The 541,079-nt window shown below is 39.7% G+C and overlaps 7 protein-coding genes and 2 long non-coding RNA genes across 18 annotated transcripts; 4 read left to right on the forward strand and 5 right to left on the reverse strand.

The window, feature by feature from the left end:
* Positions 1-50,733: 50,733 nt before the first annotated feature.
* On the reverse strand, positions 50,734-182,267 carry SMOC2 (SPARC related modular calcium binding 2). Of its 4 annotated transcripts, none has more exons than XM_079298149.1 (13): positions 181,716-182,267; positions 139,042-139,213; positions 126,773-126,879; positions 125,584-125,683; positions 118,531-118,578; positions 114,499-114,549; positions 113,655-113,729; positions 90,118-90,304; positions 83,536-83,618; positions 56,075-56,177; positions 54,967-55,214; positions 53,717-53,760; positions 50,734-51,029 (listed from the first exon to the last, which is right to left on the reverse strand). In XM_079298149.1, exons 1-13 carry the CDS (start codon positions 181,788-181,790, stop codon positions 51,009-51,011), a joined length of 1,314 nt encoding a protein of 437 aa, XP_079154275.1. In that variant the 5' UTR covers positions 181,791-182,267; the 3' UTR covers positions 50,734-51,008. The 4 variants fall into 4 exon arrangements, with proteins under 4 accessions (XP_079154275.1, XP_079154274.1, XP_079154272.1 ...); XM_079298148.1 differs by having other exon boundaries at positions 54,940-55,214; positions 181,716-182,263; XM_079298146.1 differs by having other exon boundaries at positions 54,940-55,214; positions 114,499-114,582; positions 181,716-182,263.
* Positions 182,268-182,539: 272 nt separating this feature from the next.
* On the forward strand, positions 182,540-306,754 carry DACT2 (dishevelled binding antagonist of beta catenin 2). Of its 2 annotated transcripts, XM_079298144.1 has the most exons (5): positions 182,540-182,546; positions 295,561-295,890; positions 301,564-301,696; positions 303,160-303,444; positions 304,149-306,754. In XM_079298144.1, exons 2-5 carry the CDS (start codon positions 295,651-295,653, stop codon positions 305,930-305,932), a joined length of 2,442 nt encoding a protein of 813 aa, XP_079154270.1. In that variant the 5' UTR covers positions 182,540-182,546; positions 295,561-295,650; the 3' UTR covers positions 305,933-306,754. The 2 variants fall into 2 exon arrangements, with proteins under 2 accessions (XP_079154270.1, XP_079154271.1); XM_079298145.1 differs by lacking the exon at positions 182,540-182,546 and having other exon boundaries at positions 295,568-295,890.
* LOC306798729 (uncharacterized protein) lies at positions 216,690-233,872 on the reverse strand. Its single transcript, XM_079298929.1, has 14 exons — positions 233,525-233,872; positions 231,969-232,108; positions 231,213-231,302; positions 230,437-230,563; positions 229,570-229,664; positions 228,943-229,099; positions 227,931-228,045; positions 222,949-223,247; positions 220,565-220,704; positions 220,022-220,111; positions 218,372-218,498; positions 217,873-217,967; positions 217,285-217,441; positions 216,690-217,037 (listed from the first exon to the last, which is right to left on the reverse strand). The coding sequence occupies exons 1-14, from the start codon at positions 233,724-233,726 to the stop codon at positions 216,907-216,909; spliced, it is 1,965 nt and encodes a 654-aa protein (XP_079155055.1). The 5' UTR covers positions 233,727-233,872; the 3' UTR covers positions 216,690-216,906.
* LOC306798203 (sulfotransferase 6B1-like) lies at positions 241,806-248,818 on the reverse strand. Its single transcript, XM_079298151.1, has 7 exons — positions 248,548-248,818; positions 247,014-247,153; positions 246,306-246,395; positions 245,523-245,649; positions 244,655-244,749; positions 244,022-244,178; positions 241,806-243,114 (listed from the first exon to the last, which is right to left on the reverse strand). Exons 1-7 carry the CDS (start codon positions 248,747-248,749, stop codon positions 242,984-242,986), a joined length of 942 nt encoding a protein of 313 aa, XP_079154277.1. The 5' UTR covers positions 248,750-248,818; the 3' UTR covers positions 241,806-242,983.
* Positions 246,785-263,911, reverse strand: LOC306798204 (sulfotransferase 6B1-like). Of its 2 annotated transcripts, XM_079298153.1 has the most exons (8): positions 263,695-263,911; positions 262,154-262,275; positions 261,386-261,475; positions 260,579-260,705; positions 259,694-259,788; positions 259,032-259,188; positions 258,001-258,134; positions 246,785-246,798 (listed from the first exon to the last, which is right to left on the reverse strand). In XM_079298153.1, exons 1-7 carry the CDS (start codon positions 263,894-263,896, stop codon positions 258,004-258,006), a joined length of 924 nt encoding a protein of 307 aa, XP_079154279.1. In that variant the 5' UTR covers positions 263,897-263,911; the 3' UTR covers positions 246,785-246,798; positions 258,001-258,003. The 2 variants fall into 2 exon arrangements, with proteins under 2 accessions (XP_079154279.1, XP_079154278.1); XM_079298152.1 differs by lacking the exon at positions 246,785-246,798 and having other exon boundaries at positions 257,861-258,134.
* Positions 306,755-448,347: 141,593 nt separating the features above from the next.
* Positions 448,348-488,497, forward strand: FRMD1 (FERM domain containing 1). 2 transcript variants are annotated; one of them, XM_079329071.1, is made up of 14 exons: positions 448,348-448,445; positions 458,087-458,251; positions 463,002-463,092; positions 471,742-471,821; positions 473,919-473,995; positions 475,602-475,788; positions 477,963-478,118; positions 480,222-480,287; positions 480,496-480,564; positions 480,754-480,928; positions 481,840-482,175; positions 482,316-482,444; positions 483,132-483,211; positions 485,241-488,497. In XM_079329071.1, exons 2-14 carry the CDS (start codon positions 458,156-458,158, stop codon positions 485,526-485,528), a joined length of 1,830 nt encoding a protein of 609 aa, XP_079185197.1. In that variant the 5' UTR covers positions 448,348-448,445; positions 458,087-458,155; the 3' UTR covers positions 485,529-488,497. The 2 variants fall into 2 exon arrangements, with proteins under 2 accessions (XP_079185197.1, XP_079185198.1); XM_079329072.1 differs by lacking the exon at positions 482,316-482,444.
* A 3,275-nt stretch (positions 488,498-491,772) lies between these two features.
* Positions 491,773-510,028, forward strand: LOC306798911. The gene is made up of 3 exons (XR_013773508.1): positions 491,773-492,107; positions 504,149-504,268; positions 509,739-510,028. It is a non-coding gene; the product is annotated as an uncharacterized lncRNA (long non-coding RNA).
* Positions 498,065-539,026, reverse strand: KIF25 (kinesin family member 25). 4 transcript variants are annotated; one of them, XM_079299309.1, is made up of 15 exons: positions 538,818-539,026; positions 538,087-538,152; positions 534,090-534,206; positions 532,188-532,326; positions 527,317-527,420; positions 526,017-526,105; positions 524,476-524,518; positions 520,659-520,726; positions 515,634-515,708; positions 511,193-511,342; positions 510,035-510,211; positions 504,870-505,021; positions 502,185-502,382; positions 499,626-499,781; positions 498,065-498,462 (listed from the first exon to the last, which is right to left on the reverse strand). In XM_079299309.1, exons 1-15 carry the CDS (start codon positions 538,893-538,895, stop codon positions 498,272-498,274), a joined length of 1,803 nt encoding a protein of 600 aa, XP_079155435.1. In that variant the 5' UTR covers positions 538,896-539,026; the 3' UTR covers positions 498,065-498,271. The 4 variants fall into 4 exon arrangements, with proteins under 4 accessions (XP_079155435.1, XP_079155436.1, XP_079155438.1 ...); XM_079299310.1 differs by lacking the exon at positions 538,818-539,026 and adding an exon at positions 538,284-538,339; XM_079299312.1 differs by lacking the exons at positions 538,087-538,152; positions 538,818-539,026 and adding an exon at positions 538,284-538,364.
* Positions 537,642-538,079, forward strand: LOC306798913. Its single transcript, XR_013773509.1, has 2 exons — positions 537,642-537,748; positions 537,997-538,079. It is a non-coding gene; the product is annotated as an uncharacterized lncRNA (long non-coding RNA).
* Positions 539,027-541,079: the final 2,053 nt, after the last annotated feature.

The raw sequence follows: 541,079 nt of genomic DNA on the forward strand, positions 1-541,079 counted from the left end.
TAATATCTGCACTATCTTCCACAAAGAACAGTAAAAGAAGTAAAGTTTATTGAATTTCAAAGAAGAAAAGTCAAGTCTCTATTCCATGAAGTTATTTTATTTTTGCTAATGCTTTATTACTTACCTATACTGACTCTGCAGCATCACACAGCATAAGTCTCCATAATCTCCAAAGTTCTTGATTTGCTCCAAGAATATTTTATTGCCTCCATATATTTTCTAATTACAAGCTTTTAGTTTTAAGGCTAAGTAGCATCTCCTTAAACTGAATCCTGATGAACAACTCTCTGCATTAAGTGTTATCAGCTGGCTTGATTTAATTTATCTATCACAGACTTCAGGGTTTAAAGGACCCTTAAGTAGTTCATGTTCATGTACAAAAAGTCTGGAGTTTTCAAGAAGGACAATTTAGAAATTTGACATTGACACAGGTTCCTGTGCTTTTAGAATACTTAAAAAAATCCCAGTTTCTGGTAATATTTTGAAACCCAAGTCAGAAAGAGAGATATACTAAGACTTGAGTTCTACTTTCTCAAGCTGACCAAACCCAACTCCTAACATCCATATTTAATAACTTTAACTACTTGCATCACGTTATTAAACTAACCAGAAAATTTCCTACCTCAAACATACCTTTATAAAACCAGAGATGCACTATATCTGCAGAAAAAAATATTCTGCAAAATAAAAAAAAAAAGTAAATTAAGAGAACAGAAATTATTGTTTAAGCTTTGTTTTATTAATCAGGTCTAATTATTTTCAAAATTACTAAATGTGATGAATAAGCAGTAAAACAATTATGCCATTTGTACTGAAAATGTACCTTTATTGAACCCAATGCTGAAATTAATGTCTTGAAAGTGATTTGTAACTGTGAGAAAACATTCCTGTAGATATAGGAATTGCAACCTTTTTTCTTCCTCATTTTTGCTTTGCTCAGAAACATATTGCTGGCTCTTACCTGGACCTGTACCAAGGTTGAGCTTTATAATTCTTCCACATTTAGATGCTAACTTTTAGCCATGGTAACCCACGTCAATCACATTCACTGGGAAAATTAATCTTGCTTTAGATTCTTCAGGAGCTGGAACTATTTCTGTTCTACAGCCGGACAATAGTCTTAGATCATAGGATCGTGAAACTGTTTGGGCTGGAAATGACCTGGATAAAGATCATGTAATTCCAACTGCCCTGCTGTGGGCAGGGAAACCTTCCATTATGTCAGATTGCTCAAAGTCCCATCCAATCTGCCCCTGTAGAAAATATCTTGAAAGAATTTAGCAAATAAATTTAAATTATTAGTTCCTACGTACCCGAGGCTCTACATATCTACATTCCTTCTTTTCCTAGATAGATCTTTCTTCCCTTGCCTCTCCCTGCTCTGCAGTTTGTCTTCTCCTTAGCCTTATGACCTGTATTCTGCATGTGAGAAATAGTATCTCATTGCTAAAATCAGACAGCTCATCTCTCTCATGCGTTCAAGCCTACTTGGACTGGTTTGAGCAGACCAGTGATGATTGAGATTTGGGTATCTACCAGTTCAGATGGTATTCTTCTGTTTCCTGCATATGAAACCCTTCTTGAATTAATCTTAACGATTAAAAAAAAAAAAAAAATTTAAAAAATCCTTAACTGAACAAAAATGTCATACAAACATATGGAGCACATGATGTTGCTAACTTAGACCAGATTCAGAACTGATCAAATACACATAAATAAGATGTCTTTTAAAAGATGGTAAATAAATAGAAAACCACTATATGGAAATTGTTTAGTCACATGGCATTGAACAACAACCTTGTTTACAGTGGCTAATAGATATGAAAGTTATGCTAGACCTCATTTAGACTGTAGAAAATCATAAAGAAAATCAATCAGTTAAGAAAATGTAAAGTCTTCACAATAGAAATTATTTGCTTTCCTGTGTCAGAAGTTCGATATATGTTTCAAAAGCCTTATGGTTGTCCTTGCTTGAATTAGAACATGTAAACCACACAAAGGAAAGAGCCTAAAATTAATTAATTCTGACTCTTCTGTATATCCTTCTTTACAAAAGATATAGTGTAAGTTGGAAAAAAAAAGTAGGTAAAGACAGTTTAATGAAGTCTAGTCTTTCTTTTACAGCTTGCTGTATCTGTATTCATGTCCCTGCTGAGCACTTTATATAACCATTCTGTTATTGAAACAGCACTTCTAAAGCTGCCATGCTGGTAGAAAACAGCAGAGACATTGGTATATAAAAAGCAGCTAGACTTTCATCATTTCCTTCTTGGAGCAGAGCTGGGTAGTACGGTGGGAAGGAGGAACCAAGGTCACAGTTTTCATGTCCTTGCCAGTATTCCCACCACTGCTTCTGCAGTGCTGCCTTTCCAAATTGGGTAGAGAGGTAAAACCAGATAAGGATGTTCAGGTAAGGGTCCTATCACTTGCTGGACCTCTGAGCTGGCTGGACATAAACATACATCCACATCACTTTGGCACTGTTACCATGAGCTATCCTTCACTCAGGCACTTTCACAGCACTGGGGTTGCAGGTTGCATGTAACCCCATATTTCTAGATTTTGTAGAAGGTTTAGCACACAGATACAAATTTTGTGGCAGAGTAACCTGCCTTGCTCTTAACCAAATTCTTATTTCCATATATTTTTTTAAATAAACTGAAACTCGTACTCAGACCTTTTTTTTTCTGCAAGGCCTATTTCTCATCTTTGCAAGCAAGGCAGAATAGAATAAGATTTTGATGAAGAAAAGTATGTTGGGTTTTTTGGTTTTTTTCTTTTGGTCACAGATTAGGAATAGCATGTATTGTAAGGAGGACAAAAATTTTGCACATATTGATTTTAAGTTGCAGGACATGAGGAAAAAATTCAAAACTGTACTGTCTTTTACAACCAATGGCAGAAATTTTACAGTTTCCAAAAGTAATTTAAGTTAGTGATGCATAAACATATTGAGATTAGTCTGTGCTCTGTTTATTTCTGGTGGAATGATGAAAACCATTGAATGAAGGCCAAGTATCAATCTTAGTCAGCCACACTGTGGTGAAATAATTGCAGCTTCATTTATCCAACTCAACCCACCAGTCACGTGTACTGTCCTGGTAATTAAGCATTTAACATCCTTTGTTCTCCTGCCACAAAAAGCTGTGGCAAAGAAAAATTTGGATCTGAATGCCTTGAAACAGAACAGAAAGCTGTTTTTATGATTATTTGCAGAAATTAATTCCTTATTTTTGCAAAACTCAGTGAAGCAATTATGTCTTTTGGTGCCACTGCCAAAAATGCAGCACTTCATTTTCCTCTGTTCAGTGACTCTGTTTTTTTTATGTAGGCATTTGCAAGTGAGAATATCTCCATAAGGACTCTTTTTCCTTTGTGTTTGTTCTGTCAATTTTTTCTGTAAAGTGTAGAATATGTGGTGTGGGGATAAGATGATTACTGTAACAAGGAAATATATTAGACAGCAATAAGGACTACTCAGAGAAGCAATGGAATTTCCAGCGTCTATGACTCTAAAACAGAAATGGACATATGGAAAAAATATTGAAATGAGAGCAATTCTTCTTTCCAGGTTTATGGGATAGATACACAGATTTAATTTTTTTAATCCATGATTTTATTTTAAAAACAAATTTCATAAATTCTATTTGAAAATATTGTCATTGAAAAGTGCTACTTAACCTCAGCAGAAAATAATTTGTTTTTTTCCTGTCTTTCCCATCTTCATTTGCTTCCTCTGCCATTAGAGAAAACCAAAAATCAAAATCAGATTAAATTGTGACGATCTACTTCAAATGCACTCCTATCTCCTGAAGGCAGCAGTGCAAGATTTGCTGCCACGTGTGTGTCCCTTGCCAGTTCAAGACATTTTTTTCTTCTGTGATTCAGGTCAGTGCCTTGAACCAGACAGCTGTAAGTGATCTTGTGAATAACGAATTATCCTTAAAACTGGTGTCTTGGAAACATGAAGGTGACTTGACTTTTTCAAATAATCTTGTACCATTCATTTTCATTAAATCAGAAATGTGTGTGTATCTCTGGGGTATATTATTGTTATTATTATAATTATTATTATTAATTAATTTTAAGGTTCTATTTGTTTGTTCTTGTCAAAAGTGTGTGTTCAAAATACCTTTCTGTAACAAAAGCCTTTCCTCTATGAAGGAAAAAGATCTGCATGGCCAAGCCAATTTAGGTAGCCTGGAAAGCTGAAAAGAATTTGGGAGAAGCTATGCATCAGATTCTATGAAACAAAGAAGTCAAGAAAAGGCTAAAAAAGCTGAGATAGCCCTAGAAAGAGCAGGAAAACCAGAAACTGTCTCCTTATTGAAAATGTTTACAGTGGTGAAACAAATACATTCTGCATTTTAGCTCTTTCATTTGTAAAGGAGCTGTGCTGGCATAAACACTCCATGTCTGGTTTTGAGAGGCTGCCCTTGCCAAAGCTGCTGAGCCAGGCATTGAGTTTCTGGATGCCAAACCTGGCTGGGGAGGTGAGAGCAAGCATGACCTGGAGGAGCATGAGACCCAGCACAGGCAGCAGATCTCAGCAGTCAGAGATGACAGCCTCAGAAGGCTTGTGCAGCTCAGCCAGCCTAGGTGGGAGGTCAGGAGCCAGAGACCACTGGGAAGATTTATTTTTAACTCCACTGGCTTGGCCTGCAAGTTCCTTGCAGGGCAGACAGAAGGACATAAAGGGATTTGATGAAGCATGGGATGGGGCATTTGCAGGATTATGTTAGGTAAGCATGCTTCTCAAATCCTGTTGACTCTGTAGGTTCTTCTCTGAAATGAGGTAACAAAACACAGTTTATAACCAGATACACTTTTTTTCTCTTGGTGTTTTTTGGTTTTTTTTTTTTTTTTTTTTTTTTTTGGTTTTTTTTTTTTTTTGCTAGTGTCTAACCTGTGCTAATGGTTTGAACATCAGTCTGCTTACATTTTATTTGCTTTGGAAATACCTAGAGTAGCATGATACTGTTCCATCAGCCCAGAGGAATACTGTATCAGTCACAAGTTCACTGATGCTCAAGGTATTTCCCATGATTGGACTTCCTTAATAGTCAGAAAGAACCTACAGTAATGCAATCCTCCTCCAGAATCCATGAGATACACAAATGTAAGCAACCAGAGGACTTAGTGAGCAGCTTTCATTTTTTTAGCAAAGGGTGGATAAATCCTTCAAATCTGGTGCTCAAATTCGATGAAATATGCATTTCTCTCCATTTCTTTTTCATGTAAAGAGATTTATTTGCTTTGTTCCTTTCTCTGAATCACCTCCAGGGTTATTTTTCTGGATTGCTGAGTTACAATATTCTCTCCTATCTAAGAGAGACTTAGGGCAATAGTTTTGCCTTAAAGATGCTCCACTCTATGAAAATGCACACATTTTTAAAAAACACTTTTAACTAGGACATCTTTAACTTGGTTTATCTAACATAATATATGTGTCAATATGTTATTTCTCAGTTGCTCTCTATAAAACACTCTAAATAATGTTTCAAAAAATTTTCTGCTTTCCCACATCATCATAATCTCTCTATATTTTATTGATATGAGTGGGTGGTGTGAATGTACTTATGTATTCCCATGTTTTCAGCAGCTGACATTATCAAGTGTCAGTAGTACATTATTGAATAACTACTTATATGGGGGAGTTTAATTTATGACAATTTCCAAATACCTGATTTTCAGAAAATGCTGAGCATCCAGTGTTCAAGGCTGTGAGGCAATGTAAGAAATTCAGCATTCAGAATTGTCAGTCACCTCTATAAGTCTTAGCCATACATTACCAAAAGAAAGGCTTTTTTGTTCGTGGTTTGTTTTCTGACTAAGTGGAAATAAACCATGTCAGCTGTAAAAATCCATTCACTTATGTTTTGAAAACATAAGGATATGAAACCTGATATTTATGAGGGATTTCTTGCAAAAGACTGAAATCTAGAAAATTATTGGAGTGTCTCTTAAATAGCTAGGAAAGAAGCTGGTCTCTTTTTTCAAAATTAGCAGATGAAGAAAGAAAAACACAGACACACTGATGCACATATCCTGTGGTATCCCAGTCACTGTTTTTTCCAGACGTCTTTTCCTGATGGAGGAATGAAGGATTTAAGCTGGTCCTTTCACATATGTGCAGACAAGACCTGCACACTATCTCTCTCTCATCTTTGGACTTCAAATTGGTCTTAAGCTACTTGTGGCCCCTTTGTTGCAAAGTATTTTGGTAAAGTTGTGGATCTTGCTGGGAAGATACAATCCAGAGTTCAAGCCCACCTCTTGTGTTTATCTTTCTCCATCACACTAGAAATTAAATCAGACCTATAAATTTATGAGGCCACTCAGGCTTTAGTGATATTCTGGTTTATAGTTTTTTTGTTCCCATTGTGGAAGAATTTTAAGCAAATTAATCCCTTCCCTTTTCTTCCCTTGCCTGGTTTTGGTTCTCTGAAATATAATATATTTAAGAAACTCCTGGGATCTGAATCACACCACCAAGCACATGGGTTCCCTCAGGTTTACAAACCCCCCTCCCCAACCTTTCTGGCACTGAGGGCTCAGACAGAGTCATATCCCTTGTGTTAAGTCCTGAGGTTTAAGTCAAGCATTGCATAGCTACAGAGCTGACCAAAATGTGCAAAAAAAAAAAAAGAATTGACACCTATGGGAATGTTTCTTAGCCCTTAAACAGCAACATTCAAAACCAGTATTTTCTGGTGATAACAATGCTTTAAGGGCAAGTATGTAGTGTTTGGGGGAAATTGATTATAATTTAAATGTAAGTATAACTAAAAGTGTGAACATCTTTGGTTTGAGCCACATGAAATTTCTCATATAGCTATTAATAAAGTGTTATTGGAATGCTCCACCAGCATCCATAACAATCCTCAGATCAAAGTGATGGGGAAAAAAGATAAGAATAAATTATTCTCACAGTACTCTTAAAAGTTGTGCTAACCCAAGCACACAATATCTCATAGACACACAGACAATAATACTCAAATTAGTGCCACATGAGGTTTTAACATTACCAATTTCAAAAATCTCAAAGCAATTTTGAACAAGTTCAGTTTATAGTAGCAACTTTAAGTAGAAAATTGTGAACAATAGTTGGGAATTGCTTAAGAATATTGTCAGTAGTTAGTCAAGAAGCAGTAACCCCATAATCCAAAGAGAGGGCCTCACTGATTAAAAAACCAGTATGTTTAAGAGGGAAAATTAAAGCAGGTCTTTCAAACCTATCTAACTATTGTAAAATGAGGTAAACTGGAAGAAATTATTGCAAATCAGAAAATAGGACTTAAAATCATTTGGATAAACTAAAAGCTGTGAGGAACAAAAAATTTTTGCAGAGTCAATGTTATTCTATTTGTCAGTGGCAAAATTGTTAACTGTATTATGAAGAAAATAAATCTATTTAGGACATGTTATCAGAAAATGGTTGAACAGAACCAGAAAATGAGAAAGTCAAGATTTTTTTTATTCAGTACACAGGGGGAAACAGGCTCTATTCATATTTTACATACATCATAGAAAAAAATCACAGAAAAACAATCTGATGTGATTTTAAGAAGCTATCTAGTACATTTCATGACTTTCAAAACACTTGTGACTTTCATGACATTCTTTTTTCTACTGTGTTTTTACAGACTTCCAGCACAAAAAATTTGCAGTCTCATTTGGCTTCCTATTCCAGTATTATACTGTACTTGCCTGTACCAAGTTGTTTCCCATCTAACTGTTCCCAATATCTTTTATTTCCTATTCCAGATTAAGCCCACTGCTTTTTGTCCAATCCACCATGGTCACTGATCCTTGCAAAATTCTTTACACAATTCAGCATTGCTCTTATGCCTACTTCATTCTACTTTTTGTTAGGTGAGACAAATCCTCATGTTTTCTATACTGCTAAGCAATTTTATCAATCACATTTGGATTCCCTTTAATATTCTCATTTCTTTCTTGAGATGCACTGCTCGAAACTGAACTCCAGCCAGCACTAAGAACAGGATTGTTTCCTATGTCTTGTCTAGTTTATACATCCCACTGTAGTGTTAGCCTTTGCACAATATCTGAATATTCCTGACTTGTGTTCAACAATGATGCATCCAAATCCCCAGAGGAGCTTCTAAAACATGGCTACACTCTTGGAGGTTTTTGGTAAACCTTAATTTGTAACTATTGGATGCCATACAGTCTTTTATTTTCAGATCATTTCTTCAGCTGGCTATGATGATTTTGATTTCTCTTCCTACTCTTCTAGCCTCCAATCAACTGTAAAATTTCATGAGCATGATTTCTTTTCCCTCCTGAAGTCATGAAAATATTGAGCACACCTAGATCCAGGGCAGTGTGACACTGGGTAACTCCAGTCACTGGTTATTGCTAACACTATCTGGAACTGCTACCCATTTGATTTTTTGCATGTACTTTAAAGTCTACACAAGATTTCCTTAGGATCCTCAGATGATGATCAAAAACCTCATTGAAAAGGAGAACATACAATGCCATTACTGTATTAGCTGCTCACTTACTGTGTGAGTGAAATAAATTAGGCAGAATTTGTTCTTGGCAAGTTTCTGTTAGCTCTTAGTCTGATGAAATACTTTCCACTTTGACAGAAGATACTAAACAAAAACTACTAAAACTTGACATTTCAACCAGTGAATAAAGGTTAACTTGAATCCAAGATTTTAAAAAGAGCTTGTTGAGTGTCTGTTTAAATTGCAAATATAATTTTCCAGTAAGTTTGGAAAGAGTGGGGAAGTTCCAGTAGAATAGAAGAATTCTAATGTTATGCCAGTATTCATAAAAGCTAAATAGAATGAGCCAGTTATAATCCTTGCCTTCCTAAAACATTAGTCTGGCTATCTAAACAACTGATGAAGGAGTTCATTAATAAAGATTAGGAGAAAGTGGTATAATAGAAGTTAATTAAAATGGCCTTTACAGGAAATAGTGTTCTCACAAAAGATTTTGCATTTTAACTGTAATAATATTTTGATTGATTAAAATGCAACAATTCATACAATATTGCCAAACTTTTGTGAAATGCTTGTCATGCTAATGGGTTCCACTTTATAAAAACAAACAAAATACTCAACCAAGAAATATACAACAACAGCAACAAAACAAGAAAATCCTAATAGAACACTAGTTAACTGAGCAGCAACTGAAATGTAATTGTTTGCAGGAAGTGATCTCTGAGTGGGTAGGTTTTCAGAGGGAAATCCAGAGATGATGATCTAATGTTAAAGAGTTTTCCACTTGTATTGCTTTTCTGGGGAACCACATGATGTAATTTCCGACAAACTTTCAGGTGACAAAATGCAATGGGAATATTGATAAGACAGAGGAATTTCTTATAAGCTGTGTACAAAAAAAACATAAAATATTTTAAAGATATCACCTACCTATAAAATGATATATTTAAGAGCAAAAATATCCATCTCATAATTTCATGTATGTGTCAAAAGTCTCATAAAGCCCTGTCTTTGACCAGCTGCAAGCCATGGTGGTGAACAGATCACATTGCAAGACTATGGCAAAGGATGTCATGTTCTATAACTGCATGAATAAGAATGTATTGAGCTGAAATAAGGAGCTCATTATTTCTGTTCAATGAATTCCTGTGCTTGGCACAGTTCTAAAAATAACGTGTCTGATTCTGGTCACTACAAGGTTGGTTAAGATGCATAGTAAACATGTCTTGTTCTTGAAATCTCTGTATTTACTTTTACAAAAACATAGCTAAGAAGTCACTTGACTGAAGCAAAATGTTAAAAAAAAAGTCCTCGTGCATACAGTTTATATTTTAAGGCTATTATTGTTCTTTGGACGTTTTTTTCATATTTCAATGGTTGCAAATAGTAGAAGGAAAAACAAAAATGTGTAAGCATCTAAAATGTAAATATGTAAACAGTGTGCATGCTAAGAGGAAACTATTCATACATTTAGAAAACTGAAATAAATATAGGAAAAAAAATTTAAATACATTTAAATTCCTTAAACTTCCGTATTTTGTTATATAATGTAAAATAATGTAATAAGAAATGCCTGGATTTTTTATTTTTTATTTCCACTGTTTTTTCTCCATATGGCATTCCCTTTTTTAAATTAGTTCTGCTACAGATTCTTACCTGCTTTGTGGTATTCTCTTTCACTTTTCACATAAATTAATTAACATGGAATTTTTTTTCCCTGCAGTTTCTCAGATGGGCCTGTAGAGAAGGGATAAAACCAGCCAAGAACCAAGTCATTGGGCATATAATTGGTATGTGACTAGCATATCTTGCACAATCTCATACAGAGTGAGCAATCAATCTGAATTTAACTTCTCAGGTCCCTCAGAAACTAACTCCATACCTAGCTGTGAAAAAATAACTGCAGGGAGGAATAGTGATGGTATTTGTGCTCAACCTGTTAGATCTTCCAGACAAGAAGGAACAATAACATCATCTCCCATGAAACCACAAATAGAGCAGCTCATTTATTTAAATGTACCACAAAAAGTCCTGTAGAGGACTACATTCTTTGGAAACAAAAGTGAGCTTGCAGTTTTACAGTTTTTTTCTAACCTTTTGCAGACATAAACATTAGTCACTTTCTGAGTTTTTCCTGTAATCTGTCCTAATTATATTTGTACAGTATGTTTTCATCATTAAAATGAACTAAACTTGCATAGAGGAATTTTTAAACTGCCAGTATTGAAACAAAACCACATTGATATACAGCTCAACCTTCTACTTAATGAAAGTTGTGTTTTTATAAACACAACTTGCATAGGCTTTTGTGATTTTTGACAATTTAGAAGTCAATTTCTATGGCTTCCATCACACAAATCTTCTTATAAGACATTAAACACCCAAAAGATACTCCTCTCAGTTATAGAGAACCTTAAAAGCAGTAGAATAAGAACACTGGTTCTTTATAGACTTCCAAAGACTGCTGAGTTGGTTACAGCTTTAGGAACAGGAGATGTCATAGAAATCATTTACTGATTAATCTGAAAGACCAATAATGCATTTTTTACAGCAGAGATAATCCATTTCTGTGAATCATGGACAGCTGCAAAGGAGATGAAAGGAAAATGTAAGTTTGGACTGACTGACAAGATGTCAGTATTTCCTATGCTGCTTGAATAGCATCTCATAGCTATAACATCAATCTTGAGACTTGCCTCTAGCAATATGTTCATAGAATAAACAAAAACTTAGTGCCAAATACATACTTTGAGTTAGGTGAAGCCTGCTGAAGCTGGTAATTTATGGAGTCTATCCTTAACAATTGATCATCCTTTAAAAAACAGAAATCTGTCAGCAGAAAAACCCCAGAACACACCAGAAGATTTGACAATAAAGCTCTTAATTTTTACCACATCCAGGAACTAAAAATCACCACTTAAATATTTGCTTAAAAATCTGGTCTGGTCTTTGATATATCTGAGCTGTTTCAAATATTTTGAATAAAAGTGAATGGATAATTTAAACTTACATTTACCATGCCATGTCTGGTTACTCCCAAAGAGTGTTTCAGCAAATCAGAGGTGGTATGCTGTTTTTTGGGGGAAATAATTCATATACCAGCCTATGCTGTGACATCTGATATAAAATGTACTAGATGTTTTTAAAAAATATTGCTGATAGCTTATGACTTAGGTTGAAAAGTTGAATTCTAGGAAACCAGGAAAAAGTAGCTTTACATATATCTGTGGGACTTAATCTCCTTCACTTGCTTGGGAGGCACATAAATGTGTTGTCATGTAATTATAATCAATGGGTAACATGTATGTCCACAGCAACACTGTTAACTTGCCTATACTGCTTTTGGTCCCCCCAAAACAGGATGGGATTATGTCATTATGTCACATGGATATATCACCTGCAACTGGTGTGACCATGACATTTTAGTGCTCTCTATTTAATTTAATATTTTTGGATTATCATTCTCTTGCTGCTGCTGCTGCTGCTGTGAAGTTTTGCAAACTTTGGGAGTTATTTCAGCTTTGGGAGTTTAGGCTTGGTCTAATACATAACAACCAGGAGGTTACTGAATGTCATCAGTCAGAGAGACACAGAGAACTTCTATCTTGGAGAGAGCTCATGATCTTAACCTGATCAGAAAGGCTGATCAGAAAATCCAATGTCCATCAGACTCCAAGCCTGACTACTGTCAGACTGCAGGTCACTCAGCTGCACAATGGATTTATAATTCACACCCTTTAATATCTTTCACTCTTTTAAGAAACTTTTTCTTAAGAGAACTGAGCTTATGCTGGAGTAACAGGGGACCAAACTGCCTCCTCCTTCTTTGCTGAGCTGTCCCCAGGGACAGCAACTTACAAAAAGAACAGTGAGCGAGTGCAGGTGGCAGATGACTCCTTCTTCTGTTGCCATCCCCTCCTTCTTCTGCAAGCAGAACATTCGAATGTCTGCTGTTTATTAACTTACATGGCACCCCAGTTTGTTTCACCTTGTCCACTTTAGATTGCATAATCTCCTCTCCTCTCCTCTCCTCTCCTCTCCTCTCCTCTCCTCTCCTCTCCTCTCCTCTCCTCTCCTCTCCTCTCCTCTCCTCTCCTCTCCTCTCCTCTCCTCTCCTCCTCTCCTCTCCTCTCCTCTCCTCTCCTCTCCTCTCCTCTCCTCTCCTCTCCTCTCCTCTCCTCTCCTCTCCTCTCCTCTCCTCTCCTCTCCTCTCCTCTCCTCTCCTCTCCTCTCCTCTCCTCTCCTCTCCTCTCCTCTCCTCTCCTCTCCTCTCCTCTCCTCTCCTCTCCTCTCCTCCCTCTCCTCTCCTCTCCTCTCCTCTCCTCTCCCTCTCCTCTCCTCTCCTCTCCTCTCCTCTCCTCTCCTCTCCTCTCCTCTCCTCTCCTCCTCCTCTCCTCTCCTCTCCTCTCCTCTCCTCTCCTCTCCTCTCCTCTCCTCTCCTCTCCTCTCCTCTCCTCTCCTCTCCTCTCCTCTCCTGCAGGTATCTAATATCCCCTTCTCATAAATGATCTTAAAATAAGACAAAGTTTTTGCACTATGAGGAAAGAAAACATTTGTCTTTATCTGTATTATCACCCTTTTGATTTTTGAAATATTTTTCCTAAACCAGAGAAAACAATTGTCAGATTTTACAAAAAGTCATTTCATGCCTACCCAGAGCACTACTCAGCTAGAGCAAATTTGTCAGCGTGGCATTGTAAAGTGCATTCCTGGAAGCTGCTGAGCCTCTAATAACACCATTTAAAAGTACCAGATTGCAAGGCTGAAAGACTTTAATTAGTTTAAAGTTAGAAGGGTTTTAATTGCTACAAGCTAAAGCCCAGCTGAAGAGAAAAAGAATCATCCAACTGCACAAACCAGCCTTGCATTTGCCCTGTTCTTTGTGCCTGTCTATGGCTCTTAGCCACTACAATCTCACTGCTGTTAAAAATTATTTCTGAAAATGTCTCTTCTGAATAATTTTCTTCAGTAGGAAAATATTTAAAGATATTTCTAATTTCAACTAATCATATACATGCATATTTTCTGGAATGAACTTAAATATCAGCTATCAAAATATTTCTGTTAAATTTTTGTTTTCCAGAATGCTTTTTATGCAAAATAGGCTTTATTTTATTTCACAAAAGTAACTACAGTTTTCAGTATCTTCTCTCTTCAAAAACATAGCAGTTTAGAACTACTGGATCAAATTAATTTTGCAACTAAAAAGTCTTTTGTCAGAAAGAGGATGGGAGACGGTTAGTTTCAGCATAAATAGTTGAAGCAGAGGTAGAAGGGAAGGGGGAATGCAAGTTTAAGAACACCCATGATTATTTCCTTTACTTGCATTTGAGTATTTTGAGATTTTGGCTGAGAAAGAAGTGCTGAAATGCCGTGACCAAAACAGAAATTGTGGTATTTTTGGACAGAGTGGAAACAGGAAGGATTAATAACCTCACAAAACAGGCTTTTTCTCTTGAGAATTCCAGCTTAATTTTGTAGTTGAATGTTGCAATAATCTTTTCAATTTGAAAAGATAAAACAAGACAATTGAAAGATTACATCATATTGCAAGTTAAAGCAATATGTTTTAGTGCCTGGACAATGCAAAGGTGTATGTTAGCATGTGCCAAGGGAAATGTACCTGGTACCTGGCAGAGCTCTGCAAGGTTACATCTCAGAGTTTTAATTTGAGAGCAGATGCCTGCAGAAAATATTCAGGACTGCCAAAAAAAAAATTACTGTTTCACAGGGTCCTCAGTGAATTGCCACAAAAAGATGACCTCTTCAAAAATTTTGCATTCTCAAGACTAGAAGAGGTTTGGGATTTATTTCTCTGGAAAAATTTGACACTCTTTTTTACCCTATTTGACACTACTATTTTGACACAATTTTTCCTTTAATCCCTAGGTCATGCCTGCAGCACCCAGTTCCTGAAAACCATTGAGAACTGTGTGGAAAGAAATGGATTTCAAGGACACATGCATAGCAGTTTTCCTGAGTACCTCCCTTCCCAAGGTGGGTTGGAATTCACAACTGAAATTTTAATTTTCATACACTTATTTCACTCTACTGATTTCCATTTCTTGATTAGCTTTGTGCTTACAAAATCTGGGGGCATAATTCAGACTTTTTGTCCAAAACCTTGCCTGGTTTGACAGAGCCTGCATTGAAATGTTTTGACATATCTAGATGACAGAGATTTGAAGATCCTCCTCTTCCCTGGACTCACAAAACCTTTATGGCTACATGTGCATTGAAATTTTAAAAATTGCTAGGGCCCAGTCTTTGGCTTGAGAGCAAGTAGGTTAGACTAGCTACTCCTATACTTTCCAAAACACGCTGACCAAATCCAGCCTGAGTATTGCTGATGATTGCAGGCCTGTGTGTGCTCCTGATTGTGCCTAGTTACATCCCAGGAACTGTTTGAACAATTTCCCAGCACAGGTAATCAAAGTTCATATCTTGTGCCCATCCTTGCCTATGCCTGTTTGATCAACCTGGTGTGGTCCTTGTATAGAAAGGAATGGACATTTGATGGAAATCAGAGTTTCACCAACCCTAAATGATGGCTTCTGCTACCTGGATGTAGTTACGTGATCTACAGACCTTTGGTGCAGCCAAATAAAAAATTAAACCTATTTGGGGATAATATTTTTCTTTGGATCATTTTAGCTACCTGGGAAGATTAGAAAAAGAATATTATGGCCATATGTTGTTTAATTCTTCTGGATCCAAAATGTATTTGCTTCTGGTCACACTTAGTGAAAGCCAAAGATACAGGAAAACCGAGGAACAGAATAGCTGTGCTACTCATTTTTTCTTCATATAGCTGCAATTAAGGAGACTCATGTTCATCTTTCTATATTCTGTGATCAAGAACAGGGATATTTTTTCAACTAAGGTTTGTGATGCGCTAGTAGAAAGTCTTTATCAGAGGTTGCCAAAGCTCTTCCACTTAGATAAAATACTGAGATGTTTAGGCAGGGGTAACTGTGAGAAACTGTTTTCTGGTTATTTGTATAGACTGATGTTAGGAAGGCTCAGTTTGGAGTCTGTGTTCCAGATGGATATGCAGAAATTTAAATAGTTATTTTTACAGTTGTAAGACCTTTAAAAATTGATTACTGGTAATCTCAACCAAAAAAGGTCACATTCACATGAAATTACTTTTCTAGATGTAATACATTTTTTCTTATCACAATTTATTCTGAAGTCAGAATCAGCAGTGAAAGCCCTCCTTCATGCTGTCTTAGAGACCATTTGTCCTCACTTTCCTGGCCACCAAACATCGTTGAAGCCACTGCAACACTTGTTCCTGTGAGAACCAGTTTGCCTTTACACTGTGCATAAACACAAACTGTTCCAGGTCCAGGTGTAGGCTGGTCACCAACTTCATGCAATTTGGCAGGTGTCCCCAGCTTGTTTTAAGTACCAGGGCTTCTGTCTGCTCTCTCTGCATCAGCCAGTTTAAGGGATCTGTAGCTCTCCTCAAAGCAGTGCACTGGTGGTAAACTCAGGAGTTCACCAACATGAGGCAACAGCTGCAACCTCTCCCAGGGCATGCACTACAGTCTGGGAACCACAGAACCAGGCAATGGTTACAAAGGGCTCTGAGAGGTAATTGCTATGTCAGTGCTAAGTATTATTATTATTTTGCTAGCTAGAAAAACCCAAAAGATAATGATATGATACACAATACATCATACTAGAGCGGAAGACATACTTGTCCTTGGTTTTGGTTACAGTTTTGTGGAATCAAAAATGGAGGGGAACCATATCTTTCACTGCCCATAAAATGAGAACAGCAAAAAGAGGGTTGATATCTAATATACTACTGGTAAAGAAAAACACATGAAAATGTCAGGGAAAAGAATGATTATGAGCCATATCTGGCCAAGATTTGGATCTGATTAACCCTGGCTTGTCCTCAAACCAACACAAGACCAGGGGCATCTCCCACTCCCTCACATGCAGAAGCCCTGGCAGAAAAGAGCCATGCTTGGGGAAACATGGAAGCTTTGTCTCCCCACATGAGTGCTCCTCACCCTGGGGGTGGTGATCCTCACATTTACCAGTATATACTGACAGAGATCTTCACATTTACAAGTGTATACTGGTGAAAACATTTCTGCCAATTAAGAGAGTAAATTTTGGACTTCTGCTCATTGCATCTAATTTCTATTGCCAGGGGATTCCTGCATGACTAGCTTCATACCTCAACCTCCCAAAACTATGTGAAACATGAATGATCTGCAATCTTCTCTTTGCAGAAAAGGAATTGCACCACAGAAATAAAGCCCAGATTTTACACCTGGGTTAGGCAACTCACTCTGCTGGATTCCAGTGGATATTAGGTGTTTCCATACCTCTGAAACTGGGATGAAGGGCTTGAAATCACACAAGCTACTTGGGACTGCTTGGAGTCATTCCAAGCTTTTCTAGATTCAGGTGAAACAATCTATGCAGTGTGATAGGATCAATGTTCCCAGTTTCTGAGCTTTTAAACTCATGGGATTTTATTTGCAAGCAATAAATCAAATGAACTCATGTGTTTGAAGACTGACAGACACAATTTTTCTGCAAACACAGAGTTGCATGCCCCACTGCTAAAAAAAATGTGAAAAAACCCCTATGACCTGTGACGAAATTTTAAGGTGGGCCCTGTGGGATATACAAGGCAATATCAGAAATGCTGGTTAAATGTTGTTTGTACACTGCACCCCTCCCTTAAACACCAACCTCTAATAATATATCACAAGACAGCAAGTCAGCATACAGATGTCTAATAATCTGTTATTTTGTGGATAGTGTCTGGCCTTGCTGAAAGTGGGTCCAATCCCACACAGGCAGTAGTAATCCTTGCAAATACAGTCAGAATCTATTTGCAGATAAGGGCAGGAGCAGTCAGGACCAGTTCAGGACTTTATGGTATTTAAATACCCAATAAAGAATCTGTAATCCCAGTCCTGCAATTGACGTCATATGACTGGAACTCAGAAATAATGCCACATTCTTAAAGGATGCTTTCCAACAGTGCATCCTGAATGGCTTTTTTATATTCACCCTTTTTTTACAATGTGGGAAACCAATGTAGACCAATATCCAATAGTACAAAATGAAAAGTCAGTAGTCTAGACAGGAATAAATCTCAGGCAACCTGTGCCTGATGTGCTCTTCTCCAGTGCATTGGGGGAGCTTTGAAGAGCTAGTCAGGTATGGAGTCATAGCTCAAATCTACCATAAAACCCATTGCACTCACAATAATTTCATTCTGTACATCCTATTGATTCATTTATATCACCAGAACTGCTTTCATTCAGCAGTCATGAATATATTTTAGGTTGGTTTTTTTAAAAAAAAATTACTTGTGAGAGAAAACAAGTACAGACATTAAAAGTGGAGAGACATGAGTTATGCCTTCCCTTATTCCTAGGCCTTGATTTTTTCCCTCTGACATATAAGATAATATGTGAGAAGTCATAAAGATTTTATTAAGATGTTTAATGCTTTGAGTTAAGCCAGTGCATAAATGAGGAATATTATTCGTATAACTCTGCTGAAAACAGCATTCAAGTATTTCTGAAGTGACTCAAAGTGAGAGGTAAAAGATCTACTGGAATATGAAAGCTGCCCTCATAAAGACCTTTCTGCCTTTTGAGTGTAGAAAAGCCACCCATGATTGAGTGCAAGGTGGATGAGGATGAATCATCAATTAGATTCATGTTGTTTTGGGTGAGTAGTGAAGATATGGTTTGTTCTTTCAAAGAGGTACTAAAGAGTGATTTCTAAAATAAAAACACATTCCCCTCCTCTGCTCCATCCCAATGTTATTCGGATTTCTTTCAACTGTCATTGCAGTGTCTGAGTACTCAATCTGGAAAAAAAAAAATCCATTTAGTTTTGGCACAATGGAACCCTGGTGTCACAGACTCCAGGGAAAATCGAAGCTCTTATTAAAGTTCATAAATTGTAATCTTTTCTAGGACTTGAAAACATTAACACTGATACATTTCCTGTGAAATAGGATGAAGAGTCATACATTTGCAGTGGCCTCTAGTCATCCCATATCTCTTCTCTGCCCAGAACTACAGATAGGATAATTTGGTGATGGGCATCCTTCAATATCTGACTATGTCTGTATAACGACATGGGTCAACATATCTTACTCACAGCTGTCATTCACTTCACTCACTCTGCTTCTCCTTCAGCACTTCCCATACCACATATTCCCAGCTGGAGGTTACTGCTACATCTTATTCTTCCCCTGAGCTGTTTCAACCAGGAGTGAACTTTCCAGGGAAAATGAACGGTTCTGGCCTAAGAGATGTACACAGCTGTTCTTTGCTAGTCCCTGGCCGAAACAAGATACAGGGTATTTACAGCCATGCTGTCAACACAACTGTGGAATGATGGACTAGAGGCAGTAATTTTTATGGCCTGTACAAAATCAGCTGCAGGTCACCTTTCCCTTGATATTCCCCTAGCCTGGTTGTCTGTGATTTTTACATGTATATATTTTTCACATATATATTTTCACATATTATATTTTCTCACACACACACACACACACACACACACACATATATATGTTGCATGTATATGTTTCACATACATATCTGTATGTGTATCTTATATATATATAAATTATATACATGCATACATATATATATGTTAGCTTTTTTTTTTTTTTTTTTTTTTTTTTTAGTATAACAGTCTGGAAAGTTAGCCACAACAGAATGATCTTTCCTTGATGAAATAAACTAAAAAAAATTTAAAGAGATCAGAATAACCAGGCAGAATGGAAAATCCTTTTAAAAGGCAACAATAGTATAAGCCCTCAAATAAAAAGTTGTGTTGCCAGGAAAAATTACCTTTGGGCCAACGTAGCAATAACAACAACATGAAGAAACCATTAAGGAGAAAAATACAGAGAAAGTAAAATAAAGGCTCAAAAGACTCAGCAAGAATAAGGGCACAAATTGAACTGACAGGCTAAGTGCTGTTTTGTAAACCTCTGCACTAATAATTCAAATATAAAACCACTAAGAATTGGAAATGTTTTAGCATGGGTTCCCTCTTTCCACACCTTGTCACAAAAGATACATAACTAAACCTGGCTCCATAAATTACAAGAATATTCTGGCTACAGGGAGAATCTGAGGAAGATTCAAAGAGCAACTTCCTTCTCTGCAGGTTGGAGGTGGATAGAGGAACTTCACAAGAGCATCACCTTGCAGTGACCCTTTGAAAGAAGGGCAGACAATGTTCAAAGCTCCTGCCTGAAGGGATCCATTGCATAATGGGATAAGTTCCTACAAGTCCACTGAACTCATACCCAGCTGGACACAGAAACATCTGTCCACAGGCATTTGAATTCAGTCCCTGTGGGCACTGAGGAACTGGTCTGGTAGCAGGGTAAAAAGTGGTAATGTTAGCAAAGAAATTAAGAGTTCCTTTTATCACGGTGCTCTTCCTTCTTGCAGACAGGCTGCAGAGAGTTTGCCAAGCACCCTACTGGCACAGTAACCTGATTAGCATGCTCAGGCCTGCAAGATCCTGTGTGAGCTGGAGGGTGTGTTTAAACCTCTCCCTGCACAGACTATGAGTCTGGCCAAGGTGATGCTGACCTATCCCTGGTATATTACTTGTGTGTGTGTGTGTGTGTGTGCACTGCAGACTCCCCTGAGAGTCCACACAGAGGCTCACAAGGGGTGCAGAAATACTGAGAGAAGCTCCTAGAGGGACACAGAATACCCTTTTGGGTTTGCATCACTGGTATGAAAAGCTGATCTTTTTTCTTTAAAATTTTGGGGATAGTTTCTTCTCACAGGTCTGCATGAAACATAATGTTCTCTCACAAAACAGTACCCCTTGCATGTGTTAAATCCCTCCAAACATCAATAGCTACTATTGTTTCATGGAAAAATACTTAAGGATGAGGTATGAAAACTTACAGCTTTCAACCTGAATTATCTGTCCACTGAACCCAAACTTCCCACTGCCTTCAGCCATTCAGCCTTCTGCTAAGGACAACTTAACAACAACAGCAACACTCAGTTCACACAGATTAATGGTATTTTCTGTTTGCTTTTTTTTCCAGGCTTGTTTAGATTCTGCTCTTCTCTTAACCATACATTTTCCTTCATATTTTGGTTGGCAAGTGATGTGGAAATCTTTCACACCCACTGCTGCTGAGCAAGCCTCCAGGATAGGTTGTTGCCACTGGTATTTAACTCTCAGTGGCCAGTACTACCTGAGGAGTAGTAATAACTTGACATAAACTTTGCTCCAATGCAGTGTATTACACTCTGGACCTTATTAAATATCTGGTAGATGAAGGCCCAGCAGAAGTTTTTATTCTCCTTAGAGTCAGATTTAGGAGGGATGTCTGAATCATGGGCTGATTCAGGCTTGTTATCCAAAGTTAACTTCATGTCATTTGGAATCTTATATTCAAAAAAATCACCTAAAGAAAGAGAGCCTGAGAATATTAAATACTTAAAGTAAAAGAAACAAATAATGTGAGAAACTTCCACTGGCCTAATTTTTACTATCCATTACATTTCATGTTGGATGATTTAATTAATGGACTTGTCTGCCGCTTGTTCCATACAGAAAACGTCATGCATTTCATTTTTATTTGCTCATTGGTGTGGTTTCTTTGTTTTGATTTTCCGTTTTGTTTAATTTTCCTCTGTATCCCCAGTCCACGGAAGGCAAAGCATGATGTTCAAAAGGCTGTTTATATTAAAAAGCAACAAAGCATCAGACCAAAACCACAGTCCTGTGCTCATCTATAGTTAACAGTTAATAATAGATAAACAAGGTCTAATAAAATAAATGCCTGCATGAGCATTTGCCCAAAGCACAAAGTCAGATTTGGAGGTCTGGAAAAGCTGAGTTGTTTATTCTCCTAAGCACACCTCTGGAGCTAACATAGTCACTAAGAAAGAGGAGTCACAGTTCATGTTTTGTAAAGAAGATTATCCCACATGATTCCTGAATCACCCAGGCAAAAGTAGAAGTGATTACCAAGCATGAAAAAGGGCAGCTATATATTTCTGCCAAATGCATTTCTATTTACTCTTAAATTAAAACATATTTTCAGACCTGGCTAATTGATGTCTTAATTACAAATAAGCAATCTGTTAGAATAAATTAGAAGTGAAAAATTCAGAGACTAAAATCTCCTGGCCAATCTAATCCAGTCAGTCCATTTTAATTATTTTTTTTCAGAGTACATTACATGTTGAGAATAGAAGTCTGAGAGTTGGCCTACAGAAAGTCTGAGTACTGATTAAACTAAATCAGTCTAGAGTTTGTATGACAAAAGTCAATTAAATGGATACTGTGCAATAACCTATTCTGGAGTAATTTCCATTAGACATGTTGTTCTGAAATAAAAGCCCTTTATTCCACAATCACTTGGATGCTGCTGAAGTAAAGCACTCTGGTCACATTCCTCAGTGACAAAAAGCACTTAAAGACTTATTTTGTAATGGGCAAGAGATGTGAATAGAGAGAAGTGGTTTATTGAAATGCCAAGACAGATGGCAAACGTCATTCTTTATTTGCTTTTTAACAGCTAATTGTCTATAAAAGTAGCAAAATAATTTAAAATATGCTATATATATTAGAGTAGCTATTAAGTTGTGACTACATGGAATTGATATTGAGATACAATACACTTCTCAGTTTTTAATATTGAACCTAAACATATAAGATTATGACAAGAGTCAGAGAGATGCACATCCATAACCAGGAACAGCCTAAACCAGCACCACCAAAGTAATTAAACTAGTTCTGAAGCTTAAACCAGTCCTGAAGCTGTGCATAAGAACAGTTCCTACTGTGTTAGGAAATATGTGGTCTATTCTCACTGTGCCTGTCTTGCTCTTGCTACTTCAGCTGATTTCTTCTTCAGCCTTGGACTTTATATCTCAATCTTCCTCTTTCATAAAAATGTGCTAAACATAGGAAGTGGTTTAAAGGTTCTGCAGGGAAAATATTGTAATAGGTCATGGTAATCCATATTATAAAATCTACTCCTAGTAACAGCCTAAGAGTGCTGTAATTGTTTATATTATGACACAGGGGTGTTGGGAAGGAACAAGGTGTTTCTTAGCCCTGCTTATCTCATAATTTCTGTTTCAATGCTACCTTGAAACAAAACAAAGGTGGCTGTGAGCCAGGAGTAAACAAAGCCACAAACAGACCATGCAGTGTAGGTCAAGTCATGTCAAAGTCCAGATAATAATAAACGCAAAAGGGGAGGAAAAGAATTTAACCTGGTCTAAAAAAACTTATAACATTGGGCACATGTATTTGTCTCTGTAATGTGAACCACTGGGACCCATATTCACATCACCTCTATCCACAGTTTCCTGTAATTGAAGTATTTGCAGAGATGGTTTCTGAATGATAAAAGCCATCACAGACATTAGAGAGGAAAGAAGGAAAAGAACATGCCCTGTTCTTACCTATCAGATGATCTTTCCACTATCATTTTATGTAGGTACTGCTTTTCTGTCAATTCACTTATTTTTTTGTGCATAAATGTCAAGGAATAGATTTTACAGATAGGTAGGTGCTGAGTTCATCAAATAAGTGATATTGTGTAATGCAGAGCCTGTATTTAAAACTGGAAGCCCTGGGCTGTATACAAAGAACAATATCTACAAAACTTACAATATGTAGATTTGGAACAAAGACACAGTTTCTTCACCCTTGAACCCCAAGACTACATTTGTGTTCAAAGTCTTAAAAAATAACAGTCCAAAAGACCCCTGGCATCTTTGCAGTGGGACCAGAACTATTCAGGGAAATACAATGAAATAATATAATTCTAGTAAAAGATGGGAATATATTGTGCTGAAAAACTATCATGTGGAACCAGAAATGAAAATTTGAAAGGAAGAGAGAGAAGGACTTATCCCAGGCCCTTTTCAGTGTATCATGATAAAAAGAACTTTCAGAAACCAACATAGTTAATCTGAGATTATCCATCCCTAAGAAGTGACACCACTTAAAAAATAAGAAGGAAATGAACATGCTTTGTATAAACAACACTAATTTTGACTATATTGAAATCAACAGCAAAACACTTATTGTCTTCCATGGGCTTGCATTTCTTCCAAAGCTCTCTTCTATGTCTCCTAATGTGCAAATCACTTAGGCATGCAAGGAATGCTGAAGTAGTCCCTGTCTTTTAGCATTACAAAACTTATAGTCTTGTTGAAAATAGAAGGTGGTTAAAATGAGAGAAAATGGGTAGTAAATTTTGGGGAGGCACAAGTTAGAGGAAAATGCAAAGAAAAGGCAAGGAGGAAGAGGAATGTTTTGTTGCAATTTTCTGGTAATACCAGAAGTAGAAAAGCAGCTCATGGTGATGTAAAAAAAGTGGCTGGCACTACCCATAGTCATCACTGGGAAGAGAAATTTTAAGTATTTGTTAAAGTGAACTATTAATTAAAGGGTTAGAAGTCAGCACCTATAGTAACTGGTGGTCTGGTTAAAAACTAATTTATCTATGGCACTTCTTTCATTATACCAGAGCAGAAAGATGCCAAAATGACATTTTTCAGATGACCATAGCAGAAGCAAGCTTTGCCAAATAGTCATCCAGGCTTCAGATTAGAAGGTGAGGATAAGGGTGGAAATTCCTATGAGCCATATAAAAAATGATGGCAAAGCCCACCAGTTTTAAAAGCAGAGTAGGTTTATGTCATCTGCAGGCATCAAAACATTCCTGAGTCCTTTATCTTCATATATTTCTGTAACAGCTCATAAATACCAATATGTACATGTAGATACTCTCAGGAGGGCAGGCTTGGGGATGACCCTGAGGAGTGAAATTAATGCACCTGATCCATTCACAATAATCTTTGGGTAAGAGATCTGGCTGTTCCCAAATCAAGGAGAATTCTGCCTCTTTCTGCCTCACAAGCCAAGTCAAGTTGGCTAAAAGAGGCAGACCTATTTTGTTTAAAGTCACAGTGCTGACACAGTTTCTTTAATCTTGGATGAAATTTTCCCGGGAAAATGCACTGATGTGGACAAGTTCTCAAAAACAAACAAACAAACAAAAAACAAAACAAAAAAAAAAAAAAAAAAAAAAGTTAGAAAAACTCTGGAAAGTTAAGATTGGGCAAAGAAAAGGATAATAAAGAGAAGACATTCCAATTTTTATCCTGATTGTATTCAAGGGTGGCTTTATGGGGCAGAGGGGGAGGGGAATGCTTTTTGTTTGTTCTGTTAAGGGTTTAGTTTTCTGTAGGGTTTTTGGGGAGGAGGGCCGGGGAAAACTTGAGGTTTTTTGGTTGGTTTGTTTAGTTTAGGGGTTTTTTTTGGTTTTTTGGGGATGGGGCAGGAACACAGAATGCAACATTTCGTCTGACCAGATAAGTTAAGTACAGTGCAAGTAAAATGACCCTAATTATAAAATCTGTTGGGAAGAACTAGGAACTTAGTTTCCCTGAAATTCTCCCATCATAGAATCATAGAATGGTTTGTGTTGGAAGGGGACCTTAAAGATCATCTGGCTCCAACCCCTCTGCCATGGACAGGGACAATTTCCACTATACCAGGTTACTCGAAGTGTCATCCAGACCAGCTTTGAACACTCTCAGAGATGGGATACCCACAGCTTCTCTGGGCAACCTGTGGCAATGTCTCCACACCCTCTCAATAAAGAGTTTCTTCCTAATATCTAATCTAAATCTACCCTCCTTCTGATTAAGGCAATTCCCCTTGTCCTACCACTATACATCCTTGTAAAAAAAATCATTACTACTGATGATTCAGGTCTTCTGATAGCCCTGAAACAGATATAATGCCAGGTTACACTATCGGCAATATTATCCAGGTACACTCAGAGGAAAATTTAATACAAGAGATGCTGAAGTACCAGCTCCAGTTGTTGCTGTATTTACCCTAGCACTCTAATGGAAGCACTATAAAGGGAAAGAGAAAAAATGATTGGCATAAAAAGCCCTCTGTTTATACAAACTCTTGCAGAGTTTTGCAATGATGTAATTTAATTGTAAGAGTCAGCAATGCCATTCTGGAACCAGACCATATACCAATTGGCTACAAGTTCCAGGACCTGGAGACTGGAGTGGAGCTAGATATGCATATTTGGGGGACAGGGTGGGGAAATAAAATTCTAAGCAGTCCCAAAAAACTAAACTCTATCTTAAAGTTTGAAGAAAAAAGGATTGTATAATTATAGAAAAAGCTTCAGTAAGGCAACATAAGATGATGTTTGCTCCATTCCAATGCCCAGTGAGAATCAGGCATGTCTGATTCTTGCCTACAACACTTTCAGTCTGCTCATTAACACCTTATACATAAGCTGCTTCTACAATCTGTGGCCTTCACTGCGTCTGTTAATGGAGGAAATTCTGTGGTGTCAAACCTGAATCTTCTCTGCTACAGATTTAGTTCACACTTTCTGTTCCTTCCCTTGAAAGAAGACAGAAACAGTACTTTTCCCCACAGTAATGTTTTAAATGTGAGAACATCATTACACGGTCTCCATTTTTTTTCCCAGACTTGCAGACACTAAATGCACACAATCCTATCAACCTTGCAGACAATCTGCAATCTAATCACTTTCATTCACTGAGATATAAATAATTTCAGGTACTACATTGACATTCTATGCCAGTTTTTGCTTTTTTCCTGGTTGTTTTACATTCACTTTTTCTCTATCGAAAAATAATACAAGAATAACAAACCCACAATCTTGTTGTTTGAAAGATTCACACAAACAAAAGAGGCAACTGACTGGTTATTTACCAAAAACAAAAATCAAAAAATGTTTAGCTTTTTATATACTGCTGAGATATTGAAATTAGGAAAACTTTTTCAAATCCTTCTACATCAGGACATTGTTTCAAGTGGGCTTCAGACAGTGCCTTTGCAGGTGTCTCATGCACAAGCCTGGCCAGCTGCAGCCCTGCTGGTTCCAAGCCTGTGGTGCAATGGGCAGCCTGGCTCCTGCCAGGCACAGCAGGTGAAGGTGTCCTTTCATACCACTTTGGCAGTGCAAGCTAGAAATGCCTGGGGCAGCAGCATGAACTTTTCACTTGCAGCTAAGCAGAGTCTTTGGGCCAGGGGAAAAACATGGTTTTTAAACTGTCTACTCTGGTACCATAGGAATTACAAAAAATCTCAATTTCAGGTCTTTAAGAATCTATTTTTCAAAACCTGCTCTCTCCCTCTGGGTCCGTATCTACCAGAACAGTAGAGCATGTAAATTTGTGGCTTTTAAAGCTATTTTGTATATCTGTTTCAAGCATCATCAATCCCAGATATTTGCAGGCTTTTGCCAAGAATTTTCTGCTTTCCTTTAGAAGCAAACATTGGACAAGCCAGGCAGGAAGGAACATTAAAAGATTATCTGGTCTAGCCTCTAAACAACATTTCTTCATCCTCCTATTACCATTTACCAGTATGTATCTACCATTTTTCAAGTTGTCAAATGATTATGCAAATCCTAACTCCCATAGCAAATTCTGAACCCTTTGTGGCATTTTAGAAGATATATTAACAGGTAATAGAAGTTTTGTAGTAACACAACAATTTACAATGGTGCAAAAGACAGTGGTAATTCCAACTTTACTGATTGCTGCAAAAAGACTGGCCAAAATGCTTTCAAGACTTCCAGCTCCTGGTCTCATTAACCCAGTTGGCAATCTGCTTGCACAGCAGTCAATTGAAGAGCAGCTTCTGGCAAGTGCCAGTGCCTTTGCTGCAGTACAGAAATTGTGCTTACCAGCTCTCAAACATACTTGGCTTCATAAACAACTGCTTCACTAAGTGCCTGTAATTTCTCTATCTCAGTTTGGGCAGAAATGCGCACAAATTTTGTCCTCTCACATGTCAGGTTAGAGCCCTACACAATACAGAACAGGGTTTCATTTGGAAAAAGTCTTTTCTGCTGTACCATGGCTGGCCTGGCCATGAAGTGGTCAAGAGGAAGTTCCTCTGTTTATCTCCCTGCTCCCATTTCCACCTGAGACAGACCTCCTGTAGGAAGATGGTAAGGGCTGTTGCTTGATTTCCTTCATCTGACTGTTCAAATTAAGCACACAAACAAAGGTGACAGTGTCTTTACTTGACACCTGAGAGACAATGGTGTTAGGAGATATTATGTGTTAATTTAGATATTTCTGACATGAGACTATATCTGAACATATCCTAAATTTAGCTTAAAGCCCAAACACAAGATGAACAAAAATTTACTTGGATTTAATTGAACTTGGGTATATGTTCACATAGATGTGATACCAAGAGAAGATATTTTGCAATTGTTTCTGTCTCAGGGATTTTCTGATTTAGGCTGGATGGGAGCCATGCTCAAACTGAAACTGGAGAGGAGATCCAGTCCCTCCAGAGAGACTATGAAATCATACAACACAACCAGGCTGTTATCTGACTTGGCTTACACACTTTCACCAGCAAAATCCTATCTTCTTGAAAAATAACAAAGGATTCATTTGAATGGCACAAAAATGGAGAATATTCTACTTCCTTGGGCTGCACTTGGGATGATCACTCTCATTATTAGGTCCATGTCCTGTGGTATGTGATGTCCCTGCCCAGGCTGGTGGCTCCCCCTGTGCTGGCCATGGCCCGGGACCCTGTGTCACCCCAAGTCCATCAGCTCTGTCTCAGTGACTCCACAGCACTCCTGCTCCCAATTCCCCTCAGTCCTGCCAAGCCAGGTCCAGATGTGGCCCAGGCTTTGGCCTGTCCCATCCCCAGGATGCCCAAAGATGGGACTGTCCCAGTGCCCCCACCTTTCTGGAGGGGCAGGACAGGTCCTGCCTCTCTCAAGAGACCCCCATGGGCAGTCTCTCATCCTGCAGGGTCCTGGCAGGTTCAGGAGAGTAATGCTGGGCATTTTTTCTCTGGGGAGACACCTCAAGCCACTTAAAAAGTTTCTGTGTCTTTTGTTTGGTTATCTAAGCATATTGTACTGTTTATTTTTTTCTTTGCATATTAATTAATCTCAAACTTTTTTCTGCACCTCCTCTGGTTCTGGAAAATCTTTTCAAAGCTGTGAATAATTGTGCACAATTCTGGTTTTTTACAAACTGTCTATACTACCAACAGTGATAGTATTACTTCTCTGTTCATCTTCACAGGTAAGAAGCCAAAGGTCCTTTTGGAAATGACTTCAACCAGAGGCTTATATTTGCTTGTTAGGTAAATGTACTAAAAGCCCACCCTGTGATACTCATGTTTGCTTGAATAATGTGGTTTGAAAGCAATATTTTTGCCTTAAAAACGTGCATTTTGCTGTGGAGACAAGGTCCAGAACTCAATTTGCAAGTCCTTTTCATTCTGATGATGCCTTTACTATTTTAATGGTGATGGCCTGAGGCTTCTAGACCTGGCAAACATGAACAGCTTTTCATCTTTGTAAAAATAAGCTGAGATTGTTCACTGAGTTTTCCATTGTTTATCAGCCCTAGTAAATATTTGTGGGTGTCCTTATTCATTAGCTATTTCATATTTGCAAAGGACTCTTTCCAAAATAAAAGAGAGGGGAAAAAAAAATCAGGGGAAATACTTAGAATGCCAGCAGTAGGAGCAAGCAGAGTAGTGAATGCCAAGGCAGCTGTAACCTTCTCCGTGGTGGGTCTGCTGCATCTTCCTGTTCCATTCACATTGTCTTCTCTGCATCCTGGACAGCACTGCCAATCCAAACAAAGCCTCACCTTGCAGCTCCACTTGCAGACAGGGTTGATGAGGTTTACTGCTGGAACAGGTCAAAGTAGACAGGAAACAGGCATCCAATCCCAGCTGCTGTAGGTATTGTTTAAAGAAAGACTCAGAGACATTTTTCCTGGGTCATGAGCTTCTCATCATGTAAAGAAGAGTTGAGGTGTTTGAAGAACATGTTCTTGCTTTGTATGGAGTTTTCTGAGTATCCTATCCATAGTGCTCCCATCTCTGGTAGAAATTTGAAAGCATTAGCACTGCTTTTACTGAAAAATTACCCAAGGAGTTCCTCAAGTCTGTGCTCATTTCTAGGGCTTTTTGATACAAGTGTTATGTTGTAGGTGGAAAGAGATAGGAAAAGTGTTACTCTAAACTTTGATGTTGATTTTGGGTCAAAACTCTTGATGAATCTGAATATTGGTTTTTGGGAAGTGTCATTTTGATATATTATTTTTGGGACTTCATTTGCTTTCATCTTTACTGGCTAAATTAGGCCTTTTAAAGTATAAGTTGGATATTTCATACAGAGTCCACCCCTCATTCTGCAGTCTATGAGTTGGCCAGAAAAGACCAAGGTTGTTGAACCACAGCATCTATGTGGCAGCAACTCCAAATATAATCTTGCAGGATTTTTTTCAGAAAGCTCATTTTTCCATTAAAAACAGATTCTTTTCCTACCTCTGTTCCATGTCATCTTCTTTCTTTATTCCCAATTAATTCAAGCAAGACATTTTCAGATTGCCCCACATATTGCAAAAACCATTATGCCTAATCTTCTTTTCTGGCAAACACAGCTAAACTTTTGTCTGTAAAAATTTATGTAAAATTTCCCTTAATTTCCTTTTATTTTTTTTTTAACTTTTTTTTTAGTTCTGCATTCCTACTTATAAGATGTACCAGGGAGGATCTCACAGGAATTTATTAAGCTGAGCTCATTATTGCAGTTACCTTACATCCTGGGTAGTTGAATTATTATTACTAAAATTTCTTTTAGTTTGTTTTGGTAAAAATTAATCCCACTTATGAAAAGAAAACTTCTAAACCAAAACAAAACAGAGTGAGTTAGAAAGGCACTTCAAGAGACAAAAATAGAAAATATTATTATTTTTCTTTTCCTTTTTATTCTTATGTCACTTAATGAAATCCCAAGTTCTGCTGTTCAGCACTGGTCCTCACCATAAAAATTAGCACACCACTCTTATCAACTGCTTGGTTGTTCAAGCAGTTCAGGTTTATGGTACAGATTGAAATGTCTTATATTCTTCCTTCTAATATTGTTCAAGTCAGATTCAGAAATTTTTCCTAAGTGGATGTGCTTTTTTCAGCTTTTTTTACTAAATAAAAAGGCAGGATATCCATTTATTGGGGGAAAAAAAGTACTCAAAGAATATTGCAAGTGTCATATATTAATAATATATATGTAAATTTCCTTTTTCATATAATGTCTAGATATTTATATTTTCAAGTATGGCTGTGATACTCAGGGGAATTGGCTTGTCTTTTGGGCACTCCCAGAAAAGTTCTGCTCAGCAAGGCTATAATAGTACCACCATTTGAGGATGTCAGTGACAGGTCACATACCAACCTCAACCACAGTATTTCCTGTTTTTTTGTGATCCGTACATGATATCAATGCTGAGCATAGGGGAAAGTGAGAAGGAGAAAGGAATTTTGGCAGACAGAATTTTGGCAATAGGTGTGCAAATTCAAATTCAGAAAGGTGAAAATGAGAAACTCTAAGTCCCAATGCAGGTCAGAATGGAAATAAAACACATGCATCTTAGTCATTCTGTGCCTTTTCTATTTATGAAACAAATCTAAGTATCACCTCTAGCTGCATAGTCTGTTTGCTTGGGAATATAAATTATTGTCACAGCTAATGTTAGCTTAATATATTTTGGTTGCTCATAATGAAAAGAGTCCTTTTATAGAAGGCTAGGTAATATTGCTTTTGTTCATTATGTACTTCTCCAACCTGTTTCCCAAGATGATAATATTTATAATGGAACAGTTGTCATTCTGAGTTTTTCATTACTTCCCCTGAGATAGATGTCGATGCAAACAGCCAAAATCGTGTATCAGGAACAGCATTGCTGTTCTCTGAGAGATCCCAAGCTACAGCATGTGGTTCTCATTTGGAAAGAGTGAGAAGGAGCAGTGTTCTCATAATGGCTCCAAACAAAAAACATTTACTTGAAACTGAAGGGTACAGTGAGAAGTGATGTCTTCAGGAATAAATTTCTCATTTTTAAGCCAAGAGTTGTACAAAAAGGTGCATTCATTTGCCACTCTCACCACCTGCCAAGACACAGAGAAGGGTCACCTATGTGACCCTGATTAACTGACGAGGCACAAGTGAGAGAGGGAGCATGTGCATCATTGTATCAGTGTCAGCTTCAAGGCATATCCTGATTGAAGCCAAGGTTGATTTAAAGATTCATGAAACATTGTATAAGTTAAATGTTTTCCAGTCTGCTGCCACATGCAGCTACATTAAAACTATACTCCTCTAATTGCCTTACCAACAGCCATGAAACCATTTACAACTGTTCCTGTTGTCTAAACATGACAAAAAAATTTTACAAATTTTTCCATTCTAATACAATTGATTGTTTCTATTTGACTGTACTAGTTATACATTAAAAAAAAAAAAAAATCATAATTCAGAAAACTATTCAGCCCTACAATTTAGTATAAATGTAAATTCTATACAGTATCACCCTCCTACAGAGGATCACAAAATATATATATATTCTGAATAATTTTCTAGAAGGAAAAAAAAAAAAATATCAGGTTTTTCAGCAGGTTTTATTAGCTAGCTTCAGATCTGAAAAGATTCATGTCATAGACCTAATTTACCTTTGGCTTCCTCCTAAGCTATAGAAGCAGAAATGGTATGACAAAACAAGGAGGCAGAGAAGTTTATATCATAGCTAGATTAAATTTATAGAAAAAAAAAGGCTGCAAAGTTTCTTAAGGAAGTTTGGTTAATTAAGAGGAAATGTAGATCAGGGCAGAAATTATGGGAATAAGGTATAAAGTCTAGGACATAATACTGCCTTAAGCTTATGGCACTGAAATGTTTGAAAAGAATGTTTTTGCTAGACATGATACTATGATTTACTGATAGCCAAAGACATTATAATATCTGGTAAACAGTTGAATGCATTACAAAAAAAAACCAAAAAAAAAAAAACCAAACAAAAAAAAAAAAAAAAAAAAAACCAAAAAAACCCAAAAAAAAAAAAAAAAATCCAGGCTGTCCTGATGTAAGTAGAAGTAAGTCATATTATTTTTCAAAAGAGACAACTTCTCTGCTATTAAAAAAATGGAAATGCAAATAAGTCTAACTTTCATTGGGAAAATTTGTGTTCCTGAGCAGAAGTCTCCTTCTGCACTGAAATTAAGTTCAGTTTTAAAGAATTATTTAATAAAAACAAAATCTGCCTTAAAGGGGAATGTTTTTCCTTTTTCACTTCTCAGTGAAAATTCCCCTAGCTGACCCAAGTAAGGATAAGAGAGTTTGAACAATTTGAATTTTTTTCCTACAAATGAAAATTTTTTTATTTGGATGCTTTTTAATTCTTTGAATGTTCTTAAAAAGGAAGGTCTTCAGCTTGAATGGAGATTACAGTTTAAAGTGACCATATTGTTATTTTTTTATCAATATTGTTTATTACCCAACTGGTTAGTCCTTTTTGGCACTAATATATTACACAATTACACACACAATTTTCCAGGACCAGAACTTGGGATGAAGAGTCAGAAAAAGCCATATATGGAGTATGAAAGCCAGCAGGAAACCTATTTTCCTTCTGTGGGGTTCCTAAAAGAGGGGATAAAAAGAGTTCCCAGAAGCTTTCCCGAACTTTCTGAGGCAGGGTGCAGATTCAAGGACATCCCATATAACTGAGATTGCCTAATTAACCACCAAACTTTCAAACATGAAGCTTTGAGAGGTTTATGGGGAGTAGGTACAGGGAAGGGAAATAAGGCAGGTGGTGCAAATCAAAGCATAGACTGTCTATGCTGTGTTTGAATTAGCTAAAACAAACTTTTAAATACCAGAGAACAGCTGGGAAAAAATTATTTTAAATATGAGAAAGTCCAGAATTTCAGCCGTTAGATGGATTCAATAGTATTTCTTCATCCAGAGCATTTTTCTGTCCAGCAATGTTGCACATTACAATACGCACGATAGTTAATCATGATTTTATTATTGATTTTTCTCTCAGGGTCTCAATGCAAAGTCAATGCAATGGCTTTATTATGCTCCTGACACCCCATGAGACAGTATAAATGCAGTTGTCTCAATGGCATACAAGGATGGGCACAGATGGTGACTTAGGACAAGTAACCAAATGTTAAGAGGAGAAATCTGGGCAGATTGAGAAGGTCGTATGACTGATTACAGTAATGATAAAAAAACAACCATCCACGTAGATTCTAGGGGGAGGTAAAATAGGATGGGGTGGGAGTGACAGCAGGGATTTCTGCCAGATGTGGAAAGCAAAGAGAGGACAATGCTGGCTCATGGCAGCATGCCTGATTTCCTCCTACCAGTTTTGAATGACTTCCAGGGAAAGAGTACACTGAAGGATATTTCTCCCTTGAGTGTCTGTGTTGCTGTAGTATGAAATACAAGCAGGAGGGTTTGGGTGTATCTTCAAAATGTAAAGAAGAATGAGTCAAAAAGTTTGTGTTATCTTTCTGCTAGTAAAGAGAATTTTGTCCAACAGTTATCATGAGAAATTGCCTAGCTATATTTTTGATGTTTTCAGCAGAAAGACAAAATACTAAATTAAGTCACAAGGACTCCAGAAGTGAAAGTTGTTTTGGTTTGATGGGGTTGATTTTCTATTTTTTTTAAATTTACTTGCCCAGTAAAATACTTGAGGGTTTTTCCTCATTTTTTACTTTATTTATTCCTTAAGCATGATCCCTTCTTTCTTGTATTTTAATAGTTAAAACAGAAAAACGGAAAATTATTCTTTCCAGTCAGAAATAATTTTATATCACCTTCACTTCCAAAGAACTTCAGATTGGAAAATAATGCTCCATTTTATTATTTGTAACATTTCAAGCTGAGAAAAAACAATTCCCTAAGAAAGCAATGCTGTGACTAGAACAAGAGCAGACAGTTTGTCTGCTTCTTCCTAACATGAAGGAAGCCCCTATAGGCTGCTGGTGCTATTGTGCCATTGCTTTGCAAGAGGGACCAGAAGAGTGGCTACAGCCTTTTCTCTCTCTCACACTCCTGCCACCCATGGTGCTGATTCAAGTTAGGCATCTTCAAACAGAAAAGGTTCAGACAGAGGGACCATAAATCGAACTGAAGTTTTTCTCATGGTGGTATGTTGTTAACTTACTGGCACGCCACTGGGTTTGGCTTCGTTTAACAGCCTGGTATTCTCCAAAAAAATAAATCAGGCCTTTAATTTAGATGTTAACTTCATTCCTTCAAGTTTCAATATTTTCATCCAAGGCATTTAGAATGTACCCATTATTTTTGCAGATCACATCATCAGATAGTATTAATAACAACAATACCTAATTGGCTTTTATTTTGGCTAGAGCTTATTTCTCTAGTCCTAATTATTATAATAAAAAATAATATGTGTTGATTGTTACACAAGAAAAGAATTAAAGAACTTTATTACTACACTGGGGTTTTGTTCCTGCTTAGGTATGAAATTACTTATTCAGACAAAAGTTTGTGAAGCTGGAGTCCAATGTTGTCCCTATTAAACTAAACTCACCATAATTTCAGCAGAACCGTGTTTGCATGTGACAGACTTTTCTGCTTTGAGAGTAAACTTGGAGCAATATTTCTCTCATACCCAAAATCTGTATTTGGCTCCACACAGAGTTGGTTTCTGTGCCTCAAACCTGAGTCTGACTGTAGTGAAAATTGTCAAGTTTTGTGCTAGATCTGAACCAGAGGTCTCAGATTAGGAGTTTCTCATAGAAATATATATATTGCATCCCCATAGCAACAATCCTTGGCAGGTTAGTGAAAAAAGAATCCAATACAATGTGCATGAACACCTCTTTAAACATTGTCTGGGAGACAATCTGGTAGTTAAGAGCAAGCACACTACACAAAAAGTTTACCATCAGTATACCAATAGAGCTGGCATATTTTCTTTGAGATAATACAATGCTCTTCATGGCACAAATGCAAACAACCTCCCAAAGTTAATTCATTATTCTCCAAAACTTAACTTAGAAGATTCCAAAGAGAACAGCAAAAGAAGAATTAGGGTGTCAGTGCTACATGAGGTATGGAAAGTATGAAGATCTTGGAAAGAATCCTTTTCTTCACCAAGAGTCTGTCTCATCAGAAGAAGGCTAACATGCAACTTCTTAAAGATTGTTTTGTCTGGGAAAGAATAATTGTAGTCCATAGTCTGATTATGGTTTTAAATTAATTTTCATGTATTTATTGCTCCCTAAGCTAATCTATTTACAGGAATTAAGAAAACCACAAACAAAATCTATAAATTAGAATTTCTCCAAGAGTAAAGGGTGTGCTTTCTAGCTCCACTTAGTCATTGAAATGTAATAAACATAGGCAGGTGGGGAGGAAGTCAAAGTGGATAAAATATAGCCAGGTTTCCAATTCATGGTGTTAGGCAAATTCCATGACTAATTATTCTTTGCTTCTGTGCAGAATGTAGCTGTGATTTGCACTAAATTCTGCTGATGTGCTGCAGAACTTAATTTGTTTCAAGATGCATTTAGACTTGCTCATGGTACTGCAGAATGGGATGCATTAAACTTGGTTTGGAAGCTCACACAAATGCATCTCTCAGCTTATCTTTTCTCAACTGCCTTCAGACTGAACAAAAATTGGAAGGGCACACATTTCTTTGAGAGAATCAGTACCTCCGAAATCATAAGAACATAAAGTCATAGGAACAGCACCTTGCCTGTAATGTACACCCACCCTTTCCATATTAGGGGATGCTGAGCCATGCCATCAAATTTTGTTTGACATCTGGCCAGACCCACCTAACACAGATAAAAAGGTCTTGCTGTGAACTAAAACTTCATTCCCCTTTTCCTCTTCAATCTTGTTGCCCTTCTCCTACCCTTAAACTTAGCAGCTTTGTGGGATAAGATCTTCTTAGTGTTCAGTGAGGGAATGAAGCTTAGAAAAGTAAAGGAGAGTAAAAAGCATGATTTATTTGTAGCAAGAAAATAATCATTTTTCAACTCATGTACTAAAGAGGGTTTGCTCCAACTCTGCTTTGGAGCCCAAATAGACATTTCTTCATCCAGCTGATAAATCTCATGCCATGAATTGACTTGAAATTTCTGATTCTCTCTGGTCTCCTTTCCTCCTCATGCAACTCTTTTCTCAGGTGGTCATTACTGAAGGGACAAATGTAAAGTGCAGACATTGTCATTTAAAGGAAATTACTAATTGCTATGGAGAGGCTTTTTTCACTGGAACAAGCATATTGCTAGAATAGGTACCAGGAATAGGATCTATTATTAGCAGCCATAGAGGGCTGACATTTCACTTTCATAAATTGAATTAGATGCAGAAGAGTGACCAGACATTCCATTAGGCCTAAGGTAAGGCTCAGCTGAATAGTGTTTTGCTCTCTCTTCCAGAGAGAAGAAGACAATGGATCATTTCAAGTGAAAATTTTCACATGTCACTGGCTCAGTACCTTTAACCAAAACTGTAGTGGCATTGGGTGAATATTTCTTAAGACATAGCTGAGCAGATTCCCTTCACTCTGGTTTGACACACTCCTTGTAAGCCACTAGGAAAGGTAACTGTGGCAGCAATCTTCTGGAAATCCTGGGATAGTCTAAATGATCATTGATTTTTCAGATCTGTGGGATGGTAGGAAGAGATTAATTTCCACTAGCTTAACAAGATGTGAGAAGAGATTGTTATCTAGAAATGTTTACAGATTAATGTAAAACCAGATGTAAACATGGAAGCTGCTTTTCAGGTGCTGCAGCTGAAACACAAAAATGCTACATCCAGCCAACTCCCTGATGAATTTGTTCCATAATTAACACAAGCAGGATTAGAAACTAGATCTCACCTCCACTGAAACCAGTGATTGTTTTCTCTGCTGAGCCAGATGAATAGCATAAGATCAAGGCACTTAGAACACAAGCTGAAACTCAGTTCTCCACTGGGACAGGTGGAAGTTTCATTTAAATCCTCATTAAACCCTTATGGATTCTCATAAAATCAAAGTTGTTCATTTACCACCTGTCAGCCCTGAAATCATTAAGACTTGGACAGACAGTCATTCTGACTCTCCTGGTCGTAACACAGCACAAATTTGTAGATATGAACAAGGTTTAGCTCCATGAAATTTTGGGGAGGTTAATGATTTTTTGCACCTGATGTACTTATTCACAGTATTCTTCACAGCTTAACAATAAAGTCCTGTGCCATGGCTCCACTGCTGCCATGGGAAGAGAATGGGATATTCTACCAAAAGGCTGGATATAAGGCTGCTGCCTCAGGTTATGTACATAGAAAGTGTACATCTTGGACATACTCATATTTGGAGTTTTAACACTAAAGAAACCATTCTAGTGATGTTCTCTATATTGCAAGGGTAAAAAAGAGAAACATGAGCATTCCAAAATAACTGTGTAATAAATTTGCACATAGTGCATTGAACAAAACCAGGAATGCGTATTTTACTAAATTAAACTCATCATTGTATGGTAGATTATGGAGAACAAAAAGAGAAAAAACAGAAAAGAAACTGTTTGATTCTTCTTTTTTTTTTTATTATTAATTGAAAATTATATTTCAACTAAATAGTGTAATTGCATGTTAATATTGGTTAGGAAAAATATGTATACACTTTATCAGTATATGATTGCTCCTAGCTAAAGACCAATAATAAAGTTTTTCTTTAGAACAATATATTCTTGCAGCAGCGTTTCTGAGTAATCATTAAAAGCATATCTGCTATTCTGACATTTTAAAATAATAAGATTCTAGGCAGTTTGAACACAGACTCAATTTTGAAAAATTGCTCTGTTACTGTCCCCTTATATCACTATCAGTAAGCTTGGGTATAATCAACAAGACAGTTCTCATTTATTATGCCTATCTGAGAAATTGTGCTTAATACTATTATATTAAACAATAATCTAAACCAAAACAGACTTCTGGTTTCATTTTACACAATAAAAATAATTTTTGAGCTAGTGATAGTGTATTTTATAGACACTGGCACAGCAGCAGGGGCACAGATGCTCCATCTGGAGGAAAGCTTTGAAAGATTATATTATAAGCATTTTCTGGCTAGCTCAGCTTCTATATTTTGCTATAAAATCAATCAGTGAATGTGAGTTATACTTTGGGACACAGATTTAATATTTATGATGCTAGACACCACAAGAGGAGATCTGATATTTTTAGGGAGTGTTCAATCACACATGCCTTCTGTAGGAATGGTTAGAGAATCAGAACAAGCTTTTAGATATTTGTTTTGAAGTGTCTAAGTCTGAAAATTTTTGTTCCTTCCTACGAATTGTTATTCCGTACTCCCAAACAAGTGTGGTGTGTTTATGTGTAGTCCTACAAAAAAAATTTAATTCCTCAGACAATTTCAGAAGAAGGAGTGAGGATCTTCAAAATATTGTTTCCACATGTCTCTTGTATCTTATTACATACCAGTAAATTCAATCACATATGCCAAGTTATCAGAAACCAATCCCTATGCACTACTTACAGAAATACTAAATAACTAAAGTTAGCTTTAAACTAACAAGAAGAAAAACTTGCATTGGGCTTTGGTAACAACCAAGCAATGTTTGCAATCTTCCAAATTTTTACTTAGTTTAAATAGATGATAGAAAACTTGAAATCTAAAATAGCACTCCTGAAACTAAATACTGGTATTTAGTATTTCCTCCTGTAAAGCAAACAAAAAAGAAAGTTTTACAGATTCTAGTGCTGCAAGTTGATATTATCACTAATTAAATTTTGAAAATTAAAACAATTCTTTTAAATGAGTGACATTAAGGATATTTTAACTTTCTTCCTTTGTATTGCACATCTATTTTGAAATTCACAAGCTGGGAATGCCAAGGACCACATCATCCACACTCTGACTTCCTGCCATAGGGATCAATCTAAACAGATCCTTGCTCAGTCACTACTTCTCCAAGCTCAGAATTCTGTCTGAGTCAGGAATATTTTCACGGATACACCAACCATGATTTAAGAAATTAAATTCTATCCCCACAGAAGCGCATGGAGAGTCTTCCCTGTATCCTGCCTGCATACTTAGCACCTAAACATTTGGCTATGATAAACCTCCAGCAAATAAGAAGAAGGAATTCTTCATTGCTTTACATCTTACCACAGATAGACTCAAAAGGACAAACAAACATACTATAATTGAGGAAAACAGCAACACAGCTACAGATACCAAGCCTGCTGTATCAGTTAATTTGCAAACTGGGATAAATCAGATTTTGAAATAGACCATATGGCAGAGGTGATTCTTTTTCAAGGTGCAAGAAAAAGTATTAGCAGATTAAAATGAGTGGTGGGGAGGTGGGGAATTAACGTGTGGTATTATCAATACTATCAGTATTCCTTCTACAGTGGAAAGCTCAAACTGTGAACTGTATTCTGTGTGAGCTGATGGTCCAAGGACTATTTCCAAGAAATCCACAAAACGTGAAGAAATATCTGCTGATAGTACTTTGTATTGACTCAACAAGAGAAAGCACCTCATTAAAAAAAAAAAAAAATTAGATTTGCAAACTGAAAAAGGTTAGAAACTGCAATTACAGGAACATGCCTGCTATGTTGTTCCTTGCATTAGCAAATTGATAGGACAGTTGATCCCTGACACAAGCTGAGAAAAATAGAAGAGGAGTTGATGCTGATCTAACAATAGTGTTTGAAAAATACTCATATAAAAGGATTATGAAAAAATAGCACTTGTCCTAAGAAGGCTACAACAAAATTGGACTGCATTCACCTTCTTTTTTATGCCTGAATCCATATTTGACTACCAATCTGGCAAACATATGGAATTGCTAAAAGGTCACAAGTGTGTAACATGCTTTGCCACCTGCTGACACCAGGATTTTAGACTCCAGTCTAGTGAATGCCTTGTGTAGTGTTGACAGTGTTGGAGTTAACTATACTTTGCCCTATGTTTGGTGACCCTCATGGCCATGGTAAGTGGGAGTTTCTACATGTTTTGGAAATACAGATTATAGCATTATATTAGGACAACAATAGATTAACAGCAAGGGTTTCAGTACATTTCCCAAAGCAATAGAATTGGCAGGTGCATCTTCTAAACATGCAAATAAAATGAATTTTCTTTGCAATGTGTCTGCTTCTCTTTTTACATGTGTTGACTACACTCATAATCCTGTTTGGGATAATTTCTAGTGTTTTGCACAACACCTCAGGTTTCATGACCTGGAAAATTACTGAGAACTTCCTGCAATACATCTTATATTTTAGTAGTCACCAGACCACAAAAGGAAAATATAACCAAACATGAATCTTCCATATGATGTATGCACTTGTCAGGCAGGTGAACAAAATGTGCCTCAAGTCATCTGAGACTTTCATTAACGATCCATTTTTATTTTCTGCTGGTGGTTTTTTTCTGTCTTCTGGAGGCCAACAATCTTTGTTAAGCCTCACCAGAACTTTTGCACAGAACTATTCACCACAAACTTCATCACTCTATGCAGTTAAAAAAGCTTTACAGTAAGTAAAGTCTCTCTACTTCTGCTGAGAATTTATATTGGTTTCTGTTTTCAGAGTAACCAAATAAATTAAATCTGAAAACCATTCTAAAATAACTTATTAACATTTTCCCCCCTCAAAATCAATGCCCAAGGCTTTCTAGAACACGTGCAACCTAGTTTGTGATGCAAACTGCACATATGCCATGCTCCAGGAAACAGATGTGTGTATAGCTTGCACTGCCAGCCTTGTTCTGTTACTGGAAACAGGTTCTCAGAAGACTTGTACAAGGATGGTGAAACTCAGCTAGAGTATAAACTCTGCATATAACTTCAGTGACTCCATTCAGCAGGACAGATTTTATTCGTATTAGAAACAGTGTGCATAGACACAATTTCTTGATTGACTGCTAAATTTTAGATTATGCACTTACTCCTAACTCAACATTCTTTATATCCCTCACTGTAATTTGCTGACTTTTCAGTGAATATGGTTCAACATTTTTTTTTGTCCTGATGATGGCCTAAACCATGACATCAGTACAGATGCCTGTATTACAGCTTTTATCCTAGCTTTACCCAAGAGAAAAATGAAAGTTCAACTTTAAAAAATGTATCTGGTCTATAAAAGCAGCCATGCCATGTTCTTGAAATCCCTATCTTGGATTCACATACACCTCCTTACTCAGAAAGTCAGCCAACAAGCACAGATATGTTCCTTTGCATCTGGGGCTAACTACACCCTTTTCTGAGGTCTTAGTGTGAATTAAATTCAAACTAATTGTTGCCCTAAGTTACTGCTGGCAAACAATCATTTCTCCTCCCTGCTCATGGAAGACAGTCGTTGAGCACTTCTGCAATCCAGACCAGGTTCCATCTGCTTCATCTGTTTATTCACGCCTATACTTACTAAGCCTGATGGAAAGGCAGCTCTGAGCCAGGCTCATGCTGGGGCTTGTCTAGAGTCTTACTCTGTGCCTGATCCCACAAAGCCATGATCTGAAGCAATGGTGCTGGAGACCTGCTTTGAAATGGACCCAAGTACCACACTCAAACTGGCAACCAACCAGACATGCATCCAGCCCATCTTAGCAGCACCCTCCAGACAGGTTTTTAAGGCAAAGAGCATAAGGAACTCCAGAGTGAACCGAGTATCACAGCAAAATACCCTCACCACACTCTAGCCTGAGGTGGAAGGGGAAAGACAGCAGCACTTTGTAAGCAGGTTAGCTCACAGCCTGCACTCACTGCAGCCCCTGGTTCCAGGGAACTGGGCATTGTTTTACTCCAGAACACCTTAATTCCTACCTGTGAGAGCACTGTATGTTGGCACTCACGGAATGAGATGTGATAAACTGATGCTTCCACCCCCCTCCCAAATGTGGCTGACTTCAAATTCACACTGTTCTCATTAGAGTCCCAGGCTCTGGTCTTAAACACTGCTTTAATGTTCCCAGGGAGCCAGAGCACAGCTGGTCTGCACAGTGGAAAGGTAGGGAACTTTATATGGGAACAGAATCTGTCTGCCTGGTAGATTGTCTGAATAAACATAGGTTCTGCTGTTAACCACAACACTGAGTGTTTATTGGAGGCAATTCACAAAGGCTGTGAGACAGGGGCAATTTATTTATATGCAGAAACATCTGTAGCAAATGTATCCAACTTCACTATCTATTAAATGTGTTCTTCTAAAACTGAGTTGAAAATTCGCTAAAAGGCAAGCTTACAAATAGTTGAAAAAGGCATTTTACAAGTTTCCACATGTAGTTTTGCCTTTGCACTTTCACCTCAATCATTTGTATTCTATCCCCACTATCTTTGAAACAAAGGTTGCTAGCCATGCAAAACTTTCTCATGGTTTTGTGATGGGCTACAAATATAGGGGATTTAGGACAAAAATAGTGAACTCCCTTAAATTTATACTAGATAATCAAACAATGGGAAACTGCTCTGTGAAATCCTGTAGCATGATAAAACCTTGTAGTAGATCAAGAAGAGCTGAATTTTGCTTAAGGAATTGTGCTTAAATTTTATTAAAGTTTATCATCTTTTAAATACAATTAAATCGCTGGCAGAATTTAATTTTCATTCTCCTAAAATAATTATTTGCTTTGTTTTCACTGTTATTTGAAAGTATTGATTAACGGAATTATAATGAAAGAGAATGATAATCTAAATGTATGAGGAGCAAAGTATGAAATTACCATCAGCAATGGATTGTCACCAATATACAGATGCTGCATGATCTGTTCTGTTACTTCTTTTTCAAGAGTGTTTTCTATTGTCCAGAAGAAGATTAGCAACACTACTTAAAAGACAGCAACTGGTAGAAGTGTGGTCTTTCATTGTGTGAAAGACTGTTTCGAGCCCATAAGAAAATAATGATAAAATAATAAAATAAAAGTTACATTAACAGTCGGAATTGACCAAAACTGCTAAAGTACCCATCACTGACTTCTGCCCCGCAACAAGGCCAACAGCAAAAACAGAAACTAAAGCAAAACTTATCTGAAATTTACTGTTTCATTTCTATGGCCCAGGCTATAATAAACAACTTCTTAAGCAGAATCCATCAAATTGATGCTGAAAATTATATGAAAAAAAGGGGGACCGGGTATATGATGATTGAGTCTCAATGTGGCAGTATTCATAATCATTTATACATTTAACTTCTAGCTTAAAGCAATTCTCAGTGTTTCTTACTAAACAGCCATGATGTTGGGGCCATCTCTTTTCAGAGATGTCTGTCTCATCATGATGCTTTGATCTCCCTTTCTCTGTGAAAAGGACATTCACTCCTGGAAGTTGCATCTCATAGATTTCAGAAGAGAAAGAGAATTTCTATTTTAAAATGTTAAAATCAAGCAGAGGTCCCAGAGTTTAAAACAATATTTCTGTCATTGTTCATCCCCCCTTCCTCCTCACCTGCCATCACTGTAAGCAAACAGCAAATCTGTGCCTATTGTAATTATCTTCCATTTTTCGGTTGTAGTGCCTGGTTTAAGGTGAAATCCTTCCAGGCAAAATGGGATATGGACTAGCTGTGCTGCCTACTGCCAGGGCATAGATTCTGAACAGCTCTGCATCTCTGAGCTTTAAGTGGTGCAGCAGGTGCTGGTTGCAAGACAGGATATCTGGTCACTCTGATTACAGCCTCTTCACCGGGTCCTTCTCTCCCATTCCCCTCCAAGTTGTTCTTCACATGTAGATGGCTCTCTCTCTCTCACTTAAAGCTGCACCCAGGTGAATTCCCTTCCCTGCCTCTCCCTAGAGCTGTCCCAGCCTATGTCAATTTGCTATTTGCATTAGGACAGCATGTGATGAACTAGTTCCTATATCTTCTCCACTGCACTGTTGAAAATCCTGAGGTGCTATTTGCCATTAGCCATTTTCTAAGGAATTTTCCAAAAGATTGTTCAAAGCTAGTGAAGTCAAACTCCTGTTATCAGGACGTGGAAACAATTGGTACCTTGAAAATAGTTCTGAACATGTGATGTTTGCTATAGGCTCTGAAGTCTTCTTGAACATATTTTTTGCAGTCTGTTTCTCTGCCTTTTTCTCTCTTGCAGAGATACAAAACTTTAAAGATTAAAGACTTTGAGAAGGATTTAAATAATTAGTTTTTAGCCACTCCAAGTCTGAACATAAAGGAAACCACAAAAAGAAAAAAAATAGACAATGAGAATTAAGCACTCTTGTAATCTGTTGATTAAAGAAAATGTTAAACTGTAGGGTATCAGCAAAGCCTGCAGAGGATTTGTTGGTAAAATGAATGAAAGAAAAAACTAAAGAAAAAAACCAAAACACAGCTAATTAAATTTTGCTTGCATCTTTACTGAATATGAAATACAAAAGGAAATTTATCTTTGTTGTGGTTCTGATTTCCTCATCTTGCTCAAGTCTGCTCTTAGTTTAGAAATATGCTGATTTCTTCTTTCACATTTTCATTAAATGTTGCTCAGACTTCCTGGATCTAAAGGAAGCCTTTGGATTGGCCAGGAAAACAAATGTATTTTGGAACAAAGCACTGGAGCAACTGGGATAGCAAGTACCAAATTCAGACCTTACGTATGGATAGGGAAATACCCAAAGGCAGGATAAACCTCTTGTACCAGTCAGAAAGTGCTGTGTGAGGGTGATGCTGTGCCCAAAAAATGACATTTGCAGTCTCCTTTTCACCTGTGTCCCTTCTCTTCTTATTCTCCTCTCAGCATCTCAGACTTTTCCTGCTCATGGGAGACCTAATTACCTGTTCTATTTCTATCCTTAACATTTCTATCCTTGCTTTTTTTTTTCCTTTTAAGCTCTGCTCCCATTTCTACCCACTCTCTCTCCTTCCTTATGTGTTCTATCTCTTTGACTGCTCTTCCTTCATTCCCACATGTGGCTTTAGCAGAGGTCTGGCCACTTAGTTTCTCAGGGTGTCTCCATGATCCTATTTTGATTTTTCTCTTCTATCTCTTCTTCTGCTATTTTTTTTTCTTCTCTCTTTTTTAATTAGCCTTTTTTAAACTGCATGTTCTTTGGATTTTTTTTCCTATCACTTCAGCCAGCACGTTTTCCTTTGTATATTTTGTGTTGCAAAATATTTCTTGAAACCTCTGTAAGGCAGCAGTGAGACAATTCAGGTTCCTGGGATAACAGCAAGCTACAGAAAAACCTTCCTTCCTTGGTGCTGAGCATTCAATACAAAGAACTATGATTCTGGCTGAGAAGACAGCTCCTTTCTGCAGAGCACTGAAGAACTGATGTGTGCAGACACTGCTCCATCATATGGTGCTGAGCAGAAAGAGGAATTAAGTGATGGGAGTTCACTGAGCACATGCATCTATTGAGGAGTCATAGTATTTCTCAAATGCCCAGTAGCTGGGACTCCCACTGACTCCCACTCAGTTGAAGCATGATGTTCTCTCACTCTGAGCATGGATTTGATGGATTTTAGGAGCAGGAAGTTAGGGTTTATCACTGATGATACAGGACAGGAGTTCTCAGTTGATAGAGCCCACCAGGGTAGAAAAATCTGAGCTATGGAGTAATACCCTGTCCTCTGCAGTGTCTGTCACCATGTTTATTCCTGTGTTCTTTGTTCTGGGTCTTGGTCCCAGGGGTATCACAGCCTGGGGGGGTCTCAGAAGAACATACCCAAGCTGTGGATTCAGGAAAACTAATTGGGAAGCTACAAACCAACAGAGCCAGAGGTACTCCTTAGGTAGTGGTCAAGGTGGAATTTGGTTCACATGAGCCTTTGAGTAAAATGACTGGTAAAAGCAGAGAGATGCTACAACATTTTAGGTTTTGAGTATGTTTGCAACCAGTCCCATGGCAGGTTTGTTCTGCAAGCTGGAACACTGCCCCTTATATTTCTGCACACAATTCACACTGCTTCACCTTTTTTGCATAGATACAAAGTAGTATAAATACCCGTATTTCAGTTTTCTTCACGTTTCGTATGCATTCAGTGCTAAATCCAACCATACATCAAGCCCCAGTCTCATTTTTCTTTGCCTCACACAGGGATGGCAAGGAGCTCAAAAACTCAGATGAAGTATGAAAAACTGTTTGGAAACCTGACTTCATTCAAAACATTGTTTTTTTTTTAAAGTTGGTGGAAGAGCAAGAATGCTGCTACCTTTCGCAATATCCAATTTTGTGACAAACTAGGTGTCCAAATGCCATTTTTCCATGTTGACATTTCTTGCTTGTTAGTTAAAGGAAAAGAAGTTCCAACATAAGAATAACCACTAAACCAAAAAATACTTCTAAAAGTGAAATTTCACAGTAAACCTCAATCACATGAAATCAGTCAGTCATGGTTTAGTGGAACAATATTTCTCACTGGAAGCTTCATTCACCACTTTTTTCTTTTTCTTTTCCTGACTACTGACTGACTACTTAGAAAATATAGGCAACTCCATGGATTCACTTCACATACTGAGTGGGCTTTATAAATCTTTATTAACTGTTATTAGTGGCCTAATTAAAAACTGCAGCTGTCCACCTATAATCCCATAGACTGTGCTGCTCTTTTATGCGTGGTTTTCTTCATAAAGTATCCATCCAGGGATACAAGAATGGATCCCATGCCTGTGCAAAGAAGGATTCTGAACTTGATATGAGGCAAGAAATCCCATGCATGGAACTGATGTTAAGTAAAGAAAGTATCTAGGAACAGAACAACTCAGAGGACTCGTTATTATATGTAAAAGATTGTTCCTATGCACAGAATGGACTCTCAATTCATTATCTTACTCTCTAAAAAAGCTTTGTGTACCATGACTCAGAGAACAAAGTGTATGACAAAAAAAAAGGAAGGTGGATGTAGCAGAGGCAAAATACTGCCTATATTTCTATCATTAACTTAGATATAAATAGACCTCTCTCTGTTATCCCTTATTGGATGTTCTAGGGAAATATGCTGTTCTCAATTCCTACCACATAAGCTTTGGTTTAAAGAAAAAAATAACATGTATTATTGATGCTTTTTAAACAAAGGGTGTGTTTTTACTTATAAAACTGGAACTGAAACAATTATATTGGACAAAGAGTACAGTTTGTATCAATAGTTTAGTACAATCATTCTAATGTTTCAGACATTAATAAATTTAGTTTCTATTTAATGTCAAAATAATTACTCCCAAATTACATCAATTTGCCATCCTAAAGGAAATAAAAGCAATTAACCTTTCACTTTCAGCACGAAAGATTCTTACTTAGAAAGACTAGTTTCTATAACTTAGCTATATAATACACCAGTGTAAAATATTTAAAAGGGACAACTATATTATCTTTGACAGCAAAGATTTTTTAACCTCCAATAATTCATCTTTTATTACTACATCAAAAAGCCAATATTAATTACATCTATCAGATCTTGGAAACACTTAAATATCTTTAATGAATCAATCTGTATTTTTATTTTTCTTCCAGCTTTCTAGGAATGCCTGTTTCTCCATTGGCTTATGGTACTCATGAAGGGCAAAAGCATAGTCCAAATTTAAAAAAAGTACTATGTATTCCTTTATTGATATGCAGCGATCATTGTTAAAATTTCTCTGTTTCAGTCTTTCAATATCTGAAATGACATTAGCAAGAGAATTATCATTTGGAGCACTCACCAAGATCCTAATTCTACAGAATGAGCACCTGAAAGCTAGGTGTTTGTTAGACTGGGAGAAGACTGAAAATTAAGTGGTTTTGGTAAAAATTAAACTTTAAATAAAACTTTAAACTTTAAATAAAATTGGCCTAAATGTAGGGACAGGATTGAGACATTTTCCCAAAGGGTTGACAAAATATGAAGCATTTCTCACTGTGTGGCCTGTTGACTAATGGACATTGCAACAGGGTGGACAAGTCACTGAATTCATACACATTTGTCAAACTTTATAGTCTTCTATTTACAACCTTATAAGAGCTCTAAACAAATATATTCAGCAATAGCTAGAATTAGAACAAATATTGGTCAATGAGAAGTAGAATATAAATTGTGTTTTCAGTAACAGGATCAAAATTGAAATTAAATCATTGCACATGGAATAGGATAAAAACTAGAACTAATTAATTACTGTATAAATACTGTATAAATAATAAGCACTGCAGTGTGAGCCCAAGGGCCTATCTACATGGATTCTCTTTTGGTATCAAGGCTGTTGCTAGTTACAAATAGAACATTTACCTCAGTTTAAATATCCTGTGGACATATGGATGATACAGGAAGCCAAGATGAATTTAGCAAACTTGCAAGTGTTATTCCATTAGGAATCTGGACTCTACCTGGCAGCATGAGAAGTCAGTACTACGTATATTCAAGTGGTCTAATCACTGGTAATTGATATAAATCATTAAAGTGATGACACAGAAATGTATACAAAGAGGAAACACCCCATGTTTCAGTCATTGCAGAGTTATTAAATAACTCTATGTTGTAGAAATCTTTGGTTTACCTAAAAACACCTGTAGCATTTACTTGCACCTTGAACACTCTTTAAGGCTACTCATATAATCAAAGGCTACTCATATAATCACGTTGCTAGTTCAAATCTGCCTCCCAATATAACCTCTCAGTTTAAATTTAAATTTTCAAACCACAGACATGGCAAAATATTTGGTAGCCAACGTTTACATTGTCTCCAAAGGCCATAGTGATGGAACCAAATGCTTCTTACAAAATCCTCCTATTAACCATACTGTGACCACCTAACCAGGCATTGTGAATTCTGAGGGTTTGCTTCTCTCTCCTCATTGTTTCCAGCCAGGATGAAAGCTGCCCTGCAGCTCACACTCACATGGAGTGGAAAAGGAGTCATCTCTATCTATGCCACACTGCACTCTCCTGAGAAGAAGCAAAATACCAGGTCAAAGCTATACAGAGAATTTGAGGAAGCAATGGTGTGACCAAGACATGAATGATCTTAAAAGAGAATTCAGGAAAGGCAAGGGAAGAAGATGGATATAGTGTGAAGTCAAGAGGTTTCTTGTCAGCTCACAGCAGTGGTGAAATCATCACTGTGTGTATTCTTCCAAACATGCCTCTTTGAGTTGCAAAAGAAAAGTCACCAGCACAGTTTGATAACATACTAATCTTTAATCTATAAAGAAGATTAATTTCAAAGTTTAACATTATAAAAGAATAACAAATACTTTTTAAAACAAAAATACAAGAAAACACACAGTTGCCTTGGTTTCTCCTGTTGCCAGAGCTTAGAGTACACAATTTCTGGAATACAATTCCATTGCATACATTGCTTCCCATCACTTCAGAATATGCTAGAATTGAAATTACACCTTTTGATTCACAAATAAGCTTTTCCAGGTACAAGCTCAAGCAGGGTGCTATTATGAGTAGCTGGTCACATGTCAGATCCTACACATTATTTAAACAAACCATAATGAAATCACTGCTTGCTGCTACATTCCTGCCTTCTCATGACAGTAGTCCTACCACCACTGATCAACCCAGTGCTTGTAACTCACAGCTGTTCAAGAGCAGAACTTCTTTTCATTTGGGCTCTCTGCTTTAGATTCACATCCAGAAGTTCTCATTCCCCTCGGATACCCACATGAAAAAAAGCATTGGGTGGAAGAAATGATGGAAAGAAACTTTTGAGAAGTTTCTTCAGTCACCAAAGACAAAGCTTCATGCAGGGGCAATGTGAGTAGCCCCTCCTCTAGTGGGCCCCAAAGGGTTAATAAGAGTAGCCGGTGTAGGGGAAAAAGGCTTATCCTTCCCTGTCATGACAGTAAGATTTACAATTCTGACCCACACAACCTCTGCTCCTGCTTGCACTGGCCATGGAAACATGTTTTTAGGCAGAACCAGACTGGAGTGACACTACAATACACCTTGCTCCTTTTGGGTTTGCTCTGTTAACAACCCAAGTGAAAGCAAACAGGAGAAAAATCCTACCAAAGCTTATTAAAAAAGGCACTTCAAAAATTGATAAAAGGATACATTGTTCTATAAGCATCCCAAGTAGAATAACTGTTTTTTAAATTCATTAGTGGTTGTATTCTCATTGTATGATCTTTGGAAAGCCTAATAATTACAATACAAACAAAATGAAATAAAATATTGCCACCAATGAAAAATCTGCTCAGTAAAAAACTGCAAAACCAAGTAAACAGCAATTTACACAATTCTCTCAGTCCTGCAAACCTGAAACATTCAACACTGCTTGAAAAAAATTGAGAATACAGTAGATTTTTCAGCATAACTCTACTTAAATGACAGTATTAAGAACAATAAGGCATATTATTGAAACCAAAAATACATAGAATCAGGTTTCTATGCTACTGTTTGACAAAAAGTTATTTAAAAAAAAAAAAAGGTTTAAATGCAAACTTTTACATCTTCAACACGTTTTACATATTTCAGACAACAAAAGAATACACATACATTGTATGTGATAATTTTTCAAAACTAGCCATTACTTTTTCACAGATTAAAAAAAAAAAAGTCAGTTTAAATATTTCATTTCTACAAAGTGAATTTACATTTTTTAAGTACAAAGTGCAAATACTACAGTTGTTTTTATTGCCTTTTGGTGAGGAAATCTCCCACATGTCAAAGAGATCTGCCTTGGATTAGTAAGGTGTTCACCCTTGCTTCTTTGAAACCTGTTGAACAGAAGTTGGGAAAATTTGCATTATTAATGATGTTTTCAATTAGTCCAGTATAAAATTCTAGCTCTTTTTTTCAGCAGTGCCCATATGCCACTATCAGAAGAGAGTTCTGCCTAAATGTATACAGGGAATAATAAAATTCCTGCCTTGTAGTCCTTCATGGGATCTATGAAAAAGAGTATGAGCAATATCTTGACTACTTACCTATGGCCCCTTTAAACACCCTGTGAAACACACAGTTTCAGCCTGGGCAAATCCCTGCTTCAATGTACCTCCTATGGCATGTGATGTATGAGGAATGGGCTGCTCACCAAAGTCTCACAAACAATCTATGGTTTCCTCACAAACTTTTTGCTGGGCTGCAAAAGACCCCCGTAAGTCTCACTGACAGTGTTTGGGCGTGTTTGTGTGCATTTGTTGGACAGAGTGGAGCTGAGCAAGGGAAATACACCTGGCCATTACCTGAGTCCTATCAGACCATCCCCTATTTGACCTCTTTTAGGGCAGCCACAGCTGCCCCACTCAGCATATTATGTATGTTTCTCTTTCTGCTTTCTTTCAATCAGCTGTTTTTCCACATATGTGAAAAAGCATGTGCTGGAGCACACATAAGCATGTATTTATCTAAACTACTGCAATAATTTAGTACAGAATGAGCTTTTGAGTGTGTGTCTCCTGAGTGGTGCAAATCTGATCAGGCCTTCTTAGATGGGTGGTTTCCTTGGAGCAGCTGCCTTCCAAGTGAGAACTTCTGTGATGAAAACCACCTTCTGCATTTGCAGCCATGAATTGTTCAAGTAGGAAACTGCCAACAGATGGTTTTTTTAGCCAGCCTTAATTTAAGGCTATCATTTGTCAGCAACAGCTCCAAAAATAATTGATGCTGACTCAGCAGAATTATTGGACAAAACTGAAAAACATAGATGTTTAAGGACACTTTTATTACCAACTCCACAAGTCAGTATCAGGTTACAGAAAAGAGGAGAGGGTTTCCCATACTTCAAGTGTAATGCACGTGTGCCAGTAATTGCCATTATATAATTAAAATAACCCCTCTGAATGGTCTGGAGTTCTGACAGGATAATTGTTTTCAGGCAGCCGTGTTTAAAGCAGAAGTGATTTGTGGGGAAAACCTGAAAAATTAAGACCACAAACACTTGTTTAAACAAACAAACTTATCACATTATTTTAGCTGTGAGAATATTTTATATTCCATCAAAGGTATGTAGGAGGTCTCTGGTAAAAACCACAACCAATGTTGAGCTTGCCTTAGGAAGTGCAAACCTAACATCAAACAAAGAAGAGATAAAAAAGGGAACAAATCAACGAGCAACTTTGAGAGGAAGATTTCTCTTGGCTTGTGGGTGGGTTCAGTTTCTAACAAATTAATTTAGCTTTATGATAGATGGGAAGACATTTACCACAACTAGGATTGTGGGGTATTCTTAGCCAAATTTCTATTTTCATGGGTGCAGCATTACCTGAACTGTTATTGTAATATAGTTATATAAATAATTTTTAAACCACTTCATTATTTACTGACACTTTTGTGGGCATTAATAATTTAAGTCCTCTAACTCATACAATAGTGAGGTAAGAATAGTGTGAAGATGACTCTTTTGTTAGACCATTCAAACTACTGGACTCACAAACCCTTTTTCAAGACCGTGGAAAAGTACTAGGAAGGTACAACCATAGTGCATAGAAAAAAAAATAGAATAAATGGTTATGAAAATAGATACACACAAAATAAACACCACTTTTTTAACCTATTTTCCTGGCCTTTCACTTGAGTCCCTCCTTTTCAAATTGTTCCTTTATTTCATTTTAAAAACTCTGCTTTTGTGCCTTTTGCACCTCTGAATGACTTGAGCAGTCAAACCTCCATGGATGACATATACTGGTGCTATTTTGAAAAACAAGATCAAGTCTTTGAAAAAAATTGATAAAAAAATTCACAGATTATGTTGTCAGGGCACTCGACATTTTATTTTCTCCAATCATTCTGCAATTTTAGTTCAAACACCAATTAGCAGACTGATGCAAATCCTAGTTCTTCAGCATCATTTTGCTCAGCCAGCAAAAACATTTGAAAGTGACAGTTCTTTTCATTGCAGTAAGACTTTAAAAGCTGTTTAAAGCCATCATATAATAATGCAGTGGGGTTTGAAAAATCTATAGATTTTCACAGGGCATGGGAAATGCATGACTTTGTTCATCTCAATAAATGTTAGTTTGTGTCTATAGTGTGACACAAAGGAAAACTGACAGAATTCAGCTAAATTAAAAATTAAATGAAAATGAAGCAGTGCACATTTAAAAGTGTATGGGAATGCTATCATTTGGGAATGCAGAAGACTCAGGAGAGCTTAATTACACCCTTCAAACTATCACATATGTACTATAGGTCAACTTACTCTTTCCTAGGAACTTCCACATGCAAGCACAATCCACTTTGCAAATTATGCACATTTAATCTGCACCTGTAATTGACTGATTTAACTTTCCATACATAGAAGTTAAGTCAAAATTTGTTAATTGGGATGTTGCTCTACATTTTTCTGGCCACTCTGCAGAATAGCAGATTAAAGCAGTTTGAAGCTGCAATGATGACTGCTAAAACCCCAAGAAATTCAGCCAGGAGAGGCAGAAATGGAGATCTTGCAATCCTCAGTACTCACCTGCCTGCTGGATGAAGTGCTCTCAGTGTTGGTCCTGGGGACTGCTAAAGGAAGGGAAAGAAAACATCATGAATATGGTTTGAAAGTTATCCTCAAGAACTGAAGCCCACATTCTGAAAATATATTTTTTAGAGCAGGGTAACTGCACAGATTTCAATAATTGACATTAAACTTTTCAGATCTTCATTGACACATCTACTTTTTTCTTTCATCAATACACGTTGCTTATTTCAAAGAGTTATACTGAAATTGAACAAAAACATCTCTTGCCAGTTAACATATCAAATTGTAATCTAGATTGCATCTAGACAAGGTTGAGCATTTCAAACTTACTAAATCTTTAGTGGTAAACATACTCTATTATCCCTGGCAGTAAATAAAGCATGGACAAGCAGACTGTCTGGAAAGCATTCAGTTTGATTACAGATACTGCACATAAACTGGATCTGATTGATACTTGTTTTGAGAGATCTGTTACTGTGAGCCATAGACAATTTCTTCATCAATAAAATGTAGACCTCTTCTGTCTTTCTGCAATATTCCTTTTCTAGACTTCAATACAACCAATGAAACTTTTATTTCCACTTTCCTTGCTTCATTTTAAGGTGCCAGACAAAAAAAATTTACTTATATTCATTCTTCCACACTTCTTAAAAAGTATGATGATCTACTGCTGCTGATTAAAACTATTTTTAAATTATTTTTCCTATTTTCAGGAATTGTGTGATTGAACTCTGTAGGGACTATTATACTTTGTAGTTAGCTGTTCCCCTTGCTACCAGTTTGGCAGCAAGGTAAGATGAGGTGGCTGTCTATTAGTCATTATTCCACCTGTTTGGCATATGACCACATTTGAGAAATGAGAATTCATTAGGCAGCTCAACCATGTTCTTCCTTCCAGGAATCCAAAAAGCACAGGTGTGATACTTCCACTCACTCAGAACATAGTTCTGCAATAACACTAAACTGTTTTTTTGATGACTGTTATTGTATCTTCTTAGGATTCCTGCCATAATACATTTAACGATCAGAATCAACGGGAAGTTTTTGATTCTGTTGGAGCAAAGCGATCCAGAAGAAAGTTTCTTGCCATCTGCTCCAAGCAACAGTTGCATTAACTGCAGGTGTATTCTTTTATTTTGTATTACTCTGGCACATATAAATATTGGACTTCATAGGCTTTGAAGAATTCAGTGAAAAAGACAGAGAGAAAAGGTTCTTACTATGGCGTTTCTTTGTTTCTGCTTTACCTTCTTCTTTTGTTACTCCCAAGCAGCCCATTAATTCTTGTACTGACAAGGACTTATCATTGTTCACATCACAGTATTCCACAAACTTCTTCACACATTTTTTGGGTTTTGATTTCTTTCTCAGGAATCTCTTAAATGGCTTGATTTCCTTCTTGCCAATATCACCACTGGAATTTTTATCTAGCTGTTTGAAATACCAATGGACAACTCTCTCTTCCAGAGTATGATTTGGATCAGGCTCAGAAACACTGGAACAAGAAAAAAAGAGAATTTAGTCTTAATTCAGATATTTAATACCTTTATTTCAGAATAGTTACATCACTGTCAGATGACCATCACCATTGTTAAGAAAAACGTCCTGCTTTTGGATACTAACTGCTTGAGTGAATCTCTATTTTTTTTCACTTTGGCCAACAATATCCCAAATTTTACACTAAGGGCTAGAATCTGCCTTTGGTGTACTCTCTGAAAGCCTGTTGAAGTCAGCATCATACTCCCCTTAAATTTCCTCCAACAGAAAAAAGTGGAGGGAGAAAAAAAAGAGAAAACAATTGCTTCACAGTCAGCAGACACATTAAATGTGTAAAGCAACCAACTGAATTTGATCAACAATCAGCATCACCAAATACCAAAGCTCCAATTACAACACATGATGGATTGTCTTAGAGCTACAGCACCTAAAGATATTGAATTACAGGATAAGCTATAAAAATAAATGCTATCTCCTCAGATAAGTACCTGACCTGCAGATGCCCTAAGGTTGACAGCACTTACACATCTTTAGCACTGCAGGTGACTGTTGATAGAATTGGTTTGTTTTGCAAGCAACTAGGAAGAATATGAATCAGGAAGGTAGCACACATTCAAGAAATAAAGCCTTGAGAAGAGAGCTAAGATGGATACACATTGAACCAGCAGCTACAGATAAACCCTGAGCTGTGCTGCTGAGAATTCATCTGTCAAGTCTATCTCTGTTTAGTCCACAGTGGTAACTTTGAAGTAAACTCTCCTAGATAGGTACTTGGAAATCCACCTTTTTTGAAGGGTCCTCAAAGCCCTCAACACTCAGTTCACTTTTAAATACACACAAAAAGGATCAGAAACCCACCGGCTGGAAGACAGTGATGGATCAGAGACCGCGTGCACCATGTCTGTGGACAATGCATCCAAAACACTTGTCAGGAACTCATTCTTCTTGGCCCCAGGACAACCTAGAAAATAATATTTTTATTTTCTTGTTACCTGTTTTTACAATATTTCCATTCCAACAATAGTTTAGACTTTGAGATAGATATTACCCCCTGTACAAAAATTTCCATAAGTTGTGGGCACGGTCATAACATAATTCCAAGACAAGCATTTAAATTCAGGTACATATCTGTAACAGAACAGGATAAACAAACAACCTGTTGAACTGAAGCAAATGTGGATCTGTTTTGTGTACATTCAGTCCCTTTGTTTCAGTTTTGGCCATTGTTTTTCCTCCTTTCAGGTATCTTTAACATGGGTGTCACATTTTGAAAATAACAGCTTTGAAGCAATAAAAGTTTGCATGTGGCAGAATACAGAAACACGGACTAGAAGCCGACAATGCTTATTTCAGATTTCCACTTCTGTTCCTCTTATTTTCCACTGTCTTTCTTGACCCATGTGCTTTCAGTTCACTGGTTTTCCTCTCTGTGAAATGATAGTCAATTCCTTGTGTCCTTCCCTTTCCTCTTGGACAGGGGTTACCCAGTACTAGATGGCACCTTGCCCAGTCAGCTGCTGCTGGTTGGTATTTTGGTTCATACTGTGAGATCCTACAGTCATGCTAGATCATCCTCATAACCACATCCCCTATGCTACAAAGTTTTTCTCTGAAAGAAACTGACAGCATGTTTCAGACACATAATATGTCAGATAAATATATACTGAAAGATCCCCTCTTCAGGCAGCACAGCTGGAGCAGATAAATTCCTCTGACAAGCACATGGATGTTGACACATGGAGGTTTGCTTATACAATACACCTGCTTCCTCTCCTCTTCCCCAGAGCCCTGAGCCAAACATCAGGTCTTCCTCTAACCCTCTAAACAGCTGAGTTAAAGTATAGGATGATCCATGATCAGTGACATGGAGATTACCAGCTTGAAGCTAGAGCCCGTGGCAGGACTTTCACAGACTATTCTGTGCTGAAAGCCACTTACTATATAGTTCTGTTTTAAAGTGAAAAAGGGAAATACTTTGAAGTGTTGTGGAAAAGAAAGATTAGTCAGTCAGTAGGGATTTGGTATTTTATTACATTTCTCAGCAGCCTCTGGAGCAGGCAGTAGGACTACATGAGCCTGAAGGGCTTCATCTTGCCCAGCAAATTATTTTTTAATACATTGCATGTTGATCCAAGGAAATAAACCTGTGTTATATTAGCTCTTGGTTGTGTTGCAGTAAGAATAACTCAGCTATTAAGTACAGCAGGAGTACCCACTAGATATTATTGTCTAACACATTCATGTAGTTATGAGTTCCTTGCCTTTGGCACCAGGGATATTTTATTCCAGTAACTGTAAAAGGTATATAAAAGAAATTCACTTAGGCAAGTTTCACTGCATTAAAAGCACACATATGAAAGCAGTTGTCACTCTGTTAGATAAATCCCTTTCTCCTTAATATTTAATCAGTTGCGGGTTTTTTCCTGTCACAACTGGAAAAAAGAGAAAAAAGAAATGAAAAAAAAATGTCAAAACCCAAACAGTCCAGCAGCTATGATTCTAAGTTTGAGTTCAGTGAGGCAAGCACCTCAATTTTCCCAGGAAGGAGCAAAAGTTAGAAGGGTGGCAAGATATTAATAAGGGAAGGACAGAAATCTGTACCAGCACGTTCCCTTCAGTGCATATTCTCTAGTGCAAAGAGTCTGCTGTCAAATTAGTTTCCAGCATTCCAGCCATGAAAGTAAATTGTGCATTGTGATTTAAATGAGGTCACATAACTTTGCAAGCCACAAAAGCACAGTTGTCCAGAGATGAGCAGGCAGAGGCCAGGCAGTTCTTACACAGCAGGCACATCCAGCTGTGTCAGCTTGCCAGCCCAAATGAATCAAGCACCCAAGTCCTGAGCAACCCACTGAGCTCAGTGCCACCTCCTGCTAGCAAGGACAGGACTGGGCCAGAGCTGATTCCCTTCTAAGGACAGGTGAAAATCTGCCTGAGGCTCTCCATGTAGGCCTATCCTGAATGTTATGAGCTTTATTCATTTTGTGTTGGAGCAGTTATTACCAACATCAGCCAGAAGCCTAATTCTGCTCCAAACACAAGTTGTGAATTGATACAGGACTTGTGGAAAATGCAAAAAATAAGACCTCAGCATGTAAAAATGCAGCACAATGTGGAGCAAATAAAATTCGATTTTTTTTCTTTCTCTGTGCTTTTTTTGAATAGTTAATAATGTCAATATCCAATTTAATTTAGGAGCTCCACCTGAATTTGTCATATTATTTATAAGTATATTTCTGAAACATCTGGAAGAAACAAAAATCTGCTTTAGGTAGTTTCCATTGCTGCCCAGGGAGCTGCTGAGTGTATATATGCTACAGATACAGAGATCAAAATACTCACTTAGCTTGTCATTTATGAGATACAGCCAAGCAGGGGAAAGTATCAACTTCTAAATTCACAAGAAATCACGGGAAGAAAATTCCACAGTTTAAAGCCTTTCTCTGACAATTTTCATTAACAGCAAGAAAGGTTTCTAAATGTGTATTTCATAAAGTTGCAATAGCAGTTGACAGCAGTAGAAATATCATAGAAAAGAAAAATTGCTGTTAAAACAAACACAATCGGTTGCTGTGAAACATTTTAAATTCTAACTCTATTACTTAATGTAAAATGACACCCCACAAAATCCTCATCAGTTAAATACAGAGAAAATATTCAGGTTCTCCCAATTTTAAATTTTGCTGACATGTGGGCAAATCACACAGCATTCTACCCCACAGTGAAATCTCTGTTCATTTCAGGTGTTACTAACTCAGAATAATTCTCTGGAGGCTTCATGCTGAGCTTTAATTTTCAACAAATTTGTGGACGAACTGGCAAGACTGGGGGAGCTGTAGCTTGATTGTAATGAATAATTCACTCTTATTGGGCTAAATACAGAAAGGAAAAAACTAGTCTCTTATGGGAGACTTATGCCTCTTGCTATGGTTTATAGGCTTCAGTTTCTTCTTCTGCAGCTGCCTGTCCTATGTGGATTTGACAGCTTACATAAATAGTAATTTGTTGTTAAAGGGTGGAAGCTGAAACCACATGGAGTTAACATACAGGTTCAGAATGCAGACTGAACTGTTTGTTTTAAGGATAGTGTAACCCAGAGTAAACCTTAGACCAACAAATACATACAACAAATGACAGGAATACACAAACACCTAATTTCAGCTATAATAAAAATGAAATCAGAGAATCAGCATTATGCTTTGTATCTCTGATATATACACATTTCTCTGTACACATTACTAATTTTAGGACTGAGAATGGATTTTTGAAGTTAAATCTGTGGGGAGGTTTTCCATAAGCATTCTAAAATGTGTACTCTAGTGCCTTGGAGCTCCCTGCTTGGTTGATAATAATCTACTACTGTCAGTCTTGAAAGATTATCTTTTACAACATATCTGAAATCATGGCTAGAAGAGAATTTTGTTAATTTCTGTAAAAATGGGAATCCAATAGATAAGATTAGCCACCTGAAAAGGGATTTTATATTAATCTTCCTGCAAGAGAGGAAACTGCCTTGAGTCGATCACTCAAGTTATAAAGGCATGACAACTTCCAATTAGCAAATATAGTTTCTTTTTTATTTTATTTTTATTTGCCAATCTGAACATAAAGCTTAGCAGTGCACTCAAACACAATGACCACTGAAATACTTCTACAGATTGCAAGTAAGTTTTTGATCTGCCAAAAAGCAGAATGTTTAGAACTATTTATGCTTCATTTGTATCTTTGATTTCACCGAAAAACAGTGCTATACAGAGGACAAGAATTTAAGAAAATTTTTCACCGCTATTGGGAGAGCAGATAATACAACAAAAACGTTCTTTCTTGGACATTTATTCTATGCACACCTATATGTAAAGTCATGAGTTTATTTCTGTTGATCCATGTGAACCACAAGTTTATGTTTGTCTAGACATGTTGAGGAGCCTCCTCATTTTTTGGAGGACTTCTTGAGCTCATCCTGACCCCTCTCCAAAACAAAAACCAAAACAAAACAAAAAAAAAAAAAAAAAAAACCAAAAAAAACCCCCCAAAAACCAAAAAATAACAACTCCCCCCCAAAAAAACAAAAAAACAAAAAACAAAAAAAAAAAACAAAAACAAAAAACCAAAAGAAAACCCAAAAAACCCCCAAAACTAAAAAAAAACCCTGTTTCTTCAAAATATGAGCCTGGGAAGTGAATTTGGTAATCTGATGATTACTAAAAACCATAGTCTCAAATAATATCTTATTGATTCAGTGCCTTTATAGTTTTATTTAACAGATTGACTTCAGGTATTTTTCAGTCTTAAGAGTTCTCTGATTCCATGACTCTATGCCTCATTTCAATTTTTCCCTCACTGCAGCTTCTGGTAACTCCTCACAGACAAAAACTATAACTCCTCACAGACAAAAACTATCTACTTCTTATTCTGTATCCTAGAAGGCTTGAAGACCTTATTAAGTCTCCTTGTAAACATCCATCAGGTATTAATATTTTTTTTTCTCTTAAATATTCATACAATTTAAAAGAATTAAGTTAAACTCAGAAACAAATTCTCTTTCATATGTCCTTACCCAAATTTAAAAAATAAGTAAATAGAATACATTGGATATTGGCTGTAAGGGGGCTACTGATCTATTGCTTTTTATCCCCAGATCTCCATGTCTTACAGGAAAGCAATATTATTTCTCAACAATGCAGGAAGCAGTTTTCAGTTCTAAACATGTATTTAATTTTATTTTTATTACTATTTAAAAATTATGTTTCTGTTCTTATTTCAAGGGACACTCACACACTAAAGAGTTAACAAATGATGCTCTCCCAAGACTCTACCCTTCAACCCTAGGCATTCATATCATACCAAAGTGCATTGAGGGGGATTTGTTGAACTTGAGCCTGCTGAAATGAGGTGTCCCACCCATAACAGTTATTTAAGCTCAGTATAAAGGAACCCATTCAGAAGGTATTCATTCCCAACTACCTGAGGGTTTTTTTCCCTTGGAATAGAAGAAAATCTCCCTTAAAATGTTTCACTTCTTCCCTGTTATCTGAGGAAGCCCAGACAGATAACTTCTATTCCCAGGTGGTGTTAAACTGCTTGTGATTAATTCGATATGTATCTGTTTTATAAATAGATTTAGACTCCAACTACTCTCTTATTTTTTGGGTAAATGTGGAAGAAAGGAGGGATAATATTCATAGCAGAAACACCAGATCCTATAAGCAGCTTTTGCAGGAAACTGAGTGACAAAGACTGGGACATTTGTTGATAGGAAAAACAGTCCATTACATTTATTTCAGTTCCTGTACTACTATTACTAAACAAGAAAAAGAAAACGGCATCAGAACATCAAAGGATAAGACAGGCAATGTGAAAGGGCTGACTTCTGATTACCACTCTTTAGTTTGGTTTTCCCTCCAGAAAGTTTGAAGGGCTTTTGAGAAGGGAATTTCTTGCTGCTAACAGCTCTAAGAAGTCACTGTGATAACAGGGAGCAATAAACCAATTGAAACACTGCAATCCTTTCAGAGGCCAAAAATCAATGCCAAACTTAAGAAAGTCTTTGATCTTCTTTGCCACTCTTAAACATTCTCTTGTAGACTTTTACCTTTCTAGATTTGACTGCAAATAGGAAAAAAGTCTAAAAATTCAGATCATAAGGAGTCACGCCTCTTTACTGCTTGACTGGATCCAAGAAAACTGATGTTTCTATTTGGCAGTCATTGCCTACAGAATATCCACTTCTGGAGGCCAAAGACTTCTCAGTTGAGAAGAAACTGACATTCTGAATATTTACAAGCAAACTTGTAGCCATTGGAGGCTCATGACCTGGGGTTGAGCATAACCTGCAATGCAGCCATGTGGGTCCAGCTCCAGGGGAAGAAACACAGTGCATCTCACTGAAGTGCTGGCACAGTGACAGAAGTCACTCATCCCACTGATTAAGACACAGAGAGGAGAGCTTAAAAAATTAGAAAGGGGCCCAAAAATATGTAAAAGAGAAAAGCAACTAGATCTGATTTTCAAAATGTCATACTTCTGGTTTATATACCATATTTCATGACTGCCTGGACCTGAGATGAACAGCTGGTATCTCTGACTGCAGTAGCACTTTTAATAATAGCTTATTAAATGGAAAGATTTTGGAATCCATTTTATATAGCATGACAGGCATCTGAATCTCCCCATTATCACTCAGAGAGTCTTAACAATTAGCAACCAATAGAGAGCAACAATGCAGGTTTTTTTTGGTAGATATTTATTACTTCCAATTCACTTGTATTTTCATCATGTTATTATGTTTCCTCTCAGGAGAAGGGTATGAAAGAAAACATATTTAATTACCTTCATTTCAAAATCCATTAAAAAGGAAAAGATATTACAAAGAATGTATGTTGTTGTAATTATGGAAGTGACCTCAGAAATAAGGTGCATAATTCTGATCTCTTGATGGAAAAAGTGACCTATGGGGACTTGACTTAGTGGGGATGTTTCTTACATTACTTAATCTAAGCAGCCTGCTCCTTGGAAACCTTTATGAAACATAGCCTTTTCTACAAAATTATGTTAATTTTAATTTTTCTGGCTATCTCCTACTGAGACTTTTACCACTGGAAGCAAAAGCTGAAAATCCTCAAAGCATCCACTAGCATCTAAAGCCACAAAAAAAAGGTCTTTATTCAGAGCCTAAGAACCGATGGTCACTAAATCAAAAGAAGGAAATTCAGAGCTGTTGGGCCAGGCTAATTCCTATTAGAACAATTTTCTAAGAGTCCCCATGCACAGAGTGGTATCTTCCATGCTCATGTGCGATTCCTATGCAGTCATAACACAGGATGGATGGAAATGGAAGATTGGGACTCCACAAAGATACCTTTTCGAACATGATGGATCTTTCCAAATACACCTTTTTGAAACACTGTACCTTCATTGTTCTGGGGTTGTTTTGCTTTGTTTTTAAAAAAGAATCAATATAGGTGGTGCAGAGGAACGCCAACCTGTGGCACACAAACTGAGAATTTCACAGATGCAGTGACCTGGAGTCTCTTGAATCTGGAAATAAAAGCAGTGGTAGAACCATATGCAAAACTAAGTGCTACCAGGGCCAAAAGCATATTGTTGGATGGCAAAGAATGAGATTTAAAAAAACAAAGGGGAAGGGAGAAGCAGAAAAGAGGCAGAAGATCTAACAATACTGCAAGCAGTCATGTAATATATCTTTACTCTTGCTTTATTTTGCTTATACCTATGAGTACTGAACTTGCATTAAGAGACACATTTGCACCAGTTTTATCTGATTACTTTTTTCTTCCTCCCTTCCATAACTGGCAAGAGACAGATTTAGAAATCGGATATCCAGTACAGAGGGAAGTTGGAATTAATGGCAGGCAGGCATGACCATTTCTTGGAACATTAACTATATATTGAATTGTAATTCAGAATGGATTTTTACAGAGTGATTAAAAGAGGTTTATGAAATTGAAATCCTGGAAGTAACTGAAGTGAAATAGGAGTCAGCAAATACCACTAAAGCATTACTGGATCACCATGGAATGAAATAGTCCTTGGAAACCTGGAATAACAAAAATCTCCCTTCTCTTTATGCAGTTTTAATTCGGGATCTGCAGTCGTGTTACCTTTCTGGAACACTTTCCATTAAACATGATAGATTTCCTCTGCAAATATAATTTCAAATCTCATTGGCTCATACTCTGATGATAAAAAACTGTAAAATGACTAATAAGAAAAAAATAAATATAACTTCCAATTCCTCAGTAAGAAACTCTTACAAATTATGAACTGACTGAATAGACCCAGGCTTTAAGAATTTAGTAAGACACAATATTTAAAGTAAAGATGATGGTCCACTCCTAATTCAACATTACCAGCTCACTTCTCCAGGATTGACAGAGGTCTCTGTAGCTACAGCAGGTTCTCAAACCATTTTTCTTTGCCAGTAGACCTCTATTTGGAACAGATCCCTAAGCAAATATAGTACTGTGTTGTCCATTAAACAATAGTAAACTAAATGCTCAAGTAATGATGAACTGGATTTAATCCCACAAAAAGCAGGCAGAGAATTAACCGTGTCACCCTTAATTTGCAATTTACAGTAAGCACTGAGGAAATGAACACATCCCACTTGGTAGCAGAGATCCTGCAATGACAGAAGCACAATGGAGCAAATTAAGGATGGAGATTAATGTAATTATGGTTCTAAAATGTCTGCCAGGAAGGATGCAATGCAGCTGACTTCATGTAAAACAGTTTACAGTGGTTTGATCACAAAATACCTTGGGTCATTTTACAGCAGGAAGATCCAATTCCATGATAACACTCCGTTAAGGATTACGAGGACATTTTCCCCACTGGACCCCTACACTGTAGGTGAGTTTCATTGTGTGCAGTGTGGTCTGTTTCCCCTGTGCATGCCCAGCACTCAGGTAGTACCCAACTAAGGAGCCATGCCAAGGCCTGGATTTCCTTGTGTTTGTGCAGAATCCCACCCTGTCAACTTCAGCAGATGCCATGAAGTGTAATGCTGACCAGGTTCCACAGAGTCAAGTGACTCTTGGGATGAACAGGTAAATATCCTATCATTCCCCTCCAGACATCAGGCATGGTCTACAAACAAACATGGTCTCATTTTATACACTTTTGTTGATAACACAGCAGTAGAAACACGTGAGCAAGGCTCTCACGTGTCTTATTCTGTGATGCTGAGTGAAGGGAGAGAGATGGAAACAAGACATCATGTAAAAATTTTGTGCCCTGAATATTGCAGGGGATAGGGGAAAATACAACCTGAGTGTACAACACCAGCATCCAAATGCTCAGATCCAGCAAAACTGAATCCTTGCTGGGCATGTATACTAACCTGACTTCCAGCCATATATCTTGCAAGAGGCTTGCCAGCTGGTGAATACAACTGAAATAATGACTCCATAATTCACACACCCCACATTTCCATTCTATGCATACTCTAATGCTGATATAGTATACTGTGGTAATATCCATTACAAAGGAATGAATGTAAGATACTATTATTCAAAACTAGAAGTCCATATTCCATACCTGCAGATAGTCAATACTGTGAATTCCAACACTATCAATCTATGAACTTTGCATGACTGAAGTAAAAAAGCCCTATGCAGATAGCTACATAAGGGTTCACATGCTAGATTGTCAAAAATCACTTGTTCTTCTATTGCTGGTCAAAATCAGGAGGCAAAAGAGAATGAAATAAGCAGGGGAAAAAAACCGCCATAAAAAACTAGACAATTAAACCTTTAAAAATGCCTAGAATTAGATCAAGACATTCAACATGTATGTGTGGATTACAAGGTAAAGGCAAACAGTTACAACCCATCCATTTCCATCAACTGATATAAGCACATTTGCAGAGAATTTTACAAGAAGTTTCAATTACGTGTGCCATTGCAAAGACTAGAGCTTAAGCCAGAACAATTTTTTTTTAAAGGACATGAATATATGGTAAGGGCAGTAAAAGGAAGAGAAAAACATGGAAATTGGAGCAAACCAGGCAGAAAATCAAGGGAGAGAAGAGAGACATGGAAAGCAGTGGAGAAAAAAGCTGCTTGAAGTTCCAAGCAGGCTCACAGTCTGTGCTCTGACACAGACACCTCCAACAGCACTGACAGAATATTAATCTTCCTCCCCCATTCTCCTCCAAACAAAACTGTGGTTCACTGAGATAGCTCTGGCGTTCACATGAACTGGCTTCTGGGGGTTTTGTTTTCTCTGCTTCTGCCAAAGCCATGTGGATAACATGGCTGAATCTCTGCATCTTTAGCTGCATTTGCAGGGAGAGAAGGGTTTTGTATCTTCCTACTGCTTCTGGCACTCTCAGTATGTGACCACGAAGTAGCTCTCTCTCGGCCTGGCCAGGAAACAACAATTCCATCATGTGGAAATAGTCAGGAGTGGGTAGTTTATATTTTACTCTGGTGCAAAATGAGCTTTTTAATGCCTTTTTTTTTTTTTTAAGAGCAAAACACCCTATCCCATCTTGGCCAAATAACTTGGTGATGAGGGCACGCAGCTGAGATGGAGGAGACAGAGGTTTGACTCCTGATCCAAACCAGACAGAGCAGGGAGTTGAAACCTGGCTTGCTGTTATCCCAGTGGAATACCCTAATCTCTGACACTAGAGAGTTAGGTTCAATTCCCTGCTCTGTCTGGTTTGGATCAAGGATTTGAACCTATGTTCTTTCCTCTTCAGCTGAGTACTCTAATCATCAAGCTATTGTGTGTCCACAGAAGGGTTCCTTTTGCTGTGAGCAATCCCTCAGAACAAAGAGAGTGTCAGAAACCATTCCTACTGCTACATTAAAACATTTTCTCCAGCAGAATAAAAACAGCATCAGAACTGGACAGCGTGTTCTTTAAGTCAAAGCTTCATCCTGCATGGCATAAAGAAATGTAACCAGCATCTTCCAAAAAGCCTGGCACATGTGTCAACAGAGTTTTCTCACTAGATCAAATGAATTCATGAGCTTAAAGAAAAGCATGGACTTTAGAGCTTTGCTGGATAAAGGCACTGCATTTCATAGTCTGAAGAGTCAAATTCTCAAGTATAAAGATTTTTTTTTTTTTGCCTTGCATGTTTTGGTCTTGAGGCTTTTTGCCTCACTAAACAACAGAGTTGTGTGAACAGATGCTTAAAATGCACTCTATCATTCTTCTACACTATAAGCCAGTGCTTAAAACTTCTTTTCAGCAAAGCCTCTTATTTGATTAAAAAAAACCACATTAAGTATGGTAGATTTTATTTTCTAATTTTAAATCTGTTCAATTTAAAACTGAGCATTTAAGCTTCTCTATTATTCAATACAGGTATTTAACTTAAGGGACATAAAAGAGCAGACAATACAACTTCCAGTGGTATAAAATCAAATTCAGAGCACACCGGAAAATATAGGGCAGCTGGAGGGAATCAAACACTCAGATGTCATAGAAAAGAGTAGAAAAAAAAATTATAAACATTATTTTTAGGAGAAAGAAAAACCATAGAGTACTTCAGTGGTTCTATCTCAACCTGACAATTCCCATACACAATACAGAGCACAACCTTAATTTCTGTCACTATTTTAAAATTTTATTTTCATGAGAAAGATTTCATTCAATTGTCTAAATTTTTAATAAAAAGGGAATGAGGTTCTCACACAGTACCTTCAAAGACAACAAACTTTAGGACTCAACTTAATAAAGAATCTAGGTTTGCCTATAATATCAAGTGTATCTTGGAGGGTTCTGATGGAGCAGACTCAATTTAATCTATGAATTTCATGAATGCTTGAAGATAAAAACATCTGTCGAGACAAGGGGAGAGGATGAGAGCTCCAAATTAAAATTTTACAGTAATTTTTTAGGGAACTTTATCAAATCTGTTTTCTGGGGTTTTTTTCTGCATGAAAAGGACCACTTTTCATCTCTCAAATATTTGAGAGATTTCATTAATTATGCTGATATGTTTGGAAATGGTTACCAGGAAATAGTGAAAGAGAATATAAATGCCTAGCTATCAAAGCACACTTACAGAATAAATTACTCTTCTTTTATGACAGACATTTATCTGTTGACTCTACTGAAAATATAATGAGTATAGAATGTCCTCACTTTATCTGTCCTGTATTACAGTGTTCTGCTTTATCTGTAAACAGAAATAAATCACTAAGAAGAAAACTTGGGCTTGTGGAATTAGTCTTTTGCTGTTAAGATTTTGGATTGGCTACAAGAAAATTAACTCAATTAATTCTTGCATCTCTCCAAATTACAAATGTCATTAAGGAAAAGTTCTGAAGCTAAATATCTGAGAGAGATAACAAATCTGTGAGAGTGAGCTTAATTTGAGTGTGTGCACATGATATGAATCCCTACTTTGATAAAAAATTATAAAATTGATTTTTAAATATTTCTTTTAAATGTATTCCTTTCCTAATGCTAGGACTGAAAACAGTTGTAACATTGGCCATCCTATGAGTTCCATCAAATATATAAGGCATAAGAAGGTACTCTTCTCTTTCTGCCCAGTTGAACATCTTATGAAATACATTGTAGAAAAAGGAAAAACTTTAACATCAAGACATTCACTGTACCCCACAACGAGCTCACTTTTTGTATATAATTACAATTAGAGTAAGATAGAGTGGGTCTAATCTGTTGGTTTTTTTGTTTTTTTTTACTCCCCCTTCAAACAACCACATTTGATTTCAAATGAAGAGTTCAGGTTTAACAGATTCATTGAGGTAACAGCTTTATGGTAAGAAATGCATGCCTCTCCTTTCATATAAAACCAGGGTTTTCTGACCCGCTTCCCAGGGCAACTTTCCTTGGGTGACTGTAAAGAATCAGAGCAGTTTATATCTGTTCACATTCCTCCTTCCCTCGCTGCCTTCCACACGAAGTGGCTATCAAGTGAAGCCTGTCTGCAAGATGCCTCACAGCCAGATACGAAGGAGAGCGAGCAACAACAAAGCATTCACCCGAGCGCCCAGCTAGGGCTCCAAGCTCAAATCTCAACCAGCTAAGGAATTTGACAAAACAAGGTTTCACTGTAGAATAAACCGTGCAGTTTTCACTCTCCCAGAAGAATCCTGCTTTCCCAAATAACCCTAGTTTAACCAAGCCACCTGCCTATGTCAGGGAAATTAATGAACTTCAAAAGTCAAAACAACTCAGATGAAGAACAAGCCCTGTTTTTCTAAACATCAGAAATGCCAGCACCACAGCAGTGTGCCTTCTTTTCACCAAGCCATACAGGGAACTCTAAATTAAAGCCTGATTCCTGGACCTTACATGTCCAGCCACTGCACTGCACATTAATCTCTTTCCTCAATTTAGTTGCCAACTTTGCAATAACACTGTGTGATGCATGCCTGGAACCATGAGCTTGGCTCCAAGAGAACTGTGTACCCTGTTAATACTGGGGTAAAAATACCTGTTGAAAGAAAATAATTTTTTTACAGGATGTTCAAGTAAGTGATTTTTTTTGTTATCCCTATTGTATTAAACTTTTCCTATTGACAATTGCACCTAGTGAACAAAATGCTACACATAAATCCTGGACAGCTCATAGAACTAATGAAATGTACTTGTAAACATGTGAGACACAGATGTGGCTTTGTTTGCCTTCATTTTTTCATCAAGAAGGAGGAACAAGGGAAAAAGAAACACAGCAGACAAAAGATGAAATCAGCATTGTGTCCAAACAAGTGGTCAACTGAAACAGAAAACATGATTTCAAACATAGCTCATAACAGATTGGCACTTTGGTGTTTGCAAAAAAAAAATTAAATTTAGCCCAGATTGCAATAGGAAAGTTTAATGGAAAAATTAGTAAAACTTAAGGAATTTGGAGGACAAAGTATTTTTATATAAAAGAGACCAGTCTCCTTTGATTCAGTAGGAACCTAAGTTCAGTCAGAGAATAATAATTCCTTTCAAAATTTGACATTAGGATTGTATATCTAATATTAATTATTTTTATCCATTACTTTGGTTCAATTTGATATGGTAATGTCAATGACACCTAGAGCATGAACTCCCTGTAGGTGCTGTTTATGAAGTTTAGATGACCCCAACCTCTACAGTCCAGCTGGTGTCCTAATTATGCTGAACTGTGCTTTGCACAAAGTCGATAGGAAAACTTGGATCCAGCTGAACTACTAAGGGGGAAGGCAGATATTTACCAAGAGCTCCTAATTAACTAAATGTCCTGGCTTGCCAGCTGTAAAAAATCTTGTATTGTATAAAGAAAGTAGTCCTTTGATATATATACAGCATACAATGCATCAATCACATTTTTTCAGAAGTAATCTTCTAGCTTTTCTAAGACAAAAGATAATGAGACAGTTCTAAGGACTGCAATTTTTTTTTTTAAGTACAGTCCAATTTTTTAATAGAGAAATGAGAAATCTGAAAGATGAGAAATCTGAGATATAGTGTGCACAGCAAAGTGCTGAAAATGTGGCAATTTCTAGTGCTGTACATGGTAACCTACCACTCAGTAGCTTTAAGACACAGAAATCATCGATAAGTGTAGAGTGTGGATATGCTCAAAGAGTACATGCAGTGAACCCAGGCATTGCCTGAGGCTGTTGAGCTCACTGACACACCATAGAGTAACTCTTCTCCCTCGGGGGAATGTGTCACAGAACCAGCTCTAGGCAAAAAAATGCAGGCACATATATGTGTCTGCAGGGAAAGAGGGCTGGTCAGAGCAGGTCATCCCACTTATGGTAGGGGAATAGCTCAAAACCCCTGCTAAGTCCCACTGACAGGAAAATACAAAAAGAGCTCGTTCATCACATCTCACCCCCAGCCTAGACTCCTGCCTGTGCAAGCTGGCCTCTGCCATGTCTGCAAGGAGCTGAGAGGCTCAACTCATCTCGGCACAGTGGTGCACACAGGGTGTCAGCCCAGCCTCCTGTCCTGCAACCCCACCAGAGTCTGGAGTTTGAACTGTCTGGCTCCAGAGTAGGAGAGCTGGGGCAGAAGAAAGAATCTCCGCTCAAACACCTGGAGAGAAGAGGATGTGACATCTTCCCTCCAGTTCCCAGCATCCATCCCCAGGAGGGATTCAGCATTTGCAAGAGGTACCTGGATTGAAATACTGACACTCCTTGAAACTTCTAATGACACTTGCTACTGATTCTAATTTGCTCTTTCCTTCTGTGAAATAAAAGGCAAGAAAAATATTAATATCAGAGTTACCTTTAGTGAGCTCTTTGTAGGTATCCTGTCCTAGTTATTGGTTTCCTTTATACCATTTTGCACCCTAACAGAACTCATTACAGTGAGACTATTTTCAATTCAAAACAATGGATTAAAAGCAAAATTTGAACAACAGTTTCACAAATAAAATAAAATAAAATTCTTGTTTAGAGAGAGTAACTGCCAAGCATACAATTACAAACTTACATTCAAGAAGTTATGTATCTAATCATCTGGATGATACTAGCTATTGAAAATATTGGTAAAATATATATTTACTTTTTCTTATTCTTAACACAGTGACACAATTAATTTTAAATTTTTCAAAGCAAAATCACTTTTCTTATATTTCCATAGTACAGTCAACTTCAGTGAGCCTAAGTAAAATTCTTTCTTTAAGGTGCATCACAACAATTCATTACAATCAGCAGAGATAGGATACAGCTTCCAGAATGGCTTTGGTTCATTTCAAAACATGAGAAAACTATTGAGAATATATGTGGAATACAGTTGTAAGTAGAACCTGTTTATGATCCTTTCCTAGGACTGAGAGTTGAGAGACATAAGAGGATCTCTGTCTGTAAATGTGAATTTTAGTATAAGTACTTTAGTATAAGACTTAAATTTAGGGCTATGTTAACTATCACGTAAATACTTTTAATCTACATAAATCAGACACATTATTCCTGTGTGATGAAATTACTAGCACCCATAACCCCAAAACGCACCAGTAGAAATTACTATACTCCGATGCACCCTCCTAAACCCTCTACAAGTACATGTTATTTTGGGAAAAAAGAATACAAAACTCTCTTGTATAAATATTTCAGAGAATTTTAAGAACATTTTATTAGGAATACTTTTACATCCTTCCAGCTCTTTCTTTGACACTGTGAATTCAGCTATAAAGATCTCAGAGAGAGACAAAAATTCTAAATAATAAAATCCTTCTCTAAATAACTCCAAATTAACTTTCTGCATTCAAAATCTAAAGGACAAGTACCAGATATACTGAAAAATTTCCAAGGATAGAAATATGTCTAAGTACCCTAATGAAAAAACAGTAATCCTTTATTTTCAATGGTTCAGAGATATTGAAATTACAATATGGATATTTCCAGCATACGTGAGAGACAACTCTGTTTAGTCACTGATTATTATATTTAGATGCACACATAGGTGCACAACTAATGGGGTTATTTATTATGCCTTTCTGCTTGGTGAAAATAAGAAATACACAACAATAATAGCAAATGAGATTATAGAGCCAAATGCAATTTATGAATTAAATCCATATTTATCCATAGCTGTCTATTCTTTTCACCACCAGATGTACAGTAGATAAAATAGTATAGCTAATTACTACCGAAACTACTAGCTAACTCTGTAGCTGAATATGCTAGTCAACAGCTATTCCTAGATTCTGCTTTTCTCTTCAGTGAGCCAGGTGAATTTTTCAAACTCTGGGTTTATTTTCTTCAAACAAATCTGCTGCCCAGCTCTTGTAGACATTTTCCATTATAACTGTGGCTGACTACAAAGCCTAGGAATTCACTTATCAGTACTTTCCCCCATTATAAAGTTCACAGCACAGAAGGGTCTGTAGTGATTAAGAAGCCATAAAAAAAGCTGGTGAATATTCACTCTGGTTCTTAAATTAATTTGATTCAATGACCTTTGCTTTGCATTGAACTGTGTTCCAAAGCTAATTTTAAATTGGATTGCTACCAGCAAATCTGGATTATGTACTCAGACTCATAAGGACACATTCTGTAACTCTCCAGTTAGGGAACAGGAGTAATACCCTGGGACTGAAAACCCCTGGCTTTGCACTGGTTCTGGCTGTCTGTGTCTCATTTAACAATCAGAGACTACATAGCACATAGAATATCAATAGTTATGGAACAACCTAAACCTTCGTCCTACAGACACTTAAGCCTGCGCTTAACTTTACAACCACATGTAAAAGTTTCTTTGATTTTAATTGTACTAATCACAAGAAGAATGCAAGTGTCTGCAGAATCAGGGTTCAGCAGGTCATGAATTGTACTTCAGGAATATTTACAATGAGTTGCTTGTGGATGACTTACAGAGAAAAAGGCTTTACCAGAAAACATTTCTAGATAGCAAAGCAAATTCAAGAACTTCACAAAAGTAAAGGGCAGATTTTGTGACTAAATTATTTCCCAAAATTATTCATGGATTTTTGCCATATGCTAACATCAGGAATCTATGAACAGTAGCACTCCTGCTGAGCTACAGAGAAGCAAATTTCTGAACCTTGTGAAGTATTCTGAATCCTTTGAAAGAATTCCCAGATATTTGTATGGGGTTGTTTACTTTCTTGAGGGCTCTCAGTTATGGAGGCCTATAAGCTGTACATAACCAAGGAATAACACCATCTATTTGAAAAACACAGATAGTCTCATCCCTGTGAACAAGAGTATTTATTCCACCTCTCCTCACTGAGCCCAGAAAAATGCAGTCCCTGCAGTCTAAACACCTGATGAGAAGAAGGATCTGGAGGAGAGCCAGCTGGCTTAGGCTCAGTCAGTGTGAAATGAAGGTGACACATGCTGGCAGACTGAAGCCCTTTGAGGAATTGGCAGGAGCTTTCACTGCCTCTCCACTTGATGGCATCTGTCCACCCATTGTCCAAGTGGTTTGCAATCAGCTAGGCTGCGAATTTTCCAGGCTTCATCTTGTTATTCTGTACTTGCACAGTGCCCAGAACACTGGGATCCCAGTCTGCACAACTATAAACTGCTGTGATGCAAACATTTAGCAATACTAAGCACAGAGTCTTTCCAAGCTCTGGTTGCAGGCTCTCCGTATCAAGAACAGCAGGTATGACATCCTCTATCTGTGGCTGCACCAAGGTTGCAGCACTTCCTTATCAAGAAACAGCATGTCTTTGATCCCATGTGATTAGGAGGACAAAACCTGGCATTACCTTTAAACCTCAGTCAGAAACTATGATCAATGATCATACTTTACTTTGTAAAATAAAATCAATAAGATGTGCAACGCTGACCTCGCCTCTTGCACTGGTGGCTGGTCTCAGATAAGCAATGCTTGTATTTAGAAAATGGGAGCATTGAATGGACTCTCTGAATATCAGACAGCCTTTTTCTCAAATGAAGTTAACGTAAGTAATTCTTTTTTGCAGCAGGCTAAATATACTGCATGGTAGTGCACACAAGACTATTACAGTGGTTTTAAACATGTGATGTTATTCCTTGTTTGAATACAACCTCTGGCCTCCTCACCTGAAAGCCCTTGAGGAGGAATTTTTTTCCCTTTTGCAGGGAGTTACACAAAAAGCCTTTTGCAGACTAACACAAAAATATTTTCTTCAGAAAAATATACTCCTGATGCGAGATCAGTGTCAACAATTTTGACGACATCTTGTTCATTTTTCTTGACAAGTAAATTAGGCATATTGCTTGACACTTTCAGTCATTATTCAGCTGAGTAATCACTGATGTTATTACTGTATTACACATTAAGTTATTCAAAATGTTAGAAAGTGCAAAGTCTTGCACTGGCTTAACTTTTCACAAGCCCCAGCCTCACAAGTCTGCATTTCAGAAAGTCACTGTTTGATGAAAACCACTACATTTCTAGGGTGATTTATTGTAAGAACCAGATATTTTCAAAATTGCTGGGAATTGAAAATCCCACTGAACTCACAGCTATTGAAGTGCTCATTTTATTCGAAAGCCGGAACACTCCTCCAAGTGACTAAACACAAAGAATAAATTCCTAACCATTGCTGCTCCCTCTTGAAAATATAACTGCAGATATACATTCAATCTGTAATGAAAATATTTATTTTTCCCTGTCCAGAGATTAAACATGAGAATTGTTTCTGCCACATAATCAAGGAGAACTTGTATCCAAGTATGAAAACACAACAAAATAATTTATCCATTTTGTAGGGAACAGTGTTACAAGTACATGGCATGTTTTTATTCAATTTACTCTATCAGATTATAAAGGAGAAGCCTCATACCATGTGCCTTTGAGGAAATAGTCTTATTATGTGACTCCCACTCACTGTCATGATAAAATTCAGGTGTCATTTTTCATTATGATTACAGCCTTGGCACACTAAAAGGTTTTCACCTTTTCCATTCAGTTAATATGAGGTTTTCTTGAAAGCTTTTAGATTACAACACGATAATGATTGCAGGCATTCTGGCAGAAAACACTGAAGTTATTCTACATCAATCTTCCCCTCTTTTGTTGTTTTTTTTCTACTGCTTACCCAAGAGCTGCAATCCAGTTACTCCATGCTATTATGAGATACTTCTCCTATGTCTTCACTATACCAGAGATTACTTCAAGATTTTTTAAAAGCATTTCTTGAAGCCTGTAGTTTTAAGAATACAGCATCAAAGTTTGTAGAACAAGGCAAACTCTTTAATTCCTTTTAGGTTCCAATGTGATCAAAGTTTCACTCTGCTTATTGTAGGATTTTATAGTGGGCACAGACACTTCCCCAGTATCTACAGTCATGTATTTGGACCTGTTTTAAAAGGGTCTGTGGTATTTTCACTGTAAACTTTAGACTGTCTTTAAAGGAGGGCAAGTATCTTGATTTTCTTAATACTCAGATGTACTTTCTGCAGATACTTTGTTAAAAGAAACAGAGATGTTTTAAATGTACTGTTTTGCACATTCTTTTGGATTTCTTGATTAGGTTAATCTCTGCATTGAAATATTTCACGTGAATTAATTTCCTTCTTTGTCTCTCTACTATTAGGAAAAAATACAGAAATAGAGTAAATATAATATTATGGATTTAACTGTACAGCTGGTGTGAGACAACCTCCTGGGAAGCCAGCCAGATCCAGGAGAACGCTGTCTCTTCTGAGTATGTTCTCCTGGAGGTGTTCCACTACTCCCCTGACAGCAAGACCCAGTGGCACAGAACAGCACAGCAGGCAAGACTGCTGTCCTTAAACATGGGTTTGTTTGGAAAAGGAGGACAGCAACAAGTGAGGTGAGAAACTGAATTTATATTCTTTGGCATAGCTAAATGCTGTGAAGCAAATGAAGTCAGTGTTTATTAGTCCTTTAAAATAAACATAAAATTATAGGTTAATATGAACTAGACCAATGAATGAAATGCTATTGCTGAGCCAGTAGCATCACCTTTAATTAGCAAGCTTTTCTCTTTTGTTAGCTGTGAAACAGCTGTGTCTTTCACTGGCATTTCACTAGTAACACAAATGCCTTCACTGAAATTTTTATAGGCAAATTTGCACATTAAGCAGCTCTTGGGTTATGTGCTTGACATTATTATTTCAGATATTAATATTTCTACTGTAGGTTTGCGTGAAGATTCATTTTGATAAGAAATTATTAAAAATTGAGGCAAAATTAAACCAGTATGAAGAACTGTGGTCAAATCATTGTTAATTAAATCAGGATGAGATGAACAGAAGAGGGTATGCAGGAAATAAATGTGATCTGCAGAGCCTTTAAAAATAATGTCCTCTCTCTGGAGCAAAACTTCCCTCTGGGAGACTAAAATCTGCTCATGTAGCCAGATAATGGGATAATAATATTGAAGTTATTAAATTCAAAAGTCAAAAAAAACTATTGTAGATTTAAGACACTGAGTCCTCTTTGGATGATCAGCTGCTCTGAAGCCACAGTGGTGGCCTCAGCACTTGTTAGACCCAGAGAGCTGTGTAGTGGAGAGGATTACTGCCTTCCCCTCCCCAGGCCTCCACTGCACACACTAGAACACAGCAAGTGCTTTGGCAGGGGAAGCAGCCACTCCCTACCCCAGCACTACAGTACTGACAAGGAGTGCTCCTGGCCCTACAGCACTCCTCTGCACAGAATCACACAACCACCAAAGTTGGAATAGACCTTTAAAATAATCTAGCCCAACCATCAACCTGACACCAACCTAAATCACCCATAAATCAAAACCCCAAATGTCGTATCCAGACACTCCTCGAACACTTCAAGAGACAGTGGCTTCATCACATCCCTGGACATCTTATGGACAACTTATTCCAATACAAGTGTTTCAGGGCCATTTTTTTCTAATATCTAACCTGACCCTCTCCAGGCACAATTTGAGGCCATTTCCTCTCATCCTTTTACTTGAGACATGACAAGACAGACTGGCCCCCACCTGGCTACATCCTCCTTTCAGGTAGTTTTAGAGAGCAGTGAGCTCCCCTCCGAGCCTCCTTATCTCCAGGCTCCCTCAGCTGCTCCTCGTAAGATCTGTGTTTCACCCCCTTCCCCAGCTTCACTGCTCTTCTCTGACCACCCTCCAGAACTCTCACTGTCTTCCTTGCTGGGAGGGACCCAGAACTGAACAGAACACTTAAGGTGTGGTGTCACCAGTGCTGAATGGAGAAAATCACTTCTCTAGTCCTGCTGGACACACTGCTATTGATGCAGGCCAAGATGTCATAGGCCTTCTTGGCCTTGTGGACACACAGCTGGCCAGCTGTAAACCAGCAACTCCAAATCACTTTCTCCTAAGCAGTTCTCAAGGTACTTTCCTTGAGCCTGTATCGTTGCATGGGATTGTTACAATTCAAATGCAGCCCCCAGCACTTTGCTTTATTGAACTTCATGCAGTTATCCTCAGCCCACTGCTCAGCCTGTCAAGATCTCTCTGCAGAACCTTCTTATCCCTCCAGCAGAAAAACACTTCCATCTAATGTGGTGTTATCTGTGAACTTACTGAGGATGCTAAAAATCCCCTCAGCCAAACCATTGATACAAGATATAATACAAGACCAACCCCAATACTGAGTCTTGGGGAACACCATTAGTGACTGGCCAATTGGTGAATTGAATTTAGTTCCATCCTCTACCACATCCCTGGCCCCCCCATCTAGCCAGTGTTTAATTCAGTGAAAAGTGCATCTGCTCAAGCAAACAAAAAAAAAAGCCTCAATTTCTCCAGCAGACTGCTGTGGAGGATGGTGTGAAAGCCTTTACTGATGTCTAGATATTCAACAACCACAGCTTTTCCCTCGTATTCTAAGCAAGTCACTTGCCATAGGAGGAGATTAGGTTGCTCAGCAGGACCTGCCTTCATTAAACCCCCACTGGCTGGGCTGATCCCCTGCACATGCTGTGTGATGGCACTCATGATAATCTGCTCCATGACTTTCCCCAGAACCAAGGTCAGGCTGACAGGCCTTTAGCTTCCCAGATCATCCTTCCACCCTTCTTGTGGATGGGTGTTACATTTGCTAATTACCTTCTGGTAATTCTGGGACTTCTCCAGTTGACCAGGACTGCTGGTAAATGACTGAAGTGACTTGGGAAGCTCTTCTGGCAGCCCTCTCCATGACTCTCTGCTGCATCCTATATGGGCCCACACTTGTGGGTGTCATTGGCATACAATGTCACTAGCTGTTTCCTTTTGGATTATGGGGGCTTCACTCTGTTTCTGTCATGAACCTCCAGCTCTGGGAGTTGTACCTCACTGTTGAACCCCACGTCCTCCCTGCAGACCCCACCATGCCCCAGGCAGGTCCATTCATCAACTTGCCATGCAGCTGCTCAGCTCTGCCATCACTGCTGTGAAGGCTCACACCAGATTTTAACCAACATTTCCTGGTCATGGTAATTTTGTTATGAAGTTCTGCTCCATACAGAGCCTTTTTGCCAATATCTCTTGGTAAACAGCACAGCACAGAGCTCAGGGCAATGGTTACAGGCTCCATCAAAACAGCCAGCAACTTCAAATGGCTGGTTGATTTCTCAGAGCTTTAAGATTTGATGGCACAAAGGAGTATTTTGATTATTAGCTCACACACCCAGAAAGCTGGTTGCATCATAAAAATATAATCCTTTAAAATCACAGCTCAGTGGACCTAACAATTTGAAGCTCATGGGGAGGCAGGCATATGAATAAAATTTGCATTATGCCTTATCTGATGCCTTTCAGAAAAAGAAAGCTTTAGTCATTCAAATGTTTAAGAATGTGAAATAAGCTAAGATTCTTTTCTACTTTTTTACTTGGTTCCAGACTACACTGAGGAAATAAAAGACTATGTGGAAACAGCCTAAGCCAGATGAGGTAGGGCAGTGGTGGTATCTCAGTTTTTTAGCTGAGAAATACTCTGGCACCTTATGAAATCTGATGCAGTCATGGTCAAAAGTAGAACCACTGCATGATAGAATGAACCTCAAAAGGAAAAGCAGTTAAGCCTCTATCACTTTCCCCTTCTTTTAAGATGCCTTTGAAGTGAGACACTTCATATGATGGCTGTTTGGCTGTGGGAGTTGCATCATCGTGGTTTGAGTGCTTCCAACAATTTCCCTTGAACTTTCAAAAAAGATACACTTCCAACAACCAAAAGTAAACTGTACTTATCCACACGTAATTCCCCCATACCTTAAATCATGAGTTTTGTTCCACAAAACATAAACTGTTCAGGGTCAGTGCAGGATTATCCCATCAGAAACACAGTACATAAAGCCATTACAATAGGAAGAAAATTGGGCAGTTAGAATATTTTTGTTTCTCTTAAGTAACATAAAAATTAAATAAACAGATGAGTTAAACTGCTCTCATGCATGATTTTCAGGAGAAAATATTAACTGCTTGAATGCCAAGGTTAAACTAAGATTAAGAACACTCATAGCTCAAAACAAGAGCTGAGGCAGTAACAGGCTATAAAATTAGAAATCAGCCTGCAGTTCATATTTAAGGAAGAGTTTTAAGGGGTTTTTTTTGTTTGTTTTGTTATTAAGCAAGTTGATTAACTATATAAGGGACCTTTGTCAAGACATTTTGATTAAATAATAAAGTTCCAAGTTAAACTGTGGACCATCAGAGTACCACCACAGTGATTAGCAGAGTTTAGGCCCTGGATCGAAAGCACTGAGTTTTGGATTTGAGTTGTGGGGGAAAGGGGGCACAGAGAATTCAAAATCTGTCCCACAAAGGCTGTGCAAAAATAATTTGTGCCAATGAATAAACCCTGGACAATAAAAATTGTAACTTTTCAGATGCTTCTTAATTCAGTGCTATCAAAACCCTGAAATACTCAACTTTCTATGAGGAATGGTCTAGAATCAAAAATTGTCATGATAATCAGCTGAAGGACAGAAATAGGAGTGAAATGCTGATCTTTCATCACAAGTAAAAACCCACAGTAACTTGAATACTATGGATGTATTCTACTGAATTCCAGCAAGATAAACTGAGATCTTCATCTCAGGAAAAAAAAATATTCAACAGTGAAGATCTATGCTATTTAGAGAAAATAAAAAAGGGAGACTATCAAGACTTTTAGTAGTTTGATTTACTACATCTTCATGTTGACCCAAGTCAGTAGATGGCATTACTGTTAGAGGCACTGTTTCCAAACTATACTTTACCCTCTCAAATTATCCTTTTGTATGAAAAGAAGTATCACAACTCTAGAAACTTCAAAAAACCCCACATTATGTTAAAGGAAAAACTTAAAGAAGCCAAAATAAAATGTAAACAAAATTAGTGGTCTGAGTTAAATCATCAAGACCCTAGCAACCCGGTAAAGTCTGAAAATCCAGCTTGACATTGTATCCCTCACTGAAACTTGTGTGCCATTTACTCATTTGTTTGCTTTTGTTAGTTTTTTTTCTGCCCAAAAGATAAGGTTACATGTAATTAAAAATATTATGTGAGCAAAATGACATTTCCCCCAATACTTTAATTTTTTTTATATTTACTTTCCAAATTTCAGGTCTGGGTAATGAAAATCATATTACAGGAGAAACAGAGAAATTCCCAAGTCAGGTAGGAATAGAAAAAAATCTTAAATCATATAAAGTACTATCCAAAGTTTATCCAGCCCTCACACAGAGCAAAGCCTAAAACACAGACTTCTTGCTTTCAATGCATACTTTTTAAATAAGAAAAAGATTTGCCCAGGAGACAGATTATCTGAGTAGTCTGGCACTGTCTCAGTATGCTATCATGTCTTGCTCTCCTACATACCAAATCCTTTTCTTGCTTAAAGCAGAGGCAAGACCAGCTTTATGAACACGAAGCTTATCCATTGTATTCAAGGCAGGGTGCATGTAACCCAGGGGAGTTACATGACAATCAACTGGAGTGCAGAAATACAATATTGTTTGTGCTACTAACAGATGGAATTTAAAAAATTAAATTGTGGTAATTTCATCTTTATTTATTCCTTTTTCGTTTTCTATGTTTGCATACGCTTTATAATATATTTAATTTATTATTATAGGAATAAATTGAGACAATTTATAAATAAATAGACACCTACTGCAGATATGTGCTTTAAAATGTTTTACTAATTACAAAAAACTATGGAATACATATAATGCTTGAAATATAATCATCCATAGACTCAGCCTGAAAAATTACAGTTTCAGGAACTGATAATTCTTAAGGTTGGCTGAATTTGACTCACTATTTTAGGAAAATACAGGGGCACCTACGTCTCATTTTATCATACTGTATGTTTAGCTTAACTAGCCCTCATGCTAAAGCCTTTTAAATGCTCTTGATCAGCTTATGTAGAAAACAGAATTCCTCTTTAACACACTGGTAATCCAAAATATAGAAAAAACTGTTCAAGACTTTACAGAATATGTTAGTTCATCACAGAGCTTCCTTTTTACTGTATAACACAAACAAGAACAAAAGGCCAAAATACAAATGTTTGAAAACTCTGTGAGAAAATAAAAACCCCTTTTGTTTCCACAGTATGTGACATTCTCTATACTCCTTATGGAGTTCAATTTCATTATCTCAGAATAACCAGTTTCTCAGAATGATCATAACCGCAAATAAACTCAGAAAAATGCTTTGGCTTTAAAAAAGGACTAGAAATCTAATGGGAAGAATTATTATGATGATGATGATGATATAATGTCCAGCCCAAACTAAGAGATACAGGTGGCTTGGATCATCCCTACAAATATTAGACCAGCCTGCAGTTTCAGATGCTTTATATTAGGTTACTTCAGGATGTGAAGACAGAGTCTTAGCTAAGTTTAAATTAGTGGGAATTTTGCTGTAGACTCCAAGGGACACTTATCTTTCACAATTTTGCCTTCACAAGGTGTCAGTGCTTGCCAAAAACTGTTTCTTGATTTATTTGCAAATTATTGCTAAAAATATTTGGCTTAACATATATTTGGTTCAAGTTTTCAGGGGGTATAAATCAGTGCATCTGCAGAGCCATGCCAGTTTAATCCACTTGAGGATCTACCAGTAGGGTTTATCCCATTTAACATCATTCATGTAAAGTAAAGTAATTAATTTTAAAATCTTCCTGGTTTTACACGGCAGGCAGTCACAGTGGTTTCACCCAGGGCTACTGCATTTTTGTGGCTATAATCAGCAAATCGAGCAAACCCATCCTTTCAGAAAAGTATTATTCCTTAAAAGTAAGAATCCAATTAACCTACTTTTCTTTTATTCAGTCCTGGCACCACTCAACAATTATATGGTGTACTTAAATTTAGACAACACAGATGCAAACATGCCTTTGCAAGGCTGCTTACAATTGAAAAACTGAGTAACAGTGATTCATTGCTATTAAAAAGTTGATTCATATTAGCTATTTGCACAACTTTGTGTTACTGGCTAACAACTAGAAATACTTTATAAGATCATCTTTCAACCTCCTTTTTTTTTCAAAAAATTGCCTTAAGAAAATTAAATTCATTTCACTTGATGTGTTTTTCATGATAAGAAATAAATTTGCCATCTGAAGACTTGTGCATTTAGCCTTACAGAGAAAGAAAGAAAAAAAAACAAAACATCTTAACACAACTGCAACTGGGAAATAGCTTCTTCCCCCAATAACTTCTACAGGCAGGTACTTATTCAATGCTGCTGCAGAATAGAAGGAGATTCTTTTAGCTAACTGGTTAGTATTAAAGAAATTTTGGTATTTGCCTTATTTTAAAATAGCACAAGGAAGTCAACGATTAAGAAAGCTAACATGAGAGAGAGCAAACCCATGTCATACATATGATTTATGATAATTATGGGCTTGCAATGCTGTAGTGGTTTTTGAACTAAAGTGCACCTCATGCAAAAACCATAACATAAAAAAAAGAAGATTAATATACCATTGCCTAACGTAATGAAAATTAATTTATCAGGTAGGAGCTTGCAGCATTGAAAATTCTTGTTAACTATTTCACTGGAAAAGTATCATGGTTTAGGATAAATCTTTATTACTGTACTGTATGAAAGCACTAGCAGTTCAGATAAAAAGTAGATATATGAAATCTTAAAACTCTCACCTGCCCATTCTCTCTCTAAGATTCCATCCAGAAAATGCTGGTATTTGCTATTTCCCTGACATGACAGCAGCAAAGAATAATTCCAGTAAGTAAATGTGACTGCCATTAAACTACTGATGAAAATGAGCCTTACTTTCTCTGACAAGATCCCAAGACCCTATTGACTTAGACTGCTCCAAAGTCAAATACTTCAGTCAGTGGCAAATCAATATAGAGGTATCTAAAAGATACCTTGTTTTTATATAGTGTGAGGAATTGCTTTCTAATTTACTGTTGTGAATAAACAAAGCATTGGAATGCATAAACTTAAATTTACCAATTTCACTGACCTTGAAGCTGGCGTCCTTTGTACAAATCCTTTGTTTTTGTTGGGTGAGCTCTGGCACCATTATCACATTTAGGTTGTTCATACCTTAGAAAAAACAGGAAGAGAACAAAACCAGTCAAGGGTAATTGGATTAACCATTGATTTATTTCCAATTTTGTAGTCCTCATACTTTCTTGTTTTCAGGGAATAAGCCTGGATTTTCATTCAGAGGGCAATGAAAGCTTATCTGTCTATTTTTCACTTACCTCAAAGAAGCCATCTTCATTCTCCCGGTGATACCAAACTAAAAAAATATTCTATCTTCTAAAGCTCATTCTACTGGGAGGAAAACTAAAGAACTGCTATAAATTAATACAAAATAAAAAATATTTTTAAAAATAAACCAGAGAAAGCCCAGAGAAGCAAGAAAAAATAAGGCTGTCTCCCACCTATGAAACAAAAAAGCCATAAACAATATCACAGACAGTATCCATGTTGGGAAACACCAGAGGAACAACTTCAAAATCACAGCAAGGCAGGTACTATAGCTAGGTGCTACTGCAGCTCTGCAGCTCTTAATTCATGTGCTACTCTATCTTCTCAAAAAAAAAAAAAAAAATAAAAATTACAGTTTAATTAAGAAGGGTTAACCATAAATGTTTGGAACAAGAGGGAAAAAGTGATATGATTTCCAGAAGGAAGGTAATTGGGCTGGAATTGCTTTAAGTGAATTGTGAAAAAGACTGAATCTCCATCTGCTACTGAAATGTTCTGGCTCTTCTATGCTTACTGAGTTTACATAAAGTCACTTTGTTAGTCTAACTGGTAACAAGAAACTGTGCTATTTGTACTTCCAACAAACAGTGACTTATGCAACACCACTAGAAATATCTTTTATGCAAGACCAGGAGGGATGGGAGCATCTGCTGCTGATCACCTCTTTTTCAATGTCCAGCTATCGATGCATGGTGATTTTTTCACTCACCTTGACTGAATCTCTTTCTAAAAAGTTTTTACTTTATTGTCCTAAAGTAGATTGAAGTTACAGAACTCAGCAAGTAGCATTTCAGAGAAAGTTTCAATTCTCAGTTAAACTAACATGAATTGTGTCTACATACATGTGCACATACTCTTCACTGAATCTACATTCTTTCACACTTTATATAACTGAAGTTCTCCTACCTCCAACCAAAATCATATTTACTGAGTGACATATTAAAATGTCTTATTGAAATACACTCATCCAAATTTTTTGGAACAAAATATTTCTAAAACCATTGAATGGTGACAATGTCCTGGAAGGTCAGACTGCTTCTAAAAACAACGCCTAAATATTTTGCTCTTAATTATCAGGCAGCATAGAAAACTGCAATATTATTTTTCCTTTGAGGACTTAATTTATTTCTGCATCATCTGCTGAAACTGACTGTTGGCCCATCGAAATCTGCCTGCTGCAAGAAGGTACAGTATCATTTTCATGGACATGGGAGAGCTACAGACTCTTTTTTACCCTAAAGAATGGCAGAAATAGAAGGTGCTTTGATAACATGGGTTGGATTCAGATACTTGATGGATGACCACTTCAATCAGCCAAGAAAACAGTGAAAGGGAAGTCTCTGAGCAATACTCACTAATGCAGTATCTGGCAAACAGCCTGGCCCCTGATTAATCTGATACCTGACTCTGCATTTCCCTCCTTCTCTTCCATTACTGTGGCTGCTCTGTGCCTACATTTTATTTTTTGGCCTCTACTCTCCCACCCTTTTGGCTGACATTTTTGTTAAATACACACATAGTTCATCAATACAAACTAAATCTCAAAAGCTCAATAGGTGTTAAAATGCTGCAATGTGAGAAGTCTACATTTAACTCTTTAAAGCAACTGAAGAAAGAAAACAAGTCATTTAAAATCTGCCATACAGGAATAGCCATGCTAAAAACTGATAAGAAAAACAGACTTGCCTCAGTTTTCATGGAGAAAGAGTAGGAAAAGGATAGCATGTAGAATGGAGCCCTGTCAGGTTAAAAATAGTGTAGTTAAAAGACATCCCAAGTTACTCTTTTGAATTTAAAAGGGGAAAGAATCCCTAGCAGTAAACATATATCTAGAATTGGCAAGATCTTAGGAAGACTGCTTTATACCTCTGATCAGTCTGTTGGGAAGCACTGAGATTACTGAGGTGTACAAAGCAGAAGAGGATGGAGGCTTCCACAGAGATTCTACAGTGTGGGCAGCTTCATGAAACAGATGATCTATGTTCCTTTTTACCTTTAGACAATCTTGTGCAACTTTGGGGTTTACCCTGCTCAAGATCCTAGTTTCTAAAAAGGCACATGTGAGAACACAGCCCCATGGTCCCCACTGAGCCAAAAGGCTGAGGTTCATGTTGTGATTTCCAAGAGGCCTGGGGAGCCAGTTGGTGAGGATCATACTGATAGGCTTTTGTGGGAATGGTTGTTTTTAGCCTTTAAATGTATTGCCTACTTCTAATCCAGATTTATTCCACAACTTCACCTATTTCTTGTAAGTTTTACTGTCTTACATGTCATAGAGGGGTTCTTCATTGACATATCTTTATTTTAATTCTACAATGAGGACATTTTTTTCTGAAATACCTTCACTGAGAAATGATGTATCTTTTTTTTCAGATGAGAGTGTATTAGAAGGTATATGAATTTGAAGAGCGTTCCTTCATTTTGAAGGTCTTATTTAATGTGACTACCATTTACTGAGTGCAATCAGAGCCTTGTAATATGTTAAATAACATCCTCATGAATACATTCAAAAAAATAACAAGCAAAATGTTGAGCTGTTCTGGCAATAGCTTCCCAGATCTATCATTTCAGTATTTCAATCCCTTAGTGATTCAATCCTTATTTGCAGAACAGAGATTTCAGCATGCTATGTATCCATCTTGCTAACAGGAGTACTAATGTTATCAGTTCCTCCAGTAGAGCCTTAACATCTTTATTTTGTATTTTGCAGTGAAAAACTGGAAGATAGTACATCAAATTTTGCAAAAGCCCCTGGCTGTTTAAACTAGGAAAGGCTTACATATTCATTCTTTCCATTCTATAAGAATTACAAGAAAGACAAGTGTATATTCCTCATTATATTCTGATCCCCCTTTATTTCCCTCTGCCTGAGAAAAAAAAAAAAAAAAAAAAAAAAGTTTAGTTTTATCAATACAGAAAAAAATTAAAATTAAGAAATAATTAATGGAATTCCAGCCCATCTAAATATTTCTCAGAAATGAGTTCTAGACATTCCTCTTAAACTCCCACCTGCTTGTTTACCAAGACTGTAGATTCCTAAATACACCAGTCATTCTTTATTTAGTATGAAATTCCTAAAACTGAGCACTCTCCTTGCCCATCTGTGCTCAGAAATGTCCTCTTTGGGGATATCACTACATTTTAGTTCCGCAGAGCTTCACTGAGGACTGACCTCAAGTCTAACAAAGCTGAAAAATTAGAAATGGTCAAGAACATAGCAGCTGATCTTTATAGCATCACTCATCAGGCAGAGCACTTTTGTGTCTAAACCATATGCATGGAAAGATTGAGTCCAATTTTCCAGCCTTCCAACCTTAGAGACATGCAGCACAGTCAAAGGTCTTCCTGCTGCCTCTTCTCCCACAGCTGAGTGACTGTGTAGTTGCCAAAAACAAGAGCCCAGCAGACCAAACAGGAGAAAATCACAGAGTGATTCTAGGTCCATAGGTGATTCATCAAGGGGAAGACCTAGAATTCCAGTCTGTATGACAGCAGGAGCTAAAATGGCACATACTGCATGCACACTGTACATATGAATAGGAGAGCAAGCTGGTTGATTTTTAAAGATCATCACCTCCAGTTTCATGAATGGTTCATCCTGACGTGCAGGATGTGGCAGGAAGCCCGCACAGATCAACAAAGTGCACCTAACAAAATTCACATTTAAAAAGAAAGCATACCATTAGTCAGCTGACACAGGAGGAATAAACTTTTCAAGAGTGAAGGGATGGGGCCAGGAATCTGGTAAGGAGCATGAAGGCAACAAGAACTTCTTATACACTTATCAGCAGCAAAAAGAAGACAAGCAAGTGTGAGCCTGCTGCTGGGTGGGATGAAACCTTGTGACAAAGGACAGAGAGAAAACAGAAGTACTCAATGGTACCTCCTCCCCAGTTTTTATTTGTAAGACCTGTCTCCAGGAATTCCAGCTCCTTCAGAGCAGCAGTCAAGTCTAGAGCAAGGAAGACTTATCTTGGGTCATGAAGGATCAAGTCAGGGATTGTTTGAACAAATTGGACATACACAATTCCATCGGACCTGATGGGATGCACCCACAAGTGCTGAAGTAGCTGGCTGAGTCGTGGGCCACTCTCTATTAGATCTGAAAGGTTGTACTGACTGGGGAAGGTTCCTGGGGACTGGAAGAAAGAAAATGTCACTTCTGTGTTCATGAAGGGCAAGGAAAAGTCAAATAAGCCAGAGAGCCTTACTTCAGTTTCTGAGAAGGTGATGAAGTCAATGTTCCTAGAAGCTATTTCAAAACATACAAAGAAGGTGATTGAGAGTAGTCAGGACAGAATTATGAAGAGGAAATCGTACTTGGCCAACACTGCAGCTTTCTGTGATTCTATAACTTCCTCAGTGGATAAGGTGAGACGGGCAGATATTATTTATCTTAATTTTAGCTAGGCTTTTGACACTGTCTCTGATCACATTCTCATAGAAAAACTGAGGAAGTATGTATGAGATTAATGAACAGTGAGGTGAATTGAAAACTGGCTGAACAGCCCCTTTAAAATAGTTGAGATCACCAGAAACATTTCAGCTGGAATTTCAGTGCCCCAAAGATTGTAGAGACAATACTGTTTAACCTCTTCCTTAATGTCCAGGATGCTGGGACATGGAACAACTTTGCAGATGATACAAAATTGGAAGGAAGTGCCTAATACACAAGGATGGTTGTGCTGCCATTTAGAGGAACTTCAAAAAGCTGCAGAAATGGGCTGGCAGGAATCTCATGAAGTTAGAAAAAAAGGAAAGTGCAAGATTTTTGCCTCTGGCAAAGATTAACTCCCTGCATCAGTATGGTATGGGACCAACCAGCTGGAAAGCAACTTTGAAGCAAGAACCTGGGATTTGTGATGGATACTGAGTATAAGGTAGCAAATCAATAAGAACTAAAAAAAAACAAAAAAAAAACAAACAAACAAAAAAAAAACCCACAAACAAACAAACAAAAAAACCAACCAAAAAAAAAACCCCAAAAAAACCCCAAAAAACCACACTGAAAAAAAAACAAACCAAAAATCCACAAGAAACCAAACCAAACCAAAAACAAAAAACAGGAAAAAACCCACCAAAAGCCAACAAAAACAAGACCACAGCAGAAGCCACACTGCTTGATGAGCACAAGAATATTATTTAGATTCAAATTAGAGAATTAGGAAATAAAATTATTTAAACTGATAATTCAAAGAAGCATTAGCACTAAAACGAAGAAACAGTGAACAAACTTGGGGGTGGAGAACAGAGAAACAGAATAAAAGTAATTATCTGGAATCTCTAGAATTCATCTTTGGATCCTCACACAATATATATACTGAGCCTACAGTTTTAGGATCAAATATAGACTATTATGTTTTGATCATTTATGGACATCAACGTGCCAGAAACAGTTAATCAACAGCAACTTTAAATCATAAAATCAAAGAATCGTTAAGGTTGGAAAAGATCTCTAAGATCAACAAGTCCACTTCAGATGGCACTGCAATTGGCATAGTCTAGACTATGGTATAAACAGCCAGCAACAAACCAGCACTTAAAGAACACATGAAAAAGTTCTCTCAAACAATATATAGTTTTACAGCAAGTGGCTTATAAGGCATGTTTCTTTCACAAACCTTATGCAAATGATAAAAAAGATTTTGCCTAAGTTATAAAAAAGTTATGATTGCATCAAGATGCCCATATTGCCTGCCAGCTCTATATGAGCTTCTATAGCATTCCTACAAGGGCCAAAACCTCAATAACCAACCCAAATAACATCCTTTGGAACCTGATATGCACTTTGCCTACATCTGCACTATGTGGCTCACAATACTTTACCATGCATCCGGCTCAGCCAAGATGACTGAACTCCAACCTTCTATTAATAACACACTAAAATGATATTTCCTCTCTATGGGTTCCTAAGGAGTTGTTCCATCTAAGCCCATCATATGAAATAGCTGAGGGTATTGCTGGTAAAATAACTAAGTATTTCTGAGGTTGGATGTGGTCACAGATCATCTTACTTGGCTCTTTTATATTCAGGATAAGGAGTGTGAAATTTCTTCTGGGATTATTCATTATATGCTCCACGCCTTGGATTCTCAGCACATAATAGGAGTAAAGAAGAAGACCAGGATGGCAAACTGCCTGTGCCATTGCAATGAAACTCTCCATGGCCATCTAGCCTTAATTTCTGATGTCTCAAAATATTTCAATTTATAGTGGAAGAAACCTATATGATGTAATTCCACCAGCAATAGAAATCTACATAATAGTCCAGGGACACTAGGGCGTGTTCTTACTGCAGCTTTAGAGCACTGAACATGAACTCTCTTACCTTGTTGATGTACCAGGAATGGGACGCCCCGTATCCACCAGAACACACCAGCAGTAGCCTGTGGAAGGATGGCACTGCACTGGTTTGTAGAGGCCACCCTGAGCACACTCTGGAATGAACACATTGTCCTTCTGGGGCTGCTTTGCTTCCTCCAGGGCTGACTGAAGTTCTTGATCACATGATGATGCTTTTGGATGGAGAAGAAAAAGTATTGAAGAAGATAGATGGAGAGAGCCTACTCAATTTATCAAACAGACTTTATCTTTCTTTGATTGCATTCAAGGATTTTCTTTGTGAAGGCTTGCTACAGCTCAAAAACCAGCTACATTGGTTTAGGCTCTATATTTTTAGAAACTTTAGTTTTCTTTTCATGCAGCTGCTTCATTTTATAGTACTAACATGTTGAACATCCTTTTTCCTATACTTGATATAATCTAAGGACAAGCAAATACTTTGTGACCTTAAAAAAATCCTCATGCACTCCACAGTCCCTAATGTACGGATTCTTTTCAGAGAGAATAGTAAAAATCCAACTGCTTAGGATTCTTTAATGAATTATTCATCTAGATATTCATCTGGATGTTTATATTCTGCTCATTCTCTACAATTTTGAAACAACTCTTAGCACACTGACAAATCTTCCACGTTCTTTTCTGGTGATTCTGGTATTGGCAACGTATCATTTGCTCTGGAGAGCAAAGACCCATGAGAAGAATACATTTTTATGTCATGTAATCAGCATGTCAAAAATCTTCCAGAATGTGTGAAAAACTGACATATCTATATATTCTCAGCCTTTACACGAAACTATGAGGCAAGGGGGAAAGAGCAGAAACCACAGGGCTTGAGAAGGCCTGTCAGTTTACACCAACCAGTAAAATAACACCCCTGCTGAGGATTTTTGGTCACTGATGTACATGTGAAACTTCAGAGAGAGTAAATAAGAAAGATTATCCATTAAAGCCATTGTTTTGCCAGGGACTTTAAAATCAGTCACATATCCAGTGAAATTTAGATTGTTAAAAAGAACAATTCTGTATAATTCTCAAACTATCCAGTTGGAAAAAAAAATTAATATTTGAAAAGCAAGCATATTAAGCACTCTACAGATGTTCAAATTATTAACAGGAAAATTTCAAGCTAGGAGAATTTTGATCAATAAGAGATTGTCTTCAGTTAAAGAACAGTAATTTTAACGTTTCAATTTTAAAAAATGTGGGTAATAAATGATCTTCTTTCAAACCAGTTAAAGAAATTACTTTTTGACTTTTAATATTCAGTGCACAAAGAACAAGTTGAATCCTGACTGAATGTTCTAGTGCATTTTAACAAATTTCATCTCTAGTGTAATCTTGTTTACTTTCATCCACAGAGTTCAGGAAATTTGCAAATTAAAGGCATCAACAGAAATTCACTCCTCATGTCCAGAATACTACTGCTCCTTGACAGCTTTTTGCAAATGTAAATGTCCAAAAACACGTGTAAGACTTCTGCTGCAGGGGAAAAGGTGGTAGGAAGTTAAACACCTTCATACTTTAAATGGCACACAATTCCATCTATACAATGGTCTGATTTACACAACAGTCTGCTCTTTTCCAATCCATGTAAAAGATTTTAAGAAAGAGAATATCACTTGGCAGCTTGATTACACAAGGCACAGATGGAGGTCTTTAGCTGACTTTTTTTCCTCTTTTGTTTCATGCAGTACTTGAACAGGGTATAAGTTGATGATTTTGCATGTTTTTGTCTTGGTCTACCCACTGACATAAACAGAGATTGAATACTTCTCAAATTTCCAGTGTTTAGATAATAAAATGTACTTAGAGAATCACTGTGGTAAGGGCAGAAACACTCCTTAAAAAGGGAAATAGGAATTATTTGCATGTTGAAACCTTCACAGAGATAACTATAGTTTGACAAAGTAGAAATCTGTCACCAACATCCTCCTAGAGTAGCCAAAATAAATCTTACCCTCAGTGAACCTGGAGAATGATGACTATCACAAAACAAGCTGTGACAACTCTAGAAAACACCTCACTTAGCTTTGTTGCTCACTTTTCATGTCTTGTATACAATCAAGAAAAAAAGAAGCTGCTGGCATAAGAGAGAGGAAATAACTACTTCTCTTTAAACTCCACTAAATAAATGTCTCTTTTATACTGATAAATCTTGGGACCATGCCATTAGTTACTGTGACCTTCTCTTGGTTTATGTCCTTGTAACTAGCAACACAGTATGGCAGATGTGCAGGTATTCTTATCTCCCCAAAGCCCAGCTTTTTACAAAAAAATACATTTGCATGCTCCCAGCTTTGTTTAGAAAATACACCTAGTCAGGTCATCCAGATAAACAAAATGTATCTGAACAGAGAGGGTGTGATGGAAAATTCCCAGTGCAGAAGCAGATATGAACTGTTTCAGCTGTGGGCATAAGCTACACTCCCTAATTTCTGTGAAACTCTAGTTTCTACTGATGGAAACAACTCATGGGCCAGTGCAGTCACCTCTGCTGAGGTGCTTTAGGAGACAGTGTTAGACTGAAAACTGGTCTTTACTGGTTTATGTGCTGAGGCAAGATTTTCTACAAGAGGCTGCTCAAGCCAGAAATTTGTACCTTTTGCACTAGGTCGTGTTTCTTTTGGTTTTTTTATTCCCTTATGTCAGGTTTTAAATCTCAGAGGTACAAAAAGGACAACTATGGGGTAGATGTCACAGGAAGGCTGAAAATGTGCCATATACCTTTAGAAGGGACAGTCAGAAGACTGCTTGATCTTAACAGCACAAGTGGGACTGGAAATTGAGCAGACAGTAATCAAAGGAAGGTTTAAAGAAAAGAGGAATGACTATCCCTTTCTCAAAACTTTTAATTTTTTATCTTGCCCTTACAGATAGGAAATTTTAACAAGCAGAGGAACACTTATCACTGGGCTTAAATTAGTTTTCAGATAAAATCTTGATTATTTCTAACAAATTAGGAAAAAACGAGTAAAATACACACTACTTCTGTCAGTTCTCTATGAGCCAAAGGAGTGAGTCTTATTACAAATCCATTGAACAGAATTCATTAATTTCATTCAATAAAAGTGCAGAATAGCTTATCATTTTTCTCCCTCATACAATGGCTAATGAGCTTCAGGTCAGCTATCAGGCCATCAGCCCAAAAGAGTAATTTCTGAAGTCTAATGTTTTATACACTCTTGACACAGCCATTTGTGTCACCATTACTACTTCCCTGTTTGTTTTACCCACTAGAACATTGTCCCTACCTAAAGGAAAACTGATCTAAAGTCCTTATCTATAATCCTGCCTGCCAGAACCAGAACATTAATCTTCTGTGTGATTTCCTGTCTGAGGGAGCCATTCATCCCCTTTCAAACTTTCCTTTCAATTATTTACAGCAGGAGTAGGGGAAAGATGCAACTGTGATGCTAAGAGCTCTTATCACAAGAGCTACCATACCACTGAAAATAATTGCCTTTGTAATGTCAGAAGAATCATGGTCAACAAATGCTCATTTCCCAGGAGAACCAGTGATAAATGTCATTAACTTAGAAAATCTCTGACAGTTTGTCCAAACAATCTGACAACAACTATGAACTGGAACCATAACAGATGGATGCCAGAAGTTCATAAAGTGAAACAGAATGGCAAAGGATCTATGCCACAATAAAAGTGGGATAAATACCTTACTCATTAAAATGCATAGAACTTTCTATGGAATGTGTTACTACAATAACATTCCTTCTGGGAACAGAAAAGCACTGACACTCCAGTTTCTTCTTTTCAAGTAATATGTTTACATTGTTATTTCACTTAGTTTCTTCAATTTCACCTTGACAGAAAGAGATACTTTCCAAGCATCTTAGTAAAAAAAAAGTTAAACGTTGCTAAAAAATCCTTTCTGTCTAGTCTATCATGTAAGCCAATGCTATAGCTTAGCTGGGATAATTTATTTCAGGTTAATAAACCTTTCTGCATTTCCTACCCCAACTATATTTTATTTAGGCTTATAAGCATTACTGATTCAACAGAGACATTTCAATCATGTAAGGAAATACTCATTTTAGCCTGATTTTACACAAAAGCCTTTGTACAATCCATCCAATGGCCACTTCTGAATGATAAAGTAAAATTCTTGCTTACCACATGAGCGAGTTTAAAAAAAATGCTTTAGATGTAATGTATGTTATACTTTCTATGTCACAATGCTATTCGATTTCTTCCCTTTTCATTATAAAGATTAGTTCATACATACATTTTTCATGTTCTGGTTTAAGATGCCTTTTGAATGAACTGTCCATTACAAACAACCAGCTGAAATGTTGCATCTTCTGTCAATAAGAAACACTTCAGCTAATGACAAACTCATGTTTTATATAAAATCTTTGGTCGATTTTATTTTTTTTTTTGCCAGTCCTCACTAACAAAACAGTCTGGATATCAATAAATCAAGTTAATTTATAAGACTTTTTTAAAGAAAATTTAGGTTAATTAAGAAAATTTAAATTAAAATAATTTTTAAGAAAAATACCTCACTAGTAATAGGACGTAACACTGTAAATACTTATTTATTAAAGACTGCATTTACTCATCTCTGATGGGCTGCCTAAAATGCTAATTAATGGTTACTTGGAAATGTCCTAGAGGAGAATAGCAGTGACTTTTCTGGAAAAGTCATCCTGAATAATCTATTTAACTGTGCGTTTTTCTATTGCACATCTAAAACGCCATGTATGTTAGGATAATCATCTTGTTAGTCTTGTAACAGGCCTTTTATTTCAGAAATTCAAGCAGTTATTCTGCTGTGTCTTATCACAACTTCTCCCAACATGTGAAATTTTATGACTACAAATAGTCTGAGTTGGTTTTTTTGCATAAATATAAATAGCTGTATTACTTCTGTATTACAAAATTTCAGTGTGTTCTGCAGAAACAAGTTGCCAAATCTGCAGAAAATTACAGAGGCATCTGTATGGTACTTTAACATTTCCTGCCACTATACAAACATTTCCTTCCAATTTCCTTAACCCCACAATGTACATATAACAAACAGAATCCAATCCAAGAAATTATTTTTTCAGTTGGTTCCTTCTCCCTCCTTTTCTCATTATCATAATAGGCCATGAAAGGACAATTTAGACAGCCTGGTTTTCAGGGTAAGTGGATCTTTTATTAGGGCTTGAAGCTCTGTGTCCCCTATAGAAAGCAGGTAACAAGAAACCTGTGAACAAAAATACTTCCAAAAGTGATAAGCAAATTCTAGAGGAGGGCAGTGTAACATTACAGGCAGTAAATATTGCACTTCTGTTTCTGGAAAGATATACAGACAGAATATAATTGTGTCCATGTTTCAGTATACTTAAATTGTATAAAAAACTCTGTTAATCAGTGTTATTCAAATCATCTGTCTGTTCTAGTTAATTAAGCCTAATTTGAGTGTACTTCAAGTACTGATTTACAGAAGATTTGTGCTAGTTTATTTCATCATTAGGATGGCTAAATAGTCATCCTGATGACCATTAAACTCTCCAAGAAATTTCACATCTCATGAGAATAAGAATTTGATCCATTTGCTTAGGATGAACCCTCTTTGAACCAGTGAAGTTAATACACCCCAAGGAAACTGATCACAATATGTTTTTACATTTTTAACCAGTTTTCATAGTATTCATGTTGCATTGAATGGAATTCCACTTACATTACACCAAATTGTATTTCCACATATGACCAAAATGCTCACTTTAGAAAGGAAAGTGGGAAGTGGGATAATTTCTATTCAAGCTATGCACTTCCTGCAGAGGAGCTCAAGTTGACTGAATGGCAAGATGGTCTACTACAGTAGTGGCCCCATCACTCCAACTCCAGCAAACATGCCCCTTCAAGGTGTACTAACAGGCTTTTTACCTGCAGCTGACCAATTTCATTACCCAGAATCCATTAATTCTGTTCCTGCTATAAGCACAGCTAATAAAAATGACAAAAATTCCCCAAATTATTTCATTCTAGTGAAGGAGAGATGTAATTCCATAGCTTTCTATTTTTTCAGGGTTTCCAGCTCTTGTCCAGACATTCTCCAGCATGATAGATTCCTTCTCTGAAGAGGCAGATGAAGTGGTGAATGCACTTGGAATGCCAACTTCCTACTCTTTGTGCACTGTAAGTTATTTCCTTGCCCCTCATGGCCATAGCACCGGCATCTCACATCAATCTTTTTTAAGAAGACTGGGTTTTTTTCAAACCAGGACACCTGTTCTTACAAGAATTTGTCTGCCTGCCACCTCTTCACACTTTCAAGTAACCTCAATTCTAATCAAGTGCAGCTCAATATACAAAAAATTGCAAGAATTAATTTGCTTATGCTACTAGCTTCTTATAAGTGCTGTTCAGTAACCTGAAACAAACAAGGAGTATTTATGTGGGCCACGCTTCCCCCAGCAAAACTCCATGTAAAAATACCTACTAAATTCAAAGGAGAATACATCAGGTCTCAGCTGAATATATTCATATGCACGTATGTTTCCAGTTAAGCCTAATATTTGTTCATGGACCAAGTATTGATTGTTAGGAACAGGTAAGATTAATAAACATTCAACCTTAGACCCACAATCTAGATGGCAACCAAAACTTAGGACTAAACTACAGCATGAATACTCATCTGGCACCACATGTTTTGATTTACATTAGGTTCAAATACTCGTCAGCATGAGGGTTCTCAAAGCCTGGAGGAGGCTGGCAACTTTCCTACCCATATTCTCTCTCCTTTGGGAAAAAAGTTGTGGGAACCAAATATTGCAGGCCCCTTGTGTGCATTTTCAGAGAGTTCTCAATGTACAGCTGATCACTATTTTGCACTTTTGGAGCTTGGGCTGATGACTGTGGCTCAAAAAGCTCACTGCTTCAACACAGCCCTAATGATTAATTTATGCCCATTGAACAAAGAAGGATAAATCACAGACAGATGCTTGCATTTATCTGTGTGGTTTCATATGCAAAGACACTGGAATTTACAAGGAAAATAATTGGAAAATGCACTGAGTCCATTGAAAAAAAGATTCAAAACACAGAGACCACTAGCCCCCATTCAGCTTTACCTGAAAAGAATATAATCATAACCAATATAATCTACTGGTATACTCCAAGATTTTCTCAAATTTTACCCTGAGTTTGAGTAACCAAATAGCTCTACATCAAATCAAGATTTCTGAAATATGCAAATTCTGGTTCTACCATAAATCAGAGGTCTGAAATGTATGAGATGACTTGCTCTTTAATCAAAATCCAAACCTACTTTTCTGCTGGATTTTTTTTTTTTTTTTAAGTTTCTGGCTTAGGGAAGTTTTTGCACATACCTCTGCAATTCTTTATTTTCTTAAGATTTGAAATCATGTAACCACAGTAACTGAGAAAGACTGTAACCACAGTCACTGCAAAAGAAAAAGAGCTATTTTCCTTCAAAAAGCCTGCTATTTTAGCCTTCTATTTGGTTGTTCCTTTGCTTGCTTGTTTATTTATTTTTAGCCCAACTTCTTGGTTAAACAGATGAGAAACATTATGCAAGTATTCAAATTTATCCTCTCACAGAATTATAACTAATTTAAATTAATCAGCATTTTTTTGTGACCCTTTTTCTCTTCACTGCCATTGAACATTAAGGGATCAAACTAGCTACTTCTTTTAAACCAAATGTAATTTTCTATTTAATAGATGCAATTCAGATTAAATAAAATAGTAGCATGAGATCTGTCCCAACTTGAAAACACACAGAAATTAGTCTTCATTTAGAAACATGACAATCAGATTCTAAATGTTTAAATATTAGCACTTAATTCTATAGTAGATAAATAATAGAAAAACATGAAGTGAGTGTACATTAGATCAAAGATTCTTCATTACAGCCAAAATTTTCATATTGAACTTCCCAGATCAAATATTTTATTGTACCTTCTATGAAATGTGAGAGAGCAGTAAACTAAAAGCAGCATATTTTTGTCAAATCTTTAGCAGCAGTGTATGAAAGTGATAGCAAGCCTCTGCAAAATGCCAGGCATGTTACAAGGACTGTTTACACCCTTACCTTCTTCAATGGATCTTTAAAAGGAACCTTTATATAAATCAAAAATAATTTAAAGCCAAATGGTCAATGACATGGCATCAGGCTTCACAAGGAGAGTGAAATATCTGGTCTTCTGAGGAGATGAGATCCCTCATCTTGCTTTTGCTCAATTAATGGAAAGAGCAAGGATTATCATCACCAGGTGCTCTTTCTAGGCTTTGTTAACTTGATTTCCCTAACATGACAGAGAATAATGTGCAAATGACTGCCCCATCCTGCAAGGATACATCTGAAGGCAGTTATTTGCCAAATGGGATGAAATCTGATTTTCCTACATACAAGGAAATGCTGGTACCTATTACTGCTACATATGGCTGCCTCATCCTGCCAGAGCAGAGTGGCCCCACTGTGTTCAAACTGCAAAACCAACCAAACAATAAAGCCACCACCCAAAATTACTTCAAATGAAAGTCACTGGCATTTCCCAAACACAGTGGCTGGCTGGCCAGCTTGCTATAGCAATCTGAAGGCTCATTCATTAAACAAAATTGCACAAAACTATCATTCTTGCTTTATGAGCATATTGACCAGCAAATGTGAGTCTCTTGCCAGTGGAAAAATCTCTCATTTTTCAAGAGAGATTTGAAATGAAAATAAAGCTGATTCACTTTTTCCATAGAGCTGTGAAAATGGAACTCTTTGCCAGGTAAGCTGAGGATACATATTTGTTTGAATAGCTCTACCAAAAATTTTTAAAAAACCCATAAAACATGCAAACAGGGGTGCCTAAATTCATACTTTGGCACTTAAATAACCCAGACAACTTGCACGAATGCTTATCTAGCATCTCCCTTCCATGAAACAGAAGCTGTTTCTCTTCTCCATTTGGGAAATTGAGATACACCAAGGCGTGGATATGACTTTGGGTACTTGACCTTAGGCACTGAAGCAATTTTCCTTTCAGAGGTGCACAGTGGCATCTCTGGCTGCAGCCTGTGTCATGCTCCTGCCACTGGTTCACACTGCTAATGCTGTTGGCACCATGCAGTGTTTTCCAGCCTTATTGCTTAACTCCTGCCTGAGGTGACTGCACTCCACCTACATCCAATTTTCTCAGTGTCAACTCATTTCCAACCACCTTACAGACAGAACCTGACTACTGTTGCAGAAGTTAGCAGGAGCCAGAAGGACTTCTGTCTGTTTCATGAGAATGCGCTCCGAGATCCATATTTAAAAATGTGCAGATATGTTAAATAAATTAAAAAAAAAAAAAAAAAAAAAAAGTTATTTAGTTACTTTGAATTTTGATAGCTCTCCTTTACATGTGTCAGAGTATCTTACAGAATGGTCAATACTGTCTGTCTGCACTTTTGTCTAATTCATAGCAGACTGGATGGGCATTACAGAATGGTAATAATTTGGCCCTCTGGCATTGAGCAGGAATACAGAGATTAAACAGACTGCTGAGACATAAAGTTTTTCTTCAGTACTTCAGGCAGTTACTTTGACAGCCATAATGCAAAAGTTTATGCTACCATTGCCTCTCAGATAAGTATCCTTAAAACCTACTTGGTTTAAACAATGCCAAAATTTAATAATTGTTGTAATTCTGAAAACATAACTGCACCTTTAAAAGCTAACCTACGACAGATGAATCAAAAATTGGCCATTTTTCTACTGTTTGTTTCTTCTTCTTCAGAAGGCAAAAAGCAGGTGGAACATAAGCATGCATATTATTGCTTCTGTCTCTTATTACAAGGACTGTGTTGTGCAATGTAAAATCTTTTAACAGAGCAACAAATTCTCTAAGGTGGTATCATCTGTTGATGATACTGCTCCCAGAACTCTTGTCTTCAGTATGGGATTCAACAACATGAACATGAAGCCTGGTCAAAAGGTAACTGCACTGCTTTAACCCTGCATAAAGCTGAAGGCTCATCTTAGATTAGAGGCTGTACAGGTCTGTGTCCCCCAGCACACTTTATCCAAAGCACACTATTTATACAGCACGTAGGATGTCAGTATTCGTAACAGGAGAGCTCCAGGATTCAGATATAAGACTGTTTACTTGTTTTGGCAACGTTTTGTGTGCAATAAAGAGGATGAGCCAAAGAAGAATAAAAGCCAGTAAGAATATTCTAATACTAATTCTTTTGGTTCCAACGACTTTTAATATAGTTTTATGTTGCTCTTTCTTTTCTTTTTTTTCTTTTGTCATATGGCTGTGGTTAAACAGCTCAGCCCGTGCTTTGGTTTCAAGAACAAAGACAAATCTTTGGCTTGGCTTTACCTTCATACCTTGGAAAAAAACAGGAGCAATCGAAATTAAAAATTCCAATTCTACCCACTTTCATCTCTGTTTTCAAAAATAAATAGTTCTCTGAAGAGTTGATAATGCTAAATATGATGTGAGAGTCAAATATCCCTATGCTTTTGAAGAATGGGAGACCTACAATCATATTGAAAATTCCAGGCCAAAATTTCTGCTCCTGTAAACTGGAACCATTCCATTGCACACAGTAGAGATCAGCAGCAGAAAATTCAGTCCCAAGAATATTCAGAACAATTGCAAAGGCTTCTTGGATAATGCAGAGAACAAATTACTTTTGAACTAGTAAAATGAGAGTTTTAAAGTGTCTAAGTATTCTTAATGCTTTACAACCCATGATTATGTGCTCAGAAGATCATTATTTTAAGTGTTAAAAATGCCACATGTACAACCTGTATAAATGGTACAAACCTTACAAAAATACCTCCCAACAATCTACTGTGTGTGAGAGTAAAGACCAGGTTTCCCAAAGTGCTATTTCACAAGGTTCTTCCTTGGTATGTCCAGCCCTTTCTGACCTGTTCACATCTTGCCTCCCCACATAGACATGGACAACCTCAAACCATATTGTTTTTAAAGCTCTCTACAACTAAGGAAGAAAGCACAAAAGACTAGTTTTGGCAGTACTGTTCAAGTAAAACAGATTATAAATATTTAACTTTTACAATGAGCATCACAGGAAAGAGCAATGCTGGCATTCAGTCACCTAATAAGGAAACGTTTTTATTATCGCTTATGTGAAGACAGTTCTGTTATTGTTTCTACATATTATGCATTGTATGCTTTGTGTTTTTTTAATTTGGGAAAATTAAACGTTGTTTAATGGCTTGACAATAATGCAAAAGGAAGCTCAGTGTATGATGCTCCCAGGAGGTTGTGAAGCTATTGCAATCAGAGCTGTTGCTAATTAAATCTGCCTATTGTTACAAAGCATTTGGGGCCAAACCAATCAACCACTGACATAATTAATGTAGTCTACAAGGGCCTTTGGTGGTACTTGTTTTCATCAATCATGAGGAACAAACACAGGCTAAAGAAGAATGGAAAAGCCTGTGTATTTACAAACCTGCTTGCCTTGGGTCTCATTTGGGAATAACTACAGTACACTCCCATGGCAAGTACCCTTGAACACTAGCAATTTTGCCTCACAGATGTATGCACATTTTCATAAAGATAACATGCAGGAGAAGACACAGGCTCTCTCTTGCATCAAAAGGGCAAGGCTATCCTCTTTTGCTTGTGTTCTACATACATATTTTACAATGGCACAATGGCAGGTATAGTTTGCAGAATGAAGGAGAGGAATCTTCAAAGTTATCAATCCGTTACAAGGAAAAGGATGTAAATCCAATGTCATGATTTACATGACTGAAACACTGAGACCGACAAACAAAACAAAAGGCATGAAGTCTACATGCAAAATTGTAAAAAAAGGGTGCCTTTTCATTTAAATACCACTATTTCAATTGGTCAATACAACATATTTTTCTTCACTTCCACATGCTACACTGCCTAAGTCTGTAAAGCTGCATATTGTATTCTACAGTTCTGTACTAGATGCTATCTCAACAACCTCTCTGATGAAACTTTTCTTCTGCTTGCCCAGAAGATCTGCCCAGACTGCTACAGCCCTGCCCAAAGCAGAGCCAGGGTTAGAGCCCTGGAGTTCCTGGCTGGCTGCCCTGAATGTAAGCAATGAAACCACACTGTCTGCCTCCGCTAGCTGACGTCAGATCAGATGTTTTTGGGTACAATACTTTGTAGGCTACTTAAGTCTCCACAATGACATCCTGAGGAAGTGATATTGGCACAAAATATAGTCCAAGACTCAGAGCACTAGTCAGAAAAACAGCACTGACATTACGATACTTGTACTGAGTTTCATTTGAAAAACTTGAATGAACTTCCAGAAAACAACTCACTGTTTTGACTAAGGTGATGTGTTCTTACTTAGGAAGCATTCTAACTTAGGATGAATTATTATTAAGGAAGTATTTTTACTTAGTAAAATACTGAATTAATGCTGAAAATATACTTCACTAGCTTTACAGTCAAATATCTAGGTCCTCCTACATTTTGGTATCCTTCAGTATCCTGCAGTATGGATAACACAGCTGGACATCATCAACAGTCTCTGACATCCTACACAGATAGGAAATGAGACCTTTCCAAGTTTACTCAATCTAGAGTAACTCTCTCTCCTATTCTCTGAAGTCACTGCTCAACTGGGTGCTCCAAAGAACTCTCAGCTCGGTTTTGGGGTCACTGTATTTTCAGGATAAAGCCTGCAAACTCATAGCAGGACCAACAGCCTTTATTGCTTGGTTATTCTCCTCATAAAGCCTCCAGTTCATGTCTTGGCTGCCTTAGTTAAAAGGAGAAGATGAAAGAAAAGAGAGATTATAAATCAGTGTTACAAGATATGTTCACCAGCATTTGAGATTGCATGATGATATCTAGGCCAAAACTGAGAAACAGGCAGTGAAGATCAGCATTGACAGGAGAGAAAGAAGACTGCAAATAAAGGACTGGAAACAGAACAGAGAATTCTCTGGATGCATCAAACTTTGAGGATCAATAACAGTGACTATAATAACATTGCAGAAGGCTCCAATAACAGCAGGTATGAAATACAAGATAAATTAAGCTTAAATATACTGTTCTGATTCACGAACTTTCTTAATCATATAGGAGATGAAATTATCTGAAGCAAGGCATTTTTCCTCTAGCTTTGCTGTGGATGGGGGTGTTCTATATAGAAGCCACACAGGCTCATTTTGACAAGAGTATTGAAAAGGTAAGTGCTCCATGACAATCTTAGCACCATGGTTAGTTATGTGTTATAGTTATAGTTATATTCTCTGACGTCTGAAGATATTTATGAATATTCAATTTTTCTGAACATATTTATGCTTCAGTGTGCAAAACACATAATCTGGTGACAATACAGTTGTACATAAAGGCAATAAAGAGCAAATACTTTATTCAGCCTTTCAGCTGGCAATACCAGTGGAGCAGAGCGGCCCTTCTGCTGACAGCACATTCATCAAAATCAAGAGGAATTCCAGCTGTGTAACAGCAGCAGAATTGGGGTGGACTGTCCTATTGTCACTGATTCAGTATACTACATACTAGATGCTTTAAGAAATGAGTATGAACTGTGTTTCCAAGAGAAGCAATAACACCATCATTGGCCCTGTACCATTAATGTCCTCAAAAAGTGAAAAATTTCAAAAAATTAAATCCTCCAGGCCTCTCTCCTTGTAAGTCTTCCAGTGGTACTAGCCTTGTAACTGCAGCAGAGTCACTCTTATTTACACTGCTCTCAGAAAAATGAGGCTTCATGCCTGCTGAAACTAAATCAACTCTCACAGTCATTTGCTATTATTATATTGGACTGTTTAGCTAAAGAGATGAACTACAGGATGTGTGACTACACTGCAAGTCAGTGTTTTATACTAAAGATGTTGGTAGGGTAATGGGGACAAATGACCTTTCAAACCACTGACATTTATACTGATACTTTTGGCCTTGCTGCTTTTCTGTTGTGTCAATTCATAGGAACTTAAAATCATGTCCTAAAAATGATCTCAGATTGCTTTGAAAATCTGATTAGAAACTGCAACAACAATAAAACTGTAAGTCCCTTAAGCTAAGAGATTTATACAGCCAAACAGGAGAGCAATGAGATTAGCAATTTTCTTGTTACCCTATCTGGCAGTTTGAGATTATGACTATAGCTACATAATGGGAGGTTTAGGAAAGTCAGAGAGAAAACAAGATCAGAATTTATTTTTTTCTCCCCCCAAAACCAGTTAGGCAAATAAACAAAGATAAAGTGCCCCTACCTCCTTGCCAGCCAGAATAACTGGGCACAGGGATTTTCTGACTGCACCAGGGCAGTGTGGTCATGAGCCTCTGCAATTAATCTCACCTCTGACTGTTTAAAGTCTCCATTGTGTCAGAGTATGTGGATGAATTCACTAAGCAACAGGCAAACAACCCTCAGGATCAGTCTTTGTCAGTCTTTTCATCTTTCAGAATTTCCTTTAATACAGATGTGAAAATCTGGCCTAATGACTGAAGGAGACACTCAACCCTTCATATGATTTGAACTTGAACAGATCTTGCAATTCTGAACTATTTTATTTTTTGCAAAATCCTAATCTCAGATTTTGGAAGTATTGAAAAGTTAATTTGGCTTCATACCCCTCTGACCAAATATTGAGTTTGTTGCCTTGATCTAACTGAATGTACTGGAAGATAATTCAAAGGCATTAAAAGTCACCCATATTTGAGGAATTTATGTATTTATAATGAATTCTAGAACCACAAAAACTGCATCTAATCATTCCTTCAAACAGAAGTCATTAAAAGTTCTTTCTGATAAGTTGTTCCCTGAAGAACAAAACTGGTGAGTTTAAAGATCACTACAATCTCACTGGAAAACAATGGTAAAAGGTAGCCGTAAATGGCAAGAATATAATTTTTTTCATAGCTTTTTATGCCTTTAATACAGTTGCTTGAAAATTTTATTTTGACTGTCTGCTGGAAAACCAAGTATTTGAATGAAAAGATGCTTTTCATTCAAAGTGTTTCTTTTTTGATAAAAAAGAACAAAACAAAACCCCTCAACAAGCTGTTTGTGTTGAACTTCATAGAGAACCATGCCCTCAAAAAAGGAAGAACTAATGAAGTTTTAAAATTACAGCACCAACAAGACATTACAACAAACTATAAAGATTTTGAGTTTTGAGCCAAAACCATTCAGTTATTTGAAGATCATTTTTGTTTACTGAGTTTTTGTCTTGAAGATGTGCTTTTTTAGATGAAAATACATATATTTAAAAAACAAGTTCCCTAGTAAGTTGTGTTTTTCAAAGAAGGCTGAATTTTCAATCAGTCTGGCATATTAAGATTTGCCGTCTTTTCTCTTGTGTTTTGACCAAGAGAATTTAAGATCTGAAATTTAATTTACAGCCTTAATTGTATTTAAACATTGTTTTATTTGTGGATGAGTGCAGATACTTAGTCTGCTGTTTTAAAACTAAAACAGGTATTACAAACAGCTTAATAAAAAACAGTGTCTTCAAAGACTGCTTCTTCCCCAGCAACACAGAAATCTAGTGCACTAGAAACAATATTTAATGTTATTCCTACACAGTTATTCCTAGGCATTGCAGAGTGCAGGGAAAACACAGTGCCTAGTATTGATCTGGAGCAGTCTGACTGGAGAGATGACAGAGCATGATGTACAGAGTGCAGTGAAATGTAAAACAAGACAGTCATAACCCAATAGTTGGGGTATAGATGAGATCTCAAAGTGGGTTTAGATACTTTAGCAACATAACTTTACTACAAGAAGCTCCCTTGCTCTGATGACCCTTGGGGTGGCTTTGTGTGGAAAGGAGGCTCTACATCAGAAATTAACAAAAGAATCCAGTACACTGCATTAAGGAGAGGGTAGGGTGAAGGATCCATGGATAACAGCATTAACTTGGACCTCAACAACCCCTAAAAGCAGGCACTGCTGTGAAGAGTCAGAATACTGCAACAGTCTCACTGCAGACGTGTGGTCAATGGACAGATTTGGGGGTGAATTCCACCCGTCACACAGAAGTCACTGTAGGAGGTGTATTTCTCTTGCTTTAGTACCAAATGGAAAACACAAAAATTACTGATGAAGTCTCAAAAAGTTCCTGCATCACGCGACTTTTTTTACAGAATTAAGGAAAAAGACAAGAATTTTTTTTTAAAATAATTAAACAGTGCATGAACTGTAACACAAGCTGTCAGTGTCATCAACAATTTTGCTCAGATACATGGCTTGGCAAATAAGAAATTTGGAATTCCTATGTGATAAACAATCCAATTAAAAATCCCTCCAAGTTTAAGCCACCATGACTAGCCATAACCTGATCTATCAGGGAACATTACATGGTCCTCCCATGGTCTGTATTTCCAATAACAGAATTTTTTGTGCAGATTAGTAGATTTCCACAGTCCATCTAACTGGTTTTCGCTTCTTTTCCAAACAAAGGTTATTCAGTGATTGGAAGGGTAGACAGCTCGTCATTTGACTGATCCTGGTAGAAGAAAAAACTGCATTTCTGCATAGAACATGGACATTTCCTCCTAACTATCTGGTCGTTGGATGATGCTGGAAGGCCTGGCAGCTCTTACTGTTTATCCTGTTGGAAGACCTATCTTCTACATACCACCCAACACTCATAGAACAGCCATAGCCAGAACCAGACTGTCTTGACTGAAAAGTTTTATCTATTTCCCAGAAAGATTATGTCATTAGATATTATCCCGTCTAATACATTTCTGTGCATTAACATGATTTACATGATTTTTTTTTCATCTGTCACTAAAATACAGATCATTAACCTGACATTCCTCTTAGGATTTATGGACCCTATTGATGTTTTTATGATTATGCAATCTGATGTCTGGCAAACCACAGAAAGCTGTGGGTAGGTGGAGGAGTACATGTCTGAAAACTAAAGGAGAACTTCAAGCAGGACTGTTGTGTCATTTGCTTGCTGAAAAAAGTAATGTGATGTAATTAAAAATGGTCAGGAAAGATTACTATCTTTTGGCATCAAATTTTAACACATGCAGTAAAATAGAAATTATCAGCCTTGCCTAAAACAGATTTTTTTCCCTCCCCACAGTGGGGGTCTAGTAAAGCCCTGGAACATCCTGAGGATAAAGAACATCAACTGGATGTAAAACAGAGCTCTTTTTTTAATTGTTTAGGATGGGAGGATCTTCCCCTGTAATGGGAGGAAAAGGCTGGAAATGTCAGTGCTTGATCTTTTTTAAGGTTTTGAACTAATACATAAAATTAAAATGAAGATAAATGAAAATCCTTGTGAAAAGGATTATTAAAGATAGGACAGTTCTATAATAAGCATGATCCAGCAGCCTATGAATTAAGAATGAATCATAATATACAAGCAGTGTGGGGAGGTCTGGAAAGTTTGTTCTTCTTGGACAACTCTGAAAGAACTGAAAGACAACAGTAATTTTCCTTTACCAATTTAGGTCAGGCAAGGCAAAGCAAGGCAAGGAAGAGGACCAGAGAAGGAAGAATGATTTTTTTCCCTGGTGAAGAACATGAAGAGGCTGAAGGATACTGTTTCCTCTTTTGTAACAGGTTTATAAGGACTAGAATATCATTAAAAATTGATTTTGAAAAGTAAGACAAAGTTGTCTATTAGGAACTAAGTCAACCATTGGCCTGAGTGCTGTGAACATTCAGTAGGTTTTAAGCTCTGAGTTTTTCAGCTGCCAGAGAGTATCCTGCAAGCAATATTCAGAAAGAATTCTACTCTAAAAAACTACTGTGCTTCTTGACAGAAAAACAACAACAAAATCAGAAATTATAGTTCACTCCAAATAATTAAGTTCTTTCCTGAACCCTAAAGGGAACATTTAGTTAACAGCTACAAGAGTCAACCCAAATAGTTTGAGAAGGCCATAAGATTGCTGTTCTGGAAGCTTCCAGTCTTCATCTGAGTATTTCTTACTAAAATTCCATGCAATGCTTTTCTCTTTAACTGCCATGCACCACTTTGCTAAGAGAACAGGCCAAAAAAAAATGTTCTACCAGCTCATGTCTTTCAGCACCCACAGATTTTACAAAGCCCAAAAGCCAGATCTATGGCTACAATAAAATATTTGGACTTGATGTAGATGTCATGAAATAATGCTAGTGCCTTTTCTTGTGTAGGGAATCAACCTGCAGATGAGTCCAAGGTAGAAAGTTCACAGTAAAAATGTCTGAACTTGAACTTATCTAAAACTTGGCAGAGACAGATTGCCCATCTGTTATGGACTGTGTTTCCATTGACAGGATCTATGTGTTGACTTAATAGCCTGTTGGGATGTTTGAAAACATTTAAAATCAATACTTGTGCCTCTACTTTCCCTCTCATGGTTTGAATTGACTTTTTAGGGCTTAGGCCAACTCCATTTCAAATACTCTGGATTATCAATCATCTGTGCCAGAACTTTACAGATTTCCAATAGGCTGTTGTAACTTTTAGCCCATGAAAATATGACATGGATATACTTCAACAATTTATTGCCATGCCTTTGACTTCTCCAGCTATGGTTAATGACTGTATTTACAACACAAGCTGGGGAATGCAATTCCCATGGTTGAGTGTGGCTCATATCTCACTAATTGCTGGAAAGAAGCACTGTCTTCAGGACTGAAATGAGCTAGTAATAGGAAAAAAAATGCACTTTTTCTGTATAATGTAGTAGTTTTCAAGTAAAGGACCACTGCTACTAAGGCTCTTTCCCTATGCAAACCTACTTTATGCATTAATTTGAAGTCCATTTCTGAATGTCCAATATAGGCATAATATATTAAGAGGAAGTAGGAGTCATCCTCACCTGCCCCTCCTTTAATGCTAAATACAAGCAAATTTGAGAATGGAAGATTAGCCAGGGTTCTGCAGACCATGACTTCCTAGGAATCCCTGATGAAGAAGACAGGCAACAAACTTTTAAAATACTTTCTTCCCCTCTTGCCTAGTAGTGAGTTCTTTCCTCACTTTGTTATGATATCCATTTTGATCTCCTTCTGTTATAACTGGTCATATCTCAAATCTTCACATTTTAACGTAAGACTAATTCAAAATACTTCTAGAAAACTTCTACCTATTCTTTTAATAAATATGTAAGTGGAAACCTGCAACTGGATCTTAATTTTTCCTTGCTAGCTCACACAACTTCAACTGCAGGTAATTTATCTTCAATGACCACTAAAAGCAACATCTGGAAAATGCAACAATTAATGAGAATAAATAAAAAGTCACTGAGCTGTTACTCAGTTTTCTGTCTCTAGGTTATTAATTTTCCTATGCTTAGAAAGGAATAGCTCTTAGAATTGATGTAATTGGGCAGACACATGAACTGTTACATTTATTTCCTTTGAAAGAAAATGGCTTTTTTCAGGGCTTTTTTCATGCAAGTTTGGTGGTTTTTTGGGTTTTTTTTTGGGTTTTTTTTACTTCTGTCAGGACAGGCAAAACAGTAAGAAGTTAGGTTGAGTTTGGAATTAATATGAGCATCAGAGTATGAGAAACAAAACAAAGCAAGCTAACAAGACAGAAACTTCACTGACAACCAATATATTTTCCATGTGAGAAAAACTCTTATGTACAAAATGCTTTGAAGCTGTCAGATGACACAGCAATAAAAACTGCATTCACCTCTTAGAATGTCACTCTCTCATATTAATCAGTCTCACTGCACACTTTGCCAACAGATTCAGACTGTACAGACAGATAAATACAAGCAGCTATTTTGCATTGATACAGACACACAATTGCCACTTTAGATTTCATTATTTTTAGTCTGTTGAGAAAGTATTCTCAGCAGACATTATACCAACTGTTTTTATTTGCATTGTGAAAAGAATGAAACTACACTTCTTTGTCTATACACAACACAAAAAATGGTCTACAACCTCTGAAAAATGTCACACTATGTTCCCATGAATCCCACAGAGATATAAACTGCTGATAGAGTAGATGTAGCAGGAGAGCCTAAGAGATTTACAGTCCAGCCTGAGCTCTCCTTAGGGGACTGCATTTTCCCTGTTAGGTGATGGGAAAGTATCATCACTGTCTTCTCCATTCACATTACATTTACACTGAGCCCTGAAGTTACAGCAACTGGCAATTACTAAGAACATAGTCCAAAACATCCAGTTTCTCCAGGGCAAAAAACCTTCTATCCTCTGGTCTTCACAAAATGTTAAAGCTCTAAAAGAGAAGCTCCTGGATTTCCAACTGATTCTGGTGTGGGATTAAGCTCACCTAAAGCCCTGACACCTTAGCCATCAGCTACAGATCTGAACTAATGGATCTAAAGATCTAGAGATCTAAACTAGCCACCCTGCCTAGTGCTCTCCAGTTACCTAGTTGGCTTCACAATGCTGGGGCTGTACAATGAGCTGGGTGCCTCTCCAGGCTTCACTGACTGCACTGATTACAGTCCACAAACTGCAGCAGGAATCAGACACAGCTCACAGACACACACAGTGCGGGCTGCTACATTTTGGTGTCTCAGAACCCATGTAGTCCCCCGTTCAATGTTTATTTTCTATAGCTGCTGGTAAAATTTTTACTTCTGTCAATCTGATATGGCAAATTCCCAATATTTTCTGTGAAATGGAGAAGGAAATGAGGAGTGTGGGGTAGTCATAAAATATTTGCAAAGGCACTGTGCCGTATTCATAAAACATCTCTGCAAAATCTATTTGAGCAATGAGACAAATACTCTATTCTAAGTATGGAAAGAAAAAGTATTTTGAAAATCTCCTTCTATGGTACCAAAGGAGCTAAAATGGAGATGTTTCTACTCAAATTAGCCACTCTAAACAGAGCTATTGTAACATGATCCAATGGTGATGGCACTTCTGCCAGGAGAAAAATTTTGTTCTCAAAAACTAATAGGTTAAATACCACTCCAAAAATGTCTTAAGTGAACAGGAAAGGCCTACTTCTCTGAGCCAACAAAAAGAATATACACTAGAAGGCATTATAGAACATGGATATATAATCCACTAATTTCATGCCCTACATCTGTGAGTCTTGCAAATGCCATTAATCCATGCTAAATTAATTTAGGCTCATTCAGTCAAATGAATGCACTGGAGAACTAATATAAACTAGAATTTCCTGAGCCATTATTTTCTATCATTCAAAATCCAAAATAGTTTTTGCTGATTTTACTGGCTAATTGTAATTGGCAGATCATTTGCAGAATAGTAAAAGCAAACCACTTAATGAGGGGTAAAGCAAATTTCATGTACTCATTTGAGACATTAACTCACAAAAACTATTGCCTAAGGAGACTGATTTATCAGCTCAAGACAAGTTTGTAGATGACATGTTGATCATGATATATTAGAACATGTATACAGGTAAAAACGAGTGAAAAGAAAGCAGTAATAAAATAGGAAGATTTTAAATAGGGTATTTGTATCTTGCCTGAAAGTTTTAGTTTTGTCTGTTTTTTTAATTTATGTTCTATAGGCAGGGCTAGATGATAACATTATTGACACCTCAAGAATTTCTTTGACAGCACTAGGATTACTACAGTAAAACAAAGGAAAGTTTAGCCCATTATGAATAAATTTGGCTTCATGTTTTGTTTTGTAAACACAGTTCCTATGCAGAGATAAATTTTCCTCATTTCCCTCAGACAAATACTTTTCACTAAGCTTTCTGATGTTTGTATGACCAAGTCTGAATCAGAGTTTACTAAGCTGAGTGAAGAAGACATCTATATTTATCCTTTATATTGAAGCCTGGAAGTGGGAAGGCAGCAAGCTTACAAACCATTGGATTCAGTGGCAAGATCTTTCCTGTTTGTACAAGTAACAATCCAGAGTTGATTCTCTAAGGATGTTTCCAAGTGTCTTGGCACCCCTCTGAGAGGTAATAAAGGAAAAATATTACTTTTTTTTTATTCAAGACCTTAAAAATCTTCCTACAACAATCAGTGAGGACATTGTTTTTGGCACCTGGAATCACCTTGATTGGTTATGTCAGTCTGGCACATCAGATATAGTTACAAATTAAAGCAAGGTTGGGTACACAGTACCTCCTGAAGTAATTCTGCTAGTCTGGGTACAGCACCACAGTTGTGATCAAGACCTGTTGTTAGTGAAAGTAACAAATTCATTCCTTTGATGATGGGCTAGCAGTCACAATGCAGGTAAACTATGCTTCTGATTCCTCTTCTCTTGTAAATATGTCTTTAGATGGACTGCAGCTTACCAGCTCCCAGAAATAAATCCACCTTTTATATTTTGTCTGTGTGTGTGTGTACATGTATGTATGTGTATGTGTGTTTGTGTTGAAGCTTTGGCTTCCAGCAGCTACACTGCAAACTCAAGAAGTCTTGCTTTAGTTTCTAGCACTGTAAAAATTAAACAAACACATTTCTATACAAATACGCTACAGAAATCCCAAAGGAATTCTGTTCCTGCCTACACTGACTAAAGAAATGACAAATTAAATCTCCAGCACTAAAATTATTTGCTTCTAACTCGTCTACACTGTTTAAAGTCCTTCCCTTAAGTGCCTACTGGAAAATCAAGGAGAGAAAAATTTAATAATAATTGCACTGATTTAAAAATAGCTTCTATAAAGGAATCTTTAAACCTTTTAGCTTATGATGACTGTTTGTATTTTCTAAATGTTTTTGGCCCTCAATTCAGTAAAATACTTAAGCACAGTATTTAATGTAAAGCATAACTTTGATTTCTACTGGATTTGAAGTGTTGTTTGGAGTGATTTACTGAATCATACTGAATTTACTGAATCATAGCCTACATCATAAATGTTCTCTTTCAAACTGTAAGTTTTTCTGCAGAAATGGAAACCAGGAAGATTCTCTAAAGTTTATCCCACAGAAAGGAGCAATGAAAAAAGCATCAAAATTTATCATCCACCAAAGCACTGAATTTATCTGAACACTAAAGAGACTTCAATCTTAGGACATTTACCTGACATTCCTAGTTCAGGTTTAAAAAGATCAATTCTAAAGAGTGATGAAAATAAGTAAAGCTAGAATTCTACAATTATTTTTAAAAAGCAACATAATTAATTCACATCAAGCAGTGATGAATTTGTAAACAGCAGGTAACTGATATAGTAAAAAGCAGGAAACAGCCTGTCGGATTCCTGCTCACTGACAACTGGCTTCTGATGGGAGTTTGCTTCTTTGCAGATTTGCCTCCTAAGATTTACCACCAGACAAATGTATCCCTCAACGTCATTTTACAAGCACCCTCTTGCTATATATCCCAAAAATAAGCAGAAAAAAAAAGAGAAAGATAATACAAAGAATGTAAAAAAAAAATAAATGTCTGACCCACTAACAGATGCAAATATGTGTGAGCCAGAGACTTTAGTAGACTAATATAATTTTTGCCAAGTAAAGCCTGGCCAAAACTACTTCTCCAGAAAAGGAACATATGATGCATGAGCTTAGTAAATCATCACCATGCAAATCATGAAGGCACTATCATAGGATGAGAGTGGAACATGATGGTTGTTAAAATGGCTCATGCATATCTTCACAGGAACTTTGCAAACTAAGGACAAACTAAGTTTCTTACCTGAGCTTTTATTGGTTTTGTTCTGCCTACTCTTTACTTGCTCAGTCCATAAGGTAGGATAACGAGAAGCTATATCTAGAAAGAAAAAAAGGCAACAAAAAAAAAACTTCATAAATTTTAACATTTTTTAAAGTTATTAGCAACTGAATAGTACATGGCTAGTTTTAAAGAAATATGGATCTTAAAAAAATGCCAGACTGGTTTATATTAGGGCAGTTTAGACTATTATTCATGCAAAGGCATGAATAGTCCTTTCCTTATCCTATTTGTACAGAAGATTGAAATAAATACTTTTAGACAAAAATTATGTTTTATTAAAATAAAAATGTGCTAATCTGGACCCAAAATATATAATGGCTGCAGACCAAATTCTGCAAGATTAGCAGTGAGTGATAAGGCAGCTACAACATTGGGCTATCATTGCTTATTTAATAGCAATTAATTCCTCCAGAGGCAAATAAGCCTCAAAAAACATCAACCTTAACAGTGATAATACTAGTCATTATGCTGAGGATAAAATTTACCCTTTGACTCATTTATTTGAACACAGAGTTTTAATCTGCACTTTGGCTCAAGTTTAAAACCTGTCTGTCCTCAGTAGCAACAATTAAAATTGCTGATGTTGGTCTCCACATAGACTCATCTCAAGACTATCACAAAATTCAGTGCCTGTAAGATTCCATTGTGTTCATTGTCTTTGTTGCCCCTGAAAAAAGAACAGCTGTTTGCAATTTCTTGCAACCAGCCCAGCAGTTGTAGATGCTCCTAAGAGGGCATTTTATGTTGTGGAATACAATCCATATTGTACTGCACAGATTAATACCACACTGTTCAATTTGCTCACCTTCTTCATCACCTTGAGGCTGAGTCTCCAGCGCGGGAGCTGAGGCATCATCTGAATTCAGAATGGAAAAGATTTGCAAGGAGACTACAATTATGAGAGTAAGCTAAATAAGTGTACATACATGATTGAAAATAATGATTTGCACATAGCCCCGGCCAGTAAACAGTAATTTAAACATTCTTTATAGGCACTACACAGCACAGCACAGCATATTACATATACAGCTATGTTTTATAAATGGATGGGGTTTGACGTTATGGATGAATTTATTGCAAGTTGGTCTCTGGAGTGTAATTCTTCATTTCTAATGCTCCACACTTATACCTATAGATTATAACTGAAAAATCAGCATTTCTAAAGAAATAATTAGCTGAATGTATCGAAGAAGTGACACCTGTGAAAGTAAAAACAGTCTGGAGAGAATGAGTGGCTGCAGACACCTTAAAATTAAAGGTTTTGTTAAGCACAGCAGGATCTATTTAAGAATCAAGTTGATTTTATTAGTAAAATTCACAGATTATATAACCAAAATATTGTTTGCACAACTGTTATCCTCTGGTCAGCATTCTCATCCACCCACTTCCAACCATTACTGCAAGAAATGACAGAGGGAAAATTACAGCAACGACAAGAAGATGTGAGTCATTTTAGATCCAGTAAAATAGAGTGGACCTTCATCCTGGAACAGAAAAATTAAACATAAAAACTATTTAAATAAGCTTTTGCTAAACAGAGTGGTACCAAAGACCCATCTTTATTACGTTTCTGTTATTTAAAACTATTGCAGATGTGGTGTAAATATGACTCAGGAGGTCATGTTAGTACATATTTTACAGTCATATTTTCCTGTGGCACGGAACTATCTCCAAGACCAAGGTGTACTGCAGTAAACAGCATCTTCCGTGCAAAGGTTTTATTACTATTTCTTGCAGTTTCACAACTGGATCTCGGACCAAAATAGTTTCCAGATTGTTTTCTTGGCATTTTCATGGAAAACAGAACCAAAGGTAACTGAGAAGCTGCGTCTGGCATGCAGCCTTACCTAGGTAACAAGGGAGCTTTTAGGCTAACACACTATCTCTCCTTTTCTTCTTGCTACTGCAATTCAGAAGACTCTCCTGTTCTCTTTGCTATCACCTGTTTGAGGTTTTTATTTAAGTCTGAGTTGTTTTTAAATCATGCAGAGATTTTGGTGCCACTCTTGCCTCTAAAAGTCACCATCTAGGTCACACCAGATACAGATACCAAGTAGATACTGACAGCAGGTAAAACCAAATTTCCAACCATGGAATAGTGACCTTTATACAAAACCAAAGCAGCAGCAATGGGAGCTTATTTCCAATGCAAAATTATCTAATCAAGGCATACTGAGATTTCTTTTAAGAGTGCTCATTCTTCATGTCCACACAATGGCAGGTTTCTTTGCTCCAATGCTATGAAAGACTGCCACTCCTCATTAGTTTTGCTGGCATTTCTGTGGTGTCCTCTGGGTGGTGGAATAAGACCATTGATTAATTTCAGAGAGGCCATCAAGTATCCTAGTGTACTGAAAATCAAGACATATGTTTAGATAATCAATCATTATGTGATTCAGAAAAAACAAGTATTTTAGGAAGTAACTTACAGTAGGCAGATATTTCTCAGAGCCAAGCCAGAAACTTGGGTTTGCATTTAAATGGTACTTTTCTAATAATCTTTTGGTACAATTTGAGTTTGTGACACATTTAATCTTATGTAATTACCTGAAATTCAACATAATGCTGCAATTCAGTGATAATCAGCTCAATCAAAATTAGCGTCCTGAACTTTGTTCAAGCAGCATTTAAAACAGTTTCAGTGGTGGTGTTGTAATACGACATATGTTTAATGGTTGATATTAATTAGATATCTCACAGACTAATTGCACAATTCTTCCTGGCTGGTACATGCATACCAGTCCATATATGTATATATTTAAACATAAACCTGTTTAGATTATGTTTGCTGGCAGAGTTCAGTTACCAAGAACACAGTTCTGCAGTCAGCTAAGAATCAGAAAAAAGGGATGTGATCCCAGCTCTGACACCTGTGCTTTTCAGAGTCAAAATATTTTCCTTGGACAGAGGAGAGAACTGTGGGGCCAGAGTACATACTTAAGGGAATATATTTTAGGCTTCATTTCAGTTCAGTTTAATGTTTAAATTTACAAACATGCCAACAAAGCCCCTGATCTCCAATATCTGCAGCTGGATTTTTTTTTTTCAGTATTGGAATACCCAGAGAAAGCAAGGAGCACAACTACAAGAGATATGGTTCATCATACCCTTATTTATGGGACATGTTGGAAGGGGAGACTGTCTCAGGTTAAATCTCTGCTGAGTCTTGAGGAGAGTCCTCAAGACCACACCTTGAAGGTCTGAAGCAAGTCTGGAGCACTGAGAACACTTTGAACCAGCCTAAGCCTGCTGGACTGCAATATGGCAGACTCCCCTGGTTAGTCCACAGGAACATGCAGAGGAAAGAGGAGCAAGAGAGTGTTGTGGTTGCTGCAAAAAATACTACTGTGCCCTTGCAAGCTGAGCTACAAAACTGGTTTTACTAGGCTGGCTGTGAAGCTGAAGCACAGCTCCAAAACTCAAATAGACAATATGATACTGATCCCTACTCTGTGATGGTCTCTAAAGAATTTAGGATGTCTTTGACATTACTTTATTTCATGCATAAGGCAGTGACCATCTGGAAGAAGGGTGAGGAGAGAAAGAGAACAACATTTGAGGAGAAGCAGGGACCACCTGAGAAGCAGGTCAGAATCCTTCCATGCTGCAGGCTTGTGCTGGAGAATAAACACAGGGCACGAGTAAAATGCAATCATGTCACTTGAGACACAAATATACGTGGTAAGAAGGGAGATTTGAACAACTGTGTTCCCTTTCTTGTTCTATGACTGCTCATTCAGGGTTCAGTAGTTCAGCCACAAACAAAAAAAAAAGGATTCCAAAAAAGTTTTATATATGAGATAGTTCAGTCAGTTCAAAGCTGAAAATGGAAGTCCAAACCTGAAGAAAATGGGCAACCTAAGGTTAGTGGAAACCAAAATTTGTTGGGAAATACATGAAGGAACAATTTTCCAGTACTTTGTAATTATTAGACTTAAAGAAGTACTGATTCTTTTAGCCTAACAGAACCATAGTTCATTTAAATGTTAGGTTTACAGCAAAAGCTCCTGTATAAAAAAAAAATCAAATTATATTTACCATGCACCAAACATATAGGCATTAACATCAGAACAAAAATTAGAAACTTCTTTAAAATGAATTTCTGCAGAGTAACTGATAGAAATGGTTATTTTTCAGCTGAATCTAAAATTCTTTAAACTGTTTGGAGAGTGCAAACTTTTAATTTTGTTTAGAGAATAGGTATGAATAGGTATATCATTAATTTAAATCTACCAACAATGTTGCATTCACATCAGAATTTGTCCTGCCAAAAAGATATACATCATGACCTATATCATACAACAACAATCTTCTGGCCATAAATATAAGCCATCAGATGAATTAATCACAATGCAAAGCCAAATACTGGGTCCAAGATTACTCAAGCACTGACTGCTATAGAAATAAAGTGAGAACTCCAGTTCCCAAGATTTTGGAACTGCAGAATGCAGTGTTTATCAAGCAGACAGAATAATTTGACCTTCAGGAAAAGCAAGAAGTATGGGAAAATATTTCAGTATATAGATTTGGGAAGGAAAGTTGTCATCCAAACAGCATTGAATTGCAAAGTCTGTAGGACTGGGACTAGAAAATATAGTGTCTATGCATACATATGCATACATGTATATGTATATATACATTTATGTAAGTTTATACTTGTAAGTTTACTAAATATCTGCAATGCAAACATAAAATTAGTAACATGCATGCATATACATTACATATGCAGCTATAATAAATTACAAATTTGTATTGATAATTTAAATATATGGAAAACCACAGTAGTGTCTTCCACTGCTATTTTAGCTTTTATTTAAAGGCCAGCTAAGATATTTACCTGTTTTGCCTGCACCTTCTCGTTGTGGCAGCTTCTCACTCACTGAACCTGTAATTGAAAAAAGGAATTAACAAGGAAAATATTATTTTCACTTCTAATATGCTAAGAAACACAGCTTTAATTATTCATTTTTGTTTATTACAGCAATAAATATCATCAAATTCCTTTGCAAACCAAAGGTTTTAGCTTTGGTGACCTCTGCATTTGTGCACAACCCATACACTGCCAGACTCCACTTCTTGGCCAACATAAGACCTGAGAAAGTGGTAGCATTAAACTCTGCATACACATAAGTCCAAGAAAATGCTCGTGTGCTGCAGGATGACCTGTCCCTTCCCCAGCAAGGACAGGTTCTGCAGGAAGGAGCATCACCCCAGAACCACTCCCTTGTTGTGCCTCCCTCTTCTCAGTTTTGCCCTCATCTTCAGATGCTCTGAGGGGCTTTTCCAGCCTCTAGGCCAGGCCTGGCTCAGATTAAAAATTCTTCCTTTCTGCTTTAAAGGCTTCACACAAACCCTTGTGGAAACCCTGTGCTGGTGTGGTGATGTGTTTGTGTGGTGGGAGGTGGCCAGTACACAGAGTCTTATCCTGAGCCTGAGCCTGAGCCTGAGCCTGAGCCTTATCCTGAGCTGGGCTCATGGCTCATCCCCAGAGCTCTGGCCCTTGGGACAAGAGGCAGTAGAGGTGAGAAAGGAGACAAGAACATTACAAGAGATGGATTTTAACAGCTTATTCTACCAGCCTGGACTCCAACTCAACCCAGAATGTAGCCTTGCTTTCAAGCCATCAAGAAATGGAGAATCCACTGCTTTTCTTGGAAATTTTTCAAGGAGACAATTGTCCTTAGGATTTAAAATAGAAATCCTTCCTTATTTCTTGCTTATGTGTGATTACATCAATTTTTATGATTCTAATTACTAGACACCTCTTGACAATTTATCTGTCTCTGCTGCATTAAAAACTGCCTTTAAAAGTGGTATTTTTCTCTCTGAAGAGCCACATGGAGTGATCAAATTTTTAAAAAATGAAGTCTTTCAATTCCTACAACACAGTCTCTTCTTACACACACATGCTCTAATTAAAAGAAAAATACCAAAAAACCACTCATCTGACACATCTGACAGATGCTTGTATGTTTGTGAAATTATTTAGCTGCCTTAGTTTACTTTGTTCATTCCTCCTGGATTAATTACAATCTCTATATAAAAAAAAAAAAAAAAAAAAAAAAAAAGAGAGAGAGAGAACCCAAACCTTGAATCACAATACTTGTGTTCTAAAAGGACAATTTACATAAGAGAATCCACTAAATCACAGGCCTTGATTACCATGCTGAACTTGTAACCATGCTGATGGTTACTTCAGCAGGAAGTTTAGACAAGGAGTCTGCCAGAAGGAAGATGCCTAACATTACAAATCAGCCCTGCTGATTTTAAAGCTTTCATAAAAGAATACATGGCCATGCAGCCAAGCTAGTAACCTTCTGATAGATTCAGCTCTTAATACAGCTTTATATATCCATACTACCACTTTATAGATCTATATTAAAATATTCTTGTTTAGACTTGTTTCCTTTTATGGTGATAGTATGTTTTAGTGTGTTTTCATTATATTATGTTTGAGTCACCAGATACTTGATAAACTTAGTGATGCATGAGTATTAATTGAGGCAGGAAAAATAAAATTGCTCTCATTATAGGAATTATATCCAAGAGTGTTTGCTCTAAATGGGCTCCAATACTAATCTCCTTTGAAGAGGAGACATATTTTGTATTTATGCTGAGTTTTTGGTGCTTGGCTTGCATTTGATAAAAGGCTCAGCTTGAACTCAAATAAGATGTTCCAGTGTTCGGAAGTACTACATACAAAATTACAGGTTTTTCTAATTGCACTAAATACCAGTGATCCAATCTTTCCTCAAATTTCATCCAGCTACTATTAACTCTGTAATTTCTGAATTTCATTTTTGGTGCACAAGCTTGTGATTATAATTTTCTTATAAATCCAGATACTTTAGGCCCGACTCAGTCACAGAAGCATTTTAAACAGGCTTTTCATTTGTGAGTAGAAATTATGTTTGGCACCAGTGCTGTCTCTCTATGTACATTTGAACTATTAGTATAAACTGAACTCACTTTATACATAAGTTATTTAACATATTGGTGAAATTTATGTAATATCCCACATCTTAAACCAAAAGCAGAAAAATCTTTCCAGATGCATTCAGATTACTTCATGTGTACGAGAAACTGTGAGAATGATTAAGTCTGGGAGAATTGAACTTAATTTCTTTTTTTTACCCTAGATTTTCATGGAAAATTAACAGATGGAGGAAGAGAATAACATTAACTAGTACTAAAAATTAGCTTTATCATGCCTAATCTAAATTCAGTAAGAAATTAGATTAATTCTATGAAAATTAGGTGTACTGGGCCAACGTTAATTTTTTTAATAGTCTTAGAAAGTCAACAAAAATATTCACAGAATTTCCTATAAAAGAAAACTTGCATCCTTCATATAGTTCCACCTGAAATTTCCAATTCAGGCAGAACAAACTATTCTTGTTGTCGAGGTAAGGACTTAATGAGTTTGTATCTTTTTTCTACCATTCCCTGAATATATTTAAGCTAGAAGCACTTCTAGTTTAAGTGGTGATAGGAAGTTGCCTTTGCAAGTCTTTAGGAAATTGTGTCTTCAATATCATGATGAATTCTCACATTTTCAGCTAGGCAGGAAACAAAACCAACTTATAACATCTGAAAATTAGGCAATGACATTGGCTTCCAAGCTTTCAATACACAGCAAGCAACCAAATCACCACATAAATAAATATCCTTATGGAATGATAGAGGATGAGGAAGGATATTAGATTCAACAGCATTACTTTAAGAGGAAGAATTTAGCACCATTCAAGCTTGTGCACTTGGCTTAGTCATCTATCTATTTATGATTCTGTTGTTTGGGTTTTTTTTAAGGCAGGCATATCCATGCCTTAGTTTATAGCAAACCTCATAATTCCATCTAATTTCACTCTAAGAGCATCTGAGTTTTTTGGTTTGTGATCATAGCATATCCATTTTCTATAATGCTTATAATAGAGAACTGGGCTATTAAAAAAAAAAAAAAAAAGTGAAAGCCTATTATTATCTAGTTTGCATACTGATTTCTGATCTCCTACTAAAGAATATTTGATATATAATCACTGAATGCAGATACCAGGAAAGGTAAACTCCCTCTATTATTTATATCTCACCTATGGCTGTGTCTGACTGTCTATGTATAGGCAAAGTACTATGTATGAGAACAAAATATCTAGAGGAATCAAAGATTGTATTTTCCAATGATAATACAACACCTGCTTCTCAGCTTCTGGGCCATTTCTCAGGACTCCCTGCCTATGGAATTTCTGTAGTTCCCTGCAATGCTGATAACAGAGATGGAGAGTTATAAAAATGTCTTTTTTTAATGTCTGGTGTTCTTTAGTGAAAGTACTGGGAGACATTCATCATTTTTAAGGAGCTTTATTTTTAATGCCGTCATGGGAATGTGTTTGATTTACTGTCCCTCTCACCATTGCTCCTGCAATAGTGAAGACTATTTTCATGGAGTGGAACAGCATTTTGAGATTTATCATGTGTCTTAACAGTACCAAATGTTGACGTGGGAAAAACTGAAAAGGTTGGAAGAAGAGAATCTTTTAGGTAAAGATATAGTAACTAAAACAAAAGTGTACATAAAACACATGGGAAGTCCTGCATTTTAAAATTCTGCTTATGACCTTCATCCTTCCACATTTTATGTCTCTTTCACAAAAAGCAAACTGTTTTTGAAATGTAAATATATATATATATATATATATATATACATATATATAAGGGACACTTTTTTGCCCTGAGTTAACTAGGAAACACCATGATATTCATCTAACCAACCTTAACATTTAGGGAAATGTAGAGGTTGTTTTGCACATCCAGTATCATACAGCAAATGTCAAGCATGGATAGGGGTTGGAATTGCTAAATTGAACTCGTAACTGCCCATCCTAAATACTGCTCTGTATTTCCTCCATTAAAATTCAAGTTCATCCAGACTGCCATGTCCTTCTTACTTATTTCTGGGCATTTGCCAAATGTAGTTCCATGGGGGGAAATGGAAAAGCATCTTAATTATCTGTACAAATCTTCCTTTAAAGGAAAAAGGTGGCAAAAGTGATCTTGGGAGAAAAAGGCAAACTGAGAAATTTGTATAAATGCCTTTGAAATACCATTAGCATCCAGCCTGGGAAATACACAGAAGCAGTGAAAATACAGTGCTGGTGTCAGGATGCCATCATTGCAGGAGATCTGCCTGACATCAAAAATATCAAGGCAATATAAAAAATAGCAGGGCAATTCCTGCATCAAGGCTAGCAAGACACAATTAACAAGGGACAAAAGTATTGGCAGAAATGGCATCTCTGCAATACTAGTTGAAACAGGGAGATTTCTACACAACTTCAGTTGACTCACTAAAGTTTTGGTTGTAATTCCTGTGCACAGTCATACTAAATAAAAAAGTACAGAAGGGAATCAACAGTGATCTGGAAAACATCAACACTCTTGTGAGGAAAAAACTTCAACTCTGTTATCCTAAACAGATGGCAATTTTGAATATATATTTGGAAATGGGAGAAAGACTCAGTTGTGCATCAGATTTTCATTTTGCAATATATGAACTAGATTTTGCTTTATTATACCCCCATAACTTTCTGAGAAAATCTGCAGCTGTCTTCTCTGTTGAATGAGAATGTTTCTCCAGATCTCTCAAAACTGAGTCCTTAGCCAATACCACTGCAAAATTCCCTAGCTTTTCAAGTCTTACTTCCAAACTCTGCTGTAGCTCGACTTCTTTCCTGAGGGACAAAGGAGAAGTGATGAACAGTAAAACAAGAGAACACCAATACAAGCAGGGGATAAAATGTGCAGAGATAATCCCACAGGGTCTCATAACAACTGAAAAATTACCCACAATCTTTCCATGGATCAAAATCAGACTCTGAATACTCACCTGTGCCCTGGAGCAGTTTATTAATCTCTGAGCTACTAAATTTAATTTGAGTACTATTATGACCTTCACCTTAGCATTTCTTCAAAAATAATTTCCCTTCCCATCCCTCCAAAAATGACCTGAAGCAGTCTGGCAGTTTATCTGCTAGGCACATGAATATACCTTTGAGAGGAACTAGGGTAAGGTTCCTGTAGAGATACAGAATAATTCTCATATTAATTGATTAATTATCTGGGAACTACACTGCAGTAGTGTAGTACAAATACAAAAAGTGAAAATATAGTAAATAATTCAACATTTTGAGCCAAAATAGTGCAATGTGTTATAAGACAAACAATTATTTACTGAACTTTCAGCATCAGCACAACCCTTTTTTCACTGGGGTCAGTGAAAGGACAGGCAGGAAGGAAGGTAAAAATGGATTTTGCAGAGAAATTAACAAAGGTGCACCCTCAGAGAAGCCCTGTCTATGGACATGCAAAAACATCTCTACTCAAAATCACACTGAAGTACGAAATTGCTGTCCTAGCAATTACAGAATGATTTGCAAGAGACTTTAAAGTTCATCTCCTTCCAAACCCCCTGCCAGGGGCAGGAACACCTCCCACTAGACCATGTTGCTCAGAGCACCATCCCACCTGGCCTTGAACATTTCCAGGGATGGCACATCCACAACTAAAGAAGACACACCCACATGTCTTCTGAAGATGCAGATCATTCATAAATGATAATGACACTAAAACAAATGTACATTTTTCTCTATTTTAAGGTTTATGAATATTTTATATTATCTTTTACAACTGAGTCTTGCTTCATAGTGACTTTTCAGACTGGATTTAAAAAAATATTCTGAAGAATATTATTTCTAGATAAAGCTTACCTACAGGCAAGATGTGGAAAGATTCTGCAAGTAACTTTAATTAGAAAGACTGCAAAAATAAAGACACTTTCAATAAACTACGCTGAACTTCTGTAGTGATCCCTTTCTTCCTCCATCTATTTATTAAAAGCAACAATGTTGTGTTTGAATGATTGAAGTAAATCAGGACAGGTGAATTCCCTGATCCACTTCCTTCTTCAGCTTCATTCACACTACAGGATTGGCTTTTTAAAGCTATTTCTTCCATTTTCTGACCAAGATCAATGCTTCAGCACAAATAGTTGTACAATAGATAGAGTGTGCAAATATTTGTAGAGCTATTTCTGTACCATTCTCCCTACCTCTAGGGATGTGGACAGCAATTCTTACAACCATTCATACACTCGGTATTTATATTTATCATCAGTGTTAATAAAATAGGATCAGAAGCAAACCCCTGAAAAACAGAACCTGTTAACTGTCCTGATGAGAGACAAAAGGCAGCATGCAAGGCAGTGAGTTTGACTTGCCAGCTAATTTCTGCAGGCAATTTTTTCATTTTGCTCTTAATGCTTTTATTTTATCTTTATTTCTCCTCTGGATTTGGTCATTCATGGAATGTTCTGTGGGAGTTCTTTCATTGGGCTATATTACAAATAGGTGTTCCCACTACATTTTTTCCTGTACTCTGAATATTTGAATTATCAAAAAATGCAAATCCCTCTGAAATGTTTCTGCAATGAGTTTATGGCCAAGAGAGTTTATAACATGAAATGCTGTATCAGTAATTCAGTCACCTGGGTTCATATATGGACACATAAATATGGTATAAATGACCATTGCAGAAAACCTTCAATAGATAGAGTAACATACAAAGTTGACGGACCCCAAAATAACTGGAAGGCTTAAGGTGGCAGTGACCTCAGACTTCATGCACAACCACATGAAAAGTTACACCAACTTTCTCAAAATCTCATCCAGTTCAATTTTACCAAACCCCAAGGATGGGGGTAGCTTCTGCCATCACCTGTTTCTGGGCTGAGCCACTCTTCCAGTGAAAACTTCTTTTGCTTAAGTCTAATCAGATGCCACAGATAAACCCTGCTGTTCATGACATACTACCATAACCTAGCCAGACAAAGAAGATTTACCTGGGCAGCGGGGAGTTTTGTGGGCCACTGCAGTACCACTGATAGGACGGCCATTGGGAGTGACACACCAGCAGTATCCAGTGTAACTATGGCACTGAACCTGTCAGAAACAACAAGAACCATGTGCAGCTTGTCAGACATGTGCCTGTTATCCCACAGCAGTCATGGCAAGTGAGTGCAGAGACTTATCCAGCAAACTGTATTGACAAAACCTAGAACAACAGACCACAGTGGGCCCATCTCAGTCTAGACACGATTTTTTAACATAAAGCATATTTCAAGCTAAGTGTGGTAGGTCCTCCAGAATCAAATGGAAAACTACTGAAATATGGGGTTGTTTACACCCTGTCTTAGACGAGTATGGTGCAGGTGTTATAAAAACCTCACAAGGAAGTTCCTCAAGGGACACATAAACTGTTCCTGAAACAAGCAATCCTGAGTTTTTTCCCACATAGAGAACATATTGTTCCAACCACTGAAGGAGCAGGACAGAGTGCTTCTGCCAGCATTATTCATATCCCAAGCTGTCAGAAAGGAAACTCTTGGAATTCCACTTAGAAATCAATTGCATTATATTTTCTAAGGGCCAATATCACTTTCCTCATCATGCTCAAAAAGAGAAAAATTGTCTTCTGCACAGCTCCACGACCAAAATGCAGTACACAGGGAACAGAAGGTGATCATGACTGAAATATATACCTCAGGATAAGCCTGTGTTCATTCTGAATTCTGTGATCTAAATAAATTAGTCTCAGACCATATGCTTGTGAAGAAATTCAGCAGAGAATAAAGAAGGATCCTGTATGATTCATGATTTAGCACTTAAGATATGGACTCCAGTCGCAAAATTTCTGGTTAAAATCAGGAACAGATCACAAATTCCAAGCATTTTACCATCTGATGAGTATTCAGGGGGCTACAAGAATGACTCAGCTGCCTCATCCTAGAAGAACAGGGAGTGTATTACACGAACAGTGGTAATGTTTGGCTCTTTTGCTGGTCAACTGCGAAAAAGAGAACAAGAACTCAACACATAACACAGATTTTCCTTCCATTTTTTTTGATGTGTTGGCACAAATTACATTTAATTTTGAAATTACATTTCCCTTCATTACATTTGTCTCTTCCTCACTCTTTTCATACTCTGACTTTCCAGTCATACAAGACACTGAATGAAAAAAATTTCAACCTGACTATATGTGCCATCATCATTGCATTCTGGGATAAACACTTGTTGAAATTCTTTGCGAGCTTGTTCTTGGGTGTACTTCCTCTCAGCCACACATCTGGAAACATCTAGAGAAAGGGAAAAGATAAGTCAGTTGGAGGATGCCATATGAAGAAAAGATAGGTGATCATCTATATTATGAAAAAAAACCCTCTGAGACTCAATGCAAAGAGAATTGGAATTTTAATAAGTGAAAATGTATGATCAATTTGCGTTATTTTTAGGGGAGAGAATCAATGCAGGCCAATAATTTTTGGACAGTAATCCCTAACTGGGAAATCAAATGGAGAGATTCCTGGACAGACAACCTTTCTGTTCCAAATGCCACCAAGGAGCAGAAGCCCAAACAGGGCTTTTCCTCTCAATGTAACACAGCAGTAGCTGCCACACTGCACCCCACAATACTCCTTCAGAGCTGGTGGCAGTAACAGCTTTCTAGTGCTTCAGGAAAGCCAAAGGAAGCTGCAGGAGCACAGTTGCCTTGTACTTCCTACTTACTGCAGTTAGGCAGCAACTTCAGCTGTGACTACAGATGTCCCCACCAGGCTGGTAAAAAAAAATTATATATATTGTACAGTGCAGAGACTTATTGGGAAGGAAATTAAATAATAATTTTGGACATGAACGATACACATTATGCTAGAATTTAATGTGACAGCTTATGATTTAACCATGGGACATCAAGTCTACCACATGGTCCTTTTTTGTCCACTGTGGATTTTCTTGCACAAACTCCTTCATTACCTGATATTAGTCTCTGTACAGGAGTCAAAATACCAAACGAGTCAACTTTATTTCAGTGGAGTTTCTATTGTATAATAAACTATATTGTCTAGTAAATACACTTTATTTCAGTTAGGCAGCCAAGAGCTTAAAAAAGACACATAACATAAGCTGTTGTACCTTTTACACTACAAATTTTAGCATGTTGCTGATGCAGCATCAGAACTTCAGAATCTGCTCGAGCTAAGCAATTTCAGGAAAAATGAGAATACCAGACAAGCTTAAGGTAGTATTAATGATTTCAAGATGTGACTGGAACATCTGCATTAGAATTATTTCAAACATACAAGCAGAGACATTTGTTGCTTCTGATCCCTGTTTGGTTTAAAGACTCTTTGACAGAAACTGGTTAATCCCATTTTAAGGCTAAAACTGTGAGAACAGGGGTATTGTGGTGATTCATGAAGGCTTGTGCAGGTCTTCAAAAGCATGGGGACAGCCTTTCTCATCCATGCAAGCTGAACAGAACCTGAACAGTGAGGCAACAGCGTCTGACAGAGGTTTGCATTCCCAGGAGCACACAGGTGAGCCAGCTGAATTCCCAGTCCCCCAAGCACCCCCTGTGTGCCAGTATGATCCAGACATATATTCACAGAACCAGCCTGCAAACTTAGTGGAATGGCAGAAGTTCCTTTTTACTGGATAAATCCTTCACCTGTCACCTCCACTGAGCTTTAGACAACTCACCTGGCAACATTAGCACTACAAAATCCCTTCAAGAACTAGGCAATCTGGCATGGAAGTGCTGAATAACGAGCACAGAAACTTAGCATCTGCATTCTGACAACAAAATTGGGGCCCCTTAATTCCAATCTTCCTATTTCCCTCCTGATCCTGGATTCATGTGCACTAGTTCTGTGTGTGTTACTTTACTCTTCTCAAAGGAGCACTATGAGAGTTCATGTTGCTAATATGCTCCAAACACAAATAGTTTCACTTTGAAAAACTCTGCTTCAGTCTTAGCATTATTAATTGTATTATGCTGTTTCAGCAGGTATACTCACAGAGATGCAATGATACCTGAAAGGAACAGAGAAGTTCAAGCATCCAGAAATGTGAGAAAGAAAAATAATAAGGAACTGAATTAATCTGTAATGGCACTTTAATAATTTGTTTCTCCAAGGGAGAATTATAGCCAGTGTACTGTGCAGCTCAGGTAAAATCTGTTAATGTGTGCACTGCTGAAGTGTTTTTTTGGGGGGGGGAAAAAATTAAGCAAGCTTTGGTGTCGTAAGCATTCTTCTGAGCATGGTTTGGTTACACAGTACTTAATAACATGTGGTTTTAATGTAGCTAGTATTTTAACTGAAAATAAATCACTCCTTTGTTGGACCTCTGTCCTCGTTTTTCTAGAATGACATGTGGTTTAAATGTCTAAAAGGAAAAGTGATATAAATTCCATCACATAAGGTCTCTGGTATAGTACCAGCAGAGTTGTAAATTATCTTCAGTAGTTGAATTATCATGAAAATATGCCAAGAAGAAAGAGAAGTTCTCCAAAACTGTCCACCACTTGTTCCTACACAGCCTGATGTCCAAAAGTCCTCCTATTCATGGATGATCTAATATGCTTTAAAATCAACAGTCACCAAATTTATTGGAATATAAAATTCACATTTGAAGTCTTATTTTGTATTATATAACCATGGAAACACTTTAAACCTGTTAGGCATTACTGTGCTTCAGTATATGCAAAATAAAACTACAAGGAAGACCTCTTATCAAGCATCTGAAACTATGTAAAGTCAAAATATTATTCCCAGTTCTGTTTTTTTCTTATTTTACCAAGATACTACTGCAGAAGAGTAATTATGATACAGAGTTGATGTCCAAACCTGATAGAATAAATGTAATTGGGTGATCAAGATAAAAAGAAATATAAAAAGATTCATACTTAGAAAAATAATTTAAAATATTAAATTATTAATTTGGTGGAGGCAAATTCCTTCAAAATAAAAAAGAGATGACTGAAGAGAAAGAAGTATTTTCAATAAATTTTTAAGATTATACCATCTGATCATCAGCCTCTGTGGCCTGGTTGCAATGCCTTCAAAATCTGTTGCACAACTTGCAGCAATTTTTCCAAAGAAAAAGAATTCAAGACTTTAAAGGGCTATACATTAATGCAAAGTAACAACTGAAAAAGGATGAAATAATTATTTCCTGACATGACTGGGAGAAAGGCTGAAACATGAGCTCACATCAAAATACCAGACAAGAGATTGTTGCAGGGAAACCTTACATCTCCTAATAAGCATAAATAAGAGATGGGAGACATCCTAATCCATAGGGAGAAAACCCTTCCACATGGATGCACCCAGACACTTGTCTACAGGCCTTCAGTGAACCTAACAGCAGTGCAGGCAATGAAAATGCTTCACATGAATCTCAAATTAATAAGATGAGTCTAGACTTATGTGGTTTGCCAGGATTTAATTTACATTAATGAATCTATCAATAAATACATCAAAGGGGATAGATACCAATAAAGTCTCTCACACAGAGATTAAATTTTGCTATTTATCTAGGACAGGAATCATTCAGATCAGGATGGACCCTGAATATTTTGAAATGAAGACCAAGAATGAAAGGTCATAGGACTGACATAGTACATTTGGGCTTATTAATCAGCCCACAGCTTTTGACTTTTCAGCACTGCCCCTGACAGAAGCAAGCTAAACTCTCAGGGGGTGAGCAGTGTCCCTCTGGTGATAAACCTGAGACCAGAGGGGACTCTGAGGCTGCAAGGTTTTGAAAAGATGAAAAACACTGTGTAATGCTGCAAAGCTTTATTAATTTTTTTTAATCTGTTTTTCTTTAATCTTTTAGTGGAAAAATTTTCTAGTGGAAAAATAAGAGGCTTGAAACTGTTATTGGTTTTTTACTAGAATTCCCACTATACTTTATTTCTCTTCCTAACTGAAGTATTAATAAAGAAGCCAGCAGACTAAAGTTGGATTCTGGTATATAACCTGGTGAAAACCATTAGGATCTAAGACCTGTTAAAATCTGGCTGAAATGAGGCCTAATTTGCCTATAGTCATAAAATGAGAAAGACTAATTTTGCAGACATGCAAGTCCAGCTGTAATTTAGAATTGTGTCAATGATTAATTCAGTGAGACTATTCTCTCAACTCCAGGTAAATGGGCTTTTACATCCCACAACCTTGTGGGGAATTGGAAAAAAAAAAAATCTCCTGGCGTAGAAATTGAGCATGAAGATGCACAAGTTTACCTTAAATCAGCTCACTGGGACTCTGCTAGCTGACAAACTGGATTGCTACAAGGCTCATTGCATTTTAGCACAGTATGTTGGCCAATGTGCTGACTGTACCTCTGTGACTTAGCACCAGACTGCAAAAGCAACCAGAGGTTTAATAAGACAAGCACATGCTGAGGGTACAACCAAGAAAAAAATTGGTTGTATGAGAGTGGAGAGAAATACACAGAACTTTAGAGAGTGCAGAGTAGTAGCTGTTTGGACAGGTCTTTCTGAATTTCCCTGGTGACAATTTTGGCTTCCAAGGGAGACCAGTGATCAGAAACCACAAGCAAAATAAAAAGTCATCTTAATTTTGATCTGAGTTTCTCTGCAACAGGGAAAACTTTCACCTATTAAGTGAACTGGTGCTACTACATTGCTGCAGGATCTTCCTGAGATAGCACTGAAATCAACAGGAAATTCTGGAAATAGAGTTAACCTCACAAACAGCACCAGCCTGACTTGGAACTAAGCTCATTTTATGCTTTATTTCCAACAGTACAGCTCCAAAAACATGGAGCTTCATGGAAGAAACATGCACCAACTTCAATTCTGCTGGCTAATCCTTGAATAATATATCAAACAGAGGGAAGTTTATTGCTGCAAAGTAGAATTTTATCATTATAACAATGACACAAACTTGTCAAGGGTGTAAACACCATCTCTAAGGTGACATTCAGCACAACTGATTTACAGGAATTTTGGGGCTCTACAGGGAGTTCTAAGCCTGATTCTCTCATGGAAAAGTAAACAGCTTGCCAAAAGCATAGATAAATCTCCTGCAAAGGTTTCAGTTTAATTCATCCAGTATTTCTTGGTTTGCTATATATCACAGTAAGAATAAAAAATACCTTTTTCAGTCCCAAAACATGGAGCAAACTTTGCTTGCTTTGCAAGAGATTATTATGTTTGACACAACCTTGTTATCTATTTATGCAAAAAAATGCACTTCATCCTTTACATATTAATTATAGATGGAATATTCTTTTAAACCTATCAGAAACATTTACTACTTTGTAAATACTATATACAAAGTAGTTACTTAATCATTTGAAGGTTTCCTTGAGAGTTTCCCACAGATAGTCAGCTGTTCTTAGACTAAAGAGAAAGCTTTTCTTAAGTCACATGGATGTGAACAGGCAGACCTAGTGCAGAGACACATAATCCAAAGATCTTTCACTGTTTCCCTTTGCACCCCGATTTTGCCAGAACAGCTTTCCACACTTATCCTTAAACTTAGAAGCATGCAATGCAACAAGTCAAGTTAGCTGCTCACCTGGGCACTTTACTGAATTGTCCTAACAACAAACCAGAATTTATTTCTGTTTCTGTGCTTTTTTCCCACTGTTATACTCTTTTGGTAACTGATAATGATATGATAAAAGTTGAACAGTCTTAATTTGCAGTTAATTTAGCACAGAAAATTTATTCACAGCACAAGATACGGCTCGGTTTATATGGAATAAACCACTCATGAAAATTTCCCATTATATTTGACCTAGGTCAATGTATATTATAAAAAACTGATCATGTCTAACAGCAAAGCAGATAAAAAGCTGCAGCCTCTAGTGATAGGAAACACGTAGCAAACTATACATGCTGGAAGTATCAGTTTTAAAGATGCAGAGATATTAGCCTCTTGGGTTGGAAAGGATGTCAGCACAGACATTTAGCCTGACACAGCCATAAAATAATGACTTGCTGCTTCGTGACAAGAACTGGCCAAATCTTTCACTATTTATTTTTATAGCTGCTTTCTGGATTCAAACAAAATAGCAGAGAAATCTTAGCCTAAACTCTCCTCTACTGGCATCTAACAGACAGAGCCAGGCAGTGTGGGGTTTCTTTGTTTTCTTTTTGCTTTTGCTTTTGCTTTTTTCCCTCCTCACATTTTGCAACCACATAGCAATTTAGATACCTAAGCTCTAAGATAAAATAAGGAATGCTGTGCTGGATTCCCTCTTGGCACACTGTTTCAGTTTGCTAACAGTCACATTTGGAGAGATACAGTCTGATTAGAACTGAAACAAATACTTCAAGAAAAACTAAAGCTACAGCTTTCTGATTTTTTTAGAAGCCAAAGGCTACAGTAGGCTTTCTGAGAAGAGCAGAAACTTGATAATTTGGAAAAATCTAGTTTGATAATTCTTGCACTGAAAATCTGAAAAGGTTTGCAACTGTTTGTGGCTCCTATTCTTCAGTAAAGTATTATTGCTTTAGCACTCTCCACTTGTTTAAGGACCTTCATTTTTACACGACGTCTGAAATTCAAACTGAAAACACAAGACCAGAAATTAAAACCCCACAAAAAACCCCAAAAGATTACTTTCAAATCAAATTGCTCTAGTGCATATTTGGTTTTATGAAGACACATTTTTTGTGCATAAGAATGCCCTGACCTGCCTTTTTTCTGTGCAGTCTGGCTTCAGCAAATTATGCTTGGAGAAATATTAACAATAAAAATTGATCATTTTAAGAAGAGATGAAGTCCATTGTGGATACCATCCCGATGTTACTTGTCTTGTGCTCTAAGTACCACTGGATACATTTAAAAGAGCAAAGAATTTTCCATAAAAATATTTCAAACATGCTTAAAACTTTATTCATTTCCACTGAATAATTACTAGAACGTATAATCAGAAGCCAACTCCACTTGCTTTAAGAGACAACATAAATTTTAACTTCACTATGTAGATACCTTTTGCACCAAGATGTTGAATATTTTGTTTCTCAACACTTTTACTACAGTAGCTTGATGTGTAACATCTTGACACATAATATAAATGAAGACTCAAAACCAAAATGAGGTTGTGGCTGACTAATGTTTGTACCAGGATTGCCAGCATCATAGTCTGGAAACTTACAGTCACCCTACAGATTAAACACAGTGTCTGCAGTGAGAAAATATGTCTGAAAAAGGAGATAGCTCCTAGCTGAAAGTATTCTAAGACAAAAATCTGCCATATAATCAATGTTCCTCCTGCAAGGCCTATTTTTAAAAATCCCAAAGTCAGTACCACTTCTCAATATATTATTTTTTTAATATGTTTTTCAAAGTAATGAAAAAAACCTGCGACATTCTTTTTTCCCCCATCATAAAAGATGAGAAGACAAAAAGAAAGGGAGAGGTGAAAAGGAAGAGCTGAGGACATGTGAAAACTGTCCTGTTTTCAGTGTACAGACTATGCAAGGTCACACTCTGTTCAGGTCTATTTTTAAGACTGACACCTTGGTCCAGCCCCGCTTTCACTCGTTTCAGCCAGAAAAAGAACCATAGCTACTCACTGCTTTTCTTTCTGTCTGTAAAGGAAGCATCCTGGGAGCATTTCCACCACCCAACCCCATCCCACGGGGCTGCCTGCCAGGCAGCAGGTGCAGGGCCAAGCCAGGTGCCTGCCCTCACCCTGAGCCAGGGGACGTGCTCAGGCACTGGCAGCACACGGCAAGCTCACACCCGCCTGCCTCACCTGAGCCAGTGGCAGCGCCATGGGAATCCTGGAAAGGCTGTGCACTCAGAAACCACCCCCAGCATCTGCCACACGGCTCCTCAGCTCGTGGGCAGCAGGAATGTTTCTCCAAATTACGCCTGGACTCATTAATTACGGGGCCAAGATGAACTTGTGGTCTCAAAACTACTGCACAGCAATGCCTTCATTCTCTTCACAAAGGGAAAATCCTATTAGCGTGTTTATCCAAAGGCAGAAATTTCAATTTATTTACATATGCTTTTAATCCATTCATTAAGTCATTGTACTAATAGTTTAAATGAGTGAAACTTTTCATTATCCCTGAAAGCCCTAATTTAAAGAAACAAATGCTGAGCATTTTCTTCTTTAAGGAAAGCAAATAATAAAAATACCTGTTTTATGAGAAATTTCACTCATATTTTGATGTGCTTTGGTTCTTTATCTGACTTGTGAGACTGAAGATATTAACTTTTGTTGTATCTATGATAGCTCATAAAAGAACAGCATTTTTAAACAATGAGGCTCTTTAAGATTGCATAAATGAATTAAGTTAAACATGATCTACCTAGGGTTTCCAAAGGAGAAAGGGAATCTACACAACTACAGAACAACAATGACACTACCCTGTGTTATGGTTCTCCTTGGTGTACTCACAAAGCAGTAAGCACAAAGTGGGGCCACCTCTAAAAATACTGAATACATATTCAGTGTTAGGTTAAATTCCAAACCTCTCAGAAATTAAATACCACTGTGTGAAACTCCTACATTGCCATTTTTAGTAAGGACCACTCAGATTTGTGCAAGTCCAGTTTAGCAATTGCTTATAAACCCAGGTTGCTGTTACATGATGATAGTAAAGTAAGGAAATGTGATGTGAGTTGACAGTGGAGATTTTACAGTGATTTACAATTTATATCAAAACTCCAGACATTAGAGAAGTCTTATTTTAGTGAAGTATGGATAGAGAAGCCACAAAATCCAAGTACTTCAGTTGGGTTATTTTAAGAACTCTGTGTTAGAGTAGAGGTATGCTGGCAAGACAGTACATACAAATTTGGTTTTTAATTGATAATGATGCCAGAATACCAAATATTATTACTAAGCCACTTGCTTAACAAAGAATATTAGAGAACATTAGTCTCCAGGCCCCAATTATGGGCCAGGCACAGACACTTAAACTGAGAAATGAAATTAGTATTCTTAAAACTAGAAGAGAAATAGAAAAACAAAGAAATTTTAAAAAACAAGCTGAACAGCCTTAAACCTGTAAAAGAAGGCACCTCTGTGCATGCTGCCTGCTGGGAATAGTCCTTGGCCCATCTTTTTCCTCAGCCACACAGATACAGTTCTCAGGAGAGCTGGCCAGTGCCCAAAGTACAACAGGGAGCATTTACCAGCTCACCTGCCTGGTGCTCACACTGTCTCCTTGCATTGCTTAATTAATGTGTGCAGACATAGCGTCTGTGTCTTTCTGAGCAGTTTAAAAGCAATTATATTGCTTTTCTACTTCTTGTATGGTTTGTTCCTTTGGCTATGCAAGGCCAGATTTACTGTGAACCACTTGTGTGTGCATGTGGTTGATTCCCATCACAGGTGATATTTTAACAGTCCTAACTGCTGAACAACACGAGTAGTATTTCTCAGCTGTCAACATACATTTATTTATTAGATTCGTAATCTCGTTGCACAGTAAATGTCTGTGTAAAGCAAGTGGCAAATCTCCAGAACTTCAGAATTAAGATTTTGTTTGGAAAAGTATCCAAAAATGTGGATGTTAATCTACACTGCACACAGATTATTTGAGATCTTAGAAACTCCAAAAGTAGGCTGGAAATTTTATAAGATTTTACTTCTTACAGCATTTCCAAGCATAGACATGGATTCCAGCAAAGGCTGGAAGTGGATTTAAAATTTAAAGAAAAAAATCATAGAATTATTGTCTTCAGAAAAAATAATAAAAAGTTAAGAGAACAGTCTATTTTGATGCTTGTTTTGTTAAAGGTGGGTTGTCTTTCAGAAATGAGAGGAAAGTTCAGGGTTCATTCATTTTCAGGTTTAAACTGTTTTGATCTCTACTGCAGTCATCAGGAACTAGCAAATAAGTAAAAGGAAAAAAATTGTTTAAATGCTGTCGTTTTACTGTGTTCTTTTAAGATCTTGGATCTAAAAATGGTTTCCTTTGCAATGCTAACAAATTGCCTGGGCTGAGCACTATTGCTATGAATGAAACATGAATTAGAAAGGAAGCAAGCACATACAGAGCAAATATCCCTTTATATCAAAGCCAAATAGATGAGAAAAATGCTGAGAACACGTGAGAAAGAAGAATCTGCATAAATTTGCCTTTCACAGTAAAAAAGAAACAGAAAAAGCAGTTATCAGCATGGTAGTAATTCTAAATTCCTTATGGATGTAAGAAGAAATTACAGTTCTTAATATCTAAACAAGAAATTATGGACTCAAAATTATTCCAAAAGGCTGTCAACATAAACCATCAAAGTCTTTAGATTTCTACTGAATAGACTGAACCAAACAAATAGCTAGTCATCATTAAATTAATTAAAATGATACCTGGAAATACTTCATTTTCAGAGAAGATTTTTGTAAGGCGAATGAGGATTTTTTTCACAAGACAGGAGACAGACTTAAGACTGGTTTTTTTGATCAATGGTGGATGATTATCATGGCACAGGTTTAAAGTTGTGAAGCCTATACCAGGAATCACCTATATTCTCCCTTCAGAACATCCACATGAAAACATGTGTGTTTCTTTCCCTTTTACCTACAAGCTCAAAACTTGCTTTAATGGGGAGTTAGGGTGGGTGTCTGTTTTGTCAGGGGTACAGACAAACTCTTTCAAACAGATCTGTTTTCATTCCTACATAGAATGAAAGCAAATTCTGAAACCTGGAAAGCTGTTCTCTACAAAATATCATTTTTTGATTAGCACTACTAAAACAACCCACTCCTTTTTGATCAAGCATCACCTGCAACAACAAGTTTCACCATGCAAAAGCAACTGGCTCAAAAGATCTTAATCAGAGGACTTCCTTGGCTCTTTCAGAATGTTTGATATGACTATCAAAACTATCCCTAGCAATGCTAAAACTGAAACTGCAGTTAGGCCAATGAATCATCTTTTTCTTCTCTGAAACTTGTTTTTACAGCTTGAAATATTTGCGATGATCACAGCCATAAGTAGCAATAAAGACACTGGTCACTTCAAAATTTAAGACTACTTTACTGAATAAGAAATACTATGAAAGTGTAAAATTAATAGAGCACTGGTCTCTTGTTGATACTGATCAAGTGCATTATTAGCAAATATCTGCCTATTACCAATAAAAGGAAAAAAAACATTTGATTGAAGATAACATGATGTGTCCCTGCTATCAGCAATATTTAAGATGCCTAAGGTGTCTAATTCCAATTCTACAATTCTACTCTATGCATTAATAACTAAACAGCACATGTGCACTTCTCCAAAATGCAGCTATTGACTGCAGAAAAATTTGACATGAGGAAACCTTCAGTAGAGCAATTCTCATCTTAATGAAGAAAATTTCTTGCTGATGACTTTTTCAATATGGTATACAAAACAATTTAAAAAACCACTCAAAACTGATTTCCACAAAGCTGTAATGTATAAAATGAACAAATACCAAGTGCACAATAATTGTCTCTGTCGTTCATGAGTGTAACAAAAGCTTTGGCTCAGGTAGCTTCATTATGTTATCCTTGCTCACCACAGTAAATAGATCCATCGTGTAATACAATGGTTTACTATGAAGGGGCTGAAGAATGAGGATACTGTTTCATCCCGGCAGAAGATGAGACAGAATGCCTCTTTGAGCAGTCTTGGTGCTTCAGAGGTTTGCAGGATCTAATGGACAGAGATGATGTGGAAAATTGCCTCCTACAGGCTGAATTGGTGTGGTCCCTGGGGTTTTCCTTCCCCTGCCCCCCACCTCCACTCCCTGCCAATCTCTTTAGGACAGAGAAAAAGGGAAAGTAAATCTTTATGATCACTGCTATTCTTACATGGTAGAAAAATCACTGTGTTGGGGATCACCCTACTCTCCAGTAAGGAACTGCATTGTTCTAGCACCACACTATCTAGGAGTAAGAAGATTTAACTGTAGATATTTTGTAGGGTTGCATGCCACCTGATTTCTCTAAACAGAGATCAGAAGTAAAGGAGGGGATGATATAGGGAGCAATGACCTTTGAGAGCTCTATGCATTGCAAAGTTTTGTTTGGATTTTGCTTTTTCTCACTCAACCCACCCAACTACCACCACCACTTCCTCCACACAACATGACTGCAGTTAGAAAATACAAGACTTAATTCGACCATCTCAAACTCAAAATACCAAATTGTACTAGAAAAGAAACCTTGCAAGATAACTATCATAAGAGTTTCTCTGAACTTGCCAGTGATATGGTCCTTCTGAACAAAGACCTGGCCAAGCAATTTCCTTAATAGTGACTTACTGAAAAATGAGTGGATGTAGGAGTCACAATTTTGATGAAGGCTCAAGATTAATTTATTGTTAGACAGCATATTATTATAGAAATAACATTATTGGTTTCTACACACTTGTTTTTAGAAAACTCTTTAAGTCCACCACTCCTGGTTTTCCATTCACAGACATTTCAAACACTATTTTAGGGTTTATTATTTTTCATCATTGTCAAGAGAAACTTTGATTTTCTCACCTTTGCAGTTGCCTCGGTAGGCTATTTCTAGCTGAGGGTCTTTACATTTTGCTCGTTGAAACTCACAGCGGGACAGAAAAGTTCTTCCATCAGATGCACAGAGTGATTTCTGAGGGGAACCTGCACAGTCCAGGCTGCATTCTCTGTCTTTGTCTTGGTCCACTCTCAAAAACTAGGAAAAAAAATAATAATGCTGTAGGAATGCTATTCCAGTGTGAAAACTGCTTTGTGGCCCCTTCCCCAGCAAAGACATCCAAATATTACCCAAAACTGAAAAGAAAGTTCTGCCTGTTTTGTTATTCAAATCCTAGCCAATTCTGGGGTTATTCCACTGCTGCTGTGAAATGGCAGTGATTGCAACATCTCTGTAACATAAACTAAATCCAGTATCACAATCAGGAAGTCTCTAAGTCTCTTTCAATCATTATGAATCTCAAAACAACAACTTGGAGTTTTTGGAGTGAAAATGGTGATGGCAGAAACACTCTTCACAACAAAAATGAGTCAATAATAGGTGCTTGTCTATTTTATTACATATGTATTAATTATTCTACAATGACAAGCCAAAAAGTCTGCTCCAAGACCCAAGTAGGATTTTTAACATGAATATTCTCACTGTGGGATTCAATACACCTCTTTCTAATTTTGACACAAAACTACACTGAACCCAACCGAATTGTTCATCCCTCCAATGCCAAGTCCACAAGGCTCATGAATTTGGCATTATCCTTGGCATTGAGAAAAGAAGGATCTTCTCACCCTGAAACATTCTGCCAGAAAAAAAGTCAGTCCGGATCTTATGCCACTATATGCCACCCAAAAAGAAAGACACATAAAAACAAAGGTATTACTTTATCTTCTGAGCCCTTGAAAAGCTGAGACTAGGGAGGGGGTGCACTCAGTAAGTGCCCAGATGAATTTCTCTATCCTTCTGCTTCTTCTGAACAAGGACAAAATTAAGCAAGGCATGCATCTACCAGGAGGTAATCATTCTCCTAAGCATCATGAGGTGCCCAAGAAAAGATCTGCATCCAGCTAAAGCCCTGTTTCCATTGGTGCTACTTCATCATTACAAACATCAGGTAGAGAAAATTTTGAACCTCAGATGAGAAACTAAAATTAGGAGGAAGCAAATTTTAATCTGGGATTAGAAAATAAAAAAATAAATAAAAAAAAAACATTTGCCAGGTATAGTTCCCCTGCATTATATTACATATAAGAAATATATAAAGAGTTATAAATCTCCATAATCTTCATACTTAAAACTGTGGTCTATATGCTTTTCCTATCATTTAACATGAGGAAATATAGATGTCTGTCTGGAGAGTCTGCATGAAATCTGAGAGATTATCTCAAAGGTATCACTTTAAAATAATAGTCATGTGGTTGGGCTTTTATTAGAATTTTTATATTTTAGTGGCACACTAAGATAAAAAGGAAAGATACCTTCCCCAGTGTTTTTGAGCAATTTTTCACATTTAGGAATAAATAGTTTCAGAAAAAAATTAGTCACAAATTACACATAAACCCCAAAACTTTCTGTAAGGAATCTAGCTAAAAAGTTCCAAAAGTTTAGGACAGATATTGCCTTCTCTCCATTTCGGTGTTATTCTGCAGATCCTTCTTGCCAATAAAAATTAATAATTAGCTGAGCTGAGTGGGAAGGAAGATAAACTGAAGCCATCTCCCTTTACCTGCACAATGAACAGTGAAGGCAGGCGTCCATGGCTCTGAACAAACTCCAAACCAGAAGTCTCCAAGACTTGCCTGGCTGCCCTGATGAGCTGCACTGTGGGAGCCCTGTGAGGTCATCCAAGCTTCCCTTTCTTTCCTGGGAGGCACCTGCAGGACTCTGAGATTAGGCCTCCTAGGACTGTGAAAAGGACTTCTCAATGCAAGACGGACCACATGGGTCCCCTGACAAAAAAGATTGTATCCAGTCCTCTGCTTTGCCTCCGACTTCCCCTGTGGATTTGGTGATAGCAAGTGAAGTGACCTCCCTCTTTCTATTTTGTCAAGTAAGGAATACAGCCTTTCTGTGTGCAGAAGACTACCCCTCTGTAATGGCTAGGCACTTTGCCACTCCTAATTTATCCTCAGCAACATCCCCGTTGAGCAGAGAATTTATTTTCAAAAGCACAGGAAGGCTCTGTGACCCACAGAGAATCATGCAGCAGATCAGGGGCTGAACCCAGGCACCAGAAGAAAATCACACACAGCAGCAGTCTAGCCCCTGTACCATTTTTTCCTCAGTGTTTCCTCGTTTGCTCTGTTTCGAACTGTTGCAGGAGTTAAGATGGGTATGCCTGACAGTAACCCTGTGGACAGAAAATCCCCTTAATGGTCTGAAGAACAAAATCCACTCCCTTGAGAACATAATAGTTCACAGATAAATCTGTATTTTAAAGGGCATTTATCCAAAGAGTTTTGTTTAAGTATTTTATTATTTCAAAGCCTTAGAGGAGATTAGGGCAAATTAAGGGTTCAAGGATATTCAAGCAACATGGAACAGCAGAGGATGAAGACATACCCAGGAGACAAAACCACTTGAATAGCTTATTGCCTAGCCAAACCTCACAGGAGAATTTGTACATATAAACAATTTCCACCAACCTAGTGTAACTGAGGTTTTTAAGAGCTAGAATGACAAAAAGGCAAGCAATTGTAGGGAAAGATTGCATGAGAGACAAGCAAATGTACTTAGAAAAAAAAACCATACAGAAAGTATGTGACTGACATGTGGAAAATACTTCATTGTCATCTTTACTGCAGCAGTATAAGATGACAAAATTAGTATTGCTTGCTCACATAGCCAAAGGAATTGATCAACACATCAAAAACCAATGCTGAAACAAGAAAGGGCTATGGAATTTCTTGTAAGATTTGCTATTTGTTCAAACAGGAGCAAGCACAATCAGTGCTTGAAAAGCTGGGATCTCACTGGTGCAAATCTTAGAGCTGTACTTTTCTGTGAAAATAGCCTTTTTTATTAAAATAGGAGAGCTTAGAAAGAGAGAAAAATGGTTTGATACGGACCAGAAAGTGACTCACTCTCAGTATTGGTTCATCTACTTCTGTCCTTGAATTCATTTAACAAACAAATGTGTCATTGTACAAACGTGATTCACTAAAAAACAAGCTTAAAGCAGCATTTCTGCTGAATGCTGGTAACAACTGAAATTAGGCCAACAACAGTTGACCAATCTGAGATGGAATTATTTTGAACAACCAGAAGAAAGTGGACAATTATGGTTAAATCCTATTAAAAAGCTAAATACTTTTAACAGAGAGGTGTTCTTACCCTAATGACTCAGGAACCAGCCTAGTCATGTTTCAAAAAATTGGTTTCAAATAAATAGTATTCCACAGAGTAAGAGGCACGACTCAACTGGAATTGCTGTAACTTATCTTCTCCTTCACATTTCAGTATCATTTATTTCAGCCTTTCCAAAGCACTCCACTTGACAACACCCAGCTTCCAAGGGGCTTACTATTCTCTACTAGGCACTCCTTTAATTCCTTTCTTCTTCTGAGAAGAAAGAATGATAATGGGGAAAAAGCAGAAAAATGCTTGATTTTAGGTTTGCCTCATTAATAAAATCTAACCACTAAAGACACTAGATATGTGTACCCACCTAACAGGTAGAAGCATTTCTGAAATATTATTTAGTGTCATATATTTCTGGCATCATGGAATTCCAGTGTTGTCCTTCACTGTCTCACACTTCAAAGAATCTTAATACTGGATGAAATGTATCAGTCATGGTCCCAGTGATCTTTCATCTCTCTGTTACTGAAGTTCAGAGCATGAAGTAGTAGATACATGAAACCTTGCTGAAACTGGAGGACGATATCTCTGCTCTGTTTTTTGCTCTGTTTTCTGCTCTATCTTTCTGCTTTTGTTTTTGTCACTAGTGCCACATCTGGGCTATGGACAGGCAGGATGGTTGCCACAAGTAATATGTTACAATCAATGAGAAAGTTTCTCCAGTCCCTTAAAACTAGGAAAATTATGGTTTCCCTATGGTGCTATTAAACTATTTATCAAAATAGCATGTATATATAACCTTGCTATGGTGTAACACATATCTTTACCTTACACTGTTCACTCTTATGCAGGGATTCAGAGTTATTCTCTCGGTCTACATCCTGCAACTACATCATCACAAGGGCAGAGAAGGTCTTCAGACAAATCTGAGACACATTTTTCTCACCTTGTACTCTGTCATCTGCTTAGGAGCAAGGAGAATTTCTCTGAACTACAGAGGGTGGGCTCACAGATTTGTGCACCAGAAATGTGAAGGTGTTCCTGATGGCTAGAGCACCAACAACTGGATACACCTGCAAGCTGTACTGCCAGTCCAAAAAAGCAGAAGAGTCAAGACCAGTGTCACAGCCTGGCCATGGGGAGCACCAGCATCTCTCTGCACTGGAAGAAAAGCTGACACACTTAGGCTGAGGTGTAAAGATTAGTTATTGAATCTGGCTCAATGCCTCCTAAACAGTAATGGGAAATACTCTACATTTCATAATCTAGTGCACAGCTGTGGATTTTGTCTTTCATTTGATGACACCATTTGATTAATCTGAGCAAGGCAGGACAGTTTCCCCCCCGCCCTCCCTCTTTATTTTTTAATTTGGGCCAGCTTGTCTCCAATACTTGCAGTCCTGTAGACACATTCTTAACACAAACAGGCTGCACATAGAGCATAACTCATAACTATGCTAAACCTATTTTTAATTTGCCCTAATATAAATTTTCTTACTAAAGCTAAGACGCAGAAACCACTTTTTCTGTCTGTGGATAGAAACCTCCATCCTTTCTGTAACACCAGTTTGGAGGCTGTGGACTACAAAACTGACAGGCATTCAATTTCATGGATTTGGATAGTTCATCAGAGGTTTTTACCAACCTTTCTGCAATTTACAGATTCCTTCAATTTTGACTGGATCTACATACCCTCCACTGACACTAGGCATTTAAGCAGTCACAACAGGTTTTTATTTTATTATTTTTTGTGGCCCACTTATAACTGATATACAGACTTTCCCTTTGAACAACTGAAAACTACTTTCAGAATCTAATATACAGTTCAAGATTGCTTGTAAAACTGGAGACTAACACCCCATCTTGGAAGGCTGAAGGCCAAAAGGGCCTGAAAAACAAGCAGAAGAGAGAAGATGGATGCTAGACATTACTGATTTGCTTGGAAAAACAAATTACAGCTTTGAAAGGCTATTTCTTTATTCTGCATCTGGTTGCTGTGAGATGTTAAACGGAATGGTCTGACTTCCCTGCTGCTGGCATGGGAGGTCTGCAAACAAACTATGGAGCAGTGCACTCTAAAGTGGGATGAGAGCTTTGTGCTGGTGAAAAATGTGCTGATTTGCAGTGATTTATGTAGTCATGCTGTTTCTGTCTGATAGCTGCCTGACAGGCAGATGTAGAAATCTTCAAGCTAGGAATATTTTGTTCCCTCTGGGCTTGTCTACAATGGAAAAATGAGTTAGACAATATGTGTGCATGTGTGTGTGTGTGTGTCTGCATATGTCTGTGGGGTATATACAAACATATGCAAGTTATATTCTGTAAAGTCATATCCTCATGTATTTCAGAAAAAGGCAATAATGTTTAAATATCCATGTTACATACTGCCTTACAGAGCATTACAATCACCTGGTGTGTCTCAATTAATCTGCTAATTTCACTATTTTTTTTCAATGTTTATTTCTTCACTCTAATCCCAAGGAATGAAGCACTTGATCTTCATGGGCCCCTTCCAACTCATATTCTATGATTCTAAAGTGTATTTACAGAACAAACTCTACTCTCATCCCAATTCCTAGCACTGAAATAGGTGGAAAACTTAAGTTCTCCTTATCCTTGTTTTTTAGGACAGCACCAGAAGATACCTTCAAAATACCCACTTTGAACTCTACCAATCTTTAACAGATTTGTTCATCTTGCACTGACCCACTGATTACTGATTGCCATGAAGTTATCTCAAACTTGAGAAAATAATGAACATTTGTTCTTTAGACTTCATTATCCCTTTTTACACAAAAAATTAGTGACATACCCACAAGAGAGCACACTCTCCAGGGCAGCAAGCCATTATCATGCCGTCATACTGTGGAACCAATTGTGTAGACTACAAAAACTAGAAATTGGCAGCTTCAGGATAAGATTCACCTGCCTTAGAAAAGATAGATCATGTCCTAAGAACATCCCTTCTACCTCATGAGCTGGAGAGTCTGATAAATCAGCTCTCCAGTAATTGTTTCAAGTCCTATGAGAGTAATCTATCCTGTAGTGTCAAAGAAAAGCAAAGGGAAACAAACACTCAAAGTCCCACGTTTCAGACAACTGAAACAGAGCTGGGCTGTGTGTTTCAAAAACAACTTTATCAAAGGTCTCCCATAGGTTGTGCATTTGCAGGGGCACACAGGAGGCAGAACTGTCTCTAATACCTACTGAGACACTGTTTTATTGAAAAGAAGTGTGTTAAACCTTTGCACACAGACACCTCCTACCACCACTACCTTTGCTTCATTATATTTCATGAAACTTTTCATATAAACTTATGTCTAGTCTCTTTCCCTATAAAATTAGACCAGGATGGTTGAAATGAACAGCTAGAGTATGCAATTTCACTGAGTGGGAAGTTGGGGTTTGGGTTTCTTGGGTTTTGTTTTTTGTGTTGTGGTGGTGTTTGTTGTTTTTTTGGGGTTTTTTTTAATCACCCAGGATTAGTACTCAAAGTCAGCTCCAAGTTACCTACCTATCAATTAGAACAGTGTTATGCTTCACTCCCTCAGTGCCCGGAGTCCAGTAGAGCTTTTTGAGCCTCACTGCCAAAACTACAGTCTCCTCTTGTTATGACCAGCACAGAAAATTATTAAACAGGGTTGTGCTTTGATTGATATGTTTTGCTTTGGCATGTTATTTTTTAAATGTTTATTGCTTTAACAGGTGTTTTTTTAAAGGGACCTCTACTTTGCTGTATTGATGGAGGGATGGGGGTGGTGAATGTCAGCACATCCATCATTTCTTTTTACTGCTGCTTCACAAATTACTAAAAAAGGCAAAACATCTCAGTTGTGCAACCCTGTAAACCAGGAAGGACTGAACTGAAACTGAAGCAAACTGTGACACACATTCTTTCTTGCTTTCAAGAAAGGAAGGACACATGAATGCCAGAAAATGCTGCATCAACAAGGAGTTCAAATCTACTCTTTTTTCCTCTCTTTGTCTTAAAAAGAAACTTAAACGTAGTGAAATCATACCTCTTGAAGTGCTATTCTCTTCAGTAGCTTAATTCTAGGATCTGGTTCCATTCCTATTACTATAAATATACAGACACCAACAGGAGCAGGCTGGGGCTCCTATCAAGTAGCACTCGGCCCTGGTGAATCACCCTTTCAGAAGGACCTTTCCCTGACTCATTTCAATGCTTCTAAAGTACAGTCTTTTCAAGCACAAAGCACTCACTTCACATGAGTCACACCAGAAGCTGCAAAATCTGAGCATCAGAAAATGTATGAAAAATGTTTTGGCATTCACCCCATACAAATAAAAATAAAATAATGATCTTAATCTTCAAGACATGATAAATACTATAAGTGACCCTAAAACACACTTCACCTGACTACATTCATTCTTTTCCAAGATGAGGACTCCTTCATATTTCATGAAACCACTTATTTTTGCAAACTGATCCTAGTGTATTCACTCTAAAAGAAAACAGCCAACACATTTAATACTGCGGATATTTAGAAGTAATAAAAGTGTACCTCATCAAGGGCATATGATCTGCAGCCTTTTCTTCCAAAAACAGGTTACCTGACTTTTTAGGGGTAAGAGAAATCTGGTTGTGATTTTTATTATAGTTAACTTCACTTCAACAAAAACGGCTGTGTTTCTTTCATTTTGCAACATCCAAAAAGTTAAACAATATTGAAGCTTATGATATGCATTGCCAGAAAACTGAATGTTAGATTGGGATAGAAAGCATGACAGCATGACAGACTTGCACAGTGCTGAAAACAAGCTGGTACTATCTCTATGTATGCATAACTGTAATTTAGAGAGAGCTCAGCCTTTTTAATTTTTCAGTGTCCAGTGGCATCACTTCTCTTGGTTTCAGAGTATTACCAGCCAAGTATACTGGTTCAACAAAGTAAAAAAAACTACAGATACAGAGACCTTTGGTTACCAAAGACAGGACAAACTAGCATAAATTTAAATTGAAACTCGAAAGGGTTTCTAATCTGAAGATATTCTGTTCTGCATCTACTACAATCCTACTACAGTTGCTGGCTGTATCATGTGTCCACTGCTCTGCTTTTGTCCCAAGTCAGTGGTAACTTCATGCTCTTCATTCTTGTGGTATTGTTATTCATAATCTTTTCTTTGGCGGGTCACTGTCATTTATAGTGTTTCTTCTCAGTTGCCAGAAGTCACACAGGGAGAAAATAAACAGAGAAACAGTGGGATGCATTGTCTATGTATTGAATTATCCTCTAGTTTACTTAAGCTTTTCATAAGTACTGACCCAGCTTTCAGAATACAAGTGGGCTAGCACAACCATCCTGTTAGCCAGGTTCTAATCTGTCTGGCTGGTATCTCCCATAACCTCAGCAAAAACGGGAAAATAGACACGTTTCCCTTTTTAGTGTTGTTTAAAGGCCACTTGTTTGAAAAATACTTTAGTTTCCAAAATATTGAAAACTATTTTAAAATGCAAGTAAAATCTGAGTCAGATCAACATTTCTGTATTTGAGAGGTTTATTTTAGGATTAAGGAATATCAGTACACACCCTTTAAAGTGTCTGACGTAACTTAAAACAATAAAACTAAAGGCAATGACCTATAACTCAAAATGAGATGCATTAGGTTAAACCTCTATCCCAAATGCCAGAAATTTTCAGCATACAGGACACGCAAAACACTGAAAATGAGCTTTGAGATGGTCGTCTCCAGTGAAAGGTATCACTATTCCTGGAATCATGAAAGGGGCACTTCCTTTCCAGCTCACCTTTGCTCTCCTCCCACCACATGCTGAAGCAGCAGTCCAGCTGCAATTACACTGAGGGATGTCAAAAAAGAAAACTTCATAAGAAGCACTTACCTCTGTGAAAAGGAAATCGTTTATTAAAGGAATAGAGGCACCCCCTCAAAAGCTAAACTGAAACAGTGCTGGGTGTTGCACTGCAGACTAGTAGGGAACAATCTCCCTTTGTGGGGGACAGAAAGGCTCAGCTAAACAGGGCTTTTCTACATCTGAATTTCTATGCAACTCTATTTAGCGCCTATCATGATCGGCAGGCAACTGGCCACTCTCCATATGGCTGGTTGCCTTCCCTTCCTAGGGAACTAAAGAACACAGAGGCATCTCAAATGACGAAGACACAGTATGAGACAATATCACAACAGAGCATTTCTTTTTATAATTTAAATCAAGTAAGCAACTGATTCACGCAGGGCAGAAACTCGATAAGACATCAAAGGTCTAATCCCCAAGCCATAAAGCTAACTTGCTGACAATAACTGCAGAGCTCTAACTCTCTTACATTTATCACTGCCATCAGCTCCTTCAGAACAAAGTATTTGGGAAAGAAGGCAGGCAGCTGAGTCTGGGAGGCAGATTTTGTTCTTTCTAAACTGCTGATCTTAAAATAACATGTTGCTAGGTTTAAATACCGTCATCTTTTAAAAGAGGAATCATGCTAAAAGCAAAGGGTTTAACAGTACACATTTAGAATATACAAGGGTTTAACAAGCCAATCTAATGAAAAAAAAAACCACTTTCCACAGGGACACAAGAACCTGTAAGCAGTTTTCTCAAACCATTGGCAGTTCTATTTCCTCTCAAGTGTGGGGTTTTATGGAACTCTTGTATGTTTATTTGTATGTTGGGCAAAAACATTTTTCCTCTAATTTATACCATTGTTTTCCAAGGAAAAAAGTCATTCGGAAGCCATTTATTTCTAATTATTATGAGGACTTGTTCAAAAGAAAAACCCTTAAATAAGAAAGACAAAATTTTGTGTGCATCTAGCAGTGGATAAAAGAGGTCAACAAACCATGATTCAAACCAGACACAAAAGAATTGTTCCAAGTTCTGTTTCACATTTTAAGTGGCCTCTGCTTTCTTTGTCAGAACTTTTCCTTGCAGTTCTACACACCAGTTGGCCAGTAGCTTTAAAATCTGTCCTAAAGGATCACCCAGTAATCCCAGGGATGTTAAATTGCCACACTAGCAGTACAATCCATTACTCCCTTTCCACTGCAAACCAAATGTGTGAGATTTCTTGATAGCAAAAGGAATTCTTACGGCTGACAAACCAAATGGAGGAGAATTTGAAGAGCTTCCATTTGAATTCAGTGAGCAAAGACCTCACAATTGGTGGTGCAGTACCAAAAACTCCCCAAAAAGGCTGTAATGACAGTCACACATACTGTATTGTAGATGAAGAATCAACAATAGAAGAGACTACTGCACTTCAGAAGGAAAAATAAAAATGTTGGTTTTAAACATAGTGGACCTGAGAACACACAGAATAAAACTATAACAATTTATTGAGATCCTTTTTAATAAAAATCACCCACAACAAAGATTTTGTAGAGTTTGGGGTTTTTTTAATGGTATGAAATCAGAATTAATTTTTGTACACTTCAGGAAGCCTAGACACTCTGTATTTGTGATAAAAAAAAAAATAAAATACAACAGATAAAGAACCCCAGACCTTTAAAGAACAGGTATTTCATTTTAATCATATCTTCTCTCACCCCACAAAGTGAAAGAATTAAGGCCCAGCAAGTTCCAGCTCTTACCAAGAGCTTATATAAACATCATAGTTTTACAACTCAAGATTTCTGCAGTCCAAAGTCTCTGATGCAGTATTTTATATTTGTGGTTTCTAGTCATACTTGAAAAATCAGAGAATCTTTTCCTCTCAGATTATTTTTGTTGGAAGCCTATAATTATCCCATGTTACAAATATTTTTTATATGCAGTGGAACTGACCAACAAAATACAGGCAGAGGTGGCACCTATGAAATATTTTCCTATATCACTGGAAAATGGGTCCCTGATATGGTTTTGCACAGATTATAGCATTTGGAAGAATATTTAAGAGAGCCCATGGTCTCCTTACCAGCAGACCCATCATACCAATTCCACATCCTCATCCTCCCACTGTTACAAGTTGTTGCCTTGCTTGGAGCGTGGAATCTGGCTTTCACAAATCTTATTTTGCCTTTTACAGCTTGTGAGGTCAGGCAGAGCAGCCTCAGCCACAGCTTTGTTTCTCTGCTGCATGCAGTGGCCTGGAATGTCAGCAGTCAGCTGGCTAGTTTTGACCACATCTCAGTGACAGGGGAGGAAGAAAAGAAATAATAGTGATGCCATTTTTAAAAAACTTAGGTCTTTTTTCCCTGTCATCTGCCTTACAAAGAAAAAAAAGAGCATATTCCACAGCAGATGCTGATGCATTCTTACCTCCATTTATGGTGACTGGACTAAGAACAATTATAAGCTGCCCACCACAGGATACTGATGCTTTCTGGACAGCACTTAACCACATTTAAAGTAATCAAGATAAAAATGACAAATTACAGTGTAAATATATTCAGCCATGAATATGACTTGGACTGGATGAACATGGGTATTTTTCAGTCACCTTGGCAAATGTGAATCGCTGTTTAACCATTCAGAAAACAGGAGAGTAAATGTTTTATGTGAATTCAGCATGCCCATATTTGCTACTGGAGAGGACTTCTTGTCTTTAACATATAGGCCTGGTGGCATAAAATTTGTCCCATACCACCTGGAACAGGTTGCCTTTGACACCCACATTATCCTTCTGTCAGCTGCAGTCTGTCACTTGACCTGCTGGATGCCATGCACTAAGTTTGTATCCCTAACCACCTCCTACAGCACCTGAGGCCAGGCTTCTCTTTTAATTAAAGCTCCCTGAGGCCTGTCACCTCTGCAATATACACCACAGCTCTACCACAGCTTGCTCAGGGCAGCATCATTACCTGACTGACACATCTGCCTCAGGACAGACGGACACATCTGTCATTAGCACTGTCTTGGACTCAGGTCCACAGGCAGAAAAGTATATTCTGCTATGAATCTGTTGGATATGAAGAGATGCCAAAGTACAGAGATTGCTGATGTAAACAACTCCAAATACTTTATGGTATTTTTCCATTATTGAAACAACCCATAGAAAATGGCTACACCTTTAAATAATTCTGTTGGATTCAAAAAGCTAAAAACCCAAGTCCTCTGCAGCTGCTGTTGATACCCAAATATACATTCGACCCACAACTTGCAATTAAAGGAGAAAATTTCTGCTAGCATCAGTTTACAGAGAGTTAATTTAGTCACAGAGATGTGGTGACTTGTTCAAAGTCAATGAGGAAGTCTGTGGCAATGCTGGGAATTAAATACAGGACTCCAGAAACTCCTTCCTGTTTTTTAACCACATGTGTCATCCTTCCAAATGGTCTTTCCTACATAAGATTTAGTCATGGCTGAAATAAGCCCAGTTCATTAAAAAATCAAGGACATGGCAAGACAAACAGTATGAGTCCTTTAAAATTGGCACATGGATTTTCTTGTTAAAAATATTTGAGGATATTTTGTAAACTAATTTATTATTTTTGTTTCAATTAAAAAAAAAAAAAAAAAAAAAAAAAAAAAAGCAACCCTTCACTGAATGTCATTTTTAATGCAATCTAGGATGATGTTCCCAAGAAAAAACACAGGCTGATCTGTTTGGACTCTGCACTCTATTAGTTCTCTCAAGTTTTGAACAGTGTGGTACTGATTGATTTTTTTAGTTCTTTCAGGGGAAGTCCTGAATTTAAGGTCTCACAGAGTTCTCCACTTCTAAGCCTAAAAGAGCAGAGGAAAACAATAGTAATTTAGTTTGTAAGAGATATATAACTGAAATTTTCCTTCTTAAAATAAGCATGTCTCCCTCAAAATCAAGGCAAATATTTGTACTCTTTCTACCCACAATGAACTGACTAAATCAGACATGAAATTTTATCTTAGTGCTTCTTTAGACCTCCTCCAACAAAAATCAGACTATCATTACTTGTCCTTGTAAAGCATTTCATAAACCATGAATGAAAAATACACTAGGAACAAAACATTAAATAAGTGCCAAAGCCACAAAATCAGGCTCTAAACATGGCCACAGACTTGACTTTTGCTTTAGTTCTCTGAGTCTTATTTATGGCTAAGCATTAATTACTTGCACTAGATATGTCAGCTTAGCATGGAGTTTTATTTAGTTATGTGGTTTTTAGCTTTCAGAAGTACCTCAGTTTCCAGATACTTCTTTATGTAGCTGTCAGATATAGAGAAACAATGACAGCATTGTTAATATATCCATCAAAACACAACAGATATGATACATTAGTGTTTCTATAGCAAACAGACACTGTTAAAGCAGAGGCATATTTTTCAAGGTTTTTCTAAACATTTTTCCTTACCACTAATTTGTTTAAAAGCTATACCTCAGTTCTTCTTCACAGCAATATTTCAACCAAATTGCAAACTGATCTGAGAAAAATAGGAAATGCTTTGACCAAGAAGAACATGTTCTTCAACATGGTTCCTATACTCAAAGTCCTCAATATTTTCTTCTCACAGTTGGAAAAACAAAGAGAATTAGCATGACAAGAAGTTAATATCATAATTTATATCCTGCACACCACGCTTTTAATATCACAACAGCTTTCAGGTAATCAAAATAAATGACAGTAGGAAGTCTTGAACACTGTTAGCTGCTCTTACAGGAATGAAACTGCAAATTGACCCAACTCTTTCCCTCCTTGCACTAAGAGTTTTATTAAGGAAACTGAACTCTGTTTGAAGCTGAAAATGTTTTGTTTCTGTAAAATATTGTTGAACCACAAGAGGATCCAAGCTAACTAAATATGGAGCAAGACATATTTTTGTATACCAGCCCAAAATATTCTCTTACTGATTCATGGGTAACTTATGACTGGTTTGGATATAATCTCAACCAACCATCATTGGTTTTGGGAGGTGAAGTGACATGAGTCAACCGTAATTAATATGATAAAGAACAGCTCACTCTTATTGCTTAAGTCAGTCCTGTCAAAGCTTTGCTTCTTGCAACAATAGTCCAGTTGCAACTTTTAGAAAAGGGAAATACAAAGGGCCATAGCACACTCCACTTATCATATAACTTCCTTCTCCCTAGCTCAAAAGCATAATACTCTTGTCCAGATGGAAATGAAATATATTACCATGTTTTCATGTGCAAGAACATGTAAAAAAACAATACACAAATACAGATTTTTTTAATATGGTAGATGTGTTGCATACACAGCTTCATAAATTGTTGTTGCCCATTACTAAATATTCCTCTTTCTTTTTCCCATTTCTAAGTCTAAAAATCATTTCAATCAACAGATACTCCAACATCTTTCAGCACAGCTGACATAACCCTGCACAAGAATCCAGCTAAGACCTTGGTCTTTGGCTACAGGGATGTCACATCCAGAAAACACAAAAGCAATCACTGGAAGTGACATAAAACTATTTTAAAATAGAGAAGAAGTGTATTAATAAATTCAACCACTGAATTTTAAAACCATATTTAAGCTAAATCTTGAACTCTAGATAAAGGAGTAGGTGACCTGGTACAGGCAGCAGGAGATGGGAGTCCAAAAATTATATACTGTTAAGCATATATAAAATTCCAGTAGAGACAGACCAAGTGTTAAATCAGGGTGACATCATTGATTCTAAGCAATTAAGAGTCTAATTTAAACCTCTGAGTCTTAACTTTAGTTGTCAATGTGAGAGAATATACACTATTACATAACTATAAAGACATCTATCTTTAAAATTTTGGGGAATTACAAGTTTCTCAGTAACTACATAGGCTGATGTTTTTCTTTGAGTTTTTCCCAGTTCTATTGGTTTTTTTTTACATGTAATATGCAAGTAGAGCACTTTTTATCTAAAGTTGTGTTCTCACACAGTATTAACAGGTTATCAGCTTGAATATCATAGAATTCTAGAATTTCGTGAGTTGGAAGAGACTCACAGGGATAATTGAGCCCAACTCCAGGCCCTGCACAGGACCACTTCGAGTGTCACACCATGTGCCAAAGAGTGCTGTACAAATGCTTTTTGAACTCTGCCAGGGTTGATGCTATGACTGCTTCCCTGGGGAGCTGTTCCAGTGCCCAGTCACCCTCTGGGTGAAAACCTTTCTAATATCCAACCTAAATCTCCCCTGACACAGTCTGAAGCCATACCTTTGGGTCCTGTCACTGGTCAGCAAAGAGCAGAGACCATTGCCTGCTCCTCCTCTTCCCTGCACAATGAAGCTCTAACTGCAATGAGGGCTCCCCTCTGTCTCCTCCAGACTGAACAGACCAAGTGACCTTAGTGTTCATCACATGCCTTCTCTTCAGACCGTTAAACCCCTTTGTAGTCCTCCTTTGGATGCTTTCTGACACCTTTATATCTTTCTCATATTGTGGTGTCAATCCACATCTGACGTATTCTGAATAACAAAAAACTACTGCTGAAACAGACTTGTTTTTTCTGTTACCTGCTTAAGCTGCTCTTAAGATACTGAAAGAACAACTGATATCTTAAAAATTTCACTTGTGTTCTCAAAACAGTTTACCTAGTTATGTATTTTTGTACACAAAAAGAAAATCCCCACTGTTCCTTCCAGGATTCACACTGTTTGCAATCTTTGAAATACTGCTTTTCTCAAGGGGAAGCATGATTTTTCATCCTTTCCTGCCTCAAAGTTACAAACTTGAATGGCAACTTAAAAGGAAGTGTCAGGGTTTTTATGTACTTTATCCAAGACCTAGTACTTTAAGAAGAGCTTGCAGATTCTAATCATCTCCTTGCACTCTAATTTATTACTTGCCCAGAGCCACCTGAAGTACTGGTTTCTTCTATCTGATAGAATATGCACCGTGACAGTTTGTGGGACTCACAGTTTTCTCTCACACTCCCTTAGTGGATTATATTTTCATGCAAAGTATTACTGAACTGGTAACTGCATGGATCTTACCTTTAACTGACCCTGGTTTATACTGCTCTTGGCTCCAAGAGGCAAGAATTAACAACCCCCAGTGAGAAGTCTGACCATCTTCCTCCAGGGGAATGGCAGTTGTGGAGAGACCACATATCATCTTTGGAAAATACAAATCTGTAAGGCAGTTTCTCATTGCTGGCACAATATGGTGCAAGTCAGATCATTTTGACTAGTACAGATAAGTCAAGTCCCCTCCTTTGATGAAACAGAATAATAGCAATTGCATCCAAAGAAAGCTGCAGGTAAAGGAATGGTAATATATTTTCATCCAGTGAGGATCAAAAAACAAAGATTAGATTGAGCAAACCTGAAAGACTACACAGGAACACTCAACAAGAGGGTTTTGCAGCAATGCTTCCAGAGTTCCTGTTTCTGGCCAGGACAAGAAATACCACAAGAACAGCCAGTTTAATCCGAAACTGGATATGCATGCAAGAATAATGAAGATGGAGGGATGGGGAATGACAGACAACAACACAGGACTTTTACAAGCTCTGTCCAACCTAAAGAAAGGCTTGGGTTTCTTTATAGCTCAAGTTCAGTTGAAACCTTTATGTAATTCAATAGGGAAAGCTGGAGTGGAAATCAACACTTGATCCAGGTCTTATATTCTCTTTACCTCAAATACTGTATAATGTTGGTCCCTAAGAGCTGATGAGTGATAGCTTTCAAGGTGAGAGAGGCAAACAGCACAATGGCAAATCCAGTGAACTGACAGGCTGAAACAGGACATAACTACAAAATATATGAAGATAATTGACTCGTTGTAGCAGAGCCTGGAAGAAACTAGTGACGTGGTAGAAAGATGGGAAGCAGGATGCAGCAATGAGCACTGAGCACCACTTTAAGAAAAGTGTCAAGTGGCCACAGAGCAGCCATTCCAACTCATTTATATTCTGTGTTTGCTAACACCCCTGCACCCCATTCTTGTAAACACAAAGGCTTGCAAACAGCTTCTTCCCAAAGTGGATGCCATGAATAAATGTTATTTCTGTATTATTGGCATAGAGCGGCATCATAGGGAAAGCAAAGACCTTTACTTACACATCATCTACTCCCACCAGTTGCACTGACTTTAGCAAAGATACTCCTGATTTACGTCTGTGTAAAAGTAAGTCTAATGTGCTCAAGGAAACAGTCTGCACAGATGGGACAGTTTAGAAACATGAAATAGATGTTTCTAACACCATGTGATTAAAGAGAAACCCAAACCACAGAGTTTAGATCTGAATCCAAATCCTCCTCAAGCTTGGTGTGTTTTAGATCCAAGATTTTGATTCAGGCCCTTGTCTATATAAATTGTAGCAACTCAAAATTTGCTGTAATTTTAACTAATGTATCACACCGAATACATCGACACCTGCTTCGGGTTTTAAAGGCTTTGTGGTAACTGGTAAATTAATCTGTGGAACATAAACAATAAGTACTTTTGGTCTAGAACAAAAAAGAAACATGAAAAATAAACATGTTAACAGGCAAGCACCAACTTGATGTTGAAATTATAAATTCCATTGTCCATAACTCAGATGTGATCATTAATTTGCTAAAGCAACAAATACATGATCATTAGAAGAACTCATTCCAGAGTTAAGCTGTAGGGACACCTGTGACGGAACTCAACAATTTCCAACATGAAAAAATTGTCATGGTTCCAAACCCACGTTTTGCTTACAGTTAGAACTGTGATTCTATGAAGACTATCCATCAACCTCAGCTGCTTCCTTGCTCACATATTTTTGGAAGACACTAAACTCCTTTAATGTCATTAGCAGCAGCAACCCCATTTCTTTCCACAGGACAAGTCATTGAATGCTTACACATTAGAAAGCAGAACTTACCTATTATGAAAACATCTGAAATGCAAGCAAACTTGACAGAAAGCAATAAACAAGCAAAATAACTCTCTCATTCAAGCGATCAGCTTTAACTTCCGGCAAAGGCAATGATCCAATAACTTGAATCTGAAGTTAGAAAAATTCGAAACACAAACTAATTTTATTTTTAAAAGCTGAATCTTATTAATCAAATGAATTTAAATACCCTCAGTATGGATAAGAACAGGAACAGCCCATCTAGGAATATGCACTTGCTTAGCACTTACTTTCCTAATAGCTTATTTTTTTTTGAATTTCGAAATGTTCATCTTTTTAAATGCATATACTGCAACTGGTTGTATAAGAAGTAATTAACCCAGTAATAAAATTAAATCATCATCCCACTCTTGAGAATCAGTGTCCAAACCAAAATATGTTGACTATGCTGTTAGTTGTGGGAAAAAGGTTTCTTTCCTAGAGTCTAGGCCAATAATTCCACATTTGAGAAAGTGCTTTCAAATTAAGTTAAAGGTCTACTGACTCCAGACACAGATGTTTTCTCTCAGGGGTGGTACACACTGGCAACCAAGTTGACAATTCAGAAATATTGGGAATATGCAAAATAAAACTTCATTTCTCCTTTCACTCTGACATACAACAACCCAGTAATTTAAGTTTTCAAAGCAGTGTAGTCAGACAGCTTCAAATCCTCTTCTTTAGCAGGCAGTATTGAAAAGCAAAAGTGCAAAATCGAAGCTCTGTGCTGGATGTTAGTATTTACTGTAACTAGTTGCCAGCCTTTTTCTCAATGAAACATTTTCCCAACTAATCAGTATTTTATCTTTTCCCAATGAAAGAATATTCTGCCTACTGTCTCCCATTCAGTTGCTTTCACCATTTCCATAGATCTTCCTCAGCTAGCAAAAGGAACAAGTCTCTGGGGTACAACAGCAAACTTCAGAGCAGATCCCTAGCCTCACCCAGCCAGAAAAATAACAACACTTACCAGAATATGAAGTGATTTTCTCAGCCCACCTGAATGATCCTATATAAGAAGACTATGTATGTTAGTTTAGAACAAGTACATATATATATTATACCTCCTAGTATATAACTCCCACTGTCATCTGAGCACAAAGCACAAAGAGGGTGAACAGAAATATGGTTTCTTGAGTCTCCACATCAACAGTGACACTATTCATCAAAATAAAACTACAAAAGCTGTAATTGTTTCCAAACATCCATAAATTAACTCTGATGCCTCAAAGGAATCCACACTGCAACACCTGTCACAGCCAGATGTTTTTGTTTTGTTACTGTAGGAGTAAACTCCATGTTTTCAACAAGAAAAGAAAACTGTCCTGGTGCTTTTTTTGATTAAATGGGGAACTTCAATATATCAGTCTGCTTATGTGTTTATCTGCATTCTTATCTATCTATTCAGAGCTAGCTTTCATGTGAAATCATTAGTTTGTTGGGAGTCTTGTGGGTTTGGGCATAGTTTCTTTTCTTCATACAGGCTATGTGACCTGCTACAGCCACTTTCTGAGTACCTAAAAAAGTTCAGAGCCTGAAAAGATTTGGGGATAGAACTATTTCAGCTAAAGCATATCTGAGTCAAGGACATGTTGCCAAGGAAGTTTATGTGCAATTTCCCTTGCTACTGCTCATACTGTGATTCTTACATGAAATGCAAGAAAACATACTAAATCAGTTTTATAGAAACAAATTATATTCTTTTTCTTATTTAACTTTAATAAAAATTACATTATTTTATTTATCGTGGTTCAGTTTCAGTAAAGAATATACTGCTTACTATGAGAAAAAGGAGGGGAGCCAGTGTTTTACCCAAAGAGTGCAATCACTAAACTAAATTATAGATATTATAGTATCTTACTTGAATCAGGTAGCTAGAAAGCAGGAAACAATTTCCTCTCCATTACATAAGAGCAGGAAAATTCACCTATGTTTGTTTCACAGCTGCAAGTAACATCTATAGCTTAATTAAAATTTTCCAGTCAATACTTTTAATTATTTAATTACAATTATAATTACTTAATTACTTTATATTATTTAATTACAGCTTAATTAAAATCTTCCAGTCAATAAGAGGAAAAATGTCAATTGTTTCCAAGAAGGACAGGTGACACTTTGTCATCCCAGCTGTGCCTTTGTCAGCTCAGTGCACCTTAAGAGAATACAGACAGATGAAATACAGGTTTCTGGAAATAGCTGATCTTGATTTTTCTGATATCTGGCTGCTTGGAATTTTTTATCTACATTTAGGGGGGATAAGCCCTCATTACAAAAACCCAAGCACGTCTGCAATGATTTTTCACTCTGTCACAGACAGGAGACTCAACTTCTTTTGTGTGAATAAAACTACGGTGATGAATTCACACACTAACAATAACTGGCTGAATGAAAATTTCTGTGGTCTTTTTTTGTGGCTCAAAGAACCAAGGAAATGGAGTTCTAGCTATTGCTGTTTCTGATGGGCATAAAACAAATTTTCCAAAATTGTCAGTATCATCTGCAAAAACACAACTGTGAAGTAGAATTTTGTTACCCTGCATGGAGAAGAGTTTTAAATACTGCAGCTGTTTGTTGTACTTTGAAGAGCCATCTCTATCTAAATATCTTTTTGGCTATTTGTCACTACAAAAGATAGCTTGTGAAACTAAAAGATTTTTATACACCTGAAAAATATTTTCCCAAGTAACTGATTAATTTTAGCTTGTCTTTTAATGCTGGTTTTTAGACTCTGTAAGAAGCCATTGTAAACTACATTGGTGTACCCAGCTGTGTCTTTTTCTTGTAAATTAGACAATTTAGATTAGCAGTACCTACAATGCAGAGGTGCAGAGGGTTATTTTCCTCTAGTACGTTGATAAACTTCCTCACACTGTGCTATTGTCTCAGTGGAAATATACCTACCTACAAGTTGCAGCTAGAGAGATTTACAATTTATGTTTTAAAATCATTTGACTCTATAAAGAGTAAATCATTAACTAGATTGATCAGTACATTGATGGCCATATAACTGGGACAAACAAAAGTGAAACAAATACCCCCTTTTCAGCACTGGTAACTCAAGGACATTTTCTTATGAGACCAGGACTTGAAAGCTTCCAGGTGAGATTAGTGTTCAAGGGGTGTTGGCCCAATCAATGTTTTATTTCATAGAGAAAAGCACTAGCAACATACAGTGTACCTGCAGAAAACCAGACCTGAACACAATGTGTTCTGCATCATTTTCCTAGGAGATTTAAACCTTCCCTGGACTGTAGATTCAGCAGAGAAAGGCATCCCCATATATGCTTGGCTTAACTTCTAAAAACTCATAGCAGAAATCCTCTTTTCCTTTATTATGTAATTTGTTACTTCTAAGATCCAGGCAGCACCTGGGATTTTTATTAACTATAAGCCTACCCAGGGAAAACGAAAATTTCTTTAACTATATTGCAGCATTTCATTTGATGTGTTTTAGTGCAGTTAACAGACTTCGTGGTGAAAATGCTCAGCTTCAGGAATTTTCCTAGAAGACTAAGAAACAATTTACTACTTTATCCTGTGTTTCATCCCTTTTAGATTCTATTAATAGAATCTGTGCTCCATGGTTACAATCTTAATTTCTTCAAACTAATTAACTCAATTCAGTTTACAGGAGTCAGTAAAGTGTTATTAACTATAATGCTTTTCTTCTCAAATAGGTAAGATCTTCAAAATTTCAGGAGCCAGCTGGATGTCAATCTCCTCTGTTATTAAGAGACAAGAAAACCAAAGAGGCTAATGAATTCTTGCAAGGACCCATTTGTAATACAACCTTCAGAAGGGTATATTCTCCTGATCTTAAAGTGAGCACGTACTGGGAAGTGTTATCTGTCTTTTCCCTTCAGAAAAGGTGCAAGTTTCATCTGCTGACACCTTAGAATTTTTATAAATGTTTTCCTGTGGTGAAAGTCCCTATTCATACAGGATCTCCTAGTGTGTTAAACTATTTTAGTTTCATCCTTTTAAGTGAACAGTTCGACAACTAGTTGAATAATATGAGCACATCCAGGATCACTGAGAATTGCTGTTTATAATCACTAAACAGCAGCATTTCACAGAAGACAAAATAAATGGCAGATGTCAGTAATCTGTCACTGTGTTCCCACCCACAAATACTACAGGTCAAAATGTGCCAAGCTGCAGCTGTGCAACGACTTCCATTTCATTAAGGATTCACTGCTATAACAAGAATTTTTTTTTTTTTTTTTTTTTTGTTATCTAATGTAAATATCCAATAGCTTTTATCACTGTTACAGTGAAATAAAAGGAGGGTGTGTGGGGGCTGGCATTCAGCAGAATTCCCCAGAGTTCCTTTATGGGATATGTGCTGCAAATTCACTGATGGAGGATGCCCCGGTATGCAACAAAGCTTTAAATACACAGTGGTAGCTTAAGTTAAGAACATTGGCACTGTGCTCACAGCAATTTTGAGTGAACTCACAGTAACATACACATGGGATATAAAGGCTTGAGACACAACTCTTCCTTTCTTCATTGTTTCTCTGATGTGGTTTAGAGAACATCTTTTCAACATTCTTCACATCCTCCCCTTCCCACCGCCCCCAGAAATAGGGGTGACATTTAGTTCTCCCAACCATGAACTTGTGGAATGAATCACACACAGTGCTAGTGCAGGAAAATCCTGTTTCCTGAGAGCAACCACAGAGCTCTGAGCACCAAGGTTAAGTTATGACATGCGAGCTGGCATTAAATCCACCCTGAAGTTCAGTTCATGTAAGAGTTCACCACCATGTAAGATTCTACTGTGATAGCTCAACAACCTGCCTAACAAACCCTCTCCTCCAGTATACTTTCTCTCCCTAAGGAGAAAAGCAGAGCTTTATCCTCAGATTATTCAAACCAAAAAGGTAAGGTTGAAGAATTTCATTTTCCTCTAGACAAATTCTCATTTATTCCTGCCAAACAGCTAGGCCAAAACAGCTTGGCAGAAGCATTCAGTTTGGAAGTGCCTGGAAAGATGGGATGTTTCTCAATTCTTTCCAATGAATTTATGTCTCCTCCATGTGCCACAAGCCAGATTCTAACAGTTCCCTCCACCAGGTTACAAAAGACCAACAAATACAGTTTAGCAGAATCCTTGACACTCCCACTGCCATAGAGGGGTACATAAAAAGCACTTCCAGGAGTTTTACATTTACCAACCTCACACTTGGGAGTCTTACCTCACCCAGTCCCAGAGATCACTGCCCTGAATACATTAGATGTGAGCTGGCCCCTCTGAGATGCCATTGCTCAAAGAGCTACTCAATGTTTGTACAGCAATAGCCACAAAAAAAAGGGATGTAACCCATGAAAATGGACATTCTCCTCAGGGACATGGCTGCATAATAAAGGGACTGAAAGACATTGGGTGACACAATGAAAAAAGCTTAATTATTAATCTGCATTTTCAAGACTCCTGCAATATAAAAACATAATGCAGTTTTGACCCTCGGAATTCCCTTCCTGTTTGTACCTTAGCTGAGGAATCAAACAGTTTCCTAAACTACAGTTTGTTAATGCTGTGCAACACATAGATGACATCTAAAGAAGGCATAAAAAGTACAGAAGGAACAGGAAAAACTACTCCTATTCAGGTCTACAGCACACAGGCTGTGTTCAGCTCTGGTGAGCAGATGAGGACAGAGTCTCCTTTTCCACTAGAAAAAACAGTATTTTTAAAGTCATCTAGAGTACAACTTTAATTGTAATTTAGGGATGGTCTCTCCACCAGATTTTGTTTCTAGCCCAAACACTTAGTTCAAACCAGAATATATCAAATATTGCCTTGATTATCTAGGTAGCAGGCATTATGCACTGCTGTTGGCACCAAAGATCGGTGAAAAAGTCTATTCCTAACTACATCAAGTTACAAAAACAAGGGTGTTGCAATAACGGGACAATATCTCCACTGGTTAAAGAAAATCTCAGTGAGGAACTGGATGGATCAGTCAGGGTTAATACATTTATTGTGAAGGCAGATAGGACTTACCAATAAAATTTCTACCCCTCATAAACTCTTAATAAGTAGTCCTGTAGAAAAACTTAATCATTTGATGAGCTACTGCCTATCCTGAAGAAAGACATCAAAAGAGATCAGACAAGCCTAATGTAGCAAAAACAATCAGACAGCAATGAAAATTTCCAGGACAACTGTAAGATTCTAAAATTCTTCCTATTATTTATTCAAGTTGACCAAAGATATTAACTACAAATGGAAATCAGCTCCAAATCCTGTAAATTAGTGTGGTCTAGTGTACCACCTTATGACCAGATATAACAGTAACATAAATTACTTTGCAAGTGCTTTCAGTGTCAACATTTTTCCTAAAGTCTGGGAAAAAATCCTGTTACGGTAAAATAAGAATGTGAAAGCAAAAATATTTCTCTTGCAGCAATAAATGAGAAATGGATATTTTTTTCCTTTATCTTCTTTCTTCAGGGAGGAGAAAATGTCATAATTTTCTTGTTGTCTCAGGAAAGCTGATGCTGGCAAGCACCTTTCATTTCATAACTGCAAACACAAGGCATGAAATTTGATCTTTCATCAACATGAGATCAGCTCTTGTGGTCCAGAACTATTTCTGACCAAACCTTGCAATATAATAGAAACTGATTTCACTAGGGTATTTCTGGTCTGAACATTTGAGGGCAAGCCACATGTCTGTTAGTTACCTGCAACTTGCTTATTCAGTTCAGTCTTCTGAAATTTAAAAATAGTAAAAGATGCATGTGACAATTGCAAGCATGGAAATCTCTGGCATCCCTGCACTGCCTGCTGGGGAACTCTACTGCCACATTAGTCTTGATGTAGGTGGGTATGTTTACTCCCTGTTGCAGGACTCTGAAAGCCAAAGCAGTGTGGGCACTGAGAGATGTGGTCTCCTGCTACCAGGAGTGTTTGATCAACACAACAACAACAACACAACAACACAAGCTGTGCAGTGGGAAAATAGTTATGAAGCACCTGTCCTTGCTGTGCTTCCTTCACTTGGGCACACAGGTGTGCACATAGGCAGGGACATGTCCCTCTGCAGCTTCTGTCTCTGGCAGCCTACCCACACCTCAGCAAGGTTTACTTGCACTTCTTGGTTTATAGGGTGTGGAAAACAGGGAAAGCAATGTGAAAACTGTTCTTCATTTCCTGCAACAGCTTGCTACTCACACCTGAGACTGTGGATGCAGAAACTTTACTGGCAGACTGCTGTCCTGTCAGATATATGAACACGGGCTGTCAACAGTCTGGTTACTGCTGTCTTGCAAAACAATGGTCAGTATGATGTGGGAACCTACAAAATCTAATGTTCCTCAGCATGCTGGGTGGTTAGCTGTAAGGCTGCAGCATACACATTGCCTCCACAGTCTGTCTGAGTCAGCCACTACACAGAGGATTGCATTTTTCTGCAGTTTTCTGCAGATCCTCTGTTCAGCGTTTTCATGACTTAAGGGGATGATAAGTCCCTTCGGTTTTGTTTTGCACTGGGCTAGCTTCTTTTAATACTCCTTCTCCAAGGGAAAAGTCTTCACTCACAAATAGCAAAGCAACTTCAGCACAGCACATGTGATCAAATCAGAAGTTAATTGTCCCTACTGCCTGTGTATATCATAGCAATTAGAACTACAAAATCCGTATTACAGAAACTGCAATGTAACTCAACATCAACTAGAATGCAGAGGTGGTTTATTGAGACACCAACTAACCCAGTTTTGTCCTGTAAAACTAGAAGCAACAGCTTGGCCCCTGCTTGCCTTAAGTCGGTTTGTGTCACCCTGCCAAGGTCAAAAACCTGGTAGCTAGGATTTTTCATCAGAAAAATTATTTTACAGATTACAGAGATTTTTTTAGGGTACATCTGATCGTTAGAACTTAAACTCAATGTTGGATCTCCATGTACCTTCATAAAGGTTTGGCTGTCTGAGCTCAGGACCAAAGGAGAGACAGCACAGCCCACTGGCAGCCCCTGTTCCCTAGTGTCCCTGCAGAGGGGGTCCCATGCCATGCTGGAGAGGTGACAACCCAGCTGAGGCTTGTCCCCACCCATGGGACCCACCTCCCATCTGAAACCTCGCTGCTTGGCCTCTGTTTGATCCACTGCTCCTGCCACATTCCACCTTTTCACCATGGGCTCTGCTCATCCGTGCCCATATTCCAACCTGTAAGTGACCTCCCACTCCAGGAGCAGTGCCTCTTACATTACATTTTTTACCATATTAAGAGGAATTTGTAGTGGTTCAAGTAAAAAGGAATTGGTCCCCTGAGACAAATGTGTAATGATTTTCTTTGGACTGAGGAAGGGAAATTCATTTTTAATTGAATAATATGAGAAAAAAAGCCTTACATGTGCTAATTTGTTGGACTCAAATGTGTTTAGACTGGGTTGTTGGGATGTTTAGACATTGGGTAATTAGGGTAATTGGAGAAAACAGCTGGACTTTTTCGACACTAAAAATTTTGATATGGGTAAGGTCACTCTGACACTAAGTCATGAAAGCGATATAAATGTAAAGGAACTTGCACTATGAAACAAAGCCATTTTCTATATAACACCAAAGATACCTTCAAAAAATACATTAATTAAATAGGGATTTTTCAAATATGCATCTTTAGAGACATCTCCCATATCACATCTTTACACTTCTACAGATGATCATATCTGCCATGCAAAGAAGAGTGTGAGTATGAAAAAGAAAAACAAACTGTGATAATAAAATAAATAGTTTTACTTTGTGTTTGGCTTTGGCAATAGTTACATAAGGATATTTTTCCCCTGATTCTGCAGGGATAAATCTGCAGCTGTCTATGGACATTTTGATATGCCTGGTCAGAAACAAATTAAGCAAAAGCAAAAACCAACAGCTTGACTTGTCTTATCTCAGCCTCTTGCTAATAATAATTCCAAATTCAAATGTCAATTTGTCCTATAATTCAGATGTACTTACAAGATTGCCCTGCATGGCATGACAACTAACCAGCATTTGTTATGCCTAGAAGTGTTCCATGAACAAAGCCTGATAAGATATTTCAAGGCTGGAAAATAGTCTATAAAACCTGCAAAATCCTTGGACATTTTAGCCACTCTGTATTAAAGCTATGGTTTTTATGAACAGAGGGCTTGATAAGCTGGTTTTTAAATGAGCCATATTTATGATATACATTAAAACTTTCATCAGAAATAGATATTCACATACTAAAAATGGTAAAGGAACTTCTCAAGAAATTTGCAAAAAAAAAAAAATAGACAACAGTGAATATTTCTATATTGTCTTCAATATTAAAATAAGATGGGGTGACTGCAAACAAGAAACTATCAGAGAAGTGGCAGGATTCACTAATTTTGCAGAATACCTTTCAGATTAGAAAAGATTTGCAGAAGAATCAGTTCATGAAACTTTTAAAATTATGTTAATTCCTGTTTAGCAGATATCCTATTACTGATACAAAACTATAATTATAGCAGCCTGGAGCTTCATCCATGTGCATGAAATACTGCAGCTGCTTGAAGTTTCTTTCTAATTAAAATTCTTCTACTTAAAAATTGCTAGATTTCCTGCATTTCTGTCTTCTGTCAGTTCTCTTTGGAAACCAAGGTCTTTTGCATTACTACACATCTCTGGAATACAATAAGAGTGCTTCTCCAGCTCCTTCAGAATGTCAATAAAATCAACCAAGTTTACAGAAAAGTTTCAAACAGAAGAGCTGTTTATTAAGAAGTGTTTTCTCTAAAAATGCAACATTTAATGGACAATGTGCCTTTCAAAAAATTGTTTTTAAAAGCTCAAATTTCTTGTTCTTTCTCTCTTTATGCTAATACACTTTTTAATCAGTTGTAGTTTTGATTGCATAATTCTTATCATGAGAGAAAACATTCAGCCATTCACCTAATTAAATTAACTAGGGAAGATTTCACATACTTTGTTACTGGTAGCAGCTTTTTTTTTTTTAAATCCCAGATAATAAAAAGCCATCTATCCACAAATGAAGAAATTAGTTAAAAGCAAACAAAAAGACCAAAAAAATGAGCCAGTACATGCATGTACATGATTGGGGCAAGAGCAATGCACTTTCCCTAGGCTGCCTGGAGCTAGATGGCTATCTTGTATATGATATTGACTGACAAATTATTCTTCTTTTGTGTTTTTCTTTTTTGATCCTTCAAAATTGTCTGTACCCGTCTCTGGATATGTGTGGCTCTTCTCTATTTTTCAGCCTATGCTACAGCTGATACAATTTTCAGCCTTTCACAAGTGCTCCTTTGAGTAGATGAGGAACCCATCCTTTTCACCACCTCAGTGATGGTAAACAGCAACAACTGGGCAACTGCAGCTGTGCCTCACATGTGAGGTTGTTTATGTACTCAGCCATCAATCAGAAACACAGCAGTGATCTGCCAGTCAGGAATAAAGCAAAAATATTTCCTGATTTTTTTTTAACCTGATTGTCTCCTGTGATTCTGAGGGACATTACAGGCACACCGTCACCAATGTGGCCTTTACCAGAACATCAGGATTACCTATCAACACCTAATATATATTTTCTAACAGGAAGGGCTCCCCAGACAAATTCTCAACCAACCTACTACACAGAGTGGGACTGCACTTCACCAGACAGATCAGCCACTCTCCACAGGATAAGGGAAGTGTCCATAAGGAAACTGAGTGTGGCTGATAAATTATCCCTAGGGTAACAGAGTACTGGGTATGCATTTTATTAGGTGATGAGCAGAAGAAGGGTAACATCTGGATTCACAGTCCATCAGGCTAAATCTGCCAAGTGTTCAATTCAAGTTCAGTTTATTTGAACAACACCATAACAGTTAAATGGATTCCCATGGCATAGATCCCAATGCAATATAGAAAATGGAATATCAATAGCGCAATGGTATTGCACTTTGACGTGAAAAATGCACTGAAAAAAAAGGTCTATCTGAGAGATAGCAGATAATCAACAGCTATTTAAGATAGCAAACAGCAAGCAACAGAGATCTCTGGGCTAGAAAAAGCTTTAAAACTTGACCAATGTATACCACAATAATACAAGTGACCTGAACACTGAAAGACCAGACCCTCTTTTCATAGATTATTCACAGCTTCAGGTTAATGGACACGAGGGAGTCCTGGCCACATTAACTGAAATAACAGCACCAACTTCTTTCACACAGCTGCTAAGACAGAGGCTGCCTGTTGAAAACACAAACTCCCTCATTCCATATTTTCATAGGCAGTCTGCAGGAGTTTGAAAACAAAGTGCAAGCACTTCTGGACAACATGGGAAGTTGTCAGTGAAGGAAGCAGCAGGAACCTCACCTGACATACTGCAGTCAAGCTGGGGCAGGAGTCCAGTCCATGGGGGACAGCAGGACTGATGGACAGGATGAGCTTGGAAAAAGAGTGCATTGTGAAACCAGAGCACACTGAATGGGCTTGCCCAGATGATGCAGTCAGAGTGAATAGCAGGTATTTTAGCTCTCCCAGTTTCATGAGGTTTTCTTAATGACTGTGCTGCTGAACCATACACATACACAACCTTAGATCTAATTTACCAGAGTTGTGTGCACAGATAGTCAATGTCACTGAGGTAATATGAATCATTTGGAGACTCCCTTACAGGTTTCTTGTAAGAAAAGAATTTTACAAAAATGTGTAGATGTTATTTATAGCCCATTTTATTTTCAAACAAACACTGGTTTTGAGGGAAAAAAAAATTTTAAAAAACTGACTCAATCTTTTTTCTTCACACATTTTTTGGCATGAGCACAGCTCCCCAGTCTGTTGACTTTAACTGCTGTCTCTTCCAGGTTCTGCTCACTTCTGTTTCAACTGAGCAAGTGCTTCCACCATGCTCAGATGTCTATAAGCCAATCTCTGTCTCCCAGAAGAGTCTTTGGAGCTTCACTGAGCATGTTGTTTAAGAACAGCTGTGTCTTGGAAGAGACTATGCCTTTACCACAAAGACCAAAACTATCATATTGACAGGGAAAAAAAAAAACAACAGAAAAAACAGTACTCTTATAGAAACAGTTTTTGTTGGGTATGGGATTTATCAAATTCATAGTAAGAGAATGAGCTATATTTGCCCTGAAAAGTGAACAACAGGATTTTAACAAGTTTTATATCATAATTAGTAGCTATTTCAGTGCACCTTTAGGTTCTGTAGTCACATGCATTTGTCAACAACATGTAAGAAGGACAAATATGACAACAGGGTTGATTCAAGGAAGTAAACACTATCTGGTAGCAATAAAGAGCAGGGAGAGCTGATTTTATACCCTATATGTCCAGCACATGTCCAGTGGTATCCTTTTGATCAAATTCTACTTGTACACACAAAAAGCTGCCACCATGTTTCTGTTATGAACAGCACCACCACTCAGACACATACAGACTAAAAGACTTTATCACATCTCCCAGGCTTTATGTCCAAACATGTACATTGACAGTATCAGTTTCAGGCACTTCAGTTATCTCCAAGCTCCTCTGCACATTCCTGCCCTTATGGGGCAGACCCACAGTTTCCCTTGTTCCAGACTAAAGAGGACAGACAGATGCCCAGTTTTGTCTTGCTCAGACTCCCACTGGACTCAGCAGGATGTTGTGGAGAAGGCTGGACACACCCATTATAAAGACCATGGAATATTAGCATTGCTATTATACAATCCCTCCTCTGGGTCACATGAACAGCTGAACCTGCAGCTCCTGTATCCTCAACACAGGCCATGATCAGAGATCTCCACTTCAGCTGAGTGCCTTTCTCCATGTAACACAGGGATGTACAGAAACAAACTGATATTCCAGAGAGCCAGGACAGAAGCTGCAGTTGAGACACTCCTCTTTAATAGGAAAGACTGAAGCATGGTGAGGCAGAATCATTTCTGATCTTTCAGAAGAGTGTACTGGCAGGGCAAACCATCTCTTCCCCTCACCCATGCTACTTCACCACTTGAACAGCCTTGCAGACACCTGGCATACATCACACAAGTTTGAATCAATACAGGACACAGAATGTGTGCATATGGCATATGCAGCCCTCAGGCTATTTCAGAGTCACGACAAATGAAAGGAAATTAAGTAATCAGCTCAAATTATACTTTGACAACAGCTTCTAAATCTCACTCCACTGAACAGTTTTCTAGCAAACACAGAAGCAGTAAGAAAAACAATCACAAAGTTTTAAAAGATGTTGACCTTTATTCCAGCAAGAAGCACCAGGTATGAGAAGGAGAAAGCATATAGTGCAGGCACACATGCACACCTGCTTGGCTGCTGTTGACAGCAGATAGCTGCAGGGCCCTTCCTGAGAGACATCCTGCATACCACAAAAGAGCTGGAGAGTATGAACTGTGACCCTCTTCACTTTGATAGACTTGTCTTTCTTTTTTTTTCAAACTTTTCCATCCATCATGCACACTCTTTCTAATGTTTGTCTCAATTTTATGAAGATCCCTGGAGGGAATTTCATTGCGTCTCTGACACTGCTTTAATTGCTGTCAGCTGGAAATAGTGAGTTTTTACATGTGATTAGTCCTATTTGTAACCTCCTAAATTCATTGGAGACGTCTGGTTGCTTCTTACTTCTATTAAATGAATGTGATTTCCTGACCTGGCTGTAAAATTAATCTCACCTGGGAGTTTCCTCACCCCCAGGTGTGTTGAGAAGACTCAGGATAGCAGTTTTGAAGAAACAATTTACTTTTGTAAGAAGGAAAGACACTGTGTGACCTTTTGATTTCTCCTGTCATAATAAGCAATGCAGGCAGTAAAAGCTCTATTCTGTCATTATTTAGAATTATAATCATGAGAGCTACTAAAATAAAATAAAATATTGCCTGAGGCAGTTTCTGAAGTGACCTGATCTGAGATTTGAATGGAGATGGTATTCTTTTTGTTCTTTTCAGCCTTTAGATTGCATAAATTCATCAACAAACACAGCTGTCCTATAGCACTTCCAACACAGTCAAAACCTAACAACTTAGAAATTTTGTCAAATAAAAACCAACACTGGACTCCTATGCATAATTCCCCTAGACCAAAACATACAAACAAAAAAAATAACCAGCAGATCAAAGCAGTCATATCAAATTACATAAACTTCAGGGGGAAAATATCTAACATTCTGGTTATTAACCCCAAGGGGAACTTTAAGCTTTTATGGGGGTTTTCCAATCATTGCTGGAAAACAAAAGGAAGAAAATGTTTGCATGGGAATGTATATAGTGTACCCCTGCACACATATACATGACAGACATAGGTCATCTTAAGGTAGAAAATGGCAATCTGGGGAATTTATTGCAACTAATGGATATGACATTCTGAAGCCACAGAAAGCCTATAGGAAGAAGTTCTGTGCTTCTTAATAATGCCTGACATCTCTCTGAGTTTGCCAAGAGAGCCTTTGGACCAGGTTTCCCAGAGGGTTCTTGGTGCTGCTGCTATAGAAAAAGAGAGTTTACTCAGAGATGGTGAATGTAGCAGCAAGAATGGCTCTCAGCTCTGGTCTGCACTCACAGGATGGAAGCATCTTTCATCCAAACCCATCTCCTCTTGTCCTTTGAAAGACAGGGAAGGGCTGTGGGTAGAGAAGCTTTCAGCTCCATTTGACCTACATGCAAAAATAGGGAGAGGTATCCAAACATTTATGTTATTATTTGTAAGAAAGACCAGGCTGCATTGATCCAGGGCTCTTTTTCTTTAGGGGAGAAAGAGTTTTACATCATGAGAGGAAACACATACCACAGCCTGAGAACCCCAGCTTTAGGGCAATGATAAGGTTGAAACACTAAGCTCTCACAAGTCAGGAAATACCAAGCAGATGACACTTGGCTCTCTGCACTGTGCACAACACTTTGGCCAATAGCATGACAAGACCAGAGAATAGACAATTTTGCTGATCACTTCCTCTAATGTTGAATTGCTTGCTCCAATTCTTTACAAAAAGTAGAGTAGGATCAAATATACATATTTTTGTGCGTGTATATATATATATATATATATATGTATGTATATGTACATGTATATGTATATGTATCTACACACACACACATATATATATATATGAAAGTCTATATAAAATAATCAACTTGGATAATTTGTAAAGGCTGTAAAGAACTGGATTGTGGCCACAACTGCCTGATGAACTCTGCTATTTGTATATCCTCTGTTATTTGTGTTCAGTGAGTATTAGAGAGCTTGTCACCAGCCACAAAGATGCAAAAATTAATCTCTATCAGCCATTCAGTCTTGGTGTTAGACCTGACTTGTCATCTAGTAGGAAATACCCTGACTGTCTCTTTGCCACACACCTCTCCTGGTCTTGCAGTTATTGAACATAAACACTGACACTTCATAAGAGAAGTACTTGATACCCATTTTGCAGTGGAGAAAATTGCTGCATTAGTTACAGACAGGTAGATATTTGAGCTCTGCTTTTTGCCATTTTCCCTTCAGAGTGAAATCAATTATCCATGCATGAATATCGCCTTCTAATTCTATTGCAAATTAATGGAAGTCCATTATCAGGCAATGACAGCTTTTGCTCTGGGAGTCATTCAGCACCTGGAAAAGGGAAGCTTAAACAGAAGAGCAATTTACCAAATGAACACTTCTTTCAAAAAAAATCTTTCTCTCAGAAATGTAATTTATGGAACTGTTCAAGGAGGAAACATGATGGAAAGATAAAACCTCCTGTTTAAAGTTCAGATCTGCAACTAAATCCACTTAGGCTGAAATCTATCAAAAATTTGGCATGCTTGGAAACTGCTGTCCCAGGAGGACATGGTCTGAAATACAATCCCATTAAATACAGTGTAAAAAATAAGTTGTCCACTTTGTTTTGTCTTGCTCACCAGAATTTATGTAATAAATGATGTAAAAAGAAACAGTATGGATACATGAAATGAAATTAATATGCCCTATGCTTTCTGCAGACTGAACCCCTCCGCATGTCTCATGGCCAAGAGCATCTCATATGTTAGACTATATATTCCCTCTTGTCCACACCAGCCTTCTCTGAGCTCTCATGAATGCTAACTCACGTTAATTAGTGTCAAGCCATGCCATGTCATTAAAGACACTTTCTTTTTGCAGAATTCTTTTCTACCTTCCAATAGTTTGTGTCAAGACTTTTATTCCATTTGAGATTTTTCCCATTTGACTTCCGAACTGAATGGTAAGTGCTGAAAAATCAAGGTTCCCATCTTTTCCCCTCCGAACTAAAGCCTGTGGGGAAGTAAACAAGGGCTTCCCCTTCTTCCAGCCCTTCCCAGGGGAGATGGGGCAGACCGTGCTGCTCTTGCTCTCCCTCCCGTGGTGGATCCCTGAAAAGCCATAGAAGAATAGAGGTGACCTCCCTGCCCCTGAGGATGCTGCTCAAGGTGCCACTGCTCTGTATCTGCAGCGGAATGGATGGGGGAGAAACTGAGAAATATCTGTACAGATACTCCCATCTCTGCTTTTTATTCTGTGTCACTTAAATCCTCGATGGCTCTCTTCCAAAAATAAACTATCCAACACGCCAGAGATAATTTACTAAACAAATAATCCTATGGTTAACTCAAAGCCTGATTTATTTTTTATGTTGACAATCCTTTTCATTTCTGCACCCTCTTGTGGGGACAAAGTTATCTTTACAATATGTGCTACCCTTGAGTACATCGTAGCATACTTATTTCAGGTTTCACTTTATTTCATTTCTCCAATAGAAATTTTTATTTTCAAAAGTAATATTTGCCACAGAAGACTCATCAGCTTACATGACAACTGCTCCTTGGACTTGAGCAGTGTTACACAACACTACAGGTAAAAAAGGTGATGCAAAGCATTAACAAATATAACATTACAGAGCCTGGGTCAGTTTCACTGACACCCCTTTGTCTGCACTCGGTGGCATCCATGCAGAGCCTAAAGTGAATGAGAACTGATTAAAACACTGTGATTAAATGCAATAAATAATTCTTCACCTGGACAGACAAGGACAAACAGAGACAACTGAACCAGAGACCATTGGTAAGCTGTGTTCAACATGTCTTCCTGCTCCTAACAGAAAATCTCCTTTAAATTTTACGACCATTAGGTTCACCTCACTATCCCAAAGAGGAACCCAGTGTGTTTGGATGACCATAGAAAATCAGGATGAAAACAAGTGCACTGAAACCAGTATGGCATGCAGCCTCAGTGAGACTGAGAAGAGATTCTCACATCTTAGTATCACCATCTTTCTGCCATGCTGTCAAATGCCATATTTCTGTCTTGTATTCTCAGAACAGCAGCCCCAAACCCTAGATTCTACCATTTGCAGAAAGATACCACTGTAAAGAGCAGCATCTAGCAAAGAAAAACCTTTGGGAAGCAATTCTCAAATGCTGGCGTGATTTGGGTCCCCAGCTCACACACTCTGTATTCTGTGGTATTTCCAGACACACAGTCTGACTTAACAGCATTTCTGTACAAGTAGACATGCTGCTGTTAAAACATGGTTAAAATGGCTTGCATGTCTACCCAGTCTTCTCCCCATTCTTCAAAGTAGTAATGAGACTCAATGGCAAATTTTACTCAGAGTAAACTCAACCATTTACTCCAGGTAAAAGCAAGAAAAAGATAATGGAACTAAGGCATTGCCTTCCCACCCTGATGTCCAGAACACCTGCAATCTGCAGGTTTTCTCCGTAGTGCAGCTTGCTACATGGATCATAATGAGTCCATCCTGAATACAATAAAATTAATCTTTATCTGTTGCTATTTCAAAAAATGCAATTATCTCTTCTGGGCTTTTAGACTGTTCACTCAGTGATAGTACCTTGTTTTAATTCTGAAAAAAGTTCACAATATTAGTAATTGCATGATCAAGGTAGCCCAAGCAAAAAGACTGTTAGCACTTTATGGCAGCAATTTTATTCTAAAAATTTGCTAAATACAGCATGAAGCCATGACTTAAAGAGCATTGCAAAGTAAAGGAATTTTTCTTTATTTGCATGTAAGTACTCTTTAGGTGCTCTAGGACAGATTCAAAGATTTATAGCATACATATGACAACTAATTTGTATACAGTTTAAAAATTAACATGTAAAAGACAGGGAAGTATATTATTGCATTCTCAAAGCAAATTTAAGACAACACAAAATAAAAAAATTATCTTCACTCAGTGACTTAGAAGTTGACACAACAAGCAGCCCAAAGTAAATGAAGGATAAAAAGCTAGGTTTTGGATAGGTGTGATGTAAACATTCTCAAGCAAGTTTTCTAGCAACCCACTGAGCAAGCCAGGGAGAGAGCTGGAAAGGATCGCCTTCAGGAAATGTTTTCTTTCTGTCCCAACCAGAATTCTAGGTTGCATTCTCTATTAGCCTGGATTTTCAGCAGCTGATGAAACACTTAGTGGTCATTTTTAAAAGGCAATAAATTAGAGAGGGGAAAAAAAAATCACTGAAGGGCAGTTACTAACTCATCAAAGTGATTTCTTTTCCACAATGACTGGCTAAAACTTCCATTTGGGAGAGTGATTTCCCAGGTTCTGTGTAAGATGTGACACTGCATTAGTTTTGCTCCTTGACCACCACTGATAATTTGGCAACATCATATTAAGTAACCCTCTGATACTAAGTGTTATCAAGCCAATCTCAAAACTAATCCAGATTCTTCACTTCCCCATAACGTTGGCTTGTATCCTTGTATCCCATGGGCACCCCTGCACTGTGCAATGGCTGTAATTCAGATCAATTCCCTGCATACATGGGGCAACTAGGCAAGGACTGAAAAACTGCAGGGAAAAAAATGCAGGTATTTAGGTAATACCTTCTCTTCTCTGCTTGCTTATGGACAATATTGTGATACATCTCGCTATCCCTCCTTTTCTTTTGGCATAAATTATTCTGTGAGAGATTAGCATATTGCAAATTTTTTCTGAAGTATTTTCTCCTTCCAGGTTCCAGTGTCTCCAGTGTTGCACTGGAAAGTGTTTTATCAGCCATTGTAGATAATATTAAGGCAGTGATTAGGAATTAATAACCTGAAGTGGATAAAGAAATGTCAACAGGAGCATATCCTGTGAAAATACACAGGGCTATTGAGACCAAATGACTGGCATCACCAGAATTTTGCTCTAGAAGACAGTAGAAGGGCAGAGGAGGCAGTATTCACAAAGTCAAAAACTACTTTGACTACTTTAATTTGGAAGAAAGCATTACAAATTTTCATTGTGAAATGGCCTTCCTCATGAATCTATAATGTCAACTCTTTAAAAATCTACCTCACAGCACAATACTGAATCAACCCAAAAATTAAGACGCATTTGAGTTTTGATTCTAAAGAAAATGAAAAATTCTTGAGTCCTTTGCAAGATGTAACCTCCTTTCACTCTGCAGACTGTCCCAAGAATGTTTGAATTTGTTCAGAAAAAAAATGCCACTCCTGAACCAGACCTTCATCGCTGTTCAAAAATAGGCCTTTGATTTCAACTCTTTCTTACTCAGTTTTTAATTTTCAGGCGCCTCTGCACTTCCTGGTCTCAGACCTGAGAGGAAATGAAGTACCAAAATACCATGAAAATGGCTGTGCCTGTGGTGAGGCTGGTCTGGCTGAAGAAATGGAAACATGAGCAAAATTCTGACCAAGCCAGATCTAGAAAAGATCTGTAGCCTGGTTTCCAGACCAACAGGGTTCAGATAAGTTTTGGATAGCAGCTAAACCTTTGGAGGCTTTTCAGAATGAACCAAACCTTGAGGTTTGCCCACTGTCAAGAAATACAGCTGTTCCTCGAGTACCGAGGAGGCAACAAGAGGCCAGTGACAGCAGCAAAAGTGGCCACAATATGCATGATCTACTTCTTTTGGTTTGCTCTGCCCTGCTCTTCCCACCCCACTCACATTCATTCCTAGTCTTCAATTCCAGTTTTAAAAATCTGATGGGCATGCAATCAGCTGGCCATCTTCATTAATGTCCAACACATAAGGTGCAGTTTATGTTGGCTGCATGCACAAAAATTACTTCTGACCCTCAATCAAAAGTTTGCTGACACTTTCAGTATCAACTCCCACAGGTTTTGGTGTTGTTTCTTTAATAAGAAGTGTCTTAAGAGTTTATTGCAAGGAAGCATTGTTGAAAGTGTTTTATTTTCAGAGCTGATGTACCCTTGGTTGTACCAATGCCCATTTGCAGTAACAATGTTGTTAGGATCTGGAGCCACTTACAGTTTTATTTATGGTCTCGGTTTTTCAGTCACAATTAGAGTAACTTTTCCAAATGTTTTGGTTTGCAGGCGCCATCCAAATGGGTCCTTAACTTGGAAAGCTTTGATTGTGTTTAGCTTCCCTTTACTGAACTACCTTAGTGGTCCATCTTACATTGGTCAGTGCTGTGGAAGCTATCCAGCACGCTAAACGCTATTGAATACTCACAAAGCATGTGCCAAGGGAGAAAAAGGAAACAATTGTTCCCCAAAATATTCAGCTGCTGATGAAAGAAACTATTAACAGGCAGAGGTGTTCATTTCAAGAAGTAATTTCAAGCAAACTTTCTTCCTTTGTAAGATCTATTGATTGTATTGAGAAAAGCACATGGTTCAGCAAGGCTTTGAAAGAATAGTTTGTGGTATGTTGCAAGCCATCAAGATTTTAAAATAAGAAACACTTGTATCCTATTGTTTGTAGAAGTACATCCACACACACAACACTGCAACTGAGATAAAAGCAAAGTTGAGGGTTTCAAAAATGCAGTATAAACAATGACAAAGTGTGTTGGTAAGTGCAATGATCATAAACTTACTTATTCGAGGAACAAAATGAGCTTTCTTCAAAGCACTGTGTTTCAAAACAAAAGTACCTATACCTAATTTCCCTAATCCAAGAAGTCAACAAGGCTCAGGTCTCTCAGTTTCATACATCCAGAAAGAATGGGTGCATCTCACAGAGCAGAATAAAAATACAATGGTGCAAAAACATTCCAACAGTGTGTTACAAAAATTGCAGAGCTCCACCTGGTTTTCTATAAACAAGGTAAAAGGACAAGACTACTGAAGACATTTTGAGGAATGTATGAATGTTTTACATTAGTATTTGACACAAGGAGAGAAATAAACAGGAGCAGCCAAACTGGCTACAGTCCCTCAAAATCTTCTTATGAGACAGCTCTCAGCCTACCTTTCCATAATGAAACCCATTGTTCTGTTGCCAGTATTCGTTAATTTGAAATAAAAATAAATACAATGCGAAAGAGCATTCTCCTCCTGCATGCATCCATGAGACTCAGTTAGCAATTAATAACTGGAATGCTACATTTCCCCTCACTTTATCTATTATTCCATTATTGTCCTACTCAGGAGACCAGAGTCCCGGAGCAACCTTAGCAAAGAGTAATTCTGGTGACAAGAAGCCAAAACTGGTACAAACTCAAAGCGACTTTGGACTTTCTCTAACGCAGTGAACGCATAGAAACTGAAACTCTTAGATCCTGGGGCACATCACGGCTTCCCAATAAAGTTTTGGGTATGCATCAGGCCATCCCTCATGTTCCTTCTCTATCCTGGCACACAGGCAGGCAGTCAAGTAAGTTCTGTCTGAGTCCACAGTTTGGGCAGAGAGGGACAGATGACAACACTCACACTCACTTTAGATATAGCCATGAGGTCCAGGGAGTCAGACTCTAGACAGACTGGAGCATTTCAACTACCTGCTGACTATTCTGATGCATCTGCCTGCCAGAAATCATCCTAATAGCTCTTGCATGGTAGGAAGCCATAGGTGCATCATCCCATGCAAACCTGCAGCCATGTAAGACTGCTGGACAATCAGAAATCCCTTGGACGTATTATTTGTGTGAAAACGGTGTAATTTATTGCTATTGGACTATCACAAAGCTTCCAACATCTGAAAATCACATATTCACCTGGACTATAGACATGGGTGGTTGCTGTGCGTATTTCTGCCCAAGTGAAATGCAAAAATATTATTCCTAATTAAATGGAGAAATAAGTCTGTAAACTACTGAAAGTCTTTTCTGAAAGTAGCACTTGATCTGTTCCTGGAGCTAGTGAGAACATAAAGTTAAAACAGCCTGGAGATCTGTTTATACAGATGAAAATCTTAAAGACAGATGTTGATATCCTCCCTCCCTGCAATGCCATCACCCGGTTTGTTGATTACAGCCCAAGCAAGGAAAAAACCTCTGATCCATGTGTTACCTTTTGGAAAATGGTAGAGTGGCTTTTACTAGAGGGAACTATAATTTTATTATAATGTCTCTGCCAAGGTTCCTATGTCAGATTTACCACTGCAGTAAAGGAGACCGTGTCCCTGATACTGCCACCACCTGGCAAGATGAGTATACCTGTGACAGTACTGTCATCAGGGATGTGCATTCCCCCTCCATGATCATCCCATAGTTTTCATAAAACTCAAATCCACAGTGAAACATGCCCTGTTCCCACAATCTGTGGTTATTTATGAAAATTTCAGCCTTCATCTGTTATTCTTCAAACCACAAATAAAAATAAAAATAAAATCTGCATGTGATGTGCAGAAAAGAATGGCTGTTCTCAGCTGCCACACAGTGGCACAACAGGTGAAAAAAAAGCCATAGGTTTTCTTGGTCATTCTACACAGCTTGGTTTTGTAATTATCAGACATTATCCATGAATATTTGAGAAAGGTACGTGTGGAAAGGGGTTATGTAGTCTGTGGGCTACAAGCAAAATGACTACAGGAGTTAAGAATGATTAAGCGGCGTGGTATTTGTTGCTGTAATAGCACTGGCTTTTTATTGTTGTTGAAATAGGTAAGTACAGAAATAGTAGAAATAAACCTGTCTCACTCAAAGTTCAGCTTTGTGGGAAGAGGCAGATGTGCATCAGTGTGTGAGTGTTATTTCTTTCCCATGGGTGTCTGCCTGTCTATTACTTCTTTGAGGGAAGGATTTCCAGTGTAGTCCAGTACTTGTATGGGTGAGCGCTTTCCGTAAGAAGAGCGCAGGCAGCGGAAAAACAAGCACAAGCTCACTACCTACAGTCCTCTAGTAACAAGGCTAGCTATGCCTTCCAAAATGTTCAAGTTCAATTCAGTCTGAAAGCTTGACATCTTCAAAACCACTACCTTTTTGGTAGCAGAGGCAGAGAGTGGGAATTCCACCAGGATTGACTTTTCTGCTCATGGTTCATAAAGATGCAGACTACTATAAGGTATAGAAACGAGCAGTGCACACTCTGAATTGGTGAAAGAAGGAACAGAGAAACTTCTAACATCACTCAGAGAAAGGTGAAATTAAATACATTTGCATGAGTCTATGACATTTCATTTTTAAAGTTTGTCGAAGTGCTCTTGGACAGAGTTTTCTTTTTTTTTTTTGCGAGGCAGACAACCCCTCACTAAATGAAAAGTATATTCTGCAGTGATTTATATCCACATTTTAAACAGCTTTAACATCATTTGGGTTATGTATCATTTAAAGATATTGTAACAGTCACAATCACTCTTACTTTACATTTGGACAAACTAAGGTTTGGTAGCATTTCCAGTTTACTTCCACACTAATATTTAGAACTCTTTTTATGTACAGAAGAATAGGATATTACATGTTCTATCTTGTAAGTTATGTTTATACATTTGTTAAAGTAAACTTGAAAGTAAATTACAATGTTAATCTGTTTACTAGAATAGTATATATCACCTGGCAGTCCAACGGGGCTTCAAATGAGAATCTTAAAAAGTAAAATATGAGAATCACTTGACTTTATCTATCACACACTTTAAAACGTCACACGCAATAAAATTCAAGAGCAAACTCATTCCTTCGAAGTTTTCAATTAGCTTCTAATCTACAAATCATTTAAAGGGAAAAAAAAAAAAAAAAAGCCAAGGCAAAATTTTCCTGAAGAATTTCAGGTATGAACAGCTCAGCCATCCTCCACTGCCATTTCACCTTCAGCTGTCCCTATAGCACCTTACTCAATAAGGGGGTAAAAAGGAAAAAAAAAAAAAAAAAAAAAAAAAGCTCTCGGGATTTTACAGAAATTTTCTGAAAGACTTAAACAAAATAGGTCTAATTCACTTTGCAGCTGCCTGTAACTTTACCATAATAAACTCGGAGCACACAGCCTTCACCAAAACACTTAAAAACAGCTTGAAAGAGGTATTCGCTGCCCGTTATGTTTACTCAAGCACTTGTATTAAAACACATTTAAGGAAAATGTTTTTATTTCTACAGATTGCATTAATTATAGCTTTGCAAACACTGCAAGCTCTACAAGAAGACTGAACGGAGCTATTAGCTGCAAACCTCAGGTCTTGGCTAGAAAAGTGGTTATGGCTTATTTAGTAAGCCTAATGAATTGGCTCACCCATGTCTACTCGGAGTTCCATGTATAGCATCACGGAGCCTGGAATAGCCAGAAAGGCTTGTTTCATGTCGCTGTATAATTAAAATAAAGCAAAATCGGTCAGCCCAAAAGCAGACCTCGCTGCAGCATTACCCCTCCTCGGGCCAATAAAAGCATTAACACGGACATTACCGCCGGAGCGGAGCTCTGCGGGGACCCGCAGCAAACCTGCCCGTGGCAGCGGGGGCTCGGCGGGGCGCGGTGCCGGCTGCTCCCCGGGCGAGCCGGGCCGAGCTCCGCCGGGCCGGAGCGGGCAGCAGCGCTCGGCCCGGCAGCCCGGGGGCCGCACCGCCCGCTCAGGTGCTCCCGGGAGCGGCGGGTGGCCTTACCGTGAGGGCGGAGAGCTTCTGTGCCGGCACGGCGGGGAGCAGCTCCGGCAGCAGCAGCAGCAGCGGCACCCACATCCTGAAGCGGCAGCGGCGGGCACGCAGCGGCTGCGGGTATCGGAGCACCGGCGCTCTTCTTGCGGTGCCGCTCCCCCTCCCCGACGCCTGCTTTGGCTCCTTTTCAATCGCTCCGGCTGGGAGGTCCCAGCTCAGGTCTTCGGTTTTCTTTTTCCCCTCCCCGATCCTTCAAATTTGGGGACGCCTATAAAGCTGAGAGGCGGCACTTTCTCCCTCTGTCTGTGTCCCTCCCTCGATCCTCTGGAGTCAGCCCCGGCTGGGAGATGCTCCCCAGCCTCTCCGGAGCCCTCCCACTGCCGGGGGAATCTGCCGGGCGCCGCCGCCTCGGGCGGGCTGCTGTCGAGCCCGGGGTCCCTTCCTGTGCCTTGCAGCCCCGAGCCCTCTGCGGCAGGGGAGCGGACGGGAAGGGAGGACCCAGCAGCAGCGCCGGGAGACGCGGGAAGGCACCGCCGCGGCTGCGGAGGCTGGCGGTGCGCGACCTCTCCGCGCCGCTCTGCCCCTTTCCTCTTATCCTTCCCCCTCCCCAGCCCGGCCTCCGCTTTCTCCTCCCAGACCCACAGATCCTCGCCGATTAACCCTCCCCGCTGCTCCCGGGGGGACGCCGCTCGCTTCCCCCGCAGGGTTTATTCGCCCTCATGCTGAATCAACACGTCCGAGCACCGGCAGCCCCTGGCAGGCGGGGCAGCCTCTCCCGACCCCCGCCCCGCTGAGCCCCGACCGGAGCGCCCCGGCCCGCGGGCGCAGCGCGGAGCGGGAGCCGGGCCCGCGGCATCCCGCTCTCTGGGCCGGGACAGAAGCCAGGAACCGGAGCCGCGCTCCCCGGGGTCTGCCGGGGCTCCGGCACGGAGGGGAGCGGGACTGCGGCCCGGGGCGGGACACGCCGCTGAGATGCGGGGCCGCCACTACGGGTGCGGTTACTGCCAGGTGAAACCTTCCATCCCGGTGATTTGCGCTTTTCTTGCTCGTCTCTTTGGAGCCAAATAGAGGTATATTTCCTTACTGTGAGGGATCTCCTCATCCCTGCTGCCTGAAAGAAACCCTTTCACTAAATTTTGTCACCGGAGTTCCCCACTCCTCCCGGGGACCCAGAGCTCGCTGCCAGCCTGCAGAGATTCCCACAGTTAAGTGGTACTACCTGAGGTGGTACTACTCTAAAGCTATCAGGCTTTGCTTCATCCTCCGTGTATGCGTGTTTTGGGAGAGGAAACAAAAGGGCTTTAGGAAGGCTGCAAAATGGCACACTCCCAGAACACAAGTGACAATTTATTCAAGCATTGAATCTGGCATCTTTGCAGGATTTGTCACACATGGCTCAGTGACGGGCTAGGGATAGAGCATGCTCTCTAGAGGAGTAGCTGTATGCATGGTGAACGAGGGTGGAGAGAAGTAGGTATTAATTACAGAGAGATTTGGATGCCCTGCATAAGACAACTACTGCTGACTTTTCCAGATCCTACAATGTTCAATGGATGCAGCCAGCAAAGTAGTCACAGCATTGCCAAGTCTCAATGAGCACCCACAATCACAAGAATTTGAAAAGCTCCCTTTTCAAAAGGTTTTACTTTATATGATGCAATTTTTAACAAACTATTTGCACACATCTGTGTGTAAATGGCCTGTAAGATCTCCTGTGCTTTTTAAATGGAGAAAAGAAAAAAGTTATCATATTCTATCACCCAGCTTGGAGCATGTTTGAGGCCCTTCACTGGACCAGACCTCTATTGCTCTCAAACTAACAGCACCTCTCATAATGATAGCAAGTTGCCATTTGCTGAATGCAGTACTGAAGGCATTGCAGTACAATTTGCCAGCCTGGGCTTCATAGCCCTTTCCTCTCAGCTGGGAGAAACTTGGCAATGTTGATGTGTCTGTCAGAGACAAAAGGATTTTTTTTTTCCCTGTGACCATGGCTAGCCTCTTTCATACCACAAAGTTATTCAACACATGTACAAAGTCCTGTTTCCCCCCTCTTTCTAGTCCTCTTCCCTGTTCTCCAGTGCACCCCAGTTTGTTTCCCAGTTTAGGTCTGTGTCCCCGTCATCACAAGCCCGTGCCTGCTTCCTCTTCTCTTTCACCTTGCTCTTTGTATCTTGCAAACTCTGCAGCTCCTTCACCTTCAGTTCAGTGCTGTGTGCACTGCTGGCATGTAGCTGGGCAAAGGCAATTCACAGCCAACAGTCCCTTTGCTCTTGGTTTATCAGTCAGGACATGCTGCATGATACAATATGAAGAAATACATTTGCAGAATTGATGAGAAATATATCTAATAAAAATAAACTACAGGCTGTTGAGAGTTACAGTTTAGTTGAATGTGAGTGGATTTACACAAATTGGACAATAGCCAAAAATTTTAAAAGGAGACAGCTCTCCAGAAGGACTCATAAGGTCTGTTCACAGCAATACACCATGAGCCATCACCTCTGCATAGAAGCCACTGAAGGAAAACTTTGGTTTGCATTGCTTGTTATAGTTTATCTGTGGTGGTTTTATCCTGAGCTCAGCCTTCAGCCCCCACAGCTAGACATGTTTTGAGTTGTGCTGGAGTCAGCTGCTATCTAACACCAGGACCATATCCACACTGCATTTCTGCTTGTACACAAGTCTCCTGAGGTCTTACATTTCCATTTGCATAGTGAGACCCATGTATTTTCCTCCCCTGAGTTTTTTGAGAGCTGTTGAGGAATGCAGCTCGTGTTGCTCAGATGAAGGAACCTCACGGAACATCCTGCAGTTCAACAGCAGTGGATCCAAACGTACAGGAAATAACACAGCAGAATTTAATGATGATTTGGTTTGAATTATCTTGCTGCTGTAAAATTGTGCAGTCTGCTCTAGAATCCTGGGGATGGTGGCCCATCCTGCATTAAATTTAACAGGATTTCCAATAAAGACCTTGGAAATTCTATTTGGGGGAAAGGAAAATTTACCTATCTCTTGACTATCAAACCTACAGAAAGTAAATTCTTTTAGTTTACAATATAGCAGTGTAGTGGCAGGGATGGACTGCTAGATCCAAGCTGAGTTACTTGGCAGGGGTATGTAAGCATTCAAGAGTCTGCTTATCAGGATCAGGTGTTGTTTGGCAGAGGATTATGCCAAGCTGAGAAAGAGATTCTTTTTTGCCTATGAATTTCTGGCACCTCTATTCAAAGAATTACCAAGCAGATTCTCTGCTCACACCCACTTTTCAAGTTTGCTGCTTCTCAAGAAGCAAATGCATTCTACAGCCTCACTTAAGATATACCAAACACTGATTTATTTTTAAAGTTTGAAAAAAATAATGGGAAATAATATTAAAACTCAAGCAGTTCTTGTAATACCTAGAGAATAGACAGGCACTTACAGGCATGCAAACAAGTACAGAATAGTTATTTCAATGCTGTGTGACTAGGACATACCTTTCTCTCCTGGATTTCTACATTACTGAGTATCATGAAATCCCAGTCAGTGGCAGAAACTGATTGTGCCTGTAATAAATAATAAAAAAAAATAAGTCTTTTTTTTTTTACTTGCAAAGCATTATTATTAAATCTATTATATCTATAATTATTAATTTATTAAGAATTCTTTTCAACAAAAACACTAAGTCATGCCCAACTGACATGGCAAGTTTCCCATGTCTCTAAAATGAACATGGATGAAAAGTTCAGAAATAGAAACCTGAGAAACTCCAGCTCTACTGCACCTGTGGTATCACTGAACTGTATTCATGAGTTTTCATACTTAATGTGGGTGAGATCCCATATATAACATATGTTTAGCTTAAAGGAACAATAAAATCCTCTGCTGTCTTACTTTGTGTTTGCTTTGAGTAGTAGGGAAGATGAATGCCAAGAACTAACTAAGAGTTTGCGGGAGTTCTTTATAAAACCTAAAAATTGCTCATTCTTTAAATTCATTTTTTAAATGAAAAATGGTCTTTATAAACTTCTTTAAGTTTTCTCACAGCTGTGAGCAAGCCATCAATGACTGAGATGTGTTCTGTGCCACATGGAACTTTGAGTTTTTAGGTGTTTATGGGAACCAGAGGCTGAAATCCTGTTTTTTGAGAGTTACACATGTGAGCCCAAACACCAAGGCCTATACATTATTTGATCATTAAAAATAAAGACCTTTTAGGGAGGGGACAGAATGCAAAAGTCAAGTGAGAACTGTGGAGGCACAGCCTTTGTGTGGCTGTCCTTGGGAAAACAGACAGCTTTGAAAAGCGTCATCCTTCAGTTGGACTTTTTACTTTCAGCATGTTGCATTTTTCATTATTAGAGCTTGCTATGTGGAGATTTATCTTAGGGAGAAGTCAGTATGAGGAAGGGGACTTAAACCTCTCCAGGGCAGCAAGAACAGCAAAAAAAAAAAAACCCACTCTCATCTTGACATGAGAGCAGTGCTTGTAGCATTTCCACCTGCCAGAGACACAGTTCTACACTCTCCCCATCACCCAGTGCCAGCACAGTTTTTAGACTTCTCAGAATACTGCTTACTAGAGTGCAGAGGGAGGCATTGCTGTTGAATCACTCACCTTGCATTAAATCAAAGTTTTAATGAGGAACTGCAGGTGCTCCACTTTTACTCAAGTGTGGAGCCTGGAATGGCATGGCTGGGATGAGAACCAAACCCTGAAAAACCATCTGGTGGCTGAGTTAAAGGAGCACCAGTGTTGGCAAGAAGGATGTGAACACCAACAGAAGCAAGAAGGAAAAAGAGAAAAAGAACAGCCTTTTAAAAGTGTTGCTGACAAGCCTGGTCTCCTGCTTGACTGTCTGTAATCAACCATGGGATTCTGCATGATTCTTGGAGCTTTGGACATAAACCATGCTGTGGAGAATGTCAGCAGGAGGAGCTCTGTCTGGGGGGGGGAAAATTCACCCTGAATTCTTGCATCTAGATTTGCACCAACCATTGAAATCATCCAGGAAAAGAGCTTCCGCGTGAAGTGGAATACTGGATGCAAAATGCTTTCCTGAGAGCCAGGGGAGTAGCTGACTTAGGTGACATAGGATGAAGCAGAAAATAAGAACACAAAATAATGCCAGAAGATCTAAGACATCAAAATTCTTGGGCACATAAGTAGTATGTTTTTATCTATTATTATATTATTATTATTAATCCCTTTCTGTGGCCGGATTTATTTTGCTGTCATTACCTGTTTACTGTATGGCTCATCATCTTTTGCAGGAAATATTTCTTTATTTTCAAATAAAAGAAGGAACTAACAGGAAGTAGAAAACAAACAGGAATAAGCTAGTTGTTCCTTAGCCCTTCTGCCCTTCACTCCTGCTCCTTCCTTATGATGGGCACACAGCAAAGAAAAGTGTGTTTGTCCTTTCTCTCTGACTGTCAGAACAAGTCTTCTGTACTGGGTGAGAAAACATAACTCATGACTACAAACAACAGCCTCATCTGAGAGCTGAGATACTGGAAATACAAGCAAGAGGGACAGGGCAGGACCCTTAAACTGGGGAAGAACAGAAATATCTGCCCAGCAGGCCTTACAGAGCGTGCAGATCTGCAATAGATTCCTGCAGCCAGTTTCTGAGTGATCCTGAGGATGTATACACAGGAGCAGGCACTTCTGGTGGGAAGGTGGCATTGTCAGCAGGCAATGCTCTGTACAGAAATGGCAACATGTGACCTAGCAAAACTGTGCTTTGCAATGGGTAGCAGTGGCTTTTAATCTTCTGAGAGATGTCTTTTCTTACCAAGCTCTCTTCAGAAACAGTAAAAAAATAACAATGGAAAAAACTCATTTAAATCTTAAAGGAGAAAAAAACCCAAACAAACCAACAAAAAAAGCCCCTATTTGGGGGAAAATGCCCATTTTTCTTCATGTTTGGGATTTTCATTAACTGCTTTTGCCCAGCTGGTAAGTACAGGTACATTCTCACAGACACAGTGGTAACAGTAAAACCACAGGTTAACATGGCAATGGACATGACTACCTCTCAGCTTTTAATCAGTTCTTTCCAACTTATTCAGTATTTCAAAAGCTGTGATTTTCATGTACTTCCCATTGCCTACCAAAAGTCAGTGGTTGCACCTTCTGTCACCAGTTTGTTTGTTTTTACTTACGCTGACTACTAAACAAATTAACAACCATACATTTTGGAGAATGTGTTCCTAAGTGCCAGGGTTTCTTCAAAACTGTTAAAAATCCTGTAGAGTAATGTCAAGAACTCATTTGGGCATGTGTTGCTTTACCACTTCAGAGAAAAGACAATATTATTTTTTTGTTTTAAACTGAAGCAAAAAGCAGCAAGTTTTATGGGTTTTGGCAGGCTGGTCTTTGTTGCTAGCATTTCTCCTTAAGCTGAGTTAGTGGTGAGTTTCTGGCTCACCATGTCTCTGGGGCACACTGAGGTACAGTGTAAAGAGTGGGAAAAGAGACAAATTTATAGCAAGAATTAAGTGGAGAGACGTTGTGAATAATTGAATAAGGAGCTGTCAGCTTAGACAAACAGACTTTTTCGGTGTAGGGCTGACATTAGACCAAAAGTTCATTTCTCAAATCTGAAAAAAATCTTTCTTTCTCATTATGGTTTTAGACTTCTGACAGGCTTCATAAACATAAATCCATAAGGTGTTTAAAATTTTGTGTGTCAGCAAAGATTTTTGCAGGTTGTATTTATTTCTATGGAGTGACTATGGTATAAGAAAAAAGATTCCTGCTTATGAATGTAAACACAGGCCTGCTTGAGAGACAATGATAGGAGTTACACTAAGTGTTTAGTAAATGATTTGTTTCCACTGAGAGAGCAAAGTATTTTGCATTGGAAGAGATACAGAAGGAAAAAAAAAAAAAGGAGAAAAATACAGTAGTTTCATAACTATTTTTCTAAGAAAGAATGTGAAACAGTATCTGTAACTGGCACCTTATAACCCTTAGGTCATTTGGCCTTTTCTGAGTTCACAAGAGTCCATGAGAAGTTCTTCAGGGAAACAAAATGTACATGTGTTTGTGCCAGTACACACCAACTTTTAAAAAGTTATGCTGTTCACGGGGGGGCACATCAATTGCAATAATATCCTTGTCAGGAAAGGTTCCTTGGGCCCCCAGCAAGTGCTTCTGCTGACAAGCAGACAGAACTTTGCTGCTCAGCCAAAAGGCTGCTCGAGATGTCTGGAGACAGAGGACACCTTCTTTGAGCTGCTGTGCTGCCTGAATGACACCCAGCTCTCCCACATTCATCCTAACCACCAAGCTGTTCTGGAGCAGCTCTGTCAGATGAGCTCAGAAGGACAGAACAATCTTTGGTAGTCAGCAGGGCCAGGACTGGGGAGACTTTTCACTAGAAGAGGGGTTAAGATTTGATCTTTTGAGCAGAGCAGGGATGCACCTCTGTCTCCTGTGTGCCAGATGAGCATCCCAAGCAGCCAGCTAATGTGTAGTCCCTGCTCGGTTTCTCGGTAGAAGTTTTTCCTGATATTCTTTCTCAAGGGAAAAAAAAAAAATGCATTGCAGCTCTGCTGGCAAAATCCAGTTAGTTGCCAGGATGTGTTATTTCATCCTTGGAACCAGTGCAGTGTCAGGAGTTGCACCACCCCTCTGGGGTTTATTGATATAAAAATTCCAGCAGAGCTATACTTGCAAACTCCTTCTAGTGTACATTATGCCTGTGAAATAGACTATTTGAGAACTTTTGGCATTAAGAGATTATTGCTTTTTAACACATTTTTATAGAAATGTGGGATAAACAGTAAAAATAAGTTAGGCTAACAAATTCAGTGCCTAAGCAAATATTACTGGGTGCTTTGTTAGTCTGGGGCTGACATTAGAGTTGGGGAAGAAAAACAAACAACAGTGTTAGTTTTCTTTGTGCTTTTTTGTTTTTTTTTCTGTGGCCAGTCCTATTAGCTGCAACGAGAATCTACAAGTCATCTCAAAAAGTACCCAAGCCATGTACAGTCATTTATTCCTGTAAATTACATTGACTTCAGTTGCATTCCTCTGGTGCAACTGAGAACAGAATTTGGCTAAGAAGTATTGGGCCTGCTCTTTGGTTCACAGGTTTTACATATTTAATGTGAGGAAATTTAACTTAATATCTGATAACTCATCATCTGCCACCTTGGCAGTCAGCATAAATCTCCTAGGACAGACTTGGTAGGGTTAAGTTCACTACAACAAATTGAGGGAAAATGTCCAGGGATAATCTGAGGAGGGTAACAGAGGACAGCTTTTCAGGTCTTGTTACAACAATGTATAGATGACCACTGGAGCATGGTCAGTTTGTCTTTGGTCTGGAAACCCATGTTTGCTCCATGTTTTAGTACATCAGTGCCTAATCCATACCATTAGGATGGGTCCAGAGAGCAAACTTGGGTCCAAAAATATCTACTGCCCTTGACACATCATTTATTCTCCAGCCATTATGATTCTTTTTCTGTTTCAATCCCACACAGCTCTGAGCTATTGCTTTTTCTTGACTTTGCTTTCCTCTGGTTGGGAGGCAGGACTTGACTTTTCTCTCTGAGATGCCTCACTGCTACAGGTGCCATTACAAATATTTTATTTATTCATTTTCAGAAACCTGGAAAGTGGAAGAATCTGAGGTAGAACTGAATGCTACTTTGCAAATACTCTGGAAGGTATGTTCAACTTGGCACTGAGCTGTCTTCCCAGCTGGCAGGAGAGCAGAAAGTCCTTTTCTCTCTCAAAGATGAAATCTGAATGTCTGCCAGCTCCCTGTAATTACAAGCCCCAAAGAGTGTCTGCTCTGGTGTAACTAGAGATCTATGGGTTTTGGCATTTTGTGTATCCATTACCACTTAGTGCCAGGCCAAGATGGGAATTTCCTTTGTGGGGAGACCTCTTTTATTAATAAAATAGGAACCACATTTGTCCTCCAACATCAATCTCAGCTGGCTAATTTCTTTTCGTCCCCCAATACAGAGCTTCATTTTGAATGCTCCTGGGGAGTATCCCTTCTCTCTTGTTTGTCTCTGCCTGTGTTTAATTCTGCATCAGTATACACAGTAATAATTCCCACTCTAATACAATGAATATACTTTCTGAACAGCCTGTTATGGGTTCTTTCGGTTGAATCAAGGTTCAGGCTCCTCTGGTTTGTCATGCCTGCCCATGACTAGCAGCCCCTCAAAGCCACACCCCACCATACATTGTCACACTCACTGTGTGTAGCACTGAGATTCTAGGGGAGTTCTGACTGCTGAGCAGCTGGAGTCAGAAGTTAGGCGGAGTATCACTGGCTGCAGGCTGAACCAGGATCTGTATAAAATTTTCAAAACTTGCTGAGAAGCTGTTAAATGCTCAGATGACTTGTCCATGCTGGATGTGATCCTGTTTGCACCTGCTTCTGCACTATACAGCAGGTGGCAAAAAAGCACCTTTATATTGGAGGGTTGGTGACATAGATGTACAGATTGTGTCTGAAAATTGATTCAATAGGTATGATGAGCTAACTTTGACTTTCATGGGTCCTTATGGAAGAATCCTCAGATGCTTGTATAATGCAGGTTATTTCTGCCTTTCATGTATTCACCTTTCCCCATTTCTGCCACTGTCAGGTATGGATCCACTGCTGGAAGACAGGTCTTTTCCTGCCTGTGACTAAAATGTTATCACAGCAGGTTAAGAGAAAGGTAGATTTTGAAGGAGATTTTGCCAGGATACTTCTTGTCCACAGGTGGAACCTTGGAGAGGGTTCTGCCTCACTGGGGCCTTACATGATAATTGGAGCAGTGACTGCTGCAGACACAGGGAATATGCTTTAATTTTTTTTAATTTTGTTGGTGGGAATATGTGGAATAAGGAATTTCCTTAAGATGAAGGAGAAATAGCACAAGAGGAGAAGTGAAGGATAATACAGCAGCTGTTACAAAACCATCTGACTACCTTGTGCACATAGGGACATTTGCTCAGCTTCTGTCCTTTCGCTTTTAAGATGATGCTAATGGAGAGAAAAGTGGAAAAAAAAATAAAAGCCTATAAAAATAACCATGTAGAAGGAGAGTGAAGAATGATTAGAGGTTCCTTCCCCCAAACTTATTCAATGAGTAGCAGATTCTGCCTGTGGCTCAGTTCTGCTGAAACACTTCACATCTGGTATACTGTGAGCTGTAGCTGCAGCTTTCCCTACTGCCAATACATGAACCACAGGTCTCAGCTCTTCAGTGTTTCTGGCAGCAGGTGATGCAGATCATCTCCTGTCACAGCTCTTCTGTGCCTCTGAGCCTCTCTCCAGTACCTCCAGTGACATTCAAAGGACCTGGGCAGGGACATTCATTTAGGACCACAATCACTCCAAGCCTCTAGTGCTCTGTTAACTTCCACTGGAGTTATCCAGCAGGGATCAGAGAAATTAAAAGGGCTGAGAAATACAATGTTATATAAATCTTGTTCCTTATGAATAACTTCAAAAAAATTGTGTTCAAATAAGCCAAAAGTGTGGAGAAACAGCCTTCATGTGTTTGCCACTTGCCATTTAGAAACCTCTGTGTGCAGTGATTTATAGTTTATTGCCAACCACACTGTCATTGAAAATTAAAATTATTTTATACCAGAAGGTTTTTACAGATTTTGAAAACATTTGGTTTTGGTCTGATGGGACTTCTGAATCTTTTGAGGGGTGGTTGGTTTTGCTTCTTGTTCTTTGCTTTAGAATTGCAAGCTCTATCCCTTACATTAACCTCCCTCGCCTCTTGTTATCATCATTTATGCAAATATGAATATTATTTTCCATGCTCATAAACATTTTTTCTTTTTATGAACCATAATCAGGAGGGATTTCTCTGTCCTTCAAGGAGTCAGCCTAGGTGGGTTTCGGGTGTCTCTACTGAAACCTGAGGTCCCCAGCTAATTTTGAACAATTGAAATTTAGAAGGAAAGGGCATTTAACCAATTACATGTTGGCTCAAAAACCTATTAAGGCAGTTCCTTTACTTCTTTTGACTGTTCAAAAGCAAACTTATCATTACCTTGTTCACTCATAGCTTCAGTGTCTCTCCATGAGATTACCTATGTGGGTTTGTCTCCAAAAAGAAAAGCTTCAGAAAAATTTTATTAATGTCCAAGAATATAGCAGGAAATGGTGTTGCAGGCAAGTATATAACCTTATTTGAAATGTGCAATGCAAATAAAGTAATATGTGCCTCAATTAAGTTTTTTTATGGACATATGTGAAAATGGTAACTTTTGGCATCATACAATTATCTTTTGACTTTTAGGCTCCCAAAACACCTGAACAAAAACAATGACAATAATTTTGCTATAAAAACAATAATATTTTTAAAGTTTGAAGATAGACACTAAATAAGGCATGAAACAGGCTTTCTCTCAAGAAAAGCTGATTACCACTAGGTTTCTCACTGGAGTAAGTATTTTCTTGTTACTGCTGTAACATATAAAACCATTTTAATTTTCACATTATTTGTAGCTCAGTCACTTACTCGTGTTAATCAATGACAAAGCTTCTGCTGATAAAAGCTAGCAAAAAATAATAATTTTTCTTAAAAGTATAGACGTGTTTTCTATGAAATATATCCCATTTTCAGTGACAAGACTTACAAACATGACTGTATTGAGATTTTTTGGAGGAGAAGGAGGAGGGAGATGGTTGGGGTTTTTTTGTATTTCTTTTCAAACGTGGAATCCCCCAGGAAATTTCAGAGCAGTTGCAAAATTTGCAGCGAAATGTTTGATTTGGTCAAAAAGCCTCTTCCAGATTAGATTAAACTATTTCAAGCAGTTTTACTGTAGACTCAAAATTGTGCCTTTAATCCAATATAAACTCTGTTTAATGAAAGCCATCTGCAAGTGGTATCATTGTTACTCCTCACCCCATTCCTATTGCTGCTTGAAGCATCTCTGTATTGGCAATTACTGCCAGTGGCCACTGATTTCCAGCAGGAGCCTTGTATTAAAACATCAGTCTGGCTGTTGGGACTTTCTTCTTTTTGCTGCCTCTCCTGTTGGCTCCTGGCTCGAGCTGCATTGTGTGGCTGAGCCAGTTGTGATCACTGTGCAGCTCATTTTGCCCATCTGATAAGAGGATATTGGATCTGCCTGCCAGGTGTGTTGTAGGGACACAGAACTTAATGTTTACAAAGAGCTGCTGTGGTACTTGATCAGAAATCCTGCAGAAGGGCAGTTTCACAATGGAGTTGGAGCACAGACTCACATAACAACATTTGATGCTTCTCCAGTCTAAAAAGTTTTGCTCAGGCTACAGTGAAATGAAATTATGACTAAACTAATTTAAGATCTCCCAAAGTCTTTGTTTTCACTCCGTGCTATGTTTCACAGCCCTTGTAAGATTTTATTTGTGCTAAGATCTGTTAATGTGACCACGCTCTCTTTATCTATACATCGACCTGAATGAGAAATTATGTTGGTGAAAGGAGATTTACTTTTAACTAGGTAAGTTCCCTGATCTGCGTTCAGCATCTTCCAGAAAAATCCAGAGTGGAACAACTGACAGGGCAGTGAGTTGCAGTACACAGGCAAGGACAAGCAGATGAAATGGGCAAAAGTCCTTAGACTGACTTTACCATTAAACATTACTGCTGAATGGCACCTCAGAGGGGCCTTTTCATGCTTGGTGCCTTCACTGTGCTTTGTGCTCCACAGCAGTTATTCCCAGCACACTAATACCATGCCATACTAATGCCATGCTGCAAAATATGCAAGAAAGGTGGAAGAAAGGAGTTTTAGTGATTCCCTCTGGGGAGCTGGGAACTGGGAACTGGAAGAGGCTCACCACAAGTAGATTGAACAGCAGTAAGAGCAAATCTGAATGCAAGTGTCATGCAAACTGATTAGAAAGCCATTCTTCTTCCATATTGCAGTGTGTGTTTTAGATACCTTTCCACTCTTTCTGCATCTAAAACACATCTCTAACTCTGTTTTAATTGAATTTTCCCATGAGTGCTGTGGGTACCCTAGAGAAAACTGTTTTACAAAGACTGGAGAGTCATGTACGGTAAAGGAGTATAAAACTAAAGCAGGGAAGTTAAATTGTAAAATTATTTCTTTTTGTGTGCACTTAAACTCCCACGAATTATTTTTGCAATCATTATCTCCATATACGTTGCCATTATTATGGAATACTCACATTAAAAAACTATGAAAACATTTGAGAGTAGGTTTATGGTGACCTTGTCATTACATAGCTTGTGAAGGGAGCTTTAAATGTGTGTCTGAGGGATTCCCTGGAAGACTGAGGATCTGGGCTGCATGTCTTTCTAAAGATACTCCTCCAAACATTTAGAAAATCTTTTTCGTGCTACTGGTGATCTGAAGCAACAGATCTTGTCCTTTGATTTGCTGCATTTCAATTTTTTCTAAATATAATTTTTTAATACTTATTTTAATTTTTTCTTTATATTCAGGTAAGTCTCCCCATGTCTGAAAAGGTGACTCTAGGGTCACTTTTGCGTGGTTTAGTGGTTATGCATAGTTGTCTACCTCTCAAGAACATTTTTTGGGAGTTTTTTAAGCAGAGAAGGGTCTATAGAGCATCAACATCAGGCAATTCTCCTCTTTTTCCTTATCCCATCCCTCAAGTGAGAAGAAAAAAAATATTAATTAACCAAAGAGATGAATGTTAAATTCTTCGTCATCACACAGTATGCTGTTGACAAGGGGGTGTATTATTCTTCGAGAAGGGGAGTGCCTTCCTCTGACAATAAGATGGCAGCTGTAATTACCCCATACATTTGTGATTTGCTTTGGAAACTTATTTTGACACATGCAGAGCCAGAAATTGGAATAGCTTAAGGGAGAAAGAAAACCTGTCACAGATGTGAGTGGCAGAGCAAGAACAAAAGACTGAATTTCCTCTTTGCCAGTACAGATCCCTGGGTTGCCATCTTCACAGTAAACTAGGGAAGAAGAAATTCCTGAAAGCAAAGCTTTGTCTTATCAAGTGTGATAACATCTGACAAACTGTACAGATCCTCCCCACTCCCTTCCCCTCTCTTTGGCAAAGGTTGGGGCTGGGCTAAGGACAGAGTAGCAGGTCATTGACCTATTAGCCTCTGCAATCATTTTACCCCAGGCCCTGAATGATGTCTGCAGACAGGTCCATTGGGAAAGAGAGGCAATAAGGTCACCACCTCCCCATTTCCTTTTCACCGCTATCTCTGCACCAGCAGCTTCTCCGGGCTTGACTTCTCTGTGAGTAATTGGTGTGTTGAAAGTTAAGCATGTGCTTAAGTGCTTTGCTGGAGTGAGGCCAGCATGTGCTGCACCTGGAAAGGTCTAGTCCCGGGCAAAGGAGGGGCTGGCTCAGAGCAGCTGCTCCTCTCTCCCCATGAGGCTGGTGAGAAGGAAGGCTTACAAACCACCTTTTGCCTTGGGCATCTTCCCACCAACCCCATGCAAAATCTGCAGAAATTCAAACTCTTTTAAAATGTAACACAAAAGATTATTTTCTCTTTGATGTCTTAAAGAAATGAGGCATTTGTCATGATAAGCACATCTGGTTGCCCTCCTGCCCCATCTTCCAATTAATTCATTGATCAGTTTGATGGAGGAATAACTATCTCTGAGAAAGTTAAGATCCTCCAAATGTTATTAAAACAAGCAGCCAGAAATAGCTGCTAAAGCAGAGAAAGAGCCAAGGTATCCAGCTGATGAAATATCAGAACAATCTTCAGTTATATGACATGTAATTGGGAAGCCATTCAGTCTCAGAGATTCCAGAACAGCTTCTGGGTCCCATTTACCCTTAATCAGAGTGTTTATATATTGACCTGACTGCTAGAGTTGGTACTCCTGGGAAAAAAAGAAAAAGAAAAAAGTATCTCCTCAATTTGTCCAGGTCCCAAATAAAGTTGAAAAGTACCACCAATATTAATTATCAAAGCAAAACAAAAGGGGGGAAATTGTATAAATTATCTCTGTTTGACCAGTACTCAGCAATATTGTGCAAACCAGGGTAGTTCTTTACATTAAGGTAATCGAATATTAATTCAGCTTCACTGAATTTGAGTAAGAATTATATAAAAATTTTGTGTTAAGGAAACAAACCAGCAAAAATATTCTTTTAAGAACTTATCTTAAAATTTTAACCCTAAGTGATTCATTCAAGTGCTCTTCTAGGATGCTGAAAAACACCAAGTGTTACAGGAAGATTGAAGTTGCTTCTCCCATAAAGCAGCCTTGAAAATAGCTTCACTGACCTTTTAGTTATGGAAAATGTTATGCAATGCAAATTCCTTGATGCTGCTGAGAGAAAAAGTGTTTAAACCTCTCTGAGCATATCAAATGCAAACTCAAAGTCTGCATTATTAGAAATTGATAGTCAAGTACTTCTATTGTTTTCATATTGTCTCTTTTTAGAGAGAAGACACTCAGGATGGTTTTGCCAACCTCATAACTTAGGCTTCCATGAAAGTACAGTAACCTTTAATAGTATTAATGGTAAACAAAGTGTCTAAAGAAGTTTTCGCAGTTTCAGGAGGGGGGGAGTGAGAGGTGATGATTCCTCACGTGGAGCAGGACATTACACCAGCCCTCTCTGTTAAAACCACCAGCAGTGTGTTTGGTACACTTCTGTGACAGGCCAAGTGCAAGGCTTCAAAGGCCCTGCAGACACCCTCCAGGTGCTCCTGCAGACACCAAGTACAGTCCAAGGGCCAGTGCTGTGCTTCAGCAACATCTGTGTACCATTATCTGTACCAAAAAAATGGGGATTCGTTCAACCACTTGTTCTGTGGTGCAAAAAGGTGGGAGCAAAAAGCATCCGTATTCTAAGGTTTGCTGAACATAAAGCATGCTTGAAATAAACTGTAACATGTAGCTGGTTGTATTACCTTTAATTGCAGAGGTGCTGAAATGAGCAGTTACTTCTCATGGCCTTGAAAGGGAGGCAGAAATGGAAACAAACATACTAGTGTTTTCTTTTCATGTTACTTGTGTGTTCCTCAAACATACAGATAAGCCAGGTTCAGCTTTTGATTTCATTTCTAGGAGTCAATGAAAACAGATTTCTAAGGTAGATATGGGCTTAATCCAAAGTCCACTGAAGTCATTGGCAGTATTTCAACTGCCTACAGTGAATTTCAGATCAGGCTGCATAGCTGTAAATAAGAAGATTTGCTTGAAGATGAGACATGAAAATTCATGTGAAGTAAGTAAGCACAAAAGAATGAAAGTGGAACTAAATGACATTATCATTACCTAATAAAGTACTTATGGGAACTTATATTTTTTGAAGCACTGTGGGTTTCTTCTAGTCTTTCCCTGTATTGTGTTGCCCTGCAGAGCACACATGGCACACTGCAGTGATTATGTGTCTTAAGCCTCTGGTACCACTCACTGACTGATAAAGAGGTCAGAGGGGGAGTCTGGGTGATGATAGTGGAGAGAAGTATTCCAGAAGAAGGCTTACGAAGGGTTGTGAACTGTGGAAATTCACTCTCTCACTGTCACCAGGTATTAGCAAGGCCATTAATAATACAACTTCCAATGTATAGGTGCATTAGCTGCTGTCATGCTCAAGTAATGAACCTTCCCTGGGATGGAGTGATCAGTATCTTTATACTAAAGGATAGCAAATAGGCCTGTGCAACTTCTCTCTTCCCTTCCCTCTGACTTGCAGAGGAAAAAGAGGGAGTTCACACACACTTTTATGATTAATTATTCCTGAGAGATTTTTTAGCTCTTTTATGCATCAGATTTTCATATTGTTTGGGGCAAGTGCTGTATGCAGTGATTCTAACACTTCTCCTTTCAGTGTTGACTTACTACATGTTCACCACTTAGGAGTTAGGAATACTCACTGTTGGGTTACATTTTTTGAAACTGTGCCATCTGATACTATTTTTATTCTCAATTGCATGATTTTCATCCCAGAAGAAATTGTATCATTTTCACTTATACACACACTGGACACTTCTCAATATGTTGGTGATAATTCAGCTTAAGTTTTGCAAATGGGTCAATTTCAAGCTTCACAGAATATCAATTTTTGAAACTTTAGAGCTTAAATTATGTGAAGTGGCAACACTACAAGTGTTTTATGTGTTGACCTGGATAGAAAATTGCTGTCAAATTCAAGTGAAACTTTAAAACATATTTTATTATTTATTTTTGTTCGTAATTCAGTACATGTCCTATTCACAGAGTATAGTACGTTGTCTAACCAAAGCAATTGTCATTAAAATATGCACCTTTATTTTGATAGATTTTAAAAGGTTCTGATGGGAAATATGTTTTCCTTACAAGAGAAAATTGTCATTTGACCCCTAGAAAGAAACAGAAATAAGCAACTTGGAATGAGGCAATGATAAAATGCAAATCTGTGGTTGAAATAGAGAGATGTTTGGCATATTTCTTTGTACATTTCATGAACTCAGCAGAAAACCAGTCTTTAAAAAAACCCATGGCATTCCTATTTCTGTCTTACTGATCCTAGTGTTGATAACCTGAGCTGAAACACAAAGCTCCAATGAAATCTGTGAGGATATATTACAGTTCTGTGAGCAACTCAAATGATATTTAATTCTTTGGGGGAATGTACCAATTTATGAATCCATTTGAAATTCCAGAAAATCAGAACTGAAAAAATAATCTAAGAATCTTCTATAACAACAAAGAAGTAAATATGCTTATGCCATTTGCTTTTCCCGTTTCCTTTCAATCTTTCCTTAAACATTGAAGTGATTGTATTTCACTGGCATGGTTGCCCAGAGAAAATGAATTAATAAAGTTGATTGAATATTCTCCCTTGAGACTATTCAAAAAAATGCATGTACAACATTTCTTGCATGAAATGCTTTCCTGTTTATTGAGCTCAGATAACAGCAATGACATCATATGATGCCAGAAGCCAGGCTCAACTTTTTGCAGACAGGCAATTTATGGTAAACAAGTTTTGAGGCAAATGTATTCAGGGGAAAGCGTCAGTGTGAAAACTTCCATATTCCTGTGGGTTGTCTGAGAATCAGAAAAAATGTCTAGAAAAGTTAATACTTTATACCTTGAATTGTTATCAAGGGTGTAAAAGCACAATGACAGTGAAAATTCTTATCTGGAAGTTTTTCAGAGCCTTTCCATGATGCTAGTACAGGCATGCCTGGAGCACATGGCTGAACTTGCTGTCACCGTAGATTCCATCCATTGTAAACACCAGGAATGTCATGTTTGGCCATGGCAGAAGCATGGAGCTGGCACTGCAAGACAAGCCAGTAGATGGAATTTTTGTGACTAAAAGCAGAGGAAGCCTTATGGCACAGCATTTAAGACAAATAAAGGTTTTGTGTTTCTAGCAGGGAACTAGGATTTGATGAGTAGGGGAAGCTAAACACTTCCTCTGTTTTCATTAGATGTTGACCAAACACATGGGAATAAACCTGCCATGTATTATTTAAGACAGATCTAAATAACCAAGAAAAATATTTAGTGACCTGATGGGTAAAGAAGAAAGAAACAGGGATGCCCCTGGAAGGAGGAATCTCCTGACAGGAAGTAAGTGGGAAAATGGTGCATATATGTGCTTGTGCCTGCTCTCTCTGGGTTCTTTAGCCCCTCTCCAGTATGGAAAGCTACAGAGAAGAATCTGCTGATAGTGCAATTTTATTTTCTCTTAGTTTTGGCTCAAGCACTTGGTACTGATGGCACTGTCTATTTTACTTATTTAGTGAGACAGGGTCTGTTCAATCCTCCTTTCTCAGAAGCAGCCATTAGAAAACAAAACCATTCCTGTCTCACTCTGCTTGATCTAGATCATCTCTTCACTGCTGTGCTCTATGTAATTGAAAAGGGATAAGTTAAATGCTCTACCATATACACTACATGATAGTGCTCCAGTGACTGCTGGCCGAGGGCTAGAAAGAGACTATATGTCTGGGTTGCTATTTTACAGCCAAAAGCAAGCTCTATATTTTGGTTCATCATATGATCCCCTTAGTAAGAAATGAGAGAGGTCTGTTGTGCTCCAAGCTAGAGAAAAGAAGACAAATATTTTCCCTCTCATCCAGGAAGAAAAGTAGACTGTCTTTCCACATTCTCTCTTTAACTTTTGCTGTTCACCTTTTGGTCCCTAAGCTTATTATAACAGCTCAATTCCTCTTATGAAATCACTGTCGTATGCCTTCTCTTTGTCTGGGCCTGTTTAATGTCAGATGCTTCAGACTTTCAGGCTGAAATCAAATCACAGCTTTCTCAGGCTACTAGCTCAGACTCTCTGGCTTACACAGCAGCCATTAAATAACTGCTCTTTGTGGAATTGCTAGTCCAGTACCAGTGGCTGGGGAAAATCAAAACAAAACACTGAGTCTTGTGGTCATGGAATGACATCACATGTGTTTGGTGTCACACTGGGCACGTTGAGTTGCAGCTTGTTTCCATTCTAGCGGCCTCTTTGGCAGCCGTGGTGTGCTGATGTGCTGTTGGAAATGATTGTTCAAGAGAAGTCTGTGGGGATGATATTAATGAGTGATTCAGCAAGACTCAGACATTTACAGAGTTGGCCCTGCTGAAGGAGAGCTAATGTTTAAGGAGAGAAGAAAAATGAGGAAAGAACACGTTGTTTATGGAAAAGACATGAACATGACCATATGAAGGAAAATAAGCTGAAAACAGAGGAAGTACAGGACAGAAGAAAGGAGAGTGATGGGATGGACCAAACACACCAAGAGCACAAGGGCTGACACTGAAGCATTAGATCTTGCTATCAATGAGACGGAAGAAAGCAGCATACTCCTATTCTGTAGTAAAAATGTCAGAAGGAGAATTAAGTAAAATTCTCTGTTTCAAGTAGTATATTGTACATTCATCTTGTTTAGGGATCTGGACCCTGATTGTAGGTATTAACTTAAAACTACAACATTAATTACAGAAAACAATGTTTTTAGCTCATGTTAACTATATGAACTTATTTCGCACTAATTGTGAATTTACTAATAATTAAACCCTAAAAAATTCCAACTACCCAAATTTCCAATTTACGTCAGCACATTTTTAAATCTTTTATGGTTTTTTGTGTTTTGTTTTTGTGTTTGTTTGTTTTTTTACAACATCTGATGTTAGCTGTGCATCATAGATCTCAATATTCACATCTTATGAAAAATTGCATGTCATCTGCTGGCTTACCTCTGTTATGGTCTGGACACCTACAGAGTTGATAGATGGTCCTGTTGGCAGCTCATGTGGCCTGTAAGTGCCTCTCATCAAGCATGATTGAGGAGATCTGCATTTATCAGTCTGCAGCTCTTTAACCTGTTAACACCCATTCTTAACAGGATAATTTCACACTTCAAGTAACCGGGTGAAAAAGATTCCTAAACTAAACTAGAGCAAATTTGGTAGGCCACCATGAGGTCACATTCTTTTCTTAGAGTGCTTTGATCCTATTACAACAACTTTGAACTCCCCGTTTTTTCCTTCTCTGCAATGGTGTAAACCAGAATCTCAATTTTGCTATCACTTCTCTGTAACACAATCTACGAACCTGGGAACTAGAAATGGAAAAAAAAATTTCAGGTGGGAAGGGGAGCTCTACATGTTTCTGGCTCAGTCCCCTTTCTCAAAGCAGGGTCAAGAGCAGCTCTTTTAGCACAATCTGTATCCTTTCCTTGCATCTGCAAAATGAACAGCCAATCCTGTGACTCACCTCCTCCAGAAACCTTTTTGGATCCAAAATTACCCACCCATTTCAGTGGAAAGTACACCTACCAATGGGTGAATGTAGAGCTCAGCTTTGAGCCCACTGCTAGGAAAAGGCAAGACAGATACTAAATTACCTCCCAATCCTCCTCTCTTCCTTTGCAGGAGATCAGCAGAGATAGTTCACCTGTCATTCTTAGCAGGGACATTTCATCGTGGAAATAAATGCCTCCTTACCTACTCACCAGTAGGAGATCTGTCTGCCTCTGAGTATAATTTCCTCCACTGGTCTGCCAGTATCCCAGCCTGTTGATTTTTTGGGCAGGATGCATGGTTCATCTGTTTGCTCAGGCCCTTGCCTGAGGATGTGGTGGTGAGCATGTCTGGTTTATTCTGGAGGGGACTCTGAGCTGAGCTGACAAAGATCAATAAGCCATTTTATTTGCAAATTTCTAAGGGTAGCCAGAGGCTGTCTGGACACATTTACTAAATAATAATAAATAATAATAAAAAATTGCCATTACATTTCATTTGAACTTAATTGGCATAGGGAGAACTCACAAGGGAGCTATATAGGGTTTTATGAGGGGTTATTTTGACAGAAGCCAACACATGTCAAAAGACAAAAAAAAACCCAAATCCATTGTCAGAACTTTGTTTCTTATTCACACTGCTCTTCTACATTAAAAATCAACAATTTATGAGACCCACATATAAAGAAATAAAAGGATTCATTTGCTCTGAGTGTACATTTGTATTCCTTATCTTTCAGAACACATTTAGACTGAAAGAGTAGAGGATATAAGAATATCTAGGATGCAGGGGAAAAGTAATAAGGGAGAAATGTTAAAAAGTTTAAGAAAGATGAGTTGACAATTTGAGGTGTTGGAGAGGTATAGCTGTTTTTCCGTAGGTTTGTTTCTGGTTTGGTATGGTCTGTACTTACATATTGTATTTCTTATTCTCTTGGGTCTAAATTAGATCAGTTTATTTAGAGTTTGCAGCTAATTAAGGAAATGAAATCGATCAGTTTCAGTACAGTAGACCCTTTTTGATATGGGAGTCTTCAGCTGAAAGAAGATGAGAATTCTATCACTATGCTAACAAAGGTGATCCAAGCATAGAGAGCAATTTAATGTTTTCCTTCTGAATAAAAGATGCTACTCATATAAAATTCATATATTTATACTTGTGTCTGTATTTATAATATGTTTGTCTTTTTCTTTTATGTCTTTGCCACCAGCAGAATCAACATTTCCTGAAAGGCAAATTATTTCTTATTCCCTGGCAGTTTCTGGGAGCCTTGCAGTGCTGATTTTCCTTGGGCTGCACTGACACCTAGTGCTCACACCTCTAAGGCCCGGGCAGCCTGTACTTCTTGGCTTGTTTCAAGTGTTTTCTTGTTATTAGGCAATGCTAGGCAAGTGTCAGCTTCATCATTTGGGTCACAGCACTTCATTTACAGCACCTTGGGTCTCTGGGGCTGGGAGTGCCTGCAATGGGAACTTTTGTCTGACAGTCTCTACTGAGGGAGTGCTGGACAAAGACTGTGAACCTAGTGTCTGCTCTTGCATTGCCTGCCCAAACATCAGAGAAGCAACAATTCTTGCCTCTTGACAGAAAGTTTTTGTAAACTTCAACTGTGCTCAGACCATTTGCTCATATTCTTGAAACTCTGAGGACAGGCACATGCTGACCCATATCCAAAACAGGGCTCAGCCTTTCAGAGAGGATTCTTTTGCCCCACACTCCTTGACTACTGGCTCCAGAAAGCTGTTCTGGGTTCAGAACCACCTTCTTCTTTTAGCTTGTATGAGATGGTGCCATTTGCCACTGGTGGGACTGAGAAGCACCTGGGCAGTTCTTGGCTGATCATGGCAATTCTGGAGTCTCAGGAAGGCCCTGGAGCCCAGTCAGCACATCCATGATCCTTCTAGTCCTGACTGTAGGACCTCTAACCCCCACTTCCCATTTTCCCACTACACAAGTGTGGAGATGCATCTCAGTTCCAGCAGAAATACCCACTGCTCAGCCCCACCCCTTGTAGCAAGCATCAAATTGAACCTGGCTGTGTGAAGCACACAGATGTCCCACATCTTTCACCTTCAACTGAAAACCCACCTCAATACATCCATGAGACCACTCCTTCCCATGCAGAAAAATGGACACATCTCTTCTTATTCTGTTTCAGGTGTCAAAAGTTTCTAAATCAATTTGAAAGCTCTTTTATGACACTTCTACAAAATCTTGTTTCTTTTTAACAGCCTCAAAGCTCTAGAAGCCAAAGCTGCATTCCTCTGGGCATGGGACTCCCCTTCTTAAATGTGTGGCAGGGTACTTGCTCCTTTTGTGTTAACCACTGCTGCTCCTTGCCTGATTGCCCCTCTGCATCTCCAGGCAAAGGTTGCACAGGTGTGGTAAGGTACAACTTCTTACAAGGAGCAGCACCAATTGCTTCACCAAAGTAATGTAAATTACATCTAAATGGTGGTACTGCAAAACCTAGGATGTCCTGAACGGGCTTCCCAGGATATAATAGAGGGAATATTTTCTCCCAGCCATCATTGCCCCCTGAGCATTGTAATGCCTGCCAGGACCAGAAGCTGTGATGTATGTGCAAGATGTTTCCAGCCTGGACAGTCAGCAAACCAGAACCCCAGCTGAAAATATTTACAGCTATGTGATCTGAAAGCAGCAGAAAGATCCTGTCTACTTTCCATGCTGCCTATGAAAGAGATAGGGCTGTTTTAAAACTTCATTTTGCTAACCAAGGGAAGTGATAGTGGCTATAACAAGTCTTATAGAAATTGCCTTTTCCAGGAAAACCCTAATTTGTTTCTGAAAGGGATTTCAGCTCTCATTCTCAACTTCTAATTCAAGTGGTTGTGGAGGAAAGCTAAAAATATATTTTAAGTGCACCATACAGGATCAAAATTAGAAAGCAAAAGATACAAATACCTTTTTAAAAAGAAGAACACAGTCTAAAACAATCTCCTTATTTTTGAAGTCTGAATAATTAATTACATGAATTTATGCTTTGCATTATTGGAATTTTCAGTTGCTATTAGATACCTATAAGAAAGAGATCTAAGAAGAAATGCATTTCCCTTCTCTTTTTATTGCTGTAAAGCAAAACACCTCTTTGCAGCCTTGAACTGTTGTTTGCCATCTCCTCCAAATCAGAAATAGTAGTTCCACAGAATGGTGTTATGAAAAATAAGATATGTGCAGGTTTACTGCTTGACTTGCTTGAATTCTTCCCTCTAGGGTATAAAATGTTTTTGTTTCCTGAGGGTAACTGTGTCAATCTCCCTAACCATAAACCATGGATAAAAATTCATCCATATTGTGAAGTTAATTATATGCCAGCCTTAATGATTTTAATATTCTATGATTACAGAACTCCATTAAATCTTCCTTGAGCACCACGGATGTTTAAATCTGTGTAAAACAGATTAAACATTTTTTATTCAATTGGCAGCACTCTTTTAGATTGCCCTGCTTTGGCCTCAAAGGGCTTCAGCTGGGCTGTGGCAAGAACTTGTCACACAGAACATCTGGAATGGAATAACGTTCATGATGTACTTTTTCAGCTCTTGGCTGAACGAGCTGTACAAATGGCAGGCTTCATCCATGGGGTGAGAGCTACCAGCTGCCAAGGATACAAGTGTGACTTGGAGAAAACTGGTTTCACCCATAGAAAAACCCTTGTTTAGGTATTTTAGATTTATAAAGCACTGCATTTTCTGTTATCTAATACTATATATGATAATCAGATATGGCAAAACTATTTTCTCACATATGCCTTCCACTATGGGATTAAAAAATGAGATTCACCATGATTGAAATTTAATGTTTTCCATTGCTAGCAGAATCAGTTTTCCTTGGTGACAATAATAGCACAGAAGAATATTCTCAGTCCTTTTGGCACAGAAAATCCTGCCCACATGTTGCACTGTGATGCAGAAGACAATGAGAGAATATATCCAAAAGCCTCTCCAACATTTCTTTCTGCAAAGTACCCAAAAGTGTGAGTAGCTATGCTGTCTGCTCACAGCTGTCTTGGAAAAAAAAAAGTTTGAAAAAAAGGCATGTAAATACTTAACAAGGTTAGTAAAAATAGTACAATCTGTGATCGCTACCCTTGTCAAAACTTCAAAGGGGAAAATGTTCTGCTGATACAATTTTTATTTTTTTCTGTATGGCTATTTAAAGCTGCTTGATTGTTTATCAAGATGTATCTGACAAGTCTTTTCCTAGCTGTGGACTCCTTTGCCACAGAACACACATTTATGGTGCCACTTTTTGTTATTTTGCATTTTTAACATTTTGTATGTGTTACTCTTGCACTAAATGAAGAAAAAGAAAATTTGTTCACTTTGGGAGGTACCATCTGGTTTAAGTTAGTCACAAGAGGAGAGAAACAGATCTCCAGTGGAGAAGCATCTCAGAGTGCCAGGTTGGAAGAGGTCTGTCCATTCAAGACTCTAACACAGGGTCACATCACCCTGGAGCAGCAGGCACATGGCAGAGGAGCACGGAGGGCTCTGCATCCCTGCCAGCCTGGCTCTGGAGAGCAGTCCATCACTCCTGCCCTCTGGTGTGCTTTTCTAAACATTGCCACAAGCCATTCAGGAGTGCAGGGTGTCTCCTGAAAGCACTGGCAGCTGTGCAGGGTGTATTGCTTCTGCCAGAGCTCAGAAATCCCTTGCTGAGATCAAAGTGCCACCAGGTTAACACAAAATCTGGAAGTGACAATAAAGGCCTTTGTCTTCCCTTTTGAAAGTAATGCCAGTCCCTAAGGCATAAATGAATGCTGTCTGTTGGTAGTGTAGAACAAGAGAGAATCCCTATCTGACTGACTTGTTTCCCCAGCGTGCTTGTGTCTTCCTTACTATCACTGCTGATGGGAGTTGTATGTGCACAGCATAGCTGGAAACTTACTTTTTTTGTGTTTTCTCTAACTTAAGAATGTCCAAATATTTTGTTTCTGCAAGCATTTAATAGAAAATTCTGTTGTTGCTACAGAATTCAATAGAGCTAATTCTTTAAAAAACAAAGACTCCAGAGAGGATGTATTTCCCTCTGTGTTTTTTTCAATAACTCCTATGATTCTCCTGTTCAGTTTATGGAATCCTTTCAGTATCATCTCTATAAAATTCTAGGAACACCTTCTCTATTCAGCGACTTCTACAATAATTAAAAACTGGGCTAAAATGAAAATGACATTGCATTCATATTCTAGATTCATATTCTATTCTATTCTATTCTATTCTATTCTATTCTATTCTATTCTATTCTATTCTATTATTATGCTTGTTAATAATAAGATTAATAAAAATTGATTTATTAATACATTTAAAACTTTCATCTGGTAAGCTTAGTTACAGCACCAGCAAAACCTTGTTAAAGTGTCTGGGGAGACCAGAAGTTGACTCAACCCATCTAAAATCAGACCCACTCTTTTATACTCAGGGGGTATGTATTGATTTCCAGTAAGTATAGAGGGGGCTTACAGTGCTGCCCCAAGTGCATGTTGCTCAGATAATCTTTAAATAGGATGAAACTGGAACTCATGTGTGGACTGACCAGCTCTTCTCAGCATGCCAGACAAGGAGCATCTGAAAAATTGTGCTCAGACAGAATGCTGTGTAAAACATAGTCTGGCTTTCATAAATGGCTTTCAAATTAGGTTTCTATGGGACTTTTATAAACTTCAGGGAAAAGAAACTGTTAGAAATGGGAATTAATTTTTTTTTTTTTAATCCTTGAATATTTCTGCAGAGAAATAATTAAGCTGTGCTATATTAGCCAATATATATGAAGTATTTCATATGCCTTTAGTTTTCAAATGTCTTCCCCAGAGTGCCCTAGTCTCCTGCCAATGTTTCCCTTCAGGTCACCAGAAGATCCTGCTTCCCAGGCTGGTACATTTCTCCTCAGCCCAATGCCAAAAATTTCGACCCAGGTTACAATTACCACAAGAGCTGTGTTGAGCCTTTCAGCCTCCAAGTAATTCTGAGGTGAAGAAAGCATTTTAAAAGTGACAGGCTAAATAAGCAATTTTAGTAAAACCAAGATTGTTCTTCTGGGCTCGAGTACGCAGACCAGTATTAGCAAGAATTTTATTGTAGTGAATGCTATTCTGGTGAATCAGCACTACATGCTTTGCAAAAGGTTTGTAAAAATTATTAGCATTTTCATCTGTTTCCATCTGGAGAAGTCTAGATGGAGGCTCATATTCCAAAAGTGCTGAGTATGAGGGAAAGATGAGATCTATGAAGTTCCAATGGGCTGTACATGGCTTCAAGATGTCTCAAGGTTCTGAGTCTGTTAAGACAGAGGAGTTCTTGGGTTATGTCGTGAAGCAGCTTGGGTGTATAGAGACCTTTAAGACAAAAATTGAGTTGTTTTACCTCTGGACTTAGGCAGCACCTCAGCTGTTGTTTACAGGATGAAAAATGTTACACTTATGTTCTTTAATTCTTGCTTAAATACAACTCAAGATATTAAGTATTTCTTATCATCCAGTTAGTTGCATGCAGCTTCATCTAAAAGCAACCATAACATTCAGGAAGTTAATGGAATTTCTCAACGGGATATGAAAATCCAACTGATTATTTTTTTCTTCACAGAAATTTTGCACACAAAATTTTAAAAATCCAGTTCATTCCACCAAGGTCAAATAAAACACAAGGTCACTTTTGCATGGCCTTTGTGAGGAAAACCCAGAATTAGTGTCATGAGTGCAGTGACTAATTTGTATTGCTCAGCTGACAAGCTATGACTCACGACTTTTTTTTTATTTTTAAATATGGCCCATTTTCCCTCAACATAATCCTTAATAGATTACTCCTGAATAAGTGGTAAATAAATTATTGTATTTTTGGATGAGATTTCCTCAGGGGACCAAGAATGACATTTAGCAATAAATGAACTTTGTGCTGCAAGCACTTACCTCTCTCCATTAGGAAGATACCAGTATAAATAGCTTAGATACCCAACTTTTAGGTAAAGCTTAGATACCCAACTTTTGGGTAATTGAGCCTAGGTAAGCTCAGTGATTCTTGGTGCTATACAGTAAATGCATCCATATATTTTTCTATAAAGCAAGAGCTATATAAATATAATTGTAAAAGCTGTTATTAGTACTAAGAACTAGAATAGATTTTTATACTACTGCCTCCAAAATATATTTTTTATTTCTGCAAAAATTATTCCCGAAGGTTTTTGGGGTTCTGAAGGTTTCTCTTTCATAGCTTGGAAACTGGTCTTGGAAGATGGTTCAGTTTTCACTAGTCAAGAGACCCAGGGAATTGAGCTACCCTTCTCATTCCCAGCATGTGATAGTGATTCAGAATTCATACAGAATTACATTTTGGCTGTACCTTTCACAGTGTTCCAGCACTGTAACTGTAGGCTTCACAATTTCACAATTTTAGTGGGCTTGCTGTGAGCAAGAGGTCTTGGGTTTTTGGGTCCTTGGGTCCTGGCTCCACTGAGAAAATCTGAGAGGCAGAGTAGGAAGATAAGCAGTGGGCAGACATTTCTCCTCGTGCAAGGCTATTTTGTCAGTACAAAGTGATGCAAGTAGGAAACACTGTACTACCAATAACATTCAGGACACTCTGGTAGATTTATTGACATGTTTTATGATTCTGTATTTGAAAGTGTAAGTGTTCTGGGAAGATACAGGGTCATGAGCCAAAAGGGTGTTTCCCAGGGAAGTATCCCAGTGGACAGGGAGACACTAAACTAGGGAATCAGGATGTTTGATGGTGGGATAGCATCCCCAACATGCCCATGTATTTCAGACTTTTTGAAGAAGACACTTAGAAGACATTTTTGATCTGTAGTAAGGCTAATAAGAGAGAGCACATGCAAGAAGTAGTCAAAAATTTTTGCTAAATAATATTTTGTGTTATTGAAATGCATTTTTCAATTCCATCTGCAGGATCTATATTTTAAAGTTAACTCTTAATTTCAGTCTTGTTATTTAAATTCCATGACAATATGTTGGATTTTTTATTTTTTTTAATGCCATATTGGGCAAAAATTCTTTCCAAAACACCTTATATACCTTTACATAAGATACATCACCTGGTCTGATTTTAAGAGCTATTTTGTGGTGTCACCATCTACTGACACCTATAAAATAGGTAGAAAACAAATGTTCTATAATTTTGAAAATTAGATCACTGACGATTCATATATGGCCAACATATTCCAGACAATTTAGGAAGAAACTGAATCTCTAAGACTTGTCCTGATTCTGTCAACAGACTGGGGATGTGTAGATGTGCATACTTTGTGTGCCAAGAATCATTATGGAGAGCACTGGACACATGGTTTCTAATAGAAAGTGCTTTTATTTTTGAAGTCCATCTTCTTTAGTACGTTCTTTGCATGAAGTTGGGAAAATTGCTCCTTTGCAAAAGGATTTATTTTGATTAATGTCATATTCAAACCCAGTTTTGAATGTTCCCAAAATCATTTCAACATATATGTTAAGAGCTCCTGCCAAAATAATTTCTGAGAAAAAAGTCTTTTTGACTGATTTATGAAAAATTTTCCTTTTTTTTTTTCCTTTCAATGTGTTTTAATATTTCAGGTTTCAATAACAGCCAGTAACTGTATTGAATAAAAATGCATTATTTAAATGTAACTTGCAGGAACAGCAATTTCCTGACCATTTCTGTTTTTAAGCATCATTGAACTGATCTTAATGGGTCATATGGCCTGCAGTACATGATTTCAGTAATATTCTGACTAAATTTGAAGTATGTTTTACTTTAAATGGCATTAACCCCACCTCTTTTGATTCCTCATGGCTTAAATATTGGCTTTAGATACTCATCACTGAAATCCCTGTTTCACTCAACTGCACAGGCAAGTCACTTCCCAAGCCAGTGTTGAAGAGAAAAAAATATTCAGCAGCAGTGAAAGCATAGATGTGTTAGGTAAAAAGGAAAAAAGTTTCTTCTTCACCACTACCTTCCTTTCATAACTTTAGATTTATATTCAGTGGGACTTGGACTATGAAGCAATGATTAAGAAACAGAAGAGCAATGAAGCATAAAATCCAGAACTAGCTGGGATTAATAAGAGATTGAATTTTGACTTGTTCCCAGTTCCTGGGCTGTATATAATTTTCTTAACAGTACACTCTCTAGGGAGGAATAAGACAAAAGAAAGATATTCTATATTAGCAGGAGGATACTCAGAGATGCTTTATTATGAATTAATTATATTTATTAGAAAGGAATTCATCTAATATTTTAGCATACATGTCTGTGGTATAATTAATATCATCTATGTCTCTAAATATATGTCCTCTTGAAACTTTGATCTCTGTATTTTTGATCATGACTTTTTTCATGATAGCAGTATTTCTTACTGTTATGTTTTTCCCTTCTCCCTTCAAAAAAATTACCACTCAAAAATTTTAGTGCTCTATTTAACCAGGCTCTAGTACTCAACATGTCTTTTCTCTGAAATATTTACAAATAGCAACAACAAAGACTCAAAAATAGGTAATTGATATTTTTTTGCAGCAAGGAGAATGAATTAAACTGTCCATACTTATGCATACAGTCTTGGTGAAAATTTTTCTTTTGATCCCAGGACTTTAATAAACTCTTGCTGAATCATACATAATAAGTATTTTTTAATGGGCTTTTTGTTTCTATTAATATAAGCAAATCTTCAGGCACTAACACCAGTCTGATTGCTCTGATGTTGTGCTTTGCACAGTTTGTAAACAATTACATGTCTTCAAAAAAATAAGGCCTAGAAAATACTGTCTAACAAGATGTCTGAGAACTATATCCAACCTGTCCTGATGTTTCAGTCCATCCTTCCCTTTCCTTAGGATTCCAGACAGAGAAGTTCTCCTATAAATGAACATTACTCAGGCAGCCCAGATCTGCTCCTTATCAGGCATCAGAAAGTTGGGAGTCGGTAGGAAAGCACACAGGAATCACTGAAGGGGGTACAATGGCCTCCCTCCACATTTCCCATCATCTTGTTCCAGCTGCAGCAGCCAATGTGCTTTAGCTGGAGAGAAGCCAAATCACAAAACCAACCCCTGTCATTAAACACTGGCTCATTTTCTTGCTAGGAAAGGTTAAATGCAGAACCACATCTGTGTCTTTGGAACCTTAAAAATAATACATGATAATTATTTCAAGAGTGGGGTAATTCGGGGCTAAGATTTTTGAGTACTTTTCTGGTGGAAAGACCAAAATAACAGTGTCAGAATATACAGTTTCTGCCAAACACAAGTTCAAATTCTGATAATCTGTTCATTGCCAAAAAGCTAGGCTCACTTTGGCTGCAACTATTTTTATGTGTACAAGCTGATAATCAGAACATCTTTTTAGAAAATGAGAAGTACCTTTCCCATTCATAAAGATGTGAAGTATTTATCCTGGAGGAAAAGTAAAAGTTGAAATGAATGGCTTCATCTTTGATGTCCTGGATCTAATATGAAAATACCTATAAGTATGCAAGTGAGTGGCTAAGATGTTAAATACTCAGAAAACAGTGTTTCAAAGTATTTTGAAAATTGTTTTAAAAAATAATGAATGAACACCTTTCTTGGTAAGCTGTTTCTGGACAGAAAATATATAAATTCTATATTTTTCAAATAAGCAATTACATTCTTGGTAAAGAAAGAAGTCTAATTTCCACCCCCAGCCCAAAAGACTGTGACTTCCAGCATATCTACAAAACTGCTGCCCCTGTCTGGGTATGGGGGAGAGGGATGCTGCATATCAGTGCATGCACAGAGTGCTGTGTGTGCCCTGTTCCCTTTCAGTGGCCAGCCAGGGGGTTGCCCCCTTGCCCTGCTGTGCCTGCCCTGCCTTGGGTGAAGGAGAGCCCTGAGCTGGGAAAGCCTTCTGGAGCAGGAGGGCATGACCCAGCAGGGAGGAAGCCTGCAGCGAGGGCAGACATTAGCAGATGCCTGCAAGAAGCAGAAAATGACAGAGCCAAATCTTTGAAGAAATAAATTCTTTCTTAGTGACCCAGAGACACCAAGGGTGAGGTTGTGCAAGACAGCTGGGTCAATCTGACAGCTTGCTGCCACCCAAACTGAGTGTTTTGTGCTGTTTCAGAAAGCTGGGGGTGGCTAACAAACAGAAGAGCTCATGCAAAAAAAAAGGAGCAGACAACTGCATTCAGAAGAGGGAAGTAAGCCTAGCCTTTGGGGCAGCCATGAGCTCAGATTTCGCAGGAATACTCAGCCTGTGTGGGGCCTGCTGCAACCCAAAATGCCACAAAATCTTGCTGGACTGAAGCAAAGAATGCAAAGAGAAATGTTTGTTATATTTTCATGTTCTCACTCAGAAGAAACTGAGTTTCTGTATTTTAAACATTGACTGTTCTAGTTTAACTAAATGTAAATGTAGTCTTTAGCAATTTACAGTCCTCTCAGTGATTATGGTCTGTCCACTGTAAAAAAAAAGGTTTAGTTAGGATCACTCTAAGCTTTGGACAGATCCTTTCACATTTAGTTTAAAGATATCCTAGTCTGGATTACTCAGGATGAAAGAGACCAGGGAGCAGCTCTGCAAGGAAATTTGAGGGAACATTTGTCTTTGGCAGGGATGAGTGAAGTAGGCTGTGGAGCCAAGACCAAAAAGAATGTGTGTCCTTAGTCTTTGCAAAATACACTCTATCACTTCATATTCAGAAATGTATAATCCCCTCTTTAAAACCTACATGCAGTCTCAGAAAAGACATTTTTAACAGGAAATTAAAAACTAAATGACTAAAATGATTTAGGTTCCATCCAAGGCTTTCACTAGTTTTCAGAAGGTTTCTGTGCAACCATTACCTTGTCTTCTAATAACCAAATCCTGTTTCAGCCTTTTAATCATCAAGAGATGTCTCCCCAAGTCATATTGCAATAGCTTCTGTGAAAAATATTGTTTGGAAGCCAAAATTCCTTTCCCTCTGTAGATCTGAAATTTTGGTTGCATCCCTCTCAGCTTACCCGTAATTCACCACCACATCATCTAATTGAGTTGAACTTGACTATATTATATTTAAAATAAGTCACATAAGACATTTTCTAACACAGTTCTTTTAAGATTGGTTGGAAATTTGAGATGCTACAACCCTAACATCAAATTATCACTAAATTACCTATTATATTTATATAGGACAATTGTATAAATTTTCTGTCTGAGAAAAAAAATTCAAGTGGACCATTAAGGAAATGTAATGCAGATCAAATATCAACTCCTTTTTTTCTTTTCCTTCTTTTTTTTTTTTTTTTCCTTCAAGTGGCCTATTGTTTCTTTAAGTGATTTGGAGTGAAGGTAAACCCAAATACTGGGACTGAAAGAAATGGAAAGGGAGAGGAAAACGGTCCAAGAGTCTGGATGGCAAGTGAGCCTGTTGCTCCACCCAGCACCAACAAATTACCTACATCCTGCAATGAAGAAAGCCTGTGGAAGCACCCTCTGCCCTCCTCCAGGGAACAACCCCTGCTCCTGTGCCTCCACAGAAATCTGAGGTGATCATTAACTAGCCATGGGCATTACTGCTGTGTCATGTGCAGCCACACAATTCTGTACTGCAGCAATGGGCACTTCATCAAGCAAGAAAGACTCACCCATTGTAGGAAAGCTGGTAAGAATCACATCATCACTTCTGGTTTACCAGAACTTCAGAGTCTCCAAAGTTTGTGGGCTGCTAAGGGCCTTTAGCCTGTAAAAAATCTTTGCAGAAGAAAAAACCAAACCAACAGACCTTATGATGTCACCTCTTTATCTTAATAAAAGCTTTTGAATATTTCAGTAATGCTTTTTCCATTTAGGGTCAGGCCTGTTTCCTTGTTTAACTCCTTGTTCAACTCCTGTAATCTCAACACTGAGATTACAGTGTTCCTGCTGTCTAGATAGCTTTTGATATCACCATATAGTAAATTGTATGGGGCCTGTAAGAAGTAACAGGTTAAAATGTTACTAATTCCAAAAATTACAGGTCATGGTCACTTGCCTCTTTTGCATCCGTGGAAATGGAAACCTACAAACCCAGAATCATCAGGTTCAAACAAACATACCTCTCCAAGCAGAACATTTTCACATGTGCAGCTCTTGCACACACATTTAGACAATCCGTCTGGGAAGCAGGCTTTGAGTGGCCCTTCAGAGCTGAATCTGCATCATTCCGCATTATCCCTGTCACACAGGCAGGGGATGCAGGGCGTGGCAGCCAGAGCACATCCCACTGACCAGCCAGGGGCACTTGGGCAGCCCCAGCCCAGGCATTGGACACTCTCCTGGGGAAGGTGGTGGGCTGAGGGTTGGCCAGGATGTGGGTCTGTGGATGGGTCCAGCTTGGCAGGGCCAGTGTCCCGGCAGATTTCAGGAGCTGAAGCCATCAATGGAGCAGGGGCTGAGAGCCTGGAGCAGGGGTTGGCATGGAGTCCTGGGCCATGGGCAGGGTAGGGGGAGTCCAGAGGGACTGTGCAGGGACAGTCAGCACTTTGACAGGGACTTAACAATTTCCCAGTTGTGGTAATTATGTTTGTGATTGCTGATTGCTCAGTATTTAAACTTAGTTCAGTGTAAGAGTCCTGCTGGTAAATCTACCTAGGAATCCCTCTTCCAAGGAACCAAATTCCATTTACTAGACAGACGCCTCCTTGGCTTTTCTGGTTTCCCACAGGACTGGTTGTAGAAAGGGGTCATGCAACATTATGCACAGATATAGCAAGGATATTGACATCAGCAAGGAGGGTGTGGAAAACATACCTATGTAGTATAAGTGTATTAATTGTCAAATGAATACCGCTCTCATAGTTTAGCTAGTTTAGCTTATGGTCATCAAGGGGCTTCTTTCCTTCATTCCTCCCATTTGAATGTTGTGGTTCTTCCTACTTGCCACTTAACCTTCCCAGAGAGTCCAGCATGAGCAAAACACTCCAGAAAGCATACAGCTGTTCATTACTTAAGAGTTCATGGCTCTTTGAGCTTGAGAAGTTCTAGCCTTTACCATACCAATGTGTGAAGTCTGCCAAAGTCTCAAAGACCTTTCTGACCCACCAACACCATGGTAGCTGTGATGGATCCAAACCCAGACTAACATATTCTATCTATACACAGACATTTGGTGATTCAGACCCACACCATATATCCATGTCAAGTCCACTCTGTGCCAGAGGAGAGGCTCTGGGTTGATCCCTCTGTCTCACCAACAAGACCTGGAAGGGCCTCATTCATCATTTCAGGCCAAGAAGCCTGAGACAGGGATGCCACCAGGCTGGTGCTAAGATGTCTGTGCACCATCTCCCTCCTGAAAGGATTTCAAGCATTCGCTTAAGGTATACACACATTTTATTGGGTTAAATCAATCAAAGCACAGGTTCTAAACCCTGGACACACCTGAGAATTACCCGCCAAATTCTTGGAGATGCTGGGTAGTGCTCAGAGGGGTTTTTCTCTTCTCTCATGGGAAGGAAAAATGGGGACTATACACCTTTGGAGAATCACCTTTGGAACACGACTTGCTGTTGTGCTATTCATCTGCTTATTTTCAGGCCTTGCAATACACATCGTATTTTATCTTTGCTGCCATCTTTGTTCCTCCTAGGGTATCTTGAAATTTCCGGTACATTTCTTCATTCTGAGCATCAGAGAAGACATCTCTCCAGTTTCCAACAACCCCTGTGTACAAGTACCAAAAACTGAAGGAAGATACTTCTGAGAGAAAATAGTATCTAGGCAGCAGTGGGCCAGAGACATTGACTACACAAGGCAGGAAGAATCATATTTATTGCCCTGAGGGGTCTGGGAGAGGAAAGGTATCAAAGATCAGACAGTCCAATGAGTTCACAGCAAAGTAAAGTAACATATGTGAAACTCCTCCTGGAGTTCTCTTTGAGGAGGTAGATATCCATGTGCAGAGACTTACCTTTCCGGAAGAGGACGTCCCCAAACTTTCCATGGGTTTCACTAGATTTCTCTTTCATAGCTTTGAAAGTAGTATTCTTGGCAATTCTGGAAAAATCTTCCTCACACAGGGAAAATCCAAAGAAGAAAGCAATCTTTTTCATCCCCAGTATCGGGTCCTGCCCAAAGGAACATAGCACAGAGGTGAAACCAAAAGATTTGACACTGTGGCTGTGGCATGGAGCCAGCACAATGTGGGAAACCCAGCAGGGGAAGCTGTCTTCCACAATGTCACCAAGAATTCCAAGAGAATTTCTCTAACAGAAAACCCTTCAGGTCAGGAAACCTACACATGCTGGCCTCAGTTTCAAGGCCTTTTCTTCTTTCACAAAATCTGTGCCTCTGCCAGATAAAACTTCTTTCACAGATAGGCAAAGCTATCCTCCTAACCTTCATGGGCTTTCCCCAATATAAATGAGTAACTCAGAAAGGTGCATCCTTCTAAGGGGCAGACAGACTTGCCCCCAGAGTTTCTACTTTCCCACACCCATAGCTATCAGGAGGGATGCACAGCATACTCATCAAGGAAGAACTGGATGAAATGCCACACCTCTTTGAGTTCCTCGTAGCTTATTGTAATGATCCTCTCATTGTCAATGTATTTGTTCCATTCTGCTAGGTGGTCAAAGTAGGATCCCCAGGCCACTGCAAACAAAGAAGAGGCATAACTGTCCAGAGTACTCCCCAATACAGGCCCTTAACCAAATCAGAGGAGTCAGCCCAAACAGCTTTCTAAGGGTGGCTTTAGAATGGTGAAGGGGTGACCAGCTCAACACGTCTGTTCTGCCTCCTGAGGTCAGTGCAGAATGGCCCAGGTCTGGCCACTCAATATGGTAAACCACAAGATCTCTTGTGGGAATGGAAAAATCAGGCTAAAGCTTTCTCATGATCTTTCACTTCCAAGTGAGAGACAAAGCTCTCATTCTCTGGTATTCTGTTTCTGCCATAACAGTGCCTTGGTAAGTTATGTCACAGCAGGATTCCCATGCACAGGCCCCTGTGTATGCACTCATGTTAGCAGAAGTGCCAGAGGATGGAAGCCAAAGTACATTTTCCATTCATGAAGTCTGCAAAGAACTCATCCCAGGAGTCGAAGGACGGTGAAACTGGTAGGTTGTTGCTGAAGTGGTAATAGGAGACAGCTGTGTCCTTGGGGTTCCGAACTAGCACAAGGATCTAGAAGAAGAAAACACATAATCTGACTGACCAAAATGCCATCTTCTCAGCACATCACAGTCATTGAATCACAGAATCATTTAGGCCATCAAGTCCATCCATTAACCGAGCACTATCAAATCCATCACTGAACCATGTCCATAAATTCCAGATCTATATATTTCTAAAATATCTCCAGAAGCAGTGACTCAAACACTGCCCTGGCAGCCAATTTTAATGATCAGCAACCCTTTCTATGAATAAATTTTTTTCTCATATCCAGATCTAAATTTCCCTCAGTGCAACTTGAGGCCATTTCCTTTTGTCCTGTCACTCATTATTCAGAGAAGAGACCAAGCCCCATCTAGCTACAACCTCCCTTCAGGTGGTTGTACAGAGTGACAAGGTCCCCCCAGAGCCTCCTTTTCTCCAGGCTAAACAACCCCAACTCCCTCAGCTGCTTCTCCTAAGACTTGTGCTCCAGACACTTCACCAGCTCCATTGCCTTTCTCTGGACTCACTCCAGCCCCTCAGTGTCCTTTTTGCAGTGAGCTGTCTAAAGCTGGACACAGGACTTGAGGTGTGGCCTCACCAGTGCCACGAGGGACAATCACTGCCCTGATTCTGCTGGCCACACTATTATTGATCCAGGCTAGGATGCCACTGGCTTTCTTGTCCACTCAGGCACATTTCTGGCTCATGTTCAACCTATGTCAACAAGTACCTCCAAGTCCTTATCCACTGGACAACTTCCTAGTCACTCTACCCCCAGCCTTTAGTGCTGCATGGGGTTGTTGTGATCCCCATTTTGTAGGAGCAAGTACATACCTTATTTAACCTCATACAATTGGCCTCAGCCCATTATCTGTTCAAATTCCTCTTCAGAGCCTCCTACCCTCCAGCAAATCAACACTCCCACCCAACTTGGTGTTGTCTGCAAGCTTACTTGTCCACTAAAATTCAACAGACCATACAATTCTGGTTTAATTCCTTTTCTTGTGTAAGAAATCAGAGCTTTGGCAGATCAATTGTTAAAGTAAGCTTCAGGCTGAAAACAAGAAGCTTTTCAGTCATTCTCTCAAGACAGTTCTGACCTAGTTCCAATCCAGAGAAATGAGTTCATGATCTACTGAACAAAAGAGCCATAAACAGTCTCTAGATGTACTCTAGCTTCTCTCTGAAGTAGTTCCTAAGATTATCTTAGTCCCAGCCTGTGGTGGGCTTTCCACAGGTACCCTGGTTTTGAAGGCAAGTTAAACAGGGCAGAATTTCTCCTTGCCTCACTCAGTTTTCTGCCACCAACCTGGAAGCATCTTTCTGAAAGAGATCTGAAAGGACAGTGGCACTCAGCAGCAAGGCCACCAATAGTCAGCAAAACTGCTGCTGGAAGAGGATGTTTGTTCACAGCCTTGGCACACAGAGCTGTCTCTTCAAGCTTGGAAATGTGGCTGTGCATTAACCAGCTCAGGTGAAAATGCAGAAAAGACACCTCACACAGAGGAAAGCTAATTTAGTATGGAAAACTTTTGCAGTGTGATGCTCACCTTAGCCTTGCTTTGGAGAATGGATGGAGGCAGGAAATCAGCTCTCAGATGGGTTACTATAATTCTTCTAGAGGGAAGCTCCTTCATCCTCTTTAAAGAAAGTGAGAAGAAATGTGATGAGACAGAAGTAGCTTATTTTCAGTGAGTTGTGCCTGTATAGTAATTGTGAGTTATAAGAAAAGGTGAGAGAAGTGTCTTATCCCTTGGAAAACCCACAAGGATGCAGTGGTGGTGTTGCATTGCCAATTTCTGCCACCAAGCACCATTTCACATGACATAGGCCTAGGAACAGGACAGCAAAGACAAAGCTCTTAGTAACCAAACTCACTGAGTCTGTGGCAGGAGGACCCTGTGCCTTCTCAGCCCCGTCTCTCATCTGAGGCCCTTGTGTTGGGACACCAAAGGCAGTTGCACAAGCTACTTGTGCAGACTACTGCTGTTATTAAGGCTCTAGGTTCTCCATTACCTCTGAGATCAGCCATTGTCTTTCAGCTATTACCACCTACAGGAAGAGCAGTGACAGTATTTTCAGTTCCTGCTCACCTCATATACTCCGGGATCCCCGAGTTCTAAACGCTGAAATGTCTCTAGCTTCTTTTCAGCATTTATTCTCTCTTTCAATTCCTCTTCTGTATATTTGGCATCTGCCAACTCCTTCACCATTTGTTCAAGCCAATTGGTTCCTGAAATGATAAAGACATCGATAAGATATCCATTCAACTTCACATCTTCATGCAAACCTGGCTGATGGTATCCTGTCACATTGGTTTCAAGTGAACCAGTTTAGGTCAGTGTTGTACGTTAACCTTTCAACAAGTGTGTGTGCTGGTTTTTGCTGCAATGGAATTAATTTTCCCCATAGTAGCTGGTAGAGTAGCTCTGTGTTGAATTTGTGCTGAAAACAATGTTGATCACAGATATGTTTTAGTTACTGCTCTGCAGTGATTACACAGTGTCAAAGCCTTCTCTGATTTTCACACTGACCTGCAGAGAGTAGGTTGCAGGTGCACAAGAAATTGGAAGGGGATATAGATGAGACAGATGACCCCAGCTGACCCAAAGAGTATTCTATTCCATATGGAGTCATGCTCAGCAATAAAATTTGAGGGAAGAAGAAGGAAAAAAAATATGCTGAGAGTTATGGCACTTGTCTTACCATGTCAGGGTCATGGGTCATGGAGCCCTGGAGGCAGCTGAACGTTTGATTGCCAGTAGGATAGAATGAATTCCTTACTTTGCTTTGCTTGCACACATAGCCCTTGCTTTATCTATTTAACTGTCTTTATTTCAACCCATGACTCCTCTCTGTTTCCCTCCCTAATCCTGTTGTGGGTGAAAGAGTGAGTGGCCCTGTGGGGCCACTGAGTTGAGCTGTGAGTTGCCAGCTGAGTTTGAATCACAGCCCTGGTTAATAATCAAGGATATGCCTAAGGTCAACAGGGGTGGAGCCATTAAGCAAATACTGTGAAGAATTTCCCTGCTTGCTGCAGAATCACATCACATCCCTCGGTAGAAGCAGAAGCAGACCTCTGTTGCTCTTTTCAGCTGTGGTACTTTTTGGTTATGTCACACTGCTCCCTGTGGAAATTACTCAAGGGCTGTGTGGCTCCCAGCAGTGGGCCAACTGACTCAATCTCTTGGCTGTTTCTGCTTTCCTTCCACAATGCTGTCTTTGGGAGCACTCTGTTCCCTCTTCCTAGCCATCTTCAGTTAATGGTGTCTTCATTATTGACACAGTTTGAGCTCATTCACAATTCCCAGCTAGGCTTCTGCAACTGGCAGAAGAAGAGTCATCAACCAAGCCACCAGAACATCACACTCCTGACACCATCTTTGTTGTCTTGGCCTCTACAACCTGGGAGAACTGGTGGATGAGGGACTGGGTTTGGAAAGCCAAATCTCAGTTTTCAGCTAACACCTCCTGCAGTGTTTAGGTGGATCCTCACACATATAAAACATTTCTGCTTATGTACAGCTCTAGAGGCTGTACGCAAAGATGATGTGATCAACTTCCTCTTTTTCTGTAAATTACATATGAAGATATTTCTGTAACATCAATAGGAAAAAAAATTAAAGAGTCTGAAATGCCCACAGTGGAAGACAGAGAAAATATGTAAAAAATCCTTGTGGCATTCATGCCTTTGCCTCCATTTAGATACAAAATAATCACCTGCAATGCAGTAAAAATATGGAAACAGCAGTTCTGCTCTCATTAGCAGGATATATTCCCTGTATTGCTCTTGCAGAGAGTAAAGTAACAGCATACTTTCTTTTATTAGCAAGTTTGGTCAAAATATTAAGAGATGTGATTATCCTGCTTTGGCTGGCACTGGTGTGTTTACCATTTGAATACTGTGTGCAGTTCCTAGACTGAGGCACAAATGATTTTGAGAATCTGAAGAAAGTCTTGTTGAATTTCCATGAAAGTAATGGGAGCTGGAGCAAATGAAAGGCATAGAAAGGCTTGGTTTGCTCAGACTAGAGAGTGAAGCAAAAAGGTGTGGGAGAATCTTACTGCACTCTGCCACTATTGGAGGTAATAATGAACACAAGGGGATGTCTGACTGCATTGATGTAAAAATAAACAAAGAAAAACTCAACCCCCAACAAACCACTATTGTAGGAAAACACTGCAAAAGATTTCAGTGGGTGGTGAACCTCCTTCCTCAAAAGTTTTGAAATCCTTCTGGACAAGGCCTTGAGCAACTAAACTTAACTTTGGAGGTTAGGTCTTTTCCCTGCTTTGAGCAGGGGGTTGTATTATTTGAGCTCCAGATATGCCTTACAACTTAAATTTGTGATTATTTGAAGTCTGATGTCATCATAAGCTTTTCTTAAGAATTACTGGTCAGTTAAGTGGTGGCAATAATAATCAGCTTCTGGATTGTAGCACTGTGTACTTGACTACTCATCAAGAAAACACTTACCTGTTTTAGGATAACCTACTAGAATCACATCATCGTCCCTGGCTTCAAAGGATTTCAGAGCTTCCAAAGTCTCTGTGCTGGTAACTGTAGATGGGTATGAAATACCTCTGTAGGAAAACATCATGTCTTCTGGAGCCATCTTTTCACCCTCCAAAAAAGTTTTGTCCACTATTTCAATTATTCTTTCACTGTTTCTGGTCATGTTTGTATCCCTGAGTAAATCTTCCCAAAGAGATCCTGCCTTTGCACAATACAGGAAAGCTCTATGCAACACATGAGTAAATAGGACAGGGTGTTCACTCAGGGATCAAGGTGCAAGTCACTGATTAACTCTGTACTCTGTTAATCCTTTTTGACATTACAGAACTCCACGGGGACTGACAGTAGTGATGTCACTTTGCTGCATCTTATGCTAGGAACAGGAACTATTGAGGCAATAACTAATAGGATTAAAAATGTTAAATTAAACCAAAGAAAGATCTGCAAAGGATATTTCCTGAAATATTTAAAACTGGTAACTAATGGAGTGCAATTTGCTGACTGGACAAGGAGCATTTATGCAGTGGACACCTGAACAGTGGATCTCAACCTGGCTTGCTAAAGACTCCACTAATGGATACACACCCCAGGATATAGGTCCTTACAAGTAATGGCTCTGTCCTGCATCCAGTCACTGTAAGGCAATCTCCAGAGCTAAGGACAAGTATCACCTAAACCAGACTTATCATGATTAAATACTCACATCTGAGTATTTTATGTCATCAAATCCTACAGCAGGGTCACTTGCATGCGAAATTTCAATACTTAGGTTCTGCGTTAGTGTGAATCAAATTCTGCTGGTACTATTTAACTTTCATTTCTCTCTCCTCATGTCCATAACTTAATCTTTGGGTGAAATTGCTCCTTTTGGGGTTGTTATTTGTATTCTGGGTGATACCTTTTTAGAAGATAAGGAGTGCTGAGATGGTGACATGGATATCTTCACTGGTCATCCCAACAGAGACAGGCAATACAGGAAGGTGAATTACCATGTGAAAGGGCTTTGCACTCTCTTTCATCCCTTGAATACAGTATGGGTCTTATTCACTACCCATATATCAAATCCTTGTATCACATCCATGTCTATTTCTTCATAAATGGATGTTTGACACTCAGTAACCTATACACAAGATTAATTAAACATGAGAAAGCATCAAAACAAAATCATAACCATAGGACTTGGAAGATTACCTAAAATTACCTACAAGGAATAACTTAAAAGTAGTTTTCTGGTCTCCCAATATGCATAACTAATAAAATAGATTATTTTACTGGAAATATTTTCTATATCAGTGCTATTCTACTCTTAAAAGTTGAAGATGCTGTTCATATATTGTGTTTTCTGTAAGCTTTTTTTAGTTACTGTTTTCAGCTTTTTGTCCATGTGTTAACTCTGGCAAAGGAAAATTTCCTCCTGTTTTCCAGTACTAAATAGTAAGGGCACAAAGAAATTTACTTTTTTTTTTTTTTCCTCGGGCCAGCTGCCTGAGAAATTTTCTTTAGAGCCAGCTGCCTAAATCCTGAGTGAGTCAGATCACTGTAACACCTCAGCATGAAATCTAGCAACCTGTCCTCAGAGCCACTGGGGACACAGGTACCTCCGGGTTCTTTAACCCTTAGACTCTGCTCTCTGCTCATGAGCAGGGTTTTCAGTGCTGTCACAGCCATATATCAGTCTTCTCAGGAGCTGCAGATGTGGGGGGTCAGAGCAGCTCTGTCTCTCTAGAAAGGCTCAAGGAAATCAGGGATCCTGAGTATGCCAGCAATCCAAGATCTAATCCCAGCACCGTTTGTCCAGCAGCTGAAGTGTCTTGCGATATACAGGTCAATGGATGTGGAACAGCTCCTGTGGTCCCCAGGGAAAACTCTGAGTTGTTCAGTCAGTCACAGGAAAATCTGCCTTGGATGGAAATGCTGTTATCAGGAGCATTCACAGTACACCATAAAGAGAAGATGCACCTTAACAAAAGACTCACCCTAACTTTGCTTTGGAAATGGATTTGGGAAAGGACATGAGGTAGAAGATGGGTTAATATAATATTTATGGTTTGTTCATTCTCTTTAAAGCAAACAGACAAAAATACAATATAAGCATACTTTTCAGTGGAAATCTATCCTTTAAGGCATCATAGGCAACAAAATAGACTAGACCAAAAAGGAAGATACTTTCTTTTTTTGGTTTTTTTTTGACAATTGGTAAGAAGTAATAAATTTTGAGAGCCACTACTATCATGTCGTTCAATTATGTCTTATGCTCAAAAAAAGATTCACAAGTTTTTCTGAACTGATTCTCACACTCACTGGATTCATCTCTGCTTATTTTTCACTCTCAAAATGGTACTCATCCATCAAGTTTCCTTGCCTACATTTATTTTTTGACATGGCATCTTGCCTCCCTTATTCCACCTCCTTATCCCACTGAATGCAAGGGTCCACATAGTATCTCTAATGGAGCAAAAGTACATGAGGTTTTACTGCTGTGAATAGCTCTGTCCCTCAGAGTGAGATTGTTAAGGGCATAAAGGGATGACACAGAAGAGGATAAAACTGCAAAAACAGGTCATGGTTTGGTTTTCAATCAGATCAGCAAGATCAGACTAAGATCTGAGCCTTTTTTTTTTGAACACTGTCATCATGTTAGTCCTTGCTGAGTGTGATTACTCAGGTGTTTTTATGCCAGCTGCTGCCTGACTGATTTACCCCACAAAGTACCTGTTCCTTTGGCTTCCCTTTTCTAAATCTAGAGTTTTGCACTTACCTTTACAAAACTTTGTGCTCCCTAATCTCAATTTGTTATGTTTCAAATTGTTTTGCCATTTTACCAGTATTTTCATTCCTCTATTCTGATTCCCAGATTTAAAAGTCAGTCATTTTTGATATTGTATATCATATTAGCCTGTCCACCAGTGTCAAAACAATATTGAATATGACTAGGACCCACTACTAAAGGATATTGTTTTAATTGCCCTCCCAACTTTCCTGTAAACCAGTATAGACAGTGTGACCATAAACATACTATTGCAACCAGGTTCGTAATATCCATGTAAACAAGTAAATATTCCTGAAAGTACTGCTGCTGCTGACAGTGTTTCTGAATGCTTTTTATTGCTGTTGTATGAATTTCTTTGAACCTAAGTCTACTTTCAGTACATTCATTTCTATAACCATATTGATATATTGCCCTCTCCGCATAAATTTGTCTCTTCAGTCACGTAATTTCAGTCCTTCCCCGATGCTATCAGCTCTTGTATTTTCTGTCAGTGCCTTATTCAAGAGGTAAGTTACATTAAGGAGGATCAAAAAATTCTTTAATATGATTTCTATTTACTATTTCATTATCTCCAAAATGCTCCATGGTGGTTGTTTTCTCATTTTTCCTACTACATCTCTATGTATAAAGTTAAGCTGGCTGATCGATTTTAATTATTTCTTCTCAAGTTTTTAGACACTGCTCTTATCTATGTTCTCCTCCAGGAATATGGTACCTTTCTGGCTGCTTACAGGTAATTTGTAATTGTTCAAAGTTGGCTAGCCACAGGACTTTCTAATGCCCTGCTCTTCATTCATTTTTTTCTATATATACAAGCAATAGTTCTAGCATTCCTATTTCTTTAAAAAACCCTGCATGTCCATTTATGTCCAGGCAGAACCAACCAGCTTCAGAAGAATGAGACAAAAATTATTGAAATATTTTATTCTTTTCAAATGTATTTTCTCTTTTTTTTTTACATCTTATCTGCTTAGGTGATGGATCTATAAATTCAGTGGGGTTTTTTCCGTTTTTTAATTCAGCTACATTTATAAAACCTTATTTTGCCTATTTCTTCCAGAACAGGTCCCTGGAAAAGTCTGAAATACTGTGTCTAGAGAGGCAAATGCCAATGGCAGTAGAAGAGAGCTGGCTATAACAATGACTGGCACCATCACTCTTGACAATCCCACTGTCTCAACTGAGGCATTTGCAAGAAAGACAAACTAGAGGAGTTCCAAGGGAGGACCACAAAGTTGAGGAGGATGAGGGACAACCTCATCACAGCTTCCACTACTAAAAGACAGCTACAGAGAAGATAAAGGCTCCCTATTCATGAAAAACCACATGGAGAAAAAAACAATGGGTTCAAGTCGCAACAAGTACACGAACAGGTACATTTAATCTTGATTTGTGAAGTAAATTCTTTACAGCAAGAGCAATGATTTGCTGGAAAAATGCCTCCAGGAACATGGTAGAATCCTCATCACTGAAGGTTTTCAAAATATGATATCTAGATAGAATTTCAGCCAGGCTCTCTTTTTCATGAAAGGATCAGATGATTTTTTAAGGTCTCCTCTAGCCTGTGCTGCTCTGTGATCCTAGAAAAAGCAGTGCCTCCGAGGGAATCTTGCCTTTAAACATCAGACCATAATCTGACAACCAACTTGATATTTGCATTCAGAGAATGAAAAGCCTTAAGAATATTGATCCGTATTCACCTTTTCTCACCTTCCTCTAGCTTTGATTTAGTTTGTGCTGAATTCATGGAAGATCTTCTTTGTCCTTAAGTTAGTTATATTATCTGTAAATATGTTGCCTTATTTGAAAAAAAATTTAAGAAAAAAATAATTCCATAGTAAATAATTATGAACAGTCTAGAAAGATAGAATTTGGCTAGAAACACAAGGAGCTTTTTATTCCAGATCACAGATGGAATAGCGTTGTCGAGTTTTTGTAAATAAGATTAGTTGACATCTTCGGTAAATGGGTGCAGCCACAGATTTCACCATAAAACAAAAAAACATTGCTCATCACTGTCACTGTAAAGGATGCTGTAATGATTCTTACAGTAATTCTAAAGTACTTGGATCATTGATCTAGTTTTCCAGTGTGTAGCATTCAGATGATCTGAGTCTGTCTTGCAAAGTTCTTGTTCTAACCCCATTTCATTACTTTTCAGGCTTTGCAGTACACGTCATACTTCAACTTTTTTCCAAGTTTAGTTCCTCCTACTTGTTCTTCAAACACTTTGTCCATTTTCTCATTCTGATCTTCACTGAAAAGATTCTTCCAGTCTTTTACACCACCTTCAAAGAAGCAAAGAAACTCTTGAAAACCAAGACATTTTAGTCTTTCTTTTCTAGATCTGTCCTTTTTATTTCATTGTAGACTAAATAGCATTGATCCATTTTCCAGAAGAAACATTTTTCTATGCCTTTTTCTAGTTTTGTGAAATCAGTGGAGTTACATACATGTGAATAATCTTTTGCTGTAATGCAAAAGAACATACTGCTCTTTAGGTGACTGTTCAGAAAAGCAGCCTAAAGTCGTGTTTCCCTACATCTCTCACCTCTAGTCAATTATGACTGGCAATGTGGAAGATCATGAGGAATTGGTTAAGAATGATCTGCCAGGAGGCTGAGTTGGGTTTCTGCTCCTTAAGCAGTTTGAGTTTTTACCAAGCTACTATTTTAATATAAAATGCAGAAACATTTTGCCCTTCTCATGTCCATGTTCCCAACACTACACTGCAAAAGTTGTTCCCTTTTGTTTCCTCTCTTGTGTCTACCTGGATTCTTGCTTGCTTGGCTTACTTCTAATGTGTAAGAGGGAACAGGCATTTGGCAGTGGCCAGATTTTCAGAAGATTCATATACTCTCTTGAGAAGTGTGGTCACACTATTCTGGTTGTATTTGGCCCAGTGCTGCCTGCTCAGGTGAACCTCTAGTGGCTGGGCAATTGGTGATCCAGGCACAGAGGTGCACAGGAATTCAGACACAGCAGCTTCTCCTCTAACAGTGGCTCTGCTGTGAGAGCCTTGCTGGGTGTCTTCCCCACCAGCTCTCCTTGAAGGATGCTCTCAAGCAAAGCAGTGATAACCTGCTTCATACTAACCTGCAATGCCAATATATGAGTGCAAGAAAAAGAACCAAAATTCTTGAGAGTGTGCCATTTGTACCTCTGGGCCACTTGGAGCTTCCTACCTTTGCGAAAGAAAACATTGCCAAATGACCCATGGGTCTTCTCTGAGTTTTTCTTCATGGATTGGAAGCTGCTCCTCTCTACCACAAGCTGGAGCTCTTCCTCAGTCAGAGGAATTCCAAAGAATGCAGCTATGTTTTTCACACCCAGGGCACGATCCTGGGAAGAGGAATGTAACGCATGACTTTCAAACAAATTACACTGCTTTCCAAGGCATTTACACTTTCCTGTATGTCTCTGCTGGCTGCACACATAGGATATTCATAGAGTTCACTGGGGACTAGATGGTCCACAGTGTTTCTCTTCTCCAAAATTATTCCTGTAGATCACAAAATATTATATATGATTTGAAGGTGAGCAAAATCTACACCGCTGAAAACATAAAAGCTCCTCCCCCCAAAAATTGCTAGAGATTTTGATTTACAATTATTTGGGCTTATATCACTGAAAAATATAAAGCAAGAATCATTTTCACAAGCAAAATTGAAAAAAGTTTTTAAGTTTGAATATCACCTTTTCTTCATCAATCTCATACACCTTGGATATCCTGTATTCAGGTGATGGTGAATTGATTCAGGAAAAAAATGTCCCTTGCAGTGTAAAGTATTTGTAACTATTGGTAACCTTACCTCTTTTAGCTCTTCATAAGTTATTGCCATAATATTTTCTTTGTCAATGTATTTATTCCATTCAGAAATATATTCAAAGTAGCATCCCCAGGGCGCTAAATAAAACAAAAGGATCCCAAGATGAAGTGTAAATTAAGATTATGCAAGTTTTGCTCATTAAGTTGTCTCAGCAAAGGGTTTATTGATCATGTCCATGGCAGAGTTTACACAATTCTGTGGGAATCATAGGTTTTCCGTCCAGGCTCAGGCATATGATCCCACTTGCAAGTCAGAAAAATAAAACTTGTTAGTACTTCAAGACAGCTGTGAGTCCACCAAAAAGCTGTCATCTTGCAGACCATCTTGTATGACTCCCTTAATCCAGACTAAAACCTTATAGAACCCTCCCTTCTGCTGGCCATGTGCTACACCAAACTCATAACTTTAAACTAGTTCTATTACTTTTTCTCTTTTTTAATGCATTAGACTTAGTCCAATTTCTAATGCACTAGACTCAGTCCAAATAATTTCTTTTATTCCATTTGGCATGGAGGTGATTACAAATCTCTGTGGACTCAAGATGATGGACATGGAACAGTGAAGGTAAAGAGGAAACAAGATAGAGTTAAGGAGGAACTGCTTCTTCTGGGAAAAATAGCATTTTGTACAAGTTAAAGAAGTCCGTGGAAGTACAGTTTTTACAAATATTTATCCTCAAGCAGTAAGACAAGTAGGGGAAATTTCAGATTTCTAATTCTCTGTCTTTAATCTCTGCTTTTGTGCTGTAAACCAAAAAACCCTCGTGAAACTTATTTGCCAAAGTACAAGAGTTTTTAGACAAAGACAAATCATTGGATAATTGACACAGACAGAAAAAATATACTGAACCTTTCTTTGACATGAAATCTGTGAAGAAATCATCCCAGGTCTCATAGGAGGGAAGAGTAGCTATACCATTGGAAAAATGGAAAAAAGATGTCGCTACATCTTTGGGGTTACGAACCAGCAACAGTATCTAGAAAAAAAATTAATTAATAATTTATAGAGAAAGACATACCAGACCACAGCATTAAAAAAGAAAGAATAATTATATACTTTATAACTGCAGATGGGGATTTCTAATACCTTGTGTGCTACTTGCAGAAGTAGCAGTTTCATTCCCAATTCAGAAGGTGCAGTATTTAACTTTTCTTTGGTACCGTGAGAAGATGGTTGCCTACAATTATTATCTTTTGCTGATTAACCAAATTAATTATGCAGAATCTAAGTAAATCCGCAATACAAGCAGAGTTCATCATTTACATAGCAGGGAAAATTCACTAAAATATAAAATCTCCCTGAAATGTGACACATTGCATCAATGCTCACTTGCAATAATGTCATAAAATTCCTCCCACAGAAAATCATGTCAAAATACATTTTGGCTCTGGAGGATTTGATCAAGCCCTAGAACTGTCTTGTGAAAACTAACACAAAGGTGCCAATAAGATCAAACTGGGGTGGAATGAGATGGATAGCAATACTTAAACAGTCATGTAGAAATGGCCAGGCTAAATATTTTAAGAATTATTCTGAAAACTGTTAGAGAAGTACAACATTGGCTTAAAAGAAGAAAAAAAATCTGTTGAACTGCTTGCTTTTAATACATTAAAACCAGCACTCACCTTGACTTTGTTTTTGAAGATAGACTTGGGAAGGTTCTCAGGACGGAGATGAGTAACCATAAATCTTGGAGAAGGTAATTTAATCATTCTCTTTAAGAATTGGAAGGAGGAAATTGGACAGTTCAGTTAATACTAGTATTCTTTTCATTAACCTCTGCAAAAATATTGCCTCAATAAACTTATCAACAGTTATTTGCTGCTAGAAGGAGATTTTTGGGATTTTTTGGTAAGTGTTGCCCTGGGATATTAGTGGACTTCTCCGAGTAGCTCTAATCTCCAAAAGCCCATGAACAATTGGGAAAAGACTGTTCATTGTTTGTTCTCTTCAGTGGTAATCCAGTTCTGTGAGACAAGGGACACATCTAGAGGTAGGGTACAGATTGATTTCATTAGGCTTCTGTCTTACGCGAAAGCTGGAGAATCTCAAGGACTGAGAGAGAGGATGTGGAGGAAGAACTAGTAAAGAGACAAAGGCTCTTGTTTCATTATTTGACACTTCATGAAGCTCTTTGTAAATATGAAAGATGCTATATTAAATTTCTGAAGTTCTTATGTATCTCATGGATATGTGCTCTTGTCACTCCCACTGACACCTGTCACTGACTATCTGACAGTCCAGATGAGATTAATCCTGACAAAATGCCACATAAAGAGAAGTGGTAAAGTCCTTATCAAAGAATGGAACAGTTCATACAGCATATATTCAGTATTTGAAATGCATAATTTTAATAATTTCCATACATATCCTCTTCCCACCTCGTATTTCTCAGGATCTCCAACTTCAAGGTAGGGGAATTCTACTGGTTTTTCAGCATCCCCACTGCTTTCCATACTGAGTGTTTTCTTTTGAGATATGGCTATGAGGTCAGTTAAGATTTGACTTAGCCAGTTTGTGCCTGAAAGCAGAAAAATACAGAACTTCTTGTAAAATTTTAGAATTAACAGAAATGGATTTACTAAGGAAGTCAAGAGTTGGTAGTATCACCAGGTGAGTTACTTGGCCTCCTTTCATGTGATACCATCCCAGCTGAGTATCTAGTCAATCACCTCCCAGGGTCCTGCCCTTGATTCTCATAAGGACATATTTCTTCAACTTAAACAATTCAGTACACCATTAATTAAATTGTATGTTGTAAACTCACTAGCAAACAAGGGGGGAAGAACCACTAAGACTCAACTAGGGAAACCTGCACTAATGTAATGAATGTTATTGTGACAAATATGAGGGAGACTGAGGTGATAAACCAGTTCTTTAAAACATAATGTATTAAGTGTGGTTTTCTGCTGTGCTCGGTCACTGTGCTTCAACACAGGAGCAGAACTAGATCTGAAAATTGTGCACTCATTTTCTTTAATAACAGGAAAGAACTCTATGAAGGTACATTTCCTATATGCATTTATTACCTTTTTGTCCAAATGATAACAAAGAGCCTGTATAGATCTCCCATCTCTAATTTACCATTTCCTGACTTCTGGACACTGGGTGCCTACATCTGTCTCACTGCAGTCTTAACAAATGCATTCAAGTGCGTAACTAGTCTTCAAAACAAAATACAATAAACATTAAAAACTTCACAATCCTGTCAGCTGTGACTATCTACTGTAAGGCAGTGTGAACGGATTGCTGGAAGAGAGAAGCAGCTAGATTAAATTGATTATAGGAGGCATATCTAATCCAAACCTTTGGCTTTCATGTAGACCAGTGCTTTCAGAAGCAAACAAGGAGCAAATACATAGGGTAAACTTGCAACCTTAGCAAAGATCTCCTTGATTTTCCAGTAGTTGAAGAACAGTGTAATTGCTTCAAGGTCTACAAAGTATTTTTCATGGCTATTTCCTGACATCTATGTTAAACAAACTATTCGGCATTTGAAGGTACCAAAAGCTCTACTCTGTGTAAAAACATAAAATTCTTAACTTTACAAACATAAATGAGAGATAAGATGGTGTAGTATGAAGAGATCTAGTTATCTCTGTGTAAAAACTATTTTGATTCTCTCCAATTTGTGCATTTAGCTTCATAACTATGAAAAGTAAAGATAACAAAAATCTTTTAATGCTGGAATAAAAAAATCAGGTTGTTTTTCTCAGTCTTTTGGAAAATTTCCCATATGAAATATTCATAAATAATTTCTTGCACTTTTTGTAATTGAAATCAGCATTACAAGATTTTGGGAACATTCTCAACACTATTATTTAGCATAATATAAAATTGCTGGTATCATATAATATATAACCCATATATTTTGTACAAACTTTACAACTTAGTTTTAGAGAATCTTGTTCAAGAAAAAAAAAAAAAAAATATTCACCGGATTTAGGGTATCCTGCCAAAATTACATCATCACTTCTGGCTTCAAAGGACTCCAAGGCTTTGAATGCTTCAGGACTGCAAATCGTGATAGGGTAGGAAATTCCCTTGTAAGAAAACATCAGTTCATCCCGATTCAATAAACTGGCAGCTGCTACTGCTTTATCCACAAAATCAGTAAATGCTTTCCTGGAGTTCTCCATTCTTCTCTCTCTCTCTCTCTCTCCCACACAGACTCTGTCAGTGTGAAATGCTATGCAGAAGCTCACAGATTGTCCTTTAATAGGTGCTCAGTTTGCAGTTTGGGTTTGTTTTCTTGACCCTATGAATAATAATTTACCTCTTTCTGAACATGTGAGGAAATAGGAAGTTCCAGTCAAAGGCTTAGGTAACATGAACCTTTGAAATCAATAGAATTGGAACATAGACAAACAAGATAAGCAGCCAAATGCAATTGCATTCTAAGATAAATGACTTAGATAATTTCAAAACATCATGGCAAACAGTCTTTGTCTACAAAAAAGAGTTTATAAACAGAATATAACGAACCAGAATTACATAAATTGCAGCTTGTAATTTAAATGCCATGAACAAATCCTCAAGGCAGTTCATCTCTTTCCAGTATTCACTGCTGGGATTTTCTTTATTATAACACTCATCATTCTCTCCAAAGTTGGTTAAAATGTGTCAGGATTGGGAGAGATAATGTTCAGTGCACTGGGGACTGAGCTGTGGACAGTCCTGTGAGTGTGGCCCTCTGCTCCCTCCAGCTGGAGCCCCGGTGGGCACAGGGGCACATGCACTCTTTGGCCACTCATCAGACTGCACTGCAGAGGTCTGATTTTCTACTGGTTACACAAAATTACTCATTCATACATTTCTTTAAGGAGCTCAATCATGGTTTATTAATTGACCAATCCTTAGGGAGCTGGTAATAATATAACCTCAGCTACAGTTATTAGTGTTTATCATGCACCTCAGATGACAAACTGCTGACTGCACTGACTGATAAAAGAACTGGCTTTAGGCTTGAGGTTCAATACTTAAGTCTCTGGCAAAAGGACAGATGAGTCAAAACAAAAAGAGAAAATAATTGTCCCCAAAATTTATGCCAAGAATTTACATGCAATCCCTTCATATTGCTATCTATTGAATGCTGGCTGTTGGGCCCTGGAAGGAAGGGGACCAGCAGCTACATACCTACAGGCTTTTGGTATTTGCTCTGCCTGAGGGATTCAAGCCTGGTCCCTGAGCCATAATGCAGTGCTCATGGGATGACCCAGCCCTACATTTTTACATCTACTTTTTCCAGTCCACACAAAATCTTTTGCTTTTCCTTTAATCTCACTCCTTTCTTTAAAATTTTGTCAACATGAAAGACATTCTGTGCACAGCATAAGGTGAAACAAGTGGATCTCACATGGCCTGATTCACGTGATGAATGACATCTGTGCCAAAGGGTAGCCAGATAACACCACCTGCACCATTTCACTGACATCAGCTAAAAATTGCTGTCCTATGATAGCATCTTCACTGACCCTTGATGTGAAACTGGCCACCCCAGAGAAAAAAACAAATCAGCTTACTTAATTTTTCTTCCTTACCTTCCCTTGGCATTAAGCTTCCATGGACTGAAGTTAAGAAAATATGTTTTATTGGTATTTTTACCAGCTGGAAAAAAAAAATATTTGGGACAGTCATTCCTAAGAGTAGAAGAAGAGGGAAAATAGCCTGCAAACTTTTAGTGTTGGAATAGGGTTTCCAAAATTAAATAAATATACCAAAAATCTTCCAGTGGATTTCCAGCATATTTTTGCAGGAAAGGGCAGTCAGGCCAATTATAATGGGGAATCATATTTTATCCTCAGAAGCCAGGGAAAAAAACCAAACCCTTTATTTGCGGAGAAAAAAAGAACAATTAGAAGATATAAATCATGAAAAGGATTTGTGGGGAGTTAAATTTCTTGACAAAAAAGAGAAGCAGGATCAAGATTTAGCAATGTGAGCCTTTGATACATCCATCTGCCCTCACACCTGAGCTGGGAGATGGCAGGAGTGTGCCCAGCCACATCCATGTGACACAAGACCCTCTGATCCTGCTAAATAGTGAACCCAGAGACTGACATAAAACATTGCTTGATTTAAAATTTCTAAGAAGCAGCTTTAAAAATACAGGGCTTAAAAACAGATGAAAAACAGATTAGAGCACTTGATTATCTCCAGATTAATGGTATTTGTTGTTCAAGACACACCAGTTTCTCTGAGGGTTTCTGACTTGCCATTCTTAGCAGACCTGGACTTTCCTGATTTCTGGGATAGCTACAGGACAGAGCCAGCTGGCCCTCACACAGCAGACTGATCTGCTTATGCACATCATCCCCTGTTAAATAAAACAATCTCAAAAGATGGAAGCCTCAAAATATGTATTCCCAAGTGCTGAATAAGTAGAGGTATGTTTTATTAATTATTTCTATGATCTGTGTCTATGAGGCCTTCCATCAATTAGTCTTCTAGAATAACCTATTCAGTCTTTAGATAGTTCCATTGAGGTTGATCCATCCAAGAAAGTACCTTAAAACTCCCCTGATTATTCATCCGCTAGAAAAAATAAATTTAAACCAAACTAAAAGAAAAAGAAAATAAATAGAGAGAAGCCTGCAGGGGTAGGGACATTCCCCTGAGCTTTTGAGAATGAGCCCATGAAAAGCAGGGCTTAACGTACAATTTGCTCTATTATGGAAATGTCATATGTGGTATTTTCCCCTTTGAATAATGTAGTGTGTATCTGATCAGAGCAGAATCAAAGCCCTCCAAGAGAGCCCAGGGTCATGGGATGTCTCAGGCTATTAGTCCATATAGATTGTCTACAGAAGCAAACTATGCTGCTTCTTCTACCCAAAATTTCCCACATTTCTTCTAAACTTTCCTCTCAAAAGCTTCTAGTCTTGGTTTCAGCTTTGGTGTCTCTGGAGAGTTTCCATTCTTGTAATCTCCTCTCTGGAACAAGGTAGGAAATAAGCAATTTTCCACAGCTTTCAGCATCTCTATTTATGGATTGGCTGGTTGCCAAAGTTGCAATGGCTAACTACTCGCTCCCTCCTCTTAATACTGCACGAGATAATATGGAAGACCAAGCCAGTAAATACAGAGAATGTCATGACACACAATACTGGATAAATAATTTTATGCTCACCTAAAGATGTGAGATGTATGGTAACAAAATCTCCAAACCATCATCTGGTCTCAGTGATTACAGAGTTAATCTTCTTCCCAGTAGCTGGTAGAGTGCTGTGTTTTGGATTCAGAGTCAGAACAAGGTTGATAGCACACAGATGTTTTATCTGTAGCTCAGCAGTGCTTACCCTGAGTTTGGGACTTTTCAGTTTCCCATCTCTGCCAGTCAGCAGGTGCACAAAGAGCTGGGAGGAGGCACAGCCAGGACAGCTGACCCAAACTGAGCAGAGGGATATTCCATACCCCATAGAGTCCATGCTCAGTAAAAGAACTGGGGGGAGTTGGCCAGGAAGGGATGGTTACTGCTCAGGGATGGAATGGGAATTGATCAGTGGGTGGTGCAAAATCGTGTTGTGCAGCACTTGTTTCTCTTGGACTTTATTATCTTTTTCTTTTCTGAATAACTATCAGTTATTTTGAATAATGTTATTTTGTTTTCATTATAATTTATTTCAATTATTGCATTGCTCTTATCTCAACACACAGGTTTAACCTCTATCTGATTCTCCTTCCTATGCCACCAGTGGAAGTGGAGAGTGAGGAACTGAGTGAGAAGTTGCGTGGTTCTTAGTTGTTGGCTGGGGTTTAATCCTGACATACCAAAAGAACTTTATTTCCTTGCTTGCTTGTTTTTATCTGACCTTTCCCAACTATATTGGTAAAATTGATTTTAATGGTTGGAAGTCTCTGGCTGGAACTTCATAAATAGATGTGAGGAGCCAAGCCTGTAACCTCAAGAAAACATCTATTTCCTTGTTGTGTATTTATACTGCTTGACACTAAAAGAGAAAGAGGAGGAAGATGCAAAGAAGAATGTCATCAAACACTCACTGACATGATGGAAAACTTCTGATTCTTCTTAATGCACTTATGTCCTGCTGCCCTGGAACCTGTCATAAATCCCATTCTGGTCTATGCCTCTCAAATAATCAAAGCTCTGGAGCCTTAAGTACATAGGTAATTACATCATTCAAAGTGAGGCTGAATATAAAATGCAAATTTGAAGTATGCTAATTAAGTTTATTAAAGAGACATTTTAAACAGGTCATCCAGATGCATTAAAATAATTTGTCCCATCACATTCTTTGCAAAATGAAAAATGAATCTTAATTTTCAGTATATGAATTTGAATGCACAAATTAGGATTATCAATGCAAGATGCCTCACAGAGCACATGAGACATCAGTGGGTATATTCCTGCAGCTCAGGTTTTAAGCATACAGTTAAAATTAAGTATGTTCAGGGAGAGAAGATAATTTATTTCCATTTCTGAAGATATTATTTGAACTGGGGTTTCTTTTATAAATTTAATTATCAAATATATTTAGTTTTATTCAAATATCATATTATTCTGATCAGAAAATCATGCAAAATCAGCTACAAAGTATTTTTCTCTTGTTTTTCTCAACAGGTTTCTCAGTGGCTTTTATTGAGTTCCAGTCATGGCACTGTTAATTAAACCTTTAAAAAGTCTAAAGAAGAATTGACAGCTAGTGGCCTGGGGGCTAATTCAAATGCTAATTGCCTAGCTACCAGGAAGATATGGGCACGATCAACAAGAACCTATGATCTTGGCCCATGATCTACCAATTCTTTCACCTCCTGCTGCCCTCTGAAGCACCGAGGGACTGACTGAGCTCCACATGGTGTGCTGCAGAGAAAGACAAGGGCTGGGGGCAAAGCTGAGAGGAGGACACAGAGCTTGGCATCCATTCCCTCCTACCCGTATGGAGAGGAGGTCACTGGAGTTGGTGTAAAGGAACAGAGAGGGAAACAAGACTTTGAGCACCTCTTCCTTGCCCAGGCAATCCCCAGAGCCAAGCAATGAGTCAGTTTGTGTGCCTGCTTGGATCTTGGCCTGACTCCCAGGAGTGCTCTGCTGATGGAATCTTCTCAGGTGCATTGACCATGGTCCAAAAGTCAAGAGTTCACCATAGAGTTAAAAAAATATTTAAATCATGTCTGTTTTTTTAATCCCCCTCCTGATTTTCTCTTCTCTTCCCATAAGGTCGGCAGGTTTGATTCATTTAATCTATTAATTAGTTTGAGCTTCAGCAGGATTGCTTGGCTCTCACCTTTTCTAATTGGATTCCAGTCGGTACCTCCACATTAATTCCTAGAGGGAAAAGGGATGTTTGTATTCCACTTGATGTACCTGATACTGGACACTTGTCTCTTCAAACCTCTAAACTGAGGAACTACCATAGCTTAGAGTTATTCAAAACACACAGTACCCTTTGATCTCAGGAAAAACACAGACACAAAACCATTAAACTTTCTGCCTTGCTTCTATTTCACATTATTTCTTTCTTCATTTCAAGACTACATCATCTTCACCATTAATCTTTTGATCTTTCACCATTAACCTTTTTGTGATCTTTCATCTTACTTTCCACATTTCTTAAGCCCAGTCTATTCCCTACATGGAGATTTCCTTCACTGCTTAAAGTTGAAGGGATTTTACATTCAAAACAAGATAAAAATAGTCAGTAGTGACACAGCTCACCAGACACACTAATGTGTTCATGAAATAAATTTCTATGTATCATTTGGAAAAGACAACATTTATGTCTCTTTTCAAGTGAAAATTTTGTATCATTTAAGTAATTTTCTGATAACATTTATGGCTTTTCTGCATCACAGTAACCCCAAAGTTGCTGCCTTTGAAGAATGAATGCCAATATTAAATGAGAAAAATCCAAAGGACTCGCAGATTTTACCATCCTGTTTTACAGTATTCTTACACTTGATTATATTTTCCTTGATGTAGGAGGGATAGCATTGAGGAACTCTTTTTGAAGGTGAGTCCTCCAGGTCTTTCTCTTCCAGGCAGTAATGGAAGAGTCCTTAATGACTCTTAAGATAGCATAGACACCTGGGGCCAGTCCAGTTTCAAATCTGTCTCAGCATATGCCTTGAAAACTGTATTTCCCATTTTATATTGCAATTTTACAACAGCTGTTGGTTGCAGACTGCATCAGAATTGACGGGATCTAAAAGTCAGTGCAACAAGACAACATAAATGCTCCTTCTATTGCAGAGTGCCAGGTTAGTATATCAAATTTTCACTCCTCATTAATTCCAGAGCTGTTGCCACACTTTGTCTCATCATCAGCAACAGAAGCGACTTGGTGACTGGGGTCCTTCAAAGCCTCAGGAAGGAGTGAGGCCAATGACCAGAGGCCATCAAGGCTAGCTTTGCTGGATGACCATTTTCCTTAATGAACTGATGACATATTTAAAGTTTAAGGTTATGAATGGATTTTCATCCAATACCTGAAAGAGACACTAATTCGAATGATTACTAGATCATACCAAGAATTTGGGGTTAAATGTCACAAGTCCTTAATGAAGGCCTTATTATACACAGACCAGATTGTATAGTGGGAAAATATTTCACTAATTAGGCCTTAAGTGCCACACTTCCCAGCTGAGCCCTTACTAACCTATACTACCTGTTAACTTGGATAAAAGTAGAATGATCTGCAGCTAGGATAGCACATACCTAGTACAAGCACACTGTGGAAGTGGGTGAAATGCAAAAAATATCTTTTTCCCCAAACTTGAATACTATCAGTTTAGAGAATTGCAGACTGAGGGAGAAATTAAAAACATCACTTTGAAGAGAGGGAAAAAGAGCTGCTCTGAAGATATGCCCCCATGAGAGAGGCCATAGATTTTCTATATCAGAGTCATGAGGGATTGGGGCTCTCTGTTTTGGAGACTGGTATGGTCAAAGACATTAAATGCAAAAAGATATGAAGAGAATTTTATCTTTGAACAGCTTGCCCTTAAAAGCAATACCCCCATGTGTGTGGCATAACCCAAAACACAGCTCTGGAAAGACTGTGAAGATGGGAGGAAGTCCCATAATCTGCTAACTTTTCCCTGGGCAGATGCAAATTGTGAAAGTGGAGACACCTCTAGGCCTAAACAGAAAAAAGAAAAAAAAAAACAAAAAGAAAAAAGAAAAAAGAGAGAACTTTTCTCTCTAAGTGAACTGAAATGACTGTTTAAGTGGAAAACTGACTGAAGTGTTCTCTCTATGTTGTTGTTAAGAAATATGGAAGATGAGGGAGAGGGGAGGAGGGAATGATCTGGAATTCTTATTCAGAATTCTTTTTCTGTGTTATTAGTAAATTTCTTCTTATACCCTTTTAAATTTTAGGCCTACCTAGTCTTTGCTCCAAAATCCTACCTCTGAAAGAAATTGAATATATTAGAACTGGCAAACCCAAATCAAAGCAAGACAAGTGTCCTTGCCGCTGGCACACCGACCTCATAGCATCAACTGCTGTTACAGCATCGCCCTTTCTGTGCTTGGGCAGGGTGTGCTTGTGAAAGAATAGCTGAAGGTTGTCTGGGAAGTTTCTTCTGAGCTTCAATGAAAGCCTTCTATGAATTTCTATGAACCTCATTCTACTTTCAGTACATTCATTTCTATAACCATATTGATATATTGCCCTCTCCGCATAAATTTGTCTCTTCGGTCACATAATTTCAGTCCTTTCCCGATACTGTCAGCTCTTGCATTTTCTGTCAGTGTCTTATTCAAGAGGTAAGTTATGTTAAGAAGGATCACAAACTTCTTTAACAAGATTGATATTTGCTATTTCATTATCTTAATCATGTATCAGGGTAGTTGCTTTCTCATTTTTGTTACTATATTTCTATGTATCAAGGCGGCTCTTTGATTCTATTTCCTCAAGTTTTTAGACACTGATCTTATGTATAATTCCTCAAGAAACTTTGTACCTTTATGGTTGCTTACAGATAACTTGTAATTTTTCAAAGATGGCTTGCCACAGGACTTTCCACTGTTCTGCTCTTCAATCCATTCATTCTTTTTTCTAAATATTCAAAGTATTATTTGTAGTAATCCTATTTTTTTACAAAACCCTGCATGTCCATTTGTGTCCAGGCAGAACCAACCAGCTTCAGAATGAGACAAAAAGTCTTCAAATATTTCATTCTTTCCGACTGTATTTTCACTTTTTTTATGTCTTACCTGTTTGTGTGATGGATCTAAAAATTCTGTGGGGTTTTCCTGTTTTTAATTCAGCTATACTTACAGAACATTACTTGCCTATTTCTTCCAGAACAGGTCCCTGGAAAAGTCTGAAATACTGTGTCTAGAGAGGCAAATGCCAATGGCAGTAGAAGAGAGCTGGCTATAACCATGACTGGCACCATCACTCTTGACAATCCCACTGATCAACACAGGCATTTGCAAGAAAGACAAACTAGAGGGGTTCCAAGAGAGGACCACAAAGTTGAGGAGGTTGAGGGAGATCCTCATCACAGCTTCCACTACTTAAAGGCAGCTACAAAGAGGATAAAGGCTCCCTATTCATGAAACACCACATGGAGGAAAGAACAGTGGGTTCAAGTCGCAACAGGCACATGAACAGGTACATTTAATCTTGATTTGTGAAGTAAATTCTTTACAGCAAGAGCAATGATTTGCTGGGAAAATGCCTCCAGGAACATGGTAGAATCCTCATCACTGGAGGTTTTCAAAATATGATATCAAGATAGAATTTCAGCCAGGCTGCATTTTTCATGGAAGGACCAGATGATTTTTCAATGTCTCTTCCAACCTGGGCTTCTCTGTGATCCTAGAGAAAGCAGTGCCTCTAAGGGAATCTTGCCTTTAAACATCAGACCATAATCTGACAATCAACTTGATATTTTGCAATCAGAAAAGGAAAAGCCTTAAAAATGTTGGTCTGTATTCTCCTTTTTTCACCTTCCTTTAGCTTTGATATAGTTTGTGCCAAACTCATGGAAGATCTTCTTTGTTATTAGATTTCTGTCGGATCCCTATTTTTGCTAGTCATATTTTCTGCGAAGATGTTGCCTTATTTGAAGCATTTTTGAAGAAAGAAAAAAATACCAACTAAATAATTATGAACAGTCTAGAAAGATAGAATTTGGCTAGAAACAAAAGGGGCTTTTCATTCCAGATCACAGCAGGAATAGGGCTGTTGACTTTTTGCAAATACGATAAGTTGATATCTTCAGTAAATGGGTAAGCCACAGATCTCACCATAAAAAAAAAAAAAAAATGAACATTGCTCATCACTGTCACTGTAAAGGCTTCTGTAATGATTCTTACAGTAATTCTAAAGTACTTGGATCATTGATCTTGTTTTCCAGTGTGTAGCATTCCGATGATCTGAGTCTGTCTTGCAAAGTTCTTGTTCTAACCCCATTTCATTACTTTTCAGGCTTTGCAGTACACGTCATACTTCAACTTTTTTCCAAGTTTAGTTCCTCCTACTTGTTCTTCAAACACTTTGTCCATTTTCTCATTCTGATCTTCACTGAAAAGATTCTTCCAGTCACTTACACCACCTTCAAAGAAGCAAAGAAACTCTTGAAAACCATGACATTTTATTCTTTCTTCTCTAGATCTGTCCTTTTTATTTCATTGTAGACTAAACAGCATTGATCCATTTTCCAGATGAAACATTTTTCTACGCATTTTTCTAGTTTTGTGAAATCAGTGGAGTTACATACATGTGAATAATCTTTTGATGTAATGCAAAAGAACATACTGCTTTTAGGTGACTGTTCAGAAAAGCAGCCTAAAATCCTGTTTCCCTACATCTCTCTCCTCTAGTCAATTATGACTAGCAATGTGGAAGATCATGAGGAATTGGTTAAGAATGATCTGCCAGGAGGCTGAGTTGGGTTTCTGCTCCTTAACAGTTTGAGTTTTTACCAAGCTACTACTTTAATGTAGAATGCACAAATAGATTCTGACAACCATTTTGCCCTTCTCATGTCCGTGTTCCCAACACTACACTGCAAAAGCTGTTCCCTTTTGTTTCCTCTCGTGTCTACCTGGATTCTTGCTTGCTTGGCTTACTTCTAATGTGTAAGAGGGAACAGGCATTTGGCAGTGGCCAGATTTTCAGAAGATTCATATACTCTCTTGAGAAGTGTGGTCACACTATTCTGGTTGTATTTGGCCCAGTGCTGCCTGCTCAGGTGAACCTCTAGTGGCTGGGCAATTGGTGATCCAGGCACAAAGGTGCACAGGAATTCAGACACAGCAGCTTCTCCTCTAACAGCGGCTCTGCTGTGAGAGCCTTGCTGGGTGTCTTCCCCACCAGCTCTCCTTGAAGAGTGCTCTCAAGCAAAGCAGTGATAACCTGCTTCATACTAACCTGCAATGCCAATATATGAGTGCAAGAAAAAGAACCAAAATTCTTGAGAGTGTGCCATTTGTACCTCTGGGCCACTTGGAGCTTCCTACCTTTGCGAAAGAGAATATTTCCAATTGTCCCATGGGTCTTCACTGACTTTTTCTTCATGGATTGGAAGCTGCTCCTCTCTACCACAAGCTGGAGCTCTTCCTCAGTCAGAGGAATTCCAAAGAATGCAGCTATGTTTTTCACACCCAGGGCACGATCCTGGGAAGAGGAATGTAACACATGACTTTCAAACAAATTACGCTGCTTTCCAAGGCATTTACACTTTCCTGTATGTCTCTGCTGGCTGCACACATAAGACATTCATAGAGTTCACTGGGGACTAGATGGTCCACAGTGTTTCTCTTCTCCAAAATTATTCCTGTAGATCACAAACTATTATATATGATTTGAAGATGAGCAAAATCTACACCGCTGAAAACATAAAAGCTCCTCCCCCAAAAATTGCTAGAGATTTTGATTTACAATTATTTGGGCTTATGTCACAGAAAAATAAAACGGGAATAATTTTCACAAGCTTAATTGGAAAAAGTTTTATGTTTGAATATCATCTATTCTTCCCATGAAACAAGAATCTAATTCACACTTTGAATACCCTGCATGCTTATAATGTTGAGGTGGTTCAGAAAAGAATGTCCCTTGCAGTGTAAAGTATTTGTAACTATTGGTAACCTTACCTCTTTTAGCTCTTCATAAGTTATTGTCATAATATTTTCTTTGTCAATGTATTTATTCCATTCAGAAATATATTCAAAGTAGCATCCCCAGGCCACTAAATAAAACAAAAGGATCTTAAAATGAAGCTTAAATTAAGATTATACAAGTTTTACTCATTAGGTTGTCTCAGCCACAAGCCTTATTAATCTTGTCCATGGCAGAGTTGACACACCTCTGTTAGAATCATAGGTTTTCCTCCAGGCTCAGGCATATGATCCCACTTGCAAGTCAGAAAAATAAAACTTGTTAGTACTTCAAGACAGCTGTGAGTCCACCAAAAAGCTGTCATCTTGCAGACCATCTTATATGACTCCCTTAATCCAGACTTAAACCTTATAGAACCCTCCCTTCTGCTGGCCATATGCTACACCAAACTCATAATTTTAAACTAGTTCTATTACTTTTTCTCTTTTTTAATGCATTAGCCTTATTTCAATTTCTAATGCACTAGACTCAGTCCAAATAATTTCTTTTATTCATTTTGCCATGGAGGTGATTATAAATCTCTGTGGACACAAGATGATGGACATGGAACAGTGAAGGAAAAGAGGAAATAAAACAGAGACAAGGAGGAACTGCTTCTTCTGGGAAAAATAGCATTTTGTACAAGTTAAAGAAGTCCGTGGAAGTACAGTTTTTACAAATATTTATCCTCAAGCAGTAAGACAAGTAGAGTAAACTTCAGATTTCTAATTCTCTGTCTTTAATCTCTGCTTTTGTGCTGTAAACCAAAAAAACCCTCGTGAAACTTATTTAACAAAGTACAGGAGTTTTTAGATAAAGAGAAATCATTGGATAATTGACACAGACAGAAAAAATATACTGAACCTTTCTTTGACATGAAATCTGTGAAGAAATCATCCCAGGTCTCATAGGAGGGAAAAATGCCCAGGCCATTGGAAAAATGGAAAAAAGATGTCGCTACATCTTTGGGGTTACGAACCAGCAACAATATCTAGAAAAAAAAATTTATTTATAATTTATAGAGAAAGACATACCAGACCATAGCATTAAAAAAGAAATAATAATAATATATTTTATAACTGCAGATGGGGATTTCTAATGCCTTCCGTGCTACTTGCAGAAGTAGCAATTTTATTCCCAAATCAGAAGGTGCAGTATTTAATGTTTTTTGGTATTGTGAGAAGATGGTTGCCTATAATTATTATCTTTTGCTGATTATCCAAAATACTTATGCAGAATCTAAGTATGTTTTGCAGAATCCAAATATAATTCATAATTTACATAGCAGGGAAAATTCACTAAAATATAAATTCTCCCTGAAATGTGACACATTGCATCAATGCTCATTTGCAACAATGTCATAAAATTCCTCCCATAGGAAATCATGTCAAAATACATTTTGGCTCTGGAGGATTTGATCAAGCCCTAGAACTGTCTTGTGAAAACTATCACAAAGGTGCCAATAAGAGCAAACTGGGGTTGACTGAGATGGATGGCAGTACTTAAACAGTCATGTAGAAGTGGCCAGGCTAAACATTTTAAAAGTGATTCCGAACATTAGCAGAAAAGTAAAACATAGGTTTTTAAAAAAAAAAAAAATCAATCTTTTGGTGTGTTTGCTTTTAATAAATTAAAACCAGCACTCACCTTGACTTTGTTTTTGAAGATAGACTTGGGAAGATTCTCAGGACGGAGATGAGTAGCCATAAATCTTGGAGAAGGTAATTTAATCATTCTCTTTAAGAATTGGAAGGAGGAAATTGGACAGTTCAGTTAATACTAGTATTCTTTTCATTAACCTATGCTAAAATATTGGCTTGATAAAATTATTAACATTTATTTGCTGCTAGAAGAGATTTTGGGGATTTTTTGGTAAGTGTTGCCCTGGGATATGAGTGGACTTCTCTGAGTAGCTCTAATCTCCAAAAGCCCATGAACAATTGGGAAAAGACTGTTCATTGCTTGTTCTCTTCAGTGGTAATCCTCTTCAGTTCTGTGAGACAAGAGATCACATCTAGAGGTAGGGTACAGATTGGTTTCATTAGGCTTCTGTCTTATGTGAAAGCTGGAGCATCTCAAGGACTGAGAGAGGGGATGTGGAGGAAGAACTAGTAAAGAGGCAAAAGCTCACATTTCATTACTTGACACTTCATGAAGCTCTTTGTAAATATGAAAGATGCTATATTAAGTTTCTATCCTTCAGTATGTGACAGTCCAGATGAGACTAATCCTAACCAGATGCCACATAAAGAGAAGTGGTAAAGTTCTTATCAAAGAATTCAATAGTTCATACATCATATATTCAGTATTCGAAACGCAAAATTTAAATAATTTCCATATATATCCTCTTCCCACCTCGTATTTCTCTGGATCTCCAACTTCAAGGTAGTAGATGTCCTCTGGTTCTTCAGCATTCCCACTGCTCTCCTTACTGAGTGTTTTCTTTTGAGATATGGCTATGAGGTCAGTTAAGATTTGACTTAGCCAGTTTGTGCCTGAAAGCAAAAAAATAGAGAATTTCTTGGAAAACTTCTAGAATGAAACCAGGGAAATCAAGAGTTGGTAGTATCACCAGGTGAGTTACTTGGCCTCCTTTTATGTGATACCATCCCAGCTGAGTATCTGGTCAATCACCTCCCAGGGTCCTGCCCTTGATTCTCATAAGGACATATTTCTTCAACTTAAACAGTTCAGTGCACCATTAATTAAATTGTATGTTGTAAACTAACTAACTAACAAGGGGGGAAGAACCACTAAGACTCAACTAGGGAAACCTGCACTAATGTAATGAATGTTATTGTGACAAATATGAGGGAGACTGAGGTGATAAACCAGTTCTTTAAAACATAATGTATTAAGTGTGGTTTTCTGCTGTGCTCGGTCACTGTGCTTCAACACAGGAGCAGAACTAGATCTGAAAATTGTGCACTCATTTTCTTTAATAACAGGAAGGAACTCTATGAAGGTACATTTCCTATATGCATTTATTACCTTTTTGTCCAAATGATAACAAAGAGCCTGTATAGATCTCCCATCTCTAATTTACCATTTCCTGACTTCTGGACACTGGGTGCCTACATCTTTCTCACTGCAGTCTTAACAAATGCATTCAAGTACATAACTATTCTTCAAAACAAAATACAATAAACATTAAAAACTTCACAATCCTGTCAGCTGTGACTATCTACTGTAAGGCAGTGTGAACGGATTGCTGGAAGAGAGAAGCAGCTAGATTAAATTGATTATAGGAGGCATATCTAATCCAAACCTTTGGCTTTCATGTGGACCAGTGCTTTCAGAAGCAAAAAAGGAGCAAATACATAGGGTAAACTTGCAACCCTAGCAAAGATCTCCTTGATTTTCCAATAGATGAAGAACAGTGTAATTGCTTCAAGGTCTACAAAGTATTTTTCATGGCTATTTCCTGACATCTATGTGAAAAAAACTAAAGTATATTCTGCATTTGACGGTACCAAAAAGCTCTACTCTATGTAAGAACATGAAACTCCTAACTTTTCAAACATATATGAGAGATAAAGTGGTGTAGCATGAAGAGATCTAGTTATCTCTGTGAAAACAATTTTCTCCAATTTGTGCATTTAGCTTCATAACTATGAAAAGTAAAGATAATGAAAACCTTCATATGTTAGAGAAGAGAATATCAGGTTGTTCTTCTCAGTCTTTTGGAAAATTTCCCATATGAAATATTCATAATAATTTGTTGCACTTTTTGAAATAGAAATCAGTTTTACAACATTTTGTGAACATTCTCAATATTATTTAATGCAATATAAAATATTATTTATCATATGTATTGCATATATTCAGTAAAACCTTGCAGCTTGCAATTACAGAACCTTGTTTAAGAAAAAAAATAAAATATATTCACCAGATTTAGGGTATCCTGCCAAAATGACATCGTCACTTCTGGCTTCAAAGGACTCCAAAGCTTTGAATGCTTCAGGACTGCAAATCGTGGTAGGGTAGAGAATTCCCTTGTACGAAAACATCAGTTCATCTCGATTCAATAAACTGGCAGCTGCTACTGCTTTATCCACAAAATCAGTAAATGCTTTCCTGGAGTTCTCCATTCTTCTTCTCTCTCACACACACAGACTCTGTCACGGTGTGAAATGTTATGTAGAAGGAGAAACTGACAGATTCTTCTTTAATAGGTGCTCAGTTTCTGTTTGGGGGTTTTTTCTTGACCCTATGAACAATAATTTACCTCTTTCTGAACATGTGAGGAAATAGGCAGTTCCAGTCAAAGACCTTAGGTAAAATGAACCATTGAAATCAACAGAAGTTGAACATAGACAAACAAGATAAGCAGCCAAATGCAATTGCATCCTAGGATAAATGACTTAGATAATTTCAAAACATCACGGCAAAAAGTCTGTGTCTACAAAAAACAGTTTATAAAGCGAATATAACACAATAGAATTACATAAATTACAGGTTGTAATTTAAATGCCATGAACAAATCCTCAAGGCAGTTCATCTCTTTCCAGTATTCACTGCTGGGATTTTCTTTATTATAACACTCATCATTCTCTCCAAAGTTGGTTAAAATGTGTCAGGATTGGGAGAGACAATGTTCAGTGCACTGGGGACTGAGCTGTGGACAGTCCTGTGAGTGTGGCCCTCTGCTCCCTCCAGCTGGAGCCCCGGTGGGCACAGGGGCACATGCACTCTTTGGCCACTCATCAGACTGCACTGCAGAGGTCTGATTTTCTACTGGTTACACAAAATTACTCATTCATACATTTCTTTAAGGAGCTCAATCATGGTTTATCAATTGGCCAATCCTTAGGGAGCTGGTAATAATATAACCTCAGCTACAGTTATTAGTGTTTAGCATGCACCTCAGATGACAAACTGCTGACTGCACTGACTCTGATAAAAGAACTGGCTTTAGGCTTGAGGTTCAATACTTAAGTCTCTGGCAAAAGGACAGATGAGTCAAAACAAAAAGAGAAAATAATTGTCCCCAAAATTTATGCCAAGAATTTACATGCAATCCCTTCATATTGCTATCTATTGAATGCTGGCTGTTGAGCCCTGGAAGGAAGGGGACCAGCAGCTACATACCTACAGGCTTTTGGTATTTGCTCTGCCTGAGGGATTCAAGTCTGGTCCCTGAGCCATAATGCAGTGCTCATGGGATGACCCAGCCCTACATTTTTACATCTACTTTTTCCAGTCCACACAAAATCTTTTGCTTTTCCTTTAATCTCACTTTTTTCTTTAAAACTTTGTCAATATGAAAGACATTCTGTGCACAGGCATAAGGTGAAACAAGTGGATCTCACATGGCCTGATTCACGTGATGAATGACATCTGTGCCAAAGGGTAGCCAGATAACACCACCTGCACCATTTCACTGACATCAGCTAAAAATTGCTGTCCTATGATAGCATCTTCACTGACCCTTGATGTGAAACTGGCCACCCCAGAGAAAAAAACAAATCAGCTTACTTAATTTTTCTTCCTTACCTTCCCTTGGCATTAAGCTTCCATGGACTGAAGTTAAGAAAATATGTTTTATTGGTATTTTTACCAGCTGGAAAAAAAAAAAAAATATTTGGCACAGTCATTCCTAAGAGTAGAAGAAGAGGGAAAATAGCCTGTAAACTTTTAGTGTTGGAATAGGGTTTCCAAAATTAAATAAATATACCAAAAATCTTCCAGTGGATTTCCAGCATATTTTTGCAGGAAAGGGCAGTCAGGCCAATTATAATGGGGAATCATATTTTATCCTCAGAAGCCAGGGAAAAAACCCAAACCCTTTATTTGTGGAGAAAAAAAAAAAAACAATTAGAAGATATAAATCATGAAAAGGATTTGTGGGGAGTTAAATTTCTTGACAAAAAAGAGAAGCAGGATCAAGATTTAGCAATGTGAGCCTTTGATACATCCATCTGCCCTCACACCTGAGCTGGGAGATGGCAGGAGTGTGCCCAGCCACATCCATGTGACACAAGACCCTCTGATCCTGCTAAATAGTGAACCCAGAGACTGACATAAAACATTGCTTGATTTAAAATTTCTAAGAAGCAGCTTTAAAAATACAGGGCTTAAAAACAGATGAAAAACAGATTAAAGCACTTGATTATCTCCAGATTAATGGTATTTGTTGTTCAAGACACACCAGTTTCTCTGAGGGTTTCTGACTTGCCATTCTTAGCAGACCTGGACTTTCCTGATTTCTGGGATAGCTACAGGACAGAGCCAGCTGGCCCTCACACAGCAGACTGATCTGCTTATGCACATCATCCCCTGTTAAATGAAACAACCTCAAAAGATGGAAGCCTCAAAATATGTATTCCCAAGTGCTGAATAAGTAGAGGTATGTTTTTTTAATTATTTCTATGATCTGTGTCTATGAGGTCTTCCATCAATTAGTCTTCTAGAATAACCTATTCAGTCTTTAGATAGTTCCATTGAGGTTGATCCATCCAAGAAAGTACCTTAAAACTCCCCTGATTATTCATCTGCTAGAAAAAATAAATTTAAACCAAACTAAAAGAAAAAAAAAATAAATAGAGAGAAGCCTGCAGGGGTAGGGACATTCCCCTGAGCTTTTGAGAATGAAAAGCAGGGCTTAACGTACAATTTGCTCTATTATGGAAATGTCATATGTGGTATTTTCCCCTTTGAATAATGTAGTGTGTCTCTGATCAGAGCAGAATCAAAGCCCTCCAAGAGAGCCCAGGGTCATGGGATGTCTCAGGTTATTAGTCCATATAGATTGTCTACAGAAGCAAACTATGCTGCTTCTTCTACCCAAAATTTCCCACATTTCTTCTAAACTTTCCTCTCAAAAGCTTCTAGTCTTGGTTTCAGCTTTGGTGTCTCTGGAGAGTTTCCATTCTTGTAATCTCCTCTCTGGAACAAGGTAGGAAATAAGCAATTTTCCACAGCTTTCAGCATCTCTATTTATGGATTGGCTGGTTGCCAAAGTTGCAATGGCTAACTACTCTCTCCCTCTTCTTAATACTGCACGAGATAATATGGAAGACCAAGCCAGTAAATACAGAGAATATCATGACACACAATACTGGATAAATAATTTTATGCTCACCTAAAGATGTGAGATGTATGGTAACAAAATCTCCAAACCATCATCTGGTCTCAGTGATTACAGAGTTAATCTTCTTCCCAGTAGCTGGTAGAGTGCTGTGTTTTGGATTCAGAGTCAGAACAAGGTTGATAGCACACAGATGTTTTATCTGTAGCTCAGCAGTGCTTATCCTGAGTTTGGGACTTTTCAGTTTCCCATCTCTGCCAGTCAGCAGGTGCACAAAGAGCTGGGAGGAGGCACAGCCAGGACAGCTGACCCAAACTGAGCAGAGGGATATTCCATACCCCATAGAGTCCATGCTCAGTAAAAGAACTGGGGGGAGTTGGCCAGGAAGGGATGGTTACTGCTCAGGGATGGAATGGGAATTGATCAGTGGGTGGTGCAAAATCGTGTTGTGCAGCACTTGTTTCTCTTGGACTTTATTATCTTTTTCTTTTCTAAATAACTATCAGTTATTTTGAATAATGTTATTTTTTTTTTCATTATAATTTATTTCAATTATTGCATTGCTCTTATCTCAACAGACAGGTTTAACCTCTATCTGATTCTCCTTCCTATGCCACTAGTGGAAGTGGAGAGTGAGGAACTGAGTGAGAAGTTGCGTGGTTCTTAGTTGTTGGCTGGGGTTTAACCCTGACATACCAAAAGAACTTTATTTCCTTGCTTGCTTGTTTTTATCTGACCTTTCCCAACTATATTGGTAAAATTGACTTTAATGGTTGGAAGTCTCTGGCTGGAACTTCATAAATAGATGTGAGGAGCCAAGCCTGTAACCTCAAGAAAACATCTATTTCCTTGTTGTGTATTTATACTGCTTGACACTAAAAGAGAAAGAGGAGGAAGATGCAAAGAAGAATGTCATCAAACACTCACTGACATGATGGAAAACTTCTGATTCTTCTTAATGCACTTATGTCCTGCTGCCCTGGAACCTGTCATAAATCCCATTCTGGTCTATGCCTCTCAAATAATCAAAGCTCTGGAGCCTTAAGTACATAGGTAATTACATCATTCAAAGTGAGGCTGAATATAAAAGGCAAATTTGAAGTATGCTAATTAAGTTTATTAAAGAGACATTTTAAACAGATCATCCAGATGCATTAAAATAATTTGTCCCATCACATTCTTTGCAAAATGAAAAATGAATCTTAATTTTCAGTATATGATTTTGAATGCACAAATTAGGATTATCAATGCAAGATGCCTCACAGAGCACATGAGACATCAGTGGGTATATTCCTGCAGCTCAGGTTTTAAGCATACAGTTAAAATTAAGTATGTTCAGGGAGAGAAGATAATTTATTTCCATTTCTGAAGATATTATTTGAACTGGAGTTTCTTTTATAAATTTAATTATCAAATATATTTAGTTTTATTCAAATATCATATTATTCTGATCAGAAAATCATGCAAAATCAGCTACAAAGTATTTTTCTCTTGTTTTTCTCAACAGGTTTCTCAGTGGCTTTTATTGAGTTCCAGTCATGGCACTGTTAATTAAACCTTTAAAAAGTTTAAAGAAGAATTGACAGCTAGTGGCCTGGGGGCTAATTCAAATGCTAATTGCCTAGCTACCAGGAAGATATGGGCACGATCAACAAGAACCTATGATCTTGGCCCATGATCTACCAATTCTTTCACCTCCTGCTGCTCTCTGAAGCACCGAGGGACTGACTGAGCTCCACATGGTGTGCTGCAGAGAAAGACAAGGGCTGGGGGCAAAGCTGAGAGGAGGACACAGAGCTTGGCATCCATTCCCTCCTACCCGTATGGAGAGGAGGTCACTGGAGTTGGTGTAAAGGAACAGAGAGGGAAACAAGACTTTGAGCACCTCTTCCTTGCCCAGGCAATCCCCAGAGCCAAGCAATGAGTCAGTTTGTGTGCCTGCTTGGATCTTGGCCTGACTCCCAGGAGTGCTCTGCTGATGGACTCTTCTCAGGTGCATTGACCATGGTCCAAAAGTCAAGAGTTCACCATAGAGTTAAAAAAATATTTAAATCATGTCTGTTTCTTTAATCCCCCTTCTGATTTTCTCTTCTCTTCCCATAAGGTCGGCAGGTTTGATTCATTTAATCTATTAATTAGTTTGAGCTTCAGCAGGATTGCTTGGCTCTCACCTTTACTAATTGGATTCCAGTCGGTACCTCCTCATTAATTCCTAGAGGGAAAAGGGATGTTTGTATTCCACTTGATGTACCTGATACTGGACGCTTGTCTCTTCAAACCTCTAAACTGAGGAACTACCATAGCTTAGAGTTATTCAAAACACACAGTACCCTTTGATCTCAGGAAAAACACAGACACAAAACCATTAAACTTTCTGCCTTGCTTCTATTTCACATTATTTCTTTCTTCATTTCAAGACTACATCATCTTCACCATTAATCTTTTGATCTTTCACCATTAACCTTTTTGTGATCTTTCATCTTACTTTCCATATTTCTTAAGCCCAGTCTATTCCCTACATGGAGATTTCCTTCACTGCTTAAAGTTGAAGGGATTTTACATTCAAAACAAGATAAAAATAGTCTGTAGTGACACAGCTCACCAGACACACTAATGTGTTCATGAAATAAATTTCTACGTATCATTTGGAAAAGACAACATTTATGTCTCTTTTCAAGTGAAAAATTTATATCATTTAAGTAATTTTCTGACAACATTTATGGCTTTTCTGCTTCACAGTAACCCCAAAGTTGCTGCCTTTGAAGAATGAATGCCGATATTAAATGAGAAAAATCCAAAGGACTCGCAGATTTTACCATCCTGTTTTACAGTATTCTTACACTTGATTATATTTTCCTTGATGTAGGAGGGATAGCATTGAGGAACTCTTTTTGAAGGTGAGTCCTCCAGGTCTTTCTCTTCCAGGCAGTAATGGAAGAGTCCTTAATGACTCTTAAGATAGCATAGACACCTGGGGCCAGTCCAGTTTCAAATCTGTCCCAGCATATGCCTTGAAAACTGTATTTCCCATTTTATATTGCAATTTTACAACAGCTGTTGGTTGCAGACTGCATCAGAATTGACGGGATCTAAAAGTCAGTGCAACAAGACAACATAAATGCTCCTTCTATTGCAGAGTGCCAGGTTAGTATATCAAATTTTCACTCCTCATTAATTCCAGAGCTGTTGCCACACTTTGTCTCATCATCAGCAACAGAAGCGACTTGGTGACTGGGGTCCTTCAAAGCCTCAGGAAGGAGTGAGGCCAATGACCAGAGGCCATCAAGGCTAGCTTTGCTGGATGACCATTTTCCTTAATGAACTGATGACATATTTAAAGTTTAAGGTTATGAATGGATTTTCATCCATCACCTGAAAGAGACACTAATTCGAATGATTACTATATCATACCAAGAATTTGGGGTTAAATGTCACAAGTCCTTAATGAAGGCCTTATTATACACAGACCAGATTGTATAGTGGGAAAATATTTCACTAATTAGGCCTTAAGTGCCACACTTCCCAGCTGAGCCTTACTAACCTATACTACCTGTTAACTTGGATAAAAGTAGAATGATCTCCAGCTAGGATAGCACATACCTAGTACAAGCACACTGTGGAAGTGGATGAAATGCAAAAAAATATCTTTTTCCCCAAACTTGAATACTATCAGTTTAGAGAATTGCAGGCTGAGGGAGAAATTAAAAACATCACTTTGAAGAGAGGGAAAAAGAGCTGCTCTGAAGATATGCCCCCATGAGAGAGGCCATAGATTTTCTATATCAGAGCCATGAGGGATTGGGGCTCTCTGTTTTGGAGACTGGTATGGTCAAAGACATTAAATGCAAAAAGAGATGAAGAGAATTTTATCTTTGAACAGCTTGCCCTTAAAAGTAATACCCCCGTGTGTGTGGCGCAACCCAAAACACAGCTCTGGAAAGACTGTGAAGATGGGAGGAAGTCCCATAATCTGCTAACTTTTCCCTGGGTGGATGCAAATTGTGAAAGTGGAGACACCCCTAGGCCTAAACAGAAAAAAAAAAACAAAAAGAAAAAAGAAAAAAGAGAGAACTTATCTCTCTAAGTGAACTGAAATGACTATTTAAGTGGAAAACTGACTGAAGTGTTTTCTCTTTATTGCTGTTAAGAAATATGGAAGATGAGGGAGAGGGGAGGAGGGAATGATCTGGAATTCTTATTCAGAATTCTTTTTCTGTGTTATTAGTAAATTTCTTCTTATACCCTTTTAAATTTTAGGCCTACCTAGTCTTTGCTCCAAAATCCTACCTCTGAAAGAAATTGAATATATTAGAACTGGCAAACCCAAATCAAAGCAAGACAAGTGTCCTTGCCGCTGGCACACCGACCTCATAGCATCAACTGCTGTTACAGCATCGCCCTTTCTGTGCTTGGGCAGGGTGTGCTTGTGAAAGAATAGCTGAAGGTTGTCTGGGAAGTTTCTTCTGAGTTCAATGAAAGCCTTCTATGAATTTCTATGAACCTCATTCTACTTTCAGTACATTCATTTCTATAACCATATTGATATATTGCCCTCTCCGCATAAATTTGTCTCTTCGGTCACATAATTTCAGTCCTTTCCCGATACTGTCAGCTCTTGCATTTTCTGTCAGTGCCTTATTCAAGAGGTAAGTTATGTTAAGAAGGATCACAAACTTCTTTAACAAGATTGATATTTGCTATTTCATTATCTTAATCATGTATCAGGGTAGTTGCTTTCTCATTTTTGTTACTATATTTCTATGTATCAAGGCGGCTCTTTGATTCTATTTCCTCAAGTTTTTAGACACTGATCTTATGTATAATTCCTCAAGAAACCTTGTACCTTTATGGTTGCTTACAGATAACTTGTAATTTTTCAAAGATGGCTTGCCACAGGACTTTCTACTGCTCTGCTCTTCAATCCATTCATTCTTTTTTCTAAATATTCAAAGTATTATTTGTAGTAATCCTATTTTTTTACAAAACCCTGCATGTCCATTTGTGTCCAGGCAGAACCAACCAGCTTCAGAATGAGACAAAAAGTCTTCAAATATTTCATTCTTTCCGACTGTATTTTCACTTTTTTTATGTCTTACCTGTTTGTGTGATGGATCTAAAAATTCTGTGGGGTTTTCCTGTTTTTAATTCAGCTATACTTACAGAACATTACTTGCCTATTTCTTCCAGAACAGGTCCCTGGAAAAGTCTGAAATACTGTGTCTAGAGAGGCAAATGCCAATGGCAGTAGAAGAGAGCTGGCTATAACCATGACTGGCACCATCACTCTTGACAATCCCACTGATCAACACAGGCATTTGCAAGAAAGACAAACTAGAGGGGTTCCAAGAGAGGACCACAAAGTTGAGGAGGTTGAGGGAGATCCTCATCACAGCTTCCACTACTTAAAGGCAGCTACAAAGAGGATAAAGGCTCCCTATTCATGAAACACCACATGGAGGAAAGAACAGTGGGTTCAAGTCGCAACAGGCACATGAACAGGTACATTTAATCTTGATTTGTGAAGTAAATTCTTTACAGCAAGAGCAATGATTTGCTGGGAAAATGCCTCCAGGAACATGGTAGAATCCTCATCACTGGAGGTTTTCAAAATATGATATCAAGATAGAATTTCAGCCAGGCTGCATTTTTCATGGAAGGACCAGATGATTTTTCAATGTCTCTTCCAACCTGGGCTTCTCTGTGATCCTAGAGAAAGCAGTGCCTCTAAGGGAATCTTGCCTTTAAACATCAGACCATAATCTGACAACCAACTTGATATTTTGCAATCAGAAAAGGAAAAGCCTTAAAAATGTTGTTCTGTATTCTCCTTTTTTCTCCTTCCTTTAGCTTTGATATAGTTTGTGCCAAACTCATGGAAGATCTTCTTTGTTATTAGATTTCTGTCGGATCCCTATTTTTGCTAGTCATATTTTCTGCGAAGATGTTGCCTTATTTGAAGCATTTTTGAAGAAGGAAAAAATTACCAACTAAATAATTATGAACAGTCTAGAAAGATAGAATTTGGCTAGAAACAAAAGGGGCTTTTCATTCCAGATCACAGCAGGAATAGGGCTGTTGACTTTTTGCAAATACGATAAGTTGATATCTTCAGTAAATGGGTAAGCCACAGATCTCACCATAAAAAAAAAAAAAAAAATGAACATTGCTCATCACTATCAATGTAAAGGCTTCTGTAATGATTCTTACAGTAATTCTAAAGTACTTGGATCATTGATCTTGTTTTCCAGTGTGTAGCATTCAAATGATCTGAGTCTGTCTTGCAAAGTTCTTGTTCTAACCCCATTTCATTACTTTTCAGGCTTTGCAGTACACATCATACTTCAACTTTTTTCCAAGTTTAGTTCCTCCTACTTGTTCTTCAAACACTTTGTCCATTTTCTCATTCTGATCTTCACTGAAAAGATTCTTCCAGTCACTTACACCACCTTCAAAGAAGCAAAGAAACTCTTGAAAACCATGACATTTTATTCTTTCTTCTCTAGATCTGTCCTTTTTATTTCATTGTAGACTAAACAGCATTGATCCATTTTCCAGATGAAACATTTTTCTACGCATTTTTCTAGTTTTGTGAAATCAGTGGAGTTACATACATGTGAATAATCTTTTGATGTAATGCAAAAGAACATACTGCTCTTTAGGTGACTGTTCAGAAAGGCAGCCTAAAGTCCTGTTTCCCTACATCTCTCTCCTCTAGTCAATTATGACTGGCAATGTGGAAGATCATGAGGAATTGGTTAAGAATGATCTGCCAGGAGGCTGAGTTGGGTTTCTGCTCCTTAAGCAGTTTGAGTTTTTACCAAGCTACTATTTTAATATAAAATGCAGAAACATTTTGCCCTTCTCATGTCCGTGTTCCCAACACTACACTGCAAAAGTTGTTCCCTTTTGTTTCCTCTCTTGTGTCTACCTGGATTCTTGCTTGCTTGGCTTACTTCTAATGTGTAAGAGGGAACAGGCATTTGGCAGTGGCCAGATTTTCAGAAGATTCATATACTCTCTTGAGAAGTGTGGTCACACTATTCTGGTTGTATTTGGCCCAGTGCTGCCTGCTCAGGTGAACCTCTAGTGGCTGGGCAATTGGTGATCCAGGCACAAAGGTGCACAGGAATTCAGACACAGCAGCTTCTCCTCTAACAGTGGCTCTGCTGTGAGAGCCTTGCTGGGTGTCTTCCCCACCAGCTCTCCTTGAAGAGTGCTCTCAAGCAAAGCAGTGATAACCTGCTTCATACTAACCTGCAATGCCAATATATGAGTGCAAGAAAAAGAACCAAAATTCTTGAGAGTGTGCCATTTGTACCTCTGGGCCACTTGGAGCTTCCTACCTTTGCGAAAGAAAACATTGCCAAATGACCCATGGGTCTTCTCTGAGTTTTTCTTCATGGATTGGAAGCTGCTCCTCTCTACCACAAGCTGGAGCTCTTCCTCAGTCAGAGGAATTCCAAAGAATGCAGCTATGTTTTTCACACCCAGGGCACGATTCTGGGAATGAGAAATGTAACACATGACTTTCAAACAAATTACGCTGCTTTCCAAGGCGTTTACACTTTCCTGTATGTCTCTGCTGGCTGCACACATAAGACATTCATAGAGTTCACTGGGGACTAGATGGTCCACAGTGTCTCTCGTCTCCAAAATTATTATGTAGGACATCAGAGGTGCCTTCCTGTAAATCACAAAATATTATATATGATTTGAAGATGAGCAAAATCTACACCGCTGAAAACATAAAAGCTCCTTGCCCAAAACATTGCAGGAGATTTTGATTTACAATTATTTGGGCTTATATCACTGAAAAATATAAAGCAAGAATATTTTTTCAAGCAAAATTGAAAAAGGATATTAAGCTTGAATTTCACCTTTTTTTCCCTTAAACAAGAATCTATCTCACACACTTTGGATATATATGCATACATATAATTATGAATTGATTCTGGAAAAAATGTCCCTTGCAGTGTAAAGTATTTGTAACTATTGGTAACCTTACCTCTTTTAGCTCTTCATAAGTTATTGCCATAACATTTTCTTTGTCAATGTATTTATTCCATTCAGAAATATATTCAAAGTAGCATCCCCAGACCACTAAATAAAACAAAAGGATCCTAAGATTAAGCTTAATTAAGATTATACAAATTTTACTCATTAAGTTGTCTCAGCAAAGGGGTTTATTGATCATGTCCATGGCAGAGTTTACACAATTCTGTGGGAATCATAGGTTTTCCATCCAGGCTCAGGCATATGATCCCACTTGCAAGTCAGAAAAATAAAACTTGCTAGTGATTCAAGACAGCTGTGAGTCCACCAAAAAGCTGTCCTCTTGCAGACCATCTTGTATGACTCCCTTAATCCAGACTAAAACCTTATAGAACCCTCCCTTCTGCTGGCCATGTGCTACACCAAACGCATAACTTTAAACTAGTTCTATTACTTTTTCTCTTTTTTTTAATGTATTAGACTTAGTCCACTCTTTAATGCACTCTTTTGATTTCGACTAGTCTTAGTCCAAATAATTTCTTTTATTCCATTTGGCATGGAGGTGATTATAAATCTCTGTGGACACAAGATGATGGACATGGAACAGTGAAGGTAAAGAGGAAACAAGATAGAGATAAGGAGGAACTGCTTCTTCTGGGAAAAATAGCCTTTTGTACAAGTTAAAGAAGTCCATGGAAGTACAGTTTTTACAAATATTTATCCTCAAGCAGTAAGAAAAGTAGGGGAAATTTCAGATTTCTAATTCTCTGTCTTTAATCTCTGGTTTTGTGCTGTAAACCAAAAAAACCCTCGTGAAGCTTATTTAACAAAGTACAGGAGTTTTTAGATAAAGAGAAATCATTGGATAATTGACACAGACAGAAAAATTATACTCTACATTTCTTTGACATGAAATCTGTGAAGAAATCATCCCAGTTCTCATAGGGGGGAAAAATGCCCAGGCCATTGGAAAAATGGAAAAAAGATGTCGCTACATCTTTGGGATTACGAACCAGCAACAATATCTAGAAAGAAATTAAAATAATTATTTATAGAGAAAGACATACCAGACTACAGCATTAAAAAAAAAAAAATAATAATATACTTTATAACTGCAAATGGGGATTTATAATACCTTGTGTGCTACTTGCAGAAATAGCAAGTTGATTCCCAAATCAGAAGGTGCAGTATTTAATTATTCATTGGTACCACGAGAAGATAGTTGCCTACTATTATCATTATTATTATTATTAATATTATTTTGTTATTTTTGCTTATTAACCTAATTATTTATGCAGAATCTAAGTATGTTTTACAGAATAAAAATATAGTTCATAATTTACATAGCAGGGAAAATTCACTAAAATATAAATTCTCCCTGAAATATGACACATTGCATCAATGCTCACTTGCAACAATGTCATAATATTCCTCCCACAGGAAATCATGTCAAAATACATATTGGCTCTGGAGAATTTGATCAAGCCCTAGAACTGTCTTGTGAAAACTATCACAAAGGTGCCAATAAGAGCAAACTGGGGTTGACTGAGATGGATAGCAGTACTTAAACAGTCATGTAGAAATGACCAGGCTAAATATTTTAAGAGTCATTCTGAACATTAGCAGAAAAGTAATACATTGTTGGTTTTTTTTAAAATCAATCTTTTGATGTGTTTGCTTTTAATACATTAAAATCAGCACTCACCTTGACTTTGTTTTTGAAGATAGACTTGGGAAGATTCTCAGGACGGAGATGAGTAGCCATAAATCTTGGAGAAGGTAATTTAATCATTCTCTTTAAGAATTGGAAGGAGGAAATTGGACAGTTCAGTTAATACTAGTATTCTTTTCATTAACCTATGCTAAAATATTGGCTTGATAAAATTATTAACATTTATTTGCTGCTAGAAGTGGATTTTGGGGATTTTTTTGGTAAGTGTTGCCCTGGGATATTAGTGGACTTCTCTGAGTAGCTCTAATCTCCAAAAGCCCATGAACAATTGGGAAAAGACTGTTCATTGTTTGTTCTCTTCAGTGGTAATCCTCTTCAGTTCTGTGAGACAAGGGACACATCTAGAGGTAGGGTACAGATTGATTTCATTAGGCTTCTGTCTTATGTGAAAGCTGGAGCATCTCAAGGACTGAGAGAGGGGATGTGGAGGAAGAACTAGTAAAGAGACAAAAGCTCTTGTTTCATTATTTGACACTTCATGAAGCTCTTTGTAAATATGAAAGATGCTATATTGAGTTTCTGAAGCTCTTATGTATCTCATGGATATGTGCTCCTGTCACTCCCACTGAAGTGTTCATCTATCCCTCAGTATGTTACAGTCCAGATGAGATTAATCCTGACCAGATGCCACATAAAGAGAAGTGGTAAAGTTCTTATCAAAGAATGGAATTGTTCATACATCTTATATTTAGTATTTGAAACACGTAATTTAAATAATTTCCATACATATCCTCTTCCCACCTCGTATTTCTCAGGATCTCCAACTTCAAGGTAGGGGAATTCTTCTAGTTTTTCCTTACCCAGTGTTTTCTTTTGAGATATGGCTATGAGGTCAGTTAAGATTTGACTTAGCCAGTTTGTGCCTGAAAGCAGAAAAATACAGAACTTTTTGTAAAATTTTGGAATTAACAGAAATGGATTTACTAAGGAAGTAAAGAGTTGGTAGTACCACCAGGTGAGTTACTTGGCCTCCTTTCATGTGATACCATCCCAGCTGAGTATCTAGTCAATCACCTCCCAGGGTCCTGCCCTTGATTCTCATAAGGACATATTTCTTCAACTTAAACAGTTCAGTGCACCATTAATTAAATTGTATGTTGTAAACTAACTAACTAACAAGGGGGGAAGAACCACTAAGACTCAACTAGGGAAACCTGCACTAATGTAATGAATGTTATTGTGACAAATATGAGGGAGACTGAGGTGATAAACCAGTTCTTTAAAACATAATGTATTAAGTGTGGTTTTCTGCTGTGCTCGGTCACTGTGCTTCAACACAGGAGCAGAACTAGATCTGAAAATTGTGCACTCATTTTCTTTAATAACAGGAAGGAACTCTATGAAGGTACATTTCCTATATGCATTTATTACCTTTTTGTCCAAATGATAACAAAGAGCCTGTATAGATCTCCCATCTCTAATTTACCATTTCCTGACTTCTGGACACTGGGTGCCTACATCTTTCTCACTGCAGTCTTAACAAATGCATTCAAGTACATAACTATTCTTCAAAACAAAATACAATAAACATTAAAAACTTCACAATCCTGTCAGCTGTGACTATCTACTGTAAGGCAGTGTGTATGGATTGCTGGAAGAGAGAAGCAGCTAGATTAAATTGATTATAGGAGGCATATCTGATCCAAACCTTTGGCTTTCATGTGGACCAGTGCTTTCAGAAGCAAACAAGGAGCAAATACATAGGGTAAACTTGCAACCCTAGCAAAGATCTCCTTGATTTTTCAATAGATGAAAAACAGTGTAATTGCTTCAAGGTCTACAAAGTATTTTTCATGGCTATTTCCTGACATCTATGTGAAACAAACTATTGAATATTCTGCATTTGAAGGCACCAGAAGCTCTATTCTGTGTAAAAACATAAAACTCCTAAATTTACAAACATAAATGAGAGATAAGATGGTGTAGTATGAAGAGATCTAATTATCTCTGTGTAAAAAACTGCAATTTGATTCTCCCCAAATTGTGCATTTAGCTTCATAACTATGAAAAATAAAGATAACAAAAACCTTTATATGTTAGAGAAGAGAACATCAGGTTGTTTTTCTCAGTCTTTTGGAAAATTTCCCATATGAAATATTCATAATAATTTGTTGCACTTTTTGAAATAGAAATCAGTTTTACAACATTTTGTGAACATTCTCAATATTATTTAACGCAATATAAAATATTATTTATCATATGTATTGCATATATTCAGTAAAACCTTGCAGCTTGCAATTACAGAACCTTTTTTAAGAAAAAAAAAATTAAAATATATTCACCTGATTTAGGGTATCCTGCCAAAATGACATCATCACTTCTGGCTTCAAAGGACTCCAAAGCTTTGAATGCTTCAGGACTGCAAATCGTGGTAGGGTAGAGAATTCCCTTGTACGAAAACATCATTTCATCTCGTTTCATTAATCTGCCAGCTTCTACTCCTTTAGCTATTAAATCAGTAAATGCTTTCCTGGAGTTCTCCATTCTTCTTCTCTCTCTCACACACAGACTCTGTCACTGTGAAATGCTATGTAGAAGGAGAAACTGACAGATTGTCCTTTAATAGGTGCTCAGTTTGTTGTTTGAAGTTTTTTTCTTGACCATATGAACAATAATTTACCTCTTTCTGAACATGTGAGGAAATAGGCAGTTCCAGTCAAAGACCTTAGGTAACATGAACCATTGAAATCAACAGAAGTTGAACATAGACAAACAAGATAAGCAGCCAAATGCAATTGCATCCTAGGATAAATGACTTAGATAATTTCAAAATAACATAGCAAACAGTCTGTGATTACAACACAGAGTTTATAAGATGAATATAACAAAGCAGAATTTCATAAATTGCAGATTGAAATTTAAGTGTCATCATCAAAATCTTCAACGCAGTTCATCTCTTTCCAGTATTCACTGCTGGGATTTTCTTTATTATAACACTCATCATTCTCTCCAAAGTTGGATAAAATGTGTCAGGATTGGGAGAGACAATGTTCAGTGCACTGGGGACTGAGCTGTGGACAGTCCTGTGAGTGTGGCCCTCTGCTCCCTCCAGCTGGAGCCCCCGTGGGCACAGGGGCACATGCACTCTTTGGCCACTCATCAGACTGCACTGCAGAGGTCTGATTTTCTACTGGTTACACAAAATTACTCATTCATACATTTCTTTAAGGAGCTCAATCATTGTTTATCAACTGACCAATCCTTAGGGAGCTGGTAATAATATAACCTCAGCTACAGTTATTAGTGTTTAGCATGCACCTCAGATGACAAACTGCTGACTGCACTGACTCTGATAAAAGAACTGGCTTTAGGCTTGAGGTTCAATACTTAAGTCTCTGGCAAAAGGACAGATGAGTCAAAACTAAAAGAGAAAATAATTGTCCCCAAAATTTATGCCAAGAATTTACATGCAATCCCTTCATATTGCTATCTATTGAATGCTGGCTGTTGAGCCCTTGAAGGAAGGGGACCAGCAGCTACATACCTACAGGCTTTTGGTATTTGCTCTGCCTGAGGGATTCAAGTCTGGTCCCTGAGCCATAATGCAGTGCTCATGGGATGACTCAGCCCTACATTTTTACACCTACTTTTTCAAGTCCAGACAAAATATTTTGCTTTTTGATCCTAATATGATCTTTCATCTTACTTTCCATATTTCCTAAAGTGAGCCTATTCCCTACATGGAGATTTGCTTCACTGTGTAAAGTTGAAGGGGATTTGATGTTCAAAACAAGATTAAAAAATTCAGCAGTTTCACAGCTCACCAGACACACTAATGTGTTCATGAAATTAATTTCCACATATGATTTGGAAAAGACATTTATGTTGCTTTTCAAGTGAAAAATTTATATCATTTAAGTAATTTTCTGATAACATTTATGGCTTTTCTGCTTCGTAGTAACCCCAAAGTTGCTTCCTTTGAAGAATGAATGCCAATATTAAATGAGAAAACTCCAAAAGACTCACAGATTTTACCATCCTGTTTTACAGTATTCTTACACTTGATTGTATTTTCCTTGATGTAGGAGGGATAGCATTGAGGAACTCTTTTTGAAGGTCAATCCTCCAGGTCTTTCTCTTCCAGGCAGTAATGGAAGAGTCCTTAATGACTCTTAAGATAGCATAGACACCTGGGGCCAGTCCAGTGTCAAATCTTTCTCATCATATGTCTTGAAAACTGTATTTCTCATTTTATATTGCAATTTTACAACAGCAGTAGGTACAGACTTCATCAGAATTGCTGGGATCTAAAAGTCAGTATAACAAAACAGCAAAAATGCTCCTTATATTGCAGAGTGCCAGGTTAGTATATCAAATTTTCACTCCTCATTAATTCCAGAGCTGTTGCCACACTTTGTCTCTGTCTCATCATCAGCAGCAGAAGCTACATGGTGACTGGGGTCCTTCAAAGCCTCAGGAAGGAGTGAAGCCAATGACCAGAGGCTATCAAGGCTAGTTTTACTAGCCATTTTCTTTAATGAACTGATAACATATTTAAAGTTTAAGGTTATGAATGGATTTTACCTGAAAGACACATTAATTCGAATGATTACTATATCATACCAAGAATTTGGGGTTAAATGTCACAAGTCCTTAATGAAGGCCTTATTATACACAGACCAGATTGTATAGTGGGAAAATATTTCACTAATTAGGCCTTAAGTGCCACACTTCCCAGCTGAGCCCTTACTAACCTATACTACCTGCTAACTTGGATAAAAGTAGAATGATCTCCAGCTAGGATAGCACATACCTAGTACAAGCACACTGTGGAAGTGGAAGAAATGCAAAACATATCCTTTTCCCAAAACTTGAATACTATCAGTTTGGAGGATTACAGGCTGAGGGAGAAATTAAAAACATAACTTTGAAGAGAGGGATAAAGAGCTGCTCTGAAGATATGCCCCCATGAGAAAGGCCATAGATTTTCTATATCAAAGCACTCTTGTATTGAAAAATCATATGTATTTTTATGAGTATTGAATCTTCATTAATAGATTTTTGAACTTTATTCACTCCATGGAAATATTGATGCAACACCTGAAAAGAGCAGGTAGGAAAACCTGTCATCTCTTATGTGGGGAACTAATTATTGCAGAAGAGTATTTGCATAAATGCATGGCACATTTCTTGGAAGCACTCTCCCTTTTTCTGGCGGGAACCAAGAGGACAAAAGTGTTTGTGGGATCACAGGTAAGACAGAGCTTCTATAATCAGTCACTGCATGAGCAGTGTCCATGCCAAGTTCTGCCAGATTCTAAGGCTGCAGAGATGTCCTTCACTCCCAGGGAAGGCAGAGGTGTCCTTGCGGACAGCACACCAACCTCATAGCATCAGCCACTGTTACAGGCCTTTCTGTGCTTGGGCAGGCTGTGCTTATGGAAGAATAGCTGAAGGTTATCTAGGAAGCTTCTTCTGACCTTCTATGAAAGCCCCAGGGCCCAACTGCCTGGCAAGACCTCAGCAGACTTCCACAGTCTGAGTAAAGACACATCCCTCCCACAGAAAACCTCTACCCATCATACATATGGCAGAGCAAGTCGCCTTGAGCTCCCAACACTTCTTAAGTGAAAGTCAGAAATTTGGGACCTCTGCTTCATTTTTCGCTAAAGAGGAGACTTAAAAAAGACCTAAAAAAGATTCAGATTTCTGCTAATGCAGACTTGCAAAGAAGCACATGGCCTGGCAGAGAATTTACAGAGCATCTCTTGCTTCTAGATATGTATCAATATTACCCAAAGCTGTCAAACAGAGATTGACATTCTGCCTTTAAGAGAATAACTTTACTTTAAAGAGATTGAGCTACTCTCCCGTCTCTGAGGGTCTCTTCAGGTGTGAGACCTCCCCAGAGAGGGCATGAAGGTGGTAAAAAGTCTGGTTCTCTCGGGGGCACCGGCAAGAAAGCAGCTTGAGACGACCTTGTGTTGTTTCAGGGCTGTTTATTTATCTTATCTTAAAAATGTTTCTGCCAGCCCAGCACGGATCCGCTCTGCAGGTCGACCATAGCAGAAGGTCCCCTGGGAGGGCTGTGCCAAGGCCTTTATACTCTAAACTACGTATACAATATTTACAAATTTTCCCCAATGCCATGCAACCTGTTTACAATGTCCAGCTCTTTCCCCATCCAATCTGTGGTTCCCAGGGTGCAACTTCAGCATGGATGACATGAAGAAGAAGGAGGAAGAAGTCCACCACACCCAGGATCCTCCATCTTGGCCACATGGTCCTTAATATAAACAATCTAAAAACCTACTTATACTACAGACTAACATTCTAATTTACACTCTACTCATCATTATTTTCTGTGTCTCTTCTCTCAATGTGGGCAGATTCTCCCAAGGAGCCAAATCCAGCCCCTGCAGCTCCTGGGCAGCACTCGGGGGTCTCTGAGGAGTCTGCCAGGGGGGGTTTTGCACCCCCAAAGGAGCCAGGAAAAAACCCTGGACTCCCACAAGCTACTAAGGTGTTATGAGCTTCTTTCTTAGCAGTGTTTAATGAAGATTTAATTCAGATTTCCGTAAGTCAAAACAAAATTTCAATTTATTTGAAACATAATTGTATAAAAGCTTAACTGTGATAGAAATCTTTTTGCCAAAAAGTGACCTGAACTGATAATTTTTAAAGAGATCTCTAGGTGGAAAATACACTTCACTGCTCTAAAAAATTGATGAATTCATTAATAAAAGCAAAAACTGAATATTCCATTAGGAAGGCATGAAGTGAAGCAGTGCCATTAGATTCCTCCATATGTGATTATTTATAATAGTGTTCAATAAGTTAACAATTTTTCAGTATACCAAAGGTCTTACATTTAGCATTAATATGTGATATACACTGTAGATACCATAAATGCAGCTGTAGTCCAAACATTACCACACTTATTTAGAACATTGACTTTTGTCTCCTGTGTATCATGATTAGAGTTCAAAAAAAATTGCTCTAACAGCTCTGGTTTATCTTTCAGGTTTTACAACACACATCCTACTTTAACATGGAGTGCTTGCTACTACGTGCCCCTTGTACACTTCCTCCATTTCCAAACTCTTTTTTTCCTCAAAAGGCTTCCTCCAGTACTTTTCAAAGAATCCTTATTGACACTGCGAGATTTGATGCAAAAAGGAAGCATTATTCACATCACTCTATGTATGATATAGTTTATAGGAAGGGAAAAGTCTACAACCTACAGTAATTCACAAAGAATTAGCAGCTTTGCACCAAAATTTGTGGTAGAATCTTTTAAATTTGTAAATAAGAATATTTTCTCATTCATCTTTCTCATTAATCCCAAATAAAATATAAAATAAATATTTCATAGTTGTAAGAGCAACATCATAATTACATTATTAGTAATAATTACTATTATTAGGATTGTTTTTGTTATTGTTACTGTTATTGCTACCAAAATGCCTGTTCTGATTATCATAATTATTATGATAGGTCCCTTTGTGCAGCAAGAAAAAATACCTGATTTAGGAGAGCTTGCAAGGATAGCATCATCTCTTTTATCTTCAGAGAACCTCATACCTTTGAATACTTCAGAAGTGCAAGGGGTGGGGTAGGCAATCCCCTCGAAGGCAAAGACCAGGTCTGTCAGCAGCAATCAGTGATTTTTTTCAGCATGCCAGCTAAAACTGTTTCAGACTTTTTTGTTCCTTTCTATTCCCTTTAGGTCTCCAAAATTCCCCATTTATTTTAAACAATCATGGGCAGCAGAGGAAGGCACAGGTTACCTATTTATGAGTTATTTCTAGTAGTGAGTGTTTCTTACCTTCAAGGAGCCTTCTCAAATAAAGCAAAGGCCAGCCTTTCACAGTCCTTCACAGAAATGATCCTAAATGAGCTGCAAGTGAGACTTAAAACTGTCTCACTGACACCACTCCACTTAGAAACCCATAGACTCCAGAGGAAATATAAAGGAATCTCTTTTAAATGACACCTCAAAGGACAGCTAACATGCGTCCAGTGTTATTTCAATTTCATAATTGTTAACAGGGCCTCTGACATATGGTCATTGAACATGAAATAATTAAGGGAAATTAGGCTTCATACTTTATCTATAAGTGAATATGGATAACATGGCTGACTAACCTTGGAATAATATGGGTATTTTTCATACATACTGAGGGAGGACAATAAGAATACCCATATGTGACAAATTGTGTAAGACTTTCTGTTGGTGATCTTTTCAGTTTACTTCAACAACACCAGAGCTTTGGCCTGGGTATGCAGATCAAGAAATAGAGGGTCCAGAAGAAGGGGCAAGGCAGCAGAAATATCAGCATGCTGACAGGGAACATGCTGAAAAGAGATTTGATGACTGATAAAATGGACACTCATTGCAGTGTCACTGAGGGTCAGAGCTCTGGGTCAGTGTGATAAAGGAAGCAGATTAATGGACTCTAAGAAAAGCTTTCCTTGTGCTTTTTCAGATATTTGCCTTTTCTTAAAAAGTATGATTAGCTGGAATAACTTGGAAGTTGGACTAGATGATCATTAAACCTTCCAACCCAAACCACCCTATGAATCAGTCAACATTTAATTGCCATATTAGACAAGTAAAATATTCTGGTTGGCATGGAAAAATGATGCCAGGTCCCATATACAAAGATGGGCAAGTGTATCAGCAGTATTTTTTTCTCAGAGGTAAACTAGAATGTTTATATTCTGTAAAGAATCATCCATACAAAAGTGTTTTAAATGGTGAGCTAACAATCTGAACTCGAATTTTAGCACTAGAAGCATTAAGTAAATAAAGAGCTGCCATGCTAGAAGTAAGAGAAGTCACAGCTCTTGATAAATCCTAAGAGCATGTAACCTGTTCAATTAAAGCCCCGCTGCAGACACTGCCTTAAAGTTAAGAAGCTGTCAAAGAGCAGCACAGCCTCATGGAAGATAAATTCTCAGAGGGCCATGAAATGCAAGAATTTCCAGATTCAAGATGTCTTTAGGTAACAGGTTGGAGACTAGGAAACAATTTTGAGTAATTATCACTAAATGCTGGTTATTCTGTTGTCCACACTTGTACCTAGGACACATGGCTAAATGATACTTTGGTCTGTTCTATGATCTGTGTTCTTTAAAGACTTTATTTTAACTTGACCCCATAGCACAGGAGTCTATCCAGAATCAATATTTATCCTGTGCCGAAATAAAATAACTAATCTAAAATATTGCTTAAGCTTCAATATATGCTCTATTATGCAATGTTTGTTTAAAGTACACAGTTAAGTTCATTCTCAGGTTACAGTTGGTGAAAGGATCAGTTTTCAGGTTTTTATTTCACTGTTCTGTTTGCTTAGCTGACACTTATAATTAAAAAATAGAGAGGTTTAGCTTGCTCTAGGTGGATGTACTTATAAGGCCTGTGAATACTGTTTCATATTATTTTATGAAGAAGAGATCATGTCAATTCTGTCAATCATTCCGAAGCCTTTCAGTCTAACACTTTGACTAGTTGCCAGAGGCCATATTTTTATGAGAATTTGAGTGAAAACGATCTTGCAGCTTTCAAGTATGTGAAAAAAAAGGTTGGGAAAATTGTTTCTTCCCTACTTTTTATGACCATTATGATTAGTACTTAACTACTGAAGTCATGACTGAAGTCTTGGCTTAGTTAGAGGTTTAATAGTCATGGCATGATTCATATGAGTTTTATCCAGTTTTATTTTCTTCTCCATGCTTAAAAAAGTAAAATAACATTAAAATCTTCCTCTTCAGAAAATGTTATCATTATTTATTATCTAAATTACACAAATTTATCAGAATGGAAACATCAGATACCACTGATGTTCAGCTGTTGACTTACTTTCATAGGTAGGTGAGCTAAAGTTCATCATTGGGCTAAGGAGCAGAAATTTGACCTTGTTATCTATCATTCAGCACAGGGCCCTGCATAAAAGCCCAGATCACTAGAGGGTATGGGACTAGTAAGGAGCAGAAGGGCTGAGTCCTGGCTCCTGATAATGTTGGGCAGAGCTGCAATCCAATCAGAAGTAATGTCTCCAGTCTCATACTTGGCTCTTAGCAACAAAGGGGAGACCTTTGTTCAACAGTTCAGCTGCTGAAATAGCCAGGTAGCAGCACTGTGGGATTCAGCCTTTTTTAATGACAGAGGAGATTTTATCCATCTTTGCCGACACTTTGTCACAGAAACACAATATGCCTGCACCTGGAGAAGGCCCAAGAGATCATTTAGTCCAACCTCATTGCCAAAGCAATTACCTTTGGTGATCTTGGCACGCAGCTGAGCAGGACTGTGCCCAGCTGGCTTTGGAATCTGACCAAGGACAGAGATTTCCTAGATGACATCTTCACCATTTGATGAATACAGAGTATACTTGGAACACGTGATGGACTCTACCTTGATGCTTATGTAATCTTACTGCTGTGAATCACAGCAAAATTACTCCATGTTTATAGGCAATACAGAATGCAAACACATTGTGGAATACACATACACTGAATGTATACCTATTTCACTTATGACAACTTAAGTCTGGAATGTAGAAAAATTGGAGTTAAACTAGTAAAATGGTTTTAGTGAATTTTTATGTAAAGATACAGAGAAAATACTATTATTATATAACTCTGGGGCTCTGGAGACTTACAAAGTACTTTCTGATCAAACTTTTTTTCATTAGAAAATATCTCATCAGCTGTACTACTGAAACATAAAAGGAAAAGTCAGATTACAGATAATGTATGGCACAAATCTTGTATTCTGAGAGGGCAGATCTACTTGCTGTCCTTCATACTGAAGACTGCGAGGTTCGAGAAAGATTCAGACACTGTGATTTTAAAAAGAAGTTGAGATGGAATAGGACCAAGAATACTGCTGGTCCCAAAGACAAAATTCTAATGAATGTATTTTTATGGGAATTGAATAATTTTATGAGACACTGTTGATAAAATTAGGCTTCAATTCTTTTCATTTACTGCACTTACTGGAAACTAGACTACTTGAATGATTTTGTTTGTGCCTGCTATCATTGTGAAGCTGATATCAAGAAAAAAACAAAGACACAAGGACAAAATATGTATGAAACCATAACTATTTCAGCATTAAGGAAATAAATTATTTCATCTTCTTTGCTTTCTTAAAATTTAATAATTTTTGCCCTGAGGCCAAAAGTTTATTCCAGTTTATATGGTAATCCAAGACAGGGCCTTCTGCTAACAAATATTCTTTATCTATATATGATATATGAAGAAGGCCATAATAACAACAAGACTACTATCAATCTTCTCAAAATTCTGCACCTACTAATACAGACTATCCCAAAAACTTAAATTTCAACAATATCATCACAGTTTACATCACAGTTCAAAGGGACTTTTTACTAGCATATGTGGAAGTTGTATCTGTGGAGAGAGAATATTCTCTTTCTCTGTGGCTTTTTCTAACATTTTTTTCCAAAAATCACCATGTACTATTTTCAACAATGATTGGAATACCCTTCCCTGTTGGTAAGATTTAAAGAAAAAAAAAGATTTTTTTTTTTTTTTTTGATCCGAGAATCTGGTTCTGAAAAGAAATAGGTGAGATACTTCAAGTTACTGACATTGAAGATATTTTTTCTTGGTCTTTGGACAAGCTTCATGCTAGAAATATGTTTAACAGAGTTATGGGAAATTCAGTTAGATTTTTCAAAACATTTTCCAGTAGTTTGAATCTTCTTATTTGATATCCCTGATCATATAACTGTGCAAACAGAGGCTCAAATATATTAACCAGGCTTCAGCTGGGATGCATGAATTTCTCAGTTTATTTGCTTAAATAGAAATTACCAAGTGCCAGCACAGTTCTCACAAACTTTCTGATGTGTCTTTCAGGAACTTTCAAAGCTTATCCCATTTTACCCCAACCTCTACAAGAAAAAAAAACCAAGGCTTTTCATCAACAGAGAAAGCACAGAAGAAAACACACGCTGGACATCCAGGGAAACTTCAGTCTCCTCTTTCTTCCAAAAATTAAATGAATGGCTGTCTTGCTTTTTTCCAATTTTCTGGTATCATCTACATTGGAATCGGGAAAAGGGATAGCTTGGGTAGGTCTCAGAGTTGAGAGGGTGCAGGGAATAATTGCATCTGTGAAACTGTACGTGAGAATCAAGGTAAGGATGAGCATAGGTGGCACTAGCAAAGGAGACAGAGGTGGTGAGTTTTCCTGACTAGTCTGGGAAAACACAGACCTACAGAGGGAATTGTTCCACTGCCACTCTCAGAACCATGAGGTGATGCCTAGGGTTTGGGTTACACCTATGGTTAGGGTTCAGAAAACCACAAAGCCCAGAGATCCAGGCTTAGTGCAGTTGTGAAAGTCATGCTAAGGGGAGCACTGTGCTGTCCCAACCTTGCTCCCTCCACACTTTTCTTCTTGATATAATCCACATGCATGGTACCTTGGGAAAAATCTGTTTGGATTAATGCTCTTAGGGTTAGTCTTGGGAAAGCACCACGACTCAGAGTTCCAGGGACAGCAACAGAAGGCTCCAAAGAGAGCATGGCACTGCCCCAGCATTGCCCCTTTAACACCCTGCTCGATGGCACCACACTATTCTGGTTTATTGTTTTCACTTGATTTCAGAATTCTGTTTTGTTTTTTTTAGCATTTCTTTTAATCTATTTTGTCTTCTTTTCTTTTCCTGATTTCAAGATTTCACTGAGTATAATTATTAACAAGGCTTGGTCCCTTTCACTGCACTTCCTGTCATCCCATTCCATTTTATTTTCTACATATAATTTCAGAATTTTCAGTTTGTATGCTTAGCATACAATATGCATTTCATCATATTTATTCTCATGTCTATTCAGTACAATTTATTCCCTGATTTTTAGATTTCAATGGGTATCTTTTTCTGCAAATTTCAGTCATTTTCACTGTAACTTATTTCATCCCAATCTATGTCTACGTATTCACTTCATTTCCACGTTTACCTTTTTTTTTTCACTTGAATTTGATTTCCTCATATGTCCATTCCATTCTGTTTGTTTCACTTTGTTCACTGTTTTCAAGATTTTATTTCCTTTCATTAAATTGAATTCTTCATTTCAGGAAACGAGATGAAATATTGCAATTTAATTGAGTATAATTTCTTGAAGTTTTGGGTAATTTCACTGCACTTCATTTCATCCCATTCCCTTTCAAGAATTTTACTTGCCCTAAGAATTTTGTTTCTTTTCAATTTAATTGCCTTATATTTCCTTTAATGTCTTTTCGTTTCACTTCATTCCTTGATTTTTCATTGCATTTTTTTTCATGGAAAATTCTTCACTTCCATGAAAGGAAACAAAATCTTGAGATTTCAATGACTACAATTTCATGAACTTGTGGCTCATTTCACAGTACCTAATTTAATTCCATTCAGTGTGTCTTTTACTGCTTTGTTTCTTAATTTTTGTGTTTCTCAATTTTGTTTAATATCAGTATATTTTATATTTTAAGTCCACAATACTAAATTCAGTATTTTGTGGACCCATATTTATGAGTAGATTAGCTGGCTAACTCCCCTTCATGAAAATCTTCTCCCTTATTATTGCCCTGGCTTCAGTTTTGTCCCAAACCTTCCACTGGCATAGGCAGACTCACTCTTCCTTGTTCCCTAGCAAGTCCATTTATTGTGTGAAGACTCACAGTTACCGACCCATCTTCTGCAGAAAGCATTTCCACAATCAATCTACTTCCATCAGTGCTCAAAATACACATTTCTATTGAACACCAAAAGGAACAATTAACTGTCTGGCCTGAACACTTGTACAAAATGTGAAATTTTAGCCATTCTCCTTTGTTAAAATGACTCACTTTGAACTGAATTGCCTGCAGTGGTTGCCTTTTTCTTATTTTATTCCACCAATATGCAGTTTTCAAGATCTCATTCTGGACTTCACTGCTTGGACTTTGCTTACTCTCCTCCTTTATTTGGCAGTTCTGTACCAGTGCTTGAGAGGCAGCAGTAGCTGATTCCCTGAAGATGGATGCATTTGAAATTAAAATGCAAGTAGTTCTGTCTACTTCCCTTCTTTTAAGTGTATCAACTATCAGTTGCAAACAGCCAAATTATTCACATTTCCTTCTAACTGTTTCAGAAAAACTAAGAGCAAGCTCTATTTAGAACAAAACTATGCCATTCTTATGAAAAAAAAAAAAGTAATTACAACTGGAAGCAAAATCTTTTCTTGAAAGAAATGTGCAGAAGACACTTCTATATTTCTTATTTGAATCTACATTTGGCAGATAAACTTATTCACCCCTAACCACTAATTAATAATAAAATATCAGTGAGTATCTTATACAAACCACATGGAAATAAGGGATTTATTTCTCAAGAGTACTGAGGTTGTAGCCTCTCTGCCTTGCTTGAGCTGCCACACCCTCCTGCTGGCTGTGGTTGTCACTACTCCAAAGGGGAAACTGCTGAACAGGTGGGGAACTTCTGCTATTGTTTGGTCAGTGGTGGTTCTGTCCTGTTATATGGATATATTCCAATAAAGAACTGTTATTACTTCTCCCATACTTTTGCCTGGAAGCTTCATAATTTTTAAGTTACAATAATTTGGAGAGAGGGGTCACTTTCCAGGAAGGTTCCCACCTTCCTTGGCAGACATCTGTCTTTTAAACCAAGACAACATCTCAGTGTTTTCATTCAAGGTCCACAGTAATGTTACCTGACCTGTCCATCACTGTCCCAGCTCCCCTGCCCAAGAAACTGATATGAAGGAAAGATGGACAGGTCCAGCAGTCAGACAAAACACTTCCTGACATGGCTCTGGCCAGTCTAAATCTGTTTTGGCACATTACAACTTTTTATTGCTTATTTTCTAATTTGTGGTACCTTAATTATGTATTAAAGAAAATGTATTATACAAACTCACATAAACAATTTCAAGGCACTTACTTATTAGCATTCACTTAGTAGTAGATTTTTTTTTTTTTAATTTAAAATTTCTTATTCCACTCCTCTCCATTCAATTGCATTTCAAATACTTCCTGACCACTTCATAGTATTTCTAATTGAGGCTGAGAAAAATTATTCACCAGATTTAGCATATTCTGCTAATAACTCATCATAATTCTTGACTTCAAAGGTTTAAAGAGCTTTAAAGTTTCTGGCTGCTTATCACAACAGGGTACAAAATTTCCTGGGAGGATAACATTGGCTTCTCTGGGGACAGATTAGCAGGGCAAGTTATTATCTACATGTCAATGAACTTCTGGTTGGCCTTTTTCTCTGTAAACCTGTGCAAGCTGTGATATAAAGGGGCACCTGGGTTATTTGTTTCTCAGTAACTAAGTAAAACTTGTATGTTGATAAAGATAACATTAATAAATTTTGGATAGTTTTGATGACTTGCAACAAATCAATGTGATTTTGACCCCTTTATCAGGAATGCTGGTAATTATGCAATTCCTATCATTGTATTGTTTGCATGTGGCCATGCAAGCAGCTGGCAGCAAATGTTGAGCAAGACGTCTATCTCTTTTAATAGTGCAGTGACTCCCTGACCAGCTATATAAGCTGGAAAACCAAAACTTTTTCACCTCAGATATGATCCCACACTAGTGATTTTGGCTACAGTCTTGTCTCTGCACAGCAGCACACTATCAGGTGGATTTAGTAGCTTGGATTAGAGCTAGTTGATTGCTAGACAGCAGAGCTGTCCAATAGCCATAAATCCTGGAAGCTTTAGTTTTCCTCCAGGTGAGCTAGAAAAAAAACCACCTGCATTTTACCAGATTCTTTTTGAAAAAAACACGTTATTATAAAATGTTGGAAAATCTGTTGTTTTTCAAATAAAATTTGTTTTAACAAATCATCTCTGATTGCTTCTGGCAGTTACCCAGCTGCTCTGTCAATGCACAGGGCAGTCACCTTCTTCTTCAAGCCCCTCTCCTTCCCCTGTCTCTCTGCAGCCCTGGGTGTTTGCTATCTTTGAGTTCATTTTCTCACTCCCAGCTAGTTCCTGATGCACAGACACAGCCTTTACAATGTCTGGTCTCTTTTTGGTTGTCTATTTTTAAGATGCCACCCCCTGAAAATGCACCCACTGTTCAGCATGCAAACAGTATCCCTAGCAAGCCTAGTCATCCTTCCATAACTACTATTCACTGCCAAGATTGCACCTTCCTCTGTAAGGAACCTGTCTTTACAGGTCTTTACAGCCCTATTCACCTCTGATCCCTATCTTGGCTAAATTTTTAACACTCCAAAATCTTTGCAGGTGCCTTTTCTGGAAACAGATCTATCCCTGAGGCAGTGCCTGCTCTTAGATTTCCATAGTAGGCAACTTACCAAAGTTTTTTCTCTCCACCTTGTCCAACCAAGCTGGCCTCCTGATTTCCTTCCTGGCTTTGTTCCTGGTTTCTACCAGTCACCATGACCATATCTCTCCTTTCCTTTCTTCCTTCTGTACTCCAGAAAAGCCCTTTACTTAGTACAACTGCTACTCCCCTGCAGCTCACTGGAAGTCTCCTACCTCAGAGCAGTCACATTAGCAGCTGTTGTCAACTCCTCAGAGCAGAGGATGGTAAGTGATTTCAGAGTACAAAGAAGTGCTAGAATCAATTTGGGGAGAGTGTTTTGATCTAGAGCAGAAAATTTTTAATTCTCTTCAATTGAGCTGTTTTCCTCTTCCAACCACACAATGGTGAGAGATCATTTGAGGGGGTCTGGTGAGTCCTTCAGACTGACATATGTGTAAGGCTGTGAGATGGCAGCAGCTGTGTGGAGAGCTATAGATATGCCCAAAATAACTGGCAAACTCACCGGTTCCATGTCCTTGAGACAATGAGTAGAGCCTGTGTGACTTCTGCTTTCCCCAAGCCCACAATCTAGAGAAAGGAGCTGGAGCAGGGCTGGAGTGCTGACTCCAGCATGATGTCTCAAAAAAGGAGGGGAATACCACATTGCTCTGAAAGTTGTCAGAGGTGGCTTTGTCAGGAAGTGCTTGGTCATCATCACTTTCATAGGGATTCACTTGCTCCACTTGCACATAATTTTTTTAGATGAAGTTTCTCAGCTATAGAATTAAAATTTCAATGGGGAGAGACAGAAACAGACTAGCCCACCCCAAACAGAACAATAACTAGCACATCCATGGTACAGAGGAGAATATGGAATGTACATAGAGAGAATATAGAAAAAGGATTTAGGGGAGATTGGAAAGAAAGGAATTAGACATAACTTTCCTATAACCTGGGTGTGGGGAAGCACTGCATATCAATGTATTAATTATCTTGGGAAGCTCTCAAGGGTTTGTTTCCTCTCAAGGTGGAGGGGGAAAGTCCAAAGCTGAAGGATACAACAGCTAAAAAAACACACAGTGGGAAAAGTGACAAAGGTGTAGGTGGGGTTGTAATATTTGTTAATGTTTGTAAAACACTGTAACCAAAGTATTTTAGTAAATAGCATTTGCAGACAATTCACTTTAGAGCTACTATAAGGGGCATCCATATAGACTGCATTTCTTTAATTTCCTTTCACACATTAGGATCCTTTTCTTCTTGGCATGTTCATCCTAAAATCTTCTGGAATTTGATCCCTAACCCAGACATGTTAACACGGGAGGTCATGTGATGTCTTTGCGCCATCTGTAGATCTTATCAGTAAACTCACATCTTTTATTTTTTTTATTGCCACAGAGCACTGACTAGGTGTTTTCATAGAAAACATCGATTAAAATTGTATTGTCTTGTTCCTGAGAAGCAATAGTGGCTTAGAGTCCCAACTCACTAATTTCCATTTTTTCTCCCTACTATTATCACAGTCAGACTGACCTCCAACATCTTATGCAGGATTTCTTTAAATTATTTCCAACCCTTTAACAAGTCACCTCCTTTTGGTTTTAAAATGTTCTAATAATCAACTACCCCAGCTTCAAAAAAGTATATCTTGTTTTTGATGACTTTTATCCCCAATAGTAGGTTTCTCCTCTGAGATGAAGAGGGATCTTTTAAGAAGCCAGCACAATGGCAAGATAACATTCTTTGTTTTTCCACAAAGACAACCTAAAGAGTAGGTTGTGAATTCCCAGGCTATTTCCTGGATGTGAAACTATATAAAATAAACAACTTCCTCAGAGACAAAAAAAGGACTAGGTCTAAAAATGTCACCTCCAGCAGCTGGATACCAAACTCCTGAGAGAAAGGATCATTGCCTGAAGGCTGGAGATGTTCAGCTGAAAGCTTCTTTGGAGAGCAATCAATAATCAGTAAAAGGAAGCTTGAGGGTACTGAAAACACTACTTTCCCAGATATGCCAACTTAATAACTATCTAAGATACTGGATATTAGGTTAAGATTACATGGTCACAACAGAAACTAATTTACCTTTATAATTACAGCCCACTCACACTTTAATTAAGATAAGGAAATGCTTTGCTAGAGTTCATACACTTGATACTTCAAAAAACCCAAACTAGTTTACATTCAGTTTGTTGCTTCCAGTGAATTAAAAAAAAAAAAAAAAAAAAAAAAAAAAAAAAGACAAAAAGGGAAAGCTATTACTGAGCTTTCATGTAAGAAAAATCAGCCATTAGCACAGCCATAAGGGAGAGAGCAAAAATGCAGCTAAAGAAATACATTTCTGACAGTAACTAATACTGGATGATAAGGGAAATAATTCATATAATGGCACAGTCAGAGGGTATTCCTTTCTCCCATTTATACACCCATTCTTTAACAATCAGCAGCTGTGAGTTCTGGAGCTGATGGATGCACTCCAACTACATTTAGCAATCGCCAGTGGACCAATCCTTCATGGCTTTTCCAGATCACTTTTGTCTAGCTATCTGAACTTTAGTTTCCACAGAATCCTGTAGCAATAAGCTCTGCAACTGAATTCAGTATTGTGCAAAAAGGATTTTTCTTTTACTGTTTCTCCCCTATCATAAGCATGAAAATATTTACCCCTATAATCATAATGAGAGTAGATATCACCCTATAAAGACTAAAGGTAGCTAAAGGTAAATAAAAACTACATTTCCTTGTGTAAAACCTGCAAAGAAAGTAATCCTGTAGAAAATGTATATATGTATTTTAGAAGCCTCTTTTTAAAGAGAATAATTAATTCATTTTTTTCTTGATAAATTATACGTATTATGAATTTTCAAGTCTAAAGGATTGCAGGAGAAAAGTCAGTTTCTCCTAGGGTTCACCATATACTGCTCAGCCTTAGCAGTTATTCATATGTCTTAAGTGCAAGTAAGAATTGTTTTGCTTTGTGAATTCATACTAGGGATGAAAAACCGATCTAAAAACTGTGTGTTCACTAAGGTTTTTTAGGCACTGACACTCTTTAAGTGTACTATGCAAAACCTACTAACTGCATTTTATACACCAATACACACACACTTGTAAGTATATAGACAAAATACAGCTATCTTTTTCCTTTTAATTTGGCAATTCTGAAACTAATTTAAATGGAACAGCATTCAATGTTCATTATTGCAAATAAAACACCATCAATTTAAGGTAAACAAGGAAATAGGTATTTTCCTAAAAATGTGTCTTCAATAATGTCAAAGGTTTTCTTGGTATTGTTTTCTATTATTTGGGATGATATATTTTATATGTTGCCTCTTACACTTGAACACAACACATAAAGTAATTTTTTTCAACATTAATTAATGGTACATTTACTGGTACTTAAAAGGGACTGGACAGAATTCTGATCTAAAATTTGCACAGTTCAAAAAATGTCACAACACACTAGTGGTTGAAATTATTTTATGGAGCATATTTTATTAGAAATGGTATTTCTTGCAAAACAATTTTCTTGAATCTTGTGCTTTTTTAATAGAGGGAGCTGCATATGAACGTGGTGCATCATATCAAACTCAGATTATTTGTGATCGATGCCTTTCTGGAATGTTGTCCTGATTTCCTCCTTTAATACTGTTTAGACTTACTGATAGCTTGTTAACCTAATATATTATATGGAATATTTTACATTTTAGGAAGCAGTTTAACTCTACTACTTCCTTTAGACTATTTCTCAGCTTTATTCAAGTAATATATGTCTTAATATGGCTACAAATAGCGCTTAGTTTAATACAGTATATATGGGTTTTCACTCTGACAGAACTTACCTTGTCCTGTCAAATGAGAAATGTTTGGCAATCCCAGCTTTTTTTAGCTCTCCACTCAGCTCTCTCCAGACGTGGTGCAGTCTGGTGCCGTGCCATTAGATGTCACTATGGACCACACAAAAGAAAACCAAAGCCTGATCCAGCATCTTCCCACGTGCAAACAATAAATAACCCCAGGCTCAAAACAGGCATGGCATCTTCAAGGACTGTGCCATACCCATGTGCCCTTTCCCATATATGCACCTTGGCCTCCCCACTACATTCCTCTGCAGCTGCTGCTCCAACACAACAGCACAGGGTGGAAAACAGCTTAGGCACCAGAAAGCAAAAACCTGCTCCTGTCCTCCTTTCATCTCATGAAGGAACAATTTTCAGGGTCTGTAGCACCATGAAAAACACAGCTGTGGGGTGCCTCCTGGAGGGCCAAGAGGCCATGCTGAGCAAATAAGGCACCAAATGAGATGTATGGTGGGTTGGATCTGAAGACTAACATTTATTGCTGCACTAGATTTTTATGGCCTCTACTTCCTTTAGTCTTTTTCATTGCTTGGTTGGTTTGCAGTTTTTCCTGACCGAGTTATTCCCAGTGAAGCTTGTTGCAACTACCCCAGGGGAAGGGGGGAGTGATGGTGACCTTGATCTCTGAGGAAGCAATAGCAGTGGCAAGGTGAGGTGTTCCCACAACTGTCAGGGGGATTCTGCTGATGCTGAAATCCTGGGAAGGAAAAAAACCCACTAATGGACATCACAATCCAACTGCAATTATGGTGTTTGTTACATTCCCAACCTTCCAGGCTTGGACATCATGGTATTTCATGCATAACTGCAGGGAGTAGAGCTGCCATGCCGTAACAGGAAAAGTTTTTAAGGTCCCCAGTTTTCCTGCTGACATGACTATATTGCACACACAAGATATGGAGTTTTGGGTGCATCCTGAAATTTCAGCCAAAGGGAAAGTACTGCTTGGGGCAAAACTTTTGCTCATTGCCACATAGTTCCACTAATTCTAAGCAGCTCACAAATAGCCAAAGGTGGGGCACCTTTGAAGCACCCTGTAATCAAATCATATTTATGTCTTTTTAGGCAGAGCACCTCATATGTCGCAGCAAGATGGGTTGGATTAATTTTAAAGGAAATTAAAGGAAGGATTATAAAACGTTAGAGATTATTAAAGATTCTTCTTTCTGATGGCAAAGGCATTATTCCCTCTTAGAAAACATACTGCATACACACGCCGGTAGAAAGCCAAAGGAGCAGGGATTACGGTTGTAAGATCTGATAGCCATGTAAGTAAAATTAACTTTGAACCAAGTGAGAAGCTTAGCACTGTCAGGCCAAGAGCTCAGATACCAGAAATTACAGCCCTCATTGGAGATCTTGGCCCAGAAACTAGTTGCATAGAGAAGAAACTCTTATCTGTGCTCCAGATGTGAGGACCCAGAGCACAAGATCCTGGGGTCATATGACATGGCCGTGCTGTTTCAGGGGTTCCCAGTATGACTAAGACAGAGAAAGTGACAAGCCTGAGCTCAAATACCAAGGATTCAGGAGTGCTACAAAAATTACCAGAGTTCCAAGTCCAAACTTGTGTATAAATATTGACATCAGCATCATGTGGGGAGTGTACTTTGGGTAGGAGTAAAGCAGTAAATTGAGGTGGCAGGAAACCAATACTTTTTGCCTTCTGACTGTCACCATAACCTTTGCCATTACAGGCGACACACTGCTGCTCTAAATGGTGGAGAAAAAGAGACTGTTAAATTTGCAAAGCAAATTTCTGTTCTCCAGAAAACCTCCTGTAGAATTCACATGCTGTTCTTGACAGCTCAGAGAGTTTGTCTAAGACAGTAGCTTCTCAACCTTCAAGACAGCAAAGTGTGTTTTTTTGTCCCATCTTCATTCTCTTCATCAATGTGAGAAAGGGAAGTGAGCATTTTCTCCTTCATTACATCTTCCTGAGTCTTAATTTCTTTTCTCATTTCCCCACATTCATCTTGGGACAATCAGAAACATATCCCAAATCTTGTCATAGGATAACAAAGCCTGCCATCTCTACACTTCACCTTATGTGGTGGAGAGATGTAATTCATTTCAACATTGCTTTCAAAGGACTAAAAATATGAAGATTTACTGTTGCTAACATAATTTGATGTCCTGAGAGGGTTGGATTGCTGTCTTCTAGTCAGGGTAGCTTGACAACAGAATATGCTGATTAGCAAACAAAAAAATTACACAAAGCAAATCTAGATTTCTGGATTCTCTCTAGGAAAAGCTTTACAGTATTTGCACAAGAATTTGCTTGCAGTTAATGAGATCTGAATATCTAATTTTAAATGTCCTGTTCTGTGAAGCTAAAATTTTTCTTTGAGTGCCCACACATGTGGAGATGCTTTGGTTCTTTGCAAGTGTTTCTCCTTAATCTGTACTACAGCTGGTGCATCAGTGTTATTTTACAGGTATTAAAACTATTCAGCAGGGTAGCTGTTAGCTAAGGTTTCAGACTCTAGATAACAGATGGCAGATGTTCCTCATTGTAGCAATGAGGATAGCAGCTGCCCCTCTTTCAGGAGAGAGAAGGAAGAGCTTGATCCCCACTAGTGTTTATAGAGAGCTGATCTTAGTGTTTCTGGCATACCTAGCAAGGGTTAAAAAAACACTAAGGTCTCACTTAAGGTCAGAAGAAGATGGGAGAAAAAAAATCTACCTTGCTGCTAATATGGGCCTGGTCACTTGCAAGGAAAATTTCAGAGAAAGGATTTCTGCTATGTATCCATTGAAGAACTACATGTACACAGAAGAGAGGAAATTTATTAGTGAAGCAGGGAAGAGGAATCTGGGAAGCAGGACTGGGAACAACCTGATGGATAACTTCAGCTCAATGAAAGAGAAGACCAAAGTTTGTGCTACTTGATTCTACTTTACTCATGCTGCTGCAGAAGGCATGGATGTGCAGGCACACATTTCCCAGGCCAAGCCACAGCATGGAGCCACGAGCTAACACTGCAATTACAGACTGGCTGTGCCAGAGCAGTGCTGAGGCACAAAGGAGCTCAGGGACACCAACACAAGGACAGCCACATCCCTGCTAGGACCTGAAAGAGTATTTCTGGACACATACTGCACCAATGTAGCAGCTCACTCCAGATCTCCAAAACAGCACAGTTATGAGAATGAAAAGAGCAGCAGTTTCCTGAGAGTGAAGAATGTCAGATCTGAGAGATGAAGAGCAAAACTGCAAATAAGAGGACAAGCTACCAAACCCATACCTGAGGTGAATAGTTTTTGGAGGCTCATTTAGTCACTTAAGTGACTTCAAATTTCCTTTCTTTCTCTCCCTGTCATCCAGGATTCTTGACAGTGTTACTGATATTTTATCTACAATCCTTGATAAATATCCAGCTCTGAAAACACTTTCAAATAGAAACTGCAACTGCAAACCCCTTCTCTAAGATCCAGGTTAAATTAATGTAGTAAGCCAGGCAGTCAAAGCTTTGACTGAGATCTAGAATTGCCTGTCCCTTGCTGACCTAAAAGTCATGGTTGCCTTGAATGTATCTGCAGCCAGAGAAGAGAGAAGTGAAAATACATGAAACAACTCCGCAGACACCAAAGCCAGTGCAGAAGGAGGGAGAGGAGGTGCTTCAGGTGCAGAAACAGAGATTCTCATGCAGCCCATAGTGCAAACCATAATGAGGTAGCCGTGCCCCTGCAGCTATAACTTCCATTCACATCTCCCTGAGCTGCTGGAGGGAAGAAAATAGAGAAACAGGAATAAAGCTAAGCCTGGGAAGGAGAGGGGTTGGGGGGAGATATTTTTAAGATTTGTTGTACTTCTGATTATTCTAATCTGATTTTGATTGGTAATAAATTAATTTCCTCAATTTGAGGCTGTTTTGACAGCAAGTGGTGAGTGATCTCTCCCTGTCCTTATTCCAGCTCAGGAGCTTCCCATTATATTTTCTCTCCCCTGTCCATCTGAGAAGTAGAGAAGCTTTGGTGGGCACTTGGCATCCACAGGGTCAAACCTCCACACCAGGAGGCTTTTTACCACGCCATAGGTCAAGCTCAAACCAAACTTCATTTTTCATGCTGAATTCAGGTATGCTTAAAGTAGATCTATCCAAATAACTTTACTGGACAGATAATTTCTATGCAGGGAGCAAAGAGTCATTGCCATGTGAAATTTTCTAGTAGTGCTATAACTGAAGTACATTCCAGTGTAGCTTGCGCTTCTGCAGGAATTAGGAAATTTCCCTGCTGTCTCATCCTTGATGCAGCTTTAACCCAGAACACTCTTGACATAGGCCACTCTCAATTCCATAAGATCCTCTACTCCTGCCCATTGAAGCAAACTGCACAATCCCCTCTGAGAATGAGTATAAGAAGATTCAGCAGAAGGTGGGACTCAAGATTCTTATTTCATAGTTGACACAGGTGGGAAGGGTACTTTATATCACTGCAGCCAAAAAAACCCAGCAAGACAAGTAAGATAGGCCTTGTATGTTCACGTTCTTACATCAGAAAAACATATGGGAAAAGAATGAAGCCATGTGAGTTTCCCGTGGTGAGGGATAAAACATTACTCATGGTAGTATGTAGAGAACATAGTAGTATGTATTTTGTACAATGCCAAAACTTCTCATGCCCAGTTAACTCTACGTCTTTTTGCAATCAAAATATGATTAAGGATTACTTGGACATGGGATCCTTATATTAATTTATAACACTTACAGTTATTTTAAGAACTCAGTATTTGATAAAAAATTCTAGTTACAATTTCCCGGTCCCTGTCTTTCCCAGGTGTTCACATGGCAACATACTTTGCAATCAAATTAGTCTAATGAAAAAATACAATAAAAAATGTAACCAAGGAATCTTTGTAGGCATCTGACAAATTTTCTGAAGAGGAGTAAGTTTTAAAGATGGTGATATGGCAAAGTCAGGCAGTAGCTTATGTATATGTGTGTTCGCATGTGTTTGTTCACAGCTTATTCACATTTTAAAATGTGAACAGAAATGTTACACAAAGCACAAACTCCACAGCCTCGGTGGCTGAGGAATTAGAGACCAGCTATGCATCCCCCATTCATCTTCCCCATCCTGGAATGTGCAATATGTGCTTTAGCCCATCCCATTGCTGAGCACACAGTCAGCGTCTCAGCGTGCTTATACGTTTTCCATTTGTTTTTCCACAGCTCGCTAATGACTTGTGGCTGCCCTGTCACCACCCTGCTGCAAAGGCGATGATGAATTCAGCAGACCCAACATGCAAATGCAAAAGCACGGAAAATATTAACTGTTGGTACTGATATACAACTGGAGTTTTGCAAACCTGCTGGTGTTGCATAACATGGTGAAAACATAGTCTCAGAAAATAAGCACCATCTTCCTGCCAGCACAGCTCTTCTGCAATATGCTGAAGAGCAAAGAATCATTGTAAAGTAATTCAATTTTATTCAGGACCTAGCTTTGTTAACCTTTATAGGAAAGAAGGAACTGAAAAAAAAATAAATATGACTATTTTAATTTGCTTTTTTAGACAAATGGACCAAATGCTTTACTGATGAGAGAAGTTTGATATCACATTGCTCCACAGATGCATTTAGCAATACTGCAGCGTTGTGATGTACGCCAGTAAATTTTGTGAATTTATAACACTGAAGCAATCTTTGATATGGTTTTCTTAATGACGTAGCTATGGGGCTAAGATAAGCACCAGCTTTAGGAAATTGAGATATAACTGTAGCTCTGTGAATAATTCTTTTAGGTAGACTCAGCAGGAAAGCACACTCTCAAGGCATGGTTTGCAGATACCTATCTGTTCCTTCTTATAAACAGGAGAAAAGCTGTGATGGAAACACAGGATTCAGTATATGGGTTTTGACATACATCTATCATAGTGGAAGGAAAGGGATTTAACATTATCAGAATGAAACAACAGTTTGATAAGGTTTCTTCTCCCATCTCAGATGTTGCTGACACCGATGGGTTTTTGTGGGAAAATGCACATCTGCACTTTCTAAAACAAGCAATTTAATTGAAAACACTTCCCAGTCCCCACAGTGCAGTGTGACTTTTATACACCATCATATAAATATTCTTAGTTCACAAAGCTCACAAAAATATTCTCCCTAAACATTCGGGTCAATAGTCAAAACTGGATCAGCCCCATTTTATCTTTTCTGAAAAAGAGAATGCATTTTAAAGCATGCCAAACAAAATCACAGTCCTTGCAAGCCAGAATGTTTTTGGAATGCTTTTTTTAGTGCTTTTTAGTGAAAGAATGCAAAAGGAGCATGTCTGTGAGCATCCAGGAAATTAGGGGTGCAGTATCTGAATGGATTCAATGCCTGTTAGTCAATAAAAGTACATTACCACGCCATCCTCTGCATTGCAGTCTAACCCTCACTACCTGCACAGATCTCCAATGCAAATAAAGACAAACACTAGCTAAATCAGCATTCTGTAAAAATGAAAGAATTCTTCATTCTTTCTTTTTTCTCCTGGATATCCTTAAGTTTACTCTTTTTATTAGAAGCTGTTTAGTTCTGAATGCCCTGCTGACCCAGAAATTAGAGGTATATTTGGCAAGATTAAAATTAGTGGGCCTTTAGGCTTCACTTTGGTGAGATACTAAAGCCCATGTCAAAACTTAAGCATAGAAATAGTGCTTTTGACTTCAGTGGGACCACTCACCTATTTAGAGTTAGGTGAGTGTTTACACATCTCACTGAATAGGTGCCTTGGGGCCCTCTAACCTTATGTCCTGAAAACTTTTGCCATCATTAACTAAGCTTGTTACAGTGCCATGAAAGGACCCTTTTTTCTTCCTCTTTTTTTCTCGCATTGTGTTTTGTTCTCATTGCAGAAAGACTCTTTGGGGGTTTTTAGCACTAACTAAACTTTAAGTTCCATCTGTCCAGGAAAAAAAAGATAGTGCTCTTCCTTTATAAGGCCTCAGAGTTAAGCAGGGGAAATCTGCAATAGGGCAGGATTTATACTTTATAACTGCACTGTAACTGTTCCTGCTGAAAACACACTCCTTTTTTGAAGAAGCAGACTCAGATCTCACAAGCACCAGGATTTGCTTTATTTCTCAGAGAAGTATGGAATTTTGAAAACAGAAATATCAGAGAGTATTACACACACAAAGAAAGATGAAAAGACAAATCCACATTTAAATGCTGTTTAAGAATCTGGTGTGAAATGTACAGTGTAAAACAAAAGCAATGAAACAACAATTATCTAATTGGTGAAACTAGGGCTTTGAAGGATTAATTTCTTTCTAACGCTGGGCAAGTGAAAGAAGAAAATTATAATTCCTTGGACTAGAGGAAAATAAAAATGATAAATGGTTAAATCAACCAAACAGCACTGTGATTCAAAATATTTTTAGAAGTCAGCTGAGCAATCCAAAAATATGTCAAATAATAGCAGAAAAGGCCACAAATAAAAATAAACTGCATATATAAGAATGAGAGCAGACCCTGGAATGAAGGATTACAAATCACTTGGTGTAACCTGACATGCAAACAGAAAAAGTGGCTGCAAACATGATCAGCTATATTAAAAATCTGTTGAAGAGAATGAAGTAAAAGAAAAGCAATAACAAAGACCAAGAACAAAACTGGGAAAAGGGTCTGCAACTCTACTGCAACACTGATGGAATTCATATTAAATACTAACAATCAAGAAGAGGGTTTTAAACAAGATTATAATTAAATCTCTGCATGATGTGAACTTGTTAAGCATTATGAATTATAACGATGACAGAAAAATATTGCTGCAGAGCCAACAGGAAATCAGAATGTCTGGAAGAAAGCTAGGTTTTTCTGGGGAAAAGGTGGGAAGAAACATGGAGGGCGGGGCAGCTGTGACAGAGAATTTGGTACTAATATCAGGATTGACTTGTAGGCAGTCCTGGATTTTCATCAGTATGCCAATGAGTGACATTCATAGGTGTTAAAGAAGGTATCACTCAACGTGGAGAAACAATCTTTATTCTTCCTGACTTCTGACATAACAGTATGAGGCAGACTGTGTCCTGGCTTTGTGTTCCTGATTTGTGGCAAGCATTCACTTGCAAACTCTTCTTAGCAGGAGTGGAGGTGAAAAAGGGCAATCAGCACCAAGTGAACACATTCCAGTGCAAGGCTACAAACCACCTCAGAGGAGGGCTGGGCAAAGCAAGACAAAGCTACACGGGTATCAGAATGGTCATGCCTCCAGCTCCTCTTTGGCTGAACCCCAGCCCAAGCAGCCAGCCTGGCTCCTTTCTTCAGAACTGAGAAGGGGTTTTGAAGTGATGGGGAAGGACTCCTGTGCCTCTTGGCAGCAAGTTACTGATAGTTTCTCTGTGGGACAGCCTTCTGCTCTAGCTCCTCCCTTTAGAACTCTTCCATCATGTGGCAGAAGAATGCACGACTCAAATTTGGCATCTCATTCTTAGAGACACCAAAATTAAAAGTTCCCTTTATTTCCAAAGAGTCTTACACCAACTTTGTGTCCTTGAACACGTGGAGGTACAGCAACTCTCTGAGCACTGGCTCCAGGCCAACCATACCCAGCCCATGTGCCCCCCTGACACCTCTACTTATGATCTACTGTAAAATCTGATCTTTCGCAGTTCAAATTATTTCCTAGTGCTTCACCTTCTTCCCTGCTAATTAGGGTGTCAAGACTTTACAATCACACTAAATTGCATGACTTTTTTTCCCCATTTCTATTAGGCTTCCACATCCCCTTTTCTTTTCTAAATAACTGATACTCTTGATCCTGTTTTCTAGGGACTTCTGACCCTAGATTCATTCTGACTACTATGTGACACTCTTTCTCCTTACCTGATTCCTTCCATTCTCCTGCATATTCTGTGCTTCTTGAGGACCTCATCTGTTCAACACTTGCTTGTGTGCCTCCCTAGTTTGCCTATCTATCCACCAATTTATGGATAAGCTTAAATTTTTACATGGTCCAAAATAAAGACTTTTAGCTACAAAGATTTCAGTTGGAGGGCATAAACTGGAGAAAGACAAGAATAAGCACTTCCATGCTAAGCTTGTGACAGTCCTTAGCAACTCCTCCTCCCTTCCCTGCAACCCCCACCACTTTGCTGGGAGTGTCACAAGAGAATCAATCTGCAGCCCCATGAAAAATAAACAGAAATAAGCACAAAAACAGATGGACACCTCTTAATCCCTTCTAGCTGAAGACAGGATTTTACTCATGTTTTTAGAAGATTCCTCCTTCTAAAGATTTCCATCAAGTCAAATCTGGTTTTGTCGTAGAAGCTGTAGCCATGAGAGGTACACTCTCACTTCCTTTTCCCTATCCATTACTCTATGTAAGCTATAGTTCAAAAAGTCTTTTTTTTTTCAATTCAAAACAAATCCTCTGAATTCAATAAAGAACCCTTTACACCAGTGATTTGCTTCTTTCTAATTAAATAATCCTCAAGACATCAGACCTTAAGAAGAATGTTTTCAAAGGCAGCTGTTCTGCTAATTTGACAAAACGCCTGAATGATGGCAATTTACTTAGAGTCACCTCACAGAGGGACATACACACTATGATGTATTCTCAGGCACAGAACTAACTCTACTGTGTGTATGCAACATAAGGGTTTACTACACTTTTAGGATATTCTTAATGATTAAATTTAACATTTCCAAAAACTAGCAGAAGGCTCCAACCCACATTTTAACAGAACCTTGTACTGCTAAGCAGTGCCTCAGCCTTCTTACATAAAAGGATATGCTCGGTACATGTCTTGGGCATACAATGAACAAGAGTGACAGGTACAAAAAATGCACTTTGCCTTGTCTTCAGTAAGATAATGGCTTGTGCTAGACTTGGCTCAATCCACGTGTGACTGTTCTGCATCCTCCAACTAACCTGCTAAATATCCACCAGATGTCAACAGCTCAGAAGAGCCCCCTAAGCAGGGGGGTGAGATCCCTCACAGGATCAGTGGCAAAAGTCTGGTGGGGTAGAACACAACAACAAGAGGACAGAGAGAGAGGCTGCCTAGCAAAGTTAGCAAACTCAGTGCATGCACTGAGTTTCTGTCATGTCAAGAAACAGTGCTAAATAGATTCATCCTTACCTACTGTCACATATGACAATGTCAATACAGTCTAAAAACAACTGAAATACAGGCAATGAAACCAATGCAGGGAGACCTTATATCCCCACATAACCAAATGTTACTGAAAACATCCTCTGAATTATTTTTCACAGCAAAACAGAAGTAAATGTGGGAAGCAAACAGCAATTTAGCTCTTGTAGTTGTGTGGTATACCATAGTATTTTGTGCACTTTGGACCTCATCCAAAGTAAATATTCAACTGTTTTTCTTTCAAACACATCTGGAGGTCAATAAATATTGTCCTTTCCCTAACATTAGTCCCACACAAACTGGCTAATATGCATCCACAAAACAGGGAGCAAAGTAATGTCAGCAGTCACATGAATTATCTGGCTTCAATTTCAATTCCTACCATAGATTTCCTGTTTGATTCTGTGTACAAAGGTCAACCTCTTTCTACATCTCCATCTGCCAAAGAGGGTAAATAACACCTGCCTCCTTTCTGGTAGTTTATGAGGCTCTGAGGGCATGTCTCTACCACAGGTGCAGGCACACCTAATCTGTCTCCATATGAGATGCACTAATTGTATTTCTCATTTTTCTAGGGATTCAAATTAGAATGCCCAGTATTCAATTTACCAAAGTGCTGAGTGCTCAGAACTGGAAAAGAAGTTGAAAGGGACTCTGTTTGTAACAATAAGATGGATATATGTTAACTGTATTTAACTAAGTATGCCATAAAAAGAAGGCCAAAGGCATCTCCAGTGGGCACCCAAAATGAACAAGAATTTCTGTAATGAAACTCAGTGCCTCAAGTCTTCCCTTATTAAACAAAAGCAGCTTTATACCTTTTGGGATGTTGTAAAGACACCATTCATTTATTCATACTGTAAGGCACTTAATAGCTAAAATGTTAAGTATAGTTTTAAAACATAAAAAATTTTATTTGCAAAGCACAGCTTATATGATCTGCAGTAAATAAGGCATAAGTTGGAGCATGAGGAAAGAGAACATTGAGCAGTATCTTTCATTCCATACACTTATTGAGGAACAGACCCATGGAACAGGACTGTGTAATAATATCATACAAATCAGAACTTAAATAAGATTATGTAGACAAATTGCTTTATTTCCTACTGTTTCGGTGTCTGATTTTGTAACCATATCATTCCTTTGCTACAACCTTTTTTCATTAAATTTCTTTATCTCAAGATTTCTAGGTGGAAAACAGAATTTTTTTTTCGAAGTCTTACATCAGTCAAGAGCAATGTTTCTGAAATTAATGGAATTAAAGTAATGTAAATGAATAATCCAATCTTTTGGCTATATAAGTGTGCTAAATCTAGGCAGCAAAATAAGGTGTTACCTATAGACTGCTAACATTTTTCAATTAATTCTTAAAGTCTAGTGCAACTTTACAGAGTATCAATACTGAACATTCTTCTCTGTAATAATTAAGAATAGCAGAAATGTTCTAAGTCTCTGCTATGAAACTTTCACTTTTACCACTACCCTTCCCCCATATAATCACATGGTTTTAAATCTGGGGGCGATTCACACCTTTTATTCTTTCCCCCAGAAATCAGATAACACAAGGTATTTGTTGAGCATTCTGAAAAGATTAAGTGCAATCATAAGGGTTCTATGGAAGCAAATAATCAGTATAACAGAGGGAATAATAAGGAAGCTGATTAGAATAAAGATACTGCTGTGATATAGCCCATTTGGGATTTAATGTATGAAAAGATAAAAAGATGAAAGAAGAGGAAGTACAAAGAGTAAGTTGCGTGCAAGGGAAAGAAAGAAAGAAAAAAAAAGCAAAAAGGTATGACCTTATAATATCTAATTCTCCTGGCAAGTATATATTAAATGGTAGTTGTGCTGGTGACTTGTTTTGGTCATGTTAGAACACGGTTTGAATAAAATAAGGAACCGTGCTGTGTGTCTGCATTAACGAGTGCCAAGCCAAGTGATTTACAAAAATGCTTCAATCCTCATACCTGCAATGGCATTTTGTGAGATTCTTGTCACATGCTGCATTGTAATGGGTGTTTGGTTCTTTGTCCTCCTCCATCTGAGACGTGGCAGAATTTTATGCTGTGTTTTGTCAGCACCTTCAACACCATCTCAGTGTTCAACTCAGTTTTTGTTTCAACCTTGTAGATGGATAGTTCAGTCATCATGGCTGAGGCATTGCTCTGCACAGGTGAGCCCCATGAGATGAATGGATAAAAAAAGCAAAGGTATTCATTAAAGAGAAAAAAAACAAACCAAACCAACAACAATAAAAACAAAAAACATGATTAAGGTGATGTCATACCCTATATACACTTTAACTAAGCACTGTATGACCACCAGTCATTCTTGTTCTATTTGCAGCTGAAGATATTTGTGAATATTCCTACGCAATTTGTCAGAGTAGGACCTCTTATGACCCCTTCTGACATAGCCCAACTTTGCAAGGTAAATATTGTTCTCAAATCTTCAAGCTGCAGGAAAACTGTTGAAATTGACACAATGAATGCAAGGCTTGGGGTTTGCTGAGACTATCAAACGTGTTGCACAGGACTGTGAACAAACACATTAATAATTTGCCCCTCTGCTCGAAGCAGAAGGTAGATCTGGTATTGCTCCAGTACTCCTAACACTCCTAAAGCTAGAGACTGGTACAGGAAAAGATAAGCTAGCTGCAGTCTCAGTGGTGGACACAGCCACCCACAAGTGGTGTTGAGAAGAGACTACTTGACAAACAGATGACAGGGCAACTGTCATCAACCACTCACCCAACTCCTATCCCAGCACAAAGACAAGTAGCATTCAAATTGGACTGTGCTAGCTTCATGCCACAGATTGAACAGAGGATAACCACGGACAGATGGGCTTTGCATGTGATCTGTGCTTCATGGAGAATAATACACCGTTCCTGACATTACATCAGTCAAGAGTGTGGCACACAGTGATCTCGGGATATGTAGATGCTTCGTATCTCTGTGTAGGCAGCAGAAAAATTTTGTCTCCTGTAGCCTAGTCTCTACTGTGTCCATCAGACTCTTGCTATCAGGGCTTCCTGTCCCCGACTGCATCACTACGGATTGTGCATTCTGGCTTTGCTGCCTGCTAACCAGCTACCTCCAAAGAAGCTGCAGCTGCCTGTCTTAGGAGCTTCAAATGTTGGCATTTCTTGGCACCAACAGCACCACAATCTTGGATTTCCATGGCCAACTGTGTTTTCATATCCTGTTCAAAGCACATCCTGAGCCCTTCAAATGACTTTGGGGGGGGGGGGGGGGGGGAATGAATTACACTTTGACCTCAAAAGACAGGGATCTGCCCTGCTTGCAAAGTGAGAATCAACAATTCAAGTACAAGACAGCGAACTTGTGAGATCCCAGTTGGATCTGGAGAAGAAGATGAGTGCCAGTGCTGTGCCTGTACCTGGCAGGAGACACCGTCAGCCAGGAGGAGAAGGGATAGAATCACAAGCGCCACGTTCTTGCGAGGGAAGCGTTGTCACACCCGCGAGCTTTCTTCGCACCACATCCTCGCATCACTTTAATTTGCACACGGCAGCAGCAGGTCGAGCGGCTCGGCTCCGGTCCCCGCAGCATCCCCGGGGCTCGCTCCCGGCCGGAACGGGCACTCCCACGGCGCTCTGTGCCGGCTCCCCGGAGCCTGCCTCTGCCGGGAGAGGGCGGGCAACCCATCCATCCCTCCTGGCTGCTGGGGCGGAGGAGGCGAGGGCAGCCCCCGGGCAGAGGCAGGGACGGGGATGGGGCAGGCAGGAGCCGCCCCCCGCGGGGCGGAGGGACCGCTCGGTACTGGCTCCTCGCCCCGCGTATCCAAGCCAGAGGTGGCCCCGGCGCTGCCTAGAGCCGCAGCCTCTTCCCTTCGCTCCCGCCCTCCCTCTCTCCCTCCCCCGTCCCCACCTCTCCTCCAAAACCGTAGGAGCCGCTAGCACTCCTTCACTCGCTCGGGCCCCGCTCGGCGCAGCACGGCCCGGGGCGGGAGCAGCCCCGCATCGTCCCCGCCGTCCCCCTGCCATGGCCGGTGCCGCGGCCCAGCGCTGACCATGCTGCTGGGCGCCCCGCGGCCGGGCGGCTGGGATCGCAGCCGGGTGGGCGAGAGGCTGCAGGCGGCTCTCGCCGGCCTCCAGGAGCTCCAGGTGCTCCGGGAGAAGCAGCGGGAGCTGGTGCGGGCCGCCCTGGCCATGCCGCAGTGGCCGGCGGCGGGCGGAGACCAGCAGCCCCTGGCCGCGCACAGCAAGGAGCTCCGTCTGGAGGCCACGCTCTCGGCGCTCAAGGAGCAGCTGGTAAGGGACGGCGCAGAGCGGGACGCTCCGTGAGCCCAGCCGCGGTGCCGAGCGCGGGCGGACGGACAGACAGACGGACGGCAGCGCCCCGGGGCTGTCAGCACCCGGCTCCCCTTGGGCACCGAGGGCAGGCGGGCAGGGCGCTGTGCCGCGGCGCCGGGGCTGTCAGCACCCGCTCCCCTTGGGCACCGGGGACAGGGCACTGCAGCCGCGGCCCCTGCGCTGGGCTCCCCGCTGCAAGGAGTGGGCGCTGCCGCGGCTCCAGTGCGCTCACCTGGGCGGCCCGGGGCGGGCGCCGTGCCAGCGGGAGCGCTGGCGAGAAGTTGTTAACCCGGCACCGCTCATTCATCGGGGCCGAGGAGTAGGCGATGATTAACTAAAGTAATACAGCGCTCAGCTCTCCGTGGCAGCAGCCGTTTGCATAGGAGATCAAGAGGCGCGGGCTGAGATACACCTGCATAAGCGCTCGGGGGTTTGGGGGGGTGTGTGCGCGCACAGCGCTGTGCGCCCGTGGGAGTCGATCTGCAAGGAAACGCTTCGTGGGACGGGAGTACTTTGTTCTTTCCGCGGATTGTGTGATCAAAAGGGAAGAATAACTGAATGCCAGACCTTGTATTTGAAGTGCTGCACAGGCCACTTACACAGGGTTTTGTTTTTTTTAAACTATGAAACAATTCTGAATTGTAGCTGAAACGAGTTTCGTAGGTGAGACAATAATCAAAGGGTGAAGGGCTTTAATCTCTAGTATAGGCAATTACACACTTCAGTAAACTCGGACTTAATTCAGAATCCTTTCCCTCGCTGTACTGGTGCAAGTCTTGGCCATCAGTTATCCATCAGGTGTGAAAACAGCACGGTTATTCGCTCCGTATAGGCAGCTTTCTCAGGCAGCATCTCAGGATAAAACGGGCTTTAAGCTACAGGGAAACCTAGCCACCACTGTGTGAAAACACAGCAGCAGGCATATTTGATTAAATTAAGAAAATGCAAGACAAGAGGACTACCAGCCACTTTATTACTCATCATTGATAATCCTAAATAATGCTTCTCCTTTTTTTTTTTTTTTTTTTAATTAAAGGATCGAAGGTGTTATATTGCCTGTTTGTGGCCAGTGGGATAACAGAATCACACAATGAGCTCTGATCATAGTGACTGTACTTTTTTTCATTTCAGCTGTTGTGCTGTAATTGCACATTTCTCTTCATATTTTTCAAATCAAATATTAAAATAGAAGATTAATTTGTCAGGACTTTACTTGCACCTTACAAGGCTTTCCAAGAGCGTGGGAGAAATCACCATTAAAATGGAAGGGAAAAATGGCCTTTAATTGCTGCCCTTTAGAAATGCAAGCATTGAGTGAACTCAAAAATAACTGCACACCTCCAGAGAGGGATGGATTTCGCCAGTAGGTGCCAGTGCAATTATAGGAAACATGTCTCTTGGGATGCCTGGGAGGGAAGTGTTCATAAAGCTTGAGAAGAATGACTCAGAACTACATAACATAAATCCAGGGACAGGTTCTTCAGCAGAAATGCAGTTGTGTGAATGCTTAAAGTAGTAGTAGCTCTTCTGATTGACCCATGGCTGCTGGAGGCTTTTCAGACTGTACTGTTCAGGCCTCCTGGTACCTTCATTGGTATCTTGCCTCTGCAAATTGCAGATGTATATCTAAGTAGAGATGCATACCTCAAATCTCCTTAACAGCAACGCAAACCCAGTTTGAAACAGGCTTTTCACTACTTCCTCTTAGAACTAGTTCACAGATCTAGGGTCTCAGTGACCACAGGCTGAAAACTTTTCCAGTGACTCACAAGCAGTGTATTGCACTTAAAACCCATAAAAGTTCTCTTCCTGCTGCAGGAAATGAAATTAAAGCTGAACACAACAGAATATGCAAAGCACAGCATTGCTCAAGGAGTGATATGTCTTCAACAGCTGTTGTTGTTGGCCCATGGTACAGTATGTGATTGCTGCTCTATAAGCTTTCAGATTGAGAAACCCATTAAGAGTGTAACTTTGCCTTGCAGTGCACCTTGCAAGAGGACTGTAGCCCTGAGCTTTAGCATGGTCACAGTTTAATTCATTGCAAGTTTGGTCCTCACAACATAAAAAGAGAAAGTTGTGTCAGGTGAAAGTGGCTCAAGGCATCTTAGCAATGGAAATAAGGCAGATAAAAAGTCAAGCCAGGCTTCTCCTATAATGGTATGGTGAGAAACAGGAGAGCAGAGGTAGAAACCTTAAGGACTCAAGTCTGACTAGTGGGAATAATAGAGCAGAGCCATCAAATGCCATAGGCACCACGTGTGGATGCCATTCCAGAATCTCAGTCTCTTCCCCAACAACATTTACCAGAGAACAGTGATCAGCTGGCCTTGTAGCACTCTGCTGTGGGCAGTCTGCTACTCCAAACAGCCGTGGCCATGTTTGCCCTAATCAGTGGCTCTTTTTGGTGGCCAAGGTCTTTTCTGTCAACCGCAGATTACTACAGCACAGGCGGAGTGAGTTCTGTAGCAGAAGAGGAGCAGAGTTAAGTGATGCCATCCACTATCAGAGATCCTGAAGGTGCAAAACTTCTCTTAGCCAAACTGTATTATGGTGACAGAAGAAGAGTAAGAGATGCAAATTCAGGCTAATGTAAAGACAGAAATCTATGATTGCTGTCAGTGTAGGTGGATATTGAAGGCTGCGACATCCAGTATTTTCTCAGCTCTTTCCTCAGAGGACATATTTATAAACCTTATTTGATTTGGTTTGCATCTGATAGCTTTGTTTTGCACGCTTTTGAGTGGTTTATGATGTTATAAAAATGTGAGAAGGGACACATTATACTGAAGAGAAAAAAACAAACACTTAGTACCCTGCATTTTACAGAGATTTTTTTCCCCTTCAGATAATTTTAAATAGAAGAAAACATCTTTTAAACCAGGGATTTCTTTTTTTTTAATAACAAAATTTTGTCAGCTGAGAGAAAGAGGTCCTTCTGGAAGGAATTTACCTTGTGCTATTTCAAGTGTCTAGGATAGATTATAGTAATTTGGCTCTGAAACTGGCTGCTTTGCACCATCAGTTACAGAAAGACCCATAGGTGATTAATTTCTAGATGGGCAAAACTAGAAGAGAATGCTATGTTTTGTGCATGCCAGAATGAAGTCAGATTAATAGATTTGTAGGATGCTACAACCAAGAAGTGTCAACAGCCTCCCTTTGACTGAAGAGATTAATAGTTGAGAAGTATAGTCAAGTAGGACTTGACTTGGTGCAATGATTTGGGGTGCCTGCTTGTTTTGGTGTAAAGGAACCTTCCTTTGAGAGAGTGTTCTTCTTTCTGAAAAGTGGGTGGTATCCCAGATTTACCTCCCCAAAACTGTAGTCCATTGATAGTACATTTTGATTGGGAAAGTAGTGTCCCACATTGTGCAGTGTCCATAAGTCTTCACAGGTGCATTGCCCAAAGCAAACAGATGGTTTTACCCGCTGGGTTTTGTCACATGTAAAATTCATGTTGTGAATAAAGAGTGTGTTTAGAGTTTACTGTTTTGTGTGCTGCCTGGTGTGGGTATTGGAACAAACAAAAACACCGGAAAAGTCATTCTTATCCAAATGGTTTGAGGAATGCCTCTCTTCTTAGAGTGCAGAAGTAGTTAACTGAAAGATCAAAGCTGGGTCAGCGGCTGGAAACATGGAAACCCAATGGTGTGAGGCACCATAAAAGGGTTAAAACGATGATGTAAATCATGTGTGTTGGTTAAAATGCTGTGAAAGCTCAGATAGAACCTGGAGGTATAATAAATAGTGTTTGAATACCTGAGGGCCTTGTGGCCTCTCTGTCATTAATCAGAAACCACAGACTGAGGGATTGGCTGGCAAAACATTAATCATTAAGCAATTAATTCCAGCCATGGAAACAAAACTTTGTGATTTCCTGAGTAGGTGGGATTGAAGAAGGCACGACATAGTTTTACTTTTTTACCACAAAATAAAGAAGTACTGAGGAGGTTATACATTCATCACTCAGATAGAATAGAAAATCTCCTTTATTATCCATTTCTTCCTTTTTTTTTTTTGTTTATGTGGAACAGGAAGAGGGAAAACCACTATGGATTTTCCTAGGAAGCAGTAATGAGCCTCTTGAGTTTAAACCTTTCTAGACTCTAACAAAAAGGGGCTTTATTTCTTGTGTCTTATGCGTTCCTGCAGTCCTCTTTAAAAGCATGTTAAAAATAGATTTTTTTTTCTCTGTTTTTTTTTTTTTTTTCTCCTCAGCAGCATCACCAGACCCAAGAGTTTTCTTCTGGAACTCGGGGCATCTGTATTTATTTTCTTACGATTTATAATAATTTACTGATTACCTTAGGTAACCTTAGGGTCTTGTCTTTCTTTTCCTTTAGTATTTATAGCTACGGAGAAACCTATGCAAATGTTAAAAGCTGAATAATTTGTGCAAAAGGAAAGAGGTAAAAATGTGAACATACTGATCTTGATTTTCTGCACATCATTTAATTTTTAAGATACTTTAATTAGTTCAAGAGATCTAGATTTTTTTCTTTTTATATATTTGAGGTTGGAAATGCTGCTAGAACTGCCACTTGTGTTTTAAAATCTGAAATGTACAGATAAAGAAGAATAATCTTTTCCTCAGCATTACTGAGTGGAAACCCATCCCCTTGAGGGCTTTGAGCACAACTTTACAACCAACTTCAAGAGACCACCATTATGTAAAATACTGTAGAATGGATGGTGAGGTGTGATATGATTAGAAGCTGCCTAAATAGTGGCTGGGCTTTAGATAATTTGCCAGGTGTCATGTGAGAAGTCTGACAGAAACCAACTGTGGTTCTTTGGCTGGTGCCTCACGCCTGGCCATCTGCCTCCCCAAGCTGACGGCATAAATACTGGGGGAGCAACGGCAGGAGCTGTTACCTCAGCTCAGCCCGGGTGATTGCAGCAGGCAACAGACCCAGTTGCTGGCTTCTGAGGGATTATTCACAAGCTTCAGACACCATTTATTTTAAATACAGTAATTTCCCCACCGTATTCAAACGCTACCTTCTCCTTCCATGAAATGCATGGAGATAACTGGCCACAAGACAAGCAGGGAAAACTTGAAGTAAAATAGATGTCACAATTCTTGCCGTGTTTCCTTTCAACAATAAAGACATCATTAAAGCCAAGTGTTTTACTGGAGTGGGTATGCTCCCTGTACTTGGTAGGGCAATAAGATACCTCAACCACAGTGGTTTCCTTTCATCCAGCAGCTCTTAGGAGTTCATGCAGACAGCCAATAACATTTATCTCCTCCTCTGCTCATATAGGCAGTGTATGGCAAAGTGCGGTGCAATAGGAATATATTAATTAGTTAGAAGACTTCTTTTCTATTTAGAGGTACAGCTCCTGCCATGGGTATAACAGAAAAGCCAAAAGTTAACATAAGTACCTTCAGAATGAGTTTTGAGAACATGTTTTCTGGGCAGAAGACAATATACACTAAGAAGCAAAATGTTTTGTCCTTGTCCATGAGGCCAGTCTCATTACAGGGAGCCAGCTGCAACAATCCCTAGCTAAGGAAAACACTTTGTGAGAATAGAATCTTGCTGGCAAGGTGGCCTGAATTCATGCATTGCTGCTGAGGTTCTAACTGATTATTCTTCATTTCCTCCTTCTTCCCTGATTTAGTCTCGTTTGAGGAGACAGGATCTTGGCTTGAAAAGCCACCTGGATCAGCTGGACCAGCGAATCAGTGAGCTGAAATTGGACGTCAGTAAGACCTCCAGTGAATACTTCGACAGTGACAGCCGGCCCAGCTCAGGTAATGTGCACTTGGCTATTTGTTCCCAGGAGTATGGTGCTAGCAGAGCTGAAGAGTGTCAACTGCTAAGCAAAACTCTCTTGTGTTATTTGGTCAGAAGCGGTGCCCCATGGCTGAGGTGGATAATAGTCATCTGGCACAGAGTGATTCACAGAGCTGCTAGGAATTTCCCTGCAAAGCTGATTTAGTTGGAAAGTGCTCACTCACACAAGCAGTATTTTTTCTGGGTTTTTAGTTGTTTTTGGTTTTTTTTTAATGAATCTTGTAACCACACATGGAAGGAGAAAGAGACAGATTTGCTTATTAATTATCTTGTGCAGTGTAGAATGGCCATTGGTAAAATGGCTAGACTACTTAAAAAGAAGTGGAGACCAATATCAATATCAATACTCTGCTTGAATCCAGGAAGGGTTCTGAATCTCACTAGGGCTTTGAAAAACACTATTGCAGTGTTCCTGTCAAATGAATTTATGTAGAAGCAAAACAGCACTATTAAAAGACACTGAGAAAAACTACCCCAACTGAGTAAAGCTCTCATGGACAGGAAGATACTGGGTATCAGGTTTCTGGTGTGATTCACAGAGAGAGGTGCACTGCAGACTTTTATAGCTAGGATGTCTGTTAAAACCGGTTCTGTTATCTAGTCAGAGATAATGAAAGTATTCTTTTAAACAGAATTTTTTGCAAAGCCTCAAGTCTTCAGTGAGACAAGGAGATTTTTCTTTTTTTATCTTTTTTTCTTTTTTTTTTTTGAATACAGCATATGGATGTGCAGCCTGGTGCTTAGAGATCATATAAAAATTGCAAGTTTTTGTTGTGTGTTTAAGTCCAGGAGTAGTGTGCTTAGGCACATGCATATAGTTCAAAAGAAAACATTCCTTCTCTGTCATAGAGAGGAATAATAAAATTTCCTATCTTGAATTTATACAAAGCCTTTTTTAACGCTTCCACAATTATTGGAAATTATCTCAACACCCAGAGAGAGAAGATAGTCTCCATTGTCTGCCCTTGGATATTCCATTTATCATGGACTTGGCAGCTGTGATCACAGGCTGGTTGTGCTCTGTCCAATCCACTCATCCAGTCTGTGCTTGTACACACCTAGTACAAGTTACAGCGGTGTCAAGGTCCCTGTCTTACACCAGTTGCATCGTAATCCCCAAGGACATTCTCCAGTAAAGAACTGGGCATGAGGTGGTGCAGCACTTCATCCCATCCCATCCTCAGAACTAATAAGGCATGAGCATGCCAAGCTGGCTCAGGGCCTAAGTAAATATGCAGAAGCCCAATAAATGTTGGTTGAATTAGAGTATACCTCTGCTGATGTTACCTTTAAAATTATCATAAATTTAGGCTTGTGGCACATAGTAAATGAAGATTTATTTTATTCGCTGCAATTTTGTTCTACAGAGAATGTTTAGTTGCTGTAAATATGAAATACCTTATTTATTTTAACTCTGCAGGATTCTATGACCTGAGTGATGGTGGTTCTTGCTCGCTCTCCAATTCTTGCACCTCTGTGTACAGTGAGTCCATCTCCTCCTCCCACACCAGTCTCTTACCCAGCTCTCAGCACCCTAAAGCGAGGCTCAGCGTGTTTTACCGACCCAAGTCTGCAGATGAAACTACTGTGCACACCACTGGCTTCCAACAGCAGGGAGCCTATGCCAGCGATGGATGTTGGATTGCAGCTAGCAGAGATGCTTCTGGGACTCCTGCCAGGTCTAGACCAAGGCCCGTTTCCACAGGTAATTGATAACAGAGCTGGATACTTCATTCAAGAGAAGGGCAGATTCCTGGTTATTGCTCCTAGGACCTTGTTTAGCCATGTGTATCAATATATAGTTCTCATTTTCAATACACAAAGTGAGAGTCGATCAAAACCACAGAGCCAAACAAAAGGGTGCTGCAGTCAAGAGTAAATTAAAGCACCCTTGACAGTACTCCAGAATAAAAGGGATAGGACTAGGTGTCTATAAATGTCATCTTCAGGGTCAACAATTCCCACTTGCCTGAGTAGTTAGCCTTAGATTTTTTTTCCTCTGTGAAAATAAGGATTCTTCTGTGCATTCTTCTATGGCTTCTCTGCTCAGAAATAAAAATAATCTCTTGGTTTTGTCTAGTTTGGTTCCTACTGGTCTGTGGCATTTAAGAACTTTTTTTCTATATGCACAGATTTACTTTCATCCAAGTAGCATAATTTAAATTTCCTAAGAAGAGTTAAGAGTTTTATTATTGGCATTAAAAGGCATTTTAAATTCTGTTATGCTTAGGTGATAAAAGCTTTAAAGTAATTCACTGACCTTGGAAGGCTGAAATTACTTTCTTTATCCCTGCTTCCAATTTTAGTGAAAGCTATCACATCTCTCTGATGTAGCACTTCTAGCATGAACCAGGTTTAATGTAATTGTCTGTGATTTAATTAGGTTGTTTATTTTCATCAACCATATAGGTGACTTGGAAAGACTCATTCCAGCGGATGCTAGATTTCAGAAAGAAATGGATCCCAAATCCATGTTGCCTCCGAGCCATAATGGAGACATGCACTTGCTCAGCATGGACCCCAAATTCCAGAATGATTTAGTCTCCAAGAATGGCATTGATGTGTATCCTTACCCCAGCCCTCTCCATGCAGTGGCTTTACAAAGTCCCCTTTTCTCCCTGGTGGGAACATCCCCAGAATCAGACTTCCAAGCTCCTCCCAGCAAGCCTATGCCTAGTATGACAGGTCCCAGCTTGATTAAGACTAGCCCAACCACTGAGGTGAAGCCAGGAGGTTACATTGATAAATTACTGCAGCTGACGAGATGCAGAGGGAGCAGTCGGGCTGAGGCCAGCGAGTGGGTTTCACCAAAGAGCCAGGCAGCCACAGTGCACCAGAGACTCATTATAACCCCCAGCACCGGTGGAGTGAAAATTAACAGCAGCAGTAGCCAGCTGGAAAAACACACGAGTTCTCTGGAGAGCAACAAAGCTGAAGGGAAGCTGTCAAGAGAGGTGCCAGAGGGGGAATGTGCCAAGCAGCAGGAGGCAATGAGCTATATGAATGGAGAGCAGTCATCCACCCGGCCTGACACAGAGCCATCAGCTGTGAATAGTTGTTATCCTGCCAAGTCAGCAGCGAGGGGCTCTCCTCTGGCAGAAGCAACTGAGAGCAGTTTGTCCTGCTCACAGCTGAGTCAAGAGGACTCTAGCCCAGACACCTGGAATGCTAGAGCTCTCCCACCCAAAAAACTGCCCATCAAAAGGTATGGCAATGCCAAATTGGCTCACGCTGGGGGTCACGAACGAGTGGCACGAGCTGAGTTTGTTCACGCTCAGTTTGTCCCTGCGGAATCCCACCAAGTCCGGGTAAAATTTGCCAGCTCCAAATCAAAGGCGGTGAAGGTAAAGAGAAGGAACAGTGAGAAAGCCGTTCGGCCTGGGAAGCAAGCCTTCTGCATGGAGAAGGTGAGAGGGTCTCACGGGGCCACCAAGCTGCCTGCTGAGTGGGATCAGCTCCAAAGACCACAAGGAATGAAGAGCCTGGTGCGGAGACCTTCATATTCTGGTGACATGGCCGGCAGGTCGTGCTCTGAGTCGAGTCTGTTCCCGGTGCAGGTCAGGCTCCCCGCTGCGCCGTCCAGGCCGGAGCTCTATGGCGCCTCTGCCAACACGCTGTATTCCCTCGAGGCAGCAGACGCGGCCAGCAGGAAGAAGCAGCGCAAGTGGCAGTCCACGGTGGAGATCTCTGCCAAGGCCCCGCCGGCCAGCCTGTGCCAGGGCTTCGGCCTGGCAGCGCCGCGGCAGCCGGCGAGGACAGCCGGCGTCCTGCGCGCCGGCAGCGCCCGGGCCCGCCCCAAGGGCCAGCGCCACGCCGAGAGTGCCAAGAGCGACTCCGAGCACTCGGAGTACTCGGCCGAGTGCGCTTCCCTCTTCCACTCCACCATCGCAGAGACCAGCGAGGGCGAGGTCAGCGATTTCACCGCCAACTGCTTTGGGGACAGCGAGTCCAGCGAAAGTGACTCGGATGGCAGCAGCAGCAGCAGCAGCAGCCTTACTCTTGACTATGATGAGGGGGATGAAAGTGACCTGATCTGGCCTGAAGCTTCAGTCAGACAATCCGTGACTGTCCAGGCCTCTTCCAAGGCTCTTCCTCCAGTGCCCAAGATATGTCGCATCAAAGCTTCAAAGGCACTAAAGAAGAAGATTAGGAGGTTCCAGCCTGCCTCTCTGAAGGTCATGACCATGGTTTAAGGGAGAGCAAGTATCTACTTCTTACAGTGAGACATCCTGCTGGCTCACGTTTGCAAACTAAGAGGACTCATGTGCAGAGAAAAGGACTCTCTCTTAAAGGAGCTATGAATAATCCCTGAGTCTGTACAAGGGATCTTGGTTGTTAATGCCTGGACATAATTGTCACTGTATCTAATTCCCTCTTTCACCATTTATTCTGTAAATATGAATCTCTGTGTACATTATGTAATGACATTTTTAATTATCCAGAAGGGTCACAATGAAAATTAAATATAAACCACTTCACTATGAAGTGAAAATAAAAACAACCTCTGCTGTAAGATTTTACAGGCAGGCCCTTGGTGTGCACCCACAGAATCAGTCCAGACTCAAGGACTTGCTAAGAAGAAAGTGTACTTCCTTCTTGTGAGGAATTCTTTGCAGTCTGAAGTCTGTATTAACCATCTAACTGTTATTGTGGTCATATGGAAAAGCTCTGTTTTCTACATAGTTTTACTTCCTTTCAGATTGACCATCCCATACCTTCTCCCAAACATTGGGAGGATGAGTCTGTTCTTCCATAAAAACATAGTATGCTTAATCAAGAAGGCAAATGAATTTGTGAATGAGAACAAGACTTCTGTTTGCTTCTTTTTTTTCAAAATAGCATGGGGTTGTTTTTTCAACCCCCCTCTTTGTGATGTTCCATGTTGTTGTTCATTTGTTGAATGGATGAAAGAACATGAGGGTGACATGCCAGTGTGTGATTAGCTGGAACTGAGATTATAGCTTTGCCCCTGAAATTGCAAACTCAATAAATACTATTTAATGTACTTCTGAAAATTATGCTTGTCTGACTTTGATGTCTAAAGAAAATTATTCTGGTCTCTGACATGAAGCAGTTCTGTGTTCTTAGGACCACTGTGAAGAGGGGTTCTTTTATATTTTCAGAGGATCACTGTAGCTCAGTCAGAGCCAGGGTCCGCTCACCCTCTACCCTAGGAAAGCTGTTTCAGCACTGGCTTCTAAATGAAAGAATTTGAGAATAGTATTTTTATTGAGGACAGCATAGTGTTTAACTGACTCAGTTATAGTGGTGCAATTTTGTCACAAAAAGCTCTTAATTTAAAACATACATTTACATACACATAATGTAGTTTGAATTCATTTGAGTGCACTGATGTGAAGCTTTGTATCAGTGTCTAAACTGAAGAAGTAAATTTTTTGTGTTCAGACAAGCAGTCCTAATTCTTTCCTCTGAGCACAGCAATCTGGAAGCTGAGCTGCAGTTCACTCTGAATTTACAAAAGAGCAGGTATTATCCTCCTGCCCTATTTCAGTGCTCAGTCTGGGTACATTCCTGGCCTAGGAGATGTAGGCATTACCTCATTCAGCTGCGTGTACTGGGTCTGAAACAAAAGGTAAGTGCTTTGCAGAAACTGGGTAAAAGAGTGATTGTTTACTCCAGGGATTCAGTAGCAAACAGAAATATTGAAAGTCAACTTTCACCCAATGCCTTCTATTCTTTGAAAGCTACGTTATGTTTTGAAACCACTTTATTTTCAAATAATTTTTGTAAAATGAAAAGTAAAAGGTCTGTAAAGTTATTTAATTCAAGTATTCTAACTAGCACATAACATCATCCTTACTGTAACTAGGAAAACATTACAATTTAGTCAGTAGAATATGTTTGAACATTTTTTCATTGTTCCAAGAGTATTGGACATAATCACTCTGGTAGGATTAATGGGAGAATTTCACAGGTCTGGCAGTGGTTTCTTGTTCAGCATGTCTAGCAACAGAACAAACAAAATAGTGATTTATGTTTTGTTGACTTTCTACACCATGAAAGGATTCTTTTTTCCATTTACACAAAAGGTTTCATTTGGGGGAGTGTGTCAAAAGTTACATATGATCCTTTAATCCAGGGATTTTCTGTGTTGGGGTGGGGTTTATTGGTTAGATAGGAATTTTGAGGGTGTTTTTTTCATGAAGGAGGAAATTGTTCTTAAGTAGAACAGTGCTCTGGGTAGGAGTGTTCTGAAACCTAGCAAAAACTGCCACCCAGTAGCTCCCTGCCTTTTTTATCAGAGTAAGCTCAAATAATAAGTTTGTGGTCCCACAACTCAGTAAATCCTGCTTTAGGGTTGTTAATACTCTGTCAGAAATGTTGCCAGACACATGATGAAAGTGCTGATCCAGAATGAACTCAGGCTGCCAATTCAAATAAAGAAAAATGATGACTTAATTTTGTACTGACAGGTTTTATGCCAGATGAGGTATCACTGCCTCTACGACTCACACTTTCTGCCAGGTCAGATACTGTCTCTCCTCCCAGAACCAGCACAAACCCAACATAAAAGCATAAAACTGGCCCAAGCATCATCCTGTGCTTTGGCTAATTTGACAGAAATACAGTTGCGTGCCCACATTCGATCCAGGGGAAACGTGGTGCTGGAGAACCCCAGCAATGCAGAGAGCCCACTGTTAGGTGTTGAGGCATTGCTATGAGCAGTGATGCTACTGAGCTGTGACTTTTTGGCAAGGGTAGAACAGGTGGTGTTTCCTCTGTACTCCAGGACATTGGATGTTCTCCCTAGCACTGCTTTCATCTGATGGAGTAAAAACTGCATTGGGACCAGAACTCTGGAGGGAAAAAGTAGGACAGTGCAAAACGGCATCCTACAAAGGACACCCAACCATGGGATCATGGCCATATAAAATAGAAGTACTCACTGTTTGTTTTCAGAAGAAATCTACAAAATCTTTTTACTTCACAGCCTCTTGTACTATAAAGGACCAAGAGAATGCAAAAAATGTCAGTTGGTGATACAATTAGAAGTCTAGCACCAAACCTGATAAACTTCAGGAGTGAGAAGTTGAGCACTTTTACTGCGACTTGATTAGCAAGTGTATACATCTAATGGCTGCTTCAGAGCAGCTTTATGCAGAGTTTCTGCTGCATGGGCTAACATCTGTCATCATCACTCCAAGCTCTAGCGAAACAAAATCATCTACTGCTGAAATCTATGTGCCAGGTCAGCAGTTTCCTTCTGTCCTAGGCAGACATTTACACTTCAGTGTAAGAGCAAATTGCTCCTAAACCACAAAGGAAAGAAAAGAAAGTTAAAAAAAAAGATAATAGAAAAGGAATTAAGGAAGCTTTAGGAACAATTTGCAGAATAGATCATAATTATGATTTTAAAAAACTTTTTTAATCCTTTTATTGCACAAACAATTTTGGATCTGGATGATTACCAGTTTTCTTGGCCTTGACGCAATCTTAGATTCTCAAGTCCACATGCATTACCCAAACCATGGGATAGAGTCAGAGAATTGTTTCGTCAGAGACACCATACTTCAGACCTTCATTCGCAGTGACTTCTGGTCAGGCAGGGCCCTGGACAAAAGAAAGGCAGCAGTAAGTCTCAAAATCAGCTGTGGATGACTCATGCTGATGAACTTGAGCCCAGTGGACATTTTAAGGCTGTGCTGGAGTCTTTTGTGTTTTCTTCCCCATCCTAATCTGAAGCTCTGAAGGTGAGAGCTGAAGGAGAGAGGTAGGTGCTCCAGGAGCTGCAGCTCTTTGGGGAGTGAGTTGTTGCCAACAGAATGAAGCAGGCTGGGCATGGCACCAAAGGGCTCTGGTGGTTCCAGCCTCACCAACCTTTGCTTTAAGGTTCTCGTAGGGATGTAACCCAGCCCCAGCGCTTCTCATGTGGCAGTTCTGTGATTTGGATGCTGCACTTGAAATACAGGCCACCCGCACCCAAAGCCCACCACAGACTACCAAGTACAAAATCCCCAGTTAGGCAAAGGTTTTTTGAAAGAAGAGTGCAGCCAAATAAGGTATCTGTGATTGTTGACTGACAGAGAACAAGACAACAGCATGCCAGGGAAGGGCTATCTTAGAGCTGCTATTCTGAAGCAGTAGCAGTGGCTTTCATTTTCCAGCCCCTTCTGAGCTCTTCTCAATCCCACTGAGGCTGAAGGATTCACTCCAGCTGTGCTCAGTAGAAGAGAGCAGCTCAGCTTTTAAGTGAAGCCCCCCTCTACCCTCCACAGCACAGCAAAGCCTTTGGCTCCTGCAGAGAGCTGCGGTTCCTATTGCTCCCTTACCACAAACTTGGTCCTCCTCACTGAACATGTTCCCAAGGAAGCTGCCCTGGCATGAGCAGCTGGAATCACCATGTGAAGGGAAGAACATCATTATTCTGCAAAACAAGGAGTCCTGTGTCTGAAACTTGCCTGTGAAGAATGCAAACATCCAGTGACACCAATACAGAACCCAGGTAGTTTTCCCATATCTTATATGAAGGTTAAGGAGACCTGGAGTTCCACCATTAGCTGCTACTCCCTATGGACAACTACTGTGATACATCATGCACAGATGAAGAGTGACCAACAGGAAAATTCTCAGCCAAGGCTTGATTTTTGGTATTTATAGTTATGTTTGAAACATCACAGTATGCCTGATTATATTGCAATGCAGAACATCAGCAGAATAACAGTTGAAATAAGCAGAAGTCCAGTCTCCATCAATTCTGTTTTAATTCCGTGTGTTGTCATGATAACAAAACCTGGAGGTCATCATTTCCCCAAGCATTCTAGTGTTTTTTCTGTCTCAGCATTTGCAACTAGTTGTGGAGGGAATCAGATTCACCCATGACACAATTCCCGGGAAGTCACTAGAGCTACTCCACAGATTCATTTATCCTCCTCATGCTGTTGTAAAGATGTCAGCAACTGGGATGATTGGCACGACAGATGGAAAATAAGGAAGATTTCAGACCTCACTTTCATTCTTGGAGGTGCTGCAGTCTGTGGAAGTAACTGTGTTTATGGGTGTCTTGGATGGGTAGAATGCTGTTGCCATGTCACATCTGTTAGTGATGAATCAGGGAAATGGTTAGGGCCTTGCACAGAGATGGAATTTCATGTTTTCTCTGGCTTTCAAAACACACAAGAAAGAGTATCAGCAGTCTGCTAATCCTGTAAATCAAGAGGAGAAAGGCCACAGATCAAACTAACCAGGCAGGGTTAATCAGCCAATGCTGAACCCAACTGTAGTCTTAGAAACCCCCAATGAAGAATCTTAGTTCCAGTACACTTGGGCACCTGGATGTGCTCAAAAGCTCTGTCAAATCATTCTGGATGCCTGCTCTTCAGCCCAAGATAGGTATGTCAGGCTAGCAAGTTGCTCTGAGGAAATATGCTTTACTGCAAACTTTCACTCTTACATTTACATGCAATATTTTTCTCCACTCCTATTGACCCAAAGTGATTTTAAAAAGCTAAAGGTTCTAACTTGTGCAATGTGTTATTATGTTTAAGACCCCATCAAATTCTTCTGCTATTTGCAAGATGGAATGACATGGATACACTAACTCTCTAGACAACAAAAACTATGCTTCAACAGGAATCCAGAAATTAAATTTGCACCCTGTAAGACAAGCTGTAGCATCAACAATGAAGCTTTCCTTCCTGATCACTGTAATGCCAAAACACAAATAAAATCTTACATTTTCTAAGATTATTAGCTCATTCACTAAAGAAAGCCAAAAAGTTCAATTATGAAAAGAGTTTAACCACTCTCTGGGTGAACAGAATTTGGCAGAATATACCAATAGTATGGGCTTTTCATGCATTTTCCTCTATTTTCTATTTGACTTTTCCTAAAGGATACAATGAAGATAACCAGAAGTTGATTTTCCCTCTCTTTATTAGAAGGGTCATCTGACTTGACACACACAAGAGCAAAAGCAGAGACAGTTGCAGCCAGGAGGAAAATTGGTTGAATCTTAAAAATGCAATGCAGGAAGCCACTTTTTAATCTATTTGATGGCAAGAGAGTGGAAGAAGTTAATGTCTAGGGCATACACAAAGTTTCCTATGCTGAAATCATTTGACTTAAACTATTTCCTTATCTCACATGTAGTTTATGGATACATGAAGATAAATTATTCACAAAGGGAAGATTTTCCTGATTCTATACTAAGTGTGCTTAACTAACTGTGTTGCTCAACATCTTTCTGTGCATAACCAAATCAGTACCTGTTGTTTCTCCAGCATTTCTATTTCATTGTGCATTAGTGGAAGAGCAAGATAGTTGGTAAGCACTGTGACTTCTGACTGCTGAGATGTCTGTTCTTTATAAGTAAGGACTGAGATTTATGAAGTTATTTATTGAAATGAAAATTTGCTGTACATCTTCTTAGCATTAGACATATAGAGAGATATTTGGGAAGAGGCAGTTCACAGAAAGGGTGGATGTGATTATGTCCACAATTGGAATCAAAGCAGAAAGGGTTTTTGGACTACTTTGTGTCTTATCACTGACTGTGAGCTACATTTTCAAAAAAAAAAACGGTCACAGAACTGAAGAGGTACTAAGAATGAGATGTTGGTGATTAAAATTAATACTGTGACTATTTTCATTTCTTGTTTTAATCATATCTGCCAAAGCTAATGAGTTTAGGGATGGTTCTATTAAATATGACTTTGGAGTGGGGTGAATTTCTTGAAAATAACTTGCTGATTTTTTTGAACTGAAATGTTCAGGAAAACTTCCTCTATGCTTAGCTTATCTATACCTGAAATCTGAATAATCTGAAATATACATTTAACTATCTGTTAGAAATTTCTGACCCTTTTATTCACTCTAACAAAAAAGTAGGCTTATGTTGCACATGTAGAAAGAAATTACCTCTAATAAAACAAGTATGATTGTATAATGATATTTCTATCTCTACTCACTACATTTTGATTATATGATTTTGATTATGTTTCATCCTGGGTCTCCTTTGTTGTCACTGGGGCACTGAAATTGATATAATACTGGTATGCCTACAACCACATCTTTATAACCAGTGTTTATAGTGCACAGCCTGCTTCTAGAAGGTCACAGAAAGGTAACTATGGATAGTAAACCTAATGCCAGCAGTCCTAACTACACTGTACTACAATATGAATTTACATTGCAAATTTTTAGAAGCTCACAAATCAAAAAAGGTTGAAAACCCACATGTTGTCTACTAGGTGCCCAAGGTTAAGAGGGCTTCAGAACAAATCCACAAAGGCAGAAATAGGAAGGAGAGCTGAGCTGAGAGGAAAGCAATTTAAAAGTACGATGGTAAATTACTACAAATCAAGAGGAAAAACTCTCCACAGATGGTGTTAAATAAGTACAGAGGACTGACACAGGCTGCCAGATAGGTAGGGAGGGTGATAAAAAGGGGCACTTTAAAGCTCTGGTATTATAGGAGAGTTAGCACTGTGGTTAGTATATAATCACAGCAGCCTCCCACATTAAGTAACAGCGTGTGGCTGTCAGGAAGGTGTGTGCACCACAGAAACACGCCAGGGTTAGGAGCCAAGTATCCCAAATGTGTTTGCATCCTCTGCAGCTGAAGGTACCCTCCCAAACCCAGCCTTTGGTGTCAGCTGCCTGGGATCTCCTTCCCTCCAGGCTGCTCCTGCACCCCAACCCCTCCACCCAGCCTTCCTCACTTCCCTGGCAGCTAGGACAATTACTGTCCTCACTAGACATATTTTGCTGCGAGAAATCCACAGCAGGAATACAACAAATAAAGTGTCTATTGTAATATATAATACAGTCATTGTATGTTTGGCCTGAGTAGCTGCACAATGCCACCGTCAGTTTTAATTGCTCTCTTTTACTCAAACGCCCCTAGGAAAAGCGTCTTGTTCCTGTAAAGATAAAGGTCTGGCTTTGAGATACAAAGTCTCCTATCTATGATTTACTTGCCTTCCTGCAATAAAAAGCTAGGTAATGATTGTGGTTTCCTTTGCATATGCATCTGAGAAGTTAGAAAACTATGTTTAAAAAAGCAAACAGATCATTAAATCTTCTCCAAAACAAACCCAACTTTTAAAGAGACTCAGAGCCAAAATTATCTCCTTCTTTTTTACTTGCCTCTAGCATTTCAGTAAGTATTTGTGGGTTCAAGCCAGATCAAACCAAATCTCTAGAAGAATATACTGCTTTTTCTAGGGACAAGACTGTAAAGTGAAGTTGCATCTTGCCAGGAATTTGCCTTCAATGGAAATTATTCCATTGCTTCATTAAAGGACCTTTTTTCTCTAAAAGTAACACTTTCCATGTTGTCATTCAGAAAAAAAAAAATCTTTATTGTCTCATGTGTAGTCTGTGGCCTGTAATATGCGAGAGGTCAGACTAAATCCTTCCATAATCCTTTTCAGCTTTAGTCCACGAAGTTTTTTTTTTTATTCTGTTTCCTATAGAGTATTTCCGTTTCAAGGGAAGAGCCGTGCTTAGATAAGAAAGCAGTTTTAAAAATTTCCCAGCAAGCTGGGGGAAGAAGTCTCTTCTAATGCCTTAAAGGCAAATAGCAGTGGATTTAGGAAGGAATTTGTTACATCTGTCTAAAGGCATTTGAAATGTAGCAATCTGGGCTAAACCAGTCTCCTAGGGACCTCGTATTGCCAGCAGAGCGAACAGCACCGACGCCAGCAAGGAAATTACCTCATTCCAAACAAGGTCTCTCAGATAGGTGGGCTGAATTGCTTTCGGGAAGGACTGGCTGTGAGAAGCCAGAATGACTCAGTTCAGCAATACCTGACTTTTGAATAAGTAACGTCAGATCAGACCAGTGCGATTTCTGAGGTATGGGTAGCTTCTCTCGATTGTATACGGCTGTCACTGAGCAATCTAAGGAATTGTTAGAAGAAATACAAGAGAGGATTTATATTTGGAGGGGGAATTTTTATAAAGAAGTTACTTAGAGAGTGCTGGCAATGCTGGTAATAAGTTTCAGGGTAGGCACAGCACATAAATGTACAGATGATACAAGTAAAGGCATGCCATAGCACATGCACAGTATAGAGCTGTGATGTTGCAAATTATATCCAAACCCAAGATTAATCCAAAAATAAAGAAATAAAACAGGTATCAATAAATTTAAAATGTTACATTAAATTGACATTACATTAATTAAATGTTACATTCCACTTGGATTTGTGGTTTTCTTTCTTCTGCTTTTGCAGAGATGAGGAATTATTTTTTACTCCAGAAGACACTATAGCTGGAACAGACTTGCAAAAACTCAGTAATAACTAATAATGTCTGGAAAGTTGCAGCATCTATATTTTTAGACTTTAGCACGTAATGCTGTGTCTCTTTCTCTGGGCGTTTAGTTACTGTTCTGCTCAATAATCTGTTTAAGAATCAAATAGGCCAGATTACCATTCCTGTGCACCTTATGTAGTCACTTAAATCAAATCAAAGGGAATTTGCACATAATTGGTTTTCACAGGCTTTGAAAAGCTCAGCTGATTTTTAAAATGGATATTTCTCATATGACTTTATACTGTTCCAAAAGAAAAGGAATGAAAACTTACATTCTTTCCATAGGGGAAAGAAATTAAAAAAAAAAAAAAAAAGGTAAAACAGACTTTCTCTCTGAATGACTGCTAAATAACAGACATCTTTTAATTCAGGGTAAAAGAAGCAAAAATTAAAAAAAAAAAAAACAAAAACAAAAAAAACAAAAACAAAAAAAAAAAAAAAAAAAAAAAAAAAAAAAAAAAAAAAAAACCACCACAAAACCCCTCAGATTTTGTTTTTTGCACAAAATCCAAGGCTTGACCAATGCTCCATTCTCCATTTATATAAAATTGCTCAATGGAAAAAGATGTCTACTAGTCCCATATATACTCTATCAACAGAAAAAGTGCTTATTTTACAGGCACCTCCCCACAAGTTATTATTCTAACTCCTTCACATAACTGATCTGTTCTCATACTGTTTGCAGTAGTCTGAATTATCATCAAGCCTCTGTAGACTCACCCAAACACACAGTTTCATGCAATGAACTCAGATCTCCTATCAAAAACATCCATGTGAAAAGTGGACTGTAAGCATGAAGTACTGCATCTCATTTCATTTGCTGATACTAAATGATAAACAACTATATTTAAAATTAATTTTACTCTGTCATGCACACATACTCAGTTTTGGAAGCCCTGTGGTGCAATTTAGAGTAAAAACAAAAAAGCAAACCTTGAAGAAAAGAAATTTAAAAGGGAGAAGCTTATGAGCCCAGAGACAGGGATTTTACCAGCAGGATACTCCGTTGGGTGGGCTGAATGAAGGTAGCAGGCATTCTTTTGCCTTTAGTAAGAGGTGCACTTTTGTAACTTGGAGGGAAATTGCTGAATAGTTTTGAGCGTTGCACTGCTGTGTTTGTTTCAGCTCTGGAATGTAATTCGGATATTGTTCGAGAGTTTAAAAAAAAAAAAATAACAACAAACTTCAGAGCAAGTTCCTGCAAGCTCCATGAGCTCCTAGTGTACATATGAATGGGAAGGGACAATCTTCTGCATGCCAGAGGAGAAGGGCAGCTTTTGATGGCAGGTCATTCAGCTATAGGGTGCCACAGGAATTAACTGTATCTTATGCAAGAGATAGCTTCCTCTGGTTTTAACTGAAAGCTCCCACCCAGGGGGTCTGGCAGGAATCTCAGTAGCATTTCTATTTTGTTCAGCAGTATTTGGTTGACCAGTTCAAATGCACCTGTTTTCATAGAAACTGTTCTCTTTGTTCAGTGTACATTCCAGCACAGTGTTAAAAACCACCAAACATGGTCAAAAGGTCACTGCTTGTGTCTCAACATAGCTTGTGTTCCACTCTACCAACTGATTAAAAAAGTGCCATTTGTCTCGAGTGTGCTGCAGAGCATCTAGATAATAGTAAGGAAGCTGCACATGCTTACATGGGAATACTGGGGAGGAGCAGTTTTCCAGTCAGCCTTGCCATTGCACCAGATGCAGAGTGCCTGGGGTAAGCAAACCTCAACCCAGTTAGTAATTTATTGTCACATTATAATTATTCCTCTGATGGCTTTTTTTGGCTATCTGTTGTCAAAGTTCCTTCTTTTCTCCAGAGATTTCTCAGCTGGTGTGATTTCTTGCTGGGGGTCTGACAGATTAGTTTCCCCACACGCCCCCTTTCCCATATCTGGACAAACCTGCCTTTGGTTTAGTTACAAGCTGTTGGATACGCCCAGCCTCTATCCTAGTGCCCCATGAGGCACTGGTAGACTCAGTGTGGCTTTAATTACATAGTCAGCAGGAGTGGGAGCAAGTCTTTCCTATAGCCAGCCAGGGTTTGGGTGTGTTTTACCCCTCACTTCCTCTTACCATGTTCTGTATAAAATAATAGTCTTCACATCCAGCTCAGTGCTCAATGAGACAACAGAGTTTGAAAAGGATGAAGTTAAAAGCAAAAGACCCAATAAAACAAATGACAGTAGCCAAACTGCTGCACACAGACACCCTGTATTTTCTGACCTGCTGTGATAGCTCTGCCCTACCCGGAGTTTCTCATGCACTATGAGTGAGCCAGCTCCTGCTCTAAAAGATCTGTAGATCTCAGCCTCCCTCAGATGCTTGCCAAATTTTTGAAATCCTCTACTTTTCTCATACACTTGCCTGGCATCTGCCCAAGCTTTCCTGGGACGTGGTTGGTTCTGTAGGGTAGAGATCCCCTCTTTCTCTTTGCCTGCATCTATTTCAGTCTTTATGGTTTTACTTGTGGCTGGCACATTCCTGCCATCACAGTCTGCATCCATGTTACAAAAATATTAGCAATAACAGATTTGATGAAGGATGAAGAAGGGCTGCTAATGGAGTAAGCAAACATAACAAGCTTAGATCAGTCTTGTTGCTTCAGTAAAACTTGTCTTTTGCCGGCATAACAATTCTGTACTTCATACTCCATGCACTCCTTTTGGTGCGGGATTTATATTCAAAAGAAAAATGATCCAGCCACAGCCTGTTTGTAATAAGCTGCTGAGAAGCTTCAGAATTCCCATTAATCATTGGACCTTTGTTCCATGTCTGCAGTGTCCTGATGAGTCATACCTCACCTATGGTACCCTCACTTTCTGTCACTACAGTGAGGAAGAGGACTAAAACATCCAGTAGTCCCATTCTGACAAACTGAGGGATAGAAAAATCCCTTAAAATAAGTCTGAATATCCAAGTGAGCACAGTCTACCTCTGCACTGTGGCCTAGACCAGCTGTGTAAACACTGGACAGCCCCACCCGAGCTGGGAAAGAAGGTTTGGGGCTTTTAATGAGTGTCATGGCCATTCCTTCACGGGCAAACCCAACGCTTTCCCTACTTTGTAGCGAGCTCATTGTATGTCTGCGTGGCACGGAGTCTTTTCCAGTGCATAATGGTATCCCTAAGTGGATGCCTGGTTGTTGTTCACAAATTAAGCATCTTTTGTTTTTCCACCGGGAATCTCGGAGTGTCGCACTGATTGTCTGTTATCTGTCAAGGCATCAGTCAGCAGCCCAGCAACTCTCTGCTGGAGACTGCCCTGCTTTTACAATTAGCAATAAAAAGCTTTTGTCGCTGCACAATGATGCTTCTGAGGTCTGGTGCAGGATTTTAGGAGGGTTTTCTTAATCAACAATAAGGTAAAAAGCATACATATTCAGTTTGCTTTAACAGTGAACTGGAAAAGAAAATATTTAGCTCAAAGATGAAGAAACACTTCTACATGCCAGAGTAATTATGCTGATGCATATGAATAAGGTTTCTCATTTCCTACATTTTTATGCATTGCCTCATCATTTCTAATAAATTTAATGTGAAACCTTTGGAGGTACACATCTACAAGATACATGAATAACTGAAATTGTAATTTACACTACATTTAAAAGAAACAACCAGAATGAGATCAGCTTCCCTTCACTGTGTTATTTATATAAACAAGTCTTTCAGAAAAAAACAAGCACTTAAATAGACAAGCTGGATACAATTAGGGTCCCTTGATCCTTCTCCTAAGCAATACTAAAGCCCACACATACTAATCATGAATCAGTCAGGGGATAGCAATGTTAATCCTAATTATGTATAGCTTATTTGAGTACATTAAAAATGCAATTTAAGGCTACATCTGTCAGGGCACTTCTAGGTACATTACTAGTTCATGTTCAGCATTAAGCCTTCTCATTTCTATCAGCTGTGGTCACAGGATCTTGTATGTGTCAAAATATAGGTTATGCCGCCTGTAATTCTGTCCTTAAAGAGTCTCTTATTTTGTGTAGGCTTAAATTTGTATTAGATGTCTGGGGCTGAGGAGGGATTTGACAAAGAGTAGTTTCATTTTCTTGTCCTCTCAATGCATTATATTTGTGCCTTGAAAAACTGTGAATAGAGTGTGTGTATTGAGGGGGTAAATAATGGGAAAAGGTATAAAGAACAAGACTAAGGAGAAGTAAAAGAAAATTTCATGAAGATATTGATAATATATTACACCTCATAAAAAAGATAATTGGTAGGAAGATGGGAAAGTGTGGAAGAGGAAAGACAGTTTAATTTATAAAAGACTACAAGGTAGAACTTGTGAAAATAAAAAAAAAAAGTCACGCTTTTTTTTTCCTTTTACTTTTGTGATCACCTACAAAATGAATTGCTACTCCAAAAATTTTACGTAAAACAATCCTTGAAAATCTGGTTCAGGTTTACACATCATCTAGGAGACTGGTGTACTCATATAAACTCTACTGACTGAGACCATTAAAAAAATCATGGGAGTGCTGCACAGAAATATAGTTTATTGAGGAATTTTTGAAATGCTTTGCATACAACATTCAAAGTGCTTCAAGACATTTGTCCCTTTTAATGGGTTCCAAATTCTATCAAAAATCTTTTGTATTACATGTAATAGTAATAGAAGCCTAAGTGAGCAAAAAAAAAGTTAGAATTGTTATTCAAATATAAAGCACTCTGTGAGGATTATAATGAGTTTCCAACAAATGCAGCAGCTGCAGTTTTTAAATCAGCTTGACATGAAAAAAGCTTTTATTAAACACAGAAAGTCTCCTCTAGACAATATACTGCCCTTTTTATACTGCCCTGGGTGAGAGCCATCACTCATTTTTAGCTTAGGACATTATATGTACATATATATACAGATACATGTATGAGGTCTGCATTTTAACACTTAACTTTTCATTGACCACCACCCCCCCCAAAATTTGTATGAGACTATTCATAGTTTTCAATGTATTTGTGTATGTAAGGCAAGTTTACAGACACAAACTAAATTTTGTTTATTTACACGAAGTTTGTTCTCCCATGTAGTGGACATAGGGCAGGAAGCATTTAATGTAATTATGAAGAAAAATAGAATGTTTAGAGCATTCAGACTGTACATAACAAAATCTTTGTTTCAGTGAAGCTGCATATGAATTTGGCTTAATTTATTACATTTTGCCTTATTTGAATATATAAGTAATGCAAATAAGATTTTTCCTACAGTCTCTAGTAACTTTCAGTCATGCATTGTATGTGGTATTAACAGTCGAATTTCCTATAAAATGTACTCCCTGAAGAATATCCTTTGGAATTACATTTCAATAAAACCCAAGCCAACAATTCTATCATTAAACTAATTTCCAGCTTGAAAAGAAAACACTTGATCTCCCTTAGGAAAAGACATGCAAAAAACCTCAACCAACTCAGTATCAGAATGCCAGTTTTGGGGGGCAGGGGACTTGGCCTCTGAGAGTTAATGCTTAAAGAGAAGCAACAAATCCTCAGCTCTCACATTAAGATAAGACTGACATATGCATCCATACCTATGGCATCATCACCTGTTTCCTCACCAGTACTTTCCTATCCTTACCTATTTCTTTTCCAAGATTCACATTTCCCCTTCCTGACCCATCACTGACATGTATTTTTATATGTGAAACCATTTTTTTGTGTTGCAAGTGTACCTTAAGCACCTTGGGGTACACCACTACTGCCAGCTAAGTGTGACTGGGAAGCTGCTCTGCAAACTGCCCTCTTTTACTCCCACTGAAGATCTCCAAGACCTCAGGAGGGTCCACCTGGGCTTCAGCCCTCCCTTTCATGGGTATATGACACCACAGTGCTCACATGCTTTTTATTCACATGGCGTGGCAAGGGCACATCCACTTGAATTTCCATGTGCTTTGACAGGAAATGCACCAAGGTCTACTTTTCCTACAAACAGTGTGGGTTCTCCCAGTAGAAGCTGAAAAATCAGAGAGACTGTCAGCAATTTTAGACTTGCTTTCCATGTCCTGGTGCAAAAGTTAGATGAGTGTTTCAGGCCCTTTAGGATGCCTGCAAGTAGAGGTGGATTTTATTGATAACAAGTGCTGATGAAGCAGAGGTACAATGGTCAGGTTCTTTACCTTGTATTGAGCAACTTTAAGGTAATTTAATGATGATGTAGAGGTGTAACTGTGCCTGGGCTGACTTTGCAGCTGGGATTGCCCATGCATTTTTAACAAAGAACAACCTGAGGCTTCCAGTAAATTATTAACTCATAAATGAAAAGCAGTTTTTGAAGTAGAAAGGGATGATGTTGTCACACCTTTTGAGGGGAAGCTATTAGGCAGTTAAAAGGAAATAGGTAAGGATCAGAAAACAGATTTTTAGTTTTGAATTATCCTATTAAGAGATTGTTGTGCTTGTTAAGCTACACAGGACTCCTGAATTTAGAATTGACTACTTCTGTTGATTAATGTAATATTAAATTCACAGTCCTCTCTTTTTCTCTTCTTCATTTTTTCTTTTTTTTTTAATCTAGTGTAGCAAGATATCTCTGCTAGGTTGTCCTGAGGGACACTATTGTCTATCTTTCAGAAATTCCTCTTCCAGATCAATCAGAGGTTTTTCTTCTGCAAACAAATAACCTCACTTATCTTCCATTTCCTGGCTGTAGCCCTCCTTCTGGAATTCTGCTGTCTAAGGTTACCTCTGAAGCCAGAGTTCTGGAGAAAGCTACACATGGCTGCTCTGATTTGCCAGTAAAATACTGACTGTGAAGAAGTGGTGTCTGAGAAATATGTAGAATATGGGGGGGAGAGGGGGGTACTGCTACTGGGTCTCAGCCTTTCCCTGCAACCTGTAACCCACCCATGGCATGGACTGCCCTTTTTTCAATCCAGTCCTGAAATAAATTTAGCTGCTGGACTAAATATGTCCCATGTCTCTGCTCTTCCTAAGCATTTGTATGGTCCCTTGATCCTGACTGCAAAATTGAGGCTGTGCTGGGATCCATAGAAACTCTTTTTATCTGGTTAACATAGTTTTCTTGCTTAAGGCAGTAATTATATTTGGAGAGATGATTCTTTTGACTGTACTTAGATTGAGCAGACTTAGTTGCTTTTCAGATGGTTTGGTCACTCAGAGGAAGTGTGCAATATATTTCTCAATAGTATTGTGCTTCACTTGCATCCTGTCTTATTAATGGAGTGGTCTGTGGGTATTTGAAAGGCTTCTACCCTCAGGAACACCTATAATTAAAATGTCTGATTTTGTGCTTATTTTTAATAATGCTTCCTATGATGGCCCAGATACATGCAAATACTTCAGCCATCACTGACCACGAATGGCTCTCATCTTCCTCCTTGGGAGGTTTTAGAGACTCAGGGCACAAGAAAACCATGAAGTAATTCTTGCAGTTTATAGCAGAAGATAATGTCCCTGGCATATCCTGTGAGACTGTAGCCTGTTATTAAGATAATACAAAGATGAAATATGTTCTTGATGTATTCAGACTACCTTCAATAATAGTATCAGACCTTGAAAAGTCTGTGAACTGCACCCAGAGAGAGTGCTGAGAGGGAGCACAGCAGCTATGGTCTGTGGAGACATTTATTTTATTCTGGGGAATTTATGTGTTTAATATTTACTTTATTTTTCTTTCTGCTACTAATATTTAGTGAGTAGAAATGGAAGCTGCATCCCTCTACCCTTCATTTAAACAACTGTGATATTAATCCTCTACATCTCAAATCAATCTACCAGACCAGTGTGAGATTGAATATATAAACTGAATAACTTATCTTTGCTATAACACTACAGCTTTTAAAGAAGGAATGTTCTTTGTTTTATTTTTCTCTGGCTTAGACAGAGAAAGATGCAGAGGAGCAAAGACTGGTGAATATAAGGCCTCATGATAATAAAAATGTGTATGTGTAATTTGAAGTTATTTACAGAGTGATGTCAGGGGAGCACAGGAGTGGGGTGACATTCACTGGATTCAAAGTCCAGTCCCTGGCTATTGCAACTATATCAGCATATCCTCCCCTAGCACTGTGCAATGGGCCCTGCTTCTTCCACACAAAGCTGTTCCCCCCAGGTACCTCCTTATCACTACTTACCTGGTTTGTACATACATGTCTTTGTGTCAATATTGCCCTTTTGTTTAAAGGCTTAGAGGGATTATATCTTGGATTTGGTCAGTCTCTCAGGTTTCTTTGAAAAAAAAGATGACTGTGAAAGTTGTATTAAAAATAGCCTGGATCAATCACATTATTATCTTTTAAAGCACACGGAAGGAGACTTTCCTGAATCAATTATAAACTCTTGTATGGCTGCAGAAGTGTTTTTAAGATCCCATTTGTGGTCAGGTCAGATTATACTCTACATAATAAGTTAATATTTTATGTAAACCTGTGCAAGGTCAGTATTTCTGCTGTTACACGATGCATGCCTTTTTTCTCTCTTCTATTTTTTCTCTTCCTCTCTTTCAAAGTAAGTCAATAACAAGGAAAGGAGGAAGGGCTTTAAGACATTTTCCTTACATGCCCCTTGCTGCTGTATAGCAGAAAGCTTACAGGACAGGCTCAGGTTTCCTGGAAGCACCAAATGGATACCTTGTGCTGTTGGGGCTGTGTGATGCAGCCACGGTTTGCTCTTGCATCATCCCTTGTCACTGGTGTCTGCATTTACACCAGTGAGCCCAGCAGAGCCAGGCCACTGGCTCAGGCAGTGGAATGTGCATATCAGGCTTCCCTTCTCATGCTGGTCAGCCTCTCTCAGAGAAGGGATGGACACACTTTGCGGAGGCAGAATAGGTCATAGTCTGTTCCAAATATAAAATTTAGAACTGAAAAACCTTTTAAGGGTAGAAGAGTTTAGCCATATGGCCTTTTTCTGGTCTGTTTAATTCACCTTTGAACTACGGGTTCTACATTGGACTAAGTCAACATTTGTTCCATCAACTAAAAAAGTAATTATTTTCTTATTTATGACCAAAGTTTTGAAAACAGATGTCTGATTCCACAGCTGCACCTGTGAATGCCAGCAATGTGTTTAGTTCTTGGACACATCACTTTTGCAGCCATCTGAGTTTTGGAAAGCATGAAACTGTCCTGAAAGGTTAATTTGTGGTTACCACTGTCTAATTGCAGGCACAGATGTGAAACACCAATTTGCAAAGTTATATGCAGGGGTCAGTCTGGAGTGTGCTGCCTTCTTTTGCCACGTAAACCTGCAAAAAAACCAAAGCAGGCCATGTTACAGTGCTGAGGGTGTAGCAGTGAGCAGATAGGTCAGAGGCAAATTTAAAACAACAATGATTTGTTAACATCCTAAGCCAAAATTATTCTTCATATCACTGCAAACAGCATAAAATCACTCTTCATTCTTCTCTTTCTATATAATAACACTCATGCTCTTTTAAAGAATATATATACACTAAAAGAAACTCATCTGAAATATGGCTGCAATTTGTTGGCTCTGTTCTTCTGTTCCACTTTATTTAGAACCACTCAAGAGTTTATAAAATTGTGGCTGAAATCCTCAGCTGGTTTGTTCATTGCATCACATAATTCATGCACATGAATTATCAGTGCACAGTCACAGTGGTATAGATTTTAGCTGCTTTATATTCTCATCTTCTCTCATTGATCCCTTCACACTGCTGAATTTTGCTCTTAGTTGCACACAATGATAACTTGTGCTTGTTCCAGTGAAATCAGTCATTCTAATATTTCAACAGTCTTTCCTTAGCTGCAGCAAGATAGATCTTTGAGAGATTAATCTTTTTGAAAACTTTCAGCAGCAAAGTTCTTTAGTAATTCACATCTTTAGAGAGCAGCCAAGGTAAGCTAGAACTCACAAACTCACATTGCAATCTACCAATCTGAAATTTTATTGCTGGTCTGCTTCGCATCAGAACTGCTTCTGAAAGCCTTACAAAGGTTTCTGTGCAACATCTCAGTTTTGGGGGAGGTATTATCCTTCCTCTTTGTGAAAGAAAATGCCCTGGGTGTTTGGATGGCAGAAGTTTCACGATGTCCACCCTAAAAAACAGATTGATGCTGTGGAGTTGCATTCATATAGTTCCAGGCCCAGGTTTAATAATCTATAATTCAACTGGGGTGTGACCCTCAGCAGCATCCTAACAGGACCTCTACAGCTTCAGGGTTACAGACACTTCCATCTTCCAAAAGAGATTCCTTTTAAATACCTTTTGTGTTCCTTTAAGATCAGGGCTGTTGTGGACTCAGAGTGTGACAAGACATGGAGGAGGATGAGAGGGTCAGCTCAGGCTGTGGCAGGAGCATTTGTGCATAACCAGGGATAAGGTTGGCTGCAGACAGCCAGAATATCAAAGCAGGGCTTGGTATATTCAGTAATCCACAAACTGATCTCCTATTTGTCATCAAAGTGGAAAGCATGTGAGTATCATGGGAACAGACCTTTGAGTTAAAATAACAGAGCAGTGTTGGCTGAGGAAAAAAAAAAAAAAAAACAAACAAAAACCAGCCAGGAATAAAGTTGTGCTGTTGCTCAGCTCAGAAACTCGTGGCAATTGCTCTGCTGGCAACAGAGAGCAGCTCAGAGGCTGGGAAACACCTGAAAATCCTGCTCTGCACTGTCCCTTCACCTCAGATCTCTGCCCTTCCTGCCAGGTGAAGGCTTCAGCCAGTGCCCTGCAGAGCACAGAGCAAAGGACAGCTTCACAGAGGGCTGCTGCAGAAATCCAGGCTCCTGTGCTTCATTCTTTTCCAGAAAGATGCCAAGGACCCCAAGCATCTAAATGTCAGTCAGTAAAACGAGTATGGTTTGTTTAACTGCAATTTTCAGGCATATATTAAGTCTTATACAGATGTATATTAAGTATTTTATACTCAAGACTGTTCATGGTTGAATTTTCATACTGAGAAATTCTCACTGTGAATTGCCTGCAGCATCCCTCACATAATTTCTATCACCTCGGCCACACTGCAAAGTTCAGAGTCAAAAGCACAGCTGTAGAAATGGCCATTACTGACTGATGGAAAAGCTTCTACATATGCAATCCATTCACAGACTAGCACTGAGAAAACCAGAGTAATAACACAACTTCTGGTGAGGAGAATGTGCTTTACAGCAATTTAAAAGAGCCCCAGTTAATGCTGCTGCTGGAGAAGGCAGCAAGATCATTGACTCTGCATTATTTAGCATGGCATTTGCTTGGGACCCTATGCATGTTCTACCCACCTTAATTTAAAAAAAATGTGAGAAGTGATGAGTATTCCTGCTAATCCCATTCTGTAAAGAGGTTTATGGGCTGCAGTCAATGGTGCAGATAACAGCAGGGACTGGAATTTCAAAGGGCAATGAAAGGTGAGAAGGCACCTCCTAGACATCTCTTTCTCAGCCCAGGAATCAACCTTTGGGCTACGGCTGATACACAATTTGGAGAAGTAGCAGTCTTCTTCATATTGATTCTTGATTATCAGAATAGCCAAAATAGGTTTCAGTTTTAAGGGAGATGAAAAAGCTGAGAAGAAAGAAAACTATAGGATGATCAATTTTAAAAGTGAAGAAGGTTTATTACCACTAAAACAAAAGTCTCAGGTTATAAACAAAACTGCTATTTGTTTTTTCCATGAGATAGATTCCCCCAGCAAGAGAATCTGAACCAATCGATTCAAAATCTCATTAATGAAGAAATAGAGGGGTGCTGAGTGGCACCACTACTGTGTGGTACTAGGAGTAACTATAGACAGAGTCTTAAGAAAAAGACAGTAAACATTTGAAAGATCTCTATTTCAGAAAGGACTCAAATATTTCAATAGGAGGCATGTCTCTCTCCTATTTTCACTCAAGTAGTGTTTACTCCAGCTAATGGAATTAGTCTAGCTATGCAGCTTTTTCCATATGCAGGGTGGTGAGTGTGCAGAGCAACTGGGTCAGGGTGTGCCTCATGCCTTTTCCATGAAGTGTGTCTTTTGTATGTATTTTATTGCCAAATTAGTCAGAGAAATTGTGTGTATGTGTCTGATCGGGATGGCCTCCTCCCAGCCCGGTCCTCTGTGATTAAAAGAATTCTCTTAAAGGTCAGGAGTGTGACAGCAGAGAAGCCTGGATGTTCAGGGACAGCCCCAGAGATGGATGCTCTCTTCTCTCTACACTGACTGAACCATACTGATTTGAGACTCCAAGCATAAATATGATAATGTCACTGCTGGACAGTGGAGTGCAGGGAGTTGCCTCACCTCTCCAGAGCCTGGGAGAATTGTTTCCACTGAGGGTTCATGATGAGGTTTTGGGTGGGAGTGGAGAAGAAGGAATTTCTTATCTGCACCTAAAGAAATAACTTAGATGAACAAACTGCTTTGCAAATCTTTGGTGAGTTATTTCCAAGTTGGTTTATAATTCATTTTTCCGACATCTTCATCGAACAGATATAATGGTAGCCTCAATATTTGAAAGTATAATGAAACCTCCATTCAGATTGAAACTGTAGTATTTTCTATTAAAAAAATATAGAATAATAACTTACTCTTGTACTGCCCTGTAGAGCCTGAGGATGCTCTTCCTGCTGGGTAGCCTTTCATGAGTTCCTTCATGAACTTTCTGGAGAGAGGGTGCAGAAGAGGATGCTCTGACTTGGAGACTAATTTGGAGGTCTTGGGCATATGCAACTTTCCCAAATATCTGAGCAAAAAACCCAGGCATGCAGCCTGTGAGGAGTCAGATAGAACACACTCCAGTCATACCAAGATAGAGATAAAAGACTAAAACAGACCCACAGACTAGATGTAGTCATAGATAAGTTTACACATATCTCCATATCACCTGCACTGAAAATAAAATAGTGGAGCCTCGTTATCAGCAAGCAGGAGACAATTTTCCCCACCTAGTTCCAGGAGTTAAGTTAATGTGAGATAAAATGTTGGATCCTTTAAGGGAAAAAACTTTGAAGGGATAACTTCTTCAGCAAAGATAATTAGTTAACACAGGCATGTATGCACTCAGCTTTGTCAAGAAATGTTCCCTATAGAATGGCTGGGCAGCTCTCTGGCATGTGATGTTGAATACTTTTGAATACATTTGCTAGCTTGTATGGCTGGATGCACCAGATATGAGACCTTGCCTATGAAAGAAACTGACAAATAAGCTTATAAATATAGTCAAGTCCCAGCAAGCCCTTGCATTAGGTCATGCTTGTACACTGATTCTTGCCTTTAAGATCAGCCAAACCCCTGCTTCCTATTAAGTTGGCTATATCACTTCTAGGCCTCTGCTACAGTCATACCTAGGGCACAGGTGAGAGATAATTCTTTATTTTGCAAATGGAGAAGAAATGAGGAACCAGAACATGTCCAGAAAGAGTCTGATAAACATGGGTTCAATATTTAGGTCTAAATCCTATGATAATACATTACTCACTGAATTATCTCCTATTTATTCCTAGATTAAATGAATAGGCATCCATTTATTTAATAAATGAGCATTCATATTGTTTTTCCTGAAGCCTGAAAAAATTTCAAGTAACACTTTCATAGTGTCAGCAAACTCTCCCAGTGTCTTATGTAATATTATCCTTCTTGTACAAATTGATTTTTGGTGCTAAGTGTCTCTTTTTAATTGAGGTTTGACAAATGGGAATACTTGAGGATGAGAGAAAACATATGTCTCTAACAGAAAAGCACACCTGGTCACAGGTCTGAAAGAGCAGGTCTGCCGAAGAGGTCACTCATGCCTTCAATCAGTACTTTGTTGGATCTGGCTTTAGGGGTTTGTCAGAGTTGAGCAGATTACTCAACTCCTGAACGTCCAAAAACTCCCAACACTTTCTCCATTAGCCTGGACAAGTTGCATTCTCACACTGCCAAGCTATGCAGAGACCAGACAAATGCCTAAGGTGCAGAGTGATGTTTAGATTGCTTTTCTCCATCAGTTGCTTGAAGAACACTCTCTACTTCATCTTCCCAAATCATCTCCCTGATAACAAGCAACCACTGTCACTGTTTTCCCTCCCAACTTAAGGCACTCTCCTGCCACCCAGGAGACCCCATTTTACCTTGCTCAGAAAGGGGCCAAGATGCAGATCTGGTGGGAGAGGTAGCATTTAGGCTACAGGAATCATGTGTGAGCTCTTCCTCTGAAGTAAAGTCCACCCTTCAAGAACAATAAACATTAATTCAGAATCAGAATCAGAAATATTTATAGCACACTGGTTAAAACACTTGACAGAGATGCAACATGACAAGCCAAGTATCTTCCCTCAATCCTGAGTTGCACAAACTGGGAACAGATTCAACCAAGAGGACAGAGTATCCAGCATGCAGAAGTGAGGGTACTTCCTGTCAGCATGTGAAATCTGGAATCAAGGTCCTAATTCAAAGTCAGGGGAATCAGGAATTCCTGCACATATCAGGTCTTTGTGAAGTAGAGCCCTCCCTCTGTAAGAGACATGTCTCTGTTCTATTTGAATCCTATATTGGAGCTGGGGGTTGAGGAATTGCTGGTGAAAAGAGGTGCCTTGCACATATAGTGTGTGCCCATACCTAGGCATCCACTATCTTTATAATAAATATTTCTGCCTAGCTTTGCAGGTTCTTGTCCTGCTTGCTGGGGTCTCAGTGTAGGACTTCCTGCTCTGGTACATAAATCTCTGACAGGCCATGGGCAAAAAAGCACTCACAAAAAAAAAAAAAAAAAACCCACAAGCTGCAGCACTCACCAGAGAATGAAACCCAGCAAAATTCTCTCTATTTAGACAAGGTAGCTAATCAGTCTGCATAAATCAGACCTACTCAACAGACAGATTGAAGCAGGCTTAGGCAAGTGTATGTGTTGCAGTGTCACATGCACTGGGGACAGTCCATCTCCACCTGCACAGCATATGGGGAGATACAGGGCTAGGAATTTCCCAGAGCATGAGGCATGGAGCATCACAGAGTCATGCAAGGCAGGGTGACCTGGCTGAAAATGCAGATTTCCCTGGGTCCAGCTGATTTGCTCTTCTCCATGTGGCTATCTGTGCATGGCAGCATGATGTTTTGTTGCCTTCATGGCTCTCACTCATCTGCTTACAGGGCTGTTGGGATGCTTCTGCTGCCTCTGGACAGTGGGCATTGCCTTTAACGTGCTGCAGCCCCACCAGGATGTTTCTGTTTATGCACTGGGCATGGGAGAGACAGGCTGGCATCTAACTTGACAGACACAGGTGTTAGGCAGGAGAGCTTTTGAAAAGTAAGGTCTTTACAAGAACTAATCTTCCCAGCTTCTTGGTAAATAAGAATGCAAAGAAAGGCTGGAACAATTGTTACCTAGATTTGGACAACAACTCCTCCTGGTCCTGTGAGCCAGCATCAGGCTCTGTGTGCCAGGGTGTGAGCAGCTGTGCACTGTCTGGCCTTGCACAAGCTCTGACACTGCCTAACTAACAACTGTACAGGGGCTTGGGAGTGACTTTGAGCCTGAAACACAAATGATAAATAAAGTGACTTCAGAGACATTTCAATCAACTTTCATGCGCTGACACCCTGGAGACAAACTGGGAGGGTTTGCTTGCCTTTGCCAGTGATTATAGCCTGGAGTCAATCACTTTTGTCAGCCTTTTTTTGTCAGAGGAGACAACAGCCATAGGCCATATTTTTAAAATATCTTGTCTCAGTGATGATATTGCCTCAGGCCATCTTTCCCTGCCCCTATGACCCCCCTTTGCCCATTGGACACAAAAGCTGGCTTTCATTTCAAAAAATAGCTCAAAAATTTAGCTTTGATGAATCAGTGTTTGGTGATTATTTTTTGTAGTCCATTTTTTAAAATAGAAAGTTCTGTGATGATGTTTGTGAACCTTCCCCTCGAGCCTTAACCTCAGACACCCATGTGGGGTGCTCAGGTGAGCATTGGCATTCTTCTGTCCTTCTGACCCAGGTTACCTTTCTTCAAACCAGTTCTTAAGTTAGTCCTCAGAGACAAATGTGGGGAATAAAAGGAGAAAAGAAAAAAAGCCTCTCAAGATTTAATCATCCCCAAGGGTGAAGCAGTGTGCAATTGGTAAGAAAGGTCACTGGGGGTCAAGAGGATTTGGGAAGGAAAGTGCCTTTCATGAGGAATTGCAAATGTTTACTTTAAACAAGTATTTAAAAAGTCAAGATCCTGAAAGAAGCCATATGTTTCGATTTTGAGACCAATTAGTCTGCCTCATCTGCAGTTTATTCTGTGGACTTTTGGCCTTTCACTTCTTCTGAATGCAAGGAGGCTAATGTGTGAGCACATCTGATATGCAAGGGAAAGTTGGGGCAGCTGCCTGAAATGATTTTGATAGATGCACTTGAGAATGCTTTTCAGAGAGGATACAAAGATTGACTGGGCAAAGGAAAGAGGAATTTGATTGTGCCTCTTTGGTGGAGGAGAGCTCTGGCAGTCACACACCTCAGCACTGATCTGTGTTTTGTGATGCACTTTGATAATGAGAGTCTTCAAGAGTTCATTAGGACTTTGTTTGCATATGTTTGCATATATAATCATTCTTTTTTCTCTATTTCTGACTTTCCACAAGGATTATTTGACTTTTTTTTAACTTCAGGAAGATGGTTTTTGGCAAGCAGAATGTCAAGAGAAAATGAAAACATGTCACAAATAACAGATGTCACTTCATGAAGTCCACTTGCAGCATTATATTTGATATGTTGTCCCTGTCAGAACATGTAGCCTCTAAAAACAGATAAAGACAACCTGAAACAATTGCCCTCTTCATAAACAGATGTTTCTGTTACTCTCTTCACCTGGATCATTGTTCATGTGTGCCAGGAAACATTTAATGCCCTGGGAGCAGGAATCAGGGCCAATTGCTGCTCTTAAACAGTCCAACAATACAGACACATGATATACATCAGATAATTTGTACATCAGGAGTGGAAAATTCCACAGCACCAAGCACTTAAACACACTGCACCATCACCATTTCTTCAGCAAAAGTATTCTAGGGCTGGGTGGCAGTTTTGGCTATAAGTCTCTTCAGTCCAGCTATCCAAATTCAGCCTCAGACATTTTAATTCATCAGAACCATTTTCATTAATTCAGATGTAACTCAAGGTTGAGAACAGAAGTAAAGTCTTGGTCCCACTCAAATCCACAATAAAGCAGGGTAGAGCCTTGACAACCTCAGCATTTAAAAGGATGTTAAAGGACCTAAATATGAATCACTTATTTAGAGGAGAAAACGTGAAATCTCTGGCTTTCCTCTAGTTTGGAATTGAATATCTGAAACCTTACCAAAATTCCTACTAAAAAATTGGAATGTACTTGATAGGCAAAAAAGGGTGGTGATTTGTCTGAAATATTTAAATTCCCAGGAAGCAGGAATCCATGTAAATTTCTTGTTTCTTCTTATCAAAACAAAAAAGAAAAAATCCTTGATTTTTCAGTGCCCAGGAAATATTTGAGACCTACCAGCTTCTCCATTGAGAATTATTATAATATTCTTTCATCTGAGGAATTCTGAACTCACCAAAGCTTAAAATCCCATCTGTCTATAAATTACTGCATGAAAGAACTCTTCCTGTAAAACTGATACTTATTACCTGTGTGCAGACAGCAAAATGAAACTGAATTAAAGGAACAGCTCAGACTAACATTAAAGAATATATAATTCTTAGCTACAGTTCAACTCAACATTTTACAGAGTCTGACAGTATTGAGGACTGAAATGAAATGGAACAAAGTCAGTATTTATTAAAATTCCAGAGAAGTGAATGGAACAGTGTAGCATCACCTAGTCAGCAGTATTTTGTTAAAATAGGGACAGATATCCTGGAAAGTCAAGGAATCCCCCAAGATCTTTTGACAGTGACATACACTTTTAATTGCAGGACCTATTTCATCTTTGATTCTCCATCTTATACCTCTGAAAGCAATGGCATGTCTGAAACAGCAAAAAAGCCACCATCTCTTTTAGCAAAAATAACTTGCTCTGAAATATTTTTTTTTAAATGGATGCTGACTTGGGGAGTTCATTCATTAAGGTAAAATTGAGTGAATGATTTCCAGCTTTATTGAAAAATAACACAATTTATTGCAGAAAGATGATAGGTTCATTTGTAAATCGCTTAATAAATTAGTCGTGAGACGTTATTTTTCTCCCCAAGTCACTTTACAATATGTTCTGAAGCTTGCCCAGTTAATGAAATTGTATCATAAATCCAGCAACTGTGACTTCCACTTCAAGGAAATGCTGTTGCATAAGGACTAAATATGATGGTGCTGAATAGTGTGTGACAGCTACCAAAAGCAAAATACCCTACGGGTTCATCCATTTACCCTGGTGTCTGAGGAGACCTGATGAAGTTCCTGAATAGGACACTGTATTTTGGATAACTTCTGTTAAATTAGATGCTTCCTAACTTGGTTTGAAGAATTTGGAAGATATTTCCAAATGCCTGGACTTAGTTTCACAGTATTTCTGGGCATTGTGGGTTCAGTCCTGCAAATTGTACAGAGCAGATCTCAGTAGTCCTTCCACAGTCAGAAGCAGTTTTCCCAAGCTAAGGTCCTGGTCTGTAATGCTTCCAAAGGGACTGACAACTCTCATACACACACAGGGGTGTTAAAAAAAAGAAAAACCCAAAACCACCACCCTGCCCCACTCCCAAAAAAAAAAAAAAAACCAAAAAACAACCAACCAAACAAACAAAAAAACAAAAACAAAAAAAAACAAAAAAACCCAAACCAAAACTACAGGAGAAAAAAATTTGAAAGCATTGGGTAAGTGAAAAAAATACATGTATATTATTTAATATAAAATAATGTGAATTGCAGTGAGTACAAATTCCTTGGGGCTTGAAATATGATCACAGAGACTGAGGCTGCAAACTGGAATGGTTTCTTCCCTTATCCTGAGTCTTTCTGTCCATGGCAGGAGGATACACCAGAGATCAGCCAAGTGTGCTTTTATGCCTGCAGACACTTCTTTGTCTCCCTTTCACAATCATGGCATCAGCCAGGCCAGCAGCATTGTATCTGCATCCCACAGCAGCTGAGTGGTGCATGCCCAGCTGGCACAGCCTGGAACATTCCTACAGAGGAACACCACTATGCACAGACTGTGGTCAGCATCAGTCCAGGATTTTGGATGTCTGCTAGCCATGATGCCAAGGAATCTGGCAGCTCATACCACTGGAAGAGCAGTCAGTGGGTTTTCATGAGCGCAGGTGGTAGCTGGCAGGCAGGGCAGCAAGTACAGTTTAGTTACACCACCACTCTCCATCAGTGTCCAAAGCCAGCTGCCTAAGGTGAACAGCAATGATCCCAAGTGTTGAGTGCTTGGTGCCTCCCATCCAGCCTGTCTTTGCTGTAACCATCTGCAGTAGGAAAGGAGTCCAGACCAGCAAGATCTTTCTGGCCACTGTGACAGCACATGCTGGAGCATCCTGGGTGCCATAGCCCAGCAAGTACCTTTGTTGCTCATCTCCCCTGGAGTATTTGTGCATGTGATTTGAACTGAAATTTATAATGCTGTCAACTCACAGAGTGCTCTTGTGACCCATAGCTCAAACTGCTTTACAGGAACAGCAGTGTTATTCCATTTTACTGAATGGCCCATGTAAGGTATGAGGCACTGAATTGTTCTGTTCTGGCAGGAAGGAAATCAGCCTTTCTCCAGAGCTGTAAGCTCTTTGCTTTGTCTGACAGACTGCACTACCCAAGCTGTACTTCTCATAGCACTGCAGTGCTCAGATTCTCTGTATGAAGCAGTAAAACCCATTAAATGAATGAAAGCTAATAAGACTACTTCACTAATTATTGAAATTGCTGATGAATTACAGACACTCTCTGTAAGGTTTAGAATAAGAGACAAGCTCTCAGCACACACTCCTCTTGTCTTGGCATATGTGTGATGTGCAGTATGTTGGATTCATTGCATGATGCTTTCCTTGTAGCATCCTTGTTCACGACTTTAAGAAGTTATAATAATCACAGATAATCTTTGCAGGACATAAATGTCTTGCTCTTGGTTTTGAATGTGTCCCAATACTTAGATATATAATTATGATGATTCCTTCTTTCATATTTCCCTGACTTTCCTACTTGCCACTACAACCTTCTGCCTCTTCTCTTCCATTACACAGCTCTTAGCAAATCCAGCAGTGGTTTACACCAGCCTCTTTCCCTCTAGTGAATATGAGAAGGTGCAGGGACTACTCTTGCTTCTCTACTCCTGGGTGCATGGACTTGCCCATCATGGTCGTATTACTACTGACTGTCTTTATTTTCTTCCCCAGTCACTTCTCTATGATGGATCTGTTTTCCTTGCTTTTCCCAGCTGCAGAAGCATCAACTGCTCTACTGGTAAATGTTTCACTACTTCTGCTTACAGTCTTCCTCAGACACTGAGACATGCCAGGCACTTCATTTTTTCCCCCTACTCTTCCGTTAGCCACATCTTCCCCACCCCAGTGTTATTTATACAATAAACTTGCAGCCAGGAGTTTCCTTGGCACCACACATGCCTTCCTGCTATCTTATTTTACAACAGGCTTGAATTGTCCTGAAATAGCTTGGAGGCAGCAATTTAACACAGCTGGTGGCACAATACTCTATTCTGGGTAAACGTTTCCTCACCAGCAGTGACTCCTGTGCTGGTAACTGAGCTTCCATTCATCTGTAAGGGTGAGTAAAGGAACATATTACTCTGTGAAAATAGAAGTGAAGTGAAAGCATGACGGGAGCAGCCAGAACAAAGCATCCCAGGAGCTGTACTTATTTTATACTGCCAACTAATCAGTTACTGCACAGCAGAAACTAAGGTTTAATAGCCCAAATTTATTTCTTTCCAAGAATGAAAGAAGACTTTGAGCTAACTCAGCTTGAACAAGGGCATGATAGGTCTCTACTGGGTACTTATACTACAACATCCTCAATAGTTATACTTGTTGTAATTCTTACCCTTTTTTTTCCTCTCTGTACCTTTGTTCATAAGCAGAGCAGGGTTGGCAAGGGCAAATTATATTTTTCCTAAGCTGTTTAACATACTAGACACAATAGGGAACTCTTGAGTGCACACTTGTACACATCAGAGCAAGCAGATGAGAGAAATATGTTACCACAGACATTCTTTGGTCTCTGATCAGTCTGTGGAGTAGACATCACTGAAGTCTGAATATGAGTGTCCATTTTATCTGCCTTCTAAGCTCTGAATCAGGGAATAAATTGAGGTTTGGGGATTCATGGATGCATGTACAAGCTATACTTGTATATATACTCTATATATACCCTATACTGCAATATATACTCTATATTCCAGTACCTCAGGGTAATCCTTCCCTAAAATGGAGGGAGATTTTAACTATGAAGAAGTCATACATCTTCACCATACCCCTGAATGAGGTAATTTCCCATTTTGCCTCTATTTCTCTTGACATTCTATTGACCGGTTTTGAAAGAAATAAGGAAGTTTCACTGTACTGCTAATGATGCATTTGCAATAACTGCTGCAACAAATGTAGATTCTTCCTCTAACAAATTGTCTGAAAGAAGCCTCTATTGCTTGTGTGTGAAAATCCATAAAAGATTACTTGAATGCCTTTCCACACAAAGCAAATCCAGTCAATAATTTTGCAAGCAAGCTTGTGATTTTTTGCAAGCAAAAGCAAGTGATTTTCGCTGTTGTCCAGCATCCAGTGCTGCTCTGTAGTTGAAGCTGAGCAAATTTTGCTGCCAAAAATTTGGAGCCGGGAGCAAGTGAGGGCTGCCAGTGCTCCCAACTGAGCAGAAGCCTTCAAATTTGGAGACCCAGGACTGCCAAGCCTTGCTGTGGGACTGAGCACCTCTAGCCAGACTCATCTAATGAGCCAAGGTGAAGCCTGCATGGAGCAAGCTGACATTTGGGGACAAAATACCAAGCACTTTTATAAATGAAAGATTCCAACTAGTCTAATTCTGTCAAGTGTGCCTACACAAGTGCTTGCAATGCTTCTAAGAGTCTTGGGAGATCTGGGAGGAGGTGGTCACCTTTTTTTTTGTAGCAGATATGTCCTTTTTGATCTGTTATCAAGACTTCTACTGCTGTGAAATGTGCTTCTAGTTGCTTTCTTAAATGAAATCTTGGCACTAAACACCCAAAGAAGTACTTGGTACTGTATTTTTCTTGATGACTTTTGTAGCAAAATTAACCTATTCCTATAAGTGAACAGGGAACAAAAGTTGTTGCAAGCACCATTAGTACTGATTCACTTATTTTTAAAAATATTCTCCAGTGGGCAAATTTTGACTTCTGAACACCAAGTGTCCTCACCAAAACCGATTCTACAGCAAAGAATTGGTTTAATGCAGCATACAGCAGAAGAACATGCCTAAATTCCCAGAAATATTACCTCTGTATTCTTAAATATAAAATTAAAACTGCAAACCAAATGATAACATGCTTTAATAATGAATTAAATAACAGATCCAAATAATGGCTGAAAATATGAAAGAAAAAACGTTATTCCCAGTATAGCCTTTCTGGAAATATTGAAATTATAATGTCTGCCCACCTTAACAACAGCAGTGCATGATGATTTACAGGTAGCAGTTAAAGCCCAGGATTTCTATTTTGCTTGTCTCCAGACTGAGAGGAAATTCAAACAGAGGTCTATTTACTTAAGGGGAAGGTACACTTTCTAGTAGCATATTCAGCTGGGCAGGTTTTCTCCCCCTTAAAATTATAAATCTGATGGATGATACAGTCAACTCTCACTGGTATCAAAACCCTCTCACAGGCAACAGATGTTCTGATCTGAGCTCCAAAGGTGGGACTAATAGTTTGCAGATGAGCTTTTGTGCTTGAGAGGAGATTGATAAAAGCAAGAGCAGAATATTGATATAAGAACTAGTGCAGTACTTCCAGAACCTGGATCTGCATGAAAGCAGGAAAACCATTCTCTTCAGCTGAATTGGTTCAAGAAGTCATACCTTACAAATTTTTGCTTTTGAATCAGAAAAAGTATTGCTTGTTAGGAAATGGAGAACATGCAGCTATTCGAGGGTGTTCTTGCCTCGGGGCGGTTGGGATTGGGAACGTACAGTAAATCTACAGCAGTAGAAGTTTGTTCACATCATTGGGAATTTTGCCATTATCAGGAACTAAAAAAGAGGATTTTCAGACAATTTTTCCCCCTGTCATCCCTTCGAATTTTTTCAGGCAGAGCTAAAAACATCAAGAAAGGCTCTCGTTTGCAAAGGGTGGAAATGAAAGGAGAAGAGATGGCATCCTACTTGTGTGTTGAAAGCTTGAACTATTGTTTTCCTGCAGTTGAAACAACCAGGGAACATTTACAGTGCCCAGGGAATCAGTCCAGGAGTGGTAAAGGCACCCCCTCCACCCACATGGACTGCAGCTCGTTCTGCTCAGACTTTACTGCTCACAGCTACGTGAGTTTTCAAGGCCTGTTTTCTCAGGGGGAGTTGGACTATGCCTATACCAGCAAATTAAACAGTGCCAGGGAACATTCCTGAGCTGTGTAATTCAACAGTTCAGTCTTAAATTGCTAGAGCAGTCCTCATTGCTTTGTGTGAAATGAAAAGAGCAGTAGGACTCTATTTTTCAGTGTTTCTTAGAAAAAAATCAGGGAGGCTACCCGGCAAAATTCACCTGGCCAGTCTGGCTATTCATTCAGTGCTACAAGTGTTCTGTTTTCTCTGGGCAAGGACTGCTAATGCAGATGAAGAAGACACCTTTCTCTGTCAGCAGTACCACTTCACAGGACTAGCATCATTTTGATGTTTCAAAGGGTTAGTGATGAATGCTAAAACACTTCACATGCACTCACAACAGGCCAGGTGCTTAGATAGTGTAAAGATAAATTACTTACTTGTCTTCTAAGCAGGGTGAATCTCTCAGGATTAAATAGTGTGATATGTAAGTACTGATTTTAGCACTTTGTTCAAAAATGATCTTGTGAACGATCCTCATTAGAGGCATAAGATGAAACTGGGTCACTGTGAGCCCTGTGTAGGCTTAATTCCCCTTCATTGCAGTTTCTGCCTCAGAAGCTACTCTGGAATGAGCAGCTGGGAGCAGTGCTTCATGCCAGCCCTTTACCATAGTACCTTCATTTCTGACAATGGGGCTGCGGTGACTGAGAGCTGCTTGCCTCTTTCTTCTCTAAGTGTTGCCACTTAAATTGTTCAGCTGCAGTCACAAAAGGCCACAGGGGTTACCTTCTTCTGGAACACCAGGTAAAGAACACATCTCTGTCTGTGCACTCAGGAAATTGAGTCCCTTCCCATAAAGCCGTGTCTGTGCTTTGTGTGGTTTTATTGCATGCCTAGTAAAAAGGAGCAAGTCTGCTTGGACAGTCTGTGTGGAAAATCAAGAGGTGCAGGCTTTATCCCTCTCTGTCTGTATTGTAAACTGTTCTTTGCTGACAGCACAGAATGGGACTGCAGGTATTCACCTACTCCAGTGCAAGAGTTTGACCATATTCTTGTTGCCATCTTTATTCAGAGACACATAACCTGAAGTTCCAGGCTCAGTTTGTGCTCTTTAATGTATGAATAAAATTTCTTTAAGGAAGGATAAAACCATGTGTTTGCACAGGTAATAACTGAGTAATAGCAATTCAGTCTTGCAACAGACCAACTATCAAATTGATGTGATTTGCCCATTTTGTTTTCTTATCCTGACTGTTTTATTGGATTTTCTCCCATCAACATCTGACTCATCTTGTTTTTCATAATGAAAAGTCTTGGTTTTTTTGCACTAATTGTGAATCACAAGCACATTTATGTGTTAGACAATAAAAATAAATGCCAGTTGAGCAGTCAACAGTTGATTGTTTATATGCCATCCACATCAAGCACTGGTAAAAAGCTGTCAAAGTTATCAAAGAAGTTGTTTAGAAATCAATACACCTTTGAATCAAAAGGAACAGGCATGCTATTTTCTAGTATCTTGTCAGCAGACTGTGAAGGTTCATAAATATAGAAAGTGTGTGATAGTCATCCAGAAAATAAACTTTGTGGTAATAAAAGGAATAATCAAGCACTACCAACTGCCCAATCACATGCCCAATGCACGTGGGAGTGTTCTAGGCATGTATCAATAACCTTCTTCCATGAGGCCAGCTGCAGATTTAAATTCTGCATTGCAGGGGGGTTTGGGTGTTTTTCTTTTCATAACATTTTTCTTGCAGAGAAGTCTGTCTGAAGTCTGAGAAATGCTTCCTGGTTTATGATCAAAGTCATTCAAGCTTTCCCAGAGTTGTATGTTAGAGCAATACAGTAAACTATTCCTCATGCTCTTGCTTGTGGAAAATATGAAAGAGAATTCTCATAGGGAACAATGAATGAAATGCAGCCAAATACACCTGGCTGAAATTTACAGAGCTGTATTTTCAAAGACAAATCTCATATATTAGTTTTTTTTAGTGACAGGTTGTATCCCTCAGGATTAAACAAACATATTTAGGAAAAGGCAAAAGTTCATTGTGAGTAACATGCTTCCCTACAGGCCTCCTCACTAAGTGTAGGAGTCCTGCCCAGTGCCACTGACAGTAAGGAAAAGCCAGCCTATGGGGCAGGTTCACCCAGCCCAGCTCTGACCTGGTGGAGACACAAGCCTGCAGTCAGGAGGCAGGTGCCTGGTCCCTGCCCATGCACCTCATCCAGATGGCACAACTCTATTTCTCCACAACTTCATTCCTAGTTGTCATTGGGTAGATGTGCTTCTTCAATAAGAGAAAATAAAAACAAAACTTCTGCAAAATACAATTGTGTAAGATAGTTTTATCATCTGAAATTGTGATTTTACTGATCACCTCTTTTTGACACAAATCCAAACATCAGAGTATTAGCCCGGTTCTGTCATGCTAGCTGAAGCTCTGCCTTTGGAAAAATGAGTGTTTGTCTGTTTTAGACACAACTCCATAGTTTTTCTTGATGCTGAGTACTGAAATATTAACCCATCTTCTGAGAGTTATGGGTACAGAGGGTTTATAGGTGGTGTAGTATTCTCAATTTTGATTATTTTTTATACAATTCAATTAAAAAAAAAAATGCTCTGCCTCAGGATTTGATTAGGGTGGGCTGTGTAGAGATTTTTTTTATGAGAGATTCTAGACTGATAGCCCTGAAAAGATTTTTTTCTCTCTTGCAATGGGAGCTGTGAGAACTCAAATGACCTGTGGTCTTGCAAGTCAGGCACAGGTACAATGCAGCCTGATTCTGTGAGATCTGATCCAGGAGAGAGACGCTGTGTCACACCAGCTGGAGAGCCTGCAGACATCTCAGCCACCCTCAGGGCATTTCATCCCATTTGGTGCTGCAGCAGTTATGGGATGGGCAGCAGCCACAGACCTGCACAGTCGTCTCCTACACATCCTACAAGAGAGATGGCTGCAGAGGATATAACCACTTGTCCAGGATCCCTTCAGGAACGAGGCAGAGCAGAGAGCTGGTCTGATGTTCCCCTAGGGAAGTGGTTTAGCCTGGATCCTTCCTCTTTCTCAGAGCCTGTGACTGGAGACTCTTAAAATAATTTACAAATGCTCAACCTTTTTGGATCATCCTTGTGCCTGGGGCTTCAAGTTTGCTGTTCTGTCCGAGACAAGTTTGTCAAGACCCAGGCAGAGTATTTTGATGTGTTTATCCCTTGTCCTGCATGTATGCAATAGGGATAATGTTGGCTCACAGGTTACACTGTGAGGCAAAAATGCCCGAAGTTAGTGATGTGTTTGGAGAAAGTACATCTGCAAGATAATAAGCAGACACTTGGATCTGCTCAGGAATAAAGAGAGGAAGTGTAAACTGAACAAGATAATGGTGGAATTGAAAATCCTCCAAGCTGGCAAACTTCCTTTGCTCTCAAGTACTCTTTGAATGTGCAAGGTACATAGCTACATAAAAGGGCAAATTATCTGGTGTAAAAGAGTGATAATGCTATTAATTGAGTTGCATACCTACCGGCCATTTAAGCCTAAGGTGTGTGTGCTGGAAACCCTCACTTCCAGTTTGTAACTTCAGTTTGTCACCTCAGTTTTAATTTCTTACCGTCTGAACAATATTTATTTCCCTTAACATTCCACGAGAAATTACGAGTCCAAGGCTACAAAGGCACCGAACCTTCTTGCTACTTAATTTTCACTATTTGTAACACTTTAAACACTAGTTCTTTGAAAAGAACTTTACTCTAAATTCTTTTGCTGTTCTTTGAGCATCAGAGGCTGAACCAACTTTCTGAAGTCTGCACAAACCTTAGCAATAATGTAGCCTGTGGCTTGCTGATTTGTTTACATAATTCACCAGGAATTACTTGGATTTGCTTCTCTGTTGTTACCTACTGGCCTTAAATTAGGCTGATTACTCTTCCCACAAGATACTGACTCTGTCTCCAGAGCACAGCAGTAAGCACAAGGTTGTTCTGGTCTCTCTCAGGAACTTCCAGTCACCCTTGGAACAAAAAAGAGTTTTCAGCTTAGAAAAGTATCTTATGGACCATGAAAGTGGGTTAGAAGCTCCACAGATGTGAAGCATACATTTACACCTGGCTGCCATCATATAAAAACCCAGGGAAAATAAAAAATTGTGTATTGAGACTGTCTGAAACACAGCCACAGCTTCTAAGGAGAAAAACCTGCTTCCAAACATCCTGATCACAGTTTTGTTCTGATTAAATGGAAGTTAGAATAGATAATAAAATAATAAGTGTTAGACAAGAGAAGATGCATTGCACCCTGTAAGTGTGGTAGCAGCTGAGAAGTTAATGACACAGGTGGTGAGCCTGTCACTCTTCCCACCAAAGGAAGATGAGATGGAAAAAATTTGGGGTGACACACATTCCTGATACTTGCTATGCTCTTATAGACCAGAGCAGTACCTTATCTGTGTCCTCCTCCTGCTGCCTTCCTGCTGCTAACAGACTTCTCTCAGGTGTTTCATCTGAACTGGACAAAAGGCTTCTCCTGGGGTTCAGCTGCTGCTGTCCCCTGTCCCCAGCCAGCAAGCACAGCCTGGGGATGTGTAACTGAGCCCTCTCATCCATTGCAGGGATGCCACCAGCTCCAGCCCCATGCCACTGCCTGGATGGAGCCTGGGAACAAGTATTGATGCTCCGTGCTCAAACCATTCCTTTTAATGATGGACTAGAGCATTCCTTACTTGGAGAGACACCAGCCTGGGGTGGGACAAGGAAGGGTCATGGAATCACTGGGGCTGTGGTCACTACTGCTGTCTGTCCCAAGCTACATATCTGCCAGAGGTCAGTCAGTCTGGTGCACCCCTAAACACCTCAGAGCTGCATTTGCTCTTGGGCCGACTCTGGGCTGCCAGGAGCAGCTGCAGGACTGGCCATGGCTGTGGTGGTCCTGGCACATGTGATGCAGCCCCCTAAACACAAATGTCTTTGTAGCCATCAGCTCGTTACAGCTTCAGCATGATTCACAGCTGGTACTGCCACCAAAATACTAGCAGAAGGAGCATGTTAAAAACGTTATTACTTTGAAATCCTGGCTACAGATTCAAGAAAGAATGAGATTTTACAGAATTTTGACAAACCATAAGTTGAATCTAGCATCACAGACATATCCGATAAAATTAGAGATATCTGCAGAGGATTTTAGATGAAACAGTTTCAGATGTTTAAAAGTATTGAATAATCTTTTAATAACATTTTCACTGAGAATTTAATACCTTTCAGCAATAAAAGTATCTAGTTTCTGATTCTCTCGTTTTTAGGTCTCTTTTAGATCTCAAATATGTTCACAGGTTGTAAACACTTGAGTATTCACAAATTATGTGTGATGTGTCTGGGAAAGACTAAATACATCATGTTTCCAGTGTAGCATCTATCCTGTAGAAGGTGCAATAATAATAATAATAATAATGTTTTATTAGTAAATATGGAAGAAAATAATGTGATAAGATGTGCTCAAATGAAGTCCTCAAAATGTGCTACAACCTCTCCTCTCTGACAGCTTAAAATTTAGTAAAGGTTATTAAGGGCTTTTTCTTGACATAATAAGTCATTTGTTCAGTTTTGACATGTCCATAATGGGAACATGCAGCCCATTTAATGTACAGAAATAAAATGTACCCATAACTTCAAGCTTTGTCCATGTATAGTGAGTCTTGCCTGGAAACTGACTTACAGACTCATTTTGAGAAGTTTAAACTTCTCAGGAAATGTTAGTTCATTGCATTTCTGTATCTGGCTGAGAAGACTTAATTTTGTTGACATCCTTGTCCTGGTCTAATGCCGATTAAGGATTCAGTTGGGTCTATTCCTGTACAGAAAGCAAGAATCCACCCAATGTCTGGAAAATGTTAACTTGTTACCGAACTCCACAGTTTAGCAGGCGACTGCATCTCAAAAGCTGAGTATGGCTTAGAGAATAGCAACCTGGGAGGAAGCAAAATTCCTAATTAACAGCTACTATCACAGACAGGCAACACTGAATGCCAGACTTATCACAGCAGCCGAATAATTCATTGAGATGACAGTATCAGCAGAAGACCTTTGAGATTTCTTTCAACAGATTGATGGCCAAATGTCTCATACCTGTTGAACCTAATTTGGGAGTTTTTTGTCTCAGATCAACTAATTTAGTCCTTTATTGAATTTATTTTTATCATATGTTTAGTTGACAGGTTCACAACCATAATCTTGACTGTTTGGATTCTGTCTACCAGATAAAAAAAAAAAAAACAACAAACATATATATATATATATATATATATATATATATTTAATTGTGTCACCCGATTTTATCAGGGATCAAGTAAGTCACTTAGAGATCAGAAAAGTGAAAAGTGATCTGGTACTTATGACAGAAAATCTATTATTTAGTTAACTGCTGGTTACTTCATTTTATTTTAGAAACAGGGTATGTTTCTGCAACAGAGCTACAAGCTCCAATAGTCTGACATCTAAAAGTAACTTAAAAGTAAAAAAATAATACCTTAGAAAATAGGGGGTTTTGGTTTTTTGTTTGTTTGTTTTGAAGTACATGTGCCATCTTTTCCTCTTATTTCCCTTCTGCTTTTCATTTCTAGTGAGGATGCTGTCCAACTTTGGACACAGTGAAAAGCCAGTCCTATTGTGCAGCCTCCCTTATGTTCAGAGGCAGAATTTCACTGAAACACCCTAAAAATAAGCAGCTCCTCTAAAATTACACTTCATCTTTTTCAATGTGCTCACTCACAGTAGTGATGCTGAGAGCAGCATGCAACATATTGGTGTGGACTCTTTTTCAGCCCACTCTAAATAAGAATTCATATATATATATATATATAATATCACATCATATCATATCATATATCATATAGAATATAATAACTGTTCTTTCAATATATAATTGATATAAATATATCAATTTATATCAATTTATAATATAAATATATTGTATTTTCAATATAATAAATGCTCTTTCAATGATGATTTACTCACTCTGAAGAGTTTAACAGGACTTGAAATACTGCATGGCTGTGATGATTTCATTGAACCACATGACTCAGTGTTTCTCCCCGCATCATCAGTATTATAAACGATGGCATCGTAGGGCAGAGATGCGAGTCAGCCAAGTCAGAAGCTTGGGGCAAATTCTTCAGCATAGATGTTTCCTTGCCCTGCAAAGCTACTTCGCTTATCTACTACCCCCTTCAAGTCACCTGTGACTTTTTGTCACCGCTTCCCGGCAGAAGCTGTGACAATCACGGGTTCCCGTCACCATCAGCGCTGCTGTTCTGGGATGTGTACTCTGCTGTTAGCCCGAAACACACCCCAGAGTTTGCTGTGTGTTTGAAGCTTTGCTTTTTTTGTGGATTTAAAAACGACTCTCCATTCCCCTGACTAATTGTCCATTAGTACGCTCTTTTAAACATTAAACAAACCCCTTTATTTGCCTTCCCTGATAGTCTTCCTCAAGAGGCAGAGATGCTTCTGCCTTAGCGACTTGAACCTATGTGACCTGAGTAGTCATTTGAGATGTTAATTCACTGAAGAATGAAGCTGAACAATGATGGATCGAAGAATTTCCCCCACCCAGAAGAATACACGGTTGCCTAAGCTTTGTGTATTGATCAGCTAAATTCAGTGTAATTCTCTCCAGAGCCTCAATGCTAGCCAGTTTCTAACACAAAAGGAAATTATAATCTCTGGAATTTTAGGCAAATATTCTAATTCTACCATTCTCTGTGATGGTAGTCCAGTCAAGAGGGTTTTCTCTGGAAATGCTGAAGAAGAGCACGATCATTTGTGCCTGGTGCTTTTAACTTAGGAAATCGATGTATTCATTTGGATTGCAGAGTGCTACTGATATTTCCCACGGTGTCTTTCCTGTCACCATGATGAGGTCAAAATAAACTAAACCCCAACTTCAATTTTATCTGCTACTTGCAGGTTTCTGCAAACTATTCAAATACAACATCAAAGGAGAAAAGTATCCTTATGAAGAAGAGAACAGTACATTGAAATCTATTGTGTGCAGTTTTGCTGCTTTAAAGTTGTGATGGTGGGATCCCATTGACCTCAACAGCAAAATTCATGGTGTTATCATTGAATTACAGCCCTGCCTACACTTTTAGCTAGTACAAAACCAGAAATATAATTTTTCTTAAGTGTTTGGAAATATGCAGGACTATCCTAATTTATCACAGTTGAGAATATGAACCTACTTTCTACAATGGTCATTAGAGCCTTAAAACCTTATTGAAGACTGAGACATGAATCCTGCTCCTCCTCATCACAAGAAATTCCCCAGTAATGGCTCTGTCAGTGACATCTGAACCTGGCTGGCTCTCTTGCATCTCAATAAATGTAGTGAGGAATGAGAGGATTTGAAAAACACAGTGAGTCTGCAGGTGGGTATTACTTCATGATGATGTTACCCTGTGCCATTTGGTAGCTTCAAAGGGCCTTACAGACTTCTAAAAGTTCAGTAGTAGCCATTTGCAGAAAAACCTTTTGTTTTTAAAAGCCTGCTTATAAATAAGCATAAAGCTGGAGCCTGATGGCTGCTCAGCAGATAAATCGAAACTGCATTAGGAAGGCACTCAGAGCTGTATTCTTGCCTTGCTGCCTGAGAGCAGAGCTCAGCTGTCTCTGGAGTGTGCAAGGCAGCCCAGGAGCTTGAGGGGCTTGTGAAGGGAAACATCTCACATCCCTGCTGTGGCATTGATGACACAGCCTCTGACACAGCTTGCCCAGGTCCTGGTGCAGCGCTGGGCGGATTTGGTGAGGTATCCAGTGGAAAACTCAGAAAAGTAAAGAGAAAAAGGGTAAGTGTGTACCCTGCACAACCTTTCAAATCTGTTTCACTTAGGATTTCTCTAGTCTGCTCTCTGTTGCAACTTCAGAAAGCTGGGGAATAACCCTAAAAATAGAAAACAAGTGTGTCGTGCCTATTTGGGGTTCTACTGAATTGTAGTCTCTTGTCCCCCAGCATTGTAGTGTCTCTTGTCCCCCAGCATTGCTGTCACAGGTAAGGTCCCCAGCATGGGGAAGATATGCTGGGGAGATGTGTCCTGACCTAACCTAGGAAGGGAGGAAACTTTACCATGTGTGATTACCTGGACTTTCGCACGAGGAACATTTCCTTATTTACCAGGTTATTTAGTCGTTTGTCTTAGTGTAAAAATCTATACCTTCACCCCCAACTTCATTACTGTATGTTCAGAGCAGAATGCCTTCTGTGCACCTCAGTTTGTAAATCCTCCCAATTCAGTTTACAAATGCTCACTCAAGTTTACAAACACCTTAAAATGGTACTGCATTGCATTAATTAAAAAAGCATAAAGTAAATCTTCATAAAGTCTGAGCTGGAAATCCCTCCATTTCAGTGAGCTTGGCAAATTCCAGCCATGCTGTAACTGGCATACAGGAATTTCTTCCTGTGCTGTGAGGGATGGGTAGGACAGCACAGCTCTGGCTCAGCAGCATGAGGCCAGGGCTAATCCCTTGCCCCTCTCTCCCACCTGGACCCAGGTAGCTCCCAGACATGCAACAGCTGAGCCTGCCCTAAGGCATGCAGCATCTGCTCTGATGCCCTTTGGGAAAGGAACCCCACTGCCATGACTTTTCCTGCAAAATGGAAATCCCATCTCTACATGGAGCCTCCACATCCATTAATGAGAGTGGATGGTTCTAGTGTGAAATAAAGGAATCTGACTCTCCTGCAGAGGCATTACACCACATTCAAAAGCAGCTGGTGCTGATACATTTCGTACAAGGTGAGGCTTGCCTGGACCAGTTGGGAAGTGAAATCACAGAGAAATAGGTGGCTGTTTTTAAATAATTTTGGGTGAGAAGAAAGAAGGCAGCAAGGACAACTTACTTGATTGTCAATGGGCCTTGTGATAATGCATAAAGACAAGGCATTTTTTAATTTCCAAGTGTCTCATCTTCATCCTTTTGACCTTTATATTGATTTTATTTCTTCAGAACACTTACACTCCTCTATTTCTCTTTGGGGTTTCTCTATATTTCTCTTCCTTCTCATTTAATTTTAAGATATGGATGCTAATAACACAATTGAAGTAATGTTCTCATATCAAGTACCATCCAGTCTTTCCAAAATTACCTTTGCCAAGGAAGCAGATGACAGCTCAAGTGCCATTCAGAAGGCATATTTAATACAAAGCCTTAGAACATGGAAGAGGGTCAATTGCTGCCTGGAAATATTTCTGAGGTAATTAAATAAAAATATAGATCTCCTCAGCTGGAGGGTACCACTAGCCTGGGTCTTTCAATGGAAGAGAATAAAAGCACAATAGAGATCTGTGATAAAATGTGTCCCCCAGTGCAGATGCAGCTGTTATTGTACAAGGATATGAAAAATCTTTACAGTAAAAATAATTTTCCTGACCCTATAGAAAGGTTAGCTCATATCTCTGAGTCAGCACTGCTGTAAAAATGCAGCTCTTCCCAGACTTTTATCCATTGAGTATTATACTGAATTTGAATAGCATGCTTATTTTTCAGTTTGACAGTCTTCATGAATTATTTTCTTTAATATTTCCTGCAGAAAATTGTTCAAGTTCATTATATACTGTGCATGAATAGCAGTTTTTCTATCTCAAAAGTGTTAGTCTTCATTATTTTCTTCTTATTCTTATCTTAAAGCTGTTTTATTTAAAACTGATGAACATTCCTTTATTTCTCATGAGTCTTTCAGCTTCTGTTCCCTCTTATTAATGTCTTCATTGATCTTTCTTAGTCTCTGGGAATATTTCCTTGTTGGAGATCATATCTACTGCTCTTTACATGGAACTGATTTCCTTCACTGGCTGATGAGGACTGGCAGACTACAACTGCAAACCTTATTAAGGGTGAGGGGGTGATAAGGACTGAGAAATGACAGTTGTATGGAATTCTGTCCTCTTCTTGTTGCCCCTTTTTTAATCAAAACCCTTTTTCTTTAATTTAAGCAGAGGTTTCTTCTGAACCATCTGTAATAACTTGCAACTCTTTCTCTGAAACTGTTATCACTTCATTTAGAATACAGTCCAGTGCTGCACCATTTCTTTCAATGCTTATGACTCTGATTTGGATCCACAAGACCCAAACCAAAACAAAAAAAAACCCAAACAAATCCAGAACAAGAATCAAACTCACATACATTGTCTGGTGGCTTAATTTGTCATGTCTGCATATCTTAATCCCTGACTGATCTAAATCACTTAGCATCATCTGCAAATTTTGCTACTATGCCCTGCTGTGAGATTATTAATAAACAGACTCAGTTACAGCAGATGCATTTCAAACACTTCACTATTAATCTCATTTCTAGATGAAAGCTCATTCTTTACCCTTTGAATTTTGCTGTCTCATAGCCCTTTTCCAAAGCACAGCAGAACATTACCTTTCACCCTCTAGGTGCCTGGTTTTCTTTAATAGCCTCACTGAGGGACTTTAAGAAAAATCTGAATAATTATATATGCAAGTGCTTCTTTACTCACTAATTTGTTGACACTTTAATGGGCCTTTATAGTTGGAAGGAAGGTTTTCCTTTGGCATAAATCAGCATTACTGCTGTAATCATCTAATTTTCATCTAGGTGGTTTTATAAGAGCTATTTAAAATAGCATGCCACCCACTGAAGACTCATCACTCATTACTGCTCCAACTACGCCACAAATTTAAATTTCAAATTCACTGCTCTTCAGGCCCATAGTTTACAATTGAATTTAATGCTTGCTTTTTAAAAGAAGCTTAACAATTTAATTTGCAACATATTCTGCATCCATAGCTGGTTATGTTTCCAGTCACATTAGTTTCAGCTTGCCAGTATAAGAATTTCACTCCTGTCCTTCTTAATGTACTTTAGTCATGTATGCACTAATGCATGGAAATTCCCACCCAATTCTATGCATTCAGTGCAATGTTCATGCACAGCTGAAAAATTAGTCTGACTAACTTGTTGAACATCTTCTACTTTAAATGCAGGCTTTGTCTGTAACTCTGGCAAGGACACCTAGTGTCTTTTTCTCTAATTCAGCTCAACCCCCCCGTACTTTTCCCGACCTTCTATCTTGCAACAGCCAGTCAGGCAGCAAAGCCACTGGCTAGACAGATGTTCCCCGAGTTTTTCACCTCAAAGCACTTCTCCAGGGACATGTAGCAGACAAAAGTTGCTTTCTAACACACACCCATTCTGCACAGACCTGAGCAGAGAGTCTGTCTGAAGACCATGTCTGTTCCTGGAACTGTTATCCTGTCAGAGCAGATTCCTCCATCCTTGGTCACCTTCACTGCTGACTGCGCACACACACTCACCATGGGCTTTGTGGTAGAGGCACCTGATGCAACTTTCATGACAATTTAGTTCTCACTTCTCTCATGAGTGCTTGTATATCCCAGCTGGATTCCCTTTGCATGTCCCATAGGCTGAGCAAGTTACAACCTCAAAGCTATTATCACATTCTGCTTTACTCTTACATATCCTTGTGGCCCTCATCTGGACATTTTCCAAAACCAAGGACATAAAGATGCTGGGGTAAGGCAGTAGCTAAGATAGCATACTTATCCTTTAATGAAGGGATGCCAAGGGGCTTCATGCATTATAAATGAGCTATTCTTTCTTTAGTTCTAGTAAGCCCAACTCAGCTCATTTCTGCAACTGTTTCTTCACCCACTCTTCTTTCTAAATGTGGGGTTGAAATTGATTTTCCCAGAGTTGAAATTACCCCATTTGCTGCTTACCCAACACCCTTCAGAGGATAGTTTAATCAGTGGTGCCACAAAATTCTAACTTGCTGCATCCTAATGTATCCTGTAAGTAGAAAAATGTGATCATCTTGCCCAGAAAGGTATATCATCTACATTTTAATAGATCTTCTAATTGTTTTCATTTCCCCTAAGCACACCTTCTGGAAAGGGGCACTGCATATAATTCATAGGTATTTTTCACTGTAATAGAGTTTTTCTGATGCATCAGTATACAAGAACCCATAGGTAGTATTCTGTTTTTGTCTCCTGGTGACATTTTCTGGCCACTTCACATGCAATCCATTATGATCTCCTTCTGCCAGTTCAGTTTGTGGAAATTTAGCTCACTGAAATTAGACTTCTTTCTAATGCCACTGAGTACCCTTAGAGACCAGGTATTCCTAAGAGAAGAGACTATGAACACAAATAGTTCATCACTTTGTGGACTTGTTGAATCCACCCAGGAAGAAGATGCTTTGAAATCAAGCACCCATATTCTGAAAGGAGATGTGGTATGTTCCTTTGCCTCATGCTTGTAAATTTTGACTTTAAAGCTGATTTTTTATTCACTAATGAGAATATGGAAAGGGATTTAAAATATTTCACATCTTCCTGGCTTACTGAAAAGAGCAAATCAATGCAAGAAAAGGGATATGCTGAGAGTCTTATAAAATTTTGATTTCTTAATAGTGGCAAAAAAACCCCTGGAAAATCAATGGACTCATTCTCCTAAAAAAATTAAAATCCTCCCACATACAGGACTATGGTACTGGATGTTATTGGATTTAACATGATTATGTGCATTCTGTAGCAATAGCAATCATCTGTAAAGTAAATGTATTCAATATCACATTACACAAATAGCAAACATTTTAGTTGGCATTGTCTGAGTCTCCCAAACTATATACTCTCAGAGAAGTGTATGTTCAGGATAAGATTTCAATTTCTTACATCTTCAGCTCTGTTTAATTTGACACTTTACTTGAATATTATTTGGTTTTTTCTTCTGCTTTTTTTTTTTTAACTGTAATAGGTTGTTCAACAAACTTTACTTCATGACATTTTAAAATTATTTATTTCATACACATATTTATATCCATGTGCATATGCATATGAATATCTATATCTAACTAGTTGTTGTTGTAGACTTTGTATACATGCACAAAACCGAGAGTATGACATTATCAATTAAACCTAACTTTAAAATTCAGCGTGGTAATAACTGGATACAAGAAAATAATTGCTAAGGAAGAATTAAGCAGAACAGGCCTCTATAGTGGACCTGGGGCCCTGATTTAGGGGAGTCTGTGCATGAACAGCTTGGGAAGGTGAGAGGAATCAAACTGGGCAAGTCCTTGCAATGAGAATTGTTGGAAACTGACGAATATTTGGGGGAATATTGCAGAAGTTTTTTATCTGCTTGCCTGTGTTCATAGCTCCTGTTGGCCACACAGGAAATATAGACATCTGATTTGGCTCAATGCTAATTTTTATGTGATTTTATTGTACCTTCACTATAGCGTGAGTTAGACTACTCATTCCCTTTGAGTGTCTGGTGACCTGCTCTACCCATTCATTCCAATATCAGGTGTCTTCCCAGCTGCCCACTCCCTGTCCACTGTCACTTTTCATTGCTCTTCATAAAGTCACGCATGGGAATTTAGGACTAAGACATTCTTATACAATCTGTAGCTCTCCAATGGTTGCTATGATGCATTCTTCATTTCAGCATTTTTAATTCCAGATTTCCTCCTGAAAACAGCTTTGGAAGATCAGGCGCTTAATCATATGACAAGTAATGTGGTAGCTCCCCACTTTGTCACCAGTCATGTCACATGTTTTTTTCAACAAGAAATTAGGCACAAAATTCGATTTTTGTGAGGCTAGAGATTGGCTGTTGCCTATCTATTTTGACATTCCTGCCCACTTCAGTCCTACCAGCCCTTCTGTAAGTGCCACCATGTAATACTGATAATTGGTTGGACAGGTGACAGTTACAAATTAAGTTGATTTAATCATCTAGGGAAAAAGCCAAGAGGGACATGTAAGTTTCCATTCAGCTCTTTGCTATTCAAAAATACAGCTCCAACATTTTCTTCAGCAGCATGGAGGAAAATAAAGTTACTTATGAAATCTTTGAGTATATCTGTCAGCCCCCTGTAACCATACACTTGTTTAAATAACCAACCCAAATACACATTAATTTGGCTCATCCTGTTCAGCCCATGGGTGAATTATGACTGGAAGTAAGAAGAAAAGGCCTGACATGTTAGATGTCATTCTACAAACGTTTTCAGCATTTAAATGCCCTTTTTCCAGGGTCCTATATGATATTATCCCATAGCTAAACAAGACAGGTAAAATGCTAACAGCTATGGCAGTCACATATATATTTTAGGCAACTCCAACTGTCCTCTGTAGTCAACAACAGATCTGCTTAAAGGTTGCTGATCTGGCAACCTCTTGCCCCGTTCCAACATCCAGGATTAAATCTTGGCTTAACCCAGAAAAAGACAATGGGACCTGCTATTATTGCTGTGAAACTTTATGTCTGATCTCAAATGTGAGGTGCTTGTTATGACCTATAATTCTCATCATAGCTGCCTGAAGGAGGTATTGATGTATGTCTGTATATATTCACTAACTGTTGTTCAGACAAGCCTCACAATCACAGGCAAGTCCAGCCTATGACACTGACTTCAAAAAGTCATTGGAATCCCTTGGTGAAAAAGTATTCCTCTCACAGGTTGCATTCTTTATATATATATAAATAAAATAGTAATTTTAGTACTAACTTTATGGTGGAATCACAGCTACCTGTGATGAAATTTAGTTAACATGGGAGGATGGAGAGATTGCAAACCTACTTCAGTGCTCATAGGAACAGTGTCCCTGATCAGTCCTCAACTGCAATCTGGTAAATTAATAAAGTACTGTGTTGCCATAATACAATGCTGAAAACATGCTACTATTTTGAGAATATAAGCACTCACTGTGAACATCCTGTTCTGTTCAGCATCTCAAAAAACTTGTGAGATTTTTTGAGGGGAAGAAATTAATATAGCCTGGCCAAGATCTGAGTTTAAGAAGTATAAAAGCATTTACTCTTAAGAGACGTGTAGTGGACAGTATAGTGGTAGCAAAAAATTAATGGTTCAGAACCATTGCTACATGTGCTTGCCCTGCATGTGTAAATCAAGGCTGAAAGGTGTTTAAAAAAAAAAATTCAAATAGACTGGACTCTTAAAAAAACACTTACTGCAGATACTTGCTACTTGAATGTTTCATTGTGTGTCCAAAGATTCAGCAATGTTCAGAAAATGATATTAATATTTGAACAACTAGGAGAAGAAGCTGTGACTGCCAGGGTGAAAAGCTATCCCAAAACAAGGAAGGTCTGGAGAAGGCTTTGTGATGAAAATTCATTGACTCCTAATCTGCGACAGAACATCTCAGAAATCCTTGAAAAACATGACTCATCACCTTTCATTTTGCTCTGAGTTTCAGATCTTTCATGCAGGCAGCAGCAACACACCCCTAAGCCAAATTTACATCTTGTGTCACTCTGCTCAGGAGTAGTGTGACCCTACCTGATAAGAGGACAATTTTCAGGTATCTGTGTCCAAACTGAGGCAACGATATTGCTTTATTAATGCTGGGGAACTTTAATGAAAAATTAATCCTTAAGTTATAGACTTACTGATTTTCTGTTTAGAAATCAACTTCATTTTGCCACTTAAGAGAAGTTTTAAGAAGTATCTACATATTTAGAAGGCTACTGTAATCAATCTAATTGAATGAAAATGTGTCATTAAATTGATGCCACTTTTTGAATATTATTTTAAAAAAGATTAATTCGTGGCTTCATGACAGCAATGCATCCTTCAAGCACAGGATCCTCTTTTATTTGATTCAGATTTCACAACCTAATCATTTTTCAGTATTTTGAGAGGAGCTTCATTATTTCAAAAAGATTATAGCTAAGTAATGGAAAAAATTCCAGGAAACAGATGGCATTTTTTTCCTTTGGCTGCTTTATTAAAGCTAACATAATACAGAAAGCAATTACTCCTTTGGATTTTTTTTGAGATGTTAGAACAATAGCAAGCTGCAGTTGCTGCCCGAGCATACATAAACAGACCTCATCTAAGCAAACTGATTTTATAAAGTCTTAAGTGATAGATTTTGAAATGTTTGAAACTGCAGGTAGAACTCTCAGATTGGTGTAAGATAAACAAAAGCAGAAGATACTGGAAGAAAACAAAATTTGAAACTATTTAGAGTCAATTTTGGAAAAATTCAGAACACTTAAATCTTCAACAAGATTATATCCTCTGCTGACCTATCACTGTCATACAATAAGCTGTAGTTAGAAAGGAGTTAACTTAAGGTTTTTAAAGTGATTCAGTAATTCAAGTGTCCTCTTTTTCTCCATTGCCTTCAGCTCATGTTCCCTGGAACATCCTTGGCATCAGTTGTTCTTTCTGGTCAAAGCAAACCCAAGGCCCTAGTTTGTAAGGATGGTGCTCACTGAATATGCCTGGAACAGGTAAGAGCAGCATCCTTGCAGATGTGTTGAACATAACCTTTGTGCCCCATCTCCATGGGTGGGTGCAGGCAGACATGAGCTCACTCTGCCTGTGCTCCAGGCTGGTTGGCCAGGAGCCAGCTTTGGTTTGAAAGCCACACAACTCTATTAGCTTCTCAACAAGGCAACTCAACTTGAGCACAGCAGTAGCACAGCTCCAGAGTTTCTGAACCAGGTTTAGTCAGAGCAAAGGAACTTGGACCTGTTTGCACCCATCCATGCAGACCAGCTCTGAAAATCCCATTGAGTCACCTCTTGTAAATTATTTCGACTTCCACTCCTTCTGAAACAACAAAAGACCTCAGTTTTTGGGCTACTGGGCTGTGCCTTTTGATTTCTCTTTGTGCAGGGAGCATTATTTAAAAGCTCTTGCAGAGGCACCCTGGCAGCAAATGGGAGCCTGAACTGCAGGTTGGTAAGCACTGGTAAGCAAAGCCTAGGGTTAAATAGGCATTTGAAGGCATAAGCACAATTCAAATCTCAAAGTGTACTTGTATAATTTTTGACCCTCTTCTTTCTACTCATACTAAAATTAACATGAAATAAGTGTATGCATGAGTGTAGAGAACTTCAGCCAGATGGGACAGAGGCATCAGTCCTTTGGTGTCCTGCATGTGCTTGTGGAGGGATTGTCCCTGTTAATCATCATCTCATCTCCTTCAGCCAAGAGCTGCTGCATTTGCCCCATTGCTGCACAGAAAAGAGTAAAACTGCCTTTACTACAGCAATGCTTAAAGGCCCTCTTAGGATAAGGAACCCATCACAGAAGAGAACATATCCTGGCTCTACAGAGCTTAAGATAGCAAAGGGGGGAAAATGGCAGCCTGTGTGAGAGCTTGACATGAAAATAGAGGGAAGAGATGGAGTAACAATGGCAGTACCTTCCACCTCTGATTACATGGTGCAGGGTGGGTAATGTGGCTCACCAGCCCTTCAAGAACTGTTTTGCCCTGCTCTCATTGTCCATTGAAACCAGCTTGCAGTCAACATATCTCTTGCTCTTGGCAGCCTTCTTTAAGATTTTATACCACAAAAATCAGCATTAAGTTCCTGAGGTGCCAATATGTTATTGCAGCCACATGGGGACACAGAAGGGGTAAAAAGTTCTCCTGCAACAACTCAATGCCAAAGACAACATTTAAAGCTATTTCCCTTTACACTTACCCAAGTGGCTCAAGCCATCAAGCACAAGACAGATCTTGGGTTTTCAGAAACAGCAGCTTCATTCAGATTTCATGCCTGGAAAAGTCATAACTTTCAAATACAGGTTCTGTGAGGAAAATCCAACTGATAAGACATCCAGAGACTGCAAGCACTGGTTATATATAGCCAAGGGCAGGGCAGCATAAGAGAGTGGCCTGGTTAGCAATACCTGGGTTATCTGAGCTTGTGCTGAGTACAGCTCAATGCAGAATATCCATCTCAGTGCAAAGCACTACATGCAGCATTTCTCTTCCAAGGATTTCTACTGTGAGATTGGTAAGAAACTGGCTGGAGTAGTGTCTCATTTTAAAGCACATTCATAGTACTAGCTTATTAATTTTACATTTAAAAACTCTTCAAGAGAACCTGACTCTGGTGTTGATATAGACAACTTATGTTGCTCTGTTGGTGCACAGACACAGTGAACTTCATGTATTAGGGGTTTTTCTGGAGCAGTAGAATGTGTCTAATAGAAAGGACAATGTGTGAGCTTTTGAGATTCTTTATTTTTAAGGTACTGGCAATAAGAGAAACCCCTAGATGGGGAAACATTTTGGAGAATCCAGCTGGGAACTGGTCAGCCAATATGGCTGTAAAGTGTGTGAATGTTGTCTTAAAAGGGATTGTGATTTCCACAGAAAAGTTGTTTTGATATCTTGCAGCTTGCTGCTCCATTCATCTGTTGCCTCATGAATGGGGCTTGTATTAGAAACAAATTTAGCAGAAATGGACTTTGCCCTGGTGGGTGTTTTTTCAGGACTAGGCAAAAACAGGGCTCTGGGCTCTCTCTGTTAATGTAATACAAAGAAACATCAAGAAGTATCAAAGGATGTTAGGACCCACTCTCTGCAATTGTGAGTGACTGAGCAAACACAGTGATATTTGTACTGTTATATTTTTTTCATGAGGGTTTAAGATCATCTTACTAGATATAAATCAAGTATAACAGAAATTTTCCTTTTACTACCTTTATTTTTACTTTGTTCCGTTGATCTTGGTTGGGTGACAAGGTGAAAGAAAAGGCAAAGTATTAGAAAAGAGCCTCTGTTATCATCTTTGAGTAGGAGTGTCAGTAACAAACAGACTATTCTATAGTTTTCTTTGTTTTATCACATCAAACACCCAGGGCTGAATTGTGTGAGTAATTCACATCAATTCAATGCCAAATACTAATAACAGAAAAAAAAAAAAATGGTGTCTGAAGGGTTTTAGTAATGCTGCTGGGATTCTTTTAACTGATACATTCAATCATAGAAAAGTAGGTTAATATACTTTAAGCTGTATATTTGTCAGACAATCTTTTTGAAAAGGAAAACAGTCTGGATAACAACACTTAAAACTTTTCCTGTTGCTTTTTACTGTATTTGCGTCCGGTTGCCACGCCCCTGATTATTGGTTAAGCACTGTCCCTTTTTTTGGTTTATCTTGTTGTCAACCATTTTTGCTGTGGATTTTGTACTAACAGAAGTGAAACAAACTGAAATGGCAATGGCTAGGCTATAAAGGTCCTGAATTGACATCTCTGCCTTTTCCACTGACCTGAGCTTATTTCTTCCTCAAGAGCAGAAACATGGACAGGTAGGCACTCAGTCAGCCCCTGCCAGCATGCACGTGGACTCATCCTCATACATGTCACTGCTAGAGCTGTCTCTCCTTTCTGAAACAGTCAGTTATTGCTCAATCTGAAGTGACATTTGCTTTGTGCAAACTCTCTCTTACACAAGCAAGTATGCCTCGGGCTATATAAACTACCCAGCCGATCATTACGCCTCCCTTATTCAGGATTTCCTATTGCAAAGCTGGGGAAGAAAACAGCAGAGAACTGACTTTGTTCTCTGTGCCTCTAGCTTTCACTTGCATCTCTACCAGACAAGGATCCCTATTCTCCATTCTCCATCCCATGAGTGTAACCATTCTCCATCCCATTTACTAACCTGTAAATGCACAGAGCACAAGTCTGACAGGCATAATTAAGATATCTGCTCTGATCTCCCACACAGTAAAGGCCATTCATTTTTACATAGTCACCATATATAAAGCAAAATAAACATAACTTGTCCAATCTAGCTGTGGACAAATGACTGTAATTATGAGTGCTATGCCATCTACACAACCTGTTAAGCTCTGGAGCCTGTCCCAAAGCCTGTGAAAGTTAACAGGAGTCTTTCTATTGCCAGACTGCATGCTTAACAATGGCTTTCAGCAGTAGATTTGTGAGATAAAAATAAACAGAAATATGACTAATGGTTTATATTCAGCATGCTGCTTGTTTCAAAGGATCTCAAGTGATATATTTTAATTTAAGTGACAGGCTTTCTTTTGATGTCTAATTACAAAACAGGAGGAAAGTCAGCGACTCTGCACAATACCAAGAAATTTCTTACTGAAAACTAATTTTTGGCAGTAAATGCATTTTTCTTTGCAGAGGCTTTCAGACAGCAATTCCTGGTCAAGTGTAGTTTCTGCACCACTTAAATTCCATGTGTTAAATAGAGCATAAGTGGTTGTCAGCACAGGGAATAGCTATGTCCTTCCTGAACTGTAAACTGTTACTGCTCTGTGCAGTTTGTTTATGAAATAAAAGGCAGAAATTTAACAGCACTGTTCAATCATTAATTTTTTGATTAATACTTTGTTCTCAATTTGTCTGTAAGGCCAGAGAGATTAATCTCATTTTTTCTGCTGGATACTGTGCACTATTGACATTACACATTTGTAATAAATAGACTTTGCAACTTGTCTTGCTGCAGAGAATTCTGCAGGACTTTTTCCTACTAATTAAAAAGAGCAGATTAAACCATGCTGGCATTAACAATCATTAGGATCTTCTAATGTTACAGTCAGCACCATGCTGGGGTGACATTTCTCAGAATAAAGTAGCTATCTCTTAAAATCTGGTTGCTCTTTTCACTCATGTTTGAAGAAAAGAGAGAAGAATTTTCACCAGAGTCTGAAGCACAAGTGGAGACATTCCTGCCACAACAGCATCTGTCAACGATGCACTTATCCCTCACCAGAGGCTTTACACTGGAGCCTTTGGCCATGGCTGCAGCAGTCCCAGGCACTGTGGTGAGCTGCTCGCCTGGGAGAGGTGCACTGTGCAAAGCTGCCACTTGTGTGCCCTCCTCTGACTGATCTCTCCAGCTTGCAGAGATTTTACACTCCTTGTCTGTGTCCTCAGCAGATAGATACAGGTTAAAGCCATTTGTGTTTCTCACGACACTTTGCTGAAGATGCAACTTGCTGAGCCACTTGGGTGCTACTGAACTTCTGATGCCCTTTTGCCCCAGCAGTAAAGAAGTTGGGGAAAAAAAAAAAAAAGGCAGTATTTCAAAGGCTGTGTGATAAGGTTGAAGGTGGAAGCCACTCAAAATTAATGTTGGTTAGGTCTCTCCTATAAGGAGGTTAAAACTTCACAGCACAAAAAAGGAGTAGAACAGACTTCAGTGAATCCCAGTGGTGCTTGGGATCATGAGTAAAGGGGGAAGTGATGCAAAAGTGCACAGGACTGAGTCTGTCAGCCTCTGGGGAAATGAGTGGCCAACATTACTTCAGCTACCCACTTTCTTCCCTGGTGCAAGTTACTTAGATGACTAAATAAGTGTTTGCAGTCAGATAACCTCACCGTTTGAGATATTGAAGGCATTTCCTACTGTAAATACAAGGAAGTGCAGAACAAGGGCAAACTGAAGGTAATAAGGAAACTCTGTCTTCTTATCCTAGGTTCAAATGCATGAAAAACACCATTGTGTTTCAGTTGCTTCCTCTAAATGCTTCCCTCTAAAGATAGGGCATAATTGCTACTCCAGCAGAATTGCTTTATCATCACATCACTTTTGCAATCAAACAGCTTTTCCTGCTCTCACTGTTTTGTCCCCTCCCTCCCCTAAATCCTGTTACCCTTTCCATTATCACTCACAGCCTGGAGGATGAGTTGTTCCCTACCTGTTTGGTGAGGAGTGGGTTAGTGTAAGCACTGGGGACCCTGGCACTGACTCTGGCTGCTGCCCCTTCCCTCTCCCTGTCCAGCCATCAGCAAGGTATTTCCCTCCCTAGCTGGGGTGGACCTGCACTCTCCCTGCCAAGTGTTTTGACATGAATGGAGGTTCATAGTAGTGCCCAGCTACTCCAAGCATTGCCAGAGAAGACCATGGCTAATCCAGACAAGCTGTTCCTTCCAGAGGACACTGCCTGGCAGGGACACAAACACAATGCATGACAGGTCTGCCTGTGTCTTCCAGTGCATCTTGTTTTATAGCACTGAATAGTGACCCCTGATGCCATTGCCTTTGTCCCAGAGACTCCCCACAGCCTGTCCTGTTTTGACAGGTGCCCTCTGACCCTCTCTCCCAAAGGCGATCCCCATCCCCAGCAGCAGCAGAGGTCACAGGAGGCTGCTCTTCCACGTCTCCCGTTTCATTTACCACTCAGTCCGCCCCTTGGCCACTTCTACAAAGGGAAAACTCAAAACGGGGTTCCAGTGCAAATTGAGAAGGGCAAGGCTGAATGTCCAGTCTCTACTGCACTTCAACAGACTATATTCAAGGTTTAGATTTTAGGCTCACTTAAATTTTGGCCTTTTATATAAAAAAAAATTATTATCATTCCGTAATGCTGCCCTCCTTCCTCCTTTACCCACGTGATCATGTTGCACCAAAACACCACCATTATTATGTTACCATAAAATCAGCTTCATTGATCCTGGCAGGAGCCTTCCAACCTCCCCCTGCTGTACAGGGGGGTAGGATATACTGTTGCACCTCTGGCTGCCAGATCTGGCTCCAGACTGCAGAACACTGCAGTGCCTTCAGAGTCAGGGTGTTGATCACTGTCTAAATGATCTCTTTTTTCATGAGAAATGCCAAGAGCCTCCTAAGTGCTGCCATAAATACAAATAAGGAGGATGAATGAGAGAGCTGCACTGAAGACCTATGAAACTTCATCCACAAACTGACACTTTTCAGTGCCTACACGAATCAGGCTTAGATGGCATCTGTCAACCCTCTAGAGGCTGTTCATCTCCAGCTGTAGATTTTTTACCCTGAACTCCCTGCACCATCCCAGCACAACCATTTGTGCAGCTTTGTACCATTTTTAGCAGAGAATGGGAACAGCTTATGGCCAAAATCTTGGTCTTCAACTCCTCTGCTCAGCTGCAGTCTAAATCTGAAAGCTGCTGTGATCACTGGGTGCCAAGCTAATTTGTTACTGCATTTAGCCTGGAGGAAACACAGATATTTTGGCTTGGAATCAGCACTTCAGTTTCTCCAGATATAGCCCCCTTCAATGGACTATAGGTTTATTGAACTTGCAAACAAGTATTTTTTGTCCTATGGCTTGATGAATGCAATTACAAGCATAAGTCAGAGCTATTGATTTAGTACATGAAGTTGAAGGGTTTGTAAATTTTTGGGACTATTCCCAAACTCAGAGCACTGTAAGGTCCATGGTGGGCAGAACACCACTCCAGAAGAGTGGAAATGAGGACAGCTTGGGCCACCCTCATAGTCTGTCTTCCTGGTGAGGTGAACCTTCAGGCATGGGCAGCTCAGCTCTTCCCATCAGAAGTGTGCCAGCCATTTTCAGGTGCAGCACTGATTATATATAAGCTTATATATATACATCTATATATATAATCTTATATATAGTTTATACAGAAGAAAAGCTAAGGAGCAGCAGTGCCTGTGAGGAAGGGCAGGTAACTGAGACACTCAAGGTAAAGAATGCACTTCTTTGTGACTCCAGAGCATGGTGCAAAAAGGAAGAGATAGATAAAAATATCTTTGTGATGTGTGAAATGTTAATAATAGCCTATACTAGGAATAGTAATTCAGGATCCTCTCTAAGCAACTCTACATTGGGCTCTGTGCATCACAGTGCCTTTCTTTATCACAGCACAGAAACAGGCTGCAGAGTGAGGACACTATTTAAGCAGTGGCCATGGGCTGTGCCACAGCTCATATACTCTGTTATAGATGTTAGCAGCACTTACAGTAAGAGGAAGTTTAGAAACAGTGAATGACTTAAAAAAACTGTTCTGGAGGAAATTCAGTGAAGTGAAATGAAAGCATCTGACAGGACTGAAGACAATTCATAGGAAGTTATGGTAGTGGTTGAATATTTTTAACATGGATAACTGAGAAAGAAGAGAATAAAAAAACTCTAATTCTTTTCAGAGCACAAAACAACCAAGAGACCATTCAGAGTGGGGCATGGCTTGCAGCACTGGGCCGAAGTAGTAAAAAGAAAACATTAGCTCAGCTAGAAAAAAAGTGGAAAGATCAAATTTATTATACTGTGGATAGCCTCCTGAGGGAAATATGGGAAGTCTATTGTCTATTCGTTTTAAATAATCTGGACAATGTGATGAAAAGGGCACACTTGGGGAAAAAAAACTTGTCTCAGCAGAAAATGCACACACAAAAAAGCAAAACTCCCCCTAAACCCTCACTAACATCTTCATTTGTACTGGTTTTCTCTAACCTGGTCCACTTGTAAGTGGTACAGAGTGGCTTGCTGAACTTTTCCAAATTGTCCAACGTGGACACAGTGTCCAATGATGGACCCAGCCATCATCTGAGGAAGGAGACCCCATTCCCTACCACAGGGAGTGACCTGATATTAGGCCATTTCAGGCACCTGTTATCAAACTAAATTTAGGTCCAAATTTATTACTCTCCAGGGTTCTAGAAGAGAGTTAATTACCTGTGAAGCTCTGATAGCTCCCCCGCAGGGATTCACTGTTAACTTCATTTCCTCCCCGCCTCCCATCCCCCCAAAAAGAAAATTATGTGGAGCTCCTGGGTTTTGTTTGCTTCCTTTTTCACTTATGAAACTGCATTTATCCTCAAGGTTTTTTTGCACATTACACAGATGTCACTGTTTTCTCATCTTTCCACTTTTTGTGGGTGTAAGGGGGCCCTGCAGTGGTCTTGCCACTTGTCATGCAGAGGAAGGACAACACCCAGGAGCTATGACACTCAAGAGACTTTGCTTATGTTTCTTCTGTGCGTAGATCCCCACATACTTTAGTTGCCTATCACAATGCCTGTAATACTGATAACTAATTGTAGCCTCCAGCTCCATTATTTTTCTACTCTCAGCATGTTATCTTTTCAGATTTGCCAAAGTATGTAAGGTCAGGGAGAGTACAAAGCCTAGGGAATATCAGAGGTACATCATCTTGGATAATTAAAGTCTTAGGTCTTCTAATTGAGAGCTGAAATAAATTTATGAGAGAAATATCTTATAGGAAATCCTTATGAAACTTTGACAGGATTTTTAAAAGAAGAAAAAATTGTTTGGGCAAATGCAAGACATTCTGTTTCACTAAACTTACTTCATTTTCAGACTTTTGAACCACCTTGTGATATTTAATTTCTTGTCTTCTATTTCTTAATAGCAATCGCTCAAGTTTTGTTGAAAATTGTAATTTTGAAATTTAAATCTGAACTGTAAATGTTAAAATACTGATGGCAACTGTTTAAATGTTCTTAAATTCAAACACTCTAAAAAAGATGATGACATGTTAAATAAAATTCTCTGCTTTGTCTGCAGCATTTAAAACCAATTCTGCAACAACCAGTCTCATAAAAGCCCAGAATAAGGGATAATTAAGGGGAAGGCTAAAATTTGATTTAACCATATCTACAATGCATTTGAAGTTGTGACTACAGCTTTTCTAGAAATATCCAAGGTGGCCCCAATAGAAAGCAGGGAAGTGGAACTGCAGAAATCATATGCAACAATAGCACTTCACTACTGCTTACAGCCTGTGAAACAGCTTTCTGTACAGAGAAAATTTTGCAAATCCATATCTAGGACTGATCATAATTTCACCCCACAACCTATTAAACTATAGGTGGCAAATAACTAGTATCCATTGATTTCACCTGTAAAATATGCTACTTTTCCATAGTAGTAAAGAAGATGAGAAATAGACTCTACATCAAGAGAATTCCTGGAATGTCTGACACTTTAACAATAATTAATGAGTCTGATCTAAAACCTAGCAGGCTGCATAATGAACTCAGCAATCAAAACTTGTACCTCGTTGGTAATATTACTGCACTGACAATTTTACATGTCTAGAAGCTTTCAAGCTATGTCAGAGGAGTTATTAAAGACAGATAATGACACTATCACTATTCATCCCCTTTATCCACCTCCTCATGCCTACTAGGGAAAAGCAATCAGTCTAACACATTCTGCTTTCTAAATCTGTACTGTAAAATTTGATGCATAAACACACATCTCTTTAATTGTGCTCAGTGAAGGAAGATGTGATGAGATGAGAAAAGTAATTAGGAAAAGATATCCTGTATGCATTTCATGTAAAAGTCATCATATATATTTAAGGTAAAGATCCATGCTATATAATTAGGTCAGGCACTATTTTAAGAATTGGCTTAACAAGCAGCAGCAGCCTACTCAGGCAGCAGATTAGTCAGTCTGTGCGTGCAGACAGAAAGCCAGCTGGGCTGGGAGAGCAGAGAAGCCAGGTTCACATGGCTGGGCTGAGTGTGCTGGATGGATCCCTTTCTCCCTGGATTATTTTACTCATCAACTCCTGGTTTAAATTGACAGTTGAGATTACATTTGTAAATGTCAGTGGAGCTCAAACCAAGGATTCAAATCCAGTCTTATTTTTCAGCATCTTATTTCTGTAGAACTTAGTTCTCTCCTACTCTCAGGTTCATCATCCATCCTGTCCCTCAGTTTCTCTATCTGGTTAATTGTATTTTAGTATCAAGCTGAGTTTCTCACTTCTGAGTGACAAGCCTAAATCAGTTGCAGCTCTCTTTTCTGTATTCGAATGACATTGTAGTTCAAATAACTTTTAAACAAACATTTTAAAGAATTTTGATCAAACAGATGAACATTATACTGGTCCTACTATACCAGGAAAAGAGCAATAGAATATTAGCCAAAAACACAATCACACGAACCATTAATTTAGCTTTTGCTTCTTTTTGTGAATGCTTGGAACAAACCATAATGAGAAGTATTCACCTTTACAAATTGGTTTAATGTCTTAAAAATTTTAGTGGTTCATTTGCTCACAAGTTATTTTCTGTTTATACACTTTTCAGCACTAGATAGTCACTATTCACCACCTTAAATGCCCACTTGTTCACTTAATGTTACCAATCTGTAGTTTCAAGAGAGGAAACTTTAAGCTCTAGTTTACATAAATAATTCAAGTATCTTGGGTTTAATGCCTTCCTTTTGAAAAAAAGTTTTGTAGAAGTTAAACAAACTTTTTTTAAATCCTAAAATATATTTTCATAAAATTTTGTATGAACAATACAAATGTTTTGAACAGGGTATGGGATTACAGTTGGCTGTAGCATAAATTTCTCAGTGTTCATTTGGAAAACAAGGGAAAACAAGCATGATCTTCTCCTCATGTTGGGACACCTTTTGCCATTCCCTTACTGCCAGAGGAACTGCATGGCACCAATGTCTATCTTGGTTTGTCTCACTGTTTTCTGCAGCACTGTGCCTGAGCACCAGGCTTACCTAATAAACTGGCCAATGTCCCTGTCTGGACAAAAATTCAGGGCTCTTGTCACAAAAATCCAGCACCCCTGCTGAATGTCCTGGCTGCTGATACTGGATAAAGCACTGAGGCTCTGACTGCAGCTCTCCAATAAGGTCAATGCATTAAGCAACCCTTATCAAGTCTGGAGAAAGAAAAGGCAACAGAACCTGATCAAGACAGGGAACTCATATATAAACTCAGAGTTAAGTATTTATGCTGCCATTTCCAGGACTGAAAAACTAAAGGAAATTATATTATGTCAATATTGCTGTGTAAGACAATGGGCACTTTCACTGCTGGGTACGTTAAACAGATCTTCCGGCCCATCTGGATTTTCAGGAGAAATGTGCTGATTCATTTCAGGCTCATCTTTCATTGCTGATTAGTGGTGGATCATTTTTCTCTGTAGAAAAACACACGTGAAGAAGGAAAATGTGCTTGATGTTTTCTTTATATGTACCAGCCAACACTTTCTCATCTCAGAATAGCTCCAGGTCTTTGTAAAAAAAGATATTGAAACTTACAAAAAAACCCCAAAGCAACGGAAGGTTAAAGAATAGATTCTTTGTTTTAAAAACTACACTTTCAAGTTCTGATTTTTTTTTTTTCACTAAATCTGGTGCACTGCTCCCTGCAGTTACATCCAGAAGATTTGAAATCCATTAATGGAGCAGATATACAGGAAGCTGAGGGACAAGAACAGTCACACTGTGTAAGTTTAATGACCCATTGTCCTGGTTTTAACCCCAGCCAGCAGCCAAGCCCCATGCAGCCACTCACTCCCCCACAGCAGAATCAGGGAGAGAATCAGAAGGGAAAAAGCTGGAAAATTCATGACTTGAGATAAAGACAAGTCAATAGGGAAAGCAAAATTTTGCACAGAAGCAAAGAAAACCAAAGAATTAATACACTGCTTCCTGTGGGTAGGCAGGTGCTCAGCCACCTTCAGGAGATCAGGGCCTCATCACATGTAGTGGATACTTGAGGAGACAAACCCCATCACTCCATACATCCCCTCCTTCTTCTTATCTCTCCCACTTTTATATACTGATCATATGTCATATGGCCTGGAATATCCCTTTGGTCAGATGGGGCCTGGCTGTGTTCCCTCCCAGATTCCCATTCCTCCCCAGCTTCCTCACCAGTGTGGGAATAGATAGAGCAGAAAAAGGCTTGGCTCTGTGCAAGCCCTACTCAGCAATAACAAAAACATCTCAATATTGTCAACCCTGTGCTCAGCACAAATCTAAAACAGAGCCATACTCATCACTGTGAAGAAAGTTAACTCTACCCCAGCCAAAAACAGCATATCCATCTAGTGCTATATTTTGGTTGCACAGGAAACATATCAGGTGCTGCTGAGAGATGGAATCTACTAGGAAACTGCACCCACAGGTCTGAGGGATTTCTTCATGGAACAAAGCAGCCTGGTTCTGGCTGATGCCATGGGACTGGAAACTGGACACTTGCTCCCTTTTCCCCTATCCCACACAGGTTAATTGTATGTTTTGCTATATAGACATGTAATTCCCTTCATCTCTTTTTTTAGTGGATGTTTTGGACAGGACGATATGATAGTGACATCCACTAGAACTGTTTGTGCCAGAAATAAGCAGTTAGCTGGGCTGTGAAGGACTCACATCCAGCAGCCATCTGCTCTCCCTGCAAGCACCCAAGCAGCCAAAGCCAGATGCCTCCAGCTGCCCCTGGACTCACAGGGCTTCCACTATGGGACCAGCCACAGGCTGGGGCTGGGCAAGGAGCAGCAACATGACCCCACTGCAGCTGCAGACAGCTGGAGCTCCCTGACAAAGCCTCTTCTTCAAACATGTGGTGGAGAATGTGAGACTCATAGTGTTGACAAAGCCCTGTGCAGACAAACTGAGTCTTGGCTGGGGCACTGTTTCAAAAAGCCTCTGTTTTTAATAATATGTGTAGGAATGAGGCATCTTGGAGATTTTCTTTAGAACTGAAGAGTAAATTGAAGTGCTGCCATGGCACAGAGGTCTGACAGTCCTTTGGACAGATGGGCCAAGTGGGCAAGCAGACAAGTCTCAAGAAAACTAGAAAAGTCCAGCAATATAAATAATTTACTTCCCTTTTGAAACCACTGCACTTTCAACCACTTAAAAACACTGGGTTAGGAATGATTGTATTTGGAGTTATGTTGGAGTTATGCTGGAAAAACTATCTGAACAATTAAACTAAATTAGTTCCAGTAAAGAAAAGCTCTGGACCATGTCCACCACGCATATTACCCTACTGATTTTTTATTTTTGGTTTGAATCTTACAAAGCAGTGCACTGAGGTAGAGCTCAATAGACTAATCAGGGTCAAGATTTCTGCAGACCTGTTAATTTTTGCTTCAACACCATTCTTATTTTTCAAATACATGAGTATAATCTGGGAGCCTCAGCTCCTGATTAATATTTCCTCCCTCTGCAATTAGACTCTTCTACTTTTAAGGAACAATTCTTTTCCTGAAGTTGCAGGACATTTTTCTCACCTCTGCAAACTTCTTCAGGACAAGCTATACAGCATTTGCCCAAGTATTGTATACTTTTATAGCATTGTTTAAGGGGTTTACATGCCTAATAAACAGTTTGGCTGGCTGTGGTGCTGTGATTTATGAGCCTTTCAGAATTAAAAAATGACAGCAAACTTGTCCAGTTGCTGCTTGTCCAACTGATCAAACTTGATCAGGACACTTTCTCCTTAATAAATCACTCCTGCTGCCTAAAACTCAGAAATCTGACCCAAAGGTGACCACTGATTACACCAAAGAGGGCATAAGTACATTGGTCTGATGAATGGTCAGGTGAGATTAGATAGATAGATAGATAGATAGATAGATAGATAGATAGATAGATAGATAGATAGATAGATAGATAGATGGATGGAGGATGCCAGAGCTAGCATAAGCTTCCCTGTGCAACCTCACCATCAATGCTCTACATTGCTCTGGAGCAACTAATTTGTAAGCATACAAGGGAATAGCTCAATTTCTGTCCTAGGCATCGACTGAGAGACTGTCAAAATGTCACTGGATCTGGAGAAGTTATGTAAGACATAGGCAAAGCAGAAGATGGAGCACTGGCTACTCCTCAAGTCTTCACAAACTTGGATAAGAAACTACAGGTTTGAAAAGCACACACTAGCACCACCCTGTGCAAAGCCCAGGGTGGGACTCTCAAAACATGCTGTGTTTCATAATCCCACCCCTCCTGCTGAGCTTCTCTTGGGGTGAAGGATTGGAAACAGCACGGAAGCTGCTTGCCCCAAGACACACTGCCAAGCAGCTTTCTTTGACAATTACCCCATACTAAACCACATTGTAAGATAATTATTTCATTAGTTGGAATGCATGTTGGGACAGAGAAATTTTTGCCCTTTCCTTTTCATCTCTAGTTAGGAGCAACATGGGAAGAGCCGCAGAGGGAAGAGAAAGCCTTTGAACACCCGTGTGTTTACTTCTCTTTAATAGCTCTGGATCCAGAGAAAGTTAGGGAGTTCACTGGCAAGAGTTAAATCATCCACAGACCTGGCCAAGAAATTCACAAGCTTTACGTGATTAATCTTATTCTGTGTGATAAAAGTGCAAGGAGAGTTAAATATACTGGCCTGCTTGACCAGCTGTGATCAGGCATAGCTATTTCATTAATTCCAGGGTCATCCATTATGTCTCCATTCTGAAAGGCAGGTAGGTGATCACTCTGCTTTGCCATCACTTAAAATAGAGTTAATCAAACACACTGAAGCATTTAATATAATCAAGCCCAAGGCAAGAGACAGGACAAGATTCAAATCTTTCAGAAAAAATAGATTGCTGCTCTCTGATGAGTGGGCTGAAAGATGTAGGATAGATATTTCTAAAGCTAAACAAATGGGACTGAAGAACACAGACTTTGCCTATAAAGGCAGAAGTTCTGGCAATGTGTTATCGATCATCTGCAAAACAAGACCCTGAAATAAATACATGGTTTCTGAAAATGAAAGAATTTGTTCAGCATGCATGAGCTTCAAGAGAGACACATGCCAGAGTTTAAAATCTTGCTGCATTTTGTCCAGAAAAGAGGTGCACTGACAGTTACAGCAGGATCCCAGAAAGAACTGAGGGCTTGTTCTAACAGGATGGAGCCTCCTCAGTGTGCTCCCAGTGCACCCCAGTGTGCCCTTCTGGGACATGCAGTGGTCTGGTTCAGCACCAAATCCTACAGAGTGGGCTAAATGCACTGATAGGTATTTTCAGTCATGTGCCTCTTCCATTAGCATGTGAATCTCTTAAAATTAACTCCTACATCTACTTCTTCCTGCTCTGGTTATTTTATTCTTATCATTATAATGAACAATAGGCTCAGAGGGCATTTATCTGCAACACTCATGCATCCAGAGAATTGGTTGATTGCTAATTGAAGAAGAATAAATCCAGTGAGCTGTGTAAGGTTTGCAGTGTAACAGGAAAATTTCTTAAAGGAAAAGTATCAACTTGATAAATAGTATATTTAGAGTTCCTTTCTCCTCAGTTTATTAAAGCATCCATGACTGGTATGTAATCAGCAGAGATGGCTGATACAGAGCTAGAAATTTAATCCAAACAGGAAAAAAGCAAATAAAGCAAAAGTAAATAGAGTAAATAAAGGAAATGCATCCTAGAATGGTTTTACTCTTAATATTCAGAGATATCGCCTGGACAAATCATCTGGATTATCTTCAAATCAATAATCCCACAATTAAGTGCACAGTCACACAGCATGAAGACTAAAATCAGTAAGATCTGGAGTGATTGATAGATAGCAATCAATGGGCTTGCTTGTTTCAGCTGTTATTGAAACACAGACATATAGCTGGTGTTCCTGCTACACACTGTGAGCAAAGCTCATTCTCAGGATAATGCCACTGAGAAATGGATTGAATCCAGTGATTAATTTGACCTATGTGTCACAGCATGCACATACTTGCACCTGCACACAAAGGCATAAAACCAAAATGTAGGTTATTTGATATGAAAGTAAAATAATCTGTGGTGGCACTTCTTCAGAGAACAAGTGTGTTTCACAGCATCACACCCTTCCCTTGGCTGTTTATTTCTCTTATCCTGAACCTCACAGCCATTACAAAGCGTGCACAACTGATATCTTCCTCTAATCAAAATCTGAGATGGTTTGCTTTACAGAACAAAAACAAAGAAGTGGAAGAGAAAGCAGAAGAAGAGGCAGAGGATGGATCCAAGGAGCCTGGAGGTGTATGTGTCCCACCAAATGGGATTTCCACAGTTCATCCCACTGCCCTGCAATGTCCTCATCCCAGCCCATCAGGGTCAAACTTCCAGACAGCCTGCATTCTTCTGAGCCTTGTGCTGCAGCCTGCCATCCCTGGGCACCAGAAACACCAGACCTGTAGTGCTTATCTCACACAGGAACTTGTCACAAGTGCACTTAAGAGGAAGGAAGAGTTCCATCTCAACAGTACTGATCACAGCAGGCCACAGATACCCACCAGTTAACAGAAGTTGCAGTGCCTTGAGAGACAACAATTTTGCTGCAACATATTTATTGATTTGTTTAAGCAAAGCTGAAGGAAATTAAGCAAGATAAAGCGTTACATTAATTTCCAGTATATGGATGTGAAGGATCTGCATTTAAAATAGATGTGGCCTATAAAACATTATGTGACAGTAAATAAACATAAATGACTGAGTTTGGAGGGAAACATAAGGTTTTAAAATGAGGGATGCTATTCACATTGACATTTTGTTTCAGCAAAACTAATATGCTCATTCTCTTCCTAAAAATCCTGTCACAGACCTGAGAACAGTTTTCTGCCCTCCTGTGCTCCTGCCTGGCCCTGGAACAGTACAGCTCTGGGACTTGTGATCAAACTGCTTAGAGAAGAGCTATGTGACAGAGAGATGGGAGAAGGCTTGTCAGGCTTTTTCCCTCGTACCTTCAGAGTTGATTTTAGCTCACTTACCTTTGGTGAAACTTCCTGAGCTGCACTGCAAAGATGCTTATAACAGGCAGTGTACCACACTCACCCTGACCCACAGACTGATTTCCACCTCAGCTCTGACCCATCATCATCACAATTATGCTGATGTTCAGGACCACTGCTGCCCTGAAGTGCTGGGGCAGTGTAACAAGCTTTGTATGGCAGGTTCTGCCCTGACAGTTCCTATGGGGGCTGGCCCATAGTGCTCCTGGATAAATCCTGGAATCCAGATTTGTAATTTCTGAAGAAAAAAAATCAATACATCTTGCTTTGAGCATTAGGACAACAACCACACACGAGCATCATCACATTTTAGCCCATGTCTTTACAGAACACTCAATTCCTTCTAGTAAAAAGATTTGGACCCAATATTAAAGATGCTACACAGGCTTTCATCTAAGAAGTGAAATTTGCTTACTGGCCACTATTCCAGATGTATTTATCATTCTCTGTTACTACAAAATATTCCCAATGCCCAAAAACCATTCCCGATGACAGTTCTCAGCTCTCAGTTCCCTAACAAGCATGTAGACAGCTCAGTGGAGCAGTGCAAAAAATATCCCAGAAATACCCAGAAATATCTTTCTGAGTCTTGCAAGCATCACACATTCCCCTGGTGCTTTTTAAATCCTGGTGTTCAGTTACCCAAACCAAAATCATGTTGCCATGCAGTTGGTGGAGTTATTTTTATAGACTAGCATGCATTAAGGGCCAAAGGTAAGTTTGGAGTAACACTGGCAAAGCCATTTATAACTCTGCTTGGTGATTAAATTTTCCTATTGCTTAACCTTAAATTCAAGGGGAAATATTGCCTTCCAGCAAATGAGCACGTTCTGGATTTGCTCCTGATCACATCAACAGAACCCCAAACATCTCATGAGGGTTCTGCCCCTGCAGGCAGCATTAGGGCTGTAAGGAAGATGACAAAGTAGGGTCCTAGCTGGATTCCTGCTCACTTCATGCCTGTGTAGATGCTCAGAAGAACAAGCTCAGTGTGGTGGCATCTTTGCTGAAACAAGTGAAACAGGGAAAACTGGGAAGTTGTGCTGTGGTTCTTCCCATTGATTTCCAAGCCTGAGTACTGACCCCCAGTATTGATAAAAGCCATCCATGCTCATTACATTTCTGGTATGTATATTAACTTATTGTGCATGCCCCTGCCTAATTAGTTGCCCACATGATTGTAGCATGGCTAGTCTGTCTTATTTCTTCTTTTTCTTCCAGTTTTGAGGCTCTTCTCCATTGCCCCCTATTCCAAATAGCATTGTAAATGCATACTCTTGAAAAAGATTACTTCTGCTGCACTTGATGCAGCATGGGATCTGATCTGTCACTGGGGCAAGTCAACACTCTCACAATAGAGGATGATAAATAACTGATAGAAAGTGCAACTGGACCCAAATTTTCTTGTGAGTTGGTGATTTCTACTACTAAAACTTTGAAATAAGACTCTTTGTCCTGCAAGCTGAGGGAAAAACATAAAACATCTGCATCTTTCCAATTGATTAATATTATTAATATAGTAAAACAGGGATTTATTATGCCCCAGACCCTCTGAAAAACTTTGGGTTTGTTGAATAACGCAGAAAATGCTTTCATGGTATCATATTTTCTGGCATGTCCTTCCAAAGTTAAGACACCATGTTTCAAAACTGCAGTGTCTTGTGATGGCCTGTTTGTTTTGGTTCCAAGGGATTGAGTTTCATCTTGTTCAGTACACAGTGGCTGCTCTCAGAGTGATGGTATCTTTTCTAAGCTGCCTCTAATTAAATCTGCTTTATAATAATGCATGTGCTCCCAGTTAGGATGGAAGCACTGTTTATAGATTGTCTCTTTCACACAAATTTCCGCTCGGGTGCATTTCCTGCCTTGAGCTAATGAAAGGAGAAAATCTTTGAGTAGAAATTAACTGATAAGACTAAACTGTAATTAATTAAACAGCCCCATGGGAAAGCCTGAGTATGCCTATACACTATTGCTTCTCTTTACCAATCAGTTTTACCTTTTTTTTTTTTTTCCATTTGACCTCTTTTTATAAGAAATTATTTTTATAACTCCTCTTCAAGATGCTGGTCCTCACTAGAAAAAATTTGAGGACATGTTCAAAATAGTTTTTTGATGACATAAGTATCTGGTCATCTGTGTGAAGCCTTCTGCTGTACTCCCAGAAACAAAAATGCAACCACCCTGAAAGAGGGGAGAAATGGTGGTTTTCATCTACAATCATGTCTCATGGATTTGGTAAAACTCCAGAGTATGACATGAACAGGGAATAACCCACCCCATTCAAACACTGCAGATCTTGCTTGCAGATTGCGTAGGAAAACAGCAGCATCAGAGAACTCCCAAAGCTGAGAACATCATGAACACAGCCCTGCCTATCTCTGGCATGTCCTTGCTGTCAGGGCTTGAAAATGGATCGATACAAAACAGAATGCCATGGCCTGATTTGTTTCTCTGATACATCCTCATTCATCTCTTGACAGCCCAGGATTGTCAGTGGAGCTGCTGGGGCTGCCCCTCTGCCAGAGCCAAGCTCCTCACCCTGCCTGTCAGCAGCTTCCAGAAGCATCACCTTACCAGCTCCAGGGACTTACCTCCCCATAACCTACAGCAGACTGTTAGATGACCATATGAGAGAGAAAAGCCCTTGTGTACTATTCAGTCCTATAGTTTCTCTTGTAATTTCCTGTGTGTGCACACCCACAGAGCAAGCACTGTCATTAGAGGTAGAAATTATAGCAGGGCAGAAACAAGCCACTTAAGAAGTCTAATATGCACCTCTTGAGAAGATTAGGATTTAATAATTTAAGATTAATATTTTTCATTTAATGAAGGGGTGTGAAGTAACACCGTAAAAACCAAATTGTTGCAATAACTCACAATAATTCTCAGTTTTAAAGTATTTAGTACTCAGTGTTCAGTATTCTTTATCCACTAGACTGGACAAAGATCTAGAAAAACATCATTAAATCTTGGCAACTGGAGTGATGCCAGCATGGGGACCTGACAATATGCAAGGTATTGATACTGTCTGATATCTATAATTCCCTACAGAAAGTGGTAGGTATCAGAAAACACCATCTGCCTCTTAACATATGGCAATGTTATTTCAAGAATATTGCTTTTTAACCTTTGATTCTACTTCACAGAAACTTCACCCATGTCTTTAAAAGCTGAAAGAAAGAACCTGCCAATTACTATATGGACCTTGTAGAATTGCACAATCTTTCCAAATCCTGAGGCCATTTATTATTAAGGCCATTACTCCAAGGCTATCATATATTAACTGAGCAAGCAAATTGGCTGTCATGGTCTAAGTCCAGATAGAACCACCAGGCCACTCGTTCCCTTGGCAGAATAGAGGAGAGAATTAGAACAGTAAAAGTGAGAAAATGTGAGTTGAGATAAAGTTTAATAGGAAAAGCAAAAGCTGCATGCTTAAGCAAGGCAAAAGAAGAAATTCATTCACTACTTTCTATGGGCAGGCAGGTGTTCAGCCACTTCCAGATAAGCAGGGGATCTATCATCTATAACTCTTACTTCAGAAGACAGATGACATAGCTCCCAATGTCCCCCCCTTTTTCTTCTCCCAGCTGTATATGCTGACCATTATGCCATATGGTATGGAATGACCAGTTAGGGTCAGCTGTTCTGCCTGTGTTCCCTCCCAACTCCTTGTGCACTCCCACCCACTCACTGGTGAGATGGGATGAGAAGCAAAAAAAATCCTTCATGCTATGCAAGCCCTGTTCAGCAAGAGCAAAAACATCCTTGTGTTATCAACACTGTTTCCAGCATAAACCCAGAACAGAGCACTACATTACCTACTGTGAAGAAAATTAACTCTATTTCAGCCAAAGCCAGCATAGTAGCATAACACCTAGATGTGCTGGAGGCAATTTTCATTCTGAAATGTCTTTCCATGTGTCATGTTCCTGTGTATCTGAAAATGGACAGAGAAGACATAAGAAGCCCCCCAATAAAGAGGAAAAATTATTGCAATCCATTAGTTTTCATGTCTCTGTGAAAATAACCTGTTTCTCTTTGGGCAGAGCTCTGGCTTCTCCAACTCTTCTTTTCAATAGCAACACTGTGAGATGGCCAGATCATTTAGCTTAATATTTCTTCTGGAACTTCTAAAGTTCTATTTCCAAGGACACAACTGCAGGAACATTCTGATAAATCCTTTCACCTTTTATTCTTTAAATTCTCTCTCTTATGCCTTGAAATAAAATTATACCTGCACTTCTGCAACATCTTCCCCTTGACGATGGCACAGCGATTACTGACCAATGTTAAGGAAGTATGGTTTTAATAGCACAGATATGAGAACAAGGCTGTGGTGGGACTGGATATCTTCCACTACCTGCTTGAGAGTGGAGTCAGGGCTGACAAAGAGGCCAAAACTGTGAATCCCATCCTAGCTGTACTTCACAACATGCACTCTTTGCATTTGTTTTAAAATCTGCTGCTGTAGTGAGAGCCTGGGCAGAAGACTAAGATAATAATTTCACTGATTTCAGTGGGTGTTGAGTTAACCTCTAAAATTTATTGGGTGTTTCAGCATGGGTTATACCTGCTATCTACACAGTGGACTTGAAATTTTCAAACTATGTGCTAGCAAACATTCTCTTTAGGCATTTTGATCACAGAAAACATTATTTGAGGGGTTTCTTCCCCTTAATAAAGGTATTTCTCTATGACTTTTTGTTATATATTTTAATATAACATTATTATATTTAATATATTTTTTATTTTATGTCTTTCCTCGGAATGAAACTCTTCTCTCTTTGTATTTATTTAAAGAATTCCCCTTCAAAAATTACTGACAGATAAAAGACTTTATCAGTGCATTAAGCTGTATCACACTGAGCAAATTATAGTACAGCAAACCCCCCCTAGATGTTCAGAACTTTCCCAGATGAGAACAGTGCTACATGCAGTACAGAAATTCAAGGCAACAATCCAAATGGTTCCCCAGTGGCCACAGACACATACATATGTTTATGTTTTATGTAGATATGTATAAAACCACCTATTTAACTAAGGAGCAGTCAGGAAAGTTGATGTTTGATGTTCACATCTGCCTGCACTTGTACATAACAAACCAAAGGAACATGCATGGGCTGCTTTTCTGAGTCAAGCCTTAATACAAGGTGTGCCCTGAGTACATCCTTAGGAAGATGCACTATCACAGAATCCACAGTGGCACTTATTGTTCAACATTGTAGACTTGGGAACGATGTCATATAGCCATTGGGTACAAAAATTCATCCAGGAGGGTTCTGAACAGCCCTTTCCTCCCTGCCCAAACACCTCTGTCTCAAAGAAAGCAAGAATGGCTACCTGGCTCTCCTACCTGCTTGACTTGTCCTCTTTCCTCCTCCTGCACTGCCATGTTCCCCTTTCCCCTCACACAGAATAAAACTATAGAGCAAAACTATAGTGAAAGGAAAAGAAAATCTCCCTCCCTGACATCCAGGGATGGAGCCTATGCTAGCTGGAAGAAAAGAAATCTCACCTGCTCCCTATCTTTGCCTGGCATGGCTCAGTAGAGGATTCTGGCACAAAGGATTACTTGCTGCCTCTATCTAGCAAATTACCAGCACATATTCCCACTTTCTTACAGTTTCACACGATCTTCTGACCTCACCATGTCACAGAATGGAATCTCACCCCTGGTGTGTCAGCCCTCTGAGAGAAGGACTCTGATGGTGTGGCATGTGCACCACAAGTCTCTGCATGGAGTAGCAAGCCACAGGATCTGAAGGGCCATCTCCACAACATACCTGTGATGAGGTTTGTGTTGTCTATTCCAAAATCCATGGTGCTTCCCCATCCCTGACAGTTTTCAATTTCAAAAACTGTAACAGTGAACAAAAAATATTTGTGGAGCTTTCAATTATGTAACAAATGAGAATGTTGTTTCAAAAAGTTTCATGTACTGACCTAGCCCTACTCCTGTTGCAGTCAATGGCAGAGCTCCAGCAGTAGATTTAGGGTGGTGGGAAATTGTTTAGAAAAACAGATGGAAAAAAACCTCTGAGCCACATCTGCTTTCCCTTTTTGCCCTCTCTTTGCACATCCACACCCATCTCTTGGTCTCCCTTGCTGTGGAGAAATGATGCACTAATTGGTTCTGCATGGATAAGACCACACAGAGGAAGTGATGTTGCCATAATATAATCTAATCAAAATAATTCTCAGGTCTGAGTGAGCATTTAAATAAAAACACAAAGCAGTCCTTGACAGTTTTCACGCTTGCTGTAAAATGACTGAAAGCAATAGGTAATTTCAATCCAAGCTGAGTTCCTAGCTTGTTTGCCCTTCCATCACATATCTTTTAAATCCTAATTATATGTAATCAACAGTATAAGCAACATGAATCTTCTTGTAGTTGACAAATTCCTGGGTACAGTTTACATGTTTTCAGATAAGTACAAGAGAAGGAATATATAATCTCTTTCTACCTGAGAGAGTTTTACATCAGGTAATTACAACTTAGCTCAATTAAAAACATTCTTGAAACAAGTACAGCGTCTTTTAGATCCACAAAGCTAATAAGGAGCCAGTGGGCATGATTAGGTCAGAAAACAATGAAGGCCAGCTGAGAATTAAAATGAAGGTCACAGATGAGTGACTTTATTTTTGGCTGGACTTTCCCAGCAGGGTGTTTCTTCATTACATCAAAATAATAATCCATCTGGGTGCAGAATAAGGCAGATCAGCCCTTTTGCAAAGTGACCAGAAAGGCTCTATTATGACTGCATCATCCCCATGCAGCCTCCTAAAACAGGGTATGATTTCTGGGGTTTCTGAGCATCCACCCTTCTAATCCACTCCAGTCTTTGGGAGGGTCCAATACACCAGAGAGAAGATGACTTTGCTTGTAGGATTAGCTAGACTGACAGGGCTGGAGAGCCAGGCAGACTGCATGCCTCCCATACTGGTGCATCCAAAAACCTGGTGCTGGCTGTCCTTCTCATGCCTGCCAGGCTGCAGTAGCTGCTCCTGCAGGAAAGGCAAGCAGGGACCAGATGTAAGCTTTACATGGACCATGTCCTCATCCATGGGAACTGCTCCCCAGGGCTGAACACAGGGCAGAGACCAGGCTGGTAACAGACCCCATGGACAGCCCAGACATGGAGACAGCATCAGCCAGGAGCAGCAGGAAACAGGTCAGAGAAAGGCCCTTTCTTTTATCACTGTCAAGCAGTTCAGAGGATGTTACCCACAGCTCATAGTGACATTGTGATCCAGACTCAATAGAAAATGACTTGATTATAATTAATAGGTCAATGCTGCATATCTGTGGGAACAAGTTTAATTTCTCAGGTGATTGAACATGCAGGCTAAAATATAAACTTCAACCATTTCTCAGGATGTTGCTCCTTACTAGCAATTTTTCATAGGAATGGGTAAAAATGAGTAAGTACTACCAGCTCCAATGGTATTTCACTGCTCTTGGCAAATGAATCTTGGTCATAGTAATTATAATTGACCCTCAGCATGTATGACAGTATTTTGCATTTGTATAAAGACATGAACAGATTTTCATAGCATCCTGTCTGCCAAGTATTGTGATCCTGATTCTAAGATGAAAAAGCAGCACATTTACACCAGCAGACTTTAGGCAGTGAAACAGACTCCACTTTGTTAACCACATGTGGGTCTTGTCTCATTAGACATAATCTATCCTATTGGGAAAGATATATGTAAGGAAACCAATTATTGTAACACTTTTGTTATATGGACTTTTCAAAAGGCAGCCTCAACTATTCACCTATAGAAAAGAATATAATCACAACGTCTGACTGCACTGAGAATCACATGAGTACAATGTGCAAGGTTTGTGATTTCATACTCCAAACAGTTCTTACTGATTCTTTTCTACTATGCTGAAAACTAATCTGGTTTTTTGATTTTTTTTAATAAAGCTTAAGAATTCATAAATTATGAAGTTACATCATGGGACAATGCACAAAATATGTAACTGTCATAAACTAATAGTACAATTTTAAAAATCACATCTATTTAAACATATTATGAATAGAATGTATGACTATGTTGAAAACAAATGTAACTGATATTTAGAACATAATTCTACTCAAATTTCTATTCAGATGAAACTTCTGCTGTTTATGAAGCTTGAAAAATAAAAATTCAAGGAGTGCATGTTATGAAAGTCTGGTTCTTATTCTGTGTCAGTTTTTCCACATTAATCAATTGTCCAGACTTTTTGTACTCACTTGGAGGATTCTTCCAATTCTGGGCCTGTCTTCACTTCTGATTAGCACATATGTGACAGAAATAGCTGACTTCTTTTTAAATATCCTATTTCACACCAAGGAGTATAACTGAAGGGTTTGAAAAAGAAAAACCCTAAAAGCTGATGCATTTCTTGGTTTGTTTAAGACAATCCTTAGGTTCACTATGCAGAAACAGCTGCAGAAAACCTATTTGATTGCTTCAGGAATGTTGAACCTGTTTCTCCCCAAATGGGCCAAAGAAGTTCACCAAAAGAATCCTGGATTCTTCCCACTCTGGCTATAGTGCTGTGGGAAGGTGACACACATTAATGGATTAATAGATCCAGGAAGTAACTCAAATACCCTGACCCTACCATGTCATCCTCAATTAATTACTCATTATAAATTGCCTATAAAAGAAAAAAAGAAAGAAGCTGAGCTGAAGTATCTGGGCCCATTTTTCAGAGTGTATTTCTATAGCTCAGTCATGACCAGATCTGCATGTCAGGAAAGTGAAATCATCAAGACATTAATGCACCCATGAAACCTTGGGACTGTGGGATTAAGCAAATAATAAACTTGACTCAGCCACGACAACCTCCACTGAAAAAGTTGGTAGATTATAGTGCAAATGTTTAATAATACCACAGATGTGGCATCTGCCAAAACAGTTGTTACCCAAAATGTTACCCAAAAGAAATTATCTACTCTTATTTATGCAGTTTATTCAATGAATCAATTTCTAAACAGGTATATAGCATGCTTTACCTACACAGATATATAGGAACTTTACATGTGGTTTCAGCTATATTAAATATCTGTTTTGTTTTGTGCATTTGCAACTCAGTTGCTTAGTAAGGCAGAAAAGTCCTTATTTTTGTGCTAGATTTGTTAATATTACTGGAACATGTCTTTTGTGACCTTATTCTTCCCCATACAGATATACTTTGATTAATGTGATGGCACTTCCTTGTCTAATTTTCACAGTGTGCTTGATATTTTGCCGATATTTTTTCTATCTCTTTTTTTTTTTCTCTCTATCTGTGACTTACTATCAGTGTGAAAAAATAAAGTATTTGCATTACATCAGTCTTAGCTACAATTTTCACTTATGAACAAGTAGTCTGTTCCATCTGAGTGCGACTGCTCTCAAACCTCTTTCAGTGACTACTTGATAGATCAGTTCCACTACTGAGTTTGGTGTTTCTTTCATGACTGCTCTCACTACCAGCACCATCCTGATATCATCAGAATGAATGGGGCAACAGCCTTTTTTCAAGGAATAGTATGTTTTGGTTAGAAAAATAATGGCTATAAGTATAAAAGTGTTTCCACCCCCAGCAGCTGTTTAGGCAGGGGTTGGTTCCTTTTAATTTCTTTCAGAAGCTTCCTTTTTTCACTCCCATCCTGGTCTAAATCCTTGTGGTTCAACCAGGAATTCATAAATCTTTATCACCTCAGGCATTTCTCTTTCTGCTTTCATCAAGTATTTATTTGTATGGCAATACTTCAATATCTTAAAGCTACTGTTGAGCAATTTATCATAATAAATGGCATTGTCTTTATGTTATGTCCCTGTTCTTGTACCTTATCCCCATTTGTTTCAGATTGCAAGCTCTTAGCTATTGCATCCTGAATTTCCAAGAAGGATTGGTTATTTTTGTAGTTTTTAACCTGAAGAGGGCTCAGCCTAGAGGTTCACAATCAGCTATAGCACATCCCTACCATTATATCATACCAGGCTGTGTGAAATGCAGTTGATGTTAGTAACTGCCAGGGACAGATGCAAAGCAGTAACAGATTCTTTCCAAAGCTAACCAACATTACTGAACTTGCACCTCTTGCTTCAAAATTTGTAATATTTGAGGAATTCCCCAGCCTGGGACCACTACCAGCAATTCTTCCCTGATCACAAAGGAAGGGAAACACAGGGAGATCTTTAGAGAGCATGAGGAGCTCATGATCATTTGGAAAAAACAGAGAAATGACCAACCTGTAGCAAGAGCTAACAAAATGGGGTGCTTTGCTTCCCCTTCCTCTGCATCTGCAGCCACTATGCCTAAAAGCTCCCTGTTGCCCACCAGCACAAGCACCTCACACAGACAGATTTGCCTCTATCAAACCACCTTCACTATCTACTATATCTTCTCAAGTTTGTCATCAGTAGCACTTTCTCAGACCCTGACGGACACCTTGACAGGGCTTTGCTCAGTCTCTGGAGAGGACTCTGGTCTTAGTCTTCAACTGCACACCTTAATTCAGCTATAGATACTTCAGCTTAATGGGTGACATTAGTAGGAAGAGGCTGGCAAGGGCTGATTCACCACTGCTGCTAAGCTGTGCCATTCTGCAGGCTCCACTTGTCCCCAAAGTTCTTGTCTGTATCAGCATTCAAAGCCTTGGCTGAGGTGACATCTGCTCAGACAAGTGCCTTGCTCTGGCTGCAACCATTCTGGCTGTGATGGCTGAGCTCATCTATGGGCTTTGTAACCCTTTATAGCCAAATAAATGGGCCTGGCAAGGCATCACTGGGAAGAGCCAGAGCGAGTATTGAAAGGAGTAACCAGGGAGTACAGTAATGAGCCACAGTTTGACATGACAGCAGAGCTGCTATACCTCTCCCATAGATATGGGCTTTGGGTAAGAGAGGGAAGAGGAACAAAGAAATCTTCCAGGATAGTGCTTGAACCCAAAAGTGACACTTTCTCTCTCACTTGAGACCCTTTTTTTCACCATTGATCATTGTTGCTCAGTCATTTCAGCACTGAGGGAGCAGTTCCAGCTGGCTCCCTGTGCATTGTGACAAGAACTCAGGAGAGCATCTCTATATGCATCTCCTTGGTCCTTACCTGCATTTCTTCTCAGCCCTCAGATGGGACAGGGTGATCTCTCCCTTCAGGATCTGCAGGCCACAGGGCTTACCTATTAGCATGTTTTTTTCTCTGCCTTAGCATAAGGGTTTGTTTGCCATATAATAAAGATGGAGCTGATTAAAGCATGTCTGGGCCTGGACTAGTACATCATCACAGTCCTTTGGAGCTGGCAGCATTAGACAATGCTCCACACCCCAGGTGAATCTTCTCTTACTGGCACAGCTGTACCTACCTTGCTATGCAGTGCACTGACATGAATCATAAATCACTTTATGGGTAGACATGCTGATGTACTGCACAATTGCAGGGAGGCTACTCCTCTCGGGCCAGGCTTTCCCTGGTGAACAGTGCTGGTGGCTCCTGCTGGTGGCATGAAAACAGAATGTGCCAGCCCTGCTCTGCTGCTGCAGGGATGTCCAGCATCAAGTGCCCTGTTATTGATGTCATACTGTGTGAGGAGAGGACATTTGCATGACTGTGTCCTGTCCCTTCCTGCAGGATGGATTTTATCCTGAAAATTCAGTAAGGTTTGAAGTTGTTGGAGATCAGATTTCAGCCCTGTGGCATTTGATCATAGAATCACAAGATACCAGCCTGGAATGGACCCAAGGGCCCAAGCAGGAGCCAGTGTGCAACCCTTTAAGATGCTTTAGGAAACTACAGCTGCTCACTGGCAAATGGCAACATGGCTAACTGTGAGCAGTCACTATTCACACTCTAGCAGCTGGGAAGAGCCCACTGGCTCCTGAGTCTCCCTAGGCTCTCAAGTAGAAAGCAAAGGTCATCTCTTCTGGGTGTATAAAGGCCTTAGATGCCTGGAGTAGAGGTACAGCCATGGTGGGACTGAGACTGCTCCCAGCTGCTCATTCTTTGAGGATACACAGAGGAGATGGAACCACATGGCAGGTGTGCTGTGCTCAGGACCAGTAAACATCAGCTCTGGCTCATAACAGTGCTAGTCCCTGCCTCTGCCTTCATTGAAGTAAGGCAGGGATATAAACGGCCATGGAAAGTAGGAACTTGATCCTGCTGGCTGTGGATGAGTGGGACAGCCACCATACAATTTCTCTCTCTTTGCAGTAGAGTCTTGTCATGCAGAGAAATGCTGACAGGTACTTCAGTCTTCTGACACTCAAACCTTCTCCCTCAAAGGGCCAAAAGAGCTCAATGGCTCCTCTGTGGGTTAAGGGTCTGAAGACAGTGCTGCTTCTCATCCTGAGCAGCTAAACCCTACAGCCACATGGTTTAGGAGCAGAATTTCTTGTTTATTTTAGGGAGGCAGGGGAAAGGAACCAGCCTACAGCAGCTGTCAGGGGTTTATGTTTCCAGACCCAGAGATACTGTGCTTGAAGGCCAGCACATGAAAATTTTGGTATTTCAGGAGACTACAGGTTACAAATGCCAACACTTTTCTCAGTCACTCAAAATCTGAATTCTCCAGTGATTTCAAGGTGAAAATAACTGGGGCTTATTACCTATTCTCTGAACATCCTATACCTCTTTAGGCACACTGATTCCTCATGGGAATGACCAGAGCCTGGTATGCAAAGAACTGTATAGATCTTCATAAGCCCAGACATTGATGTGTAGAGAATAGTTGCTAAAAACTCCAGAAACAGGGAAATTATTGCAATCACTGAAAGAAAAGAAGATGCAAGTGTCCTTCCAAAAACCTTTTAATAGTTAAATTTGTTCTCTATGAATTCATCCATTTGGCTCATAAAGATAAAATTAATGAAGCCTTTTTTTTAACAAGAAGTATTTTAAACAGTTTTAAAAATTTATCTTTCTTCTCTCAGGTCCCTCCCTGACATAAATATTACATTCATAAATCTAACCTGTGATAAAATCCTCTCCTAATTTATAGGACCGAGTCCCCAGAAGAAACCATTGCCTGTGAAGTTTTGCCAACTCTCCAGCTAAGCCTGGTACTGTGAATGTTTCACTCCACTTCTTGTGGATTGCTCCACTCCTAAATGAGTTTTAAAGTGTTCTGCCTCTGGTGGTTTTTCATGAGCCTTCCTCAGGCACAGCTTTCATAGAGTTTCATAAAAAAAAAAAACAAAAGAGGGCATTTAGTGCTGGTAATGTAGAGGCAACTTGCCAGCCTCTAAAGAGAGGCATTTCACATAACCTCCTGTCCTATTTAACCAGCCTGTTTTTCACCTTGATATTGACAGCAAACAGAAGGCTGTATGACAGGAATAAATTTTTACAAGCTGCCCTTACCAGTGAGTTTGACTCAAACTCACAATTCTTCAGCCCTTCCACTACTGACAAGCCTGGAATCTGAACCAGGAGACCAATAAATATTGTAAGATAATTCCAAGATCCAAAGACTTTCAGCAGGACAGATTGGGAATGAGAACCAGCACATACAATGTATAAATTCTGCACTCCTGTTTCCTCAAAAGACAGGATACTTCCCAGCTTGCCTTGCTCATTTCATTTTGATGTCACTTAAAAATCCTGTCAAAAATTACAGAGTTATTACTGTCAAATCATGAATAAGTAGTATAACTTCTTCTGCCCTCTAAGAAATATTTTCCCTGTGTATAATTTGATTAAAAGAGCACTGACTTATTATTGAAGAAAAATGTAATGAGAATTTATAGTCAGTTTGAGCCTGACCTTACCTATAACTTGCCTGTTTGCTACATAAAACAGTCCTAGCAGTTCAGCCAAGGTTTCAAGCAGCCTGGCTCATAAAGTTACTTCAGTTTTCAGATCTAACTTTTTTTAGTTTTCTTCTTTTTCCTCTCAATTTTATACTACCAGTGTCTAGTTCCTAACCAGTATGCTGAATAAAGTTTGCTGAAGTCCACATGTCCTTTTACACATAGGTACACTCATCCCCATTCAAACCACTCCCCTTCAAACCTCCCAGCTCACCTGAACTGCTGTCTTTTGGTAACTAGAAGCTTCCAAGCTTCCAAAGATCTTTCCTTCAGATATAATATATCCATCCTCTCAAAACCTCTGATTGATGCAGTCTGAAATGCAGACAAAACAACTTTTGGTACATTGTTTCCCCAGATGCTTATTGAATTGGAAAGGATGGAAAGAAATTTTGGAAAGTCTGCAGCTGGATTTTCTATCTTTACTGGAGTTAGAGCAGGAATGAACTGGCAGTCTTCTACACTGCATCTCGATAATAAAATTAAAGATAGGAGGAACATTTCCAGGGTTCTCCTGAGTTCCTATGCATGCACATAACCACTGATCTGGGATAAAAAATAGCTGCTAGTATGGGGTATAAAAATATAATCTCCCATACTACCCTTAAAATTTTTAAGGCAACTTTATATATGTCAAATGTATCATATATATGACAACCAAAGAATAAAAGTTAATTATCAAATAATTACAAACCCTACCATATTTTCTAATCTGATAGTTCTTCAGTAATGGATATAATAATCCTCAGGTCAGATTTTTTTCCTCACTGAAGCTAACAATAGTAAAGCTCCTACTGATTCCATCTGAAAGCACTCATGTGTCCCATGAGTAAAGCTACATTGCTTTACTCAGGTCTCAAACTTCCAGCATTATCAAATCCTGCATCTCTGTTCCAAATCTCGGTATGTTTAGTAAAGGAAGATAAAGCTCTTAGACACATATGAACAGAAGAGGAGACCTGCTTTTGTTTAAAAGATTAAACAGAAATATAAACTTGGCTTTCCAGCTTGCAGGAGAAATTTTTAAAGGTTAAGACTCCAAACTGGTTGACAACAATCACAAAACATTCTGTTCTTCAGGTGTCTTGATTTTTAGCTTTGTCTCTTAAAGAGTCCACACACAGAACTGCAAAACTATGTTCCTAAAAATATGCATGTGGCAGGCACTCAGTGAACAGTTTTCCCTACAAAAAGCTGAATTTGGAAACATGGTGATAGTCCCTAATCATTGCTACCTCATTCAGTTTATGAGGGGTGACCAAGCACTTTGGACATGCAGAGCAAACTTTGGGAGAGTTTGGATGTTAGCACTAATTACTCAACTTATCTGGATTCAGTCAGTCTGTGTTCATTACACAGGAGTGATATTAATTCCCTAAGATCCCACAGCCTTTATAAAATATCAAGAACTTACAGGTAGGAATACTGTTTCTATTAACTTTTTTGTCCAGTTTGCTTTTTATTGCATTTTTAGACCACTATGGCAGTAAGCATCCTCCTAAAGTTTTTGGTACTTACCCCAAAAGTGCAAAGAAGTCTGGCTGCAAATGAGAATGAGGTCCAGCCAGTCCAAAGAGAAATGCAAAAAGAAGCCAAATACTTTTAAGGTTTAATCACCTTTTTCATCAATCTACCCCATACAGGAGCAATAACAGCATGTTTCCAGCCATCCAGCACTGGATTGTTTCTCCAATTGTCCCCTTTAATTAGCCTTTCTGTCCCCTGGTGCTCTTGTTTTATTACTTCAGTTGTAAACAGGACATTATTCAAGACTGTTTCAGGCTAATTGCACTACAAATATTAAGAGCCTGGCTGTTAAGTGGTCATAAATGAGACTTTGTAACTACTGAATGGTTAATAAAAATAATGAAATGCAATTGTTCCATGTAAATACAACTGAGCAGTGTAATATTTTATAATAATGACTATTTAATTGGAATTTAGGTTCAGTAATTTTGGATTTCTGACAATGTCACTGCCTTCATAGAAACTGACCTTTGAAAGCAAATTCCTTATTTTTCTGCCTTCTCAAGGAATTCTGTGCCACGTTCAAACCCAGATACACAAACTGAATGCACCTAGACTATAAGTTGCCTTAAGAAGCTCAGTCTTGGCTCCCCAGCATAGGCATCTTTCTTAGATGACCAGGGCCCAGAGGCAATGGAAACCCACAGAAACTGTGGGCTCTGTAACATCTCTAAAAGGACTAAATCTGCACTGTGATGTAGAAATAGTTCCTGGTCTTCTGGTAGGGCCAAACGTGGCTAAGACTCAGTACTCCAGAGAATATTTTCAGTAAGTTCAGTAGCACAGTAAGGAAGAAATCCTAAATCTGAGCAGGATTGCTTCAGACATTAATTTAGGACTGCCTGTGAGCTCAGAGATAGTCCAATGTATTGTCAAGGTGCAGTTGTGGCCAGGTTTGCTCAGCCCAGCTCCCTCAACTTGCATCCCACCATTCACTGCAATGCTGTGATATGACAAATAGACTGCACTTCTCCCTAGAAGAATTTGGTGTCTTATGCAGTAAAGCAGTGAAGGATGGAGAGACAGCTGTGTCACAGATGTCCTAGGCAGAAAAATAAACATCCAGAGCCACAGAGCAATAAGGGTGTTGAGGTTTCTAAAGTCCCCTAGCATGTGCTCTAAGGAAAAATGTGATTGTCAGCAAGGGGACAATGCAAGCAGTAAAATACACATTTCAGTGAGTATCACTAGTGAAAATGTTCCTCAGGTTATCCTGCCTTAGAACAAATTAGTTGACAACTAATTATGTAGCGACAGCTCTTGAGCCCATAATCCCCACCAAATTGCACCAAGTGAGGAATGAGGACCTGTCCCACAAGTCATTATACAAACAAACAATTCAACATGTTGTTTAATTGTATTTAACCCCATGCTGCTGCAAGCAGAATATTTCAGTGAGCAAACCCAAGTAATTTAAATCAGAAACAAGATAGCTCAAAGGGCTGGATAAACCCCCAGTATAAACATTTCTATTTGTGGCTTCACTTGTGGAGTGACTTGTTGGAACACTGACTAGTTAGTTTGTAAATTTTGATGTGGGTTCTTTTTATTAGCTTACTTACATTTTGCTAACAAAATCCAGACAAGCATTCAGCTCCTAATGTTATCAAGTGGCTTCTACAAGAAACTCTGACCTTTTAAACTCCATAATCCTTAGGGGAATAGCAAACTCTTCTGCTTCACTAGCTAATTTTAAAAATTAGAATTGTATTGAATGGTGCAAAACTCACAGTCTCAGCTTTCAGTTACCATTCCCATTGATTCCTGTATTAGGAAGGATAAGGTGCTACACAAAAGAATACAACCCACTCCTTCTTCCTGGAGGAAGTTTACTTGACACTTGGCCTAATATGAATGTCCAACATGGTGCTAATTTAATCCCATGCCCACAAGTTTACTGCAAAGTGAAAGAAAATGTGATCATGAAGCCCAAAAATACATGTGTTACATTGCTTTCAGTGCTTCTTAAATAATCACAGAGCAATTCTTAGAACAGCTATCCTCACAAACCCTTCCAAAAACAGGGGCTGTCACACAGAGAGAGACAAAGCATCTGATCACTAGAGGTTCCTGACTTTCATGGTTTTCCACAGGAGTAAAATGAAACACCTCTAGTCATCTGTGTCCAAGTGATTTGATTGCATGAGGAGGCTTGTCAGGAGTGGGAAATGCAGCCACTCCAGTGCCAAGCTAATGACATACCCACTGGACTGCCTTTCCTTACCCAGAGCTTGCATTAAATTCAGGGCTTGGTGTTGCTGTTGCCAATACAGTTAATAACTTTAAAATGAATTTATAAAGAACAGGATCTCCTGTGGAGTTCTCGCCTCTAATTAAGTGGTGGCAGGGGAAGTGTGTAGTGGAATAAGAAATAATTGAAACAAGGAACCTTTCTTTTTTATCAAGCTACTTAGCATTTTGGCATCCTTCCAGATATATTTCCTATAATTGAAAACAGTAAATTGCCTGATTTAAATCTGCAATCCTCTTGGCTCAAGCACACAGTCCCATTGAAGGCTAAAGCACTGGTCATATGTCAGGTTCTAACTGGAGAGCAAATTCTGAGGATACAATGCTGTTATGTTCTATGAAAGAGCTAGGTGAGAGTTTTTTTCAGAGAACAGTTTCCTGAAAAATACTGTTTCAGTAATAGCCATACATAATGTAAGTAAATAAAAAAAAATGGAAATTTTATCTTGACATTTCAATTTTAAGAGCACAAAAATATGTAATATTTTGTACAGACTATACAAAGTATTTTCGTTTTTAACCTTTAATCTCCAAGTCTAACCAACATACAAAATGCATTATTTAGGAGTGAAAGAAACGTGTTGGTAATTTCTAGATAATTTCTCTCTGCTTCCATTTAAGTCTACTGGGAAAAACAAATATATTTTGTTTCAGGTAAATACAACTTTTTTTTTTTTTTTTTTTTTAGTCAGGTCAGACAAACAATAAGTCAATTAGTACACAACTCTAAACCTGATGCTAATAAGAAACCCTTCTACTGATGCTCCAGGTGCAGTAATGTGCTGACAGATATTGTGTAAACAGGGTGCTGTTGTATGTGAGGGGATGTCCCCAGTGTCCATTCAGTCCCTGATTCCTCTATCTGTATTAAGGTCCTTATGCCTTCAGCTCATATTCCAGAGTTTGTGTCATGTGCCACAATTCCTTCTGCCTTCTCTTCTGTCGGGGTAGCAGCACCATCAAACGCTGTCCTCTCAACAAATTTCACCCCTGTGCCTCTCATGGACTGATCTGTAGCACAAGTTCATGGAGTGAGTCAGGATCAGACATCAGAATTATCACCATGAGATGTGGGGGAAATGTCCAAGAAAGAGAGAGGAGCCAAAGCTTAAAAAGCAAGATACTTAACAGTAATAGAGACAGGCTATAAATGCCAGCCACATGAAGAGTAAGAAAGAAGTCAGGGAAGTGTTTGTAAGTAAATATGGAAAGATGAGTGGGAAGAGTGAGGACAGCAGCAAACAGAAAGGCATGCACCCTTTCAGACAGATGGCCACAGCTTTGGTGAGTGGATCTAAAAGATGGGTGCTCCCTGCACTGGAAGGGGTGAAGAAGAGCCCCAGCAGGGAACTGTGCACTTTGCGTCTCTCCAGACTATCCCAGAGGTTGTCACCTCACCAGCACATCACAAATGCTGTTTATTTAATGAATTTTTGGCTGGGAAATGAAGAGGTATTCCTGTGAATGTGCATAGCAAGAAGCTGGTGTTGTAGATAATTCAAGATAATTGAGGACTATATTATTTGTCCAAAATTTTGGGTTTAGTATTCGTGGCATATCATTAGATTTTAACACCGTTGAGTCATTTAAAAATAAATTTTAATGATTATGGATCATACCTCAAACAACAAATAGTAGAAATCCCAAGATCTCCTATATCTCTTATGAGATGAAGAAGAGGTCTGGGCTTCTGCACATAAACAAATTAAATCAGATGTAGGTCTTTACTCCCTAAATTAAATTTGAATAAAGAAAAATCTCTATTTTCATATAGAAAATAATTTCAGGCTGAAGTCTCTGCCACTGAAAATATAGTAAAATTAAGGTGAAAATTCTGCTGGCTTGAAAAAGGAAGATAAAAGTTGCTCTGTGGTTGTATGTACTAATCAACCTTGGGAATGATCTCTCCAAGACTGATTCTGCTTCCTTTTACACATACATTTGTGGGATATCTCAAGAGACTGCTTACTGAACTTCTCTTCTAACCCCAGTGATCTGCTGTTGGAGATAATAAAAATATTAACCCAGTAACAACTTCAGTATTTCTGTCTTATCCCTCTGTCTCATCCCAAAGAAGAATCTGGGTAGTCTGCTCCTTTCTCACTACTCAGCATCCCAGATTCATGGGTTCTTCCTCACTTATGCATCAGCTGGTACCTCAGAGAAGGGTGTCCACATGTCTTGGTAGGTAAGGACTGCTGCTTGGAGATATTCTAGTCCTGAGGGTCCTTCCAGCTGTGCTTTTGAGTGTTCCTGGGGAGAAACATTTAATAGGTTCATACCCCTGCAACATGCAACCCTGGGTAACCACTAATCCATTAGATTTGCTAAAAGCAAAATTGATGTTTCCTGGAGATAGAGTTGTTGGTTTAGCAAAACCCCAACTCCCCATGGGAGAGTGAGGGCATCACCAGGTATGCAGCATGGGCACTAAACTCCCCTATCTCAGTATTTTGTCTGTTCCATGAGCAGTCTGCTTCTCTGTGAGATTTTTAACATGCCCTGTTGAATTTCTGCAGTATTTAGAAATAACTCTTATGAAACTGCATAGTCTACAGCTGAAGAAGGAAAGGTGCTCTATCTACTATTACCCTTGCTTTCATCTTCCTACGTCGTGTTAAAATAAAGAAGTGTACAAGTGCACATATGTTAGAGTTTTTCCTGAAATGAACCTGCAATTCCAATGTTTGTCAGCTCCTTTGAATTTCAAAGGATACCCTCAAAGGGCACCAGCAAGGAAAAGTGATGTAGTTAAATGGTCACTACCTACATGTTTGTAATTCCAAGTTCATCTTTACATACACATATTAATAGATTTCAAATAATTAGTTATGTTTTTAGATTGGGGGGGGGGGGGGGGAGAGAGAATGGCTGAGGGAATGATTTTGAGACTGTTGGGTTTTTCTTTTCAAAGCTCTTGAGAATCAAAAGTCATTGAGATTGAGAATACTTACAAGTTCTTTTCTAAAGAGATGCACTCTCCACCCCATAACTTCTGCACAGCAGTATTTTCCCATATATACTTCAAGACCAACCCTTGCTGCTTACAAAGCTAATCACACCCATGCAAAGCAAAAACGAATAAGAATCTGTAGTTAAACATATGTTGGTAGAATACGTTGAACTTCATCTTCATTTTTGCTACTAAGCAAAAACCTTGCTCCAGGGCATCATCAAGGATCTGGGAGTGGTAGAACAACAGTGGTGCCACAGTTTGCTGGGAGGAGTGGCTGTGTTGGGAATCACCTCAAGCATCACCCTGGGTCTCCAAACAGGGGTATGGCATGAAAGACATCATGGACTGCAGATCCTTGTAAAGAGGGCAGGAGGCCTCAAAATATACCTGCAACTGTAGATTCTGGCTTTTCCAGTGGTACCAAGTTAAAGGCTAAATTCTTTTTTTGGCTTAGGTCTATGATGGGAAATAAAACAGAAACTGACCTTTATGAAAATGTCTCAAATAAAAATTCCTTGTACCTGGAAAAACCCAGAATGGCTGCTTTTCTGCTTTACTCATGTAAACAAGTTTTCTTTAACTCTTCCAAAATATGACATCCTAGGAACATAATTAGAATTTTCTGCTAGAAAGTATAAAGCTGTATACAACCTTGTCCTTTAACAGAAGTTAATCTGATAGTTAGTCTGGATAACAGAATACAGTTGAATATCAATGCCAGGAGCTCCTTCATCTGTTCAATTCAAACCCATTATTTACCATATTTTATTTTCTGTTATAAGCCTAGGCTGCTAAAAAGACTCAAATATATATATAAAAAAACAAACAAACAAACAAAAAAAAACCAAACAAAAAAATACCCAACCAACCCAACTGAACAAAAACTCAAACAAACAAAAACCCAAACAAAAAACAAACAAACAAAGACTAAAACACATTACACACAACCTCTGCCCCCAATTACTGAAGCAGGAAAAGTAGTTATGTTTTAGAGCAGAAAAATTCAGCCAAGAAAGCATAAATAATTCTGCAGTTTCCACTAAGAGATGCTAATTATATAAAAGGAATTTTATGCTCATCCATGCATCACTGTTCCAAAGTTAAATCATCATCACACGATTCAGAATTTTATTCAAACCCAGAGACTATCAAAGGGGAAAAGGCATTATCCCCTTTAAGACTTTTGAGATATCTATTATTTAATTAGGTTAATATCAGCTGTTATGAAATATAAATAAAAAATTTCAACAGCAAGGTTGCTTGACACTTTTCTTCAATTGTCCAATTACCTTATGTTAGCTCTGAGGATACTAAATGTCACTATTAGCAGCAGAAAATCATGTATGAATACCAGCCTAACTGCTAGCACCTGAAGACAAACTTAGGCTGAAATGCTTTTTGGTCAAACAGCTAGTGCTGTTTGAAAGCCTGCTAAATGAAAAAATTCTCTCTTTCTTCCAAGTTTCTGTACTGCATGCAAAACAACTAGAAAATGAGCAAAAATGCAAGTACTAACTGATCTAGAAGTTGTTTGCTGTTGGAGGGATGCTTGTTACAAGTGTGCATGTTGGGAACTGGTACCATTGCCACCACTCATATCATCTGACTCAATTACTCAGCTGAATGAAGGCAGTATCTAATGAAAATTTGTTTCCTTCTGATTTTAATCAGATAGGTTAACAACTCTGAAAATATCTTTGCATACATAGATATTTTGTTCTGGGTTTATTAGTGTAGGAGTGCAGTGTTCTCAATAAGGAGAATTATTTTTAACCAGTGGATAATGTTTAATGTATTTGCCTTTTCAGCAGAACTGTGTCTTCATGACTGTTGTTTACAAGAAAATATCTTTGTAAAGGGAAAGTGAAAACGTCCATTTCTCTCCAAGAGCAACATCCACTGGGTTTACTTCAGGCTTTGTGCTGTATACATTTACCATCCACAGGTGTGTATATGTATGGTGTACACATAGTGGAAAATATTTACACAAAGTGTAAATACCTTGTTCAGCTGTTGACATCATGAAAATGATGGAGTGCAACTGTTTTTCTTCCTGACAAAAAGGTTTTCTGTGGAAACTTTAGGCTTAAGGTCAGTTCTCAGCTCACTTCTATGAATTCTGTATTTTGTAATACAACAGGCTCTGGGGTAACATTCTTTCTTACATATATGTCAGTGCCTAGAAAGAGAGGGGGAAAAGCTAGAAAGCAGGGAAAGATGGAAGAAAAGTGTTCTATCCTTTATGTAATATTTCACAAAGGCTCTGGTAGGTGAAATAAGATCAACATGTAAAAATGCAGACAATCATAGCACCTATTAATATAGGCCAAATCAGCTTAGAAAAATGGATGTGTGGACAACACAGCAGAAGCAGCACAAGCTCTATTTATTTGATGTTATTGGGCTTTTGTTTTGTTTAAGGAATACAAAAGGCACACTCCTCTTCTACAATGTGCATTCATATTGAGTTAATTTCAGAAGATTAAAGACATTGAAGGGATGATGATACAAGCAGATATAACACTGATTCACAAAGGATTCCTGAATAGAGCTGGAAGCCTGAAACCTGAACAGACAACACTAAACTGCAGCACTAACAAATATATTTGAAAGATTAGCTGAGAAGCCAAAAAATTGCCCAGCTAAGAAGCAGTTCACACTGACTCAGAAAAGGCAGATAAATTTTCAACAAAGAGCAATGACAAGTCATTATATACCTCACTTTAAAGTGCAGACAAAAGACTAATCTACAAGAGGTCTTCTGTAGCATTCCTTGTGCTGCTGTTTCCCACTGAAATAGACACAGACACCTCCCTAAAGATGCTTGCAGTTGCTTGTGAGAGTCACCAGAAATCAGCACTCATGTCCATGTGATGGGCTTTTGCAGTCCCTATTGCAGATCCAACCAGTGCTCTACAAATCAGAAAAGTGAAAAGTATCACACAACAACAAAAATCCCAAAGATCATCAAGTACATCAGCAGCAAAAGACTAGCAGACAAACACAGCAGCAGGGATAGCAAAGTTAATTTCAGAATTATTCAGAATTATTCAGAACCCAAGATTCATTATGTCCCTATCAACACACTATAATGTGTTCTCTCTACAGATGTGCCAGATGCGGGAAAATAGATCTGGATAAGCAAGGGCATTTGTGACTGCCTGGAACTATACAAACTTTTACATCTCCCAAGCAGTGTTTTGCAAAGCAGAAGAAATTCATACAAAGACAGTGGTACAGCTGCAGGTCAACAGCTTTCTCTAGTTCTGGGTAACAGACTCTAACAGCTTCTAATATAGGTAGGTATGCTTTCTCATATGGGTGAGGTTATTACTTTCCCTATTTAATTTAGAGACATGCAAGACTGATCCTGCAGACCTCACCAGGACAGCTTGGACACTGAGAAGGAGATTCACTGGGAAAAAGGAGACATGGTATTTATCTGTGATAAAGGGAATTCATCTGTTTCCTTAATATACATAAAAATTCTCACTGAGGTTGATTAAAATACTTCCACTATCTCAAACAGAAACAGTATTGTGCATACTGCAAGTTTTACAAGAAATGCAATGTTGATTTTAAAAGAGCCAGTCAAGAATGCATTATCCTGAAGACAGCAATATTCCTGGTGCAATTGCTGAAGGCCTTTCAAGAACTAGGGTATATATAACTCATTTTGAATACAAAGAGTATAAAGACATTTCTTCTAACAAAATACAAGAGCTGTTTGGGATTCATAAACACATTCACAACTACCCATTCCTAGTCCAATCTCTCATAAAACCAGACTAAGAATAACATCAGACTGGATGATATTTTTTTCCTTACAATAAACTTTGTGCCCATTCTTTTTTATTGTAACCACATGTACTCCCTGCAGCTGATAATTTAATGTTCGAGGACTGGTGGTTCTTGAAGCCAAGGCCAATATTTGTCATTAAAATGAAGTATCCTAAAACGAAAGTACTTTAATTGTTTCTGAGAGACATGTTCATGCAGTTTTTTGAATGACTTAAACTTCTTGTTAATAGGCAATTGTTGAAACCAACATAAATTCTCCTTCCAAGAGTGGTTTGTAGCCTTCTGAGAAAAGAATCCCAAAGTCTTCAGTGCAAAGTACGAGATGTTCTTTACTCAAAAAGGATGCACTCTGGGCTTGATACATTCCGTACATTTCAGTGAAAATACAGAAAAGCAGCAAGGCAGGGCAAGTTTCAACCTTAAAAATAAACTAGTCTAGTTTTAGAATTTGACTTGGAAGAATAAGACATTCCTGCTTAGTCCTCTCAGTTTTTTACCAGAAAGACACTTCCAAATGTATCTAGAACATTCCTTTTTCTAACCTGTACCTATTTGGGTAGTCCCATGTTAAAGCACAAAAACAAATACATAGATTGCCTTCAATCTGGAAACAGCCCCAGGGAATCCAGTAAAATAACTGTTTTGAGTGTATCAAACATAACAGCATATGGTTTATATTCCTTTCATTCTTAATGCATCCAGTTTAGTCTTTCATTAACTGAAACCATCTTTGTCAACAAAGCTGAAATAAAACCAATTCATTTTTAAAATCTCAGAAAAGAAAATGTTCTTTGGAAATTTAATTACAAGGATGTTCTTGATGTGAGCTAGTGTGCTAATTTAAACATGATATACCAAAATTAAACCAGAACAGATCTTTGCTGCTCTACGTTAGCTGCATGTTTTTAAGACATTTTGGACTCTGCCCAAGATAGCACTGAAGCATGTGTTTTCTCTTTGCTTGTGTGGGACTTCATACAACCTTCCACAGCCTAACTTTGTTTCTCCTTTCCACTCTTCTGTCTTTTCCTGATGGCTCCATCTGCTCTTCTAGGAAGAGTAACTCTGTTGTACTGTCTGTCAAGAAACCCTCCTCAGTACACTTGGTCCTTCACACCTGTTGACTTCTTGGTGCTTCATTTTGGGATTACTGGCTTAACATCTGTCATAGAAGTAGATTCAGCACCTCTATTTGAATCTGGCAGAGATTAGCCACAGTATTGCTCTCATCATGCAGATAGGACAGGACTTCAAAATGTATTTAATGTGAAACACAAGACAAAAAATGCTAACTGATGCATGACTGCAGATCCCTGTGTTCCTGTGTCCTGGATGGTCTGATAAATCTCACCCCAAAATTCAAGTATTTTCATGAAGACTAGTTTCCAAAAGCGAAATCCGTATAGTGGCCCAGGGAAACAGCTACACTTAAATTAAGATATGAAGCAAATGGGCCAGGTTTTGGTCCCATTTCAGGAAATGTAAAGATCTGTTTTTGAAGGGTTAGTTATTTGGCAAAAAAGAGGATTTCTAAGTTAAAGAAATCAGGCTGTTTTTACTCCTGATGCCACCAGCTGATTCACCACTGCCAGTCCCTTACCAAAGGGATGCTCTGTAGTGCTCATGATGATCAGTTTTTCTCTGTGCCACAATACTTAGTACTGCCAGTCCCCAGGCTGACCTGGCATTTCTGACCCTGCCTGCTTTCTACTTAAACAACATAGCCAGAATGTGTGGCATTTTCTCTAAAATAGTTAATCCAGGTTTCAAACAATTACATGGGACAGTGAAGACCTAGCCTTCAAAATCTCAGGGGAAAAAACCAAAAAAAAATAAAGGTTTTTAAGAGGAGGATACAGACTAAAAAGACTGAAAAACTGCTTGAAAAAATAATTTAATGATGCTTGAGCAAGACTGCAGGTACTTCTGTAACACCCCTTCCCACACATGGAGTGCTGGACACTGTACCTAACCCAGAGTGTTGCCTGGAGAACCTGCTCTGGTAAACCCCTGCTGTGAACATCCCTGAGCTGCAGCAGTGGTGGCTGCTAAATGCACCCAGTGCACCAAAAGTGCAGTTTCCTGTTTAGCTGTCTTTGGTCATTCAAACCTCCACATGCAAAGACTTTCTGCTCCTTTTCATTTGGCTGGAAGCATTTATAAAATTATCTGCTTCTCCAGACTGCTGACTGCCCTAAACATCCCATAAGTTTGTAAAAAGCACAAATGCATCTTACCAGTGACCCCAGCTGTATGAAAGAGTGTGCAAAGCAATTACTGGAGAGCCCTGCAAGGCCCTTTTGAAAGGTGCAGAGACCAGCTGGTGCTCTGAATTAGATGGGAACAAGCTGACAAAAAAGGATCTACACTGGAACAAAAGAAAGGGCAGCTGAGAAAAAAAGTCAAAGATAATGTTAATGAACTGATTTTGAGGCCTGTTGTGGGATATGGTCCCCTTCTTTGTGTGTCAGCACAAATAGTTCAAACAGTAGACACCAGCCTTGTCCCCTTATTGAAGTGATCTGGGGCCCAAAAGCAGTGAATTATGGGGTTTTCAAAACATACTGTACAGTAACTTGAAAGCAAGCTGGTCACAACTAATCTGTGGCCCATGGTACCAAATCGCTATTTTGCATGGGATCTTCCAGTAAGGATCTTGGAGAGGGAAAATTTTGCTTTAAATTTTTTCCATACTGTAATTTACTTGCCACCATACCTCCGGTGGTACCAGCCTAAACCTGTTTGGGCAGGTTATTTAAAACCAACCTTCGAACTAGGGAAAGACATTTGCTTTCAACATTAACACAGATCTCCTTCCCTGGTGTCTGTCATCCTGCAGGGAAGTTCAGCTGTGCCCTGCATTTAATCTGACACAGCATGGAACACCACTGAGTGCTGGGGCTCTGGCAGCAGGATAATATAAAGGTGACAGCTGTAAATCATGCGTGCTGCTCAGGACTAAAGTCCTTCTTGTGCCTGATGAACCGTGCCAGAGGCAGCACATGTACTGTAATAACAGCCCAGGGCTCTTGACAAAGAGAGACTTAGCACTGCCTACTTGTTGTTCCTGTCCTGGTGCTGTTATGTTGCTCACACAGCCAAACTGGGAGACAGCCATCACCAGTAAAGTCCCCTGGCACCAAGGAGGAGGGAGAGAGGGGAAAGCCTCCTCAGTGTGCTGGTTTTAGCTAGGGTAGAGTTAATTTTCTTCCCAGTAGCTGGCACAGTGCTGTGTTTTGGAATCACTATGAGGATGATGTTGATAACACACTGGTGTTTTAGCTGTTGCTCAGTAGTACTTACCTAAGTCAAGAACTTCTTAGTTTCCCATTCTCTTCAAAAATGCACATACATAAGAGGCTGGGAGAGGGCACAGCCAGGACAGCTAATCCAAACTGGCCAAAGGGATATTCCATGCTATGGAATGGCATGCCCAGTATATAAACTGAGTGGAGTTGGCTGGGAGGAGCTGATCCCTAGTCAGGGGTGGACTGGGTGGTGAGCCAGCTGCCCTGCCTACATGCTCAGTTCAGCAAGGGCTCATGTCTGGCACGAGCCTGGCTGTCTGTCCTGCACACAGCAGCAACAACTGGCTTGGTTTGGCCCTGCACCCTTCCAAGCAGACCAGGCATGATGGGGATACAGAAGCCTTTAGCCAAACCTTCCCCAGACCTCAACGAGTCACAGCAGATCCTGCAGACTCATCATGTCCTGCCAGGACATCATCACAGGCTCATGGCACCTCCCCACCTTGCACCTCACATCTCACTCCAAGCATGGCTCCATGCACTGGCCCTGGCCCTCTGTAACATGGGGGATTCAGCCCAGTTTGCCTCTTTCCAAGCAATGCTCTGGCATATTTTGAGCCAGCACAGGTGCTGCTGATCCTTTCCCATGGGCTGCCTGAACCAGTGCAGCACCTATGGCAGCAGGAATCAGGGCTGGCAGTGGGCTGGGCTAACCAGTAAAACAGAGTCTTCTCATGCTGAAACACCCCATGGACACAACTGGAACAGGCAGGAATGAGCTAGCACTGGAAGAAGGATGGGCTCTGCAGCCACCTGTGCTGATCTGGGCACTGTCCATAGAGGTGGCAGAGACTGTGGCCTCCCAGATTTAAAGCAACAAGTCAGATCACATTTCCAATTACTATCATGGATCAGGCATGTGCGTTCTGTCTGACCAATTAGTCACTGCCACTGCTATTATGATTAATGATTTACTGAAAAATAAATTCCATTTTTATGGCAACCCCCTTATCCATACAAAGGAAAATAGCAAAAATGCAGCTCTGCAGGAACTTTGCAAGGCCTCAGCCACTACGTAAAACAAATCCAAAAACTCCCTGCCATCAAACCTCACACTTGAAATTTTATAGTTTGTGACTATAAAGTTTAGCAGTGGAAAGCTATTATATTAATTAAGAGATCAGCATAATTTACCTAGTTTTGGTTTTTAATCTGGTATGAAATAGAAATGGCAACAGGCAACAACATTTTCTTGGTCTATATGATTATATGACTGTTGAATGAGAATGTGGGGTTCAGTAGGTAGAACAAGTTAAGGGTTCCCTCCATATGGCATGTATGGAATCATCTCTGTCTTTCAGAGCTTGAAAGAAAAGATGTGCTGACAATTGTAACAGAAAAGAAAAGAAAAGAAAAGAAAAGAAAAGAAAAGAAAAGAAAAGAAAAGAAAAGAAAAGAAAAGAAAAGAAAAGAAAAGAAAAGAAAAGAAAAGAAAAGAAAAGAAAAGAAAATTCACTTTCAGAGTATCCTTAGTAAAAGAAAACTCACAGGGAGGGGGAAGGCAGTAGAAAGGGTAAAGAGAAAAGTTGAGTTGGCATCACCAATTGCACAGTTTTCTAGGTGTCTGAAAAACAACAAAAGTGGAACAGAATTTTCTAAAGAAATATCCTAAATTGAAATTTTTTTCCTTCATCTGCACTCTCATAAAGCTTTCAGTTGTCTGAAACTGGTGTGTTTAACTCAGGTCAGTCTCAAGAGTGACAGTTCTTTAATTATATTGCTGAGCTCATACAGTATATTCTTCATAAATGCCAGTCAGAGGCTCAATATCTTGTGATATCTTGAGCTTTAAAATCCCATCCTAGAAAGGCAGGGGATAGTAACTAATGCTGGTAAAGGCTGCATGGACAGCACCACCCTGCCATCTCCTGGTGCAAAGCCCAAATACATCAGTCCTGCTCTGTAAACAGGAAAGCTGCCAACAGCATTTTCCTTGTTGGCTGTTCCTGTTGGGGTCACTCCCTGCAGCCCCAAAGTCCAGGATGCTGGCCAGGGTGCCCCAGCCCTGCAAAGCCTCAAGAGAAAGTATGTGATTGTGAGCTTCCCATACTGTGCTTTTGGGGAGGGTCCAGTGTCAAGTTTGGAAATGAGAAAAGCAATGCCTCCATAAATGCAGCAGTGGGGGAAATTATTGCTGTCTAAAGAAAAAGTGCCTATCACCTGTCAATCAGCCACTGAAAAATATTCATGAAGAGCAAAATAATTCACCATCTGCCAAACCTTGTCAGCAACGTGCAGTTCAGGGAAAATGCCTGCAGTGATCTGGTAGCAGGAAAGAAGGCTTAATCTTCCAATTAACTGATTCATGTGTGAGTTCTTAAAATTCACTAATCAACTGATGGGGCACAGATGTTTGACTTGTCTTTCAAATAGATCTGGCTGCATGTATTTCCCAGTCAACATATGTTATTTAGACTTCCTCTCCACCATGAGCAAGAGAGTGTAAAGAAGGCTTTGGTAGGACTGTATTAGGATTCAATCCTGGTCTCAATTTAATGTAAAAGCTCCTGTTTGCTTTCACTAATGCCAGGATTTCATACTCAGTAGGATCAGAGCCTTATATCTATTAACTGTCACAGCATGAACTGTGAAATGCAACTGTGCTATTGTGAACATGTGAAGATTTGCAAAGTCAATTACTCGAAGAAATCCAATGAATAATTCTGTATCACAAATAGACTGGAAGAACTCCAGATCTATTTGTTGTCTCACCATGAACAGAAGTAAAAGAATAACTTAATGGCTATTTCAGCTTTCAATCAGATTTTTATCTGAGGCATCTAAGCTCACCTAAGCCACCTAAGTGTTCATTAGTTACTGTTGAAAATACCCATAAATATACTGCTGGGACTTTTTTATTTTTTAACAAAATATCATTTCAGCCACAACTAGAGATTCCCTTGCCAGGAACTGTGCTGCAAAGGGGAAATGGACCTGTCACTCTCATGTGTTGCCATCCTCAGTTACCAGCTATGACTGGCAAGCCTAGTGAGAAAATATCCCAGCACCATCCCCAAGGTGCAGAGATCTCAATTACTTTTTCATGGGGAAATAAATCTGTGTCTATCAGGTCAGTTCTGAGTGCAAGACCCTGAGTTAGTATCTTCTCCTCTTGCAGCTCTCCTCTGCCTTTGCAGAGCAGCTTCAGTGCCTGCCCTGCTGCAGCATTTGTGTGCAGTGCAGGTGACCCTTCTGTGTGCCCCAGAGCAGGGGAGAGGTGTTACCCTTCAGCAGCAGCACACGTCTTGGCAAGAGGTGTTCTCTTGCAGCTGCTGCAGCAAGTCCCCCTGCATCAGAGGACCCAGGCACTGTCAGGTGTCAGCTGTAATGCCACTCCTCATTGGAAAGCATGGAGAGAAGTTAATCTTGGGGTTTGCTGTGTCTCATTGAGACAGTCCTAGCAAAGGAGCTTCCCACACACAACTACAACACCCAGGACCATCTTCTTCTATCAGCCACTGTGGGGGAATGAACATCTGCTCTGACACCCTCTGATCTGCAGCAGAGCTAATTATAGGCCAAACTAGGAAGTCCTTACCACCCTCATTAGGAAGAGGGCTATTAGTTTAGCTTGAGATAGGACTGAGGAAAAATGTAAGGTCTAATTCTGTTGTTCTCACTCATGCTAAAAAGCCAGCTGTTGCCCAGGAAAAACTGCAAACACCCTGCCAGCAGGAGCAGCACCCCAGCAGAGACAGACCTGAACATCAATCCCTTAGCAGGAGGCTTTCAGGGTAAAACTAATAAGCTGGTATTCTCATCATTTCTGAATTCTCATGCCAGATTTGCCTCACAAAGGGGCTGATACAAGACAGGTTAGAGAGAGTGCTCAGCCTGCATGGTGGGGAGAGAGCACAAAAAGCTGCTTGTCTTGACAGCAGCCTGCCAACCCCACTGAACTGGCCAACTTTTTGGAGAAAAAAAAGAAGGCTACAATTCACTGCCAGCCTCCATGATTCTCTCAGCCTCTTCCAGCCATTGGGGAAAGGTTTTCAAAGTTATTTTCAAAGTTATTTATCTTGCTGAAAGCTGCAAGAGATGACCTTCAAGACTTACAAAATCTCCTAAAGCAGGCAATGGAAATGAAGAACCAAATCTGCTTTCAATCTCATACAAATTCCACACCTTTTAACACTTACACGCCTCAACCTTTGAAGCACAGCAGCTGAAATTGTAGCTATGACATATATGTATTATTTTTATATTTTAAATTGTATTTTATATTATAATTTATGTAGATATACAACTGTCATTAGACCTGTTTGGCAAAGGTAGAACAATTCACACTCTTTCACTGACTCACTGACTGCTCATCACCCCGGGAGGGCTGGGGGAGACCTTGTTCTCATAGTTAGAGGGAAAATTGCTTCCTGATGATTACAGTTACTGTGTACAAATACACAACATTGATTAGACCTCAGATAGATGGAAGAAACTGTTTATTTTAAAATACAAATAAGGTGTGAACATTTTTTATCCATTTACTCACTTCTAAATGTGCTGTCTAGTGTTTGAAATCAGACTTATTTGTAATAACAAAATAGATGATTCCACCAAATGACAGCAACAGTGGTGCCCCTTCCTGAGGATGTAGGACCCCAGCCAAGGGTCACTGAGATCACAGGACAACATGGAAATTGCTTTTGATCCACAATTCAGTTTTAATTTTTTCCATCTGTAAAGGTCCAAACACCAAAATGTTTCAGGCTGTTAAGGGCACCAGGCTCTCCAGCTGGACAAATGTCCTAGTGTAAAGGGAGCCCTCTCATGAGAAAAAAAGCCACAGCAACAAGCTGGAGATTGAACTCTAAGAAGCAGCAGCTTGGACTGTGATATTTTTTTTGCATGAAATAATTTACAACACTAAAATGCTACAGCAGTTTTTGAGACTCAGGACTCTCTCAGGCTAAGAACAGAAAGCAGCTGTTGTTGTTCTTTACCTTTGTTGTTCTATACCTTGGTGCATACATTTTATTTTACTGTGGAGCACCAAATGGCAACATCTAGAGGAAGTTAAAATGTGTGGTATGCCTGTGATGCACAAGCTTCAGCTGTCCTCACAGCCATGTCTTTCCAGGAGGAAGAAGTGACTTTCCATACTCAGTGACAACAAGTGACACAGGGTGTTCATGCTCTGAAGCAGCAAAAGCATGTGTCACTTACAGTAATGCTGCTGGGAAAGACAACAGAATATCATAGCTCTGTTTTAAATGCTAGTAACTAAAGCTCAAGGCATTTATAAAAATGTGGGAAATTATTGTCAAAAAAGAAATTGACTCATCAAGAAAATATGTCAAAATAAACAGCACTTGTGTATAAGAACTATTTCTTACTATCTTTGTAAATCATGGTGCCTCCTGAATGCTTTTTTGGTATTTCATGTGATTTGAATGTTTATAATTTCATTTCAGTTTTTGAGGTTCAAAGATTATCTTTGTTATAAGATTATTTTTTATTATTATTTGTAAACAGATGTGTTGGGGAAAAAAGCAAAGTGTTTCAATACTTAACTTGATTCAAAATATAGGCCCCTAGATGCTACCTATGGTTTGAATGTGTGGTTTAAAATGTTAAACACCACAAGTTATAGAATAAGCAGGTGAAGTGCCTAGTTCTGCAAAAACATGCAATCTCAGTGTTAAACACATCTGAGTGAAAAAAATTAAAATAGAAAATAAAAGGTGTTTCTCCCCAAAAAATGCACATTACCAGTACATTATTCAGTGTTATTAAACAAGGCTCTAGCAAATACTGATCGACCCACTGGAAGATGAGAAGTGGTACTTAATAGCAAGTGCTATTTCATTTATTATTGTGTAAATGCTCAATACTCTTGCCTCCTGTAGTTGTGAATGGACTTTTCAAACCACCATTTTGCTTTTTCTCCCAAACAAATTCATTGCACAATGTATCTAAATTGCTTTCTTGCTTGATAAAGTTAAAAATAATCTTTAATACTACACATATAATAGATGTTCACCTTCAAATTATTTTTCAAGTCAGGTGAATTTAAGCTTCTGGTTTTTTAAATATTTTTTAACCACAGACAGTAAACTGTAAATTACTCATTTGTATCATTTTACTGCAGACTTAGCACCTTAAGGTTTCTAAGTCCTCCTATTCTAAACACAGCAGTTTTATGGTATAAAATGCCAAGATCTTCTCAATAGCACTTTGGCTAACAAGGAAGGCCACTAAGTGGCTGTTATTACCACCTCACCTTTCTAATATCTTGCTAAAAGCTACTTAGCTGTTTCAAAGAATACATATTGCCCTTGTGGTTATAAACACACACACAAACACAGAGCCCTAAGAAAACTGCAGCAGCTGAGGAGTTATTGACTGGTACTAAGCACATAACATTTGAAGCACATATCGAGGTCAGTGGGGCTTTTACAAGAGCTGTCTGTGCAGTCTCACAGATGGACCTTTATATCAGCACAGGGGCTGTGATCAGACAAAGTGGCCAATTTGCCTAGGGGTAAGAGTTTAAATGTGCCTTGATGTGTTTAAAAAACTCCCTGAGCTCCAGCATCAGCAGAGGCAGTGACAAGCAATAATAAAGGTCTCATTAAGACCCAGCGGAACCAAATACAAATTCCCCTTGTTGCTACTCTGCTGAACTTCAAACACTGAGCCAGTTGCTTGAGGAGAGCCCTGGGAAGAGGTGGGAACCAGGGCCAGCAAGGGTCACAGCTGGACCTCTTTTTCACTCCAAGAAAATAAAGGCCTCCTTATGCATGGAGAGGGTCTGCATTTACACTCAGCTCAGGCCTGCTAAAGGGCTCTAGGATAAACAGGTCTTTGAGCCAAAAAGATGTCCTAGTGCAGCAGAGTGCAATAGTACCTGATACTTAATCTCACAGAGGTTCCTTGATTTTCATGCTGTTAACTGTGGGGTATTTCTTCAGCTATCAGATTTCTGCTTGTGTTTTGGTCAAGCTCTTGTGCACAAGGCTCTTATGTCCAGGCTCTGGCAAACTCCCTTATTTTATAACACAAGGTCAGACTTGGCTGCTTTTCCTAAATGTTCAGATGGTAAGTTTAATACCCTGAAGGGTCAATTAAATATATATTCAGCAATATCATTAGTTTAAATAAAGAAAGGAAAAAAAGAAAAAAAGAAAGAAAGAACACTAAAGAACCATTAGAATACAAATGCCTGAAAATGCATATATATATGTATATTTATATTTACTGCTAGAATTAAAGGCTGCTGGATGTCTTCCAGGAAGCTTTTGCAGAAAGGAAAAGATAGATTGATCTACTGCAAGCATGAAATGCTCTTGTATATTTTGAACTGGTTTAGGCTGTTTATCACATTTTTCCTCCTTGTCTGAGCAAATGTCACAGTGAAAACAAGGATGTTGTCAAGAACTCTCAGGTTTAACTCACAGGACATAATTCAGCCAGAGAAATAGTCATCAATTGCATGCATTTTCTTTTTTCCCCTGTGTCATTCTGAAGAACTAACTCTATACAAATCATTGTTACAGCAAAATAATGTCTTTGCTATAAGCACCAGCTGCCTCTATACTTCCCTCCCTTTTTATTTCTTTAGGATTTGTAGAAGGCTTCAAATAAATAAGCACATGCCTTTTCAAAGCACTTGAAATGGTACTGACAACTTCTGTCTCAGCTGCTATGTTGACTTGGGGAAATGTTAGGTGGCTGAAAGTCACTGATTTTCCCCCCTACCATTTTCTGCCCTGACTTAGCCATAGCAAAAGCATTTATTCCATGTCTAAGAGGTCATTCAGACACTGCAGTGAAACCCTCATCACTTAACAGAGGCAAATGAAAAGTCATCAGGTGTACATGCTGGTTTACATTTGGGAGACTCACCTATGCCAATATCTGGATAACCTGGCAATGCTGGGGTTGGAAAAGCTGTCCAACCTGTATTCTCAGCTGCTGAGATCTTGACAATCTGTTATATGTATGTCATCTGTAGTTTTCTTTGTAATGAGGTCCTTCTGAGTTAGAAATAATTCAGTGTCCTGAATAATAAATTTGATAATTCACAAGGAAGATCTAGTCAAGACATTGCTATTTTAAGACTATTTCATCCTCCACTTGTCATGCTTAGAAAATAATCACACTCCTGATGACTTTTTAAATATTTTTTACTCAGTGTTGATCTCAGTTTGTAACACACATGGAAGGATGAGAAGAAAAGCTGGGGAAAAAATGTGGTGGCCTATTCTGGTAGGTACAGACAGTTTGCTTGGCCACAGTAAAAAATAACAGCTGTGCTCTTCTCTGTGATCCATAAAGGATCCCATAGGATCATGAAAAGTTGCTACAACAGGTCGAGGGAAATTTAATCTTCCTGGCACTGTGTACTCCCTCTGTGACCCATGGCCTTTCATCTGCTTCCTCCTCACATGACTCCCTCCCTCCTCATTTCTGAGATTTACTGTTCCAGTCACCAAGAATATTTCAGCTTCAAATCACAATGTTGCTGAGGGAGAAGGTCATGAATTCATAACTATCAAAACAACCCTTGCTCCAGCTAGTCTTGTTCAGTGCTGTTATCTCCAGTGTATTGATTCAGAGCAGCCTTTTGGAAAAAAAAAGGACCTTGACAGGTATGACTTCTTTTATTAGATTCTCTGAACTCAGATGACATCCTGCCTGCTGAACCAGTTCAGACCCTGAAAGTGCCAAAAAGCAGATCAGAAACCTCCACAGACTGGTGAACTGGAACATCTCTACTCTCCTGGTGTTTCCTTCCTACCACAGGCACACCCACATGGTAGAATTGCTTTAGTGTCTTCTGTCCATCTGTGATACAGTATAAAAACAACACAAGATCAACTGCTGTGGCCTCCATTCAGCCTGTACAGATTCTTTTGATTTCCATGAGCTTTGCAAGAATGTCAGTCTCCAGCTGTGAGCATTACAGTGACTAGTTAGCAACTTCTCAGCCCTACCTGCACCCGAAGGCATTTCTAACTACAAGAGTAGAATTGTAGGTTGGCAGCATGGGAGTTGTAGTCTTTCCATCTTTTTCTGCTGCCCTTCTGCAAAATAAGTCTGGGAAAGACTTAACTGGACAGAAAACTTACTTTCTGTGCAGTGTGTCTTTTGAGCAAGGATAACTGCATGTGGAGTCAGCCAGCTTCAGTCAGTAAAGGCTCAGCAGACACTTTTGTCACTGCTTTACATGGAAACATTTTGAGGAATTGACAAAGTTAAATCTTAATGGGAAGCCCTGAGTTTCATCCTGAGCAAAGAAGGAAGGCAGGATGATTTAAGCTCCCTCTTTCCGCAGGAGCCCCTCTACCCCACTGCATACAAACCATTGTGCCCTACCATGCGTGTGGGTCTAGGGAAAGCAACCTGAAGGAGTCTGGGTGTTGTGGATGACCTGATAGCGACTTCAAGCCCTGTCTCAGATTAGCAGCCCTGAGCTTTATAGGCTTTGAGTGGTCAGCTCAGCCAAGCAGTTACAGTTTATAAGTCCTCAGTGCAGCCAGCAAACTGACACTACAAAATCGGCATTAAAGGAATTATAATGTGTTTGCCTAAATCAGTCATATGATAGAGCAACTCATTACCAAGTACACAGTATTTAAACTCTAGGGCTTTTTATTTTTTTTTAAATAAAGTTGCTACATGAATACATGGATCAATGTGTCACACTGGATTAAATCAACATAGCCATTTGCTAAGGGATTTCTACCTCCATTTTATTTTTAATCTTAATACAAATATTGCTTCTTCCATTTCCCCCCACCTCCACCAAAGTCCACCCACCTTATCCCTTCATCCTTTTAATTGCTCTGGGTCTCTTTCTTCCCTTTTTACTAAGCTATAATTTTTCCCTTCTTTGGTCTGTTGTTCTTCCAGGCCTAGCAATATCACTGTGTCAAAACTTTAGAAATAATTTCTCCAAAGGTCTACATGACTCACAGCCACAGAAATCTCAGTTGAGCAACATGAGTCCTTATATGTGAACATCAGTAAAATGTGCACACTTCATCACCACTTGCCTTTTTTGACCTCTGAAATTGGCCAGAACACACTCATGTTCCAGCATACAAAAAAGCACATAATATTTACTTATTCCCTGCTAATAAAATGTTTGGCATGCATCACCCACATATTTGTAAAACTATATCAAGGCTTGGGCTTCTACTTATCTACATATTTGGGGTTCATTTAGCAATTAGACCTGTAATCAAAATATTTCTACTAGTCAAGCTCTGAGATGTGAGTCAAGTCTCAGGGTTGGAAAATGCAGTGACTGGATTTTATGGATTCAAAATACTGATGTGGTGAGAGTCATGATCAGAAAAGCTGGTCTCAAAAGCAGATACCAATGTCCCCTCCTCTGGGCTGGCAGGTACATGTGTGTGAGTGTGTGCATACATACATGTACATATACTTTTTATACACCTGGGTATAGTTATTGCATTCAAATAATTTTCAATGACACCAAAAATGGTTTTGTGGGGGCAGTTGCAGGAAAAGGGAGCAGCACTTGTCAACATTTCTGTGAAGAATTCAAAAATTGAACTCCATTTTTATTTGGCTTCAATATGAGTGGCCTATGGCAAGTATATCACAATACACATAAAAGTGTCATTGAAGAGATATTAGTCATTAAAACCTGCAGTGAGAAAAATGTAAAGTCTGGCTCAGATCACACCAAGAGGCTTGCAGAAAGGCAAACATCTGTAAATCTAGTTCAAAGTCTGAGTTATTCTAAGCAGGTTTATGATCTAAACTGATTGATTCCATATTAAATACCTCGATTTTTGAAGGTTTTATCCAGAAACTCATGGAAGATTTTGGGTTTGAATTCTCAGCCTTGTTGAGGATTTATCAAAACCTCCTCCTACAGGAAGCATTGCTGCACACATGCCTGCAGGTGGCAACCACACCAGGAGCCCAAAAGATCCAGCTTGAGCTTCCTGGAAAGAGCCAGTGATGAGAAAAATCGAAGCTCAATACCAGTAGTCTGTGCTCTCTCACTTTTTCATTTCAAAGGAGAAAGAGGGGGCAACGTGTCAACTTAGAGCAATTTGGAGCATATAAATCTATGACCCTAAATAATAAAGCTGGTCATACCATCCAGTGTGGCAACATCTGAGCAATTCAGAGCAAGTCCTGAGGAGAGGTGAGGCTTAAATCACATAATTTTCACTCCAGCTGGGAGAGGGTGTGTGTGTCTTTTGTTCATCAACTATCTAGCACTGTTGAAACCATTTGGCAAAAACCATTCAGTAGTGGTCAGTAAGTTCAGTAGAGGAAAATAAATCAAAACTAATAACTCTGGGCAAATAAATTCTCCAGCTCACTGGTTTGCTCAGGCTTTGAAATATTGCTTTCTCTGGGGCATTCACCTTAACCACTGATTTTTCCAGACTTCTCTGACCACATGGGCAAAGGAGAGCAATTACATGGTCACGGTTGCCTGCTGCTGCAGGAGATCAGACCTGCAACAACACAAGGCCTGTCACAGTGACAAGCAAGGCTGGAATTAATGTGTCTGAGCAGGGAATGTGGTAGTGCCCTGCAGCACTTTCCCAGGTGGACTGAAATTTATGTCTATAAATAATGAAACAGGGAAATTATTCAAAGCAGGATTTAAAAAAAAAAAAAAAATCCAGTTCTAGCACATTAACATAATTCATGAAGTACTCAGGACCATAAGGATTATGAAATTATGAATTTATGGGTGATAAACTTATTCTGTCTTAGTAAGATCTCATTGGATCTGAAAGGCAGAAAAACAACTTTGTTCACATACAGGCTTAACAGGAAATTGCCATAGCTGAATGATGCTCAGCAACCAAAAGGTAGATCTTGGAGAAATTTATCATAAACCCCATTTCCTCTTAACCTACAAACCAATTTCACAAGGTATTTATGTGATCTCTAGCAGAGAAATCAAAACACAATTCCTCCTAAGATATGCCCTAGTGAAAATAAAACAGCAGCAACATTTCAAGGGGGAAAATGTAATTGCTACGTACCCCACAGCTGCTAAAGTCCCCTGGTGTGGATGAGAATCAGAAAAAACAAAAAAACCCCAAAAACAACCCCAAAAAACCAACCAACCAACCAAACAAACAAAAAAAAAAAAAACCCTCATGCACGGAGATAAAAATAATTTAATAATTGAAAAGAAGTTTAATGTAACAATAATGACAATAATGACAATAATGACAATAATAATAATAAATTTGCAATCCTGGCCATTCTCCCTCCCCCACCAGCTTCTTGTGCACCTGCTGTCTGGCAGAGCATGGGAAACTGAGCACTCCTTCACTTGGGGCAAACCCTTCTGAGAAACAGCTGAAAACATCGGCGTGTTATCAGCATTTCTCTCACGCTGAAGCCAAACCAGCCGTGTGCCAGCAGCTGGGAACTGGCTCCGGCAGCAGCCCCGGGAGCCGGGAGGTGGCACTGCGGCTCCGGTCCCGGCCGGCGGCAGCATCGCCCGGCGCTCCGGCATTCCCGAGCATTCCCGGCCATTCCCGGGCAGACACTACATGGGGCCGCCTGTCCCTGCGGGGGCCAAAGCCAAGGAACCACACGGTAAAACGATCACAAACACTATCTGGTTGGTTTTGTTTGTTTTGTTTTGTTTGTGTGTTTTCCCCAGCAAAGGCGCAGGGCTAAAAGACCCAAAGTTTTGGGTGAATAATTTAGGCGGATAAGGCGCTTTTTCCCTGCTTGTGGCAAAAGCAGGAATCCAGCAGGTTGTCATTAGGTCAGCACTAGCTCCAGAGCAGCATCACCTTCAGCAGCAGGTGCTGCTGTGTGACCTGCTGGATGCTGGCCATCGCCAGCAAAGGCTTTCCACCTGAATGGCTCAATGACTCCCACAGACATTTTTATCCTTGAAGCCTGTGAACTACTGTGCAGAAACAAGTATTGTGCTGGTGCATCCAAATTCCTCCTCCTCTAGCCTCTGGAGGACGTTCTCCAAGCCTTATTTTCTGCATACTGACTCACAGTGGCAAGATTTTCCTGATATGTAACTCTTCCTGAGGACATATCTTTCAGTGAACTCCCACTGCAGAAAGATGCATCTTAAAGCTCTGGGATGCCCATTAAACCCACTTCATATTTTGGTGTTTCATTTTTATGCTGCTCTCCTTCTGCAGGGCCTCCTCCTTCTGCTGTGGCTGTCCCTTTTGGTTACCCATCTACCTTCCCTTGGCTCTTCTCCACCAGCAGATTCTGGATTGTTTCCAAGTTTCTGGTTAGCAGACACCACTGTGTTAGTGATCTTGTTGTCACCATTGCTCCCAGTCCCTTGCCATCTCCCATGACCTGTGCTTTACCCGAGGCTCCTGCCCTTGTTGTTGCCTCACTGGACTGCTGTAGTCATGGATCTGCAGACTCCATTCTTAGTCTTCTTTGCTCCCATTCACCCATTTGCTTCCTGGCCAGGGACCGATGGCCTCTTGGTTTCTGGGTCCTGTGGGATAGCATTCCCCTGAAGGCTGCAGCAGACAATTGAGAGAAAGTATATGCAAGGATTGTTTTCCACAGGCCATTTCTGTCAACTCACCTCTCTTCTGCCTCCTGGTTGCTTTAGTTTGATCCCATTTATTTGCTCTGCACTGCTTGGATGTGCTCATTGCAGTCCTTCCCCAAGCTCTCCTGTTTTTGTGCTGCAGTAGGCTGCCCTGCAAAGACCTCAGGGTCACAGTGCATGCACAGACAGTGGAGACAAAGGTGCTCTGGAGATCTCAGAGTTCTGGAGCTCCCAGGTGAGTGCAGAGGTGTCCCCCACTATTCCAGTTAGCACCACTGGCATGTGGGGTGTAGCCTTTCACATGCACCCCCATCCCTTGTCCTGAATAACTGCACCTCGATCAGAGACTGAGCTCCAAGTTTACTCCCAAATGTAATTTCCTGCTTGTTCATGAATCCACAGCTTCAAACTTTTCTAAGTTTTTAACTTTGTGCCCTGCATGAAGCATTCCTTCATGTAGATTATCCTCTTCCATAATTTTCCCTTTTTATTCCCAACTAAACAAAACGTTTTTCTTATCATATTACTGAAACACATTGTAGCTAGAGAAAATGGGAAAGATTTCTTTTCAAAACTGGATGGAAATTTAATGTCTTCTATTGTACATTTGCAGTATAAGGCCCTGTATTTGTTGAATGGAAATCTGGGATAACAAAGCTGAGGTCACAATTTAATTAGTCTAATTTAGGGAAGAGTTTGACTCACTAATTCCAACTTTGAGCTGAACAATTCAAAATTCCCTTGGGCCATACCCTTAGGAAACTAGCACCCGTTATTTAATTGGTTTACTAAGATGGTGCCACTCAAGATCCAGCCTGTCAGCAGACTGGATCTGTCGAAGGCTCACATGCCTCAGCACATTTCTTCATGGCAATGTTGCAATTTTGCTAGATTCATACAGCTCTTAAGACATGCTTCTTAAAGCCAGCTTATCCTTTTATGCCTAAAAATAATTGCAGGTGGGGTTTATAATTGCTAGGACAAGTTGCAACTTTCACACAGCAAAATACCCAACTGCCTCTGCAAGTCTATGCCAGGAAATATTCCAAATGCACTCCAAGAGCATTGTTAGCAGCTCAAGCACTCAAAAGTTAGGAAACTATCAAAAGTAGTCCATGCACATATAGACCAATAGAACATGGACATTTTCATTACACTTGATCACATAAAAATGTAACTTAACATCACATTTGGTCCTGCTCTGAGCAGGGCTTGGACCAGGTGACTTTTGAGACCGTCTCCAAGCCAAAGTATGTTAGGATATATAAAGATTTTTCTTGTAATTTTTGCTTGACCAGTGCAGCTTGCTGTGGGGAAAAATTCTCTGAGGCTCTGGATATCTGAGTTCTATGGTCCCTTTCCAACCAGTTTATTTCTGCATAGTCCTTCCATTTCCTTATAATTCACTACCTGATAATTTCAGTGAGTGCCTCTTAGTCTCTAATGTAATTAGTAGGTACATAATTGTTCTCGTTTCCATACCTCTCATGGTGCTTTATTGTTTTACTTGTATTTCCTTCTCAATTACAATTTTTAATAGCCCTGAGATTCATGAAGAGCTGAATACATCAGTAGTTTTACTGAGTTAGTGTGGACAACACTCAGGTGAATTCCCATTCCGCGTGTGGTTAAACTACAGTTCACATTTCCAGCTCCTGCTGGATGCAGTACAATCTTCCTTCCCCATATTTCTCATCCCCCCCTGGGTCTCTAAGGGTGCTGTTGCACAGCACCTGTGGCTGATCCAAATCTGCCCTGATGTAATCCCTATCTCTGTCACTGGCTTTCTTTTGCTGCTCCCTCACCATGAGGCCACACCGTCTGTTGCCATCTGCTCAGGGATTTTAACCAACTGCAGCCTATTTGCTTTATTTGGGGGGTTATTTTTTATCCTGTCTGGGTTTCTGAGCTCAGCCACTAAGGGGCAGAGGAGCTGGGTGGGTGGGCAGGGATGCAGGGAGATGGATGGGCAGGACCACAGGGCTGCTCACAGACCTGCTGCTGAGAGTGTCTTGTACCACCAGGAGGGTCTGGTGTGCTGAGAGTGTCTGAAACAGCTCCTGCCTTTAATACTTGATCCCAGCTCTGCTTTCAAAGTCATCGGCTGGGCCACAAGCACTGCTCAGACACTCACAGAACAGCTGTCTCAAACCACTGACTTAAAGCCTAACATCTAAATTACTAATTCCAGGTTAACTTTAACAAGCCAAACCAGGCTACAGCAATTACATACATAATGAACTGACAGAAATTGAATACCTTTTCTTCATGAGATATTTCTATTAGTGACAGTGGTGCCTCCAGCCACCATAAAAAGTAGTTTGGACCTAATTTATACAGATAAGAAACTTAATTTCATCAAGATTGTGTGACTTTGTATTTCCCAAAGGAATACTAAATTACACTTGAATGTAATTTTGACCAAAGCAGAAGTTGCCTTTTATATGTTTATATCTTTTACTGTGTATAGCAGGGAAAATGAGTAAGACATATCTAGTCTGAAAAGATACTCTTATAAGATACTCATTTTTGCCCTATTTCATGTCAGGCAGAGACTGTGCTGAGACAAGGCTCAGAGTAAAGTTTTATACATTCCTTTACACACCATCATCCTCCTCATCAGAAAGCTTCTAACATGATGAAACAAAGTCAGGAAAACTGGGTGGGGGGAAATGCATTTTCCTCACTTTTTAAAATTCTTTATACTATCCCAAGTAACTGTCAGGCATGACTGTGATGCCTTAGGAGCACACACTTGAAAATGGAAATGAGGAAACCACACAAGAAATGCCACAGTGCATAAAGGTGAGAGATGTGGCCAAGCATAGGACACACAGAGAGCGAGAGAGAGAGAGAAAGTGAGAGACAGGTAAGCACCCAGCTGGAAAAACAGGCACTCACTGTATATTTTACTAGCTCAATTTAAGTAAAACAGCATCAGCTCAGATGTCAGCTTGCCAAAGAGAGAAAGATTTCTGGAACAAGATCACCCTTTCAGCCTGTGTTTATAGAGTCCCAAGGTTAAGAGGCACTTGGTTCATAGCTCCTGGGAGCTACCACAGCGCTGAAAAATAAACATAAATAATGTCATTAAGAAATATCTTCAGAAGTCTGTGTCTCATTTTGAGAGCCCCACATGATGCACACTTCCCTCTGGGATTAATGTTTCCATTAAACCCGAGCCTTGGCATTTGCCCTCCTGAAGAGAATATTTATTTAAAATTTCCTCTGGCCTTCAAGACAAGACTAGTAGCAGCCCCAGCTGCCTGGCTGCATGCCAGCAAACCATGTTTCTCTCCCATGTCCCCAGCCACGAGAGCTGTCACAGCTTTCTGGTAGACCTCAGAAAGCAAAGGGGCCAGGATTTGCCTGCAAAGGCAAGGTGGCAGGAGGAGATCCCCAGAGCAGCCTGAGTACCAAACTAAGCAGTTGTGCTGCCTCCCAGAGCAGGAGGTGACTTTATCTGGTGCTGCTGATAACATCTCTGGTTTAGTGCTGCTCTATTCTCTGTGTCATCCTTCCTCTTCAACTCTTTAAACAGATTATGGGGTCAAAGCCAAGCCTGTAGGAAACAGCTTCAGCAATTCACTAGTAAACAAAGTACTGTTAGGAAGGGACTATATCAGGCTGCAGATGCAGTCCTCAGTGGTGTCTCAGAGAGGACCCAGAAGAGAGCATCCCAAAGGAGCCTCTGGGAGAAGATATATCTCTTTTGCCTTATCTTTTTCAAAACACTCATTATCAGAGAATCAAACATAGAATCACAGAATTATTTGGGTGGGACCTTAGAAGGTCTTCCAGTTCCAACCCCTCTGCCACTACTCCAGGCTGCACAAAGCCCAATCCAACCTGACCTTCCAGGGATGGGGCATCCACATTGTGTTCCACCTCCCTGTTCCAGTGCCTCCCTCACAGAAGTTTTATCAATAACTATAATCCTTCGTAACTTTATTGCCCATCATCAGCTCCTCAGTTTCATGCAGGCCTTAACGAGACAAAAATGGCAGCTTACGTTCAATGAGGACTATTTTAAAAGTGTTTATAAATGTCAGGACCTGGCAAATAAATCCACATGCATGACATACTTATCTAAGTACAGTAACTTTTGTATTAAGGGTGTGTTCTTTCACATTTCGATATGTTTATAGTATTATTACTAACATCACTATTGTCACTGTCATTAGTTTGAATGAGGGTGCATGTCCTTGCAGAGCACATATCAGCAGACAGTGCAACCCAGCCTACTTTTGTCCATTTGAAAGAGGTCTGCAGCTTTGGTTTGAAGGGCTAGACCTAATCCTAAACTTCAGAGATGTCCAAGTGTGATATATCTACTGGCTGAGTCTGTTGACTGAAGCAGGAGTAGTACTGACAACTGGCTAATGATGCTTTTAATCAGATTGTCCAGGTACAATTAGCCTTATTGACTGACTTTACTCTGTGTTGTTTGCCAGTGAGTTGAATGCACACAGTGCTGTTTGCTATCTTATCACTTTGTGGAGTGAGGTTATAAAATAAAAGGAAGCTATAATGAATGTATGCCTTTAACCATCTTTACAGCTAAGAAGAGGGGGCCAGCATCTGGACACTCCTTCAGTAAATCTTGGAGATGCCCATATCCTGTTTTGAAGAGAATTCTTCTTGCGTATACAATAAGCTCCCACTGGCTATCATAAAACAAACATATTTAATATCTGACTTGCCTGATTTCCATCACACTTCTGTATCTTGCTAGTATTAACATACTTAGCATATTTCCACTTAGTAAACAAAACTTGTAGGGGCATAAAAATGACAATAAAAAGCCAGAAATTAGCACTCTATTTGTGACAATTCTCTGCAGAGGGTGGACGATATTTATTTGGTTAATAATCTCTCAGATGTAAATATGGTTCTCAGTAGAAGAGATAACAAGAAAAAGAGTGGGAATATCACATCCTGTTGAAATTTCAGGGTGATTTATATCAGCACAGTGTTTAAATCCCATTGAGGATTCATTTTCCACTGATAAATAAAGAGCAACACAAAAAAAAAATCAGGCTAGATTTTGAGACTACAGCTCTAAACCACACCTTCAGCAGAGGTCAGCTCCACTAACTTGAGCAAAGATGTGAAAAGAGGAAACTCTGTCCTTTTGGACTAAAGATCGTGTTCAGCAGCAGAATAATTTATCAGACTGAAAATGTCTTATCTGTAACAGCTAGATATCACCATGGGTTATGGTCAGTCTTCCCACTTAATCCTCCAAAATGAGGGGCCCTCACTAATGTGGGAATAGTTAATAGCTTTGCTATGACAAGCGCGGTGTTTTGCCCTCTCCTTCAATGTCTGTCTTCAAAGCCTCCCTGTTAGGAAAGGGAAGCTTACTTGACAGGCTTACTACAAGTAGTCAGTCTAAAATATTCTTTGACCAGCATTAATCAACTTCAGCAAGCATTCTGGTGCTGCAGTGTGCAGTGCCAAGGCAGTTCTTTTCCTTATCAATCCCATAAGGATTTAGACCAGGATGCAGAAACAAAGGAGCAGGGAACAAGGAGGTGGAGCTGGGAGATGGGTGGACCCCTGAGGACAGCGGTGCACAAACACCGTTTAGAAAGGGATTAGCAATATCAGCTCCTGGAGAGGGAAAGCCACAAAAATGCCAAGCATTAAAGGTTTTGAAAAACATTTCTTCACAGCTTTCCCTCCACCTCTCCCATCCAACCCACTGTAGACTTTGCAACTCTAATCTAGCGAGTGGCTTACCTCCAAGTCTCTTGACTGTGATCTGGCCTCTCTCTGTAAGACACTAGATGCCATTGTTCCTCACACATTACACATTATTGCAACTGTTATTCCTTGGCCCAAGTTTTAGAAATATAAATCAGCCAGAGATAAAGGGTGATTGAAACAATAATCATTGCACAGCAGTGACAGCTTTTTCATATTTACCATAATGAAAGGTCAGAGAGAGCAGACTGAGAATAATGAGACTATGGGAGGAATCAATCCAAATCAAAAATCCCAGAAAACTTCTGAAACAAGAGAATCCAGAGGTGGAGGTAGAAGTGCATGTTTATGGGACTCAAACTCACTGCACAATGCATCCATCCTTAGAAGCATTGTAGGAAAAAATGACGATTTGTGCAGAAAGTGCGTTGATGCTTTGTAATGTTTTGACATTAATTTCATGTTCTTTTATTATCAAAATGGGAAAAATATTAATAGGGGAACAAGCAGAAGAAGTATGGAAGAGGAAAAAGGATTAAGAGACAGCGATTCTCACAGTGGTAATTATCACAGGGAGAAAATCTGAGAGCAATACTCTGCCTCACTGTGCCAATCAGCTACTTTTCTAGTCAAGGCCTGCTAGCCTTAGCTGTTCTCACCAGCAGTACCTGGGCAGACATGCACAGACCACAGGGCATTGATAGAGAATTGCTGAGTGCTTGCTATTTGGCTGAATTCTAAACAAGAGAAATGAAAGGTAAATAAAGAGCATGAGACAGCAGAGCTGGGTGGATGTGGCTGCAGTTCTCAGCTGCAGTCCCACAGCACAGGGGGTGTCTGACCAGCAGTGGATGCCCACTGTGTGTCCTCCCAAGCAGTGAACAACATGGTCCTTCTTCCTTTCTTGCCACAAGGCCTCATTCCTGCAGATTTGTTGGAAATGAGAGGTAAGCAAGTTGAAGGTGTCCACTGGCTGTGTGCAATACTCTTTAACCAGTTTCTTGGCCTCTGGCTATGTTGTGAATACTGCAGCAGCATGGCCATGTGATGATTGGAGCTCTGCCAGTAGCTGAGGCTCCCACTGCTGACCACCCATTATGGACAGCTTAAGATATGGCTAAGAACATTAACCAGGAAATGACACTCTGAGCAAGAAATCCCTCCCACTCTTTTCATTTTTGTGTCAGTGTGGTAAAAGATGCCAACTGGGAAGCAGCAGAGACATTTCTGAGACAGCAGCTAGACACACTGAACTGTGCATAAGTTGATAGTAATTTTAAAATAACTGAAGCCAAGTGTTGTTAACATGTAGTGGTGTTTGGAGAGAGCATCCCTACTCCACATAATGGTTTGCTATCTCAGTCAGGTTTAGACCTGGTAGAAAACTGACCTTTTGAGGTTCACCAATGAACGACTACAAGCAATAACTAAATACAATCCCCCTTTTGGTAGTAGAAGTGCACTTAGAACAACCATTTAGCATTTCTGTGAGAAATTATCAACTCTATCAAAGCCAGTTATTTATGACTTATGAATAAGACCTCTGTTTGCAAAAAAAAACCCAAAAACCAACAATCCTAGCTTGTCTGGCAACAAGCCTGCAATTATTCAGAGCTCATGTGGGTGTGGTGAATCAGTGAAGCATAGTCCCTGTATTTATTTAACAAATAAGTACACCTCTAGCATATTTGGCTGCCAACTCACAATAATAATGAAGTTTGCTTCTGAACTAACTCATCTTGCCTAAGGAAAGGCAAAAAACCAGATCAAACATCCTTAAATCAAGCTGCCCTTGCACATTTTCCAATTTGCCCTTATTTCAAACTTTGAGTTCCAGCAACTTTGGGAAAAATGCCTCACACCATTCTGTGTATAAAGATGTAATCTTTGAACAAATCTGGTGGTTTTAGTTCCAGGTGAGCTACTTTTAACACCAAGTAGTTGGAACCCTGTGGGCAGTAACCACATGGCTCTGGAAGGCACACCATAGAGATTTTGAAATTGCAAGAATATGAAGAGCATTAGATTTTGAATTTTTTGGATTCTGGAGTCCAATAACTACTCTCTTTGTCTCCTACAAAATTCCTCCTTCAACATACCTATTTTTAGTCACTCAGCTTCAGTCATGGGGGTGGGAGGTAATGTTCTAATATTCCTGGTCAACCTTACTCCATAATGAATCAGAGATGTTCTTCTTAAAACATAAAAAACATTTGCAAAATGTAACTACACTCAGATATAGAAAAGAGCTGCCTTATTTGTTTTACCAAGCCAGACATGCCATTTGCAGAATGTGCTCACACATGTATGTTGAGAGGTTGTGCAAAAATTATCAGTGACATGAGTGCAAGTATTGCTTCAGCAAGTTTTTGTGCCTCAAAGCATGTGTTGCTGCAGTTCACCAAATTCTGGATACATTACATTTGATAGGGAGAATTTCCACACAGACCATCAAATCACAGAATTGCCTGGGTTAGAAAGCACCTTGAAGATCACTTAGTTCCCAACTTACCTGCCCTGGGCAAGGACAACTTTCATTAGGTTGCTCAGAGTTCCAGCCAACTTAACTTTGAACACTTCCTGGGATGGAGCATCCACAGCTTTTCTGGGAAACCAGTTCCAGTACCTCACCAAACTCACAGCAAAGAATATGTTCTGCATAAATAATCAAAACCTGCTCTCTTTCAATTAAAACCATTCCCCCTTGTCTGTCACTATGTGCCCTTGTTGAGGATAGAACCATTCATCAGATTACTGATAATGCCTACAGAGGTGTGAGGGGAGGAGTTCTGGAAAAGTTGCCCACAAGTTGCCCATATTGTGGCAATACCTCCTCCAGAGCCCCAAATATTTTTTTAGTATATGTTAAGAAGGAAAGTATTTTGAAACATTCAGAAGTCACACCTCTTGAGTCTTACCCTTATCTCAGGTAACACTTATGGTAAAAAATGCATTACCTGTGGTGGGAATTACAGCTCAGATTTGCAGTCATTGTCAGATAAAGTTTCTGTAGTTCAATGATGTAACCACTTGTAGTTGTTTCCCTGCCCCACTGCTGTGGTCACACATAAAGACCAATGCTGTGGCTCAATCTGAGAATTTGACCTCTGCTTCAGAAAGTTGTGATTGGATGTGATGACACAAACGGCTGGAGCCTGTCCTGCTCTCTCAGCAATCAGTGTTCCCACAGAAGCAGAGCTAGCAGAACAGGTCCTCTGCTGAACTGCCCCATTCACCACTCAAAGTTCAGTCAATCATTACTGGCATGAACTGAGCAAGGCTGGCTGAGGAGCAAGCACAGCATCTGTGCTTGGAGGGAGGGATGCTCTGCAGGGAAGGAGAGAGCAGGCAGCTGAAGCTAGGGCCAGCTTCAACAGGGGACATTGCTTGGGCTCAGGGGAATGATGAATTTGGGCTCCCAAGGTCACACCCAGCCCAGATATCACAGTGGGGACTGCTGGTCTATGTTTGCAGCAGATTATTTCTCTTGGCACAGCAGTGTGATAGCTCTCCTGTGTAATCTTTTCCATTGTTTTTCTTAAAGTTTGCTGCTGGAATAGGAAAGGTCACAACGTATTATCAGGCACAGACAGGACTTGAGAATTAAGAGTGTTTGTAAGTAAGTTAGAGAATGTACTCTGTATCAGAATTCATCTTGGTGAAGTCTGAGATTGTGTCTATCAAATGCCTCCTTTTTGTATTTTTTTTTTGTCTTGAGGTATATATATATGTTTTGCTCTCAAAGGCTGACAAATGTTGGTCTCAGACTGTTTGAAACTTTATCCATTGCCAGCATGCCAACATCATCAGAGTATCCTTCATTCTAACCTCCTGCTGTTTATAGTATTGCTGGAAATACATGTCTACAAAGTCACCTTAGAGACATATATTATTGCCTCTCCAGGTTCAGTTTGAGTTTTAATGCAGATAGGACTTTAGTTCTGCTTTTAAGAGCTGATTTCAAATTAGGACTTTACTTCCCTAACTATTTCAGTTTAAGTCTCTCCAAGGGATCCATCATTGTGAGAAAGCTGCTTAAAGTATTTAAAGATAAGATTTATTGTACCCAAGGCAGCTATGCTTTCCTTGTTCTCTTTCTGCACGGTGCCTGTCTGGCATTTTATTACACTTCTTTATTCCTTATTATCTTCTTCCTTTACTCCATCTCCTGTAACTGAAATGGATATCAGGTACAGCACAAACAGCAAGGCAATGCAGAGTAGCTGGCATTTCTGGGATTTCTATCTCCTCTTGCCTCTCCACGTGTTATTTCAACATGGAAGAGTGTTCAGAGTGCCACTGAGAGTCATGTTCGTTCCAATGCTCATCCTCACAGACCCCAGTTGTGCAATGGTCATTGCCAAGGCTGGAGCACATCTTCAGGACACTCTGCCAGCTCCAGCAGGCAGCACAGCCCATCTGCCCAGTGATCATTCACAGCTGCGATGTTTGCTGTGAACAGAGTTGCTAGAGCAAGAGCTGGGCTGTCCAGTCCCATAGGTGAATGGGTTAAGTGATTCCAAATCTTCCTTTTTTTTTTTCAATTTTTCTTCTCTTTTTTCCTGAGATATTGCAGGTAGCACAGATACATTTGAGAGGTAATGTGATAAAAATTCTAATAAGATAAACCCACTGAACAATACCGTCCTGAGTGGAAAACAACTGGCCATTGTTCCAGCTTCCTCCTCTGCTTTCTTATCTTGTGTGAAAAATACCTGTGGTTCTCAGAGCACAAACATGAAGGATAGAGTGTGGCCAAGTCTGCAGCACAGACTTCTGCTTGGCAAAGATACATCTGCCAAAGGTGTGAAGAACAGTGCTCCCTGACAGACACAACAGTGCTGGTCAAGAGCTCCTACACAGGTATGGCTATATCAACAAACCTGCACTTGCTCTGATTTTAACCACAGAGTTTCTGACTCAAATTGGTGTGTATTAGTGCTTTGAAGCACTGGTATTATGACTGGGTTTACCAGGACTTGTTGTGAGGCTGTCACCCCAGTGTAGTGCCACCAGAGTGTGAGGCTGTTGACTCCTGCACCAGGCCTGGGAATGGACTTGGGGGGACACTGGTCTCCAGCTCCCCTACTTCTCTTTTTGATCTTTGGAGAGAAAGCATTTGTGTCTGTACTGTGTAAACATCTGTGGGAGTGAAGACAGGCAAGACCTGTGTGAGAAACTGAGATGGTACCAAAACCAGGCTGTGATTCCAAGTCTGTACATCCTCCTCCTTGACAGAGTGCACTGGCATGTGTGGGGCCACACACTCACATTGGGGTGACTGGCTCACAGGTGTGCAAAGCCTAGTCCTTGCTCTCACAGGTCTCACCAGCTGCCAGCAATGTCCCTTCATTCCATAGAAGCTACTTATTTTTTCCACTTCTCTTCAACTGCAGCCCAAGAGAGTGTTGTTCAGCATGAAATGCATCAGCCATGTGGCAGGCACAAATCCCAGACATCTGTGGAGACAAGTGGAACAGAAAAACCTTCTGTGAAGGCACTGGAAAAATATTTATATCTTTAGCTGTAGTGCAAAAAAAAGAGGGGAAAAAAGTAGTAACTACAGTTATGACAAAATTCAGGTCTGAACTTCTTGCTCAGACTTCTTGCATGTCTGTCTGAACTCCTAGGCCTATAGCTGGAGCCTGTGAGTGAGCATATTATACATGTAAGATTCCCATGTATAGCCAAAAATTAAAGAGCTCTATCTCTTGCTTCTAAATTGTGTTATTTTCATAACATCTTTAAGCATAACATTTTTAAGCTACTTTTATATCAGTTATGTCCTGCAGCTGCATTTGGGAAGAGGCCATGTGTAACCAAGGAGGGAATTTGTAGGGAATATAAATATATGGAGTATTCATTTACACCTGTACACAGCATGTACCCTGTACATTTACAGTACACACAGATGGGAGAACTGTGGATGCTGAGGGGCTGCTATAAGGTGTAACCTGGAGTCCCTGCAATGACCACTGCAATGGCTTTGCAGTGTTTTCTTCACTGCCTGTCAGGAGGGACTGGGGGCAGTGCTGGTTTCAGGGATGCAGAGCTGTAGCACTGCCAGTTGTACCTGTACCATCAGATCTCATTTCAGCCTCCCCAGCTCTTCCCACTCTGCCCATGGCACAGGTCCCCATGTCAGCCCCTTACAGTCCCTGCAGCAGGATGGGTCTCCAGTTCCCCTCAGTCCTGCCCTGCCTGGCCATCAGACATCCCTAGACATAACAGGACAGTTAAAACTCAGAGCCAAGTTTCACACCTCACTTGGCTCCTCTAGACAAGTACATTCAGATTCTGCTCTCATCCTCCTCTCGCTCCTGACTGAGCATCTGCACCACTTCAAATGCTGGATTCACAGCATGTGGTACACCAGCCCTGGAACCTAACTGGCTCAGAAACTGTTCTGACCAAAGCCTCATTATTTTTTACTCTTTGGTATTTGAAAAGTTATCACGATGTGGCTAACAGGAGCCTTCACACCTCTCAGATGATGATAAATTGAGATAACCCCAATACAAATAACTGTCATTTTAACAAATATATTAATTCAGTGAGGCTCAAAGGACTTAGATTTAAATGCCCAGAGGATTGAAAATTCTGTGTTTCAATACACTGTGTAGGTCTGGGAAGGCTCTTCGGAAGTATCACAGATAACAGGAGTTCAATTTTAGGCAAAGGGAACCAAAGTTTCAGTATCACAAATTAGTCATCTTGTCTATTATTTGATCATATCCAAGGAAAATTAGAAAGTTCTTGGGATATTTTTATTATGTGTAGTTTTGTCTGCTTTCTGTTATGAAATTTCAGCTTCAGTTGTGCTACATCAACCCTGGTGCAATGTTTCAGCTCATCTGCCTCCACTGTGAGCCTATGAGCACTCTTCAGGCAAACTCTAAGCCCAAAATGCATGGAGTTGAGCTGTTGGGCATCTCCAGACTGTGCCAGTCAGTTCCAGGGCAGAAAACAGCCCTGAGCATCCCTAATTTACCAGAAAAGCTACAGCCCTCAAGTCTTCACTGGCCTCTCTGCCATCAGTGAGATTTCCACAGTCTGAGCCAGGCAGGCTTCACCAGGGGATATCCCACAGTAGTGCCAAAGGCTCTCACACTCAGCTCACTTGGGATGCCTCAGTGTTCTGCTGGCAGGGTATCAGTGCCAAGAGCGCTGCTCCGACCGCACGTAGCCCTGACCTCACCAAACAGGTGCTTGCACTGGAGGCTTTCACCTGAGGCTTTGGAGAACAAACAAAAGAAGGGCAACAGAAAACTGTGAAACCTCTCCATTAAATAGAATCCATAGTTTAAGACTTACCTTTTGTTGTCAGGCAAGGAGAGGTTTACTTCTGTGTTGAATGCAAAGAGGGTTTGGGACAGGAGTGTTGTTTGCAGATATTTGCCATGTTCCTGGTGGTCAAACCACAGGTGTTTCTTTTATTCATTAGAGCTTACTTACAACTCTACTTTAGTATGTGAATACATAAATAATATGCAGACCGTAGCCTGGGCTCAGCAAAACAGATATTCTCTCCAGCACAGCCAAACACAATTGTGACTCTCTTCAGCTCCACTGATAAAGTATGAATCACAATGAGCATCACAAAATACCTACCTTGATGTTTGTGAGCTTTGTGACTACAGAAAGAAAGTTATATTCCACCTCTGCAGAATCTAAACTTTATACAAAAATCTTTAAAAAGCAATTGACACTAGATTTTGAAACTTCATAATAATTTAAAAACATAATTTGATAAAGTTTTCAAAAATACTGAAAACAAGGTACAAATGAAATATTTTATATAAGGTGAAATTCATGGTTTAAAGTGCTATCATACCCCCAAGCATCCTTCAGCTTCAGGCCTGTAACAATTGCTCTACACATTTTATCCTCCATGCATTTCCTTCCTGCACAGCAGCATCCCTGGTCTGATTGTGTGGAGCAGGGCCAGCTGCAAGATGTTTGTCACTCTTCTGCACCTCATTTTTCATATTAATTCAGCCCCCAGTGTGTCATGTGATGCAATACTCATACTGACACAGGCAGTACCATCCCTGTGTCACGAGAGACCCAGCACCTGACTGAGCCTGAAAATTCCCAACACTGGAGTGTGATACTGGTCAGGCTCCTGGAAAGCCTTCCACCTCCTCTGTGGCCTTCCTTCCATCCTCACAAAAGCCCAGGAAAGTGTACAAAACAGCTGAAGGACAATCTTCTTGCTTTCTCAATCAGTAAGATTATCCATCCTCTAGGCATCACCAGTTCTTTAGCCATCTAAAACTGTGGTGTTAATCTAGTTATCTGAGTTTCATCCAGTCAGTGGAGACAACATTAAAAGCACCTCAAAGGGACAGTTCTTCCTATATATGCTAGACATCTGTTTTGACAGAATCAGTTGCCCTCTGAAGGAGGTTTTTGTCTTCATTGATTAAAAAGACAGACAAGTAGCACAGACCAAGTTCTTAACTGTTAGAGAACAAAAGCTGAGCAGATCTTATCCCTGATCATATATTTTCTTACCTGAAGGAAGAAGAAAAGAAGACTCCCTATAAAGATGAAAACTCTGAGCTATGATAAAAAAAGCAAAATTGCAAAGATAAATCTGTTTGCTGCCAGTGGTGGACCAACCAAATCACTAGCAGGCATAGCTGGGTAGTACCAGGTGGGGATTGAGCAAGTCCAGTCCCTTTAATTGTATCACATACCCTGGAAGTGAAATCTCAGAGGTAGGTGATTGCATCAGGATCACTGGGATGATTTACAGCCAAGGTAACAAGAGCTTTCTCTCATTACTTCATTTTTATGGCAATTATAGACAACTTCTTACATTAATCATTAAAAAAAAAAAATGGAAAAGCAATTTGTGATTTAGGAAAGGCTTTTAAGCTGGCACAGACAATTCATCACACACTGGTATGACAGCACTGAAATGGGAGAAGCAGGACAGAGATCACTGCAAGTCTCATTGCAAGAGCCTGCTACCACATCAGCTGGGATTGCTGTAGCCACTACACTGTCAATACTCTGGTGATAATAGCCTCTCATGCATGGATGAGGATGTGTAAAAACAACATTTGCTTTCTAGAGCCATGTTGAGGAATCTGGTCAGATGTTCCTACTCCAGGAGGGCAATCATCCTGTGCCAACAAACCCTACAGGTCTTGCAGTCCTAGAGAGAAATTCTGGACAGCAGAATAAGGGCTTTGGCAATAGTCACAAAATCTATCACTCATGTAGGACATCTGCTAAGAGGACAGGTCAAGCTTGTTCACTCAGGTGAGGAATAGTCTGAAACAAGCCTGTGATGGATCCCCACTCTCCTTCTCCTCAGGGCCATGAGAACCTTTGGCAATCTCTTCACAAAAGCTGGGTACAGGGAAGGGATGGAATTCCTGCATCAGGGCCAAGGTGTTCTTTGCTTTTTCATCCCTTACAGGATGGCAAATATAAATGGAATATGACAGTAGAATAATTATGACAGTAGAATAATTATGACAGTAGAATTATTTGCAGTCCTTTGTGTTTGAATCAGTATAGCAAATTCACTGAAAATAAAAATTGTCAAGAGAAAGAGGGTCCATCACGGGTAGGAGTGATGGAGCTGGAGACACACTCTTGGAAGGAAGAGCTCCATGTTAAGGAGTTAAAGGGAGACAGCCTGTGGCTTATAGGAAACCCAGAGTGGGCAGGGACAACCCTGTGGGACTGTGCCAATGGGTAATCAACACTAGGGAAAGGACAGCTCTGAGGGACTGTGGCCAACAGGAAAAACTGTAAGAGGCATGAAGGACAGAGGAAAAACAGCAAGAATGACAGACACCCAAAGAAATACCAGTAAGGAGCGTGGAAAGGCAGGCAGCAGACTAAATTTATTGTGTATATGGCCCCAACCTCTGGGATTATTCAGTGTAATCCACGTTAAAAACAGGGGGAAGTGAGACTAGGGAGAATGGAGGAAAGGTGTTCTGCTGAATAGTGCCTGGGGAAGAAGAGTCAAGAAAGTTGCTTACCCAAGTGTTTGCTTAATTGTTCATGGTTTCTTTTTCACAACACCCAAATCAGTGATTAGAAGCTTCTGTTAATTGGCAATAAAGTAAAGTAAGTGAAAGTTCCCTGAGTTGAGCCTGTTTTGCCAGAAACACCACACACTCTGCATTTTGTTCCTTTGCCTCTTTCACCTTTTGCAAATAATCTTGTGCTCACTGCCCTGGTGACACCAGAGGACCAGTTTTTCCACAGATCCACCTCCTTTCTACCCTCTCTTGCATCTTATCTCCTCATCCATATTTAGTCTTTGTTCCTCTGGCCTGATCAGCTCAGGCTAACAAAAGACAAAGCCACAGCAGGAGTCTGGTGAGCAAAGAGCACCTGGACACGCTCAACAAAAGAGGGCAGCTTCATCTCTGTGCCCATGTTGTGAACCCAGCCAGCTCCAACAAAGGACAGTTTGGGACTGAGGGCAGCTTGTGGCTTCCTGTTGATGACTGACAAGCTATTGGAGCCCAGGAGAAAATCAGCATGATGCATTCTTCTGAATTGAGGCGTAACATTCAAGTAATACAAACAGTATTAAATACAAATAGGAAGGAAATTGTTTGCAATACTCTATTTGCCTATGGCATTTCTTCTTACATTTTTCACAAACAATTTCAGTATATTAGACTCCTGCTGAATGTAATAAACTTCTGAACAATTTTGGCCTTTCTGCTCAAGAAATATTTGATAGCTTTACCCTGAAGGTGCTTGAATATTCAAACCTGCTCTTTATTTCCCATTTGAATTTACCTGCCTGCCTCTTCCATTGCAGCTCACCCGCCACTCTGTTCAGAAACTGGGGAAAAAACCTTCATATGGTGTAAAATGCAGCATTGTCTCTTTGCTGTTTAACCAGAGGAAAGCACTACACTGCACTGTTGTTATTCAGACAAGAAACAGAACAAGCAAGAAACAGTGGAATGGAATAAAGGGCAAGCAATGGATTTCACCAATATGCAGAAGGTCAGCACAAGTCTTATATATTAGTTACAGGCTGAGTGAGAAAGAGTCTGCAATCTGTTTGTGATCCAGGTAGCTTTGTGCTGGCATTTACACCCTTAAAGCCTCTGCCCTTGGGAGGAGCGACCCCTTCCTTGTGAAAGGCCACTGGTTCCCCCTGCCTGGTGAGGGTGGTGGGTGCCCATCCCTGCTGGGATCTGCATGGAAAGGCAGGGAATGAGGAGCAGAGCTGCTGAGTCCAGTAGTGAGATCTGTTGAAAGATATGAGCAGCCTGAGGGTAAGGAGACGCTGAGAGAGACAAGAAAACTCCTAGGGAGTGGTCGAGCTAAACTAACAAAATTCTTTCCCATGCACATGCCTAATACTTAAAATAATAAAAACACCTTTTGGGGACTACTGAGCCATGGGAAAGCCAAACAAAATCTGTTTTGGATTTACTTTAGTCAGCAGCTCAGGAATATCAGAGACCCTGCTACATGAACTGGATACTTAAATACTACAAAATTCCAGAGAGTGCGATAGAGATGGACTTTTATTTGCCAAGAGGGGATGTGCTTGTGCAATGTTCTCAGCACCAGTGCATTTACCCTCACCAATGGAGTAGTGCTTTTCCCAGAACTGGTGGGATTGCCTCCTTTACCCAGCCCTTCAGCCCAGTGCTGAATCCTTTAATAATGACTTGGCCATAAAGCAAACAGCTCAGCTATGGACCAGCCCAATCTCTCCATGCAGAGAAATGCTGTGACATTTACACTCACAGTTAAGCAATGCAGCCTCTATATTTTGCATTAAATTTTGTTTCTAAATTTCAATGGGCTTTCTCCAGGCATTTCTCCCAGTCCCTGCTGGACTTCAGAAATGCAGCAGCTGCAGCAGCCAGCAGCTCCCACTCTGGGGTGGGCTGCATAGTTGGATCAGCTCTGAACAGTAGAAGCTTTTTTTGCAGCAATGCATGGGCAAAAAGGCCATGGTGAGCAGAAGGACCTCGAGCAGAAAGCCCCAGTGTGTTTTCCCAGTCACTGGGGAAAATTGCTCATCAGAAAGGTACTGTGTGTAGAAAATGTGTTCTTTAGTATGTTTGCTTCTCATTTGGTCTAGGATCAAATTTTGTCTGATGGTAGAACTTAGGCAGATGTCTTCAGGCATTCTTTTTTTTAATGCAATTGTATGCTGGCTCTTTGAAAGACACCACATTTTTGCTGATTGTGGCTTAGGTGGTGGAGAAATCCCTATGGAGATACAGTGTGGGACTGGCAGATGGACACTTTGGCCTCTACCTGCACTTTGAACAGGATAAATTTTTGAGAGTGAAGGTGATTAGGGGGCAGAAAATCTGGAAGACTGGCTCTCCTTCCATGCTGTTTGTCCCTTTGCTTTGGGGAGTGCCATGAACACTGCAAGATACTCTTTGTGTCTGCCTTTACCCTGGGAAAACAATCAGGCACAGTGGGGAACATGATATGGAGACATCTGAAACTGTTAACTCAAATTCAGCACAGTGTAAATATTGCTGGACTGCTCCCAGACTTGTTGCAGGACATCTGTGCACTGCTGCACACAGCCAGGGCTTGGCCTCTCATTGCTCAGGAATCTTTGCATCATGGGGAAGGCAGCCTGCAAAGATGAGCAACCACTCAGCTGAGGATCAACTGGATGAAGAGATTGTCAGAAGGAGAGGAACAATAGCAGTATTCAGTCATGACCAACATGGTTTGAAAGCACTGAACTAGAGATGTAAGGGATTTGCTACAGATATGTCCCCAGATTTTTCAGGGCCCCAAGAAGAATCCAGGCCATAGCTTGATGATGTTGTAAGTACAGCTTTAGCACTCTGATTAGGTCAAAAATGCTGCATCCTCATGCCAAAAATGCTCTTTTACAAAAAGTAGGAAAGGGTGAAGTAGAAGTAAGCACTGTATCTACTATCCAGCCTACTGATTAAGTGTAACAGTTTTACAGACCTATGGCACAGCAATTTCCCTCCTCGGATGCTGTGTAAAAGTGAGATATAAAGAATCTTCAGAAGAAGGCTTGGGGAGGGGGGAGGAATAGCTGAACTGACAGTGCATAACATCATGTTTACAAAGTAAACAATCTGGGAAGACAAAAGCAAACCTTCTCTCAAATCTTTAGTTAAAAGAGCCTTGTGTACAGCATGCAGCTATTAGCACCAGCACAGCACAGACGAGACAGAGAGATTTGAAACTGATGGTCATTTAAAGAGCTTGCCATGTGGTGCTGCAGCATTAGCTGTCTCTTAAAATCCTGGTTTAGGAACAGACACTATTTACTGGATTACCACCCAAGCCTGTCACCAAATTTATTTCCAGTAGTTGCATCAATAGGCACTGAGTTGCAGGATCTGAGAACCAATGTCAGTGACAGACTGAACCTGCATCCCCAACAGCCATCAAGTACAAAACAACTACACAAACCCTGTCCATCACTTCTCCTAAAGGTGGCTTTTGAACCAGCCACAGGGGGGATTTGGAATACTTCAGTGCAAAAAGATGAGAGCTGCCTCGTGCAACTGCAGCTTGCCTTACATAGGGGATGTTGCAAGTTTTTCTCCACGTAGAAGAAAAAAATCTACAAGTCACTGCTGCACATGTACACCTTGAATAATTAGAGGTCCATGAACAGTGAAATAACTGGGCTCACTAATGCATCCTGCTAAGAGGATCTCTGTTCCTTCTGTTACACCAATGTGCCACACAGACACGGAGGCTGTGCCTTGAATTACTCAATGAAGTTACTGCTTAGCTTCTTTTTAAACAGAGATGAGTCAGGTTTGCCTTTGCTGAAGCCAGCTCTGCCCATAAGTGGGGGCTAAGGTGAGAACTCCACACAGTCTCATATTGATGCACTCTTACTTAGTGAAACCTGAAGCAGGAATTGTCCTCAGTGGCATTTTGCCTTCCTTGGTCTCACTCTTTTTTTTTCTCCCACAAAAGCCATGTGGTGATATCCAGAGCTACTACCTTGTGGTAAATAATCAGACTGCTTTGTTGTGAACAGGGGCACTGGGGGCAGCCAGTTTTGGCACTCTAATAAGAGTAAGGTGGTAATCTGCCTGTGCAGGAAAAATAAGAAGAAGGCTTGAGAAAGGCAGATGGCTGATCATGGCCAGTCAGTGTCCCAGCTGTCCCAGGTGTTAATCTTCCACAGGAGGGCCTGGCCAAGGATGTCTGGGTGCCCTGGTCTAAGAGACTGTAGGAAATTAGACTATAGGCATTCAACACTGAGGCCATTCTTCTCCCAGAATGTGGAAAATTCACTCCTGGATCAGAACACATCCTTGGCTCATTTTATTGGCAAAATACCCTGGAAATGAACCTCGTAGCTCTCACACAAAGGCCCAGAGAGCTTTGGTTTCAGAGGGGTGGGTGAAGGCAGTGGGGCGAGGGGTGGGGGGGATTATGCCTGGCTGTTGTTCTGCTGAAAGTCGGTTTGTTTCTGTCTCATAAAGTATGCAAGAATGTTCCCATGCTCTGCTCGGGCCAGCCCCCAGCAGCATGCTTTGCACATTAGCAGCTGATGCTGGAATGCGGCGTTCCCAGGGCAACTGGGAGCCCCCCATGGGGCACAGCCAGCCCCCACCATTGTGCAGCCCGGGCTGACGCGGCTTTGTTGGGTGAGGTAATGCCGTGTGTATGCAAACCAAGCCAGGGGCACAAATGGCACTTGGAAACTGTTCCATGACTTCAAAGGGCGGGCTGCCTGGCCCCCAGGAAGGCTGCCTCACTGCAGCCTGCATCTCCCTACTGAATTCCACCTCCTCGCCTTCCCTGCTGCTGCTGTCACAGTGAGAGCATCTTGGGCTGCATCATTTGCACAAACCTTCCTGGTATGGTTTAGTGGTACATGGTCAAAAGTTGGGCTTGATGATCTTGGATGGCTTTTCCACTCTTAATGATTATATGATTCTATGAAAGGAAGTGTAACCAACAGGTTGAGAGAGTGTTGTCTACTCCACTCTGGTGAGAGCCTACCTGGAGCACTGCATCCACCTCTGGGGCCCCCAAATGTAAGAAGGATGTGGACCTGTGGGAGTGAGCCCAGGGCAGGACTGTCGTGGTTTAACCCCTGCCAGCAACCAAGCTGCACTAACCACTCTGAAGGAAATTACCCCAGCTGAAACCAGCACACTGGGCCACTAAATCAGTCACAGGGCTGGAGCATCTCTCCTGTGAAGACAGGATCAGAGAGATGGAGCTCTTCAGCATGGAGAAGGGAAGTCTCTGGAGGCACCTTATAGCAGCCTTCCAGTACCCAAAGGTACTTTTTACACAGGTCAAGGGAGAATGGCTTTAAACTGAAAGAAGATATATTAGATAACATCTAAGAAAAACCTTCTCTTTACAAGCAGGTGGTAAAACACTGCAACAGGTTGTCAAGATGCCCCATCTCTGGAAACATCCAAAGTCAGACTGGATAGAGTTCTGTGCAACCTGAAGTAGTTGAAGATGTCCCTGCTCATTTCATGGTTGCTGGACTAGATGTGCTATAAACCTTTCCAACCTGAAATATTCTATTCTACAACAGACCTACCAGAAGTGTGGTAGGAGCTCTGCAGTGGACAGGACTCAGGTGTTGCTATCTGTTTGTCAGCTCAACTTGCTTATCGATGTCTCCCTACATGGACCTCTAGCACACAGTCAGATGGTTTTTTTCAAAATAATTTTATTTCTTGGTGTTGGAGTCCTCTTCAGTATGGGACTGAAAAGAGTGCTGCACTGTAAGAAAGAAGAATGATCTGTCCTCTCAGATCCATATTCCAACCATGGACACAGCTGAATTCTTCTTAGCCACTGCCTTCAATAATTCAACTAATTCTACTACACTGTGTCCTCAAGACATACAGCTTCACATTGATTAGAGACTTAGGATCCAGCGAGCAGTGACTTGATGTAATCTAATGTTGTGAAAATATTAATAAACATTATTCTTGTCCCCAAAGCTTTGCTGCATTCTACAGGTAATGAATATTGAGAGAGGAATTGGAGGTTTGCCACCAGATACAAAAACAGAGAACAATGTTATTGTTACATTTAAAACCCTTTTATTAGATAGCTGTGTAAATTACACACAGAAACAGAACACATCAGGGCATTAAAGGGACAAATCAATTCCTTAACACCACCTTGAGTTTAACAAAAATGTTGGCATCAGACTATTTGCTTGCCAGATTGATTGAGAAACAACAGAAATCTGCCTGTTCTGTGAGCCTAGTTTCTGTTCTCAACAAGAAAGTGGAGGAGGCATTTCAAAGGATATTATAAAAACCTGCAAGTGGAAAATATGCAGCGATCAAAACAATCTTTATGGTATTTTTTGGTTGTGCAACAGCACACCAATATGTAACTACAACTGGGAATGAGAAAACTACTGCCTGGGAACCAAAAGCATCCCAGTTCCACACCTATTTGCAGACTGCAGAGTGCTTTAATTCTGACATCTTGTCCTAGTACATTTTGGCCCAGTTTTTCAAATACACATAGTGTGCCAGAACATGCACACACACATCAGTGACTCAAGTGTTTCATGTTTTGGACCATGTGTCTTCCTATTTGTGTCTTTCACTACCGTGACTGTCAAATTCTCTAACATTTCTCTAGCACTTCTGAGAGGCAGGCAAGTCAAGTGCACCAATGTGTTTTTTACCCAATGCAAAATCAGTAAGCAAAATGGCTGGCACTTTGGTCACTGTCAGTGACAAAACAGGGACAAGAAATCCTCTAGATTCCAGGAGGGTGATGGTCAGTGTTGCTGCCTCAGCTTTCTAGCTCACCTGCCATGCACTGCGGGTGGTTTCATGATCACACAATGCTTCTGATGGGAATGAGAATGCTCTCTGTAAAAAAGATAAAGCAAAACCAAATGAAACCACATTCTTAAAAGCCAAGAAATTCAAAGGCACTCTTTGAGCAACCTTATAATGTGAAAATAAAGATTACTATAAACTATAAAACTGTCCAATGTGTTCTTACCAAAACTGCAGCAGGAGGGCTTCTACATCAGTTATCCAAATAAAGCTGAGTAGAGAAACTTCCTGACCTGCTCTAGTGGGACCCAATTCTGCTTCTCTTCAGCTTATACAAAGCTTCCATTACTTTCAGTGGGAACAGCTTAGCAGTTCTAGCAGAGTGAATGGATGCATTATAATGTCAGTAATAACAAATGTCATGCACATTCCATGATTAGCTAGAAAAATGATTCCAGGGTTAAATAGGCATGTCTTATTCAGATGCATGTCACTGAGCTGGGCCCATCACCTAGGTACTGGATGCCATCTCTCTCTATTTCTCCTTCTCCTATTGCTAAACATGCTAATCCTGGGCAGCAACCAAACATCACTATTGCAGGCTTGTCCAAAAACTATGCAGAGACAATTAGCCTCATTGAAAAAAGGTATCAAAGACCTCACAGTATCAATTATCTGTTTCTCAGTGCACACGCACACACACAGGCATCCAAGGGATTTCAAACATAGCTCAAGACAGTTCCCTGTGAATGGCAGTGACTTCATGCATTAAAAACTCTGCATCTCCCCCTGTGGTGTAATGCCTGTACCCTGAGATGAATGGCTTTGCTGCAGCTTTTTGTCCTGAAAGGCTAGGAGAGAGTTAGTCCCAGTCCCAAGGGAGATTGCAGCTGAACATGCTCTATTACAATCACACTGGCAGCAAAAAAGCAGGAGACAGCATCCCCACCAAAATAAACACAGGGATGAATCAAACACCTCAAAGTGGACAGCATGGAAACTAGGAAAGGAGAACTTAAAGGAATACAACTGTTCTATCATCTTCTAGGGTATAAATAGTATGCAGCAGTAGGAGTTTGTACTTGCAGGCTGCTTTACTGGCACAAACAGCCACAGTGCTCCTGAAAAGTAGAAATTATGTCCTATGTCCATCTCCTTTACATTATAAAGGTAAGAAGCAGGAGGTGTGTTCAGTTAAGCTGTTCCCAAATGTAACTCTCAGCAACCACAGAGAGCCTGAGGGGTCAGAAAGATGAAAAGCTAGGCAAGAGGGTGCAACAAAGATCCAGATGCTTGCAGAAAACTTTAAGTAGTTTGATGTGACTGTAAAATTTGTGCAGCAGTTTCCATACGAAATTATATTATTAAAGGAGTATTTCTTCCTTTAAAAATGCTTTTCATATATTTTGAAACTGGATTTTATGACCACAATGATTATATTCTGTGGCTTAAATTAGTTATTTTCTTGTTCAGTGCATATTTATTACAAGCACATGCTGTAATAGAGTTGTGACAAAATGCCTGAACCACTAGAGTAAAACTGAGTGAATCAGCTTACTGAACACAATACTAAATCACTTCACACTTTATCATTGAAAGAACTTGTCAACAGAGAATGTGAAAAAATCCCACAACTATGTGAAACTGTATTACAAAAATTACAACTGCAGTTTTTGTTGAGGACTTGGCAGAGCAGCCACAGCTCCACTAAGTCATGGAAGCTGAGCACTCTGGAGCAGCTGATTCTCTGCAAACCTGCTGAAGAGCCTCTGGCCCCAAAAGCTCACTCACTTTTTACAACTGTGTGAGCTCTTAATGCCACATAATAGCCTTTCTCTGGACCACCGAGGCTGCAAAGGTTTCAATGCTGCAGCTCTTCAAACAGGTGCCTTTTACAGGATGATCCAAAATTGATGGCCATAAATAGGCACAGCCATTCTAAAAACTTAGCTCTTAAGTCTGCTTGAAAATAGCAAGAACTAATTTCCCCAATTTCCTTTGGTAAAAATATTTACATGCTCTGAAATAATTTACAGTCTACTACCACCCACCCCTATGGAAAATCACTGTTATACCAGCTAAGTACATTTTTACATTGAGCGACTTTTTAAGGGCAAATTAAACCACACTGAAGAGGCTTTCCACAGCCCTTAGGAATCTGCTGTTGTTAATAATTAAACTGCACACCATTTCCTAAAGGTGGTGCTGCAGCCAAAATGCAATTCATAGGTGGGCAGTAGAAACCAGGCAAAGTAACTGTTCCTCTAATAAGGAACGATTACTGCCTTCCAGCATAATGCTTTTGACAGGCTGGTCTAAACTCTTGTTGGGGTCACAAGGTTAATCTCAGAGCAGCCACAGGCCCCCTCAGTGCTGAGCGTGAACAATATGGTTAACATTTCTGGAATGGAGTTAAATTTCTTTGTCATTCCTAGCCTACACCTGACAGACACAGCCCTTTTCTCTGCTTTCATAACCTGCCATCTGCAAGATAACAAATTCTTATCTGGCCGGTTTATCTTCTCTTCCACTGCTATGAATGTTTCCCACCACAGACCAAAAGGCCAGAAAACAGAGTTTACCCACCTGAAATAAACTCTGAGCTTTCCTGAGGCTAATTCCTTCAGATCCTGCAAAATACAGGAATGTGTGACACAGCAGAGAGCTCTTAATACCAGCAGCATTCCTCCGGCTCATCACCACAAGCACCACAGCTCTCATTCCTGGGCTACTGACTAAACACAAATAAATTTTGACATTGTTTTTTGTTCACTATCTCATTGTGTTTGGTTTCATTCACCACTTTATCCCATGTAAGGCTAAGGGTAAGTTAATACTGGATGAATGATGTTACTTAGTTTATGTACTTACAAAGAAGAGGTTGAACTTTTCTTGAGCACCTGCAGTGACAATACAATATTTGCCTTTAGTAAATTAGCACGAACAACCAGTTATTGACGATTTCAGTAAGGGAATATATCTCTCCTCTTCAGTATTTGTGTTTCAGTCAGGGGGAATTCTGTAGATCAAGTCCTTGCAAACTCTGCAAGTCGCATTTACAGACCCAAGTCTTACCCAAATGTATACATAGCTCATCATCTTGTACTTGGGCAAGCTTCTATCCCCAGAACTGAAGGTGGCACAGACAATGTTTAATATCCAAACCTCTCTCATGTCACCTACAATTAACCAAGAAATTCCAAATTTTCTTTGCTAGCAGTGCAATCAAGTACTTAAGGCCCACACAACTGTGGTCTTATTTGCATGCCCAAATTTATTCAAATCATTGACATCAAGTGCCTATGCAGACCTGGACTATTGAGAGCTATTTATGCTGCCCAATTTTAGGTGTGGTAATCTGTACAGTAATAGAAGAGAAAGTCCCCCCCCCCCCCCCCCCCCCAGGCAGGCAGAGATAGGGTTTTCTATTTCTTTATTAAACTGGCTGATGTGCTCCATCCAGAGAAGAGGGGAAGAGAATGTACACTGGGTACATATGAAGACCCAAAACTCTTCCAGAAGAGAAAAGGCATGGCATTAAAAGTTGGAGAATTCCCTCTGCTAAGCAACTTCTCTGTTAGAAACATGGATAGACTATCTCCCAGTCCCAGCTACCCCAGTAATCCACTCCCATTCTTCTGCTCCACGTCAGATCTAGAAAGCATGAAATGTTAGATTTAGTCCTTTTCTTTCTGTGAGATAGGTGCCACTTGACATTTCAAGTGCTGAGCAGTGGGTTGCTGCTGAAAAGGTTGTTTGCCACTGCAGCAACTCCAACTGCAGTCCCTGCCATCCCTCGCTGTATCTTGTTGGAGCAAGGTTCTTTGATTCAGTAGAATCAGAAAAATAAAACAATTTTTCTAGGGTAGTCCAAATGGATCAATTCACCCTGAAGCTGTACCATCACTAGGGTGCACTCTAAAGAAGCAGCAGAAGAAGACAGAGAGAGGGAGAGGAGCAGAACATTCCTTTTGGCTGGACCAGTTCAGTTGTAACCTGAAACCGTACCATAAATGAGATGCCTTAACCACAGAGAGCAGGAATTTGCCCCTTGCCACCCAGGAGCTTAGACCACAAGGCAGGGGCACAGTCAGCCATGAGCCATGCTCTGTTTGCCTCCTCAGCACATCATGACATCCCTGCTTTCAAGTTCTGTGTGGGCACACAGAAGAGCAATCTTTACCATGGAAATCTTTGATGTACCAGTGCCAGTGAAGCTCCCCTCCCTTGAAATAGAGGACAGGCCCGGATGCTCACATATGGATGTTTATGGCTGAAGTAAAATGAGGTGATCAAATTCAAATACTTTTGGGAATACTATTTTCTGTTTCAGAGAGCTTGCAGGGAAGAGAGCAGTTAGAGAGCAAAAATGTTTCAGATATCTGAAATGACCTTATATCTGTCAGTCCAGGGATGCTGGACTGGCTTTCTACACCTGACATGTGACTGAAAGCATGACAAAGGTGTCTCTATTTACTTAAAGGTACTTACCCTACTTATTTTTACCCCTGCAGAGTCACAGTAGAGTAAGTAAAAACCAAAAAAACTGATGAGCATAGATGGCCATGTAACTGGCACGTGCATGATGATTGGAAATTATTACCTATTTCTAATTTCCTTATAATTCTTTTTAACACAAAAACTGAAGAAAAAATGCATTTGTCACCTGAAAGGAAGTCAAACGACTGAAAGAAACATGGGATGGGCATTATAAAGTGCTATGTACCTTACTATGAAATTTCTCAGTGGCCTGAAAAGGAAGATACTACAGCATAGGATGCCTGGCTGAAGTGGTTTGGCCTCTTCAGAAAAGCCTCTTTCAGCAACTCATATCTACATGACCAAGTGCTATGTTTGGGGCAGTGTCCAGAGCCCACTGCACTCCCTGAGAATGAGACCCACCTGCAAAGAACTTCTGTGCCAGGAGGACTTCCCTCTGCTAGAGCGCAGATCTACCACTGGAGATGACAAGGAGTAATTCTAAAAGTTGCTTTTAATTCTAGTGAGATGAGTATTTCTTCTGTCATTTTAATGGAAGGAAGAGAAACTGCTATTTTTAAAAAGTAGGACTCCTTTATGGGATCATTTCCAAGAGGCTCTGGACATCTTCCCCGTGGAAAAAACAGTCGTACAAACCCCTAAAACTCAATCCTAAACCTTGAATGAAAAGATTTTAAAAATCAATAATGGTTACACTTTTTATGGGATAATGAATTAGAGAACATTTCCTACCTTTTACAGATTTTGAATAAATTTTGGAAGTAACTTTAAATGAACCAGGGTTGTGTTTCTCATCTTTACTTGATGTATGATGACAAAAAGAGATCACCTTGGTATAGATAGCATGATTTATTCAGAACTCAAGTCAGTGAGACATGCTTACCATCACTGCAGATTAGCAACCCCTGTGTGTACATTTTTTATTACTTTTGCCTTTTCTCCACTTACCAGCCATCATCTCCAGCTTTTTACTTTGTCTTTGCCTGTCTCAAAGTAATGTCCTTTCTAAAAGACAGAAACCAATCCCACTGGGGATTATATTTCACAGCCACATTCTTTATTTACAACAGGGTTTCAGTGCTCAAGACGTTTTATACTTATAAGATATCTAAGTTGTTTTTATAACTTGATGAAATTTTTATAATGTGATGAAATAGCTTTCAATATAGAAATATTTTAAAGAGATGAGTTGGAGCAGACATTTTTACATTTCCAGGCAGCCTCTAGAACTATTGAAGTTTGGTGAAATGTGATTATCATTTCTTGATATAAGCTTTCATATCAGCCCTCTTTACTTTCAGAAAGAAGATACTTTTTTCTTCCTGAAGAATGACAGGTTGAAACACTCAATTCCAGGCGAATTGTTTTGTTCTGGCACTAGAAGAACCTTTTCGGAGGCAAGAACAAATCCTAACTCCCCTCTTGGGCATCCACCCAACCACTCAGAAGGAATTAATCAGGAATAAGGTGAGATCTAGAAGCCTCTTTTTCTAAAATACTTAAAAATATACTCTCTGGGTGGAATAAATCCCATACTTCAGGCACTTTTCCTAATCTCACCTCCTGTATGGATGAGTATCATATCAGTCATCTCGGTCATCTCCTGCCTTTGCACAGGAGCTGGGAATTCATTCAAAATTCAAAATCTTTACTCAGCGCCAGGTAATGTGATGAGGAAGAAAGCTGACAGGACCTACACATTAGTAATTTTATCCAGAACATAGTGGAGAGAAGAGTATTTATGGAATGTGTCTGTTCAGGAGATTCACACTGTACAGCAGAAGATAACTTTTTGTGAATTTCAACAGCATTTTAAGTCAGGTACAGGCAATGACTTTTCTTAATGTTTGGATCTGTTTTGCCCCAAGTAATGCAAAAATTGGATTTTTTTGGCATTTTAGCCAAACTTACCACATATTACTTGCATTTGCATTGATATTGTTGTAAGTCCAAATTATTTAATTTTAAGATCTCAATTTGCTAGAACATAACAGATTCTGACCATTTTTACAACCCTTTGTTTACAGATTTCACTGGTTCTTTCCTGTCATATTATATTCTGCTTCTGCTGCCTAATTTCAAAGCTCTTGCTGCTTTGACACAGCATACCAGTGTTAATACATAACTGATGCATTTACTAAATGGGCAGGAGGGAAAAACAGATGAGCAAGAGCAGGGTAAGCACTTGACTGTAATTATCTCTGAATAGGCTTAGGTTAGCAGTGATAATGTAGAAATAGATTTTACACGTCAGGCTAAATTCATCCTGTGGGTAATTCAAATCATCTTAGTGCCATTACTTCATGGAAATTTTCAGCCTAAATGTGCCCCTTCTCTTTTCTCCTTTCATCTTCCATTTATCATTTAAGAAAGAGGATGACACAGCACATAAGAGTATCCCTTTGCTTCCCTTAAACTTGCAGGATTGGATGCTCATTTTTGGCTTTCTCTCCATTTTTTTCCAAGTTTTTTCTTATCCAGGCACAAGATTTCCCAAGGTAGGGAAGTCTGCAGTGCTGCCTGGTAGCAGAAGGTAGAGGAAGGGCCGCTGGGGCATTTGCAAGCAGTGGGCTCTGTTGAGCCAATTGTTTCCTGCACGTAGGATTTGGGAGCTGGTGGAGCTGCTCCCAGGCACGTTTCCCTCCCCGTGCACTCCAGCCCCCCCCCCACTCCCCCTCCAGAAACACCAGCTCTCCTTTGTGTGGCAGCACAAGGTGCTCCCCAGGCAGGGGATGCAGGCAGGACCCCAGCAGCCAAGATTACATTTTTTCCACATCCCAGTTTGCTGGGGGGTGGGGATCAGAGGGAACAGACAGGATTTTCAAAAAAGATGCTTCAGGCACGAAAAAACCTGTGGTTTCGTAGAAAACTCTTTCCTGGTTTTACTGCCTTTGCAGATGGATCTTTCCTGACTCTACTGCTTTTTTATTATTGCTCTAACACTTTATAATTGCAGACATTTCTATTATTAGATCTAGGGAAGAACAGAGAAATATAGATTAAAAAAATTAAAATAAAAATCTCCATTTAATGTGAGAAAAAAAGCTTAACTATGGAATATTCTTACAAGTATTTCCAAAGTTGATTAGTTTATGTAAAAACAATCACTCTTCCCCATCATCTAGTGGTGTTATTCTTCCTTTTGGACCAAGAATATATGTCAGCCAGAGAGAAAAAGTTAAAGATAGGAAAACAATACTACAGACAGTAATTCTAATCAAAACAAAAATCAAAACACAAGGCTGAAAGGAAGTAAAATGAAGTGAAAAGCCTTTGTGAAACCCACATTCAGAGATAGCAGAAGCCATTTACTCCTTTGCAAGGTATGCTTTGGCAGGATCGTTGTCTTTAGGGGCTGAGAGAGGAAAACTTGCAGGGAACAGACAGCTGGAAAGAATTCTTTATTAAGCAGTGAATGACAATGTGTGTATGTTTGCCCTGCCAAGGACATGGAATTATTTTAGCATTGTGATGGAAGCCTAGCACAGACATGATAAGCACTGTGAAACTCCAGGCAGGGATTTTACAGCTCTGGCATTGTTTCAAAGTTGTCAGAAAGTAACCAAAACCTCACAGTTTGAGTTTCAGGGTATGGTGAAATCAGCAGACAACTCCTGTCCCCAGAAAGGAATTTGTATCAGAAGCTTATGCACTTTGTGTGTATTTAGCTGCAGATACCAACTTGCCAGAGCACCTGTATAGGCAAAGATGCATCAAATGGCTTCTGTCAGAGAGAACCTGACAAACTCATGGCCAGTGGCTGTGCCACCACCAGCTGGGATCTCAGGAGGCTGTGTAATGAGCACAGGTTTGGGCCTGATTACAGCTTGGGTTAGGAAATCTTGAAACCAAGGGCCCTGGGAATTTGGTCAGAGTTAGAATAAAATCATAAGCCTATAATGATGTTAAATGATTTTGTGTTACTGAAAGATTCTGTTTCTCTTTAGAATAAAATGTGGCTTGTGACCATTTTAGTAAATACAGTCCCACAGAGACTCTGCCAAGGGTAAGAGTTACAACCCCTGTGCTCTAGGGCCAAATCTGATTTGTGAACCCATTCTCCCTACCCAGATTACCCACCTGGTTTTCAAAGGTTGCTGACGGAGCAACATTATGCAGCTGTTCCCTTACTACCTGAAGGTGTCTCTGTTGAAATGTCAAATGAGAAACTTATTGAAGAAGTACATCAGGATCCTCTGGGCTGAAAGATACAATACACAGTGACACATATGGCACCAGAGACAACAGGGTGTAAGTTAAATCTCCCATGTCCTCCCCAGTCACATGGCACATCCCTGGCACAGGAGACATCCTTCAAGTGTCCAGAAGCAGTTTATGGCTCCAGACCTGTACCTTGGCCTCACTTGCAGAGTAATGTGGTCAATGATCAGCACAACAGCATTTGACTTTTATTTAGTGTAAACTGGTGTCTTAAACCTTACCAATTATATCTATATCTTCTATACAGAGTTTAGTATAATGACTAATTGTTATTGCTAATGTAACCACTACTGTACTAGCAGATAAGCCACATTGCAACTTTATTTTTACTGTTTACATGATATTTGAGATAAATCTGATATTTCACACATTTAAAAAAAAAAAAAAAATCCGGACTCCAGAGCTCAAAATTAAACCTGATTTTGCAACATGTTAATCATGAAAGCCACAGCATGATGAATAGTCCCACTGAAGCTATTGATCATTTTCTAGGAATAAGGCAAGAGCCAGCAAATTCAAGCTGTAACATGCACTGAGAACGTCACCAAATACGATTTTGCCCCGGCATGTATGCTAACAGAAAGCAGATTATTATAATTTCATGTGTAATACCTATGATGACTGTATACACAACGAAAAACACAAATAATTGCTATTCCTGCAAGAGCTGCAGTATGGCTGGAAAGTCTCTGTATGCAGCTGATTAAATCTGACTCTGAGAATGCAGTTCTGCAAATTGCCTTTCATGCAAGACATTCAAGTAAATTTTTTTAAGGCTCTCTGACTGCCAGCTCGCTGCAGACACACTTAGTTCAAACTTTTCTTTAGGATTCATTTCATGCCCTCCTTTCTGCTAATATCCTTGAGATCAATCCTTTCTCTAATGAATAGCTGACCTATTCTTCTTTGATTTGCCATTGATTTCCTCTGCTTACCTCTCAACGCTTTGCCTGTTGATTAAACGCTAGACATAGGAATGCCTCAAATTTCTGACTTCTGAGTCATCCTCTCATGACTTGAACAGCTTGAAGCCAGCTTCAGCTCCCCGACATCATTAGTGAAAACTCCTTTTGTTTTTAAACTCTACAAGCAGCCCATTTCTCTCCAAGCTGAGGTGCCGCTCGTGAACTAGACAATAAATAGTAGCAACAAAATTATCTCCTACATGCACTGTGATAATTATTGTAAGAAAAGGAAAGGGATACTTTTTCTGAGACAGAGAAGGCAGCCACAGCTTTCCCTTTTGCACTAGAAGATCTCTTTGTCTACATGCAATGCCGACGAGACCATGAGTAAAGACATCTGCTTATGCAAACTTTTATTTTTGCATGGGGTCCCTCTGACTCCAGCATGACTCTGCATGAGACATCGGCTTACAAAAGCTGCTTTTTTTCTGAAGATACCAGCTTTTAAGAACCAATCCACAAATCCCCCTCTCCAGCTTCCACTCTACAGAGCAAGCTGGGTGAAACTGCTTATCAGCACTGCAAGAAGGAGAGCTGGAGCTGATGCTTTGAAAACTTGCAGTGCTATTTCCTTGGAACACAGATATCTTCAGATTCCAACACTTTGATGTCTCCTTCAAAAACAAACAGGCTGACACTATCTCAATTTTCCTGCAGTCCTGATGTTTCTCAAAATGCAGCTTGTTTTCTTTAGGATGACACACAATCCTAGAAGACCAGCTATGTGCAATAATTACTATAGTTCCCATTAAGGTAATGGTACCTGACATTCTGTACTGTATTCCATTACAATCACAACTACATTGGGAACATCACCTGCATGACCCATACTTTTCTTACTCTCCTACTCAGGGGTTCAGTGTGAAGGAAACAGCTCTAAGGATTGTAATGCCAAGGATGAGGAGAGCAGGTTAAGGTGGTGTGCCATGGAGCACACCCCTGTCTCAGCCTAGACATGATTCTTCCCTCCTGTAATAGCTAAAGCACCTTGTCACAGAAAATGGAGCCATGAGTTTGCAAACTACTGCAACATTTTCTTTTTCAAATGATCAAAACTCAGAGGAATGCAGCAACTGTTCAGAGCTGTTTGCTAACATTTCAAGTTCTTTACTAGCTGTCAAAGCATGGCAGAAAGTCCTACTGTGACGAGACTACTGTGCTCCACTGCAGGCTTTATGCATGGTACAGGGCAGGTTTAGTAAGAACAGGTTCAACAACAGAGCCTACACTCGAGCACTAGATTCTGTGCCCTTGCATTCAATCCTACGAATTCATGCTTGAAAACAAGAGTAGGGGATATTACAAGATGCTGACTCCAGCACTGGCTGGACCACTCCATGACACAATCTAATCCACAAACACAGAAGACCACTCTTCTAGCAAAAAGAATAAAAATGAACAATATGACATGTTTGTATGGACATAAGGAAGATGTCATGCAAAGTCAGCTGCCCGTGAAACCACACATTAGGCACCTCAGAATAGCATTAGAAACAGCTGGTGTGCTGAGAAGGCAACTACATAGATCAGCCTTGGCTTAACAAATGGACAAGCCGTGAAAGACCACCTCGGCCATTGGGAGTTGCCTCTATTCAGTTGGGATCCATAGGCCTGGAACCATTCCTGAAATGAGGTGCCTGCCCATTTGCTCAGACAATGAGTAAGACACTGATATTTTCTCTAAGAAGATTGTTGTGGGATGAGATGTTCCCTCTGCTCACAGAGCAGACTCACTGTTATAGTCCAGCTGTGAAGAAGCAAAAGTAAGCTGTCCTCTTTATTATCCATGCAAGGATAATAATCTCAGCAAGGCTGAGATTTTACCCAGTTTCATGTCCAACCTCAAATGAAAGATTAAAACCTGGGGGTAAGTACAGGTGTCCTGCTCACATCACCCTGTCAGGTGGCCATATCAGACCAGCAAGTCAGGCTCGCTCTTGTGGTTCCTTCTGGGAAATCTCAAATTTTTGTTATGCAGTTGTGCAACACTGAGCAAAAGCCTTCTCACCTGCTCCCCCTCCAGCCTGCTGCCAGCCCAGCTCCTATGCCGGCTGCATCCTCACATGCAACTGGATATGTGGGGAAATTGATCAACAACCTGCTCGTGAGGGAGCAACTCAACAGGACTTGAGATGATGCCTGCCTTCTTTCAGAAAATACTACATTAAAAAGCAGATTATAACAAAGAATAGGGAGGGAAACAAGGAGGTTTATGCCATGCGTGCAGCACAGCACATCCCCCTCGAGCACTGCGGCTCCCAGCGCCCGAAGCTCCAGGCACGGGGTTCCCAGACCCGCTCTCGTCTCTTTCACTGCATCTCTTCACGCTTTGTGCCAGCACCGCTCAGCTACCCTGGTGCGGCACAGCCCACCCGGACCGACTTCCAGTGACCTTCTGTGGTCGCTCTGAATTGCAATTTCCCCATCGCAAGCTGCACTGCGCACCCACCAAAAACCAAGATCCCTCGCAGCCCCGCCAGCCCCTCACCACCGCACTCAGCGGGCCGGTCCCCGCTGCCGGCCGGCCCGCAGCGCCGGTCCCGTCCCGCCCCCGCGCTTCCCCTCCCCGGTGCCGCCCCGCCGGCCCCGCCCCGCCGCCGGTCCTGCTCCGGGCTCCGGCGTGCGCCCGCGCTGCCCGTGGATGCTGCACCGCAGAGGCTCCGCGCCGGGGGCTGCCCCGCGGTGAGTGCGGGCTCCGCTCTCGGGACAGCGGCCAGGGGTGTCCCGGGGCTCCCCGGAGCGCGGGGGAGGCGGCGCGGTCCCCGTGAGCTGCCGGGGGACAAAGGCGAGGGGGACGGGTCCCGGGGGGAGCCGCCGGGCGCGGTGCGCTGCGGGCGGAGAGGAACGCGGGGAGCCCGGCTGCTCCCATCGGCCGGGCCGGGAATGGGGGCCAGGGCGCTGGGACCGGGGTGCGCTGCCCACGGAGCCGGGAGAGGCTCTTGCTGCGGAGGTCGGTCCCACCGCGCGGCAGCGGCTGCGAAAGTGTATTTACAACTTTGTGGCTGGATGGGCGGTGCGAGCCTCGGCCGGGGCGATCCACGGCTGTGTCACGTTATCAGGGGGTTTCCCGTCGGAGCCGCCGCCGTGTGTGTCCCTGCGCGCTCCCCGGCGGAGGCAGGACAGGCTCTGGACGACCCTGGGGGTCGTGGTGACTTATCCGTCCCTCGGTGTCGTGCGCCGGGCACCGCCGGTGGGTCTCGCCGGTGCTGGGGCGATGCTGGGATCAGCAATACACCGGCTGTGCGACGGGAGCCACCCGGGGCAGCTGGCCGTGTCCCAGAGAGCTCCCATACCCTGGCACGATGTGGGACGCGTCCCAGCTGCTGCTCGGGTGGCTGCCACCTGTCCCGCAGGTACCCAGGGACAGTGACAAGGAGGCGGCCCCGCGGGTCCCCCAGGGGGATCCCTCGTTCCTTGAGGCAGCCTCGGGAGCGAGGGGCTGGGAGCATCTCGGGTGGTCTGACAGCCGGGAGGGACGGAGAAGGAGCAGAGTGTCCCGGCAGGTGTGGGAGCGCAAGAAGGCGTGGGCGTCAGACAGGCAAAAGTCTCCATACCTCGTTGTTTTTCCCCCTCTTGGAATTCTTTTTTTGGTAACGATTTACAGGGAAAGGCTTTGGGTTTTCTATGCTGAGAAGTCGTCATCGTCTGTCTCGAGAGATGTTTCTCCTGCTGTTCGGCAGTAACAGGCTCTCAGGTTAACTCCCCTGTGGCATTTAAAATGCACATCTGTGTTTTTCCACCACACCACAAAACTAGCACACTGTCTGAACCTTGTCCCTTCTTCAGAGTACTGATGTGATGCCCAGGCCAGGACAATAAATACTTCAAAAATGTTTTAAAGAACCCAAACCAACAAACCACAACTGAACATTTGTTAATTTGTGTAGCTTTTTTACTGTTATTTTGTTCCTGGAAAATTTGGAATGACAACAGAATGCCTTGACCTTACTGTTGTTTATTCCTCCCATTTAACTGTACAATTAAACACTCTTACTCAAAGTGTTCTGGTTTCAGCACTGGTGGTGGTGGGCGTCTGTGCAGTAACCTCTGTTTTGGCTTCAGATAAAAAGTGCCAAATCAGAAAAAAATGGAATCTAAGAAGAGGGTGGGGGTTGGGTTTCTTGTAGAGATCACCTTAAGGAAGAAAAGAGGGGAGGAAATAGAAAAGAATAAGACTAAAATAAGTCTACAGAATGCTGTTGAAGAACATGAGTTGTAGTGATTCTTCACAGTAGTCTACCAACAAATACTTTCTGTGTTTTTTAGACAGCTTTTTTTTTCCCCTTAGAATTTTTGTTGCTGTAAACTGGATTTTTTTATACAAACTTGATAAAATGGAATAAATATCAGTAACACCAAAACCATTTGGATTTACATGTGTTTTTTTCATCTAAGTCTTTTTTTGATTGCAATTTTTATACCCAGGTGAGGGCCAAATCATTTAGGTTTTTTATGAGTGAATTTTTGGGGTTTTTTGGGTTTGCTTGTTTGGTTTTTTTTTTTTTTTTTTTTTTTTTTTTTGCTTGTTATATTTTTGTTTGTGGTTGTTTAAAATCAAAGCTGGTAGTACTTAAAAGCTCCAGCACTTTTCCTAACACTGCAGGTAAAAAGTGTATGAATCCAGTGATTAGCTCTCCATCAGCTGGCTTTTGTAGTAACGTCGTTGCCCTACTGTTCCTCCGAAGTGAGACAATGTAAATGACTTGCATGCTTACTGTGCTCCAGGGTTACACTTCTTTTCTTGCAGAAAGTCCCCTGTTACTGCGCTGCTGCTTGATTATCTTGGTGGTGTCAGGCAGTGGTACCTTAATTCGGAGTGTGTGGTTAGTGACTGAGCACAGACAAACGGTGAGCTTGGCCCAAACAAGATCCTGTGACAAGGAGGAGCTGCTCCCTGGAGAATCTCAGGAGAAGATAATTCTCTTCTAGTTTAACAATTTATTATGTTTGTCTTTTCTTTTTTTCCCCTCTGTTTCTTCCTTTTTGCACAATTCAGCATCACCTCAAAAATGCAGCACTCTGTAAAGCTGGTTTTTTTTTGTTTGTTTGTTCTGTTTCTTTTTTTTTTTTTTTGTCTGTGTCTTCCCCATTGCTTTGCTGAATTTGATGTCTGGCAGTGCTGTGTGCAGTCTCTGAAATTGCATCTAATCATGAAGAGCCTGCTGTTTGTGTTAATTTTATCAAGGTATTTATCTATTATTTTTGTCAACTTCACATAAATCAATATTCCTCTCTGTTCTGAATATTTTCAAGACTAGCTGTACACTGAGAGGGAAAAAGTTAGAAGCAAACTGATGCAGAAGCTGCCTGGTTGGTCTGAATATTTAGATAGGGATTCAAATGCAATGAGATCAGCAGTGGACTTTCCCCTTCCTCTGGGGAAGCAAGCCAATTTAATTTTTTTTTACATGGTTATTACTGGTAGCAAAGCTATTCCGACTCAGAAGAATTTGTTACATTGTAAAAAAAAAAAAAAAAATCTCTCTTTATTTGTCCTGCAACTCAAGGTATTGCTTGTGAAATTATAATTATGCTTTGCTCCTTATTTATTTATTTAATAAAGACTTTATAGTCTGCTGCTTCTATAACTTACAAGATCTTGGTGAGAATAGAAATGAACAAATTTTTGGACAGTTCTGCAACAGACTTCTGGAGTCTTAGGCATACATTCCAAATCAGTCTAGCCTAGCTCATATGAGAAAATACTATCCCTGTAAAATAAGTTGTGCAAAGACAGGCTTGTAGAAGAGTATCTCTCATCTGTTGTGCTTGAGGCAAGAGTATAATGGATACCCTTGGGAGAAATCCTGTTTATAGCCTTGGTAGACTAAAAATGGAATATGTTTCCAGCTGGAGAATTAACTGATAGGCTTCTGGGTCAGGAGGTGTCGTGCATTTGCAATTTGCATGGTATAGGAAGGTGCTTCTCTTCTGAGTTGCCAGTAGAGAGACCAGGTCTTGCTGCTGGTCTCCTGCTCTTGCTGGTTCCTGACAGCTGCAGTGCCTGTGAAGGAAGCCTGGCTTTCCCTTATTGTAAAGAACTTGCTGCTTGTACTCTGCTTCTCCTGTTTCCCATAGATAGAAAAAATGAAGATCTGCAATTTACAAGGCAGAATTGCCAAGCACTGGAGTGCTAAATTGAAATATCTCTGGTTTTGTTCTTACACTGAGGCTCTGGACTGGCATTGTCTTCACTTCCAGCTGTGTATATGTGTGCCCATAAATGAGATTTCCCTAAAGGTCCATCTCAAAAGAGACATGTTGGTGTTTTTGGGGGGGTGACAAGGTTGCTGTTACTGTATAAGTGTTCCAGCACTTCGCTTCTCTTAACTTTTGCAAGAGCTCATGCCATGTGTGTTGGGATCCAGCTGTGAAAATGGAACTTGGCATTTCTGACCAGGCTTGCTTTGCAGCTGCTCTGTGTGAGGTGTAATGGGTACTGAGGTTGGCTCATGCCCAATGCCATATTTTGCTTTCTGAAGTTGTCTAGGCCAATTGATACCTTAAATTGCCACTTACTCTTAAACTTTAATTAATGTGCTTGATTTATGAAGTGTGAGGAAGACTTATGAGTGATTGGTATGCAATAAACAAGTCCATGTGTAGATCATGCAGCAGTAATGAAATTCATTGCAATGAGAAACTGTTGGTACTCAGGTGCAATAGGGTACATGCTACTACTACTACTTTTACTAGTCAGTGGTAAAGGATCAGTTGATCCACTGCTCTTGCCACAAGATTGTTTGTCTTCCCAGATAAAAAAGCATTTTGGAAAGGAATTGCATGCACTAAATGCAGACTGTTTAAAATGTGTACATTTCTAACTTTTGCATGTAGTACTGATAAAATAATGTATTTTAAAAGGCTGCCTGTTTTTGTGTACAAAAGTTCAAAGCTGCTTTCCATCACTTAAAAGCGATGGAAAAACATAATCCCTGTGAGATCCTAATTCGTCTCTTTTTGCCTGTAGCCTTTAATATTCATTGTCTGTTTCTTTCAAAGAGCTCCTGAACTCAGTTTTGTTTCAGCTAGATATTAAGTTCATAAAGTGATTCATGTTGTGCTGTCCTCAAAGGGAGCAAACTGCTGAGGAGCTTTTTTCATCCCATGGGAGAGGTGGATGGAAGCGTGGCAGCTTCCCTGCGTGGTCCTGCCATTGCTGCCCTGCCCTAGCAGGAGCTCCTTCTTTGGTGCTCTGTCCTTTGTTGAGCGTTTTTTCCTCTCCTTCAGGACTAGTTAGCACACCCAAAAACATGAGACACTTTTATTTGGCTGCAAGAGAATGCCACCATCCCTGGGCTAGGAGAGTTGTCCCTCTCTTTGAGCTTAAGGTCTAGGGCAGCATATCACAGTAGCGCAGTCCCTGGTTAGGAATGGATGTCCACAGAATTTTGGGAGATCCCTTCTTCCTCAGCATGTTGTGCAGGGGTATGGAGCAGAAGTTAAAAACACTAGAGCATATTTCTTGTTGTAGGATTCATTTGTACTGCTTGATGTGGGGCAGGAAGACTTTATAGCACAAAGGTGGGGAGCCTGAGCAGTCATGCCTAACTAAGAGCTGCATCTAATCCTGCAATGAAGAACTAGTGAGGATTGCTAGGACTTGCTACTGTTAAAGCTCAGTGTCACCAAGGAGTGCTGCTTGTACAGTAAGAAAGGAAAAAAGGATGTTGGCTGGTATCTAAAACCAATGCTCAGCAATTTCTCCATCTGTCACATCTGCTTGGGTTCACAGCCCTGGACTTTCTGAAGGCATCTCGCATTGCACCTCTTGAAAAATCCTAAAGGAAAGGTGGGGGCTAGGCCCACACCCCTGCCCTGTGAGAGGACTGTGGTCACACCTGGCCAGGTGCAGAAAACCTGCTGCATCTCCCTCTTCCATGGGCTGAAGGTGGTTGTCTCTGCTGCCAGTGTTGCACCTGTGCATAGCCAAGCTGCACCAGTTCTGGAATCCAGTTCTTCAGAGCACCCAAGGGACTGGGAGGTGTCTGAGCTTTGAATGAGGGTTTCCTACAAAGCAGTGTGCAGTGTTTGAAGACAGGTGTGTATTTTACCCCAAAAGCAGAGTGTGGATACCAAATTTGGTACCTTACTTCCCTGTGGCATCTTTGCCCTTGGATGTGTTGTGCTAGTCCTGGAATGATGCTGAGGTAGACACATTTGAAAAGTCAATGTGCTTCTGGGAATTTGCTGCAGGATGTGACCTAGTTGTCCTGACTGCTGATCACAGGTGGCCCTTTTCACATCATCTTACAGCCATGACATAAAGCTATTTAGCTGCAATCTTGTTTTCTGCCCTGACAAGCAACTTTATTTCCTCTCTTTCCTGGCTGATGCATCTTCTAGGAGAAATTTTCATCATTGCAGGAGTTAGTCAAAGGAGGTGGGTGGAGTATTTTTTAAATTGCTGACAAAGGCTTATACATGCCATCATGACATCTCTTACTTGCTCGGGCTCTTTATTGCTCTCTTTGTGGATAGTACTGGTGCCCTACAGTGTTCATCTGAGGGGACAAAACACCTGGAAAGTGGGGGAGCTTCAGTTTTCTGACTCTATCTCATCATGAGTACAAGGCAGCCCAAGTGTGGGTTGCTGCCAAAGGCAGATTTGTTTCCAGGCAGTTGTCTGTCTGTCTTGCTGCAGGACTGCCTTGATTAAAGCTGCTTAAGCTGTTTGTGAAACTGCAGCCTAAGAGTCTAGTGTTCTTAGAAGCCTAAGACATCTCTGGATGATGTCTGGAAAATATTAAGAAGAGTCTTAATGTTTCTGGACAATTTTTGATGAGAGGCCATGGGGCCACTGTGGGAAGGTTTCCTCAGGAAGATGCTCAGTGCTCGTTCTCTATCAGCTCTAGCAAAAGCAGAGGTTTTACTGTCAGAAACCTTAAGGGACCATGTTTCCAGGTGTTTGTGAGAGAAACACAGAATTACTTGTGCTTTTTTTCTTGATAGATAAGAACTTTGTTCTGTTTTACTACTTTGAGTTGATAAGTTATGGCTCGTTCATCTATTCCCTTTATCCCCTTGAGATGTGGTTGTAGCATGACCCCAAATTCAGCAGTGCCAGGACATCCTTGTGTCATTGGGTATATGGTGGGGTGTGAGGTGTTTCAGTGAGCCATCCTGCCTGAAGCTCCTTTCTTCTCATTCAACTCCTCTTCCTCCCATGGAGGGCTCTGCTGCTCTTTCCTGCCTTGCTGGGGCAAACCTCTCCATTCCTACTTGGACCCAGCAAGTGCTGAGGTTCTGGCCCTGTCCTGGGTGGCAACTTGAGGGTCTGTGGAGAGAGGAAAGGAAGATTTAATTGAGTTTTTATGACCATGCTTGAGCTGCTTAGTGAGAGAAGGTTTGAAGTTAATGACAGGCGTGTTTTCCAAAGATCCTCTGCATGTGTGTTTAGGTAAAATAAACACTGCTAAATAAGCTGTGCCACCACTCTGGGCACTAATAAGCCTCCTGTCTGATACCAGAAGAATACAAATAAATAGTGCCTTTGACTCTTTTAATTGACAGAGTTGCTGGGCTTTGGCCAAGCAAAAACATCTCAAAATGCACTTCTGCAAGAGCTAAAATATGAAGTGATGTTAGTTAAAAAAAAGCAACCCAACAAAAACAACCTGTAGGGTATCCCAGAGGCTGATGATTGACTTCAGCCTTTATTAATTCATCTGCAGTGCATTTGCTGGAGCTTTTATGGTTTAATTGAGGTTAAGAGGTTGGAATCTGTGGTAAACAAAAGAATGGCATATGGGCAGTCTGAAATTGTGTATGTTTAAGTAAGAGCATTCCTTCTGGTCACTTGTTTTCATTGGGCAGTTACTCTTGACTCACAACTTAAAAAAAACGTAAAGGTGTAAACACACATTGCTAGCAAGTTAATGATTCATTGTGTTTTATCACATCCTAACATACCTCTAAAGAAGAGAAGGTTGAGCTGGGCTTGTGTTTGACCTCCCTCTTCAGATTAAGGACATTTTCTCTTTAACCCCTTACCTGTCATGGGAGGGTCCACAAGCTCATTTGTTTTGAATCTGAAGTGGAAAAACACCTTCTCTTCTGCCTTTCTCACTTCCCTGTTCCGAGGGTCCACAGCTGTTCTCTTGAAAATTCAAATGGAAAAAGCAGATGTGGGGAAAAAAACTTTCCAGAAACTTTTTATTGAAGTTGCTATGGGGAAGTGGGAGTCAGTTTCTTCAGCTGTCCAAAGGAATCTGTGTGCATGTGTTTGTTTTTTTTATGGTCACTTTTTTGTCCTACTTTCAGTTCTATTTTAAGCCCCATGAATGTCTTCACTGGCTGTGATATCCCCTTGTGAGATGGAACGTGTACTGGCCAGTGCAGCCGTTGGACAATTAAGATAAAACTCCTTATGTTGAAAGGTTCATACTCCGAGGTCTTTATGCTGTTGATAAAGTTTATGGCACGAATTACATCAGCTGGCAATAATAGTGGTGACCTGTTGCCCTCAAGTCGTTCTGCAGACATCTGTAATTTATATACAGCTGTTAATAGTGTGTAGTCCAGAGCCTAAGAGACCATGTCAGTATAATTATTTCAGTAAGAGAGATAAATCAGAATTTTCCTCTTAATATTTCATTTAGCTTTCACATGTCCCATAAAGTCAAATGTCTTTTTCTCACTTGCTTTTAGTTTAAAGCAAAATTTTAAAAACTCCTAGATCTTGTTAAACTGAATACTTGTTCTGAAAAGGTACTTTAATAACCCCCTTGTCTGCATTTTTTGGTGCACTTCTGTCTTATAAGAAATGCTCTATGTTACTTGGATCAAAAATTGCTTTATTAAGAAGCATGGTATATGCTGGCTTGGAAGGAGGTGCATGGAACAGCTTCTTTATTTGCAAAAGGACACTCCTAGATCTATCTGGTATTTGCTTTAAAAAAAAAAAAAAATTAAAAAAATTGATGCTTGAATACAGAGTTGAAAGGAGAGAGATAAATCCAAGTTCTATTTGCTGTACTCTACATTATTGTTTGATTTTCCCATCTCCCACACAAGAATTTGATTATGCCATCATATTCTCCTGAACCAGGGCAAAGAAGATTTTAAACACATGGCTTTTTAAACGTATATGTATGTGGTGCACAGCCACACATGTGCACGCACATACATGTATGTGTGTTAGCATAACATGGCCCGCTGCCCTTCTGCTTGTGATCCCTCATCTTCTGTGGTGTGGAGGGTGAAGGGAAAGCCCATGGCGCCCATCACAGCCTGTGCCCTGAAGGTGGGCTGGGCTCTGGGTGCTGGGAGAGGGTGGCACTGCCACAGAGCTTCGTGTGCCCTTGCGAGGGTCTCACCTGTCCCCAGGTGTGTGGGGTTTTGGGGACAGGCGTCAGCCAGCAGCACCTTTTTGCTGTGCTGCTGGTGAGTGCCCAGGTGCTGCTGGTGAAAGGGAGTCAACCCCTTTGCTCAGGGCAGCTTTACATTAAATCTTGTATGGGGATGGAGTGGACCCTGTGGTTGGTATCTTGCTGGTTCAGGTCTCTGCTGGCATTGATACCTAACCCACCCTCGGGGAGCCTCTCCCCTTCCTGATGGATTCATCAGGTGCCACAGGTTACTTCCTGAGAGGAATGCTGAGAGTATTGGAGAGGAGAGGGCTAAACATGAAATGGTAGAAGTTGCTGAGTCAAGCTGTAAAGTCAAGGTGATGTTGGCTACTCTCCATTTGGACACAAAGAGAATTTGCATCTCTTATTTCTGTTATTATCTGAACTTCTGCTGTGAGCTGCTTGTGTAGCCTGGGCTCAGTCCTTGAGAGGAGGGTGGTACTTACCTCACAAAAGGTGTCATGGAATGGCTCAGCCTTTTGAGTTTGTGTTCCACCTCCTCCTTTTAGTTGAGGTATAAAGGATTTCAGGCAGTGCCTTCCTAGGGAGTAGGGATGGAGTGAGAGGGGGGACAGCACAGATGAAATCCTCTGCACTGACATGTGCCTGTTGACAGCCCATTGAAATCTCTGCTTTTGGAGTGAGAGAGATGCCTGGCTGAAGGATGGGGCACTCCCCCATGTCATGGGTTTTTCAGGCAGCAACCCAAGGTGCCACCTGCCTTATCACTTATATGAGTCTGGAAACCTTGAGTCTGGTTTGTTATTCCAGGGAAACCTCATTGCTTTGTGGCAGTCTCCCGGGACTTTCAAGCTGTTTAAAAGGTTTGTGCTGTGATGCTGCTGGAAACATTGACTGGCCCTGGAAAATGGATGACTGTTAGGAGTGTTTTTATTTTTAAACTTCTCATCACTGTGAGCCGCTCCCAGCGCCAACAGAAGCGTGGCACTGATGTTCTCGCCTTTCCAACAGGTCCATGGGATGAAGGGAGCCTGACACCTGTCTGCAGAGGAGTCCCCAGCCCCTGTGGAGCTGCCCACCATGAGCAGGACACTGCTGGCAGGCAGGATGCAGCCGGAGGTGCGGAGCGTCTGCGTCTTCCTGCCCACCCGCGAGCAGCTCAGCCTGGCCGTCGGGGTGAGTGCCGGAGCTGCTCCGCGCCCCGCTCCGTTCTCTTAGCTCCCTTTGTTCTCCAAAAGCCTGGGGCAGGTCTGCTGACCGACGGGCTATTAGCCAGCTTAGGGTAATTGGTGCTCCCTTTTCTAGTTGGGTAGCTTCAGCTCATTGGCAGAGTTTGTTAGAAGTCATTGCTGTGTTGGAGGGTGGGAGTCTCCTCTGCTCTTTTCCTGTTATTTGTGTTTGGTTTTGCTGGTAGTAATAATGGTAATAATCCAAAGATTTTTTAAAAATTGAACCTGAAATACCTTGATTACTTAGCAAGTGTACCCAACATATGACTGTTCACTCTTGTAAAGAGTCCAGCTATCCCTGCTTTTGATAGGCTGCAGATCCCTTCAAAGAGTCCAAGGCAAACAGCCACTGAGGGTGGGGCTTTTTCCCTACTGTTGAGTACTCGTATGCACAAAAAATCGAGGTAAGTCGCTTCATTTCTTTGGTTGCTGCCTCCAATGTCTCCAAGTGTGGATGAGTGGCAGCAGGGCCAGCTCAGCTGGCTGGCCAGGGTGGCACGGTGTCTGCACAGCACGGTGCCTCTTTGTGCAACGCCGGCTGCTCCTTGAACTTGTGAGAAACTGAGCTGCCAAGAGGCACTTGGCGTTCAGAGGACAAGCGAGTCTCAAAGATAAGTGCTCTCCTGTGAGCGTGTGTGTGCACTCATGTGTGGGCTGGGGAGATTTGGCTTTGTTTTGGGTAGGTTTTTTCCCCTGCTTGGGGATGAGGAGGGGGAAAAGACAGTTGAGGTGAACTGTTATTTGAAGTACTTGATTGAAACGTTGGCTTTTGAAACTATGCATGCTAATCTTCAAAATCCATGCCGGAATTTTCCTACCTGCTGTGTGTAAGTGTAGCGTCCTTAACTGAAACAGCCTCAAGGGCTGGATGGAATAAAGCTTTAACAGAAAAATCTGGGACGCTCTGCTTCTAGGTTACTGGTTCAAACCCAGCCCATCCACTGCCCCAAAAGACTTCTGCAATCTGCTGGCGTTTGTGCACGGCAGAAACAAGGTTTTAATTAAGTTCTTGGCAGCAGGTGAACAGGCCTGGGTAATGGTCTGTTGCAGCTGACCCTAAATCTCACCTTCTTTTGGCTCTTATCAGGGAGGCTAAAGATGGGAGATAGCAGAGCTGGCTGGCCATGGGGAAGGTGCAGGCTGGTGTGCAGGAGGGCAGTGAGCCTGCAGGGCTGACACTGTCACTGCTCCTCACTGTGCCTGTGCCTAAAGGGAGCATGCAGCTCTTCCTTCACCACTGGGTCATGCTGCAGTAAATCATGAAAACCTGCAGTTTATTGTAAAATAAATTTGGGGTGAGAAAGACTCTTGAGATTGAGTCCAGCTGCAAACATGACACTGCCAAGTCCACCACTAAACCAGGTGCCTAAGTGCTGCATCTGCATGTCTTTTTTTAAAACCTCCAAATATTTAATAAACATAAGAAATTGTCTTTTGCATTGAGCACTGACAGGGATGGAGGAAAAGTTCTGTGTCCCCTTCTGTTCCCCTGTCCTGTCCCAGCCTGCTGCCCCTCCAAAAACTGGGGTGCCTTGTCCGTTGCCATGTTGTTCTGCAGAGGAATCCTTCACAGCACCCCTTTGTATTCCTTGGACAGACTATTTTTTTTTTGTCATTTCTGATATCCCTTGAATTCATGTCTGGGAAATTGGGAAAGTGTGTACTTGGAGATGCCTGCGTGTGAAAGGGAATAGCTGCCTGGGCCAAAACATGAGACCTCAACACACAGTTGTGTCCTAATTGCATAGAGAGTGAAACATGACCTGTTACAGCTGGGCAAGTCACCAGAAACAGCTTTTCATTTGGCTTCTGACTTTACCACAACACTTATTCAAAACAGCAACAAAAATTAAGATTTCACAGCTGGAAAGATCTTTCTTTTTTAAAGAAACATCAAGGCAATTTTCTAGTAATGTTGGTAGAACCCAAATGTACTTAGCACAACCACAGATGATACTTTGTGCATTTATTAGAATAATAATGCCTCTACTAAAGATTTCCAAAGCCTTTTAACCTCTTCAGTATGGAATGCAAATACTAAACAAGCTTGCAGCTCAGTGAGGTAGGTAGGAATGGTTATCTTTCCAGCAGAATAAATTATAGATCCTTCCCATGATAAGCACAGTGTTTATGCAGGTAAGTCCTCCCTCCCTCCTCCCGTATAAATTCCACCCTTCCAGATAAGAGTTTACCTATATGTGTTTTATGTGGTCGCATATGGACTGAAGCTTGCTCTTTAAAATGGATTTGTCTTGCACCATTCACAGAGAGTGCTGTTGAAGAGGGAAGAGCAGGAGCCATTTTCAATTCTCTTCCCCCACAATCAAGTATCTCTTAATTAGCTCCAATGTCTACCTTTCTGAATGTACAGTGAATCTGGAGAGATGCTGAGGAGTAAATCTGCCTTCTTGGGATTAACTGTGAGCAGGGGGAGAAGCAGAGCAGTGAGGGGGACTAGTGAGTGCTGCAGCTCACCAGCTGCCCTGAGGAGGGCAAGGCAAAATGGGAGAAATTTTTGGAGTGGAGGAAGTATGGTGAGGTCCTGTGTGTTTATGAATGGCACGCATAGTCCTGAAGTCTTTCAGTTGCTCTGTGAACAGGAGAGCCAGTGATGCAAAGCATATTTACCAAGAAAAATAGGTGTAGGCAACTAATGCACGTGAATATCTGTACACAGAATGACCTTGGAGTAGCAGTTACCTTCTGTAAACTTGCACTCAGTTTCACTTTGGACTAAATTTCACGTGTAAAGAAGCCCTGAGCCTGACATGGGGCAAAACTGAGTATCAGTGGAGGGAATGAGTCATAGTATTTCTGGGATCAGTCTTGGCACAGGAGCCACATGCATAGGGAGGAAAGTCCAAAGAGAAGCACCCAGATGAAAAATGCAAAGGGAAGTATTGGTTCCTTTGAGTAGAGGGGAGAGCAAGAGGAGGGAGCAGCAATTGCAAATGTAATGGGTATTGCATAGCCTTTAAGGTTGGGAGTAGAACTCGATACCGAAGGGAAGTGCCAAGAGGAGAGTGGACAAGGTGCTAGTAACATACCTGTAGTGCAAGAAATCTGCTTAAATCACTCTTTAGAGCTGAGTGCCACAAAACTGTCACTTGAAGTGCTCAGTTCCCTAGAATTAAGAATCTCAAAGCAGGTTTTTCTTCCCTTAGGTATGAAAGCTTGCCACTTAGAAAATTCATCTCATTGTGTAACATTTACAGAGTCCTGTGCTGCCAATGACTCTTGTATGCCCATAACCATTCTGTCTAGAGGTAGGTCACATCTTTCTTAGCAAATCCTTCCCAGATAGGAGAACATGCTCAGAGCTTCTTCTTTGGCAAAAGAGAGTGTTCTGTGCCCAACTTTATCTTCCAAATATGTGTTCTGAGTGTCTGACCAAACATTGCATCTAGGTGTGAGACTGAAAGGGTGCAGTCTCACATGGAGACTCATAATAAGGCCCAGATGTGTTTTTGGGGTCTTATCAGAACTGTGCACTACCTCCTCCCTGCTCAAAGCTTACACATGTTTGCATTGGTGTAGTGCAGGCTTCAAAGCTCCTGATAAAACAGTAGTGAGTGTCTGGCTCCTGATGCCTTGTCAAGTAGAAGAAAATGAGTACTTAAATGACCTCCTGTTTCCCATTGTCCATGTCTAGTGACATGGTACATCCTGGGGCAGGGAGGTGACTGCAAGCCAGATTTTGGGGTGTGTGGCATACCTACACTAAAAGAGCTTGAAAAGTTAGGATGGTGATTGGTTCCTAGGAGAATTAAGCAGTGAACTTCTGCCCTGTCATCTTTGTTGTGGGTAGGTAGCACTGCATTATACCCCTGCAGACAGTTGCTCTTGGCACTGCTAATCTGCATCATCCTGCAATTCCAAGGTCCTGGCCCATTTTGCAGCTGCACCCGGCTGGACCATGGCCTGAGCTGAGGCTGTCTGTGTCAATGCTGTTCTGTTCTCCCCATCTGCTCTTTCTCTGAGCTCCTTCCCCCGTGCCTCGGTGGGCTGGAGGGTTTGCCTGTGGTTTGCCTGTTTGTCTGTCAGTACTCCTGGGATGGTGCAGTGGGACAAAGGGAAATGAGGCTACAGGTAGGGGGGACATTCAGTGGGGGAATCTTGCAATCATAGTACACATCCAGGTCTGCTCATGCATTTAACCAGAACCATGCTCCTTCTGGGGGAGTCTGTGCATTACAGGAGACAGGGCTATTGGAAGGTCTCAGTGTGCAAGGAAACAGGCAAGGGCTTACAGGCTTTTGGTAACAGCTGCCAAAGATGAAGATGTTAATGGCTGTGTGACTAGAAGTCAGCAGGAGACAGAGCAAGCTCTTCTGTGTGGGGTACAGAACAGCCACATCCCTAACCTATGAGCTACTCAGAGTCTTGAGTTTGTTTGGGTACTTTTGTTCCTGGTTCACCTGAATGAAAACTTTTGGTGGTTTTTTTAGGATTTTTTTTTTTGGTTGTTGTTGTTTTCTCAAAAAAAAAAAAAATCTGCAAGAGAGCAGTATTTTCATTTCTGTAAGTATTAATGATTATTATTCCATGATAATAGCAATAATACTGAAAACAAAGCATGTTCTCTGGTGTGGTTGTGTTTGGGTATTTTGCTTTGGTATTGGCCTGCAACTCTTTTTGGAGTTGCTCCATCCAGGTGTGTGAGCCATCTGTAATGTTGAATTGGTTGTGTCTTTCAGGTCAAAGCCACTGGACAGGAGCTCTTTCAGCAAGTTTGTGATTTAGTGAAGATTAAAGAGCCTCACTTCTTTGGCCTCAGCATTGTTAAAAGTAAGCAAACTCAATGCACGAGCAAGTGACTTGGCAAACATCCACAGACCTGCTTGTGTATTTACAGTGTGTGCATATACACACAGTGGCTGTGCCTGCAGGGGGAATTGGATTGTAATAAGGTCACCAAGTATGTAGATTATGCAGAGCCTTCCCAGAGCTCTTTTGATCTTTGGTATGTAGGCAGACAAATTGAGTAAAGGGGGGGGCTTTTGTTCTCCACCTTTGTTCTTAGATTCCACCTCTTTGTGGGGCTTTCTTTCTCTCCTGTAGTGGGAGTTGCTAGTCAACATATTTGTTACTATAGTCAAAACTATAGGTATTGAACAGGAGGTGGATTTTAAAAGGACTTTGGGGCTGAAAGTGTTACTTATCTTCTGGAGTCACAAATGAAGAATGTGGCACTGGGGAGGAAACTCAAATGATTGTAAGGGACTGAATGCATGTATTGGACACATTGAGTTTTGAAATATTCACATGGGAAATGCAAAACTTCTTAGTCCATGAATTAAATTCTGGTTTGCTTGGTCCTATGGATTAGTATTGGCCAGAAAATGCTGTTAAGATGATGTCTTAAAGAAGCAAATTGATATGAGAGATCACATTTCTGGTATGGTGTAAGCATTGGCATTCCCTCCCACACTCCAACTCTTAGTAATTAGAAATAGATCTGTTGTCTTGTTTATCTTGCCTCCCCACATTTCCAAAAGCATTAAAAGACTTGTATCTCCTCCAAAAACTTTTCTCAAGTGTGTTATTTGCTGCTACAGTTCTAGATATTTCATTGAAATTGCAGTATTCCTTTATTACTCCTTCTAAATTAGGTTTATTTTGCCTCTTTATAAATATGTAGGATAAAATAAGGGTTTTTCCTAAGTTTGTCTCATTTCCTTTATACTCTCATTCTATAAGAAGTACTTTTTTTTTTTGAGTGCAGCCTTCAACCTGAGAGGAACATAAGCTTTTTATCTCCATAAGGTTTGTAAAGTCTCCAAGAGATTGCTTAAACCTAATATACCTGTGCTTTAAACCAGTGCAGTTTCTTTTAATGTGAGGAGACCTGAGTCTTCTTTTTTCACAAATATGTGTTTCTGAGCCCTCCCCTTTGCAACAATTTTTTGTTTTGCCTATTCCACTTGCAGGACATCTTGGCTGAAATTGGAACCTTTGTCCTCTCCTGTAAGATGGGCAATTTTTTTCCTATTTTCTTTGAATTCTTCTCCTATTCTTTCCATGTTTCTTTCACTTTTTCCCCCCTTCACATGTTTCTTGTTTCATTTTTTCCTTTCCTCGCAACTTTTCTGTGAAGCAGTTTTCTTCACCCTGTCAAGCACAGGGGTTCTGGTCCCAAATTACCCTGTTGTAGCAGATTCCTTTCATTGGAAACGCATTGTAACCACTGCATCCCAAAGAGCATGATAAAACTGTTGTCACTAGACTTTAGAGTATGTTGCCCACAGCTTTAAGTGGAAGCAGTCTTCTTACTTCATGAAAGTATTCTTCCTTTTAAAGCAGCTAATTCTTCCAGAAAGCTCTTAAAAAGTCAAGGGAAAGAGTTACAAGAGGCCAGTAGCCTGAATTAGCATCTCTTTTTTGTTTGTTTCAGGGCTTGGTTATTTGCTTTCCTGAATGGAAATAGTTTTTGTGTTCTACAACTTGGTCTCTTTCTGCCTTGTTTTAAACAGCAGAATGGTGATCTCCCTTGCTACCTGTGCTAGCTGAGGTCTTGCTTCTGTAGCAAGTATAGCACTGAGTCTGGCATTTGGAAGTAGCCTTTAAGGCATTGCCTTCTTCTCGGGGATTTTTGACTTCACAACAAGCCATGCTCTCAAAAAAGGGAAGTGCTCAGGTCAGGCAGTGGGGAGACCTGTGTAGGTTTTGCATTCCCAGGGTTGCCTTGTGGGTGCTTGAGTTGACTGAGTATCAAGTCAGTGTACATTCCACAGAGGCTGTGAATGGGAGGCCTGGACCTGGTCTGTCAGGAAAGGCTGAGCTAGGTATCCAAAAAATGGAGAGGAAGCATCTGCATTTTTGAACAAGGTAAACCTCTTCATCATGCTTTCACCTCTGTGCTGCACCTTCAAGAAGACATTTTTTTAAAAACAGCCTCCCTGTCTCAATAATGATATCTTTACCATCTTCCTAATGTCTATTTTCAGTAGTCTGATACTGCCACATGCATAACAAGGTATTCTAATCCACCTGCATCCATTACTTTGCTGCTAATTTGTCAACAAAACCCTGACTGTCAGCAGTAGCAAGAGAATGAAAATTAAAGGATTTCCACAGAACTGTAGCCAATCACACTGCATGGATTATCTGGATTAGGAGCCCATTTGACCTGCAGACGTTGTACAGATACACTAATGCTCAGTTGGTCTCATAGTAAGTATGTGTGTGAGGGGGAGAGGTTGGGGTCCTTAATCATAAACAGAAATTTAACCCCTAAGTGTGCCAAAAAGAGAAATGGCACCGTAAAGCACCATGCAAGCTGCAAACCATGAATGCTGTAAAATCAAGTTGTAGGTTTTGGAGTGAGTTTCCCAGCATTTGGTGCCTAAATATGTTGCCTTCTCTTCTGGCTGTTGCAGATGCTGAGGGCAAGCTTCAGGATTAAGGGTAACAGTAACAGGATAGAGCTTTTGTCAGGATAGAATTTTTCATCCCTTCTGCCCTTGAACTGCTTTTTTATTCTCAGGAGGAAAATTGCTTCAACTAAATATATCTGAGGAGAAAGAAAACTGGTGTCTATAAGAAGTTGATCACTTTGAAAATCAAGTCCAGGAATGTGCATTAATGGGAGGTCCTACAAATCTGGGGACGTGTTGCTCTTCTAGTTTTGTCATGGATCATCAGGCAGGCTATACCTTGTGTGCTCCTGCTCTGCTGAAGTGCCTTTTCTTCTTTTTTTTTTTTTTTTTTAACTCAAAATTTGCTCAGTGGAAGATCCTGCAGCCCTGCCAGGTTCAATCTGGTTCCATAAGCTTCAGCAGCTGGGTCTCATATGGCAAATCCTCCTGTGGGGTCAACCTTATCTAGTGCCCTGCAGGAGGTTTCCCCCTTGTTATCAGAAAGTGTGTGCAGCAACACATTCAGTCTTCTAAAACAAAACTGATTGTCAGCAGACAAAGAACAGCCAGGTTTCCTTTGTTGTTATAACCCAGATCCCTTCTATCCTGAGTTTTGGGGGGATGCCTTTCTAGGATGCCTTTCTTTCTTGCTTGACCTAAGCAGATGGAAGCCTTCAAGACTGCAGCTCTTATACCCTGCCACTGTCTCTCTGTCCTCTTATGAATTTATCAGGCTGACTTTCTTACCAAACTGAATCCCTTTGCTTCAGCTCCCTTGCCTCAAGGAGATACTTTGTTTTTTAAAGCTATGGCTGTTCGCCTTGCCAGGCCCATGCTTCCCAGCACATGCTTGCCAAGGAGTTCAGTGATTAACTCTGCCAAAACCACTCTGCCTCCAGTTAACTCTCCTGCATCTGTATATCCTCCAGGACTGAAGTTCATGAGAGGATATGCTACCAGATTATCTTTCTATTACATGAGTATCTCTTATAACAAAGGTATCTTAGGAGACAGATAACCTTATGATAATTTCTACACACCAGTTTTTCACTATCCCTGCTTCTTGCCTGTCCTCTCTTAAATCTGCTTGCATAATTTAATCTTCTTTATGAATTTCTCCTGTATACTAACCTAAGGTACAACTCTGTTACATTAACTTAGGTATCTCAGACAAGTTAAATGTAATATAAGAAAAACACCTGCAGAAATATACCACCTAGAGGGAATTGTAGGTGTTCAGATGTCCAGAGAGTATAAAGTACTCCTTGAAAGGACTTACATGGTCTCTTTCTATGAAAGCAATTTTTTGCCTGTACCTGCTGTCAATCATTTCTCCTTTGGTATCCTTTGGTATACAACATCCAGCCAAGTGCTCTCCTGCCTGAGAATTGCAAAGGGCTTGTTTGCCCCTGGATGAGTAGTGCTGGAAATGGTTCTGCATCTCTTGTGCAGAAGAATCCCCTGTGACACTGCTGAAGTCTGAAGATCTTTGCCTGGCATGCCTTGTGTTAAATTTAAGATGCCAACATAAAATTCCTGCAATACCTATCCATTACTAGGAATGACTGAGCCTTTAGATCAGTTTCAAGACCTCAACAGTTCCTAACAGCACATGATCTCAGGCTTCTTGATATAGTCTCTTTTCATGCTACCCTCCATATGCCTTTGTGTCCATCCCAGGTAAAGTGACCTCAGTCAGGACCTCCCTTGCTTTACTCCCAGCCTCTGTTGTGATTTTTCCCTTCACTTGGGATACATCTACTTTTCCATCTAAGGTTATCCTGAACCAAGTTCTTTTAGACCCTTCAGTAAACTAATCATCCATGTATCAGGAAGTGGACAACATTTCTTTGTATTGGCTTGAAAAGTAACAGCAGGAGCATTGATAAATTATACAGAGGTGCCATGTGGGTAGTGATTTTCCCAAATTGCTTGGAAGCCTGGGGAAATCCACATGCAAAAGGAGTATGCAGCCAGCTCTTCTTCAATAAACAAACAAAAAACATCTATGCTGGTGTTCAGGTTATGTGAGGTCTATAACATGTGTTGTCAGGTATTTTTTAGTGTGGGGTTTTGTTGGTTTTTGGTTTTTTTTAAGCTTCAGCTCTTCCTAACTCTAGTATCCCCCTGTCCTGCTCTCTTTCCTGTTGCCCCTCAGGGAACATAGTGGTGCTGCCACAAAACTTCTTGAAGCACCTGGGAAAAGTTAAGTGTGATAGTCATAGATAATTTTTTTCCCTTCTCTTTTAGGCATAAAATGCTTGCTATGTGGAAATTTGGCTTTGCACTAATTCATATTTTATTTGAATCCTATTCTTCTGGTCTGTCTACTTGCATTGCTAAAATATATGACTCAGCCAAATTTGTTAATGAGATCTTCCTCATTGCCTGTGGGGCCTAAGGACACCTTTGTGGAATTCCTTGGTGCTCCTAGCCCACAATGGGCACAAGCAGAGAACAGGCTTTTGGCATTCACCATTACTTAGCTTCTATGCAGAGCTTGCTTTTCCTAAAAAATGAGATGAGGAGGAACTGGTTAATGCAAAATAATGGCCTTTAGTTTAACATTGACTCGGAACTGATTTGACCCTGTATTACAGCCATAATTTTCTATTCACATTTTCCCTGAAGTGTAAATAATGCCTATTGTAAGTCTGCATCACTCACTGGAACTATGTCACCTTTTTCTAGCTGGGGACCTGGCACATTATTTTTTTGCAACAATGCATGTCCTATTTTTTTTTTTTTAATACATAAAATGTGCTAAGCTGATTTTGCAGAGTAGAAGTATTTTTCATTTCTGAACTGCTTATTTTGAAATGTGATTTTTACAGCATAAACTTTCAATCTCATTTGAGAATTCTTAAAGGTGAAGTTAGGAGAAATATGTAAATTGCCTTACTGCAAGGACCTGGCTGTCCAGATGCATTTCTTGGGATTGCAGTGCAGTGCATTGGTGAGTTGTGCCAGGATTGGTATCTGTACATACCTACATGGGGGAACCTTTCAAGAGAAGCTGATGTATTTGTAAGATCACCTACAGTGCTGAGATTCATGAGCTCTGTGTCAGTAGAGAGTGTATTTTTTATGCGTGCATGCTTCTCAGTCAGCTTCTCAGTACCTTTCACTTGTCCTTCAGCTGAGGCCAGTGAAGCAATGACAGTTTGTACCTGCTGAGTATCCAGCCCTGTTTGGATCCACAAATTTATTCTTCCCTGGAAAGGGGGCCATCTGTGCATTTCTATATTGTCCTTTATGGCACTGCTCAGAGGTGTTGCAGTTTGGTGCCCTTGTATCTGTTAGAGATGCTTATTTTCAAAGCAGACAGTTTTAGCATCTGGCAAAAGATCTCTTAGGGTTTCATCACTAACACAGTGTAAAAATAAAAAACAAACCAAAGCCATACACAAAGCAGTAGGGCTGGGGAGGGAAATACCTCTTTGTTTTTGTAGATGGAGGCTTACATTGCAGGTTGACATTCCAGCAATATTAACTTCATTAAGGCAGGAATGCAGTGCTGCATTCTTGCACGGGAGGGAGGATGCTGAACTAGACTGGGGAGGAGAGGGACCCCCAAGAGGAGATGATGCATTGGGGTGTCCTCCTGTAGCCTGGCTTATTCTTGTGGTTTATGTGTATCTCCCAGTAGGCCTGATAATAACCTGGAATCCTCAGGTATGACATCTGTGCCCTCACAAAATCATCTAACCTAATTAACGTGGCAGATAAAGAGGGGCTGTGGGGTTTAGGTAACAAATGGCTTTACTGTAGTGTAACTGTTCTGTCACACTTTTCCCTTTCTGACCTAATATTCAGGTGTGATGGGATGGTTCAGGGTGTCACTGTGCTTGCTGTTGCAATTTTCCCCTCCTGATTGAGGAATAATTAATGCATTTCTCTAAATGCCTCTGGGCATGGGATCATTCTTGAACTAGAAAGCAAAACCGACCCTTCAGCTTGTTACAGTCCTTTAACAAGGTGACAGCTAAAGACCACAGTGCTGGCAGAGATGATACAGGCTTCACCCAGCACTGCTGTGCCATCAGGACCAGCCCCATGCTGTGTGGGGTGCCCATAGTGGAGGGTTTGCCCTGCTCCAGGACTGCCAAAGCCCAGGGAGGGACTGGGTGGCATGCTTATGTTAGCCCATTCCAGTCACTTGCTGTGCAATTGATTCCCTAAATGAGCTTTTACTTATTTTTTTAATAAAAGTTTTATGGAGCAATGCTTACCAGCTTGGCAGCTGACAAGGGACAGAGACAAGCCTAACAATCCCATCTCTCACTCACTAAGACTTCTATCAGCCTCTTTCAGGCAGTGTTATCTGATCTTAATGGACCTAGAGAAGGAAGGGCTGGAGCCATTGTAGTCCCAAGCCACATTATCTTACAGACAGAAGTGAAGAGGCAGGTGCAAGATGCAATCTCTGTGATGATCCTCTCTTTGTCAAAACAGCAAAAATAACTTCCATATCATATAGTGTGCTGCATCACTTAAATTCCCACCACAGACACCTTCAGAAATTCCATGCAGCCATTTCAATGGTGCTGCTAATGCTATTTTGTTTCTGTATGTGATATGTCAAGTTACTCTGTAAACAGAAGTGTAGGTATATTAAATGTACAGCTGCAAGCAGTACAGTGCAGGAAAGAACATGGAGACAGAAACAGGAGTTTTTCAGGCACTGCCCTTTTTGTATCCAGAGTTACTTTTCAGAAGGTTTCCTAGTAGGGTGATGTTGATGACTGAAGATGAAGAAATGGCCAGTTCTGGATAGCACTAGATGTGGTTTCTTTAACTCGAGGTGGTAGCTGAAGGAGGTGTCGATTGGAGGTTGTTTTCTTGCTTGTTTCTTGAAAGTTAGCAAAGAAAGTATTCTTTGTATCTGCCCCTGTAAGGATCTGGAATGCTTTGGAAAGGTGGCCATGGGATAGCTCAGAGCCCCCTTCAACACCTACTGTAACATTTGCCATGCCAGGCCTGCATCTGCCATAATAGAAGCATGAATGCAGGCTCTCATTTGGAAATCTGGGCTGGTCTTAAAGGGCAGAAGTTTGTTTTGTGAAGGGTTCTTTTTCCTTTTTTTTTCCTTCCCCTTTTTACTACTGCTCCTTTCATGTTTAAGGAGCAAGCTCTTCATCTTGGCACTTGTGTCACCTGTCAAAACACTGTCCTAAGCAAGATCAAAGAGTAGAGGGACTGGTCAGGTGAATGTGCTCAGATGGCATTGCTGCTGCAGCCTGAAACACCTGTCAGGTCTTGTCTTTTTTTTTTTTTTTTCTCCCTTTCTTAAGAGACTTGAAGACTCAGAAAAAAATCTTTCACTGGCTGTGCTGTTTGTATTTGATAATTGGTAAGCAGTGTTATGAAACATCATCTTTGAAAGCAGCACAGACCTCTTTCAAAATGATGTGCCATTCAGACTGTGTCACTAAGGTGGAGGGCAAGTCCTGGTCCTTTAGTCTTTTGAGGCAGGCCAGGTTTCTCTTCCTTTCATTTATCTTTTCCCTATATTAAAGAAGTTGGGTGTGAGCAGGGCACACCAGACCTTCTGAGGAAAGTGTTTGTGTTTGGTTCTCTTGTTTCTCACCCTTTCAGAGGATCCCTTTCACATGCAGAGGATGAAACCTGTCAAACACTCATCTCTGTTTACTTACTTTTGCCATGTTGGACCATGTGCTGCATGATGGCAGAATACAAGCTTGGGTAGGGCTTGCTTGTTTAACAATAAAAAACTGAGTCTGTTAAGCTGGCAGTACAATTAGCTGGGTAAAAGAATGTTTCTCTTTTTCTGTAAATGGCTTCTTGATTATAAAGCAGAAATTCTGCATTTCTGGCTGGTTTTGGAAATCTTTAGCCCAGGATTTCTTGAAAGCATGAATGATCTTCCTTCCATTCCATCTGGAGTAGCACATGTACTTAAGAGTACTGTTTTGGGTTTTTTTCATTTTTTCTTTCCCTGTCTATTGCCTGGTCAGCAAATGTATTGCTTGGAAATAATTTGTAGAGTCATCTAAATGTTTAATGACTAAAAACTTCCAATTATTTTACACTGAATTCCTTTTTTCTTATCTTTCAGATAATGAATATGTTTTTATAGACCTGGAGCAGAAACTTAGCAAATACTTTTCAAAGGAATGGAAGAAAGAGAACACCAAAGTAAGAGACGTGTTTAATTTTGGAGGCTGCTGCCTTTTTTATTGGACTGCACAGTGAAAATGAAAACTCTTAAACTAAAGTCCATAAAGCATTTATTGAAGATGTCCTTTCAGTAGCAAGATGCAGTGGCTTTTGCATAATTTTACAATTAATTAAAAGAGCTAAACAAGCCCCTTATGCAGCTTCACCTGACCAATAGTAACCACATGGCTGCTGCTTGGCTGCTGCAAACGTGGAGAAAGTCAGTTAGTTTTCCATTTTAATTTAGTCTGGATCTTAGTCTGGAGATCTCATTTTTATCCTGAAGCTAAACAGCCTAAAATAACCTTTTGTGGCTTGAATCTGATATGAGGGGAGTTACTAGACCTGTGACTCTTTCCAGAGTGTGTGCAAAAGGCTGGTGGAGGGAGAGGAAGGATATTTTGTTCAAGACTAGTCCTAGTTTTTATGGCTAATTAGCCCTGACAAGAGAGGGGAAAGCTACATGGAATGAAGACAAGCCTATGTAATTGTTTAATGCTGTTCATTTAGACATGATAGTGCCTGTTTGTGTGTGTCATTAATAGAGGAGCCATAGTCTAGAACAAAGTATAGCATGGAATTGCTTTCAGATATCTTAACTGGGTCATTGTAGAAGTTGCAAATTACTTTTTCCACCTTGCTTAAGGGTTTTTTTTTGCAGAGTAGGCACACTTGCAATTTCTGCTGCTTATAGAAGTTTGGAGATTACTAGTGAGGTTTAGGGATCTCTCTTACCCCTAGGCATGTGCTCTGTTTTTCCCAAATGAGTAAGAGTTACTTCAGAAACAGCCAGAGTCATGCAGAGGGGCTGTCTGTCCAGCCAGTGAGAGCTGGTGTTTCTAGTCACCTCAGGATGGGGGATGTTTTGTGGTTGGAGGTTGCTCTGTGATTGGATTCTTGCTACACTTTTTTGGTCAGGATGAGTGTTGAACCTCTGGTGTGATGCAAATCATAAAAGATGGAATGAGTTGCCATTGGCAGTGCTGCTGATATGAGTTAGCCTGTTGGACTGGGTTAGTTGGCAAGGATTTAATTCCTATGAAGAGGTTTCAGGTGGAAAGTCCAGTCCAGCTGATAAAATAGGATGACTATGAACAACTTCTAGAAATAAACTGGAGGTGTTTGCATGGTCAAGAAGCTGTGTGCATCAGATATGGAGGGCATGCCATGTACCTTGTCCCAGTGAGATGGGTCTGACCAGCAAAGCCTTGGAACTGCCTGTGGGAGCAAAGTTATCTGTCTGAACATTAAAATGGCAAAGTAGGAAAGATGAGGGAATTAGCTAGTAAGATGTTCCTTTTTTTCTTTTTTCTCTTTTTTTTCCTCCTGTTCAAACAAGCCTGTAAGTCAGAAAGACTGTAGTTTTAACAGCAGGCCTCATGCTGGCTTTCTTCCACCAGCTCTCCTCAGTGTGAAGCAGGCACCAGCACTGCCTTTTGGTCTGTAGGAACGTGTGAATAGCTAACCACGAGCCCTGCCAAACAAAAGGCTGGAGCAGACACCGGGCTGGTGCGCCTCAGCCCCAGGCAGCGACCGCTGAACGTGGCAGTGCGTGTGGCTGTGCTGAGTGGTGTGGTGGGATGGATGGATGCATGGATGGATGGATGGATGGATGCATGGATGGATGGATGGATGGCTGCTCCTAGGAGTGCCTTGGAAATGCCAGGGCCGTGCCAGCATGGCACGCTGCCCTGCTGCCTTGCCTGGCGCTTTGAGGGAGGCTGGGTTAAACTTGCTGCATTCAGCACTAATGTGTTTGTGGTGCTGCCAGGTGCTGAGCTAGGTAATTCTGGGCCAGCCTGGATGTCCCCAGGCTACACTGGGACTCATATACCAGCTCATCCCTCCTATCCAAAAATCTTCTGCTCTTCCTAGGATATTTTGTCATTCAGCCTGTCTGAATGTTTTGTAATGCCTCATTGTCACGAGCCTTCAAGACAGTCAGACTCCCCCTAAGAGTAAAAAAATGAAAAGCAGTATGGGGAGTGAATTTCAGAGGAGAGAACATTGCCAGATAGGGTAACAGGAATTTTGGATGCTGATCATAATTTCACTCATCTTATATCTTTGCTCTAGGGGACAGAGAAATTCAGCCCTCCATTTGTTGCATTCTTTAGAGTACAATATTACGTAGAAAATGGAAGAGTAATAGGGTAAGTTCTCTTCTGTGGTAATTACTGTTCTTAAAATGAAAGAAAAATAATGTTTCTTTCTTAAGTTCAACTCTGTGAGTTCATTGAATTAAGCTTTAAATATCTGCTTGAATTTTTTTTTAAGACCTTCACAGACTTACTCAGCTATGAATGCTTTCTGCCTGAATCATACCCCATATCCCTAGGAAAATTGTGACTCTTTTTCCATCTGTGTTGGAAGAGCATGTTGAATGACGACATTATCAAAACACAATTAAGCACTCTTTTGCTTGTGTCTTTTGGTTGTATGAAAAGCACCAGATAAATATACCAAAAATAGTTGTTTATACACCAGAGCACATGCTTTGGATCTGTTTTTTTGTATTTGAGCAGTGCTCTGTGCAGTCTACTCCTGGAAGTGGACTTTCATACATGGACAAAAGAAATTACTTCATAAGTTAGAGTTTTTCATTTGTAGTCCCTTCACATGAAGCTGCACTCAAAACAGCACCACCCTCACCCATGGTACAGAACAAAGGATGAGGTAGTTAAAACTGAACAACTGACAGAGTTAATTTACATCAGCGCTTCTGGTGTGGCTCTATCCCTGGGGGAATCCAAGAGCTGGGATCATTTAGGTGGATTAAAATCTTCACCAAATTTTTGGCATTTGTTCTTGTCTTGAACAAAGCTTTTGGTTTTCTATGTTTTCTCTCTCCATAGTCTTTCAGTTTTGGATACGGGGGAGTCTTTCTTATAGAATCTGTCTGGCTGATAAGTGTTTTTTGTTTCATTTTGCTATTTTTGTACAAAGAGAGATTATCTATCATTCTGCCACTCCCAAGTTACGTATCTTTCACCATCACAGACATATTTCTCTTGCACTAGTAGTTTAATTGGAGAGGTTTGTAGAGTCATGCAGAGATAGTTATCTGGCCCCTTCAAATTGTACTTCTCCCTTTTACAAGCAGGCTGTAGTGTCCAGCACCTCATCTGCATGTACATGTCAGCAGCCTGCTTCCCATGATCTCTGAGGGCAGGGGGTGTGTGGGTTATCAAGGCTATGCCATAGTTACTCCTTATCAGGCAATCCCTGTTTAGCAGCTTGAGGAAAAAGGCAAAAACAAACTCAGGGCTCCCATGTCTTTTGATCTACCTTGCAGGGAATTAGCTGTTGAAAAGTATCATGAGCCTAAGGCAAGGTGAAACAAAAAAGCAGTGCCAAGTTTAGAGGGGAAAGGAGGACAGGTGTGCGAGAAACAGGACTGGGAGTCCAAGGAAGTTGACTCTCCTGGCTGCTGCAGGCTTTCCAGGGAAACAGAAGTGCTTGATTGTAGTCAGTCTCCAAAACAGGTGTGATGTGCTTTTTCTTTCATCTACCTTCTGCCCTAACTTCTTAGATCTCATGCTCCTCAAGGTAGAAGCTACCATTCCTTGTGTTTGTACAACACTTAGTGGGAGAAGACCTTGATCTTGGTTTGGTGCTCCTTATACACACAATTGTATCAAGGTGGCATTGGCACACATCCGACATGTCAAAGTTTAATCCCTCTTCTCAGCAACATGATATTTTTGAGGGTCTTTATCTGAACTTTGTTCTTGAAGTAAATTTGCCTTTGTCTTGCAGCGATAAGGTGGCACGGCAGCTCTACTACTGCCATCTCAAAGAGCAAGTACTTATGTCTCATTGCAACCACAAAGAAGAAATCTACTTCTTGCTGGCTGCCTACAGCTTACAGGCAGACTTGGGCAACTACAGAGAGAAGGTCCATGCTGGCAAATATTTTGAACCTCAGGCTTATTTCCCACAATGGGTAAGTTCCGGGGGAGGGGGGAACCTTTCTGTCAACAGATTATGCATGCAGCAGGAGCTATGGCAAGGTGGTGCCTAACTGCAGCCATGCAACTTCCCCATCTCCCACTGCAATGGTCAGGCAGATGGGTAGAGTATCACCCTGAAGGTCCCTCAGGAGGCATCTCTTGTCTTTCCACTGAATGTAGGTGCACGTTCCTGTAGATGCCCTATAAGTTCACTCATCAGTGAGGTGGGTGGTAGATCCTTCTTTGGTGATGGAATGTGTTGGTGTCACATAAATAGCTCTGACAGTACAGATGTCTTTGTTCAATTCTTCTATGGCTTAAAGGGTTATGTGTTTCCAGTGGTACATCAGCAAGGTCTGCACAACCCAAGCTCTCCAGAAAACCTCAGGACTGCAAAGCCAAGTCTATTTCCCTTTGTTCCCTCTGTGTCTCTGTAATGCTTGCCTCAGGGATGGATAGATCCAAACCCTATGGGGTAATACTGCTCTGTGCAGTGCCTCTGGTGCCTGCTTTGTCATTAATCTCTCTCAAGGGCAGCAAGAGGAAAGAGAAAGTGTTTGCATGTTTGTTTATAAGCATGTGCCTGTGACTTGTGCCTTTCAGGACTTACAGCAAAGAATTTATTTAGTTGTCAAATGAAGGCAAATTAGCTAAGACTGTGTTAGTTGGCTGCTTGTCCCAGGCAAGTTGCATCTCCCCTGTCAGATGGCACTGTCTCCTGCTTTGGGGAAAAGGTTCAGATCAGTGACAGAACTTGTCTTGAAGACTGACAGTCAGTTTTATGCACAAATCCTAGTCTGACTGCCTTGCTGTGCAGCAGCTTGCCTTTCTTCCAGACAACAGGCCCTCACCCCATACCATTCCTTCTTATGGGGTGCCTGTCAGGCAGTAGCTAACAAAGGGCTGGAAAAGGTGGGTCCTGTGTGCTGTTTCTGAGGCAGTTAAAGGGCTTATCACAGTCTGTTGCTCACCTGCACTGAGCCACAACCCCAAGCAAGTATGTGGGTGATTTATTACATCATTACAAACAGCAAAATCTGGCAGGCGTGAGGACGCTTCTCTCCCTGCCCTTGGGCTCCCATGGGGAGATAGTGAGCTGTCTCCTCCTCCAACACAATCACTTCCTTCAACACGTGCTTCATCTCATTTGGCCAAGGGCTGCTCCAAGTCTCGTGCCAGTGAGGAGAGGCAGTGCTGCCCTGGGCTGACCCACCCAGCTTTGAACTGGCACATCTCCTTCTGCTGACACTGCACAGCTGATGGCATCAATATTGTCCTCCACCACGGCCAGCCTTCCTTGTGGGAGGGCAGCTAATCTGGCAGGGCATGCAGAGGTGTTAACAGAGTAAGCCAGGGGTTTAATATAAAATGTAAGTGGGAACTAGGTGGTGGTGGGGTCTGGTTGGTTTGAGCCAGGACAGGTTGTTTCTGGCAGGATGTTCTCAGGTACCTGGTGCAATCTAGTTTCAAATGCCCCTGGTGCTGGGGGATGCTGGAAAGTGAATTCAGCCAATTTATCCCTCTTACCTGTCACTGCCACTCCCAGCCTGAAAGGAACCAGCTGGGCATGGGAGAGGGCTGAGCTGCCCAGTAGCCTTGTACAGAGAGGGCATGTGGGCAAACATGGGAACGGGACAGGAGCAAAAGGCCCAGTGCAGGTTTTTCTACTGCTTAGTGAAGCCACGTGCCTGCCAACCACTCCTAATAGATAAAAAAATACCTTGAGATAGTGTTATCCAACCTTTTGAGAATGGAAATGCTAAATAAGCCTAATGTGTAGTTTCTGGTCTTAAAAGGAAAACCTAGTATTTCTGCCTCTTCAGAGATGTTGCTGTTGATTGTGCTGGCATGCAGAGGAGTATTTGTTATCTGCCCATAAACATTTATGGAAGCCAGCAGTTGGGAAAACTAATTCCAATACTTAAAATTGAAAAGAGCTGACTGCTGTAGTCTTCATGTGTTACAGTTTTGCCACTAGGATCTGTTTGGAGACATCGATGTCATCTGGGCTGCTTTAAATGCTTATCCTCCAGGGAGGTGGAGGCAAACACAGACTAACATCTTGAGGGAATATATGAAGCTCCTCCACCTCCAGCCACTGCTTTGCTGTTGATCACAGCTGCCTCTCATGGGGGTTGCTGACCTGTTTGTTTTTTTTGTGGTTTAGATAATTGCAAAGAGGGGGAGTGACTACATCTTGAAACATGCCCCAGAGATGCACCGAGAGCAGCAAGGGCTGAGCGCTAAGGAAGCAGTGCTAAAGTTCATTAAGGAGTCCTGCCTGCTGGAAGATGTGCCCGTCCATTTCTACAGGCTGCAGAAGGTTAAACAAAGAGCTTCTTATTTTGAACTTCTCTCCCGTCATTAATTGAGAGCACCACAGCATTTTTCTCTTTCTGTTTGTTTGAGGGACGGTTGCCTCTGATTCAGAGGCAAACAAATCTAAAATACTCAGCCAATGAGGCCTGTCCTCACAAACAAACCCATTGGCAATGTACAGATACAGCTGGAATTTCGTTTTGTTCCTCGACCAAGAAACTGGCCACAGGAATGGCAAAACTTCATATTTGCCCCTGCCTGTCAGTAGAATTGCACCAGGGAAAATCAATGAAGCCTCATTTTTTTCTTGTTGTAGTTCATTGAATGCCAGCTTTCACACAAATGTCATGTAGTAGCTGAAGGTGACATTGGGTCATTCCAGCTTTCGTATATCATTCCTTCTCCATCCCTGCCAGAGTGCTTGGTGTTTTCTCAGCTGTATACTTTTCTTGGCAGTTTTGGATTCCTACATTATTGCTTGTTAAACTCCTTATCCAAACCTGCTTAAACAGAAGGTGATTCATTTTCACATGTTGAGTATTTACATCTAGAAACAGGACTAATGAGAAGTTTTCTGTTCCACTTAGGTGAGTGAAACCTGCCTATGCAATTAGGAATTGCTTGGGCCGTTTTTCCAAATGGAGATACTCTACTCTGTCAGAGTCTTAATTAAACTTTTTGGGTTTTTGTGCTCAGGGGGAATTAAGTGTGGGAAGTATCCATGTCCTTTGAACATATCTAACAGCTCTAGTTACTAAAGAAATGTGCATTTTCTAGAGAAAATAAGTTTTGATCAGTAGTCCAGGCTTAGTTCCTTGCAAACCATAGATGTTCACCTACCTATCTTCTGTTCTCTGTTTTGATTCTTGATGTTGTTAATGATGCAATCATGAGAGAGTTAGTTACACTTGAATGCCATAAGAAATCCAGCTGTCAGGACTGAATTTTATCTTCGGATTTTATATGTGAAAACACCACGGCTGTGAAATTGGTTGCTCTTAATATTTAAATTCCTGTCTGACTTGCATTTGTTGTTGTTTGATCCTTTATATGTCTTATTACTGGCTGCCGTGAGATTTCAAAAGCAGTCACTTTTGTCTTAAAACCCTCCTCATGGCTTCTACTGAGGTTGGGAACTGCAAAAGAAAACACAGCACACCCCATATCTCATTCAGACTGATACTGATTTACGAAGCTCTTTGTCCTTAGGAGGCAAAAAAATATTTCTTAGTGACTTTGAACTGAAGGCATGGATGGTACCAGGGGCAAAGGGTGAGATAATGTGACGTTACAAGGCTTGTATCTTGTAAGCCAGATGAGGAGAAAAAGTTGTGACATAAAGTTTGAGGTCTGTGAGCCCATACATTTCTGCTCACAAAATTTTCTTTCTTTTCCTCCTAACAAAAAAATGCATGTGTTCCCCTCCCAAACTCTGCTGTGTTAGGAGAGGCTTAAAGAATTAGTTTATGATATTTTTTGGTATTCAAGCAAAAGAATCTGGTTAGAAACCAAGTATGTTAGAAACCAAGATGCAGCATGAGTTAAAAGTCAGACAGTATTTCAACCCAGGCAATAAAACTCATGTAAAAGCACCTACTCCCAACACCAAGGTCAAATATTAGAATGAAAGTCACAGTAACTGGGCATTGATTAACTCCCCCCTAATCTAGCAAACCCCTGGATAGGAACAGCTGTGCTGTAGCAGGGAGGAGAGAATGGGTTTCTCTTCTGTTTTGGGTTCTCTGTCATCTGGAGAGCCAGAGTGGTGCATGTTCATAGGGACAGCAGAGACAGCACATGGTTACAAGAGAGGTTACAAGGTACCTCTGAGAACATTGTCCATATTCTCAAATCACTAAAGCTACAGGATTCCTTGTCCAGGACAGCTAGGGCATGTGCTGGTGAAATGCCTGAGCCTCCCAGCATGAGGGGATTTTTAGGTGTAGGTATTTCAGGGGTCAACAAGGCAAGGTGCACTTTACAAACATAATAAAAACCAAATGAGCTGATGGCATCTGATGAGGAGTCCTGCTACCTCTCCTGCAGTAGGTGCCAGAACAAGAGCATGGTCTTTGTAGATTAACCTTTGACTCTTCTGTTCTTTTAGGATAAGAAGGAGGATCGACCGACAGTTATCCTGGGCCTGACCCTGAGAGGAATGCACATCTATCAGGTAACAGACTGCTGTGAAAGCCTTCTGGTGTAGCATTAACTCTGCCCAGTTCCCTGTCCTCCCCCCTCACCGCGGCTCCTCTGATTCCCCTGTGAACACCAGGCTCCACATATCTCAAATTCTTGGCTGTTTGCAAATTCTTTGCACGTTGCTGACTCCACCCTGTACCTGCCAGTCCCTGTGTCACTCTGAGTTTGATGTGTTGCAGGAGGTGAATCACGTTCGCCAGCTCCTCTACGACTTCCCCTGGTCACACATTGGGAAGCTGGCCTTTCTGGTGAGTGTGATGGGATGGAGGCCATCTGCCAGTGGCTGCCAGCCTGGGATGTGGCAAAGCTGTTGGCCTGCCTGTGCTGCTGGTTCAGGTCCTGTCACTTGCACGCACAAGACCACAACTATCTCTGCTAACTGTGTGGCTGAAAATGTGCTCTTGCTCATTTCTTTGGCATCTTTCCTCTTTGTGCAGGGGAAAAAATTTGAAATCCAGCCAGATGGTTTGCCCTCTGCACGGAAACTGGTTTACTACACGGGTTGCCCCTTCAGGTCACGCCATTTGCTACAGCTACTCAGCAACAGCCACCGGCTCTTTCTGAATATTCAGCCAGTTTTGAAGCAGATCCAAAAACTGGAGGAGGCTGAAGGTATGTTAGGGAACACCCAAGTGAGTTTGCTAAGAGGGAGAGTGCAGTATGTTAGTCTCTCCTGTTGTCTCATGATGCCTTCTCTCATCTAGTTAATGGTATTTCTGCCTTATCAGGCAGCCAGTGATAGAAACAGAGGTGTTAGGTACGTTTCAAGTCCATTTCCAAGAAGTATTTATCACTCCCACATTGTAGACTGCGATCAGAAATTATGTTTGTGTGCGAACAGTAGAGGAGTAGTATCTCCTTTCAAGTGGTTTCTGTCTTTCCCTTCAGTGGGGTTACAGCAGTGGCCTTGAGCTGTGTGGGTGCAACCAGTGGCATTGCCAATCACCTGTACAAAGGCTCACTGATCAAGTGCCTGTGGGCAAAAAGCCCTTGGTTGTTTTGTGTTCGTTAGTGTCTTGTGGATTTCTCAACCACCCTCAGCACATACAAGCCATGGGAGAAATAATAAATCATTAATAGATACCAGCCAGAGGAATAAAACCATTCGTTTTTAGCTGACTTCATTCAGTGGTGGGTATTTCAAGAACCAATCAGTGCATCTGATTTTAAAGACTGAGCACTGAAGTTCACTAAGTAATTCCCTTTTTTTTGTTTGCTTTTGTTTTGCTTTGTTGTTACTGACCTTCATTCTGAATCCTACTGTTTTCTGTATCATAACTGCCTCTACCTGCCCGTTCTAATTTAGGAGACCCTGGGTTTACTGCGAGTATGACTAATTCTTTTACAACCACCTGAGCATCCATCTGTTGAGCAAACAAAATACAAAGCTGTCCCTGTGTTTGTTCAGTACCTGCAGCAGTTGTTTCTTAGTTGTTGGTTGGTGCCAAGAGAACTTCCTGAATAGATATATATATAAAACTTCCTTAAAGTTCTCACTGGTTTCTCCCTTCTTTCTCGCTCAGAGAAGAAGCGCTACCGGGAGTCCTATATCAGTGACACTCTGGACATGGACCTGGAGCCGTGCGACAAGAACTCGCGTGGCAGCGGGAGCAGCGGGGGCAGCCGCAGGGACAAGCGCCTCTCGCGCCACTCCACGGGCAGCCACGGCAGCTCCCACACCTCGGGCATCGAGGCCGACTCCCGGCACCGCGTCTCCGTGGAGATGTCGGTGGACGAGCCCTTCGGCATCGACCGCGTGCACAGGAAAGAGAAATCCTGCAGCTCGACCATCAGCTACGGGAGCTCGGGCATTGACAGTGGCAGCAAAGGGCGGGCTGAAGACGATGCTCAGGATGATGGTAAAGAATTTGGGCGTGTGGAGCGACGCCTAAGCTGACTTTTGTCTTCTCCTGCAGGAGGACAGGGAGTAAGAGACTGTACAGCAGCTCGGAGCACAAGAGTAATGCTAACCATTCTCCTGCTGCTCTCTTCCTCCTAGAGCTTGAGCTGGCAGTAGATGAGCCAGAGGAGATGCCTGTAGATGAGCCTTTAGAGGGAGACCAGTTAGAGGAGGCCACTGTGGGAGAATCTGTTGAATCCCTGCCTCTAGATGCTGCTAGCTGCCAAGGTGAGATGGCTTTCTGCTGTTCTTAAGGCTCTAGCAACAGGTATAATCTGAGGGATCTATGAAAACTCTTATCTCCTTCAAAACAGCTCCCAGTGTATTTACTGCCCTACTGCAACAGGATTTGCAGACAGCTCATCTAGAGTTTACAGGCCAGCATTCTGTATTGTACTGTGCTGCTCTCCTCTGCGCTCCTCAAAGTCTCCCTTCTCTAAATGTGCCAAGCTTGTATTCAGTTAATGACAAAAAGATAATTGAGGTAAACCATTTTTAAAAAAGGAATATGCTTTAATATCTTGTATGCCACAAAACTGCCAAGGGGCTCAACCACAGAATGATGGTATGGTCACAGGAATTCTTAGGTAAGGTTTTGTGGCTTGTGATGCTAAGCTGTTATGCATGAGCTGTCTGGCCTTAATATATACAGCCTTTATAGCAAAGCAAGAAGGGTAAAAATGGGACAAGTTGGCAAGAAACTCTTTTTTTAAAAGTTTTCAAACATTAATCTTTAGGGCCAAAAATGAGTACTTGTAAGCAAAAGTCTTGGAGCACTGAGGGTGCTTAATGATGTATATTTATCTTAAGAGGATAGTGCTTTTTGAATGTGGCCTGTGAGAACAACTTCCCTTTTCTACAGCCCACAAAACCTCAAACTTGCAATGCTTTTCACTTCCTGCTTCTCCTTTGCAGCTATAAATCATGAATCTCTGTCTGTGGTGCAAGTCACACTAATCAAAATGAGAGGCCAAAGTGTGGAATCTCTTCACCAGGTAAGGGAGAAGTTGCTCAGCAGGAGGGTCTGTGTGTGGGCATTGAACTGAGGTCTAGTCTAATGGAGACAGCTGCGAATCAGGACACCTGGATTAGTTTGGATTTCACTGATATTTACATGGTGTAATCAAAACCAGCTACTGGCCAGCTACTGCTCTCAGGAATTGGATAAGACCAGCATTTGGGCTCAGAATAGTATAGAAAGGTTTGGAGCAATCAGCAGGGAGATCTTGCAAGCCAATTATTATCTACCTTTAGTCTTCTGGATGGGACATGGAAAATCAACTGCTTCCAGATTTTCAGTGCAATACAGAGCAAAGACCATCTATGCAGTTTGGATGTGAGTTGCAAACTTGATCATCTTGAAGCCAGAAGTAGCTTACATCAGAGCAAAACCAGATGCTCAACTCTACTTGTTATATCATTTGTGTGATTATAGTCTGTGTGTACTGAAGTCTTTGTTGCCCACATTTTCTTTTCATCAAACACTTAAGAAAGGGAAACTATGTATGGTAAAGTACGTCACAGAAGTTATATTTGGAAGAAGCTTATTAAAATGTCTTTTTTAGACTTCTTTTCAAAGTATAACTGTACCCACTGGGCAGAAGTGTTGTGATTTTTTTTGGAAAAAACCCAAGCAAACAAACAAAAAGCACAAAAAAAACACTTCTATCCTTTCTTCCCTCTCTTAACCCAAATATGCCTTATCTGCTGAGAGAATTCAAAAACTCTGAATGAGGATTTCAATAACTTAAGACTTTTTTTTTTTTTTTTTTAATTTTCCATGTTTCTTTCTGGACCCAGTCAAAAATGATAAGAAATTTTCATTTATCAGCAAAATAGCCCACAAAGTGCTGTAGGAGATTTGAATAAAGCCTTAGTTATTTTTTTCCAAAGCTAAAGGCCATACATTTCCAATCATAATGAAATTACTCCTCTGAGTAGAAAACTTAAGAGCTCATAGTAGACATCTTGCTTACAGCTGTAATGTTTTTAAAGTTACTGCTGTTATCATGCTTTCACTGCTAAATGATCATGAGGCATCTGTTTTACAAAAATGGTTTTGCTTAATACAGGACTGTCTATATGACTGCAAAGACCTCACTGCCACTTCTGTGCAACACACAAAGGCAACTTGGTGCCTCCTTAGAAAACTATCAAAATCTTCCTTACAAGGTCATGTAACTAAATCCTGCAGGGTTTCCTTAGCATTGACCACACAGTGCAACATATTCCTATTTCTGGAAGTATAGCTGAGCCAGCACAAGATTTCCTCAGGGCGGTTTTTTAATTCCCCTCTCATGACTATGGGAGAAGTGATACTGGGAAGAAGTTTTCTGTGGTGCCAACAGAAGTGTCTTAGTTTCAAAATTACATTCTTGAACTTAGCCTTAATATTTAAGAGGTGATTATTAAGGAGGCATAGCAAGAAAAAAATGCAAGTGTTGAAGCTGGAAATACTCTGAAATGGTCAATAATTCCTTCATGGTGGCTTGTGTAGCAAGATGGTACCTCTGGGAATTACTGTTGATTTGTTGCTGCTCTTTATGGAACATTGTTATGTAGATGAAACTGTTGCAATTACTGGACACTGTAACCCATTAGTTTGCATGGTTGCCTTCTGAACCTTTCGTTCGGTTCATTAGACTTAATGTGTTCAAGCACTTGGGGTAGTTTTTTGTTAAGTGCACTTTGACCATTTGAGGACAACTGCATGGATCTGCCAAGAAGTGTGAGGTCATTCAGGTGTCAGTGTCTGTCAAGTGTTTCATCTGATGTACTGGACACTGAGGACACAGAGCAGACAGATCACAATCCAGCTCAATGTGGCAGGGCAGCTTAATACACTTGTAATTTCTGAATTGTTTACAGCACTTTGTTTAAGCCAGCATCCTTCAGAAAGCTAGTGGGGCCCTTTTGAAAGAGGGGAAGAACAATTTTGAGAAACTTTTAGCATGCATAACCAGGATCCTAAGGCTATGTCTGAGCTCACTGTTTTCATTCGTGTGTGTCTTGCTGAACTGGCAGGTGAGGTCGCCCAAAAGCCGGAGCTGCATGGACCAGCACAGCCAGAGTTTGGACGACATCCGCTTGTACAAGCGCCAGCACCCGTCACTAAGTGCCACGCTGTCTTCAGACACGTCCCACAGCTACACCTTCGGCTGCAGCCTGGAGGATAAGCTGTCTGTCTACGGCTGCGTGTATTCCACAGCAGACTGCAAAACCAAGTCTGCCCTTTACGGGAAGCGATCCATGAACTGCCTCTCCTTGGATCTTCTGGGAGAGGACCAGCTCCCAGAAGAGTTTGTGGTGTAATGAGATTGGAGCTCTTCCATGCCATGAAACGGCTCATCATGGAAATATATACCTCATTAACACATGTGATGTCACTCTGGTTCTTGCAGGAGATGGTGAGCGGCTTTGTTATTCAGCTCCGTATCAGTAAGTGGCATCACATCTGCAGACCTGGCTACAGGGCAAATCAACTGGAGTGTAGCACTTAACACTGGCATTGGTAGTGTCTGTCTGAGTAGAAAATGGAAGTGGCCTGCACCCTTGGCAGTGACATACCGACATAACCAAAAAACAGTGGACCAAAACTGACACTGAGCTAGTAAAGCAAACTGTGTCTAAATGGATTAATCAGAAATTTAAAGTCTGTCATGTTCCTGCCTTTCTCTTGTGGTCCATGTCTCTTAATTTTAGTGTATAGATAATTTGGTTGTCTTCAGTTTGTGCTGCTGCAACATTGCCAACAACTGTCAGGCCAGAATTTGTTCTTAACACATTTGGTGGGCTGTATATGAAAGTGTCTGGCCTGCTTCAGTTGTAATGAACACAAGTTGCTTATTTGCTGCACTGGTAGCAAGACCTGCTCTACCAGGACTTTCTTCTTTTGTTGTTGTTACTTTGTTGTGAGCATCCAGCCAAATACAATGTGTGGTCTTTTTTGTTTGTTTGTTTTTTGTTTTTCTTTATTGCAACAAATGCAACTGACTGTCAGCTGTCTACCACTGCTGTGATGCAGATTGGCATTATATCCTTGGGGAGATAGGGAGGAGATAAAGCAAATGTCTTGGCTGCTTATGAGAGTACAGAGGGCAAGAGATTAATTGACTGGTTTTTGAAGAGAGGAGTGTGACTGGAGAATTTGTCCAGACATGATCACCCCTTACTTTGATTCATACTTTAAGGTTGTTTTCTTACTTGTTTTTAGTAAATTTGTTTCTTAGACTTTTTTCCCTCTGCTTAGGAGGCAAGTAAGGACTGGAGAAGGTCACTTTGCAAGGACAGACAGAGTGACTGTGTCGTACTTAGTCATGAATAGGTCATGCAAATATGTGTGTGTTGTGCTGCAGGGCTGATGATGGTGGAAGCGTAGGGTGTTTGTGTGCCAGACCAAGGGTACTTGTTTGGTGATCTTGAGAGTGTTGGATTTAGCTGTGCTGGCTCTCACTAGGGAAATAATCATAATTGTGCTGTTTGATTCAAGCATTTGGGGTGGAAAACATTCTTCTACCTTGTTACATGCAAATAAATATATTTGATTTCCTTCCTGCACTAATTCTCTGCATTGGGAAGCTTGTACTTGAAGGCCCAGCTTTGTGCCCAACTTTTGACAGCTGTGTGTTCTGGTAAATTCTAGAAGTAGAGGAATACTATTCTGCCTGTTGGGGAAGTGTGTGTTGTGCAGTGTTGGTCATCAAAAGCTGAAGATAGCCTAATTCAGGAAAGGAAGGAAGCCAGACTATGACAAGGAGAGTCTGAGCTACTGTTTTAATGGTGGGCTTGTAAGTTGTCTGCTGAATTGCATTCCCGTAAGTCTTTAAGTAACAAATCCATGAAATCCATCATCTTGCTACTTCTGAGTAGAGACAGACCGTGCAGGTGCATCTGCATTTACTGAAGTGGGACCAGCTGTTTTACATCCTCTGACATAATCCAGCACCAAGCCCAAGGTGTGTGCACTGTAGCCATGACTTAATTGACTGTGCCCTCTTTGATCACACTGATCTCTCTTTTTGTAATGAACAATTAGGAGCTGTATGTTCACTATAGCCTCTTCTCCTTTGTTCCAAACAAAGCCAAAATGCCTTCGCAAAGTACTTGAGGTATGTTTACTGCATCCAAAATAAATTCTTGTAAGTGCATCTAAATGGATAAAGGAAATCTGGCTGGGTGCTCTTGAGCAGTCCAGTCAAGCCTCCCACTGTCAGTCACTCCCTGTTACCTGGTTTCTGTTGGGCCATAAGCCACAGGAGATGGGCCTGGCCAGGATCCAGGAGGCTGTACTACAGGGAGCAGCCTTGCAGCTGTGCAGGAGCCTTGCTTCTGCAGCCACCACCGAGCTGGAGGGATGGCTCTTACTACAGCAGTGCCTGTCCATGACAAAGGTCAGGGAGAGGTCTGGAGTGAGGGCCCTGCTAACCTGTTGCTCTCCCACCCATGCAGATGTACAGTTACTTGTGGTTCTGGGAATGGCTGTTAACAGGAAAAAAAGGTCAAAATTCAGTCGGCATAGTTGTTTTGAAAAGTCTTATAAAATACGTGTGCACTATGTGCACACTTCTCTCAAAGACAAACACGTCCATATCTGCTTCAGCCTAACCACATCACAGAAGTATTTATTGCCACTGGGCAGCTCACTGTTCTGCTTTTACAGTCAGCAGGTATCCAAAGGATTTGGTGATGCGCTGTAATCCTGCTGCCTCTGGTTACAAAGTGCACCAATGCCTGAAAACAGTGTAGCCGAATGTTGCAGGAGCAATCCACTGCTTGTACATTCCTGGGGGATTCTTGTTTTTATTCATGGCTGGTAGGGAAGGCAAACTACAGGTCTGGCATCTTCTCTCTGTGGTCTGTGCAGCTCCCTCCAGTACTGTAAGTGACATATGCATATGAAGGGCAGACCAAACACTTTTGTGTGTAGACTGAGAATGAATCAATATCTTATGAGCACTGTGAATATCTATTATGCAACTTTTGTATTCGTATGAAAAGAAAACAAAACCACCTGTTTCTGTTAGTAATACATTTATTTTTTTGTTTGGATTTAGAAGGTCTCTTATTTTTGGGTTTGATAGTTTGGTAGATATTAGTGTGTAAGCATTTATTAGCTGATGTTAGAAACTAGCTGCCAATATTTGTACATATTTGTAAAATATTACTGTTATAATCACTCTATTTTAATGTTAAAAGTTTCTCCTTTCCATGAAAGGATTTTCACGTTTAAAATTAAATATAAATAATTATATGTACACCTGCAATAAAGTATGGATAGAAAATGGTAATTGTGTAGCTTTTTTTGTGTCCAAGGAGCTCTGTGTCTTCCATTTGATATGGGTTGTAGAAGTTAATTTGCTGCCAGAATAATCTGAATGAACCCAGCTTGTGATGACAAACCCAGAGGCACTGCAATCACTGGAACAGCTCCTGTTGGTCCTTGCTATTCTCAGTAGCAAAGTGCCAAAGGGCCTTTGCCAGGTATTAAGAACACAGCTGAGCAGGTTGGAGTCAGCGGGACACTAAAGGGGGCTAAATCTGACTGAAGAGACAAGTTAAGCTGCTCGTGGTGGTTAGTCAAGAAAACCAAGCGTGTGAACTCCCAAGGCTGTGGAAAGATCCTGTCAGCATCCTCCTGGGGGCTTCATCCAAGGACAGCTGCCAGCCCACGGGATGCAAAGTGCTCTGAAAAGCACTCCACCAAAGTCACCTAACCTGCTGGCCTGGAGTCTGGCATGGGTAAAGGAAAGTTTTCTTTTCTTGGGTCATAAATCTACGAAGGAGATCCGTATCTGGATCTCTTCTTGAGGAAGCTTGTTCACTAGGAGCCTCTTCTAAATGTTTTTTTCCTTTTGAACAAAATTACTTTCTATGTACTTTGATATTGTAGTGCTGCCCCTATTCTTATGATTTCCTTTCTTGCAGTTCATATTTTTGTCCAGTACCTACTATTTTTCCAGTATACAAATTTTCAAGGACTTTAGAAACTCATCCAACTTTGGCTTGGGGATACTGGAAGAGGGAATTTGATTACACGTGGTGCTTTGTATGGAGGAAATACTAAATGACAGATCAACATTAAATTACACAAATTTGAAGGACTTGGTCACTTCTCTTTGTTTCTTTGCTTGGTAAGTAATAACACTTTCATGCCCTCTAGGATGGACTGCTGCTGACTAAAACGTGTAAAATGAGTCTTTCTCAGAAGATGGGGCTTGTCATGGTACCAGCAAATGCTGTGTGGGTCCAGTCAAGTGCTGCAGTGTGGGATGGGCACAATGTGGTTACTACACTGGATCTGTTTTGAGACATGCCAATCGTGGGAGCTGCATGGAGGTAAGGCCTGAAGGTGTGTGCTAAAGCTGACGGGTAAAACAACCCAGATGTTTTGGGTGAGGTGAGAGCAGTTCTTCAGTGGATTTCTTGGCAGCAAAGTCTGAGACACTGGAGGCTGACACAGCGTTGTAAGAGTCTGAATATTTTTGAGCAAGAACTGGTCCCAGAGCCTCTCACTGGAAAGCTGTAGCTCCCTGACCTCCAGCAGGGTGGTTCCTCTGTCTGGGTCGGTGGATCCTGGTTAATTTCCCCAGGCTTCTCGTGGCAGCTCTGTTCCCCCATCCCTACCCCGGTCCGCTCTACCTCGGAGCCCTGCTCTGACGCCTCCCGTTTCCTGGGGCGTTCTCCCGGGCTCGTGGTGCCCAAGGCCGGGCTCCTCTTCACGTCCCTCCTGGGCGCTCAGCGCTTGGGGCGTGGGGCGGAGGCTCGGCCGGGCCGCGCGGGGGCGCTCGAGGAGCGCGGCCGCCCTCAGGGCTCCCTCACGGCCGGGCTGCGGGACGGGGCCGGCGGCCCGCTGGTCGAGCGGTGCCGGTTCGCCTCGGACAGCTTCTGTCAGCCCCCTGCGGGGCCCAGGCTGGCCGTGTCCCCAGGGTGATCGGTGCCTGAGGGAGCAGAGCCCAAAGCCAGCGGTGGCAGTCCGGTCCTCGCTGAATGCCGCACTAAAAGCTGGTTCCGGGTCTCGGGGGTCCAGGAGGGATGTGTACCCAAACTGCACTGGGGAGAAAACTGATGCCCTTTAGCCTCTGGTGACCCTTAGCACGGGATAACTTAGCCGTGAAACGCTGATACAAGTTCAGAACCTTCCCTCCCTCTGGCAAGTTGGTTTAAGAAAGGCCGAGCAGTTGAACGGGATGAGAAGCCCCAGGAGCGCTGGCAGCTGCATCCCGAGGAGCTTTAGCTGGGACAGCACGGAGGTGTGTGTGTGTATGCTGAGCCAGCTCTGTGCCGCTGTGTCATGCACGGCCATGGCTGGGGACAGCACGGCTGTGAGAAAGCCCCAAACAGTGCTCAGCCCAGCGGCTTCTCTCTCCGGCCTGCAGCGAGCTTGCTTTCTGCAGAACCCCTCTAGTGTCAGAGCAGCACCACTGGGTATCTCCCTTAGGTGCACCCAGGAAACCAGATGTGCTGAATTTTTAATACCATACTGAATTTTTAATGACATCTGAGTGCCATTGCAATCACTTGCCCACCATCCAATCCCAGCTCCATGGCCCCCTTGGGTAGCAGAATATTAGGGCTGGGATGGTGTTTGTTCACAGCTGGGCCCTTCTGCCCTTGCCTTCAGCCCATTTGGAGCAGAAGCAGCTGGCACAGTGGCTGAGCCCATGGCTTAGAGACTGTGCCTCTTGCACAACACACTCTGTGGTAGCCCTGACTGGTGCAGGGCTTCAGCAGGAGTGGAGCACAGGAGAGGATGAGTCTGCTGTCAGCAAGAATGCCTTTGGTCAGCAGGGGTGGGCTGGAGGAAGCAAGGAGATGATGGAAAGAAAACAAGGAATGCTGCCCAGCATACCTGGCTGAAGGGAAAATTTGGCAATAGGAGTGCTTAAGGGCCCCATGCCAGAAGGGCAATAGAGACCTCAAACACAGGTGTGTTTTGGAGCATCTAGATCCAAACCCACACTGATACAATGCCTTGAGGCTGGGAATGTGGACTGCTCTCCTGGAGCAGCTGTGCCCCAGGCCTGTCCCAGCCCAGCCCGGCTGGCAGCACTGGCATTCAGCTGTAGCCACATCCTGCAGCAGGATGAGCAGCAGGGTTTGCTGTGGGAGCAGCTGGGTATGACTTTGCTTAGCATGTGTTCTGCAAATAATAGAGGGTACAAGCCATTGCTTTCCAATCTGCTTCAACACAAACCCATTTGAGCTCCAAAATTTTCTGCATTACTACTGAAAAACATAGGGCAGCTTAAGCAAACTTTGGGAGAGCTCCACAGCCATAATGTCAATTTTATCCTGTTTTCAGAATAAACAGAGGTAGATAAGAGCTCTTACAGACTTCTTTTTCCCAAGGACACTGCCATAGCATCAGCTGAGCTTTTAGACAACCCAGTATCTTTAAGGTTTACAAAGTTTAAAGACTCCTCAAAGCTGCTGCCTCAGACTGCTACTGCCACCACTGTGGCCCTGCTACATTGAGGCTGTCCTTAGCTCAGAGCTGCCTTTCTAACTCCAAGAAGGTGCTCACAAAGCTCCAAGTAGAACTTATTTCAGCATGAATGGTTAAAACAGAGATCCCCACAAGGCATAGTGACAGCAGGGATAGTAAAGTGGTGACATCCCAGGTGTGGAGAAGCATGAAGTGGTTTCTGGTGTCTCCAAGCCACTCTGCCTGACAGCAGGAGTGCTCCTAGTGGCTCAGGTGTTTAACTTGCTGCAGTTGGTAGCAGGTCCAGCAGGAGGGTGCTCCAGAGGAAGGCAATCAAAGCACAGGAAATGAGCTGTCTTTCTGAGGTGAAGAGCCAAGTAAGAGAGAAAGGCTCAGCAGAAGTTCTGGGAGAAGTGACCAGAAGGCTCCAGTGTTATGGTCCTGTGGATAAGCTGTCCAGGAGAGAAGTAAGGACAGCCTTGCTGGGGTAATGGGGTAGGGGGTGTTTGCTTCCTATTCTTTCCAAATGTTGTTCACTCTAAGAGCCATATTAGTTGCTGGGATATGACCTGCAAATTTTCTACCTTCCTCCTATCTGGTGTGTCCTAATGGTGAAAGTGCTTCCCACAGGTCAGACATTATGAAATAACTTGTCAGATCTGACAGCCTAGGCGTGGTTGAGTTAGGAGACACTGAACAGTATCATGGTAAATATCTGCTAATGATTTTCCATGGATTCAATCAGCAGCATGGGTTCCTCAGCTACCTTCTTTCCAGGCAGCACGTGGATGACTGCATACATCTACCCACACTGATTGGGGAGGGTGTGGGACATGGGTCAGGAGTAAAGGACTGCAGACCCTGATGTCAAATGCAAAGAAAACTTATCAGAGCATGTGTAATGCACATTGTGACAGGAACATCCCTGCTGCTTGGCCAAAAGCCTGGAATTACGGGAGGCCCAAGAGCAAAACCTAAAGCAGCAGTGCTCACTAGTGTATCAGCTGCCCTGCAAAATACTCCCATTTCTGAATTGTGTGTTTTACCTGGAGCTTGTATAATTTAAAATGACAGCTCAGAGAATGTAGTGGGCAAAATCTCTCTGTATGGGTGCATGCTCAGAAGGAGGTGGAGGAGGCTCGTGCTACAGAAAACCCAGACATAAGTAGTGAGGGAGGAGCTATCATCTTCTGTCTCTTGGAATTTCAAAGCTTCTGGTGTGGCTTCCAAAACTTTTTATAGTAGTGATGTGGGGCTTTTTTTGTTGGTGGTGCCTTTGGTTTATTCGTTTTGTCTTGTTTTATGTAGAAGAGGGACACAAGTAATTAGTAATGTCCAGAGGAAAACGAAAAGGAAAACCACTCCTGGTGCTGCCTTTAAGTGAACTGCTGGGCACTGACTCACCCCACCCAGGAGAGCAATTTCATGTAACAGAAAGAGTAAGAGGGGATATGTGTTGGAGGAGATACTTACAAACATGAAGCCAGGGGACCTGGGAGAAGAAGAAGATGATGATTTGACTTTATTGAGGCTCCCCAGGGAAATGAGCAGAAGTGCAACTTTAGGCCTAAAAATATGTGGATGATCTCATGAGACACTTGCATAAATTCAAGAAGGCTCAAACTTAACCTTAGATTCTTTAAAAATAAAAAAAAATTATAAAAAGGGGAAGATGCATTGCAAGATAAAACCTGGTTTGATAAAAGTGGATGTAAAAATAGTTGTAGGCAGTGTATCCTTGCTCTCATGCCCTTCAATTAGGTCCCCCTTTGCCCTCCATTATATGATATGTGGCATTTTGATCTGGTTGGGGCTACGGTTAATGTCCTTGTTCAAATGCCAAGTTGCTTTTGTGAAAGGCTGCAGAACCTTTGGCATCCCTGCACCCTGGGCCGGTTTGCTCCTCCATGAGCAGATGCTGCTGCCTCTTCTGACTGGAAGGGACTTGCAAGCCCATCAGCTTGTGACTGCTTCTTCACAGCAAGAGCCAAAAGCCTTTTACAGTAACCACTTTATTCTGCCTGCTCCTCACATTTTGCAAGGGTTTGGAAAAGTGCTTCATAAAATGGAATCAGCAATTTAATAACAAATTAAACATTTTTGTGAACCTTCCAGTGCTGATTATGGTTTTTCTAGCCTGGCTAAAAGCAGGTTCTCTTTGTGGTGTGGCTGCTGCCAAATCATGAAGCCACACATGGAAATTAAATATATAATTTTCAAACGTCAGCATAGGTCAAGGTTTTGTTTAAGAGTGGGCAAAAGACACTGGCTGGTTTAATTACTGGTTTGTTTTAACCCCATGATGATATGCAGCTCTCTTTAGCAATGGTGGATCACAGTGCTTTCTTGGGCTCTATTGATAAGAGTGTTCCTAGGTGATGAGGAAGATTAAGGGCTTGTCTGGAGGGGGTGCAGAGTGCTGTGAACTGCTGTGTGAGTTTAGCACTGAAAGCTAACAAATGCTAAACTGCCCTGCACAAAGATGTATCTTACAGGTGCCAAGTAAAACATCTTCAGAGAGAACTGATGGAGACCTGTTCCTGTGCCATGTGGTCTGCTCTGCCTCATTTCATGCTGCCTTTCCCTGTTCAGAAAGCTGACTGCTGCAAGGAAACTGGAGACAGATTTGCAGAGGCTGAATGGCACGTATTAGACCAGCACTGCAGAGCTAGGCAGGCATGGTAGGGTTCAAGGCTAAAAAACATAAGAGGAAACCCCCCACAGCTGTTGTATGTTCTTTAAGATCCTTGAGCAATCACTTTCCCTGGCTGTGGCAAACTAAGAGTTGGTACTCTAAACCATTTGCCTGGACTCATTTGCTAGACTAGGAAGACAGAGTTACTGCTGAAAGTGGATCTATCTTGTTAATCCCTTTCCTTTGGCTGCAAGGCAAACCATCAACCACAGCTGATAAATTCTGTCTGTAATGATAAATCCACAGAGAAATGCGGGCACCAAATTGTACTTTTGGGCCAAATTTTGGAGTTGTACTTTAAAGGTCATTGTGTGATTCTAGATAAGTCTAGATTTCTGCTAACTTTGTCTAGGTTCATGTGTACACATATCTGTGTATATTACCTTAGACAAGCACTTGCTGCTATTAGGCTTTGGGGATTGGTCTGGCAGAGTCCCATTTTCTTTGTCCCATCTCCAGATCTGCTGAATGATCTTCAAGCCAGAGCATTCACATGGGAGAGACAGGAGCTTAAATATTTTTCTTTGAACTGGATCCAAAGTTTCTGCTTTCTGAGAGGATGTGGGTTAGGAGTGTGGAAGCTGCTCCCACTTTTAAATAAGGTGCTGTGGGGTACATCTGCATGACTGTCACATCTGGGCCTCCCAGGCAGGTGCAATGCTGGTCTAGCTTGACACTGTTGGCTCCTTGGCCACCTGGACACTAAACCAAGATACCTAGTACCAAAAGTATTCACGAGTGCAAATGATCTTGTTTGCTGTGGTTTCTGCAGTGGGCAGGCTCTTTGAGGAAAAGCTGCAGGTTTCTGGATACTGTGCTGAAATTATTTGCTCAGCTTGCTACAGGTGAGGAAGGCAGCAGCATAAATTTAAGAGGAGTTCCTGAAGGCCAGTCCCATGGGTAGCTGGTGTTTGTGGTGCCTTGCAGCATCATGTGGATGTGTACTTATTTCCTAGGGCCAGCGAGGGGACAGTGCAACATGTGACACAGGTGAAATGTCACAGGAGAAAGTCGGGGCAGGAGGAGAATGAGAGCCCAGCAGTGGAAAGTTAATGTGACTGCCACCAAGGCATGTGGATCGTGATAGGAAACAGCAGCCCTCTGTACTGAGCAGCACTCTGAGACAGTGACCCAGTGACTTGTCTGAAGCAGGGTTCAGTGTGCTCCAGCTTCAGTGGCCCAAGACACCAGCTGAATGCTGCTTTATACACTCATGGACTTCACTGAAAGGATCTTCTCCTGATTTATGTTGTTTTTACTCTTATTTGCTTGTGCTCCAGCCCTCACAGAGAGCAAAACTGTTTTAGCATATAGACTACATGGGTACTCTTAAGAACAACCACCTTGTCCCTGGTGCCTCTGCCCTGCTAGCTCAGTATTTCAAAATGCTTTCTTTTCTTTTTATTTTCATTCTTTTTACTTTTTTTTTTTTCTTTTTCTTTCTTTCGTTTTTTTTCCTTTTTCCTCTTTTTCTTTTCTCTTTTTCTCTTTTTTTCTTTTTCTCTTTTTCTCTTTTTCTTTTTCTTTCCTTTCTTTCTTTTTTGTCCCAGTATTGGTATGTGTGTTTCAGCTTTACAGTGCCAAGACAGTGAGGACTGGTTTATCAGGATAAGCTTTAGTCAATGATGGACACCTTGAGGTCAGCTCTGTCACATCTGCTTTTCTAAAATAGATGTAATTTCAAAGCATGAGAGATCTAAACACTGAAAAATGACAGCAAAGAAGTACAGGGCCTTGCACATGCTGTTTTGCTTGCTCCTCAAGACATCAGTTACATGTCAGGCCTGAGCAACTCTTGGGACAGAAGACAATTCAGCTTAGACGTGGGAGTAAAGCCATTTCACCCTTACAACTTTTACCCTTCTTCGCTTCTGACACTGGGATTGAGCAATCACATCTCTATAACCCAGGAAATTCCAAACCTGAAAGTTGTTAGAACAAAATGTTAACCCTGCTGGCCTGCATATCCTGTACACTCCACTGTGCAGGTCAAACAGTGAGCGATATGCTATGCTGACAAGGAAAACAAGAATAGGGAATACTGCATATTCTAAGTTTGGCAGAGTTCATGTTAATGTAGAAACTTAACCTTTTTGCTCATATTTGAGGGATTTCTCTGCTTCAATAGTAAGTATTGCTGCTGTTCTCCTACAGCAAAGATTATAAATAAATCCAAAGTTTTGAAGAGCAGTTTTTCAGAAAAAGAAAAGAAAGTACAGTTCATGACAAGTTGCACTTCTTTGGAACACTTAAAAATGTCAAATCCTTAAAATACCTAAACTTACTTATTATACCTGCTGACGGAATTGGCCCTTGTTACTTAACCTTTCTTTGAGCTCTAATCCAGGCTGCTTTAGTAGCCCAGCTGTCCAGAGACTAAGGTGACCTTGAAGTTGCTCCTGTATTTTGTTTAACGGGCTGACATTCCTCGCTCTGGTACTTTCTCACCTGAGATTGCTTGAGTGGCAACACAGCTTCCTAAATTCCCTTGGCCTGCTAGAATCAGGTAAACTTAAGACATTTTTTACTGTCATAACATAATTTATGAAAGCAAGTGTTATTGCAACTCTCTGGTTGGATGCTTATGTTCTGAGCACCAGAGCACTGCAAGCAACACAGCAGCTGTCATATATTCAAGGATGAAATTCCAATAATAGTATGCTACATAAATATTTGTGCTTGTGAAGGTTAAGTGACTTGGAGTACTGTAAACTTCAGCTTTTGGGGCAGGCCGCTGCAATTTAAGCCTTCTTGCAGTGACCTAACAATGACCTCTCTCCCAGTTTAGGGGCAGAGTTATTGCTGGTGGAAAAAAAAAATAAGGGTGGCTCTTGAGGCCTCTACTGAGCAATAATTTAGTGCACAGAACACATCAGCTGTTGCTTGAAGCCAGTTGCACAACTTGGACTCCAGATGAGACAGTTGCTCATCTTCTCACTTCTAACACTGCTTAAACCTCCTTGAAACTTCTCCCACTGCCTGCATGATGTTGTCTTACCATTCATGTAAAAGGGTGAAAACCTCTTGCAGGTGAAAACAGCATATCACAAGCTGCTGGTTGGTGTTTTATTTGTGTGGTTATCATTTTTTTAATCTGCAGACATAGCTTAAAGGTTTTGATGTGTTTAACTTGTTTCAGACATAAAGTGAAACAGGCCAGATTACTACAACAGTTGTACAAGTTGGGTCCCATTAGGATCTGTAGTTTAGGGCCTCTCAGCATTCATGGAGCAAAAATACCCCCCCAAACAGGCAAAGCTGTGGGTTTAATGAACTCACCAGAGCTGGGACTCATTCCAACTATTTAACTTAAGTGTGTTTTCAAAAAGCTGTGTAATCCCTCATTTGCTTTCTAAGCTACATTCCAGAGGGATAACAGATATAGCCTTACTCATTTTTCTCCATCTCACTAATGCCTTTATTTCCTATCTAAAAACCAAGAACAAAACTCCATTCAGTACAGCTGATGGGTTCCTTTACACTTCTACCTGTTGCTAGGGCATTAGCAATGACCCCATCCATGCTAGATAGAAGAACAATAAAAAAATTATGTCTCTCATCCGGGAGGAAGTAGTTCACTTGCTGCTCTGAAGCACTGGAATTATATTTAGACTCCTGACTTCTATTGAGAAGACAGGATGCACCCTTGGTCTTTTAGAAGTGAACCACCCTAAATCAGGGCCCTGTTGATTTAGGGCAAGTAGAACTAAGGAAACACATCACCAAAGCCACAACTTAAAGCTCAGTTTATTTCTCTACCATTCCACCATGGTGGGTAGCTGTTGTCAATACTTGCTATTATCTTTGGAGCAAGAACATCATCAGCAGGTTTATTGCTTACTAATTCCGTGTTGAGGATTGTTTCTTTTATCTGGCAGTTGACATCTAAAAGAATGGCCTAAGGACAACAATATACATTTCAGTATGAGGAACTCATTAATGATATTTAAATCCACAGGAGTCTAAGGTTTTATTTTCCTTTACTCGGCACTGGGAAAGCTTTTTCTTGACTTGTCCTCTCTGAACTTGCCGAGCACGAGTTCCAAATCCCAGAGACTGCATCGTTTCTGTTAAGTACTTTTGGCCAGGAGAGATGCACAGCATCACCAACAGTTTAGCATCACCTCCTAAAAGCAGAGGAAAGGCAAAACATACTTATTTACCTCATTATTTTCAGTAAGTTATACACTGATACTGATCTACATAACACTGAGCATGGGTTACTATTGATTTCATGAAGCAGAATGTTCCTGAAAAGCGCTGTTGAAACAGACAGCTCTTTCATGGGTAACAATTTGATATTTGCCCCCAAGTGTTTCACAATTTATAATGCAGATTTTTTTTGCCCCATAAGCTTCATCAGTTAATAAGTATGTATTTTATGGGTCTGGACACTTATTTAAGTTTTGGCAAATACTTTAAATTTGGGGTAATGGCAAAATGGCTTGTGTGACAATAAAACAAAACAGACTTGCAGTTTACAGACAATGATTAAACAAAGGAGGAAATTGCCATTTTCAGCACTTCACCAAAATCATACAATAGACTTGGCTAAAATAAGGCTCAACACCCATACCACGCTTCTCTTTTTGGCTTTCCCTTTTCACAGCAGGGACTCCAGTACTAAGTGAAAATCAAACCTTAAATAAAAAATTAATAGTATTTCAAAAACTCTGAAGAACTGTTATCTCATTCACTGTCAATGCCTCTAACTGGAGATTTAAAGCATAAGGGCTTATATTTTTTGGCTGAAGAAAAATGGACTAATGTACTATACCCATAGACACATACCCTACATTACTGTAGCAATAACACTTGCTTTAAAACTGCTTCTGTGTAGATGAGGAGCTAAAGAGAAGGAAGTGACCCCAACACAAAAGAAAGTTGTAGCACACTGACATGTCCTGTCTTCCTCCTTTGTCTTGCTGCTACAGGGCACAACATTAAGGAATGTGCAAGTAGGTGATTATACCCTGTAGTAATAAAGATTAAACTTTAACTTTTAACCTGCACCTGACATGAAACACCAGTGAAATGCAATTTTTATCCTTTACATGATCCTATTGAGATGCTGTGCTTCAACTGAGCTTTGGAAGCAGCAAGGTTTAGCCAGATTCAGGAGCTCAGAACTGTCGTTCGGTACTCACACTCTCCTGAGCAGAGTCTTTGAAATAAAGGTGACATTCAAGCAAGGAGTATAAGATCATCTTCTAGTTTTACACAGCAAAGGAGAGAAAAAATCAGGAGAATAAATCTATATTGTTGAACAAGAGTCAGAGAAATCCCTCACCTACAGAGTCCTGAAGCAGGTGTGTAAGTTTGCTGTTCCGATATGGGACGTGAGCTCGCTGCTCTGCTATTGCTCCCAGAACGTCGGCCAGGGCAGACAGGCTGCGGTTAATAAAGGAGGTCTCCCTCAGTGCTGCCCCTGTCACTCCAGACATGCCTGTACAGCAGGAAAAAGGCTCTGGTAACACTAAGCAAAGCTACTTCAAAACTGTAACGTGGAGGAAAGGTTAAAGAATATTCAATGTCTACAGATGTTCTAAAGCATCTGATGTTAAAGTTGATCTCTGCAAATGCACAATGCAGTTTTGGCTCCATATGTATTAAGAACAAGAAACCAAAAAAGTAGGAACACCTTAAGATCAGACAAGACACTGTTTTTGAAAACATGAGTCTGCAATGGCCTCCAAGAGAAGACTGTTTTATTTCACCATTTTTATAATCATTAGCTGCCCCTTCTGTATCACTTAGGAAAAAGAGGCAAAGCACTGATGGCACGAGCTGCAGAAAGAAAAACTATACAACAGGCAGCAGTGTGAAGTATTTGTGTGCACCAAAGCCTGTGGAGTGGTGTTTTATGGCATGAATTGCTGTAAGGAAATGGATAAAGGAAAATCATGCCCTTCTATGACCCAACCAGCATAGTTGTATGTAGCTATGCTGCCCCTGAGCAACACTGTAAAGGTCTGGTCTATGCAACACATTGCACCAATTCAAAGAGGTGTTGCAAGCTCAACTCGGATCAGTCTGGATGAGGATGCAGTTAAGAGTAAATCCTGTTGTCCTTACCTTTGCCATTTGGGGAAGAGAAATTTGCTCTTAGCATTTAGCATCACATTATTCAAATTCAAACTTTCTTGAGGAGAGTGGATGAGGTACAGATGCACCCACAGTCATTTCTCCTCACCCAGAGCACAGGATCCATGTCAGGCAGAGCTAATGGCAGTGGGATGATCAGATGGGGCTAACAACTTCTTCTACTGCCTACTCTTCTATCTCTAGACAGGTACAGGGAGAGGCTAGAGATCTTGTTTTCCCCTTAGGCCAGCATTTTCTAGCAAAGGAGGAGTTCAAGAGGGAAATATGAAAAGGTACAGTAATAGCAAAAACCCCAGGAGTCTGGACAGGGAGGGCTGTAGAACTGTGACTGTTTGAGGATGAGGTTGCAGAGGTAGGGTCTCCAGTTGTCAGAATGAGACAGAGCAAAACAGTTTGGAAGACCCTGCCAAAGGGTGGATAACAATCCAAGACAAGATGAATCTCACAATAACTTTACTGGGGTCCTTATACATACAGCCATCTGCAGGCTTCTAGTATATCAAGGAAAAGTGGACTCCTGGGACAACAGCTATCCCCCTAAAGGAGAAAACTGCAAATAGGGGAGGGGGTACATGTTTAAACTGCTGATTATCTGCATTTGGTTAAATGAACTTTGACAAAGCATTTAGCTGAATTTTCAAAATGAAACACAGTTTGCTAAAAAGGGACCAATTGGCTTCTAAATGCTGCAAATGACCCAGGCCAGCTTTAGAGCCAACAGGGCAGGGTGCTGATGTGTTTGAGAAGCTTGAGGTACTGCGGCTCACTTAGATTTGCACACATTTTAAAGCAATTACGAGTTAACACTGCCCTCACTTTCAGCAGAGTGTGTCCACCAGCACAGCTGATGGACAGAGGTCAGTCTGCAGCTCCAGTGTGCTGGGCCACATCTAACACTGAGGTGAGCACAGCTCTTCTGGCTTCACTGGAGGATCAGGCCTGTCGAGCCCCAAACCAAGGAAATGTTTGTCCTGGTTTAACTGAGAGAACAAACACACGCCCTGTTGCTCAATTACATGTTTTCAACATTTAGAGCAAATGAAAAAATAATGTATTATATTAGGTTTCTCTGTAGAACAAAAGTTTAACAGTGAGCAACAGCAAGAATTCTTGGCAGTAAAGTAAAAGACTCTTTCATAATACTGGTTCACTTTTCAAAACATTATTTCTGGAATGATACATTTGGCTGCATGGTTTTTCTTGGTAAGAAAACTTGTCCTTTAGGAAATAATCAAGTTTTTGAAATTATTGTGTGCATAGAGGAGGCAGAAGGAAAATGCTTTGAAGAAACTATGAAAACAATATTATCTTTTCAACGCTAATTCCCTTCAAGACATTTTCCATAATAAAGCAGAAAAATCCACACATGGTGATATCAATTATTACAGGTATTTGTAATATTTAAATAATTTATGCCCTTTAAACATTTCTGTACCAAAGATATGCTAATTTTCAGAGTAGAAAAACAGGCCTAATAAAAGCAGTCTGAACAAATAGTGTATCTATGATATGGGTAACTGTCCTGGGCTAATTTCAAGCTTATACAGCCATACTTTCAGTTAAATTATACCAGTGTAAAACTGGATCAATCAGCCCTAAAAAATTTTGTTTATGCCAGGATCTGTGGGTTTAAATCACTCCTGTGTGAGAGCAGGGAAGCATGTATCCTTCTATAAAGAACTAAGGCACTTATTGTAACCTTGATCTGTGAGGATCCATGCCACAAACAGACATGTTCACTTACCAACACACTCACTGCCAGCCAGGTCCACCAGCTGTAGTCTTGTTTTGACTTGCTTCATTTTCTCAGTTGCTTCAAGTTGCACTGGTGAAGAGGTTCTGGAAGAGGAGGTGGATTTATTGTCTCTTGTTTTTTGTGGAAAGGTGCAGGAAGCCTCTTTATTTAGTCTCTGACTGGTTTGTTCATCTTCCCATGAAGTACCTGTTAATGGAAAAAACCAAAAGAGAGCTTCTCACTGACACTGAAAATTGAAATGGAGAAAAAATGAGGCATCAGTAGGGGATGTACAGTATCTGCTGCTTCAGGCTATTCTAACAGAAACAATGTACAAGCCAGAATTCATGGCACAGGCAGGCTGAATGACTTTTTCTATCCCACCTAAAGTTTTAGTCATCAAACTGATCATACCAGTTGGTAACAAGCTTTGGTGTAGATTGTGTTTTATTCAATATCCCCATTGTTCACACATCTGTGTGTAAAACATGAAATGGAAGTCCAGTAAGGACTTTAAAGAGGCTTTTAAAAATAGTTTTAGACTGAGTGCAACCAAAGTGCAATTTCAGATGCTTTGGAGCAGTAGACTGAAAACTGGTTCTGTATATTTGAAACATCACCTGCTGATGCTCTGGCAAAAAGATAATCCTTACCCTGCCTCCTCTATATGCTGTTCTCCCTAGACTTCCTTTAGTCCTCATATTCCACTGCAAGATCACCACATTATAAGCTATTAGCCTCAATAGTGTGATTCCCATTTGTTCAGGTTGGCTATCTACTAGTATCATTCCTCAGCAGAAGCATCTGGCTTTCTCTCGTTGCTGGGAAGAAAGACAAAAATTCTCTGGGAAAGCTGCTTTCACATTAGCTTAGCAGGAATATGTGCAAAATTGATTTCCCAAAGCAGTTTGGTTTTTTGGTTGTTGTATTTTTGGTTTTTTGTTTTTTGTTTGTTTGTTTTTTTCTTAAGTGTTCTGGTTTTCATCTATCTCTTTCTCTGAAAGAACAAAAAAAAATAAAAGCACATTTTGCTACAGGTCATAGAGACAACAGACTTTCTTGGGTGCTTAAAGAGTTCTAGTTAGAATAGTAGAAAGTTTCCACCTGCAAAACTTGACTAAGGAACAAACTGACTTGCACTGGAGAAGTACAGAGCTCTGCACTTCTCCAAGTAGGCTGCTGCTAAACCCTGAGCCAGCTCTTCACAGTGTAGGCAGAGCAGCTGTGTTGGTTTAAACAGAATAGATGGCTTCAGGCCAAATAGTGTCAAACTAAGTGTTCTCACTCCTCTTCAGTTTTAGACAATGAAATTTAGAAAAGCTCTCCTCTCTCTGATCAAAATGCTAAAATAATTAATCAAACCTGAAAAAGTGCTGGCTTGTCAACCCTGGCTTGAGGTCCAATAACTCATCACAGACTTTACAACTTTTTATTTAGTGACTAAGGTATCTGATATTGAGCTATTTGCCAATGGCTTTTCAATCAGGATCCTTTCCTTTTAAGCAAGAGAGGCAGTGCTGTCACACACTGCTGCAGTGCTGCTCTGCTCCCTTACAGTGCACATCTTCACCTGCAGGCTGTGAGTCAAAAGCTGGCGGCTGCATTCAGCAACAATCAGACATTGCTGCAGAGCTGTGCTGCCACACAACATGGCATGGTGGGGTGGCTGCAATTAGAAGTGGCAAAGGGAATTTTGGACTGGATAAGATGGCTGCTGTGCTAGTGGTGCAAGCAGTGAGCTTAGAAAAGTACCATCAGTCTAACTGACAAGAATCTGGAGCTGGCTAGAGTTAACATCGGGAATGCTGGAGCTGCAGCTTGTGAAGTAACTGTGTCTTTTGGCAAGGCCAACAGGTAAGAGAGGGCACTGTTTGTTCTGCTTTGCTGATACTGTTGGTTTAAATTCTGATAGCAATCTAAGGGAAAAAAATGTTAAATATTTCCCGCTTTTTAAAATCTTATTGTTGTTACAGAGTTTGGAGGAGATGGACCACAGCACTGAAAGCAGAGAGCCTAATTATAACATGAGCAAAAGAAAATAAAGTTATTCCCAAGAGCCCCAAAAGAAAGTTGTTCCTCAACCAAGAAAACTGGTAAGTCTTGGTGTGGTAGTTAAAAGCTGAAATATCAATGTTGCCATAGTAAATAAAGCAAGTATTTTGTCTTTTCATACAGTGGCCTATTATTAAAAGTTCAAAAGATTCTGAATTTATAGGACATTTTTGCATGGCAGAGAGTAAATAAATTTAATTCTTTCTCAACCAAAAGCATATGATGATCCCTAAAATTTATGGTTAGCTTAACCACAAACTTTGTATGACATGTCATTATTCATTCTAAGTGATTTAACTACTTTGAGTAACTAGCTTATCAAGATCTTTTCTATCTTATACCTTATGACTTTCTGATAATACTTATTCATTATTTACCTCATGCAATAAAACTTCAATGACTCTGTACATCAAGTCATACAAAGAAAAGTGCTAACATTTTATGAAACTGAAAGTATCATTCAAACTTGAAAATGGTCTTTATTTAAGAAAGAATGTAGAAGTTAAAAAAATGGAAAAGAACTGAGGGAATGTAACAAACATTGGAAAAAGGAATAAAAAGCAAAAAGAAAACCTCCTAGTCCACAGACTGTTTTTCTAAAAACAACTGTCTCTAGATGTATTTTAGTAACATCCTACTTACCAAAGTTATCTCCAAAGACAACTGTGGTTATGGTCAGTGTCACTACCAGATGAGAACGAGAGGAATGAGCGTGCACCAGTGTTGGGTGTGTGACTCTCAGCTGTAGGCCTTTGTTGACTAGATGCAAAAATTCAGATGCATTTTCAACAGTCCTAAGAAGTAAAGAAACAGAAAAGATATTTAACTGACTGGCAGGAAAAAAATCACACAACAAAGCTGACAACTTGAATGAGAACCTCAGTATTTGCACTTTCCTGCTCTTCTCCTTATACTACTCTCAGTTTTGAGCTGCACAAACAACTGTATTAGACATGTTCAGGTGGGATAAAGATGAAAAATCAAGCCAAAAGCTGTGATGCAGTTCTGAAAGTGCTGTAGAAGTGGCCTGCCAGCCTTGCAGGTCCAGAGATACTGTAGCTCAGCTCTTGAAGCAATAGACATTTCTATATCTTCACACTTTGGAAGAAAAGACACAGGTCTAGACATTGCTGGAATCTCTGGTCTTACAGAAGTAGATTTTTCCAATTTATGCTGAGGTAGCTCATTTTCTTAGATACAGAATTAGGCAATACACCCCAACATTTCTCTGGGCCTCTGGAAGTCATATTTCACATTTGGAATTAAATCCGGAATCCCTGAAAAAAACTCCAGTTCCACTATTCAATGAGCACAACATCAGAATAAATAGAAATAAGAAAAAATTCTATAGATAATTTCTCTCATATTATCTATTTTCTTTTCCTGTTAAAGGAAGTACTGCAAATATGATCAATCCAAGGGTAAAGACATAGCACACACAGTGAAATAAACACAGAAAATGAAATAAAGTAGTTAGGTCAAGAAAAGACCCACTATGATTTGCCCTAGATTTGCAATGTTTAAAACAAATGAGGTAAGAGTGCCTACCCTTTTCTTTCACTGTGTTGTCTTCAATCTTCATTGAAGGTACAACACCTAAACAATTGTTTTTAGGCAGGGATATAAATTATGACTGGGTATCATAGCCTGGTCACTGAATGCTCTGTAACAGTACAGTTAATTATGATAACTCTCATGATGAACCACAGGCTTGGTTCCACAACACTGCAGTCAGCAAAAGCAAGCATGAGATAAAAAGCAAGTTCTTTATGACTTAGATTTGGCTGATTTCAGCAAAAGTCACACCAGGCACAAACTTATTTTATGCCATACTTGAAGAGTTTAGAGACAGAAGAAGAAAAGAAAAACTATACTCAACTAAAACAATTTCCTCGAAAAACAAAGCAAGGGCATCTGAAGCACAGAAAAGCATTTGGCCACACCATATCTATAGGCACTTAGGAGAAGTGCAGATCCCTGTGTATCCAGGGCTGCATGAGGTAAATAATCACTACAGACTTCCCCTGTCAATCCTGAGGCATACATGCCAGCCTCCAGGCACCCACTGGCGATGTCTCGTGCTTGTCTGACCTGGTGCCAGCAGAGAACTAGTGGATCTACCTCCTACAGTCAGAGCCTGACATTGGGGTGATCTGGCAATTGCTTCATATTCAAGGAGGCACACATCCTGCCTTCCCAAGCCTTGAACTGCATCTTCCTGGCTAGTCAGCCAGGGCTGGAAGGCCTGACAAGGAAGCAGCCTTGGCTAGGATACAGCACCAGGCTGTTGGCTTCTGCAAGCTGCTGCTGTGAGCTGGCAAAGGGTCAGTGCTCCAAGCTGCTGCCCCATCCCTGCATTTGCCAAGGAAGGCAGGGCTCAGGGTGTGCTGTCAGTGCTGGTCACCTATGGCTGGGAAGCTGCAGCTGACTTTGAAGACAAGCCACAGCCCAGTGTGGTGAGCTTGGCACCGTAGCTCCTCCGCAGGACTGACAGAAATAATATTTTAGTATAATCTCTGCGACTTCATCGTGCTCTACGTGCCGCACGTTCCAGGACCAGACTCTACAAAGAGAAGCCCTGTTGTGGTTACGTTAAAAACTTGATGCTGAAAGTACTCCAAAGTCAACCAAGCTATAAAAGAAGAAAGAGACTGAGGTTTTTGTGATTCAGTAAGATGAACATGTTAGCAGGAAAGAGACTACTGTACTTGAGTGGATATGAGGAGAAGCCAATGAGACCCAGCAGGCCAATATATTCTAGATGAAATATTATCATAAATGAGGATGTGTTTTTATTCAAAGCACCAGCTGTTTACTTTAGATTTTGGGCAGCTGGGTGGCCTCACTCACTGGTTTCTTTACTTTGTTTGGGTTTGTTTTTTCTTATTAACCTTTCTATGTAATTATTAATATAACCTGTTTATGAATTGGACTTTCTTCACTGCTTGCATTGTAATTGAGATACAAGTCCATATTTTTATTTATGTTTGCATTAGAATTTAGTATTAACTGATTGAGATAAGTGGTTTTTAAGAGTTTTAGTTCAAGGCTCTAGGTTCCTTTGCCATAAATTAAAATTCACAGAAACAAACAGAGCAGCCATTTTATTAACTAGAAGAACAAATGAAACCTTATTGCAACTTCTTTTTTTCTGTCTCTATGGCACAAGTCCCACTGCTTCTCACCTCTACCTTTCCCAAAACCTACGAAAAAGAGATGGGTAACCCACTAACTATGCAAAGCTCCCTTGGGAAGCGGAACAGGCATTTTCCAGGAATAAAATTATGCCAGGAGAGCATCTTAGTTACTGAAATACCATAATTAAAAACTACTTGGAGGTTTTGATGAAACAGGGAAAGTTCAACTCCCAGCATGCCTACACCACATGCACCCATCTTCACTTTCTGTCATATGGCTCCTTTCCTGTCTAGTCAAATGCAAAAGATTAGCTCCTCCAAGAATGATTCAGTACACTAAGGCTAAGTTCTGCTCCCAGCCTCTTCTGGAGTTTTTTATTCCTTGGACAGCAGAGCCTTAATTAATACTAAATGTAGTAGATTCACAGTTGGGGAAATGCAAGAATAAAGACAGAGAGAAACCCACTTGTCAGCATAATACAGAGAGGGCAAAAGGATTTATCGCTTCAACTCCAGTCACTTTTCATTCATTCCATGTTTTTATGGAGCAAAGTGCAATCAACCTTGCAGAATTTCTATGGAAATTGTATTTAACCTCAAGACCAAAGAGCAGTCAAACCCCAGATATAAATGTCAATCCTTCTGAGAATATTGTAGTGCTTAATATTTCACAGAAAGAAAGGAGAATCCTATAGCTCCCATAGTGAAGAAACTACTTGACAATTTCTCTGAGCTCACACTTTTCCATGAGCAATTAAATTGCTAGAAAGTACAAATCAATAACTGGATATCACTAGGTAGAATAAAAGTATGCTTGCACAATCCTCCAGTACATTCTTGGATTTTTATCAGGCTTGCTGTGAATAGCATTAAATCCACATAAACAAACTGCTGGTCTGCTTATGTAACAAAGTCCCACAGGACAAAATTATCTCCACTGATGGTGTATTTTATTTAATTGGCATGGGATGCATTTCATATCTGACTTCTAATTCCCCTTGGAAAAGGAAAGATTAGACCACGACAAGAATTATCACAGAGAAGCAAAGAAAAACATCACATTCCCACAAACATAGAAAACACTAATGCTGTTCTAAACATTTCAATAGAGCAAGATGTTTCTTTTCACAAACATTATTTACTCAAGGAGAAGGACACTTCTTTATGTGACATTTCTATAATGCACATGCTCTCTTCTGGAATCTCTTCTTGTGCTGGGTGCTCACAGACAGATGTCCAGTTTAATTCCACTGGGTACCATCACCTCTCTGGTGCTACTAGTACTGCTTGTCCTAATTTATTTTTTTTCTAGCTAATGTTGATACTACTAGTGTAAGGCCCAAACAGAGGTCACAAAAATGGTGAAAGGCCTAGAGGGGAAACCACATAAGCAGAAGCTGAGGTCACTTGCTCTGTTCAGCCTGGAGGAAAATGAGGGGAGACCTAACTACAGTTACAACTTCCTTGTGAGGAGAAGCAGAGGGGCAGGAACAGACATCTCTCTGGTTACCTATGGGGATGGCCAGAAGCTGTGTCAGGGGAAGTTTACATTGGATATTAGGAAAAGGTTCTTCACCCAGAGGCTAGAATGGGATTCTTGGGACTGTCCTGTGCAGGACCAGGAGTTGGACTCAATGATCTTGTGGGCCCCTTCCCACTCAGGACATTCTATGATCAATGACACAGCCACTGCTTAAATGAAGAACCTGAAACAGATTCCCTCTTGTTAATGGATGAAATTTTGTGAACACATGCTTTTTAACAACTAATTACCCAAGGTAAGTTTTTTATATATAAAAAGAAAGCACTGTACATTTGCTTCGTACAAATGTACAAATGCCACACTTTAGTAATGCCAAGAATCATTCCCACGAGTACTAGAACAAATCTTCATAATGCTTAGTAAGTAAAAGAAGGCATTAAAGTAAGTATGGTTGTAGCCTTAAATACCCCTAGATCTCCCTACACTGTCAAGTTGTGTAAATAAGGATCAAACCTGGCATACAGCAGGGCTGGGAAGGCACAGCTTAAAAGCGATTGTTGAGAAGCTTTGCTGCTTCTTAGCTTTTAGTTTGAAGAACCTTGATTTTCAAGACCTACCAGTTCAAATGCCAACACAACAATTTCAGCTTTAATACCTCCAGTTGTGAAGACAGAACATTAAGCAATATTAGGACAGGTATTTGTGTTAAAAGATCACTTAAAATCTTATTCTAATTTTTTGTAACTCCAATGCACAAAGGGAAAGCTAACATCCTCCAGCTGCCTATTGGCAACTGGTACGTAAATTTCTATTATAATCTGTAAATTTTATAATTCAGTAAGACTGAACGGAAAGAGCTTTGTGACTAGATTATCCCTTCTTTTTCTACAGCTGACAAGATGCCATAGATCCAGCAACAACAAAATATACAGCAATCTTAAGGTGCTCTGAGCGTAAGGCACTTAACACAGGAGTGTAATTCAAATTGTACAGTTATTTCTGGAAGTATTTTGACATTTGCAGCCAACTGCAGCCTAATAGACTGAGCTAACAGAAGTGTTTCTTTGCATGTGGTAAGGACTCATTGTTAAGAAGCAATATGGTGCTTACAATGCAATTTTGTGACAGCTCTACACAGCATTAACACCAGACTGTGTTTGGATGGTAGGAACAAGCTGGGTACTCACTCGTGCGTCAGCAATGGCACATCGCTCTTCCCTTCTCTGGTTGTGACAACATCACGTTTGATGCCAAACACTTTTCCATAACTGTCTTTGGCCAGAAGATCAAAAATTTCATTATTATACACTTCTACAACAGAAACCTCAACCCAGAAACTTCCTGGTGGCTTTTCTGAAATAAGTCTGGAAAATTAAAAAAAGAAAAAATATCTCAAGAAAAAAGCCCACAAATGTTGAAGTCAAACCTCAAATGAGCAATCTGTAAATAGAGATCTATTCTTTAATTTTATTATAATCACAATCTGATAAAAGCATTTACTAAGTATCTGCAGTCATGGAATTACCTCATCCATATGCTAATGTTAACTTGAAGAATCAGAATATACAGTTTATTTATATATGAAGAAGTAAATAGAATTTAATTTTCCAAACAGCTGTGCCAGCTTGTTTTTTCCACTAGCCTCCCACCTCAGGTTTTTTTTTAATACTATTTCTCTGCTGGCAGTTACTGCACTCAGAGCTCAGAGTATATAATCTGGCAGAGTGCAAGCAATGAACAGAGATGGGAAACTATATCTGTAAAAAGTTATCTGTTCTCAGAATAGAAAGTCCATAAACTAAGCGCTTCTCTATTCAGGAGAGTATTTACAGTTAGACAGTTAATTGCAAAATTGGTTCTTTGATTTAGCTTATGCCCTTCTCCAAAACAAACAGGCTTAGCTGGAAAAACTTCTAACTTCTACTATAACATAGCAGCATATCAGCTCAATCGTGTATTAGGTTCAACTAAAAGAAATCTTTCTTCCTTGGGACTGCATTCTAATCTAAATCCTCTTCATGTATTCCAGTCGTCAATTTTCACAGAACTTTTTTGGAACTTAATTATCTTTTGGAATCCCACAGCTATGGCTGAAACATTTTCAAAAGTTTAATCAGAGTCCAAAAGCCAGATGGACAGCTAATACACAGTAAAACTGCATAATCTTATTGTTTTAGAAAACTGGATTAAGCAGAAAAACCTCAAATATCAAATGGTGGTCAGAGAAGCTATAAATATTGTGAAGCTGAAATCTGTAATGATGAATATGTTACAAACATTATTTCACCCTTTCTATAGAGTTTAAAGTGACTGCCACTGACAGCAAGCCTGTACTTAGTTTTTACCTGAACACTTCTTGGGTAGCTCGAGGAATAATTCCAAGCTCTGATTTTTCTTCTAGGGAGAATGCTAAATTCCCCTCTAACTGTGGTCCCAACATTGTGTATGTCTTCCCACTTCCAGTTTGCCCATAAGCCATGATACACACATTGTACCTGAAAAATAGAAATGCTTTAATTTATTTTACCATTACCAAATGTGTCTGTTAGGTGGCAAGTCAAACTCCAAACAATTTAGGAACACAAACAAGAAAATAAAAATGCTGCCCCTGATTTCTTTCTGCAGATCTCAAGGTTCGACAGCAATTATTGTTCATAACATCACCTAAACAGATTTTACTTTTTAAGCAGAGTTGAAGGGACGTTTTTAAGTAGAAGTTTAAAGGATCCTTAGCTTGGAATGATTGATGCCATTAGACCTCCTTGCCTGCCCAACTTTCAGCTTTTGCACTAGAGCTTCTTTTTAATCAGCTCCTTAACCACTGCAGTTTACAGTACAGCATTTCAAAGTAAACCATTTCTGGGCTTGATTTGTGTTACAGTGCTGTGCTGCAAACCACTGCACTTGTATCCTAACAGCTGGGAACTCTTCATGTCTCATAGCCTTTTTCAGGCAGGCTCCCCAGTCATAGCCCTCAGAGAAGACAGCCCTAAGAATAGGAGGAACAAATTTGAAACCAAGAGCAGCAGTTGAGAATGAGAATGCACACAATGACTCCTTGGAACAAAGGGGGCAGGAACTGCTCTGATAAGGGCAGGTATAAATGAAAATGTACAATATGTACAAAATGAACAGTGCAGAAGAACAGGCACCCATGAAGCACCATCTCCTGAAGCAGACAAGCAAATATGTCTAATGAACAGAACTCTGAAAATGTCTCTTGGCTACACTGAAAATAATAATAGAAGAGGAATTGTTCACAGCTGCGAGCACTGTTGTGGAGTCTGTGCCACGGGGATCTGAGCTGAGATATATGAACCCTATCTAGAAAGTGTGTTGCTAACACCATCAGATCAAAGTCAACACCTTAAGCAAAATAAGTGGGTGGATACAGATGCACAGATCCAGCCACAGTACTGCTTTGTGTGGAGGACCAACGCTGTGCTGTGCAGCTGAAGTTTTGCCCTCCTTGGCTGTGCCTGCTCCACTGCCCCTGCCCAGAACTTGATGTTGACCACAGTACTGTGCCAGCCAAACCCTTGGAAGATATGCATTTATGCTGACAGGACTGCTCTCTCCCTGGACAATCCTGCTTGTTTGGAGATACAACATTAGCAGAACCTTCGTACACAAGCACTTCACAGTTTGCAGAAACTTCTGCTCTACTAGAGAGTTGCAAGGACCAGCCTGCTTCTGTTCTGCCAGAGAATAAAATTTCACTGCCTAAGCCACCTCCTCTATGGGCAGACCTGAAACAGCTGCTTTTGATTATCTGATGCTTTTCCTCAAATCAAAAATGTAGTTTCAAGCACATGCCAGGATATTTCAATGAACACCCCTAATTTAATTGTTTTAAATGTATGGTTTCAAGTAATTAAATACTTACATGCATATTAAACGTGCCTAGAAGCAGTTATTTCAGGGGGCTTATTTTGAAAGCTTTCACTTGTTAGAAAGAAATGTGGGCTGATAAGCCGCATGGAAAATACCTGGGTACCCCTTTCTGGGAATGTGAAGTTAAAGCTGCAGTCAATGAATCTATAGTAAGGTCCCTTCGGATTTTAGCACGCACTGCAGAGTATAAAATAGGAGTCTAGTCATAGATTTGATGAAGTAAAGGACATAACTGTAATTGAAAATAAAGACCACTACAGTAAAATTAAATGTGATAGCAATTAGGGCTGTAAATCTGAAATGAGGGATTTCTTGAAGTGTTCACTGCTGACATAACTCAATAGAAGAGCTCCCACAAATTTTGGTGGTTTTTTCACTAGACTAACAATGAGTAATTTTCGCAGTTCCACCCCTCATACACGCTGCCTAGCCAACCTGATTGAGATTTTTATCCCTATCTCTAAATTAAACAGATCTTTGGAACAAAAAGGGAGCCAGATGTTTTTCCTTAGGAAAAACAGAATTAATCTTTTTAGAAGTATCTCCTAAAGGACTTTGCTATAGTCCAGCTATTTAAATTTTCCTTAATTGCTGCCAGTTATAAGACAATAAGCATCATGGAAAAAATAGTTCTGACAAGAGACAGATTATAAAATTAGAAGTTTAGTGAGCAGAGGATTGTAACATTGAAGACAGAGGTGCAAGTCAGGTATCAGTCAGTGGTAACTTCTCTGCCAAAGCCAAAACAGTGTTTCAGTCAGCCCAAATGAGCTAAAACTGGCCAAAGCAGTATCAAATCTAAGTAGGTACAGGAGATAATGAATTGTTGGGGGATTCAACGAGAGGACAAGCAGCAGATTACTTTATATTTATCTATATAATGATAGTTATTTATTATAGTTTACTTCATTGGTGTTCTAGCTCCAGCATAAAGCTTTCAAATAGAGAAGTCTGAAGGTTTTTGACTATGATTCACCTATGTGCTCTGATATTTTTCCTTCTCCATATTATAATGTATAAAAGTAATATTCTTGTTAAGAAAAGCTCTTCTTGTCAAGCTAAAATACCAATAGTTTCATAGCACTTCTGTCCTGAAAAGTGTGGGTGTTCCCTCTAGCTTACCCTTGTTAAAGGAAATGAAAGGAGGAGAAATTCATTCTTTAAAAGAAACAAACAAGCTGAGTTCTTCAACACTGTAGAGAAAAGTTATCTTACTCCCTTGTTGGCCCTCTATGGCTCATGGCAAACTTTGAAGCCTGCTATACTTTGTCTGGTTTACATATGGAACAATCTTTTCTTCCTGTATATTTGTAGTAGAAAATGAAACAATCCATTAAGAAAGAAAAACATAGAACAAATAAGGAAAAGGAGAAAACACTCTGATCTACTCAAGCTAAAAGTTGTTACAGACCACTTTGGAACCCAGACTAAAACAATCAGAAGCAGCAAAGAAGTTCAAGGTTCAGACTAAGTATGTCTGTTTCCCATTTACAGTGGGAAGGCTGCTGTGCTCATAGGCACAGACTCGCCTTTCCTGAGAATCTGCTTCTGTTTAAACAGCACTTCTGGAAGAATAAGACAGGTCTTTTGTTTTCAATAACAGAATATTTCCTAACTGAATACATAAGTCTTAGCTATTAGGACAGGATTCTCCCCACGTAAAAATTAGTAAGTGAGAAGTACAGCACATCAAGGTATGGATCAGATACATCTTAAGCATCTTAAGGGATGTGTTGAACTGAGGCAAAATTATGACTGTTGTAAAAGGAAAAGTAAGGAGAGAAAGCAGTAGTCTTAAGACTTCTTTAAACTCCTGCAACCACATGGTCCCTAGGTTGATCAGCTAAAGAAACTGTGGTTACTCATCACTGGTAAACAACAATAATGCAATCTATGACTTCCCTCAGCCAGGGAGCCCTTCAGGGCCTCTCTGTGGCATATGGAATTCCCAATATTCACAATATCTTTAGGTTGCTTTTAAGAAAAGGAACCTTGGAAACTTCATTGTGCAGGCTTCTGGGAACAAAGATTGCCACTGTTAACTCTGCCACTGTGAATGGAAAGGGACTGTCTTTTCCTCTACAGGGAGCAAAAGGTCCATGAGAGCCCTACCATATAATTAAGTGGTATTGGAACAGGGATGAAGAAGGAGCAGAGAAGTTACATGTAAAACTCAGTTCAATCCTCAATTATTACAACAATATGCACATCTAAGCTTCTTTGAGAGAGTAGCTTAAGTTGGCTCAGTACTTATGAAAAATCATACTTGATGTGCTTCAGTAGCTAGAAGTAATTTCATGTATTAGTTAGTGCTTGTTACTGATCAGTTTTGCATTCAAACCAGAATTCTGTTTTACCCCAGTGCCTGAAGGAGCAGTAGAATGACTGAGAATGCTCAGTTCTGGTTCAACCAAGAATAGATCACACCACCTCCTATAGCCTATGCTGGACACAAAACCAGAAGAGAGTGGCCCCAGCAGGCCTTCTGCATTGAACACAACGTTCACAGTGAACACACTGTTTGAAAAGATGTATCATACAGTGTCTGCAACTGGAAACATTATAAAACATAACCTAAAGAACACAAAGAAAAAAGACAACATCTTTCATTAAAAGCATCAGTTTGACAGAAGCAGATCAGTGGAAAAAACTGTGGGTTTTTTTATTTTATTTTTACTAATTTGCCTGCTCTGCTAAATTTTATTAACCTTATTTTCACTGTTTATACAGGAAAACAACGTTCACTTGGTGGTGAGTAGAAAGAAAACAGGAAAATGACACTGCAAAGCTATAAAGCTTAACTAGATCACCATTATTAAGTTTGGATTTTTTTCAACTGATAGATTTCAGTAGATTGCACTTTAGCTTTCTTATTGCAGTCTTTTAACTTACCCATCCAGGAGAGATGTTAACAAAGGGGCCACATCTGCAAATACTGTATCTTGAGACTCCAAATCATTATAAACTCTGAGGACCAAAGCACAATGATTAACCAAAGAAAAAGTATGTTGTCACAAGAACACAGACCACAGAAACTGTAGGCCAGTGACATAAAAACTGGGACCTGATGACATTTCTGTGTCAGAGTAATGAAAATTAGAACTCCAAAGTTCTCATTCACATTTTGGGAGCAGTTGTGCATTTTGGGGAGAATAACACATAGGTATACCCATGTGGACTTCTGAGCTCATCCTAAACCTCCTGCCTGCCCCTCTGGCACACAGAGTCTTTTTAGGCTGTACTGAATCCCTGCAACTTTACCCCACCTACTAGAACATGAAATAGCCCTGCTGCTGGGCTTCCCATGTATCACATTATGGATGACAGTGGTCAGGTTGTACTGCCCTCTAGATGTGGGTAAAGTGTGGGGGGAAAAAAATAGGAGGAATAGAGACTGCAAACGTGCTGAGGACTTGTCTCAGAAGACTCAGTGGCACAGCAGAAATCAGAATGCTCCTGAAGATCATGTTTAAGGATGCACTATATTTGTGGGCAATATCAGTATTTCTATCACCAGCCCTGGTGAACTACCTACTATGAAATCAACACTTCTCACTCAATAATTTGCATAATGATGTGGAGTGCAGACTTATTTTTAAACAGAATGGAAGATAATTAAATTGCATGAGTTATTCCAGCTCTCAGAGAAGAGCAATGACAATTCAATATTTGGGCCAATATACTGGTGTCTGAAACAACTCTGTATGTTTTTTGAATGCAAGGAGAAAGAAAACCCAACAGTTATCTTCAAAGAAATCTTTCCTCCAACCCTTTCAGGTTTGTACAACATAAAATCAAGACCTGAAAATAGGAAATCATCAGAGAGAGGAAATTCTGATTATAAAATGTGGATATCCTAACTTATTCATTTCTTCTGCAGCACACCAAAAATCTATCCTCCCCAAGATTACAGCCTGCAGCATTCATTGTTTATACAAGATGAACAGAATATAAAACATGAATGTCATTACCCACAGTTAAATATTTGAGGTATGAATGTTTATCTTTTGAAAAAGTTTCCTTTTCTGGTATCTTTCTGTGGTGTTTTGTTTTTTTCCTTGCACTGTTCTCCAAAAGATGATATATGTTCTTTATAGCTCACAGGAAGATGGCTAATTAGAAACAGGAATTTTAGTAGCAGCAAGCATTACAAAGTGCAGTCACTTCTCTGTGTGTACAGTACACCCATACACTTCACTTAAGAGTATCCCACAGATTGTACAGGATACTACAAGGTTAACTGAATAAAGACAAAATGTGCTCTTCAGTATTTACTCAAGCCTCTTTGTATATCTGACCATGATCTGTCTGGTGCAGTCTATAGGCTGCACAAATAGAGTTTTTGTATTCATGCTCTCCATAAATGAGATTATACAGAGAGATCACTGATAAACAGATACAGAATTGGAGCCAATGCACTGAATTCAGCATTTTTCCTGACAACAGACAGAGAAGGAACAAGAAACAATATGGTGGCCAGAGACACAATAATTCATCTCTGTGCCTCATCCTAATCCTTAAAAGCTGTATACTGGCCTCAAAACTGAAATATGAGTTGAATCTCTGTTTCAAAAAAAATATTATTAGAATTAGCATTCAGTTTCTTTCTGCATCTTGCTAAATTCTTGGCCCGAAGCAACATCCTGTGGCAACGTGATCCATAAACTAATTGTAAACTGCATGAAAATGTACTCTCTTTAATCAGGAAAGGAGCACTTGTCTAGCTTGATAGAAAAATAGTTGCTTGTATTGCCATTCTACTGATGTGCCATCATAGTGCACTAAGAAACCAACAAATATGCAGGGATGTGGCACAGTTTGGACTGAGAGGACACAGGCACTGAATAACTGTCCCTGCTTTGCATGCACATGAACATATGCTTCAGTAAACTTTGTACATCTAGTCTGCAAGGTCAATATAAAAGAGCAAAAGCACTTCCAAACACTTTTCTCTGTTTCATCTACCATCTACAATTGATGAAATATTCATTACCACCCAGTTCTCCATCTTAACCAACTAGGTCTCCAACTCAGTATGTATTGAAATATTTTTCCTTCACACATCAAAACACCTCAGAGCTGCTACGTAAATTAAAAAAAAAAAAAAAATTAAAAAAAAAAGAGAGAGAGAGAAAATACTAAGAAAGGCATTTTAAAGATTAAAACATTCACAGTTGATGACTTATGTTGCCTAATAAAACAAGCACATTGCTACTGGCCACAACCCACAACCCCACCAACCACAATCAGTCTTAGCAGCTCATTTGCACAGCAAAGCAGAATCACAGGATCAGTTAGCTTGGAAAAGACCTCCAAGGCCATGAGATCCAACCTTTGACTGAACACCACCTTGCCAATTAACTCATAGCAGTAGGTGGTGTCACATCCAGGCATTTCTTGAACACTTCTGGGGATGGTGACTCCATCACATCCCTGGGCAGCCTGTTCCAGTGCTAAAGCACCCTTCCAGTGAAGAAAATCTTCCTGATGTCCAACCTGAGCACAGGCTGGACACACACCTAAGCCCCAGTGTAGCTTGATGCCATTTCTTCCAAGTTCAGCCTCAGCTGGGGTCAGTACAGCTATGTTAGGGTCAGGCTCCAATAGCTGATCTGAGGAAAGGCATGTGATTCCACATTACAGCAACTACTCAAATATTTACTCAACTTCCTAAGGGGGTTTTACTGCAACTACTTAGCTGCTGTGGTTCAAATGCTATCCATACTGAAATGCAGTGGTTTAAAGTAATCTTGAACTAGTTTATGCTACACTGTAACCACAGCCTTGGCTGAAGCATGGACACCCACTTCATTATCTATCTGAAATCATGAAAGATGTTGCAAATCCAAAGAATCTCTTTCTAAAACCCCATGTATTTTTACCAAAATGATAGATTTGTCCTTGTGTACTGATTAATGTGAATTTCACATTGAAAATTCTGAGCTTCCTTTTTATTTTGCTAACTGATTGCCAATAAAATTATAAAAGCATAACATGTTGAAAGCTGGAATTTTCTTCCTGAGCTGAAATCAAATATTTTGACATTTATTAGTTCCATAAAACATTGCTAAAAAAATAAACATTTTAGAGTTCATAAGAAACATATGCTTTTCTGTTTATAAAAAATAGCTGCACTGGGACACTAAAAAAACATTCCTGGAGAACTGCATTCCTTGGGGATTTACATTTTTTAACCCTTTTCCAGATTACCAGGATTTACACCACATTTCCAGAATCACAGCACCTCTGGAGTCCTGTGTCAATACCATTAACTGTGCTGCTCTACAGACTTGAATTCCAGCATTATTCTGTTTATTTCAACTGGTATGGCTTAGCTAGGTACAGCTGAGGAGTGAAAGGAATTACTTTGAGTAGCTTAACAACATATGAGGAGCCAGGTATCCTAAGAGATCTCACATGCTTTGAATCAAAGAAGCCCTATAATTTGTGGGATCAGTAAAGCTCCCCCAAGATCTGCATTATCTCAGGATTTTTCAAGTGTTCGGTGGCCTACATGACAGCCATCCCCATTCTCCTGTGAGTAGAAAACTGTAGCACTTTAGAAGAACACCTTGAAGAAAGGGGCAATGACTAACCTTGTTTAGCAAACCTACAGGAATTTCGGCTGAACAGGCTCAGACATTAAGTTTAAAGCAGGACAGATAATTCATGCTGGGTACATCTGACTTTAAATCAAATTTTGCCTTCAAGCAAGGAAGCATGAAATTGTCCTCCTGTATTCTGTTTCCAGAGGGTTTTGTATCATGGTTCAGGGTAGACAGCCTCCCGAGTCATTGCAATATATAGATGCAAAGTTTGCATTAGAAAGAGTCATTGGGGTGAAATCTTCATTTCTTCATTTACAGAGTTCTCATTGTATTATTTAACTCTTCATTCCTGTTTTCAGAGGTCCAGGCCAGCACCATTTCGAGAGAGAACAGAAGGCACCCTTCAGCCTAACTTCCAGCAGATTTCTGTCTCACTGGCAGACTGGCAGTGACTCTGGTATCCCATCAACACCCTTATCACAAATGGTGCATTCAACATCCAGTTTATGACTGTGGATTTTTGATCTAATACAGAAGCAGTCCCACTGTAGTCTTTCCTTGGGGAAGCACTGATTCCCATGCCACTGCTTTGCCTTGCTGCCTCTGGCCAGTTTGTTCAAACATCAACTTGCACAAGTGCTCAGCCCAGTTTCTACCAAAGTCATGCTCTATGTCTAATGCTGAAATCTTGCAATCACCCCAATTTATAGAACCATTGAATTGTCTGGGTTTTAAGGAACATTTGAAGGTCACTTTGTCCAACCCCCTGCACTGAGCAGGGAATCAACTAGACCAGGTTGCGCAGAGTCCCATATCACCCGGCCTCAGATGTTTCCAGGAATCTGATATCAAGTCTGTCTCTGGGAAACATATTCCAGCATTTCACCACATTCATTGTGAAAATATTCTTCTTTATATCTAGTCTCAATTGACCCTCTTTAGTTTAAAATCATTACTCCTGTTCCTATTGCAACAGGCCCTGCTAAAAAGTTTGGCCCCATTTTGTTATGAACTCCCTTTAAATACTCGAAGGCAAACACCACTTTCTTACCTTTAAAACAGTCTGCTAACTTGCAACATGTTGCAAGGATCAGGACAGCAAAAGACTGCAAAAAGAGTCAAGGAAGTCTCTATACAGGCTTCAAACTTATCCGTATCAGAAGTCTTACTGAAAGACTGCTAGCTATTCCCTGAAATGCATTATTCTGTCCTAGGAAGAACGTGTAATTATCCCATTTAAAAAAATGCAACAATTTTCCTTCTGCATCCCGTGCTCAAAAAACCCAACCAAAACTAGAAAAAAATTAGTCTTCACTACACAAATCTTCCAGCAATTCAGATTTCCAGATTGCTACACAGAACTACCCACCTGTCAAACTGAAAAGTCTTGTTTACTGAGGCATGACCAGGACGACTACACTTCACAAGGACAATTTCCTAAGAGAAAAAAGCAAATTATCTATAGTTAATATCATAGTCACACACACAAAACCAAATATGCATAAATCCTAATGTATCTGGTGACAGCTTTAAGGATCAGGAAGTCCAAGTCCCTTGTCCACCAGTCACCAATTCATGAGGCTTTAGACCATGTATAATGCAGTGAACTTGCAAACCATAACAAAGGATCTCAAAATTAATTCAGGTTATTAAACAGCAACTAACACAAAATATGCACTTAAATTCAAGAGAAAGATCCATACCCTTACCTGAACTTTTTATTGGACCTAGAAATTCACAGGCAAGCAAATGCAAACAGCCCAACTGCCACAAAAGGCACAAAAAAATTGCAAAAGAGAGGTTTCTTTGTTGGGCAAATTTTCATAGTGCCTTTTCAGATTGATTTCATAGATAGCTCTGCCTAGAACTAAGCAGAAGATGCACATTTTATTAAATAATGTGCTAGTCCACAACTAACAGAAAGAGCTGTACTACAACTGTATAATTCCATGAGTTTTTAGTGGAATCCACTTTCCAGACCAGTTATACAGTAACTTTTAAACTATTACCAGAGTACAATCACAGCACTCTGATGTGGCTTAGCTAGCAAATTCTGTGCTCTTCTGCTCCTCATGGCAAATGTTGCTTATTTGCTGAGAAAAGCAAAGAAAAAAAATATGTGGGGGCTTACAACAACTTGGGTGGAAGCTCTTCAGCACACAAAATACTTCATCCAGTTCAAGGATATTTTCTAGTTTACTAACCTGTGGTTACAATACTGCATCTGATGGGAGTGATGAAATTCCTGTGCTTCTCCTAATGGGAGTGCTGAACTAGTGGCCTTGAAATAAGTATTGCCACAGACTGAAGTTATAAAAAGCTGAGCAAATAACAATCACATAACAGTAAGTCCAGCATGCAAAAGGCTAATAAACATGACATTTCTTCATTTGAGTTTGAGTATTTTTACCTCTTTGGAGAAGAGAAATGTAAAATTATCAAACTAATGCTGACAAAACACTTACTCTACAGAATGAGCTATGTTACCCACCCCAGCACTGGCAAATTTTGCCGAGTACAGATATCAGTAGAACTCTGCAACAAAATGGCCTGACACAAAAATTCTAATAGGATCACTAACCAACAGGCTCTGGGGGAAGGAAAAAGGAAAAAGCTGAAAAACATACAGAATTATGGAATACATTTCTGATTAAGATATCAAATTTACTTGCAGACCACTTTTCTCTAAGGTGAGAAATAAGAGAAAAAACCCTCTATTTGCACAACATAGAAACAAAAGAATTACCTATCAATGGGCAGAAGTTTCATATGAACATTTGTAATGACCATGTCCAGTCAGGTTTTGAATCTCTCTAAAGGTGGAGATCCAAATCCTCTCTGGGCAACCTGTGCCAGTGTTTGACTACCCTCACAGCTTCTTATGTTTAGACTGAATTTTCTGTATTTCAGATTGCACTCATTCTCCCTTGGGCTGTCAGGAAGAGTCTGTGCATTCAGTACCTCCTCATCTACTCATCACTTCAGGTACAAACAATACTAGCATTGTTCAGTGTCTTAATCTGTGTGGAGTGGTTCAACTTGATGTGCGGTGCAAACTCACTCTCCATTGTTATTGCACAAGTTTCAGAAGAAAGGCTCAGACAGTTGTTAATGGTATGTTGAGGAGCTAAGCATACGCAGGACAAAAATACTTCAAAAATCTTAAAGTAACTCAAAAACTGAAATGCAATACTCTTCTGTACATCTAGTAAAATCTTAAGCCTTTCTTAGACTTAAAATCAGAATAATGTTTCTCTAGACAAGATGGATAATATGTTATAAAAGACCAGGTGTCTTAAGAATGATATGAATTTCTAAACAAATAAACAAAAAAACCCCACAGAGACTAAATGGAAATCATATAGTGTCTGTGGATCTGGTTCTCATATGTTGCTCTGCTTTCTAACACAATCATGGCAAATAACTGCCTGGTTTTGTTACACACAAAGTAGAAAAAGGAAAAAAATCTGGAGAGATAGTCATGATATAAAAAGCAAAACTAATAAACTCAGCATTTCTACCACATATAGTCTTCCTTCACCTTGATCTAAAATGTCCTTTAAATTGTTGTCTGGGAAATGGTTAACTTGTTTCCAGAAATATAATCTTTGACTATATTGCAACTAACAGCTCAATAACAAGTCAAGCCCCGTATTTTAATCTCAAAATTGCATATATATCCTAGTCACAAGCATAACAGCTTCAGTTGTTAACAGCTAAGTAAACAGGCAATAAACATTGTTTTCCTTTACTTTTGTAAGACTAGTCTAAATCAACTGCTTTTTCTAAGAATGATTCTTGCAATAATTTTTTCTTACAAAATGATAAATTCATAATAATTATTATGAATTATTGTTCATAATTCATAATATGAATAATTCATACTCAACATAAAGACTTCAGGTATTTGATCAAAACTGGAAAATATTTCAACTAAATAAATGTCAAGGCAAACCAATAAAACATTTGAAGTCCATGTTGTGTTTTTCAAACACAAGATGTTAGTATTTTGCAAATTTAATTTCTCAATCAAGCCCATGCTTATATTTATATTCCTGAAATATTTCTTAAGATTAGCATATTGGAAATCACTCTTTTATACAAACTAAAACTCATAAATTGGCATAAGTAAGCAGACACTGCCTTTTCTGTAAACATATCAATACTCTAATACATCAGATATCTATATGAAATAATCTGAAACCTAAATATTGCCTAATTTCATCCTTATGCAATAAAATTTAACAGGTCAGAAATGGCTGCAGTATTTTATAGTACAATAAATGTGTCAGGATATCCAGAATACCATGTCTACCATTACAGATCTGTTTTTTATCTCCTGACATATTTACTCTTTCTTCATCTCTTTATGAGCTCCATTAGTTACCTAATTGCACACATATAGATATGGATATGGATATATGTAATTATCCATATTATGTAAGTGAGATTTGCCTAATGAAACAATAATTTGGGAGATTTAAATGCATAACATACTGTAGGTCACTTCAGCAATTTTACGCACTACACTATAAAAAAAATTGGCTCATCACCATGTAGCAGTGAGCAGCCAACTAAGAACTATGGCAGCTATGAAAATTAAAATCCAAGTTAATACTTTGACCTTAGCTCACACTACTGTGCCTTTTAAAATTTTATATCTTGGTAATGGCCTCAATTAATGCTGGAATGTCATTTGGATTTGCAACCTCAATGACCATTCTTCCTCCAATGGATCTAAGCCAGGATACTTTAACATGCTTGACTGCAGCACCACATAGCCTGCTGTGGTTCATGAGGTATCAGATTTCCATCCTAATGCATGAGCTGTACTACAATAGTAAAATTTGAAAAAAGTCTGACATAATTTTGGAAATAGCTACAGCACATACAAGTGGCTCAAAGGGACTGACAGCAGGAAGTCAGCAACAGTTTGACTGATGCAAACATTCAACCACCAGTAAAAGGATGGCTGCCCCAGCAGAAACTCCAAGCTATTACCACTATGGAGAGTCAGGATGAAAATAGCACAAATCACCTGCTACTGCACCCATGGGTAATCAAATCTAAGCACCACCTGAACTTGTTGTTTTGGCTTTTTTAAACTCATTATTCTCATGGCCCCTCTTGTTTCTTCTTCTAGTATCTATGAATGTGCTGTTGAATTCCACCATCAAATAACTCACATCATCAGTTGCATATGCTGCTTTTTCTGAAAAGGTTCTTCGCCTGTGTGGGAAGAAAAAAGCATCAATGGAGGAAAAGAGGTAGCTTTCAAACTGCAAGGGTTCCACTTAGCTGAGAAAAAAACCAATGTTTAAAGTGTTTGTGAACTACACACTGTCTGAAGAGTACCTTTCAGAATTGCCACTATTATTGTACCCTATGTACATGCTAACACCACAGTTAATTTTGAATAAAGAACAAATTTAAGTTCAATCAAGCAAAATAATCTGCTTTAGAAAAAGACATTTAGAACAAACCAAATTAAGATGAATGCACATGCAAGCCATTCTATTATTTTGAGATTGTTTCATGAGCTTGTAAAAAGAGGCTTTCACTTCAGAAAATTAGAGTGAAAAACACCCTCTTTTCTCTGATCTTGAATCCATGATTAGTCCAAACACTGACTGTGATTACTAAGGTGTATAAATCTATTTATGTGTGCAAGTTGTCGGAGAATCAGTCCATAGTTTTACAGGTAAGTTCTATTTAAATTACTTTATTGATACATTAAGAAAAGTTACTCTTAACAATTGTTTGGCCAAGTCCATCCTGTTTTACACTGCAAGTCAGCACCTGATTGCACTATCTCATACTGCAACAAAAAAAGTAAGTGGGTTTCTTCCCAGGTGTACCAAGCACAGGTTAATGCAAGTTTCAACTTCAGGCTTCTTGAAATATCTTGTCTGTTATTTTTGACATTGATTCAATTAAAACAATCCTTTTATTTTGTAAGATTTTCCAAAAATTAATAAACTTTAAAACACTGAGAGTACTCTTTTAGAGCTACCAGGCAGTAAAAGAAAGCTCCAAATCAGATATTTACTTATAAAGAAAATGATAATGTTACTGGTTTCTAGCCACCCACCTAGTTCTCCCCTTCTTTCTTTCTTTGTATACACTTCAATCCCTGCTTTCTTTCATGTTAGTCATCTATGGAGAATTCAGCCTGTTAAGCAGATACTTGCATCTAATCCCTCTTTTCCTTTTGGATCTTGGAATGTTTTGACACATCAATTACAGTAAACGTTTTATAAATTAGGGATGCAGAGCCAAATTAGATTGAAATAGAATTACCAATGTTTGTAGTGACAGCCAATGTGTTCTATAGCATTTCAAAACAATTGTAATGCTGAGTGTGTTTCTCTACCCACGACTTTTGGCAGCTCTCACATTACTGCATCCCAGAATTTGTATTGGATAGTGAATACACTCTAAACTGATGGCAGCTGTGTTACTTCTGCCAAGCCAAGGATAATCCTGGCTTGGCAGAACAACCATGGCTTTCTATTGAGACAGACGTACTTTTAGGTAGAGGGATGAGATTGGCTAGAGCCAATTTAGCAGGAGAAAGAAAACAGCAATTAGTTTTTATGATACCATCATTGTCTCCCTACACACATAAAACCAGAAAAATCAAGGACATGGTTATAAACATAACTATTGTTTTCTCTGTATTTGAATGATGAGTCAGATAGGATCTAGCACAACCAAAACAGATTACCTGTCTTGTGATACTGGATGTCCAGCAGCATCATCAAAAGGTAGCAATGGTCGAATCCTGCAGTGGACTCTGATATTTCCTCTCAGTTCCTGGGATAAGAATATTAAGATATATTTAACATGAGTTACTGGAGAGGATAAATGCACTGAAATTTGTCAAACAGACGTGAACATGTTTAAGATAGCCAGTGTTTACCATATCATAGCTCCAGACTCTGGGGGGAAGACTAGAGTCAATACAATTTGTCTTAGTAAGGTAGGAGAAAGTACTTGAGGAGGTATGAGCTCTTCAGAGCACTGGAATTGCACAGCCCTCTCCAGTTTATATGGAAAAAAAAAAAAAAAACAACCCTATCTGAGACATTTTTGTCTTCCTTTTTTTCCTTCCTCCTTACCTTTTTCAGACATCTGTATTAACTCAACAGACATTGCACATTCCATTTCTCTTCCACCAATCCTAAGGAAGATGTGGAATACAAAATATGTTCTTTATTTTCCTCTCCACCGTGTTCCTATATGATTAAAAAGCCTGTAGCTGATTTTTCACTGTAGGCATTTTAGACTTATCACTTCCATTTTGTTGATGATCAGTTCTTCTCATTTTGTATGACTGAACACAGCTTGCCTGTGAGGACTACTGACCACTGGCATTAATGCACCACTGCTCTGGGGAATATCTTTTCAGCTAACTGCAATACAAGGGAAAATTTAGAAGGCATGCACATTTTAACAAAGAGATTCATTGCCCCAGCCAGAAAAACTTTAAAGAAATTTGTTTGAAGGAGGTGTGTGTTTCTAAAAATCAGGTCCTGAATCGGGAAACTCAAAACTAGTCATTTGTGGGGATGGCAGGAAGAGTAAATTTAAAGTACAAATAGGAAAAAATTAATCCCAAATGAGCCATCACTAATGGCTGAGGAGGATACAGACAGACATATCTGGAGAAATAAAAGATGAGTACTTTGCAATACCAAGTTAATAATTTTAATAATTTTAAAATCATTTCAGAAGCTGCAAATTTAGAGAAGGGGATGAAGTAACTCAACTTTTGTCCACTATTCAAAATGGATGATATTCCTTAGAGCAAGAGGTCACGAGTGCATTTGGAAGATCTTGTGTAAAAAGAAATGAGTGGGGTTTATTACAAGACAAATGTGCCTCAGCAAATAAACACCACATACACAGACAGCTGGGGCAAGTGATATAGCCACATGAAGTAAATTCTTTACTTATATTAGTGAGGAAATTATGGGAATAATTTCAACAAAATAGGCCAATATTCTGTTATTAAACATACTTACAATTAAGTTGTTATGTAGAGCCTTTCTTTTCTGCTTTTCTTTCTCGTATCTCTCTGTTACCTCTTGTAGAGACTGCTCAAGATCAAAAGCTTTTATCTGAAAAACTAGAAGAAAGCAATTTCAGAGATATAAACTCCATGACTTTACAAAAGGAATTGTCCAGTAGCACCTCATGAAATAGATGCATAAACCTTCTCAACTTCTACCAAATTTCAGTTAAGAGGGTTAGTTTCTGATTTACTAGACACTTATGAAAAATCCTATCATAGTTCTTGCTATGTGAAGCTACAAATAATTACCACAAGTACACACATAAATGTTGTAACCCAATACCAAAAGGTACAAGGAAGTCTTGAAAAGCCATCAATAATGTAAGATATTTAAAGTCAGTTCAAATGTGTCAGTTTATTTACAGTGATGTTACCTGCCAGCAAAGCCTGAAACCTACATTTGATGCAGCCTGCTGCTAGATGGGATTGTCACTTGCAAGGCTCATACCACATCTGCACTTATTAGACTCAGGTGGGCCAACTTTACAAGAAGTTAACCTGTCATTTATCCTCAGCCTCACTTACAGTGCTGCTAATTCTTTACAACAGCTGTAAGGTTCCCCTTTAAGATGGGTCCACCACTCCATGAGGAATTCATAGCAAAGATGGATCATTTGAACCCTAGGGAGTCTCTTTCACCAAAATGAGAAGACTTGTACAGGGCATTATAAAAGCCTTCTAACTTCACAAATAGTTTATTTCACTCCAATTATATTAACACTGAGCAGGCCTAAAACAAACACACAGCCCAGAAGACACATTATGAAAGCTTGTGTAAAAAACAAGTTTTAGGAATCCCAGTGGGAAATCAATACTCCCAGCAGTTTGGAGATGTAGTGTATCAAGCAGTCAAAACCAGGGTCTGAGAGCTGAATCAGCAGGATGGCCAACAGCCTCAGATGGCTTTGCTACCTTTCAGAGCAAGGAACAGACTTTGTATCTCAGTATGGTCACACATACATCTAATCTCTGGTACAGACTAAAAAGCAGATAATGTCAAGGGACATTTGTGCACACTAGAGATTTCTCAGATCTTTTTTTCTTAATAACTGTGCCGTTCACCTCCAGCTCACAGTGCTCCTCCAAAAGTGCATACATGTAGGGGAAACTTGATGCTAACAGCTGGGGAATCAACATCTAGGAGTTTCACTATGAAAAATCCTTCTCTTTCATCCAGCATGTGGAGTAACACTAGCATGCTTTGGTTTGGAGAATCCCATGCAAGTATGTTCCCATAATTTTTCAAAAGGGCCACATATAGTCACTGACCCCTAATCACAATGTAATTTTTAAAACACAAGATTAGATTCCTTTGATTATTTAAGGAACCTCCACAATAAATATATTCATTTACATATTTGTGTACACACACTTTGAATTCCATAAGTCTCTTAAATAAACAGTAAGGTAAAGCAATCAATGCTGAGGGTACACTTCCATTATTTAATCCTGAAAGAAAAAAGTTTCCTAATGCATAAATTATTTCTGAACTTCCATTTTTTTCTGGAAGTACAATTACACATTTACAAATATAAACACTCATTTAACATTTTCCTAGTTTTCTGCTTGGAGTCAGATGCAAGCTATACAGGAGTTACATTTTTACCCTTAACCTAGTGGCAGACACTGGGTACATCTGTTTTAAAATAGTAACAACACACTCTTCATTAGGCAAGAGAAGCAATCACCACATGAATGCAGCCATTACTGACATCTTTTCCCCCCATCCTTTGCCCATTTCATTGATCTATATGGAAATTTTCTGGGAGCTGGGAACGACAGAAATTTTTCGTTTTAAATATTACTGATCACAGTAACATCAATCGAATTGTTGTGATGTCTTGCAAGCATATTCAGGACTGTAACCTTTACAGTTGCTTTCCTTTAATTGACAGTCCCAGAGGTTTTTATTCCTCTTCAGTGGTGCACCAGATGTTTTGCTGTGCTTAACTAATTGTTCCCTCAGTCATATAAAGGTCTAAAAGTAATTCTTCTTTCTGAGCAAATTCTGTCCTGGACCAACTCCATGACCTGTTCTGTGTGTGGCTTCACAAAGCGTTATACAAGCAGAACAGAAAGGTCCATAATAGGGACATGAAAAAGGGACATGAGAACCATAACCTAGCCCAGCCACAGCACATCTGAGATATAGGTGTGCAGCTGTCCACACAGTTCCTAGGGTTTTTAATGCTTCTTGCCAGTCTAGAGTCCATTTTAAAAAGGAGATCAATCTGATCGTGTCTTCTAGGACATGCTGCAGCTATGATGCAATAGCTGCATATACCAAAACTTATTTTGAATTCAGCTGTATTTTATATTCCTACTGTAACATTTTTACCATGGCCTGTTGTAATAGGTCGAAGGGTAATGGTTTTAAACTGAAAGAGGATTGATTTACATCAGATATAAGAAATGTAGTTTTTACAATGTGGGTGGTGAAGTACTGGAACAAGTTGTGCAGAGGTGGTGTATTCCCCATCCCTGGAAATATTAAAGGTCAGGCTGGACAGGCTTCTGAGAACCTGATCTAGTTGAAGATATCCCTACTCACTGCAGAGGGAATGAAAAAAAGATGACCTTTCAAGATCTCTTCCAAATCGTTCTATGGATTATTCTTTGGGCTGCCTCAGTATTTCTGTTGCTGGATCCAAAGTCCCTCTTTTACTTCCCTACTCCACTCCATTTCCCACTAAGGGAAATGCTCTCAAAAGGCAGCTGAGCTGCTGAGAATCACCTGTGGAGTTAAGAATAAAAGATGATGGTAGTTCACATTCCACTGATACAAATCATTAGCACAGTGCAGATCTCAGCTTTCTCCAACAAAAGCAAAGCACATAGGTGCTAGCACATAGACAAAATGGGAAAGCTCCTTTTTCTAATCTTCTCCAGCCCAGAGAGAAAGTGCCCCAGAACTACAAAGCATATTTAAGTCAGTAGGCTTGTAAGTCACCACAATTTTCTCTTTCTGATAATATCTGCATGGTGAAGCAATCTAAAAACTAATCTTAAATTTTTATGAATTCCTACTTTTCCAAAAATCTGCTGAATTACTGCATCTGTCTCAGTAGTATCGTTTGCAGTTTGGTGGCCAATATTTTTAGCAAAAGTTATAGCAGCTTTATCTGAGGGAAACAGGCCTATAACAACAAAATAATAGGCATTTCTCTCTCTTATGAATTGCTACTGCTTAAATTCCAGTGAGAAAGGTGGCAGTACCCTGGTTTTCAGATTCTGAAATAATATTTCTAAGCAAAGGACTACTCAGTTATTATAAGAAAGTTTTGCAGTTTGTTGCATGTCAACTACATCCTTGAAATTTACCTACTCAAATGTTTCTTCTGTAATTTTCTCCCTTGTTTTCAATTTCTATTTTAAGACTAAACTGGCAGTATATACTGTCTCCAGAATATATACTTAGGGCTTTCTGTCTACAAAAGATTACATGTAATTTAAGGACAGCAATTCCAATGGTCATATTAAACCTTAACAATAGAATCTCCATCTAAAACATTTGACAGAGAATTAAAAACCAGCCAGATTCAAAACAAAAGTCATCCACCAAAGTACCAACATGCTATTTTGTTATAGCTAGGGAAGCTTCTCCTGCTTGTGATTTCAAAGAACAATGCACCAGGAAGTGCAAATTCAGAACAAGCAATGCAATTTTGCCAGACCTCCAAAGGAATATTTGTTATTTATTTACACTACAACAGCTCAAGTGCCAAATTCAAGCTCATATCTGTTCACTTAGTCCCCTGCTTCAATAAGAGGAAAGTTCATTTTAAGATAAAGTTAATTTTCAACTTTGAGATTTTTTTCCTTGATGGAACACTTTCTGTTCAACTTATTACTTAACATACAGGAATAAGTTCTGTAAACACCCATCACCAAGAGTGCTGTTTGTGGTTATTGACATGAGGAGTCCCATCAGAGTCAAATTAATCCCAAAATTAAATAATTCAAGAGAAGAAAAATACCTTTTAAATGGCAACACATGGATATCAGAGCATCACAAAGGGTGTCTGATTATAAATTTGTATATTTTATGTAGCTCTACAGACAGCTACATGTCAAATAATGTAAGCACTGCATGTATCACGTGATTCTCAGGCCTGGCAGGAGCTTCACCAGAATCAAGAATATTGAAAGCAGGTGCAGAGATCCACACCATGTGATCCAGGTACAGGACCAAAGCACTTAATGCTCAGTGATGAGGGCAGAGTGCACCAGGAGCTCTCTTTCCTATGTATATGCGAACAAGGAAGTAGCTGAATTCCAAAACAGCAATCCATGTGCTGTTAGTATCTACAGTCCAGCAGATGCAATTGGTTTTTGATTCTGAAGGAGTTTTTTCCCAATAAATACACAGAAATATTAAAAATCAAGTCTATCCTAATTTCAGGCACTATTTTCAGAAACCTCTAAAATTAGCCAAGTTCTTTCCTGGTACAGTCAAAAGCAGACAAATTTCAGCTTTATAAAGTAATGCATTCTTTATTCAGTTCTTCTAAAATAGCCACGACAACAAGCCTGAGAACTTCAGTTTAAAAATGCTACAGCTGAGCCAACTCAGCAGCAGTCTAATAGCAGCTGTAATCCACATAAAAGACAAATCCAAATCATCAGTCATAACCTCTGCAGAGTTATTTGTACTTCTAATGCTTCAGAACTCCTTGATGATTTAATGTCAAACAAGAAACAAGTGCTACAATTTCAGTGACATGTTTCTCAAAAATCAGCCTCAACCTTTTAATGTTACAAACATTGAACAATAACATTGTTGATGTTAAATGTTTGAAATCTAAGTGCAATGAGCCTTACATTGCATTGCTTCATTCTGCAGCTGTATCCCCTGGACTGCTGCCAGAACTTGGTAAAGACAAGCCTTGCTTTGACGTTGAAAGTCTTTTGAAAGCTCAAGAGCAAACGAACGAAGGCTCTTCACGTCTTGCTTAAGCCTCTTCTCAGCAAGAAGAAAAATATGTTATAAAGACACAGAACCAGCAGTTAAGAAGAATCAATATAACAACCCAAATTATTATGGTGAGACATTACAGGAAGGAAGAACCCTCTACTTGATGGAAGGAAGCCTTCAGGAGTATATCTTTCAGTATGTTTAGAGAAGGATCCTGCAAAACATTTAACAGTGTTATTTCCTAGAAGAAAAATTTCAACAAGACTTTATGGATCCTTATCATTTTATCATACATATTTTGACCATACACAGCTTCAGGTATAACCAAGTCTCTGTTATTTCATCAGACAAAAATAAGTGTGTTTGAGCATGTGTGGGCTCTGTCCACTTTTAAGTCATATCTAGAATTAGCAGTGAAATATTGTGATCCATATTTCCCTTATTACTTTAATTTTTCACTTTGATCAGGAGGTATTTGCTAGGATTCACTCAAGGCATTTCTTGTATAGGCTAGTTCTGTGTCCTCCAATCAGAACAGATGTATTTTGAAAAGCTCAGAAACTGATGTTGTTCAGAAAAGTATTTGTATTTTGGATGTAACTCAGCATAATATACATTGTGAACTTTTAAATGTTTGTAAGATCAGCCTATATTCACTTTTAAGTCCACCTAAATAAAAACAAATTGACCTGATTTTAGGATTAGTAAACTTCTTGATATTCAAGTCATGAAATGGACATGTAAAGCCATCTTTAAGGTGAACTTAACAATATCTTATGTCACAGAAGCACTGTGATATTTCATTGTCAGACTATTACAAAGTGTTACATATTCTGTGACATTTTATTTTTCAAACTGTGGTATTCACCTTGAATAGATTAACTAGTTTCAACAATAAAAAGGCAATCTAAACTAAAGGGACAAAATTATTGCATTTCTCATCCTCAAAAGCCACACAATGCAAATGGGAAGGAGCTTTTTTTGTTATTATGGGTATAGGATGATCGTTCATTTAGACTTTCATTTAGAGAGCTGTGCTCCCTCCCAGTATTCATTAACATCTGATAGTGAACTATCTCAATCCACTGGTATTGCATCACAAGAAGTTCTGCCACACTAACTAACCAAAAATGTGAAATACCATCACAAAATTTACAAAGCAGAACCACTGTAATTAGAATCAAACAGTATATTTCCATTGGAAGGGACATACATCAATCATCTAGTCCAACAATGCTGCCATTAAGGTGCATCCTTCCCTAAAAGGAACTCTCTACTCTATGGAGTAACTTTACAAATAAGCACTTCAACAAAGGAAACTATTATGGTACTGGGACTAGGATATGCAAAATTGAAACCTGAGTGAGCATATGGCAAACTACTCTTGTGAGATCTGCCAGAGAACTCTTAGTAATCAAAGGAGATCTCAAATGTTTTTTAAAAGCATTTGCCTACATAGTTAAATTATATCACAATTAATGTTTTTAAAGATGTCTGTGTGGCAGTCAAATGGGGAATTGTAAAGTTTTGATTACAAAAATATCTATCTCAGGTACTAATAGCATCCTATATGTAAGATCCTGGAGCTCAGGAGCATCCACTTTTACCAGCCTCTCAAGTGACTTTGCAGCCTATTACAGCAAACCCACTATGAAATCCCTGCTACACCTCACTTAAGCTCTGTTGTGAATAAAATAAAGCCACAGATCAGGTTAATATCACAATACAATACCATTTTCTGGGGTTTGCTGTATTTGATGAGTATATAGGGCACTGAATATGTCTACATTACTACTAAATTCCTTTACCTTTATTGCTCCATGCAGCTGGGTTACAGCAGAACTCCTCTGCAATTTCACCTGTTGGCCATGAGCAGCATAGAGCTGCAATACTTCATTAGTGCTTCTTCCAGCCAACCCTTGATACTATTTAAAAACAAACAAAACCAGAAAAAGTCACTTAAAACACTCTTGTTTCCTATTGCATTCTATCCCCTTTTTCTCTGTGAATATTTGCAATTCGGCTATCTGATTACATAGGATGTTGCTAATACTTAATTTCTTTGCTAATATCTTTTTCTGAGTCATGTGAAGAATCACCTCATGGTAACAGGCCAATGTCACACATTGGCCTGTTAGTTGTAAACTTGAGCACTAGATTATTAAAATGCTTTTGCAGTATCTAAACTCTCTTACTTATGCTTGAGGTGGATCTAAAGGGTTAAAACTGTGCCTTCACTTAGGAAAAGAGCTGGTTGCACAGCTGGATTAAGTGTCTCTGGAAACTAGATTGAATGCAGAAAGCACTGTGGAAGGACGTGAAACAGAACAAAGGCAAACATACACGTGTTAACTGTGAAGTCCTGAAGCAGTTGGTAAAACACTGCCCCCAACTTTGTGCTCCCTGACAACACCAACTCCACTACGATCCGTGGGGTTGCAATGGTGCCAAGCTGGGCCAACCAAGCCTTAGTCTAGGTCTTCAGAGATCACAGCAACCAAAGCAGTTTATAAAGGTTGTGGAGAAGAATGCTTTCTGACAGTCTAAAATTACCTATTTTGCAAAAGCAATTTTTATGGCCAATTGGGAAATTTTTGATATATTGAAATCAAAAGGAAAATAGAAATAATTCAACTTCAAATATTTACAGGCATGCATACAAAAAGAGTCATCTTGGTAAAGACTTCTTGTGAAATTCTGCAATGTGGAAGAATCTGCATTCCACTAAAAAATGCAATTTTTATAATTTTCTGACAGTCCTGGTGCTTAAAATGTGCAGCAACTTCTTCCCCTGCCATGTGTTGACACATATAATTCCTTACCAATACCAATTGCCTCTTCCTCTAGTTTTGAAATGCACAGACTTATTTCCTACTTTATTCACACCATATATTCTGTGACTGCAATTCCCTGTTATTTAAATTAGCAAAGCATAGAAGAGTATGACAGAAGACATGAAAGAGCTTAATCTACTCACACAATGGATTTGATTCAATTCCAATAATCTGATAACAATAGGTAAAAAGCAAACATTTAATTACAGTTTAAGTACAGGAAGTTTTGGCAAAACCAGTACAACATGCTGAAACTGTTACGATAAAGAAAGATTGTATTTTCAAAAAAAAAAAAAAAGCAGTATTTTCATGTGGCTTTTTCACCTTTGCAAGGCATTAATCTTCTACTTACACATGCAACTGGAAGGTCTGTACAACAATGCACCACCTTAGCACTAATAGAAAAAGTTCTTACATGAAATAGCAGGAAGAGGGTGGGTTTTAAAAAAAATTGTTACAGGCTTTAAGATCCCAGGTTTTGAGACTGATTCTGTACAGTGTTTACACGCTCTGAAAATCTAAGGATTGTCAAGACTCATGTTATTCAGATGCAATACTTACAAACAGCTTCAAAAAATGCACACCAGAATTAATATCTCTAATCACACGTGAAAAGTTAAGCATATGTATATAAGCAATTGCAGTACTCAAGCCTTGTTGTTAAGTAAGCTTAGGGTAGTTAAAACTCCTTTTAGCACCTAATCTGCACCATCTGCAGAGATTCCCCTTGACCCTCCACATTTTTCAACACTAAGATAAAAGCGGAAGGGTCGGTGCTACTGTCATTGCATCACTTCCACTGTATCTTTGTTGCAAATGTTGCCTTGATTATGGGGTTTTCTCCACTAAAATAGTTGTAACATTCACCAGAGCTGTTCATAGGCCAGCACTTGCAAACCTGAGCTTGACCACAGAAGCAAAAAATGGACTAAAACATTTTTATAATCAGCTTTACTATAAGCAGAGGTCAAATTGAACTACTCAGTAGTGTTCTCCAAAGTGAAATCTCAGTTTTGCAATCAGATCCATTCTGGCAGACTTGGCTTTATGCAGAGAAGGCTGCAAGGTCAGGACCTCAAAGACTGCTAATAAAAGCAAGGGCTGTGCAGCCAGATAAACAAACTTCAACCAGGAAAAAGCAGGGCAAAAGCCAGTCTACCTAAAAAGAACCTGACTTCCTACATTGAGTAACAACCCCTCCAGCATGCTGGTGGGATCACAATATACCAGACAGCAGAACACAGGAGAAGTGCTGAAATTCATCACTGCCTCAAGGACGTAAGAGGGGGTCTATAGCAGGAGATAACATTGCAATAAGACTGATGCAACCTATAGACAAACATTTACACTGCAAATCCTAATTTATGGCAATCCTCATAAGTTTGTCTTCAAAGTTTCCCAACTCACTCCAGCCAAAAAGAATCCAATTAGCTTTTACAAGTTAAGAATGAGACCTCTGTTAACCCTGGCCCCGTGACTGAACCTGTTACAGCTCAATCACTCAGGCAGTTCCCCAAGAGATTCAAAGGATCAGGGATAGACAGTCAAGGGCAGTAGCTTTTCTCACCAGCATGGCTGGTAGAACATTAGGACATATGGTGCACTATTGCACAACCTTAAAAAATACTAATTTCAATTAGAATTGCTTTTAACAGAGTTTTCAGTTAAGGTAAAACTATTTCATAAATGTCAGTTCAGCTCATATTTTCAGATTGCTGGGGCAAATTAACCAAGAAGAGGCAAAATTTTAAAAGTGTATTTAAATAACTGCCTGGATCAGTGCAAGAACCATCAGAGCAAGGTCAATTGCAAAGGATTTAATTTGAAATTGTTTCTGACTGACAGTGGTAACACTGCCCACACCCCTCATGGTAACTACCCATTTTTTTCAGCACATTTTTCAATAAAATGAAGCAGTGCTCTATTTCAAAAACAAGACTTCATTCTCTAATACACAGGTAACTCCTTCCTACATCTAATATACCTTACTAAATAGAATAATTTATTTCTTGTGCTTGTGAGGATAAAAAATAATCAGCTGAAATACTGAAATACTGTAAAGCAGAACAAAGACAATAAAAACATTTCCTCAGAATAAATTAGTGTTCTGTATAGCTAGAAAAACTCATTTCAAATATACCACCTGTTTCCAGTTAGACTTTGAAAAATGTTAAACCCACTTTTATCCACGGGTGTTAGCAAACCCACAGGGAGGACAAATGGCTTCCCTGAGGTCACCCAGCCAGTTAATGTTTCAGCCCAGATTAGAAACTCTTGGCCAACAGTTTGTATCACCACTAACACTCACAGCTGGCTCTGCTCTAGCAGCCTAGATCTACATTCAAAATTCTTTAAATCTCTGAAAGCTCCCTTTGAAGGCCCCAATCATTATCACAAGCTGCTCCTTATTTCAGTGAGGATCTAGGAATAGCCTATGCTTCCGTAGAGGGATATAAAGCAATGAGGGTATCCAGTTGTTGCTGTATGCTTTGTAACAATGCACATGTGCAACAGTACCAGTACTGTAAAAACACACACAGCAGAGCATCCCTGGTAATTCTACTCCCAATGAAATGTCTCTCCTGCATTCTGTGAACAGTTATTTTCACAGCATCATCCCAATTGTGTCAAAAGTATTCCTGAAAAATCTGCCACTGTCTTTTTGGCAAACATGTTCCCTGTAAGATAAAATAGTCCATATTTCATGCTTCCAGTGTAATTCCCTCAGTTCACCTTTCTAGATTTAACACAATAGCAAATATTTAAATCTACCCTGGCTTCTAGTTGTTTAATCAGCCTATCATTACTGCTACCATTCATGATTTTGAAAAGGAGATGCTGAGCCTTAATCCCTTTATAGATCTTCCCAACTGGTAAAGAGAGCAAAACCTGAAGAGAGGAAGGCAGATTTCAGCATCTTTTTTTTCCTATTTCCACAAGAATTCTTTTGAAAAAAATAAACAACAGTCACCTCTGCAAGTTTTAGATGAAGAACAGCATTTTCAGTTTCCAGGACAACTATTCTTTCTTCTTTGGTCTAAGGAAAAAAACGCACCCAAATACACAAAAATTAAAACTTTAAAAATATGTGTCTGATTAATTTAGTTTCATTATGATACCCTTCATCACAGCTGTTTCTCAAACTTCTGAGATCAAAGGACTACCTACCTTCATCTCCTAATCACAATAGTATTTGCATATGAGCATGCAAAAATTAGTATAAACTCTTAATATTTATTTCTATCAAGTTATACTGCTTGCTTGCGTTGGGGCGCGCAGGTACACAACTTAAAGCGCTTTTACTTTGTGAAACCACCTCCTCCTGGCATTTTGCAGAACCGTGGTCCTTCGAAAAGCACTATTTTATTTATTCATACATAAGCACGTTAGTTCCCATTGCCAAGGCAGCACTATTAGCAGTGTCCGAGGCTGGGCCGGCCAGGCGCTCCCGCAGCACAGGGGCAGCCCGAGAGCGCCGAGGGAAGCAGGGCCGCTCGCTGCCCTGCCGCTCCACTCCCATGCCAGCCCCATCTGGAGCGGCTCCCCCGGCGCAGGGGCCCAGCGAGCCCCCGATGTGCGGGGCTGGGGATCCCGCCGGCAGCAGCGGGGCCCGGCGGCGCTCACAGCCCCCCCGCCCGGCGCCGAGCCGCGCCCCGCAGCACGCGCCCGCCCGCAGGCCCCGCCCCGGGCCCGCCCCCTCACGCGCAACCGCTGCTCCAGCTGCCGCAGGCGCTGCGCCCACACGGAGCCCGGGTCCAGCCCGCGGCGCGGCCGCATCATCCTCCCGGTCCCGCGCCGAGGCGGAGCGAGAACGGCTCCGGCTCCGGCTGCGCCTCCGGCCGCGGAGGGGATTTAACCCGGGACGCGTCTGGGGCGGTGGCGATGCTGCCATGGCGACGGGCCCGCCCCTTCCCCGCCCAGCGCCCTGCGTCCTGCGCTGCGATTGGCTGAGTGAGCGCCACAACCCGCCAGCCACGCCCCGCTTCTGAGTGGCACGGCGGCCAACCAATCCGCGAGCAGAGAGCGGCAACGGGGCGGGGCCACGTGCCGGAGAGCGCCCCCAGCAGGGAGGGTGGGCAGGGAACGGGCGCTGTCCAGCGGGCTGGGGATCCCTCGGCCCGCAGCGTCCCGTGCGACAAGTGATCTCAGAGCTCCATTGCCATTATCCAGAGGAGTGGGGCCCCTCTGCCTGCAGAGTCCCGATCTCAGAGGCCAAGGCCAAGGATAAGGGCAGGGAGTAGAAGGAAAGCCTAGAGCTCCTAAGGCTGGTGTTAGGCCACCCGGTTCCTGGGCCCAGGGGCACAAACCTCACACTCGGGCAAAGGGCGAAGGACAGAATTCAGAGCTCTGAATCGGCTACAGGAGTTCCCCCCTAAACAGTTGGTGATGTGTGCTTTGGGCTAAAGCTGTAAGGGCCACAAAGAAGATTAAGCGATAGGAGCATCTGTTACACGGAGTGTGCTGGGGGAAGCGCAGCCTGGAGGAAGGGAAGGCAGAGGGGGATCCAGTCAGTGTCTGCAAATACCTGATGGGAGACTATCAACACCACAGACTCTGCTCTGCGGTGCCCAGGGGCCAGGACAAGAGGCAAGAGTAAGCATAATGTGAGGATAGTCAAACACTAGCACAGGCTGCCCTGAGAGATGATGGAGTCTCCACCCTTAGAGCTAACTGAGCCCCAGTTAGACCCATCCCTGGGCAAGCAGCTGTAGCTGCCCTTGCTTTGGTGCTGAGCTGGATGATGAGTCTGTTTAGTAACTGCAAACACGGCTGGCATTAGGGCTGGTTGCGGGGCAAGCACAATGCCTGTGGGTTCAAGTGCTGTGGGACCCCCAAGAAGCTGCCCAGGGCAGGAGCTGTTCATCCAGGCTATAGCTGGGGGCCTCACACTGAGGTGAAAATGTGACATGCATTAGCAATATTACTTGGTACTCTGCTGCACCACACTGAAATATTTACATTGTCTTGAAAGCAGTCATTATATTATTTGGCTATAAAATATCTAAGTATACCAGATACAGACATGTCAGCTTCTTGGAAGTGGGAAATAGTGCTATTTTTGCACTGTAGTTGTTTGGGTTTGTTTTTTCTTTAAATGAAAACCAACATGATAATTACAGAGGAATCCAGTTCTGCAAAATAGCAGTCTCAAGTTACTGCCTACTGAACATGGCAAATGTACTCTTATGTGGGCAGTAGAAAATCCAAAGACACACAGCAGTGAATCCCTCCATGTTGGGTACAAAAGGGATAGTGCTCCCTTACAGCCCATCTATCACAGGCCAAACCAAACACCCTGTGCAGCTCTATCCACCATCTTATGGGATCCTGCATCTTCAACAAGCTACTATAATCCGTAGCCTCTGTTGAAAAAAAAAGACCCAACTGGCTGTTGGCAGTTAGGTTTGGCACACAAAAGTGTAACTCAGCAGTTCCTCCTTGCAACTAGTTCTGCTTTGACTGAAAAATGAGAACTGACAAATGGATACAGGCTAAAGAACAGTTCAAAAGTGCTGTAATGGTGTGGATGTTACAAGATGTTGACACTAAGTAAGGCAGACAGGATTTTAATCAGTATCAGCTATTTTGGGGAGGATGATTTAGTTGCTTGCAGGGTGTGACTCAGAGTTCTTGACAATGAGCTATGATTTTATATGCAATGCTTATCCTGCAGCAGCAATCAAGTCAGAACAACGTTATTTTCCAGCAAAACTCAGCTTCATCCAGAAGGATCACCTCTGAAATGCAATGGTTAATGTCTCCCTTACTGTGGATTTTTCCCACTATTAATGAGATTAAGGATCTTGTTTCTGTCAGCTGTAACAGACAAGACTTAATTTGTTATTACTCCTTGAAGTAGTAACCTAAAACGGAGTATTCACTACTCCTATTTAGTAATTTTTCTGTGCACCTCTGAAGATGAAATAGTACTGAAAATTTTCCCATCAGTAGAAAAATAAAATA

Source organism: Erithacus rubecula (assembly GCF_903797595.1).
Source record: "Erithacus rubecula genome assembly, chromosome: 2".
Taxonomy (NCBI): Eukaryota; Metazoa; Chordata; class Aves; order Passeriformes; family Muscicapidae; genus Erithacus; species Erithacus rubecula.

Excerpts from the sequence above, each read along its gene's own strand:
- SMOC2 (XM_079298146.1), bottom strand. The coding sequence starts at position 181,790 with ATGTGGGTGCCGCTGCTGCTGCTGCTGCCGGAGCTGCTCCCCGCCGTG. Across the intron at positions 139,214-181,715 it reads AGAAGCTCTCCGCCCTCACG|TTTTTGAGAGTGGACCAAGA; the intron begins GTAAGGCCACCC and ends TTTTTTTCCTAG. Across the intron at positions 55,215-56,074 it reads CCATCACTGTCTTCCAGCCG|TGTTTCTGAGCCTGATCCAA; the intron begins GTGGGTTTCTGA and ends TTCTTGTTCCAG.
- LOC306798729 (XM_079298929.1), bottom strand. The coding sequence starts at position 233,726 with ATGGAGAACTCCAGGAAAGCATTTACTGATTTTGTGGATAAAGCAGTA. Across the intron at positions 223,248-227,930 it reads AAAAAGTTGAAGTATGACGT|TGAACACCCTGTCCTATTTA; the intron begins GTACTGCAAAGC and ends TTGATCCCTGAG. Across the intron at positions 217,442-217,872 it reads GCTACGAGGAACTCAAAGAG|GACCCGATACTGGGGATGAA; the intron begins GTGTGGCATTTC and ends TCCTTTGGGCAG.
- LOC306798203 (XM_079298151.1), bottom strand. The coding sequence starts at position 248,749 with ATGGAGAACTCCAGGAAAGCATTTACTGATTTTGTGGATAAAGCAGTA. Across the intron at positions 245,650-246,305 it reads TCTTCAAAAACAAAGTCAAG|ATATTGTTGCTGGTTCGTAA; the intron begins GTGAGTGCTGGT and ends TTTTTTTTCTAG. Across the intron at positions 243,115-244,021 it reads AAATATTCTCTTTCGCAAAG|GTGGTGTAAGTGACTGGAAG; the intron begins GTAGGAAGCTCC and ends GCTTCTTTGAAG.
- LOC306798204 (XM_079298153.1), bottom strand. The coding sequence starts at position 263,896 with ATGGAGAACTCCAGGAAAGCATTTACTGATTTAATAGCTAAAGGAGTA. Across the intron at positions 260,706-261,385 it reads TCTTCAAAAACAAAGTCAAG|ATATTGTTGCTGGTTCGTAA; the intron begins GTGAGTGCTGAT and ends ATTTCTTTCTAG. Across the intron at positions 258,135-259,031 it reads CAATGTTTTCTTTCGCAAAG|GTGGTGTAAGTGACTGGAAG; the intron begins GTAGGAAGCTCC and ends GCTTCTTTGAAG.
- DACT2 (XM_079298144.1), top strand. The coding sequence starts at position 295,651 with ATGCTGCTGGGCGCCCCGCGGCCGGGCGGCTGGGATCGCAGCCGGGTG. Across the intron at positions 295,891-301,563 it reads CGGCGCTCAAGGAGCAGCTG|TCTCGTTTGAGGAGACAGGA; the intron begins GTAAGGGACGGC and ends TCCCTGATTTAG. Across the intron at positions 301,697-303,159 it reads TGACAGCCGGCCCAGCTCAG|GATTCTATGACCTGAGTGAT; the intron begins GTAATGTGCACT and ends TTAACTCTGCAG.
- FRMD1 (XM_079329071.1), top strand. The coding sequence starts at position 458,156 with ATGAGCAGGACACTGCTGGCAGGCAGGATGCAGCCGGAGGTGCGGAGC. Across the intron at positions 473,996-475,601 it reads GAAAATGGAAGAGTAATAGG|CGATAAGGTGGCACGGCAGC; the intron begins GTAAGTTCTCTT and ends TTTGTCTTGCAG. Across the intron at positions 480,288-480,495 it reads GAGGAATGCACATCTATCAG|GAGGTGAATCACGTTCGCCA; the intron begins GTAACAGACTGC and ends GATGTGTTGCAG.
- KIF25 (XM_079299309.1), bottom strand. The coding sequence starts at position 538,895 with ATGATGCGGCCGCGCCGCGGGCTGGACCCGGGCTCCGTGTGGGCGCAG. Across the intron at positions 524,519-526,016 it reads CATCCAGTATCACAAGACAG|GCGAAGAACCTTTTCAGAAA; the intron begins GTAATCTGTTTT and ends CTTCCCACACAG. Across the intron at positions 502,383-504,869 it reads TGTCTTTGGAGATAACTTTG|GTACTTCATGGGAAGATGAA; the intron begins GTAAGTAGGATG and ends TTCCATTAACAG.